The 425407-nt window shown below is 35.5% G+C and overlaps 7 protein-coding genes, 1 non-coding gene and 1 pseudogene across 15 annotated transcripts; 5 read left to right on the forward strand and 4 right to left on the reverse strand.

Annotated features, from left to right (window-relative positions):
* Positions 1 to 1065: 1065 nt before the first annotated feature.
* On the forward strand, positions 1066 to 17121 carry LOC129949038 (large neutral amino acids transporter small subunit 1). The gene is made up of 7 exons (XM_056060248.1): positions 1066 to 1933; positions 12167 to 12362; positions 12730 to 12832; positions 12909 to 13176; positions 15814 to 16138; positions 16215 to 16339; positions 16406 to 17121. The coding sequence occupies exons 1-7, from the start codon at positions 1665 to 1667 to the stop codon at positions 16671 to 16673; spliced, it is 1554 nt and encodes a 517-aa protein (XP_055916223.1). The 5' UTR covers positions 1066 to 1664; the 3' UTR covers positions 16674 to 17121.
* LOC129949049 (viral IAP-associated factor homolog) lies at positions 5794 to 6452 on the reverse strand (annotated as a pseudogene).
* A 5735-nt stretch (positions 17122 to 22856) lies between the features above and the next one.
* LOC129949042 (PI-PLC X domain-containing protein 1) lies at positions 22857 to 26166 on the forward strand. Its single transcript, XM_056060252.1, has 3 exons — positions 22857 to 23942; positions 25468 to 25741; positions 25886 to 26166. The coding sequence occupies exons 1-3, from the start codon at positions 23033 to 23035 to the stop codon at positions 26121 to 26123; spliced, it is 1422 nt and encodes a 473-aa protein (XP_055916227.1). The 5' UTR covers positions 22857 to 23032; the 3' UTR covers positions 26124 to 26166.
* Positions 26167 to 28719: 2553 nt separating this feature from the next.
* LOC129949041 (zinc finger protein 595) lies at positions 28720 to 30422 on the forward strand. The gene is made up of 2 exons (XM_056060251.1): positions 28720 to 29255; positions 29317 to 30422. The coding sequence occupies exons 1-2, from the start codon at positions 28782 to 28784 to the stop codon at positions 30289 to 30291; spliced, it is 1449 nt and encodes a 482-aa protein (XP_055916226.1). The 5' UTR covers positions 28720 to 28781; the 3' UTR covers positions 30292 to 30422.
* Positions 30423 to 30460: 38 nt separating this feature from the next.
* Positions 30461 to 31140, reverse strand: LOC129949051 (50S ribosomal protein L27). Its single transcript, XM_056060262.1, has 3 exons — positions 30981 to 31140; positions 30764 to 30927; positions 30461 to 30702 (listed from the first exon to the last, which is right to left on the reverse strand). Exons 1-3 carry the CDS (start codon positions 31042 to 31044, stop codon positions 30499 to 30501), a joined length of 432 nt encoding a protein of 143 aa, XP_055916237.1. The 5' UTR covers positions 31045 to 31140; the 3' UTR covers positions 30461 to 30498.
* A 3914-nt stretch (positions 31141 to 35054) lies between these two features.
* On the forward strand, positions 35055 to 36381 carry LOC129949046 (transmembrane and coiled-coil domain-containing protein 6). Its single transcript, XM_056060257.1, has 3 exons — positions 35055 to 35478; positions 35539 to 35869; positions 35929 to 36381. Exons 1-3 carry the CDS (start codon positions 35154 to 35156, stop codon positions 36377 to 36379), a joined length of 1107 nt encoding a protein of 368 aa, XP_055916232.1. The 5' UTR covers positions 35055 to 35153; the 3' UTR covers positions 36380 to 36381.
* Positions 36382 to 38601: 2220 nt separating this feature from the next.
* On the reverse strand, positions 38602 to 74496 carry LOC129949033 (sodium- and chloride-dependent GABA transporter ine). 8 transcript variants are annotated; one of them, XM_056060235.1, is made up of 12 exons: positions 74355 to 74496; positions 66842 to 67701; positions 60466 to 60718; positions 49137 to 49318; positions 48267 to 48401; positions 40802 to 40931; positions 40626 to 40718; positions 40437 to 40569; positions 39758 to 40375; positions 39495 to 39695; positions 39260 to 39436; positions 38602 to 39197 (listed from the first exon to the last, which is right to left on the reverse strand). In XM_056060235.1, exons 2-12 carry the CDS (start codon positions 67470 to 67472, stop codon positions 38955 to 38957), a joined length of 2796 nt encoding a protein of 931 aa, XP_055916210.1. In that variant the 5' UTR covers positions 67473 to 67701; positions 74355 to 74496; the 3' UTR covers positions 38602 to 38954. The 8 variants fall into 8 exon arrangements, with proteins under 8 accessions (XP_055916210.1, XP_055916214.1, XP_055916215.1 ...); XM_056060239.1 differs by having other exon boundaries at positions 66842 to 67651; positions 74355 to 74482; XM_056060240.1 differs by having other exon boundaries at positions 66842 to 67669; positions 74355 to 74482.
* An 8681-nt stretch (positions 74497 to 83177) lies between these two features.
* On the reverse strand, positions 83178 to 260138 carry LOC129949052 (uncharacterized). The gene is given in 96 exon segments (XM_056060263.1): positions 83178 to 84210; positions 84336 to 84764; positions 84833 to 85339; positions 85397 to 85834; positions 85893 to 88172; positions 88241 to 88450; positions 88521 to 89312; positions 89380 to 89778; positions 90012 to 91709; positions 91784 to 92113; positions 92180 to 92485; positions 92546 to 93190; positions 93254 to 93565; positions 94066 to 95385; positions 95446 to 95778; positions 95833 to 96144; positions 96208 to 96852; positions 96913 to 97584; positions 97648 to 98289; positions 98356 to 99306; positions 99370 to 99672; positions 99724 to 100374; positions 100434 to 101075; positions 101133 to 101441; positions 101499 to 102137; positions 102193 to 102507; positions 102573 to 103826; positions 103900 to 104232; positions 104294 to 104608; positions 104672 to 105310; positions 105365 to 105670; positions 105733 to 106041; positions 106102 to 106437; positions 106495 to 106809; positions 106868 to 107818; positions 107879 to 108178; positions 108236 to 108574; positions 108635 to 108946; positions 109007 to 109648; positions 109706 to 110011; positions 110066 to 110368; positions 110426 to 110764; positions 110822 to 111133; positions 111196 to 111837; positions 111897 to 112202; positions 112263 to 112571; positions 112636 to 112968; positions 113025 to 113345; positions 113406 to 114047; positions 114106 to 114411; positions 114481 to 114777; positions 114836 to 115183; positions 115247 to 115564; positions 115632 to 115955; positions 118432 to 121608; positions 121666 to 123261; positions 123332 to 123652; positions 124025 to 124330; positions 124420 to 124761; positions 124822 to 125142; positions 125211 to 125519; positions 125585 to 125908; positions 125975 to 126298; positions 126412 to 126729; positions 126799 to 127122; positions 127189 to 127521; positions 127577 to 127894; positions 127955 to 128272; positions 128463 to 128780; positions 128840 to 129145; positions 129214 to 129534; positions 129593 to 132040; positions 132096 to 132504; positions 132506 to 132588; positions 132732 to 132914; positions 133212 to 133266; positions 133268 to 133431; positions 134459 to 135892; positions 136224 to 136295; positions 136432 to 136500; positions 136616 to 136759; positions 157587 to 158390; positions 164766 to 164858; positions 164955 to 166766; positions 166853 to 166984; positions 167045 to 167227; positions 167699 to 174982; positions 175998 to 176240; positions 176524 to 176895; positions 179401 to 179532; positions 195772 to 195888; positions 197305 to 197406; positions 197776 to 197983; positions 201961 to 202016; positions 254095 to 254457; positions 259647 to 260138. Coding segments are annotated over 94 exon segments (54249 nt in total). The 5' UTR covers positions 202012 to 202016; positions 254095 to 254457; positions 259647 to 260138; the 3' UTR covers positions 83178 to 83968.
* A 121415-nt stretch (positions 260139 to 381553) lies between these two features.
* Trnad-guc (transfer RNA aspartic acid (anticodon GUC)) lies at positions 381554 to 381625 on the forward strand. The gene has a single exon. It is a non-coding gene; the product is annotated as a tRNA-Asp (tRNA).
* The last annotated feature ends 43782 nt before the right edge of the window (positions 381626 to 425407 follow it).

The following is a 425407-nucleotide window of genomic DNA, read 5'->3' on the forward strand; positions in this document are numbered from 1 at the left end:
TTTAAATGTCAAAGTAGTGGTTTTCGCTTAACTGAACTGGCCTATTAATTAGGCGTTCAATAATTGCTATTAATGACATTAACTCATGTTTGCTAAGACGGTGTTCATACTTTTTTGTTTTGAGGCAATTCATTTTGACATTACCACTAATATTCGTGAAGTAAAACACATAATTTTCATGGGTACTGCCTCTTGCGAGGAATTGACAATTCCTTCAAGAGTAATTCTTGTCATGTAAAAGTGCTTTCTCAAATTAGCCGTTCGGATTCGGCCTAAAAATTGTAGGTCCCTTCCATTCCTGACAACAGTACTCGCACACAGGAATAGTTGCGAGTTGTAAGTCACTAGGCCCTGGTTCACAACGGACTGTTGCGCCACCCAATTTATTTTAATATTCGTGAAAATGCCTGCAATACTTCCCTTTTTTTTCTTGACTTTACATGAAAACGGGATGAAATGATGAGACGTCAAAATGGGTCGTTTTATTTTGACATTTCATCCGTTTAAATGTTTACATTTGTGAGGCAAACACTAACAAATATATTTCAATATGATAATTTACTGTATACAATTAAATTGTGTAATATTGGAAATTTTTGAGGTGACACTTTTGATGGAAGGAATCACACATTTTGAAATGGAAAATTTGGTTGCTTTAAAAGTGCCGATGTGAACACTGTCTTGAGGTATAATGATTGTTGTTATGACTTTTATGTCACCTAATATTTGATGTAGAGATAATGATAACTTCGGAGTTGCCTCTGGATAATTATTGATTAAATTCAAACTAAAAGATTCTTTTTGAGAACTTGAATAAATAAATATTTAAACATGCTTTTCTTTTGTCTATTTTGAAAGTCAAAATTAAAAAAAAAGAAGATACAATTAGATATTAAACTATCTATTTCGGAGGTAACCCTATACAAAATACTATAAGAGACATAGACTTCAAAAGCTTATAAAACTAAAACTGAATTCATCAACCACCAAAATGAATAATGAACTCGTTTTTCAAAGAGAGACTGTTATACTTTTTGCTTCAACAACCATTGGTTTCATATTAAAAATTTAGTAACATCGCGACTGTTTTAAGGGCAAGTACGCACAGTTTCATATCCATCCACATTATTTTTGAACAATCATATCTTGATCATTTGACAATTTATTTTGATGTTTAAAAAGGAACCTTCATCCTGCGTTTAAAGGTACACAATGAGGATATCGGGAAGGTCAACGATTTGCCATCGCCAAATTCGGTTGTTAAACAAGTTTTTGATACAAAACTAAAATCGAAATTCTTTCGATCAAATTCGTGTTCGTGTAAAGTGAATTTATTCCTTCTTTTATTATTTTTTCGTGGCTTTTTTGGCGCACATTTGCCAACAAGACTAATTTTAAACCAAAGTGTGTTATTGCATCAGCAAAAGAAGTTCTTTCTATACAAAACAAAAAATTATTTAAAATTTTAAAGTGAATCCGCACCTTTTTTCGTGTGCCAATTATTATTGTTTTTGAGGAAAGCCTAATTAACCATAATTGACAACAAAAAATTAATAAAAGCAATTTTGTGAGTAGCGTGAGTCGTTGACGTTAAATTTCAAAATCGTGTTAAAGTGTTTTATAAGCTTTAATAAGTGACATTTAAAATAAAACCCACACTTGTAATGCCTCGTCAAGTAGATAACAACGTGGAGGCAGTCCCTCTGTCGGCTGGCATAAATGGTGCCGCAAGCAATGCATTTAGTGAAAGCGCTACAATGATGAAGGAATCCCCGTCAAGTGCCAACGCCACCACTGCCGATGATGACGAACCAACTGATAAGATTGTACTCAAACGCAAGTTGACCTTGATAAATGGTGTTGCTATCATTGTCGGGACAATTATTGGTTCCGGAATTTTTATATCACCTACTGGAGTCTTCTTTTATACAGAGTGAGTTCAAATTCATGTTTTTAATTTAGACGTTTGCTTTTTGCTGTCAGATATAGAAATAGAGAGGTGTTATGTTGTTTATAGTCTGGGGACCTATATTATGTGTCATTTATATAAACTAGCCTCCGCCGCCGCCACAGGGTATTTTGTTTGAATTGTCATTTGAATCCAATTAATATAAACTGATACAACAGGTAGGTGCATTCTAGTGAAAGAATAATAGTTTTATGTTTCAGTTGTAGGTGCAATTACATTAATGGACATTCAGGTAGATATTTAAATTGAGTAATTGAGAAGTTCGCGTCAAAAAAAAACAGAACTGTCTGAGTTCATAAAATGGCAAATGGAATAAATTATGGTAGTGTAACAAAACACCTTTTTGTTTAAGGTTGAAAGAACTCTGATTAATGAATCACGAGAAATGGAATTGATTTGAATTCAGTGAATTTTAAGTATTTAAAGAATGTTTTTATGTACATACATATACAAAAACCTCACCTACTCTACTGAATATTATTCATAAGACCACACGGTGTTTAATTTATTGAAATAAATGTTTATATGTTTGTGAATTGAAATTTATGTTCATAAATACAGCTTTGGCCAAAATAATAGAAACATTTCGTACTTTTGAGTTTAACTCGTTTTTCACTTAAAATTAATTTTATGTTAACAGTTAAATAAATATAAAATACAGTACACTAAGTTTATAGAGATTTTAAATTTTGCTGGTATTTGGTAAAAAATGCCAAATTTTTGGTATGATTTTTATTTTGGAATTGATTTCAAAAATACATTCTGTCTACGTTTTTCTTTATTTATTTAATCACATCAATTAGAGATCTTAAAAGGAAAAAATTTGACATTTATTAACGTTCAAGAATAATTGTTTAGTTGTATACCATTCTGTTAAATTTTGGAGATTATTTTGAAAAAAATACAATCATTTAAAGAATGTATGCATCTGAAAAACTTTAAATCACCTGCGAATAAAAGTGTACTACAATTTGAAGATATCAGACAGGTCGTTGATGAATATTAAAAAAATAAGGGGACCAAGATGGCTTCCTTGCGGGACCCCCGAGGTAACAATGATTGGACTAGAGAGCACTTGATCAATACAAACGAATTGTACACCACCCCTTAGATATGACTCCAACCATTTCAACATATTTGATTGAAAATCAAATTGTTTCAGTTTTTCAATCAAAATAGTATGACTAACTCTATCAAAAGCCTTCGCAAAATCAGTATAGATAACATCAATTTGGTAGCCTTCTTCGAGTTTATTTAAAACGAAATTGGAAAAGATTAGTGGTAGTGGATCTTCCTGCAGTAAAGCCATTTTGAAAACGTGAAATATGTTCCTTAAGGAGAAATGTCAACTTTTCACATATAATTTTCTCCAAGAGTTTCGGTCTACTTGATAATTTACAAATAGCACGGTAGTTATTAACTTCCTGCTTAGGTCCATTTTTTATGAATTGGAGAAAGAAATGATTTTTTCCACATTGAAAGAAATTCACCTCTTCCAAGAGAGGCATTGAAAACGAAATAAAGGGGATCAGATATAGCAAGTGCACATTTCTTCAAAATAGTTGGTGGAATTTCATCAGCTATTTAAATTCAAAAGACCTTATTCGATTTCCGAAATATTAGTTTCTAATTGTCCTATGTCAACCTTATAACTATGATTAGATAATTCGGCTATTCTTAATGAATCTGAACTTGATTTCGAATAATTTGATTCGAAGTAATGGGCAAACGAATTACAAATATTTGAAAGATCCGAAAATGTAGAACGAAAACATCGAACTTAATTATTAATTAAATTTGAAACAGCTCTCACTATCACCCGCCTTTCCTGAAGTGATGTGGCTTTTTTAGACTCTTCCTTTGTGCTTTTTTCCATACTTCTCTGGGTCCTTAACGTAGTTGTGTACAAAATTTGAATTTCTTCTAATTTTGCTGCATATAAAACAGATGGTTTTGCTCGGTACTTTTTTGGCCTATTTCCTTCCTATCCATACTTCTTGATCAGATTAATACTCGTTCTAAGCTTCTAAGCAATCAGAGTATCCTTTTTTATGTAATTTAAAACACGGTAATAGGTAAATTTAGATCTTGTCCCTATTCAAGTGACACATTCACATTCATTGATTCCACATTTGGACTTTTCCAAAGGATTTGAAAAATAACGTCAAATAAAATACGAAAAGAGCTTATTTCTTTTTTGGGAATTTAAAATGATGAAAACCAATGTTAGTTAGGCGCCAGTTATATCTATCAGAGTTTTTTTTTGACAAAATTCTGTCATTGAAAAAAATGTCCTGATTACCCGTGTTTTGTTGGGAAATCTATCCATAGTAAAGTAGGATTTTACACGAATAACAAAAACAATATTCATAGTGACAATAACACTGATAAAAGTTAGAGTAGAATCTCACTATGGATAGGTTTTTGACATTTATACGAGCCTAGAATGGATCTTATGTGATTTCGTTCTCAAATGTTGGTACGATTGATATTGCATTTGTATCTCTATGGCTGTGTTCGTTGAGTAGTTCTGCATTTGGAATAGTGTGTGTTTTACATTGCGGAAAAAACGAATCTATTACTGTTGATATTATTTAGTTTTGTTGGTGAAAATGGACTAACTGGGCTTATTTTGCAAGAAAAAACAATAGAAAAGATATTTATGTTTTGCTATGTTTCCAAAAAAAATTTATCTCAGTTTAGAATAGATAAATCTCAACTCGATTCAGGTATATAAAGAATTGAGGCGAGCTTCAAGCTCGCTTCAACACCACATGTTAATGTAGTGGTCTACGAACAAACCCCCTTTTTGAAGTTTTTTATTATTATTTTGACAGATCTTCTTTCAGTTGTATCAATTTTTAAATACAAAAATCTGGCCACTGCTGATCGTTTGTTGGGAATTTCTCACTTTACTATATATGAAATGCGAACAAAACGCACGTATTGAAATCCACCGAAAAAATTTTACTTACAGAAATTCGTCAATGGAATTTTGTGAAATTGGAACACAAATCAGTTTAACGATTCATTTCACTTTTGAACATAAAAGTCAGCAGGAAAATGAATTTCCATCCGGAAAATAGAAAAATACATTTTTAGAGAAAAATAAATGTGCAATTACACTTTTTGTGACCATAGACACACCATATAAAGACCGGAAACAAATCTGTCATTCTGGTTTGCCTACAAGCTGAAACGTCTACTTACACGCACCCTTAGGTCTAACATCAATTCACCACTGCTAACATCAATTCACCACCCTCTAAAGTCAATTCACCACGAAAATAAGGAATAGTGATGAGAAATTCCTTAGGGGTGGCACCTAGTAGCTACGGCGACATTAGCTATTGCATTTTTTGGGAAAAGTACGATAACTCAGGCGACAAAGTTTGATGACGGATTTGTATAGAACAGTTAAAAACAAGTATTTTTTACTATGGGAGGGGGTCTGTTTCCCACCATTTAGGAGGTAGGGACATTTTAAAAAAATATGTAAGTTAAATGGAAACAAAAACTTCCTGGAATCCTTGAAGTTTGAGTAAAAACTTTGCATTCACACTTTTTAGTAAAAAACAAACCAACTTAAAAAAGCACGTCCAAATGAGTTCCAATGTTTTTTTCTCCTATTAAAAATGTTTAAGCATTTTTTCATTAATTTTTTTTTCGGCTGACTCGGAGTTAATAAAACACTATTAAAATTTGCATTCGGCTTTTAATTGTTCGTTAAACCTATGGTAGGTACCATTTTCTTTTTTATTATTATTTGAATATTTAAAAATACATTCGAACACAAAAATAAATATTAAAAATCTAACAATATTTCTTCTTAATTGCGAAATCAATAGAAATCAACGGATTCCAGGTCGCTGAGCATTTTGTCACGAGTTTGTTGCTTGGAATCTTCCTTGATTTCCGTTGGAATTGAACCACACTGACCGAACATGAACTCCAATTCATCGGTGGTCAATTTTTAACTATACGAAGCTTCAAGGCACCAATGAATTGCTTTCTCATCTGGCCTTCAAAATAGATAAACATTGTTGGCAGATGTTTCTCTGTTAAATTTGGGATGCAGGTAGTGGCTATCGACCGCAGGAATTTAATTTGTGGGAATTTTATGGCCAACTGTTGCATATGGTGGTGTATGAGCGAACAGAGCGGCACACTATTTGTGTACAAATGCAACACAACCCACATACCTTCTCCAGCTTTGGTCAATTCGTTGACGTAATCTTGTCCGAAAATTTCCCACACTGAACCCAAAAGAGCCTTGTCTGCGAATGCTCGCATCTATGCCATTCGTTTTTGACGATATTCCTCGCGAACACTTTCGTCTTGGGACTTGGGAGTCTTCAGATTCGTCCATGTTCATGTCATCGATATTTTTCTGCTTCTCAGTGGCATTCTCGAGCATGGGTGGAAGGATACCTTTTTCACGGAAGAAATCTTTCTATTCGGAATCATTATTTGGATCCTGCATTTTTAAACAAATTAACAAAACAAGAAATACTTCATTTGACAGCTAAAATCAAATCTAAAATTCTCACCACAGCAATTTAATAAAAAAAAAATCTGTCAAAACAAGTTAATGCACCGCATCGAATTGTTGTTGGATTTCGCATTTCAAAATGGACGTAATGTCAAAATTACAAATACAACAATGTAAACAAATGGGTGTTGGAGGGTAAAACGTACGAAAGATTCCGGTCTTGTTCTCAAAATACATTCTTTGTGTGATTTCAGATCGATCAGTATACAAAATTAATTTTTATTAAAAGGGAAACACCATCAGATATCGATTCAAAAATTTGTCCGGATCGATTTTAATGATAGCTATAACTTGTACCTTAGGGGCCGGTTATAGCTATCAGTAAAATCCATTAGTAAAATTTGAAAGAGGAGGAATCTAAAATGTTTTACTGATGAGCGTTTATAGCAACCAGTAAATTTTGGAACACCATCAGTTAAACGAAACGGATTTTTTTTGGAAGTTAAAAGTAAAATGAATTTAAAAATTAAATTAAACTTAAAATGCATTGTTCCTTTTTGAAAAAAAAATACTTGAATATAGGATTCATCTTATGCATCAATCTTTTGCTAGAAATAAATCTGTAACAAGTTCAAAAATTAAAAACAAAAATGTTGCTGATGGATTTTACTGATAGCTATAACTGCCCATTTATCACTTATAAATCTAGAAAAAAAAAGTTTAATGATGAAAACCAATGATAGCTGTCATGGCCCCTGTTTAAAAAATAAAAGCATTAACAAAATTAAGTCTTGTTCCTTTTATTTTGACCGTAGGTGTACGAATATAAACTTATTTGTAGTGCAGGTAATAATAATTAGAAATTCTTCTAAGAAAACAAATTATGGAATACTCGCTGTTTTAATGGCTTCGACAGCAATAAATCTATATCACATAAGTCTGTTAGTTATTTCGTATATTGGGTTAATTGTGTTTTATAATAAGCAATAAAAATAAATAAACACAAATTTTGTTAACAAAAATAGTATAATAGATATCATCAGGAATACATAACAACTTTTGTATATTACAATCTTAAGCTGACCACAAAAGATAATTTAATTTTAGACCAGACTATTTAATCGAGATTTAAATCTTAAGTATTAATTTAAATTACACAAAGTATTTATTATTTAGATACAAAGATTAATGACTCGTGATGTACATTTATATTTTTGAAATTACCGTTCACATGTCTAGCCTATATCTGTTCACTGTATTAATAATAATTTAAGCTTAGTCACCATGAAGCAAAAAAAGCAAATTATGATATTTTTGATGGAGGAGGGATTATGATTGTAATTTATATTAGTAAACATAGTTTAAACGTTATAATCACAATTCATTCAATAATTATACATACGTGAATTTTTGTTTACATGTTCATCCGTAAAATTTTGTGAACAGACCTGATATTCGCATTCAGCATCTCAAAAACATAAACAAACCTTATGTCAACAAGTAATGTCTTTATTTTCATATCGTGTGAAAATATTCAAGGCCTTATTATGATAGTAGAGAATTAAAAAAAAGAGAGTCTCGTATTACGGTTCGTCGGTCTACTGTAGTTTGACAATTCGATCAAAAGTCTTAAAAAAATAAATTTGTATGCGTTCCGCAACAGAGGGACAAATACTCCATGATGCCGATGACAGAATTTGACATATAAGTTGCGAATGGATTCTGAGAGAGTTTTTGTCAAAATTGACATTTGACTCACTCCGCAGCCTACTCATCGGATTCTGTAATCGTAATGGTGTTTTCTGCTCCTCAGGTAAAGGGGAGCCTCAGGTAAAGGGTTCAACTGTCACAAACTGCAGAAAATAATCACACGGGTTACAGAACACTATGAGTAAGGTGCGTAAGAAATAATATATGAATTTTAAAATTTGATTTCTACCATAGTAAAAATATATTAAAAATAGCTGAATCCATTGGCAACTTATTAATTTAAAAAAATCAATTTCGTGATAAACTAGATAATTTTAAGGTCTTGATAAGTTTATCCACTTTTTAATGAACTGTCAATTTTATGCGCAAATTGGACAAAGTTTATATCCAAAGATTTTGGGAGAGGTTCTGTATTTGAAAACTAGACATGTTTAATATGTCACAACTTATTTCAAATATTTTTGTCTTCAAAAATAAACTTTAAGATGTTTGACGAACAAAATTTGTAACAATGAACTCATATATATTTTCACATATGTAATTAGTGAAATTATGATAAATTGTTTATGATAATATAGTTTTGTAGTTCAGTTTCTATTTTATAGATCGAAAATAATTCAAGTGTTCTATGAATTCTGATTCGTTGTATGATATGTACGATTTTGACAATTCATTTTATTTGAGTGTGCTTTAAAAAGTCATTTCTGTTGTTGGAAAAAAATCAACAAATGTCAGTTATTTTAAAATAATAATCCGAGAGTTAAGGCAAGTGATTTAAAATAAATCATGAGGTGTTTCCACCAAAGAAAAGGAGATCAATTTGACGTTTGGTTAATGTCATAACAACCGAACGTCAAATTATTCTCCCTCCGAAAAGAAAAAAGTATAAAATTTGTATTGATTTTATTGATTAATAATAATATTTTTTAATTACGAAGTGTTAATTTCTTTAAAAAACAAGGACTGGATAATGTGGCAGGAGTAGTGGATGCATCCGACGGAACAACGGCAGTGGCAGGAGGGGAAAACATCTCCGACAATGACTCTTGAGTGGAGTAAATTGATTCATAAATACATAATACATTTTAACAAAATGATTTGTTTCAGTAGTTATATTGTTTTACCCATAATGCTGTCCTCTTGTAAATTTTCAACATTACTCAGTGGTCTTTCTTCCAATATTGCATTTATTTGTAAATACAGACCCCATTGAAACGGAGAACCACCAGAAGGGCCCACCAATTTGTTTGCCTTTCTGTTAGTGAAAAGAATTTAATACTAAATTCTAAAAAGAAAACAAAAAAGAACTTTATTTATATCGATTCGTTAAGTTGTGAATTTTCACATTCATTTCCTCTGGAGTATATCCCACCATAATATCTGCCATTTCCTTGAAAACGTGAGAGTTTCTTCTCTGGCCGATCAAGTCGGCCCACAACTCCAACAAAAGCGTTTAATCCTGGTTTTCCGTTGTTTTTTTGTATTTGTTCACTTATCGTCTGTAAGTAATTAGTTTTATTATATTCTTGTACATATTTATTATTTTTGTATACTTACATTTTATTTCGTATGTTATTTCTTGAAAGTTGTTTATTGTTTTGAATTTGAATCATATGGAAGTGAGACAGATAGTTTTTGTTGACATTTCCATCTGTCAATAACCGAAATTGGCGTTTAAATTTGTCGGTTGAACAATTATTCTTCCAAAAAAAAGTTTGTTTGATTTGACAAACTAATGTTTCCAAGTAGATTTCAATGAGTTTTATTTGAAATCTTTATTTGAGGAAATTAAAATTTGTATGGCAAATCTTCGAGATTTCAAGGAGATCTGTGACAAATCTAGCTAAATCTCGGTTTAGTGCCCGGTGGAAACGTAGTATAATACTACTGAACTTCTGAAATCATACGTCCAAGGATACCTTTTTTGTGGGAAAATTGTGAACATGATAATTACGTATGTTAAGTGATCCGCATAAATCGCTCCGCTGAACCAGTTAAGTACACACCGCTGTTAAAAGTAACTGACACCATACTCTAATTTGGAACGCAAGTATGGAGATGTCAAAGTACAATTCGGCTGAAAAACTCGTTACGCACTTTACAAAACGAATATTTCATTTGCCGAAAAATACTCCAAACTACCTCATCATGTCGGAAACGGGTCTCTCTCCTTTGTTTGTAAAAAAACTCAAGTTACAAATGGACTTCTATGGGCAATCTATCAGAAAGACCGGATACTGTTCACTTCTAGGGAAAATGTCCCATTCTCACAGAAATCAAAAGGAATGTATTCAGAAGAAACTTTTTATCGGAAGACCAAGTTATAAGTTTATCGAATCAAGATATTGTTGTCAAAATGTACGAGTTTTGCAAAATTACACTTAGAACTTATAGAACTGCTATAATGAACAAACATTTCTGATTATGTTTTTATTAAATTTTTTTTTTATATCATTTTAATTTATACTCAACGTTGAACCAGTTAAGTACACACCGCCTCACTTATAGCATATATGTGTGATCTGTCAATTGTATGACACTTTGTAGTTAAATTTATAGTTGTTTGATGTTTATAAAATATTTCTGTCAAACACAAACACAAAAATCATACATTATTTGAATATTTCCAGTGTAAATTTGATCAAATTCGCGAAACAAAAATTACGCAAGAGAACTGTCATATTCATGGTATTTATAATGTCTACGATCTATGAAATATGGCCTTAATAGATTAATCTGACAACAGACACATCAAAAGGACTTAAGGTTAGCAATAACAATAAGCTGTCAAAAAATATGAACGTATGGTTGCGTTCAATCTTAAATAGACAGCGTATCCGGATATCTTTGTGTTAGTTTAATAAATACGTGTAAAGAACAGCTGATCCTTAGCAACTGGGCTATCAAAACAAAAAGAATGAGTATGTATGTAGGTATCTGACAAAACAGCTGATTCATCATACAGTATGTTTTTTTTGGAAAAAATCTGGTGAATAATTTTACAATAATTTTGGACTCTGATTTCTAAATTATTGTATACTTTTCCTCAAAAGCTGTCATTTTGTTCCACCTATCTCAGTTTAGCTGTCTAAAGTAGTATTCACATGAGCGCGACCAACGAACGACGAATGAATTACAAAATGTGAGTTTATATACGTTTGAAGACATATTTCCACACAAATTCTTAACAAAACGATAGCAATATAGTTTCCATTTGATTTATGATACATACATTTACTTTTCATTATAATATATTAATAAATTTAAGAAAACAAATTTATTCGTCGCGAAAAAAATTATAGTTGATACGAAACTTCAAACTTTATTCGCGTTCCACATTATCCACACTCGCAACGAATAAAATAATCGCGCGTACTTAACCTAAATAATCATTCTTGATTTGGTTTCGGTGGTGAATGATGTTCGGCTGTGGCTTCATTCGCGACGAATTAAAAACTCTCATGTGAAAGAAACGTCAAAATCGACGAATATTCGTTCATTCGTTAGTCGTTGGTCGTGCTCATGTGAATAGTACTTAACTCGTTCAGTAAGGTATCTAAGAATTAACCTCAAGGATAGCCTATCTTAAAAGAGATAGAACGCAGCCACTGGATGATACTTTTTTAACACAGAGCTGTCAACTGAACTGTCAAAAAAGAACTATGTTACTTTTTGAGTCACCACTTTGAAATCAACTTAAAACTCATAATCATACACGTATTCATGATTGATATGATTAAATATTTATCTAGGCCTTTTTCTACTGACAATTCTTTATAAGTTAGATGATAAAACAAATCAATTATTACAAAATAAGAATACACTGGTAGTACCTCGACATTATTTCCGGTGGTTTTTTTGATAATGAATGACAAGCAAACCCACATAAAGTGTGATGTGTGACAATGATACATTTTTATAGGATAAAAAAACTATTTTATTAAATTAGAATATTGAATTTAATTTTTGTTTCTCTTTTTATAAACTTCAAACAGGTCAGTTGGAACTTCACTTGTAGTGTGGTCACTATGCGGAATACTCTCAACAATAGGTGCTTTATGTTACGCTGAACTAGGTACTAGCATCACAAGATCCGGTGGTGATTATGCTTATTTGTTGGTTGCGTTTGGTCCGTTGGTTGGATTTTTACGACTTTGGATTGCGTTGTTAATTATTCGACCTACAACACAGGTGAGTTTATTAACATATCTATACTATATTATTTAAAAATATTCATTTAAGCCGCAAAAAGAATACACGTATAGAATGTAATAAAAAAAAATTGTAAAGATTGTCACGCCTTTTCAACACTATTTGTCTGTCATCAAGTTTATTACAAAAAGTCAACAGATATAATAATTTACAATAGTTATAATATTTAAGTATTGCAAGAGTCAATAATATTTTGCGTTGTAAAGTTGTTGTAGTTTTAAAGAAGATTTATGAAGTTTAAGTTAGTTTTACTATAATTTATGTATGTCGATAAGTTTTCTTCTGTCATATAATAAAGATAAAATTATAGTAACTATTCCATACATTTTAATTCATTTTTCTATAGACAATAGTTGCTTTGACATTTGCCCAATATGCAGCCAAACCGTTTTTTGAAGACTGTTCTCCACCTGAATCGGCGGTGAAAATTTTAGCTGGCATTTGTTTATGTAAGTCTACAAATTATACTATTAAAAATAACACTCAGACTTTTTATTTAACTTTGAATTGTGTCATTTATTGCAGGTTTCCTAACTGCCATAAATTGTCTCTCTGTAAAGTGGTCAATGAAAATTCAGGATGTTTTCACAGCTGGAAAACTTATCGCTTTGGTGATGATTATTTTGGCTGGATTATATTCAATGGCAATGGGAAAAATGGATAATTTCCAAGATTTATGGACTGGACAGTATGGTGCGGCGAATATTGGATTTGCTTTTTACTCGGGATTGTTTGCATTTGGCGGTTGGAATTACTTGAATTTTGTTACGGAAGAACTTCAAGATCCGTACAAGTAAGTTTCTCAGAAAACACTATAAAAAATGTATATCAATGTGTAAACGTGACCCACTTAAGGAACGTGAGATGTCATTCTAATATCTAATTTTTGTTTTTTAATATGTCCATGTTTTGAGAATATTTCAGCTGTCATTATGAATTACAGTACTAGTTTTCCGTTTTATATTTCTTTTGTCACAAACATTCAGGTGTTCTCAAATATTTAAACAGGTTTTCTTATGACAATTTTCTAATTTATACATGGCATTTTCTTAAGTCTATTTGACATTTTATCACGCTTTCACTAAAATAAAAATGTTTGCTTCACTTAGATATCTCTTTTTAACTATCAAGTGAGAGCGAGATAAAATTATGAAATGTCAAAATGAGTCCTTTCAAAAGAGAACAATGGCTGCGTTCAAACTCGTGTTGGATAGGGTATCTTGGATAGGTGGATTTTTAGATACCTTGTTGAAAGAGTTGGATAGCTGTCAAACAATAAAACCAACTTTCAGCTGTTCACAAAATAAAAAAACAGAGAAAAATGTAAGCTTAATTTAATTAAATTTTTGTAAGATAAAACATTAAATGGATAATTTAACTGATTCATCCGACGATGATGAATTGATAGATGCCTAACAATTAAATAAATAATTGGTCATGTACAAAACGAGAACAAAATAAGTCAAGTTTTAAGTTTATATAAATAGATCATAGCTTCCTTCTAAAATTCGGAGGCATATGTGTTGAATCAGCTGTTCTGTCAGATACCTACATACCCCAGAAATTCTTGGATACCTTTGGATTCCTTTTTTGACATCTTAGCTGTTTTCGATCAACTGTGATTTTACACGTAAAACAAAACATACGGATACCCTTTCTGTCTAAGATTGAACGCAGCCAATGTTATTACCGTCTTAGAAATATAAACTGTGCTGTGGCACAATCTGTCAATGTCAAAAGCCAAATTAAATTTCTAAATAATGAACACAAGTTTATATTAGATTTTTTTTTGAAATATTTACAAACAGTTGTTAATCAAACTTGCAATTATGTCAAAGCAAGAAAAAAGAAGGTATGGCTGAAACACAAACACGCTTCCGCTTCAACTGCTTCGAGGTTGCTTTGAATGACACTTCCAATATGAAATTTCTAAAATGGCACTTCTGCTGTTGTTTTTTCCTATAATTAAAAAAAATAATAGTTTTGAAATCGAAAGTAGTTTACACAGCCTATAATAACCAATGGCAATCCGTCCAAAAGCAAATGTATTTTGTTTGTTGACCTTTTTACAGCTGTTGAGCTGTCCGAAAAAGCAAATATTTGGATTCACATTACGTAAAATTACGTTATTTCCTTACGATTGCCAAATGAAACGTGATGTCGAAGCTTCATTGTGATAGCATGCATTGAATTCCTATGGCTGAACTCGTAAACGTCAAGTGAAGCCGAAGCTGAAACGTGTTTGTGTTTCAGCCATTATGTATGTGTTCTGGATAACTAATGTCACTTTCACAAAGTATTTATTAGCTAAACATTGCAGTTGAGTTCATTTCAGAAAAACACTGTCTTAAAAGTCTACATAAATGGAGACTCATCATAAAAAAATTACAAAATTAAATTATCCGAGAGAAAGTTCAAAATTTTACAATAAATAAAATTTCTTTTTAGGAATAAAACCAAAATGTATCAAAATTACTCGTAACTCTCTATCTCCTTACAGGGTGGTTCAAAAGTGACGGCCTAATTTAAAGTGATAAAACTCTTACAGAATTGCAGAATATTACTTATAGACATTTTTGGGCCAAATTATGGAATGTAATTCCTCTCAAATAACTTCACAGAGATAGGCTCTTACAAGAGCATTTTAAATGAAACTTCATAGGTTATTTGGGCTCATGCTCAGTGCCAATATTTCTTCAAGCTTGAGGAATATCAACTACATATAGGAATATTATCTAAGCAGTGTTGCAATCAACTACGCAAATTAGTTTGGATCGCTCTTAATCGATGTTATTCATTTTAGTAAATCTCACAAGTTTGTTTTAAAAGTAACTTTAAAGAAAAGAATAAAAAGGTTTTTTCAAACTATTAAACAACTTTTGATCCACCCTGTATATATGTATCCGGCACAGTGAATCTACATAAAATCATATCCATTAATCAAATTTACTCTGTAGGAACCTACCCCTACTCATCTTTGTGTATCAACCAACCACCAGTTGCTTCATTGCATTCAAAAAGGATCTCATTAAATCCCTTTGTATACGCAGTTTACGTCATTTAAGCTTTGGCTATAGTATCTATTCTATGCGAAAACCTCCTTTCTGTCAAGTTCAGAGATAAAATTTATGTATATTCATCGTCGTAGTTCGTCCTCGATTAAGTGTAAAAGGCAACAGTCAAGTCGTTTGCAATTCATGAACTCCCACTGCTACAACGAATAACCATTTATCTTCAAGTTTCATTGATTCCCTACCCTCTGTCTACATCTCTCTCCCTTTATTTCTCACTCCCACTGGTTCTACTCTTAAGGAGTTTTGATTTTCTTAAGTGGTTTCATTTGTTTGCAATATTGTAAGTGTTATTGATTCTGTTCTTCTACCTTTTAACATTAATTTTGCCTGATTTCTCTTTCTTTGTATTTCTATAGAAACTTGCCTCGTGCAATCTGGATAGCTATGCCACTTGTCACGGGAATTTATGTCCTTGTGAATCTAGCTTACTTTGCTGTCGTCTCAAAGACTGAAATGTTGAGTTCCTTCGCAGTGGCTGTGACTTTTGGCAATCACGTTTTTGGACCGTTTGCTTTTATGGTACCAATATTTGTGGCCTTGAGCACATTTGGAGGTGTCAATGGAGTGTTGTTTACATCGGCGAGATTATTTGCAACAGGTGCTCAAGAGGGACATTTGCCGAAGTTTTTCTCTTTGTTCCATACCAAGCAACAGACACCGATTCCGTCCTTGATTTTTTCGGTAAGTTTCTTATTTCCTATTACATCCTTATCAATTTTTCTGCAGAATGTAATCTTATATTTCTTTGAATTTTCAGTGTTGTATGTCCTTGGTTATGCTCCTTACAGCAAATGTTTACATACTCATTAACTATATTAGCCAAATTCTTTGGCTATCAGTAGCTGCAAGTATCATTGGACTCTTGTGGATGCGAAAGACTAAGTAAGTACCCGACTTTTCCATAAGGATGAACGACTTATTAAATATATTATGCTCTTTTGTTTATAGGCCTGATCTTCCAAGACCTATTAAGGTCCATTTGGCACTGCCAATCATCTTTGTCGTATGCTGTATCATACTCGTCCTTATGCCAAGTTTTTCAGAGCCAATGAATCTAATCGTTGGTATTTCAATCACCTTAGCTGGAATTCCATTCTACTATGCCTGCATCAAATGGAAGAACAAGCCCAAAATCTATGGAATGCTTTCGAAGGGAATGGTCACTTTTTGTCAAGCTATGTTCAATACGGTTTTCATTGATAGTCCAAGTTCATAAGTTGAAAAAAATAATAACTATACTTACATGTTAATTGTTTATGTACAAAATAATCGGGACCATCTAAAACTCATATAAATGTTAATGGCACGATAAAGTGTGCCCATACTTCCTCCATTCATTCCAAGGATATTTTAAAAATCAAAAGAAAACAGAATTTGGTTTAATTTTTATTTAAGTTTATTTTAAATTCGAATTTAAAAATTTGGCTTTATGTACTCTTAAGTGTACTTATGTTAAATATAAGTATAATAAATAATGTCTAAATAATTAAATTATAATTAAAAATAAATACAAGTATTTTTAGTTTTAAGAATTTAATTTAAAAATATTTGCTTTATTTTAAAATTCTATAAATTTAAGTTGCATTAATTTTTTACATATGTTTTAATGACATAAATAGGGAATGTATGTTTGTTGTGAATAAAAACTAAATGCTTACATACAATTATTGTTTTTTATTTATAAAAATCAAATTAATTGTTTTTAAATTAAGGCTTATCTTTGAAAACATTTTTTACAAGAAGTAAGTACATTTTATTTAATAAAAAGTGAAACATTAAATGCAACTTACATTTAAATGTCAAATATTCGCTACTGTCATCATTGAATATTGAAATCAAATGTTTCCAACTGTGAAGATTGAAGCCTTCAGCTGAAAAGTCAGATGACAATTCAACTAAATGCCAAATAATCCGATGTATAAAAATCATCTTGAGTTTCGATATGTTTAATTCACGGAATGGTTTGATTGTCAGATTTTCATACCAAAATGACATTTACAAATTGCGAAAAATATTTGAATTTAAATGTCAGATGACAGGGAGGTGCTGGCAGAAGGTACAACGTCAAACGGCTACAATGGCCAAATCCTTTTCCGACCGAGTTACGAATAACCTCTCTCGAAGTTCTCTGCCGCTAACACAATGTATCGAAAACCAGTGGCAACATTGCCAAGATGCAATCAGAGAAGCCGCCTCTGATTTGCTGGTTTTCAAGCAGCCACCAACAAGGAACCCATGGTTTGATGAGGAATGTCGGCAGGCAAATGCAGCCAAACAACAGGCGCGCAAAGCGGCGCTGCATAAAAGGACGAGAGCTGCTCATGCGGTCGCAGAAGCAAAAAGAGAGGGCATGGGAAGCGTGCGGTCGAAGATGTTCAGAAGTTTAAAAGCAGGAATGAAGTTCGAAAGTTTTATGAACTGGTGAAACGAAATTCACAGGTACATAAACCTACAACCGAAGGCTGTAAAGTCGAAAGTGGAAACATTTTAGTGGAACCGCAGTCAATGCTGAGGATATGGAAGGACCACTTCTGCAGACTGTACATACAACGGTGACGACGAACCGAATTTCGCAGTCAGGCAGGATGATGATCCATTCAACACAGACGACGAAAGCCAACAATCCTATCCTTCCGATTTAGACGAAGTAAAGATTGCCATATCTAAGCTGAAGTCTAATAAAGCCGCTGGAGTGGATGGCTTGAATGCCGAGCTCTTTAAATAAGCTGGAGATAAAAAGCATGCCCGATGAATGGAACCTCAGTATTGTTTGCCCCATCCTGAAAAAAGGAGACCCTCTAAACTGCACCAACTATAGAGGAATAAGTCTACTTAACATCGCCTATAAAATCTTCTCCACCGTAATATGTGAACGTCTAAGGCCCATAGTCAACAACCTGATAGGTCATTATCAGTGTGGTCTTAGACCAGGAAAGGCCACAGTCGATCAAATATTTACATTACGGCAAATCCTGGAAAAAACCCAAGAGCGCCAGAATCTATACCCACCATCTTTTCATCGAATTCAAGGCCGCATATAACAGAATTTACAGGAACGCTGCTTCATAAAGGTTGAAAACAACTTAACAGAACCTTTCGATGCCAAAAAAGGTTTTAGACAAGGTGATTCGCTGTTATGTGATTTTTTTAACATCGTGCTTGAAAAAATAGTGCAGAGCTCACACGTCAACACTAGAGGCACTATTTGTGCCTCTCCTGTCTGTCCAATTACTAGCATATGCTGATGACATTGACATAATCGGAAGAACTCAGCGTGATGTAAGACAGACGTCTACCTAGGCTTCGCTGTAAACGCTGAAAACAACAACAGTGCTGAGATCAAACTCAGAATAACTCTTGCTAACCGCTGTTTCTTTGGACTAAGAAAGCAATTGAGTGACCTCACCCAACTTGGAGCGCGAAACTGGAGACATCTAGCTAGGGACCGAGCTAGATGGAGAGTTTTGTTGGGTGAGGCCCTGTTCACGTAGGACTGTAGCGCCACCTTAAGTAAGTAAGTCAATGTCAGATGATTATGGAAGGTCAATTTCTCAAAGTGACTCTAAGAAGTCTAAGAAACCCCTTTGTACTTTATAATAGAATAAGCAGTTTGCGATTCATCTGAGTTTTTTCTGTCAAACTGACGTATATGAAGTTCTAAACTAACAAACAAATTAAAATGCAGTTAAAAGTAAAAATTGTTTTCATAATTTTTACACAGAAATTAAGTTCTAATCCTAAAAAGTAATAAACGGCATCAAAAGTAGGTGTTTAATTTAAGTAAGGGAACAGGCGGGTATAAGACACAAGATTTTCTATTTTAAAGTCTATTCGAGTGAGAGAGATATAAAATAAAATATGTACAAATTCATGATAGAGCCGATTTTTTTTACTCCTCTCTAACATCGGGTTCATTATAATATGTTCGTATTTTGTAAAAAAAGAATCGACTATTAGGCGGGTATAAGACACAAGATTTTCTATTTTAAAGTCTATTCGAGTGAGAGAGATATAAAATAAAATATGTACAAATTCATGATAGAGCCGATTTTTTTTTACTCCTCTCTAACATCGGGTTCATTATAATATGTTCGTATTTTGTAAAAAAAAGAATCGACACGTGTGTAGAGGCCCTAAGAGTTTACTTTCGTTTAAATATTAACCATCTCAAACAATAAATAGCTATAATTTCATTTAAATTATTACAAAAGTGAAATTGTTATGAAATTTCTGCACTTATAGTTCTATAGTCTGGGAGGTAAATTTACATTCTTATAAATTAATACAAAACAGTTTACTTAGTTTTCCTAAACACTTTTAATTTTACAGAAAAAAAGAATCTGACAGCTTGAAAACTTATCAAATGTCAAAATGACTCACATAAAAAAATACAAGGGATAGGTTCAGACAAACTATAATTTATTTGAAGTCAACAGCGTCAAATTTTGACAAAGGCAACTTATTGGGTTTTCAAGTGTCATAAACTTCAAATTCGAAACTTTGGTTCACAACCCTCTACGTTCAGTTCATCATACAAAAACATTATTGTCTACGTAACACTCCCCAGGCAAGCTACAATTCCATCTCAACCTGTGTTCTGTAATTTCCAATTTGACAAGGATCCCTTTTACAAAAAACATCAAATAGAATTGTGCAAAAAAAAAAATTTAAAAAAACACATAACAATAAAGTTCAGCTTTTATTTGAATGTAAAATTATGTTTAGCAGTCATTTCGACATAAGTGGAATAGATTTGATAGTTAGGGAGATTTTTCTTGACTAACTTTCCAGTCAACTTTCCAATAAAATTGCCATAATAAGAAGGCAGTTGCCTCACTTTCAAGTTCATTATGTCGTCTGAAAAGGATTACGATTATGATATTTAGCTAGATTGTTTTTAGATTTTCTCAAGATAAAGTTGGAGATTCTGTCCGATTTTTGTTGTTTAAAGCTGCTATTAAAGATTCGATAAGGTTTGTTGAAGCAAAAAATTTAGGTTAGATTAAGACTCAGGAGAAAAGTTTGTGATTTTGAGGTTGTTATTCCAAGAGGAAAATGCATAGCAAAAGGTGTTTACTTCAAGGAGGTTCACCTCATCTGCTTCATGTATTTTGAGCGAGTAGAGTTCAGTGTAGAAAGTTTTAAACGCCTCTAGCTTTTCACTAGCTTTGCATAAGATCGTGTCATCATGAGATAAACTGGGAAGGAAGGAACCTTTGTTTTTGCGATCAGTGATCTGATTTATCACTCTGAAGACGTTAGACGAAGGCTTAAGGCTACTTAGTTTGAGTCTAAACTGCTCGTTGATTTCCAATCTAACCCTATCTCTTATAATTTTGCTGAGACAGCTTACGTGACGATAACTCAGAGTATACATATCCAGTACGGTCCCCAAATCTGGCTGCATATACCGCGGCTTCTTTCTTTTTCCAACATTTCCAATCTTTTTGGGCAGCCTTTATAGCTAGCCGGATCACCCGACAAACCACAATTAACACAAGCTACCGTGTCGTTTTCTTTTTTTGAGTCTAACTCACATTTTCCGCGCTCATGGTCGAGCAGTACTCAGATACGTGACCGTAACGTCGACACTTGTAGCATTGCCTAGTTCCCGAATTTCTGATTGAGTCACATTTGATGCTATGTCTAAACAACATCTTAAAACTTTTTACTTTTACCAAACTTTCCCTATCCCCCAGGACACATTGGGAAAGGTCTAGTGGAAATTCATTTTCTTTTGACCATTTTGTCTCGAATTTTTTAAACAACTTTAGGAGCTCTTCTTGAACTTTCATCTTTTTTATTTCTTCCGTTCGTCGCTGCTTCCACTGAGACATTAGCAGCATGGATGAAATTTTTGGCCGTTGGATTACCCAGGGAACTTTTAATTTTTTCGTGTTCTCATCCTCTATGTCCGATTTGATTTATTTGGCTCAACTATGAGCAATGATACTCGAGTATATGTCCTTGTCGTTTGAAAGGAGCTCATTGAGCACATTTTCATTTGCTGATTTCGCGTCCATTTTACTTGTAGCCGTTGAAGCCCCGTTGGTCACACCTATATGCACGCTGTTGAAGCGCGGCATGGGTATTGTCACGTTAGACACTATTTTTTCGGTCATACCCTTGCCAAAGACATAGAATGCCGGAACAGTCTCGGTCACACTTACTGCAGAGGTACTTGTGTGTGTGGTGTTGCATCGGCGGCGTCGCCATCATAGTCATCATTAGCCCAGCTAACGGATCTTTGGATTTCAGAAATATTATCGTTATTCAGCAGTTGCTATGGTCGTACTTAATTTGTCCTCATAAATTTATCTGGCGGCACAGATGGCCGCCAGGAAGGAATTTTATCTTCCTCCATTTTGAGAACCCACCCGAACTTTTTCTTTTTTTTTATCGGTTAGAAATCGGAAACTTTAAGAGCACAATCTTGATACGTCTTAACACGACGAGAGCACAAACCAGGCTCCTGCAATTGACAGCTATTCACACCACATTTGACATTTACTTATACTAACAATCTTAAAGGATGAGTTCGCACCTCGGTGTCATAGGTTAATTTGAAACTGACGTTATTTTGGAAGAGCATATACATCGAAATAAAAATAAAAACGAATGTATTCTTTGCAGCCTTAAATTGCAGACTATTTTCCTAAATCACCCGGTGGTGAGCACGTTCAAGATCGCGTAATTTACCGGTTTAGTTAAACACACTACAGAGCAGCTTACACCCACTTTGGCTTCTTCAAACCATTTATTAACATAATTCTCGCTCAGCTTGAGCCCAGAACCTATATAACTTCCAATTGAATTAAAGTGCTAACATGCGTTCCATATATAAACCACATATATCCACTTAATGGTAATTGAATTACTTCATACTTACAAAATAAAAATAAGCAACCATAAATAAATACAATGTTGAACATTAGTAACTTAAGTCAAACAAAGATGACAACAGATAAGCGAAGAAGGAGGGAATTTATTCAGTCAAAGTGCGAGTACATCAGACAGTTATGGAATACAGAGATTTATCAGCAAGCAACTATTTTAACAAAGAGAAACCTAAAACAAATAGAGAGTATAGTTGTCATATCGCCATAAATATATTTACATTAGTTCGACCAAATATCACGTATCTCTTTATTAGGCAGAGATCTTTATTTGCAGTCCAGAATAGCATTATTCGCGGGGAGTTCTTGGCAGACACGAAAGTGCAGTAGCGCATCGCAGCTTAATTACTTGGAATCCTAATTCTACACTTCCGGTCACTTGAATTTTACTGTTACAGTTTGAAAAATCATCAACAAGCTCAAAAATGTCCAACTTCCGGGGTATACCAATATAGAGACGAGATCAGAACAAAACAAACAGAGCGCAGCTCTTAGCGTTTTAAAACTTTCAAGTCTCAGATACGATCGAGCTTTCGACTTGATCGGTCTAGCGCGCGGCAAAATTCTTGTTCAAAATTTATATTTTTATATTCCAATAACGTTGTCGGTATATAAAAGATAAATAAAACTTATTTTTAACTTGGGAGAAGTGACTTTTGTTTTCAATAAACGATTGATAATGGCAACCTTGGCCTATTTGCTTACAACTGTCAGCTTTATCAATATTGCAGTTGCATCAGTGGATGTACAACTTTGGCTGTCAATAAGTGCACAACAGCGACAGTTAGAAGTGTCATGGGCGAATGCCAGATCTCATCCCGGTGATATGGTCTTGATAACTAATCAAGAACCGTTATCATTCGAAAAAGTGAAACTGCAAATGACAACTGAGACACTTGGTGACACTTTAGAGGGAAGCGGTAGTGATGCAGAAGATATCGGTGTAGTTCCAGTAGCTGAGGCTACACCAAAATCATTATTAGACGTGCTACCCTTAGATACGAGCAACAGTGCTGAGTCATCGTCGCAATTCTATTGGATTAGCAATGGTGGGATGGCAGACGTAGTGGCGTTGGTGCGGCCACTTCAATCAAAACAATGGTACACAACTCCGGTGCGCTTTGATTATGGTCTCTCACAAAATGTGACAGCTTATACAAAATGCTATGGCTATTGGGCAAGTTACGTCGATGAAAATGGAACTATTATAGCGAGTAATTGTATGCGGGCTTATCCAAAGTGGATGAATGAAATGCGATCGGTTGTGAGCGCGCTGAGAGTTCGTGATTTATTTATACCAGGAACACACGATTCGGGTTCGTATCGACCAAATTTTTCCCCATCAAAAAGAGAAACTATCGTTACGAAATATGCATTGACTCAAGACGATGATATTCGTGGTCAGTTGATGCATGGTGTACGGTATTTGGATATTCGAGTGGGTTATTATAAAAATACGCAGGATTTGTTTTATGTCAATCATGGTATAACCAGGCAGAGACCTCTGTCGGAGGTAGTTGATCAGGTTATGGATTTTGTTTTGGAGACAAATGAGATTGTGATATTTGGAGTTAAGGAATTTCCAGTGGGTAAGTTTAAAATACAATTTATGTATAAGAAACATTTGAAACCAATGTATTAACTGTCACTTTCGTTGACATCTATTATTGTCATTATTAGAAAATGGCTTCTCGTAATATTTATAGCATAACAGTTAAAAGCAATATGTTAAAATCTTTTTTTTAAGTATATTTTAAATCGTTTTGGGTAAGAAAATAGAAAAACAAATACTAATTCTTTACTCCATTTTAATGCGCACAATCATTGTTTACATCTTAATCAAGTTAATAACATTGTTGAGTTTATTTTAAAATGATCTACAATCACAATTTATTTTGTATTTTGTTCTTACATTCGTTTCCATTATTTCTATGTTTGCCTTATTGAGAAAAATCGTGATTAGTTTCGATGTAATAAGTGGACTATAAAATCATCATTATTTCTCATTCTCACTGATGTCATATAATATATGTAATTGATGTAGAAGCACACAAACAATAATTATATGTATTAAAAATTGGCCAAACAAAGATGTAATTAAAAATAAGGTGGCGTTCAAGTCCTCATACCATTGAAAGAGAATTATAAGTTTCGTAAATGATTGTAACTGTCAATTGCACGATGACATTTGTTAAATAAATGACAGTTTTCGCATGGTTCTTTTTGATGCAATACGTTTCAGCACTTATTATAATTTTCTATCTTTTCTTAAGAATGAAGTGAAAACGAAATTTAATTTTAAAATGTCAAAAGTTATTGGAACTAATTTTTGTGCCACCTTGTATACAAGTAGTATTGTTTTACGATTAGTACGATTTTAATTATGATTTTTTTTTTCAAAAATGGACCGATTCTATAAATAATAGTGGCTTGTATTCTATAGAATAATGTATGCAAGTACAAAAATATCACATTGATATTTGCATTAAAATTATTATTAATACAAAAACGCGACATGCTACCGAGTATTTTATAATTAATTAAAATTGCAGCGATACAGATATGATCAATGGGACTTAATTACGTTTAGTTTTTTTGTTGACACATCGAAAATCTTTGATAAAAACTATAACTATGAATTAACCTTTAACTCTCTACACATCAACTAGGGTTGCCATTTCTTGAACTAGCTCGTAAGTCCAATTAAAAATATATCCAGCCCGAAATTGAAGCCGAAAAAGTAGCCCAAGTAAAAGTTCAATCTCAATCATGCGGCTAACAGAATCCGTAAAAGGAGCTGGGAATTCATTTATTCGGAGTTTTGACATTTTTGTTAGGAATGTCAATTATAATTTAGTTTGTATTTAAAAAAAATAACAGAAAATAAAAAAAATAGATGAGGTATCAATATTAATAGTTAGAGAAAAATATTACCCAAGCTGTAACTTAATTATGACAGGACTGTCATAATAAAATGTATAACAGTAATTTCGGAAAAAGATAGATCAATTTCCAATTAATAGCCCAATTTGACAGGCCTGCAACAAATATTTCTAGTTGCAAAACGAACAATATTATAACAAAATGTGATCTTTTTTTTAAATTACTTTATAGGTTTTGGAAAAGGTCTCGGTGTGCATCGTCTACTAGTTTCATATTTAAAAAATCGATTTGGACAACTGTTAGTATCACCGGACGTGTCATGGCAAGTCTTTCTTGGTGACGTTTGGAAGATGAATCAAAATATATTTCTTGCATACGATCATGGACCAACACAATGGGAGTTTCCAGGCATTTTATTTGGTCCAGTTGAACAACGATGGGGAGATGTTCGCAACTGGGCACGTCTTGAGAAATATTTAATTGGAATCAATGAATATGATAGAATGTAAGTACACCTCTATATGAATATTTATTTGTGCATCATGTTCATTTATTTTCTTTTTGCAAACATGATACAATTTAATTTCGAATTGATTAAAATAAATTGCAATGTTTAAAATTGTTCACTCTATATTCTTTGTCGTCATAGGCGACTTTCAAGCCGTCCAGTTGCTGATATGGCAGAATTGACGCCTGATACATGGGGTGTTATAACTGACAAATATGGTGGATTACGAAAAATGGCCGATGAGGTTAATTGGAGAATAACTGATTTATATCGAGAACGTTTGGGTGAACATGCAAATATTGTTGCAGCTGATTTTATTCGAGGAACGTGTTTAATTGACATAGCAATTGAATTAAATAGTAAAAAAGTGATAAGATAATGAAGGAAAAAGTGTAAAATAAAAACGACTGCATAAAAATCCTCTTTATGATTTATTATTTTAACAGAAAGTATACTTTTCTTAATGCTTCGTTTAACGAATAACAATTCTAGTATGAAATTGAACTGCATTATTTTGGGTTTTCAACAAAAAAAAATATTGAACTATTCATACCCTACCTTAATATTTTATTTAAAAATTCTTGGAAAACGTTTAAAATTCTCAATAATTAACTAAAGGTCAGTTTTTATGGATATAATTGTCAGGTAAATTTTTAAGACTTCAATTGAATTCCATGAAATTTGATCCGAGATTAAAACATCTTTATTTATAATTTTATTTCATGTTATCTTGTTTTCTGTCTCTTTCTAACTATCACATGGGAAGAATATCACATATATTGACGTCTCCTAAGAAGAGGGAAATGGGGAAACCGTTTTTTTTTTTATGACAGTCATTTTGACATCTCATTATTTTATCTCACTCACATTTGATGTTTAAAAAGTGATAAGGACAGCCAAAATAAATGAAACTTAAAAATTAGTCACTGGAAAATATTTCCCAAAAATGTTTCTAATTGAAAATTGACTGAAATCTGTTATTGCATAAAATTAAAACGCAAGTCGGTTATTTTTTTGACATTATAGAATAAGCTGTTCAGGATAATAGAAAAATAAATGTATAGCGAACATGTAGTACCAGTGGCGTGATGGTTAGTGCGTAGGACTGTCACGCTAGAAGTCTTGGGTTGAATCCCTGTCTGTACCACTTAAAATTTTTCCACGGATACTCCCTGTTCCGAAAAATTGACAACTAATCCAAGAGTAATTGTTGTCATGAAAAGTGCTTTCTCAAGTTAGAAGCTCGAATTCGGCGTAAAAACTGAAGGTCCCCTCCTTACCTGAAATGTCTCGCACACAACAATGGTTGAGAGTGTAAAGCTAGGCGCGCTCATGCAACTTTTAGTTTAAAAACACTATAGACTTATATAAGAGTCCACGCACATGCAGAAACCATTCTGTCACCCATTTGAGCAACTTTTTATTTCGTGTTTTGACACAAACTAGACGATCCCACGAACCAATTCCCTAGTTGACAGCTGGATGAAACGATTGACATTGTAACGATTGATTTGGTTTACTACGATTGCAATCACTCAATCTTTTTGATGACCGAATCAATCACGATTGCCACATGTCTAGTAGTTTGTGTCACAAGGAATTACAGGTAACTTCTCGGACAGTCAAATTAATCGTTGAATAATTTGTTGCAAGTCCAAGACAGACAAAAATTTAGTCAAGGTGAATAAATTTTTCCTGTTGCTTTATTTCGTTGATTATTTTCGGAGTTGCTTATGTGCGCGATATTTGGGCAACTAACGATCGAATAATTTTGTTTCGAAAAATTTGCATGCGCGCGCCTAGTCTAAGTCTCTAGGTTCTCTACGGGTTGTTATTATTTATTTATTTATAGCAAAAACTAACACTTTTTGCCAAAGTAAGTTTTTTTTTTCTATCCCATAAACTTTTTCAAATCTTTGCTTAATAGCTTTTGAATCACATCAGGTTTTTAGAAAAAATGCCACCTTAAAAATGATAAAACCAACCAAAAACTCTATCTTATGGCTAAGGAAAGACATATAGTGGAGATCATTGTTTTTAGTTTTCCAATCTATCAATCCAATACTTCAGAAAAGACCTTAAATTAGTTTTCATAGATATCAACATCTGTTTCGCTGCCTAAAACCTTTTGACTATTCGTAAAATTAGATTGACTGCGTTCAATCTCGTGTTGGATAGGGTATCTTGGATAGGTGGATTTTTAGATACCTTGTTGAAAGAGTTGGATGGCTGTATTGAGATAGCTGTCAAAAAATAAAAACAACTTTCAGCTGTTCACAAAAAGCAGAGAAACATTTAGGCTTCGAAGTCAAAATTGTTGTAAGATAGCCTGGAAAATTGGTCAAGTACCAAACAAGAACAAAATAAGTCAATTTGAAACTTTCAAAAAATAGTCAATACTCACCTTCTAAAATTCGAAGGTAAATAGCTTCTTCATCGTCTATTATGTGCAAAACATCCTCAAATACAACTTCAACTAACATTTTGTATCTTTTTGTTTACCAACAAATACAAAAAGCTGAAATCAATTTTTAAATTTCTTGAAATTCAACCATGTGATGAATAAGCTGTTCTGTCAGATACCTACATACCCCAGAAATTCTTGGATACCTTTGGATTCCTTTTTTGTCATCTCAGCTGTTATTTAACACGTAAAACACTAACAAAAAGGTGTCCGGATACCCTATCTGACTGATATTGAACGCAGCCATTGAAATATCGAACAAATTTCGATACTGTCAAAAGGTTAACTTCAAAATTAATAAATCACTATTGCATTAAGCTTATATTTGGATCAATTCCATTTATTTATCATTCAATTCTTAAACAACGATGAAAAAGAAAAATAGGAAGGTTTTCTGCGGCTGACACCAGTCACTTTATCCTAATTACATAATTTTCGGATAATGGATATTTCACCATTATGTGTAAACCTTAAACCTAAACAAAGAAAAACAAAAGTACAAATGTCAGTTCGCCTTCTATATTTGTTTATGTTTTCGTTTTTTATTATCAAAAATTTGTAAAAACTACAAAAATGCTTCAGTATCAGGAAATTCCAATTAAATTCGAATCAAAAGTCTCAAAATATCTTGACGACCAGCGTAAAACTGGCACCTTCTGTGATTTAAAAATCGAACTTCAATCTGGCATCTCAGCTTGGGGACATTTTTGTGTAATTGGAGCTCAAAGTGAATTCATCGGGGGCCGACACTTTCTACAAAAATCACTACAATTTTCCATCCACAATCCGCTGAAGATTAAAATTCACAATTTCTCATGCACAGAATGTCTCCAAACAATTATTGACTTCTTCTACCAGGATGTCGTGTCTATCAGCAAAATCCATCAAGATCATTTCAAGAAATTGGCTAAAATTCTGTCGGTGAAGGAACTGGTCAAAGTGTTTTGCCTCGAGGATGGAAACGAAGAAGAAGACCAACCGCCGCAACAAGGTGATATAAATGTTGTGGTGGAAAATGTCTTCGAGGAGAAACAGAATTATTTTAAGGTATGTGTACAAAATACCCAAAAAATGTGAATTTCTTGAGTGAGTTTTTGTTTCTATTTAGGTTCGAAATCCCAAAGCTGTCAATAATGGAGCTCACAGCAAGGTGAACTATTGCATCGGTTGTGACTTTAAATGCTACAAAGTCCAAGATATGGTCGATCATATGACTACGTGCTCTGCCTGCAATCTCAATTGTTGTCTCTGCGAAGTTGGATTCTTCTCGACAAAAGACTTCGATGAGCATCTCAGGAAACATGTGGATTCAAAGCCATTCTTCTGCTTCGAATGTGACTCTAGATTCCTCACGAAAACCGCTTTGAATGTCCATCACCCTAAGCACTCCATTGAAACTCCATACATCTGCCCTCATTGCTCCAAAGCCTTCAAATGGAAGCAAGGCCTAAACAGTCATTTGCAGATCCACAAGAAGGAAAAAGAGATGCTGTGTGACGTCTGCGGCTACAGCACCACACACATGAAAGCCCTCAAATCCCACAAACTGACCCATACGGGGGAGCTCTTCAAATGCACCCATCCAGATTGTACGCATACGACAAACCGCAAGGAGAACCTCAAAATCCACATGGACACTCATAAGCAGGAACGTCCGTTTGTCTGTGAAGTTTGCGGTTATAAGTTTAGCCAGAATAAGAACTTAAAACGTCACGCCCTGAAGCACGCTGAGAATACAAAGCGACACAAGTGCCAATTGTGTGACTTTGATACTCATCGTTCGGATAAGTTGAAGGAGCATGTGCAAAAGGTTCACACGGAAAAGGCTGTCCAATTGGAACTTTCAGAGACAGTGGAGAACTCCTTTGAGCTGAAGACTGGCTTTGATGACTTCCCTTTGCCGGATCTGGCGAAGGAAACTGTCAAGAAAGTCCCTGTGAAGAGGAAACCCAGGAAAAAGCCGGAGTTTGTGAAGCCGAAAAAACAGAGAAAAATTAAACCAAAGGCTTTGGAGATAAAGGAAGAGAAGGTGGATGAGAAAGTAGTCGTGAAAGAACCAACAGCATTGGATCAAGGCACTTAACCCACCCTAAATGGAAGTTAACGCGAAGCTTCCTCAGGATCGTCAAGAAATGGCAAAGTGATAGGAGAACCAGAGTCTGGAGGACTACGTTTGGCACAGAAAAAAGCGTCTGGCTTCAGGATTTTTAAATAATTGGGAAAAGTCCTTAATAAAAATAGAAAAATGTACCTTCTTTTTCTCATAAAACTACTTTTATTTTCTTGGAACTTAAATCTCATCGATTAACTTAAAACGTTGATGTTGTTTCTCTGCGATGACATTGAAAAATTTCTTGTGAATCTGTTGATCCATGCGACCGGCGTAGTGACGCTGTATCCATGTATGATCCCAATTTGGTTCCAATTTTTCACACGTTACGTAAACTTTTCCATGTTCCATGGCGAACAAAGTTCCATTCCGTCCAAACCCAACCTGCCAAAAATCATAATTTTTATCTTTCAGTTTTCTTTTGATTATTTTGCTTTGAACTCACATTCAATCCAGGATGGAATCTGGTTGTTCTTTGAGTAGCTAGGATGGTACCTTGGGAAACATACCAACCGTCTTGTACACGCCAACCACGATGTTTTGGTCGAGGGTGTTTTGGATTGTTACGCGAACTACCTCCAGTTTTCTTACTCGCATTTCGGACAGTTGCTAAAAGTCAACTTATTGAATGACAATACTTGGAATGGAAGGAATTGACTTACTAAGCAAAGGTTGTTCCGCTTTAAGACATTGCAGGGATAATTTTTGTAATATTGATAAGGACATTGCTTATTTTTTTAAAAAGAAAATCACGAAAATTACAAGAATTTGGTTAAATTTATAAACAGCTGTTGTTGACGGATTTGACAGATAATTCTGTGTTTGAGAAGAACTGGTTGAAAATGAGTGCCTTCAGACACAAAAGAGTTTAGTTTTATATTTAAGCTACAGTTCGCACTGCAAATTAAAATTTAATGTAGCTTCTATTATGTACACTTTTATTTTCATTTAATAAAAAATATAAAAATAAATGATATAAACATATTTATAGTAGTATTTCTAACCACTCAATAAAAGCACTGAAAATTAACAATGATGTTTTTTAAACTTTTAAAGTCAAATATACATTTCAAAGGCTGAGTGCATATAAATACGAACTGCTTTAAGCACTATTCACATTAGCGCGACTAACGAACGGAGAATGAATTACCAAATGTGAGTTTATATACGTTTAAAAACATATTTTCACACAAATTCTTAACAAAACGATAGCACTATAGTTTCTATTTGATTTATGATGCATACTTTTACTTTTCAATATCATATATTAATGAAATTAAGAAAACAAATTTATTCGTCGCGAAAAAATTGTAGTGGATACGAACTGTCAAACTTTAATCGCGTTCCACATTATCAACACTCGCAACGAGTAAAATAATCGTAAGAAATTAACCTAAACAAATCATTCTTGTTTTGGTTTCGGTTGTGAATGGTGATCGGCTGTCGTTTCTAAAGCTAGTAAGTTTCGCAACCAAGTTGTTCTTTACCAAGGTCAAAATGAAGTCGAATGTTTCCTTTGACATCCTCAACTATGTAAAGAACTTTTCTGGACATTTTTCCAGCAGTCTTAATTAGGAAACATATTCTCCTTGAATTTTCCGATTTGCATTAAATGGATGCACATGAAATCTTTTTCTTGTTTTGTTTTTTAACAAGCGCACCAATAACTTTTTTTAAAAAAAATATAGCTTCGACTAAGATTTTCTCAATCAATTGTTTTCAAAACAAAACATAATAATGATAAACACAAAAAAAACAATCGTCAAAGTCAAACTTCATTACCGACGAATTGAAAACTCTCATGAGTAAGTAATGTCAAAATCGACGAATATTCGTTTATTCGTTGGTCGTTGGTCGTGCTCATGTGAAAAGTGCTTTGATTGAAACCAATCCGGAATATTTTATTTAATTTTAGTAGAACAATTAAATTCTGCTTATTCTTCTTATTTATCCACTGACAGATTTTTGACAAAAAAAATTGTCCGGTCAATTTTAATCAAGAAAAAAGTCTCAATGACAAAAATTTTCAATCAATATAAACGACCTTTCAAAGTGTAAGCTATATAAATAAATGAACTGGAACTTAAGCTAACCCTGCTTATAGGTTTTTGTTGTTGATAGACTCTCGTAAAAGCAAAGGCGTTTCACTAAATTATAATTAATTTTTTAAGTCATCTGTCATTTCTTTGCTTCAAAATGCTTTGCATATCAAAGAAACTATTGACATCTATTTTCATACAGTTTAACACAAATACAAAAATCGAGTTGAAAAGTTACTCCATATTTCTGTTGGAACGCTGACAGGCTTATTTCGTTTAGGAAAGGACGATATCATTGTAGAGCTGTTTTTTTTGTTATTTTTGTAGCGTAGCCTCAAGGTGGCGTTGGAAGTTTTACACAAAGTTAAGTAAAAAGAAACAATAGCTTATATCGCAGCCACTTGACTAATTAGCTGTTGTAGTTCCTCCAGCTTCTTACCCAGCATTCATTTTTTTAAAGAGCTAATTCTTGTTTACTCAAAGAACTTTTTTTATATATTTTTTTTTGAAATTTAATTTTGTAAGAAAACAAAAACTACCGACATCCAGCCAGATTTATTGCAAAAAGGCAGTACAAAATTTGACTAATCAAATAGATTAAGTAACTCGTGAAAGCACCGGATAAATACCGGAGGTCATATTTAAAAAATAAATTCCAAAAATCAATTCCAACAATATTTCTGGGTTGTTCTATTATTTAAAGTTCCTACGATCAGAATAAAACATCCACTAAAAAATAATTAGCTGTCAATCTAACTCATAAAGTTGTTAAAGTTGAATATAAAATTATTTAGACGTTTTGATTTCCTTCACACATTGATTTTTTTGTAGTGCATGGAACACGATTAGAATTGTTCTTTTTTTCATGACGGATGCAGTAGAGCTTTCAAATATCCTATTCAAACATTTTTTTATATATTGTATTGGTGTGAGTGAAAAGAGAGGAAAACCTACCAATAAATCCAGATCTGCATGTTTGATCTTAAATTGAAAATCAATCAATTTATTTTGCCCAATGGAAAGCAATAAAGCATGCCCGATGAGTGGAATCTCAGCATAGTGTGCCCGATACATAAGAAAGGAGACCCTCTAAACTGCGCCAACTACAGAGGCATCAGTCTCCTTAACATTCCATATAAGATCCTCTCTGCCGTATTATGTGAACGTCTGAAGCCATTCGTCAACAACCTGATTGGTCCTTATCAGTGTGGCTTCAGACCAGGAAAGTCCACTATCGACCAAATATTCACACTACGGCAGATCTTGAAAAAAACCCAGGAGCTTCAAATCGATACCCACCATCTCTTTATCGATTTTAAAGCCGCGTATGACAGCATCTATAGGGAAGAGCTCTACCGAGCAATGTCTAGTTTTGGCATCCCTGTCAAACTTTTCCGTTTGTGCAGAATGACGATGGAGAATGCACGCTGCTCTATCAAGGTCGGAAAAGATCTTACCGATGCATTTGATGTCAAAAAGGGTTTTAGACAAGGCGAGGCACTGTCATGCGACTTCTTCAACATCGTTTTGGAAAGAATTGTGCAAAACTCACCCGTCAACACTAGAGGCACAATCTTCCAAAGATCCATCCAATTACTCGGATACGCAGATGATATTGACATAATTGGAAGATCAAAGCGTGATGTCAGTGGAGCGTTTTTGAGCATTGCGACGGAAGCGAAGAAGATGGGTTTAGTGGTCAATGAGGGCAAGACCAAGTATATGCTGTCATCAAAATAGGACACTGAACGACGACGTATTGGACAAAACGTCACCATGGACAGCTATAACTTTGAGGTAGTTAAGGACTTTGTCTACCTAGGAACCGCTATTAATGCAGATAACAACACCAGCGCTGAAATCAAACGAAGAATAACTCTTGCAAATCGCTGCTTCTTTGGACTTAGAAGGCAATTGAGAAGTAAAGTCCTCTCTCGAGCATGTAAAATCACCATCTATAAGACACTCATCATCCCGGTTCTCATTTATGGCGCTGAGGCCTGGACCCTGTCAAAGAAAGATGAGAGCGTCTTAGGATGCTTCGAGAGAAAAATTCTTCGGGTGATTTTTGGTCCCGTACGCATAGATGGAGAATGGAGGAGAAGATATAACGACGAACTGTACAGGCTGTACAGCGACACTGACCTAATTAGCAGAATTAAAGTCCAACGGCTTAGATGGCTAGGTCATGTAGAGCGGATGGACATCAACGCTAAAGCCCGGAAGGTCTTCGAATCCAATCCCGAGGGACGGCGCAGTAGAGGAAGACCGCGACTCAGGTGGCGCACCCAGGTGGGAGAGGACCTCAGCCAACTTGGCGTGCGAAACTGGAGACAGCTAGCTAGGGACCGAGCTGGCTGGAGACGCTTGTTGGTTGAGGCCCAGGTCCGCCCCGGACTGTAGCGCCACCTTAAGTAAGTAAGTAATGGAAAGCAATAACATGGGAAATTTGGGGTTTGACACATGTACATCAAATATAAATTGAATTATTTTTCCCATTCATCATTCATCCTAGTTACAGTGTTAAGCGATTTCACGAAAATGACCCGATTTTACCTGATATGCCTTTCCAAAAATAAAAATCGAAATCCTTCTTAATTCATCCCTCGATAATCATAATTTTCTTAAAATATTCTCTCAGTGTACCCGGTTGTTATAGTTTAGCAGGCTCTGTTTGTTTATTGAAGAAACTAAAATAAACGTCAATCTCCCGTTAAACCAAAATAAACATCCCAAGAATTTTGTTTACGCGGGATTCAACTTCAATCACGGTACCGTACCCAAGAATTAACCGAAATGTCTGTTGAAAATCAACTAATTCCAACTGAAGCACTTCGTGAAAAACTCAGAAATTATTCAAGAAACTTACGTGACATCAAGAGAAACTCTGAAAATGATTCTCTGCGCTTTGGTTTGGGTGAAATCCAATCGAAAATTATCGAATTGGATAATCTTACGGAGAAAGATGTCCAAGGATTGGCCAACAGGATAAAGAGACGGAAGCATGCCTCAGCCGAAGATATGTATAGACTTAGTCATGCCTTTTTGCAAGGGGTTGAGAATATTCGAGCATTTTCTATGATACCAGGAGCGATTCAAACGTTAGTGAAAGAGCTCACAGGTAAATTTACATAAAATCAAATGAACAATAACAAAATAGTCCTGTTCTCTTCCAATAAAGGATCTGACGCGGAACAACAGTTTCATGCTAGCGAAACATTCTGTAACCTTTCCTTGGGCGAAGCTCCGGTTTGTGAGAAAATTGCCACAATGGCAGGAAGCTACTTGGTCACGTACCTCGATTGCACGGAAGAGAGAATCAAGCGAACTTGTCTCTGGACATTGGCCAACATAATAGCAACTGGTGGAAAAGGTGCTCACGTACTGATATCCATGGAAATCGTACCCAAACTTATGTCTATATATCTCCAAGACTGCAATGAAGATGACTATCGAGAAGATGCAGCTATTGTTTTGGATGTTATTGGCTCCTCTGAGAGTAAATTATTGCGGTAAGTTTCCTTTTTCAGAACTAAAATATCAAGTTTAAAACAACCAAAACGACTCATAGACCTTCCGATTTGGAATGTCTATTTCTTAAGTTTCACATGAAGAATCCCACATCTCCAGGTGCTGAATACCATCTGCGCATCATATTCAATTCTGGAATCATTGCTCCCGGTGTTGTCCTCTCCGAGGAACAGGTTAACTATTTGATGAATTTCTCTGTTGCCAACTTACATAATACAGAGAATTTTGAGGGAATCCCAAATCGAATGAGAATTCTCTACGCCATTCGAATTTTGGCCAACTTATTGGCTCTTGATTCGATTTACTTTAATATTTTGATTGAAAAATGCACCACATGGAATACAAATTTGGTGCGTTTAATTAATCGTTTGTTTGGGTTTAAAAATCAACAGCTGAGTGCTGAGGTATTGTGGTTGGTAAAAAATATTGAAGTTTGTCAAAGTGATAGCTTTCCAGCGTCGGCGTTTCTCAACAAGTTGGTATTTTCTTAGGTGACTAAGAAATTGTTTTGTTTTTATTTTTTCTTACAAAAGTAAGATTTGAATTGTAAATAAAAATTGTTAAAATATTTTTAACAAAAAATTAATCTTTTGAGGTTTTTTTATTTAAAAGAAATAGTTTTGAGAGTGTATATAAATGAAACTAGATTAGGGGTACCGCACGGCTCTATACTATTTTGTTTTCTATAAAATATGGTTATGGTGAAAGAAATGAAAGAGGTGAAAGACTTACCACAGACTGGTAAGACGCACGTTCAAAATAAATCATGAGATCAAATAATATCATTAAAAAGTAAACCAGAAAAGAGATCCTAAAACTACTCGTTGAAGAAAGGTACTGCAAAGTGGAAAAGATGAAAAAGCATACCCAATGATTTTGCCGGCGTTGCAAAAAGCCTCTTTAGAAAAACGGGAGGAATATTGTCTGGACCAGCGGATTTGCAATTTTTTGTATGGCAGGAATTGCGAGTTTCAGCATAATTCAGTTACCAACTTAAATAGTGATGATTCATATTGCACAACTTGACCCTCTTCAAGTGAAATGGTTCAGGTAATGTGTGACACAATTGAAGTCAAGTTCTCTTGCTATGCTTGCACTTTCTTTCAAATATAATTGTGTATGTGTGTATAAGGTCAAAGCATGCCCGATGAGTGGAATCTTGGCATAGTTTGCCCAATACATAAAAAAGGAGACCCTCTAAATTGCGCCAACTACAGAGGCATCAGTCTCCCTAACATTCCATATAAGATCCTTTTTGAAGTATTATGTGAACGTCTAAAGCCGTTCGTCAACAACCTCTTAGGTCCTTATCAGAGTGGCTTCAGACCAGGAAAGTCCACTATCGACCAAATATTCACACTACGGCAGATCTTGGAAAAAACCCAGTAACTTCAAATCAATACCCACCATCTCTTTATCGATTTTAAAGCCGCATATGTCAGCATCTATAGGGAAGAGCTCTACAGAGCAATGTCTAGTTTTGGCATCCCTGTCAAACTTATCCGTTTGTGCAGAATGACGATGGTGAATGCACGATGTTCTATCAAGGTCGGAAAAGATCTCACCGATGCATTTGATATCAAAAAAGGGTTTAGACAAGGCGATGCACTGTCATGCGACATCTTCAACATCGTTCTGGAAAGAATTGTGCAAAACTCAACCGTCAACACTAGAGGCACAATCTTCCAAAGGTCCATCCAATTACTCGGATACGCAGATGATATTGACATAATTGGAAGATCAAAGCGTGATGTCAGTGGAGCGTTTTTGAGCATTGCGACGGAAGCGAAGAAGATGGGTTTAGTGGTCAATGAGGGCAAGACCAAGTATATGCTGTCATTAAAAAAGGACACTGAACGACGACGTCTTGGACAAAACGTCACCATGGACAGCTATAACTTCGAAATAATTAAGGACTTTGTCTACCTAGGCACCGCTTTAAACACAAACAACGACACCAGCGCTGAAATCAAACGAAGAATAACTCTTGCAAATCGCTGCTTAGAAGGCAATTGAGAAGTAAAGTCTTCTCTCGAGCATCTAAAATCACCATCTATAAGACACTCATCATCCCGGTTCTCATTTATGGCGCTGAGGCCTGGACCCTGTCAAAGAAAGATGAAAACGTCTTAGGATGCTTCGAGAGAAAAATTCTTCGGGTGATTTTTGGTCCCGTACGCATAGATGGAAAATGGAGGAGAAGATATAACGACGAACTGTACGGGCTGTACAGTGACATTGACCTAGTTAGCAAAATTAAAGTCCAACGGCTTAGATGGCTAGGTCATGTAGAGCGGATGGACATCAACGCTCCAGCCCGGAAGGTCTTCGAATCCAATCCCGAGGGACGGCGCAGTAGAGGAAGACCGCGACTCAGGTGGCGCACCCAGGTGGGAGAGGACCTCAACCAACTTGGCGTGCGAAACTGGAGACAGCTAGCTAGGGAGCGAGCTGTCTGGAGACTCATGTTGGTTTAGGCCTGGTCCGCCCGGACCACCTTAAGTAAGTGTATAGAACAAAAAACGATTTAAAATCGTGGTCTTTGTATTGATATTGTTACAGAGGTGGTTAAAAACACCCTGTATCACACAATCAGCGATTGCGAAGTTTTACCAACTCAGAAATGAAGACCGGCTTTAATGTACGAAATAATGAGATTAAAAAGAACCAAAACTCATGAGAGCTTAAAATTCAAAACATAATTAGAAATATGTTTTTTTTTATCAATACTCACTTTATTTATTTTGAATATTCTCGTTATTAATTTGTTTGTCTATAATAATTTTAAAATTAACAATTCTTATTTTTAAATGCTAATACTTGAACAAGGGTCATACATTAAAATATATATGTTTCTGTAAGTTGCCTGCAACTGTTTTGTCTTGAGAATAGCTACTTTTGTTCTTTTAAAATTGATAATAATGATGTTTATTTAATTTATAATATGTAAGTTAATATTAAACAAATTTACGTATATATTTTATAATGTATCTCACTTTTTTTTGTTAATTTGGAATAAAATCAATAAATTTACAAAATTAACACAACTATTTTGGAATGTCTATTCTATCTCTTCTCATCTGCTTCTGATGCTTTTTCTTCTGCTGCAGACATCGCTTTCAACAGGGGATTTTGTAAATGGGCATTCTTCTCGGGAGGTGTTTTCAAATAGACTTTTTCTTGTTGCTGATAAACTGGAAGATCATGTGTTAGCATATAAAGTTCCTGCTCCGGGTAATCATGTTCACAGTGATGCTCTCCACAAATTTTACATTCATAAATGTTTGGCTTGATGGAACTTTGGAATTTCTAAGAAAACAATAATCGAAAAATTAAGAAATCAATGTTCATAAAAGACAAGAGAAGTTTACCTCCCAAAATGTCTCGCCTGGAGCCCTAAGGTAATTTATAAGTGCATATCCTGGAATACAAATAAGTGACATTGAGGCGAAGATCCATCCCATGGCATATGCCCATTCTGGGTATACATATCTCCCGTTGTGATAAGTCGGCCCATGATAGTTTATCAGACTTAAAATCCAAATCGACTAAGAAAATCACAATCTTAATAAAGTTTCATAATTTGGAAACAAAAATTAAGCTTACAAAAAGCAGCAATGGTCCAAAAAAGAACCAACATGACTTCAAATAACATGATGGCATCTGTCCAGTCATTTGTTTGATATCCTGCGATAGTTTTTCAGTTCCATAAAACCATGCGAGAGCAATCATTTGACAAAAAGCTAAAAATGTAATCGATATCGAGGCAGCATAATGATCCATCAATTGGAAGAAATATATTCCTCCCTAAAAACAAATCAAAATTTGCATCCAAAAACTTTCAAACACGAAATAGATAAGTCTCTTACTCGAAATATATTCGGCAGTCCAAATAGAAATGAAATTAAACAAACGAAAAATACCAAAACTTCGTGATAGCCCAAATTCCGTTTGATCCAATTGGGGAAGCCATCCTGAATGGATGTCACAACAACTTCGACAATTGCAAATTGAGTATTCAATCCGAGACAGAGGAGCATAAAGAAAAACATTATACCCCAAATCTGGGCATAGGGCATTTTGGCCATTGCTTGTGGATAAACAACAAATATCAATCCAGGACCATCGCCAATGACATCACGAACATTTGTATTCTGTTCCAGAGCTAAATTTCCCAGCGTCGCAAAGGCAAATATTCCCACTAGAAAACTGGTCACGACGTTTACCAGAGCCACAGCGATAGTGTCTCTCAGAATGTTGTTATTGTATTTGTTGTAGCTGGCAAATGATATCATCGAACCGAAGGCAATTCCGAGTGAACTGAAATTCTGAGAGGCAGCATTTATCCAGACATTAGCGTTCTTCAATTCTGACCAATTCGGTCGGAAGAAGTATCGAAGTCCTGCGTCAGCACCTTCCAAAGACAAAGCTCGGATCATGAGGACGATGATTAAAAAGAACGGAAAGGTGGCTGTGAAATAGCGGACCTGTGGAATAAAATGAAAATCTGTAAATTTGACTTTGGGTGACTATGAAAACTGAAGGCACCTTTCCTGATGATTTGATAGATTTCCATGTAGCAAAGTAGACCATAAGCCAGGCACAGATGAGGCAGGCAAAGAGTTCCCATCGCATCATGCCAGGAAATTGAATTCCAGGACTTATTTGAAGAACTTTGTTTCTATAAAAAGAAATGGTTTAAATATTTAAAAAATTCAACATGAATTGAGTTCTTACTCAAAGAATTCTTCGGAAGGTGTTCGAGACATATCTGGGGCAGTCATATTTAAATCTCTTCGTCGTGGTACCCAACAATCTGGTGTGTTCCATCTTCAAGAAAAACAAAATTATAACAGTTTTCCAGTTAATACTTTTGGTGAGAAGGACGATGATAATAAAATAATGAAGCTTACCTATTGTTGCAATCAGTCCATGGGCTATGTTCTTTAAATGATGTAAAGAAGTAATAAATTGAATAAGCTATTACAACGCTATAATATGTTGACATTAAAAACGACACAACCACACTTGCTAGACCAGCTCCTGTAATTAAAAAAAATTGTTAAATTAGTTTAATGAGTAAAGTAACTAATTAAAGATTTCATTTTTAGGAACTTCCACTCAACTTTCAAATCAATAACTGTTTAATTTTACTAAAACACAGCGTTAAAGAGTTTCGTTTGATCTAATTTTAACTATCCATCCTATCCACCTCCCCACCTTTACATTCCTTTTTAACCCAAAGCCTATACACTGCTATCCGAATTTTGAAAACGATTTTTCGTGATGAACTGTAAAAAGAAAATATACCAAGTTTTGGAACTAAACAGTACACACAAAGTGGGGTTGTGATGAATCATCTGGGCAGATCGATTATATGCAGACATTTTCCATTGGCAACCAAGAATCCAATCTTTTTCACGATATTGCAGAGCTTTAAAATTTGAATATAAGAAAGAAACACTTGACATTTAATCATTGAGAAATAATTGAAATTCATGTCAAAGGTCAGAACAAAAGTTGACGTTGTAAATTAAGGAACTGGAAAAGGGGATGACGGCATTATTGCACGAAGAATTTTTGGAAATCTTAATTTAGCTGCTGAAATAGGCATTTAATTGATAACAAGGCTCGGAGTTACATATATTTGAAGTTATTTGTAGCAACATTTCAATCGATGGCTTTCATGCTTATTATGTAGAGACAACTAAACTTGAAATATCTCTATAACCTTTTTATCACATTCCCGCACAGGACCCACCACTCTAAAAAATTTCCGATTATAGACAAATGAGGTTAATTTTCAAGTCATCATGATATCATCCGATACATTTAAAGGGTACTACTAGGGCTACGCGCCATCGTGTACGGTTTCCGGAGATGTATTTCAGCTCCCTCCAACTCTTGCCTAGTAACGTTGATTCCGTCTCGACTGTCCTGCGCCTTGTGCTTCTCAACCGTCCAGACTTGTTGACATTTGATGGACATCCATTCGTAGCGCAGTACATCGCTAATCACCAACAAAAACAATATTGGCGACAGAACACAGCCCTGTCTGACTCCGCTTCGGATTTCAAAGTCATTTGACAACCTACCATCGTACAGAACGTGGCACTGGGATCCATCATACACTGCTTTAATAATAGCACCTAGTTTTTCTGGGATGCCTCTCCTCCGCAAAGTTAACTAGATATACTGCCTGTTAACGCTAGCAAAGGCCTTCTCTAAGTCGATGGACAGCAGGTGTAGTGGTGATCGATATTCAATGCGCTGTTCAATAATGATCCGCAGGGTGCTAATATGATCAATACAGGAGAATACAGCGCGAAATCCTGCTTGTTCAGCATCGAGCGTGGCCTCCAGGTGTAATCTGATGCGTTCCAGTATAACTTTTGCTACTATTTTGGCAACGGCTGGTAGAACGCAAATTCCTCTCCAGTTTTCGCACTTTGTTAGATCTCCTTTTTTGGGAGCTTGACGAAAATTCACTTCTTCCAAGCTTTCAGTGGTCCAGGCTTCTTTTATGATCGGATAAAGAAGTACCCTTGATGACGTTGGCGCTGCTTGTAAAGGCTCTGCGGGAATTCCATCAAGTCCTAGCGGTTTGTTGTTCTTAAGTTCTTTAACTGCGGCAACGATCTTATCTTTACTAGGAGGTGCGGTGAGGATTCAGCTGCACGTTGTTTGCAAACACTCAGTTTAAAACCGAGGAAAATAGTTCTTTGCACCTTCTGACTTGCTCATCACCGAACTTATCACAGTACCATCTACTTCTTTCACCAGGTGTTGCTTTGAGCTTCGTGTACCGTTCAGCTCTTTGGTTATTCTGTAAACGGTCCTGCTGTCGCACCTGCTTGCAGCATCTTCTGCTTCTTGCGCTAATGCTTTGGTGTAGTTACGCTTGTCGCGGTGCACACTGCGGTGAACCTCTCTTTTTCATGCAAAACGAGGACTAGAGCCCGTTTCTTTCTTCATCTTGTGCAGCAGTTATTCGAGCCCTTAACTGTTTGCGTTCGTTGATCCTTGCCCAAAATTTTTCTGAAAGCCAAGTGTTGTTGCTTCCTTTTTTTTGACCGAATATTTTGTCAGCACCTGAAATTAAAACATTTTTCACAGCATTCCAATGGTGTTCAATGTCGTCATGTACTGTGTGACAGGTGGTCCCTAAATTGTTGACGGGTCGTGGGATCCTTTAGTCTGGCGATGTTGAATTTGGGAGCTCGTGTTGTTTCGTTGGATCTTTGAACTGTAACTGTACGCAATCTAAGGGTAGCTATCATTAAGTGGTGGTCATGGACAAGTCCCATATCGGTGCCTCTTCTGTTTCGTACACCCAAGATACTGCTTCTAAAGCGTCGACTAATCGCGAAGTGGTCAATTGGTTGGCAGACGCTTGCCTGTCCGTCGACACACAGCTAATTTTATGACAGAGTTTGTGCTCAATCATAGTGCCACCATTTATAAGGCTATGGCGTTGCAGAAGTCAATGAACCTCTCACCATTATCATTGCAATTGCCCACTCCATGTGCACTCATCACATGTCAGCTTTAGCATTGAGGTCTCCCATAACCAAAATTATATATCCGCGAAGAGTGTTGTTGTAGGCGGATCCTAGTTGACTATAAAAGCATTCTTTCTCTTCATCAGATGCCAGCTCCGTCGGTGCGTAACACTATATAATGGTGACGAGTCGTACTCTACTCTGAAACCGAGCTTTGATAAGCCTTTCCCCAAGGGGCTCCCACGAAGCAAGGCTTCTGGTTGCCTTTTTTGTAAGGAGTAACCCAACTCCAGCTTCTCGAGCGTTTCCTGGATCATGACCAGAGTAAAGCAGTACAGTGTTACGTGTCAGTGACTTGTATTTGCCCCATCCCAACCATCGCATCGCACTTCGCTTAATCTAAGATATCTATCCTGTACAGAAGCGTCCTTACATTCTAGCAACCAATCTTTGGCCGGGTGCAATAACCAAAAGTAGTCAACGAGTTAGGTATCATTAATTATCCGAGGCGTGATTTCGGTTTCTGTAGCGGGATAGTGCTCAGTTACGAAGAGTGGTAATCTCCGTAACATATCCTGAAGAGTCAGGAAACTTCGCCCTTGCAATTTTTGCTAACTTATGTATATATTTGGGGATACACAAATCATTGCCCGAGGCCACCACGAGGAGGTAAAGCAAGAACTTCAACATGGCAAGAAAATTGCATTGCTGGCCTAAACGAAGTTTTAGGCAATCACCAACTACCCGATCTGCTATGCCGCAGGCCCCAAACGGGGGCTGGTTGAATGTGAACCACACCTAAACATCAAGTTTATATGCAGAAATTTCGTTTGACATTCGTCAATTTTAGACAATTTTAATATGCATATATCGTGCACTTCGGGATTTTTGTCGGTCAATTTAGCCGTCCGAATATGCGCACAATCGGAAAAATTGTGTAAAACTAAGACAACCGGGTCTGTAGGAAAGTAAATACAAGAGTACATGCTTTTACAGTGATAGTGATACTTGTGATAGTGTGGCTAGAGAGTTGTCCACCTCAACTCATTGTTGTGCCCAGCAATTGGACCTCTCACGCTCAACGTTGATGAGCATTATGCATACGAACTTGCATTTACACACTGAAAAGGTGCAATTGACTCAAGAACTAAAGCCTCTTAACCATTTCAATTTTCAAGTGTAGTCAATGGTCAGAATGGTGGGAAGAAATGGCAACATCGGATGATCTATTTTCAAAGAAACTCATCTACATTTTCACTTCAGTGGATTTTCCAATAAACAGAGTTGCCGCATTTGGCCGAATGATAATTCAAGTGAATGTGTAAAAACGAATGCACCCACACAGAGTAACTGTTTGGTGTGGGGTATGGACGGAGCGGCACCATCGGGTCGTATTTTTCTCCAAAATAAGGCTCAGGTATGTGGGTTCAACAGGTCGGTGCCACTTGCCACACAACTAACGAAACAATTGGCCGGATACCACGAAACAATTGGCATCATGTGATTTGACACAATTGCACTTTATTTGGGGTTATTTGTAGGAAAAGGTGTACGTCAATAAACCACTATCAGTTTAAAAGCTATAGGATGAGATACTCCAGCAAATTTACAGCATATAACCTTAATTATGCCTCAGCGTCATCGAAAAAATTGGATCAACGGTAGAAGGAACGTTTACAAAAAAATCCCTTAAGAAAATGTACCTGCATTTCTTCCTGAAATCGTCCTCACTTAACACTTGTGCTGGGACATACTTGGTTTTGTATATTTTTCTTTTTCTGTTGGTTGATAGCTGATTGTCCAATAATTGGAAGTGCTTCAAAAACTCGACAAATCTATCACACATTATTATACAAATTATTCACTTATTTTCTTATTTCAGAATAAAAATGACACATCTGGATCTTCTTCTTTCCAACTTAGTAAACGTCACTTAGTACGAATTTTGATTTATTTATAGCATTTTGAACATAGTCTATGGGATAAGACCTAACCCCATAGGTTTACGAGTAGATTACACAATTAAGTTGGAAATGCAGTTTGTCTTATTTCTAAATAAATGTGTAATTATTGTTTTAATTTTATTTATAGAACATTTAAATTATTTTAATTTTAAAATCTATTAAGAACTGTGAGTCAGCTATAATTATTGTAGAGACAAACACCGCATAAGTGGTGTGACTCTACTTCTATAACAATTTCTCATAGTATTGTTAATTTATTTTAGGTAAAATAATATTTCTCAAAGAAAATTATTTGTTTAAAATGATGTGAAATCTACCTTATGTTTTTATTTTTTACAAAACATTTTTGCGTCAGGCATAAATGTTTTGACTTCAAATAATATGGAGTTCATGATTAATCGTTTGTTTGATTTTTAAAGTTAATATCAACATTATAATGATTTATTGGTTTTAAAAAATGACATTTAAAAAAATAACATGTGTACATATTCTATAACGTGATTACGAGTTGATATTCGCATAAGTAGGAATTAAATACATTTTCATATTCAATTACTTTTCCTCCCTTCAGAATTATGTACCTGCATCTATTAGTTATAAATAATACAACAAATTAAACAAAATGTCCCCCTACATTGGCTGGCCTAATGGGTGAAATATTTCATTTTAATTGATTTTTAGTCGTAGGTTGGGTTGGGTGTAAATAAATTTTCCGCTTAAAAGACTTAATATATACCACCCACTGAATGTGTTGCATTGATTTGTTTACCTAATTGTTTAAGCTTTCTTGATAAACGCAAATAAATATAATAAAAACATTCTACAGAACTACTACACTACTTGCAAAAGTTTAGCACCAAATGTTATGTACTTACTATTTAGCACCAAGCTTCTAAAAATTGAACTATAACAAATGTGAAACTAAATTTAGAGCAAATCTTAGTTGCTTGTGAATTCTCACACTTTCTAGTATTCAATAATTTAATATGATTGTTATCGCTTTAGTAAAGAGAATTTTCAGATCTGTCAGTTGAAAAGTCGTCCCGTTGTCATTGACGGCGGCGATTGAAATTGACATATAAATAGTCATACATTTCAGGATTTCAAGTGGTAACACTGGCATTTGACATATGGTTGTTATTGCTTTGGTAAATACAATTTTCAGATCTGTCAGTTAAAAAGTCGTCCCGTTGTCATCCTCAACGGTTGTCATTGACGGCGGCGATTGAAATTGACATATAAAGAGTCACAGGTTTAAGGTTTCAAGTGGTAACATTGGCATTTGACATATGGTTATTATTGCTTTAGTAAAGAGAATTTTCAGATCTGTCAGTTAAAAAGTCGTCCTGTTGTCATCCTTAACCGTTGTCATTGACGGCGAGGTGGCGATTGGAATTGACATATAAAGAGTCATACATTTCAGGGTTTCAAGTGGTAAGACTGGCATTTAATATATGGTTGTTATTGCATTGGTAAAGATAATTTTCAGATCTGTCAGTTCTGTCAGTTCAAAAGTCGTCCCGTTGTCATTGACGGCGGCGATTGTAATTGACATATAAAGAGTCATACATTTTGGTGTTTCAAGTGGTAACACTGGCATTTGACACCTGTCAAACTCATCTGACAAATGTGAAAATATTACTCGAATATTTTACATTTAAGTTAAATTGTTAAAATTTCACTTCTTGTGAATAACGGAATTTGTATAGTACCTAGTCATATTCCAACGTCTTCTAAAGCGATCCGTTAAATTGTGTAGAACTTCTTAAATACTAGAGGCTTTAATGATTTCGTAAGGGTTGTGCATCATTTCACGGTTTGCAACAGTTATGCGATTCCCGTTTTCTCTTTTCCTTACCTTGAGTTTCATCTAAAATGCGAAATGTCGCATGAATGAAGTTTTCAACACATGCCATCTGTCAAAACCAAAATTCGTTCATTTTCTGGACACCTTTAAGAAATTTTGTTTAAAGAAATTGAAACACCTATTGTACTTTTTTGTACATTCAAGAAAAAACTTAGGTTCTGTTTTTAATCCCTGTTTCCATAACACATCTGAGGAAATTTATTAGAAACTTAGATACCTCTGAAAGTATCTATTTTTTAGTTCAAATCTAATAATAACTTTTTAAAATCGGGAGAAAAATATTTGACGGGTGATTGATTTTTCGGGTGAAACTTTTGATAAGGTTGATTGTGTTTCACACTTAATGGAAAAGTCCAAACTTCAAATTTGCCTTCATTTGTTTTGTAAAAAGTTTGACAGCTAAATTATATAATCGGATATTCTAGAATTGGAAATTTAACCACAGGTAAGGAAGAAGAAGTTTGAAAACTATTTCAACTAGAAGAAACCTTTGAAAATATATAAACCAAACTTTGATAGCCATCAAATGAATATGAAAAATAGTGTAAATTCCCGGTAGCTTGACAGCTAATAGATAAACTTAACTAAAAATTATATACTAAGATCCTACGAAAAGTAATTTAACTCAAGTGAGGGAGAAGTAGTTTTAAGGTTATTAAAACCTAGAAGAAGCCTTTGAAAATATATAAACCAAACTTTAATAGCCATTGAAAGCCATTTACAAAAAATTTAATCTCTCGGCACGTCTGTCAAATCTATTGAAAGTCAATCTCCGTAAAATAAGCTTATTCGTTTCAAAAGACGTCTACTGAAATAACTTCCTCAATATAATCTTCAAACGATTGGAAAACTCTTAAAGTCAAATCTTTATTTTATGTCAACAACAAAAACAGCATTTATGGAAAACAACTTCAATTTAACAATTTAAAACCCCCATTAACTAACAATGATATCCAATATAGAATAATCCATCACACTTAACACCACCCAAATTGCTTACAATTCACATTCTTAATCTCTTACAATTTTCTTCGAAACAACTCACCTTTAAAAAGCGGACAAACTTGTCCCAGTGCGCCAATTGGACCCCGTCCGGTATACTGTCCCACCGATAGTTCCATAAACAGCAACGGTACGCTACACACAACTAATATAATGCAATAAGGTACTAAGAAAACGCCTGCAATAACAACAATAAAAAAAGAAAGAAAATATTTTTTAGTATGTATCTTGATTAACATAATATGTAAAGTGATAAAATGGGTGACAGCAACTGACAATAGAAGAAACATCCCACTCAATGAAAAAGAAACACCAGCGCATTGCATCTCGACACTTTGACAAGTTTAGGGTGTAGAAAAATCGCACGTCAGTGTCATCATCTTATAGCAGCTATAGCTTGAACATCTTCATCATCATCTCGGAGGCAAGTCACAGTCCGAGTCTGAGTCTGATTGTGAGGAGAAACATTGGGACTGGCATGTCATTATTCATGTGGAACAAAAGTTCGCCAGGAAATTGAAGATTTTAATCTTCATCTCATTTTTTCATTTGACACATTTGTTAAAGCTGTCAACAAAGAGCAAGACGTAACTATAACCTACACAAGCAGCAGCTTTTGCTGTGCTGCGCATCTACCCCTCAGCGGTGACCGAACGTCGACGTTGTCTATCATTTGACAGTCGTCGTTGACATCACGGTCGTCATTGTGGTGCGCCTGACAGCTTTAACAAACATCATCACACATACCCTTTGTCGTACAAGTGCTAATGCGAAAAGGAAACGCGCTATAACAACAAATCTGTTGTGACACTTGGCGCTGATCCCTCTCAAGATAAGTGACCAATTTCCATTCCGATGCTGACTGGTGCTGCTCTGATGTAATGAAGAGAGACAACAAACAAAGAAAACTCACCTCCTCCACTTCTGTAGCACATGTAGGGAAATCTCCAGACATTGCCCAGGCCAACAGAGTAACCGATGCAGGCTAAAACGAACTGCATCTTATTCGCCCAGTGTTGCTGGCGTGGCTTCAGATATGCCGAATTATCCGAAAAGTCCATAAAGCTATCATCATCATCGTCTACACCTTGAGGTCTGCAAAAATAAAAAATGAGAAACGTCACATAAAGATATGTCATATATGTACAGTCAGTCAGAAAAGTCTTCATTCAGCTATGAAAAATGATATGTCAATGCTTTTAGCTAAAACTTTAACATAATTTTCTTACTGACGATTAAAATATGTCTTAAGAAATAAGAATCGTACATTTTCCAAAACGAAAATAAATCTGGATGAAAATTGAAGTCACTAAAGTAAATTTTCTGAGATTGCACAATATAACGTTACATTTGACAGCTGTTTCCATTAAGAAATATCATAAACTTGTCACTGTCACTTGTTGTTAATTTTGAGTGGGGAGAGATTTATGGTTGAATCACAAACACGCTTCAGATTCGGCTTCACCTGACGTTTACGAGTTCAGCTATAGGAATTCAATGCATGCTATCAAAGCTTCTACCTCACGTTTCGTTTGACAATCGTAAGGAAAAGAACGTAATCTTACTTAATGTGACTCCAAACGGAATCTCTAGTTCAATTATCTGAACATTTGCTTTATCTGACAGCTCAACAGCTGTAAAAAAATGTCAACAAACATAATATTTTCTCTTTGGAGGGATAAAATAATAGAAATGTCATTCAAAGCAACCTTGAAGCAGGCCCACCGCAACGCAGACAAAGCCGAAGCTGAAGCGTGTTTGTGATGTAGCCATTAAGGTCTGAAAATTTTAGTTGAAAAGTAGAAAGAAATAAACAGTAGTCAGTAAAGACAACTGTCAAAAGCGCCCAAAACTTACAAACCCATTCCCTTACTGGTGCAAGTAAATTTGACATATCTGAATCCGATGGCAGAGACACAAAGACGGCGGAGGGTCAACACAACAAATGCACTCAAACGAAAAGGGTTAATTTAGCCCTTTTTTAAGCCCTATAGGAACACTTTCGTGACTGCCTGTATATTTTTCATAAAAGTAAACGCTTGAAGCTTTTATAATAACAATGCTCGGGTGTGAACAAAACAATTAGTCACATTTAACGATAGCAATCGCATGGCAATATAATTATACACCCTGGTATCGTTTATGGTGATTAATGACACTTTATTTGGGATTCAGACGAGGAGATGCAATCGCTTTTGCAATCGCGTATAGTCATTTGGTTAAGCTGATTACTGGCTTTCTTTTTGTTCCAGTTTGCAGTTTACACGGACAACTAAGCCGCATTAGTTTCGCCATATTTAAATTGTACGTGTTTGTATGATCGCCTACAGGTTATACAAGTGGACAGATAGATGAAGGGAAGGGGCACAGGGGCAGTGGGAGAGAATGCAATTTAATTACAAATCCGCGTTCGCTTGTTGCAAAAAATCTATAACAATTAAGCCCGATGATATTGTTTAATTGAAACACTTGACTTAAAAGAGTCATTTGGTTAAATTGAAGACCTAAATGGATAAAGCTGATGGCTGAAATGGCTGACTTATATATTTTCATTATCCAATAAAATTGGTTTAAAAAGGGGATTTAATCGTATTAAAAGTAAGGAATTTCAATCTGGAAGTGGTTGACAAGAATAAAAAAAAAAATTGTGTGGTGGATTTCAATGAGAATTTGTTTAAATGATCGCTACAACCGTCCTGTCAAAAAGCTCCAACGATTCTTTTGAACGATCAAAATCAATGATAGCTTTATGGCTGAACAACAAACTCCCTTCAGCTTTTACTTCGCCTGACATTTACGAGTTCAGCCATAGTGAAGCTTCGACCTCACGTTTCATTTTGCAATCGTAAGAAAATAACGTAATGTTACGTAATGTGACTCCAAACGGAAGCTCGAGTTCCAATTTGCTGAACATCTGCTTTGTCTGACAGCTCAACAGACAAAAGTCAACAAACAAAATACATTTGGTTTTGCAGGGATTCCCGTAGGTATAGGCTGTGTAAGCTGCTTCCGCGATAAATGTATTCTTTTTGATTTTAAAACTCATATTTTTTTTTATTTTGAGAAAAAATAACAGCTGCTAATGACAGAAGTGCCATTTTAGAAAAGTCATATTGGAAGTGTCATTCAAAGCAACCTCGAAGCAGGCCCAACGTAACGTAGACGAAGCTGAAGCGTGTTTATGTTTCAGCCATTAACATTTCCATTTTCGATTTCGATTTTCTTTGTATTCCCACTTGTCAGTTTATTTCATTGATCAACTGTCAAAAAATTACAATGATTGGTTTGAATGATGAAAACTTAACTTTAAAATCTGCTAAATTACTGTTTCCCCGGAATTATCAATTTTCTGCAGTTAACTTGATCTGTTAAATTATTAAACAAAATTAATTTGCAAAATTTTAATCAAAAGTTTATTGACCATTCAAATTTGCAATGTAGTATTTGCATGTTTAAAATGCTCCTAATTCACCTTAAAAAAGTTAACTCGTTTCATCTCCATTATAAAACGCTTCATAAAAAGACTCTTTGAAGATTTAAAACTCTTGCTAAATACTTTGCAAACAAATATCGATCGAAAATAGTTAAAAGTCAAAAGATCAACACATGAAAATAGACCATAAAAAGTACACACTATACTTGTTTACAAAATAAATAAATAAATCATCATCGTTTAAAAAGCTTGACCTTGTTCACTTAACAACCTTTTTACCATGTTAATATGATCTACAAACATGTTTATGAAAATATATAATTTTTCGTTTCGAATTATGTATTGATTTTTAGATAAAAATAAAATTGATTAGCCCATTTCTAAAGTCTAATTAGAGTGATTAAAACTCATGTTAAAATAAATGTATGACTTATAGATATTGACTAGTTTATAATTATCGATAGGTTCAGCTTCAAGAAATGGAGCACTTTTGCAAAAAATTATAATTTATAATCGGATATAGACAAGTAGAAACATATCCATTAATGTTTAAATCATTTTATGGAAATCAATCATGAACGAATGTAGTTTGACAGTTCAAGAGATAATTTAATCTGACAGATGACATAGTCACTTATTGTCAAAATTGTATGATAATATCATGCGAAATAATCATGAAGAAATAATGATATCATATCCCAGTTTTTATGCACATATTGGTATTTTGTAGTAGTAATTTTTATTATTGCTCTGAGATCAATTTTGTCGGATCTGAATATCTTAACGTGAACTTTTTACAACCATCAGTTTGACAAGTTCTGTATATAAAAATCAATCTGAAATCGCTCTCGAATCAATTTTCAGTCCGAAATCTGAAGACCATAAGAAGTGTGAAGTAAAACGAAGCCGTTGAAGTTAATATTTTTCGTCGAAATTGAAAAAAAAAATATATAAAAGTGCAAAGTTTATTAACACATCCATTAGGTTTTGTTGAATTTCAAAAGTGTCAGTTGTAATTAGCTTCATTGGAATACATATTTATTTCTTTTGGATACTATTAAAATATTAGAAAAATAATTTAATCTTTCAAGCAGCTCTCGAAAGGCCAAAAATGGATCACGTTTGACAGCTGTGTTTGAGCACATTTCAAATTAATGGTATTTTTATTTCCAAGTTGAAAAAAAAATGTGGTCCGAAAAGGGAATTTGAATTATTTTAGACTTAATTTAAGAAGTAGGAAATTTCTTAAATTTATTTATTATTTTCTTTCAATTCAAATTTAATAATATTTTCCTTTTTTTATTGACATTTTTTAACTAAGAAAGATCAATATCACAAAAGCCAAGTCATTCCAAAACTTTTTCAGAAATTTCAAAAACTGACGTTTTCTTATGTGTTGCTATGAATTACAAAAAGTGTGTTCACGGTCAAATACGAAAATTAAAATTTACATTTTTCTAGACTTTTTGTAGCGGATTGTGAATACTTTTCATGTTAACGGCGGCGTATCTTAGTATTATTCCCCTACTGTAAACGTCACTTAATAAATCTTACATTTACACTTTTTCTATAATTTTTGTACTGGATCGTGAATGCTCTTAATGTTGACGGAATATCTCATGATTATTCATATTCGTTATAAACACTACTTTGATGAATGTGACATTTTCGGCAGTCGTAATCAACAGTATAACTGGAAACAGAGTTTTGGCGAAATTATTTATATTTGGATAAAAGTTTGACACTTTGTTGTGATCATTTGTAGTACGGATTTGCTCTGACGTGACGGGACCTGTGATAGGGAGGATTAGTGTCAGATTGATGAAAGTGAAGTTTTTGAAGTGATAGGATAATCATGCCTTTAACATTATTCACAATTTGGTGAAACAAGTCTAGGAAATGTTGAATACTTGATCCTTGTGGTTGAAAAACTGTTACCTTAAATATTCTAACCTTAAAAACCAAATATCTATGAAATGTCAAAATTATTACATCGATTTAATTGACCATTAAAATTTGGTGAAGGAATTCAACGTTGAAATAATATGCTAAGATAATTGAATCGTCAGTTGTGAGTAAACAGTAAATAACTATATTTTTAAAGGTTTGTAAGTGTAACATTTAAGAGGTGACGTGGATTTTTTCGAACCAAATTTTTTATTTAGGAAGAAAAATGTGATGTCTCAGAGAAATGTCTAGTGACTGCAGCAATAGTGATGTACCATCTACAAGTAAGAGGAAGCGAGGAATAAGGCTCGTTTCACCCTACACGGTTGTGACCGCGTGGCAAAAAACCGGACGGCATAAACCGGATCAATGGGTAATTACAGATTATACGGTTTTAACCGTACGGTAAAACACGATATATGAAGGGTTCCTGTGCTTAGTATACATTTTCTCAGGGTAGTAATCGTATTTTGAAGTGGCTGATCGAGCTTTGCCGCACGAATAAAATTGTTTGATGTGAAAATATTTATTTTTTCACGTACGCCACTAAGCTTATAGCGCCGCGCCGTCCGGCTGCCGTATACTATAGTGACAGTAGACGGTTGCTACACAGCGCGAGGCCGGCATTTTGCCTTGAACGTATAATATAAAAGCGTATATGCTCTTTCTCGCGCTTCTAACAAAATGTCGCCATCCGGTTTCTTGCCGTACGGTTAAAATCGTGTAGTATGAAACAATCCTAAGGAGAAAATAATTTATATAAGCAAGAAGATTAAAGGTTGCACCGATTACGCGGTGAGCCCTACAATAGCGTAAGAACTGTGTAGTGGATATTAACTTGTTCACCTAATAGTCAATCGCTATAACTGGAAGGGTCATGAGGAACGTTTACAATTGTCAGTCAAAGAATGAGCAGGACACATATCTTATAGGACTTATAGAATGCACGCCAGTGGATCGAAGATCGGTCTGGCACAGAAAACCCAGCAACGCGACAACATTCCTTTGGTTACAACATAATGGTGTCAAATATTGTTAAAACAAGAATATGCAGACAAGTGTTCTCCATTTTGTTTTGCGTATCTATAGCAGTGCAATTTATCGGCTCTAATCACTTGTGGCGGCGGGCAGAACACCTGTAGATCAGCGTGGGAAACAGGATGTACGCGCAAACGGGTTACCTAACAGTTTGATTGTTGCTCTGAATGATCACATGCGATCCTTCCCCTTAAAAAAGGCACACCACAGCAACAAGCATATTCAGTTTTTAGTGGCATCACTAAATATCAAGATAATGTATGAACTTTTCTGCACCAAGTATCCTGAACACACCGATATGTCGCGAACTACGATTTTTATCGGAAACACTTCCATGCTAATTTCTCGTTCAGATTTTGGAGGCCACAGATTGACGTCTGTTCAACATGCGATGGACTAAGTACAAAAATAAATACTGCAGGACTAAGTGATACTGCTAAACGTGATGAAAAAATGATTCATCTAATATGGGCAAAAAAGTTGTACAATAAACAACAAGAGGTTCTGGGATTATGTGGTGAAAGAGAAGATGTTGGAGCTATTGTTTTTTACTACATGCAGAATCTGCCTTTGCCGAAGATTCCAGTGCAAGAAATGTTTCATTTTGCGAAAACTGTGACTATGTATTTTGCGTCCATGATATGAAGCGAGGACCTGATGACGTTTCAAAATCTTGATTTTGTTATCAAAGAGTTACATGTTACGCGTGTGGATGGCAAAACATTTTTGAAATTATTGAAATTCTTAAATCTTTGGTTATTGAGCAATAGAAGCATTTTTTTTTTAATTGGCGCCCAACGTGAAGATTTAGATTTTTTCTACGATCTGATTTTGTTTGTATTTCATAGGTTTCTGTTATGTTTAAATAAGAATTATTAATCTTTTAAGCACTTACACTTTTGCTACTCGGTTAAATCTATTCCAAGTGAGCTCCATGTATGGTAATTTGCCATTTTGATTTTCATCATCAGTTTGATATTCAACGAAACTCGCGGGATGCATTTAAAAACTGTCTTTAAGATTTTTCTTCAAATTGAAAAACTCACTAAGTAGAAAATCAGTGAAAACATTTTCAGTTTATTATGGAAAATTATACAACATCCACTTTAAATGGAAGAATATTTTTGAACTATTTTTGGTGTAACCCGAATGCGTTGAAAAACATCACTAAAAATTCTTTCTACAAAACTTTTCTCACTATGCAAACTTTCTAGAAGTTAAGTTTAATGCAACAACACATTTTGTGCTAAATAATATATATTTTAAAAACGAGTAAAATAAATACAAAATTATAAAGAATAACATCAATTATTGGAAATGAGGGTATATTAATTATTTGTGTCGACAAACTTTGTTGCACACAAAATGTATTTATATAAATATTTAATTTATATATTAGCCATGGGGTCTGAAATTATTATCTGAAGGTTGAAAAGTTGGAAAATTTAGTGAAAAGTTGAATGACTGACATAATATTGCATTAAATTCAAAATTTTTGTTCCATATTAAACCATTTCCAGTCCAAACAAAAACTATCTTTTAAATTTCAATCGATTGATATTCATATCCGTTATGGTATTTTTATAGTTAAAGTCTAGCTTCTAAATAAACTTACGGATGCATCACACAACCGCGTATAATTATCTCAAAACCGCATTTTATTGTCACTATATTGATGACACAATTTTTGAAATGTCTACACTGAACAAAAAGATAGTTGCCCTCTGTTTTGATATTTATTATTTCATAATTTATATCATTTCTTATTATAAATGGTCATGGAAGGTTTTTTGTGACATCTAACATTAATGATTCTGACGTAAACCATGTATGAAACATCTGTCAAATTGATCAATACGCAAAGTTCTATTACATAAAGTCGTATCGTATGGTATGTTTTTGTTATTACGAGTATGATTCTGACATTAGCCCTTTTAAAATCATCTGTCAAATTGATCAATACGAAATGTTCGATACGTTACTTAAAGTCGCATGGAAAATTTTTCGCTGACATGTAGTCCCTATTTATGATTGTGACATTATACATTTTTAATTTATCTGTCAAATTGATCAAATGTACGCAATGCTCAATACATTACGTATGTAAGCCGTTTAAAAAGTTTTCCGGTGTCATCTAGAATGTATGATCATTATCTGTCAAATTGATGAATACGATACGTTATTCGTATGTTGATTATTATTCTTAACATTCCTTGTTTTTAAATGGTCACGACAAATTTTCCTGCAAGATCTAGAATTTATGATTCTGACATTAACTACTTTCACATCATCTGTCAAATTCAATAAGCAATGTTCGATACGTTACGTATCTATCTATTACATAAAGTCGTATCGTATGTACATATAATTATGTATTTATGAATCTATCATTAGCCATTTTAAAATTATCAAATTGATCAATACTCAATGTTCGATATGTTCCTTAAAGTCGCATGGAAATTTTTTCCGATGAAATGTACTCCCTATTTTTGATTTTGACATTATACAATTTTAAATTATCGATCAAATGTCCGCTATGTTCAATAAATTACCTAAGTCGTTTGAAAAGCTTTCCGGTGTCATCCATAATTTATGATCATTAACTGTCAAACTGATCAATACACGATGTACGTTACGTTATTCGTATGTTGATTATTATTCTTAACATTCCTTGTTTAGTCATGAAAAGTTTTCCGGCAACATCTGGAAATTATGATTCTGACATTAACTACTTGTATATCATCTGTCAAATCCAATACGCAATGTTCGATACGTTACGTAGATGACTTAAATTTAACACAGATTTGTTTCTTTCAGTGCATAAAAGTACATGTAAGAATGTTAATTTCGCATTGATGGTTGTAGTGCAAAATAATAAATTATACAAATATATTCGATAAATATTATTACGCTTTGTTGTCATCGCATAACAAAGGTGCATCGAATAGTTTTTTATTTTTTCTTTTCATTTGAATTACAGAACAAAATATTTATTATTCAATCAATGTTGCTTGATAGATGTGTTAACATAATGAGTTATCAATTTTAAAATTGATCAAAGGAAACATGATTAGCATATAATAAAACAAAAAGATTAAATCAACATGTAATTAATTTATTGTTATTAGATTATCTTAATCTAAAACGAACGTCATTTGCATGAATTATTGAGTATAGAATTATTAAATGTGTGTTGATCGATATGTTATGCTTATGTTTCTTAAGGTATGCTTAAAGTGTTTAATTAAAATTATAGGAACGTTTTAAATACAATATGTCTCAATTTGGCCCTAATTCTATTCAAATATTTTCCATTTAAGTCTAAAATGTTTTCCCTTAGCAGATTCGGAAAAAAAGTAGACACCCATAATGACTTAGGATTCGTTTTATTGGAGCTTATCGCTTTTTTGATTGTATTGGGATTCAGGTAAAGCTGAGCTAAGAACGGGTGATTGTCCGATCTGTCAGTGAATAATCTGCCCCAAATATCTTACAATCGTCTGAATACAAAATGTTTGCCTGACAGAAACGTCATTGTCAAGTAATTGTCCGACAACAATCTAGCAAAGAAAATGTCATCTTACTTATTTTAAATATTACAACAATTTTGACTTCGAAGCTTAAATGTTTCTCTGCTTTTCGTGAACAGCTGATAGTTGTTTTTATTTTTTGACAGCTATCTCAATACATACAGCTATCCAACTCGTTCAACAAGGTATCTATTTATCCACCTATCCAAGATACCCTATCCAACACGAGATTGAACGCAGCCAATTTCTTTTGACAGAAACGTCATTGTCAGACAACAACCTAACAAAGAAAATGTCAGGTATCTTAATTATTTTAAATATTGTCAGACAATTAGGACATTGTCGGACATATTTGAAATTGTAAAATGTCTTTGACTAATACATCTGACAGTTCCTGAAAATTTCTCCATTGTCATAAAAATATAATAAATCATATGAAAAAGAACTGAAGTTGTTTTAAGTTTTTATTTGATCTAAAATTAGTGCTTTTCTATTGTAATTGAAAATTAAGTAGAAATATCTGAAGTGGAAAAAAATGCACCTTCACGGTCACCAAAGCCATCATCTCCAAAAAAAAGATGATGGAGAATGATGGTTACATGAATCGTCGCTGTCTTCTAACACGGTAGCCGCTAACATTGTAGCAATTAATATATTTTTCATTTATATTAAAAAACGTATCGAAAAATCTTTTTATTTGTATTATGATTCCTGTCAACCGTGGGAAATGACAGTTTTCAACCTGAAAATATTTTCGGAAACGTGATCTTCAGAGAATTGTCAGTTCACCACCTGTCAATGAAATTTTAAGACTGTTATGGAAGTTATTGAATTATAGTTGGATATTGCCTGCTCATTGCCAGCTGTTGTCAGAAGTCAGAACACTGAAAGATCTTACAATCTATTGTCCTTAGCTTTAGTTTGACAGATCAAAAATAAGTGCACTTTTGAAGGCGCACTATGATCTCAAACCGATCCAGACTCTAAACTAACTTAAAACAATCTTATGTGCGTACTATCGAAAAAAATGTTAATAATTTACAACATCAGGCATCATTAGGCTTGTTGACAGCTGTCAGCTTGACAAGTGCTCAAATATAAAAATCAAATAAATAACCTAAATAATCAAGCAACCCATAGTTTTTGTTTATTGTGGACCTTATTTGATGTAGAATCAGCCATAGAATCGCTTATAAAAGATGGGAATCTGGGGTGTGTTCACCCTTCTTATTTTATTGACGTTTAACAAAATTGATCTGCTTTGTGTTTGGACCTCTCCTAATATCATTTTTGTTGTTCTTGTATTTTGTTGGGCAATGTCATTCTCAATATTCGACTCATCTGTTTCTGTATTTGACAGGTGGTGTAAATAATTTCTCAGAGTCCCTTCGTTTATTTTATTTATAATCTCTAATGATTTTAATTCCTCAAAAGTTTAGAGTTAGTAACGGAAATACGCTTTTTAAACTTTAATCTAAACTGAAATGCTATTCCATATGAAAACGTGTGCATTAGGTACAACCTAATGTGTCAAAAGAACCGACCGACAAATATCTACTTGTTGTTGTGTCCATTGTTCACACGAGCCTCACGTAAGCTGAAATTAAAAGCTTAAAATAACTATGTTCACCAGCAGACACATTTAATTAGGCTATTTTGTGGAATTGGAATTATAGTTCGGATGTTCGTGATTAGCAAAAATTCCTAGTCGTCTGCTAGTTTCTATACTAAATTGCAAAGTCTAACTTGTTGATTACCTAAGCAATTAAACAATATATTTATGACACGATGGATATATTAGTACAGCGGATGAATTGACTATAATTCCCCTTTTATCACACTCAAGGCCATCATCACAATTTAGGCTATCCCGCATAAGCTTATGGATCTTTCTTTTTGAAAAATAAAACCAGCTTATAGATCTCGCTTTATAGGACTGCAATCTGAGAATTTGCGAAACAATTATACAATCCTTGAGGTAATTAGACACACAACCTATACCTAGTAGAATTTTTAAGTTCTAAGTCCAGTCAGAGTCATAGTCACATGGCTTCACCTAAACGTGATGTGCTTGCGGTTTCAAAAGACGCGCAGCGTTAATAATTGCCTATTTCCCCGAAGCGAATCCATCTCCATTTCCTCGACTAAAATTGCTTAATGATGATCGTTTAAAAAGTTTAGATAATGATAAAGTTCGTATTTCGTATTTATTTGCTGCACATCAGAGATAAGAAAATTGTGTGCGATCTATCTTTTGCTTAGTTTGTTTAAATTTTAAATTGAATAATACTTACGGTGGTGATGGCGGATTTACTATGCTAAACAATTCGTTGGGTGTGTTCGGAACTCTTCGAATCACCAATTTACGTCCATCAGTGGAGCCAATGCCAATCGAAGCTAACGATCGAACTGATGTAACGTCAGAATAAATCTGACTGGCAGCGCTGTCAGCGTAGGTATAGGAACTTGTACTAAGCTGTTTGCCACTGGTTGAAGGGCGCAACAATGGATTGGGGGAGTCTTGATGATCTGCATCGGGGGAATAAGCTGGAAATAAAAAATATACGAGTGAGATAGTGATGTTATCAGAAATGATGGATTTATGAGATACAAAAAATAGGAATGCATTTGCCATTTGAACATCAATTTAATTGCAAAGTCAGGAAATATTGAAGACAAAAAAACTTTAAAAATGGTTGTTTCATTCAAGGAAAATTGATTGATAAATGTGGTACTTATAATAATTGATAACCTGTCAACCTGTGCGGTAAGGGTTCTCCAATTAATCCCTATTATTTGTTGTTTTAATCTCTCGATTAGATATTGATATTAGAAATTCTCAATTTCAACATTTAAGAAGTTTGGATTCGAGTTCAAAGATATGCCGTGCAAAGCTTGTGACACAAACTGGCCATCCTAAATTTTAGCTGGTCTTTCTTTTCTGTGTTTAAATGTAGGTATGTTTAATAACACTTAACATTTAATTATCCTGAATTCGAAACTAGCCTTACAATTTTTATATAACATCAGGTTTTAAAAAATTCGAAGGCGGGTTTGTAATGTCATAATGTTTGTTGCCGAGTTGAAATCCGACAGCTTTTTTTTGGCGGATTGACAGCGAAAGAGATTTCGTGGATTCTTTCTTAAAATTTGAGTTAGCTGTCAAATCACTGGAATATAGGAAGAAAAAGTCAAACCAAAAGTGTCAAATCACTGGAATATAGGAAGAACTATTTCCGCTTCGCCGCGAATTCGTTAATAAGGAAATAAGACGCGAGTCAAGTTTGAGAAGTCGAATTGAAAACGCTCCACCGCGAACCTCATAATCGAACCCCTGGATACAGTTTAAATCTTAAGTCTTACTTAGATTCAAGAAATTTCTTTTAGTTGTCTATATGAAGTTTTGCGGAATCTTAAGATTAAAGCTTTCATGATTGTGAATAATAGCTTTTGGAGGTTATTTCGAATCGAAACTTTGATTTTGTCTTTCTGCTCAACTTTTAAAATACTCGTTTTCAACATTATTTTTGTAGTTTTTCAATAAAATTGGATGTGGTAGCCATTTTCAACGGATTTGCAACAACAAGGAAAGTTATTTTCAAAGCATTTGGGGCTTTCTGTTAAAAACTATTTTAGCATAACTGGGTCAATGTTTCTTACGAAATAATGTGAGACTATTGACGTCTAAACAACTTTTGAAAATTTGTCGAAAGTTTTATGAACTACTTTAAATAATTTAATGAATATTGAAGATTAGGATTAAAGATGTGAATTTTGTTTATTTATTGCTACATCAACCATCAACTAAATGACGGTTGACACAATTTATCAATTGAAACAAAATTCGGTAGTTCGTAAGCTAATTGGCTGCGTTCAATCTCAGACAGATAGGGTATCCGGATACCTTTTTGTTAGTGTTTTACGTGTAAAATAAGAGCTTATCAAAAACAGCTGAGATGTCAAAAAAGGAGTCCAAAGGTATGCAAGAATTTCTGGGGTATGTAGGTATCTGACAGAACAGCTGATTCAAACATGGTTGAATTATAAGAAACTTGAAAATTGCTTTCAGCTTTCAGATACAAATTGTTAGGTGAACATTAGAAGGTAATTATGATCTATTTCTTTAAACTTTAAAATTGACTTATTTTGTTTTCGTTTTGTGAATGACCAATTTCCTAGGTCTAGTGTCCAGCATTCTGAAGTTGAAAAACTTCATCCTGTTCCAGAGGTAGAACAAAATACAGGCTAAATTATATTAATCTTGTTTAAATAACTAAATCCAACTTTTTTGTTTTTATGTATAAAAGCAGACAGAGGCGGACAGTTTGTGGAGCTACAAGCAAATAAGGTCACTGAAAGGAAAGATAAGTTATTCTTTTAGATAATTCAAAACCCCCAAAGAAAAACTACTCTCTTTTTTTAAGGTTGGGAACATAACTATTTTGACAGATGTACATCTCTCGCTCTTGTGATAATAATTTATAACGGTAAAAGTTTGAAGAGAGCAAATCGATAACATAACAAGTTAATAAGTATGTTATAATAGATCACGTGATGGTCAAACTCAGTCATTTGGATGGTGTTCTGCTGCAAGGCTGCTCTTTTTGTATTTAAAGTGCTCTTTTCTGAGTGACAAAATTATTTTGAAGGATGTTCTTCTGTATGCTTGGTAAGTCAATTTTTTTTTACAAATTTAAAGCATATATCAAAAAGTTGAATTCATTAAGGCTCCGATTTGTGCAAAAATGGTTAAAACGGTGGAACTCAGTATTGAGGTTAGAGCATCTATTGTCGCAAGATTTAATTACGGTGTGTCTATTAAACAAATATGCAGATAACTGAATTTATTAAGACAAACCGAGTACTAACAAATAAACAAACATAAAAAACGAATTCTGTACAAAATCTACCACGGAAGGATAGAAAACGAAAAACTACTCTAAAAGAATTTTGAGAGAATTCACCATTAACCGATAAAAGTTTGGAGCTTGAAATGAAATCCCTCCAAAAAAGTTCCGTTAGTGATAGAACAATTCGCAGATGTCTCAAAGAATATAATTTTGGGACGTATACCGTAAGAAAGATACCATTTATATCTCCTAAGAATAAATTAAAAAGATTGAAATTCGCAAGGGAATATGTAAAAAAGCCTCTTAGCTTCTGGAACAAAGTTTTATGGACTGACGAAAGTTCCTTTGAGTTTCATCGATCACCTAAGAAAAAATCTGTTTGAATGCGGAAATGCATACAAAGTTTGCTCCAGTCTTGCAGACCATGTTCCATGGTGGTGGATCAGTAATGTTTTGGGGATGCATTTCTGCAAGCGGTCATGGGGACCTCGACCCAATCGATGGCTCCATGAACCAAAGCAAATATTTAGATGTGTTAAATGAGAACGCATTTCCATCTGGCGATAGACTCATAGGAAACTCTTTCATTTTTCAAACAAGATAATGCACCTTGCCACAAAAGCAAAATGATCACCAAGTTTCTGAATGACATTGGGTTGGAAACCCTCAACTGGCCACCCCAAAGCCCCGACTTAAATGTTATAGAAAATGTATGGGCTTATATAAAAGGAAAGAGGAATTCATCATTGACTAGCAGAAGGGATGAGACTATTTTGGAGGTAAAACTCTTTGGGAAGAAATGCTCCAGAAACTTGCAAAATCAGTTCCAAAACGACTTCAAAAAGTCATAGATGCTAAAGGAGGCAACATTTTCTACTAATTTATCAATAATTTAGTTTTACGTTCTACAAATAGTGTTTTTTTAAATACAATTAAACTGTCAAAATAATTATGACATAACAAAAAGAGATTTTTATTTTTATTCAATAATTAATCTAATTATAACAAAATAACTGTGCCATCAAATTATCCATTTTTTGCCTAAAATCCAATTCCTATTTCAGTTTTACCAAAAATATCAAAATACCAGGATATTCACTCTGTCCAAATAGTAATGCCGACCACTGTTAATCTATTCTGCTCTTCTTGGAGGAGTGCAGAAAGAGAAAGGACCAGCTCTGAGACCCGAAAACCCGTCGAAGAACAATTTTCAAGAAATTTGAAAAGTTCTTGAAGAACAAGGGTCAATTTTTGGTGAGAAGGAATTAGAAATAAAATTGAAAAATATGACATTCGTCCGACGAATCAGTTGAATTATCCAATAAATGTTTTATCTTACAACGATTTTGACTTTGTAGCTTAAACTTTTCACTGCTTTTTATGAACAGCTGAAAGTTGTTTTTATTTTTTGACAGCTATCTCAATACAGCTATCCAACTCGTTCAACAAGGTATCTAAAAATCCACCTATCCAAGATACCCTATCCAACACGAGATTGAACGCAGCCATTAATAAAATGTGATACCATTGTGAATATCTCCATTTTTATATTGATCTTGTTTCTTTTTTGAGGAAATATCTAGTCTGTTGAAATTACTGAAGTAATGAAGCCTGTTGGAGCCACCAACATCAGATGTCATTTCTAGGTTATTTTGCATTTAAGACCGGTCTGGAGGACCTAAGCCATTAAGATCCACAACAAATGTTGTCCACTTTTTATAAGCTACAGTTTTGGAACAAAATCCTTTGCTGAGTTCAACTTTCTATTTCATTAACTGGATGAATCTCCACAGCTGTGATTCCTTTGGAAGGAATATACTTAACAATCTTCATCTTTAAATACTCGAGAACCAACACTTTGTAATTATTTCTTTGCTATTCCAACTCAGACATCGCAAATTTATGATTGATACACAAATTGACAGCTAACTAACATATTGAGGACAATTGTTGTTCACAATACCGATTTGTTCATTCAAAACAGACACATAATTAAAATAAATTCACAGTAGGTAAACAGTGTTGGTAATTGATGGTCACAATACCATTTAATAGAATTCATTGAAAAATATCACTTTATTAAATGATAATTGATTTTCGCAATAAGGGTGAATATCTTAAAAACCTGACGCCAGTAGAGTGATTTTCGAGCTCGACTTTAATTAAGGTTATGGAAAATATTGATGTGCTGTAAAGTGCTTAGAAAAAATAGAGAAGTTATTTGACAGCTATCAGACAGTTTATGATTACATAGATTGAGGTTTTACTGTTCAAGGATCAAGGCTCAGTAGGCGTAGATGTATAGCAAAAAAATTACTTATTACTTATAGTATTTTTGAATTTAAGTCCTAATTGCATTTTGAAATCAATAATAATTTGCTTCTCCTTAAAACGTCAAACACCATTATCTCAATAATCTATTTGCCGGCCGCATAGCTCAGGCAGTTTCCAACCGATTGACTTGAAAAAATCTTACTTCTTAGGCTTGTCACCATGATTAAAAAATTACATTAGCTGTTTGACCGGCACTTGACAATTACAAAAAGGAGATGTCATTGCAAAAACACTGCCCAGTCGCCATTTTAAAATATAATGCTTGAAACATATTATCGTCGCAGTAATTTTACGTATAAAAAATCCCGTTTCTGTAATCTCGATATATTTTGTAGTATTCCTGAAAAACTGCCGTTCTTTTTCGACCCCTAGGGTTGCCTATCTTCCTTAGCTAGAAACAAGTTATAGCCATCATTAAAACCAATTATTGTAATTGTTGGTTGGTTGGAGCTTAAATTAAAAATGTATGTCAATGGAAATGAATTACCCGATCGGAATCAAGTATTTTAGGTTAGAGTTGGTCATTGAAAGGAAAACTGACAGGTTGAAATGACAAGAAAATGGAACGCTTGCAGCAAACGATTTTGTAAGGAATTATAAAACAAAAATCAACTGTTCATAGAGAACAACTTCATCTTTGAAATTATAAAAATTAACTAAAAGAAAGATTTGAAAATTCAAACCCCTGAAATATCTAGAGAAACCTCATTACTAAGTTTTTTCATAAATCTTAAACCGCCTAATCCGGACCTGTGCCATGCACAAGCAACTTAACCAAATCTAAGAATGTTTCTCCAAATAAACTTCAATCACTTAAGTGTCAAATATTTCCAAGCATTGCCAAATTAAGGGGATTCTTTAATTCAAAATAATAACACACGCCGAATTCACAATTGAAGTGCTCCATAAAACCAACAAGTACACATTTCATTAACAAAATTAAACTTTGTCTCAATTTTGTGTACTATGCTGTGCCTGTTCAGTGTAGGTAGTTAAGTTTAGTAGAGCCCAATTTAAGAATAAACAGACTTCAGATTAAAATACTTGAACTTTTTTATTTTGCATTTTTGAGTTTGCAAAATTAAAACGAAAAAACACATAATTTATAACAATCAAAGCTTATTCAAGATCACACTAGAGGATATTGTGCCCACGCAAGTAGAGCGCTCTAAACTTAAGCTTCGTGCTAATACAATAAGTGCTTCAGATTTAAAACACAAAACAAAAAAACGCGTCTTGAAACAATCAATGATGCAAAATAGCAGACCCCCTCGAGTTTCAAAAAATAAAGATTGCAACTTTTCGCACGATCGTCCATAATCATCGAGTCGTCCCCTCACCAAAAAAAAAACTAAAACAAGACCAAACTCTTGGGTAATTACCCCCCAAGGGTTATGCAATTGAATTAGTCGGGGCTTTAAACTACTGCTGACACTTTAATCACAAATTATCACACTGTCACATAAAAGATCATTATAACACTCACCTGACACAACCGATCTCATGCTGCTGTTGCGATCCGTTTTTGGCCTCAGATCAGCTCCGAGACTTGATGACGACTTGATTGAAGCAATTGTCGGACTGGTGCAAGTGCAAGTGCTGGTATTCGAGGCATTACCATTGGCCGTTCCATTGCTCGATGCAGCGGCGGCAGCGGTGGCGGTGGCAGTGTACGGTCCCGAAATTCCACTTTGATGCATCGTCGTCGTCGTTGCAGGCTTGGGATGGGTACTACAGCTAAGGCTAGGTGTTGGAACCGACAAATCGTCGCCGTCGTTGTCGTTGTCGTTGTAGCCGGCACTGCTTTGTTGATGAAGCTGCTCACTTGATGGCGCAGGAAATTGGGGCTGCTGCTGTTGATGTTTTAAAATTGGAGGTGTCGATGGAATTATTATAAACTTTTTAGTCCTAGACGATGGGGTGCGAATAAGTTGGTCTTGTTCATTGCCATCCAAGCTGTCTGGCTGAGTGTCGTGGAGTAAAGTATGACGAAAGCTTAAAGCCAAACTTGCTGGTTTTTGGTTGGAATTAAGACCCAAACCAGCAACAACTGATGGTGAATTGTTATTGCTATTGTTGTTGTTAGTGCTGCTGCTGCTGGTGGTTGAATTATCCATGATGATGGTATTGTTTATAATTATTTTATTAACAATATGTTGGTATTATTATTATTGTTGTTGGTTGGCTTGGTATTGCATTTAGTTATGTTCTACTTATAACTTTGGCACTTTTGTTGGGTTTTTGGTGTTCGTTGTGGTTGTTTTTATCACATGGTGCTTGGTTGGTTTGTTATGTTCTATTATAATGAAAAGGGCTATAAAATGGTTTCACTTGATGTCACACTTTCTGTTTGAATTGTTCACAGATGAAAAAATATGAGCATTCATTATGAAAACATTACAAACTATACTTTTGTCGGTTGAGTGAAGAAAGTTTTAAAGCATCTGAACTTGAAAATTGTGAAACTACTAATCATATTTTGAAATAGGTCACTTTTTATCATATTTTTAAGCAACCTTTAAAATGAAAATTGTATCATAAATTTTGGACAAATGCAAATGCCAATGTTAACTCTCTTCTTTCCCAACCTTTTTCTCTAAATCTATCAACTTTATGAAAAAAATTGCCAACAACTTTTTTGTGTAGAATTAAATAAGCTACAAAATGTACCCACAACTTTTTTCAAAAATACATATAGTTTTCAAGTAATTTGCAAAACAAATTTACTTGACTCCCTTTCACCCATCCTAATTTGTTTCTGTCAAAAATAAGAGGAATATAAGAGACGTGTTAATAAAGCTATCCAAACAAATTCAGCTTATTTGGAATTTTTTTCAAAATTAATATCTAATTTTCCCAGAACTTTGTTTAATAAATCGAACCTAGTTTTGACGTTTTCCACCTTTGACGATAAGCAAACTTGTCATTCTACAATACAAGAAGATTTTTTGAATAGTCAGATGCCACCGCTCGAATAACTGGAGTCAATTGAGAAGTTATAATGAGGCTCAAAGTAGTATTGAGAGTTTTAAATTGCAGAGAAGAAGTGAATGCAGTTAAACTTGGGGAGCATACTAAGAAAACGGCAGAGCTTTTAAAACAAAAGTATCCTGGAAAACTACTCACACCTACTCTGCACAAAATATTGGTTTAAAATCAAAATATCATTGAATATCAATCACTGCCACTTGAAGGACTGTCAGAAGAAGCCCACGAATGCAAAATTAAAGACTCCACGAAATATCGATATCAGATACGTGTAAAGTTTCTTCGGATCCACTTATTTGTTCCTTAATGCATGTAAGCAGCCAAAACAATCTGAAAGAACGATACTCTCCAAAAATGATGAGTTTATTACACATTTCCCCGGGCTTAGATGATATTGATTGACCTTTGTTAAAACTTCTAATTTTAAAACAAATTTCTGAAACACCCTGTTAACAGTTTTTTTTGAAAGTCACAATTTTTATAGCCTTGGACATTTTCTTCAAGATAAAAAAAAATGTAAGTGATATTTTTTTTTGTTAAGGAAATATGATTTTTGCAACCAAAAAAGTCATAACGGGCCACTGTGAAACGTCAAAATGAGTCCTTCCAAAAACAGTGGACTTTTTAAGGCAATCAATTTTGACAGTTAACAATTTCATCTCGCTTCCACTTGATGATTAGAAAAAGACAAATGAATAACATTAAAATGTTTGTGATTTTTTTAACTTTTAGTAGAAGTGACAAATGCAAGTAGACAAAAGATTTTTTGTCCAGGAAAAGCTAAATTATTCTAACTCCATACGATTTGTTAAGGACTTGGAACAATGCTGCTTTCCGCCGACGATATGTAAATACTTTTAAAGACATCTGCCTAATTATTTCTGACTATCAATCTGACAGCTGTCAAATTAAATTTGTTTAATATTTCATTTTTTACTCGAAACGTATGTAAGTATTTTTATCATACGATCGTACAGCCAAAAACTTCTTTAATAAATATTTTTGCCTACGCTTGAGAATGTTTACAGTTATTTCACAAACTCAAATTGACACCTGTCATCAACAAATTGAGCAGTCATTAGTAAAAACTATGTAAATGTTCAAATTGAATCTTTATCTAGAAAAACAAAATGTTTATTGCATTCGATTTTGTACAAATATCTTACAACTTTTATAGGCATTAAGTTTCACTTGACATCGACCGCAGTTAAATTTGATTGATTTAAGTTTTGTTTCACATAAAAGAAAAAAGTATAAGGACTTATCTGTACATTGTATTTACAAACAAAGTGCGAATTAAGTTGAGAGAGGTGAAATATTTTGAAATAGACTTTTCGTTGGCATAAATAAAAATCTGTAAACCTTCAACCTCTACTCATACGGGGTTTCCATGGGTGAAATAAATCAATTTATTTTTGATCTAGATCTTTTAAAACACAAACATTTGCATTCCATGGTGAAAAATATATTGAACTATTTTTGATTTAAATCAATTCTGCTGATGTGGATTTTTCATGGCTGAATCACAAACATGCTTCACCTTCGGCTTCGTCTGCGTCATCCTTCCAAAAAGCAAATATTTTGTTTTTTGACATTTTTTTACAGCTGTTAAGTTGTCAGACAAAGCAAATGTTCAGATAATTGAACTAGAGCTTCCGTTTGGAGTCACATTACGTTACATTACGTTCTTTTCCTTACGATTGTCAAACAAAACGTCAGGTCGAAGCTCCATTGTGATAGAATGCATTGAATTTCTATGGCTGATCTCGTAAACATCAGGTGAAGCCGAAGCTGAAGCGTGTTTGTGATTCAGCCATTAAGGATATTGGATACGTCAAAGATCGATACTTTTAAAAATGACAGATAGTGTAGAGACTTCACTTAAATAACTCGATTTGAAGTACAAATTTTCTATCAAAACTTTCATTCGTTGTATTATAATCAATTAATTAAGCTAAGTGCATTAAATAATAATTTATACATAAATATTTTATATTTCTATTCTATTCGAATTCTAAACAATTTTTTCTATTTGTCAATAAATGGAATGTCTATTTAGTAGTTATAAATTTTAATGACAACTACCACATCAAACTAACCCCTCACAATAGTTGGAGCTACTAATACAGTGAGTCAACTAAAGTAATAAATCAAGAAAAACGAAATTGTTAAATAAATCAAAAAAAGCTTCATTAAAATAGCACAAAATAAAAAAAAGTACAAAATAAATACCTAGTTAATGTACAGCTCTGAGTGAGTACATTCGACACTTATTTTCAATTTATTTGAATTACTTAATTTCATTGAGAGAGATTTTCATGAACATTATGTATGCATATAACCGACAGGAAAAGTTTATTCAATTAAATTGAAGCTGCTTCCTAAGCGATTTCGTTGATGACCTTGACTTATTTATCCATCACATACTTGGCTAAAATTCTAGAATAAAAACCATAGGCTTCTATTAATTTGTTGGGTTTTAAAATTCTATACTTTTTTGCTATAATTTTATACCTTTAAGAAGCTATAAAACAATTAACTTGTCATATCTTTGAATATTTTATATTTTTTTTACAATGTCAACTGTGATTATCTCGTCAAGTGTCAAATTGATATGATTTATTTAATTTCTTACTTTAATTTTTATCAAAATGCAAATAGTACACTTAATTTAATACTAGAGTGTGAAAGTTTAGAATTTTTAATTTTATTTGGGTTGTTTTGGTTGATTTTTATAGCTATTCATTATAACAAAAGCTCGTATGAAATTTCATTTTAGTTGGAAGTTCTTGAGATTTTATATGCAATGTAAAGGCGCCTATAAAAGTCATAAAAGGGTGAATGACTCAATAAAAATGTAATTGCTACTCTCAAGTATTTATTTACACAATTGTATATCCACTCAACAAAATCAATTAAAGTTATCATTTTCTTAAGAGAAACAAAGTTAAGTTGTTAGTCCAATTTTATATAATATATAAAACAGTTGACAGTTAAACTGTCAGTATAAATTCTGATTAATCCTTTTTATTTTCCATAACCTCCTTCCTGTATATAAGGAAAGACTTACATTTGCTTTAACGAATAGTACCTATAATGCATAAAGTAACTGACAGCTGTCAGTTTGTCGAAATTTGCTTATTAAACTATTTTGTATATTAAATCTGTTTTATCTAAGTTATCCATGACCTCCTTCTACCTTCTTATCTTCTTTAGTTGGACTTCTCTTGTTTTCTATAATATCCTCCAAAAAAAAGCCCTATATACAGATTATATTCCGGTTTTCTTTTAACTAATACCATAAAACCTCATACTGACAACTGTCAGTTTCATAAATTTGCTTAAAAGAAAGCCAATTTTAAATTAATTGATTTCTGATCAATCTGCTTTTATTATTATATACTTCTTACTGAATTTAGGGAAAGGCTAAATCTTATTATTATATTCCCTATCTGTCAAAGGTAATTTTTTAAATACATGGAATAATTGACAGCTGCCATTTTCATGAATTTTCCTTAAAAGAGGCAATTTTAAATTAATTGATTTCTTTTTCAATAATCTTCTTATTAAATTTAGTTAAAGGCTCAAACTTTTTGTTTAATTCCCTATTTGTTGAAGGAACCTAATACTTGTATTCATACAATAATTGACAGCTGCCAGTTTCATGAAATTTCCTTAAAGGAGGCAATTTTAAATTAATTGATTTCTTTTCCAATAATCTCCTTCTTACTGAATTTCGGGAAAGGCTTAAACTTATTGTTATATACCCCATTTGCTTAATGCAATTCTTAAATACAAACAATAATTGACAGCTGTCAGTTTCATGTAATTTCCTCAAAAGAGGCAATTTTAAATGAATTGATTTCTTTCAATAATCTCCTTCTAACTGAATATAAAAAAAGGCTTAAAATAATACTATAATACATAAAATAATTGACAGCTGTCAGTTCAATAGAGAAAGCTTGAAAAGAGAAAAATTAATCTTAAAATAGTAAGAAAACTACATGATCAAAATTCAAATATCAATCAAATATGTCAAATATGTTAGCTGACAAATTTTTGACAGATGAAAATGATATCTTAAAAAACTTACAACCCAAATATAATCAAGACGCAAAGAGATTTCCGTATTCTCAGAAATATAAACAAAACTTCCCACTTTTGCTGTCAAAAATCTGATAATAAAATTTGTATAATGTTATTTTTTTAAGAATTCCCTATCGCACAATTTAAAAAAGAAGAAAAGAAATTCAAAGGGAATTCATTCCCCTGCTATGTCAAATGACAACCCGTCTGAGAATATTCTCAGAAATCTTAGACATAAAACAATAAAACAAAATACCGATCTGTCATTGACATATAAACTGACTTAAGAGCTAAGTCATTGTTAAATAAGTAAAAGATCAAAGGACGAGTGATGTTTATGAAAGTCTGCACAGGTAAACTCATCTTTTTCTTAAAAATTGATTTTTTTCGGGGGCATGGAACACGATTGGAATTGTATTTTGTTTTGTCATTGTATTAGTGTAAATTTATGTACGTGTTAACAAGTGTGGTAGATCTGTCAAATTTCTAGCTAAACATTATTGAAAAATCCAGATCTGCATATTTTATCTTAAGTCAAAAAATAAATCAATTTTTTATCCTGCGCACTGAACATTAACCCACGGGCTACTAAAGTTTGACATTCTAAAGATCGTACATTTTTAAATATTTAACTGACCCTGACCAACAAAAATTATGTTTGCTTTTTTGAATGCGTTCAAAACATTGTTATCACTTCATGTTTACTGATTGTTCGCGAGACATGTCACATGGACCGAATGCCCACACAATTATCTAGTCTCGAGTTTTTTTTGTTTTCGTTTTTACTTATCCATCTGACAGATAAGATACAATTTATTATTATTTACAACTTAAAGCTCCCCCATTAAACCACTTTACACTATCTGTCAATCTTAACTTCAACAAAACACAAAATAAAAGTGTGAATACACTTTGCAAGATGATTCAGATATTAAAATACTCATATATCCATCCACCCGCCAAAAGAGGTCAGATGTCGGTTCAAATTAATAAATTAGCACAGAAAAATTATTATTAAAAATAAAAAACGACGAAAAAAATAAAACTGTAACACACTAAAATTAACATAATGTTAACAATGACGCGTGTTTATCTGTAACAAAATATAGTTTTGTTGCAGTAGCCAGTTGCATGCACAATTCCACCGCAAAAACAAACAAACCTAATGCTACAAACATATAGAAGACCAACAAAAATAGGTGATCTGCCAACTTTCAGTGTATCATCTATAAAAACCACTCAATCTGACAGTTTGTAAGTTGATATCCATTTAAATCTAAATCACGCTCATAATAATATCATCAACTCGGCGTATAATGAATTGCAATATGTAAACGGTATAGTTCCATGATATCACAGACAGAGTAAAGAATAGAATGACAGTTTCTGCCGGTTTTTAAATTCTCTGCCGCGCCGCGCCACTCCACTAAACTATAATGACTGCACTGTCTAACGCACTTTTTTTATTTTTGTTGTTGTTGGGGTTTTAATGATTGACTAATTGATTGATGTAGCTTTATCCAACTTATGACGACGAACGTGTAATAATCGTCGTGCTCAAGTTCAGAAATGTTGTTTTTCTTCGGTAAAATTTATGCCACAAGTTTTTGTTTGATATGGAAATTAAAAACAAGAAAACACTATTTACACTGTGATTGTTTCTCCCACGCAACGGTTTTTAAAGGAATCGTTTTCAATGAATTTGAAAGCTGTCAAAACTTCTAAGAAAAAGCACCACGATCGCGGATAACCGACAATAAATATGTTTTTTTTTTATCGAAATAAACAAGAAGATTTAACTGATCTCTCTAAGGATCTCTTTGAGGATCAATCTTTTAGATCAAAATAAAATCAAAATCTGTCAAGATCACTTTTGTGATCTCTTGATCTTAATTTTATTTTTGTACTAAATCGAATCTTAAAACCTTATTTAAACAAAAAAGTCGCTTTAAATCGTTGTGTTGTTTTAAATTCAACTTTTTGTCCGACTCGTATGACAGCCAAATGTCAACTGATCTAAATCTGATCGTCACCGCGATCGTGGTGTGCACAAGTTTCGTATTCTACTTAAAGTGTCTGATATCCAAGATTATTAAAAGTCAGAACCTCAAGTAGGTATCAAAGCTTTCTTTGCAAAAAAAAATAAAATAATTTTCTTTAAAGTTTTGCAATTTGTTTGTTGTTTTTGTATTCCTGAACGTTATCATTTTTATAATAAAACAAAAAAGTTTACAAAATAAAACCGATGCAAGTTTTTGAGGTAGAAAGAGGGTTGATGACAAGCAGAGGGCTGTCAATGTTTGCAATAGGAATAATTCTATTTCTGCTGTAGAGCGTTTTTCTCGTAGAACGAAAGCTGAGAGCTTAGGATTCCCTGAGTTTTTTTATTTGAGTTTGTTTACCTCAGCAATGAATTTAATGAATGAATGTTTTGAAGTAAAGATTAGATTGACAGGCAGAAGTATTGAAAAAGAATGAATTGGAACAAGTGAGATTGAAATATGAAATAATTTTTATGTTTTCCTGGTTGTTTTCTGTGTTTTGGTTCGATTTATAAAATTCTTAAAGTTGATTGCGTTTGTATTTTTTTTTTCATTGAGCCAATCTCTGATTAAATGCTTTGCACAGGGTGCCCTGTAATTCACCGTTAGCAAAATAAAAAATTGAAAGCTTGACAAAAATGCGAAAGGAGATAGGCTTTTATTAGGATCTTTATAAAAGTACTGCAATATAACTCGAGAGTACTGCTTGCAATAATTTTGGAGCTAATTTAATAGAAGACCTTTCTTACCTAAAAAATGACGTATTGAGATGTTATTTTGCAGTTTGTTTAATATTCAGATAAAAAAGAACCTTTTAGGAGGTTTGGTTTTTCGTTTTCATAAATAAAGAATTGGGTTGCATTTTTATTGTTTTAAACTCAAAAAATAACAAATCCACACCAAGAACAATAAATGATAAGCCAATCAGCACAGCACTTCACCGTGAGTACCATCCCATCACTACTTTCCCCTTCTTTGACAGTTGCACAGCCTAGTTTATGTATCAATTACAATTGGAATTGGTGCATATGCTAATCTGTGTTTCAGCAGATTATTTGAATTTAATTTTCTGCTTTGCATCACAGGGTCGGATCGGTTCTCGTCACTGCTAAGGCATAACACTAGCACGATAATTATTCTACGTTTCAATTCAGTGAATTTATTTTCTCATCTCTATCTGTAAAATTTTTTTTATTTTGCAATGACTGGACAATTCAGAGTAGATTATTGTAATATTCGTGGGCTAAGGGCAAATTGTTTTGTAGGCATACCGCCATACTGTTTCATACAGGCCAGCTGTTTTGGCACTAAGTAGGTGAGGATTCTGATCCTGCTGAATTTGTTATTCATGGGTCTTGGTGCCTTTATTCTTTTCCTACCATGGCCTCGCCATATACATAAGGAATGATGTTGATTATCAGCTCTTACCACAATATGGTCCTTTTCCTTTTTTAGACAGAGTATCAACTTCTCGTGAATTTTTGTCTGATTCCATCCAAAGAATTGTTTCGTCCTATCCTCGAACTGAAATCGTTGTTACGGGAGATTTCAATGTACACAATTCTTAATGGCTTCAACATTTAGGCCAGACAACACCCGATGGAGTGTGTGCAGAAATCTTCGCTGAGTTGAACCACCTAACTCATCTAGTCAACGAGCCCACCTTAATATCGGACGTTGAAGGTCGAGCAGAAAATACTCTTGACTTGTTTCTTACCTGTGACCCTGATAAGTACACTGTTAGTGTTCTACCCCTCTAGGCACATCTGACCATTGCGTTATATCAGCAAATTTCTCGTGCCAAAACTATACGAGAAAGCCAACTGGGACGGTCTCAATAATTACTTCAGTATCTTTAACTGGTCATTATGCTTCTTCGATAGTGACTTTGACGCCAGCGTTGATATGATCACAAGTTTAATTCTCCTGGGAATGAGAACTTTTAAACCGAACAGGGTTAAAAGTATCAGCCCCAAGGAAAACGCTTGATTTGGTGCGAGCTGTAAAGAGGTTATTAGGGCCAAAGAGGTAAGTTTCCGTTGCTATAAAGCCAACCGTACTGAAGAATGCCGGAAAAAGTTCAAACAAGCCAGGAAGGCCTGCAACGGCCATATTCGACGGACCAAATTTTTACATGGCCAACATTTAAGGCAAAAAATACTGCAATGTCCCAAAGGCAGTACAAATTTTTGGTCATTTGTAAAAAACATGAAGAATTCTTGCTCTTCTTTGTTTCCTACGCTCGTTGTCAATGACACTCCTTTTGTTAGCTCTTTAGAAAAAGCTAATCTCTTTGCTAGGCAGTTTGCTGCCAATTCTTCGCTGCCAGTGAGTGTTATATCTCCGCCTGTACTGGAGCGAGTTAGTGATTCTATGGGACCTATCTTTTTTCGCACTCGTACTGTGGCAAGAGTCCTAAAAGTTCTAAACACACATAAATCCGCTGGTCCGGATGGTATCCCCGCTGTTGTTCTGAAGATTCTTTTTCATCTGTCCTACTTCTCAGGTCTCGTTACGAGCGGATGGAAAACGGCATTTGTCCAGCCTATTCCCAGAAAAAAACTAATCTTCCTCACCCTCTAACTACCGACCGATTGCACTTACGTTCCTTCTTTCCAAGGTCATGGAATCGTTGATTAATTATCAGCTCAAGAAATGTCTTGAAGATCGAAAGCTTCTTAAAGACCGGCAATACGGCTTTCGTAGCAATAGATCCACCGGTGATCTAATGGTTCATCTCACCGAACAGTAGAGCAAATCTTTAGATCGTTTTGGAGAAAGTAAGATTATTGCAATTGATATTTCAAAAGTATTTAATAGGTTGATGCGTGCTTTCGGTTTTCATGAATCCCTGCTTCATTGGATTAGTAATTACTTTTCGGATTGTTCGGATGATCACATAAGCGATGACGCCAAAAATGCCGCAAGGTGTTTGGGTTTCCTTAGGCGATGCAAGAAATATTTCACCTCTTCTGATCTGGCTGTTATCTACAAGACTTTTATACATACGTGCAAAGCTTGAGTATAATTCCCATCTCTTAGCTGGGGCTCCTGCAACTAACTTAAGCCTCTTGGATAGTATTGAACGTAGACCATTTAAATTAATAGATTTTCATTTACTTCGCTTGAACATCGTCGTAAGGTCTCTTGTCTGATCCTTTTTTAATAAGTATTTTAACGCCTTATGCTCTAGTGAAATAGCCAGGTGCATACCTCCCCTTAAACAGTTCAACCGTAATACTCGCGCTTCTAGGAATGCTCATCAGAATACCCTCAAGCCCAACTTCGGCCGTACTTTCAAGAGATTTGTTCTTTAGCCGTACTAGGCGAATGTGGAATGCCTTACCACACTCTGTATTTCCTAGTCATTGCAATATTCAGGAATTCAAAACCAATGTGCACCGACATGTCCTTTTAAACCCTCTCGACTCGCCACACTGTGCCTCTGCATTATAAGGATAGTAATACGCCCTTAAGTGTGTGTTTATTATAAAAAATAAATTCAGCTTTGTACTTGGAAAATTTGAAAAATTACACTTTAAACCTTTTTTTTTTAATTTTTTTGGACAAATTTTGAGTTTAAAACAATTTTTTGTCAAAAACTGTGCATAGTTTTGACGTGATTTAAAAACAAGCTAATAGACAAAAGTCTTTGCTTTAAAAAAATGTTAAAAACTTAGTTGTAAGTATTAACAATATTTTTTGATTATTTGTTTCCATTTAACGGGGGGAGATAGACCCTCCCCCTCCAATAGTAAATATCTTTTATTTCGACTCTAGGGACCTTGAAACGTCGAGAAATGTCAAAATTTTCAATTTGACAAATAGGACCCATTACTATAACTTTCTATTGGAAGTTAAAAAACGTTTCTAATTATTTGCACGCCACTGTAAACATTTAAAACTCCTAACTTGAGATTTTAATTAAACATGACATTACGATGGTAAAGTTGTTGGGAAAAGTGGGTCGAATTCGCATTTTCTCAGAGACGGCCGGAGATATTTTATGTCGAAAGTTGGTTGTATTAACTCCGCTTCTTTCGTTACAAAAAAACATATTTTTAATTGCTCCAAAAGACTACCCCCATAGAAACGGTATTTTTTTCTGAAGAAGTGTTTTTTCTTACGATTTTTGAAAAATTCAATACGAACTTGGAAACTTTCAACTTAGTTTGTGAACGCACCCTTTCACTAATCATCGAATTTTCACGGTCAATGTAATAAGTTAACTCAAAATTTTCATCATGGAAAAATACACATTGAAAAGTAAGTTTGATAAGTCTTTAGAACCCGTGGTGTGATAGATAGTGCGTAAGACTGTCATTATAGAGGTCTTGGGTTCAATCCCTGTCTGTGCCACCTAAAGTTTTTGTCACGGTACGCTCACGAGGAACAAACAAATCCTCCAATAGTAATTCTTGAAATGAAAACTGCTACCTCAAATTAACCGTTTGGATTCGACACAAAACTGTAGGTCCTCTCAATCTAGTATTTTTTATTGGAAATCTCAAAAAAGGATTCAACATTTTTTACAGAAACTGAAATGCAAAAGGCTTTATCGTTATATGAAATTTTACACTTGAAATGCCCACAGACAAAACAATACTTCTTTAAGGAACTAAATTTTCCTGTACTCGAATCTCACCTTATAAATCTTAAAGGTCTCTGGTGCATCATCGGACATCATAAGGACTCTACGTCCAAAAGAGAAAGGTCTCTTGAGGGGGCCGTACCGACACCAAAACGGCCTCGAGTGCACAACACCAGCACTCCCCTTAATCCCATCAAGAAACAATCCAGTTTCAGTGACGTCGCGAAGGGCAAAGTCATGGTTGCGGTCATTGACAGGAGCGCTGATGATGATGGCACAATATCGGCTGATCGTTGGCAGTTGGTCAAGGTTAAGCTCTCGAGTGGCTTTTTGAGCATTTTTAGGGAGCTTCCAGGACCACTTCCTTCGATAAGGGATGGGGTTGGCATCAAGACCATGTTAAACTCATGGTTTGTGGCAACCAGAGGTCTTGTGACCTATACAAGCTCGCTGTCAGCCGGTTAGGTGAAGTTTGGCCAGGTGCGAAGCTCGAGGTTGTCGCTATGGAAGACATTCCTAGCAGACCTAGAGCCCGCATTTGGATACCAATTGAACCTACTGGTATCGAGGACATTCTCGAGATGATCAGAGTTTGTAACCCATCCCTTCCGACAAATAACTGGAAGATATCCAAGCTAGAGGAAGTGAAGGGTCTTTATAGGAGCGCCATTGAATAAAGAATCTTTGGCTCCTCTAGCCCTAAACGAGGGCTCCATAAACTATGGCTTTGAATCCATTAAAATTCAAATCTATAAAAAAGATGAGGTTAATGAGGAAAGCGGGCCTCCAAAAACAACCGAAGATGAACTAGCGGTTGGATGGCCTGGGATGTCGTCTTCTCTCCTAACAGAGGGTGACGATGTACCCATGCCCTCTCCAATCGCGACTCCACCCTCTACAAAAGTCGTAGACAGTCCATCCTTAATGGACACTGAGGACGACCTTAACATGATACTTCTGAGAGAGGACGAACTCTTGGGTTTATCCTTAGACTCAGAGGATCAGAACAAAACCGTGGTGGAGGCTGATCTGCCTTATTGTCATCAAAATAATGCATAATTATAAATAAGTACAGATTAATCTCCAACACTTCATAAAGGCCTTCGCCTCACTTTTTCTCCGTCTGGCAAGAAACGAGGAATACATTGTCCTGATCCAAGAGCCATGGATTGTAGGATCCATTGTTCGAGGACTCAGGACTCCTGGGTACTACTGGGTAGTCAAAAAAGCTTGCTCTACCTAACACCTCTTGACATATTTAGTAAACAAATAGCTGCAAGCTCTGCTATTCGCCTCAAATCTTCGTCGCAGTGGACTTATTCTTAGGTATTTAGAATCAATTCCAAAGCACACAGACTACACCATCCCCAACTGCAATTCGACAGAAATTTCCAGATTTCTATACCTCCCAGATCTTTTTGGGGGATAGGACATTCTTGGAGGATGAGTCAATCCATTTTTACACATATGGGTCAAAAACAAAAGAAGGGGTTGGTGGAGGTGTGTATCTGAACGACTTAAATTAAGTCTCCCATTCCGCCTGCCCAATCATTGTAGTGTGTTCCAGGCGGAACTTTTGCCGATAATGAAGTCTTGTCCTGGCTCAAAGAACACGTGTTATAAACATCTGATATCCGTTTTTTCTCTGATAGCCAGGCCGCTATCAAATCTCTGGAATCCATAACTGTCGATCATCTCTTATACAGATGGCGCAACAGTTTAATTATTCACCTTTTCTGGGTGCCGGGCCATAGAGACATTCCAGGTAACTGTAAAACAGATGAACTCGCCAGGAAAGGTACAGTACAGCCCATGCTACCACGTTTGGCAAGTACTGGCATACAAATCGCAACTTGTAAACTGCCTCTAATGCAAGACAATGAAAGCACGCCACGAGACTAGGCGTATTCTTAAATGACTTTTGCAGAAGCTGTATGGACGAGGAAGAGGAAGAAACGGTTTTTCATCTTCTCTGCACATGCCCTGCTCTAGCTCGAAAACGCAAGAATTACCTAGGAGAATTCTTCTTTAACGATCTAAACGATCTAAGTCATATCGGTATAATCAGCCTCTCACGTTTCGTAAGGGACTCAACCTGGTTCCATTGGGCTTAGGAGGCCATTAAACTGGCCTATGTGTGTCCGTTTCTATCTTGGACAGCCACTATAACCTAACCTAACCTACGGTAAGGGAAGGGAAATTCTACCGTCTTGAAAAAATGATATTCTTATCTTTTGTTTAATACATCCCTTCAATCAAATTTATGTAATTTAAGGCAAATCAGTTTTTAAATTGAACAAAATATCTTTGATCCAAAAATGGTCCTCGTCGCTAAAGATAATTTTTCGATCAAAATTGGGATCAAGTTCCAACTGCTTCAAAATCCAATTAGTTTAGCTAGGATTTGTCTTGAGTGACTGATTAAACGAAGATATTTTGACGGAAAGTAAAGATATGATATGGCCGAGACGAGCTGTCAAAATCAGCCCGTCCCTATTGGAAGGCCCTTTTTTAAACGGATATGCGATATCGTTTCTGCAATCTTGAATTGTTTTGTAGTATTTCTAAAAAAATGTTGATTTGGAAAAATAGACTGAATAGATGACATCCAAAATGACAGATGTCGCCTTAAAAAATATGGCTGCTATCAACTGTCAAAGCTCAAAGTCGCATTTTAAGAACTTCCCCTTCTAAGTTCAACATTTTTTTTTTTTCCAAATAAAAAGATCATTGTTTTATTTTGTTTATTTATTTATTTATTTTTTTCTTTATTAGTTTACATAAGCGAACATTTTCTTTTCTATTATTTAGCTTTTTTTTCTTTATTATTATTATTTTGTATTATTTTTTTTTTTCTTTTTTCAAAAAGTAATTTACAATTTTTGTTAAAGTCTTTTTGTTTAAAACATGCAAAAAGGTATTTTAAATCATTTTCAACTGTCGATTAAAATTTATAAAAATATTTAAAAAGAAGAACATAAGTGGAGCATTCAAAATTTTTGAAACTATTTTGTTTTTCTGTTTTTTTTTTTTGTTTAAATAAATGAAAAATGGCTATACTTTTAGCTATTGCATTTAACAAAATTAAAGTGTAGAAAATAATAATAAAATAATACAAAACTTAAAAAAGAATAGTTAACGAGTGGAGTTAAGACCCTATACACAATTATTTTGTTTTAATTGTAAAAAAAATTACAATAAAATAAAATATTTTCCTTAAAGTAGTGACTATACATTGTTTTATTTTTGTTTATGTTGTTATTTATTATTATTTTTTGTTTAATTTTTAAATTAGTTAGTGATGTGGTTTTTATGTATTTTTTTTTTAATTTTAGAATTGAAGTTTATGGGCTCCTTTTTCAAAGAAATTTATGCAACATCAACTGATAAAAGTCCTAAAGTTTCGCTGCAAAGAACTTAAAATCAGTTATTGAAGATAATTTGTCTGTCAAATTTACCCTATCTATTCGTTGTATGTGTTTTCTTATAAATTATTTCTTTTTTTAAATAATCACAACAAATTTAATATATTTTATAAATGTACAAAGAGTAGTTATTTCTTTGACTAAAATAAGAATTAATTAAGTTAGAAAGTTTTTTTTAATGTTAATCTAACTAAATTGTTAAGAAAAATTGTATTAATATCAAATCCTCCGTTAATCGTCGCTTATAACCTACTATAAAAAAAAAATAAGAATTTCCTATAAACAAAATTATATTTTTGCCAAGCAAAGTATCTGGGACATGTTTATTTTTTATTTATTTATATATATTCGAGTGAAGTCTTCCGATTACGTCTAAGTAATCCACAGTGCTTAAATATTATTATAATACAAAATTTTGCAGTTCTCCAAAACTGTGAGGGCTGGCAGTCCGCTTTGCTATAAAAAATCCATAATTACGAGTGACTTTTCTTTTCTCGTTTAAATACTACGTGGCAGGAGTATTGTTATTGTGTTGAAAATAGTATCACTTAATTTTGACTTAATTTTGAAGTTGTTTTTCTTCAAGGCAGTTTATATTTTATAGTTTCCTTTTTTTGTTCTTTTTTTTATGGATTGGAAAACACATGTTTACCATAAAAACCAGGGTCCTTGGGCAGTTTTTATTTCTCACTTTTTCAATTTTAATTTGTGATTTTTCTTAGCTCTGTTAAAAAAAGTTTTATATTCTATCCTATAATTTCGACTAACGGAGGAGAAGTCGCTAAATATCAATTTCTATGAGAAGGTATTTTATAGCTTCAAAGTTCATTGGTGCCCATATTTTTCTATAATGTTTTTTTTAATACGGCTTTGGCAGTTTGATTTTCGTTTAACTTATTCGGCACATCTGTTTATTGTCATTTTATGAGCAGTTAAAAGCAAAGACTTCTCAATAGAATTTGATTTATCCCTAAAATGATTTTGATTTTATCTAAATTGGTAGTTCGAGCCGGATTAATTTGTATTTTTTCCTATAATCCTAGCATTGTTACAATTTATGTATTATCAACAATTTTGTGATAAAAGCAAAGCCATTTTTTAAAGCTACACAAAAAATATTAAATATTTTATACATTTTGTTCATTTATCAAAAAAATCTAATTTTTAATAATCTAAGTTAGTTTTTCTTTTAGTTAGTTTCAGAAACTTTGACACATTCTTTTCTTCATTTGAGATTGCTTCTTATCATTTCATTAAAGCATTCGATTTTCGTTTTTAAATATACACGGTGCGTCTTTTTGCACATTATTTTTTTTACAATATATCAATTTTTTGTAAACTTAAATCTAGTTTCTTGTTTTTTTTTTTAACTTTTTGTTTCTTGTTTGTTACGTTTGGTTGATTTGTTTTTGAAACTTAGTGCAAGCACCTAATTTTGTTTTTGTTTTGCTAATTTTTATATAGTTATAAATTAAATTTTCTTACGATAAATAGTCAGGTGTTGGTTCTGGTATCGCCTCTGGATTGGAAAAGAGGGGATTTGGGAACTCTGGCGGATGTGGCAATGGACCAACTGATTTCGGTCGTCTTCGGTATGCCATTAACCAGCATGACACAGCTACTGCAACAGCAACTAGTGCTAACAGCGCTGTTATCACCAGAGCTATGATGAGACCAACCATTGAGACACAAATGTCTTCTACACGCTGGGCAGCAGGTTTGACTGAAAGTAGAAGAAATAAACATTAAAGTACAGGTTTTTTGCTGTCAGATTTGACATTTCACAACTATCACTGATCAGGAATACAGAGGAATACAATTTTATTCATTCAAAAGTTCAAAACTTACTGCTTGAATCACTGGAACCACCTTCACGTTTTTCAAATGTCAAAATGGCATTGGACTGAATTGTAATTTCTTCACGCAGTGTTCCTTCCATACCACCATTGGTACTCGACACTGCTGTTGATGATGTTGAATTATCAGCAATGGCACGACGTCTTCTCCTTCCGAAAGCATTATAGCCCCGACAATTGACAGGTTGACATTTGCCAAAGCAAACTCGTATGTTACATTGGAAGCGTATATTATCACTCGATGGGAATTTGAAGGCATTAAAGCTGGCCAACAAGCTATTCGTGTCGGGATTGTACTCCCATTCACCGAATATCGTTGGATCTGTAGCACATCCATTTTCGTCTGTGACAATATATTCGTTTTCGACATTATCTTCCATTGTTTTGGCTATGCAACTTCGTGCAAAACCTCCATAGATGGCTGTTTGAAGAGAAGAATATTGTAGGTTAGGTTTTAGTTTAGAAAAAAAAAGTTTTAAGAAAACTTACTTGAAGGTTCGACATCAACTTGCAGCATCAGATTATCACCGATTTCTGCAGAATTGATCTCTTGTCCATTGTGAGTGATGATTCTCATTTGACAGATTGGTGGTGGACCTGTATTGGCAATTGTTCCAGCTGTTGTCAGCATAGAAACATTGAATCCAAGTGTTACGTTCTTCTCTCCGGTTTGGTACACACACTTAATGTTGTAGGCCTGAGCCTTGTAAGTGACAAGTTTAGGATGTTTCTGGATAACCAACACAAAACTGGCAATTCCGTTAACATGCATTAAGCCACAGCTTCCGAAATGAACCTTGAATATTTCGTTTCGAGGAGCGGATTCACCCGACAGGTTAACCACTCGTCGACAGTCCTCGTCCTTGCTGTGTCCCTTAACGTAAAGAACCCCATTGAAACCTGGTTCAGGCAGATGTATTTGCACCTGAACTCCATCAGCTAAACAGCTAACGATCATCTCAGGGCGAGGGAAGTCTGTACGGAAGTTGGTATGATCTGAAATTGGATGAAATATAAAAACTGCATGGATGTGATTTTTCGTAGAATTCTTACTGCAGAACTCATCAGCGTTTCCGGTGTAACCAACGTTACATTGGCAAATTGCCTTATGATTGATGGTGTTACAGAAAGCGTTTATTCCACAAGTCTTTGTCAGGCATGGGTCTTCACAGGTTCTTGTTTCTGTATTGCAATAACGATTGTCGGCGCATTCTTCGTCTGTTTGACATTCAGCTTGAATGGTTGGTACGCATTCTCCGTTCTTTGTCAGGCGGTAGCCGTGTTCAACAGGACAGATACAACGTCCACGTTCATCTACGACCATTCCACGTTCGAGTGCGCACATACAATGTCCGGTTTCGTCAATCTTAAAGCCATTTTCAATCACACATGGCGTGCAGTATTCGTATACGTCAAGTGCAGATCCTGGTGGACAGATACACTGTCCGTTTATGTCTCTCACGAAGCCCTTCTCAATAACGCAGAGGGATCCTAGGAAAGAACAAAAATTAGAAAATGGAATGTTGGGGAAGTGGAAAAAGTAACTTACGTTTGTCACACTGAACTGCTGCATTTCCGGTGTATCCTTCCAGGCATTCGCAAATCATTGTTCTCACTGGAACTGTGTCTAAGACTCGACAGTTGGCATTGACTCCGCATGGTGTTGTGGCATTACATGGATTAACACATTCTCCTCCTATGCAAGCCGTTTGAGTTGGACATTCTGCATCGAAGACACACAAGTCCGATCGTTCAATAACGCAACCGTTCTTTCGTGAAATTGTTCCTGGTGGACAGGCACATTGTGGTCGGTGCTGGTAGACTTTGCAAATTTGGTCAATTGCGCATACAGCTGTTGTGTCACATGGATTCTGGCATTTGTTATTCACACAAGCCTTGTCGCTAGGACATTCGGTGTCTGTGCGACATCCAACTGGTACACATGCAAATCGTGGATTTCCTCCAAATCCTGGGGCACACTCACATATTCCTCTGTGATTGACTGCTATACACTCGGAGTTCTTTCCGCATTGTTTTTCTTGACAAGCTGGTATGCACAAACCGTTCATACAGCTGTGCGTTGATGGACAAGCACTGTCTGAGAAACATTCGACCTTTGAACATTCAAACTCTGGATTACCCTCGAAGCCTTGGCGACACGTACAAACTGGTTTGTGGTCCTTGATGCGGCACTCGGCATTTAGTCCGCACCTGCATGGATCTCTACAGACTCCACTAATGCAAGACTTGTCCGCTGGACAATCTGGATCGGAAATACAACCGCCTGTTAGTGTGATAACAGCCTTTGTGGGCTTGCATGTTCCACTTCCTGAGCTGATGTATCCATCTGGGCATATACAAATCATTGTTCTCACGGGTGATGTTGGTGTGACTTCGCACCTGGCGGGTCTGTTGCATGGCTCAAGAACAGAGCATGGATCCTGGCATTCGTTGTTGATGCAGGCCAATCTCGATGGGCAATCTGTGTCGAATGTGCATTCTGGAGTGACATCAGGTTGACAATCGATGTAGGGATTTCCCATAAATCCGCTTGGGCAGCGACAGATAGCGATGTGGTTCTGTGGCTTACATTCGGCCCTTGAGGAGCATGGATTATCATAAATACATGGATTGACACATTGTTCGTTGATACAATTCTTGTCCGATGGGCAATCGCTGTTGGTTCGACAACCAATAACGCGACAGCGTTCGTATGCGTTTCCTCGGTATCCTGAGTTGCAGCGACATAAAGCTTCATTTCCTTGAACATAGCATTCAGCATTAATTCCGCATGGATCATTGACCAAGCAAGGACTAACGCAGTTTCCGTTGATGCATGCTTTGCCGGAATCGCATTCGCCATTAACACGGCAACCAATGCTTCTACATGTTGCATATGGATTTCCATCGAAGCCATCCTGGCACGAGCATATAGCTCGGTGATTCTGTACGTTGCAGATGGCATTCGTTCCGCAATTGCATGGGTTACGGCATTGACGATTGACGCAAGCTTCATTGTCAAGACAATCGCTATCTGCTGTGCATCCCGGAGGTGTTTGCAATATGATTGGCTTACATTCTCCCCGAGCGTCTGGCACATGTGATTCTGGACAGACGCAAACCATTGTTCTTACTGGTACACTGTCAAGTACACTACACCTAGCCGAACTGGCGCAAGGTGAAAGTTCAATGCATGGATTCTTGCACTTGTTGTCGATGCAAGCCAAGCGACTTGGACAGTCTGCGTCATTGACACATTGTGGTTCAACTACTCTTCGCTCACAGTATGAGAATGGATTTCCAAGTGGTGCTGTCTCAGGACATCTGCAGACAGCAGCATGGTTTATGGCATTACAGATGGCATTTTGGGCACATGGGCTGTCCAAACAAGGATTGATACATTGATTTGCAACACAAGCTTGGTTCGACGAGCAATCATAATCAGAGCGGCATTCAACGCGAAGACATCTTGTGAATGGATCTCCTTCGAGTCCTTGTGGGCATCTGCATGTAGCACGATGATTCCTTCCGAAGCATTCAGCGTTCAAGGCGCAAGGATCAGATAGCAGGCATGGGTTGACACATTCTCTATTCATACATTGTTTGTCGAGCGAGCATTCGTCATCGGATGAGCATCCGATCTGTACACAACCGTATTGAGCGTTTCCAGAGAAGCCAGCCTTGCAGTAGCACACAGGATGGTGGTTTCTCACTATACATTCGGCATTGTTTCCACAGTTGCATGGATTGATACATTGTTCATTGACACATGATTCGCTGGCTGAACAGTCAGAGTTGGACTTGCAGCCAATTGTTGACACATCCGTTGCTGTTATAAAGAATAAAAATACAATGACAGTACTCTGAAGATAATACCTCGATTTATAAACAACTTACGTGGTATACAAGCAACTCTAGCGTCACCGTTATATCCTGGAGGACATCTGCAAATTGCTATGCGATTCTCTACATGGCAGTAGGCTCCACGTCCGCACGGATCTTCGGAACATGGATTGATGCAGCGTTCGTTGCGGCATTTCTGATCACTTGAGCAATCTTCATTTCGGTAGCATTCTGCACTTGGAATTCTTATTGGAGTCTTACCATCTAAAATAAGTTGTTAAATTTTATGTTTTAAGTTTTGAATTCTCTTAAGAGGGAAAAACTCTTGACTTACCGATTGGATTACATTCAACTCTTGGATTGCCTTCGTAGCCAATTGGACAAGTACACTGTGCATAGTGATCCTTGGATCTACATTGGGCGTTCAAACCACAACGATCTAGACGACAAGCTTCAATACAGTGTCCTTGTTGGCAGACCTCAGAGTTAGCACATTCTTCGTTAACTTGACATCCTGAGATGACATCGTGTTTAATTGGCACACAATTCCTTGAGTTGTCTGTGACCATATCGCTTGGACATTTGCAAATCATGGTTCTTAATGGAAGTGTATCGAGCACGGTGCAAGTTTGTTGCGGTGTACACACATTTGGCACGGCGCATGGATTGGCACAGCGATTGTTCATGCAGGCCACCTGAGTTGGACAATCAGAATCCACTTCGCACTCTGGTTTGGGCCTTGGTGGTTCTGTGAAGCCCACGCATTCCACAAACGGATCTCCAGTCATTCCTTGGCGGCATACACATTGTGGTTGATGTCGGCGTCCAGTACAAATGGCATTTACGGCACATGTATCATCGTCGCAAACAGGTCTACACACGCGGTTCAAACGGTCGCAGGCTTCATGATCGGCACAATCTTCATTGTACTGACAGTGACCAGCAATACAAGAAACGAAGGGATTACCCTGAGTTCCTGCTGGACACACGCAAACAGCTTGATGATTTTGAGGCTGGCATTGGGCGCCACTTCCACATCGAACAGAACCGAAAGTGCATGGATTGACACAGTTTTCATTGATGCATGCCTTGTCATAGGGACATTCTGAGTTTGTCTTACATTCAGCTGTGGATAAAAGTGATCAAGATCGTTAAGATGGGTTCGGACAAAATTTAGATAAATGAATACATACGTTTATAACACTGAACTTGTGGATCTCCAACCCATCCCGCTGGACAGAAGCACAGCGGTCTGTAGTTGGACACTCGGCATTCAGCGTTTCCTGCACATGGGTTACCCTCTGCACATGGATCTTGACAACGTCTGTTGATACATGCTGTCGATGGAGCACAATCCGAATCATGAGTACAACCGGCAACAACTGTCTTCGGTTCCTCATAGCAATTTACGAACGGATCTCCCAATAAACCACTGGGGCATGAGCACACAGCACGATGTTTTTGCGCTAAGCATTCAGCAGTCCTGGCACATGGCGTGCCATCCAGACATGGATTCATACAATCTCCATTTCGACAAGCTTCCGTATCGGCACAGTCTTCATGTGATCTACAACCCTGATCTTTTTGTGGTTCTGTTAAGTGAAAAGATACAAATTTAACAATCAGAATTTGCTCCAATGAGTTCAAGAAAAAGTGTTGGAAAAAAATTAAGAGTTAGAGAACTGTGATCTTAAAATAAGGTGCACTGGAATAGGTTTATATGTACAAAACAAATCTTTGAACATTGGCACCCCTGAAAATGTTAAATAAAAATAAACTTTCAAGTTGTTGAGTTAAGAACTTGATGGATCGGAATGATGCCTACCTTTGCGACATCCAACATCGGCATCACCAATGTATCCTGGTTCACATTGACACATCATGGTGCGCAGTGGAAGCGTATCCACAACCGAGCATATGGCGTTAGTTCCACAAGGTTTGGTTACCAAACATGGGTTCTTACATTCTCCAGAGAAGCAAGCGTACTTGCTTGGACAATCGGCATCCACGGTGCATTGAGGTGTTTCCTTTTGTATAACGATCTTGCATTGTTGTGTTGGGTCTCCGCTGTATCCCGGGGGACATCTACACAGAGCACGATGATTGTCAACTCGGCATTGAGCGCCAGCACCGCAATTGCATGGATCTTCACAGCGTTCGTTGAGGCAGGCCAAATGGAAGGCGCAATCATCGTCACGAGTACATTCTGGTCTCACGCATTGAACTTGAGGGTTACCGCGGTATCCTTCAGGGCAATAGCAACGGGCCTTGTGATTGTAGTCGGCCCTGCAAGTAGCCAATGTTCCGCACTGTGTGTACAGACAAGGATCGGTACATTTTTTGTTGATGCAAGCCTCGTTCGCAGGACATTCATCATCTGATCGACATCCAACTACGTGGCAGAATGTCTGAGCGTTTCCAGTGAATCCCTCGTTGCAGACGCATAGAGGACGATGCAGCTGGACGTGACACTTGGCGTTTTGTCCGCAGATGTTTGCCTGTTCACAAGGATTCTTACATTCCTGGTTGATGCATGCCTTGTCATTGGAGCAGTCATTGTCCGATGTGCATTCTGGTTGTGGCACAACAACGACGTCCATTTGTGGTGTGCACTGATTGTATGGAGATCCATAATAACCAGTTGGACAAGTACAAAGTGCCTTATGGTTGATGACACTGCATATAGCATTGACTCCGCAAGCGTTTATGCAAGGATCTCGGCATTTCTGATTGACGCATGCTCGATCTCTTGGACATTCTTCGTTGGTCACGCATTCGGGGTATGTGCATGTTGCAGCTCCGTTGATCACTCGACAGTTTCCATTGCTTCGGCATGGTGATGGATTGCATGGATCGACTGGTTCCTTTACAGTAGGTGTGTGACATTCGACAAATGGATTACCAATCATCAAGCTCGGGCACGAACATATTGGATTGTGATTGACCACTTGACATTGTGCCCCGTAGCCACAAACTCCTGGACATGGATCGACACACTTCGAGTTCACACAAGCCAGATTCTTCGCACAATCAGAGCTGAGTGTACATTCTGGGCGGCATCCTTGTCCTATTGGGTTTCCAAAGTAACCAGGCAAGCACTCGCAAACAGCATTTCCTCGGACAGTCTTGCAAATGGAGTTCGCTCCACATGGACTTGGATAGCATGGATCACTGGACTTTTGTGGTTCTTCGTTACGAACAACTGGCGTACATTGTCTGAAGGCATCACCAGTCATTCCAGCTGGGCAAGAGCACACTGGTATATGGTTATGAATTGTACAGATTGCTTCTATTCCGCAGGTTCCTGGACAAGGATCAGCACACTTGTATCGTATGCATGCTCTATTGGCGGAACATTCCGAATTTCCAACACATTCTGGCCGACATCCTTCGTAGGGATTGCCAATGTAGTCGTTTACGCACTCGCAAGTGAAACTATCACCTCTGACTTGACATTCAGAGTTGATTCCACACGGTGATGGGTAGCATGGATTCTTAGGTTCCTTTGGAGTTGGTGGTGGTTCTGGAATGAAAGATTAAAAAAAAATGGGGAATTAGGAAACGTTCTTGAAGACCCATCTAATTATGGGAGCTTACTTGGTATATCTGTGCAACGATAGAATGGATCGCCAGTAAGTCCCGCTAGACACACACAATGCGGTATGTGTAGCGTGACTATACATTCGGCGTTCAATCCACACGATCCAGGACAAGGATCGCGGCACTTTTGATTTATGCATGCTAAGTTATTGGAACAATCGTCGTTACTGCTACATTCTGGGCGACAGTTGGGTGGTTGCCCGACATATTCGGATAAACAGGTGCATCTAGCCTGACCGTTATCGTTGCGACACTCGGAATAGAGGCCACAAGGTGATGGAAGGCATGGATTTACCTCGCGAGGTGGTGGCAGAGGTTGGCGGTATTCTTTAAATATCAAAACCAAAGGTTAAAATGGGTTTCTTGGGAAATGGACACACTATTAAATCCTACCTATTTTCTTGCAAAGGGTGTAAGCGTTACCCACATAGCCAGGAGAACACTCACAATGTGCTCTGTGTTGCACAACCTGGCATATAGCATATAAACCACATTGACCTGGGCATGGATCAACACATCTGTTATTGATACAAGCTGTAGTTTGGCTACAATCTGAACTGGTGTAACATTCAAGGCGACAATTAGGCGGGCTTCCAAAGTAGCCAGTAACACAAGAGCAAATGGCATTGCCATTTCGCTCTATGCACTGACTATTCGGTCCGCACGGTGATGGTTGGCAAGGGTTTCTTGGGATTTCATCTGGAAATGCCGAGAAAAGGGTCAGACTAATGTAAGGAGGGTACTTTTCAGGGGATTTACCTTTAACCGGTTCACATGAAACAAATGCGTTACCGGTCATTTTCTCAGGGCATCTACACATTGGAATGTGGTTGTTCACCTCGCATAGAGCGTTTCTTCCACACGTGCCTGGACAAGGATCAGCGCATTTGTTTCTTATACAAGCACGATCTCTTGGACAGTCACTATTCAATACACACTCTGGACGGCATCCAATAGCCGGATTACCGTGATACTCGGGAATACAAGAGCACTGTCCATCGTTGCAAACGGTATTCGAACCGCATGGCGATGGGTTGCATGGATCGACTGGTGTTTTCAAAATAACTGTTGGTGGTGGCGGAGCACGACGACAACTCGTGAATGGATTTCCAATATAACCTTCTGGACATGAACAGCTTGGCGTGTGATTTATGACATTGCAAATGGCGTCGAATCCACACGATCCTGGACATGGATCACGGCACTTTTCGTTCATGCACGCCAAGTTGCTGGGGCACTCTGAGTGAATGGTACACTCTGGACGGCAATATGGCGGTGATCCGATGTAGTTTGGAAGACATGTACACGATGGTGAATTGTTGATCTCCCGGCAGTGAGAATATGGTCCACATGGTGAAGGACTGCACACGTTTATAACTCGAATAGGTTCCTTAGGAGGGGGTGCTATAGAAGGTGGAAGGAGGGATATAGATTCTGAGAGCTGAAAGTAAATTTGAAAGTATTTACGTATTGGGTAGCATCTAGTGAAGGCTTCCCCAGTAAAGCCCGTTTTGCATGAACATATTGGACTGTGTTGACGAACATGGCAATCGGCGTTGATACCACATGATCCAGGGCATGGATCGGCGCATTTTTGGTTAATGCAAGCCTTGTCAGTTGGACACTCAGAACTGACGACGCATTCTGGACGGCAAAGTGGCGGACTTCCAACATAATCGGCTAGGCATGCGCAAATAGCTTGTTGGTTTACTTCGCGACATTGACTATTCGGTCCACACGGTGATGGTTGACAAGGATTTACGTATTGCGTGATTATTTCTGTGGATTTTGTGTTGATTTGATTATTGATGATTTTGATTTCGTCAAAATTTTGCATGTTAAGTGAGGTTAGATGTGCAAGGAAATTGGTTAAGGGTTATAGAAGGAGTTTCAAGATTGACATTGCAATTTAGGCAAAAGGTATTTAAAAAGTTTTGAGACATAAAAAAGCGCCTACGAGGTTAGACTATAAAAGCTTCTGTTATTCCTATTTTGATAAATTTAACACTTTGAAATCATCTTTGAGGTTTGACCGAGCATTTAGATTATCTTAAAATTAAGCGGGAGAACCTAAGGCTCTTTATGCTTTCCCTTAAGCACAGTCAGAGACAAGAAACTTATTAAATTGTTAGGGTTTATTAAATTAAGAGCAACGTTTAGATTGACGTTTTTGGACCATAAAAGCTTATTTAGGGTTAGCAAGGCTAAGATAATCTTAAAGTTTTTAAAAGCGTTAACATAAGTTCGCCTTAGTTTTCGAAAAAATAATATATCCTTACGTTCAGGAGGTGGTCTCCTACAAACAATGTAGGGATTTCCGATATATCCAAAGTCACATTCACAATTTGGAACATGATTCACGACACGACAATAAGCATTTTGACCACATGTACCTGGACAAGGATCTCTACACTTATTACTCTCGCAAATTCTATCAGCTGGGCAATCGGAATTCCTGGTACATTCAGGACGACAGACATCGTAGGGATTGCCAAAGTAATCTGGCAAACACTGGCAATGACTGATGCCGTTTCTTGGCCTACAAATTGCATTAGGCCCGCAGGGTGATGGACTGCATGGCACAGCAACCTCTGTTGGTGGGTCTCTCTGACGGACACATGCAGCAAATGGATCACCTGTCATTCCTTGAGGACAATAGCACATAGCGCTGTGACTTATCACTTTGCATTCGGCTTGAGAGCCGCAAGATCCAGGACATGGGTCGGCACATTTTTGCTGAATGCATGCCTTGTTTGAGGGGCATTCGGCATTGGTAACACACTCTGGACGGCAATTTGGTGGTGCACCTATGAATTCTGGTAGACAAGTGCACTTGTAGTCATCGTTCTGAGCTTCACACTTGGCATTGAAACCGCAAGGTGAAGGGTTGCATGGATCTCGAGGAGTTGGTGGTTCGCGAGCTGGTTGTTCAACTAAAATAGATATTGTAAAATAGGGATCGGGGAAGAAGTAGGTAAATGATTTACTTATGGGTTGGCAGACTGTAAACGGATTTCCGGTATGCCTTGGTGGACAACTGCATATCGGATTGTGGTTGCGGACGATGCATTCTGCTCGCATACCACATGTTCCAGGACAAGGGTCTTTGCATTTTTGATTCAAACAGAATTTGTCCAATGGGCAGTCGGAGTTGGTTGAACATTCTGGACGACAAGATGGTGGCGTACCGAAGAAGCCAGGTACACATGAGCATATAGCTTGTTGGTTGATTTCGCGGCATTGACTGTTCGGACCACATGGTGATGGATAACATGGATTGGTAACAACTGGTGCAGGTATTTTGTCACATTGTATGAATGCACTTCCGGTCATTCCCTCTGGACAAGAACACATTGGTATGTGGTTTTGTACCGTACATTGGGCGTTCGTGCCACAAGTACCAGGGCAAGGATCTTCACACTTGCTTCGCATGCAAGCTCTGTCGCGAGGACAATCTGAGTTAAGAACACACTCAGGTCGACATCCGGAGTAAGGATCTCCACGATATTCGGGGATGCAAGTACAAATTCCGTTGTTGCAGTTGGCATTGGCACCGCATGGTGATGGATTGCATGGGTCTGTTGGATCTGGAGGCTCACCTAGTAAGGGAAATATTCTGTATGAGGAAAGGATCAACTAATTGAAGTTTTCAATTTTACGTTGAATTGGTATAGGTCTGCAGGCTGTGAATGGATCTCCAGTGTAGCCGGTTGCGCAAACACAATTCGGAACATGATTGAGAACATTACATATTGCAGATATACCGCATGATCCAGGACATGGATCACGACACTTTTCGTTTATACAAGCCAAGTTTGTGGGACAGTCAGAATGAACACTACATTCCGGACGGCAATTTGGTGGGGTTCCTTGGTAGCTTGGTAAACAAGAACAAGACGGAACATTGTTCAAGTTACGACACTGCGCAAATTGTCCACATGGCGACGGTATGCAAGGATCACGAACAGGTTCAGGTAACGGGTCCAAGGGTGCTAAAGGAAGAAATTGAGTACTGAGAGGCTTTGGTAATCGTTGAGTCGTCTTACGTGGAATAGGATAACATCTTGTAAATGCATCTCCAGTATAATCTGATCGACAGGAACATATTGGATTATGATTGTGAACTCGGCATTCGGCGTTTTGTCCGCATACTCCTGGACATGGATCAGCACATTTTTGATTTATACAAGCTTTGTCGAGAGGGCATTCGGTATTTAGGACACATTCTGGCCTACATGATGGTGGACTGCCTATAAATTCTGGCAAGCAAGAACAAACTGCCTGTTGATTGACTTCGCGGCACTGGCTATTCGCTCCACAAGGCGACGGGACACAAGGATTCACATATTCTTGAATAGCTTTAAGGAGTATGGAGGAGAGTGTTTTAAAATCGAATTTCTTGTAGAAAGGATATTTCTTACGTTTTGGTATTGGAGAACAGAATCTGAAAGGATTACCAGTGTAATCCTGGTAACAGGTACATGATGGTAAATGATTTATAACATGGCATTCAGCGTTTTGGCCACAAGTTCCAGGGCATGGGTCAACACACTTCTGTTGAACGCATGCCTTGTTCGATGGACAATCTGAATTAAGGACACATTCTGGACGACATCCTTCATAAGGATTACCGAAGTAATCCGGTAAACAAACACAGGACCCAATTGAGCCATGTTGTCGGCATTCGGCGTTGCTACCACATGGATTCGGATGACAGGGTTCGACTTGATCTCGAATAGGTTCCTGTACCGCATCACATCTGGTAAACGGATCACCGATAAAACCAGACGAGCAAACGCAATTGGGTACGTGATTGAATGTTCTACACTCAGCATTAAGACCGCATAAGCCAGGGCACGGATCAACGCACTTCTGGCGAATGCAAGCCTTATCACTTGAGCACTCTGAGTTCGATAAGCATTCTGGGCGACATTGAGGTGGAGCACCGATGAATTCGGGAAGACAAGAGCACGACGGGCTTCCATTGGAGTTAACACACTTTGAATTTGGTCCACATGGTGATGGATAGCATGGATCAGGATCATTCTTGACGATTGGTGGTTCAACTAGAAAGGGGGTACATTTATAGGAATTGTCTCGTTGTAAGATGAAGACCGTTTCACTACCTCTTATTTCACAAGCAATAAACGGACTTCCAGTGTAACCGGAAGGACACGAGCAATGTGGATTGTGATTGATCACGCTACACAATGCATTGCGTCCACAAACACCTGGACATGGATCTTGGCACTTTTGATTGATACAAGCGCGATTAGCAGGACATTCAGAGTTGGTAACACATTCTGGTCTACAGCCCGGTGGTGAACCTATGAATTGCGGCAGGCACGAGCAAATAGCATGATGGTTGACATCGCGACATTGGCTATTGGGACCACACGGTGAGGGATTACATGGATTTTCAATGACGGGCTCTGCAAAAAAGGGTTTGAGGTTATTTTCAGGGATACCTAACTTTGAGTCTGAGTCTGATTTACTTGGAGTTGGCAAACACTGAATAAATGCATTGCCAGTCATCTCAACTGGACAATGACACATCGGGATATGGTTATTGACTTCGCAGATGGCATTTAAGCCACATGTTCCCGGACAAGGATCGACACACTTATTTCGGATGCATGCCTTATCCCGAGGACATTCCGAGTTAAGAACGCACTCGGGGCGACATTCGACGTAAGGATCTCCGTGATATTCTGATATGCAGGTACACTGGCCGTTATTGCAGATAGCATTTGGCCCGCATGGCGATGGATTGCAAGGGTCTTCAGCAAGTGGTGGTTCTAAATAATTAATAGCAACGGTTACTTTTGAACTCTTGGAGACATTTTTACTATCGGTCTTACTTGGTGGTGGTGCTGGCGAACAGGCTTCGAAGGGATTACCCTCGTAGCCTGTTGGACATGTACACATCGGAACATGGTTACGAACATTACAAATAGCATTAAAACCACAAGATCCCGGACAAGGATCTCTACATTTCTCCTGCAAACAAGCCTGATCGCTTGGGCAATCAGAGTTCAATGTACATTCCGGCCTACAATTGGGTGGTTGACCAATGAAGGTTGGAAGGCATGAACAAGAGGCTAGGTTGTTTAGATTTCGACATTCTGCAAATTGTCCGCAAGGTGATGGGACACATGGATCGTGATATGGTTCCTGTTGTGGTGGAGGAGGTGGAATGGCATAGCAACGTGTGAAAGCATCGCCGGTGAAACCAGCGCGACACGAGCACAACGGACTATGATTCCACACCCGACACTCGGCGTTGGTACCGCATGTACCAGGACAAGGATCACCACATTTTTGGTTAATACAGGACCGGTCCTGGGGACATTCGTTGTTGGAGGTACATTCGGGTCGACAAGTAGGCGGACTACCAATATAATTTGCCAGGCAAGAACATACAGCTTGTTCGCCTACTGTCTTACATTGACTATTAGGGCCACAAGGTGATGGTGCACAAGGGTTCTTATATTCTTTAACAGCTACAATAGAAAAAAATAGTGCTTAAGTGAATTAAGTGCCAGGGCATGAAGATTCAAAACTCTTACGTTCTGCTGGAACTGAACAATAGCGGTAAGGATCTCCTGAATATCCGTCGAAGCAGCTGCACGTTGGCAAGTGATTTATAACATTACACCTGGCATTCTGGCCGCAAGTACCAGGACATGGATCTCTACACTTTTGATTCACACAAGCTAAGTTGGACGGACAGTCAGAGTTTAGAACACATTCTGGTCGACAACCTTCGTAGGGATTTCCGAAGTATTCAGGCAAACACTGGCATGATCCAGCTCCTCCTCGGTCTTCGCATCGGGCATTTGCTCCGCAAGGACTTGGATTGCACGGATTGATTTCTTCATTTAATTGAGGTTTGCGTGGACTACATTGTGTAAATGGATTTCCTTCGAAGCCTTCTAAACAAACACATGATGGTGTATGACTGACAACTTGGCAAAGGGCGTTCTGTCCACACAGGCCCGGACATGGATCTGTACACTTTTGTTTGATGCATGCCAAATTGCTGGAACATTCCGATGATGATATACACTCCGGCCTACAGTTTGGTGGGCTTCCGATGAAACTTGGTAGACATGAACAAGAAGGTGATTCACCTCTTTGTTCACATTGTGAATTCGGTCCACAAGGACTTGGAATACACGGGTTTGTCGGTTCACGCTGAATAGGAGGTTGTGGTAGACGTTGGCAGCTGGTAAATGGATTTCCTGAATAACCATTCAAACACGAGCAGAATGGATTGTGATTGACAACGTTGCAAAGGGCATTAAGGCCACATGTGCCTGGGCATGGATCACGACATTTCTGATTTTGACACGCTTGGTTCAATGGACAATCGGAATTAATGGAACACTCTGGATGACACGATGGTGGACGCCCAATGTATCCGGGGACACATGAGCAAACGGCCTGTTGGTTGACCTCGCGGCATTGGCTGTTCGGTCCACAAGGAGATGGTTGACATGGGTTACCAGGAGGTGGAGCTAAATGAAAATGGAAAAAAGTTAAGGGTTTACGTTTACCTAGAAGATAGTTTCTTCGGCTACCTGGGATTGGCAAACATTGAGTGAAAGCGCTGCCAGTCATTCCATCTGGACACCTACACATGGGTATGTGATTGTTGACTTCACAAATGGCACTGAGGCCACATGTACCTGGGCATGGATCGACACACTTGCTTCTGATGCAAGCCTTATCGCGAGAACAATCGGAATTAAGGACACACTCTGGACGACAACCGGAATAAGGATCACCATGATATTCTGGTAAGCAAGTACATTGGCCATTAGAGCATTGAGCGTTAGCGCCACAGGGCGATGGGTTACAAGGGTCATCAAGAACTGGAGGCTCTGAGAAAGGAAATATTAGATTGGGTCTGAGAACAGTAAGTGTAAATTTACTTGGAGTCGGAGGTTTAATAACGCAGTTGGTGAAAGGATCGCCAGTATAACCGACTGGGCACGTACATATCGGTGTGTGGTTAATAACACTGCAAAGGGCAAAGTTTCCACATGAACCTGGACAAGGATCGATGCATCTCTCGCGAACACATGCCATACTTGATTGGCAATCGGCATTGATGACACATTCCGGACGACAGTTGGGTGGAGAACCGAAGTATGACTGAAGACAAGAACAAGATGGCTGATCGTTGATAGTTTGACACTGTGCGTTCGCACCGCATGGCGATGGCACACACGGATCGCGGTACGGTTGAACATCCCTGATTGGTGGAGGCGGTGGATTCGGGAAGCATCTTGTGAATGGATCTCCTGTGAATCCGTTTCGACACGAGCATAAGGGACTGTGATTTCTAACTTGACATTCGGCGTTTTGTCCACATGAGCCCGGGCATGGATCGGTGCATTTGCGATTTATGCATGCTTTGTCGAAAGCGCATTCTGAACTAGTTGTACATTCGGGCCTGCAAGCAGGTGGGCTTCCGACATAAGTTGGAAGGCACGAACATACAGCTTGATTTTGCACCTCGCGGCACTGGCTGTTAGGGCCACAAGGTGAAGGCTGGCATGGATTGACATATTCTCTAACGGCTGAAATGGAATAAATTTCGTAAGTCTCGATTCGGGAAAGACTTTAAAGAACCACTCACGTTCTTTTATTGGGCTACAGAATCGGTATGGATCGCCACTAAAGTTGGGAATACATGTACATGACGGCAGGTGGTTGACAACGTTACAGTCAGCGTTTTGGCCACAAGTTCCAGGGCATGGGTCCTTGCATTTGCTTTGAATACAAGATTTTGTTGATGGACAGTCTGAGTTAACAACACATTCTGGGCGACATCCTTCATACGGATTTCCAAGGAATTCTGGTAAACATTGACATGCTCCAGCTCCATTTCTTTCCGTACATTGGGCATTAGCTCCACATGGACTAGGTTCACATGGGCTAATGATTTCCGGGGGATCTTGACGAACAGTGTCACAGAATGTGAATGGATCACCACTGAAGCCTGCGCTACATACACACATTGGAGTGTGATTTATCACATGACATTCAGCGTTGCTTCCACACACTCCTGGACATGGATCCTTGCATTTTTGTCCAATGCAAGCCTTAGAGCTTTGACACTCCGAATTAACAACGCATTCAGGTCGGCAATTAGGAGGAGAACCTATAAACTGGGACAGACAGGAGCAGGATGGAGACTGACCATTAGGACGGCATTCTGAGTTGGGTCCACATGGGTTGGGACGACATGGATCTTTGAAATCTTCTTGTGGTTGTTCAACTAAAATAAAAACCGTTTGAAATATGGAAAGGAACACAGGGCTAAAGTTAAACCCACTTGGTATTGGATGACAAGCTGCTAATGGGTTTCCAGTAAACCGACTTCTACAGCGACAAATTGGATTATGGTTGACCACCGAACATTCGGCATTTACTCCACAGGATCCCGGACATGGATCCTTGCATTTGTTTTGAAGGCAAGCTCTGTTAAGAGCACACTCTGAGTTTGAGATGCATTCTGGACGACATTGAGGTGGACTACCGATATAGTCTGGCAAACATGAGCATACTGCTTGTTCATTGATTTCTTGACATTGACTGTTTGGACCGCATGGTGATGGTTGGCAAGGATTTTGTCTAACTAGTTCTGAAACATGAAAAACTTTTAGCAAATGAAGTCGGGAAATGAATTCCAGGTATTTACGTGGTATGGGAGAGCATTGAACAAAAGCGTTTCCGCTCATTCCTTCAGGGCAATGACACATTGGAATGTGATTAAACACTTCACAGATGGCATTTGCTCCACAAGTGCCCGGACATGGGTCTGTGCACTTGCTCCTGATGCATGATTTATCTTTTGGGCAATCTGAGTTCAAAACGCATTCTGGACGGCAACCGAGGTAAGGATCTCCCTGGTACTCTGGTATACAAGAGCACTGGCCGTTCAAGCAAACAGCATTTGCTCCACAAGGTGACGGATTACATGGGTCAGTTGGCTCCGGTGTTATAGGATCTGCAGGTATCAGGTGGCAGGATGTAAATGGATCACCGGTGAAACCTCGTGTACATTGACAGATAGGAGTATGATTTATGACACTACATTCGGCATTGAAGCCACAAGATCCAGGACAAGGATCGGTGCACTTTTGTGAAATACAAGCCTTATTACTTGGACACTCTGAATTGACGACACATTCGGGGCGACAATTTGGTGGCGAACCTAGATAAGTTGGAAGACATGAACATGACGGACTGCCATTGATATCACGGCATTCTGCAAAATGTCCGCACGGCGAAGGTACACAAGGGTTTCGATATTCATCGCGTTTTGGTGGTGGAGGAGCTATTTCAAGGAAAAATTCAGTTACGGTCTCTTAATAAAATATATAAGGGCTTACGAGGTATGGGGTAGCATCTTGTGAATGCATCCCCTGTGTAGCCGTTTATACAACTGCACAAAGGTGAATGATTTCGTACTCTGCACTCGGCATTAGTTCCACAAACTCCTGGACAAGGATCTTCACATTTTTGGTTCTTGCAAGCCTTGTCCAAGGGACATTCCGAATTTGTTGTACATTCTGGTCGACATGCTGGCGGACTTCCAATGAAGTCAGGCAAGCATGAGCAAACAGCTTGTTCATTAACTTCACGGCATTGAGAGTTCGGTCCACATGGCGTTGGTTGACACGGGTTAACATACTCTTTGATGATCGCTAAAAAATGTTGATAATATTATTCGACGTGTCTTTTGTTGTGTTTTTATTTTTGAAGAACTTACGTTTCTCTGGAATGGAACAGAAGCGATATGGATTGCCTGTATATCCTGACAAGCAATCACAGGTAGGCAAGTGATTGATGACATTGCAAATAGCATTTTGACCGCAAACTCCAGGGCAAGGGTCTTTGCATTTTTGGTTAACACAAGCTCTATTCGAAGGACAATCAGAGCTTTGAATACATTCAGGACGGCATCCCTCGTAAGGGTTTCCGAAGTATTCAGGAAGACATTGACACGATCCAGCATTGTTGACCTCTCTGCATTCGGCATTGATTCCACATGGATTTGGATCACATGGTCTTGTTTCATCTGCAAGTGGTGGCTTAGGCGAACATCCACTAAACGGATCTCCAGTGAATCCTTCTGCACATATACACATGGCCGTATGACTGATGACTCGACATTCCGCATTGATTCCACAGAGTCCTGGACAAGGATCTTTGCATTTCTGACTGAGACAAGCCTTGTTGCTAGCACACTCGGAGTTGGTGATACATTCTGGTCGACAGTTGGGCGGTGATCCAATGAACTCCGGGAGGCATGAGCACGATGGAGAATCTCCAACTGCCTTGCATTGAGAGTTCGGTCCACAAGGTGATGGTTGGCATGGATTTTTAGGTTCATCTCGCACTGGTGCTATTACTTGTTGACAGCGTATAAATGGACTTCCTGTGAATCCCGTAGGACAGGTGCAGAATGGATTGTGATTAACAACTGTGCACTTAGCTCCTAGTCCACAAGTTCCAGGACAAGGATCAATACATTTCTGGTTTTGACAAGCCATTGAAAGCGAACAGTCAGAGTTCCTAGTACATTCAGGTCTACACGTTGGAGGATTTCCAATGAATCCTTCAATGCAAGAGCAAACTGCATTGCCCTGGAACTCCCGACAGCGTGAGTTGGGACCGCATGGACTTGGATTGCAGGGGTGTTGGACTTCTGGTTCACGTTGAACCGGATTACACTGCACAAAAGCATTTCCATTCATATTTTCCGGACATCTACACATCGGAATGTGGTTGATAACTTCACATATTGCGCTAAGTCCACAAGTTCCTGGACAAGGATCCGTGCATTTATTTCGAATGCACGCCTTGTCTGAAGGACATTCTGTACTTAGAACACATTCCGGGCGGCACCCAACATAAGGGTCGCCTTGATATTCAGCAATGCAAGTACATTGACCGTTGTTACAGATAGCATTGCTACCGCATGGTGATGGGTTGCAAGGGTCATCCAAAACTGGAGGTTCCGCTTTAAAGCAAAAATTAAAAGATTGGACATATATAAAAGTCTATTTATGAAGGAAGGATTTCAGAGATCTTACGTTTCGGGGCGATTTGACAGGATGTAAACGGATTTCCTACATAACCTTGTAGGCATGAGCAAATAGGTGTGTGATTGATAACTGAGCACTGTGCACTCAAACCACAAGAACCTGGACATGGGTCAATGCAGCGGTTGTTTATACAAGCCAAATTACTGGCACATTCAGCGTTCGATGAACATTCTGGACGGCAATTTGGTGGAGCTCCAAAGAAGTTTGGCAGACAAGAGCACGATGCTTGTCCGTTCAAGTTGCGACATTGTGAGTTGGGACCACAAGGTGAGGGCAGACAAGGATCTCGAATTCTTTCAGGAACAACTATTAGAGGAGGTGCTGTACGAAAGAAGATTGGCTTAGTAAGGTTACGGGGCGGGGTTATATTTAAGAGTCTTACGTGGTATAGGGTTACAACGGGTGAATGGATCACCAGTGAAACCGTTTCTACACGAACACAACGGACTGTGGTTATGAACACGACACTCGGCGTTAGTTCCGCATGTTCCTGGGCATGGATCTACACACTTTTGGTTCACGCACGCTTTGTCAAGACTACACTCAGAGCTAATTGTACACTCTGGTCGACAACCTGGAGGAGTACCTATATAGTTCGGGAGGCATGAACAGACACCTTGACCGTTCACTTCCCTGCATTGACTATTGGGACCACATGGTGATGGTTGGCAAGGATTGACATATTCTTTAATGACGGCTATTGATGAAAAAGTATTTACTGGGTTAATAAGCTTGGGAGCATAGGGATTAAGAGGCTTACGTTTGGTTTCTATTGCACAGAATCGGTATGGATCTCCAGTGTATCCAATTCTGCACGCACAAGATGGAAGATGGTTTAACACATGACAATCGGCATTCTGTCCACAAGTTCCTGGACAAGGATCACCACATTTATTTTGAAGACAAGCTTTGTTGGACGGGCAATCGGAGTTAAGAACACACTCAGGGCGACATCCTTCGTAAGGGTTTCCAAAATATTCTGGTAAGCATTGGCAAGAGCCAACACCGTTTTGTTGACGACATTCAGCAAATGCCCCACAAGGGCTTGGATTGCAAGGATCAACAATTTCTGGTGGGCTAGCTCGCACAACATTACATTGTACGAACGGATCACCCGTAAAGCCAATTTCACAGGTACACATTGGAGTGTGACTAATCACTCGGCAAACAGCATTTTGACCACACAAGCCAGGACAAGGATCTCTGCATCGCTGGTTACGGCAAACCTGTGCCGTTGGACACTCAGAATTAGTAACACATTCTGGTCTGCAGTTAGGTGGACTTCCGAAGAAGTTTTCTAAGCACGAACATGACGGCGATCCATTGATGTTGCGACATTCGGAGTTTGGTCCACATGGTGATGGTTGACATGGATTCGTTGGTTCTGGGTCACGTTTTACTGGGAGAAACCTTATTGTTAAAAAAGTCTTTTGTGACAAGCTACAAATCTTACTTATTCGCTGACACAGAACGAACGGGTTTCCTGTAAAGAGTTCCGGGCATGAGCAGAAAGGATTATGGTTTACCACAGAACACTTGGCATATTGACCACACGTTCCTGGGCAAGGGTCTTGACACTTCTGATTTTGACAGGCTTGATTTTGTGCACATTCAGAGTTGGTGGTACATTCTGGGCGGCATGTTGGTGGGCTTCCAACAAATGTTGGAAGACACGAGCATACTGCTTGAATGTTGACCTGACGGCACTGGCTGTTAGGTCCACACGGAGATGGTTGACAAGGGTTGATAAAAAGTTCAACTAAAAAATGACATCTAGTGTTAGAAATTGTTTACGTCAGATTTTGTTTGGTGAATAGTTACCTTCGGCTGGAATGCACTGACTAAAAGCATTGCCTGTCATTCCTTCGGGGCAGTGACACATCGGAATGTGGTTGTGCACTTCGCATATAGCATTAGCACCACAAGTTCCTGGACATGGGTCTAGGCACTTGCTTCTAATACAAGCACGATCGCGCGAACAATCCGAATTCAAAACACATTCAGGGCGGCAACCAACTAAAGGATTTCCTTGGTATTCAGCAATGCAGGAGCATTGACCGTTCTGGCATACGGCATTTGAGCCACAAGGGCTAGGGTTGCAAGGGTCACGTTCTTCTATTCGAAGAGGTGCTAAAAACGAAATATTAAGTATTTCTGCGGCTAAGATTGAAAAGTCCAAAGAAGCCTTACGAGGTGCTTGATAGGGTTGACAGCTTACGAACGGATCTCCTGTGTATCCAACTGGACACGTACAACTTGGTGTATGATTGATGACGTTACATGTGGCAGCAAAGCCACACGATCCGGGACATGGGTCGATACAATGCTGGCGAATGCAAGCTTTGTTACTGACACATTCCGAATTAATGGTACATTCTGGGCGACAACTTGGTGGGGCACCAATAAAATCGGGTAGGCAAGAGCAGGAAGGAACATTATTAGTGTTTCGACACTGAGAATTTGGACCGCAAGGACTAGGTACACAAGGATCGCGATAAACCTCGATATCTCGTGGAGGTGACGGTGCTATAAGAAAGTCAGTTTCAAAAGTTGGATTATATAAGAAAAGGCAGTAACCATTACGTGGTATTGGCGAGCATCTAACAAAGGCATCTCCGGTGTAACCATTTCTGCAGGAACAGATTGGACTGTGGTTTCTAACTCTACATTCAGCATTCTGTCCACAGGTTCCAGGGCATGGATCGACACACTTTCGGTTGATGCAAGCCTTATCGGCGTCACATTCAGAGCTCGAGGTACATTCTGGTCTACATGATGGAGGAGTTCCTATGAACTCTGGAAGACACGAACAAACTCCTTGTTGGTTTACCTCGCGGCACTGGCTGTTTGGACCGCAAGGAGAAGGTTGGCATGGGTTGACGTATTCATGGCTTATTGCTAAAGGGATTGAAAAAAGTCAATTTCAATTCGGAGGCGGATGAGAAAAGGAGCTTACGTTCAGCAGGAATATTACAATAGCGGTAAGGGTCTCCTGTATATCCAACGAAACAGTTACATGTTGGCAAATGGTTGACAACATTACATTCAGCATTCTGTCCACACGTTCCAGGACAAGGGTCTTTGCATTTTTGCTGCACGCAAGCCTTATTTGTCGGACAATCGGAGTTGCGAACACATTCAGGACGGCAACCTTCGTAAGGATTTCCAAAGTATTCGGGCAAGCACTGGCAAGCTCCAGCGCCGTTGCGCTCAATGCAATTTGCGTTGGGTCCACATGGGCTTGGATTGCAAGGGTTTACGTATTCCGGAGCAAGTTGTCTCACGACATCACAGTGGCTGAATGGATCACCTGAAAAACCAGGGCTACAAACGCATATCGGCGTATGACTGACGACTCGGCATTCTGCATTTAATCCACAAACTCCTGGACATGGATCCTTACAACGTTGATTTATACAAGCGAGGTTACTTGTACACTCTGAGTTGGAAACACATTCTGGTTTGCAATATGGTGGGCTTCCGAAGAAGCCTTCGAGGCAGGTACATGACGGAGCTTCTCCAATACTTCGACATTCAGAATTGGGGCCACATGGCGATGGTCTGCATGGATCGGTTGGAGTAGGATCTGCAGGACGTTCAATAATTTCTTGACAAGCCACAAACGGATTGCCCGTAAAGTGTGGAAGACAGGTACAGAACGGATTGTGATTCACTACAGAACACTTGGCATTACGGCCGCATGATCCTGGACATGGATCCCGACATTTTTGATTAACGCAAGCTAAACTGGAAGGACATTCTTGGTTGGCTGTGCACTCTGGTCTACACGTTGGTGGACTGCCAATGAATCCTTGCACACAAGAACAAACTGCTTGGTTGTTGACTTCCCGACATTGACTATTTGGACCGCATGGTGACGGTTTGCAAGGGTTTTGGATAATTGGAGCTAAAAAGTGAATTAAGATGTTAGAATTTTGATAGGCTTTCGTGGTTTCCGAGTATTTACGTGGAACTGGGGAGCATTGCACGAATGCATTTCCAGCCATTCCTTCAGGGCACCTGCACATCGGTATATGATTGATGACATCACATATCGCGTTTGTACCGCACGTTCCAGGGCAAGGATCAACGCATTTACTGCGGATACAAGCTCTGTCACGAGCACAATCGCTGTTAAGAACACATTCTGGACGGCATCCAGCATAGGGATCCCCATGATATTCAGCTATGCATGTACATTGTCCGTTGTTGCAAACTGCGTTTGCAGCACAAGGTGATGGGTTACATGGATCATCAAGAACAGGTGCTAAAAATTGATGAGGTAAGTAGGGAATAAAGTTCAGAACTTTGTTCGAGTCCTTACGTGCTGGCGGAGGTTCTGGTCGACAGAAGGTGAATGGATCACCAGTGTATCCGGCGGGACATGTGCAACTTGGTGTATGATTAATTACATTACAAACTGCACCATTTCCACATGATCCTGGACAAGGATCGCGGCATTTTTCATTAATACAAACTTGGTTACTTGGGCACTCTGCGTTTATCAAACATTCTGGGCGGCAATTTGGTGGAGCACCAATGTAGTTTGGATGGCATGAACACGAAGGAGATTGGTTGATAGTACGGCACTGTGCATGAGGTCCGCAAGGAGAAGGTACGCAAGGGTCTTGAGGTTCTCTTTGAACTATGACAGGCGGAGCCGCTATAATTAGAAGACGTTTCGAAAACGCTCTTTGGGCTTAAAAAAACGTGAATAACTTACGAGGTATGGGGAAACATCTTGTGAAAGCGTCACCCGTGTATCCAGACTTGCAACTACATATAGGACTATGGTTGTTAACCCTACAGATAGCATTATTTCCACATGTACCGGGACATGGGTCTTGACACTTCTGGTTGATACAAGCACGGTCTGTGGGGCACTCTGAACTTATCGTGCACTCAGGCCTACATACTGGTGGACTACCCACAAAGTTTGGTAGACAAGAACAGACAGCTTGGGAGTTGATTTCCCGGCATTTGCTGTTGGGTCCGCAAGGAGTAGGCTGACATGGATTAACATACTCTTTGATGGCTAAAATATTGAAAACAGTTTATGAATGGGTACGAGGAAAACAATTTTCTGATGACTCACGTTCGCGTTCCAGCTGACAGAATCTGTATGGATCACCAGAATATCCAGTAATACAAACACATGAAGGAATATGATTGACAACGTTACAAATTGCATTTTGTCCACAGGTTCCGGGACATGGGTCTCTACATTTATTCTGAAGACATGCTTTGTTTGACGAGCAATCCGAGTTAAGTATACATTCTGGACGACATCCTTCATAGGGGTTTCCGAAATATTCTGGCAGACACTGGCATGCTCCGGCTTCATTCTTTCTTATACACTCAGCGTTTGATCCACATGGACTTGGTTGACATGGATCAACTTGATCCAGCTGCGTAATCCTTACTGCCACACATTGAACGAATGGATCCCCTTGGAATCCAGTTGGACAAAGGCAACTTGGTGTATGACTAAGTACGTGACATTCAGCTCCAGATCCACACAAACCTGGACATGGGTCTTTGCATTTTTGACTTATGCAAGCTTGATTGCTTGGGCATTCTGAGCTTGTGAGACATTCCGGTCGACAATTTGGTGGAGATCCAATGTAATTGGCAATGCAAGTGCATGCTGGTGATTCACCAACAACTCGGCAATCCGAGTATGGTCCACATGGAGACGGTGTGCAAGGTGCTTTAGGTACATCGCGTGGTGGTTCAACTAAAAGCGAACACAGAGTTATAATAGGATCATGGCACGGTGAAGTGAAAAGCTTACTTATACGCTGACAACTGATGAACGGATTGCCAGAGAACCTTTCGGGACACTGGCAGAATGGAATGTGATTGACGACCTTGCATTTGGCATTGGCGCCACAGGTACCCGGGCACGGATCTGTGCATTTCTGGTTTAGACAAGCCTGACTAAGAGAACACTCGGAGTTGGTAGTACATTCGGGACGACAGAACGGTGGACTTCCAACGAACTGTTCCAGACACGAACAAACAGCTTGCTGATTGATTTCTTGACATCTGCTATTCGCACCACATGGTGAAGGTTGGCAAGGATTTGTGATTTCAAGTTCTAAGGGAAGGGTTTTATTGATGTGGTTAACTTTAACTATCGATTCGATCTTACTTGGACTAGGTGAACAACTAATGAAGGCATTGCCTTGCATGCCGTCGGGACATTTACAGTTTGGAATGTGATTCATGACTTCACAAATGGCGTTGTGGCCGCATGTTCCTGGACAGGGGTCAACACAGGTATGTTTTATACAGGCCCGGTCTCTTGGACAATCGGTGTGTAAAACGCATTCTGGTCGACAACCTGTGTACGGATCTCCGTGATATTCCGCTATGCACGTGCATTGACCGTTGTTACAGATTGCGTTTGGTCCACATGGTGATGGGTTGCAAGGATCTTCTTCAAATACTTCAGCTAAAGTGCAGAATTCACTTAATACATGGGAATAAGGTCATCAAAGATAAAACTTACGTTCCACAGGAGGAGGTTTAGGGTTGCATATCGTGAACGGATCACCAATATAACCTTCGAAGCAAGTACAAATTGGAGTGTGATTAACAACATTACAATTAGCATTCACTCCACATGAGCCTGGACAAGGATCGCGACATTTCTCATTGATGCAAGCCTGGTTCGTAGGGCATTCCGAACTAATGGAACACTCTGGACGACAATTAGGTGGGGAACCAATGAAACTTAACAAACAGGAGCAAGAAGGTGAACCATTGATTTCTCGACATTGCGAATTCGGACCACATGGTGATGGTACACATGGGTTACGATAGACATCTCTTACCGGAGGTGGAGGAGCTAAATAAAATACGTGACTGAAAATGGAACTCGGATGTTGAAGGTAAATTTTCTTACGAGGAATATTAAAGCAACGTTGGAATGGATCACCGGTGAAGCCACTTCGGCATGAACAAATCGGGCTGTGGTTTCGTACACGGCATTCGGCGTTCTGGCCGCATGTTCCTGGACATGGATCGACGCACTTTCTGTTGACACACGCCTTATCAGCAGGACATTCTGAACTAGCTGTACACTCAGGTCTACAAGCTGGTGGACTTCCAATGTATTCTGGAAGACAAGAGCAAACGGCCTGGCTGTTGATCTCACGGCATTGACTATTTGGTCCGCAAGGTGATGGTTGACATGGATTGACGTACTCTTTGAGGGCTTTAAATGACATAAATGTAAATGAGCTAGGTTCGCGGTTTGGAAGACTGGTATAAGCTTACGTTCTTTCTCGATATTGCAAAGGCGATAAGGATCGCCAGTGTATCCAGAGAAGCAGTTGCATGAAGCAACATGGTTGATTACTTGACACTCCGCATTTTGTCCACAAGTTCCTGGACATGGATCTCTGCATTTGTTTTGAAGACAAGCTCGGTCCGATGGACAATCTGAGTTGAGAATGCATTCGGGTCGGCAACCTTCATAGGGATTACCAAAGTACTCGGGCAAGCATTGACACGATCCTGCTCCGCCACGTTCTTCACACTTTGCATTGGTTCCACACGGACTTGGATTACATGGGTTTAATGGCTCATCCCTAATTTGAATCTCATTGCACTGGCTGAATGGGTCTCCAGTAAAGCCTGCAGCACAAATACACATGGCTGTATGAGAAACAACACGACACTCGGCATTATTTCCACAGAGCCCTGGACATGGATCAACGCATTTCTGGTTGATGCATGCCAAATTTGTGGGACATTCTGAATTGGATACACACTCTGGCCGGCAAGACGGTGGAGAACCAATGAAAGAAGGTAAACAAGAGCAAGATGGACTGTCACCCGAAACACGGCATTCCGAGTTAGGTCCACATGGTGTTGGTATACAAGGATTGACAGGCTTAACTTCTCTTACTGGTATTACTATAAAATAAAACATGAAGTTCTGGAGACTAATGAAGTTAAGGTTGAAGGTGACTTACTTATCCGTTCACAACGAACGAATGGGTTTCCAGAGAAACCATCGGGGCAGCTACAGAATGGATTATGATTAACAACGTTGCACTTAGCATTAAATCCGCAAGTACCGGGACATGGATCACGGCACTTCATATTTTGGCAAGCTTGATTAAGTGAGCATTCAGAGTTTGTCGTACATTCGGGTCTACATTGAGGTGGACTTCCGATGTATTCGGGAATGCAGGAGCAAACTGCTGTTTCTTGAACAACTCGGCATTGACTGTTTGGACCACACGGAGATGGCTGACATGGGTTACTAGCAATTGGTTCTGTAAAGCAAAAAAGATTTAAAGACGATTCAGACTCAGGTGAAAAATGAGATTGTTTACTTGGAACTGGTCTACACTCGAAGAAGGCGTTGCCCGACATTCCTTCGGGACACCTGCACATTGGAATATGATTGTTAACTTCACAAAGGGCGTTAGTTCCGCAAGTTCCAGGACAAGGATCTTTGCATTTGTTTTGCAGACAAGCTCGATTTAGTGGGCACTCAGCGTTGAGAACACATTCTGGACGACACTCTGTGTAAGGATCACCTTGATATTCGGGTATGCAGGTGCATCGCCCATTATTGCAAATGGCATTTGCGCCGCAGGGTGATGGATTACATGGATCGTCGAGTACAGGTGGCGAAGTTGCTATAGATGAAGAGAGGGAAAGCTAAAGAATAACTGCAGACAATGGGAAGGCAAAACTTCTTACGTGCTGGTGGCTTTGGATGGCAGTTTGTGAACGGATTGCCTATGAATCCTTCAATACAAGCACATGATGGTGTGTGGTTGATCACTCTACAGAAAGTATTCAATCCACACGATCCTGGACAAGGATCGACACATTTTTCTCGAATACAAGCTCGATCACTTGGACATTCCGCATTGATGGTACATTCAGGCCTACAATTTGGTGGAGCTCCAATGTAAGTAGCGAGACATGAGCACGATGGGACTCCATTGACATTTCGACACTGAGCATTGGGACCACATGGCGATGGCAGGCAAGGATCGCGGATTTCTTCCTTCAGGATCTCAGGAGCAGCTAATTAAATTGAGATGTAATTTTGGAATAAAAACAAAATGCCAAAAATCCCTTACGTGGTGGAATGGGGAAGCACCGTGTAAATGCATCTCCTGTAAAGCCTGATCTACAAGTGCAAATAGGACTGTGATTACGAACGCGACACTCCGCATTATTTCCACATGGCCTATCTTCACAAGGATTCTTGCACTTTTGATTGATACAGGCTTTAGTGGCATCACATTCTGAACTTATAGTACACTCCGGTCGACATGATGGCGGTGATCCAACATATTCAGGACGACAAGAGCAAACAGCTTGACCGTTTACTTCGCGACACTGACTGTTGGGACCACATGGTGTTGGCTGGCACGGGTTCACATATTCCTTGATCAAAGCTAGAGGGGGTTATTTTGTTAAAACGGGTCGAGTTCGTATAATCTATACAATTTTCTTACGTTGAGATGGCTGGTTGCAGAATCGGTAAGGATCCCCAGTGTATCCTGTGATGCAGTTGCATGATGGCACGTGATTCATAACTTGGCAATCAGCGTTGAGGCCACAAGTGCCTGGACAAGGGTCGAAGCATTTATTTTGCATGCAAGCCTTATTCGATGGACAATCAGAGTTCTGTACGCATTCTGGACGGCAACTTTCGTAGGGATTACCAAAGTAGTCCGCGAAACATTGGCATGATGCAGCTCCGTTTCTTTGTTTACATTCGGCATTGGAACCGCACGGGTTTGGATGACATGGATCAATATGTTCTATCTGGGCTACTTTGGGAACATCGCATTGAATGAACGGATCTCCAATATAACCAGGTATACAAATGCACATGATCGCATGGCTAACAACGCGACATTCTGCGTTCACTCCACAACGTCCTGGACAAGGATCTCTACACTTCTGATTGATGCAAGCAAGATTGCTCGGACACTCCGAGCTCGTAACACATTCTGGTCGACATGTTGGAGGACGTCCAATATAATTCTCAAGACACGAACAAGATGGTGCTTCTCCAATGGCCTTACATTGAGAGTAAGGTCCACACGGAGATGGGCGACATGGGTCGACGACATCACGAACTGGTTCATCAACTAATATTGAAGAGTTTAATTTAGATCACTGGTCAAAGATTGCTTAATTGCGTCTTACTTATAGGCTGGCATCGAACAAACGGATTGCCATTGAATCTTTCAGGACAGCTACAAAATGGCGAGTGGTTAACCACAACACAGCTAGCACCGATTCCACATGTACCAGGACATGGGTCTCGGCACCTTTGATTAAGGCATGCTTCAGTCGGTGGACATTCTGAGTTTGATGTACACTCAGGGCGACACAAGGGTGGACTTCCGATGTAATTCTTGAGGCAAGAACAGACAGCCTGTTGGTTTACTACCCGGCATTGACTGTTCTGGCCACAAGGGCTTGGTTGACAAGGGTTCGTTGGTAAAGGTCCTAAAATATTACGAAAAACAAAATTTGTTTCAGGTTCCGCAAAATACGTTGACGAAGAATAAAATTTACTTGTGACGGCACTGCATCGAACGAATGCACTTCCAGCTGTTCCTTCGGGACATCTACACATCGGAATATGGTTGATGACTTCACAAATGGCGTTCGTTCCACAAGTTCCCGGGCAAGGATTTATGCACTTGCTTCGAACGCATGCTTTGTCTCTCGAACAATCCGAGTTAAGCACACATTCAGGACGACATCCGTTGTAAGGATCTCCATGATATTCTGGCAAACAGTGGCATATTCCTCCTGAGCATTCCGCATTAGCTCCACATGGCGATGGATCGCAAGGATCAATTCTTTCCCCTAATCAAAGCTTTTGTTGAGCAAACGAAAAAATACCAGACAAATTGAAAAATCTTACGTATAGCAGGTGGAGTTGGTGCTGGAGAACAACTGGTGAACGGATCACCAGTGTACCCAACAGGGCAGACACAAATCGGAGTATGATTGACTACACTACAATCGGCACCAAAACCGCACGACCCTGGACATGGATCAATGCATTTTTCACGAATGCATGCCTTGTCACTAGCACATTCAGCACTGATTGTACATTCAGGGCGGCAGTTTGGCGGTGCCCCGATGTAAGTGGCCAAACAAGAACAAGAAGCTCTGTTATTTTGGTTACGGCATTGAGAATTCGGTCCACATGGTGAGGGAGAACATGGATCTGCTTCGTATCTTACCACAGGTGGCGATGGTGGTGGGGCTACAAAATTATTGGGAGTATTGTTAAGAACTGAGTTTTGGATGATGGGATTTATATTCTTACGAGGAATGGGGAAACACCTGGTAAAGGCATCTCCCGTGTATCCACGACGACATGAGCAAAGAGGACTGTGATTTCGAACTCGACACTCCGAGTTCAAGCCACAAGTTCCCTCGCATGGATTCTTGCACTTTTGTTGAATGCAAGCCTTATCAATTGGGCATTCTGTGCTTAGAACACATTCTGGCCGACAAGATGGCGGCAAACCTATGTAATCCTCGAGACAAGAGCACACAGCTTGGCCGTTAAGTTCGCGACACTGGCTATTCGGTCCACACGGTGATGGTTGGCACGGATTCGTTGGTACTTGCAAGCGAACAGCTAAAGACACAAGAGGTTTTTGGGTAAAGGAAACATGTTGGAAAGAGGCAATCATCGGGTTTCTTACGTTTTTCAGGAATAACGTTACAATATCTGTAAGGATCACCGGAATATCCAATACGACAACTACAAGACGGTACGTGGTTTACCACTTGACATTCGGCGTTAGCTCCGCATGTTCCTGGACATGGGTCCCTGCACTTATTTTGCGTGCAGGCCCTATTCGAGGGGCAGTCAGAGTTCAGAATACACTCAGGGCGACAGCTTTGATATGGATCACCAAAGTGTTCGGGCAGACATTGGCATGATCCGATTCCGTTTTGTTCACGGCAGACGGCATTCGATCCGCAGGGATTCGGCTCACATGGGGTCACGTTTTCGTAACTGATTTCTGTAGGGGAGAAATGGGAAAAACGGGACGAGACAGAGAAGAAACAAGACCATTAGATATAATTGTTCAATGGTTTTTAAGGGATTAGTTCGGCACACACCTGTTAACTAAAAAGCGGACTAGTTTAACGTTTCCGTTTGCTGTTTTTTAGGTACGTGTTTTTTAGTTGTTGTTGTTTTTGTTGTTGTTTTAGGTGCGTTTTCACCAATATTTTGAATTGATGTTGTGGTTATGAGGCATAAGTGCTTTGCATTTGTGTTCATTATATTATTGGCTGTTGATTAATATTTAGTAAATTTTTTAGATTAAGTGCATTTCTATGTTAAGGCAGTGTTTTATTTTTGTTTTTTTTCAAAAATTCAGTGTGTTTTTAATTTTTCTAACTCTAAGCAGACTCAGACTCAAATAAGATTAGGTTTGTGTTTATTTGGGGAATAGGTTACATAATCGCATAATTTTGGGTTAACCCTTGTTTTTCAGACTCAACGACGACGAGGTTAGAATTACGGTTCAGTGTGTTTTTTTTAAAGGTTAGAAAGGCAGTGTTTGTTGTTTTTATTATTTTGATTTGTGAGACCTATTCAACTCTTTTGAGAGTTTTCGAAAAGGTCAATGCGTGTGTTTTTGTTTTTGTGTGGTGTAACGTGATTATAATTACGACTACACACCACTAGCAGTCAAAATATTATTATGGCTCAAAGATGATTTCAAAAATGTGTTTTTCCCTTAAAAATATTGATCGTTAAAAAAGCAGTATCCCCTCAAAAAAAACGATGCAGGTTTTTAATACTACAGGCAGGAATTTCCTAAACCTTGTTTATCGAGTTACGGCAGACTAAAGGCAGGTTTTTGCGTTTAAGGGGTTTCAGATTTATAAGGCATTCTAGAGTTAGGGGCAGTTTTTAAAAAGGCAGTTATTTGTTTTAGCATTATTCGTTTTAGCTAAAGCAGGCAGATTTTACGACGATTGTTCCATTTTAACTTAGCATGAGCATGTTAGGGTTTTATTTTATTAAGATTTTATTTAGTTTTTTCAAACAACAGTAACTAACAACTTTTGAAATGTCCAACACTTCCAAGTGACAACGAATTCAGACAGTTCGTACAGAATTGTGCCAACATGGAATCAGCATATAGTTTTTTCGATCATGATCTTTTCTTATGGAATATTTTTAGTAAAAAATGATCCTTGAACGATGCTTTGTGTGGAACTTTTCAAGAGCTGATTTTTACTGGAAAAATTAATATGGTAATAAAAGTTGCTAACAAACTAGAACAAGCTTTAGATGATTTTTAATTTTCTATGAGTTTTCTTTCAACTGGGCCTTACACTTTTTCAATGGAGCTGAATATTGTATTTACTGTTCCACGAGCTAAAGTTCGGGAGAAAAAAGTCTTAGGGAAGAAGCTTTAGCTTTTGAAATCAAAAGTATGCTGAGTTTTAGGTCGAAACTTTTTTTTTGTAGATTGACCCAGCAAAGTACCAAGAAATCATATGTTTACGCTGTCAAAATGACATAAAGAGAATAATGAATCATACAAAATGCTGTCAAATAAATGTCAAATAAGTTGATGTATAAAAATTAGAACAAAGTACCAAGAAATCATACTTCAGAACTAGAAATTTATGTTTACGCTGTCAAAATGACATAAGGACCATAATGAATCATACAAAGTTCTGTCAAATAAGTTGATGTATAAAAATTAGAACTGTCATTTAAGGGAGATCAGAAACTGAGTTATAAATATGACACTTGTTTTGACAGTAATTATGTAACAGTAAACATTTAAAAATGTGCACTCCTGGGAAAATAAAATGTTCCCTCCGGAAGAACTCTTGGAATATAGTTCCTGTGCTTCTTTTGATGGCATTATTAAAATATGAATAATATTGAGTGAAAGTGAGTGTGAATTATAATATTTCAATCGAAAAATCTCTTAACGTACTGAGAGCTCTTTGATTTCGGAAAATAAATGATAAGTGATATGTGGTGGTTACATATAAAAATTGCAATGTGTTGCCTTATTGTGATTTGGCATATTTAACTCGTGGTGTTTGACATACAAATATTCACTCAGTTGATTTTATGGTGTAAGGTGAAATGTCAGAAAGTTTGACATTTTTGCATTTTGTTTCAAAAGGCAAAATTGCAAAGTGCACTTTTGCATACATATATAAATTTGCATTGTTCTAAATTGTATTTAAGTTGTTTACCTTAGCCAGGTTCTTTTTGGGGTCATTATGTCCAATTGATTGATCACTTGACTTATAATATTTTTTAGTTTTTTTGACATAATGTAACCCTTCAACCTGGAGCCAGTATCAAGGCGAAAAACTTTTTAAATATAAAATTGCAATAAACTTCTATTACAAAGCCCATTTTCCAGATTAAATTATAACTGTTATTATTGTAAATAAATAAATTCTTTAAGCTTTTGCCTTGCCTATCAAAATAAAAATATTGTGCAATCCTACCTTGAACTTGTTGACAGCCGGTGAATGGATCGCCGGTAAAGCCATTTTCACACGAACATATTGGCATATGGTTGGCAACTGAGCAGCGAGCATTGTAACCGCATGATCCTGGACATGGATCGTCACATTTTTGTCGAATACAAGCCTTGGTTGATGGACATTCTGGATTGATGGTACATTCTGGTCGGCAATTTGGTGGTGTGCCAATGAATGTTTCCAAACAAGAGCAAGCTGGGCTATCGTTTATAACCTTGCAGTCTGAGTTTGGTCCGCATGGTGTTGGTTGGCAAGGATCGATTGGTGTTCTTTCGATCGGTTGCTCGAAGCATCTTGTGAACGGATCTCCCGTAAATCCAGCGTTACAGCTACAGACTGGATTGTGGTTGATAACTTGACACTTGGCATATTGTCCACAAGCTCCTGGACATGGATCGACACATTTCTTATTGAGGCAGGCTGTTTGCAGAGAGCACTCAGAGCTTGTAAGACATTCAGGTTTGCATGCTGGTGGAGAGCCAAGCATTCCAGCTTGACAAGCACAAACTGCTCCAGATACGGTCGAATGGCAAATGCTGTTAGGACCACATGGTGATGGATTGCATGGATCAGTGGGTCTAGTATCCTTTACTTCAGGGCGACAACGAATGAATGGATCACCAGTGTAACCCTTAGGACAGCTGCATATTGGTATATGATTGGAAACATCGCATTGAGCCTGTTCGCCACAGGTGCCGGGGCATGGATCGATACAGTGTCTGTTGATACAAGCCTTATTTGGTGAGCAGTCCGTGCTGAGGGTACACTCAGGACGGCATCCGACGTATGGATCTCCGAAATAGTCGGGAAGGCATGTACAAACTCCGCCATCGCAGTCAGCGTTTGCTCCGCAAGGTTGCAGGTCGCATGGATCAGTTGGCCTGGTTGGTTCTGGCTCTTCAATGATCTCCACACACTGACTAAACGGATCTCCGGTAAATCTTGGTCTACAAGTGCAAATTGGAATGTGGTTCTGAATGCGGCATTCTGAGTTGATTCCGCAGGAACCTTCACATGGATTTCTACATTTTTCTGCGATACACGCCATATCAGGACCGCAGTCGGTGTTGACAATACACTCCGGTCGACAATTTGGCGGTGAACCTATGTAAGCTGGTAAGCATGAACATGACGGTGTTTCTCCATTGGATCTGCATTCAGAGTACAGGCCGCAAGGATTTGGCACACATGGATTTAATGGACGTGATGGTTTATCCATTTTGGTAACAGGAGTTGGATGACATCTTGTGAACGGATCACCTGTCATATCCAATGGACAACTGCAAATAGGATTGTGATTGATGACCTCGCACTTGGCTTCAATGCCACATGTTCCAGCACATGGATTGGCGCATTTAAATTTATGGCATGCTTTGTTTTGAGGACATTCTGCATTGACGGTACATTCTGGTTTACAATTTGGAGGTGCTCCTATGTATGCATCTAGGCATGAACATACTGCCACACCATTTGCCTCACGACACTTGCTGTTTGGACCGCATGGTGATGGACTGCATGGGTTTGAAACGGTTGGAACAGTTGGTACTACTTCTCTGTGACATTGTGTAAATGGATCGCCTGAGTAACCAGTGATACAAACACAGTTTGGCAGATGATTAACCGAGTAACATTCGGCATTTTGGCCACAAACACCTGGGCATGGATCCTTACATTTGTTCCGGATGCAAGCCTTATCGGTTGGACAGTCTGAACTGAGCACACATTCTGGTCGGCAACCTTCATATGGATCGCCTTGATATTCATCGATACATTTGCAGGAAGCAGCTCCGTTGCGTTCGATACATTCGGCATTTTGTCCGCATGGTGATGGTTCACATGGTTTGATTTCTTCAACATCCTGCTGGATGCACTGAACGAACGCATTACCTCCGAAACCAATTGGACATGAGCATGAAACAGTGTGGCTAATGACGCGACATTCAGCATTCGTTCCACAGGAACCTGGACATGGATCACGGCATTTGTTGTTGATGCAAGCCTGTGTTGATGAGCAGTCTGGATTGATAATACATTCCGGTCGGCAGTTTGGCGGTGATCCGAAGAACTCTGGCAAACATTGACAGGAAGGTCCACTTGATCCAGCTCTACAAACTGAGTTTGGTCCGCAAGGAGATGGAACACAAGGGTCTTGTGGTACATCAGAAGTTTTTTCTATTGGTGTAACTGGTATATCTGTGCAACGTTTGAATGGATCTCCAGTCTTTCCTGGTGGACATCCACAAATTGGACTGTGATTGATGACTTCACATCGAGCATCGATGCCACATGAACCGCTGCATGGATCAATACATTTTTTGTTGACGCAAGCTTGAGTTGCCGAACATTCGCTGTTGATGACGCATTCTGGTCGGCATTGTGGTGGTGCTCCAATATAGCCATCAAGGCATGAACAAACAGCATGATCGTTGATATCTCGGCATTGACTGTTAGCTCCACATGGAGATGGGGAGCAAGGAAGTGTACGGGTTGTTTCCACTGGTGCTTTCTGTCGACAGCTTGTGAACGGATCTCCTTCATAGCCATCAACACATGAACAAACTGGTATGTGAGTAATGACTTCACATCGTGCATTTATTCCACAAGTTCCTGGACAAGGATCAACGCACTTGTTGCGCAAACAAGCCTTATCTCTGGGACAATCAGCACTTAGTGTACATTCTGGACGACATCCATCGTAAGGATTTCCTTGATAGTTATCTTGACAACGGCATTCTCCATTAAAGCAATCAGCGTTTGGTCCACATGGTGATGGATTACATGGATCTGCTGTGAGTGGTTTCATAGTCGAAGGTGGTAAGATGTTGCAACGGACAAATGGATCTCCAGTATAGCCATCAATACAATTACAAATTGGTACGTGGTTAAGAACATGGCATCTAGCCTCGAAACCACACGATCCTGGACATGGATCACGGCATTTCTGGTTGATGCATGCTTCTGTTGGGCCACACTCTGAGTTGAGAACACATTCAGGTCGGCAGCTTGGTGGACTTCCAATGAAGTCTGGCAAGCATGAGCAAGCCGGGCTTCCGCCAACTACTTGACATTTGGAGTTCGGTCCACATGGTGATGGAACACAAGATGGTGGTCGTTCTGTTGGCTCAGGATCAACGATTATTGCTATAGATGAAACTCTGTTAGTTTAAGAACAATTCAAAAATATAAAAAAGAACTTACGAATTTTAGTGCACTGCACAAACGGATCTCCTGTTTGACCTCTTGGGCACGTACAAATCGGGCTGTGGTTCTTGGTTGTGCACAAAGCTCCAATACCGCATGTGTGCGGGCATGGATCAACGCATTTGTTATTAACGCAAGCTCGTTCTGGAGAACATTCCGAGCTGACAACACATTCTGGTTTGCAGTTTGGTGGCTGATCGACGAATCCACTCTGGCACGAGCAAACAGCTTGGTTGTTTATGCTTCGACATATACTGTTAGGTCCACATGGTGATGGAACGCATGGATTTTCTACAGCTACAACCACTGGAATTTCCTTACACTGGAAGAATGGATCTCCCGTAAGTCCAGGAGGACATGTACAAGTTGGAACGTGGTTTTCAACTCCGCAAATAGCACGATCACCACAGATGTTATCACATGGATCAACGCACTTGAAACGCACGCAAGCTTGCATAATCTGGCAGTCATCGTTGACCTCGCATTCTCGGCGACATCCACGTTCGGTATCGTATGCATTGCCTTCAAATCCTTCGTGACAGTAACAAGCTCCAGCACCATTTCGTTCACGACATTCAGCGTGTGGTCCACATGGTGATGGGTCGCATGGAGTACTTGGTGCTTCTGTGGAGATTGCTCGTATAATCTGAGTACATCCCAGTAACGCATCTCCTTCAAAACCATCTGAGCACGTGCAAACGGGGTTGTGTTGAACAACCTTGCAAACTGCATTATTTCCACATGATCCAGGGCAAGGATCAAGACATCTCTCATTTTGACAGGCTAAGTTGTTCTGGCATTCGTCATTATTGGTACATTCTGGTCGACAATTTGGTGGGCGACCGACATAGTTGGCTTGACATGAGCATGCAGCTTGATTTCCAATTTCCCGACACAATGAGTTCGGTCCGCATGGGGATGGAACACATGGATTTTCTGAATCACGGAAATCAGTAATGCTCTGTTCTACGCACGACACAAATGGATCTCCTGTAAGTCCTGGTGGACATGTGCATATTGGGTTATGGTTGACGACTTGACATCTTGCACTCGATCCACAAGTTCCTGGGCATGGATCACTACATTTTGTATTGATGCAGGCGCGATTTTGTGGACATTCGGAACTAACAACACACTCTGGCTTGCAGTTTGGTGGAGCTCCAACATATCCTTCGTTGCACGAGCATACAGCGTGTCCATTTATCTCATGGCATTGACTATACGATCCACATGGTGATGGATGACATGGGTTTGTAGGAGCCTCGGTGACGGTTTCAATAACACTACAAGCACTATGAGCATCTCCGGTAAAACCTTCAATACACAAACAATTTGGAGCGTGGTTCAAGACCCTACATTCGGCATTCAAGCCACAAACTCCTGGACATGGATCTTGGCATTTGTTGTTGATGCATGCCCTTGTTCGATCGCAGTCTGAATTCTGAACACATTCTGGTCGACATCCGCTGTACGGGTCTCCAGAGTATTCTGGTAAGCATGAGCATGATCCAACTCCGTTTCGTTCCCGACAAACAGCATTAGCCCCACAAGGTGATGGATTACATGGATTCCTTGGCTCATCTGTTGGTTGAACTAAGAAAAGAGGATAAAACATACAAAATTAGTCATTGGGCAAAGAAGGCATTCCTCGGACAAAAATTACTTCTTTCAATGAAGGAACATCCTGAGAATGGATCACCGGTATACCCACTTTCACATTGACATTGAGCATTATGCTTAATGACATTACACAAAGTGTGTATACCACAAGCTCCCGCACATGGATCACTACATTTCTGATTGATGCACGCCAAATTGGCTGGACATTCCGAACTACTAATGCATTCGGGCCGGCAATTTGGCGGACGCCCAATATAATTGGATAGACAGGAACATGCAGGTGAGTCACCAACTTCGATACACTTCGAGTTGGGACCACATGGAGACGGCACACAAGGATTACCAGTTGGGATAACAGGTTTGACTACAATATTGTGAAAGTTGGTAGAGCAGGCAAGGTGTGTAGGTGGTTGATAGTAGTTATAGTAGGAGTAGATAGATTTACATTCATAAAAATAAAAATAAAATAAAAAAACACACAAAATATAAATACATGCAACTAAAAACTTAAAACAAAAATTCTATAACCGGTGGAAGGGGGCTTGTCGGAGTGGGTTTTTTCAAGTGCTTGTTTACAAAGGACATGCATAAGAATAAGAATTTTATAAATTTTGAGAGTCATATGTACAGAAATCGATTTTTTAAACTGTTTCAATTTCGTTCCATTCCATTCCATTCTATCTCTAGACTCCACTCAAACAAACCGCCTTCCCCAGAAGAAGAACAACATGCTTACACAAAATCTTTTCACATCTATTGAAGGGATCTCCGGTGTAGCCCGGAGGACAGGAGCATGCAGCATAATGATTGATAACCTGGCAGCGTGCCTCAGGGCCACAAGTACCGGGGCATGGATCAATACATTTTTGATTCTCACACGACTTGTCCTGTGGACACTCCGAACTGACAACACACTCTGGTCGGCAGTTCGGTGGTGATCCGATAAAGTTATTCTGACAAGAACAGACAGCATGACCGTTGGTTTCGCGGCATTGACTATATGGTCCACATGGTGATGGAACGCATGGGTTTACTTGCGTTTCTAATAGAGAAATAAGAGTAGTCAGACACAAACAGTTCAAATTAGGGGAGTTAGTAAAAGCTTTGTTGTGGGGTTAGTGAGTCACGTACTTGGTTCTAGAGGAGCTTGTTGAATTTCATGGCACGCACTGAGTGCGTTTCCAGTATATCCTGGAAGACACGCGCAGTTGGGGGCATGATTAACAACGTGACACTCGGCGTTACGTCCACACACTCCGGGACAGGGATCGACGCATTTGTTGCTGTTGCAGGACTTGTCCCTAGGACAGTCACTGTTTGTGACACATTCAGGACGGCATCCACTGTATGGATCACCAAAGTATTCATCAAGGCATGTACACGAACCGGCTCCGTTTCGTTCCTTACACTGAGCGTTTGGCCCACACGGCGATGGATTACAAGGGCTGATGTTTTCGTTGGGTATTTCAATGGCTAAGGGAAGGAAGTTTTTTGTTGTAGAACTGAAGGCTGTTTCAAAATTTGTTGTCTTACGTGTTGGATTACATCCGGAGAATGGATCCCCACTGAAGCCAGATTTACATGAGCAGACCGGTGAATGGTTGACAACGTTACAAAAAGCATTAAAGCCACACGATCCAGGACAAGGATCCTTGCAGCGATCATTGACACAAGCAAGATTAGCTGGGCATTCAGAATTAATGGTACACTCAGGGCGGCAATTTGGTGCACGACCAATAAAGTTGGGAAGACACGAACAGACCGGAGTCTCTCGTACTTCCCGACATTGTGAATTTGGCCCACAAGGGCTGGGAACACAAGGGTTTCCTTGGCGAACAGTTGGCGATGGTTCAACTAAAATAAAAACGGGATTGCATGAAATATTGCGAACTTCAGGGGCAGTGGAATGTAAGCAGTCTTACGTTCTTCTTTAATGCAGCGTATAAATGGATCACCAGTGAAACTTGCTGGGCAAGAACAAATAGGGTTGTGGTTGGTGACCTTACAGAGAGCTTGTTGGCCACAAGTTCCCGGACATGGGTCAACGCAGCGCAAATTCAAACAGGCCTTGTCTTGGGAGCACTCAGAACTAACTGAACACTCCGGACGACAAGCTGGTGGCGAACCTATATGATTTTGAAGGCATGAACAGACCGCATGTCCGTTCACTTCGCGACAATTACTGTAGGGTCCACATGGCGATGGTCGGCAAGGTTCGATGGGTGTTTTTTCTAAAAATTTGATTAAAAACAATTAAGAAGGTTGATTCCCTTCCACTTCGAAGTTGTTAACATACGGATTTGAATTTCTCGACAATATTCAGATGGGTTTCCAGTAAATCCTGATGGACAGCTACAACTTGGAGCATGATTGATGACATGACATTCAGCGGCTACTCCACAAACTCCAGGGCATGGATCGCGACATTTGTTGTTTACACATGCTCGATTCTTGGCACAATCAGAATTCAATACGCACTCTGGTCGACACTCGCTGTACGGATCACCAGTGTAATCCGGTAAGCAAGTACATGAACCAGCTCCATTGCGTTCCTTACAGACGGCATTAGCTCCACATGGTGATGGGTTGCAAGGTTCAGCCTTTTCCGGTGGAATTTCAACTAACAGACAAAAAAGGGACAAAGTTGAAAGATACGTCGAATTATCGCAGAAGTTTGGAGGCATACTTATTGGACTACAACCAGCGAATGGATCACCTGAATAGTGATCGATACACCGGCAAACAGGTCTATGTTTATTTACAGTACAAGTGGTAAACGAACCGCATGACCCGACACAAGGATCTTGACATCTTTGATTGATGCAAGCTCGATTGCCGGGACATTCGGAATTCGATGTACACTCGGGTCGACAATTAGGGGCACGTCCAATATAATTCGGCAAGCATGAGCATATAGCATGTTCATTTTGACCAACCACCCGACATTGTGAGTTTGGCCCGCACGGGCTTGGCACACACGGATTCACATCCTTAGGATAGGCAATGATTTCTACATAATACAATCGAAAAACATGCAAGAAAGAAAGAAAGAGAAAAAAAAAACAAAAAAAGCAATTTATGAGCATGCAAAGCGTGTCCACGTGTGTTTTCGTCGTAGCTTACTCTTTTCTTCGTATATACATCGCAGGAACGGGTCACCAGTGAATCCTGGCATGCAAGTACATATCGGATTATGATTGACAGTTCTACACTTGGCGTTCAGGCCGCATGTGCCCGGACATGGATCTTTGCAATGTTGATTAATGCAAGATCGGTCCTGAGCACATTCGGAACTGGACATACACTCTGGCCTGCAGTTAGGCGGAGCGCCAATATAAGACGCTATGCACGAGCACACCGCATGACCATTGACAGCACGGCAGTTACTATACAATCCACATGGGCTGGGCTGACAAGGGTTCGTCTGGACAAGTGGAACGACTGTGGATTTTGTGTGGATCGTGAGCATTTGTGTTCAACAAGTGTTAGAGGGTGTTAGTTTTATCTTACTAGGGTCTTGGGGAATCAGATGACATCCACTAATTGGATTTCCAGTATATCCCGGTAGACAGTCGCAGTGCGGTGAATGATTTACTACACTGCATTCGGCGTTGTATCCACACATTCCAGGACATGGATCAATGCATTTGTTGTTTACACAAGCCTTTGACTTAACACAGTCCGTATTGATGACGCACTCTGGCCTACATTCTACATAAGGGTCGCCGAAGTATTCGGGAATGCATTTACATGATGCAGCTCGGTTTCGTTCTTGACAGACGGCATTTACGCCACATGGAGACGGAGTGCAGGGCGTGACTGATTCAGGGAGTTCTGAAATTTGTTACCACTTCATTAAGAAACCGTTTGAATTCGATGTATTTTTTTGTTAAGTCTTACGTGGTATTTCGCGGAAGCAGCCTGAGAACGGATCACCCGTATAGCCTTGATTACACATGCAGATCGGAACATGTGATCGAACAGAACATACAGCGTTCGATCCACAAGAACCGAGGCATGGATCAGAGCATCGGGTATTCATGCAAGCTAAGTGTGAGGGACATTCCGAATTGATGGTACATTCTGGTCGGCAATTCGGTGGTCTACCGACGTAATTAGCTATACATGAGCACACAGCTCCAGTGTTCGCTACTCTACATTGGGAATTCGACCCGCATGGGGATGGAACGCAGGGATTAGTTGGCTTCGTTGGTTCTCTTGCTATTGGTGGAACTAAAACAAACAAATGAGTAAGGTTCTCGCGGGAACTCTTCTAAGGTATTCTTACTTCGCACGGCGACGCACAGTGTGAACGGATCACCTGTGTAACCCCTAGCACAAGTACATATTGGCGAGTGATTCGTAACCCTACATCTAGCATTGTTGCCACAAGTTCCTGGGCATGGGTCCCTGCAACGTTGATTGATGCACGCCTTGTCCGACGCACACTCTGAGCTGATAACACACTCAGGTCGGCAATTTGGCGGACTACCAATGTAATCGGGAAGACAAGAACAGACCGGCCTATTGGCATTAACCTGACATGTGCTATACAGCCCACAGGGCGAGGGTCTACATGGGTTTCTGATCGGTTCAATAGCTTTAGCTAAAATTTTAAAGGCTTCTATAAAGAGGGTTCTAATGTCTCAGTTAAATGGGATCTTACTTTCAGGGATCAAATGGCAGATTCTTAAGGGATTTCCAGTATAACCTGGTGCACAACTGCACACCGGGAGATGATTATTCACGCGACATTCTGAGTTAATGCCACACAGATCTACACACGGATCCACACATTTCATATTTGCACAGGACTTGGTTCGAGGACAATCGGAATTTTGAACACATTCTGGACGACAGTTCAAATACGGATCACCAAAGTAATTTTGCATGCAAGTACATGAACCAGCACCGTTTCGTTCTTTACAAATAGCGTTTGATCCGCACGGTGATGGATGACAAGGATCTACAAAATCTGGCACCACTATGTTTTTTTTTGTTTCGTGAAGGACGAATATAGGACAAAAGAAAAAGGAGAAAATGATATTTACATATAAATAAAATAGCCAAAATGAAATCATCATGCATAGTGAAGAAGGTGAAGTGCGTAAAGAAATGAGGGATGGCAAATATTTTTCCTTCAAAAGCTACAAATCTTAAACGGCTAGACTTACCTTGACGCATGTTGCAACCAGCATAAGGATCACCTTCGTGACCCTCAATGCAGGAGCAGATGGGTTTGTGGTTTTGAGAACTGCATACGGCATTGAAGCCACAAGCTCCAATACATGGATCTTCGCAGCGTTGGCGGATGCAAGCTCGGTTCGATGGGCAGTCTTGATGGATGACACATTCCGGACGGCAGTTTGGTGGAGCACCGAACATACCAGTCGAACATGTGCAGACTGCACGACTATCCATTTCACGGCATTCTGCGTTCGGGCCACAAGGGCTTGGAATGCAGGGATTAACTGTAGGTGTTGGTTGCAAAGCTGCAGGAAGTTTTATGAATTTAGAAAGAGATCGAAAAAGTTTTGATAGTTTGACTTACGTTTTGGATCACATTGTTCGAATGGATCTCCAATGAAATCAGTTGGACAAGAACAAATTGGATTGTGGTTAACAACCTGGCACTTGGCATTGAATCCACAAGTTCCAGCGCATGGATCGACACATTTCTGATTGATACAAGCCAGGTTCTGATTACATTCGGAACTAACAACACATTCTGGTCGGCATGATGGTGGTGATCCGAAGTAACCCACTTGACATGAGCACGTTGGACGACCATCAATGACACGGCACAAACTGTTTGGTCCACATGGTGATGGTTCACATGGACTTCTTGGCCCAATGTCTAAACAGAAAAAAACAGAGAATTCAATAAGCAAATGGTTGACTCAATCATTCAATTGAAATACTTACGAGTAGGTTCACGTTTGCAACCAGTGAATGGATCACCTTCATAACCGCGTTGGCAGCTACATGTTGGCACATGGTTCACCACCGAGCACTCGGCGTTGGTTCCACAATTGCCCACACAAGGATCGCGACAATGTTGTTTGATACAGGCCAAAGACGATGGGCATTCCGAGCTATAAACACATTCTGGGCGACATCCCGTTGTGTAGGGATCTCCAATGTATGGATCGATACATGTACAGCGATGTGCTCCGTTACGATCTGAGCAAACTGCGTTTTCGGCGCATGGATTTGGATAACATGGGTCAACTCGGTCTCGTGGTTCTGAAAAAAGAAATGTTAATAAGTACCAAGGAGTACGCAAAATCGATTTTTAGCTTACTTTCTGGAATTGGTGAACAACCTACAAATGCATCACCTTCATAACCTTCGTCACAACTGCAATGAGCGGAGTGTGAAATCACGGTACAGCGAGCATTAAGTCCACATGAGTTTTCGCATGGATTTTGACATTTCTCTTGAATACAAGCCTTGTCCAAAGGACATTCGCTGTTAAGTGAGCATTCTGGTCGGCAGTATGGTGGGCTTCCAACGTAGTTAGCAACACATGAGCAAACTGGACGACCTTGTTTCACTTGACAGATTGAATTTGGTCCGCAAGGTGATGGCAAACATGGATTTGTGGGACGCTTCGTTGGTCCGACATCAGTTGGGGCTGGAATTCGTGAACATGATACAAATGGATCGCCTTCAAAGCCTGGTTCACAGCCGCAAACTGGGTTGTGATTTAGGACTTCACAACGAGCTCCAATTCCACAAGTTCCCGGACATGGATCAGTACACTTTTGATTGATGCAGGCCTTGTTGAGAGCACATTCCGAGCTAACAACACATTCTGCCTGGCAAACTGGTGGTGCCCCTCTGTATCCTGGTAGACACGAACAGGCTGCATAGCCTTCTGGTGTGGTAAAGCAACGGCTGTTTGGTCCACAAGGTGATGGTTCACAAGGATTTCCAGGAGTCTTTTTATCAGCTGGTGGCAGGTAGAATGGATGGCAAGCAGTAAAAGCATCACCGGCATAACCTTCTTGGCAAATACACACCGGAGAATGGTTTACAACATGGCAGTCTGCATGAAGTCCACAAACTCCAACGCAGGAGTCTACACAACGAGTGTTGACACATGATTTATCCATAGAACAGTCGGAGTTAAGAACACACTCAGGGCGGCAGCCAACAAGGGCATCGCCAAAGTATCCCTTCTTACAAACACAAACTAAACCTCCTTTGCCTCGTTTACAATCGGCGTTGGCACCACATCTAACGGTGTTGCAGGTTTCCTCCTTTGTTGGATGAACTGGTGATGGGGCTGAGCAGTGCTCGTAGGGGTTTCCGAAAAGACCCTGTGGGCAGGAACAAACTGGCCTGTGTTCATAGACGTAGCAGACTGCGTTATGACCACAAGATCCTGGACATGGATCCAAGCAGTTTTGATTCACACAAGCCCTATCAAATGGACAATCTGAGTTTGATAAACATTCTGGGCGACAACGTGGGTTGTGAATAGCGTCTGGTCCGAAACATGGGTCACATAATGCAACTCCATCTCCATAGACCGAACAGATGTCACTTGGTCCGCATGGCGATGGATTGCAAGGATCCCGAGTCACATTCTTGTAGACTGGAATACATTGCAAGAACGAATCTCCAACATAACCGTCGATACATGCACAAGTTGGTGTGTGCTGGATGACCTTACACAAAGCGTTAATTCCACATACACTTGCCGCACATGGGTCTACGCACTTTCTGTTAATACAAGCATTTGTTGGTCCACAATCTGAATTGATTACACATTCTGGTCGACATCCACTCTGTGGATCTCCGAGATATTCCGGCAGGCATGAGCAAACAGCACGATTGTTCATTACCTTGCACTCTGTATTAAGTCCACATGGGCTGGGCTGGCATGGATTCTTACTCGATGTCTTTGGTGAATCCATGCTGAAGCAACGTATTCCTGGATTTCCAGTCAAACCTGGATTGCATGTGCAAACTGGATGATGTTCTTCCACACGGCAATTGGCTTGTACACCACAAGCCCCAGGACATGGGTCGTAGCATTTGAAGCCCATACAAGCCTTATCGTTGGCACAATCGCTATCAACTTGGCATTCATATCGTTGACATCCTTCTGGACTTGTTGGATCTCCTACTAAGCCTTGAGGACAGCTACAAACTCGTTCATTGGGCCCTTGCGTCGAACATAAGGCATTTGGTCCGCATGGATTTGGCTCACAAGCACTTCGAGGTGGCTCGCGACATCCCCCGTATGGATCACCAACGTATCCCGGACTACAATAGCATTGCTCCCTATTTCCAACGATATAACAATCAGCATTCCTTCCACACGGTCCAGGGCGGCATAATTCAACGGTCACAGCTGGTTCTTGACAAAGTTTGAACGGATTTCCAACCTTGTTGTCTGGACAGAAGCAAACCGGATCACGTCCGGAGTCACAGACTGCCCCTTGTCCACATGGATTTGGATCGCATGGATTGACTGGCGCTACACATCCGCGGATGGTATTTGGACTTTCGACGTAGTTCGGTAGACATGTGCACTTCGAGAATCCGTTACTCAGAATCGTACACTGCGTATTTGGCCCACAAGGTGATGGATCACATGGATTGGTAGGTAATTCACATGGCACGTTTGGTGGTTGACCTTCGTATTCGGGTAAGCAGAAACAAATTGGCGAGTTCGATACAACACGACATCCACTGTTTGGTCCACATGGGTTTGGTGAACATTCATCACCTTCAGGAACTAAAAGAAAATTTCATAAATATCTCGAACTGGGAAGAGAAATTTAAATACTTACTGCAATTCTTGAAAGGATTTCCGGTCAAACCCTTAGGACAGAAACAGATTGGGCTACCTCGGTCAAGCTCACATAAGGCATTTACTCCACATGGATTTGGTTCGCATGGATTGGTCGGAGGATTGCAGCTTATTTCTGGATTTCCGCCGTATCCTGGTGGACATTTACATACTCCTTGATGATTGACAACATCACAGAGGGCGTTCAAACCACATCTGCAAGGCGATGAACATTTTCCATTTACGCAAGCTTCATTCGAGTCGCACTCGGAATCTGATCGGCAGCCTTGAACTCTTTGACACTCCACATAGGCGTTTCCAACGAATCCACTAAAGCAGTGACACTCGATTCCATGGTTCGCTGGAATACATTCGGCGTTCTCTCCGCAAGAGTCCTCCATGCATGGATTTGACGCATCTACGATTCAATCGATCGCAAAGCTTATCCGGTGGACAATCTTCATTGTACTGACAAACCGACTTCACGTCTTGAGCTAGAGGGTTTATGAAATGTGTGTGGATAGTGGTGATTGATATGTACAGGTGACGTGAGGAGGAAAAAAAAAAAACAAAAGTAGATACACAAATCAAGTGAGGTCCTTGCTATGTACCCTGAGGTACTTGGCGTGTTACAAACCTGGTTGACATCCAATGAAACCGTTACCCTGGTAGCCATCTTCACAACTGCAATCGGAGCCATGATTTGTGTTTATACAGATCGCATTAAAGGCACAAGGATTATGCACATCACAAGGATGTTGGCATTTCTCGCCGATGCATGCCTCCGTGATGCCACAATCTTCGTTGCGGGTGCATTCAACTGTTAAGGTACATTATTTGGAACAAAGTTGGTGGTGATGGTGCGGTAAAGAAAAGTAGAGAGAAAATATTTTTCGTGTATAAGACAATAAGTTCAAAAACAGTGCTTTCAAGAATACGTTTTTAAAGGACTAAGACTCAAAATTCATAAATGAAGAAGAAGCAACAACACTTGGTGTATTGTACATAACTCTTCTATATGTACAAAAGCTGTGACCCTCAAGAGGTTGTTGCGTTTTGTTGGGTTTGAAGAGTTAAAATGTTAAAGGTTAAAGGTTAAAAACGGTTAGTTTCTTACTTGATCCCATTGGTGTACATTTGATTGTTGGATTTCCTTCATGTTCCTTAGGGCTACGAACATATGGGTCGATGCATTTTTGCAACACACTTGGCAGTTGGTGCACAAACTTCAGCAAATTCACAAGGATTTTGACATAAACCCATATAACATGCCTCGGTATCAATACAATCGTTATTCGATTGACATTGTTCGCGTCTTTTTGCATTGCCAGGCGATTCTGTATGCGATGATTTTAGGGGGGTTAGAATTATTTTAATATATTAGTTAACAATTAGTTAATTAAACATATATTTAAATGATTTTTGATGAAATAATATTAAACGTGTTCTATTTACACAATAAAAATCAAAGTTATAATTTTTTTAAGGAGCAGTATTTGTACAAAATTGTTAAGGATTTGAAAAAAAATTCTATTGTGGATTTGGGTGTGAAAGAATAATTGACAATAGCTTTGGAGAGTTTTTGGAATGCATTTACAATTAAAGAGCAATAAATTCTACAGAATTGTACTTCGAAAAATATCATTTACAGTAAAAGGGCAGCGTAAATATACAAAATTTTAAAGGAAAAATTACGTTCCACATAGCGAAACTATGTCTTCTCTGTTTTACCGCTTGAATGAATGAAATGGGTGACAAAGTTACAATTTTTAAAGCTCTTGTGTCACGGTTTACTATGGAGAAGTATTAAAATGTACAAGGAAACGTTAAGTTCCACAAGTGGAAATCATTTTGAAATAATGTTTTCTGTGTTCCATGACAATAGAGAGTTAAAATATTTGGTTTTTACTCAGAATTCAACTGTTAAATAGTTTAAAAATTGTTCTGCACTCAAATCATATGGCAAGGGAACATTACGTTCCACAAGTGAAAACTATTGTGAAATTATATTTTTTCATTCCATGACGGAGCATCTTGCTTAGAAAATAAATTTCTTAAGGTTTCAAAAAGTGCGTTTTTAAGCAAATTATATTCTAACGCTGCCGTTTAGGTGTTTGTTTTGGATTGTAGTACTTATCATTGAGATAAGTTCCACCTACCATCCACTCATAATTGCAGTGACTTCTGTGTATTGTATCATTATGAATCTAAACAATTTCCAGATTGTTAATGCATTAGTTTTATAAAAAATTATTTAAAAATTACAAAATATGTACAACCAATGCTAATTATTTCAAATACTAGGTGTGAATTATAAATAATGAATACCAAAAAAAACAAGGTTAATAAATATTAATGTTATACCTGTAACACAATCAATATTATCATCATCAGTTTGCGAATCTTGACACTTGACACGACAACGACCCGCTACGCAGAGTTCCTTAGTTCCACAATTTGAATTGTTGACACATTTAGCACTCTTTCCAATCAAACCATCATCAACAACAATTGTTGTTGGTGTTAAATTATCTTCTGTTGATGATGTAGTTGTAGAAATGGGGTAAAATGTTGGTACTGTTGGTGATTCGGTGTCTTCAATACCACCAGTTGATCGTGTCTCTCCACCTGTGAATGGTTTAGCTGGTGATGTTGTGACAATGTCTATGCCCTCGCCAAGTGTAGTTTTGCTAAGGGGCGTGGTATCGTCAACTATCACCGGCAAAGTTGTATCGTATTTTTCTGTTGTGGTGAGATTCTGAAAGACTATTGTGGTGAAGTTATCAAAGTCAACTTCAAGTGAAGTATCACCACGAGTTGATGGTCGTTTTGTATTTTCTACGAAAACAGTTTGACCAGAGACTGATGATAGAGTTTGTGTTGTTGTTGTTGCTCTGTCATCAGAAGTGACAGTTGTGGGTTCTGTTATTGGTGATGTGGAACCTGAGCTAGTAGTAACAGTTGCTGGTTGTGATGTGAAAACAACAGGAGGTGATGTCTCAGTTCTTTCTTCCACAATAGTTGTTTCAATTTCTGTTGTTGAACTTGTTGTTGGTGACAATGTGGTTTTGACTTTGCTTACAGTTGTTGAATCAACTGGCAGTGTTGTTGTTTCAACAAATTTTTCAGTTGTAGTAGTATCCTTCTTTTCCTGTGTTGTGGAATCTACTGTGACAGTGGAACTACTTACAGTTCCTGTCAAATCATCTTCTCCTCTTGTTGATTCGGTAGATAACGTTGAGCTAGATCGGTCAAAACTACTCTCGGTGGTAGTGTAAACAGTGCCAGTTATGTTATTCTCACCAATGCGATAGGTCTTAGTAGGCCCAGTCTTCGTGCTACTATCCACATCTGATTCTGTTGGAACACCCGTCGTCGTAGTTGTCACATTTTTAATCGTCGTTATAGCTCCCTCTGTTGTGGTCAGTGAACTTATTTGTGGATACTCAGTACTTGACATTTCTGTCGTTGTATCTTCAAATCGAACTGTACCGGTGGTAGTTGGAGTTTTGGTTTTTAATGTTGTTGATGGTTTTGTTGTAGTGATTGGACTTAGCGTTGTTGAAGGTTCCTCATCTACCGACAGGATCGTAGATGAAATTGTGTGATCTTCGGAATAGCCGATACTTGTCGTTGTCGGTGACATTGTTGGTGTTGTTGACTCAGGAGTTAGGTTAGTTTTATCGATAAGAACCGTTTTAAGGGTAGTGTCATAGGTTATGGTGGTAGTATCAGTGGCAGTAGTACTTGTTACTTCAGTTAAATTGGTAGTAGAAGTGGTAGTGGTTGTTATATTTGCTAAAGATTATTTACATTATTAAATTGGTGTTTTTTTTTTAAATAAAACAGAAACAAATTTTAATATATACAAGTTCAACAACAAAATTTTGAGATACTCCACCAAAGCTTGAGGTTTCTTAGGCTAAGGTAGAGAACTCTTAGGTGGGAATCTATAGTCGCTAATTATTATTTAATTAATTTTTTTGGACTTTTGGTTAAATTGTTATAGATTACAATATTCTTGGTGCAAAAAAATTCATGTGCGACGTTAATTTTTGTTTAAACATTAATATTTACATTTTTAAATCTTTAAATAATATCTACTTGTTGGATATTTTCTGACACTTACCTTTGATGCAAGCACCAGTTGTTGGATCGCATGTAGTTCCATATGGGCAATGTTCACAACCTGATTCGCGTGCTGTTATTTTAGGAAAAAAGGGTTTAGGTTAATCTATTTATTTATTTTTATTACAAATAGAATAAATAAACTTTGGAGATTTTGACACTTGATTTTTAACTGTCAGAAAATAGATTCTTTTATATAATATACTTACGTTGTAAACAATGACATCCATCGCATTGTGCGTCACCTCGACAGTCCGAATTTCGTTGACATTCACATACTATAACACAAAATGTCAAACATAATATGTCAGTTTTAAATTAAAGATTGACGTTTATTATGACAGATCAATACATTTCAAATCTGCTGGTTGTATGACTAACTGTAGAACTTACCTTTGACACAAACAGGATGGTGTTGTTTAACTTGACATTCTTGATCTTTTGCGCACGGATTTGCATACGAGCAGGGATCCACGCACAATGCATTGACGCAAGCTCTTTGCGAAGGGCATTCATTGCTTGAAGTGCAACCGATTTCTGTAAAATTTCAATTATTCGTTAAGTATAAAAGCTTTACGAAAGTTAAAAGTTTCGCTAAGCAGCTGTTTATTTTCTTTCAAATAACTTATTTTTCTTTCTGAAATAGAACATCAAACATTTTTTAAATAAATACAAATTTGAAACAGCTCAGCACAACATATACACATGCAAGCGGTATAAAATAGTAGTTCTATATTTAACATAAATTATAAAGCCAATAAAACCACCATCACCTTACAAATATTTACAAACATTGTTTGTATCAAAAACTATTTTACAAAATATATACAACAACCAATATAAAAGAAAAAAGTAAACAAACATATTTTGTCTTCATTCCCCCCGGTAAACAAATTTGAAGGACTTTGGATGTATAGCCTTCGGAACAACATGCGAATATTCGAAACAATAAATATTTTCTAGAACTGCGATGAATATCAATTTCACGTACATGAGCAGCTGTCAAGTTTGACAGATTATAATGTGAAACATTAAAATAGCGGTAACATAAAACTCATGCATAAAAATATGTCAACTCATCACTCGAAACTGTGAGCAAAAAGCTTTTGTTTTTTCGATGGGAAGCCATTTTGGTAAACGAACTTAACGAAACATTATGGATTTGGTTCCACTTAACGAAAAAAATACGAACAAATGGTGCATTCACATGAGCCGTATGTTTAAATGTAGAAATGGCTCAAAAATGATGAGGGAAACAAAAATTGAGGTAAATGATAGAAAGGGATAAGGTAACAATGAACTAGGAAAGGACAGATAACGAGAGAGAGAGACAAAGAAGGAAAGTACAAAAAACAGGACGCGCAAATAATTGTTTAAACCTTTCTGCGTTCTATGTATTTGCACCGGTACCGTAAAAAAGAGAGACAGATATTTTTAAAGGCTCTGCGGACGTAAGTTGCAGTTTAAGTGCATTTCTTACGCACTCACATGAGTCTTAACTTGCAACATTCCATTTGCTTGCTTGCAACATTCCGAAATTCATTTTTGATTTTTTTTAAGGAGGATGGTTTACCTGGTATCACGTGACAGTCTGGCGTATTCACATCTGCATCTGAGTTGCAAAAGCACATAGCCGTATGGTTTAAGGTTCTACATACGTGAAAGTTCAATTGGGAACAAAGTGTGTAAACAAAGCATGGGTCAGAACAAACAGAACGGAGGCATATTTGGAAGTCTGCACACTCAAAGTCACTGGTGCAGGTGTTCGAAGTATGATTACTATAATGAGTATCTTGGGTTGTTGAATGAGGTAGTACAGTTATAATGTCAGTTTTGTCAGTCGGTAATACAGTTGTTTGATAAGTAATAAATGGCACTTCGGTAGAAAAAAATGTATTACTGGTAGATTTCTCCGTTGTTGGAGGATGAATATCTTCAGATTTAGTGGTAGAGTCAAGGCTTATTGTAGTCGAAAGAGTAATAATTTCGATTGATTCGCTTGTCATATTTTCTGCTAACATTTTGGTTGAAACTGTTGCATTCTCCATATCAAAATATGCGTAGGTAGTTGTTTTCGGTGCAGAAGTGATCTCGCTACGAGATGTGTAAACGGTCTCAGTTATGTCAGTACCAGGAGTAATTGTTGTACTAATGGAAGGAACTCTTACTGTACTTTGCGTTCCTTGATGCGTAGTTGTTGTTTGTTCTGAAGTGAGCTCTCCACCAGTTGGAGAGAAAGTCTCAGTACCCATAGTAATTGTTGTACCAATGAAAGGAACTCTGACGGTACTTTGCGTTCCAGGCTGTGGAGTTGTTGTTTGTTCTGAGGTGAATTCTCCAACAGTCTCAGTAAGCATAGTAATTGTTGTACCAATGGAAGCAACTCTGACGGTACTTTGCGTTCCAGGGTGTGAAGTTGTTGTTTGTTCTGAGGTGAGCTCTCCACCCGTTGGATACATGGTCTCAGTACCCGGAGTAATTGTTGTTCCAATGGGAGTAACTCTGACGGTACTTTTCGTTCCAGGGTGTGTAGTTGTTGTATGTTCTGAGGTGAACTCTCCACCAGTTGGATACATGGTCTCAGTACCCGGAGTAATTGTTGTACCAATGGCAGTCAAACTGACTGAACTTTGCGTACCAAAGTATGGAGTTGTTGTTTGTTCTGAGGTGAGTTCTCGATCAGTTGGGAAAACGGTTTCAGTTACTCCAGTTCCTATAGTTTTCGTAGTACCAATAGAAGAAACTCTGACGGTACTTTGCGTTCCAGGGTGTGGAGTTGTTGTTTGTTCTGAGGTGAGGTCTCGATCTGTCGAAAAAACGGTTTCAGTTATTCCAGTACCTGAAGTAATTGTTGTACCAATGGAAGGAACTCTGACGGTACTTTGCGTACCAGGGTGTGGAATTGTTGTTTGTTCTGAGGTTAGTTCTCGATCAGTTGGGAAAACGGTTTCAGTTATTCTTGTTCCTGGAGTCATCGTTGTACCAATGGAAGAAACTCTGACGGTACTTTGCATTCCAGTGTGGGGAGTTGTTGTTTGTTTTGAAGTGAGGTCTCGATCTGTCGAAAAAACGGTTTCAGTTATTCCAGTACCTGAAGTAATTGTTGTACCAATGGAAGGAACTCTGACGGTACTTTGCGTTCCAGGGTGTGCAGTTGTTGTTTGTTCTGAGGTGAGGTCTCGATCTGTCGAAAAAACGGTTTCAGTTATTCCAGTACCCGAAGTAATTGTTGTACCAACGGAAGGAACTCTGACTGTACTTTGCGTATCAGAGTGTGGAGTTGTTGTTTGTTCTGAGGTGAGTTCTCTATCAGTTGGGAAAACGGTTTCAGTTACTACAGTTCCCGGAGTCATCGTTGTACCAATGGAAGAAACTCTGAGGGTACTTTTCGTTCCAGGGTGTGGAGTTGTTGTATGTTCTGAGGTGAGCTCTCCACCAGTTGGATATATAGCCTCAGTACCCAAAGTAATTGTTGTACCAATAGAAGGAACTCTGACGGTACTTTGCGTTCCAGGGTGTGGAGTTGTTATTTGTTCTGAGGTGAGCTCTCCACCAGTTGGATACATGGTCTCAGGACCCGGAGTAATTGCTGTACCAATGGGAGTAAAACTGACTGTGCTTTGCGTACCAGAGTATGGAGTTGTTGTTTGTTCTGAGGTGAGTTCTCGATCAGTTGGGAAAACGGTTTCAGTTGTTCCAGTTCCTGGAGTCATCGTTGTACCAATGGAAGAAACTCTGACGGTACTTTGCGTTCCAGTGGGTGGAGTTGTTGTTTGTTCTGAGGTAAGGTCCCGATCTGTCGAAAAAACGGTTTCAGTTATTCCAGTACCTGAAGTAATTGTTGTACCAATGGAAGGAACTCTGACGGTACTTTGCGTTCCAGGGTGTGGAGTTCTTGTTTGTTCTGTGGTGAGTTCTTGATCAGTTGGGAAAACGGTTTCAGTAATTTCAGTTCCACTAGTCATCGTTGTACCAATGGAAGGAACTGTGATGGTACTTTGCGTTCCAGGCTGTGGAGTTGTTGTTTGTTCTGAGGTGAGCTCTCCACCAGTTGGATACATGGTCTCAGTACCCGGAGTCATTGTTGTTCCAATGGGAGTAACTCTGACATTACTTTTCGTTCCAGGGTGTGGAGTTGTTGTATGTTCTGAGGTGAGCTCTATACCAGTTGGATATATAGTCTCAGTACCCATAGTAATTGTTGTACCAATGGAAGGAACTCTGACGGTACTTTGCGTTATAGGGTGTGGAGTTGTTATTTGTTCTGAGGTGAGCTCTCCACCAGTTGGATACATGGTCTCAGGACCCGGCGTAATTGTTGTACCAATGGGAGTAACTCTGCCTGTACTTTGCGTACCAGAGTATGGAGGTGTTGTTTGTTCTGAGGTGAGTTCTCGATCAGTTGGAAAAACGGTTTCAGTTACTCCAGTTCCCGGAGTCATCGTTGTACCAATGGATGCAACTCTGACGGTACTTTGCGTTCCAGCGTATGAAGTTGTTGTTTGTTCTGAAGTGAGCTCTCCACCCGTTGGATACATGGTGTTAGTACCCGAAGTAATTGTTGTTCCAATGGGAGTAACTCTGACGGTACTTTGCGTTCCAGGGTGTGGAGTTGTTGTTTGTTCTGAGGTAAGCTCTCCACCAGTTGGATACATGGTCTCAGTACCCGGAGTCATCGTTGTTCCAATGGGAGTAACTCTGACGGTACTTTTCGTTCCAGGGTGTGGAGTTGTTGTTTGTTCGGAGGTGAGGTCTCGATCTGTCGAAAAAACGGTTTCAGTTATTCCAGTACCTGAAGTAATTGTTGTACCAATGGAAGGAACTCTGACGGTACTATGCGTTCCATTGCGTGGAGTTGTTGTTTGTTCTGAGGTGAGTTCTCGATCAGTTGGGAAAACGGTTTCAGTTATTCCAGTTCCTGGAGTCATCGTTGTACCAATGGAAGAAACTCTGACGGTACTTTGCGTTCCAGTGTGGGGAGTTGTAGTTTGTTCTGAGGTAAGCTCTCCACCAGTTGGATACATGGTCTCAGTACCCGGAGTCATTGTTGTTCCAATGGGAGTAACTCTGACGGTACTTTTTGTTCCAGGGTGTGGAGTTGTTGTTTGTTCTGAGGTGAGGTCTCGATCTGTTGAAAAAACGGTTTCAGTTATTCCAGTACCTGAAGTATTTGTTGTACCAATGGAAGGAACTTTGACGGTACTTTGCGTTCCAGGGTGTGGAGTTGTTGTTTGTTCTGAGGTGAGTTCTCGATCAGTTGTGAAAACGGTTTCAGTTATTCCAGCCCCCGAAGTAATTGTTGTACCAATGGAAGGAACTTTGACGGTACTTTGCGTTCCAGGGTGTGGAGTTGTTGTTTGTTCTGAGGTACTTTGCGTTCCAGGGTGAGGAGTAGTTGTTTGTTTTGAAGTGAGCTCTTGATCAGTCGGATACATGGTCTCAGTACCTGGAGTAATTGTTGTTCCAATGGGAGTAACTCTGACGGTACTTTTCGTTCCAGGGTGTGGAGTTGTTGTATGTTCTGAGGTGAGCTCTACACCAGTTGGATATATAGTCTCAGTACCCATAGTTATTGTTGTACCAATGGGAATAACTCTGACGGTACTTTGCGTTCCAGGGTGTGGAGTTCTTGTTTGTACTGAGGTGAGTTCTCGATCAGTTGGGAAAACGGTTTCAGTTATTCCAGTTCCTGGAGTCATCGTTGTACCAATGCGAGTAACTCTGACGGTACTTTGCGTTCCAGGGTGTGGAGTTGTTGTTTGTTTTGAGGTGAGTTCTCGATCAGTTGGGAAAACGGTTTCAGTTATTCCAGTACCTGAAGTTATTGTTGTTCCAATGGGAGTAACTCTGACGGTACTTTGCGTACCAGAGTATGGAGTTGTTGTTTGTTCTGAGATGAATTCTCGATCAGTTTGTAAAACGGTTTCAGTTACTTCAGTTCCCGGACTCATCGTTAACCCAATGGAAGCAACTCTGACGGTACTTTGCGTTCCAGGGTGTGAAGTTGTTGTATGTTCTGAGGTGAGCTCTCCACCAGTTGGATATATAGTCTCAGTACCCATAGTAATTGTTGTACCAATGGAAATATTTCTGACGGTACTTTGCGTTCCAGGGTGTGGAGTTGTTGTTTGCTCTGAGGTGAGCTCTCCACCAGTTGGATACATGGTCTCAGTACCCGGAGTAATTGTTGTACCTATGGGAGTAACTTTGACTGTACTTTGTGTTCCAGGGTGTATAGTTGTTGTTTGTTCTGAGGTGAGTTCTCGATCAGTTGGGAAAACGGTTTCAGTTATTCCAGTTCCTGGAGTCATCGTTGTACCAATGCTAGTAACTCTGACGGTACTTTGCGTTCCAGGGTGTGGAGTTGTTGTTTGTTCGGAGGTGAGTTCTCCACCAGTTGGATACATGGTCTCAGTACCCGGAGTAATTGCTGTACCAATGGGAGTAAAACTGACGGTACTTTTCGTTCCAGGGTGTGGAGTTGTTGTTTGTTCTGAGGTGTGTTCTCGATCAGTTGGGAAAACGGTTTCAGTTATTCCAGTACCCGAAGTAGTTGTTGTACCAATGGAAGGAACTCCGACGGTACTTTGCGTTCCAGGGTGTGGAGTTGTTGTTTGTTCTGAGGTGAGCTCTCCACCAGTTGGGTACATTGTCTCAGTACCCGGAGTAGTTATTGTACCAATTGTAGTAAAACTGACTGTACTTTGCGTACCAGAGTACGGAGTTGTTGTTTGTTCTGAGGTGTGTTCTCGATCAGTTGGGAAAACGGTTTCAGTTATTCCAGTACCCGAAGTAGTTGTTGTACCAATGGAAGGAACTCTGACGGTACTTTGCGTTCCAGGGTGTGGAGTTGTTGTTTGTTCTGAGGTGAGCTCTCCACCAGTTGGATACATGGTCTCAGTACCCGGAGTAATTGTTGTACCAATGGGAGTAACTCTGACGGTACTTTTCGTTCCAGGGTGTGGAGTTGTTGTTTGTTCCGAGGTGAGCTCTCCACCAGTTGGATACATGGTCTCAGTACCCGGAGTAGTTACTGTACCAATGGGAGTAACAGTGACTGTACTTTGCGTACCAGAGTATGGAGTTGTTGTTTGTTCTGAGGTGAGTTCTCGATCAGTTGGGAAAACGGTTTCAGTTATTCCAGTTCCTGGAGTCATCTTTGTACCAACGGAAGAAATTCTGACGGTACTTTGCGTTCCAGGGTGTGGAGTTGTTGTTTGTTCTGAGGTGAGTTCTTGATCAGTTGGGAAAACGGTTTCAGTTACCCCAGTTTCTGGAGTCATCGTTGTACCAATGGAAGAAACTCTGACGGTACTTTGCGTTCCAGAGTATGGAGTTGTTGTTTGTTCTGAGGTGAATTCTCGATCAGTTGGAAAAACGGTTTCAGTTATTCCAGTACCCGGAGTCATTGTTGTACCAATGGAAGGAACTCTGACGGTATTTTGCGTACCAGGTTGTGTAGTTGTTGTTTGTTCTGAGGTGAACTCTCGATCAGTTCCAGTGTATGGAGTGGTTGTATGTTCTGAGGTGAGCTCTCCACCAATTGGATACCTGGCATCGGTACTCGGAGTTATTGTTGTACCAATGGGAATAACTCTGACTGTACTTTGCGTACCAGAGTATATAAGTGTTGTTTGTTCTGAGGTAAATCCTCGATCAGTTGGAAAAACGGTTTCAGTTATTCCAGTTCCTGGAGTCATTGTTGTACCAATGGGAGTAACTCTTACGGTACTCTGCGTTCCAGAGTGTGGAGTTGTTGTTTGTTCTGAGGTGAGTTCTTGATCAGTTGGGAAAACGGTTTCAGTTATTCCAGTTCCTGGAGTCATTGTTGTACCAATGAAAGGAACTCGGACGGTACTTTGCGTTCCAGTGTTTGGAGTTGTTGTTTGTTCTGAGGTCAGTTCTCCACCTGTTGGATACTTGGTCTCAGTTCCCGGAGTAATTGTTGTACCAATGGGAGTAACTCTGACTGTACTTTGCGTACCAGAGTATGGAGTTGTTGTTTGTTCTGAAGTGAGTACTCGATCAGTTGGGAAAACGGTTTCAGTTATTCCAGTTCCTGGAGTCATCGTTGCACCAATGGAAGAAACTTTGACGGTACTTTGCGTTCCAGGATGTGGAATTGTTGTTTGTTCTGAGGTGAGGTCTCGATCTGTCGAAAAAACGGTTTCAGTTATTCCAGTTCCTGCAGTCATTGTTGTACCAATGGAAGGAACTCTGACGGTACTTTGCGTACCAGAGTATGGAGGTGTTGTTTGTTCTGAGGTGAATTCTCGATCAGTCGGAAAAACGGTTTCAGTTATTCCAGTGCCTGGAGTCATTGTTGTACCAATGGAAGGAACTCTGACGGTACTTTGCGTTCCAGGTTGTAGAGTTGTTGTTTGTTCTGAGGTGATTTCTCGATCAGTCGGAAAAACGGTTTCAGTTATTCCAGTACCCGGAGTCATTGTTGTACCAATGGAAGGAACTCTGACGGTATTTCGCGTACCAGGTTGTGGAGTTGTTGTTTGTTCTGAGGTGAGTTCTTGATCAGTTGGGAAAACGGTTTCAGTTATTCTAGTTCCTGGAGTCATTGTTGTACCAATGAAAGGAACTCGGACGGTACTTTGCGTTCCAGTGTTTGGAGTTGTTGTTTGTTCTGAGGTCAGTTCTCCACCTGTTGGATACTTGGTCTCAGTTCCCGGAGTAATTGTTGTACCAATGGGAGTAACTCTGACTGTACTTTGCGTACCAGAGTATGGAGTTGTTGTTTGTTCTGAAGTGAGTTCTCGATCAGTTGGGAAAACGGTTTCAGTTATTCCAGTTCCTGGAGTCATCGTTGCACCAATGGAAGAAACTTTGACGGTACTTTGCGTTCCAGGATGTGGAATTGTTGTTTGTTCTGAGGTGAGGTCTCGATCTGTCGAAAAAACGGTTTCAGTTATTCCAGTTCCTGCAGTCATTGTTGTACCAATGGAAGGAACTCTGACGGTACTTTGCGTACCAGAGTATGGAGGTGTTGTTTGTTCTGAGGTGAATTCTCGATCAGTCGGAAAAACGGTTTCAGTTATTCCAGTGCCTGGAGTCATTGTTGTACCAATGGAAGGAACTCTGACGGTACTTTGCGTTGCAGGTTGTAGAGTTGTTGTTTGTTCTGAGGTGATTTCTCGATCAGTCGGAAAAACGGTTTCAGTTATTCCAGTACCCGGAGTCATTGTTGTACCAATGGAAGGAACTCTGACGGTATTTCGCGTACCAGGTTGTGGAGTTGTTGTTTGTTCTGAGGTGAGTTCTTGATCAGTTGGGAAAACGGTTTCAGTTATTCTAGTTCCTGGAGTCATTGTTGTACCAATGAAAGGAACTCGGACGGTACTTTGCGTTCCAGTGTGTGGAGTTGTTGTTTGTTCTGAGGTCAGTTCTCCACCTGTTGGATACTTGGTCTCAGTTCCCGGAGTAATTGTTGTACCAATGGGAGTATCTCTGACTGTACTTTGCGTACCAGAGTATGGAGTTGTTGTTTGTTCTGAAGTGAGTTCTCGATCAGTTGGGAAAACGGTTTCAGTTATTTCAGTTCCTGGAGTCATCGTTGCACCAATGGAAGAAACTTTATCGGTACTTTGCGTTCCAGGATGTGGAGTTGTTGTTTGGTTTGAGGTGAGGTCTCCATCTGTCGAAAAAACGGTTTCAGTTATTCCAGTTCCTGCAATCATTGTTGTACCAATGGAAGGAACTCTGACGGTACTTTGCGCACCAGAGTATGGAGGTGTTGTTTGTTCTGAGGTGAATTCTCGATCAGTCGGAAAAACGGTTTCAGTTATTCCAGTGCCTGGAGTCATCGTTGTACCAATGGAAGGAACTCTGACGGTACTTTGCGTACCAGAGTGTGGAGTTGTTGTTTGTTTTGAGGTGAACTTTCGATCAGTTCCAGTGTGTGGAGTTGTTGTATGTTCTGAGGTGAGTTCTCCACCAGTTGGATACATGGCATCAGTACTGGGAGTTATTGTTGTACCAATGGAAATAACTCTGACTGTACTTTGCGTACCAGAGTATGGAGGTGTTGTTTGTTCTGAGGTGAATTCTCGATCAGTCGGAAAAACGGTTTCAGTTATTCCAGTGCCTGGATTCATTGTTGTACCAATGGAAGGAACTCTGACGGTACTTTGCGTTCCAGGTTGTGGAGTTGTTGTTTGTTCTGAGGTGATTTCTCGATCAGTCGGAAAAACGGTTTCAGTTATTCCAGTACCCGGAGTCATTGTTGTACCAATGGAAGGAACTCTGACTGTACTTTGCGTACCAGAGTATATAGGTGTTGTTTGTTCTGAGGTAAGTCCTCGATCAGTTGGAAAAACGGTTTCAGTTATTACAGTTCCTAGAGTCATTGTTGTACCAATGGGAGTAACTCTTACGGTACTTTGCGTTCCAGGGTGTGGAGTTGTTGTTTGTTCTGAGGTGAGTTCTTGATCAGTTTTGAAAATGGTTTCAGTTATTCCATTTCCTGGAGTCATTGTTGTACCAATGGAAGGAACTCTGAAGGTACTTTGCGTTCCAGTGTGTGGAGTTGTTGTTTGTTCTGAAGTGAGTTCTCGATCAGTTGGGAAAACGGTTTCAGTTATTCCAGTTCCTGGAGTCATCGTTGCACCAATGGAAGAAACTTTGACGGTACTTTGCGTTTCAGGATGTGGAGTTGTTGTTTGTTCTGAGGTGAGTTCTCGATCTGTCGAAAAAACGGTTTCAGTTATTCCAGTTCCTGGAGTCATTGTTGTACCAATGGAAGGAACTCTGACGGTACTTTGCGTACCAGAGTATGGAGGTGTTGTTTGTTCTGAGGTGAATTCTCGATCAGTCGGAAAAACGGTTTCAGTTATTCCAGTGCCTGGAGTCATCGTTGTACCAATAGAAGGAACTCTGACGGTACTTTGCGTTCCAGGTTGTGGAGTTGTTGTTTGTTCTGAGGTGATTTCTCGATCAGTCGGAAAAACGGTTTCAGTTATTCCAGTACCCGGAGTCATTGTTGTACCAATGGAAGGAACTCGGACGGTATTTTGCGTACCAGGTTGTGGAGTTGTTGTTTGTTCTGAGGTGAACTCTCGATCAGTTCCAGTGTGTGGAGTTGTTGTATGTTCTGAGGTGAGCTCTCCACCAGTTGGATACATGGAATCCGTACTCGGAGTTATTGTTGTACCAATGGGAGTAACTCTGACTGTACTTTGCGTACCAGAGTATATAGGTGTTGTTTGTTCTGAGGTTAGTCCTCGATCAGTTGGAAAAACGGTTTCAGTTATTCCAGTTTCTAGAGTCATTGTTGTACCAATGGGAGTAACTCTTACGGTACTTTGCGTTCCAGTGTGTGGAGTTGTTGTTTGTTCTGAGCTCAGTTCTCCACCTGTTGGATACTTGGTCTCAGTACCCGGAGTAATTGTTGTACCAATGGGAGTAACTCTAACTGTACTTTGCGTACCAAAGTATGGAGTTGTTGTTTGTTCTGAAGTGAGTTCTCGATCAGTTGGGAAAACGGTTTCAGTTATTCCAGTTCCTGGAGTCATCGTTGCACCAATGGAAGAAACTTTGACGGTACTTTGCGTTCCAGGATGTGGAGTTGTTGTTTGTTCTGAGGTGAGTTCTCGATCTGTCGAAAAAACGGTTTCAGTTATTCTAGTTCCTGGAGTCATTGTTGTACCAATGGAAGGAACTCTTACGGTACTTTGCGTTCCAGGGTGTGCAGTTGTTGTTTGTTCTGAGGTGAATTCTCGATCAGTCGGAAAAACGGTTTCAGTTATTCCAGTTCCTGGAGTCATTGTTGTACCAATGGGAGTAACTCTTACGGTACTCTGCGTTCCAGGGTGTGGAGTTGTTGTTTGTTCTGAGGTGAGTGCTCGATCAGTTGGGAAAACGGTTTCAGTTATTCCAGTTCCTGGAGTCTTTGTTGTACCAATGGAAGGAACTCGGACGGTACTTTGCGTTCCAGTGTGTGGAGTTGTTGTTTGTTCTGAGGTCAGTTCTCCACCTGTTGGATACTTGGTCTCAGTACCCGGAGTAATTGTTGTACCAATGGGAGTAACTCTAACTGTACTTTGCGTACCAGAGTATGGAGTTGTTGTTTGTTCTGAAGTGAGTTCTCGATCAGTTGGGAAAACGGTTTCAGTTATTCCAGTTCCTGGAGTCATCGTTGCACCAATGGAAGAAACTTTGACGGTACTTTGCGTTCCAGGATGTGGAGTTGTTGTTTGTTCTGAGGTGAGGTCTCGATCTGTCGAAAAAACGGTTTCAGTTATTCCAGTTCCTGCAGTCATTGTTGTACCAATGGAAGGAACTCTGACGGTACTTTGCGTACCAGAGTATGGAGGTGTTGTTTGTTCTGAGGTGAATTCTCGATCAGTCGGAAAAACGGTTTCAGTTATTCCAGTGCCTGGAGTCATCGTTGTACCAATGGAAGGAACTCTGACGGTACTTTGCGTTCCAGGTTGTGGAGTTGTTGTTTGTTCTGAGGTGATTTCTCGATCAGTCGGAAAAACGGTTTCAGTTATTCCAGTACCCGGAGTCATTGTTGTACCAATGGAAGGAACTCTGACGGTATTTTGCGTACCAGGTTGTGGAGTTGTTGTTTGTTCTGAGGTGAACTCTCGATCAGTTCCAGTGTGTGGGGTTGTTGTATGTTCTGAGGTGAGCTCTCCACCAGTTGGATACATGGCATCCGTACTCGGAGTTATTGTTGTACCAATGGGAGTAACTCTGACTGTACTTTGCGTACCAGAGTATATAGGTGTTGTTTGTTCTGAGGTAAGTCCTCGATCAGTTGGAAAAACGGTTTCAGTTATTCCAGTTCCTGGTGTCATTGTTGTACCAATGGGAGTAACTCTTACGGTACTTTGCGTTCCAGGGTGTGGAGTTGTTGTTTGTTCTGAGGTGAGTTCTTGATCAGTTGGGAAAATGGTTTCAGTTATTCCAGTTCCTGGAGTCATTGTTGTACCAATGGAAGGAACTCTGAAGGTACTTTGCGTTCCAGTGTGTGGAGTTGTTGTTTGTTCTGAGGTCAGTTCTCCACCTGTTGGATACTTGGTCTCAGTACCCGGAGTAATTGTTGTACCAATGGGAGTAACTCTAACTGTACTTTGCGTACCAGAGTATGGAGTTGTTGTTTGTTCTGAAGTGAGTTCTCGATCAGTTGGGAAAACGGTTTCAGTTATTCCAGTTCCTGGAGTCATCGTTGCACCAATGGAAGAAACTTTGACGGTACTTTGCGTTCCAGGATGTGGAGTTGTTGTTTGTTCTGAGGTGAGGTCTCGATCTGTCGAAAAAACGGTTTCAGTTATTCCAGTTCCTGGAGTCATTGTTGTACCAATGGAAGGAACTCTGACGGTACTTTGCGTACCAGAGTATGGAGTTGTTGTTTGTTCTGAAGTGAGTTCTCGATCAGTTGGGAAAACGGTTTCAGTTATTCCAGTTCCTGGAGTCATTGTTGTACCAATTGGAGTAACTCTTACGGTACTCTGCGTTCCAGGGTGTGGAGTTGTTGTTTGTTCTGAGGTGAGTTCTTGATCAGTTGGGAAAACGGTTTCAGTTATTCCAGTTCCTGGAGTCATTGTTGTACCAATGGGAGTAACTCTTACGGTACTCTGCATTCCAGGGTGTGGAGTTGTTGTTTGTTCTGAGGTGAGTTCTTGATCAGTTGGGAAAACGGTTTCAGTTATTCCAGTTCCTGGAGTCATTGTTGTACCAATGGCAGGAACTCGGACGGTACTTTGAGTTCCAGTGTGTGGAGTTGTTGTTTGTTCTGAGGTCAGTTCTCCATCTGTTGGATACTTGGTCTCAGTTCCCGGAGTAATTGTTGTACCAATGGGAGTAACTCTAACTGTACTTTGCGTTCCAGGTTGTGGAGTTGTTGTTTGTTCTGAAGTGAGTTCTCGATCAGTTGGGAAAACGGTTTCAGTTATTCCAGTTCCTGGAGTCATTGTTGTACCAGTTGGAGTAACTCTGACTGTACTTTGCGTACCAGAGTATGGAGTTGTTGTTTGTTCTGAAGTGAGTTCTCGATCAGTTGGGAAAACGGTTTCAGTTATTCCAGTTCCTGTAGTCATCGTTGCACCAATGGAAGAAACTTTGACGGTACTTTGCGTTCCAGGATGTGGAGTTGTTGTTTGTTCTGAGGTGAGGTCTCTATCTGTCGAAAAAACGGTTTCAGTTATTCCAGTTCCTGCAGTCATTGTTGTACCAATGGAAGGAACTCTGACGGTACTTTGCGTACCAGAGTATGGAGGTGTTGTTTGTTCTGAGGTGAATTCTCGATCAGTCGGAAAAACGGTTTCAGTTATTCCAGTGCCTGGAGTCATCGTTGTACCAATGGAAGGAACTCTGACGGTACTTTGCGTTCCAGGTTGTGGAGTTGTTGTTTGTTCTGAGGTGATTTCTCGATCAGTCGGAAAAACGGTTACAGTTATTCCAGTACCCGGAGTCATTGTTGTACCAATGGAAGGAACTCTGACGGTATTTTGCGTACCAGGTTGTGGAGTTGTTGTTTGTTCTGAGGTGAACTCTCGATCAGTTCCAGTGTGTGGGGTTGTTGTATGTTCTGAGGTAAGCTCTCCACCAGTTGGATACATGGCATCCGTACTCGGAGTTATTGTTGTACCAATGGGAGTAACTCTGACTGTACTTTGCGTACCAGAGTATATAGGTGTTGTTTGATCTGAGGTAAGTCCTCGATCAGTTGGAAAAACGGTTTCAGTTATTCCAGTTCCTGGAGTCATTGTTGTACCAATGGGAGTAACTCTTACGGTACTTTGCGTTCCAGGGTGTTGAGTTGTTGTTTGTTCTGAGGTGAGTTCTTGATCAGTTGGGAAAACGGTTTCAGTTATTCCAGTTCCTGGAGTCATTGTTGTACCAATGGAAGGAACTCGAACGGAACTTTGCGTTCCAGTGCGTGGAGTTGTTGTTTGTTCTGAGGTCAGTTCTCCACCTGTTGGATACTTGGTCTCAGTACCCGGAGTAATTGTTGTACCAATGGGAGTAACTCTAACTGTACTTTGCGTACCAGAGTATGGAGTTGTTGTTTGTTCTGAAGTGAGTTCTCGATCAGTTGGGAAAACGGTTTCAGTTATTCCAGTTCCTGGAGTCATCGTTGCACCAATGGAAGAAACTTTGACGGTACTTTGCGTTCCAGGATTTGGAGTTGTTGTTTGTTCTGAGGAGAGTTCTCGATCTGTCGAAAAAACGGTTTCAGTTATTCCAGTTCCTGGAGTCATTGTTGTACCAATGGAAGGAACTCTGACGGTACTTTGCGTTCCAGGGTGTGCAGTTGTTGTTTGTTCTGAGGTGAATTCTCGATCAGTCGGAAAAACGGTTTCAGTTATTCCAGTGCCTGGAGTCATCGTTGTACCAATGGAAGGAACTCTGACTATACTTTGCGTTCCAGGGTGTGGAGTTGTTGTTTGTTCTGAGGTGAGTGCTCGATCAGTTGGGAAAACGGTTTCAGTTATTCCAGTTCCTGGAGTCTTTGTTGTACCAATGGAAGGAACTCGGACGGTACTTTGCGTTCCAGTGTGTGGAGTTGTTGTTTGTTCTGAGGTCAGTTCTCCACCTGTTGGATACTTGGTCTCAGTACCCGGAGTAATTGTTGTACCAATGGGAGTTACTCTAACTGTACTTTGCGTACCAGAGTATGGAGTTGTTGTTTGTTCTGAAGTGAGTTCTCGATCAGTTGGGAAAACGGTTTCAGTTATTCCAGTTCCTGGAGTCATCGTTGCACCAATGGAAGAAACTTTGACGGTACTTTGCGTTCCAGGATGTGGAGTTGTTGTTTGTTCTGAGGTGAGGTCTCGATCTGTCGAAAAAACGGTTTCAGTTATTCCAGTTCCTGCAGTCATTGTTGTACCAATGGAAGGAACTCTGACGGTACTTTGCGTACCAGAGTATGGAGGTGTTGTTTGTTCTGAGGTGAATTCTCGATCAGTCGGAAAAACGGTTTCAGTTATTCCAGTGCCTGGAGTCATCGTTGTACCAATGGAAGGAACTCTGACGGTACTTTGCGTTCCAGGTTGTGGAGTTGTTGTTTGTTCTGAGGTGATTTCTCGATCAGTCGGAAAAACGGTTTCAGTTATTCCAGTACCCGGAGTCATTGTTGTACCAATGGAAGGAACTCTGACGGTATTTTGCGTACCAGGTTGTGGAGTTGTTATTTGTTCTGAGGTGAACTCTCGATCAGTTCCAGTGTGTGGGGTTGTTGTATGTTCTGAGGTGAGCTCTCCACCAGTTGGATACATGGCATACGTACTCGGAGTTATTGTTGTACCAATGGGAGTAACTCTGACTGTACTTTGCGTACCAGAGTATATAGGTGTTGTTTGTTCTGAGGTAAGTCCTCGATCAGTTGGAAAAACGGTTTCAGTTATTCCAGTTCCTGGAGTCATTGTTGTACCAATGTGAGTAACTCTTACGGTACTTTGCGTTCCAGGGTGTGGAGTTGTTGTTTGTTCTGAGGTGAGTTCTTGATCAGTTGGGAAAACGGTTTCAGTTATTCCAGTTCCTGGAGTCATTGTTGTACCAATGGAAGGAACTCGAACGGTACTTTGCGTTCCAGTGTGTGGAGTTGTTGTTTGTTCTGAGGTCAGTTCTCCACCTGTTGGATACTTGGTCTCAGTACCCGGAGTAATTGTTGTACCAATGGGAGTAACTCTAACTGTACTTTGCGTACCAGAGTATGGAGTTGTTGTTTGTTCTGAAGTGAGTTCTCTATCAGTTGGGAAAACGGTTTCAGTTATTCCAGTTCCTGGAGTCATCGTTGCACCAATGGAAGAAACTTTGACGGTACTTTGCGTTCCAGGATGTGGAGTTGTTGTTTGTTCTGAGGTGAGTTCTCGATCTGTCGAAAAAACGGTTTCAGTTATTCCAGTTCCCGGAGTAATTGTTGTACCAATGGAAGGAACTCTGACGGTACTTTGCGTTCCATGTTGTGGATTTGTTGTTTGTTCTGAGGTGAGTTCTCGATCAGTTGGGAAAACGGTTTCAGTTATTCCAGTACCTGAAGTAATTGTTGTACCAATGGAAGGAACTCTGACGGTACTTTGTGTTCCAGTGTGTGAAGTTGTTGTTTGCTCTGAGGTGAGCTCTCCACCAGTTGGATAAGTAGTCTCAGTACCCGGAGTCATCGTTGTTCTTATTGAAGGGACTCTTTCTGTACTTTCCGTTTCTGGGTATGAAATTCTCGTTTGCTCTGAGGTTTCCTCTTCTCCAGTTTTTTGAGTAGTCCCTTCTTCTGGAAACATTTTTGTACTGTGAATGCTAACGTCGGATTGTGTTACTTCGGTTAAATTTTGTTCACTTGACGTTTGCGTTGACATTGATGTTTCTGTTGTTGTCATCGAGGTTTCTTTTTCTGTATCTAGCGCCGTGATTTCTGTTACCTTTGTTCTCATTTCTGTGTCATTACTTGTCACGTATGTCATTGTTGTCAATTCAACCGCCCCACTCATGTCTGTACCTACCGTTGTCTCGGTCTGTTCTGTACCATTAACACTACTTAAACTATCGGTGGTTTGTTGGATTTCAACACATTTAACGTGTGCATCACCAGTTAAATTCTGTGGACATTTACACGAATAAACCCTATGTGCTTTCACCGAACAGATTGCAGATTCACCACAACCAGTTGTACAGGGGTCACCACAAATGCCCTTGATACACTGGAGCGTTTCACTGCAGTCCGAATCTTGTGTACAGTTGCGGGTGGCTGCGGATGTGATTATTTGTTTCTATTATTGGTTGATAAAACTAATATATAATTTTTGTTTGTTTTCTTTTTTTTTGTTTGTTATAAAATGTTAGTGTTTTGTTTGTTTATTTGGTTTAAATTTGTTTGTTAAAATATATTAATGTTAAGTTTTAGTTTTTTAAAAATATATTAGGTATAAATATTTACATTAAGGCTTAAAGTTACTGTACAAATAAGGGTTATATTAGATATTCCTTAAAAGTTACAACAAATTACTGGTACTAAATCTATTTACACAAATATTTAGTTATAATTCATTTTGGTTTTTGTTTTATTATTCCGCAGAAATGCCAACTTTTTTACTCAAAGGAAGCTTCTAACTTTTCCAAAAGCAAAGTTCAATGCAAATCTGACAGTAAAGCAACTTTTTTAAGAACACATTCAAGACATTTTGGTCTAATTATTTTTTAATTGAATAAAGTCGCGATGAGTCGATAGTAAATGGTCTGACTAGAATAAAGAGAATGCGATGATTATACTTAGAAATAAATGAAAATGTTTTTGAAAATTAGTATGCAGATAAATCAGACAGTTTTTAAAATTGACAGCTCGACAAACTGACAGACTAAAAGACTGACTAATAATTGTCACATTCAGCAATAATTCTAGTTTTTGTTTTAAATAATCAAAATTCTTTTCATGAAAGAATAGTTAAAGATAAAAGTTCCTACAGCTTTCGTAAATATCTGCGCTAAATAAAGTAATGACAGGGTTCACAACTCACAGGAAGTCAATCAACCTGTTTCAAAATAAAAAAAAACTTAACGAAGAAAAAATAAACTTGGATTTCGTAAGCCGAGATGGCGTTAATTGTGAATTTTTATTTACGGTTTAAAAAAAAAAAACACTACTTATGTCAAAGAAATAAATAATTTTGAACGAAAGCTTTCATTTCCGTCCTTGAATGTGTCCATTGGGAAGCTTTTAGTTAATTTTGTCAAATAAAAAATCAATTTTTAACGAAAGATTTTATCTTTGTCCTTGAATGTGTTCACTTGGAAGCTTTTATTTACTTCTGTCAAATAAAACAACATTGTTGAACGAAAGCTTTCGTCTTCGTCCTTGAATGTGTCCATTTGGAAGCATTTCGGTTGATTTTGTTCAGACTCTGTGATTAAGGTGTTTTGAATTTTATATTGCCGATGCGTGTGTTTTGTTGGGTTAAATATTTCATTATCTTGTGTTAAACATTGATAGCAATTGGTAGTTTTTGTTTAATTTGTGAGCATGAGCGTGTGTGAATGTTTTAAGATTTTTGTTTTGAGTTTGGTTTATGTTTTTTTTTTATATTTTTATTTTTATAGTTTTAGTTCTAGGTTTGTCTTTTATTCAAAAAAAAAACAAAATTATAAAAAAAGCCAAGCGGTGCGCTTTTATGTATAGATTTTTGACTAAGTCGTGGGTTTTAGTTTCTCTCTTTTTTTTTGTATAATTAAAGCTAACGAATTATGTGTGTTTATTGGTTTGTTTTTATATCTTAAGGAGGTCACAGAGAGAGAAGATAGTAGTTCTGGTAGTTAAGTTTTAAGGGTTTCCTTTAATACAAAAATAGCAGAATAAGCTTGGTTTTAAACTTTTTTTTAAACACTGAAGAAGGGGGTTAAGTTTTTGTATATATGTTGAGTTTCAATCTAATAATTTTGTGTTTGTTTATGGGATGCAGTTGTATTGTTATTGAATTTATATAAAACATAGTGTGATTTTTGAGGAAAGTTTGACTGTTTTGGGGTAAAATTAAAAGACCTAAGGAAGAACTTTCGTTAAATTTACACTTAATCACCAAAATTATGTGAATGATTTGACAGATAGATTGATCTGAGTGTCATCTTTTCAACTCTCATTTATTTAAAAATAAAAGTTAAAACTTTTTATTATGACGTTCTATTTTGACAGCATTTGCTAGTAAACTTTTTTTTTCTTAGTGTCAGAATGACATATCACGTTTTAAAAAGAAGTTTAATTTGTGTTTTTTGTTTTTGTTTATTTTCAGAATTGAAGTCACAAAGAATAATATCCATGAAATAATTTCAAACTGGCAATGGCGTGTTATCGACAGAAAGTTGACCGCTAATTCCAATTCATGCAATTTGTCGCTCTTTTCCTTAAGTCGCACAAAAACGTTTTGACATTAAGATGACATTTTTGACACAACTGAGGTGAAAATGTATTTATACTCTCATATTAACCTTTAATAAATTGTCTTTCGATAAAGTTTACCGTACAACATTTAATGGGAGAACAAAAAGTTCAAGTGGACAATTATATGTTTGTAAGGCCGTGATGATCAAAACAAAATTGATATTTTACTTTCCATGGGCACGAAGAAATTGGAATCACCCTAATGTAGTGTGAATGAGAGAATATTAGATATTTAAAAATGTTTCGTTTTCTGTATTATAGAGACTTTAATTTTCGAAAAATGACTAAAAGCAGTCCTATTGTCAAATATTTTTTAATCATAAGTCTTGATGTTTTCACTTAAAATCCTTTTTTTGATTTGAAAGACATTTAGCTTAGCTGACTAAGTTATGGTATAATAAAATAAATAAATGACATGTCAATCTTATTGCCAAATAAGGCATGGCCATACATTTTGAAGTTTACATTTTTAATATCTATCTATCCTCTTAGCACAATTTAAGTAAATCGAATTTAGTGGCAATCCACACTCTGAGCATACAAAGTGTTAAGTGCCACTAGTAAAATATGTTGCAAACTAATTGTGCTCAGTTATGGTGAAATAAATTGGAAATGACAAATATCAATCATATTGTCAAACATTGCGTTGTCATGGGTTTGACGTTTTCACTTGAAATTCCGTCATTTTACCTCAAGTGCACTAGCCTGTCAAAAAAGAACTGATCTCTTGATTTAAAATCAGCTTGGTGCCTTACGTGTGCTAAGTTATGGTGAAATAAAATTTTAAATGACATAAGTCAATCTCATTGTCAAACTTTTATAAATTTTGACGTTGCAGTTGTAATTCATAATTGAGTCCATGTTCCAATCGAAATAAAAAGATATCTTGGTTAAAAACGGACTTGTTGCTCAGTTGTGGTGAAATAAACTTGAAATGACATATGTCATATACGTTTTGACGTTTCCACGTATCCATTATATCAACGCAATACATGTTCATGCGTCTATCGAAATAAAACTGATCTATTGATTAAATAAGAACTTAGTGGTAAGTGCTCAGTTATGGTGAAATAAATAAAGTCAAACTTTCCTCATAATTACATTACATCATTTTTTTAAGAATCTTTTTAGAAATACACTGAGTTGAATTTTATAGTAAATTAGAAGAAACAATAATTGATACACTTAAAATATATTTTACATTCAAAATATAAGTTAAAAAAAATATTGAAATTTTTACTCCTGTAAACCCACAAACAATTTTGAACTTTCTACAAAAAAGGTGATAGTTGAGAGCATCCTACATTTTTTCCAAAAAAAAAAAATAAATAAATTATTCAAGACCTATTGACTTAAACATTTAATTTGAACTTTAAGGTTTCTATATATATGATATATATTATGTATATATATATATGTATGTATATATTTGTGGTTTCATGTTTCTGTGTGTGATTATTGTGTTTTTTTTTTATTTTTTACCTTTTTGACATCCATTCCGGGCGTCCGCAATAAATCCAGGTGGGCAGAATTTACAGATTGGTTTATGATCCTCCACAATGCATGGTGAATTGGCGGCGCACTGTGCAAAGTCACACGGATTGACACATTGATAATTTCTACAAGCCAATCCCGTTGGGCAACCAGTATCACGCAAACAAATCGATATCGATGGTTGACAGTCCTTCATGCATATGCATACTGGCTTATGGTCTTGTACCTGACATGATTTGTTTTCGGCACAAACCGCTTGGCGGCCAACCGGAACTATGCATGGATTCCGGCATTTTCCTTCGGTACACGCCATGTTTGAGGCACAATCATCGTCGCGATAGCATTCACGCTTTTCTGGGGCACACGTCAACTCTCCATATTCGTTGACAATGAAGCCCGATTTGCAAACACAAACGGGCCTGTGACGGCGTGTTTCACATTTCTTGTTGCCCTCACACGAGAACGACGGACTTTGACATGGATCGGTACATTGACCGAATGGGCTACACTGAAGGTTTTCAGGGCATTCTTGATCATTGGAACACGCCACTTGGAGAGTTGGATCTCTTGGCGTTGGTGTGGATACATCGATGCACTTAGGATCTGGCTTGCATTCGACTTCCGGTCGACCAATAAAGCAATTCGGACAGGAACAACGCGGTCGATGGAGAACGGTTTTGCAGAGTGCGTTGGCGCCGCAAGCACCACGCATTGCACACGGATCGTTGCAATGTCCTTGTAAGCATGCTTTCTCGCTCGGACAATCCTTGTCAGACTGGCATTGTTCGGTGTCTATAAATCACGAGGAATGTATAGGAGATTTTGTTCTGGTAACTCTTGATCTTATTTCGATAATATTTTTGTTTAATTTTGTTTTAAAGGGGCTTTAGAGGGGGGGAGTAGTATTTTGTGTGAGTGTGTGTGTGTGTGTATATTTGTATATATGTGTAGTTTGTGTGTATTAAATTAAAGAAATTAAGTAAAAAAGTGTGTAACAAGAGTTTTGAAACATAGAAAGACTTTATAGAATGTCTTTCGAAGAAGTTAGGGTTGGGTTTTTGAGGTTGGAAACGGGTGTTTTGGGGGATTTTTTTAAAGGAATTTTATTTTTTTTTGGTGGGGGGTTATGTCTTGGTGCTTAAATAATTTTAAAATAAACGGTGGTATGGCAATTTAAATCAGTGATTAGTGTATGTACAAGAATTCGTTATTTTTGATATTTTGTTTTATATTTTATTTGAAGAGAACTGTGAAGGGAAACTTTTCTCACAAGTGTTTTTATGATTTGTTTTTCAATTGAATTTTTGAAATGAGAATTTCGAAAATCTACCAGAAGTTTTTGCTCAGTTTTTTTATTTCTATTTCTTTTTAGTTCAAACATCCAACACATGCGCTCTGCCCGCTAGAGAGACACGACATTGGAAACATTTTTCGAAGAGTTTTGAAATTAATTTTGATTTTTCGAAAGTCGTTTCAGACTTGTGTTTTTTTGTTTTGTTTTTGTTTTTTTTTATACAGCGAAACTAAATGAATGATAATGACTGCATTTAAGATTTTACGAAATACCTTTTTTTTCTAAACTAAATTTTTTTGTTTTTATACAAAATATATGTACAACTTAAGCACTAAATTTAATTACTATTTTCCAAAAACTGAATTATTATTTAAAAAAAAATTGTATTTACAAAGTAAAAAAGAATAAAACAATTTTTATTGATGGAAAAATGTGTTAGTTCCCAGAAGAAGAAAGGGAGAAAGAGATAGAAGCACCAATATATTTTTGTAAAAAAAATAAACAACAATACGAGAGTAAATATAATTTTAAGGAGAAAAATATATTAACAAAAGATTAAACAAAAATTTTGTTTATTTTTTAAAAAAAAGCTGTACAATAGAAAAGGCCTATATAGTAGATGGATGTCAAGGATAATTTTTTCAGAGGGTAAATAAAATTATCATGTTTTTTTTTTAATATATTTAAGCAAATTTAAAAGTTTGATGTACATATACAATGAATTTGTTTTTAAATCGATTGTTTTTTTGTTTAAATAAAAAATGTTTTATCTTACAAAATGACAACACTCAAACTTCAAAAAGTTCTGTGTGTTTTTGTTTTGTTTGTTTCAAGCATATGTGAACTATGTGAGAATTGTCCCGTCCACAGTTCCCAATCTGACATACCTTTCTCTCAAATTATGTTTTAAAAAGTTCTGTTTGTTTTAAAAATTATTTTAAAATTATTTAAACGGAGACTATAGGGATAGGGTTGTTTGGTTTTGGTGTTTTTTTTTTGTTTGTTTGTTTTGTAAAAAAATATATTTTTTATATAATAAAAATTTGTTATAAGCTAAGGTCTATAGAAAAAAAAGTCTATACTATTTCTTTTTATAGTGACCAAAATATTTTTATGGATACGTATCGCTATCGCGGACTTTGTACATCATTTTTTTTTATTGATTTTTGAAGATATTCACATTTTTTTGTTTTGTTTTTGAAAAAAATATGAAAATCCTTTTTTTTAATATTGTATAAAGGCCACTTTGGAATGGAAATTTAATAAAACATTTCTTATTAAGTTATTTTTTTAATATTATAAATAAAATATATATTTATTATAATGAAGGTGCTGGTAGCAATTTTTGTACATATAGGATTTTGAAGGAGGTATTATGGTTTTCCTTTCTTTTGTTTGATTTCATCAAGCTTGTTTTTTGATGCAATATTGTACAACTTAACTGGAGCTTAATACTTGAATCTTGTGTTTTTTAAATTTGTATATACAAAGCACAAAACCTTTGAATGATTACATGAGAGGGGAAATGCTACTGTCTCGGTTTTGGGTATGTTTGTTTTTTCTTATAGGATATGTCATATTTGAAATGTCAAACTATGAACAATCATCGAGTTTGACAGATTTTACTGTCATCGTTTTTTGTTTTTAAAACTTTATTAAGTGAAAAATGTGGTGCTTTTGAATTTTGCAAAATATACAATAACTGCCGATAAAATTTCTTTTGAGGTAGAATCAATGACTTGGGTGTTAATTTGAAATTATCAAAAATTGGATGCAATAAACACACATTTTTGCACTTTCTATGAAAATTGCTAATTATAAAATTTATAAGATTTTAAAACTCATTCCACAGAAATCTATGGAAAAAGGCGAAAGATTTATTCGACATTGATCCCAAAGATGTTTTTGACAGCTATCAGAGTGTCTGTGTTGCAAAACGGCTCAATTAGGTTTGGAAGTTCATTCACTTTTCAAGAGTTTTCATTTACTGATTGGTATTTTGGCATTTATGTACAAAAGCACAAAATATTTTCAATATCTTTCATAAATACGGCTTTACGAAATATAAATGATTGCCAACAAATATTATTGATAAATTTTTCTCATGATGTGTCATACTTAAATTGTCAAAGTATGAATTATCATTGAATTTGACAGATGGTAATGTCATGTTTTTTTTACACATTTAAAAATTAAATTGTATTTATTATGACTTCAATAAACACAACTTTTGTTGCCGATAAAGTTTCTTGTTTGCGACTTTTTATAGAATCAATTATGAGATTTCATTGACTTGGGAGTTAATTGAAAACTGTCAATGTTGGATGCAATAAATACCAATTTTGTACTTGAGACAATCCTTTTTGCAAAATAGACTTTAACTCCCTATAAAGTTTCTTGGTTCCTTCTTTCTAAAAACTTTTGCAAATAATCGGTTTTTGACATTTCATTCCAAACTTTCATGGCTGAATCACAAACACGGTTCAGATTCGGCTTCGTCTGCGTTTCGGTGAGCCTGCTTCGAGATTGCCTTGAATGACATTTCTATTATGTCATCCCTTTAAAGACCAAATATTTTGTTTGTTTACACATTTTTACAGATGTTGAGCTGTCAGACAAAGCAAATATTCAGATAATTGAACTAGATCTTTCGTTTGGAGTCGCATTACGTTACATTACGTTCTTTTCCGTACGATTGTCAAACGAAACGTGAGGTCGAAGCTCCATTGTGATAGCATGCATTTATGGCCGAACTCGTAAACTTCAGATGAAGCAGAAGCTGAAGTGTGTTTGTGATTCAGGCATCATACGTCATTTACAAAATTTGCTAGAATCTTGGAACTCGTTACACGGAAATCTTTACTAAAACGCAAAAGACTTGTTCGACAATGATTCCAAATTTATATGTCACAGTTGTGTATGACAATTGACAATTTTGTTTGACAGGTAATTTCCACTTCTCATGCGTTTTCATTTACTCTTTGGTATTTGGGCATTTAAAATAGTTTATTTTTCAATTAAATATGACTTTGCAAGACATAAATGGTAAAAAATATTATTCTTAAATTGTTTTCCTTGTGTGACATATTTGAAATGTCAAAGTATGGACAATCATTGAATTCAACTGAATGTAGTGCCACATTTTCAACTTTTCAAACTGTTCAAAATGAAAAATTAAGTTGTATTTATGTTGGCTGCATACACAAGTTTTCCACTTATACGCTTTGTATAAATTATGTTCATAAAATCAATCTTGACATTTCTTTCTCAAGGGAATTCAATAGAAACTGCAAACTGTCAAATATCATTAATAAAACAATTTAAAATTTAAAGGTATCTTTAAACGAATCATTGTGTTTCCTTATATTTCCAACTCAATCCCTTATTGTGGATTCCAAATATATTTTTGACAGTTATCAAGGCAAACGTATTGCAAATATTGTGAAGTATATTTGACAGTTCATTCACTTTGTATATACTTGTTGGTATTTTGGTATTAATGTACAAAAGCACACAGTAGCAAACCTTTTATACCTTCTAAAATTAAAGCTCTCATAAATGTGGCTTTAGAAAACACAACTGATTGCGTTAAATTGTGTTTTATAAGCAATAAGCAGGAAGGATTTTGTTGTTCATAATTTGGATAAAAGCAATTTCGTGGGAGAAGGAATTATTTCTGACAGGAGAGTTGGGGGAAGCCTTCAAAAAATGTAAAATAATGAGTAAATACAATGGTAGCACATTCTTGTCGAATTTTCTCATAATATTCCCTCTTTTCATAAAATTCATATAAACTTAATCCTAAGGAGTGTTTACATAATTTGATTATGCATTAATATGTCTTTTATGTGTTCATAATTCAAAAATGTCTCGTGAGGCCATTTTAATTTAAAAAATTGATTATCCAGAAAACCCTAAGTCTGTTCTCGTACTGTTTGATTTATTCAAGTGGAAGGGTTTTATCAGAATTAAAAACTTATAACTTTTGACAAAATGCATGACATTCTCTTTTTGACATATTTAGTTCTGTAGGTATATTATTTATGTCAAATGTCAATTTGAATGTTGCTTTCCTTGAATGTAATGGTCAATTTGGGCCGGTTTTCAGCTTACAAATTTTCCATTGAAAAATAGTTTCTCAAGAATTTCTTCAAGCTTTAAAAAAATAGGAAGAACAGTTTACGCTATAGGAGTCGTGAAATTTAAGAGTGTTGTGATTGATTCTTGTTGATTGAGAAATAAGAAAATGGCCATCCACAAGGGAGAATATTCGGACCGCAATTATTTATTTGTGTATTTACTTCTTACGTTTTGAATAAGATTTGAATGCTTACAATGTTTTTCGTTTACAGCAATTTTGTGCCTTCCTGACCTTAAAAATATTTTTTAAGAATCCTAAAGCTCCAAACTTGAAAAAAAAATAGTTCCAATCTTACTAAATAACGTTTTTTAATAAACTATATGAGTTTTTGAAAATAGGTATATTTTTTTGAAAGGTAATTTTGTCAGTTGGTTTGTTGTTTGTTTGTTTCTTTTTAAATTATTTATTTTCTATATTTTGTGTGCAGTTTTGTGTGTTTAGTAGAAAAATGCCAATTTTTTTTGGATATGAGTTATGGGGCATGTTTATTTTGTGTTGAATGTGGTAAAGCATTATTTAGTTGCTTGATTTTGAAAAATGTATGTTTTTTCTTTTCTTAGTTTTTATTTTCAATATTTTTTCATATCGATGGACGAGAAAAAATGGATAAACCGTTTTTGTGATTTTGGAATGGGTGTGGAGTTAAAATGGATATTTTTTTTGTTTTTGATTTGGTAAAAATTGTATTTGTGTTTTTGTTTGATTGATTTGTTGTTAAATTATGAATTTATCGATTTTCGAAGAATTTTAATGAAGTTTTGCATAAAATAAATGTATTGTTTTTTTTTAATGTTAAAATTAAAAAAATAAATTATTAAGGCAAGAGAAAATAGGCACAGATTGGGAGACCGCGATAGCGACAGCGACATTCCACGGATTTCCATATGCGAATTATTATTATTTTTTAAATATATATTTTTTAAAAACCTATTCTATATTTATAAAAAAAAATTAACTTAAAAAATAAACTTTTTGGTATGAAAAAATTCAGATAAAAGAAAAAAAATAAGGATTGTGTATGTTTGGTGTGTGTAGAGTGTAATTATATTGTTTTGTTTTTGATTGAAAAACTGTGGTAATAATAAAATGAAAAAAAAAGTGATTTTTTAATCAAAGTAAATAAATTACAAAAAATTCTATATAATTCCAAACATGTGTATATGCTTTTGATTTTTGTTAAACTTTTCTTTTTCTTCTCTCTTAGGCTATACACACACTAAACTATCTTCTGTCTTTGTTGTTGTTGAAAGTTTTGTGGTTTTCTTGCAACTGTATGAGTTAATAAAATTAAATATTACCACTTATTTTTAAAACAAAAAAGATTAATTAATAAATTTAAAAATTAAACTTTCTAAGCAAAAATTACCGTTAATCTAAATAATTAGAAAAAAAATTGTTAAATTGGCTAATTACGAAATTTAGAATTTGTTACTAACACAATTAATTTTTTTGTTTAATAAAAAAATATTATTTAAATATTTGTTTAATTTGTCAACAACAAAGTTAATAAAGTTTGATTTAATTTTTTTTAAATAATTAAAAACAACTCAATATTAAGTAAAGTAAAAACTCATCAATCCTTACTCAAAAAAAACTGTTATTATTAAATAATAAAATAAAAATTATAATACTTGCTGAACTTTTTTGTAAAACAGAATTAATTTATTTATTTTTGTGTTTTTTTTTTTTATAAGTAAAAACACAAAATCAATAACTAAAACTAAACACTTACCTTGTTTGCAGATGTAATCGTATCCTTGACGGACACATTCACCAACATTGCAACCATTGGTACGGCAGTCTTCTTTTGGTGGTGTAAGGTAACCTTAAATTTAAAGAAAAAGTTGTATAACAAAAAGTTCGTCGGAAATGTCATAACAACTGACAGATAAAAGAAAAAGTGACATAAGGCTGTACTTACATTGAACATAGGCATCTCCATTGGGATATTCTTCTGGGCAGTAACACTGTGGTTCGTTGTGATCTGCAACACGGCATGCGGCATTCAGACCGCAAGGTTGATCGTGGCAAACATTGACTTGTGTCTCTCCACAAACGCATCCCTTTGTTGCATCTCCCATGCAACCATCCATGCAAGAGCACTCAAAACCTCCGGGAACATCCCTGCACTTTGAGTTCTCTCCACAAGGGTTTGTTGCACATCCAACTCCGGTCAGCGATTGACATTCGGTTTCTGGATTGCCAAAGAAGTCGGGTGGACATGAGCATTGCGGCCTACGGTTAACAACTCTACACTGGGCATTGATTCCACAAGCTCCATATTCCAAACATGGATTGCGGCATTTTCCATCATCGCATCGCTTGTTCGATTCGCAATCTTCATCGTCATGACATTCGAACTGAACACATTTCTTGCTTGGTTCTCCCTCATAACCGTCGGGGCAGTAGCAGAGAACATGATGATCTGAAACTGTGCATAGGGCATTCTCTCCACAAGCTCCAGGTTTGGTGCATGGATTGACGCATTGGTTCTTTGAGCACACTTGGTCTGTGGCGCAATCGTTGTTGACCTTGCATCCGGCCAAGCATGACCCACGCTCGCATAATTGACCAAGTGGACATGGTTTTCCGGGACCACACTTTTGGCGACATCTACCTCTCGAGCACATTTGTCCGCAAGGACAGTCGTCGTTGCGGATACATGTTGGAGCGCAGTATGTATTCGATTCATCGCATTCACATCCCGGATTGCAGCGTTGTGGTGGCATGAGGCAACCAGTAAGACCATCACCGGTAAATCCATTTGGACAGCTACACTGGACTCCATGATTGGCCACCAGACAATTAGCGCAGTGGCCACATTGTCCGCTTGTCTCACATGGATTCGTACACTTTTTATTAACACACGACTGATCGCTGGGGCAGGTAAGGTCATTACGGCAACCAATTTGACAAACACGGTTCTCACAAATCTGTCCCAATGAACAAGCCGAATCTGTGTTGCACACATTTCGACAAGTTCCACGCATGCATCGCTGATCGCTGAGGCAGTTCTGGTCGTTGCGGCATTTTTTCTGGCATGTTCCACCTAGACACAGATGTGTTGGTGGACAATTGCTATTGGTCGTACAGGAGTTCTCGGGTGTCTTGCAAGCAACATCTGCATTACCGACAAGATCGTTAGGACAAGTACAGAGTTTCTTGTGATTTTCCACTGAGCACTCGGCGTTAGTTCCACAGGCAGTTGGATTGTCACATGGATTGACACATTGTTGTCCAACGCAAACCAAATTATCAGGACATCCCTGATCAGATCGACACCCAGCAACGCACATTTGTCCCAAACAAACTTCACTATTGCGACAATCGTCATCGCGTCGGCAAAGTGGCTTACAAACTCCATTCGTACAACGTTCATTTGCCAAACAGCTACCATCATCAGCACAGAATGGTCGGCATAGTGACTCAAAGCAGGCCAAACCAACAGCACAATCTCTGTTTTCTGTGCATCCAACAGCTGGTGTTCGGACGCAACCAACCTTTGGTGTTGGATTTGGTACCATTCCCTCGAGACAAGTACACGATGCTCGATGGTTTGAAACTGTGCAAGCGGCATTTGGACCGCATGGATTTTCATGGCAGGGATTGACGCATTTGTCTGCTCGGCAAGATTCTGAAGCACTGCAATCATCATCGACGTGACATCCAAAAATGCATTTATTGTGCAAGCAAACATGTCCCAAGAAGCAATCGTTGTCCACACGGCATGTCACTAAAAGGAAGGAATACAAATATTTTAACGTTAGTTGAAAATTTTGACAGTTGTGAATTTTTGACACTTTTGAATTTGACACTTACGCATACAGTTTCCTTTAAGGCATTTTTCATTCAGGGCACAATCTTGATCAGCCACACATGATGGCAGGCACATTGAATCCCTGCATGTGAAGCTCGGTCCACATTCTTGGTCAGTTGTACAAGCAACTGGAACTGTAAAAAATCAAATTTGACATTAACCGAAATCCACTTTTTAATGCATTCCACACATACTTCTCACACATTCCACATCTGGATTTCCGGTAAAACCTGCTGGACATGAACACTGCTTCAAATGAATTCCCATTTGACATTGAGCATTCATTCCACAAGCTTGTGGTTGATCGCATGGATTCAAACACTGTCCACCTTGACAGATCTCTGTTGATCCACATTCGGTATCCAAAATACAGGCAGCTGAAATGTATCAATGAAAATATTAACAAAACAATTCCATGCGATTTCCGTTTCGTTCCTCCATTAACCTCTGGAATACTTTCTCCTCTACCACTGGTTTTAATCTAAATTCGGTTAAAACTTATTCGTTTCGAGGTTATGTTGCATCATACCTTTTTTAGAATTGAGATTAAGTTCTTTTTAAGTTTTATTTTATTTTGTTTTTAGGCCAGACTTTCTGTCTTAAGCTAAGCGGACCGTTTTTATTTTTATTTATTCTACAAACTAAACCAGGCAAAAATATAAATAAAAAAAAAATAATATAAAAACATGCTAATCGATGGTAAGTAACCAAAAATTACTGGTCACAGGACTCCGGCAGTAGTATAGGAGTTAATTGTATTCCCAAGGTAGGCGGGGCATTAGTTTCTTAAGGTAACTATTTTTTTTGGCTTTGGGCTTTTCGAGGGTGTGATGAAGAAGGGTACTTACGTTTGCAGATGCTCTCCGAGCAATAGGTATTTGCTGGACAGTCACTGGTTACTTGACAGGGTGTTGGCAAGGGTTGACAACCTACAGCAAGATCAGATGGTAGGCCATCATAGCCATTGCGACAGAGACAGTTTGCAATGTGGCCCTTAGGTACACATTCGGCGTTGGGACCACATCTGGAATTTTCACAGACATCACGACATTTAGGAACTCCATTGAGAGTTCCACATTCGGCAGCTGGTGGGCAATCTTCGTTGGTTTGACATTCGACGGCTGTGCGACAGCCTTCATTGTAAGGGTCACCGACAAGTCCGATTGGACAGGTACATTTGAACGAACCCCTAGAATTACGACACCTAGCTCCGGGTCCACATGGGGCATCTTTACAATAATCAACGACGTCACAACGTACTGTTGGGTCTCCGGTGAAACCTGGTTGACAGTGACAGACTTGTTTGTGGTTCTCTGTCGTACAGAGGGCGTTATCTCCACAAGGTTGTCCAATCAAGCAAGCAATCTTACACATGTGGTTGTCACAAGTTTTGTCATTTGAGCAATCATTGTCAGAACTGCATTCGATCTTCCTGCAACCTGATTTTGGATCTCCGAAGAATCCTTCCTTGCATTCACAATCAGCATTGTGTGATCGAGCTGAACACTCAGCATTGCGACCACAAATAGCACGGCCAATACAGACATCTTGACAGTTAGCCCTTCCGAAGCTGTCCAATACACAGTTTTCATTAATGGCACAGTCTTCGTCTGTGCGACAAAGAACTTCCTTTGTGCAAATGTTGTTGTTGCAGAACTGGAATTCAGGGCAGCTAGAGTTGGATTTGCAGGTTGGTTGACAGACTCCCTGAATACACAACTGATCCGAAATACAGTCTCGGTTGGTGGTACACAGTGAGTTGCAAAGTCCATTGTTGCAAATAGTTCCCGATGGACATTGTGAATCCGCACTACAATATTGCAATGGAACACATCCAAGTTGTGGGTTTCCTGTTTTTCCAATGTCGCAGGTGCAAAGACCGACGTGGTTTTGAGCAACGCAACGAGCTTGGAGGCCACATGCATTTGGTAGTGAACATGGGTCTACACACTTGGCGTCTAGGCAGGTCTTTTCGTTGGAGCAGTCTTCGTTCTCTGAACACTCAATTTGAACACATTCGACACTAGGATCTCCACGAGTGTTTGGTCCACAAGAACATACGGCAGCATGAGCACGTGCAATGCAGTTGGCATTCTTTCCACATGCATCAGTTCTTTCGCAGGGATTTTTGCAACGTTGGTTTTGACAGCTAGCTGAATTGGGGCAATCAGCATCGGTGAGGCATTCGTTTGGATCTCGACAGCCTGTATGAATAGGATCGCCAATAAGTCCCTCAGGACAAGAACAGCTAAAGCTGCCTGGCAGGTTTTGACAAAAGGCAGTATGATGGCAGGGATTTGTTAGACACTCGTTGATATCTTCACAGGTTGAGCCTGCGTTAAGCAGTTGGTATCCATCATGGCATGAGCATGAGGCCTGATGTTCTAGCACTCGGCAAGTTCCCTTGCCACAGTCAGTTATATCGCAAGGATTTACACAGCGATTTGTTTCAGCATCACAGCTCTTATCTTGCGCACAATCATCACTGCTCACACATTCTACCTTGAAACACCCTACAGAAGTGTCATATGGGTCTCCAAGATGTCCAACTGGACACTCGCAGTTTCCTATTTGCTGGCTACTGTGACAAACTGCTTTTGGACCACAAGTTACTGTCAAACATGGGTCAGCACATTTATCATTGACACAGACTAAGTTCTCGGCACAATCAGCGTTCTTATAACATTCTTTAGGCTTGGCACATCCTTCTCTGCTGTATCCATCTCCAACTGTACCATCTGGGCACACACATCGGTATGATCCCGGAAGGTTTTCACAACGAGATGTTTTGTGGCAAGGTCCATCTGTGCATTCATCAATATCAGCACATCCGAATGGTGTTCCGATAAATCCTGTAGCGCACTTGCATTTTCCGCTAAGGCAAAGCTCGGTTGGTGGACAATCTGCATCGGAATCACAGCCTGGCTGGCAGGTGCCATCGTTGTTACAAATTTCGCCGGGCAAGCAGTTGTTGCTGGTGTAACACACCTTGGTACAGATATTGTTGTAGCAACGCTCACCAATCGCGCAATTCGAAGTTTTTTGACATGGCAGATTACACTGGTTGGCGATGCACATATGACCGGTGGGACATTGATTGGTTGCTTGACATTGGGAAGGTACTCGGACGCATCCCTGATCTGGTGTTGGATTGCCCTCGAATCCTTCTGGGCATTTGCATGAGCTTCGATGGTCGTGCATGTTGCACAGAGCATTCGGTCCACAGACTCCTCCTGTTTGGCAAGGATTGGCGCATTTGTTGTTGATGCATGATTTTTCGTTGCCACAGTCTTTGTTGGATCGACATCCAATTGAGCAAATTCCATCGAGACAAGCAAGCCCACTGGCACATTGGCTGTGATCTAGACATGGTACTACACAGGTACTTTGGAGACATTTTTCTCCCACTGAACAATCGTTAGAGTTGCGACAAGCAACACGGCATTGGCCATTGTAACACACTGCTCCACCACAATCGATGTCACTTTGACACTTGGAAACAGATCTTGTGCAACCATCTTTGGCCGATTCTCCGATGGGTTGGAATTTAACAGGACATGTACAAATGGCTTTACGGTTGACGACCTTGCAGTCTGAATTGACTCCACAAGCATTATCACATGGATCAACACATCGTCCACCGGAACACATTGAATTAGCTGGACAGTCTGCGTCTCCGTTGGGACATTGTCCCTCTGGACGACAACCTGTTTTTGTGGGTTCACCTACGAAGTTGGCCGGACAACGGCACACTGGTCCACTAGGAGACACTTCACATATGGCTGTTGGATGACATGTTCCGGGCGAGCATCCACCTACTGAAACACATTCCACTTCTGGCAGTGGGTTTCCCTTGTATCCAGGTGGGCATTGACAAATTGCACGATGATCGTCAGCAATACAAATGGCATTTTCTCCGCATGATTCTTCATCGCATACATCGTAGCAGGTGTGTGTCAAGCGGTTGCAGAGCTGTGTTGTCGGACAGTCGATGTTATAAACGCATGGAACGCTTCGACAACCCTGATAAGGATCGTATGGATCACCTGCAAATGGCCCTGGTGGGCATTGACATTGAGCCAAATGATTGTTGGTTATACAAATAGCTTTCGGTCCACACTGTACACTGTCGCAGGCAGGTTTGCACGACAAATTTTCTGATGGTCCTGTTCTTACACAAGCCTCGGACTCTGAACATTCAGCGTTCGTTCGACATTGGTTCTTTTGTACAGGTTGACATCCGTTGCGGTCGTTTGGATTTCCAACGAATCCTTGTAAGCATTCACATCTGCCTTGATGTTCACGAGCTACACAAATGGAGTTGGCAGGACATGTGAATTCAGAGCATATTGAAACACACTTAAGCACTCCCAGAACGTCCTGTCTGCAAGCGGCTTCTCCGTGACAGTCAGAGTCGTTTGTACAGTCTGGAATCGATGGTTTTTCACATGATGATGAAACTGGATTCCAAGTGAAACTATCTCGACAGCTACACACAGGATGACCATTTCCATCAATTTGACATAGTTCATTTGTTCCACATATGACCGTCGAGCAAAGATGAACGCAGGACATTTTACCTGTGGGCTCTGTATTACAGATAAATCCTTTTTCGCAGTCTTGATCTGTTTTGCAAAGATCATTGTCTTCGTTTGGTGGAATACTTCTTTCCGGTTGACATCCGGACTGAAGATTACTTGGGTTTCCGAAGTAACCATCAGAACATATACAGGTCGATCTATGATCGTCAGAAACACATAAGGCGTTTGGCCCGCATTGAATTTTGCTGCATGCATCAACGCACTTACGGAGACCTCGTCCAAGTTGGAAACAGATCTCCGACTGTTTGCAATCGGCGTCGTTGTTACATTGTCCACGAATTGTGCATCCGTTTTCTCTGTCATAGGGATCTCCTTGATAACCGAGTGGACATAGACATTGGCCTTCATTGCAGGCGGCTCTTGGACCGCAAGCTGCCTGGGCACATAGATCCTTACATTTTCCTTGGTCACAGCTAAAACCATCAGGACATTCCACATTTGGTCCACATTTGCACCCCGAAGGCTGCGAGCAGAAGGTTGCGTCAACAGGTTGGCAACTGCTAAATGGATCTCCAGCGAAGCCAGACATGCACAAACAGTCGAAACTTCCAGGTGAATTAAGGCAAACTGCATTTTGTCCGCAAGGTTTGTTTAAGCACTCATCAACGTCATGGCAGCCAATATATCCATTTCCGGTATAGCCTGGTGGACATTCACAAACAATACGAGCTCCATCAGAGTGGCATTCGGCATTGGAACCACAACTGTCTGGGCCGCATGTGGTCTTTTTCTGTGCTCCACACCCTTCGTAGGGATTTCCAGTAGTTCCGGGATTACAAGCACAGTAGCTGGCTCCATATCCATATTCACAATGAGCATTTTCTCCACAATCTGGTTCGCACTTGGCGTAAGACACTGGAGGCATGCAGACAAGGTCGGGGTTTCCAACGAAATTAGCTTCGCAGACACATTTTCCTGTCGATTTGTCACATATGGCTCCGATTCCACACACCACTTTCTCGCAGCGCTCTTTGCATCTTCCATTAATGCAGACCTGTGGGTCACTACATGGCCTGTTGGCTGAGCATTGATCAGTGTAGCAATTTCCTCCTGGGAATGGGTTTCCAAGGTAGCCCTGAGGGCACTTACATGTTGGTCCCTCTGAGGTGGGTATGCACTGGGCTCCTTCACCACATATGATTCCCTTGCATTGGGATATACACTCTCCATTGGGACCTTCCAAGTATCCCACACGACACCGACACCATCCCGCATGTTTTTCTGGTTCACAGAATGCATTTGAGCCACAGAGTAAACTGGTGCATGGACTTACACAGCTTCCATGGTCACAGGCCAAATTGTCGGCACAGTCTTCATTGACATTACAAGTAATCTTCACTGAACCTTCTTCGAGAATGCAACCACTCTTGTAGGGATCTCCGGTCAGGCCCTTGGGGCAGACACACTGATAGCCTCCCTTTTTGTTTACACAGTAAGCTCCATAAGCACATGGAGTCTTGGCACATTCGTCCTCGTCCACACAGCCCTGTAATGGATCACCCTTGTATCCAACTTCGCACATACACTGCGGTGGATCTGTTGGTGTGCACTTGGCATTGATTCCACACGGGAAGCGTTCACATGGACTCTTGCATTTATTCTCGTCTGATGGATCCAAAAAGAACGGAGGTGGACAAACGCACTCTCCTGGTTGCACACATTTCTCATTATTCCCGCATTCTCTATCGGCTGAACATTTTCTTTGAGCCGGAGAACAAAGTCCATTGTAGGGATCACCTTGATAGCCCTCAGGACATATACACGCATAACTTCCTTCATTGTTGATGCATTCAGCACCATAGGCGCAAATGTGCTGGCGTTCAGTGCATTCATTGACATCAATACAAGTTCCATCGCCAAGAGTTCTAAAACCTTTTGGACAGGCACAATAGCTCACGCCTCCTGCAATGCTTATACACTCTGAACCCTTGGGACATTTCTCGCCATTTGAACAACCAGACAATACACAACTATTACCAACCAGTTTGTATGGAGCTTGACATTGACACTCAGGAGTGTGACATTCGTCGCACACCTGGAATGGATTGCCATTGAAGCCCTGCGGGCAGCGACATTCATAGCTTCCTGGTAAATTTTTGCAAATGGCATTGACTCCGCAAGCAGGCTTACTTCTTAATGGTGAGCACTCATCTACATCTCGGCATTGGCCAGTCTGAGAATCTCTCTCATAACCTTGACGGCAAATACAAACACCGTTTCCAGTGTAACTATCTAGTACACAACTCTCCCCAGGGGAGCAAGGGTTGGAATCTGAACAGCTAAGAGGAACTTCAGTGATTTTGCACCCATCACGGTATGGATCACCAGTCGATCCTCCAGGACACTGGCATAGGTATCCTCCAGCTGTGTTTGTGCATACAGCTCCCGATTGACAAGGGTTTCCTTTGCACTCATCGATGTCATTGCAGCCTCCTGGTGTATTTGGTGCTCCAGTGTAACCCTCGGCGCAAAGGCATTGGGCGTTTCCATTAACCAACATGCAATGCGCATGAGCTCCGCAATTTAAAGCTTCACAAGGATGCCTGCAGTTGTTGCCTACATTTGGCTCTGGGCACAAACATCTCTGTTCATCATCGCACACACCATTTCCTGGGCAATCATCATTGGACTTACAAGCGACTATATTCACACAACGAACAGTAGCATCGGGATCAGCAATTGATCCTTCTGGACACTTGCAAGTGTATCCGCCTTCAACATTCAAACAAAGAGCTCCTATTCCGCATGTGTTTCCTCGAGCACACTCGTCAACATCGACGCACTTGGTGTTCGGATCTCCCGAAAATCCTGGTGGGCATGAACAGCTAAAAGCACCTGGGGAATTTGAACATGTAGCGTTTGTTCCACAACGTCCAGATGGTCCGATTGCTGGATCACATTCATCAATATCTACGCAACCAGCAGAGATGTCTTGAGGATTGAAGGTCCAGCCTTCTTCGCATATACAATAGGCTTCTGAGCCATCGGGCTTGCAATAAGCATGATCGCCACAGCGTACATCCTCACAGGGTTCCTTGCACGCTACCTTTGGTGGTTGTCCTACATAACCAGCATTGCATTCGCATCGATATGAACCGACTGTATTGATACATTGGGCCCTCTGGCCACATGCATCAGGTTGAGCTCGACACTCATCGACATCAACGCAACTCGATCCCTTCGCCTCAAATCCGTCCAAACAGAAGCATTGATTTTCAATACATTCGGCGTTATTCGTACAGTCAAAATTGGTTCGGCAAAGAATGTTGACGTCGACTTGCTCGCAAGCAATCTTTGGATCTGGTTTTCCGTCGAAGCCCTGCGGGCAGCGACAATTATATCCGGGTGATGCATTTTCACATATCGCATGATCTCCGCATGGTTTTTCCAATGTTGCACATTCATCAATATCCACGCATCCACGAAACGGATCACCAGTGAATTCTGCTTTGCACGTACACACAAAGCTTCCTATTGTATCCGTGCAGATGGCGTTCTCACCGCATGGATTGTCCTGGCATTCGTTAATATCTATGGATGGACAGGTAGACAAGGGTTGTGTTGCAAAATAAAGGGCCAGTCAAAAATTTAAAGTATATATTTTTGTTTTTTTTTGAGTTTGTTTTACTGTTTTTTTTTTGTTGAAGGATTAGGTTTTGTGTTAACAGTGGCAGAGAAAAATAATGCGACAGTAAGAAAAAAGTCAAGTCAAGAATACGACAGGAATTGAGAAATCAAATAACATGTATAAAATAAAATGGCGCCCAACAGAAGTTGGCTAATATTCAAAATCATGTTGAACTCATCTAATCTAAACATCTAGAAATCATCGACATAAGCCATCAATCAAAGTTTTTGTGGGAACTTGTAAATTTGAAAAAAATAAAAATAAAAACTGGCGCCCAACCGAAGACAGAGGCACTAAATAAAAAAAAGTTTTTCTTAATCTTATTAAAGATGGATTTAATGGCGGCCTACAAAACTTGTGAATTTTTGAATAGAAATGAAATTGAACTTATTTAAGACGAAAAGCTGGAATATGTCGTGTTTCCATTGGGCTTCTCCAAATCTGAAGAAAATGACAGCCCTATGATTCATCAAATGAGAACTTTGATAAAGAATATGAATTTTATACATGATTTGTTTTAAATGGCGCCATACGGAAGTTATGCATTCTGATCTTTTAATGTTGACTTTGAACAAGAATATGAATTTTATACATGATTTGTTTTAAATGGCGCCCAACATGCCCAACATGCATTTTTTGTCGATTGACTTTATGTGTGAACTGAATTCTGGAGTCGCATTACTTTAACCACCTCTGAAGTCTAAGAAGGTCCGGTAGAAGAGGGAAAAATATTTACAAAAGGATCATTTGATTTAAAAAAAATTAAATAGCGTGAAAAGCATTTTTGGAAAATAAGATTTGCTGAGCAGGATATAGTTATAGGGCAGGAGATGATTGAGTTTTGTATAAAATTTGGTCAAAGAAGTTTAAAGCTGCAGCAACAGCAGTCAACTTTTGCCGGGTTATTCAAATACTAACTTTCACAGTATAAATGTCCCTGACCACGGTATCCAGTCGGGCAAAGACACTTAAACGAGCCGGGGAAATTAATGCACTTTGCATTTAGCCCACATGAATTTTCACGGGCGCACTCATCCACATCAATGCAGTCCACATTGTCCTCGAGTTTGTAACCTTCAGAGCAGCGACACTCAAAGCCTCCAGCATAATTAACGCATTCAGCACCCAAGCCACAGGGATTGTTAGAGCATTCATCGACGTCTTTTAAGTCGATTTGAGTTTTTTTTTTGTTAAATTTTAGCATGTAAAATGTAATATGACGTCACACCATTTTTATATATGTATATTTTTTTTGTATTTGAATGTGTTTTATGAGTGTGAGAGTATAAATGCGATATAATCGAAGTCATATTTTTGATTTGTGTATATATCGATTGAGTGCAGTTGGTTAGGCGCAATGTTATGAAATTAGATAGCAAAATTAAAATTAATGCATTAAACCAATAACCACTAATTATAATAAAATAACAATTAAAAAACATACCTTCACAGCCTATAGCTGGATCACCCTGATATCCATCAGGACAGGAACACTTATAACTACCGTCAGTATTTAGACATTGGGCATTGCGACCGCATGGCAAACGGGCACATTCATCATCATCAACACATCCAGTCTCGGAACGTCCGTCACCTTCATAGCCTGGCGGGCAGTCGCAGCGATAACTACCTTCCAAGTTAGTACAGAGAGACCGAGGTCCGCATGATTTTGGATATGTACACTCATCCACATCGACACAACCGTCGAATGGATTGCCCAAGAATCCCTCGGGACATTCACACGTGAAGTTGCCAGGTGTGTTAATGCAATTGGCATTTTTACCACATGCATTTGGATTTCGACATTCATCGACATCTGCAAAAAAAGAAAGTAAACAATATAAAAGGTGTACAAATGTCTATTTTTTTTTAGTTTCGTTAAGTTTGACTTAAGTTTTAATTTAACGCTGTTAGGCTCACGTAACATATAAAATAAACATAGAAATTTAACTTATTTTCAAAAAGTAGAATCTTTCCTATTATTTTTGACGTTTGCTCGCATTGCACTGACAGATACCATTTTGTTTGACGTCTCGTCTCTATAAAAACCCTTTTTCAAACACAACCTTCTCCTTTTTATCATTTGGAATCAAACACCATTATTTTAATATATTTAATTTTGAAGTTCTATTTTAGAATTCTAAGCAAAGCTACATTCCATTTACCTGTCAAAAGTGACAGATTCGTTAAGTCTTATAAAAAAACAACATCGAATGGCAATTCCATCAACGTGTTTTAAATAAACAAGCTTCCCCATGATGATACAGGAGACCAAGAAACAATAACTTTTTCTCATGACATGACGACGACCACGTCCGCCTCTAGGGTCTTCAAACCCATTTCTACCATCTTTTCATTTAAAAAAAAAAGAGCCAACAGCCAAAAAACCTCTTTGATGAAGTATTTTTAACTTTTGAATTTTTGGGTTTATGCCAACCAAAATAAAAGGGTATCATCCTTTGAAACGAAAGAAAGAGTGATTATGTTTCCAGTCAAGGTCAGTTTAAAAGTTGTCGGCTCTTTTTTTAAGGTTTCTTCGTGTGTTTCCCTTTTTGGTTTTTTGGGGAATTCTTTAGAATCTAATTCTTTTTTTTTCTTACGCCTTAAATCATCAAACCTACATGTATGGTGCATTAGCCCAAGGCTAAAAATGTTAACTGAAATTCATGGAAACAATGCTGCTGGTGGCCATCAAGAAAAACGATCTGAATGCCGACATCGTCCTACACTACCGACTTCTTTTGCAAATGATATGGCGTGGTGGTTGATGAGTGATGTCATTTTTTCAATCACGATAACCAAAATTAACATGACATCACTTTTTCATTGATTTTATTTATGGTTAAAAGAGATTCACATTAAGATTAAATAGATTCACGTATAAATTAGCAAAATAAAGAATAAAAAATAGTTAATAAATTCTAAAATCAAGAATTAAGGTCAAAGGAAGACACAAGAGATTCACAAACAGAACTAAACCACAAGAGCTTGTATGTGCTGCTGTCACTCAAGAAGAACAAATATATGAATTTTAAATTCTGACATGTTGGTTTAGAATATTCTTATAAAAATTAATGACAGACTTTTGTTTTGAGAGGAGATAGAGGTACACGTAAGTGACATCAACTAATGGTAATTTTTTGTACGCCCACCTGTGATCATAATACCATATTTCTCTTCATCTTCAGCTATGGAGTGATCTTTACAATCGAAAAAAGGAATTTTGTAGTTTCGTTAAGTACTAAAATAACCTTCGTTCAAGTTTATTTAAACAGAAAACAGACGTCTTTACTTTAAAATCAAACGCAAACAAACAATTTTGCTAAAAGATATAAAAAAACATCCGTATTCCTAATTTAAGTAAACAAATAGAAGTCTAAAGTCGTGATTAATTAATATAACATACGCCTTAAAATTGAAGATTGAAAACCATTCAAAAATGGTTTTTGTGTTTCCTAGTTCTTGAAAATGTCATTCTTCTCTGCAAAATTATTATTAACAAACAAATCCACTTCTTCAATCGGTAATCAATCACAGAAAATCTAAATGAACAGGCCTTTTTTTTCATTTTATTTGACATATATAAAAAACAAAGATTTATTTGCGATATTTAATACAAATAAGCCCAATAATTCAATTGGTAATCATAGAAATTTTAAGTACTTAAATGAACAGAACTTTTTTCTCAATTGACATTTAATCATATCAAATTTTCAATTTGCCTCATCTGTCAAATAAATAAGATTTTTCTTCAAAATTTTAAACAAACAGACCCATTAATTCAATTGGTAATACAGAAATTGTGAGTACATTAATACATTAAATCAAATGAAATTTTAAATCTACCTTTTCTTAAGAAATGCATTCTAATTAAAATTATTGACAAACAAACCCATTTCTTCGTTGTTTGAAAATTACAGAAATTGAAAGTAAATGAACAGACCCATTTTTGTTCTCTTGTGACATTTATTCTTATTCTGCTTTTTCGGAAAGAAAGAATTTCACACCTAAACTAAAAACAAACGAACCCATTACTTTAAGTCTTAATCACAGAAACTTGAATTACATAAATGAACAGAACTTTCTTTACTAGTCGCTTGACACTTTAATCATGTAAAATTTACAATCTTTCTCTTCTGTAAAAAAATAAGATTTTTCTGTAAAATTAATGTAACAAATACACCGATCCCATGGTTATTTGGTAATCACACAAATTCTAATCAAATAAACAGACCTATTTCTTTTTTCTCGTTTGACATTCAATGATCTTCAATCTACATTTACTGTCAAAAAAAAATAAGATTTATGTTTTAAAACTCACCTGAACATAGAACTTCACCATCGCCTTCGTAGCCATCTTTACATTTGCACAAGAAATGTGCTGGTAAATTACAACATTCAGCATTTTCCACACAACGTGCAGCTATCGATGGATCTTGACATTCGTCAATATCTGAAACGTCAAAAAAAGAAAATTTATTTAAAAAAATGAAAAATGAAGATCGAAAAATCATTAAAAATAAATTAATCTATTCAAAGGAATTCCATTCCACTTCAAGGTGGTCGTTTCCTTCATATTCAATCTACATCTACATAAAGGTAAAAGAGCATAATTAATTAGAACCACAAAAGAACAACCGTTTCCTCTGCGGTATTGTTTTTTACAAATCAATTAATTATATTATTTCTAGTCATTGGAAAAAATGGGGGGAAATGGAATCTTAAGATTTTTTTTGTTTTCCTAAAGGTGGAGCTTTTTTTAAACAATAATAATTATCTCAGGGCAAACAATCAACTTAATGATCCAACGAACGACACAAGGGCAGAAATCCCATTTCAATTAGATAGACTTCGATTCGTTAAGTGGTATTTACTTGACAGGTGCGTAGTTAAGTTTTTGACAGTTAATTATGGTTCTTCTTTCAAAGGTTTCCCGGATTATAGGAAAATTAAATCACGATTATGGGAAATATTTTACCATTAAAGAAACAATATTGGAAATACTAAAAATTCTTAAACAAAAAGTGACATTTGATAATCTTAGGGGGACAATGGCTCCCATGTCACCTCTTCGGTGACCCATGCTTGTCGAAAGATACGCATTTTCAAAAGCGCGTGCGTGTAAACTGCAAATATACTTCGATTGATTTATAATTTTTCTTGCTAATTGTTATGGCTTTTTAACTTCAGCTACGCACATTGCACATTCAGTAAAAAATGTTAACAAAGGTCATCCAAAGCAACGGCTGTGCGGCATTCGTCGGCAATGCAGCGAAGCAATAACAACGTGCCGATGAGTAATGTCACATATTTGATGGCCAGGATGTCCCAGATTCAGAAGTTGACGGTGCATCGCGTCGCTCGTCGGCAAAACAAAGTTCATTTACATAATAAACTATGTCAGTCGACATGTTGGTCGGTAATGTCGGTGTGTCGCTGTCACTGCGCATATCTATGATATAGATTCATTTATATAGCATATACGCTATGCATCTATATGTGATGAGGAAAAATCTGTGTCAGAAAACTGCACTCCATCGCACAGTTATGCAACATGATCTCCAACCATCACCATCATTGGTTTGGTGAGCGCGCGATGTCGTTGCCACCTTGACTTAGTCTCTATCAATTCATATAACATGACAACATCAAAGCATCAGAGCTTCAGCTTCAGTTCCAACTCCAGCTATAACAGCAATAGCAACAACCAACAACTCATGTTGTATCTCCTAAAAACCGTAGCAAAGGTGCATCTAGATACGTGAACGAAGCCATGACTGACTAATGTACTTTAAATGAGAAGTGTCGCTGTCTTCGCGCTGCTGGCGCTGTTGGTTATGCAGTGCAATTCAACTTTGCGCGCAGCGCACTTACCCCGACATTGGGCCGGGGCAAAGAATTGGTATACTCGGTATCTTTCTATCTTTTTACACTGCAACCATATGACAAGTCGCGACGACAACGCACTTAGATACGTTTAGATTGAATTCAAGTGAGCTGCATCGATGCGTGACCTTTAGCAAGATGGTCATAGCCAATGCACTTAAAAGTGGCAGCAAAAAAAAGCACAAACAAAATTCTAGAACTATGGTGATTCTATAGCAAAAAGGTGTTTTATAGAATTCTGACGCTAGAGTTATCTTTACACCCGTTCAATTCAGAGATATACAGGTTTTCATCTTTAGCACTGTTAAATGTTAAGACAGGTTTAGTTATTTTTATTTTCTTCATCTTATGTGTACTTAGATGAGATTAGATGATCGCACTGAAGCGGTGCATTGTTTATGTATTTTGCAGTAGATTGTGGATTTGTTGGTTGGTTCTGTCAGATCAGAAATGTCAGATATTTAATTTCAATTAAATATAGGTGGATTGTTGAGGCGGCAGAGGGCGCTCGTGTAATAATAGCGGATTTTAGCTTCACTGATCAAACGGATTATTAAAATTGTTTATTGTATTGTTACAATGGGCATAAAACAAGTTATTTTTAATTATGACAGTTCATGTGACGCAAGTGTCATTATAAATACTGTCATTATGTTTGATTTTATAGTGAATCTATTAGATAACACTTAAGGTGGTTAGCACACGTTTTAAGAGATGGAATCTTTAGAATGATACGATCGGGATTTGTCACCAGTAATTCGTGATGAAAATGTTTGAAGAGAGTTTTTTTCAAAATAACTATAACAGTAAGTGTTAACGTTTACTTAACAACATTAATAAAACAATTTGTAAAATATACTCTTAATTGACTTGTCAGAATTCTAATGATTTGAAAAATTATTATAATATTCACGGAATTAGGAGGTGTTACCGATCCTTATAACAGATATGGTTTGTCATTTTAAATTTAGAAAAGGGAGTGTAGATTTTGAGGCATCATTTCATTGACAATTTCAAACTGTCAAAAGAAACTTTACTTGTCAAACAATTTGACAACTGATACTCAACAAATTGATAATCTCTCTGAATATCAAATTTAAGGACCAGTTTGTAACTTAAATCTTTTAAAAGAATAGCAAAGCAGACATTTTAAATAAAAATATGTTTCATTAACATGAATATAAGTTGTTAAAAAGCAGTGGTGAGTTTTGTTTTCGCTATTAAATGCTTTTGTTTGCTGTTATTGATACATTCAGCATTTTAATTAGGTATTTTTGTATCCAGCCGCATCTGTCACCACGCACTGCGTCGTGTAATTTGCACCCATTGATATGATGTGCTCATAAATTAGAACTTTATTTCTAAACACGTCTTCAGGCATTGTCATCTATTAACTGCTGTCACATTTTTTTAACTTATTTTACAGATTCTGCAAAATCTTTTGCTGCCGCCGCGCCGAGCCGTTTAGTTTTCACCTACCCTTATATGTGATCACTTATCAGCAATAGAATTTTATTTCTGAACACGTCTCAAAGACCTATCATCTATTGAATGGTGGCAAAGTGACATATCATTGGCTGTCACATTTCAAGTTGTTCTTTAAATCATAAAACAATTATGGTTTTTTAATAACCATTTTATTTTTATTAGATTTTTTTCAAAATTCCATTGCCGGACAGTTTGCACCTATCATTGTATAATGACTTTTAGAATTGTCTATCTGAACACGTTCCAAAATGCTAGTATATTATCTATCATATTCTACACCCTCTGTCATTGATTCGATTTTACTTTTAACCTTTTTTCCCGGATTCTGAAATACATATCTTTCGCTGGATCCTATTACGCACCCATCTTATTTATTTTATTTCTGAACACGTCCTAATGAGCTGTCAAACTAATGTCACAATGACTTTTGCAGTCCCAAAGATTCCGTTTGTTTATTTTGATTACTAATCTTTATATTGAACTTTAGCTTGTCAAAGTTGACATTTATTTTCGTTGCGCAACTGGTTCCTGTAATTTTGAAGGAAAAAATAGAAAAGTCTTGTGATTCTAAGAATAGAAACAAAATTACAATTCAACACTTAACACACATGCATATCAATCGACTTTATTTAAACCTTCCAATTATGTTATTTCTGAAACTGATTGTTTTGAATATCTTCTAAACGAGTACCTGTAGAAGGTATTATTAATTCTTCATTAACCATGTCATGGGAGCAATTTACATATCCCTAGATCTTCACTTTACTTCTACGATGGCCAGACAACTCGATTGATGCTTCTTTTAAACAAAAATAAAATAACAAAAAAAAAAAGTAACCCCTTTTGATTGCAACGATTAGCTGCACTCTTGTAACTGATCAAAAATAAACACCAATCTGTAGACCTTCACATCTTCTCTCGGGATCTTCAAGTTCGTTTCTACCCTGCGCCTGCTGCCTGTCCCTTGTGTGTTGCTGCTTCAATTATACACATTCGTAATCCATTAAACCCTATTTACAATCCAATTTGATTGATTCGATGCGCACACAGCATCAGAATGGGTACACTCAAGTCCAGCATCCCTTTTCTCTGGCCCTTTTGAGGATCTGGAATATGGGATCATCGATCGTTTTGCCTGTACGGTGTGCACTCGAATGAACAACACTTAGTTCACCTGTGTCCATCCACAGGGAAATCATGGATCATAGAAATAAAAATAAGGGAATTGGACAATTTTTGTTTTGTTTCTGAGAAACCGAAAAGTGAATCTATAGGCATTACTTGAACACGAAATCCCAAGTCCAACAACCGAATGCTAAGTGACCTATATCATTTGTGGATAATCCACCATTCATCTAGGAGGCACAAAAGTGAAGAAGAAAACAAACCACTTGACACGCAGAACGGACTGTGGTAACCTTCCGGGCTGAATGGCTGGAGCGAGCAATCAAAATAAAAACGAAACAATGCAACAAGTTGAATGGTTGGTCATTTAAGAGTCACGCACTATCATCACAGCGCAAGGCAACGATCGTACTTCGTACCGTTTAGGAGTCTTTTTGTGGGATCTTGAGAAAAACGAGTCGTATCTAGTCAAAGTAGATGCTTCAAACCGATCGACCTTTACGAGTCTTCCTTGGAGTTATTTGAGTGTGGGAGATCTTTTGGCGGATATCTACAGCGGTATCGCCACCACCGCGTCAGCAGCGTGTGCGCAATAGAGATAAACATAACCGTTGTGTTGTTAAAGAAAAAGGATTTCATACACAACATGAGAATCTACTCAAGAGTGCGTGCGCCATCATCAGACATCAAGTTGCTTCAACTTCGCATGATGCGTCTTTTTTTTTGTGATTGTTCTTCCTGTTCTTGTTGTGATATTCTTCTGTCGATAAACGGTTCTCATCTATCTTCTTAGGGCTACAGAAGATGAAGACAAAGAAGAAGCATCAAAATGAAGAGGTGAACAATAATGTCAGACATTATTATTTTGACAGTTGTTCATCAGTTACAGAAATAAAACCAAAGAAAAGGGGGAGGAGGTATTGGATGTACTAAAAAGATTGTCTTCTTCCATGACAAGCTGGTTTGTAAGTTGGGATTGCATGCTCTAGCCCGATCATACTATGATGAAGATATATTTCAGGGAATTGCATGAGGACTTTAGTACATATAGTTTATGATGAGGATGACGATGAAAAAGATGAAGTCGAAGTCGAAGTTGAAGTCGGAGTTGGAGTCGAATCATCATTAGGTGAAGAAATCATGTGATCTTGAATTGTTTCTTAGGTTATGCTTGACTTTTGCTGTTCATGTCGTTGTTGTTGTTGTTATTATTAACCTCAAGGCATTATCATCATGCAGTCGTTATACCGTTGCAAAGAATCGAGTCCAATGACCAAGACCACAGCGAGATAATGCTTCAAGTGCAATTATGACACTTCATGGTGGTGCACGTTCCATTATTTTGGTTTTTGCTTCGGAGCAAGGGAGGGGGTTTGTTTTTGTGTTCCGCTCTCACATTCGACAAAGTGGCAATTAAATTATGATTTTTTCCGGCGTCTAAATAGTCTAGGTAGAAGATTTAGTGAGCTCTGATGAAGTTACCCACTAATTATAAGGCTTAAAATCAATGTCTTTTACAAGAGGCATATAATTGAGACTGAAGCGCCATTAAACCTGATTTCGTACAAAAAAAGAAACTAAGAAAGTCATTATTGCTAAAGTTTGCAATTCTAAGCTTTTGAGAATCAAAAAGAAGCATACAAGTCAAGGATTGAAAAATGATTGCTGCTTCATATTTTGGTCCTTCGACCTGGATTTAAACTACTTTGAGCTTAAATACCTCAATTTTTAAAACTCAGCTCAAAAAACAAGAATTCCTACTCACAATTAGAGATTTGAGAGTTTTTAAATTGTATGTTTCACTATTTTCTCAATCCAATTATTCGAACTCTTCTTTTCCGTTCGATTGAAACGATTTAAATTCCTTGTCACTCGATTTCCGTGACAAAATTTCGTTTCCATCCATCAAATCAAAATCATTCTACCTACAGATTGAACCTCTCTAGATAACGAAGTGCATACTTGTAGCTCTTCAAGTAAAATCAAATTCATCCAATTAGTGCTTTCAAGCAAAGAGCTCAAGATTCAAATCTTATTTATCTTTATGCGAGAACTCTCCACAACAAGAAAGACCTTAATCAATCTACAATTCTTTCTTCATGCGATTCCTAATTTCACATGCAGAAAACTTTTCATGATCTTCAACCTTCTTCTAATCCGATCATCTAAACAAATACAATAACAACAACAAACCTAACAATAGTTACAAAAGCAGAAGTTTTTTTTGTTGTTGTTGTTAAGATATATCAAGGAATGAAAGACCGTTGGATTTGTTAACATTCTTAAAGGCATCATCGTCATCATTATCATGGCTAGGTATATAGTGAGGTACAATGACCCATCAGAGGTAAACAACCAATCTAACGAGTGTTCTTCAGAACGTTCTGATGTTTGCTGCCCCATCATCATCTTCATCATCATTAACGAAATTTTTCCAGCTTCATCGAGCAAAGTTGAACAAAAATATATCTTGGACAAAAAAAAAAAACAAAAAGATCAGAAACGAAGACGAAAACCCGACGATTGAAGCAAAATCACTTTCCTTTGAGAGATTCTTTCGGTGAAGCATCAGCGAGTGAGCGAGCGTCTCGGTATAGAACCCTGATGATTGTTGGGTTCTTACATGAAATGGAATTCCATGTTCACAAGTTCAAATTGAAATCCTTTTTCAATCATCGCCCCATCGCCATCATCATCATCATTATCATCAGCAACATGATCGTCATCATCTTCGTCGTCGTGGTTGTTGTTGAACGTGCTTATCGTCATGCTCAGCTCTGCGATCTCAAGACTCACAAACAACAGAGGGAAGACCTCAAGTCGACCTTTAGTCGTCGTCGTCGTCGTCGTAGTCATCCTCGTCGCCCGTCTTTTTGGCATGATCATCTCTCTCTTCGAAGACATCATGCAGCTTTATGTATGTGCTTTGCTTTGCTGTGCAAGTTCAAGAAGTTCCAAGATCCGAGGTTCTTCTGTGCATTTTGATTCTATGCTCACTTCGACGATAGACATCACGGAAGAAGAAAATATTATTTCTGCTCCAATAGACACAAATGTACATGGAAAACTCGAGCTATATAGAGTCACTAACAGCCAGCAAGTCCCATCATCAACGGAACGAACCAACATATGGTTTGGAATGGTGTATGGACGAAGTCAAGGGATAAAGAGTGCAATGGTTTAGTTTCAAAGTTTGAATTCTTTTTTCTGCTAAGCTTCCTCTGATTCTTCCTCTGCTGCTGCTGCTGGACGACTGCCTTTGTGTTATGCCATCATTGGCATTGTATTGCCATGGAATTCCCATTCCATTAACCTCGTAAGCCTAAGCTCTGTTGTGTTGTCTTCGTTTTATGTGAAGCTGTAGCTGAAAAGAAGCAGCAGCACTAACAGCAATAGCAACAGCTTAACGCTCCTGAAGCCTGAAAGTTATGTGGCATGCATGGTCATAGAACGTATGTAGAAGTTGAATTTTTCTTCCTTGCTGCTCTATAGTAAGACTCTTCCTAACAATAAACTCTTTTTCTTCTTCGTTGATCGCTGTTGAGTCGTCTATTATGATGATCATACTGCTTCTTCTACTGATGATGATGGCAATGGTTTTGCTAGAAAAGAAAACCAGCTACAACAAAAACACGAAGAAGAACCCAGAAGACCTATGGCAAAAATATAAGTCGAAGCAGCAAGAAGCAACAACCAGCAGAAGAAAAAGAAGAAGAAGAAGAAGTACCAACAGCAGCTAGAGAAACAACGTCAGTAATGTGGAAAATGCGCATAGAAAGGGAGATCATTGCCCTTAAGTGAAGCATGGCTCTTTTTTAGCTTCAAAACGGCTGCTTCTTCTTCTACACTGTACTACTATACCATATTACTTCTTTTGCTGCTTCAATCTACAAATGATGTTGATGATGATGATGATGATGGTAAAGTTGGTTGTTGTAGAGTCTTAGTGGTGTTAGTCTTGAAGAAGTAGTTTGGGTATTTATCTATCTTCTTGGCCTTTCAACGCAGACGTTGTCGAAGATGGTTTGCTTTGGTTGCTTGCAATTTTTTGTTGTTGTTGTTGATGCATTTTTCTTCGATTTATTTTTTCCTCTTTCTCTCTTTAAACTGATTTAATCGATTGTTTGGCTCAGTAGGGAGTCATAGGTATTGATAAAGGTATAGGGGAGAGAGTTCATAGTATAGTATGAATATTATAGAAAAATGTCGATAGAATCGAATTATATTCTGAGGGCAAAAATACCTGAAAATTGTGGTTTTATTTGCTCTGTTTTCGGAAATAAACAAAATAATCAACAAGCATCAACATTTTAAAAAGTATTAAAAGAAAAAGAAGAAGTTCTACAGTTCTAGCAAAAAGGAACAACTCACATATCAACTTATTCCAAAACTGTCAGTAAAGTAGTGAAACACATATGAGCAAATATTATTGATCGGACAAAACTACAATGAAGCTTAACAATCCACTTGAAAAATGTGACACATAAAGAAAAATATGTCACTTTTAATCTGCCAAATGTGCAATTCTAGACTTAGAGTGACAGGGCAGCCATTTTTAATCTGTGACAGTTGAAGCAATATGTTACTAGAACTATTTAGACAAGAAGATATACATCTTCAAACAATAGTCAACAAGGAACAACATTTCAAAAAGTATTAAAAGAAAACGTTCTCCAGTTCTTGAAAAAGGAGCAACTTACATAGTAACATTTTAAACCCATTTCAAAACTGTCGGTAAAGTAAGCTTGACAATCCACTAGAAAAATGTGACTTTTAATCTGTCAAATGTGCAATATCAGACTTAGAATGACAGGGCAGCCATTTTTAATTTGTGGCAGTTGAAGCAATATGTTACTTGAACTATTTAGACAAGAAGATATACATCTTCAAAAAATAGTCAACAAGCAACAACATTTTAAAAAGTATAAAAAGAAAAAGTTCTCCAGTTCTAGAAAAGGAACAACTCACATAGTAACAGTTTAAACTTATTTCAAAACTGTCGGTAAAGTAGTGACACAAATATGAGAAAATATTGTTGATCGGATAAAACTGCAATGAAGCTTGACAATCCACTAGAAAAATTTGACTTTTAATCTATCAAATGTGCAATATCAGACCTAGAATGACAGGGCAGACATTTTTAATATGTGACAGATGAAGCAATATGTTACTAGAACTATTTAGACAAAAAAATATAAAAAATAAGTAAAATAAATTGGGTGGCGCAACAGTCCTACTAGGACCTAGTGACTGACAACTCTTAACCATTCCTGTGTGCTAGTATTGTTATCAGGGATGGAAAGGACCTACAGTTTTAAGCCGAACCCGAACGGCAAATTTGAGAAAGCATTTCATGACAAAAATTAGTCTTGGCGGCTTTGTCAATTCCCATGAAAAAAACTTTAGGAGGCATAGGCAGAGATCGAACCGAAGACCTCTTCCTGACAATCCATCGCACTAACCAAGAAAAAGAAGAAGTTCTACAATTCTAGCAAAAAGGAACAACTCACAAAGTAACATTTTAAACTAATTTTAAAACTGTCGGTAAAGTAGTGAAGCAAATATGAGGAGATATTGTTGATCGGATAAAACTGCAATGAAGCTTGACAAACCATTAGAAAAGTGTGACTTTTAATCTGTCAATTGTGCAATATCAGACTTAGAATGACAGGGCAGCCATTTTTAATTTGTGACAGTTGAAGCAATATGTTACTTGAACGATTTACACAAGAAGATATACATCTTCATTGTTATAGCACTTCATTGTCTTCTTTTATAACGCTTCATAGATTGATCACTAGATTACTCTGCTATTAAAAAGAAATATCCCCATTTATTACTCAATCAATTGCTGTTCGATGACAGCATATTAAGAAAACACTTCTTGTCTTGTCTTGTCGTCCATGAAGTTCACTGTCCCTATCGAATACCTTAAGTTTTGTATTCTTCATTTTTTTTTTCTTCAAAGTCATAAACTGCAAGAAAAATTCATATTCAGAAAACGTCTTGTGTTAATTAAATTTCAACCTATTAACAAAATCTTATCTGTGGTCAAGCATCAAAAGAGCGAGATAGAGAGATAGGTATGCTTCAGCTGCCAATTAAGATAAGATCCTTCATTTAGGATGGACCAAAGAATAAGGAATATCCATAATCATTGTGTTGCTTGCTTCACTACTTCACTGCTTCAATTTTTCATTTTTTAATGGACTTTTGCAAAAAATAAAAAAAAAATAAGTCTGCTTTACCTATCTCTCTCTTTCTTTCTTTTTGAATCTCTCCCCCTCTTTCTTAACTTCGTATGTCATAATTTATGACCAGATTGAATAAAGGGCCGAAGTACAAAATTACTTATCAACAGGTAGGCAGGTTTATGCTTTACAACAAGTTGCTTCTGAAAACCAAAATAAAAAAGCGAAAAACAATATAAATGACCAACCAAAAAAAGAAGACTGTCATCATCTTCATCATTGTTGGCTTTATACAAAAATATCTACCGTTGCTATATCATTATTAACGGAAAAAAAATGAATTATACTTCATTGAAGTTTAATGGTTTGCATATTAATTACGAACACGATACTGTTATGTAATGCATACTTGTAGCTTCAGTAGAGGCAGAGCCTTAGCAGTGGAGACTTATTGTGATATTCATATATTTTGAATTTTTTATTTATTATTTTTTTCTTTAAGGAATTTATGTACAAATTTTGATAGAACGGTAAAGGGTTAGAAAAACAACAACTCTCCACAGCCGAATATACCTTTCAGAGACTAGATTAATTTGCTTGGAATTATAATATTTAAAAAGCTTCTTAAAATAGTCTTAGAAATGTGTCGCTATGATAGATACCAATATCGAAAAATGTGCCAAGAATTCTCAAACAGCTGAAGAAGAGCGAAGAACTTAGCTATCAAATTAAATCTGAAGACACTCTTTAAAAGTCAAACTAATACCGCTTTTCCCAAATCAATGTTTCAATGCTAAAAGCCTACTTTAGTTTTTCCATGTTTCATTCAAATTCAAATGATGAGGGTTAAGAAATACTCCTATTAGTAGGCAATCTATTTTTATTACAAAATTCTCTTTGGTCCTTCGACCCGGATCAATGTGAATAAAAGTGATATTTTTAGCTCTTTTAGACTTGAAACTTGCAGATAATGGAGCAGAATTCAATTTGTGGTTTAATCTAAAAATTGTCCGATGTTTTAGTTTTAGCAAAAAAGAAGATACTAAAAGAAGATCTCGATTTATTTCATCTGGCTCACTAAACCACATTTACCTTTTAACATAAATTTCAACTATCTAATTCTCCTCCTCCTCAAAGTGGCAAAGACAAAAAAAGAGAGAGCTTATCAAAGTAAATATCTTGAAAACAGAACAGAACCATTGAGACTGAAGCCTAATCTAAGTCGACATTCCAATCAAGCGATAAAACTTATTCGTAGAGCTTCAACAACAAAAATAAATTTAACAAAATTTGCATATACGCGTATTTTTCTTTAATTTTTTTTATTCGTTCGTTTGCATTCTAAAAATAAAATTTAAACCATCGATGATATTTATATAAAATATATGTAAGCTAAAGCATAATCTTTGTTCCTTTGAAAAGATTGCTTCAGATCAATTGGGAAGATTTTCATATTATAGAGAATGAACAGCTTACGCGGTGGAAGGTATGGAAGAACCATTGGTAAGACAATTGAACGACGCATGTGCGGTGACCTTTATCGATCCGTAAAAGGTTTAGTTTCTTAAGTCTTATTTTTTCTCTCTCAAGAGGAAAAAAGGACTATAATTAAATCCTGAAGCGTTATCTTGTTTGCAATTAACAAATATCAACATGGAAACAAAAAAAAAAAACAGACAAAAAAGTTAAAACAAAAACTTCTTCTTTTATAAGCTAGAAGCAAAAATAGCTTGTTAAATTTGTATGCAAAATTTATGCAAAGACATGCACTTCGTGAAGGTGGAGGTTATCTCAATCAATGGAGATTCCTTTCGGGAGTAACATGATTTAGAGAAGAATAAAATGAAAAACTGAAGAAAAATAAATACCAAAAGAATCTTCTCTAGGAGAAGAAGAACCTGGAAGATTGGTCTGACCAGGCCATCTACAGAAAGATCGAGGTGTACTCGAACCTCTATGCCTTCATAACATATAGCATGTACCTAGCAAGAGTGGAATTAATTTGTTTGCCGTTTTAGGGAAATCAATTTATTCGTGGCATGCCATTGGATGACTAAATTGTCTTTTAAATATTGTGTTTTTTGTCGTATATACATATATACACGAAAGATGGTCATGGTTAAATAAATTACCTAGTTAAAAATGGTGTTAATTCCTTTTTCTATATATATACAATACATATTTATGCAGGTAAGTATTTTGCTTTTGTAACTACTGGAAGATGTATTCAATTTAAGAAAATGTACAAAAATAGACCCCTAAGTCTGTACGAGAATAATTTTTGTCTCGTTTGAATTATTGAACGATGTAAGAAGGAATTTCTGATTTATGAAGTCGTTAAGAATTTCATTTTTATATTTGAACTTAATTTCTACATTAAATAACAGCATTTTATATTTAGACGTTAACTATTCCATTTAGTTAAATATCTTAACTGTCACTTACAAGTGTCAAACTCAAGTGTCAAAATAAATGTTTTATTTTTACATGAGAAACTAAAAAATATCTAAGCTTTTTTGATAAATCTCTAGCTTTGACAAATTGAGGATCGATAACGTGGTGTATCCTAAGAGACACTAACAAATTTCAAAATTCAAATATTATTTCATCCATTTAAATAAAATTAGAAGCTACTAAAAACAATTTGACATTTATGCCACAGATGCATTTCGTTCGATTGATAAACGTCAAACTTTTGACTTTTTAGAAGTGAAAATGTTTCTCTGTAGAAGTTGCTATCTAAAATGTTTGATCTTTGGAAAATCTAATGCAATCTATTTCAATTTCATATGTCAATCTCATAATTATAAAAGCCATCTTTAACCATCTACACAATTGATTGTCTTGCCTCTCATTTTACAATTGAACCGGATAATTGAATGTTCTCCAATTAGTTCTGTTAACTTTCAAACTGTTTAGAATTAATCATATTTGGCACATTCTCCTTTGAGACTTTCACCAAAAACCTGTTCAAAAATATTCGTACAAGCTAATAATTTGCCATTCACCTTAACAAATCAAATATTCACCTCTCTGTGTTGTCTTTCTTTATTTTCGACCTAAAAACTAAATCTTTAATAAATCACAGGTTGAAAATAATTCCGATTCCAATCTAATCCGTCATCTTTTACGATCAATTTTAAATTTGCTGTCCCTCTCTCTCTCGATTTTAAGATCATGAAAATCAAATCTGTCCTCTTTGTGGAAATATCCTCAACTGGAAACCTCACTTCAATTCTATTTCTTAGTTGTTTTTAGTTTAGTTTGTTTTTGTATTCGTTTGATCTTTGACACATGAAACATCTTGCAAAGTATCTACTTTAAAGCCCACGTCATTTTATTGTATGACATAAAGCTCTGTTTGATTTATATTCAAATTAAGGTGAGCTCTTATAAACAAGAGTGAAGATTCGCGAAGATTTCTTTTACAGGTCTTTGAATGTAACATATCGAATTACATTTTTTTGCATTAAATTTATCCATTCAACGAAAACGATGATGGTTGGTCATGGCAAGATTTTTGTAAAGACAAACTGTAAAAGAGGATGGCAGTGTAGATACATATGATTATGAAACTGATGATGATGGTAAGTAGGACATATTGTTGTTGACTGACACACACGAGGTATAGATAAACTTTTGAAGTCGATTTGAAGAAGTCTTTTGTTTAAATTCTTTACTCATAAAACGAGAAACAAAAAATACAAATCAGCTTCTTAACTCCCTGTCACGTATTGTATTTTTGACAGTAATTATTCATAAATGTGGTAATCACTGTTGTTTTGTTAGAAACTGTCATATTTTTGTTCCCTTCTCATGTTGATGGCTTTAAGTGAGAGATGACAGATAATAAGAGGTCAAATTTTTAATTATTATACCTACTTGCTATTCCACAAAAAAAACAAGGAAAAAACTAACTATCCTGAAAACAGAGTGTATGATGTGATCATAGCCTAAGTGAATGACAGTTTAATAAAAACCCCCGAGGCTTAAAAGTTGTTTTTTTTTCTAATAGACGTGACAAATTTAAACTATTGATCATCAACAGTTCACAATGGTCTCATAATTTTAGCTTCAGGCATTAATTTTGCTTTTTGCACATCGAGTCTTTATAGGACGTCGTGTTACCTAAGAAAGATTAATCATGTGAATTGTTTGCGGGGTTTAATTTTCAATTTGAGTATGATTAAAGACTATTGCGTTGGGGTTTTTATATGTGTTGGCATATATCTTACATTGACATTTGCACTGACATGTGGGAGCTGTCAAATGTTAAACCTACCTCAATCTCAAATTTAAACATCGAACTGTTCGATTACACAGTAACCCAACTCACCTTCACCTCTAGAAGAAATTATTCACCCCAAAAAAGTAGACGAGGTTTAATTTTAAAAGGCTACTGAAGATACGACAGATAAACAAACTCATTACAGAAAACACAAACTGACAAAATATTATTTTGTGCAGTAGCTATTTAAACTGTCAAACATTAAGAAATGAGTAATGACTGCCAGTTGTTATGAAAATTGAAAATAAATTGCATTTATTTATACTGTTTAAAGATTGTGACTTCATTTCATGGCTAAATGCAAATTAATGCCATTAGATTCAACTAATGGGTTCAAATGCGTAGGTTGAAAACATTGAAAGTGTGGTTAAAGTGATTGGAAGTGATTTAGAATACTGCAAATTGCATTATATTTAAGTGGTTTTTTGCGTAACTTAACAATATTCGTCAATATACATTGATTTTGAATAGATGATCACATAACTACATTTTGACAGATGCGTAAATAATAAAAAACTGTATCTGTCAAATTCGATACCTTCACGTAATTAAACTCTTCAAGAAAATTGGTTTAGCTGTCAAAAACTGACATTTTTCTTTGACGTTTATGATTGTCATGGCAAAAAAAATGCCCATATTGCACTGACTTCCTTTTCAGTCACTTTGAATTTGATCCGTCCATCATTTTGTTAATCAAGATTCAACCAACAACAACAACGAAAAAACTGACCTTCCGTTTTGTTTTCTTTTTTTGAAACGTCCAGGCCGCACTAGTGCATAATGCCTTCCATCTCAATCAATGCCAGACTTGGAAGCATAACTTCCTCTCAAATGTACTCGTATTCCGCTAGAACACTTACTCCAAGAACTCCTCTCCAGACTTATGTCTTCTTTATTTTTTGTTTGTTGGTTTGTGGAAGAATAAAGGTAGATACTCTCATAAAACCTGACCGAGACGGTTGCAAGTATCTTTTGTTTTGGCTTCCTCATATCGTTTTTTGTTCTGACTCTAGTATTTTATTGTTACTGCTTCTAGAATAGGCCATTAAGACTTAACATTAGAAACAAAATATTGTTCTACGATAGTGATGAAGACCATCAGTGGTGATGGTTGTATACAGTGTACACCTGTTTGATCCAATGTATCTACAGCTTGTGTTGCACAGTGTAAACAAATAGATCCTATCCTATATTATAGATACTTCTCTTATACCGACTTCTTAGCTTGGGTAATCGGATCTTTCAAGAACCGGCATATATTAGATGAGACTTAGGTTAGGTGTATAGTCTTCCGATACAACTCAGTGAATCTGTGGTTTGTTGTTGTTGTTGTTTGAAACATCGAAGGAGGTGATTCTTTAGCTACGCAGTAACCATCATAGTCGGTTGGTTCTCTTCCTGATCTCGTTTAATATGGCATCTTTATTAAACTACATTAACTAATCATATAAAGTTATGGAGTATAGTAAATGTGTTGATTTTTTTTGTAAGTTTATTTTATTGAAGGAAGCTTGATCATGAACATAAAAATAATAAATTGATACATGCAGGTAACTTCGCAGTTGAAAGAAGATTGTGTTACATGTGGAAAACTAACTGACATTTAACGAAATATTATTATTGCTCTTGTATATGTATATTCTGGTTGGTTTGATGTTGTTTTGTGGTTCTATATTTGCAAAAAAAAAAACAGGATAATAAAACAAAAACTTACCTTCGCAATGAAGACCATCGCCTCGATAGCCAGGAAAACAGGTACATGTGAAACTGCCGAGTGTGTTCGTGCAGTGCGAAAAGACGTCACACGGTCGATATTTGCACTCGTTCTCATCTGAAAAAGAAAACAAGAATCATTGATATTTTCCAACTTGCAATAAATCAAAATTGACATCAACATTTGTCATATTGACATTTCAGTGACAGTTCTTATAGCATAAGTTGGTCATTTTGACGTTTCAGTCACTGTTTTTATCTGATTTCCTATTTGACAAAATGCAAACACTTTTTTTTGTTAACTGTCAAAATTTCCCTTGATATATTCATCATTTTTACATTTCTGTGTCAATTTTTATAAAAGATCGAAGTGACAAAAGTAAAACACTACTTTTTGTATGTCAGTTTTTAAACAAAACTTTAACTAATTACTTTTTCCTTGACTTTTTTAAACTTGAGTCAAAATTGACTTAAAAAATCCATCATTTTCACATTCTAGTGACAGTTTTTTTTACAAAATTTTGGTTGACATAAGTCATTTATTTTTATTTGTCAATACTTTCCTTAATATAAGCCAACTAAAATTCAATTCAAAACTCGTCATTTTGACATTTCAGCTAAAATTGGAATTTTAACTGATATTTCTTTCTATTTTCACGTCAAAAATGTATACTTATTATTTTCACTAATTTCTAGTGTAAACTTTTGGTAAAGTTAAATTTTGAAATTTCTACTTAAAGTAACGTTTACACATTTTTATTAATTAAATCATTGATTTTCAATAATCCAAATCTACACTGACGTACAATCTAGACAATCAGACAGTTTGATATTTCACGATAAGTTCTTAAACAAAATTATAATTGACTTAATCCAATGATTTCCTCTAATGTCAAAATTGTCCCATTTGGTGAGAACTTCGGTTGATGTGATATTTTGACGTTTCAATTCAAAGTGACGCTTACACACCTTTATATTTGTTTGATGCAAGTTTCGAAACTTAAAAACTTTCATTAAAAAACCTAATGCTGCATCAAAAAAATTGTAAATACTTTCATCCTCTGTTTGTTTTTATAATTTTGACAGTTCATACAAACTAAGAATTGCTTTACACTCGATCTTAAAGAAAGAATACATCTGTTTATTTGTATCTATATGTGTACTTGATCTTTGGAAATAAAATAGCAAAATCTGTCATATCTTTGTTTTGTTTTCTTTGACGCTGGTGGCAACATCCGAACTGTCAAAACTTTCTTCGCATAATTTAAGTATTCATTGTGCTTTTAATGTGAAATATATTGATCAATTAGTACAAACTTTAAAACCTAAGTTAAATTTAACATTGAATTCTTCTTCTTAGTGTTCATCATTGAAAATTCAACTTTCCCCTTACAGCTAATTATCTTCTGTCAGTTTTAAAATATTCCTTACTGTTTTTTTTATTTTCCCATAATCTAATGCAATTCATTGTTTTATTCAAGCAAAACAAAAAAAAAACATTAAAAAATTTCCCTAACGAAATTGATTTACTCACCTTGAACGTTGCAATTACAACCTCCGTATCCGTCATTGCAATGGCAGACGCCATTTAAACAAACACCATTCGTGCACTGTGTGCCATCTTTATCACAGTCATCTGTAAATTAAGGAAATAATATTTTATGTTTAATGTTATCAATTTTGAAATTTTATACAAAAACTGAGCAACAAATGAAATAGCTTTCATTTGTCATGAGATCTGTCATCTTTTTAATTAAGTCATTAGTTCAAAGAGTCATCAGTTGCAGTTCTCACAGCATAATTTAAGACTTTATTTTTAAAACATATGACAGCCCAAATAAAAGATTGAGATTTCATAATGATTTCAAAAAATTAAAATGAATTCACCACACCATAATCTACTTTGAAATGTCAAAGTGACAGCAATTTTTGTGTTTATAAATTATCAGTTTTTTGCATATTAAGGTGTGGTGAATATAATTAATAACAAATTATTACAACTTACTTGTGCATTTAAGCTCTTTACTCAGCTCATCGGAACCAAGAAAACAATCTTGCTTTCCGTCGCATAATTTCGATAATTCGTATAATTGTAAATAATCTGTTGACTCATTAACTTGGCAGCCAAAGTAGCCATCTTCTAGATTTAGAAAAAACACTTCACCTCTAAATCGACTATTTTTTGTTTTATATGATAATTGTTGTGAATATGCCTGCAAAAAAATAAATACAAAAAATTTAATAATTGTAAATTAATTGTGAATCAAAAACCAATTAAAAATAAATTATCAGATGACGTGCAAATTGAGTAGGTTCCCGCATTATGTTTTATGTGTGATATGCAGATTTTATTGAATCTTATTTGTTTTTTTCACACTTTAAATGCTTTTGACCAAGACCATTATAATTAAGATATTGTTTAGTTTTTACCCTTTGGCTGTTTATACATTTAAAGATATCTAGTGTGTCAAAAAATGTAAAGAATTATTTTTGACAGTTCTGTGGTGAATTCCTGGAAAAGTCAAAAACTCATCTCAAAGTGATTTCCTTTTGTACAACAAAAAAACGTTGGTTACCTGATGTGCTTTCAGCCTAACAATCATGTGAACACAAATACAAACATTTTCCTGTCATTGTTTGCAACTTAACAAACTCACCATAACCGAGGGAGTTATAGGATAGAAACTATCATTGCCATGTCACGCTCAACTGACATTAAAATCAATCTTCCTTCCACCATCTTGGGCTATTTGTTACAATTTTGCGAAAATGCCATATTGGTCGATGGATCCAATTAGACATGTCCTTTTTCAAATACAACAAAAAGATGCCCCTTCTTTTTGACTTTTGATTGGGCAGAAATGTCAAACTCCACAACATCACAAAAGCATCATTACTCTGACGTTTGTCGTTTTTGATCTTTGGACTTATGGGAATTATGGTCTATTTTTAATCTGACAGTTGCATGTCGCGGTATATTTTATGTATAAGTATACACGTTGCTACTCTGAAAATTGGAAAAATGCACGCGATTTGCAGAAAGGCCGGGATGAGTAAAGTTGTTGTGTGCAGTGCATTGTGTAAAGCGCAGCAAAGTGAAGTGAAGTGCAGTTCAGTATATATGCATGATATGTCAGTGTTTATTCAAGAGCAATAATATGCACACGACATTGAGATCTTTATTGTGTTTATGATATCAGATATATTCATATAGGTATAATTTTGTTTGTTGTTGTTGAAATTTATAATTGTGTGATGCTCATGTTTGAGGTAAACAAGATGGATACGGAGTATGTTAACGGTGTTGGGAATTTTATGAACTTTGGTACTGCTGCTGCTTTTGTTGATATAAAAAAAGAGAACCTACATTATTTGTATACTTTCGTGTAGAGCCGCCAGCCGCCGCAACGCCGCAGCGCCGCTTCTATTGTGTTTGGGTGCGACTTTATAAAGGTCAGACTATTTTTATAGAGAGTGATTATGGGATGTAGGTAATTATGGCAACGTATGCACTTAGTTATACGTTTTTTAATTAAAATTGATCATGAACTTAATGTTAAGGGCATCAAGGTAGGAAAATATTGAGATCTCAGTTTGAGTTGTAATAATTACAAAGTATGTGTCATGATGGCGCTTAAAGATAATTTTGACAGCTAAAGTTTTTGGAATTTAACTGATGTCACACTTTTTTTGAATGACATTTTTAAGTTTATAAAAGGAAATATTGATTAATTTGATTTGAAATTTTCCGAGCTGGCGGTGATCGCTTTTTGTTGAAACTGGCAGAAGGTTTTTCTTTGCAAAAAAAAACATATAAAATATGAGTCAGAGAAGGGACAGTTTTGACGTTTGCTAACAAAGTCAGAGACATTTCTTATTTTGGGACGATTGGAAAGTCAAAATTATAAGAAATTTGAAACGTACAGACGGGTTTTCTTTGCAAAATAAAAAAAAAACAAATACGTGTCAAAATAATTGATGATTTTGACATTTATGAAGTCATTTCTAATTTCACATTGCATAAGTTTTTAACAAACCCACATCTTAAAAAGCAATGTCAATTATAAAGATTGTGACGTTTGTATACAAAAGTGAAGGTTAGGAATTCTGAATTGTAGTTAAGCTTTGAAGTGAAGTTTCTGACACTTGTAAATATATCTCATTTCATATTTTCTGTATTTTTGAACACTCACATTTCTTAAAGGCAAAGAAATGTCAATTAGGAACAATTATTACTGTGAATGAAATGAATTCCCTTAAATGATACTTTTGAGAACAATGAACTTCATCAAAATCCATTAAATCAAATAAACCAATTAAAAATTCTGTTGACAGATTGAGAACCAAAAGTCATCAACTTTTGAGAAATTAAAAGATCTTTAATATTCATTTTAAAATTCTTCCCCCATTGATAAAAAAAAATTCCCACCACAAGAAGACATCTGATTTATGAGAACAATTTGTTGCTGTGATCTGGTCAAAACGAAAAACCATTAACCTTTCTCTCTGGATTTTAAATATAGGCAAAGAAATTGTCCCACAGTAAAAAAAATATTAAATTAGCATACTAGATGCCATTTAATCTATCCTCTTTGCATACAGCTTGACTTGGCGTCTTTCGTAGTCGTCGCACTCGAGGTTGTAGTCTTCGCCGTCGTCGTCGTCGTCGTAGTCGTAGTTGGTCGCCCCATCATGACGACCATATCAAAATGTTTTATAATCTTTTAAGTAAAATCACATAATCACCGTTTTTGAGGTCATTAAAAGTACCGCGCGCATCTTCTTATTTTTCTTTCTAACTATTCTTAGTAAAGAAGTGAAGTTTTGCTTTTTCTTTTACTTCTCTCTTCTATTTCTTATATTTCTCCTTACTTACTTACTTATTGCTTTTAATCCATCGAAAAGAATCACTGCCGACTTTCTTATCATCTCACGCAGGGAATTACCATGCAAATTTACATAAAATCTAACGGCACATTGTGTTGGACCATAAATTATTCATTAAATAGAAGAAGAGTAGAAGACCCTGGCAATTTTTTCTTTTTTTTTTTTTTAGTTCTTCTTTCTATTTTTCTTCTTCTTTAAACTCGCACAACAGTGGAGAAACAGAGTCTTGTAATTGGTATCTAGAAAAGGTATACATGATGGTAACAGAAGTAGAAGAAGAAGTTTTGGACTAAGTACACAAACTCAATGAGTGTTAACTTCCCGTTTGGCATTTATAACTTTGCAAATAAAAATAAAAAAATCTTTCTTTATGGACAAATATTTGGTTTTGTTTGTCAAAATGGATTTGTGACATGACCAATGTCTAGAATTTTAATGATTTTTTGTTTGTCTTTTGGAGGAGGTGTAATGACGTTAGGAACTTAAATTATTATAATTAACATGAAATTATGTTTATATGGATTTTGGGTGTAATGAACTCTGTAAAGTAAAAAAAATAAATAATTCAACCAACATAAAGCAACAAATATGAAAAAGAGCAAAGAATTTCATAACATTTAGAATTATCAATTATTCATGAAAACTTGTTCGAAATTGGACTCATTTTATTGATTTATGATAATTTATTAACCAAATTAGATGTCAAACATGAACATATTAATTTAAAGGTCATTTCAATTAAGTTCAAAGGTTAAATGTAGAAAAACCCGACAGAAGTATACAAAAACAAGTTCGGACGTCAACTCTTTCATTTGGTTTGTTTGTTGTTTTAGTTTGTTTACTTAAATGATCAAAACTTTTATAAAAACAATAAAAAATGGGTAAGATTGTAAATTAATAAACAAATTGAATTTGAAATAAAATTGTGTATCTCGTTTTTGATGCGTGGTGAGTGTATTTGCAGGCGGTTTTTATTGTTGATACCAAAGGGAGCCTTGGTTGGGAGTTGTTTCTTTCATAACTTAATTTTTGAGGAGGTGGTACTATGCTTTATTTAAGTGTATTTAAGTACCGACTTAAATGCGTGAGCCACAATTATAACTAAGTTACTTCGGTTCATGTTTCTTGGTGTAATTACACATGTGGTATGACTTCAAGTCCACCCACAGAAATGTTTAAGATTTGTAAATCACTTGGCCGTGTTGTTGTGTTGTGCAATTTATTTAAATATTTATCATTGAAAACATACAAGCACGTCATCGAAATAAAGTTAAAGAGTAAAATAAAGTTTCTTTGTACTTACCGTACTCGAAAGTAGCACTATCCACGTGACTAGTGGCAAAACTATTTTCATTTTTGCTAAAAAGAAATAAAAAGAGTAAAAATTTAATTAGTTAACTGGTATTTGCTATAAGACACACAAATATTATAGGAAGTTCATATGATAGAATAATGCATTCTTCAAGCTTTACTCATTTCCTCAAAAACTCATACGGGAAGGAACTAACTTAACGCTATAAACAATTTGTTTGCCTTCTTGAGCATATCGCAAAAATAAAAAGAAAAGAAGACAAACAAAAATCAGTATAATTAAAACCCATCACACACATCATCACAAAATACTGTACAGCATTGTAATGAAAAAAAAAAACATCCTATTCCATGCACCTTACATATTATTATTATTATTGTTCAAAGGTAAATGACATTTTGTTTAAAGAAGTTTCAAAGAAATATGTCTACGCACGCCGGCCATCGCGTCGCTGCCGCCACTATTCTTCTTTTGCTTCTTTATATATAAATTCTTTGTCATAGAGTGTGTGAGTTTGCGATATTGACAATCCCTTTTCTCACGTTGCAGTGACTTATACTCATGTGTACATGACCGACGACAACAACAACACCATCATATAAGGTGTGAATTTAAAGAAAAATATTCTTGTGACCGATAAGTGAAAAGTCCAACATTAATCAGAATGTCTTGGTTTCACAAAGTGATTTTGATTTTTTGTCGTTATTTCTTATTCCTTTTTTAAGAATTTTAAAATTCACTGAGAAAGAGAGGTAGATGACTTGACTTTGTGTGTTGAGGGTCAGTTATGGTGTAAAAATCATTCATTCATGAAGATTCCTTTTTTTTGTTTGTGTAAATATACATTAAGGAACCTTTTCGTGATAAGAATGAATAAATATTCAAAAATAAAAGCCAACAACAAAAAATTAAGATGTCTTAAACAAAGTTCGAAGTTCAGGTCTTTTGTTTTGATTATGTATTTTGATTTTTATATAAATGTATAACACCAATGGAACTTAATTTTACTTTGCAACAGTTAAAAAACAATAAAGCGTCTGGTATTGATGGAGTTTCTGTTGAATTTTTAAATTTTTACAGTAGTAGAGAATTAAAAGAATATATCCTCGACCTTTACAACTCACTAAATGAAAACAATTATGTACCCCCGAGTTTTACGAAAGCTGTTATAAATGTTATTTACAAAAAGTATGACCCAAATCTTGCAAAAATTTTGCAGGAATCTCCATTTTAAATTCCCTTCGAAAAGTTTTCACTGCGATACTTTATAATAGGTTAGTTGGGTGGTATCGAAAACACACAAAAATTAAGCGTCTTTCAAACTGGCTTTTGTAAAGGTTTTTCTACTGTTGATCAAATTTATGCATTGACAAGTATCGTAAGAATCTATCTCGACTTTTAAGCAGCTTTTGACACTGTTAACAGCAAGCTTCATTTTATTAACATGGGTATGTCAAGAAAATTCCTACTGTTATACTTGAATTTTCTCTAGACATCTTCAGCTGCTGTATGGGATGGATTGAAGATATCTAAGTGGCTTGCAACTTCTCCAGGTGTTCCAGAAGGAAGCATCTTGATCCCTTTTTTATTTGCCTTGTTTATAAATGATGTTTCATCCATTCCATCTGGAGGTGCTGTGTATGCGGGGAATCTAATCAAAGTACTTATGTTTGCTGATGACCTATTACTTATAGCTGAAAGTCCCTACACACTACAGCATCAAATAAACAAACTAGTGGCGTACTGCAACATGTGGAATCTTTTTATCAACATACATAAAAACAAATTTTATGAATTTTGAAAAACGAATGAGCAGAAGGAGACCCCAGAAAGTTTGGAAGATTGGCAACGAGCGCTTCGAAACATTAAATGAATTTAAATGTCTAGGTGTTTTATTAACATGCAATTTAAACTTCTTAAAACATGCAAAAGCTAAATGCAGCTTAGCTAAACTAGCACTCAACTAAATGTGGCCGAAATTCTTCGGAAATATATAAAATATAAAATGCCACGAAATTCAAAGTATTCAATGCAACAATCAATTCCTGTATGCTATATGGTAGTCAAGTATTTGGTTTTACTCAATTCGAATCTTCATGTTACCTATGTAAACTCTAAAGTACACTATCTATGTAGAGTCAGTACTACCCCAATTTTTATAAAAAAAAGTTTAAAACAAAATGCAGATCACTGTATTAAAATCATGGGCATACATGATTCAAATCTACATAAACAAATAATGACTGAAGCACTACGATCGAATGCATCACCTTTTAAAAAGTGGACAAAACTGGATAATACATACAACTTCGAATAAACGATTTCAGAAAACAATATTTCAGAGTGGCTTGATGAATTTTTTGTTCTCATTGATTTTTTTTGATGTCCTATTTTGCAGGAAATAAGAAGATTGTTTTTTGAAGAGAGCATAACATCTGTGGAAAGATTGTATGGGTTATTAAATGATACTGAGGGTTGGTCGAAAGTGTACAAAATCTGTAAGCGTTGCCCTTTCACATAGAAATAGTTTTTGAAATCAGCAGTGATTATGATTCACTTTTCATCACATAGAAATAGAAATGTTTGGGAATTAACAACTTCAAATCAAGACATTCAATATAATTGTTCTTTAAAAAATATAGTCCACTCATAAAGGGATGTCCAATTTTTGCTATTTCGTCTACGTTGTTCATCGTCATTTTTTGTATTAAAGTTATCTTGAATTTCCAATGAATATATTAAAAAAAACTCAAAATCAAGTTCGAAACTCAGGTCTTTCGTTTTTCTTTTCTCTTTCTCTTTCAACGTATTTACTTTTCCATTGAGGTGATAATTAAATCATATTTCAAGAGTTCTTTGAACTCACTTTAACATTCATACAAGAGAAGCCTCTACAACAGATAGAGACTTAGCAATTTATCTTTTTTATACCAATCGAATAAAAATTATCTTTTAACTGTCAATGTTTTACAAAATACACAAAATGCATGAATACATCAACGTGTCCACAAAATACATATAACCATAGCCGCTTTTCATCTCTTTTTAAAAGACCAGAGAGACCATTAAAGCCTGTTAATTAATTACTCTTCTTAATCTTCGTATCAATTAACCGATAGTCAATAACATGACTTTAGTTATTTTCTTCTTTTTTCGTTTATAATTTAATCTCTGAAAAGTCTTTGAAAAGGTGGTCATTTTTTGAGTTCAAATATCTCTAAGACCAACTAAAGCAAAATATGTGTAAAACCAAACAAAAACTATCCAATCTGTCGTTGTGATGGTTGAGTTTTCTGCCGGTTTGGCAGTACGCAATATTATACTTCCTGTATGTAACGATATGAGATAGTTATTATAATGTTCTCTTTTTGTTGGTAGTGCGTTTTCAAGTGGAAGAGATTTGTGTGTTCAGTTGAGTAACCAATATGGACACAAGAGTTACTTTATGCTGCATATGAAACATGAAAGTTGCTATATAAATGGAGTAGACGCTTAAGGAGAGTATAAACCAGATGTTTGAAAGGCTTTTAGCAAGATTCAAATTATGTGGTTTAATATACGAAGATTGAGACAAAGAAGTCAAGTATAACAAAGAGAAAAGACTGTTTCTTTGTTTAAATATTGTAAACAAAAGTTAAAAAAATTGACGCTATATTTTGAATGAAACAAGAATCACCATTTTTAGACTGAAAATATTTCTAACATTCACATGGTCATGGTTTCAATTTGCAACAAAACAGCCTTCAATTCTTTGATCAATCGAAGAAACGAACACACAAATTACCAATATGTCCATCTAGCACACAAAGCACACATATCTTATACACACCTTCTTTCATGCAGCAGGCTTTTGTATCTCGATCTAAAAATGCATTATCCAAAAGCAGACTCTCAATATTCACGTAACAAAACTCTTGACTGAATTATCCATTGGTACATCTATCTATGGTCACTTCCATATTTATAGACCCAGAAATGCATCACATCTGCATCGACGAAGATACATAGATACATTTTTCTTATATGCATTTGATCTGTCTTGTTATAGTTTCGATCTCACATGATGATATGTGCCACATTTAGAGCCACAACCTCAATCACCATCATCAATCATCATATACCTAGAGCAAACTATCTATAGTCTCTACTATTGGCACCTTCTATATCTCTCTCTCTATCTCTGTCTGTCTGACTGACTGACTTTACAAGATTCAATTGGAAGTTTATCTTTTACATATATACAAAACATCACTGGACCTGAGCTGAGTTGAGCTGAGATACATGTATCAAAATCCAAGTATGGGAAAGTTATGGTAACAAATAGTAATGTAGTGCATTTCCGAGGGTCAGGAAAGACGCAGATAGATAAATAGATACAAGATACAAGTCTAAAGTAGACGATGATGATGATGACGATGACGGAGATTACATATAGGAATAGGTAAAGGTGGAGTATATAGGTTGTTTGGAATCAAGTTGGCATTACCAATTGCAGATTTATGGCTAAAGGTATTTTTGCGTGGGGATATGATGGTTGTGGTGTATTTAGATGATGTATGTATAAAGGTATAAATTGGGATGGTTGGAAACATGGACATGAGATGTTTTTGCTCTATTTTTAATTTGATCTAGTTGATTTACATGTTGTTAAGGGAATTTTATTTGAAGGGTATTCAAAAAAAATGATGAGACTGTGAGTAACTTCTATGGAAAAGCCTCTAAGCATTTGAAGTTAAATAAGGTAAGACATTCTAATCAAAAAGGGAAACAAATTTATTTTTATAGTCGTTATGTTTTTTTTAACCTAATTTAAAATTTATTTGAAATACTTTGTTGCTCTATATCCGTGTGTGTATCATTTCAATTCTCTTGAAACTACTATAATATAAAACTATCCCGATAAAAATAGGTCTTTAATTTATTAACTCTTTAAAAAATAGTTATAAGAAAAAGAACTGCTATAAAACAATTATCAAATAATAAAAATAAATCCATAAACTCTGAAAGAATCAAGAAGAATTCCTTTTTCTTCTTCTTTTTTTTTGTTGTGCTGGGGCTTTGTTTCTCTTTTTATTTTTTAAACAAAAGACCAGAAGCTTCATTTAATTTTATTTACGATGGCAAAGACGACGACGATGATATTCTTCTGCAGGTTGAAGATGTTGGTTTTTACGATCAATTCGTTTCGTGTAGCCAATGATTCATTGTTTTACGTTTATTAAATAGAAAAACAATTAAAAAATATACCGTAAGGATTTTTTTAAAAAAGACTTTTTATAAATTCCAGAAGCTTTGTAATTAATCTTATACCCAAATTTAAAAAAATCAAAGAGTATATATACCGCTGGTTTTTATGGGTGTTAATGGGTATAGATAATCAAGGCCATTAAGGAAGAGGTTAGATTAGTGTTTTATTGTTAAAGAAGAATATAATTTTCCAGTTAAAACGATTAAAACTTTACGGATAACGGTGAGAATTTTAGAGTAAGTTTAATATATTTATTAAAAAAAGGGTGTCTTAAAATATACAAACGTTTTGTTAATAAATTTAACGCTAAGCAAAAAACAAATCGAGAAAAAAATATCAAAGTTTAAAATTTCAGGACAGATATGAAAAGGCTTACAAGAACCGAGTTGCATAATTCCACATTCTTGATGTACGGCTGAGAAGCTCATTTCATATTTGAAATTACAATGCTACATCATGAAAGAGGCAGCTTCAAAACAATGATTGTCTTTTATCAAAATGTAAATGAACTATGAACAAAGATCAACAAGGTAGTCAAAAATATAAACTCACGATCTAATTATTTTCACAGAAACTTGGCTAAATAACAAATTTTTTGATACGGAATTTATGTTCACATACGTGACATACATCGCTTAAACGATACCACTTTTATAGGTGCAACACCGCTTGCCGTCAAAAATGTCTTGATATGTATTATAGTTGACGACTTTAACTAATTTGAAGAAGATATGATATTCATACAAGGTAGAACCTTCTTGTGTTTACCTCCAAGGTTAGGTTAGGTTAACGTGGCTGCGGATTTAGAATCCACACACTTAGGCCAAGAGAAAGGCCCATTGTGATACCACATGAATCTAGAGAATTACTTCTAACTAGTAGAACCATTTTGAGCTTTTTATAAAGCGAAGAAGTTATTTAATATCCTTTTTAGCTAGTTCGCTGGGATTATCAAAAGAGTAGTCCCCCAGATGAAGTTTGCGTCTGAGTGAAAGAGCAGGGCAAGTGCATAAGAGATGAGAGATTGTTTCCTCTTCTTCTTCGTCCATGCAGATCCTACAGACGTCATTTGAGGCTACGCCAAGTCGTATTGCGTGTCTGCCTATAAGACAGTGTCCTGTAAGGACACCTAGTAGGGAGCTAATATGAAGTCTGCTTTGAGATAACAAGTCTTTAGAGCGCTTTTTACCTCCAAGCTCTCTTAACAATATTTATGAATATTATATAAACTTTATCGATAGAATTTGCCACCAAATGGAGTCACAAGGTGACCTTTTCTAGTCTTAGAAGTATTCTTTCAAACCTGGCTTCTTCTGCTTATTTTGCCTTTGCCAACGAATTATTTACAATCGGTGGTCTTGCCTCATGTGGATTAAGCCAATATTCAGTCTTATTTTCTTCTTTTACATACTTAATGCTTACATTGCTGTAAATCCAGGATAGAAGACCAACGTCACTTAACTACGTATCCTATTCAAAAAAACGAGTTGACTGTATCTTCACAGACTTCAGTAAGGCTTTTCCTAAATTGTATCATAAGTCTTTTTTGTAACAAACTGAAAGCCCTTGGTTTAAACCATAAATTCATCATGTGGGTTTCTTCTTATTGATACTCGTACATATAAAAGTTCCTATGTCGTCTTATTTAGAAATGTGCTGTCATCACAATTTTACTCCAGTTCTGGCATACCACAAGGAAGCCACTTAGGACCTTTACTACTTATTTTATCTGCAAACAATTTACCTTCGGTTTTCAAACACTCGTTCGGCTTAGTTTTGATTGCATACAAATGTTCAAATATATGAACTCTATTGACCACTGCCCAAGTATATAAGATGATATTAATATAGTTTTTGTGGATGGCAGAATTGTTGCTACTAACCAATTTTCTTGTTCAGTACTTCGAAAACAAATTGACTTTTCTTGTTAATTTTTTGATTCTGCCAAGTTTCTTGGTCTTATTTGTTGAAAACGCCTGGTATCGTAAAAAATATGTAAACTTAGTCACGTTGTCATCTCTTGACAACAGAAATGACAGCAAGTTCAACTAATTCAGTTTATATACTTTCTTCAATTTTTGTCCTAGGGACAAAAATTGAAGGTTTATCGTTGTGAGTCACTTTTTGTTTATACCTCGATTTTTTTATCTTTATTGAAAATAATTCTTCTTGTGCACCTTTTTCTCTAAATCTTAACTGCTATCATCAGAATTATCACCTCTTAGCCATCTAATGCAGTTAAAGGTGTTCCCTTTAAGACTGTTTTTTTTTTTCAATTCTTCTGATTACACAAATTGTTTATACTCGTAAGACTTGTAGTGCGTAGATGATGATGGTGGCGGCTATTTACTTGTATAAATCAGAAAGTTAATTAAGTGATCATGAAGAGGGAGATGTTACAGCGAATAGAGATGATTCCTAAAACCTATTAAAATTGTGGTAATAGCCTTTTGCTGCAGGAGTTTTAAACCTCTTCAAAAAAAAGGATAATGGATTTGTTGATGAGTTAAATGTGATAAACAAAAATGTTATTTCCTCTCTGATAGGTTTATTTTTTATTCTCTTTTTCAATGTGCGTATATATTTTAGACAAAATCGCACACATTTCTTTATACTCACAATCTTATAGTTTCAATAAATAACAACAACAACAACAATAACAAAAAATACGCACCTTAAACTCGCCCAACCATACCGCAATACTACCTTTATAAAACCTCACCTCTATATACAACCTTTTTACTGATGGTATGATAACCCATCCCATCACACATGATGCGGTTTAAAGTAGTAGCTTTGGCTAAGGGCGAAAAACACAAGTCTAGAGTTATGACCGTCACATTTAAAAAAAAATATTTTCTTAAAGAAAAACAACAACAATGAAAAAATGTTAAAGATTTTAATCATCTTCTTTTTTTGTTGTTGTTGTGTTGTGTTAATGTTGTGTTTGTTTTAAGAAGTAATAACAACACATGATCTTGAGTAAAAGATTTTTGTAGTTTGTTTCAGGAAATTATGTACATATAATGAAACGCCTATAAGTTTATAGTAAAGAAAGTTTTAACAGCGTGTTTGAGGCTATGAGCTATGAAATTCATTTGAATACCATAGTAGTTAACCTTTTGAAACTCTGTTTTTGTTTTTCTTGTCTTAAGAGAATCAGTGGTGCGAAAAATAAAAGGATTTCCTATTCCACCATCAGATAGCTAATAAGGCACGCTGCTGGTTATTTGGTGTATCTTCTTTATGTTGAAATTATTGTTGGACTGTTTTGAACGATGATCTAATTTTGAATTTCTTTTAAAAAGTTATGAAATATGGGTGTTGTTACGAATGTGGACTCATTGTTATTGGACTTAAGAAATATTTGAATAAATTTCGTTTTGTTGTTAGAGAAATTAATGAGGGTAATCCTTTTTGAAAACATAAACGTGCCTCTGATTTTGTTTCTTCGAAAATGAGCAATTTCAACAGTTTGTTAAAATAAATATAAACAAAACTATCATTGAATAATTCAGATCATGTACAACATAACAAAAGTTTGTATTAGTTTTTACTTTAAAGTTTAAAATAACAAAAGAACCTTATTACCAAACATAAAATAACATCTCAAAATTCAATGTTAAAAATTGAATTTGTGATTTTTACACTTTTAGACTTTATTATCTAAGAGCCTAATAATTTAACACATCAAATTAAACTATAAGACCTATTTTAAATTTAACTACGAGTACCTTATGACAACTCATTACATCTTGACTCTCATAAAAATGTGTATTGTGTGTGGCTATACCTTTATTATTGTTCATAAACTTTACAACTTTATAAATACGCATTTTAGTTTCGATAAAATCTTATCCTTCCAATGGATTATCTTCTAACGTGTATCTTTAGCAGAAATAAACACACCTACTTCAAATTATTAAAGCTTTAAGCCGCTTTAAGATTCTCAATTTAATTATTTTCTTATTGAAAACCATCAAATAATCCACAGTCATCAAACCTGAATTATTTTATTATTCATGTTTACAATTAAATAACATTTAACTTGGTAACCTAAACTTATCTCTTTAAAAAAGACCACACACAATGTGCACTAAAAAGAACCGAACTTAACCTTTCTTTATATAAAATATAACTTTCTTAAATTATATATATCAAACATAAAAATTATGGTAGTCAACATTTTTATATGAAAAACAATAAATGCAAAAACGAATGAACAGTTCTTGTAGTTCTTTAAATGCAAAAAGAAATTGCCTCGAGCATCTATTTGGAAAGTAAAGTTCCACTCCTTTTTGTATGCGATCATCGTCATCATCTACCATCGGTTGGAACTCTAACTTCAATGCATTACACTACTTTTTTGTTGTTGTTGTTTTATTTGTTGTTGATGCCATTGGGGCGCCAATATCTTTTTTGTTAATCTTTAACTCTTCAAACTACCGCTGCTGCTGCTGTTGCTCTTTTGCAGAGTGTATTAAAATAAAATGCATAAGATTGTTAGAGAGTTCTTGAAAAATGGCTTCAACTTGGACTCTTGAAGTGAAGTATAAGCTGAGGTTGCGCTTTTCCAAAGAAATAGGAAAATAAAAACTAACGAAAACGAGGTAAAACTGGCGCTGAACTCATAGCCGTGGGTGCTAACTAACTTCGTTTAACAGTTAGATTTTGATGCCATTGGCGAAAAATACTGCCTCCTTTCAGTATCCATGGAAAGACTCCTAGTATATGAGACACTCACTTTAAAGAAAGCAAGAAAGATACAAATGGGGATATTCAATTGGTATGTTAGAGAAGATAGTTTCGTGTTTAAAGTTCTTTCTTGTTAAATTGTTGAGTCTTTTTTTTTTTTGTTACGTGGTATAGAAAAATAAAAGAACTCTTTTTCGTGCAACATTGGTACTTGTTTAACTATTTTCTGCTTCTTTTATTTTGTGTAATGTTTTTGGGTGTAACAAGGTAAAATGTTCTTAAGAAAAACTTTACTGTTTGCAGATGGAATGTTGTTGTGATTGCTTTTAAATTGACTTAAAATTGGCAAGAAAGATGCAATTCGCTTGAAAGAACACATTTGTCTATACCACCGTGGGATAGAATCATAGACTTTAAAGTGAAAAGCTAAAAATAAAAATTGTGTAAAATCCCTTTGGAAAAGACATATTCCTGCACACAAAAGGGATTATATGTATTATTCTGTAAAAATTCAGAAGCAAGCAAAAATATATATGTAGGTAAAAAAAGTGCAAGCAATGTCAAACAAGAAGCTTGACAAGTCGCGGTTGACAAGAATCCAGTTCGTCTTATTCGTTATTTATTTCTTCTTTTCTTTGTTTTTCATTTTTATATTTTTTTTATTATTATTATTATTTTTAACTGGGTGCGACTGACAAGAAGATACGAGACAAATCTTTTATTCAGAGAAGTTTAGTAATTTTTGTTTTTGTATTTTTGTAGGTATGTTTGCACAATATAAATATAACTCGCTTCTTTGTATTTTGTTCTTCTGGTAAATACTACTCTGAAGGATCAACTTCACTTGCGCTTCTAGTTGTTACGAGTATATATAAGACCTATCACACAAAGTCTAGGAATTAAAATCTTTCACGTTCAAGCGATTCATCAATAGGTATATAAAATGCCGCATTTTGTGTCTTGGTCCTTTTCAGTCCATCCGTCGTTGGTTGCGTCTACTGTCAAGTTCACTTTTATTTATGGTCCTTCCAGCTTCTGGTTGGTTTTTGAAAAACATCCACCATACAACAAAAAGAAAAAGAAACACATACCATCCGGTGTCTTTGTCAATTTTTATTGATAGTCAAGTTGTTAATAAAGATTTTGACATGTTTTTCTCTATATATACCAAACAAACAGACAGACTGGATAGACAGAGACTAGTAGTGGTTCGAAGATGTTGGGACGTTATCAATAGTTTTGAACGTCACCACACAATTGAGTTACTACCAACTCGTGACCTTTTTTTTGTTTCTTACTTAACTTCATCAACAACAACAAAAAAAAATACATATACCTGTCTGCGAAGTGTGTCAAAGAATGATATGGCAGGTATGTGTATGTCTGGTCACACTTACCTTTCCCTTAACTTAAAGGTCAATTTTTTCTGAAGCATGATATGAATTCTAAAAGTTTACGTTCCTTTTCTAACGGAAATCATATATTTCATGGAGAAGAACCTTTGATCTATGAGATATCCTTTGAATGCATTTAGAATCATAATTCAGGAAGCCTAAACCTCATACATTCCTTTGAAATATTGATAGAAATCATTTGAAAACGAAAGAGTTGTCGTACGAACTTGAAAATAGAAACGGAAATTGAATTTTTTTCTTACTGTCATTGAAATAATCCCTGAAGTATGATACAAATTATGAAAAATATTTATAGCCCTAGTCTCTCTCTTTTCCCCCGTCTCAATATCCCTCTTTTAAGTTGCAATGTGGTTAAATATTATTTCTTTTGATGTTAACCGATAGAATGTTGTATGACTGACGTTGGCATAATTAGAGATAGTCAGTCGTTCATGAAAGAATTATTCTATCTACAGACGTCGTCGTCATCGTCATCATCATCGTCGGTCGTAGAACGCACACACTTCCTGGTGGAAGAAGAAGAAGTTGAAAATAACGACGCACGACGCACAACGCACGACGAAAGGCCACGGCAAAGACGACGAAGAAGAAGTTTTGATCTTCTTGTTTTTATTTCTCTGCATAAGTGATTCACTTCTTGTTACTTTTTTTCATTAAATTGAACCTAGATACTTGCTTTTTTTTTGTTTTTCTTTAATAATCATTTATCCATCATACTGAATGGGGTTTGGCATATGAAAGAAAAATGGAGAAAAACAAAATTGGTCTATGATATAACACTCCCTATTATAACAGCCGTCAGAGATATGGGGATTAAGGTGAATGTTTATAAAGATGAACCTCGGGAAGTATTACTCTAGTCTTAGAGAGCTATAAAATTGATGCAAACTGGTTAGATAAGTTCCAGTTTTACTAATAGTAATAATATTTTATTGATTTGTGTTGGATGTTTTTATTTTTGTATCATCAAGAGTCAAGAGTGTAATTGACTTACTATTTTTGTTAGGATAAAATAAATAGTTTTGTTTTAGCTGTTAAGTGAGTTTCAGTTTATTGGCTTAAAAACAGCGGGTTATATAACGGTTTCTTCCTGTTTTTTTTTTGTGTGCTTGGTTTTTGTGAAGATGGTAAAGAAACGTTAGAATTCAATATACATTATACTTTTATCTTTCGTCGAGAGACATAGGAAGTTCAAATTGATTACTGATTCTTTTGCTTAGGCTTTATGGAAGTTGTTACTTCGCTAACACCAATGTTTGCAATATGTTCTTCCTTTTACCTTCTTTGGGTTCTATTTCATTGAAAACCATAACCTTTACAGTTTCTCTAGAACTTGTCACTTTTTGTGTTACAGAAGCTTTAAGCTATTTACAATAATTGTGTTGTAAATATTTTGTTTCTGCAAATCAATTTGTTGCCATATATGTCTTCAGTAAAATTGTGAATGTTTTCATGCTGTTATCTGTCACAATTTGTCTGTAGAATTTTTGTTGGTTACTGTTATGAACTATTTTTATATATTTTTCAACTCTGATGAGGATTTTCCAAGTCAAATCCTTTTAAAATGTAAGTGAAAACACAAAAGATTCACAAGCTCCTTGTATTTGCTATACTATAGTCATTTTATAGAAGCTTTTAAGAAGTAATGCTTTATTTTTACTTGCGACATATAGGAACTATATGGCAAGTTTTGCATTCGTGCAAAATTTCGAACTCGAGATTTTAATCAAACATGATATTACGATGTTAGAGAAGTCGAAAAAAGTGGGTCCCGCGATTCCGTCCGGTCGGTTTTGTCTGTCTGTCCACGCTCCTACAGCCTAAACCATTGGGTCGATTGAGTTCAAACTTGGAAGTTAAGGTTTTGAGCAGATTCGCGTTAGGCGTTTTTTTCATTTTTTTTTTAAGATCAAAACTAACAGTGGCCCCCATACAATTTTTTTGGTCAAAAACCGAAAATTCGAATTTTCTCAAAAACAAACCGATAGATTTTTTTTAAATTTTCTCTAAAATTTTATTTTTTGACTTGGCTTCTTTTTATAAGAAAACCATATTTTTGTATTGCTCAGAAAAGGTACCGCTCATAGAACCGTTATTTTGTTTTTTAATTTTCTCAGCAACTTATAAACTGATTTTAATAATTTTTTTTCTGAATAAGCTCCTATATTGCCTTAACAATATTTGATTAACAAAAATGCAATTTTTAATTGTTTGGATTTTTTAAAAAATATTGAATTTTTATTTTTCAAAACTCTATATCTCAAAAACGGGTCATCAATTTTTTACTAAATTTAAACGTAAGACGTATATTTACAATCGCTAAGCAACTGCATTCCAAAAATATTTTTAGAACAAAATTGGAAAATTTTATATATAAAAAATTAATTTAAAAAAAACGGCTCTAACGATTTTCAAAATAAAAATTTGAAAAATCAACGGTTTTTTTATTTATAAAATGGCATTTAAATTTTTGAAGACAAACTTATTTTTCAGGTAAAATTTTGAATCTTAAAATATTATTTTTTAATTTATTTTAACTGTGCATGAGCCCGAAAGAGCGCATTGTTTTGACAAAATTGTAATTACATTCCTATCTTTTATCCAAATTAATGCATTTGGTACACATTTATATGATATATTTAGTAAACAATCTATTTTAAAGAGTCTATCAAGAAGTATTATCTTGGTAACTTTGAATATGTGATTTTAAAATATTATTCTTTACGAATAAGGTTGTTTCACTTATGATTTACTGGCCTTCGCCTATATAAAAAAATAAATACTTAGTACCTACAAGTTAAAGAAACTTGCCAGAAAGAGTAGATATATGTATTTTCTATTAGAATCACTTTTTCAACGCATACACATTGTACATATTTATAAAGGTATTACGTACAACTTCTACAACTACTGCTTACGTGTCACTCCTTAACTAAAATCCAAAACGCACAAGAGTCTGACTGTAAACATCACATGAACAGCAATTTCTTGTACTTGTTCGTATGCTTGTTTTTTAAAACTTTAGTGAAAAAAATAGACTGAACGTAATAACTCCATGTTTGCGCTGAAAACTTAAGAAGGAATGTAGTATGTACCTTCTAGCCACCAATAACATTCCTTCATTATCTAATAAACATGTCATTATCTATCTATCTGCATAAAACTAAGCACGCCAAGTGAACTATTCTACGGTCGTTTTAGACACCTACCTGCTACCCAACTACACAACCAATAGGCGATCGCCTTACAATTTAAACATTCATGGTCTGCCTCTTTCTTATCTTATTTATTTTCCATCCTGGTTCTTCTAATATGAAATTACAATAAAGCTATCTAAAGGAAAAAAGCTTTTAAGGAACAAGTTCAATCTATATGAATCGCATTGTAGCTTTATAGTTAATAGAAACCATTTTTCATATACAAAGATCGTACACAAGTAAAATCAGACTTATGAATGTAAATAAAAACAAATATCGGTAAAAGATCCTAAACAGCTAACTTAAGCATGTAAAAGTTTGTTTCAACCCCTTATTATATACAATAAGCCATTTTGTTTGTTATATAAAATGATGGAAATTGTGTTGACTTTTTGGGTCGAAAATTAATTATCTCCCTTATTCTGCTGGCTGCTTATGGGAATGGGAATAATATTTTTCTCTCGCTCCCGCTGAACTTCTCCACTTTCAAAACTAACGCCACACCAACGACTCGGCATCTGGTTGCCCTAAAAGTGTCTGCTCATGAGAGTACTATGGTTTTCATATACAAAGATCGTGCGGTTTTTTTGATAATTCAAATGGCATTTATATCTTTGAAGCCAAACTTATTTTGCAGGTATATTTTTAAATCTCATATAAGTACTTTTTTAAACAGACTCTTTGCATACAGGAGCAAGTTCGTGCGACCCAGTCGTGCATTTTATTTTTGTGGTTTTAAGGTTTATGACAAAATATAGATAGATTCAGCCAGAACAACACATTTTTTTAAACAGCGGAATCAATAGTATCGAAGCTATAAGTTGAAATTAAATGCAACAATTGTGAACATCATTCAATGTTTTTCATGGAAAATTAAGTTTTGGACACAGTTAGAATGGTAAGTTTGATCAACTTTAAAACCAACCAACAACTAAGTAATGAGTTGTTATGTTATAGAAGCCTTATAGAAGTTATGGACTGTCATTTCATTTTACTGACGATTTCTAAGCATATTTGTAACTAATTCTAGTTTGTTGTTTAAGATCTCAGTTTATCAAAGAAACAAATTTAAAACCAAACACCTAGTTTTTTTTTTACTGAGTTCTAAGAATTCTACTTTTAAGGTTAATATTTTGTCGAGAAATCGTCTCTGAGGTTTTTCAAACAAAAATAAGTTGAAATTAAATTCACTAAAGCTCAAAATGAAATATGAAAAGTGCATCTTGCTTCCTTACAACTCGTATTGTTTTTATGGAAGCCTTATGGGAGTTAAGATTTAATTTTGCTTATTTTAAAAAATTAAAAAAAAACACTTGCGTGGAATAAATACATATACATTTTTAAAGTATGTTTTGTAAAAACATGTATTTTCGTTAGAAAAAGTTTCTAAAAGTACATTTTATGGAAATTTAAAATAACGGTTCTTTTCACTTAATAGTTTGAATTTGAATACCAATAAGTTTAAAATTTCACTTAATTAACTTTAATTTTTTTTTCTTTTTTATTAATGAAAACATTTTTACTCAAAACCTAGCATTTTTAATTAAATACGTTAAATTAATTATTTACTATAATCTAATCAACATCAACGATAACATTGTAAAGTTAGCGAGAAGCTACAAGAAAGGCAGAGAAAGTGAACTAAAATTGTGTTTTAATTGTTTTGCAAATAACCCTAATAGGAGTTTGATTTCGCATAGTATTCTCTTTCTACGAGCTTAATCTTTTACGTATGTAAATTGTATCTATAAAAAGAATGTTAAGTTGGTATCAATATTTCAGGCAAGTAAAGTGACTTTAAAACAAAACGAAAACGAAAGAGCTGAGCTTCGATCTTGAATTTTTAGAATTGTTTTATTTCATCTCTTTGGTGATGGTGATGATTTTTCAAAACTTTCTCTCAACCTGAAGAAATTCTCCTTTAGAGGTATATAAATGAAAACTAATCATACAATTGCGCTGCAACTTTGTTGCAAAATTTGTGTTTTTTTCTTCTTCTTCTTTTGAACAATTCAACATGAAAAAACTATTCTACCATCAATTTGTTTTTTCTTTGTCTTGCTATTAATTTATCGGTTGACTTGGATCTTATAAGCTTTCTTTGGCGGAAGGATGCTCAAATTAGATAGATATATACGAGTATAATGATAGTGTGATTAGGATAAAAATAACTGGATTTACACGATGAACACTTATTTGCTGATTTTGTTTTGCCGCCGCCGCCGCCGTGCTGTTCTTTCGACCACCATCATTCTATGTAGAAGTAAGTAGCATCTGACATTGTTGCATGACTTAGTGCAATCTTTTTTGTTTTTTGTTTCTGTTTGATGTTACCACCCGTTGGAACCCGTTCGACTTGGTTATGCCACATTAAATCATATCACATGGTCTCTAGAGTATTGCAAAATGAAGACGAAGAAGAAGACTTGGTGTGTTACTTATAACATCAGTCATACCATTATAACGAGAATAGATATTCGATTTAATTAACCGTCTCACAGATTTTTTTGCAAAAATATGGATGTGGCCACAAAGATCCAATAATGAGGATGATATTCATATGTGGTATGATGGATCACCTAGCCCTTTGCTTATGCTGTTTGAAATTGTATAAGACTAAGAAAACTAGGAGCAAGTGATTCATCTTCTTTTTTTTGTGTCGATTTTGTTCATTTTGCAATGAAAACTGCTCACTTATCGAGTGAAAAGTTGTTGAACCTCAAAGGCACATCTTGGCTCTCGGTTTCTCTGGAAAAAAGATACTAGACCAAGACCAGATGTGCTAAAACTGGTTAGGCATAAGATACAATTTTATTGCACTTTAATTGCCTTACTTAAAAAGAAAACTAAAAAATCGAACAGCATCAACCTCCCCACATCTGAAATACATACATACTATATAACCATAGGTCGGTAATACTTATAGCATGTGTCCAAGTGGATGATGGGGTAAGGGATTTAAGAGCAGCATCCATGGTCAGGGCAGTCTCGCAGAGATGTGAGTCTGTGTCGTCTTTAAAGTACCTATAGCAAGATATAGTTTATTTTTATTTTGTAAGTGACTGAAAGATTCCAAATATTTGCATCTTCTTGTGATGTTTTTTTTTCTTTGTTTGTGTTCTTTTTGTGTATCTTTAAGCATCTCAAAAATGAAGTTGGGTTAATCGGTTAAGAGGTTATTTAGCCAAAGTGTGTAACTTTTTTTTTGTGCCCTTTTTTGTCATTTTTGTTTGTCCATCGTTATCGTCACTCTTGAAATTTTTTGTTGTTATTGTTCAAATGGACACTTAATGCTTTTGGCTTTTTTTAATGCTTTTGTCATTGAAATGAAATTAAAAGTAAATACTACACTACTTGGGATACAAAAAACAGCCGCACCGTCTCTTCGACAACGCACAAACAAATTCTTGGAATTATATATTGGTCGTTTAATATTGAAGTGACCGGAGAGAAAAGTAAATGTTGTATTACTGGAATGTCATCATATCACCGCAGCGGTGGCGGCAGCGTTGTCGGTCGTTCCGGTCACACAGAAGTGAAAAGAGTGATGGTGTTGAGGTGATTATTATTCTTAAGGTTAAGTTCGTGATTTAAAAAAAAAAATTAACGAGTTAAGATAAATTTTTCTTAAGCAACTAACTCGTAAAGTCAAGAAATTATGGACTTATCTTACCATTGGGTTTTTACTTAATTCAAACATTTATATTTTTTTGGGACAGATCAAGGATTTGTTTTGTTATTGTTTTGATGCTTACCTGAAAATAAAAAAAAAGGAAAATTATTAAAACATGTTGAAAGTTAAAAAAAAATATTTTTAAGCTGATTGGTGGTTGTTAAAGTTTTAATAAGTGTGTCAAAAAACATATAAAATTTTATTCTTGCAGATATTTTGAACCATGAGAAATAAAAAGCTACCAAAACTTGAGAGTTCATAAGTAAAAAAGCCTACGACACCGTACCTAAAAGGATCTTAACCACCTCGAAAAGCAAGGAAGGAACTGCTCTGGATTTAAAGACTAGATATTTCTGGGAGTGTGAGCAATATGGTGTGAGGTTATGGCTATTTCGACATAATTTTGTTTATAAAGAATATTGTTATAAAAAAACAAATACGTAAAACATTGAACAGCACTAATTTCTTCTTTATGTTCTATCCACTTCAGCTTGTTTTTAGTAGCACCTGCCATAATTTTTAATTCCTGTTGTTTTGTTTTTGGACAGAAAGTCTTTTTTTGTTCGTTACAGAAACTAAAATATCTTGAATAATCGGACAAATCATAAACACCTAGCAGCTCTAGTAAGCCTTAACTTCTTATGATAAGACAGAAGTATTAGCTACACTCCATTAATGCAGAAGAAGTCGAATCAATAGTAGAGCAGTAAGAGCAAGTTGATAATGCAGCAACTGATCCAGATCTGTCTGTAAACTTTACGAACTTATTTAAATTAGTTCTGGTTCATTCATTGCCTCCAATACTTATTTTTTTTTAATTTTACAGTATTTTTGTACCACCAACAATATCTTTTCCGAAAAGTAAACATCATTAAACTATCAATTGGAAATTTTTTGAAACTCAAAACCAGCTGATCAAATACAACATAATCAGGACTATAATACTGGTTAATAATATTTGCTTATCATATCGAGAATCAATTTCTTGAAGCTTTTAATTGACAGAATAAACTTACACAAGGCTTTAATATTTTTAAGAATATTGAAGACACTTTATGAGAATCAAAAATCACTTTTTTAAGCAAAGTTCTTAAACACAAGCGAACCGCCAAATGAATCTGACCGTCAACAACGCAAATTAAAATCCAATTTACAGAAATTCAAGTTAAGAACTGGAACTACAAATAAGGGTGGCGTCATGTTCATGAGACACTCCGATACTCTTGATATCATCAAACTCATATCGGCTTTGATATTGATCAAACATATCAAATAAAAGTAACCGAAAACTTCCTCATCACAACATGATTCCGTGACAGGTATAGTGATCTTTAATGAAATCACTAATATGTCCCTTCATGATTGGTCAGCTGTCAAACGAAGTATACTATATATCAATTTCTTTTTGAATTTGACAGTTGGAAACATAATAGATAGGTTTTTGAGCACGATTATCTAATAAATGCGTTTAACCACATTAAATAATTTATTTCACTTGTCAATCAACATACAAAAAGAAATAATTTACTGTCATTACTTTACTCATAAGCCTTGCCAAAATGGAAAGTTTTTGTTAATCACTGCGATGATGGTTGACTCAGTTTAAATGCGTGACAGTTGCAATTTTGTGTCTCTACATCAACACGAGTAGTTAATGATTACTCAATAAATTTTTACTTTCACTTGCTGCTGATGGTGTTGTTTGTGGTCGTCGTCGTCGTCGCTTGTGATATTTGTCATCACTTCACAATGATGTTAAATTCTGTTCACGCTACGACCATGATTAAATGCGACTCCTGTGTGTTTTTATTGATGAAATAAAATATACACCAGTGCACCAAAGAAACATGTCCAACTGTCAATATTAATTTATTATATTTTTGAAAAAAAAGGAAGACAAATAAAATAACCTAGAAGACCAATCTTCATCTTCAATTTAACACAATAAACACTTCTGTTTCGCAAAAGGAACGCGTTCTCTTGTGGTCAACATCGTCATCATCCTCCTCCTCCATAACTTGGCTAATTTACAATTTGTGGTTTAAAGCTTGTCTTGTGGTTTGCTTCATTTCAAAAAAATAAAAATGTAAACTGAAAACAGGACAGAAACCATAATCGATTTAGGTAGGTTGGTTGTTACGATCAAGCAATACAAGAGAATATACATATTTTGTATAATGGCTAGTGTCATTCTTTGACAATGACACACACCCACAGGGTACCTTTATTATTCTCCTATAGTCGACAAAAATCTTTTTTTATTTTTCTTTGTCTATTTTAAGGACATTCTTTTTCGAGTTTTCATCATGGAATACCATTCTTTTGCCGCACATATTCTTGTGCATCTCACACTCAGTTAAGAACTTACTTGTAAACAAGCCGCAAGCTAAAAATTCTATTTTTATATTCATAGTTCTGGTTCTGGTATGTCCTATCTTTTGTATGAAAAACTTTGTATCATATCATTTAGGAATCATTTTTTAAAAAAAGGAAGGAAGGAAAAAACAAGGATTCTCTTAAGAAATCATAAGAACACAACAGCAGCAGCAACAGCAACAACATCAGAGGAATCCAAAGACGATGATGATGGGGCTATGTTGTATTTTCATATGATGGTTAAAAGGCTGGGCATAACATATACTCGTACTCAATTTGTGTGTTATATGTGTCCAAATTGAGTGTATATTTGCACTCTATACCCCGCACCTGCCTATTAAGTATGAGTGCAAAGAACCCAACTCAAGCAAAAGAGGTATCCTATACCATCATCGTTTTTATTTTTTTTGTACTTCTGTGGCCTATCTAAAGCACTTAACATTTTCTTTTATCACCCCATTACACTCATTATGGTTTTGCGAATGTTAAAATAGAAGAACACAATAACAAAAACAAGAACAAAAAATTGTATATAATTATAGCTTTCAAAAGCAGTTATAGATTTCGCAGATTCGCACAATAATAAAACAAGAAGAATGAAAAGACTTCATAAATTGGCGCCTTTTGTTGTATCTTTTTTTTCAATTCTTGTCTTGAACTGTATTTAAAGCAATTGACGTGTAATCACGCATTAACTTTAATTGTCTTTGCCAAAGAGAGACAAAATAAAATAACAAATTCATTAAACCTTCGCGGGAGGGCAGTAAAATTGTTACCTCTTTTTTGTTGGGCTTTTGTTCGCAGAAGAATAATAAAATGGTTTTAAATGTTTCTTTTTCTTTATGTAACTCGCTTATTTTCATTTCATATTTTTGAGCAAATTGTGATAAAACTGGTTTGAATATTTCTTAGAATTATATGTGCCTAATTATAACTTTGAAAGAAATAAAATTTAATAGTCAAAAATGTTTTGTTTCGTGTAATTTTCTTGTCTTGGATACATTTTGCCAAGAAATGCTTTAATAAGTCACTGACTCATAATTTTATGATCACTTGTTAAATTTCTTGCCATTCAAATCATTCCCAATGCTTTTAGCTAAAATATGCCAAAGAATAATGTTTCTTTTTATAAGAAAAGAAAAATTCGCATGCAACAAAGAAATAGACAATGTTTGTACAACAAAATTACCCAAAGAACTCCTTTTTGTTTTTTGTATTTCACCGTTATTTATAACATTTTTATTTGTGTAAAAGGCCCTTATCTCAAAACCAAGCTAAAACAATCGAGTTCTATATTTTACTTTCATTGATTTTTTGTAGAAAGTATTTTCCGAGAATTTATCTCTCAATTTTAAATCAACTTCATGAAGCAAAATTAAATAATTCGAACTAATTAAAAGCTCAGATTAAATTATTACAGTTACATTTTCAACTGCATGAATTTCCAATTAAATCCTTTTCCGGAACTCATTGAAACGTTTTATAATTTGTCACCCAACAAATCGAAAACTCATTGAAAACTATGAATAAAACGAAAGAACTGAGCAACAAACTTGTTTTTTTTTATTTCTTTGATTCCCACGTGGGCGATTACGTGCGCCCAGTGACAAAATCTTGACTTCTTTCAAAGTCTTTAAAGTGGGTGTTTGCCACTTAAGTCGGGAAATAATTCATACACACCATCACCGCTTAGCCTCCGCTCCAACGCCGTCGTTCCTCAAGTAAATAACTACTTTTGCATAAAGGTCAAATCGTAGTCCAGTGTGTCTTTCACTAGCGAAAAATAAAACAAGACTACCTTGGATAGACTCTCGCACAAATCTACATAGGTTTTTGCAAGTTAAACAACATAGGACAGAACAGTATAAAAGTCAAGAGGGGCGGGTGGGTCATGACAATACTGTACCAACAATCCCAACAAAAACATCAACACACAAATAAAAAACAAAGAATAACAAAACAGTTAAAGGAGACCACATTTTGTTGCCAATTTGTTCGTCTGGTTTATTTCCTCCAATTAAAAAGTTAACAATGATTCGTCCGTCCATCGCATCGCATCGCGTCGTTTGTTTCTGCATCAGCATAACATACGACCAAAACGTTTATATTCGCCAAGTTGCAACAAGATGCGCCTCTCGAGTATTTTTGTTGTGTGCCATATAAAAAGGCCAAAACCGTCAAGATGCGATTTTTGTTGGTTGTTGTATTATTTCGTCTTTTGTGCTACCATTTTCCGTCACTATAGTTGCTGCAACTATAGGCAAGGTGCACTCTTCTTCTTCTGCTTCTTTGTATAGAAAACGTCGTGAGTCTTCTTGCGGTTTAAACTACTGACCGCAATAAAAATAAATCCGAATAAAAATAAAGAAATGTAATCAAATCATTGTAACACAATCAATGCTGATTTTACGGTGTTAATATGCCTTTGTGATGCTGTGCAACATGTGTTGCATGCAAATAGAGTAAGGAAATAAATATACGCGATCGATGTCGATCCTGTGTGCAGATGTGCTGTGCTGCAATTTGTGTGTACGTTGATGATGATGATGACATTATGACATTGAAGGTGGCGAAGCTATATGTGCAATCCATACGCGATTAAGTAATTGATTTTTTTTTAGATTGTGGTCTATCTTTGGGCTTAATTGTGTTTAAGTTGCCATATTTGTCTCAAACCATGAAGATATATATGCTAAGCTTCATCTACAATGTTTTCTCTGTCTTTCTGTACCATAGCCCCAGCCTATTTCATATTGAAGGACGACTGGTTTATTGGATGTGGGGGCTTGAATTTATTATGAATAAACATACCCAAGTCGACAAGTCTTGCTTTGGTGACGACTTTTTTAAAAATTCAGTTCATTTAAGTCTCGCCATATGAGATTTAAATGTGCGGCATTTACACATAATCTCAATTGAATCTTTTGCGCACGTAGGTTTGGGTATGGTGTTGTTGTTTCTTGTGCCACTGCCACTGGTGCTGAGTGGTGGTGCTGCTGCTGCTGCTCTACAACATTGAAGTAATAATATTGTGTGGTTACGTAAAAGAAGGTCACTTGTATTATAAAGATAGACAAGAGGCGCGAGCGAGAGTTGCTACTCAACAAAATATACCAACGAGTAAATAGTGAATGCGGCTTTTTTGTTGTTGTTTTTTGTTGTTATTGGTCTTTTGGTGAATGTGAGTGGGCCTTAAAGTTGAGAAAATATAGGCGGAGTGTGTTTTTTTCCTACTTACTTATTTATTATTATTATTTGTTGGTGAACATAAAATAAAAATAAAACAAGAAGTTGTGTTGGGTGATTTTCTTGCATGTGTATGGAATGGTAGGCGGAAAGTGATTTTATGGTTAATATTTCAATATACCGGCTAACTCAAGACTGTTGGATGGTCTTTGGTGAATAATAAGTTACAGCATATGGGTTTTTTCTGTTGTTTTGTAGCTGGTAACAAAGATTGAATCGAAAGACTTAATGAGTCATGAAATTTTTAGTTTGAAAATGTGATATATTAACACGCGTTAGTTAAAAAAAAACATTTCATAACGAAATGAAATAGAAAACAAATATGAAATTTGCAAAAACATTGCTTAAACAAATGGTAAAAAAATTGGAAGCAAAACGGAGCCCTGAGGCATACCATCAGCATTTATGACGTGCAATTCAGATTTAAGTATTTGAACAGTACTTAAAGTAATTTTAATTTATTGATTTTATGTGGAAAAGGAACTAGTGAAGTATTAGAAGGTACTTGAGAAATATGTTGATTTATGGCTTTTTTATTAGGTTCTTTCTTGAAGACCTTAAATTTGGATTTGTACTTGAACTTCAAGCATTCTTTAACACTTCTTTAATTGAGTTTTCTTAAATGGTTGTTTTCTTGCTTGTTTAATAGTTCTTTAACTCTTTTACAAATGTTTTACATTATTTTTCTGGGTCATAAAAATCGTATTTTTAAGATTTTTTAATATATCCTTAATTTTTCTTAAAATCATTTTGACTGTGCCTTTTAAAACTACGAAATTGCATTATTTTTAAGAACGGAGTAGAATTGTTAAAGGACAAATTTTGTTCCGAGCTGAGCAATTTTTTTTCTCAAAGCAGAATTCAAGGAACGCTTCGGAGAAATTCAAAAAACTTATAAGGACAGACAAATGGATTCACAGGTAGAATCCCAAACCGTCCAAAACATGACTGCTATTTCAAACATATGGATTCGTGACCTGCTTGCTAAATAAATAGTAAATGACACTCTGACTTCTTAGGAGCATGCGAGAGAAAAATCTTATGGAGAATTGTTGGCTCCTTTTGTATATGAGGAAGGACAATTCCGGAAACGCTAAAATCATCAACAGTTTGCAATCTATTAGGAATCAGATATCATTGCACTATTTTAGCTCATTCGACTTCGGTGGGGTAGAACTTAATTTGATGAGTAAAAAGAGGAACCAGCTCCAAAAGTCTTTTGTAGGTGAAAGCGTGGCAGACCATGCTAACGCTATAAAGATTTCCTAGACCATGACGCAGGAAACCTTGGGGTGAACAATTCGATAGCATTGACTTACTATCAGGATAAATGAAGAGACTTGTTAAATGAGGTCAGAAAGGGATCTTGGTTGCCGAACCGATGATAATGTATTGAAAACACCCGATAATATAAAATCACTAATTGACATTTAAAGTACGAGAGTTGAAGTACTGAATTAAAGCAAAAAAAAGTCCCAATAAGTTTTGGAAGTAATTCAACTTGTTCTTGTTAGAATGTAGAATTTTCTAGTTTCTTCGAAGTTTCAAGAAATTACTTTGAAAAATTAAAGCTTGTCAGAACTTATGCTGGTTTTTGCTTTACTGAATCAAACAACAACACAACCATTCCGGAAACATAAATGAAAAAGAAGGTAAACATAAAATTAACTCCTCATTGCGTACTACATGTTACTGGGTTAAGTTTTGATTGATTTAAATAAATTACTTAAATTTAAGTTTTGGTATAAATTGATATTTCTGACCTACACCTAAAGGTCATAAACAATTATCTTGAAACTCTTCAAATCATTAAAAGAACAAAAATTTAGACCTTCGCAAAAAAAGAAAAAACCTTTAACAATGAACTTTAGCTAAAAAATCACAAAATAACCTTAAAAGCCTATTTAAGAAAAATTCAAAAAAAAAAAATAAAATTGATTAATAACCATAACGTTTACTCAAGCCAATTAATTCATTATAATAATCTATTGCTAAGTAATTTGATTACCCATGTATCATATGTGTGTGCCATTTTTTCATATTTTTTTTGGAACAAAGAAGTTCATGTAATTCAATCCGGAACAGAAATTTAATCGATTAGAGCTTTGCCTTTTAGCTAACAAGTGTTCGCAGTTATTGACCTTGGTCTTTTTTGGTTTCTTTTTTTTTTATTTTGGGAGTCTAACAAAAATCATTTATATAGATTTAAAAAAACATTATTTCTAAATAAACAAATCTTTGAAATATTGATCAATGTCCCTGAAGTCTTCTTCTTCTTCAAGGAAAACTGTCAATTATATGGCAATATTTTAACATACCATTGTGAATATGTTTATTTATATGCACAACACAATGCACAAGCTAACATCATTTATAAATATCACGATAATTCGCTAACAATTTGCATAAACATTCTGCAGAAAAAATAGAAGGAAAATCTCAAAGACACTCATACCCAAAGCTTCTTCATTCTTAAAGAAAAATTCTAGACTTTTGTCGTCTCGCTCAAGAGGTAAAAAATTCTATAACAAATATTGAATCAAACAAAACTATAGGTACTCATCATCACACAGATCTCTTGCATATTTTGCGCATTGTAACTTCTTCTCCTTTTTGTTCATCTCTCGAGATTGGTGTCTGTGACATTTATTGTTATTCATAACTGAAGAAGTAAAAGAAATATAAAAAAAAAACATTCTGCAAGCACGTTCGCCTCAAAGAAGGAATATTGAATAAATTTAATTCTTCTTTATTTTTGTTCTACTACGTTGTCTGCCCGAGTGTGCCCTTTAGATATATCCCATGGGATATAGAGATTCTTTAATAACAATATTATCTATATACACACTCTTTTGCTTGGTTGTTTCTTTAGTTAATATTTTTATAACCATGCTTCGATGGACTGACTGCCTCACCTATGTATGAAATCTCAGATCTTCGATAGAGCAAAAAAGTAAACGATAAAACTAAACCGAACACCCTTTTCTTAGATTAAAGATGAAGAAAAAGAATACATTAATTTTATTACACCACTGGCAGTGGCCATCAGTGTACAAATTCCCTTAAAACAGGTGGATTTATTCATGATGATGATGATCTTTTACATTGCTTCTTATTGCTTCTTATTCATAGTGAATTCTATTCAAATTGAATTAAAGGGGAATTAAATTATAATGCAAAATCAAAAAAAAGTAATCCAAAAATGGTTGAATTCGATTTGTGTTTTCTTTTCTTTTCTTCGGTATGTATGTAAATATGTACCTATGCGGAAAGTCCATTGACATTGATGGTTTGTGACAAGTGAACACCAATCGAAGCCAGAGCCCATCATTTGGCGATATGGTAGGACAAAAACCATCAGAGACACAGAAAAATAAAACGAAACGATGATGATGATGATTGATAAAATTAACATACCCCTTTATAAGCTTAACATACAAAGTATTATAACCATCAACCATCCAGAGTTAAGCGTAAAGTACGAGTACCTTTTAGCGTGCATACCCTCGGTATATTATAGCCTGATAGCCCAATCGGCATGCCTCATATAGAGGTATAGAAAATGAGCCTGAAATGAAATGAACTCTTTGGATATTCCTGTCATGTTTTTTCCTTCGCGACCAATCATGATGTTAATAATGATGATGATGATGATGACGATGGCGGTGGTGGTGATGGTTTCTGGCGACATTGGTTTTGTCTCTTCGTCGTGGTTGTTTTTCTTGGATTTGGGATGGATGAACTATCCATTCATTGAAATGAAGAAGAAGAAGAAACAAACAGTTAAGTAGGAATATACTTGATATACAGACAACGATTAAATTGAGCCCTTTTTTAGGTTTTGTTTCTTCTTTTTGTATGTCCGATGATGATTCATTTTGAATTCAAAAAAGAATCAAGAAATAAACAAAAAGTCAAGTGTTTTTTAAACTTAACATTTGCCACCAATGGATTATTTCCGCCGGATAAATCCAATATCGTCTTTATTGATAATTTTTGTCTTTTCTTCTTTGAATTAAAATCATACGCACATGCGTGATGTTGTGAAATACTTCCGGTGGAGAACATATTTTTTTATAATTGATTGCCTGTGAAAAGAGTTCTTTTTTCTTAACATAACAATTCAGAGCCCACCTTCAAGAAAAGTAACAATAAGACTGATAAAATTCAAAAAATAAAGAAAGAAATGAAAGAGCTGACGCACGAACTTCATTTTTTGTTATTAACTACTTTTGAAAAATCTTACCTAGACGAAAGACATGTTGATTGCGTGTTAAGTTGGTTAAAGAAAAATACGTAGATAATAATAATGAAACCTTATGAATAATCAGATTAGAAGAATTACATTCTTAGACATCTCAATTAATTCTTCAAGTTCTGATCTGATGTTGATGATAATGATGATGATTCGAAAAATTCTTTCATTTTGCTTGTTAGTAAAAGGGATTACAGGAATATAATAAACTGACGGATGTGTTGTCAGAATAAATGCATAGATTTGAGATTTATAATTATTGAAATAGGGATCTCTAGCAAAGAGGAGAATGACTTTTTAACTGTAAATTATGTCTTGAGAAGAAATTAAATTTTTAGATAATTTAAAATTAAATACAAATTATTCCTGGGAGCTTAGGCTTATAATTGACTTGTACTTCTTTTTGCTTACAAGCTCCAATTTTCTTATTTAACAGTAATCTAATATTTTGACTTTGACATTGTATTCAAAGATATCGTATTCTAGAGACCTTTTTCTTACAAAAACTTAAATGCGGTAAGAACTTTGAATTCTAGTTATTTAATTAAATATTCATAAAAATTTGAATGACTTCTTTAAGAAAAATGTATTTATATTTCAAGTATTCAGTGTTTGCAAAACAATTGCTTTTATAAAGCTTGCATTGAATTTTGTATCGAAGCTGTAAATATGTTTTTGGAACGTGCTGATTTCTTTCTGCCAATATTTTCGCATGTCTTTCTTATTTTGGAGTGTTTTCTAGTGCCAACATGAAATGGGGCAAGAAATTCCTTTAATTAGGAAGGACAAGCTTCCATTCCTGACAACAGTACTCGCACACAGGAATAGTTGAGATTTGTCAGTCACTAGGATATAGTTCTCAAACGTACTGTTGCGCCACCCAATTTATTATCATAAGCTTCCAAAAGAATTTCTTGATCCACTGCAAAAGCTACAAGAATCATATTTGGACAATTAGAAATGATTCTTGATATATATAAATCTTTAAACACAAATTTGAGTCAACTATCTTTCATTTTAGAAATGTTGGCCCTCATAAGTTTGTACAGAGTATTTAAGATGATATTTTAAATTGTAATTATATTCTTATCAACTTTCTTAATGCTTCCACAGCACATTTTTGAAAAATGCAGTTGAACTTTTTTGAGAGTTTATCAATTCTATTTTATAGCAATATAGATTTACACAAGTTATAATCAAAAAGTTCTCGCAACACTTTCCTAAGAGCTTCCTCATGGAATTTGGCAATTTTTGAAATTGCAGTTGAACTACCCTGAGGAAGCAACAGCTTTCTAAGTCCATTTTTAAAGCTGAACAGTTCTAGTTTCTAGTAATATATTCTGCAACTGAACGCTTTAATTTTGAAGATGTTTTCGCTTGAATGTAAGAAGTAATTACTTCCATAAAACTTGTATTGCATTTTTGTATGGAAGTAACTAATCTCACTTTTCAATGATTTATCATGGTAAAATTTGAATTCAAAGCAGTCGAACTGTTCTGGTAAAGTAGAAGCTTTCGAAGGCTTTTTTTGAGGGTTTATCAATTCTATTTTCTAGAGCTTCCTCATGGAATTTGCAAATTGCACTTGATTTGCTCTAAGGAAGCAACAGCTTTCTAAGTTCATTTTTAAAGCTAAGCAGTTCTAGTTTATAGTAACATAACTTGCAACTGAACGTTTTAATTTTGAAGACATTTTTGATTCAATGTTCAAAATAATTACTTCCATAAAACTTGCATTCTCACTCTTCAATGATTTGTTATGGAAAAATTTGCATTCAAAGTAGTCGAACTAATCGGGGAAAGTAGAGGCTTTTGAAGGCTTTTTTGTTGAGGGTTTATCAATTTTATTTTGAAGTAATATAGAGTTACACAAGTAATAATCAAAAATTTCTCTCAACACTTTTCTAAGAGCTTCCTTATTTAAATTTGGCAATTATCAAATTGCATTTGAACTGCCCTGAGGAAGCAACAGCTTTCTAGGTCCATTTTTAGACTAAGCAGTTCTAGTTTCTAGTAATATAGTTTACTACTGAACCTTTTAATTTTGAAGATATTTTTGTTTCAATGTAAAAAGTAATTACTTCCATAAAGCTTGCATTGTATTTTTGAATAGAAGTAATAATTAATTTCACTTCTCAATAATTTATTCGTTAAAATTTGCATTCAAAGCATTTTTTTTAATAATTACTCTTTGGAGTATGATTTTTTATTTCTAAAAAGTTGTTATGGAGCTTCCTTTTGGAAGCTTCAAACATATATTTGAATTTAACTACTTTAAGTTATTAAAATAAGATTTCTTAGTACATTTTCATTGAAAATAATAAAATAAGAACTCTTATAACGATACAAGCAGTTTAAAGTGTTAAATAAATCTTGTTATAAAAAGTGATAGAAGTTTCAAGTTCAAAATTCATACATTTTCATCATCTTAAGGACGTTTAAATTTTAAGTTATTGGTTAAATATAAAATTTTAATTTAATACAATTTTTGAAGCCTTAACAGAACATAAATGTTGCTTCTATGTTAGCCATAAAGGAAGCCATTTTATTTGCAAAATTAAATCCATTTAGCACCCAGCAGGTATTTTATTTATAACAAATATATATTCCAATTTTTGTTCTAAAATCAATTCAAGACACTTACTAATCAGGTTATTTCGATAATAAATTACAATTTTAAAAAAGAGTAAAATTAACAAGTTTGTTTGTTTCATTTTTTAATGAAATTATTGTTGCCCAAATTAACACCAACCTGCTAAACAAGTCAATCTACGAATATACCGGCACTTTATAACCATAACCAAATTCTGACCTCAACTCTTTTGTTTTTGCCAAAATTGTATGAGTATCTTATTGCTTATAATTACGAAATCTCTATTCATTAAAAAAATCCAGAAATATTCCATTTTAAATCTATAATTATGGTCATGATGAACTGTATTTTAACAATAATTATCCAATATCAAGTATTTCTGTTTAAGTCGTGACATCAGTTATATTTTTCTTGAGAATTTTATGACTTGTTTCTGTGGTCGTCATATTGCAACACAGTATTGGATTAAGTCAAACAAAAATGGACACAAAAAACAGAAACCTGAAATTTTACTTTCGTTTTTAATTCGAGCAAAAGATATGTACATAATTTTTTGTGGATTGTTTGTTTTGTCTGTTCCCTTTTTTGCCTTCAACTTGTAAAAGTCCTTTATAATGTTCAAACTCGGCGAAAAAAAAGGAATACATATAAAGGAACTTATCTTCAGCACGAATGGAATTAAGGTTACCAAATCGTTGTGGTGCTGTAAACGAGTATTTTTTGTGGTTTGAATCACGATTTTTTGGGTCATAAGTGAAAGTAATGCCAATCGATTTTATTTTTTATAATTTTTTGCAAAGAAATTGCAAATAAAAGCAATAAAATCGAATAAATGGAAAAACTCTTAATCATAAGAATTAAAATACCAAATGTGTACTTCGCCCACTTGAAAATTCAGGTGACATTTTTTGCAAGACCGGGTGTTAACTTAACTTATGTATAACCAAACATGTGACCAATTAAAACACCTACAGAATACCTAATACAAATTATAATGCAGATGCGTGGTTTGGTAATTTATTGAAATTGCTTGCTATACCTTTCTTAGATTTAATTTGAGTCTTCCCACAAACTAAAATTTGGACACATTTGGTCAAAAAGAGTTAGTTAGTTAGTATGATTCATAAACCCGAACTTAACTTAATTTGAAAATACCATTTTAAGAAGTTGATTAACCTTGAAATGAAAGGTAGATTTTCTCGTTCTGGTTTTAAACTGGTTAAAAATTTTATATGGTACCACAAAAACACCACATCGCTGTCGAAGTAACTATACTGTTATGCCAGAGAGCCGCAAAAAAGAAGGAGACTCGAGCTTGCTGAGGTTAAATCATTCAGTTGTTTGGTGTTTTTTTATTACTTCGTCTTTCATTTTGTTATATTTCCTTTTGTCTGAACTAAGACAAAATTGTTGTTTTTACACTTTTTCGTATTTTCGGCCGCTCGTTGCTTTGTTGGCTTATTGTTATGGTGTGGTGAGTATAATGGTGCGCAAAAACCATTTACTTCGGCATAAAGTGAAAGTTTGCCTTTTTTCTTCTTAATGTTCCATATACACTCGTATATACATACTCGTACGTATCATGGCCTTTTTGAACAAAACAAAATACTTGAGGAGAATACACTTTTTTGACTTTTTATTATTCCCAGCATCATTCTGCATTTTTATATATTTTCTTTTGTTTATCATTACCTTTTAAAAAACTTTTTTTTTGCATTCAAAGACGTCGTAGGTAGGTAAAAAACCTTAGGAAAGAAAATCATAAAATTCAAGATGCAAATATCCCATCAAGGCGCGAGAGAAGAAGAAAAAAACCAATAGAAGCTGAAATGAATGGATGAATAGAGAGTTTGTGCGATGACAAAAACAATTTCTATTTTGCTGTTGAATGCATCAACAAAAGAGCACCTACCAACTATTATAGCAAGAGGAATAAAACGGTACGATATTCATCTTTGGTAATAGACAATGGCACCTACTCAGATGTCGCATCACACACAAAAGTGGGTCGTGTTGCTAAAGAAGAGTGTTAAGTGTGTAACTGTAACATAGCCTATACCTACATATATGTAGAGAGGTTTACCTTTAAGGAGTTATTTACACGATACACTTTGTTGTTGATTTTGAATTTTTGTTTGGCATTGTCAATGAAATGAACTATAATTGCTGTTTGTTCTCGTTGTGGTATTAGAAGAAGGGAAAGTACATAAGAGTTGTTTGGGGTTTAGATATTTTTTGGAAGAAAGCGAAAGTTACGAAGTTAAGTTAGACAAAGGTCAAAGATCTCTTGTGAGTAAAAAGTTTTGAAAATATGGCATTTCTTATAAAATGTGGGTTTAAATTGAGATTTAAGTAAAAAATAAAAGAGCTGAGCTTTGAACTTTAGTGGATTAGCAGACACATTACTATTATAAGAGCGAAACTTTAAAAAACAAAGTATAATGTCTGCCCATTAATCTTAAATTCAAATGAAAATAAAAGAGCTGAAGTTCGATCTTCTGTTTAAGTGTGTTTTTCAAGAGAACACCTGACTTTATAAAACATTGATCACTAAACTTTAATGTCTATTCAACGTCTGTCTTAAAACCTTGTTTCACTTTGATTGCATATAAATTGAAAAAGAAAGAGCTGTGATCCGATGTCTATTTTTATGTTTGGGTTAGTTAGCAATAAGCTATTTCCCCAAGAAGAATTTATCTTCAAGGTATTTTAACCCATTAATAAAGAATTCATTTACAGCAGTTTCAGCTAAATTGCTTATTTAATTCAATTTGATTTAATTGGATATAAAAGTGCTGAGTATCAAACTTACACTCGCGGTTTAATTAACATTAAATCGAAACAAAAATAAAAGTACTGAGCTTCAAATCCTTGTTTGAAAATTAAGGAGACTAGCAATTTATTACTACCACAAATTAAAGCATTAGGTTTTTTATTTCTTAGTTTAGAGCAGAGTCTGGACTAACAAATAAAAAATTTGTTTCTTTTTACAACTGAACGTTCAGAGTTTCGAGTGTATGTATTTTGTTCGTTCTAAACTTTTTATTGAGTTCTTTATTGGCCCAAAATAAAATAATCGAGGTTCAGTTGAAAATAAAAGACCTGATCTTCGAACTTTTATGTTCGAATTGGTTATAGATATTTACAAAAAATTTTACATTTGAACTAACAATGCATTCGTATCTATCAAACACCAACACATTAGTCTAACACTCGAGTGTAAAAGATTTGATCCTTATTTATTAAGCAAAAAATAAAACTAATGAAGACCTTTTCGAACAAACGCAGACTTTACAACTATGGTTTTATAGTATTCAATAAAAACCTCAAGTTTCTTTTGCATTCTTCACAACTACAAAAAAGATAATAACTTTCAATAAAATAACAATAAGACAAATTACGTCCTACACCCACAAAAATGCACCCACGTTTTATTGCGCTGCTCATCGCTTCTTTTTTCCGCCCGCCGTGTCGTCGGTTGTCGTGCGTTGGTCGTGTTGATTGTCGAAGACGACGTCGTCTTCGGTCATGTGATTTGTGTTACCCAGGTTACATTTTGACTTCACATAAGATTGTGAAATTAATTGGAATTGTGAAATCTTCATTCTCAATTTATACTGACCGCAATATGGTCACTTTTTTTTAATCCACCTATAGCTTCTTTAGTTATTAGTGGTTTTTTCTTAACTTCAGTGCTAAAGGTGGAAAAATAGTCAACTCTATCTTATTCACGAACTTCACGAATGAGAATAAGAATGAGTTTCGTTAATGTATTTTGTCAGCCCTCGCACGTACAGATTCATATAAATATATATACATCGGATGCATCTTGTCGGCTTGACGTTTCTCTTAATTAATGCAGATAATTAATTTTTCATGAATGAATTGACGTATCATATATGCGTAAAAATGAGGGGTGTAAAGTGTGTAGATGCCTGCAACTTGCTGATGGATTGCAAAAGATGCGTATCTTTTGTTTATAAAAATTTAATACACAATAAGATTTTTTTTTTCGATGGATGGATGAGAAAAAAGATGTTGGTTTACTTATAAAAGAAAAACAAAAAGTGCTAAATCAACAAAAATTAAAAAAAAACTATGTGATGGCACAAGAGTTGAATGAAGAAATTGAAGTTTTTAACTAGACGTTAATATGTTGTTTGTGAACGCCTTCAGAATTTTTTATTTATATTGTAATACGCATAAATGTATATACCTACGTTTTTATTTTTTGAAATATTTCTTCTTCTTCATCGTCGTTGTCGTCTTTAAAAAAAAAAAACAAACCAGTCATGAGTGTAAAAATATGACGATGATGATGATGAAGATGATGATGGTATTAAATGGGATGCATGTTGACGGTCGACTGTCATATTGAAGGTTGAGTAAACATATACTACCACCAGGTATATGTTTTCTTTTTTGTTTGTTTTTTAGGTTTTTTCTAGGTTGCATTGGTAAATCAGATGGAAGTTAAATTTAAACAGTAAATATTTGGCTTGACATATTTTTTTTTCTTAAAACCCACTAGTAGATGAAGGATTGGTAGTCGCTTAATTAGACTTTGAGATTCTCTTAACCCATGGTTATGAATCTTTGATGACCAAAAAGTGTTTGTTTAGAATTTTGTAGAATGGAGTTTCACTTAACCAGAGATTGCATAACTTATTGCTTCATATATTGTCAGTTTAGTTTGCAAACTTAATCTATGGTTAAATTTGTTAGTCTCTTTCACTTTTATGGAACAGAGCTGTATTATATCTTATGTTGAAAAGTTTGATGGAAACAAGAAACGTGAACATGAGTTATGTTCCCTTGTTTACTAACCAAAACATGAACTCTTTGGTTCGTTTTCTTTTTTCTATTTGACACCTTTATTTATGTAAAACCTTACAAAAGTCTAAAGCTATGAACAACAAATTTCAATGAAAATAAAAACTAATAGAGTGTTACTTGATTTGAGTAAAATACCACGAACATTATTTTTTCTCTGGTTAGCTAATCATCAATACAATTTTCTGATAAAAATTGTTAAATACATCAAATTCTACATAAGAAGTGACTAGTCCATTTTCAAGAAACATACATTTTCAATCGTGTCAATTATTGCTGATTTAGTTATAAATCATAATCAGTGGTTATATATTTCTCTATTTGGCATTTTTACTTTAATCACATCTTGAAGTTTGTTCACGTTGCTAAGAGAAATAAGAGTTTGATGGAAACAAGTAGTTTAATCAACTTTAATCCATTAAGGAAAATACCGAAAAGATAACATTTTCTCTGGTTAACTAACCATCATTTCAATTCTCTGATTTAAACTATTGAAATATAACTTATTCGAAAGGTATCTACCTGACAAACAATTATAGTTTTAAAAATTGTTTAGAAGAAGCCTCAAATGATATTAAATCAATTTACTGACGATTTAGCTTTAAATATTAACCTCTGGTTAATTTTTCTTCTGCTTAGCACAATTGTTAATATAAAACTGGGAAAATTGCTTAAAACCATTAAGAAGAAACTTTTATGAAAACAAGAATCTTAAACTGAAACCAAGCAGTATGATCATTGATCTCGGGTTAACTAACCACAGTCAAAATTCCTTATTTAAAATTTTTGAAACACAATAAAATCATTGCGGTTACCTATCCGACAAATAAGAGCCATTCAATTTTTGTATTTGATCAAAATGATCACCAATTAAATTTAATAAAGACTTTAAATTAAAAATTTACGAATAAGTTACCGAAAATTGTCTGAAATGTATATTTTTAAAATTCTTTTGAAATAAATTTTAAAATTAATTTCAAATTGAAAAATTATGAACTTCGTATCAATTTTTTACTTTTTTTTTAGGCGTTATTGTTTTAGGGTTTTTCGCCTGAAGGGTAAGTAATTTTTATTTTTATTTAAGAAGGATGTAAAAATAAAAAAAGGCGTATTTTTCTCCATATTCTTCTTCTTGTTTATAATTTTAGGGATTTCGACCAACAAAATTAATTGAACATCTTTACCTCAATCAATTTTTGTTGTTTTCAAGAAGGGCGTTTATTTCTATCAAAAATAGGTCTGTGGTTAGTGGTTAAGGTACCATGTAATTGAACTAGCATCAAAAAATGTGAACCTGATTATATCTTCAAAAAAGAAAACAAAAATTGTAATTTAACAAGAATTCACATTATTTCAATGCCACAAACATTTTTTTTTGCAATCAAAAGAGTTTTGTTTTGTATTCTTCTTTCAGTTTATTTGATTTCTTTTTTTTTTGTTTTAATTTAATAAAAACTAACCAAAAAGATTAGATATTGATCGCACGCAATTTCAAACATTTACACGCACATTTAACTATGAGCATGAAATAAATTTAATATTTGGTCTTGATTTCTTCAATTTCATCATCACAAAACACGCAAAGATCATAAGTATTGGATTTTGTTTTCTTAACTGATTGATTGTATATAAATTTGCATTTTCGTAAATTCAAGAACTGATTGAAATCAAGGGTTATGAAAGTCTATACGCAAACAAAACTAACATGCATACTTTATTTCGTTTTTAGTGAATAATTTAGCCATTTTTAGAATCTAAAGATATTTGATGACGCTCTACCAAAAATACACAGCATTTCAATAGTCAAACGTATTTTTATTAAGACGAAATCTACGAAAACCACAACAAAAAACTGAATAACAAAAGAGTTGACGTCCAAACTTTTTGTTTTTTCTTGTTTTTTGATTCTATGTATGTTTAATATTCATGCTTAAGCACCCCATTTAATAATATAAATATTTATTCAAATTATATTCTCAATGACATAAATTCAATAAAAATCAAAATCGAAACAAAAGACCTGACATGCAAACTTTTTTTTCATTCACTTTTAATCTAAAAATAAAAGTGTTAGATTAGATTTCAAATCAAAATGTTTGTACTTTAAACAATAATGAATGCAACTTAAACAAAATTTTAGAAAAAAAACATGCAAATCATTCCACTTGGATTAGCAGAAGTTATTTTCGAAAAAATAAAGAATACAAAAAAAATTAAATTCACATCACGTTGTCCTACTTACTTAACAATTTTCATATATTTATTTATCATTAGTTAACTCCAACATTTGCACTTTCTATTAAAACTTTTATAGCCTGCATGTGTTGTTTTGCTTTCCGCTTTGTTGTTGTTGTAGGTTGGTATATAAATGGCTTGCGATTAGCACACTCTAATACACCCGATTACAATTAGATCACAGGAAAAAAAATAAAACTTATAGCGCCACATGCAAAAGCCTGATGATAATGATGAGCTAGCCAGCTAGCTACAGCTGTTTCACAGCAATTCCACTTTAATTACTCAACTTCAATTTTTATTGAAAATAAATATAGAGACGAATAAGAAAGAAAAACAAAAAAAAATTACAACAGAATGACGAACGAACGAAACGAAACGATCGAACGTACGGATAAGTAGCTTAAGCCAAAACAATTAAAATCAATCTAATGGCTGGGGTTTTTTTTATAGCTACACTCGATTTAGCGTTCACCGTACCACGACACGACAACTGAACGAACGAACTAACGAACGATTTTGAATCAACTGATCGACTATTTTTACACAAGATTGAAGTTCATCCAACGAAATCAGCTGAAAAGTGATTTCTTTCATAAAATAAAAAATCGAAGAAAACCAGTATACCACTTTTGGTATATCTGAAAGTGTTATACATCTAAGTTTGTGCTAATGTATCTAAGACGTTTTTCACACAGATACATTAATTTTTGTTGTTTTATTCTTTTTGTGAGTGTTAGATGGGCGAATATACAATGCCTACGCATGCGGATTGTTAAGACAGTCGAAGTCGACTTAAAGCCGCCATGGATCTTATTTTTTGGTTGTTTGTGAAATAATTCCACCGACTTGAAATGACTTCAGCAGCGCAGCATGTTGGTGGTGATGGTGGTGGCGCTCACCACTTCTTTTTCGTATCTCAGCATCTACCACTTTCAACGGCCAAGTTTTATTTTGTTGTTTTATTGTTTATTTCCTTTTAACTGCGAATTCGGCTTAAAGCAAACTAACATAGCTCCACACCACTTTATAGAGAGAAACTCGTGCGATGTGTGCAGCAAACGTCAGTTTAAATTTAATTCAAGTGGATTTTCCTACACTCCACCCTCCTTCTCCTGATCAGCCACCCTCTCCCCAACGACATACACTAAGACTTTGAAGATATTTCTATACACAGATAGATACATAGATACTTTTGTATCTTTATGGCAAAGCTTTTACTGCTAATCCAAATGCACAGGCAAACACAACGTAGACCGACCGAAAATATCTATGACATCACTTTATTTTTCGTTCATATAACTGGACCCACTTTATACTGAACTGATGGATTGTATAGAGGCTCTATACAACGACCTATCTATACGTCTATATATTCGTATCTTTAAGATTGTTCATTTGTGTAATATTTGTGTGAAGTGAGCGAGAGAGGATAGATACTTGACTTCACTTTGAATGCAAATGAACAGTGGAATTTTGAAGAAATCCGTAATAAGTTAAGTTGACAGTTTGGCGGTTTTTCGTGTTTCATTTTTTTTTTTGAACGTTTGACTTTGGATCGATATTCGCGAATGTCTGTCTACGTGTCTATATGTATCTAATTTTTATATCGATGATGATAGATTATGATGTCAGTGGGTAATTTGTTTTTAGTATATGGAAACCATACGGATTTATTTATTTATTGTTAGATATCTCTATGAATGAACAATTGCTCTGACCTACAAAAAAAATACATCACATCAAAAAATTGATGATTTTTGGAGGAATTTATATTCTGAAGACGTGTCTTTTTCTTCAAAAAAATATAAGTCACAAAGCAATAAAAAATAAAAAGAAGAAGAAAAAAAGAATTTGTTGTGAGGTCATGTTAAGCAAGTTGTAAATTTTATTTGTCAGAAACATCACATAAAATCCATAATTTATGAGAAAGTCTTTTTGAACTAAGTTAATTTGTGTGCAATTTAAATTGAAACATTGCTTTTGATTTTTAAGACATCCAACGCTACACCGTGATGCGGTTGTTTTTTGTTTTGTACTTATGCATGTGAATTGAATAAAATATTTGATGGTGATCTGTAAAGTGGAATTATTTGCATTTGTAAAATGCAAGGGTTTTGTTTAGTTTGCAAATTATTTGAATTTATTTAAAGTAACGAGGTTAAGTGTTACATTTTAAGACTTTTAAGATAATCTTTTATTGTCTTGTTATTTGTTATTATAAAATCACCTTAAAGCATTAATATGTTCAAAATATAGCTGTGCTTTTAATGCCTAACGAATTCTGATAAGAAATATTGTATCACTTAAAAAAAGCTGTTTAAATAAACAAAATTGGGCTTAAATTCCAACCCTGAAGGAAACCAAATAACTCTTAACAATGAGAATAATAGATCAACTTTAATTAACACACTATCTGTCTGAATTTTTAAGATCCACTTCTCACAAGTTAAAGAAATATACTCATGCTGATTTTGACCATGCATAATTCATAAAAGAAATGTATTGCAGCTTAGGCAAGCTATTAAAAAATAAATAAAAAGAACTGGACTAAAATGGTTACCCTAAGGGATGCCGCAAGTTCCTCGTGACAGAGAGAAAAACGCAGTCAATGCTGACAGTTTTTTGCAGCTTCAAGTAGAGAAGATTAACTTCTTTTTCAAGAAATTAACTTCAAGAAGACTGCTGACTGTTCCTTAAATCACCTTAAAGCATTAATATGTTCAAAATATAGCTGTGCTTTTAATGCCTAACGAATTCTGATAAGAAATATTGTATCACTTAAAAAAAGCTGTTTAAATAAACAAAATTGGGCTTAAATTCCAACCCTGAAGGAAACCAAATAACTCTTAACAATGAGAATAATAGATCAACTTTAATTAACACACTATCTGTCTGAATTTTTAAGATCCACTTCTCACAAGTTAAAGAAATATACTCATGCTGATTTTGACCATGCATAATTCATAAAAGAAATGTATTGCAGCTTAGGCAAGCTATTAAAAAATAAATAAAAAGAACTGGACTAAAATGGTTACCCTAAGGGATGCCGCAAGTTCCTCGTGACAGAGAGAAAAACGCAGTCAATGCTGATAGTTTTTTGCAGCTTCAAGTAGAGAAGATTAACTTCTTTTTCAAGAAATTAACTTCAAGAAGACTGCTGACTGTTCCGACACACAGCTGTCGAAATATTTTAATTTTGTACATGAAAGGACAGACATTCAATGTAAATTTCTAGCAATTTAGAAACTGTCAATTATGTGATGGTGACGCTTGAAAAATTGTAAACAAAAAGAGAATAATAGTTCCCAAGAAATGTACCGATTTATTTGAATTGGAGTAGAAAATCTGTTCCAATATCCACATTTTTGAAATTATTTTTTCTGAACATGAAAATTCTTTTCATGGTAAGGAAGGTTGTACATTTTCAAACATTTAAAATAAATTAATCACGGTAGGTTTAAAACTTGAAAATTGTTGACAGATATATTTTGTGACTTCAGGAAGATATTTTTGGAAATAATTAAAAAGAATTGGACTAAATACATTGCCCTGTAGGACACCAAACAGAGCGAAAAATAACTTAAACATTGTTACTTTTTAATCTGATTCAATTAAATCAATTCAAGAAGATAAGAACTCTTCTGGACACTCCACGTTTCTTAGATCCTTGTAGTTTTCAAACAGTAGAATTATTAACATGAAAGAAAAATATGAATTTTCAAAAATGTATGAAAAATTTCTCATGTTAGAGAATTGTAGAAAATAGATTCTGTGACTTGGTTAAGCTGTTTAAGAAAAAATATAAAAGAAATGGACATAAATGGCTCTCCTGAGGGACACCAAGTTTATCCAAACGGAAAGAAAAATAGTTAGTAATCTAAATGGTTTCGAAATTTAATTCCCTTGAAGTAGAAGAATATAAAAATCTGTTTATGGCCTTTTCAAAAACAACATTTTTACATAAAGAGGAAGACAGTAAAGAATGTAAAATATCACGAATTTTGACAACAAAAATTACTCATATTGATGCTAAAGCCTTATCAGTTTTAGAGAGAAATCTGGACTTAAGGAAGCTGTTTTAGAAAAAAAATCTTAAAAAGGTTGGACTATATTTTTTGCCCTGAAGGATACCAAATTGATTCAAACAAACAAAAATAAAAAGAATTGGACTTAAATGGTTCCTTTGAGGGACACCAGCTTTAATTTTAAGAAGATTATACTTTGGTTTTAAAATTTATATTTTTTAATTTTAATTCTTGTTTTTACTTTTAAAAAATTGATTTCGTTTATAATTTTGAAAACTAGTCATATTTTGTTGATTAAAACTTCAAATTCAACCTGCACACAATTTTACCAATTTCTGTAAAAAATAGCATTCAACTTTTTTGGTATCGGAAATAAATCAAAGCCCCCATTGCATGATGGTAAGTGGTGTATTGAACTATCAAGACAGGGGCACTGGATAGCAATCCCCGTCCTTACCAACTTAAAGTTATATTTTTTCACGGGTGCTACTCTCTTCGACAGTTCAATAACTTTGTCTAGAGTAATATTTGTCATGGATAATAACTACCAAATTGCTAACTCAGATTAAGCTTAAAATTGTAGGTCTTCTTGATTCTTGGCATTATATTAATTATTTTAAGAGCAAGTTTTGCAGAAACAATTTTATTAATCGGGAATCGATCGATTGTCAGACAGAAGCTAAAAATCTCCACTATTGGTGGTCTTTATTTTTAGATCCATAGGTATCTCTGTTAATCAAATTTGTCCTGTGCCGACCTTATATTCAATAATTTTTCTTAAACTTATACCATACTAAAAACAGGTACAAATTAAAAACAAAAACAAAAACCAGGTAGATTTTTATCCATGCAAATTCATCCAATCATGAAAAATGACCATTATTAATCTCCACTCTGGAGTCCCTTTTAGACTGTTTTTATATTATGATCCTTTTTATTACACTGAATAATATAGTATAAAAAATATATGTATGCACTTATATAATTGAATAAAAAATGCAAATTTATCTTCTTCTTCTTCCTCTGTCCATCAACAACAAAATTTCCATAAAATCAAAATGTGCACGTTGTGCCAACCAGCCAGAGTCCCAACATACATACATTACATACATAACATATGTATATACATGCTAAGAATAACATTATGGTAAGATACAAATAAAAAACTAAAACCCCAACGAAGAATTTCCATTCATTAAATGCAATCACTATCATTAAAAGGTTTGTCGCTCAACTCTTTTGATTTTAGCCACCAAGACAGCACATGGATTTTTTTCCTGCTATTTTGTTTCTTTGGCTAAATAAAAACAAGATATTAAAGTATGGTGTTTTTATTTTTATTTCACTTCAAATAAGCAGAGATAGACCCCCACGAAACAAGTACCTATACTTTATTCTATTTGCTATCGCTTTGCTCTTAAAGTGCTATAATATATAATAAACTTTATAAGAAAATTCACTCTGTGAAGAAAAATTCTTTTCCGGGTTTTTGTATGTTAAAGTGTATATATTAAAGTATGTGCAAGTGCGGTTCTCTGTGTCGGTAGTGTGGTTTCGAGCATTAATGGGATATGATGAAGAACAAACCCATTAAAAGTTATACCATTATGTGTGAAAATGAATACAAGAAGTCACCTACTCGTAATGTTTTTATTTTTTTCTGTATTTTAAGACTCATGGGCCGCTGTCGTATGCCGCCGCTTCTTTCGGCCGTGAGACTGGTTTTTTATCGTTAACTGGTATAACAACCTGTGCAAAGATGATAACTTGTTAATATATGGATAAATAGATAGATTCTTTTCATAGGTTCTTTATATTTTTTTGGAATTTTCATTTAGCTATGTGTGACTTCACTTAGAAGAAGATGATAGAATTTTTGTTAACATTCCAAAATTGTAGGTCATCTTCAGTTAGTTAAAAATAGAAGATAAAAGGCTTAAATTGATGAATGATAAATTGAATGTGTTTCAAAAATAAATTGTTTCTATTAATTCTTGTCAATTAGTTCTCATGTTTTTCTGGTAAGGGTTTTTAATCATGGAGATAATAATGTGAGCTCAGTTTTGGATAATAATGTGAAATGGTTGTAAGAATAGTGGGTAGAACACTATTTTGTAAATATCTAAATTTATCAAACATTTCTGAATTAAGAAAACAGGAAAATCTTAGGTCAGCTTATTTTAGTGAAAAAATCGATTCATTTTATGAGATCATATTTTTATGAAAACAAGAAAGATCAACCGTTAAACAAAGTGTTAACAAGCTTTAAATGCTGTTTTAATTAAATGAAATATACTGTCATTTGTTATTGTTATTTTATTTAAATGTTATCCTTTTAGATTTAAATGATTTTTATAATTTAAATTTATACGACTCCCAATCAAGCTAAACCTTTTATTTTTTACTTCACACTTCCTTTTTTATATGTGTAAGCATTCTTTAGTGTGATTCGTACACTTTACGAGTATATCCTTTAAAATACCAATTTATTGGATACGTGTCAGATGATTAAAATGTTAACGACCCTCACTTTTCATTATTTTAAGTTTTTTTCTTTCTCATCGTCGTGTGTTAAATTAATTACGAATTTATGCAGTAGTTCTTGTCTGTCTGACACTTAACTGTTCGATATGGTTAAAGTGAGAGGATATTATGAAGGTACTGACTTAAAAGTTTATATGTATATTGATTGATTATTGTAATTAATCAATTTGTCGTTTTACATGACGAAAGGATTTATGAGCTAAAAAGAAGCTCAGGAAACATGTTAATCGAGCGCAAAGTTCAATTTATTTATTCTTTATCATGGAACGTACGAACATTTCTTCAGAAATTTCCAGCTCTCAAAAATTGAGTTTAACGAATTAAATTTTGCGCACTGGAATCCGGTAGAATGTTGCAGCGGAGATTCTGCATAAGTTATCTTTTCTTCATGCAATTTAAAAATATAACGCTTTAACACAAAACCTAATGGAATTAGAACCCAATTAAGAATCGGATCGAATGCGAACCGATTCTTTAAACATGCACATCAGGAATTGAAATCAATTTGTAAATTCCATGAAATATTTTTTCGTCGTTAACAACAGATAAATATTTGTATACTAAACCATTTGAAATGACTTATTTATGCTCGTTAGCGGTCTTGTTTGTGACTTTCAAAAATTACATCTTTTTGTATTTTTCAATTTTTCATCCTCTTGAATCCAATCTATAGAAAATAGCAATTCCTTCTTTACAAAAGTATAAAATAAAAATCGTTACCATTAACTGATCTCAATAATTGTGACTCATGCTCACAGTGGCTAGTTCACTTGAACACCCAACATTGCACATAAAATAAAACCGGCTACATATAGATATCCGTGATACACATATCTCTGTCGGTTTTTATACATACCTACAAGAGATGGAACAGAATATAGATCCAAAGTCATGAAAGACTTATACAAAAAAAGTTAAGTCGCGGCTTTAAGAAAAAGTTGTTATTTTGAAAGTTATTGAACACTCCATTAAACCTGTCCGATCGGCTATAGGGTGTGTACGTTCACTTACAATAATGAATACAGCCTCTTATATGGTTTTTTTGTTTATTGTTTTTGTTAAGAAGTTGGAAGTTGCAAACTGTGGAGTGTTGCTTAAGTTTTTTTAAAGAGTTCTTTCAAGAAGTATTACGTTTCCCAGGTGGTTTGACGGCGAGCTATATATATTTCTGCTTAAATACCCTTCGTGGATTTAATGATTATTACAGTTATTATAGTTTATTTTTATTTTTGTAGCTATTAATAGAATTACCAAAGTCGGTTAACCACAAAAGATATTAAGTTTATCCTCCATAAGATTATTTCAACGAAGGCTTATATCTAGAAAAAAGGATTAAAAATTGAGATTTGCAATTTTAAAAAGATCAAAGGAGGAGAGAAGAGATAAGCTAAGTTGATGGAGAAGAATATTCCCACACCTCATCCCATGATGTTTAATTGATTAAATCGACATGGAGGATGGTGGATCTCCAGCACTCCTCATTCGTCTTCCGGTTCGCCCTTTTTTTTAGGTCAAACCTGATGTGTGTCTTATCTTCTTTTTGTTTTTATTTTTAACTTAACTGAACCACATAAAGGTTTTGTAATATACCCAACGTCACTTGAGAAACTCTGCGAACCATGAAGCAATCAAGAACAATCTTACCATCATCAACATCGTTAGACGACAGCGCAGCGGCAGCGGCGCGGCCGTGGTGGTGCCGCGGCTATGATGCCGATGGCTCGACATGAAGTTATACCTTTTGTAACGATTTAAGTTTGTTATGGGAAACCTAGCAAAACCGTTTGTACCTAAGCATAACAACACCAATTTATTTTTGTCTATTAATTACCCAACAATATACTTTGGGTGATAGGAGGATGTTTTCTTTTCTTTTTGTGATTCTAACTGTAAATCGAAGAATACCTACAAAAGGAAGAGCCATGAAACCATGATAAAGATGCAAGCTATAGATAATATTTTAATGGTCTTCTTTTTTTTAAAGAGATGACCACTGAGTGATAAACTATGGTAGGAATTAAAATGTACTTTAATTTGAACCCTCTGTGATGGAGTTTATGTACATTTATATTGACACCAATAAATGACTAATGAATCTAATGATCTAATGTCTTCAGGGGATAGTGACCTTTTCAACAGTAATACAATCAACATCAAAACAAAAACAACAATAAACTGCTTTTTTTTTTCTTCTCACAAGTCTAGTCGAGCAAAATGTAAGAAGACAGAAAAAATAGTAAAACAAAATATGAAACTGGTTTAGAAGCTTGTTGCTGACGATAATGTTGATGATGGTTGAAAAAATAAACTTGCTTTACCCCCACACTCAAGACCTTAAGACTTTTAGCATAACACTGTGTAAAGCAAAAACTTTAACTAGAGGTCTAATGTTTCCAACGTCGTTCGTCGTCGTCATCGTTATCGTAGTTGGGAGGATAAGGTGGGGTTGAAAGAAGTAGCATTGCACTTTATGCTACGCCTTCGGATATCAATTTTTTCGAATTAATTTGTATTCTTTTCAATTTTGTTTATCAAAAAAGATCCGGCTTGATATTGTGAGTTTAAATTGCACTTGAAATAAATACACACATCTGTTGTCGTCATTTCGAAACATATATTCAAATTTGATAATCAAATTAGAAACAAATAACCCTCCAAGTCAAAAATTTAATTATAATAATGCGCATATTAATTTTTTGTCTTTAATTCATTTCTAATTGCTTTCATGCGTGTATAATTTTTTGATAGAAGGTGTTAAATAAACATTTGACCTTGGTAAATTGCCCATGAAAAATTGATGTTTTGTTTTGGTGTTTGTGTATGATATGCATTGTTAGTTTTGATAGATTACAATATCGATCAGATTTATTGTCATTGTTTTGCTTTTGCTGACGGGGTAAGGGGAGGGAAGTGTTGGCAATAATTTAAAAGACAAATTAATATAATAATCTTGACCTAATATTTTGTATTATATTTGCTTTAGAATGTCTTACGGAAGTGAAGACAATCCATCAAAATAACACGGAAAGGTCTATGGAAAAAGAATATATGTATATTTGATTTGTGACGTTTATGACACAAGACAAAATATGTGAATAAGAAAGATTGTATGGCGATAAATTATTATTATATTAAATAAAATAAGAACCTAGCAAATTAAACCAATTTATGATTCATTTTTGTATTTCTTTTTTTTTATTATTCAAAAGTTGATGCTAATTCTTGCAAATTTTACCCAGAATTGTGTGTAGGCAGCTTAAAATGTTACTCTTTTAAGACTTGTGTGCAAGATCTGCCAAAAATTAGAACATATTTACATTTCATTTTGAATTTAGGGCGAAAGCTGTAGACTGGTTTGATATTTTCGATTTATCAAATAAAGCTGAGATGCGAACTAGTATGGACATTTCATTTTTAGTAATGTAAAATATTTAAATCCTATTTGTTCCATTATTATTATTATGTGTTTTTTTTTGTTGAATTTACATTACATAAGAAATAGTAACTTTTAAACGAAAGAACTGATGTTAAAACTTGTTTTTTTTTTGGCAAAAATGGACGAGTTGAAGAATAAGAAGTTTCTTTCTTGTAAGGTCCTTTACTGACCTTAATCGTGTTACCAGTAAAATAGGAGGTTGAAAAAAAAGACACCTTACTGTTCATGTCATTGCATTTTGTAACATGTACAAAGTCAATAAAATATTCAAGGTCAATTTAAACACAAACTTCTCACTAAATATTAATTTAGTATATTAATAAAAAGTCAAACAACAAAATCTTAAGGGAATTTTGGAACTTGTTTGTTTTATTTGTCTCATAAATTGTATGCATTTGAGTTTTGTCAACTTTAATAATTCCATATTTTTATTGTTTATTCATTAAAATAAAATTTCACCTTGAACAGATGTGTTTTGAATATTTTGCAAGGTCATTACTTGTTTCATATTTTGGCATTTATTTTATTTGTATATATTCATTTATTATACACAAATAAATAAAAATACATAAACCTTATTAGAATAAAATTAAAACTTGAAATACCCCTTAGGTTGATTGTTTTTTAAAAATTAAAACAAACTTGAACAATGATATCATCGTTTTTTATTTATTTCTTTTCTTATTTTTATTGATTGAGTCATTTATGTAGGTCTTTAGGTTATTTTTTATTAAAAAAGAACATAGAACAAATTATTTATAATTCTTTTCTGTATAAACAATTCTATTTTGTTTGCTTTTGTTAAACATTAACTTCAACTGACATTTCTAGATTCTATATTGAAATTAAAGCTGTTTTAACACACAAAACAAAAGTGATCTCATCTAACAGAATGACCTAAATCTTATCTTCAGTGAACGGACATTGATGGATATGCAAATATAAAAAAGCAAATGAACAGTTAACCATTAATAAGGTTCGAAGATTGAAACACAATATATACAAATAATAATTGAAATTGATAGATATATATATTTGAGATTGAAATTATCAGAGAAAGATAAATGTTCCTTTTTTATAAATGTATTTCTTTTTAAAAGAAGAGAAATATTAATCAACTTTATTTTGTCTTTCAGATAATAAATTAATTTATTCATTTTTTTTAATATTAAATCGGTCAAAGTTCAATGGACTCCTCACTGAAAGAGATACCAACAAACAATCGAATATATCTTTATACCAGAAGAATAAAAAGAAGTGTTAAGAATTTGTATATTGTGTTAGACAAAAGAGTTGGGTTTAAAACTTTGTATATTTGAATTTTTCGCATCCTTTTGTTATTTGGTGTTGAGTTTTGAGATTTTATACTTTGTTGAGAAGAATGTCTATTAAAGATTAATCTGCAATAATGATATTCCTGAACTGTCTGTTTTAGAAAAAAATGAAAAATGGATTAAACGTGTGTAAACTAGTTCTTCTGTTTTCAGAACTTGTAGAATTCTAATAAACCTGCTGAGAAAAACATACTTAGTTAATTTTTTTCTTTCTTGCAAACTATCATTTACTTCCTTTTTAAAATTGAATTTAATATTTCCTGCAACCATAGATCATGATATGAGTTTCTTGTTAACAAGTTAATTCAAAAATTTCTCCATTTCAATGACATAACACCTAATAGTTTGTTTAGGTATATATGTCTCCACATGCCTATACCCTCTTTATAAAAAGAATTAAACTCAATTTCCAGGCAAAACCACTCTTCGTTTATGTTGTTTTTCCATTTTCAGCAACCAACAACTTTTTTTTTACGATGTAGAGTGAATGGTATTTAGCTCTTATGAAAAAGAAGTAACACTTTTCAATCTTTTATTGAAAAATAAAAATAATATAAAACGAGTCATAAACACCATCAGCACCATTGCATCGTCATCGTCAACATTATCATAACTTGAAATGCAATACCACCTTGTCGAGCCATATTTGGAATTTCCATTTGACATCCTTGCAACTGACTGACGGGATTGATCTTAAGATTATTATCACCATCGATCGGTCCACAACTTCACTGATCTAAGTGAAGTGTAACGATCATGAGACTAGCCTAGCCATATGTGATTTGTGTGTGAAATCATATCCATGGCCATCTAGAAACAGCAAATTTAGTATATCCAATGGAAATGCTAAAATTACAGTTGCACTTTAATCAAAATGGAATTGAATCAATATTGAATAAGTCTATGGTCAACAATTTTGCTCTTTTTTCAAACCTCCCCCAATCTCTACTAAATGGATACTTCAGTGTGTGACTGTCACACGACCATATACTTCTTTTTAGGTGGGTTGGTTTGGTTAAGTTAAGTTAAGTTGAAGTAGTGAAAGCTGTTAAATTGAGTTTCGAACCATTTACAGAATTTAAGAGTAGGCGAAATTGAGTGTTGTTTTTGGAAACTTGTCAAGCTAGATGATGATGAAAAAGAAATGTATGCTTGTGAAAAACCATCATTAAATGTATGTATGTTTTTTTTTTCTTGCTGTGTTTTCATTTCTTCCTGGAAGTTGTGTTGTGTCATGAAATATTAATTTATTGAATTAAAACAACGTGGGTTGTAGGTTACTTAAAAAAGAAACACTGTTTCCGGTTGAAAAACATGGATTTTTCATATATATTCCGTGTGTCTTATGTCTTATGTGAATTTAAAGACTTTAAGCTTATAATCATTTCATATTAAAACCAACACCACCAATAAGAGATAATAATATTATTAACATATGTTTGGTGTGCTAAAAGGAGTGGCACATAAAATGTAAGGGTGCGGAATGGTTTTGATTTTGTTTTTTGTTAAGTGAATTAAATTCATAAAAATACTGTGTCGAATTATGATTGAATTGTTTTGCAAAATAAATCATTACTCGCATTTTGTTTGTTGCTTTTTGAAAGATATGACATAAGACGCTTATAACTTTTGGAGGCCTCTTATGTTGGTATATTATTTTGATCTTGGCTCAAAGATGATTTGCATTTTCACAAGAAGATTTAAGTAATTGAAAAAAATTGCATCAAGGTTCACCAAAGCGAGGTAATCTCGATGGTACATGTGTTTTCTTTGATTGTTAAATTCAAGGAATTTAAATTAGTGACTTTATAATCATAAATCATTCCAGATACAGGAAATAAGTAAATATAAGTACTTCATGATGTTTGTATAATTAGTTGAACATGCATTTTCTTTTGTGATTTATTAAACAAAAATATTAGTTTATTTAGAAAGAAAGTAACCTTATAGCCATATTTTATAAATGTGGAATTAGCAAAATATAACCATTGTTGGTTGATTTTTTTAACATTTCTTTGGTAAAGAAAAACAATTAATGTATTTAAATTTTGCCAATAGCATAGACAAATTTGTATTTTGTTTCAGTTTTTTTAATTGAACTATATATTTTGAATGTATTTTAATTCTTCTAATTTTTTATTTTATTTAACTCTATTTAATTTTTTTCTGAAGACGAAAAACATTAAAAATAATGATCAATTAGTTCGAACCCGGATATAAAATTTCTTCCATCTAGATTCGTAATGGTCAGAAAAGAAATAAAATCTAATATTATATCCATATCATCCTCCCACATAAATCAAAATTAAAATTAACTTTTAAAAATTTTACAGTTTAAGAAAGAACAATAAAAAAACAACAATGAACATATGTATGTGATGATCATCATCTAACTATATATTGCTTTGTCTTCTTCTTCTATCAAGAAAAACAAATTAAATCATACTACGTGTGCATTTGGCCATAACGAATTCTCAATTAAGTAACCTCAAATTATTATTTGTTTAACTAGTAATTTTTCTTTTTTACTTGATCTTTTTATAACTAGCTAAATACAAGTATAGGTTGTAATTTATATAGATAGAAAAAATACATAGAGTAAATCCTCTGCTAACCTAAGGTAATTGCTATATTAATGAATTTTCAATATTATTTTATTGAATTTTTGCATAAATGTCTGTTTGATATTTATACGACCTTGCATAAAAGTGATGATGATATGTTCTTGGCAAAGTAATATTAAATAAATACGTATACAAATATTTTTATAAGAAAAAACCTCAAAGTCGATCGTTGTTTAATTAATCCAGTGAGTAAGCTTCTTTTCGTTTTTTATTGTTGCTGCTTTAATAGGTTTAGCGCAAAAGAACTCTAATTGCTAAATGAAATGCCTTTAAATGGTCATAAAATAACAAAATAGAATATCCAAGAAGACCTTTGAGGTGTATTTTTAATTCAATTATAATGATAATTAATAAATTATGAATATTATGAAGAACAAAACAAAAATAACTTACCTATATTATTATGAATATCATTTCTCCCAGGAAATCTTATTTGATGATTCAGTGTGATTTTGTTTCTAATTTTTTCTCGAAACGAATAAAATACACAAAAATATTTTTAAATTTTTGTATCCGGTTGTTGTTTATTTATTTTTTTTTTCTATAAATTTGGCAGTGTTGATTGATATGATATTTTTTCTAAACACTTTCTCACGTTAATTCGATTGAATTTTTTTTATTTTTTATCTTTCCAATAAATATATCTATTTTTTCTTTACTATTTGAATCACGAATTTGATATTTTTTTATTTTTAATAAATTAATCTCAATTGTTTGAACAAAAATTATAATTCATCATATTTTTTTATCCACAAACTGAAAATAAATAATAAGAATAAAAAAATCACAATATTTTATTTGATAACAATTTTTTTTTCTGATTTTGTTAATATTTTTGTTGTTGTTGATTTTTATATGAAGATTAGAGATAGTGAAAATAATGCTGAGGATACATTTGATGATCACTTCTGTTTGTCTATTTTGTTGTAAAGTTTCCATTTTTTGAAGATTTTGCAACACCAAATCGATTTAATTCCATAGAAACGAAAGAGTTGAGGCACGAACTCTATTTTAAAAATATTTTTCCCCATCGAAAAGTGGTCGTTTTCTTAACACTTCAAGTTGATAACGCATAAAGAACTTCATTTTATAAAAGGCTATAAATAAATAAAATTTACTGTTCGACTCCGAGTGGAGCTGCCGTTAAGTTTCCGGTCTCGTCTGTTTTCTTTTTTTTATATAAATAGCTAATTCTCATTATGTTTTGCTGCTAAAGAGATAACTCTGTCACACCGCCTAGCATAACTCGTCGATATCGTACACTTTAATTACAAATTAAATTACCGTCTTTTAATAGTTTTATTCTTTTTAAATTGCCTGCAGGGTTTTGTTTTGTTTATTGTATAATTCTTTTTCATTTTACAATTTTACACAAAAGAGCTTTAATCTTATTGTGTTCAACTCTGTAAGAATATCAAAATCGATTTAAGAACAGAAAACACCACTCTTCATCTACCATCCTATCCCTATTTTATTGATGATGGTGGTAGAGTAGGTAGTAGCGAGCGGTGGTGGTGGATACCAAGACGATAAAGTGGCGACGACTACGACGACGGCAACGTCAGTGACGATGGCGGCAATGGTATGAATTCTAGCTGATACAGATTGAATGTGGTATGAAAAATTGCAATAATTGCACTGGAATTCCAATGAAATTATTTCAATTCAACGGAAAATTACGAATCCGTGGTCTGACATAAAGAAGGTACCTCTACATACATAACCTAACCTTAGCTTTAGCAGCTTAGCTCTATGATGATGTTGTTTGATGCGAATGGAACTACGATTGCAACTTGAGTTGAAAATGGTTGGTTTTGGATGTTGCTGTATATTTTGTGTTTTGAGTGGCTCATGATGTTTAAAGTAGGGTTGGTTATGTGCTTGAACATATTCTAGCCAATTTAATATAGTTAAGAATTTTACTCTTGGTTCTCTCTTGTTCATCAGATGTGCCGATGTGTGGTGCTACTGATGGGTAATCATTTTGAGTTTTTTTTATTCTTTCCTCTACTTTGATGTTATTAAAGAATAATGTTGGTTGTAGAGAAACAAAGAGAAATAAGTTCGCAGTGTTTATGAAAGGATATGAAATAAAATGAAAATTGAAAGACAAAAATAAAAATTGTTCAAGTCCTGTGGAAATCATAATTGCTAAAGAGGAAGGATGTTTAAAATATAACAACCAACCAGAGGAGCCTTAAAACCTATTTTCATTTTATCACGCCTCTGTAGTTGAGTGTGATGATTATTTTATAGCAATGTGATAAAAGGAAATTGGAAATGAAAAACAAATTAATTTAAACTGCTTTAAATTGCAATCTTCAAAACTATTCAGAATAAACGTTAAGGCAAGGAGTTATTTTTTTTAAATAAATTATTTTTTCAAAGAACTTGTTTGTATTTTTATGAATATAAATAAAAGTTGTCTTTCAAAAAAATATCTGATCAACTTATTTCTGGGAAAAAATTGTATTTAATTGTATGAAAATCAATTTTTCGTTTTAAAAAAGAATTTTTTAAATCAAACAGAATGAACTAAAATTTTGAATTATAAATTTTTCTCTTCTTGTTCTTTAAAAAACTAAATTTTTTTCCACAGAATAGAAAAATAAAATTAAGAAAAACGAAATCTGTTTTGTTTAAACTTAATTGTTGTGAAATTTTAAAAATACCTTATCTCATTTTTTTTCAGATTTAGAATTCCTAGGTGTGAATTTTGTGTTGCAATATATAAACATACATCTAACAAGTAAGAATCAAAAATTTAGGAAAAAGATATTTTCCCGATATTTTTAAATTATACATCAGGTAAAACATTTGAGTTGCTTAACTAACAAATATGATTAAATGGAAAATTTGTTATTCATGTAATCTGAATTATTATATTATATTTTATTTTATATAAAATTGTTTCAATTTTTTTTTTTTTTTTAATTTTCCTTGGATTGTTTTAAATTCAAAAAAAGTTGGAAAAAATGAAGAAAAATATAAATCAGTATTAAAAAAAAAAATTTGTGAAATTCAAAAAATACTTTGTAGTTGTTTTAATTTTGTATAGCTATAGAATTTATTTAATTTGCTTACATTTAAATATTTATTTCCTTTGTAGAAAAATAAATAGAAGAAAAAGGCGTATGATATTTGGACCCATATTTGTGGTGAATACTTTTGAAATGTAAAAGGCAAAATCTTGAAAGAAGAAAAAAAAAATGTTTTCTTGAGTTTTGTACAAAATTTTCGCAGTTGAAATATTTTAAGTTTTGTCGATTTTTTTTTTAATTTAAATATTTTGAAAAATGTGTCTCTTTAATTAGTTGTTTTATTAAATTTTATTTTATTTTATTTCGTTTTTGTTTCCCCCAGTTCTAAAAATTCAAACCTTCAAAAGGCACGATTTTTAGAATCAAGTCAAGGGGATTAAAAATAAGTTTCTTTGATATACAAGGAATATTAATTTCCAAAACATTTTCAAAAGAAGACATTCAGTTAAATTATTTAAGATTAAAACTAATTAAGCACTTCTAAGACTGGTTGTCCTTATTTTTGTTTTCCTTTTCTATAAATTATTTTATTTTTGTTTCCAAAACATGGATTGAATATTCAAGCCTTTTAAATGTTTTCCAAAAAAATATTGAATATTCCAATAATAAAAATTCGTCAGAAAGTTCTAAAAATCATTTTTATATAGTTAAAAAAGTTGAAGTGTAAATCATATACAAAAAGAAAATTATATTTAATCTAAGTCCAATTTATAAAATCAATGGCTGAGTTATTTTTAAGGCTCTAATCTTAAGAACTAGCTTAACAATAAAAAAGAGTGATGGATTTTATTTTACTATTTTAGTTCTATATAAAATTGAATATTTATAATTGTAAGGTACTTGAAACCTAATTGTATATGTTCAATTCACTTTCGATGCTTACGGAAATATATTGCTACAAGATGGAGTTAACTTTGTTAAAATTACATTCTAAATATTTTTTTACAAAAGCGAAATAAAAATGAAGGAATTTTTAGACTTTTAAAATTTGCATCTTAAAAAATTTCACAAATGACTTTAATTATTTTCGAATATTTATTATAAATAATTTATTCTTTGAAAAAATACGGAGTAAAATATATTGTCTTGGTGGACAAATTCTTACGAACAAATTCTTTTCTATTTTTTATTTTTATTAATTTCAAAAATAAAATTAGAAAAGCAAAAAGACTTAATCTTGTTATTTTAAACTAGAAAAACTAATGAAAATATTTTGTAGTTTTGTTGAATTTTACACCAAAAATAATTTAAAAAATTTTTAAAGGAAAGATCAAATTTTAATTTTTCAGAATTATTGTAGAAACAAATTAGATTATTACTCGAAAAAATTGTATCTCAATTTCTTTTTAATATAAAAGCAATAATTCAAATAATTGAAAAATAATGAAATTTATGGCAATAAAAAAAACATTAAAATATTAAAACTTATTTTATTCCAATTTTATAATAGATAAATAAAAAAATAAATCTCCACTTTAAACAAATTAAATTAAATTCTTCTAATTCCGAAAATTTTAAATTTATTGAACTGAATTGAGCATGTAACAATTTCTAAATATTCTTAAATATCTATTTTGAAATTTACTACCATATATTTTAATTCTAGTTTGATTTTTAACTCAAAACTGCATTTATAAAAATTATTTTATTAAAGCTTGTCTACCTTCCATTTCTTTGCTTTAAAATGCTCCTTACATTCAAACAAAATGTATGTTGCCTCTAGGACTTAAATGAGTTAAATTCATTGTAATTCTTTCCCATTTTTCAAATCAACCTAATTGTATCATAACATTCATTTAATTGCATACTATTTGCCTGCCTTCGCAATAAATCTCAATCAGTTCGCTCAATAAAATACAATTATTAAGAAGTCAACTTTATACCTTTCCAAGAGAATCCAAAGAAAAATAAGAAATATAAAAACAAAATAAACTACACGCGCACAAGCATTTTATCTTCAATAAAATATCAACGAAGAAAAATAAAAACCTAGGCTAGTCTTTAATCCACAATCTTAAGCCAGAGCAGAAGAATTGCACAATAATCCAAGAGACTATACAAGAAACTTAAAGTTAAAAAAAAGTTAAGAAACCTAAACACGAACAACTGAATTACAATGGATACAAAAATAAAATAAAACTACAAATTTAAAATATTTGTAGAGGCGTGTAAAGCTGATATTCTGAATAAGAGAAAAAATATCTTGTATATGTTCGATTTTTGCTAAATATAGACTTGGCTTTATGAACCGGATATGCGAATTAGCTGGTTGTGTAGCTAAATTCCATCTTACAGTTGGGGCGGCATAATTTTCGATTTCTTTTGTATGTAATCCACTTTTATACATCTGTTTGAATAAATCCTTGAAAATGCGTTGCATGGATGAAAAATTCCAAAAATTTCACAAAATATCACTTAATCCAAGTGGGAAATTTCACAATTTATATTTTTTTAAATTTTATTTAACACAAAATTGTATTTTTTTAACATTTTTTAATTCAATTAAAACTGAAGTGATCATCATGAAGTAATCCTTTTTTTGCATTTTTATTATTTTTGTATTTTAATGATGCAGGTGCAGAGACAGAGAGAGAGTATGTTTGGTTAGCAAAAAAGATTTTTTATTTTATTAAATTTTTAAGCACAGATATGAATTTTTATTTATTTTTAAGAATAAAAAGCATTTTTTATTTTTTAATTATTTTTTAGCGAAAACAGCGCACGAAAAATGCTTCTGTTAAAAAAATATTTAATTTTATTTTGTTAATCACACAAAACGACACAGTTATGATAATTCAAGCAAAAGGAAGAAAATTATAAAATTCAGCATGAAGTATGAAATTTTATTTTTGTATTAAATCCGAACAAGAAAATAATGTTAAGCAAGATCCGAAGTCGACTCACCATTTATCATGGCTAAAATGCCACAGAAATACGGATCGCGAATTTCTTTCTCGTTTGCGTTGTATCTTTTCTATTTCATCTATTGCCACGATTTTTTTTTATTATTTTGCTGTTTCTTGTTTTATATATAAAAATACAATTTTCTTCTTTTATTCCCAACGAACGAACGAACGACAGAAAAAAGAAGTCAACAAGAAATAGAAGTACAAATAAAAAATAATAAAACAACACACGAACAAGAAGAAGACGAAGAAGTATAATGGTAAACCGATGGTATAAAACTCTTTCGCGATTCTGTGGTATGGTATGTTATGTCTTAGAGGATATCTTTCTAAGGTATAATGTAATTCCTTTCCTTTGTCTATGTACTGGTTTTTAAGTCCACAAATACATATATGTAGAGAGGAAAGGAAAAAATCAAATAAGATAGATTATCTACACGGCACTCTATAAACTAAGCACTTGTTCTTCACTCGAAGTCTGGAGAAAGACTGAGGTTTTACGCTCAGAGTCACGGAAGATATTTAATAAAAATCCAGGTCCACTGTCTACCATCGCTACGTCGTTGACCAGGTGGGAGATATTTTTCTCTTTTATGGTAGGTTTGATGCTCTTTAGGGATCATCTGGTGAAATTCAACACGATGACGTAAGAATTCCACCGGCAAGTATAACAGGTGAGGTGGAAACACCTTTTCGGGCAGTTTCCATTCAAAGAGAGATGTACCTATGGAGAGCGGGAAAATACCATCAACAGGTGAGGTTGAGGTATTGCACGTTACCGTGCTTCGTCGTCGTGATTCCAATATGGAAGTTGAACACGTGCTTTTTTTGGTCTCTCTCTCTGTTGTGGTTTGTTTACAAATGTGACGTCATTGGGATAGAATTCATACGAGATCGAGATGTGTGAAAAAATAGTTGTTGTTGGTGGTTATTTTACACTCTTTGGTCTCTTGGAATTTTTTGCAGAATAACGGAGTAAAAAAGAGTTTTGTTGATTTTTTCCCTTCTCTCTCATTATCTCTCTAAAATTATCATCTCTATTGACATTAGATCATTCTAACAATTTTGTTGTAAAGTAATCAGAACTATAGAGAATAAATCAAGTTTGTTACTCAGCTCTTTTGTTTTGCATGGGGGGATTCGTTGTTGCTGTTTTTTCTTTCTTATTCTTCCCAAGCAAGATATTCAAAATTGGATTAAAGTCATTAGTCTAAGTTTAGAAGTAGTATTGTCTTAAAAAAGAGGTACAAAAAGTTACTAAAGAGGAAGATAATAACGGAATTTGGTGGAGATGGAGATTTTGCAAAATTGTGAAATTCATTAGGTGTTGAGCAATAAATTATTGAATTTTATTTATTGCTATATTCAATTCATTTTCTAATTGGATCTTTTTCAAAATACAATTTTTAATGGAATGAATATTCTTTGCGAATATGTGTTAAAGGTCAAAGACTTTAGAAATCTTTTAATAAAAGACTTACAATTTTAATTAGGATTATTTTAAGTTATTATTACAGGAACGTTATTAGTTCAAAAAAGAATTTTAATCACTTAATCCTAAATGAAGAGTAAATGTGCAAAAATATAAAATTTCTTAAACTTTTTTAAAATAGGGATCCACCCCCGCAAAATGTAAGCGGTTTTGATATTGAGCCTTGTTAATTTTAAGTTAGTTATGTGTGCCATTACATTTTCTTGAAATAGAAGATGGGCATTCCTAGAAGCGCGGGTATGACGGCTAAATTGTTGAAGGGGAGGAATGCAACTGACTATTTCACTAGAGCATAGTCCTTTAAAATAACGGTAAAAAAGTGTGAGGCAGAGATGAGAGTTCTATTCAAGTTTCGGCCGTATATATGTAGGTTTTGTAGATTGTAGCCAGATCAGAGGGAGAGAAAAATTTCTTGCAACTTCTCAAAAAACATAGACATCTTGCGGCATTTTCGGCAAAATCGCACAAAAGGTGGAGCAATATTTACGTTCATTCACGGATTGCGATGGAGTTGGGCAACGAATTAAACAAACTCAATTTATTCACTTTAAAGTGAAAAATAATGCCTAAAAGAGTCTTGAATTCTAAAATTGATTTAGTAGCATGTGTCTAGAGATTTATGTGAGAAAGCACATAATCTGCAAAGCATAATGAGCACTGGTTTCTAAAGTTTAAAGTGTATTGAATTTATTTTCGAGACTATACTGTGGTGATTTTCAACTTTCAGTTGTCGCATTAATCGATCGTCATTCTTCAACCAAATTCATTGAAATCAAATTAAGTTGAATGAAATTACCAAGCATTTAAAATCGACTAAGTAACTTCGTGCCAACTAAAAATAAAAGAAAAACATAAGCAAATGCTTAAAGATTTTATTTAAACTTCCGTAAAAGTAAGAGATAGCTTACAAGAAGAAGCTTACGGAAGAACTCCAATAGTTCGAAGTACTTTGGTACATTGCGAGTGTCAGGCTGAAAAAATAAGCTTTTTGTAGATTTGTTATAAAAAAAAATAAAAAATATCAATATAATCATTTTATTATAGTTTAAAATTTTTGAGCAATTTTTTGTGGTGATGACGTCTTTTTTTGTAAGGTCCACGGCGAGACTTGTTAGAAAAAATGTATACTGGCAACCCTAATTAAACTACCATTTTCTTTGATGCTTTACATTCTTCTTTATAACAGTTCAGTTCAATAAATCTATACATACGATGAACACGGCTTCTGGTTTGACTTTTATTTGCTCTACTTTACAAGACTAACAGTTCTTGTAATTTTAAAATTATGATGAATTAGTTGATTTGTTTTTATTGTAAAATTTGTTTTTATTTAAAATTTACTTTCGAAGGAATATTCCAAATCTTAACTCAATCGATTGTAAAAGGCAATATTGAGATAAAAGCGTTAAAAGTTGTGTATAGTAAAAAATCATGAGTAATTTTGAAAGACATCTCATTTGCAAAACGAATACTTAAATACTTTCACCGGCCCGATTTCCTTTTGGCACAGCATTTTTGAGAACCTAGGAACACCTTAATAGAAAAATAATGATGGAAATATTATTGTTATTATTTTGGAACTTTAAAAGACACAATTCAAAGTCCTATCAAAATGGCAACAGAAAAGAGCTAAAACTTAAATTTATTTTGATTTTAATTTCCTTCAAGCTCATTAATACAAAAAATTGGCTTGTTAAAAATATATTATTTAAAAAATTTTAAAGTACACCAATCGGAAGGTATAATCGTAATAGGTTGCATCTCAACCCCTTTTCCCCTGTGAAAATTTCCAGAAAGATGGTAGCGAGATAATTCCTATACTTTTTTTATTTTTTGGAAGATTAACATTAAAATTTTCGGTTATTCTTCGAGCAAATAGCCTTAAATTTTAAATTGCTGTTTTACGTTTCCTTCATACGACCCGCCTCTTCCACAAATTGAAGGCTTATACCTTAGAGTCTTATTTCGTTTCTAGCACTATTATTTTAATGATGTAATGTACAAGAAGGCATCAGTCTTCTTAACATCGCTTGCAAAATCATCTCTGTGGTATGATGTGAACGTCCAAAGCCTATCGTCAACAACCTGATAGATTCTTATCAGTGTAGTTTTAGAGCAGGAAAGTTCATAGTCGATCAAATATTCAGATAACGGCAGATCCTGGAAAAACCCAAGAACATCAAATCCACACCCACCATCTTTTCATCGATCTCAAGGTCGCATATGACAGCATATACAGGAACGAGCTGTATTGAGTCATGTCTAGTTTTGACATCCCTGCCAAACTCGTCTGTTGGTGCAGGATGACTATAGAGATTCACGCTGCTCCATAAATGTTGAAAACAACTTAACAGAACTTTTCTATCAATCTTTCAAAAGTCTGTCCAATTACTAGCATATGCTGACAACATTGATATAATTCGTAGAAATCATCAAGATGTCAATGGGGATTTTGGGAGTTTTGAGGCAGAAGTTGCGAAAATGGGTTTAACGGTTAATGAGAGCAAAACAAAGAGCATGCTATCGTCAAGAAAGGACTTACAACATCGAAGTCTCGGTCAAAACGTCACTATCGACAGACGTAACTTTGAGGTACTCAAGAATTTCGTCTACCTAGGCTCCGCTGTAAACGCAGAAAACAACACCATCGCTGAGATCAAACGAAGAATAACTCTTGCTAACCACTGTTTCTTTGGGCTAAGAATGCAATTGAGTAGCAAAACCCTCTCTCGCTATAAGACGCTCATCATCTCCGTCCTGCTATATGGGGCAGAAACATGGACTGTGACAAAAGCACATGAAAGCACCATGGATCGATTCGAGCGAAAAGTTCTTCGTCTGATCTACGGTCCCGTATGCATAGAAGCAGAGTGGAGGAGAAGATGCAACAACTAGCTGTACAGCGACTTCGACTTAGCTTAGAAGGGTAAAAGTCCAACGACTAAGTTGATTGGGTCACTTAGAGCGCATGGAATATAGTTCGGCCCGGAAAGACTTCGAATCCACACGTAGATCAATTGGAAAGTGACCTTACCCAATTTGGTGCGTGAAACTAGAGACAAATAGCTAGGGACCGAGCTAGATGGAGAAGTTTTTTGGGTGAGGGCCTAATTCACACAGGTTTGTAGCGCCACCTTAAGTAAGTAATGTAATTACCAAACATAGTCTACTTATGTCATCGGACCTACAAAAAGCAAGGACTACTACCTAATGAAGCAGACAGCTACATTGCTGAACTAGCAGCAATTCAAAAAGCTATTTCAATTGCGAAAACTTATTTGGGACGAAGTAAAAAAGGTCTAAAAATGAGACAAACCGATGTCCTACTCTGGTTCAATTGAGATGCACAATGAAGGAAAACATAGTACTAGCATGGGTACCAGGGCATTCTGGTATCAAAGAAAATGAAGTAACGGATGATGCAGAGATGCTACTTAATTTCCACTTGTTATTGATTCGCAAAATTTCTATCAATTGACTCGCCAAATCTATTTCCAGGAACTGAAGATGGAACTTAAAGTAAATTGGAATAACTGCAATATTTTCTTCGTACGCATAATCCACATCATCATCGCATTCCATATAATAGGCAACTAACAATTGAAAATTGCATAAAGATACTCCGAATCAGAGTTGGGCAAATTATTTTTACGACCAAACACATATACAATAATGAACTCTCAGAATTGTGTGAAGCCTGTCATGAAGTTCTATCAATTCATCACGTATTTGTAGAATGTCCTTTATCAGATCGATCCTTCACTTAAAAGCACACTCTTACTCAAAAAATTATCTACCATCCTTTTCCCAGCCGATCATAATTACTTTCAACAATCACTTTGCTAAAGTTAATCTGTAATCATTTGTAAGTGTTCTAAAAGACGGCATCACTTATGGTCTTGTTGCCCTGATGCCTTAATAAAAAATAATTTATAAATTTATTGGTAAATTATTTGATTAAATAAATAAGTAATGTAAAACTTCACATTTAAAAAGCAGTTTTGCATCTATGTTACAATATGTCACCTCTTACATCTTCCATGACATATTCGAGGCATATGAAATAGAATAATTCTTCCGTAATTTATATATGACGCCTCTTAATTTTTTTAGGTTCTAACTTAAGAAATTATCTCACCCAATCAAGTAGTTGTTTTATTTTCTTTTCTATCTCTTTTTCTATAGTTTAATTTTATTTATTTAAGATTCATGAACCCATCATCATGATCAAGACAATTTAGCAAAACCAAAACAGAACAAAAAATTAAATCTAAACTAATTTAGTAATTTGCATAAATTACTCATAAAGAAAATAGCCCCATTCGTTTTGTTGATTTTAAATTATTTTAATGTTTTGCTTCCTAAACATGAAAATACATAAACATACGGACGGACGACTAATTCAATTTTCATAATATCAACAAAAAAAAAACTTAACTAATTCAATATTTTGTTTTCTTTTTTCAAACTCTTAATGCAAATCTTAATATTGCTTTACATAATTAGAAACCAACAAAAAAAAAAACAACTATAACAATTTGTCAGTTTAGAAAAGATTCTTAAATTTTAATTAAAAAAACAATCTTCGTTTTGGCTTTGGGGATATGGGAATAAACAGAAAATTGGCAAACATCAGAGTTATTCCTAACACGCGATGTTATTTTAAGTTTTTAATTAATTAAAAAAGAAAACACAGATTTTTGTGAGCATTTCAATTCTGGTTTAGTTTAGTTTGTAGTTTGAGTTCAGGGAATGAGGAGAGATAAAAACTAAAACACGACAGCTTGCTGTGAGCTGTTAAAGTCACCATTCGTATCTTTGCGTTCATTTATGCCTCGAGGACTTAATGGTAGATTTAGTCTTCGCTTATACTATGTCCTTCTTAATCCATATCTGAATTGAGCCTTCTTATATAACTCACTTTGGCTAATAGCTTTTATTTTCCCTTAAAAGATATAACTTGGCTATGGTATGATGGTGCGAGGCTCGTCAAGAAGTCGTGCATAATTAAAAATCTAACAAATATTCCTCGGATTCCTAATTGCTTTGATGTGGTGACTTGAAGAAGCCTTTTTCTTAAAGGTATCTAATGGATTCCAGGATTCAAAACGAGAAGACATTCTTATAAATATCAAAAACGAGCTTGAGCGAAATGTGACATTTATTTTTAGCCATGTTCCTGCATCCTTCTGGTCTTTGGTAATTCTGTTCAACTTTTTTATTATAAAGGATGCATCAAAATGCATAAAAGAAAATAAAAAAGTTGCATTCAACCATCATCGAAGTGTTTTTCTGTGCTTATATTCTTCCTTGTGTTGTGGATCCGTCTGGGTTGTGGTCAGATGTCCAGCGCCATGCCGGTCTTTCTCATTATTTTTGTGGTTTTAATTTCACTTTTTCTCCTCGGTGCAGACGCAACACAAAAAGATATCAACAACAACAATGTCCACAAGACAGACAGATAATCTGCGTACAAATCACTTCTTCAGATGCAAGTCTTATAGTCTTTTACGGGAAGGGCTTGAAACAGGCTAAAAGGAAGGAGTGTATAGGTATACCTCAACATCATCGTCGTCGCTGGGATATGTCTTACCTATATATTGTTTGTCGGTAAGATTTTGGTGACTTTGGAGATTTCTGAAGTTGTTGTTTTTGTTGTTGGAGTTGCAAAAAGTTAAATGCGGGGTTCTCAAAGATGTGGTAAGATATTGATATGGGGTATACTATATGCCTGCCTAGGTTAAGGTGTACAAGTCGAGTGTATATGTATACTCGTATACAAAAGATCAAAAGAATGTGGTATTTTTTGAAAGATGTTGTTATTGTTATTTTGTTTTCAAGTTTGATGAAGAGAAAAAATGTTTTAACCACAATACTTAAATGGAGGAAAGATGAGACTTTTGTGATTTATTTAACAAATGTTTTGAGTTATTTTATTGACATTTTTAATAGATTTTAAAGAGAAGGCAAGGATTTAACCAAATATATTGAAAAATGATTTTTATTAGCGTTTAGAAATTATTTGTGTGTGGTAAACAACTAAAGTGAAAGTTTCTAGAGAAATCTAAGATAAAGTTTTTGTTTAGAAATATTTTAAGCATTAAAAATAAATTTTGTTCTGGAAAGATTCTTGATGGATTTTTGTCCAAAATGCTGGTAAAATACTATATTGATTTTAGCATACGCGTTTTTAGCTGTATTTGCAAAAACATTCATCCCGAATTTCTAAGAATTCTGGATTATACATATTATACATTATGTAACATTTAAAACATAGTCTACAAATTAAACTTGGTTAGGAAAGTTGCTTTTAGTGTTGTTATAGTCGTTTTAATAATCAATACAACTGTAGCAAATTTAATGCTTATGTGTTTGAAATCGAAATTCTACGTCCAGCCTTTTTAAAACTTAAAGCAGTGTGCCTCAGGGTTGAATCTTAAGTCCAATCATGTTTAACTTTTTTATTAACGATTTTTCCGTTGATTTTCTTGGGTTTGTCAGACTTGGAAATCTATTTCCTTCCATTTAAAAACAATTTCTTTTATTGAAAGCTTGTTTCAAAGGTCAAATGAAAATCTGTGCAACTGAAATTAAATATAATATGACATTCAGTTTTTAACAATTTTTCAAATTTAACAAAATCTTCAAAGACTTTATTTTTCAAAGAGCTTCCTCGATCATAAGCTTTTCAGTAAAATAAGTCTAAAATTTAGCAAAAAAATATACTAAAATAATAATTTTTGTTTTGTTAAATTTGTACCAGAATAGCGAGCTTGGCATTAATACCACAACTTGAAATGGCACGATTTAGCTCGTCTCTGTTGACACTATCATAAGCTGTTTTGAAATCGAGAAAGGGATGATGTGTATTGATGTTGTATTCTGGGATGATCTCCAGAATTTGGCGTTAAGTGAAGATTTAGCCGATTGTAGATTTTTTCAGGCCTAAACCCATAATAGTGCCATTACCATCCTATTCTAATAATACATTTGATGGGATCTTGTATGCGATGATTAGAAGCACAAAAGGCAATAATCTTATTTATGGATTAGCAAGTAATGTTTAAGTTTAACTTGTCGGGGACACTTTCTGCCCAACAAATTTTGGCTGCAAGTTCGAATGTGATATTCCCTACTAAACCTCCGGCAAACTTTGAAAGTTCCGCATGTAGCCCATCATCACCGGCAACTTAGTGTGACTTCAACCTGCGCAGGGCTATTTTTATATCATTTAAGTCGTTTGTGTGGAATGCCTGATCATCAACCTTAATCTGTTCGCTAGCGGAATCCTGGATTTCATCACTGTTAAACAGAAATTCCCGGATCTCTTCGACTTGACGCTGGAAATGTTTTTTTTTTCTTTTGAGCAAGCGGTTTTTATCTCTTCTCTTTTTGACGTAGAACTGATGGGAAGTCCTTGTCCTCCCTTTCTGCCACAATCTGTATAGGTCGCAATATTGGCTTTGTTTGCCTGAGTACGTTTGGAGTCAAACCAGGGATTCTTCGATCGTGGCTGTGGGAATCTTATAAACTTCTTCGAAAGCATTTCTAATGATATTGTTGTAAAAGCTACCATTGGACTTTTAGATACAACTTATAAGTAGAAGAGTTTCGTGACAGCTCTAGGGATACTTTGCTGGCAAAGACTTTCGCAGTCTCTTCCTGCTGCGTTGGATTTTGTTCTTGTAATATAATACTCAACAAATAATAATATCAATGATTATCTTGCTAGAAGTTGTTTAAAATTTAATTTTTTTGTTTTTAAATAAATCTCGAGAAGTATGTTAGGATCTCTTTTTAATCGAAGATTTTCACATACCTACTATATTTTAACTTAACTACAATCGAACATGCATTGAATGGCAACATGCTCCTATAGACACTTGAACGTAATATTTCGGACACCCATGGCGTTTGGGAATTCTTGTAAACGACAAGGCACTTTATTTACATTTTTTTCTTAACTCTCTTAATCCCTTTTAAATAAAATAAAATAAAAGTAATCGTGTAAAATCGTTGTCAGATATTCTTTCTTATCTACACGCAATTTATATGTAATACTTAATTTTTCTTAGGTAGTCATGTTTTAATCCCAAACACACCTATCAGTTACTTAAGATATAAATATATTTTTATAAAAAAAGAGAAATAAATAAAAACTATAAATCCACATTCGATTTGATCTTTTGTGTTCAGAAAAATATTATATGTTAGCATGACACATTACACAAATTCCGCAAGGGCATACATTTATTTAAGAAATTAAAAATAAAAACAGCAATTTCAATTTCTGACGCTGTTATAGAATTTCTCATGCTAAATGTAAATTATTTTGTTTTAAAATTCAAATTCATTCATTCGCATGTGTTCCAAATTTATTCTTATAAATATTGAAAACAAATCATTTGCAGTTAAACGTTTGCCATATTTTAATTAATTATACATATATTAAAATTATGTATTTTATCGCTTATCTTATTTTTTGGAATATTTGAATACTTGTGTTACTCAAAAATAATATTTAAAATTAATGTAAGTCAACAAATCGTTCTTATTTACTAAACAAATTCATTCGTCTGTATTTGTTATTTTTTGGAACCATTAGGTAATTCGAGATCGAGCAGGTAAGTCATCCATTATTTATAATTTAAAACTAACAACAAAAAGAAGCAACACCTAACTAATTAATCAAATCACTTTTAAGCTCCTAACAATCTTACTATTTGGTAATCGGAAGAAGTTTTTTGTCGGCCAAAACTAACTACTTATTTAAAATGCATGCTCAAAAGCACTTTTGAAAAACACAATAATTTAGTCTTCTCTTCGTTTTTTTTGTAGATTGTTTTTTAAAGCTAAACATACAAATTTAAATAAACAATAGATCAATCAGTGGTAATGACTACACCAGCTCCTATTTGTAAACAATACTGCACGAGCGCGCGCACTTCTTTTACTTATTACTCGACTTGCCTCTTTGATATGTTAATTAATGCCAAAAATAATATTATGTACAAATATATGTTTTGTCTGTTCTGTTCATACTGTACTTATTTATACAACAGCTATTAGCCTTGAAGGTGTGTATACGGTTGCCTTAATTTGTTTTTTTTTTTTTTGGAAAAAGGCAAACAAATTATATTACTGTTCAGAGGTTCATGATGCAAAATGCAAATCGAAAATTATCGTGATTGAACCATGAGCAAAAAGTGTTGAAATATCCGCCCATTTTATGTGGTAATTTGGTGTTGGGTTCTATGATTTATATTTTAAAAGAGTCTAGAAAGTTTAAAGAAGAATTTCAAAATAAAAATTAAATTTACCCAAAATTTAAAACAAAAGAGTTGATGCACGAACCTGATACAGTCATATATTGCTTTTTACTCGATTTTTAAAATATTTACGGTGACAAATTTTGTAAATAAATATTTAAATCACAGAATTAATGAGTTGGGTAAATGTTTTGTATGAATTCAAGGCGATCATTGGTTATAAATTGATAGGAAACCGATATATTGCATTTATTCGTCATCAAAACACATAAATCTTCGGAACTCCTGGTTTCTTTTTTTGGTATAATATCAAATTCCAATCGAAATACCCAATTTATATTTTTAATGCTAAAAATAAGTTTTGGAAAAAAAAAACACTTGGCAAAGGTACAGCAAGCCCCAAATGTTTTGTAGCGCTTGTGTTTTTTTTTGCACGCGATTTATCATCTCCTTGTGTTTCGTATCTGCCATGACTGACTAAGGCTATTATTGAATGTTTAAAAATGCCTCAAGCATAGTTTTTTTTTTGGCTTGATGAGCACCTTTAATCAGATTATTTTTGTGTAGAGCCAATGCCAAACTTATGTATGATCAGGTGAAAACAAATAAAATAAAAATTAACCATTGATGTAGAATTTGCTAAATCTAAAAGAAATCCATTAACAAAAGATAATTTTTGAGTTTATTTAAAGGAGTATAGTCACGCATGGGTTTTTATTTTTTTTTTTTGATTTGTTTTTTGATAAATTTAACTACGAAATAAAGTGCCAAAATTATACGGTAGTTTTGTAGATGCTTCTTTAGTCTTGAGTTATCCCAAACTTTAACTTTTTTTTGTTGTGGTCCACTTTTGGGAGATGAATGTTCGTTTTAAATCATTTGAAATTTGAGAAAAAAGGCCAATGATCTTTGAACCCAAATTATTGTGATTTTCTTTGTTAGAAGACAGATTTGCTTAAAATGAAGTGATTACTTAATAGCCAAACATTCTAGCACGAAAAGTTGCAGACACACAACAAGATTCTAAAAGAAAACCAAAAACAACAGAAGTTATTGACATTTATCTCTTACCTCGATTCTTTTCAGAGAGTATTATAAAAAGAAACCATTTTAAAAAAAATTCAACCTAAAGATTGCATTCATAAATTTTACTTTGATACTTTAATTTTAGATTCTGTATTCATCAACCGTTAGTTATTTAAAAGATAAACAAAATTTTTCAAATTCTTTATGAACCTAGCTCATCTCCCTCATTGTTTCTCACTCAACGTCTTTTATCCCCATTCATCCTCATTCATCCTAATTCATCCTCATTCATCCTCATTTATCCTCATTCATCCTCATTCATCCTCATTCATCCTCATTCATCCTCATTCATCCTCATCCATCCTCATTCATCCTCATTCATCCTTATTCATCCTCATTCATCCTTATTCATCCTCATTTAACCTCATTAATCCTCATTCATCCTCATTCATCCTCAATTATCCTCATTCATCCTCATTCATCCTCAATTATCCTCATTCATCCTCATTCATCCTCATTCATCCTCATTCATCCTCATTCATCCTCATTCATCCTCATTCATCCTCATTCATCCTCATTCATACTCATTCATCCTCATTCATCCTCATTCATCCTCATTCATCCTTATTCATCCTCTTTCATCCTCATTCATCATCATTCATCCTCATTTATCCTCATTCATCCTCACTCATGCTCATTTATTGTTCATTTTTTTTCACACATATTCAAATTATCGTTTGCGCTTTTTTATTTTTCTTTATTTTAATTCTCAGTTTTAAAATTCTAAAATTTTAACAACGTTTTTAAAGTAATGTGTTAAAAAATTCATAAAATAGACTTTTTGCAAAAAGTTTCAAGCTACAATATTTAATTGTAAAAAACCTTCGTTGTTTCATTTCAGACACGTAATTTTTATTAGTTCGTAAAGTACAGAAGCCTAAGAAATGTAATAAAAGATTCCAATTTGTGTTATTTCTGCCTTCTTTATTAAAGAATAACCCTTCGGACAGATTTCTAATTAGAATAACTCATCAATTGCTTGACCATCATTTTGCAGGAACATTACGATAGGTGTTGTAAACTAATAGCCTCATCATTTATAATCTACTTTATTTTGTTCTTTTGTAATATTTTCCATACCATCACCCATCGATGTTTTTAAGTTGTTACACCTCCAGGACAGAAAAACATCACTTCCTGGTATTTTAGGATCCGTCAACAAAAAAGAGCTCTTCAAAGAAACCTCTATTCGTCTTGTATTGGTGCATCGGCAAATGTACCATTAGCCTTAGGACAATCCAATTATATGCACAAATGAGTTACTTGGTCATTAAAAAAGCAAAGTGTTATCGTTCACCTATAAGACGTGGTGCATCCTCCATGGCACATTGCATTCAACATCGTCGTCGTCATCTTCATCATCTTTGCTCGTAGCGTTCTTTTTCTCGTCACAAATTCTTAGACTTCAGGTTGTTTTAATTTCTAACTCAAAACATTCACCACAAGATTTCCGTGTCGAGGTAATTAAAATCTCTCTAGCTTAACTTCGACAACAAAAACAACTTCGCTGGGGGATTAGATTTAACGTCAATCCAATGTCACGTTCAAATTTATTTTTGCATGGATTGAAATAAAATCATAAGAAATATGTATCTTTGCATGACTTCTACCGCAATTCGTGTAATTGAGTCGTTAACCACCATAAATTATACTCTGTGGCAAAAACAGACTCGTTACGGAAAGAAAAGTAGGTATCTTCGAGAGAAATTCACACGCGTATTTCAAAAAGTGCGATCTCAAGTCGTCTATATTTAATAATTTCGAATTAACAGAAACGGTGTTTGATGATGATGATAGTTGCGATTAATAAACGACTAACAACATTCTATAAGAAATATAATTTATACTTTTACCTGTTACCATCACAATCACGCCACGCATCGATCTAATTAAATTGAACAAGCTGTGAAGGAGATCAACAACATGTTGCTAAGGAATTTGTCAACAATTTGTGGTGATGACATTTTTGTGTGCGATGTGATTGTGGTTTAATTGAAAGTTATAACTATGGTTTTGATTTGTCAATTTTATTTTTTATCACAGAGAGCTTGGAAAATTTTTTCTCATAAGTCTGATCATTTAAGGTTTATATGCGTCTAAGAAAGTCCCTTTCACATGAGGAAACAAGTTGATGTAGATTTTTTCTGACGTTTTCTTTTCGTACTTTTTTCAAGTGACAGTTTTTTTTAATTGTTGTTTGATATTTGTTACTACACGATCAGGATGCAATATTTTCGTAACAACTTTTAAGAAAGCTTAAAAACTATACTTTCTCTTAAGCGAGATTTGACCAATGTGTCAGTGTAAAAAGTGACAGCTATAAGACTTTGGAGATTTGGAAACTGTCAAAAGTGACAGCTTAGAATTTTAAGAATTTATAAAAATTAATTGAAAATAATTTAATAAAAATGGAGACTTAGAGCTTAAAAAAAATAAGAATGAAATACTTTGATATTTTCTTCATGAGTTTTCATAGTGACGTTTAGAGTAACTTCAGCACTAATTGAAATTAAAAGTTGAAAACTAAGTTTGATCATGTAAAAAAGGGGTAACCAAGGTTCATATCAGGTTTATGGTTGAAAAATGTATATCAGTTGATTCTTTTTATGAGCATGAGAACTTTAAGTACATACATTTTATTGGAATGAATTTTGTATTATTATAATTTTGAAGATCCAAGGCTACGAAATTCATAGGCCATTCCATCAGTCAAATTTTTCAATAATTCTTCCATTGAACCTGGTTGCATTACGTTAATTAAAATGGCTACTATGGTAATTCGTAATGGCTTGAGGACGGTCTCTGCTCAGCAAACGACATTATTGTTTATTGAATAATTTGTAAATAAACTAGAAAAGAGCTTTATGACAGAAAACGGGGTGAAATGGACGAAGTGATCTTTCTTAGCAAAGCTATATACTATTTGACAATCTCAAATATCAAACCACAGAAAAAAATAATTAAAACTAACAATATTTTTGGTATGACCTACCAAGTCCGTTGGTAATCTCTAGTGGAACATAGGGCCTAAAATACTCCTACGCGGTAAGGTACTTTGTTTCCCCCAACGTGTTTGAGGCCATTCATTAATCTTGATTGTTTCCACGAACTTTTTGGCTTCCAACTCTTCTGCTTTCTTAAATGATTGGATTTTACTGCATTACAGGACAGGAAAAGTAGTGGAATCCATTTTTACCTTTTCGAAGCGTTTGTCCAATTCAGTGCTTTTTAAGCTTCGTATAAGTATAAAAAAACAGTTAGATGTTTCTTAGACACTTATTAATGAAGATCTGAAATTTTCTGGTAATCGTTGCTGCTATTTGTCAGGTGCTGCAAACGTATAAAAAAATTCCACATTTGAGCAGAACAGTCGTAGCTTTGTCTTCTCGCTAAGGGAGTTATTCCTCCAAACATTGGACAACATCCTAAATGCAACCTTAGAATTTCCGATACGGCTGGCGATATCTTGCACGGTTTAGCCTTCAAAAAAGCAATACTTCAAAGATACTGAAAACTGCTTCTTTTGTACTTTAAGCAATTTATATCATAGAGGATAAGTGGGAGGTTTTGGGACTAAAGGCCTTAATTTTTCCAGCCCCACGATGTCTGTTTCTCTATCAACCCTTGTTGCCATTTGATGATGATTCATTTTCCAAAAAAAAATGGCAAAGACACATCGTCTGCTTAGTCTAGATTCTTTAAGGAGTGTTGTCAGAGTCTATCTAATCCCTCCGATTCTTGTCAAGGCTGCCAAAAGAACATCACTGATTACCAAGAAAAAAAGAATGAGTGTTAGTATGCAGCCCTGCCTGACTCTGCTTTTGTGTAAGACGTGGAATTTGGGTTCTCATAAGTCACTCTTTATAATTAAGATGAGTTTATTCTTGACGCTGTCAAAAGCATTCCCAAATTTCACATCAGGTGAAGTGCTGATCGATATTTAACGCACTGCGTGATAAAGATCCACAAGGTGTTGATGTGATCAGGGAAAGAGGATCCAGTTCTGAATTCTGACTGTTTAAAGTCAAGTGTTGATTCAAGGTGACGTTCTAAAACAAACTTCGCAAATTCTTTTCCACTTTATCAGGTCTCCTTTTTTGACAATAATTTCCTTTTTCTACTCTTCGGGGTAGTGTTCAGATACTCATGTTGCTTCTATAAGCGGTTGCAACAATTCGTGCTGCTTGCAACAATTTTTTAAGAATGGTTATATTAAAGTTTGGAAATATTAGTCAAATTTCACAACTAAATAATAAGAAATCATTAGAAAAATCTAATCTCCATGCAAAATTCTTTAACATTTGCTTCGAATATTTGTCATTTGAAAAATTTACACTGCTAGAATTTTAATTCGAAAATCTGCATATATTACCAAATAAAAAAAAAATAAATAAATAAAAAGCTTTCCTAATTGAATATGATGTTAAACAACATTAAATCTTGCTTTCATTACTCCAAAAATAGAAGCTATAAAATAATTTCAAAAGAATATGAAATTTGAATAAAAATAAAATCGTCTGTCAAAATCCATTAATCAACCTACGACTTTCAAATATAGAGCTACCCATGAGCTTCCCAAAAAGCAACAAATCCATAGAACCGTTTGACTTTAACGCCCAAAACTCAACTTCATATAGTTCGTACAATAATCATCCGCCATATCATCGGAGATCAGACAACCGGAGACAGCAAGACGAGTCAGCAAATAAAATATAATGAGTAGGAGTATACTTTTTGCTTTAACCAAATAATTTATTAAATAAACAAAACACGTCCATATGGATGCGGGAATTATAAAACATCTTTCTTAAAACACATCAATTCATTTTAATTTTCAGACTTCTTATGGAAAGACAGTTAAATCCGTAATGTGTCAATGATTGCAAAAAATCAAAAAAGAAGTAAGTCTGGTACGATGTCTTGAAGGTTCTAGATGCTTCTCAAGTTAACTGGTTTAAGAATAAAGCTCCAAATTATAGAGACTCTATACTAACTTGTCAACATAAATAAAAATGTCTCATCTTTTCTAATTAAAAAAATATACTTTTTTAAAGGTGCAAACTTAACAAACTGGAACTTGATATATTTAAATCTTCTTTATCTGCGGTAAACTTGTATATCAAATAAGTTTTGAAAAAAAAAACCAAATAAAAACCTAACAACTGTTAAATAACTCAAGAACTCACTTCATATTTATTTATATGGCAGAAAAGTAGAAGTTACGCTGCGGTGAGTAATCATTTGGACTGCAGAAGTACAGACCGCTGCTGGGCTGGAGTGCTGGCTGAGGCAATTTACACCATCGATGGTAGTGACAATGAGAGTAGATATAGCATGGTCCACCAAAACGGAGCTCTTTAGCTATAAGTGTGTTTATGGAACCTAACATGCAATTCCCATATGCAGACGGAACCATACCATACCTCGACGGAGACGACGACGTTACGATTCCAGACTAAAACTGAACAAACTGAATAAAAGCGACAGTTCTAACGTTGGCGTATCGTATCGTATGTGAAGATCACACGTAATTGGATGATGCAGTTTATTTCTTATTTTTTGACTGCTGCTGTTGCTGCTTCCCTCTGATGCTGAAGCTAAAGTTGTTACTATGGCAAACCCACTCACGCCTTCATTTGGCACCTACATTAGACGTTGATTCTGCTTTTTTGTGGTGCTTACCTTGGTATGTTCAAACAACAAAAAAGATGCTTTTGGTGGGTTTTCAATGAATTTGGGAGGAGTTGTTTTGTTTTTCTTTCGGTCTTAAGTGAATAAATCAATTTTTACCTGTAGAATTGTGAAGCATGTTAGGTTAGTCAAAGGAATTTAACAAAATGCACGACTGATAGAGAGCACGATCCTGCTCTTGTGGTTTAAATTTTAATGGAACTTAAAGAGTTAACACATTCCAAATACTATTTGATTCTCTGAAATAAGTTATTTTGTATAAAAAAAATTGTATACTAAACCATTTATAAATTCTTGAAATATATGCACAAGGTACATAGATTGGGCCAGGAAACACAAATATGATAATTTATCAGACCGATACAAAAAATCAACGTCAAAAATTGTATTTTTGCAAAATTATTAAAAAGTCTATGATTGCAATTTTATATTTTTTGTATTACTTAACAATATTTTTATCAGAACTTTAAAATCATTCAAGCAAAAAAAATATATTTAGGAAATATAATTCTCAACAAAAATGGTCGCAATACATTTTTGAATTTGACTTTTCGCTTTTCTGAAGAAAAATCCTCAACACAATTTTACATAAATTAAACTTTTTAAAGTTATTAACCATTGAAGTACACTTTGGAACTAATTGACCTTCTTAAATACACTTTTAAAGGTCAACATTTCGGTGCTAATTTTTATATAATTTTGAACCGTATTTTATAGGTTGTGATGAAACAAAGGACTAAGTGTAAAATTTGGATTGGTCGGACATATCCTTTATAAAACTAGACCAACAAAACTTTTGATGTTAATGAAATTCTAAATATAATTTTTTTTAATTACTTTTTTTAAGTGTTAGTATTAATTTTTATTACTTAAAATTCAAAATTTTAAAATAAATAAACTAGAGCACTTACAAAACTTGACTTTCACTTCACTCTCTCTTTATTTATCAATCATATACATATTTATTTTATCAATCAAAAAATAAAAACTGAAAAAAAATATAATTTACCTCGAAAAATAAAAGAACAAAACACGAACTTATCTCGAAAATAATTCTGTGCAACGAAGAATAATGTTTTTAATATCTTTCAAAAATTTGAGAAAAAAACTAATTGACAGTAATTTTATAAAAAATAAGAACCTAAAACATATACATATTATTAATAAAAGTTGGTAAAATTTTATTTTCGACTCAATTATCTTTTCAAAACTTTGAGATATTGGAATTAAACTAATTTCTTATTTTAAAAAATATTGTTGTAAATATTCGGTCAAATTTTGAGAAAAATGGAATTGACAGTTTTTTTACATAAAATAAAAACCGAACAAAAAACAATACTAAAACTTAATACAAATTTATTTTCGACTCAAATATCTTTGCAAAAATTAAAAATATTGGCTTCAAACTTATTTTATCTCACAGAAAATATTTTTTCGACGTTCAGTACACTTTTTATAAAAATCCAACAGTCAGTTTTTTCATACAAAAATTAGTACGCAAATTGGTAAACATTTATGTTCGGTTCTCAATGCCTCGTGAATAATAGAAAATATTGACTTCAAATTAATTTAATTCATCTTACTTACTTACTAAGGTGGCGCTACAGTCCTGTGTGAACTAGCGCCCTACCCAACAAACTTCTCCATCTAGCTCGGTCCCTAGCTAGATGCCTCCAGTTTCGCGCTCCAAGTTGGGTGAGGTCACCACTTGTGCGCGCCACCTGATCCGCGGTCTTCCTCTACTGCGCTGTCCTGTGGGTGCTGATTCGAAGACTTTCCGGGCCGGAGCATTGGTTTCATACACTCTACGTGACCCAGCCATCTTAGTCGTTGGACTTTTACCCTTCTGGCTAAGTCTACGTCGCTGTACAGCCCGTACAGCTCGTCGTTCCATCTTCTCCTCCACTCCCCTTTCATGCATACGGGACCGTAGATCACACGAAGAACTTTTCTCTAGAAGCGACCCAAGGTGCTTTCATCCGCTTTTGTCATGGTCCATGCTTCTGCACCGAATAGCAGGACGGGGATGATAAGGGTCTCATATAGCAACACTTTAGTCCTTCGAGAGGGGACTTTACCACTCAATTGCTTTCTTAGTCCAAAGAAACAGCGGTTAGCAAGAGTTATTCTGCGTTTGATCTCAGCGCTTGTGTTATTTTCTGCGTTTACAGCGGAGGCTAGGTAGACGAAGTCCTTGACTACCTCAAAGTAACGTCTGTCAATGGTGACGTTTTGACCAAGACGTCGGTGTTGAATGTCCTTTCTTGACGCCAGCTTGTACTTTGTTTTACCCTCATTAATCGTTAAACCCATTTTTGCCGCCTCTGCCTCAATACTCACAAAAGCCCCATTGACATCACGCTGAGTTCTTTCGATTATGTCAATGTCATCAGCATATGCCAGTAATTGGACAAACTTTTGAAAGATAGTGCCTCTAGTGTTGACACGTGAGCTCTGTACTTTTCTTTTAAGCACGATGTTAAAAAAATCGCATGACAGCGCATCACCTTGTCTAAAACATTTTTTGACATCGAAAGGTTCTGTTTAGTTGTTTCCAACCTTTATGGAGCAGCGTGAATTCTCCATGGTCATCCTGCACAAACGGACGAGTTTGGCAGGGATGCCAAAACTAGACATGGCACTATACAGCCTTGAAATCGATGAAAAGATGGTGGGTGTCGATTTGGTGTTCTTGAGTTTTTTCCAGGATCTGCCGTAATGTGAATATTTGATCAACTGTGGACTATCCTGGTCTAAAACCCCACTGATAAGGACCTTTCATGTTGTTGAACTTAGATATGGCAATCTTTACTTCGTCTAAGTCGGGAGGACGGGATTGTTGGCTTTCGTCGTCTATATTGAATGGATCATCCTGCCTGATAGCGGAATTCTGTTCTTCATCGCCGTTATACAGTCTGCAGAAGTGGTCCTTCCATATCCTCAGCATTGACTGCGGTTCCACTATGATGTTTCCACTTTCATCTTTGCAGCCTTCGGTTCTAGGTTTATGTACCTGTGAATTTCGTTTCACCTGTTCATAAAACTTTCGAACCTCATTCCTGCTTTTAAATCTCTCAACATCTTCGACCGCACGCTTCTCATGCCCTCTATTTTTCCTTCTGAGAAGTCGGCGTTCCTCTCGCCTCTTCTGCTCATAAAGCTCACGAGCAGCTCTCGTCCTTTTTTGCAGCGTAGCTTTGCGTGCCTGTTGTTTGGCTGCATTTGCCTGCCCACATTCCACATCAAACCAGGGGTTCCTTGTTGGTGGCTGTTTGAAACCCAGCACATCAAAGGCGGCTTCTCTGATTGCATCTTGGCAATGTTGCCACTAGTTTTTTACACATTGTGTTGGCGGCAGAGAACTTCGAGAGAGGTTACTTGTAACTCGTTCGGAAAAGGATTTGGCGATGTCTGGCGACTGTAGCCGTTCCACGTTGTACCTTCTCCCAGCACCTCCCTGTTTTGTCTTGGGTCTGGAAGTCCGAAGTGCTACCTTGGCTACAACGAGGTAGTAGTCCGAGTCGATGTTAGCTCCTCGGAAAGTTCGTACATCCATGATGCTGGAAGCGTGTCTGGCGTCGATCGCAATATGGTGATTCTGGTTGACGGTAGATTGATCTGGAGAAGTCCAAGTTCCTTTGTGGATGTTGAGGTGTGGAAAACGCGTACTGGCTACCATGACGTTTCGCGCCGCAGCTATGAGCCTCAATCCGTTGTAGAAAGTGTCGTCGTGCACTGTTCTTCCCGATTATTCCACCAAAGATGTCTTCCCTTCCTAGCATGGCATTAAAATCGCCCAGGACTATTTTAATATCGTAGCTAGGACATTGCTCATATGTTTTGTTTGAGAGCTCGAAGAACGAAGAACGTAGGGGCGTGCGCGCATATCAGGCTAATGTTGCTGAATTTAGCCTTGATGCGGATGGATAAGGCGTTCGTTGATGCACCTATAGCTCAAGACCTGTTGCCTTAGTCGGGTTCCAATGACAAAGTCGCATCCAAATAAGCGCTGTTGGTTTTGTGGTAGCAGTCACCATAGTAAATATCGCAGTTTTTCATCCTCTTTTTGCCCCGCCCATCCCATCGTATTTCCTGGATGGCGGTGATATCTGCTTTAAATCGTTCTAGGGCCTCCGCTAATTCTTCGGCCGCACGTGGTCTGTTAAGGGACCTAACATTCCACATGCATATCCGAAGTTCGTTGTCCTTTATTCGTTTGCGTTGGTTGTCAACAGTAAATCCGTCCGTATCCGAGGCTTGTTGGTGCTTCGCAACTTTGAAAGCTTTTACGTGGCCAGGAAGTCACCCCGACGCACAACCCCCAACCTGGAGGGCCAGATCCTAAGTATAACTCCAAGGATGGGGAGCCGGATAAAACCGCTCCTTACAGGCCTGGGCTCCGAATAAGTCGAAGAAGCCCTATAAGGTGTTCACTAAGTAGTTCAACCTTACTGGAACTGTAGACGCCACCGTTGATTCCATCTCGGGAATTCCTAACCTGCCGTCTGGATAAGGAGAGGTGCCTTAGTGGAAACACCTCTCCCCACCTCTCTCGTTTGCTGCCCCCAACAACTTTTCACTGGGGTTGGAACCCAATCTCCAGTTGAGGTACTAGGCACCCGATGTTCACCACGGGGAGGTGAGAGTAGGAGTTGATAGACAGAGGTTGGTTTTGAGAAAAACCTTGTGTCCTCTTGAATGCACATGTCTACCATTTGAACATCATTTTTAATTCATCTAATTTGTATTTATTTATATAATAAATAATTGTTTTTAAGAAATACTACTTAAATAGATAAAAATTGGTTTTCAACCAAAAATCTCGTCAACAAAAAAAAAAAAATTTGAAAAAAAAACTATTTTGTTATATGCGAAATATTATTGGTAGTTTTTAAATTTTTAAGAATAATTGAACTGAGAACTTTTTTAACAAAACTCGAAAACCTACAAACTTTTAAGAGAGACAAATCGACAGACGGGATGGGAAGTTATCAGTGTGGGTCGCATCCCAGCCTCTTTTTTAATGTATTGTTATCCTTTCTAGTTCTTAGGGCTTGTTGCACATCTTCAATTATTTAGATAGGATAATGCAGTTTTATACGAGCTGAAAACAAAAATTGAATTTATTTTCAACAAAAACTATATTCAAAATGCAAATTATTCATATTCCCAAATTTAACTAGACAAAATAATTATATATTATTATTTTCTTGACGCCACCAATTTAAAATAGATATATTATATTTTCGATTTTTGATGGGATTTTTTAAATACTAGATTCTCCTTCTGCTCTCATCTCCACTTATAATTATTTTTAAGACAAGTACCTCATGAGATCACTTATAAACGTGCTACTAGGTATTTTCGCCTTAAAAAAGATGTGCAGATGTTGCATCTTTCTATTTATAGACAAATTGCAATGCTTTTTAGAATAATTATGACAACTCTTTTAAGTTATTTCTCTATCACATATTGTAACAGCTACTTATGGCGTATCGTTCGATGTTGCATCTTTTTTCCTTTTATTTGTATCTTTCTTTTTGTTGTTGAATTAAACAAAGCAACATTTAAAAAGTAATTAGATGTGGTTAAATGTTTTATTAATTCTAACAACGTGCCAGGTGAACCGAATGCCAAGCATTTGTTTTTTTGGTTTAGATGATGATGTAGATCTTCTTAGTCTTATGGAATATACCTAAGTGCGATGGTACTTGTACTTATACCATATAAGATACCAATTCTCACTTAACACTTCACCAACCAATCACTGATGATTATGATAGAATTAGAATTCTATTAGCAGCAGATTTTTTATTTTTGTTCTCTTGGCGTAATGCGCTTTGCGCTTGGGTTGATTTAATCTTATAATTGATGTAGGTACAAACTTTGATGGTTTTTATGGTAATTTCTATTTAGTTATGCATGACTTCATTGATGATGAGATGACCTTTAAGTTCATATACGGTTGCGGTAGGGAAAAAATTATAAAAATAACATCGCATTGAAAATAAAGATGCATGACTATTGACTGTATTCCAAGTTTATACAAGTTAATATTGATTTATTTGTTAAGGTCATTGTCAAGGCCATATAATAATTGCAGTCTTTTTTATACATAAAGGTATATTTTACTGTCACTAATAAATATAATATATTAAAAATATTATGACACTTAATTGATAAGATTAACAATTTTATTGCATTTGTTATGCTCGTAGTTTTAATATTCATTCTTACATCCCAAAATGTTAAGGCAAGTACCTTTTCAATAATATTTATTTTTAATTTAGTTGATATGTACAAATTATTTAATTTTTAGTATTTATAGTAAGAATTTTACTATTTTACTGCCAATATTAAACATACTTTTACATTTAAACATTTTAGAATTAACCGGTACATTTATTTACCTTATTAACAAAGTTAATTCTGCCTTTTTTTTTAAATGTAAATAATTAAAAACGAGATAATATTTATTTATAACAGACAGTGATAATTGAATAATTAAATTTACGATAAATTTACCTTGGAAAATCCCAGAGAGGTATAAACTGTGGCTTTACCTTACCTTCAATCGTACAATTTCAAATTAAAGTAAAAGAGGCTGGGATGCGACCCACACTGAAAACTTCCCATCCTGTCTGCCGATCTGTCTTTCTTAAAAGGTTTGTAGATTTTTTTTTGTTAAAAAGGTTGTCAATTGAATTTTGATAAAAAAAATTAAAAATTAATAACAATATTTTGCATATGATGAAATAGTTTGTTTTCCATTTAAGCCAATTTTTACTAATTTTAGTAGCATTTATTAAAAGTTTTTATTTCGTATAACACGAATTGGATGAATGAAATAAATTTGAAGTCAATACCTTCTATCCTTCACGAGAACCGAACATCATTTTAATTTTTTTTTTAAAAACTTTCAATTCTATTTTTCAAAAAAATCATCTAATGTTCAAAACCATAATACTCATAATGTCCAGAAGTTTTGAAAAGTTATTCGAGTCGAAAATCAATGTTTACAAACTTTTATTAATTTCTTGTAGGTTTTCCTCAAGTCTTTACCGAATATTGAAAACAAAATTTCTTATAAGATAAAATAAGTTAGAAGCCATAAACACAAATTTTTGAAAATTTTGATTCGAAATTCAATTTCTTCAACTTTTAGTAATGTTTTTTTAGGTTTTTATTTTTTATAAAAAAAAAAATGTCAATACGATGTTTCTCAAAATTTGACCAGGTGTTAAAAACGTTATTTTTCGTTGTACGAAATTATTTTAGAGATTTTTTATTCGTAAAATTTTCGAGGTGACAAATTTTGTTTTCAGTTTTTTGATTTCTAAAAAAAAACCTTTAATTGGATTTTTTTCCAAAAGTATATTTGTTTGGTATCACAACATATTATATAAAATCTAATTGAAGTCTCTAGTGTTTTTAGTTCGTGAGATATTTAGGGTTAGCCAAAATGTTCAGCTTTTTTTTAAACGGCTATGGTAAAAAATCGACCCACGCAATTTTCTTGAGAGCCCTTTCTGCATTACTTCTTTATCTTTACTGGTTCTTGATGACGAAAAATACTCCGCACTCACGCACGCACAGACATCTTTCTAAAAATCTCTTATTACGACTCTAGAGACCTTGAAACGTTGAAATATGTCAAAATGTTCAATTTCACCCATTTAAATAACTTCCTTTGGGAAGTTAAAAATAGAATCCAGGTGTGACTCAACTGATAACTTACCAAGTGGTAAGTTATCAGTTGAGTCACAAGGCATATTTCGAACGTTTGTACAATTTTGATGGATTTATTTTTTTCTAAAAATCTGTCAATGGATTTGTTTTAAATTTTATTTTAATTTAAGAACAATATTTTGTAGTTGGTAAAATACTTTAAGAGATAATATCTTTACTTGTTCTCAAGATATTTTAGTGTGTACTTTTTTTTCTTATAACAAAATTGATAATTGTTTTTTTTTTTTTAACTTTACTAAATGTTGATAACAATAATTTTCCATAAAATCAAAAAAGTTTGAGGTTCATACATACATTGGTTTTTCAAAATATTCGAATCGAAAATAATTTTTTTTTTAATTTTCAGTAGTATTTTTTTAGGGTTTGTATTTTTTGCCGATTTGATTTCCTTGAGAATTATTTCAAATGTCAAAACTTTATTGTTTGTTGTACAATTTATTCGTGTTCATAGATTTAAATTAACTATCATAACCAAATAAATTATTATTAATCAAATTTAATTTTGATTTCAATGATATATAAATCAAATATGTAGAAAACTTCAAACTCGAAAACACTTTCAAACTAGTTTTATTTTAAATTTTAGTTTGTAACAAAATTTTTAATTATGACCCTTACTTTTTTCAATTGTTTTTAAGTTCAAACTTATTTTGAATATTTAAATATTGATTTGAATCGATAATCGAAAGCCTTATTGTTCGTAAAATATTTAGGGAACCGAATTTTTGAGTTTTCTTTTCATAATAAAAATAAAGACCATAAACTTGTTCCTGTACCCAAAAACTCTGTTTACAAAAAGAACATATATTTTTAAATCTACCAATAAAACAATGTTGTCAACAAAAATATAAATTCCATTTTAAATATCTAAAAACCTTTATTTATACAATTTTTTTAATTTTAAATTGTTAAAGCAGTTTTTTTTTTCAAATTAAATGTTTGAATGTAAAACTTTTAAATTTCAGTTTAAAAATATTTTTAGTATGCAGTTATGTAAATGTTAATATAAGTTTTAATTTTAATTTTCAATAAAAAATATTAAGCGGTTCTTGAGATATCGAATTGTAAATTTGATGTTTTTGTCATTATTGAAATCGGTTCATAAGTTTTTGAGAGAACTAACAAACAATGATGGGTAACCTTCAAGTACAAAACATTTTAATATTGCAAAATAACAAATCAAGAAAAAAATAAAAAAAAAAAAAACATAATAAAGATCTATCGGTTCGTTTTTGAGAAAATTCGAATATTCGATGTTTGGCCAAAAAACTTATTGTAATTTTTCGTCAAACCCAATCCATTAATTTTCAAGTTTGAGCTCAATAGACCTAATGGTTTGGGCTGTAGGGGCCAGAAGAAACGGACAGAATCGGGGGACTTACTGTTTTAGACTTCTCTATCATCGTAATGCAAAACTTGCCATATAGTTGCTTTCGCCTTAAAAATGTAGCTTTGCTCTTCCTGAAAATATTGAATCTTGAATGAACTTTTTTGAAAAACATTTTGAAATTTAAGTTTTTCATATTTTTATAGGCATAGTCAAAAAAGTCTCCGTACAGCAGCCTTATTTAAGTGTTGATTTGAAAAAAGTACTAGGCATAAATGCAAACACCAAAGTGGTTACATTGAAAAAGGTTAGTGTCCATCTTCATCTTTTTACTAAATTTCAATAAAATGGTGATTGTGATTTTCAAAATACTTGTTTTTAATACATTGTTATAGTGAATATTTTATATCAGAATTAACAAAAAAAAAGCTGCTGTGCGGAGACTTTTTGGAATAAATGTTTAACTAAGATTTCTTCAAAATAAAAAAAATAATGTCTTCAATATTTTGAGTTAAAATTTTAAAGCTTATATATATATATTTGAAATTTTTAAGAGTTATGGCTAAGTTCGTTGTTGAAAGACATGCAGTTTGGATACCCGTCAGTATTTCTCTTTATAAAAATATTTAACATTTGTTGAGGTCGTTTACAATTTAGTAAAACACTAAAAATTTTAAAATAAGCAAATCAGCACAAAAATATCATCATATAACCATTTTCGCAATATCCAGACCATGACACATTATCAAAGAAACAGCTTCAAAAAATTCTTATCTATTATCAAAATGCCAACGGACTACGGACAAACATCAATAAGGTCTACAAAAATATAACCATTTTACCACACGATATAATCATGTTGACTGAAACTCGGCTAAACAATACATTCTTGGATACGTAACTCTTCGATTCGAATTATCAAGTGTACATGACGTGATAGACACTGCTTAAACTACATCAGCACTGTAGGAAGTGCTTGATATGCACTGTAGTTGACGACTTTCATCAATCTGATGTAGAAATGATTTGCATAAAAGTTAAAACTGTGACAGGACGACTATACATTATCGCCACATGTATAACTCCAAACTCTCTTAACAACGTTTATGAAATTGAGCCAGAAGACGAGTTACTAGTCTTAGGAGATTTCAATCTTCTAAACTTGATCTGAACTAAACAGACGCATAGAACTATCTATCTCCTATTAACATATCCTCTTCTAACGAATTCTTGACAATTGATGATCTTTCCTCATGTGGACCAAGCCAATTTAATGGGATTACCAACAGATTTAACAAAATATTGAACCTTATATTCTTCTCGGACACACTCAATGCTGATATTGCTGTAAATTCAGCCAATGCCCTAATTGTCCAAGAAGACCGACATCACCCAGCATTAGATCTATCTTTTAATTTAAATGTATGTAATGTTCCTAATTGCTCCAAAGAAAATCTTGAATTTAACTTTGAAAAATGCGGACTTAATGAACTTTTCACCCTGTTACGTAATGTTAACTGGAATCACTTCTTTGAGAACTGTGGCATTAATGCTATGCACTATAAATTCTACTGTGATTTCTGTAACTTTTTTTATGAGACCACACCAATGCGAAAACCACGCAATATTTCTAAATCTCCTCCATAGCTTGACTCTTGCCTAAAAAACTTTAAAAAAAATAAAAGAAACAAGGCCTGGATTAAATATAAGAAACGAAAGCTGATAACGACTTGGTTATATACAATGAGCTTAGAAATATGTTTATTGAATATTCAGATATTCTTTATAATGACTTTATTTTAAGTACTGAAACCGACATAAAAAATAACCCAACAAACTTTGGAGCTATGTTAATAGTAAGAGAAATACTGACGGGTATCCAAACTGCATGTGTTTCAACAACGAACTTAGCCATGACTCTGAAAATTTTAAATATGTTTGCAATTTTTTTCAAAGATGCTTTCGAAGTAGCGAACTCCTGTCAAACGGATGAGTCATTGGACCTCTCACAAAATTTCCTTATTTGAATTCAATTAGTCTTTGGATCTCTGAAGATAAAATCGTTCGCAAAGCCTCAGAACTTGACGTTTGTTAAAACCCTGGTCCAGATGGTATATCTCTTTCATTTTCTTTTTAATGAATCGCTTAAATCTTCAATTTTTCCTCAAATTGGGAAACCTTTATTCATAACACCGATACATAAAAAGGGTAGTAGGAATTAAATCTAAAATTATCGTCCCGTTGCAAAACTGTCCGTCATCCCTTAGTTATTTGAGTCGGTTATTTGTAAAGTCATATCGTTTAATTGTAAGTCTAGAATTTTTGACAGTCAACATGGTTTTGTTCAAAATAAGTCAACAGTTACTAACATCTATAATTTCACTTCCTTATGTTTAGATTCGTTTGAACAACGGAAACAAGTTGACTGTGTCTTCACAGTCTTCAGTAAGGCCTTTGATAAATTGTGTCATAAAACATTAACTTCCAAACTTAAATCCCAAGGCTTTAACGTTAAATTTATCAGTTGGGTTTCGTCGTACTTATATAATAGATCATACAGCGTAGTTTTTAGGAATGAGCGGTCATCATATTTTTATACAAACTCTGGCGTACCACAAGGTAGCCACTTAGGACCTTTACTGTTTATTTTGTACGTTAATTACTTACTTTCTATTATACAACACTCATCTGTCTTAAAAAACGCTGATAACAATAAAATATTCAAACGTATTGACTCACTTGCCGACTCTTTACTCCTACAAGATGATCTTAATAGTTTTCGCGAATATTGTTTTATAAATAAGCTTTTACTTAACATAGACAAATGTAAATCATCGTGTTTTACAAGCAAACAAAATGTTTTGACTTTCAATTATAAATTAGACTCTTCTTATTTGACTAAACTCTCTCCTTTTTGTGACCGAGGTATTTTTCTTGACTCAAAATTAACTTTTACAAATCACGGATTTATAAAACGGTTTTCAGATGATTTTCGCGACCCTTATATTCTTAAACTTCTATATATATCATTTGTAAAACCAATATTGGAATATGGCTGCATAATATTAGCTCCTTTTTATTCAGACCATATAAACATTATAAAAGGAGTACGAAGAAGATCCATGCGCTTTTTCTTACGTTTTTTCCCATGGTCCAATGGGCTCCAACTTCCACCCTATAATCATAGGCTTACGCTCATAAATCTTCCATCGCTCTCTAAACACAGAGAGTAAATTAAACTGTGCTTTATTAAAAAATTAATCAATGGGCCAGTCATATCACCATAAATTTTGGAACAATTAAACTTTATTTAAAGCCGTTCAAGTATTAGAAGACAAGTTCCTTTACGTTTTACATCAAGCAGACCGATCTAATGTAAAAAACAGTCCCATCAACCAATTGATTTCAGTTTACAACAAGCATTACTTTTGGGTGTATTCCGTAAACGATGATTTTAAAAGTAAAACATTTAAATTTTACAATTACAATTACAATTTTTCAACACTTCAGTTTAGCTTTTTTTTTGCAAATTGCTTAAATCTATTTATCTAAGAAAAAATGTAACATTAGTCTTAAGGCCTGACGTTAGTTTGTTTAACGAATTCAAATCTAAAAACGTCTAAAAGTTACAGTTTTTGAAAAAAAAAGTAAACAAACTTAAAATTGGGGAACAGACCTATTTATTTAAAATGTCAGATATTCAAAAGCCATATGAATTTTATCTTTAGTAAAATGTCAAGAGATAGTAAATATTTGAAATATTTCAATAGGACGGCTTTGAAATTTTACTTAATCCCTTAAAAACCTGGTGTCATTGTATTTACGTCGACTTATATTTATTTGTATTACAAATGATCATACTTAAGTTTAATAGTTTAACTTTCCTAGTGCCTTATAAATAATAGCCTTGAAGTTTTGTATTTCTTCTATGAATTTATGATCTATTTAACCACTAAACTGACAAATGTTGCTATTCTATTACTATTCAAATGACATTCCTAAAAACTATACTCAACTTACTAAAATATAACTCTAACTCAGGTATTCGAATATTCTTACCTCATTAATTAATATTAAACTCATACCTATACCATGTACATAGGTACTTATTGTCAATCAATATTTACTCAATATCAAGTGTTGGTTGGTGATATTTTTCAAGACCACACATCCCGAGAGGGAATTTACACATAATTTAAATTTATCAACTAAATTGATGATCTAACTTTTGTGCAAACTTAGTCACATTATTTTTGTGATTTTTGCTTATTTCTATTCAAAGAATTTAATATTAACACAAAATAAATGATTAGTAATTTCTTCCCACTCAAAATTCACTTAAAGATATTTTAATGAACAATGCGGGAAGACTGATTACTGATTTAAAGAATTTAGGTTTTTGGTCATACTAATTCCGAATTAGTGGAAAAAGTTGAATGTTCCTAAAATATCAGTTGAAAATTATGGAGGGCTATGACTTGTGTAAGAAAGTTGAAACTTTTATTTATAAGTGACAGGCTCAAGGTGAGCTAAGAATAAGACGCCTTTATTCCAACTGCAAGGGTTCCACGCCTTTTAAAGGAAAAGAAAAATACTTACTCGTCAGGTTAGCATTTTCAATTTTCTCAGACTTCCTTACCACAGTAAGCAATTTTTTTAATTTGCTCACAATTCGTAAGTCCCGTGAAAATCAAGTAATAAAGTGAAATTATTTTTATTAGCGTGTTTGATAAGTTCAAGAATTTCTCCTTTAAAAAACAACTTTGAAGACTTACAGCGACGAAGATACGACTAAGTATACGCACTTTAACTTCCTGAAGATAAATGTCTCTCGATCAAAGATTATTCCCGTTTTCTTCTCAATGAATATGTGGCACACATCAAATAGCCTTAAGTCCACAATAATTACGCAACACTGCACGCTGAGCTGCTTCGCCCCATCATCATGGAAGAAAAATGTATACCATACTTCTATCAGGTTAGACTGGCATTTCTGGATGGACAACATAAGAATCAGCAACAACAACAAAAAATAAGGATGATTGAAAGGAATCTTAAAGTGGGATAGAATTTGCATTTCAAGTCTCAAGCCTCCTCTCTGATCTCTGATGGTGAAGATGAGAAAAAACAGGTATTTAGTATATTGGATTATTAAGTGTGAAACAATAATATTTGCAAGAAAATGACTTTATTTAAAAGAAAGGAAACATCTCGCAGGTGGCGCTGATGCTACTGCTGCTGCTTCAGTTTCTGCTGAATGGAAAAGAGGAAGAAGCTTTGAATTATGTGTTTCCCCACTTACGACAGATTTTCATACTTTAATGCATCAACGAATAAGTTAATTGAATATGAGATTTTTTTTAATGGAATGATAATGCATAATCATAGAAAAGTATCAATCACGTTTGATCAACCATTAAGTTACATGCTATATGTTCTTGAACTACGAACATGTTGATCGCTGATGGGAATATCGAATATCCAAGCATCGAAGTGTGACTGGGACACTTGGGCACAGATTTCACATAGTTTTGAAACTTTTCTTACGAATATTGTTTAACTTCTTCAAAGAATCAATAGGTTATACCCTTGAAAAAATAACTTCCCACATCATTTTTGATGATCCAGCTCCATAGAGTTCAGGTGTTAACTTGCTTTTAACATCATGCTGATAAACGAACTTGCACAAATGCGGAACTTAAACGTCCCAACGTCCTACCAAACATCTATCAAGGACCTTTGGATAATCCAAACCTCATAGCTTAACTCTTTGGATTTGCACTTAAAATCCCCCAATTTATCATCCTTTACGTTGACTTCAACATTCCATTTATTTGCGCACTAGCTTCAGGTCAGCGTTAAGCAAACAAAAAACACACATAATTCTTTAACTCCACGCGCAAAAGTATGGTAGGTATATAAAGAACCTGCGTCAATATAGATAGATACAAAACCACCCAAAGAGGGAAGTTCCTTATGGCATTCTAAAAAGGTCACAACTATCAATAACCCACCATCAACGAACCTACGTTACCTAAATCTATAGACATTTGCAATGACACAGCAGCGTGTGGGTGCGTTTCGCAATTCCATTCACCACATCATCGATGTCCATTCCGCATGCTCACTTTTCTTGTATGTATAGCCTCCTCAGCCCTCACCTTAGCCCAGTACAGTATATTGAAATATGTATGAACATTCAAGACACGGAAAAAACTCCTTGGCAAGCCCTCAATATTGCATAAGGCACGTTGTTCGAGTAGGTACGATTACATACTAAGAGTCTATGTCCGCGATGACGACGACGACGACGATGGTTGGTAGGTTGCGGTCAGCACAGTCAACTTACGCATGCATACCAGCACTTCTTCCCCGGAATTCAACTGCAGATTGTCCAGCACAAATATTTGCCTAACGTTATTGTGTAGCAGAGTAGCTATATGACTATCGCGCGCTTTAACTCCTTCCCTTCTCTTTTAACTCTCAGAACCAGCAAGTAAACCTTCTTAAACCATCATCAGAGCAGTGCCCATCGCACCTGGATGAAGCCTAAAAAGCCTGCGGTTATAATACCACCACTGACCGCGACCACCATACGAACAACTCGCACTCGCTTAACTATAGATAGAGATAAAGCTTCAAGTATAGCCCTCTTAATCGTTGTCCAAGTGAATTTCCTTCTAACACAATTATACGGCTGGCAGCGTGTCCATCAAATTCGCGATTTAGAAAATTCTAATGGACGCACGTTAGTCTCTGATGGACCTGGAGCTCTGCGTCCGCATACAGCAAGCGAACGAGTGACTGACCGACGACGGCGACGGCGACGACGCGTTGGACGCAGTGAGCTCTCATATAGTGAATTGCGAATTTGCGAAACCCCTCCTGCTGCTCATCAACGTCACCGCAACCAGTACTCATTTGACCATCAGAGAGCTGACACTTGTGGGGAATTATGCAGAAAATGAGAAACCAGACCCAGAGTAGCCGTCCAGCCGGCTTTGGTTCTGGATTTGAACTTACAACTGTTATTATTGACAGCAACAGCGCAGTACGGAGGTGGTGGTGGATGGCGCACTGCACTGTTGCACGGCGCAATATACCTACAGCAAGTTCACGCATGAAGAGTTCCCATCGGCGGTGGCTGGCGTCCGGTCCCCTCCCCGGGCTCGATATCACATCATCGTCATCATCATCCCAGCTGAACTGACTTTGACAAAAATCTCACAGATTTGCTGCTCGCTGGCATCTTGCAACGCAACACACTACTTTTTTGTTGGACGTTTTGCTCTCTATCGGTAGAGCATTTAGACGACAGATATCAGGGTTTGGAATCCATGGAAATAGACAGCCAGCGACAACGTTAGACGTTAGAGATGCTATCGGAATGGCTGGCGGCAGAGGCAATTCGGCCAGCGGTAACGGTGCGGCGGCAGAGTGGCGGTGACTATGACTGGGGTGGTGGTGATGGTGGCATATTAGGTGTCCGAATGTGCGAGACCTTCACGGTTTGTATCCGATTCGGAGAAAGATTCCGTGATGCCTTCCAAACCAGTTCTGGTCTGCTATGCATTTAGAAGTTTTTGTTTTGTTCTATTCTCTAGGTACCTTCGTATAGAAGCGTTAGAAGCCAACACGTTCTGGATTGGATGGCAGCTAACAGCTCACAGCTCATGATCTGTTTGCAGATCGTGTGTGGTTTTCTTTCTATGATCTTTTTAAAGTTGTTCTCTAGTGGCAATGCATTCAGGAAGAAAACATCTGAGTACTTGGCTGGGGTCGTGTCGCTAATTGTTGCAACGGTGCGCGGTGCAGTGCTGTATGCGGGATTTCTTTGACTTTCGGTCGACAATCGCCATCGTAATCACACCACCGCCGTCAGGCAGCCAACTTTCCCGCACCAAACTAACTTAAACCGCGACCGGTAGTGCCGAGCTTCTCAAATTCTCGCGCACCCAAATATGGGGAAGTGGATTCTATTGCGCCATCATCTCGCATCGTCATCAACGCGCTAAGTTAAAAGAATTCGCTGAGCTACGCTGCGCTCTGTGGTGGTTGATTATCTTTTGTGACATATCAGCCGTCAGAGCTTGGCAGAGTTGGCAGTAGCCGTAAAGGCGTCAGATAGTGTGTTGAAACTGAAGTAAGAAGAAGTAATCGTTTGTCGCGGCGAGAGAACTGAAAGAATGGTTGTGTTTTGTTTTTATTCTTTAGGTATTTAGTAAACGTTTCCGCAGAAGATGTCAGGATATCAATACATTTTTTAGATGTCTCTCGTGATGGCTTAAACATGAAACTTCTAAGGCAGGAAGCAGTTTTTGTAGACATAGATTGAAGAATTGAGTGAGACAAGTCATTTGAATATGGTGATGGATGTGGAGGCTTTCTTAACACTTTTGGTATCGTTTAAAAAATACTTGCAATTTTTTTTTATAAAACTGGAGAGATTGGTGCTGACAAAAAAATCATGGCATTAATTACTGGAATTGTATGTATAAAGCTCTTAAAAAAGTTCTGCAGCTCGTAAGTAACTGGTTCTAGAGAGTATTGAGAGAGAAGCACTGTCTTATCTTATCAACAATTTACTTTTAGAGAGGTATCTGCTTCATGTTTCTTAAGACTTTTCTCCCCATTCGGGCAGCAATTTTGTTGGGGAATATCGCATTGTCTTGTTCTCTTAATTGTAGGAAACAATATTTTGCACATCACTTCTTGAAGCACCTGAATGCGACGAAATCCATCATCAAACATATAAGGCATGAGGGTAAGTTGATAACCCTAGACGACGCACTACTAGCGACCTCTGTGATAAAGAAAATTTGATTTCGTAATTCATATGCATTTGGAACAGAATGGGTGATCAATTTTTTTGATTCTTGTCTCAAAATACTTGGATTTTGAAGGTTTTATGTTTTCGATAGTTTCTATGAGCTGTACGTTTATAATTCTTTGAGTTTAACAGCTTTTTCTCGAAATATTCAAAAAAAACTCTTGCAGGCTTGCTGAAGAAACTATATCGCTGATAGTATCTAAGATATAGAGAGTTAAGAACTCGTTGAGTTTAACAGTGCTTTCGAAATATTTTTACCTCCTCGATGTAGAGTCTTATGAAACCAAAATCTGAGTTGAAATATTATTGGAACCCAGCAAGCTGTCAAACTGGTAACTTCTTGTCTAAGATCACTAGAAATTTAAAGGTATTCCTGTTGGTTTCTTCGAGCTTAAGAGTACGAAGCTCGTTGAGTACAACAGTTTTTTTATGATATATTCAATCAAACTAGAAACTCTTCCAGGTTTTTCGAAAGAAACTAGAAATGAAGTAAGATATCTGGCATCGATGCAATTTTTATACAATCTCAGGCATACTGCCAATCATTGAGCCCAAGAGCTCTTCAGTACACGACGGTTTGTTTTCCCAATTAAAGTTTCAGCGATGGGTGATTGTGCTTGGTATTGCTTGTCAATCACTTAAAAACTATCAAATTCTTCTTGTTTTCTCTTAAATCGAAAGTGGGAAGCATTCGATACCGGATCTGTTAAAGAAATTGTCTCCTTGTGTAACTTTGTAAAAGGTATCTCCTTCCTTTAATCCTTCTAACAATCAGAGACCTTAAATCAGTATCGGGGAAAATTGTCGAAGAGGAAACGCTCCCTTTAACAAGACACTTCATTCTCTAGAACATGAGACATTGATTTTTCTTGCTTGCTTGCAAAAAAATGAAAGAAAACCCTAATGATGTGTAAATAACATCACACTGGCAGCTCAAGAGGATAAGACCATACGAAACACCATCTAACACAATATTACCCAAGCATTAATCACATCAAAGAACAACTTTGTATCATTCGGATGGCTTTGGCTTGTTATAAAGTTAGATACTCCAAGAAGAAAAACACCTCCAATTAAAGTTAAACAAACCACACGAAACCGGAAAAGGTAGCCCTAGCGTAGGCGTTCCTTATGGTCACACCATCTATCCTGACACTGCGATTTATCTTTCTCCTGTTTCACACCATCTCACGGAGATGAAGATTTGTTTGTTGTTTTTTTTTCTCTGCAGTTCATCTTCTTCTTCATTATTTGTTCAAGTTTTTCTATGCCCTTAGATAGCTTTTGCGCGAAATTTCATCTAACAGCAAGCGTAAGATTTCAAGCAAGGCGAGTAAACATTAATCAAGTTCCTAACAACAAGCCAACCCGGGGATGGTTGGGACCGCACGCAGAAGAAGATCGGAGAGGAGAAGACCGAAGCTGAAGTTGAAGTTGAAGCTGATTTCTGAGTCTTGTTACTTAATTCTGCAAGCGTAGATTACTTAGCAACATAATCCTCCCGCAGTGTTGCTGCCTGGCACCTAGATAGTCCTCTGTATACCTTTAGCATCAACTACTAGTATAGGGAATGTAATAGGAAGAGATAACGCCAGCTTGTTGCTGCGACACTACATTACCAGAAGAAGACTGCGACCGACAACGCCACCGCTGCCGCCGCGCTGATGACGACGATGTGTTTTCTGAGAAAAAAAGCAAACTAGTCGTTTATTTGTCCACCGTGTCGGCGAACTTTGACACCACACACAGCAAAATTGTAGATATATTTACTTCTATATGAAAGAATAAAAATGTCGTGCCACAAGTTCTTCTTTTGTCCGCCGCGCGCTGCCTGACTTTGACTTTTGTTGTAAGTCTGATGTCGGTATAGTAGTAGTTATGGCTCTTGGCATCCACAATCCGCAAATCCCATCATGTAGACTACAATTGAACGTGCTGTAAAGTGGTTTATGTTTTTGGTCGTAGGCTGCATGGTGCAACTTTGTTGAAAATACACCAAAACGTTCTTCTTGTTGTTTTTGGTTTTTTGATTTTCATAAAATCTATTTGTTGAAGAGCACTGCGCGGACAGACAACAACAACAAAAAAAACACTAAATTAGCTACGAAGTTCAAAGACAAATGGCCGCAAGCAATGCGAATATTGAAATTATCGAGATGGTGGTAATATCTGTGGGATTATAACTTCACTTCTTCAACTTGTCTTTTAAAGTTAAGTTGGTCGTAGGTTTGATCTTTTTTCTGTGTTGTTTTCTTTGAGTTTTTTTAGTGAAAGAAAACGAAATAAGTAAATCAAATATCACGGCCTGGGTGTTAAGAAAAAAGTCCCTACAGCCGCGATGTATTTGATTTGCGAAATTACGAATAATTGCTGCATGGGAGTATGTAGGAAGAGACATCGTAAGGTATTTTATGTTTTTTCTCTGGTTCTTAATTTGATTCGACATGAAATAGCCGAATGTAATCGTACCTTTAAGTAACAAAAATAGAAAAGAAAGCATGCACTCTACAGATGAATCATTCCCTAATATAAAACTTGGTCACATAGTCTGAACAGTTTGTGACAGCTCACGGCCGCCATTTTAATTATTTACATGTAAGTTGCACCTTAAAATTGTTCTAGAAGTGACAGGCGAATGTTGCCTGTTGTTTATCGAAATCATTTTTTATCATTTTATGAGGTTAAATAAAACTACACATGTATTTGAAAGTTCTCAAGTGAATTTTTAGGTGGTGACAGTTGGCAGCCATTTTTATAATATTTCCATGTAAGGTACACCTTATTCCGTAAAATAGACAGGTATATGTTGACTGCTTATTACAACCATTGTTTTCAAACATTTCTTATCTTATCTTAATATATCTATCTTTTTTAAAGATTGCAAGTGAATTTTTACGTTTTGACAATCCACTGATGCTATTTTATGTGACGTTCATGTGAGATTCACAGTTACGTGTTTCTAACATTAAAATGTATACTTTGACCCTTTATGACAACCATCGTTTTTTATCTAAGGTGAATTAAAACCATATTTTTCAAAGGTGACATTTGAACTTTTTTAACTTAAATCTGTTGTTTTTTTTAAGGAGAATTATATATGACAGTTGTCCTATAATGACAAATAGAGTCTCATCAAAGCCATGTATTTAATCGTTTCTATAAAACAGTTTTCTAATATCATTAAGGTGGTTTTGACAGTTTAAGGCAGCCATGTTTTAAGTCATTTTCATCTTATAGGTGTAACTTATAAATATTTGTACAAGATAGATTTTGACAGTTCAATGCCATTTTAAAAGAACCGTTGATTTGTGACGGTTTTTTTTCGAAAATGACAGATAAATATTCAATTTCTAAAAGATTTTTTCTTCAATAGTAACAAGCTAATTTTTAAAAAAGAATATGAATGTTATTTACTAATTTCTTCATTTCTTAAAAGTTGCCAATCATTTAAATTAAATTTTGACATTCCATTTTAAGATCTTTGTATAAAAAAAAGGTCTTACAATAGTAAAAGATAAATTTTGACAGTTCTTGATGACCAATGCAAACCATGTCAAACTCAAACTGATTTCAATCTTACGAAATTTACCCTGAATTTTATCACAGAATTACATCCATTCACAAATACTTATTGCTAAAAATAACCAACTTCCCTCTGAAACTCACTCTCTACTCCTTTGACACATATTTGCCCCGCGGAGACCTCCAGCGGAGTGTAGTCAAATTAAAAAATAAAAATTACCTTAAAGCATAAAAATGTCAACATAGATCTTGAGTGTGTTGCGATTATTATTCACCTCGTCGTCTTCGCGTCACAATTCATTGATTTCGGTGCATAAAATTCAACCTTATCCCCCCGCTGCACTGCGCAGTCTCCCTTACCCGAATGTAGAGACTGCAACAACGGCCGTTGCTGCCTCAGCATTGTCACATATTTGTTCATTGTGGTTTTGACTAGAGACTTCGAACTTGGGACTATGCTTCTCAGAGCCGTCTGTATGTACATCGCCAGCAGCCAATGCGGATAAACCCACGTGCGGATCGATCGGCTAATTCCATTAATTTTGTGTCGGCTTCGTTTGGGCATGAAAACACAAACAGCGCGCGTTTTTATTCATCTTTTGATCATCGACCACCATTGATATTATGATGCGATGCGGACGAGTCTTATTATTATGAATCGGAAGTCGAAGTCGCCTTATTCTTTCCATCGTCAACATTTTCATAGTTTTGTCGTTAATCGTAGTCGTCGTCATCGTCGTCCGCTTCATCGTTGTTGATCGCCTTCGTTTGCTTGTGTCATATCGCAGGTGTACCTACGTATAAGTAAATTCTGACAGCGAATGCAATCAAATACGACTGATGCGCTCACTACCGGAACTTAACTTGAGGTAGCTTATTGGTAGAATATAGTATCTACCTTACCTACGACTATAACAATTTAACTACCTATGCGGTCTGTTGACAGGCGGCCAGCCGCCATCGCTGCCATTGACAGAAAGACGGAAACTTGACATAATCTCATAATTTGCATATTTAACAAGATTTTATTTCGTTTGTTGTTCGGATTCACTTTTATTTTGCATTCTTTGTTTTCTTTGTTTTTTAAAGTTGTTGTCTTTTTGCTTTATTCGTTTGAAGGATATTTGAAAAAGTAAGCCGCCTGTCATAATTCACTGTTTATTTATTAAAAGAATCAAAAAAGAGACAAACGGAATTCAGGAATTCAAATACAATCTAGAGGAAGTTGTATCAATCTAAATTTGAATGGAGGAGACAAATTTCTTAGAAACTCTGTTGTGACCAATGAACATAGCATGACAATTCAAACTCAGAGTGCTTGAGTTCTTTTACATTTTCTTAAAATGACATTTGTATGACAAGAACTTTGACAGTTCTGTTGTGTGCAAAACAAAATGGCGAATGAAACGTAGATGCTTCAGCAATCTTTAAGTGACAGTACTTTTACCGTTCTATTGTGGTTAAACTCCGATCTTTAAGCAAATTGTTGATTGTTTCGTAAAGTGACAATTCTGTCAAAAGAACTTCAAATGTTTTGATGAACAAACAAAATTGCAGACTTTCGGCGTACATCGTTTTAAGAATTTTCAGAGAAGTCTCAATTTCTTCCTTCAAATGACAATTCTGTCAAAAGCTAACAAAAAAAGTTAGTTCTATATGATATATCGAGAACTTTGACAGTTCTATTGTGATTAAACTTAAATTACATACATCGTGTTCAGATTTGTCAGAAAACTCTTAATTTCTTCCTTCAAATGACAATTCTGTCAAAAGCAAACAAAATGATAGTCCTTTAGGATATATCGAAAACTTTGGTAGGTCTATTGTGATGAAACTCTGATCTTTAAGCAAGCTGTTGATAGTTTCGTAAAGTGACAATTCTGTCAAAAGAACTTTTAAAGTTTGATCTACAAACAAAATGGCTAACTTTCAGCATACATCGTGTTCAGATATTTTTAGAGAATTCTTTATTTCTTCCTTCAAATGACAATTCTTTCAAAAACAAACAAAATGGTAGTCCTTTAGGATATATCGATAACTTTGACAGTTCTATTGTGGTTTAAACTCTGATCTTTAAGCAAACTGTTGATTGTTTCGTAAAGTGACAATTCTGCCAAAAGAACTTTAAAAGTTTTGATCTACTTCTGACTTCGGGCATGCATCGTGTTTAGATATTTTCAGAGAACTCTTAATTTCTTCCTTCAAATGACAATTCTGTCAAAAGCATCTTGACAGTTCTGCAAACAAAATGGCTGACTTTTAACATAAATCCCAACCGATATTAACGATTTCACGTTAGAGATGTCTTCATGTTTTTACTTTCATTCCATCATTCACGCATAACTCTCTCTTTCTCTGTCTATCTACTGACAACCGCCTCGACTCTAGACAGTTTTTCCCTGACATCGAAAGTGTAACCATCAAAACATCTTTGTGTATTTATGATTATCTACCATATGCAGCGGCAGTGCATATTTTTATTCGCATAGACTAGGTACTAATTATTATCCAGCAGCCATCTGCACTGATGGCTAAAGTCAGATACACTTTAGTCAATATTCTATAGAGCTGACAATTTGCTAGGTGTTCATCCGATTATACATTTATAGCCTCCTGGGATGAGAGCAGTGCGGCGTATTATATGAAAAACAGAACAAAATAATGGTAAAATTAACATCTTAATTGCCACATGCAACCAAAGGCATTTTCTTAATAATTACTAAGTTTCTCCCGCATCACCTGTGCCAACACTAAACAAAATAAAATACCCCCATCGCCATCGCATAGCTCGACCTCAATCTGTCAGCTTGTGTGGCATCTTAATAAATATGCTAATTATCTGTATGTTTTTTTTTTTTTCGTTTTTTCAAAGTGAGCCTATGATCGCCGGATCATGCTACATGCCGGAACGCATCAATATGTCTACACAGCACCAGCTCTTTGCTCTGTGATGGCTGAACTTAATCGCTACTCTCTTGGCACCACCCACTTTGTTGATGCTGATGAGATGCCCTATTGCTTTTGACTGGAGGTCTTAGCGTCGTATAGAAGAAGAAATTAAAAATTATTTGCGGTAGGTAATTAGAAACTGCATCAGATCGCAGCCACAGCCAGCAGACCTGTCTAAATAAATACCCCAAAGAGTGCTTCGTGCTTGCTGGAAAAATGGAGGACCTTGGACCAAGTTCCAAAATAGATTAGGAAGGAGCAAAGTCTTGGGATAATCTCCAGATAAGATAATATAATCCAATAAAGGTACATACCTTGTATATACATTTTCTTTATTTCTCCATTTCCCTTGCTGACCAGATGTTTACACGAGGGGGTGTGCTTGATCAACCAAAAACACACAAACAAAATTCCCCCAACAACCTTCAGTTGCAGATAGAATCACGGAAGTAAATTGTTGCGCTCTTGCTCGCTTTTTTTCAAACTGCGCATAATATAAACATTTAACAGAACGTTCCATAAAATGTTTGTAAGACCTCTATTTAGGCACCATCGAGCAAGGGGAGTTCCTTGTATTCTTGTACTTTTATACTATGCCTTCAGTGCATAGTTCCCATGACGTTTACACTATGATAATGGTCACTTTGAATTTGCTTTCCATATCAAGCTTATAACTCCTCGAGAGCAATGCCCGATGGAGCATGTTTACAACCAGCATAACAACGACTCTATGAAGTTCTGTGTTCTGACGATGACGAAAATGACGACAAGCAACAACGACTATGACGATGAAGTCGACCTCAGCATCATTAGAAATGGTCTTGTTCCCGTCGTTCGTCGTCGTCGTTATGCTGATGCTGGTTTCAGTTTAAGCTCTAACTCCCACCATCACGAACTAGTGCACCAAGAGTCAGAGTCAGAGCCAGAGCAAGAGCATGAGCAATCACAAGTTGCAACTGATTCCCCCAGGTGCCCATTTGATGGTCATTTGATGCTGCATCTATAGCAGAATCTTTTGCATTCGTCCTAGCCTCCATAAACATTGTTGAGTTGGAAATTGTGTGTTACCTGCCATTATAATTCTGTCGTCGTCTTCGTCGTGGTCGCAGGCTTCGTTGTCGTGGTTGCTTTTCCCCACTGAACTAAGAACTCTAAGCTGCTTTGTGATGCTCTCTTCTCCAAGGAACACACTAATTTGGCGGCCATGTGTTCACATGCGATGTTCAAGGAATCCGAGTGTGTGATGCAGTTCGCAGTTGTGCAGTGTGGATGCAATGATGAAAATTGATCTAATTACATGACCATGTAAACAAGTCCGAATGATAGCACGTTCCTTGGCAATGAGCATCACTGACTTTTCATAATGGCACAACATTTCTTAGCACGATTATAACATGTGGAAGAAGCGCAGTGGCGGCGGCGCGGCGCGGCTGTGCAGAGCCCCATGGTTCAGGTGGTCCTGGACTTAAATTATTTCCATTTATTTCAACTTTATATGCGACCCCTGATGAGTTAAGAGAATGTGTTATGGTGATGCTCCTAACGATGTTAGTTATGGAAAAAGAAGGAAAAAACAACATGGCGTAGGTGTAGATTTAGGTTGAGTGCGCACCTAGCACTAGAAACCGCTATGAATACTTCGTTAAGGTAACACCACAAGCAGTTAGTGGCATGAGCACGATTTTGAGGTAATAAGTGTTGGATGGATCAAAGATTTGGACCACTTCTTTAAGGATGATGATCTGGACATGAGGAAGATACAAAATAATTTGAAACAGTTTGAAGCAGTTTTGAAAAAGTTTGAAGCCTGTAAAGCAGTTCAAGGTTGTGTGTTCAGCAATGTACCACATTTTTACTAAAAGATCGAAAAACTTCATCAAATATGTTAAAAACTTCATTGTTGCTCGACCAAACTAAGTCCATATTTTAAACAGAAGACTGCTAGAGTAGAACTTGGGGCCTTAGGAAAAAACCAAACAAAAAAATTGTTCAACCTTATTTGAAAACCTAAACAAAATTGAAGAATTTTAAATAGTTCCAAGAAAGGATATATAAAACAACATACCTACACTCCTTCCGAGTTGTTATGGACACCAACTAAGTCCTGGACTCTGGTAATTCAGACCTACGATCAGACATCAGGCCATAAACTACATTCTTCACCTCGTTAAATTTTATGTTTGATGTTTTCCTTAACAATCTTACAACTGATCTTATATGTGATCTTGTGTTATGTTGTTAAAGGTCTATACCTATCTGCCAGTGCCTACCTACCTAAGTTCTTTCTCAATTTAAATTAAAAATAGAATCAAAGTGTGGACTTGGAACAATATTATGGGACGTCTGAATGCTGTTTTTATTTTTGCTTTACAAAAGCTCCATAACAATATATTGCATCGTGAAGATCACATGTCAGTGCGTTGCTGTCAGCAATAAATCATTAATCGTGATAGAATGATGTCATGTGTGTTAAATGGGATATTGGAGCCCTTAATTGTCCAGATTGAGGGCCAGAAACAATAAGGATGTATAATTGAGGTTTTGGTGTGCCTTAACTAGGACATTATAAATCTTTTTATAATTCATTCTTGGAATAAAAAAAAATTCTGTCGGTCAAAGAGAAAAAGTTATGCGATGATGGCGGGAAGGTTCTTAAGATCTACCAATTAGACCAAGGGCAATGGGCTTCTTTTGTTGCAGTTTATTTCAATATTTTACCTCAGCTTTGGACTGTAAAAGTTAAGAATCATCTAGGAATTTATAAAATTGTAAAGTTGAGACATCTCTTTCTTTTCACTAAGAAAAATTCGCAATCTCTCAAGGAAATGAGTCACTTCCAGGCAGACAAATTTTTCAACTCAAATCATTTATCAGAATTATATTTTAGTCTGTCGCATCGTCATTGTCTTAATGATTTTTTCAACCCCTTTAGCTTTGTTTTGTAATTTTTTGTTTCTTATTTTTTAAGTTTTTACTACAGCCTTAGGATTTCCGCTTGCTCGATTACCATGACTTCATGTCTGCGAAAGCATTAAGATGTTTTTTCTTTTTTTTAACGTGTTGTTGTTCTTTGAATTCTTTACGGATCGATGGGATTTACATTCACATTTATTTGTTTTTTTATTCTTTTAAATCTAAGATTTAATTTCCTAAGAACGATTTTGTAATCATCAACGTTAACGCAAGAAAAAAAATCAAAAAGAATAAATCTTAATTTCACACTTTGCCACCTCTTTAAGCATAAACACCTTGCTTTGAGTGTCGTTCTATCAGAAAAAACAGGGAAGCCAATTTGTTACTAAAGTAGTAGAACTACTAAGCTCACAGCTTCTTTTAGAGCTTTTAATTAAAATATCGTAATTTCTTGAATGATTTTAGTATTATGTTCTCGAACTCAAGAATTATAAAACATTGGAAAAAAAATACTAAATTTCAAAATATAAATTTGACAGCTTTTTATTATTTTGTCACTCTTTTACAACTTTTGAAGATCGTTCTTAAACTTCCTTTGAACTTTTGGTAGCCACGAGAAATGTATTAGCTTTAAGGTTAATGACGATTTTGTAAACCTTACTTAACAAAATTGCCATAAAAATTTTGATATATTCAACTGTCAAACCATAGACAACAACCTTCTCAAAAATAAAAAAAAACATCCTTATTATTGAAAAAAAAACACACAAAACTTTAACCAAATCTTTTTATCTGGCAATCCTACTATTTTTATAAACTTGATGTTTTTGACAGATGCAAATCATTCTTTTTTACAAAAACCATGCAAGCCTTAGGAAAATAGAGACAAATTTACAAATTAAGATGACCGGTGCACATTGGTCTTAAAGTTTTGAGTATCAAAATGGTACTTAAAAACAGTTGGGTAAATAATTCCACATTCTTGATGTGTGGTCAAAAAAATAATATCTTTGCTTGACAGTATACATACGAAATTGAGATCAAGGTTAAACTGATGAGCAATTCTGGAAGTTTAAATTCTATTTCTGAATTCTTTGAGGGGGGGGGGGTTATGAAACTGGCGTTTTGTAAAAATATCGATAAATCAACATTTCGGCGGAGTTCAAACAAGTAAATGCTTCGGTTCTAGTTTTATTTTCTATCATTTTTATAGCTATTTTTCGGATTCAAACTAAGAGACTTATTATTGTAGCTATCCCCTACAATAAAATTGACAAACAACTTTCATGCATAGCCGAAAAGGCCTAAGCACTTAAAGCCGCATTTTTAGCGATGTCGACAAAAGATTGTTTGTGATGGACATACCAAACACTGAAAGTTTTTTAGTCTTCGCTATGCAACCCATGGATAGTGTCATTGAAGGAGAGTTACGCTTTTGCGACATAAGCCAGCATTGTGTTTTCGAAACATTAAATTCCACACGGTATTTTATTTCCAATTCGAAAATGCTGTCAAGATCAGAATTTAATCAGTTTTGTATACGCTGCCGTTGGTTGGTGGTCTATATCCAAATTACAAACAATATGAAAAGCTGAAGGTAAAAACATCAGCGAAAAAATAACATGTGTAATAAGATTCAGACAAAGGGTAAGTTATAAAAATAAGGAAGAGTTTCGGAGAAAAAACAGAGACCTGGGGCACACCACCGTTTATTCACAAAGCTTTTGAATTAAACTGTTCAGAAGGTGAACCTGATGCCAAAGTCTTTGAAATGCTTTTGAAATATCAAGTGAGGAATATCATAAGATCACCGGAGAGCACCTTTTGCTAGGAAAGTCATATTGTCGGTAATTTAGAAGCTTTCGTTCTTTTAAAATTTACTAGCGTTTTTATGACCTTGGAAAAAAGGAACGTAAGTGCGATTGGACGATAGTTACAAAGGTTGGTTGGAGGTTTCCCCTTTTTAGGTACAGACTGGACAAGTGATGTTTTTTTTATCGACTTGGTATGGAATGGAAAGTTTCACCGACTTGTGGCAACCAAATGTCGTCAATGTTTAGCTGATTAATTTTTTAAAACAAAAAATCTGTTCTATGAACTTTACCAACAGGTGTATTTGTTAAAGCTAGTCTAAAAGTGATGTTTTGTTATACGATTTATGATGAATTTGCCAAAACTTACTAAACAGAAATGTCAACACAGTTTGACACTCTCAGCTGTCAAACCATGGACAACAACCATCAAAATTTCCCATGCAGCTATTAAAAAAAAAACTTAATACTATTTTTGTAGACTTATTTATTTTTTTTACAGCGACTTAGTTAGTTGAGAGATGGTATCTATCCTACTACTATTTTTTTATTAGTATTTAAAATGTTGTAGTTTTCTTACCATCCCTGTTCATTGTTCACATCAAGAGTTCATTGAAGTTGAGCTCTATGTATACAACCCGACTCGACTCTTATTCGTATATTGTAAATTGTGAATGTGTAATTAATTTCTATCATCAATGCAAGTTAACTGTTATAACATCATATAACATATGAGATATGGGAGGAATAACAGGAAAGCTTAAACAAAAAAAAAGAAATAACATTCTCTAATAGCATTCGAGTGTTAATATTAAATGAACGGTGAAAAGTAATATAGTGAAATTAAGTTGTAAACAGAAAAGGAAACATTCTTAACACTGTTTTTGTTCGTCACTATACATAGTTTCTTTTTAAATTTGTCTTTGATTGATTTGAAAGTAATTTCAAAGAGGAAGAAGTTTGTGCAAAAATTTTAATGGATCCCACATCATTACCTTGATGAATACATAAATTCAGTCATAAAAAATATAAATGAGGTCCGTACATTAATGACATAGCAAGCATAGTTCTCTGATGTTTTATTTTTTTGTTTGTTGAATTTTATGGAAACAAAAGAGCTGAAGTGAGAACCTTGCTATTATAATAATAAACGATAAATGATTTGCTATAAAAAAAAACACATTTACGAAAATAGAAAGGTAATGATAATGCAGTTATTTTTTTCTATTATTTTTGCAAATTTGTTTTGCGAATTATTATTTTATTATTTATTGAGGAATTCAATTCTTTTTGGACTTTAAAAACTTTGAAAAAAAGTCATGGATTATTTTTTGTTTAGTTAAACAATTTTTGGTCTTTCAATGTCTTTTCGAGATATCTAACAACTCAACCAACAATCATTTCATTGAGTTCGATGATGAATATAAAATTTTATAATACTGTGAAATTGTTTATTTTTTAGTGTGTTCAAAAGTGTTTCATTAATTTATGTGGGATGAATTTTTCCTTTTTTGGTAAAGTGATCCCATTAGTGAACAAATTCAGTGAATCATCTGATTTTAATGCTTTAATCGTCATTGATATTTTAAATATGTCAAATTGTTATTATTACGAGATATCCATTTTGCGGTTTCAAACTAATTTGTTAACTCAATTTTCTTCTTCAGTTAAAAGTCTGACATTTACGAAAATAGATCACTGAAATATCGCACAACGCATACAAATTGTTTAAACCTACTACAAAATTGCAATTCTGCTGCAGCCACATATCGCACCTTAAAGGGTGGTTAAGGTTTACATAATCCTCCAACTACGCAAGCAATTGGTTAAATCGTTAAGAAATATGAAGAGACTGGATTGGTTACAGAAGATGTCACTGCTGTATGTGTAATTTTTGCCGAAAACACGAATTTTTGGATTCCTCGTTTTTCTCAGGAATTAGGACTACACCTAAATCTGTATAAAGTCTAGCTTACACAACAACTGAACGCAGCTGACCAAACATACGTGGGATATGGGTTCTTAAACAACAGGCGGTGAACGGCGATTTTTCGAAAAAAAAATTCCTCAGCGACGAAGCACATTTCTCACTCAGGGAGTATGTTAATAAACAAAATTGTTGTAATTGGGGTTCTGAGAGTCAAGTAATTGAAGAAAAGCCATTACATCCACAAAAAGTAGCTGTTTGGTATGGTCTGTGGTCCGGACATGTTATTGGACCTTACTTCTTCTACGACGATGGATTTACTGTCACGGTCAATTCGGAGTGTATATTTCTGCACCACCATCGAAGATCAATTCTCCTTTAATATCAACACTAATACAAAACAAATCCAGCAAAAGTGATGAATCTTACGCTCTCAAACACACCGATATAATTGTTAACCGTATAACGGATGAGCTCTCCAAAATTCGCTGTGTGACGAAGTGCTTCACACAGAATGTCAACCTCCTCACTTTAAAACAATAAAAAAATATCATACAAATTATATTTGATTATGTTTTATTTATTTTTACTTTTGCAACCGTAAAATGGATAACCCTGTATATATTATTAAAGTCAAGACAACCACATACCCCAAAATATTGATATTCATTCTTAATCAACTTCAGATTTATGAATTTCTCAGAGCATCTACCAGTTTTAAATTTATTTACCCGAACACATGACAGCTGTCAGTTTGACAAGAATTTAGGATGTCAATGTAAGACAGAACCTATAGGCTATGTATTGAACATGGGGTAATTTAGGAGACCCTCTATTCGAACTTGCATACCACATAATCAGAACAGTAGGTGATTAAGATTCTTCACTGCTATCGATTTGTATAACTTGTACTAGACACATTTGTCTTATGGTTAAGACTTCAGAACTTAACGTAGTAAATTTTGTACTTTTTAGCAACAACTACTGGACTTATATAAGATTCCATCGAAGAACAATCGATACGTGCTTTGATTGCATTATTCATATAATACATTATTTTGCGTTATTCCAGTGCAGTTTTAATATTTTAAGTGCATCTTTTCTCAGGTAAACTCAAAAAAAAAATAAAGAAATAAGGTGAAGTGTTTTGGTTATTCTTCTTCGGCTTGCGAAGAATTCGATAAGAATCTACTTGTGCACGCGCGATCGTTTGTCGGGGCAGAAATAAACCGCTGCTGCACTTACATTTCGAATGAGGTGTTATAAAGAAGCAATCAGCGAGACGCGACAACCAAAACAATAACAAAAAGTGAACAGTGACCCTTTGGTTCGAGTAAAGTGTAACAGTTATTTGAATTTGTTCTATAAAAGAACTTCTGAAACAAGTAAGCAACTGTCACTGAACAATGTTGCAAGAGTAACGGAAAAGAAAAGTCACAACGTCATTGGTTTTGACTCACAGTCTTAGGCTTGAAACTTTTTGACGAAAAAGAATTGAAGAATGATTGATTTTCAAAATAAGTTCAGAAAAACTTTAAGTATTTGACAACCAGTGGTTTCGTTTAGTTTCGTTAAGTTTTTCATTGTTCACTTAAATTAAACTGACATTAAATGCGGTAAGGTTATTTCACTGAAATCTGATCATTTTAGAATCTACATTAAGATATGACATTTGACTTCTCGAGATTCTCAACGATTTACATAATTTTAGTGAACATCGAATTATTTGACAGATTAATGACATTTCGCCATTTTTCTTTAACCTTGTAAGTGTTTCGCATGGTGCTGCAAAGCGAAATGGTAATCTAGTTCTGAATATTTTTGACAGCCATGCGTAGCCATAGAACAATTACTTTAGTCCTAAATATTTGACAGTTCAAATTGATAGATAAATCATTCAAACAAAATTGTAAAATAACGCTATCTGTTCCGCTTTCGCAATCAACTGACTTACGACTTCGCTTCAGATGTCGGCGATTCTTCCGATCGCCCATTTACATCTCCTATTGATTCAATCTTTCAAGACTGAACAAATGAACTGGGACTAAAACTGGGAGTGAATACAACTTACTGCCTTTGGTGTGTTCCGATTTCAAAAACAAATGCAAATGAACTTCCTTATCGATAAACATCCTTGAAATGTTTTATGTCCCATCAGATGGCCCTTATGGTATAGGTACCTTCATTGTACACTCTTTTCTCTCTCTCAAGGGAAACAATTGAATTTTTAAGTTCCACCTCTAAGCGTATCCCAAAAAGGTGTTAAACTTTTCTCGCCAAATATGTTTTCTTTTTATTTTATAACTTATAACAAACTATGTCAGGTTGACTTGAAATACTACCGCAATCATACCCACAAAGCCTGCAAGCAAGCACTGCTCAACCGACGACGAAGACGAAGACGAAGAAGACGACGTCAATGACGATAATCCTTATGAAGTCCCTTTGGGCCCAGCAGGGCGGATAATTGTCTTGCTACAAAACCGCCAAACCGAATTCCCTTGCATCACTTTTGCATGTTTATACCTCTTACCTATTGGTCTCTTGCATTATTTATATATTTTATGCCATCGGTATTTGCTAAGGATCCAAAAGAACACTAACAGCAACAACAACAAAAAAGAAAAAAGAAACAATGTTGAACTGATAGAGTCGCACCATGAAAGGAAGTTTTGTACAATGTCCAATATAGACCGAGTGCTCCACTATCATCGACTAGAATGGCACCATCATTCTTTTCTTCTATGAGTTGTTATAGGTTAGGTCCTAAAGTTGTGACAGTAGATTCCCTCATTAAAGTTCGAATTATTAGAAACATAAATTTGATTGAGACTGCGATTAAACTTTTTGGCTGTTGTCTGTCAAATTTGGGTGCGTTCACCAAACATTTTTCTTTCAACTAAAACCTCACTGAATGAAATAATCTTTGGCTCAAGAATGTATATGAATATTTTCCGTTTGTCACATGTTAGGCACAAACATTTGACACTTAACGAATGTTAGACTTCTGTCAAAAAAAACGTCATTTTTTAATTTTATGATCTTTATAAGGTGTCCAACAGACTTCTTCGGAGGTTCTCAAGATCTGTGAAGATAATACCTTACCTTTTTCAAATAAGAGGTTTTTAAAGGGAATGGGTATGTTTTGACAGTTTACGGCGACTCGGTGTCAATTAAAGTTTTTTAAAGAAACCTCACCACAATTATAGTAATAATAAGATGTGGATTGTGGTACAAAGGGTTTGGTAGCTAAAAATCCTTCCTCTTCGAAAAGGTCGACCAAAGCAGATAGTGATAGATCTTTCAGAAAAAGTGAACTGTCCTTTAAGAGAGTTTTCACTGTGTATTCAAGCGCATCACCTTAGAATTCCGTCAGCAACTTTCGCGCAGCAGTTGGTTCGAAATCGTGCTCAGAATATCGCTTTCAAATCAGTCTTAAGAATCCCAGCCATGTGTTATTGCATGAAGCATGATGTGCTGGTGCTGAATTGGATGGTTGCTCCGCTTGTTCAATGTGGCTGCCAGCGGTAATGGTGGTGCTGGTGGAAGGTGGAAATTGCAAGTTGGAACTTGGTGTGGATATCGGGAAGAGTGAAATTTTTGTGCGCCTGCGCGCGCCCGTGTGATGTAATGAAGAATGTTATTTCGCGCGCCGCTGTGCTCCCGATGAGGCCAAAAACTGGCCCCAAAACTCCACAGGGAGAATTTTATATGCTAGTTGTATTATAAGCGAGCTCAAGACAGCAACAGAGAAGAGCAATCTAAGCTGTGATATGGGGCTATAGGGATGTGGAGAAGAAAAAGAAAACAACGCCAGCTACAACTTGGTTGAGTTATAGCGCCCAAGAGTGGATTCTGGATTTGATGGTGTTTCTATACTGTTTTGAGTTTTGGTTTGGACCGTTTGTGATGTTTTTTTTTTTTTTTTGAAGAGCAGCAAGGCCGCGCTCGTTGTTTGGAGGTAATGAGGGCTCTTTGTTTGATTTATTGCCGCAATTGCTGTTGGTTTGAAATTGGTTCTGTGTTTGGCAGAGAAGAAGACGGCCGGCGACATGGCAAGTTATTTCTGTGCGACTATCTAAATATATGGACAGTCGTTAGGCTAAGGATACTTACAAGTACATAGATGGACGGGATGTATTGGATGATGGTATTTTGTTTTTGTTAATACTTTCTTTTTAGACCGCTGCACTGGACTGCGCTGCATTCGCTTTTGTTCGACGTTGGCTAATTTTCTCGTTTAAATGATCGATGTTTCGGTGATATATGTTATGATGCAGAGATCCTTATGTGAAGTTATAGATTGCCGTGTGTAGACTTGGTTGGTTGGAGGAGGGGAAGGTTAGTGCACACATAGACTTTAAGTGTCAATCAGGACCGAAGGCAAAATTGAAAGATTTGTAGCAGGTACTCAATAGAAATTAGTTTTGTGCGTCTTCTTCTTCGTTATCGGTGTCGTTGTCGGCGACAATAAAAAGGAAGACAAGACAGTATTTTAGAACATCGTTGTCGTTGTTTAACTTTTGAAAATAAATATGACAGCTTTATTGAATTAGTTTTCTTTAAGAACTGGACAATAAGACGTGTGTGTTAAAAATGAGCTTGCAACAGCAAGAGAGGTAAAGAGTAAATGATTACACCAAATCAAACTGTCATTAAAATACTCAAAAAATATATAAAAAAGTTGGTGATATAGAATGCTTAATTCAAAGAATTAAGCATTCTAGGAGAGAAATAGCTGTGGAGAAAGTACGGAGCCTTGTGGCACATCATTCTTTTTTATAATTTGCAGACACATTAGTTGCGAGGCACGAACAAGCATCGGATACGGACGGATTCACTGTTGACAACCCAAGGAAACAAAATAAGGACAACGAACTTAGGATCTGTACGTGGAATATTAGGTCCCTTAACAGACCACGTGCAGACGAACAATTAGCGGAAGCCCGCCACCCAAGAAGTGCGATAGGATGGACCGGGCAAAAGACTGCGATGTATACTACGGCGACTGCTACCGAGAACAAAGAAAGCGTCTATTTGGGTGTGGATTTGTTGTTGGAACTAGACTCAGGCAAAAAGTCTTGAGTTTCAACAGTGTGAGCGAGCGCATCACGACAATCCACATCAAGGCTAAACTCGCCATAATAAGCGCGCATGCCCCAACAGATTAAAAAGATGAAGACATATTGTTCGAGCTCTTTTACAAGACTTATAACCAGTGCCCTGGCTACGACATTAAAATTATCTTAGGAGATTTTAACACCAAGCTAGGAAGAGAAGACATCTTTGGTGGCACAATCGGGAGATACAGCCTGCACGACGCCACCTCCGATAACAGATTCAGGCTGGTCGATTTCGCCTAGTACCTAGTGCGCAGTTCACACACCTTAATATCCACTAAGGGACATGGAAATCTCCTGATCAATCACCTGTCAACCAGATTGACCGGATTGCGATCGAAGCACGACACTTCTCTAGTATACAGGTTATCTGAACTTTCCGAGGGGCCAACATTGACTCGGACCACTACCTTTGTTGTAGACAAGTCACGGCTACGGATACCCTGGTCCAAGCCAAAACAAGGAAGTACTGTGAGAAGTTTCGACGTTAGGCGGCTTTTCCTTTCCTTTTCCTTTTCCCATCGAGTCTCTAGTGACCGCTTAATGAGTTCTATGCTGCCTGCATTAATCATTGGAAACCAGTGGCAATATTGCCTTGCAGCCATCAGAGATGCCGCCTCTGAAGTGCTAGGTTTCACACGTCCACCACAGCGAAACCCTGGTTTGACGACGGGAAACGCACGCAGCGGTAGGGAGCATGCACCAACTCATCTGAAAAATATGGTCGGAAGAAAGCATGCCCGATGAGTGAAATCTCGGCATAGTTTGCCCAATACATACAAAATTGCGCCAACTACAGAGGCATCGGTCTTCTTAACATTGCATATAAGATCCTTTCTGCCGTATTATGTGAACGTCTGAAGCCGTACGTCAACAACTTTATCAGGTCCTTATCAGTGTGGCTTCAGACCAGGAAAATCAGAATTAAAGTCCAACGGCTTAGATGGCTGGGTCATGTAGAGCGAATGGACATCAACACTTCAGCCCGGAAGGTCTTCGAATCCAATCCCGAGAGACGGCGCAGTAGAGGAAGACTGCAACTCAAGTGGTGCGTGGTGGAGACAGCTAGCTAGGGACCGAGCTGGCTGGAGACGCATGTTGGTTGAGGCCCAGGTATGCCCCAAACTGTAGCACCATCTTAAGTAAGTAAGTAAGTATGTTATTTGCAGAAACTCAGAGACACACCATTTGGAGAGAAGGAAATTTGAATTCAGGAATATTGCAATACCGTAGAGGGACGAAAAGCGTGGTGGAAACTTCTCCTTTTAGATCGATCCCTAACTGGATGGCTCACATTACTCACTCCAAGTTTGGAGAGGTCATTTTCCACTTTTCGCTCTGGCCCAGAAAGTCTTTGAATCCGCGAATCAGGGGATTTAAAGACTTTCTGGGCCAGAGCATTGGTTTCCATGTGCTCTAAGTAAAGCAGCCATCTTATGCGTTCAAGGGCGATGTAAAAGGAAGGACATCACAGAGTAGTAGTACCCGTGACATGGTGGTTAGTGCGATGGACTCTCATGCCAAAAGTCTTGGCTTCGATCCCTGCCTACGCCCTCTAAAGTTTATTTCACGGGTACTACCTCTTGCGAGGGATTGACGAATTCTCCAAGAGTAATTCTTGTCATGAAAAAGTGCTTTCTCAAAATAGTCGTTCGGATTAGTCTTAAAACTGTAGGTCCCCTCCATCCCTGACAACAGTACTCACACACAGGAATGGTTCAGAGTTGTAAGTTGCTAGGCCATAGTTCTCAACGGACTGTTGAGCAACCCAATTTATTTTATGACAGAGTATCACTTTTTCTTACCCCTTTTTTCACATGAAAAAATTCGGTTTAGTTGTTTCCAACTTTTATGAAGCAGCGTGAATGGTCCATGGTTATTCTGCAAAAGTAGCGTATACATAGTTCAACCCTTTAGATGCTGTCCCTGTCACCTGCAACCTTAAAATTAATAAAAAGATGGATGGTGTTCATTTGATTCAACATTTAGCTATGAAATAGATATGGAGATAAAAGTGAACCTTGTGGCACCCCACTTATAAAACTTTCTTCAAATAACTTTAAGTATATGATCCGAACATTAATGCGAAAAAAACCTAAATTAAATATACCGAATTTTGTTTCCAATAACAACGAGCGTAGGTTCATATCCTAGCTATGATTCACAAACCGTAATAGGTACAATATCAAGATCATCACACCATAAAGGGAGTTCATCATCACCGTAACACCAACTTCAAGTAAGTTTCGTTCAATGACTCCAAGACTCCAAATCCAGCCCCAATTAATCAGTCTCAGGTTTTTAATGGATCACATTTATAAATCAAAATGATTGATAGATATGTTATTCGTACGAAGGTATCTACGAGGAAAGGTTTGTCATATGCGTGAAACTTCTACCTCTGACATTATTTTTTTATTAACGACGACACTCAAAATGGGAATCTTCTCTGTTTTAGCAAACTGCTATGTCTGGGTTCTTAATTAATCACCGTGAAGTTTTGAATCAAGAGTTCTGGATAATTTCTTGTGATTTTCAACTTTGCATGTTTTGTTTTCTTTAAAGATCCGGATTGAGCTTTGGTGTCGGTTTGGATGACGGGATTACAACATGAACTTGAACTTGACACTTAAATCATGTGAGAACCCTGTCTTTGTAAGGTGCTTAAAGATTCAAACAGGTTAAATAATTGTTAGGCGCCATGAATCAGGAGATCATGTTTCCCATCATCATTTTTGATTGAAGGAAAATATTAATTATTATCTTAGTGTTTTTTTTTGTTTTAAACTGACCATCATCATCGATACATAAGTACGTTCATAATTTGCATAAATATATTTTTATAACAAATTAATTATTATTTCTACATACAATCATTATTCATCATCATACTATAAACCTAACTTACTACGGAGAGAATCTTGAGAATGATTTGTGATTGGCTTGCAACTGCGATGTGCAATGAAATTTAAGCCTTGACATCTTATTCGTGAGCATTTTTAAGTTTTTTTTCAAACTATCAAACAGATAATTAAGCACACCTAAGGGCTAATTAGACACAATTAATAGATTATCTTGGCCTGAGATGAATATGTTTAAGTTTATTCAAAAACATAGAAAAACTAGTTGTTCATCAGTTTTATTAATACTAAACGAACTCGAACTAGTATTTTCGGGTCATAAAGCAAACGGTGTTGTTAGTATATCAGCATAGTTATAGACAGTCACGCTTGGATTTGTTTTATTGTTTGATTATATATTATTGTAATAAAATATTGTTAATGTTTTTTTTTCTTTTCGTTTGAAATTAATAGAAATAAAAAATTAATTCAGAAGCGCATCATAAATTGAATGAATTTCTTAATCGTCAAGTTTAAAAAGTTATTATGTTCGAAGTATGATGTTCAAAGTGATAAAAATTAGGTAGGTTAAGTCTTGAATGCGTTTATCTATATATGAACTTCGTTAATCTTTTATAGGTGAGTGATTACATAAACAGCTATGGTATTTTGAAGATGAATTCACCGTGAAAATAGAAGAATAATCACATGGATCCAAACGCATAAGTCAGTCAAAATAAAAGCGTTGTAAAGTTTCAAATTTCAAAAAAATATATATCAAAGCTTAACCTTAAGTCATAGACCAACCAGTCTTTATCTTTAACTTATTGTGGAATGTATGTTCTTTATAAAGTTGACGTTATCTCCCCTGATTTCAGTAAAGCCTTTCACAAAATATACTTTAGACTTATATCCCTTGTATTCTTGGTTTCAAACCGATTTTGTTGAATTGTTTTTTTTTCTTACTCCGAGTTTACAATATTGGCATCAGATACCCACTCTCCTACAATTTTCTTGCTATATTTTGGAGTACCACAAGGTAGCCATTTAGGTGCTCTTCTTTTTAACCTAACAATTAACGATATTGTTTACTAACAATTCTCTTATGTCACTTACCTCTCAGGACAAAAAGTGTTTGAAGACCATTACGTGCGTCGGTGCATGTTTCTTACCTTATTCAGCTAGGCTTCGATAGTTGACAAATGTAGGTCAATTACTTTTTCAAAAAAGCGTGTAAAAACTTATCCCATTCAAAATATGTTCCTCATAATTACCCATTCCCTCCATTTCATTGATTTTATTTGCAACTTTGGACTGTTATGTGACTGAAAAATTAATTTCCTGGCCAATAAAGGCAATAAAATAAAAACCAATTCAGCCTCCTTGAAAACGCCTTTTAAGTATGATCTCCTTACCAAAGCGTACACTCTATTCACGAATTGAGAGCGTTTGAAACGTTTCTTTCGATTTTCCCTTTGGTGCCCACCATGGCGTGATCCACTGATCCTTCCGCCATATCAAGAACGCGTCCAATAATTAATCTCAAGACTCCATCGCCTCCTTTTAAGCTCAATGCAATTTTTAAGTCTAGACCCTTTAACACTAAACCTTTCAACTTGAGCAACACTCATCTTTTTATCTGGCCACCCAACGTACTTGTTATGGCTCAACTGATAAACTCATTTTTATCATGATCCGAAATGTCATTTTAAATGAAAGCACTGTCGATAGCCCTCCAAACTTTTTTTACCAGCCTTATCGTAATCTCTAAAGGTCTATAATATTTAAGGTACTTCCAAACTATTCCTCACATTCTGGTACTCAAAACTTTTAAAGGGCGTCATCATCAGATCAGAAACCTATTGACTTGAAATATTTCTTGGAAAATACATTCTCTTCGGAAGATCGTCTCATTTTTATTTTGAAAAGTTAATCTTTTACTAACAATTGTAAAACGATTTTGTAGTCAAACTTTTCAGTTTTAAAGGACAGTCTTATAGATTTATATTTAAAAAAAGGGTAGTAGATCATTATAACTGAGAAATTATAGGAGCCGTGAACCTTTTACTATTTTGAAATAAATTGCTTTCAAAAAAATACTACAAGCAGTGCCAGCGTAATAAAAACTCAATTCTGTATATGCCATTTATGTTGTAGAATTTCTGTCAAACTTAAATTGACATTTGCCACCATGTCTAAAAAACTATGGCGTCTCTCTATAAAATGGAGACTTTTGCAATGGGTGACAATTCTTGAACCACGTTATGCATTACCTTTTTTTTTGACAGGAGGAAATCTTTAAAAGACACTTGGCAGTATTCGACACCAAGTAGTGTGGGACTCTTAACCACTAAAACCACCTCTTCATCAGGACCAATCTTAAAGGATCGACTTCAGATTTTTCTTTCTTAACTTTGTACAATCACTTTGGGGGAAGTTTAAACTTTTAATACTTTCCCATGTTTTTTTTGTGAGACCATAAGCTCACGAGGCTTGGTTTTTCTTAATCTCCGGACATGGTTTCTTATATTCAAGACGGACTCCATTTCAGAATTAGTATTATTTTGCAGTCTCTGGTTGTGCGATACAGCGAATTTTTTAACAACTTCTGTAACCATTTCTATTTGTAAGTCACGATGTAGATCGGTATTTCTTATGTACCAAGGTGCATTAACTATTCCCAGAAGGACTTTGTTTTGGAATTTTTGGATGATTTCGGTATTTTTTTTCTTTGTACAGCCCCATAATTGGATTCCATAGGTCCAAACAGGCTTCAGTACTTGATTATACAGCATTATTTTGTTTTGGATTGATAAATTAGAGTTGTTACCAAGTAACCAGTGCATTTTTCTATATTTCAAGTTTAGTTCTTCTCTTTTCTTTTTGATGTGCTCTTTCCACTTTAGTTTTGTATCCAAAGTCATTCCAAGGTATTTGGCTGTACTGGAGTAAGGTACAGCTTGATTATTAATGAATATTGGAATGTTGTTTATCTTTTGATTTGTAAAGTTTATATGTGAAGATTTTGTTTCATTGAGTTTGATACGCCATTTTTCGTACACCGGCTTCTATTTTCTTCAATTCCGAGTATTCTTGATCGTACCTTACTCTAAATAATCGGTCTGAGATGTACGATTTTATTATTTCAAAGTACTGCCTGGGAAGATCCCTTTGCAGTTTTTACTCAAGTCCCTCATGCCAAACCTTGTCAAAAGCTTGAGCAACATCTAAGAAAATAGCTGAACATACTTTTCTTTCTTCTAATGCTTTTTCTATTACATTCAATATTTTATGAACTTGGTCTATCGTGAAATGTTTATTTCTTAAGCCAAACTGATGGTTTGGTATTAACCTTATTTCTTCTATGATTTTGCTAAGCCTCTTCAGAAGCAGTTTTTCAAAAGCTTTTGCTATAATTCGTATAAGCGATATTGGTCTGTGAGCCATCACTTCTGTATGACAATTACTTCAGCAATTTTTTAATGGTGCGGAACATACCCGTGATTAAGGCATTATTGGAGTTTTATGAAGGCTTTCAATGGCATTTCTTTCACAACCTGAGCAGTAATTAGATCGTAACCTGGTGATTTTTTATTTGATAGTTGATGTTAACACATACTTTTTATTTCTTTAAGTCTTACAATTGGTATTTCACTTTCATCTATCTTATCAACAAAATGTTAGCTATTTTCAGCTGCGTTTGATGGCTTAAAAACATTCGGAAGATGTTTTTCTTTAGGGTTACCGATCCATTTTCCATCTTGAGATTTCATGGGCGAGTTTTGTAACTGCGGTCTTTTCAGGCGCTTTGCTGCTTTCCATAGCGAATCGGTTGAACCATCAGTCGTTAAATTCCTTAGGAATGTACTGAGTGAATCATTTTTGAATTTGTAAATTTGTTTTTTAAGATTGTTGCTTATACGGTTAAACGTTGTTTTATCCTCTGGAAATCTGATAATTTGCCATTTTCATCGAGCTTTTCTTTTCTCTATTATCAACTCTCTTATCTCTAAAGATTATTTTATTTCATTTTGTTTTCTATTAGAAAATGTTGGAGTACTTTCTTCAGCGGCCTTTCAAAGCCTTTCTCTAAAATCACTCCAGTTTGTTTTCTTATTTACAAGCTTTGGATTACTTTTTTCTAGTACTTCCGATTGACTTAGTGATAGAATCACTGGAGTATGATCTAATGACAGGTCATAATTACCTTCGACACTAATGTGCTTTCGTTTGATTCCTTTAGCTACGAAGAAGTCAATAAGGCCTGGTATTTTGTTAGTATCGGAAGGCCAGTAAGTTGGAGACCTGTAGGAATAGAATTCGCAATTGTATTTACGGCCTGCTTGGAAAAGTCTTTTGCCTTTTGTTGATATAAGTCTTGAACCCCAATGAGTGTGTTTCGCATTGAAGTCTCCGCCAACAAGAAAGTTATGCCCAAAAAGATTAAATAGATCTGTAAAGTTATCTTCTGTCGGGGAGCGCCTTGGTGGGCAGTATATAACTGCTATCTTAAACTCTTTCTTTTTCATACCAATACTAATAGTTGTTACTTGCATATTTTTACTAGTAAACTTGGTGACTTCATAATGTTTTAAGCTTTCTTTTATAAGAATCGCCGACCCACCTCTTGCCTTGTCAGCTGGATGAGGAGCATGGTAACATAAATAGTTTTCTATAACATTATTTAGACTTTGCCCATTGGAGAAATGAGTTTCGGACACCAGGCAAATATCGATATGTTCTAGATCTAAAAAGATTTTAAATTCGGATGAATGCTGTATAAGACCGTTTGCATTCCATGTAGCGATTTTAAGTGTTCTGTCCATCATTGTTTTTTAAGAGCAACTTTTTCGCTTAGCTGTTTGATATTCAAATCCTGTTTATCAATTCTTTGAAGAATAAGTTGTAGCATTTCTTTTATGGAAGTCACTTCATACTTCCGCACATTTTTAACAATCTGAGAATAGGCTTTATTTTCATCACTTTTACTTTGAACAGACTTTTTAGGCGGTTCCTTCTTAGTGTTGTTTTCAGCAGTTAAATCGGTATTGACTGTGTTTCTGGGTTTGTCTCTAGCAGATGTATTTTTCCTTCTGAACTCTTGGAATTTTTTGGCAACTGGGCAGCCTCTATAGCTTGCCGGTTGATTACCCTGGCAGTTCACACATTTTGCTTTCTGATCTTTGCTCATAGGACAATTTTTAGTTGCATGTTTTCCTTCGGAATTTACACAAACAAACTCTGGTTGCAGTATTTTTGGGTATGACCAAAAGCTTGGCAGTGTTTCCACTGCGGAACAATTTTAGATTTTCGGAGTGGTTCAATTTCAACAGCTATGCCCAAGATTGATCTTACTTTATAATTCTCCTCGAGACTTTGTTCGCTGTCAAAAGTAAGCGTGAATAAAGGTTGTAACCTCTTACTTGTCATCGATTCTCCAGAGGAGTTTTTTGCATCTTCTTCTACTACTTCCTCGGGAGAGCACGAGGAATGAAGACCTTTGGCTACTACTTTTCTTGAACTTGTAGCTTTGTTCTCATATGAGTGCCATTGTATTTGGTGTTTGCTCAGTTCTTCAGTGACAGATCTATACTCGTCAGCTTCTTCGACTGTGACTTTCCAGTTGTCTTTGTTGTACGATGTGTATTTGCAACCTTTTTTATTACATTTTTCTATTATTTTCTTAAGATCTCCAATAATGCGTTATGTCACATGAAATTTTGAGGGCCATGCACAGCGCATGAGAGCAAACAACGACTGAACGAATGGACTAACAAACGTTATTTTACGCTTTTCAAAAAGTCAATTTCAAATAAAAACATATTTAAATTATAAGAAACCAATTGACACTTACGTTAGGATAATAAAATTTGCATTCCGTTCTCTAAAACAAGACAATTTTGTAAAAACAATTTGATAGTAACGAATTGTAGTGTGGTTGCTACGAACTGTCAATGTCTACGAACTGTCAAACTCTATTCGCGTTCCACATACCATCCACACTGCAACGAATAAATTGTTCGCGCACAACTTAACCTTAAAATTGTACCACTCTTGTTTATTTTGTTTAAAAGGGTAATTATACTTTGAAAATTTTTCGCTATCTGCGAATAGAAATGAAGCTCATGTGAAAGAAAAGTCAAAATATGCGATCATCCACAGTTTGCAGTTCGTAGCTCATGTGCAAGATGCTTTAAACTCAATGCAACTTAATCCATTAAAAAGGTATTTTCATTTCAGTGTCATATGTATATATTTTTTAACATTAACAATATGACTGGATTTGCCAAAGAAAATACTTGAAATTTCAAGGTCAATTTCAAACATTTTCAGTTATAAACAATTTTTGAAAAACGACGTTTATTTAGTGATATATACAGTGATATTAAATTTAACGTCAAAATTCTTCTGACGTGTCAATCTTATGATTTATTCCCAAGCTTTGTTATTGGTTTTTGTTTTTATTTTTAAAACTAACTATTTTGATGTCATTTTGACAAAAAGCAAGTACTACAAAAAAAAAGAGTTAAAAAACATGAATATTCCCATTAAGAGTTATTTCAGTTTTTTTGATTTGTGTGCGGTTGGATGCAATAAAGTAAAAAGATGATTTAGTGAGCGAGTTGTATGTTTTAGAAGAAAAAACATTAAACATATTATCACTTTTTAACAAACAAATCATAAATCTTTTGTCTTTATTTTATGTTTCGAAATACTCAAATACTCGTAACAAAACAAAATCAGTTATCATAAATCATTTAAGAAATAACTAACTCATTCAAGAAAATTGAAGAAGAACAACACTTAGTATAGTAAAATAAATAAAACTCCATGGACAAACTTAAGTTACTCGCAGTTATCATAAATTTAAAAAATAACATTTGTTGAAAACTCATAACCTTGAGATCAGAGTCCTAGGCAGTGATTGGAGATTATATAGGAATGTCCCATAACAACCAATTTTCCTTCTTTTATTATTTGTTTTAAAACCTCTCAAGCGTCGAAAAGATTTAAAACTTGATGTGATGTGAATTCACCGATAAAATCAGGCAATTCAAATAAAATAATTTTCAATGAAACTGCTGAAAACATCGTGTTTACAAGGATAATGAGCGAATGGAAAACAAACATTAGCAAAATTTGTTTTGACCTTAACGAACATGTAACAGTATTATTATTGTGTTCAATAGTCGGTCAGGGCAAAGGGTGGAACGAATGGCTGTTTGTATCACCTCAACAAAATGTCTCCACTGACACTGTCAGTGATTATGTATGTCAACTCAAATAAACCGAGTCAATCCGAGTTGGGTTGAAAGCCAGTTGAAACGGTTTATATGTTTTTCAAATGGAAGAAGTTACTAGATTAAACCAATTCACTAAACTGAACACAAAATCGACAAAAGAATTCTGAAATAAAGGATAAAACTTTGAATAAAAAAACTTTTTCCATATAAAACAGTGTCCCTTCAATCTGTCAACTCATAACTTGTCAAATTGAAATAATTTCATCTGTAGTCATAAATTGACATTGAATGATGGTTATAGAATGTTGAGTTAAACTTCAAAATATTCTACTTTATATGTGTGTTAAATCTGCATGATAAAGTATTACGGCCTAAAATAGAATTAAGCTCTTTTACACGCGTACATTAAAGAATTAAATATGACAGCTCAAAGAGAAAACAATTTTAACGCATGACATAAACACTCAAATGTTCGTTCACTTTTTGACATTAGCTTGTGTTTGACTAAAATATTCTCTCTGTTATATCACTGAATGCTGCCACTTGTCAGAAACTGTTAAAGTCTCCACCATATTTTATTTTGTTCTATTTAAGTTAATTTTATTTATATTTTTTTTACCACACAACATTGTAATCTCATTCCTTTATTGTGTATCTAGTAATCGATTTTATTAGGTTAATTATATGCTTATTCTCTTACAAATTATATACAATCTATTTTTAATTCAACATCGAACGGTTTTTTTTGTTTAATTTATTACTACAACAGTTTGTTTTTTAAATTAGTTTACAGAAATCAATCTTAAGCAGAATAAAATAGAATTCGAAGTAATTTTCTTCTTTAATCAAGTCACATTCATGGGGATGCGTGCAATTGCCATTAGTGTTACAAATTACTTCTTTATTCACAAGAACAACTTTTAAAAGGTATAAGAGCAGCAAGTTGAAAAGAAGATTATGTATAGTAAGTAATTAATTAGTATAATCTGATTTGTTATAAATGTGATAGAATTATTTCTAACGATTCAGTTAGGTTTTAAGTGTAAAAGAGCCTTATAAAGAAATGCTTTGGATACAACTACGGCTTTATGTATTTTATATTGTTATATGTTCCAATAAGAACATCAATTACTAATTATAATATCGTTTTGTTAAAATTGTAGTTTCTTTCAAGAAAATAATGATGTTTTTTAAACTTTGATCTAGTGAAGTAAGTTGCAGTTTGTTTTGCTATGGTGACTTCTCATGTACGGTGGCTAATAACATTTTGACAGTGATATGGTTAGCTGCCACAGGAACTGTCAAATTGACTTCAACCATGTAAATAATAGTCATTAATTTACTTTAACTTTTATTTCATTTTTAATTCTAGAATTAATAATAATTAAAGAAGTACAATTCCAAACGAGTTAGGGTTAAAGAATGAGCATGTGGCTGAACGTCATAATGTTGTTTAGTTTGGTAATAATGTAGAATGGTGTTTCATAGGTTGACAAGTAGGAGTAAATGTAAGACCTGTGGGGTAGGCTACATTACATCTCCCTTCTTGAACCATCGGGTCATCTCTGATGCTAGTACTTCAAACGATCTGGTGGCTTGGAAACTCTTGATGGTGTTGACATAGTTGATGATACCTGGTGAAACATTAGAAACGTTAGTTAAATCTGAGAATAAATTTTTTCTATGTGTTTGATTTGAGGATTCATGCGACATACTTGGAACTAGCTGTGGGTTAGCTTCAGAGTTATTCAAACTTGCGGTCGAGTTTGAGGGTGTTTGTATAATAACCGGGTTTTGTTGGGAAATCTATCCATAGTAAAGTAGGATTTTAGACGAATAACAAAAACAATATCCATAGTGAGAATAACACCGATAAAAGTTAGAGTAGAATCTCACTATTAATAGGTTTTTGACATTTATACGAGCCTCGAATGGATTTTATGTGATTTCGTTCTCAAATGTTTTTACGATTGATATTGCATTTGTATCTCGATGGTTGTGTTCGTTGAGTAGTTCTGCATTTGGAATCATGTGTGTTTTCCATTGCGGAAAAAACGAATCTATTATTGTTGATATTATTAAGTTTTGTTAGTGAAAATGGACCGACTGGGCTTATTTTGCAACAAAAACAATAGAAAAGATATTTATGTGTTGCTATATTTCCAAAAAAGGTTTATCTCAGTTTGGAATAGATAAATCTCAACTCGATTCAGGTACATAAAGAATTGAGGCGAGCTTCAAGCTCGCTTCAACACCACATGTTAATGTAGTAGTCTACGAACAAACCCCCTTTTTGAAGTTTTTTTTATTATTATTTGACAGATCTTCTTTCAGTTGTACCAATTTTTAAATACAAAAGTCTGGCCACTGCGGATCGTTTTTTTGGGAATTTCTCACTTTACTATATATGAAATGCGAACAAAACGCACGTAATGGCTTCTGTTGGTTTGATGTGACTGGAGTTTCTGCGATATTTATTTCCGTTGTTGTCACTGAGAATGTTTGAACGTGGCTGAACACTGCTCTCTATTACAGCTGGTTTCCACTTGCTCTTGGAATTCGTTCTTGTTACGACTCGTTGACCTGTTGTGGACACTCTCTCAATCCTCTGTTTGAATATTGTGCTTGTTTTAAACGTTCCTCTTGTAACTCTTTACTGATGTTGTGGTGAGGTTGTTGTGTTACAAGTGACGACAAAGTTGCTGGAACAAGGTATCTCAGAATCCTTGAGTATAAACGCTGAGCTGGACTTCCAAGGTCTCCTCTAGTCCAAACATCCTTGCTTCGGATGTTTGGACTGCTTTCTCTGCCAATCCATTTCCCCTAGGATGATAAGGAGAACTAGTGACATGGTAAAATTTTCCAGTTGGATGAACATTTTTTTAATTCGCTGTAAAAGTACTGACGTCCATTGTCGGTCTCTAAAACCCTTGGGATTCTGTTTAATGCGAAAATGTTTTTTAGAAATGTTATCACACTTCTAGCTGTTAGTTCTTTCAGTTTATCGAACTTGATAAAACCTAAGTAACTGTCTGTTACCTTTAAACTGGGATAGGTCCGAAGCAATAATTTCAAAGGTGTAGTTGGGTATTTCTTTCTCGCCTAGACATATGTAGTTATTGTTTCTTTGGAAGACTTGGCAAGCAGCGCATTTTTGAATTTAATCTTTGATGTCGCGATTCATTTGTGGCCAGAAAACACTATTTTTTGCTCTTCGTACGCATTTAATATAATTAAAGTGACCACTGTGTATGTACTTAAGAACATCAGCTCTCATAGCTGAAGGTATAAGCGTTGGTGCAGTTTCGGCTTAGGAGGTCAGCGATGAATATCTGTTTGCCTTATTTGTATATGACTTCGAGATCGTACGTCAGAAGACTTAAGGAAATTCGTTAAAAACGGGCTGGGGAAAAGTAAAGAGATTTTTGAAGATACTTTCTAGTGGTTTGTGGTCCGATTAAACGACCAATTTCTTGCCCCAGACATATTGATGTAATTTTTCGCAGCCGAATTTAATCGCTAGAGCCTCTTTCTCCAATTGGGAGTATTTTTTCTGGCAATCGGTGAGGGCTTTTGATGCATACGCGATTGGTTGTTCCTTTTGCAGGAGAACTGCACCTAACGAGGTAGAGCTAGAATCCGCTTGTTGCTTTACGTCATATAGTTTTAAGACAGGAGTGTTACAAATAGCGGATTTAAGTTTTATGTAAGCTTGCTCATGGACATCGTTCCATTCCCATGGGGTCGATTTTTCCAGTAGCGGGCGTATAATTTAGTAGTTAATGAAGACAAATTTGGAATTAACTTATTCAGATAAGTGAATTTTCCGAGAACTCTCTGTAGTTCTTTTCTGTTTGTTGGTGACTAAAGTCGGTTTATTGCCTCCGTCTTATCTAGATCAGCTGTCATTCCGTGCTAGCCTATGATGTGGCCTAAATATTTGACCTTTGGCTGCTCGAACATACATTTTGATTTGTTGAGAGTCAGGCCATTATCAAGATTTTGATCACCTCGGTTGTGGTTTTTTGTTGGGCTTCCCTAGATCTAGAAAAAAATTAAAATATCGTCAAATGAAATTTTTGCCATTAGGTAAATGTGATAAAAGGGACGCCATAACGCTTTGAAATACTTCAGGGGCAGCAAATATACCTAAAGGTAATCTTTTGCAGGCATATCTACCCCAAGGTGTTAAAAACGTTAGTATTTTCTTGGTTCTATCGGAGACTTGGATTTACCAGAATCCACGTTTGCAGTCTAGCAAGTTGAATACTTTGGAACCGTTGATTTGAGCTGATATTTCTTCCATTGTTTGCATAGGATGATGACGACGCAATATATTTTTGTTGACGAATGTGGGCATTTTGTTGTTTTTTCGAAGCACGACCATGGGCGACACGGAGAGAACAGCTTCTATCATGGGCTCGATGACTCCTTATTTGACTCCTACTGTGTCAATACTTTTGTAGTATTTTTCACTGTTTTTCCTCTGCAAAATTTTTCAAAGTAATTTTTCTTATTGAACTTTATGCAAATATGGTTGTAAGCTTAACATTTACGAATTTCATGGTCTTTACCGCGATTGCGGCAGTAAAATTTTTTACTTTTATTGGTGTTACCATTTCTAACAAAATTTAGGTACTGTCTTATCGCCTTCATTGACGATTTCGGCCTGACATAGTTGGATTGCCTTTTCGAGATCTATGTCTTGGGGTAACAGTTTTGTGCAAAGAACGTCGCTTTTGATACCGAGTATGAGTTGGTCTCTGAGAAGGCTGTCGTTGAGCCCTTCAAAAACACACTTCTGCGCTTGTAAACGAAGTCTTGACACGAGTTCGTCTATGGATTCGCCATCTAATTGAGCTATTTTGTTGAATTTGTACCTCTCAAATGTGGTGTTAATTTTTGGAGTGACCTCGTCGGGCTTCCTGCCAGGATTCGGTGGCTGTAAGTTGTATATTTGGAGGGCAGAGTATCCGATTGCGGACATGAACGTTGCTACTTGAACATTTTGAGGCTTGGTGTTCATGCCTGTAGCAGTTTCAAAAAATTCGTATTGCTGCTTCCAGAGTTTCCACTCGTTTGCCATGTCCTTGTCGTGTTTGATGACGATGCGGCTGAACGTCATAATGCTGTTTAGGTTGGTAATAATGTAGAATTGTGTTTCATAGGTTGACAAGTAGGAGTAAATGTTACACCTGTGGGGCAAATGTCAAATTATTCAAAGTTCCGATGAACATAAAATCAATATTTTCTTTAAAATAATCGGTATTTCATTTTCATTTTCATCCAAAGTAATGTAAAGTATTTCAAACTGTCACATGTCAATATTTGTATTACATTTTAAAGCATTTTAAAAATGTTTGTACATAAAACCGTACATTTTATAACGAACGTCTTTTATCGAAAAACGGAAAATTAAAGTAGAAGAATTTAATATCCCCACATTTAATCTATTCGCAATAAACTTGAAATACCAATGAGTTTTTTCAATAAATTGCAATCAGAGTTTACATCTTCTTCCAGCTATAATTTCCAACCATTTCAAAAATCAACAAACGATGCTTGGTTACCTATCGAAACACCTGTTTATTAATTCAATCAAATCGAGAAAAGAACTCGCAAATGAAAATTACATTGCAATCAAATATTTTAGATAGTTTAAAAATACTGCTACCAATATATTTTACGACGACGACACACGATGGCGTTGCTTAGATTTCCATATAAAAGGGGATCATCTTCTCACCAGGAATCGAGTTCATGCTCCAGATTAGACGCATGTATCCTTGGTTGATTTATCAAATTACCTTCTCCGCCGACTGCTTTAAAAGTCATTTAACTTTCACAGAGAAGGTGGTGTGGTGTGGTCGTTGTCGTTGTCGTGGTGATGGTGAACGTGTTCCATTTAAACTTCCTAATGGTCTTTTGAGCTAAACAACACTGTATTACTGGCCATGTTGTGTGGAGTCTCAATAAATCGGGTCTTCTTGTTCTTGTCGGCCGTCCAATATTGTAGTTGGACAAAATTACGACAAAAATATCTACGCTCTTATGGTTACAAGTTGTTAAAAAAAGAGGTGGTGGCAATGGCGGCCGGTCTAACCCAGCCAAATGCATCTGAAGGCCAAACAGAGTCTTAGAATATTAATCTCAATTCTATGAGTAAACACATTTTCATGAACATCCCAAAGAGTAGTTAATAAATGATGAGAAAGACTTCCTAATCTAAAATATGCATCAGTATCATGCAGCTTTTATCTTTTTTTCATTAAAGACTCTTTCTTCTTCTCAGATCCGCTGATCTTGGATGCTGACGGTGCTGTGTTCCGAATAAATTTTTTTTAGTGACTTTAGCCTGGGTGTTCGGATGAATAAAATCGCCAGAAGAAGGTGACTATAGGTGAAGATCAATTAATATTAGTTCCACTTGGTTTGGTTACGCTCCCCTATAAAAATTGTATAACTTACATTGTAGAAATATTTATGACATTTTTTTTTTTGGCTGTTGTTCGTTTTTATTGAGAGTTAACGATTATTATGTTTAATCTTGGAACGATAATCTAGTGGCTTATAAAACAGAAGACCAAGAAAAGATGGAAGGATAATAAAAAGTGATTTTGTGCTTGCTGCAAAATGAAGCAACACAACAAAAGTGGGCCGGAGCATGATCATATTGATCACCTAGAATTTTACTATAAACAAAACAAGTTTGCTCAACACAAGAACTGATATGAATTATTATAGAATTAGTTCTTCAGAGTCAGAAGATGACCTCAAAAGACAGTGGCAGAAAGTTAAAGATTAAAAAAATAAATGGAAAGAATTGAAGCTCTAGGAACAACAATAGTGATCTGCATACTGAAGAACAAAAAATCTTTTGAAGCAGTCTTTAAAACAAAAATTGAACAGATTTCAGGATAGTTCTATGAAAACATAGTTCTAACAGAAATATGAGGAAAAGCTTGTCTAATGATTTACCAGCGAAGTTCTTCAAGAACGAAGAGAGAATTAGCTTTGAATTTCTAGTAGCAGTTTCCTTAATAGTCTTCTTAGAACTATAAAGCCTTTGTTTGATTTGTCCCATATTATCTAAGATTTAAGCAGTTTAGTGGATGAAGACTTTTGACACTTAAGAAAACCTAAGGGAAGACCAACGAATTTCATTAGGAGTCAAAGAATTTTGTCAAGCTAAGAGCTTTACATTCATAGAAGCATTTATCATAGTATGACTTAGACTGATCTTTAAACATCGATGAAGTAGCTACTGAAGTGGCAGAGTAAAGTTGAAGATTAAAACAAAAATACAGAATCCCGAATCGGATAAACGGAGACAATTAAAGAAAGGAACTGCAAGCCTCTTGAAACAACGATAGTAGTCTGTATACTACGAAGAACACTGAGTTGTATATCTTTTCAAGCAGTCTTTAACACATAAATAGAACAGAACTCAGTACAATGCTATAAAAACCTAGTTTTAACAGGAATATGAAGAAAGCTTTTAAGAATATTATTGGTGCAAGGACTAATGATTTATCGGTGAAGTTCTTCAAGCACGCAGAGGGAATTCAGCTTTTTGCAATATCTTCATTAAACCTTTAATAACTATTAAGGCTTTAAACATGTGTCCTAAATTTTTAAGTATCGAAGACGAAGAAACTGGATAACAGGCTTAAATTTTTCTTGAAAGAAATATTAAAGTTGCGTATTTTTGGCAAGGTTTGATTCAATAATTGTACTTGTTTTTATTTCAGGTGCTGACAGAATAGTCGTTGGGAAAGAAAGAAGCATCATCATCATCAAATATCACTTGGCTTTCAGAAGAATCCTGGTCAAGGATCAACGAACGCAAGGGATCGAATAACTGGTGCACAAGAGGAAGAAAGAAATGAGCTAGAGTCCTCGTACCACATGAAAAAGAGCTTTAAACATGTGTCCTAAATTTTTAAGTATCGAAGACGAAGAAACTGGATAACAGGCTTAAATTTTTCTTGAAAGAAATATTAAAGTTGCGTATTTTTGGCAAGGTTTGATTCAATAATTGTACTTGTTTTTATTTCAGGTGCTGACAGAATAGTCGTTCGGAAAGAAAGAAGCATCATCATCATCAAATATCACTTGGCTTTCAGAAGAATCCTGGTCAAGGATCAACGAACGCAAGGGATCGAATAACTGGTGCACAAGAGGAAGAAAGAAATGAGCTGGAGTCCTCGTACCACATGAAAAAGAGAGAGGTTCAACACACTGTGTGCCGCGCCGTGGCAAGCGTAACTACATCGAAGCATTGGCGCAAGAAGCAGAAAATACTGCAAACAGGTGAGACAGCAGGACCGTTTACAGAATAACCAAAGAGATGACCGGTGCACACAGCTCAAAGAAACACTTGGTGAAAGGCGTAGTCGGTACTGTGACAAGTTTGGTGGATGAGCAAGTCAGAAGGTGGAAAGAACACTTTTCCGGGTTTAAACCGAGTGCTTGCATACAACGTGTACAAACTAATCCCCGAATCCGCACCGCACCTCCTAGTAAAGATGAGAACATTACCGCAATTAAAGCACTTAAAAACAACAAAGCGGTAGGGCTTGATGGAATTCTCGCAGAGCTTTTACAGGAATCGCCAACGTCATCAAGCGAACTGCTTCATTCGCTAATAAAAGAAGCCTGGACAACCAAAAGCTTCCCCGATGAGTGGAAGAAGGGAATTTTAGTCAAGGTCTTAAAAAACGAAGATCTTACAAAGTGCGAAAATTGGAGAAAAATTTGCGTTCTACCTGCCGTTGCCAAAATAATAGCAAAAGTCATACTGGAACGCATCAGAGAACACCTTGAGGCCACACTCGATGCCGAAAAAGCAGGATTCCACGCTGGATCCTCCTGCATCGATCATATCAACACCCTGCGGATCATTATTGAACAGTGCGTTGAATATTAATCACCACTTCACCTGCTCTCCATCGACTTCGAGAAGGCTTTTGACAGCGTTAACAGGGAGTATATCTGGTAAGCTTTACGGAGGAGAGGCATCCCAGAAAAACTAATTGCTATTATTAAAGCAACATATGATGGCTCCAAGTGTCACGTTCTGCACGATGGTAGTTTGTCAGATGATTTTGAAAGCCGAAGTGAAGTCAGACAGGGCTGTATTGTTTTGGTTGGTTATTGACATCCTATTTAAAGCGCTAAGATCTCTCATAGGATCATGGATCTCCATGAAATGACAAAAAATATGGAGAGGGAAGCAGAAGTTGTGTGGCTGAAAATTAATTCCGGCAAAACAAAAATGATCAGCCTCGGAACCCGACCAGCCTCCCAAATAAATAATTCCTCGCAACCAGTGGAAAATACCTTGGAAGTATCTTCTCCATCGAAGGTAAAACCGGACAAGACGTCAGCGGCAAAGCAAAAGCGGCATTCGGTATGATGTCGAAAATTTGGAGGAATAACTCTATAAGCTTAAGAACAAAGCTACGACTGTTTCGTACAAATGTCTAATCTGTGCTTCTTTATGGTTGCAGCACTTGGAAGGTTACTTCAGCCATTACAAGAAAGCTGCAAACATTCGTGAATAAATGGCTTCGTAACATGCTTAGGATTTTCTGGTCAAACCGTCCTTCATAGAAAGGCAGGCCAGGAACCTATATACTCTATAATACGAAGGCGTAAGTGGATTGGACATACGCTTCGGAAAGGCAACGACTGCATTGCAGGCTAAGCAATGTAGTGGAATCCGGTCACACAAGAAGGACAGTCGAAGCGGAATCAGTGTCACTAGCGTCAAAAGTTGAAGGGAGCTGAAACACATCGCCGCAAACTGTACACGATAGCGCGTAGGCATAGTAGAGGCCCTATGCCCCTTAAGGGGTTCCCAACAGACAAAGTACTTGGGATCTTCAAAGATCGAAAGCATCAGACACTCTTCATTTTCATTCATCTTTAAATAAAGGAAAAAGTCAAGCAGAAGATGAAAACTCAAGATTGTTCTAACAATAAACGTCAGAAAACACTATTTACACAAGCTGTTAACGAAGATCAAGCATCTATGATGGTCTTTAAACATAATGAGTTTTTCCATAAAGCACGACATTAATGAACAATAAAGCAAATATTTGTATTGCAATAATTGAATAAGACAATGTTGCAAATTGTTCACAACTTAACTTATTCCGCGGTGTCTGCGAAAACATTATCTATGTATTATCACAATTAAAATTATGTTTACTTTTATTTAAGGCCAATAAAGTTCCGACTACGAAGCGGGAGCCTATATTCTAGCTTTATCTAGGATCTCATCATTTTATCGTATACCCATCATCATCTATTTACAAAGCTTTTCTGCGGTCGGTATACTCTTTTCGGAAGCTTAATTATTGAAGATTGATTTCGTGATTAGAATATAATTGAATGACGTGCCTTTAGACAGGTGGGCATTTTTAGTTTTTACTCAATTTTGTATTCCATCTTGTTCATAGCGCGACGACGACGACGCGCCGACAAACCGTACAGAGGTGATTTTGTATTATGTAGCTATGGTGTGAGGGCCGCTGTCACACTTGTTTCTACGACAACGACAAAGACGACGCTGAAATTGACAACAATGACAGATATTTTTAAAAATGGTCATTTTAATGTTGGTTGTTAGATATGGAGATATATTTTTAGAAATGCACTCATCTTTGATAAAATTCTATCTAGCGCCCTTCGGTGTCAATTTAATTGCATTTGCCTTTTGATGACTTACAAAGCCAACAAAGATGACGAAGCAACTATGTATCTTCAAATATAATTCTATAGAATTATAGTTAGCCATAGAAGAAGCCATTTTAAATGCGCAATTGCAGTGTGTGGATATCCTTCTCTCGTAAACATGCCATTTTCATTACGTCATTTGAATCTGTCATCTATTGGCTTTGTTTATACACGGCGCGGCGGCGCGACGGCTGTGCATATAAACACCACTTACATGCCCATGCACAAGCACACACACGCCATCTATAAACTCAACAGCAAAGCTTGATCGTTGTTTGGTCGCGTTGTCGTTGCGTCTGTTCGGTCGCTGGCGGAATAGGAATTGGCCTTCATTAAACTATACCCCAGATGGCTACACTTAGAATTTCCTTTTTTTTTCCCTGATGGCAATGCTGCCGGGCCGCCATTTACTTGAGGTGCCATCGGAGATTCAATTGATCTTTGGCCTAATAGATCGGAATTACCCGGAAGTCAATTAATACTTTTGCGTACATGCGAGAAACACAAGTGAGCGAACATGGTCCGCGTCGTCGTCGCCGTCGTTGTCGACGTCTTCGAAGTCCTCTGTGTACGTCTTTGTTTGTTGCAAGTTCCATTGGGCTGTCCCGCACTAATTGAACTTGAAATTAGTTTAAATTACATGGACGTGCGTTTGAAGATGCTGAAAAGACACAAATACCGCTGGCGCTGGCTAAGACACAACAGAGACCTCTGTGGTGGGTTTAGGAGTATAATGTGCATGCATTTTGTTTTATTATCAAAGTCACAGAAGCATTTGCAGATTGCACCAACAATCGATGCAACAATCAAGAGCACGAAATGTTGATGCAAAATCTAAATTGTGATGAGGAGGACTTTTAAATTAACTGCCTTGAAGATAAAATCTTGCCAAAGTTTTAAGTTTTGGAACCGGAGTCAAAAATGAAGGAAGAGTTGGAAATTATGAAATCATAATAAAATTAAGAATGCAAACAACAAATTGTTCGTACAACATTATGGATGGCAGAAAATTTTACATAAAGAAACAAAATGGCACCTCTTTAACTGTCAAAGCTTTAATTTAACAACACTTTAAATTCACAGAACACTAGTATAAGGCTGTCAAGATTTAAAACAAGCTAAGAGATGACAGCTGACAACAACCAGCAACTAAATACCTACATTGGAATATGTCATGTGAAGGGACACTGCATCCGCCATTTTTTCGATTTTGATAGATGAACAGGGCTGATTAAAAATGAATGAAAACGCTTTTTAACTATCACGTTTACCAAGTATTACTAGCTTTGATGCAAAACAGCTACAAAAATAAAAACAAACATCAAGTTGAAGGGTATTAAAGTTTTGTTTAAAGCGATTTATGACGTTTTGTTTGACATTTGAATGTTGGTCGATTTTTTTTGACGCATTGCAAGTGCTCATCGAAAAAAAACATTTCCATTTAACTATTTTGTTTAAAACAAAGTGACAGATAAGGAGTCAATATAATTTGGATATTTTTTCACTTAAGGATGTGCTTTACTTTATAAATGGCGTCCCAAAATTAAAGAGATTTCTGAATTTTTTAAGAATTTTAAACTGAAATCTTACAAAAAATGTAAATTTCGAAATCTAAATTTGTCTGTTTTTAATGGGAATGGATGACAGTTGTTTTTATTGTTTGACGGCTATCTCAGTTTAGCCATCGAACTCGTTCAAAAGGAAACTAAAAAGTCAGCTTTTGAAAATACCGTAACTAGCATAAGAATCAATGCATCTAATGACTGATTGATTGATTTATAGAGATGACAGCTGAACTTTGATTCCAGCATTATTTAATTTTTATTTGACGTTTTGCATTCTATTATTTTGTGTATTTGTTTTTCTTTTACAGTAGAGGAAGTGTCAAATCAGTACGCGCCTTGACTTTTAAAACAATTCCATTGAAGTCTGATGTTTATAAATAAGTGAGATTGAGGATAAGTGGAGTACTTGAGTCAACAATTGAAACTCGTTAATTTTGTCTCCTCTGTTATAAATTGTCCTTTACAAAATTGGTCAAAAAACAAAATAGACATTTTATAATGTCACCATTTATGTAATTTAGTGTTGCCAAAGCCCTAAAACTATATTTTGACAGCTGACAGTTAAGCGTTGTTAAAAAATTGAGCATTACACGCTTTTCACATTGAATTCTTTTGAGGGGACTCACTTAATGAAGATTTTCTACTAAGCAAAATATAGGGACGTTTTTTAAATAACAAAATTTGACAGTTGAAAGTTAAGCTTTATTAAAAATTGAGTATTAGTGGATTTTTAGGCGACTATCTGTCACGAATTTGTAATTTGTTTTCTATATAAAACGAGTTACGGACTACGGTAAGATACGATGATGGAACGTCAAAATGAGCCAACTCAGAAGAGTCCACAATTTAACTGAGCGGGTATTGGCATATTTAAATTCTTGCGTCAATTTCAATACGACAGTTTGAATTTACGTTTAAGGGAAACACTGTCAACCAAAGTGAGAGTTTCTGTCAAATTCTATTAACCATAATTCCAAAATATGTATCATAAAGATACATTTTCTTTATTTTCTAACATTGTGAAATTCGCAAGACAGCCTTCACACAATCATCAATGTCATCAACTTTTATCATTTAAGTTTAATAAGGCCCACGACTAAGTCGCAAGTGTTAACACATAAAAAGTTGACTCAGATGACGCTCTTAAAAATAAGGCTACATACACATGTATGTGAATTGATTATTGTTATTTAAAAAAAATCGAAATTAAAACCCCATAAGTCCTAAGGCTCATTTTTATGTTCTTTATGTTCTATTTATAAAAGTTCTTAATGTAAACTTATTACACTTTTCATTAGCATCTTATTTTTTTACAAATCCGAAAGCTTGCTTTTAAGACAAGTTTGTAAATATATATCAAATCACTTCATTCCTTTATTAAAAGCCTGAAAGCGTGTTAGAAACTTCTTTCCTTTTAGGGGGAAACTTGATTAAGTTGAAGCCACAAAAGTCTCCATCAAACTTCCCACCTGATTTGTAGGTGTACCAGACTGGGTTTGGCTTTTTAAAAGAGTCTTTCACCGACTTGAGTCCATAGAATGATTCATATCTAACCAATATTGTAGCAATCAGACCAAACCTAACCAAACCAGCAGTGTTATGGTACGGTGCGGTGTTGATGCCGGTGCCGGTCGGTGGTATCTCAAAAATAAGTTATTACGGGGCATTTATGAAATCCGAAATAGACAAGGTTATCATTATAAATGCACCCACTCCATGTTCTGTCAGTTGGCCAACAACCGACGCCACTCGACGACGGACTACAACGTTCGTTGTGGTTCATTATTTGTCATTCCTTTAGGTTAAGATTGATGTTAATATTGATGATAGACAGTGATTGGAAATATTGAATTTGGTCTTCAAAAAGTCAAAACATGGCTCAACCATTAGTCAAAAAAAAAATGTTGTTTTCTTTTTACATATTTTGATTAATTCAATGGTTTTAGGTTTATGGGAATAAATTTTCATACATAAATAAATCGACATATGAAATTGAGTTATCCAAAAATAAAATAAGTCGTGAGAATGGTATTAATGAGCTTTATAGAGTCTCAGGGCAGCTCTTGAGCTCCAGCTAGGTTTAAAAGGCTTTTTATCTAGATTTTTGATCAGGACATGCTTTTTGGTTAGTTCATTATGAATTCAACATAACAAGCTAATTTTACCATGTCACGAATATTATAGTTTGTAGCCCACATGGTGTTTTAGGGGTTTAAGCTTTGATACTTTTGTTTTTGAATAAAAAAACAAACAAAAATATGAGCTATGGAGAATGTGTGTCAGAATTATTCGCGAAGCATACGCCTAGTAAATATAAACCAAAGTTACGTAATGCCTTCAATTGTTGTAGACCATCACGGACAAATTGCCGTTACCAAAAAGTAAACAGAAGTGGAATCGTGGTTTAAAGTTATTTCTAGCAAAATTGTACTGCTAACTTTTTTTTTATCTGTCAAACTGACAGTGATGGGTATTTTTCTTGTATTTAATATTCAAAACAGGTAAAAGTAAATGAAAGCATGATTCTGGCATGATTTATGTACTTGTTACATAATTCAAGCGATTTTCTGTTTTACGTAAAAGTTTTGCTCATAAAGTATTTCGCAGTTATTATTTATTGTACATGTTTTGAATTTTTCTATATGCGTTTTGTTGAAAAAATATTTTTGAAGTGAGACTTATTGATGGATTTTACCTAATGAGTCAACTTGAGCTTGTTGGAGACTTTTGTCTATGATTCAATAATACTTGATTTGAAAGGTAGATAACTACATTCATAGTGAAGTGACATATTTAAAATAACATCTTCTTGCAACCATGGCTTGCATTCTTTGAGAGTTACTTACAGTCTTAAGCTTTTTCCTATAAAAGGTTTCAATTTGATATTTAAGCACATGTAACTTTTAAAGTTGTTAACTTCTAGCTTTTAAAAGTGTCTGATAGATAGATAGATTTTTATTTACTTGCAATTATTTGTACAGTTTCATTACCAATCTTTAAAGCATGGTTTTACAGTCTGCCTGATTGACAAAGTTTTGTAATTAATTAAGTTGCAGTTGTGTTAACTAAAAATTCTCATCTCTAACTCTGCTTCTATAAATAAGTGCTGTTTTGTAATATATAAGCATTTTAGACACATCTACTTCATTTAAGAGAGCTAAAGTTTCGTTTTATGATAAAAAGTCTTTACCAAGTACATTTCTTCTAGATTCTCTCAGGATTGGACACCTTCCGACAAAATGAAAAATATCCTCTCGTTGCAAATATCACATAGCAGTGGAAGATCTACGCGATGTGGAACGTTATTTATGTTTAGCAGTTCACCTCTTAGCGGAAACAGGTTGGAGATTTGCACTACAGTATTTATGACCTGGAAGTAGTTTCTTTCATTAAGATTCAGCCTGCTATAGAACACCCGATGAAGTGAGCTTGATGCCTGTTCTGTGAACACATTTCTAAAATGTTCATCCAGACGGCTTATTTCCTGGTTCAATTACGACTTCCATGTACTCTGTTCACTGAGGTTTAAAGTTACACCTGTATCTTCTGCTAGCCCAATCCTGTTTTGCTTTGTATCGCTTGTAAAGCGATAAGTTTTGGTAAGTATTGTTGTTCATATTCAGTACGTTCAGAATGTAGTCGACTTGCAGCTTCAACGTTTTTATGAAGAGTGGGGATAGTCCTGTTTCTATAATTATCACGTAGTTTGGGATGCATGAAGAAAGGTGGAATGATCGTTTTAAATAAAATCTCAGGAGTTTTTCCACAGCCTTGAATTTCTTTTCTCCCCACACTTGGGCTGCGTGGAACAGGATTGACTGGGATACTGCTTCGAAAACTTTATATTTACTGCTATGAGCGATGTTTTTGTTGATGAAACATTCTTTCCATGCCACATTAATCGCGGTTTTAGCCTTAAGAAGTTTTTCGTTGAGGTGTTTTTCTATACTTAAGCTTGGGTAAAATATACTCCTAAGTATTTGTATTCTTTCACTCTTTCTACGTTCTCATTGTGAAGAGCTTAACCTTCCTACACTTTTCTTGATAACCATCACTTTCGACTTGTTCAAGTTCACTACCAAGCTCCATCGTCTACAGTATTCCGAAAATAGATTTATCATAAGCTGTAAGGATTGCTGTAAGTTTGCCACCAAGACTATATCATCAACTAAGAGTAAGGCTTAAATGTCCTCTCCAGCATATCTAACACCTCCTGGTAACTCGTCAGTGATGTCATTTATAAATAGTGCGAACAAGCTATGACTGAGAGCACAGCCCTTTCTTACTTCCGACTGCGTCTGAAACCAACCATTCTGGTACCTGCTTTCCATACCGCTGCTGTGGTGTCTGCGTACAAGCTCTGAATAACTCTTCCAAACTTAGACGACTTCCCGGATCCAAACAACTTGAACATCATCCGCGTACGAAGTAATGGCTGAAACACAAACACGCTTCCGCTTCGGCTTCAACTGCGTTACGTTGGGCCTGCTTCGAGGTTGCTTTGAATGACACTTCCAATATGACATTTCTACAATGGCACATATGGACGAAATCTCCGTATTATTATCTCATTAAACGTATTAAAAGCTCCAATAACAATATTTAAGAATAAAAGAACAGACAATTGCGAAATATAAACAACATGCTCTAAAAATGACCCATACAACTTCTCACTTATATTCTCTTCGTTCTTGAATGCATTCATTCTTTTGACATCTTATACAAAACTAATACGTCTGGTATCTACAATTCTTATTCTTTTAAATAAAAATAAGTCTACCGTTTAAGTCAGGTTGAAATATTTGCTTTTTATCATCAGAGAAAAAAGGGTATTTTGTCCTGAAATCTCAGTTCAATTCTCAAGCTTAAATTCAGCTTATAGGCTTTTCAAACCAAGTCGTAAGCCCGGTTTCTGCGCAATTATTGGTTTTGGCAAAAAACCTACATCGAAAACTCAAGTTTTCCCATACATTTTTGGTAAACCACAAGTTTTCGTAAACCATAAGCTTTATATAAAACCTCTCGAAAACTAGTAGCAATTCAAAGTTTAACTAAACAAACAAACCTTTCAAAACATTCAGCGCTCAAATTAATGTAAACAAAACAGCTGATGGCTGCTGTCAAAACAAATATTTCATTTTGATATAAATTTGGTAGTGGTAAGTAATATTATTTATACAAAATAAGAATTATTGCTTTTTGTTTTTTAAGTACAGAATATGGAAGAGAAAAAAGGAAACTTTCGGGGACTGCGTGACAACAGAAAAAAATAGTGGGAAAATTTGCCAACGTCGAGAATAAAAGCCCTGGTGACTATTTGCAGCACTGGCGGTTCTTTTATGATCCTCCAGAGTTTCAAACGCTCTTTGTTAAGCGAGGAACCGGAATTCACTATGGCTACTGGCGTGACTACCCCAAGGACGAGGAAGACTTTATCGTAATGACGTTTTCAAGGGATGCGTTTTCGAACTCGTCGCCACAAATACGTTGGACGCTTTCGCTTACTACCTGGAGAAAGACTTTCCAGGAACTCCGTTTAATCACAAGGATTTGGGAGATATGAGAAAGGCGATAAGTCCATTTGTAGAGGAGAATAAGTATGAAAGAAAATTTTTGGTGAAGGCTAAGTCCCAGCGGGCTATTAAAATTTGCGCCAAAACATTCCACAATGTGGGAATCGTTCCAGTGAATAAAACCACAACAGTGGGCTATCGCAACTTAATGAACAGCCTGCAAATATTACCAGGTGAGTCCTCAAATGAATAAGCCAAAGAGATAGTCATGGAGAAATTGCATATATATTTTCTAAACAATTAGCTTCTCCTTAGTGAATTGTTCGGACCTGTTAAAGTAAACAAAGAGGATAGCTGCAGCCAAGCAAGTTTGTAGTTCTTGTTGGTTCATGTCGTGAGCCCATTCCAACCGTTCCCAGAACTTCAGTTGAAACTCTTTTTCAATTAGAATTGGTTAGAATTAATTTTATTTTCACAAATAATTTGAGAAAAACAAAACTTACACAAATTTAAATGTCAGTCAAATGAAAACGTGTAAATATTCGGTGTGAACGATTTTCAGGTTTTCGAAAATTTTTTGCCGAAAACCAAGTTCTGGGTTTGGTTTGATAAATCTGTAACGCTTAAAGTGCACTCGGCTTTAACTGATTGCGTTGCTCTGAGGCCAAAACGAAAAACTCATTGTATCGAAAATGGAAAATATTTAGCTAGGCAAAAATTCAACTTATTTGACAGGTGTCAAATTCCAGTGCTTCCATTAAGAAACTTCAAAACAAATAACTCTTCTTTAAACAAAAATGGCTTCTAAAAAGTCAATCTGCGATGACTGATTAGAGCTGAAATCCTTGAGGCAATAATATGGAGACTTAGATGACGCCATAGAATAAAATATTTTACACTCTAGTTTGACAGATGCTTTTCATTGGAATAAAGGAATAAATCACTTCAGCAGACGTTTCAATCAACGTTGTCCAATTTTATGAGCAAAAGAACAACGTTTTTACGATATTCTCATAAAAATATCATCCGTAGGTGGATATAATTATTTGTTTAAATAAGATTCCCGTCCTTGTTAAATATGCAAGGAACATTTTTATTTGCATACTAACATTTAAATTGCATCGTGTGCACAGCAGTTGCCTTGTGTATTTTTTAATGCCTGACGAAACAACATAATTCTTAGAGATCAGCAAATTTATACTTTTGTTTGTGATGTAAAAAGAGTTGTAAAAGATTATATGGTTTATAAATGTTTTTCATTAGTTACATATCTATATTTCTTTTTATGATTGTGCCCCATCCCTCCCTGGAGAATAGAACTCAATCAACGTCAGAATGTTATCCCTTAGCAACTTATTCTCTGATAGCAAATAACATTTTTTGTTGCCGTCGTTGTTTTCAATCAATGCTTTGGGCTCCTTATTGCAGACCTTGTTCGAGATGCTTAAGGGCTTTGTCAATACAAACTATTTACGTCAGCCCAATGAGACATTATCCCTGGGGCATCAGCTTTCAATATGCCCTAGACTCTATTAAATGTGATATTAATTCTAAATATGTATTAATTAACAAAAAACAAAAAACAAGGATCGCAACATTGGCGGCGGCGGCGGTTGATTGTTGGCGGCGTCATCAGCGGGCGTCGCATCACGTTTGGTCGTTGGTTTGTTATGTCGGCAAGGATTTCTTTGATGCGTCTATGACACACAAAGACGAAGCATCTCATCTCATTTTTGTTGCTGCTTCTACTGCTGCCGATGCTGATGGTTCGTGTAGACTTCAATGTATACACCACCATCCATCTATCCACATTCGCATAAATCCTATTCGCCATTAATTTTGGATTCCATAAACGGACTTCAAAATATTTATTTCATTATCAGACGGTGGTGGTGTGGTATAAGCAAGCTGAGCCTCTGAAGATGAAGATACTCCTCGAAATACACATATGGGGCATATTTGTTGGGTGAACGTCGCACTACGACGCGACGAACGCACCGCAAAGCCATGTACGACGCGACGACGACGAAGAGGTGGCACGCAGCAATCACCAACTCCTGGACCACTTTGATGGATCTGGAAATTGAAAACATGGTGCAGATCCTCGTAAATCTCCTGCCTACTGCTGGAATGTGCAATCGGGAAGATTCTGGATCATATATACTACTTTGTTATGCAGTAGACAAGAGTGCAGTGCAGCAAAGCCCCAGAAATGGCTAACTTGGCGCGACGGACGTACAGTTAACGACTTTGAATTGGCCGGCTGATGGATGTTTTCTTATTTCTTTAAATATTCTTTTTTTCAGTTCATTTGATGCTCCGTCGTTTGTATACCCGGCAAAAGCATTAGCTGCGCTTGAACATGCTGCATGCGCTTCTGCTGCTGCCACGTCTGCTGCCACTGCCGCTACCGCTGCTGCTGCTAGTGCTAGTGCTTTGCTGACGCGATAGTTATAATGATACATGACTGTGAAATTACGCGCGGTTGTAATCAATTGGCGTGTAGTTTGTCTTTTTATTTTAGATGGCGATGGATTGGATATGGGATGGGATACTTAGGTCCAAGTTGAAGGTCCCTATATAGCATGAGAACAGGAATGAAGGGCAGCCGTTTGATGTGAAAATAGATTGTTTGGAACGACCGCGACGCGACGGTCAATGCACAAAAATTATGACCAATCGATTTTGATATTGTTATTTAAATTGAAAGCCAACGTAACGTAATGCGACGTTACATCCTTCAATTTTGAAGGTATTCTAATGGCTGAAACACAAACGCGCTTGAGCTTCGTCTGCGTTACGATGGGCCTGCTTCGAGGGTTTATTGAATGACATTTCGAAAATGACACTTTTGTCCTTAGCAGCTGTTATTTTTCTCAAAAGTTTGTTTTGATTTTTCGTGAAGTAAAAAATATGAGCTTTGAAATCGAAAAAAATATAAATTTATCGCGGAAGTAGCTTACCATTTTTTTTACAGCTATTGAGCTACCAGACAAAGCAAATGTTCAACAAATTTGAACTACATCTTCTATTTGGAGTCACATTACGTAACATAACGTTCTGTTCCTTACGATTGTCAAACGTAACGTTAGGTCAAAGCTTCATTGTTATAGCATGCATTGAATTCCTATGGATGAACTTGTCAACGTCAGGCAATGCTGAAGCTAAAGGGTGTTTGTGTTTCAGCAATTATGAATAAGGTAAGAGTAGTTAAAGTTGAGTCATAAGTTCAATTTTTCCAAAAATTTAAGTTTTCACCAAATTTGATTGATGCCTTAACATGCTACCATTTTTAAGTGTAGTGTTTAATTTGTTGTAAAATTAACAAACCGAATTATATTATGATACTACTAAATTATGATTTAGGTTGGCGGAACAATGATCCACGAAATTCAACAAAATAAAACTCGCCGGCGGGCACGAGTGGATACCTACTTGTTGAAAACAATCAACAAATGTCAAAATCTAAAAAGGTTGGTTTGTTAATTTTACCACGACAGCAAAAACAGAGCTGTCACCCAGTAGCTCAGTTTGGGGGTGGATTTGGAAAAAGGTAGATTTCGATTAATAAAATCGAAATTTATTATAAAATTAATAAAAAGTACTACGCAGGGGTGTAGCAAAAAATAATAAAAAATGGGCGCCAGGAAGTATTATGGTACTTACAATCACCAATCAAGATAAATAATAATAAAAAACGGAAATTTACTTCCCAATTAAAATAAATTTCGAGATTAATTTTTCCCTAGAAAGGTTAAGATATTTTATATTATACCTGGGAAACCTTTATAAATATAGGTATAAAGCCCAGAATTTTTTCCAAAATTATTTGTATAATTTAAATTGATACAGAGAACAAAAAAAAAGAAAGAGAACAATTGGTAGTGCACAAAGGACACAAAGAAAGGTCACCTTGGGAAAGTTCCCGAAGAACAAAGGAACAAAGGTCGCGGGTCTTGCTATCTCGGGAGACAAAGGAATCGACCGGAAGTCTATCGGGTTAAATTTTGGCTCTTTATAGCCAACCACAAATTACAAGCAAAGGTGAAAAAAAACATAAAACTCACTCAACAAAAAAATATACTTAGCTTCCTTTGTTTAAGAAAATCGATCCTGTTTTTTTTTCAAATTTTAATTAAGTTACCATCCACCACAAAACTAACACGATTCTTTTTTTTCGCCAAAAATGTTTCACTACTTTTTTTCTTTTCGACCTCACTCTTCTTAGCTTCTCTAAAAAGTGCCATATTCATGACGAACTTCCCTCATCCAAGAGGCCACGACACGACCTTGGCCATTAAGGACGAGTCCAGTCCGTCGAATCCAATTGGTCTAAATAGTAAACAAAAATTTTTGAGAGTTCACGAATAAAATCCCCCAGCCCGAACCGGCCCAGTTAAATAACTTGAGGAAAGAGTTCTGGTAATTAGGAACCTTGGCATTTTTCAACCAAGATTGAGAGGCAGAATACGATAGTTCGAGATTTACACTATAAACCCTTAGCTTTTCGTGCAGACAATTTTAAGGGAAGGGCAAAACACATCGCAAGGTGACCTTACTTAGTATTCCGACACTTTTATCTGGGCATTAAGCCATACTAATTTTAGGTTGGTGTGCAAATTATACAATGGATGCACACTTTCGTTTTTTCCTTGTGTGGACCACTTGTCACACACTCAATAGGCCGTCTTCGTGAATCATCCGTCACACAATTGGGTATTTTGTGACCGCCCGTCACAAATTTCTTAAGTAAATGAAAATGTGGACCCTCTGCCACTAAAACCTATTTTGTTTGCTTTTCCAAAATACAATAAGAGCAGGTCACTGACTGATGGACAGCAGGATTCTACTGAACTCTTAAAATATTTTGGAGACGCAACAACGAAAGGAAGGTTAAAAAAGGAAAAAGGAAAAAGGATATGAGAAAGGCTAGTGAAACTTGTTGTGGTAAATTTTACCGCAACAACTTCAATATTCATTTATCACTTTATACACTTATTTTTGCGAAAGTTAACGAAACTTAACGAAACCGAGCAAAATCACTTATGGATAAATCTATCAATAAAATATTCTAAATAATTTGTTTTTACTGCTCCACTGTGTTCGCAGCCTAAAGTACAAAATAGTTGTTTTTCTAAACAGATGACATTTGTTGTCAGACTTTATAAAAACTGCGTACATAGTTTATGTGTATAACTACCCACCCGCTTTGATTAAAACTGTTAGCCATCATTGAAGCATTTATTCGTGACACATCGTCTGAAGTGTGGAAAAGTTAGACTAAGTGGATGGACCATTTGAGGCGGAGCATTGACAAACATTTGCATTAAATAATCTTTAAACTTTCAATCGATTCAAATAAAGAGTTGTAACCATAAACTTCGCCTTAAATGAATTATAAATTAGGAGGGATAAATCATTTGTCAAATGCATATGTAGATTCGTCCCTATAGCCGGTCGCGTTTTTTTAAGTGCGGAAAGAGTCCCAAAATACTCGGTACCGATTTGTACCGAATATATTGTGAACATTTCCATCATATGAAAAAAATGTCAGGTCTCTTTTAAATTGGTATCGTAAGCCACATCTTTCTGAAAACGTCAGAAATGTCATTATTTTCAGTTTGACAGCTAACAGGACTGAGTGAATGAAGTATAGAAAACAACACCAAAGAGCAAAATTTTACATTTCTGAACAGTCAAACGGTTCAATAAATCTTTTATATTGACAGATAAAACTACTTTTTCAGGCACTTTGAACTGTCATTTTTCTGTCACAAACTTTTGTTAAACCATGATGCAGTTAAAACTAAAATAAATCATTGAAAAATATGCAAATATTTCACAAAAATTGACTTAATGGAAAAAACTTTTTTATTATTTTCAACAGATTTGTATCATATTCTTCCTTATTAACGACGACTACGGCGGAAGCAACGACTGTTATGAGCTCAAAAATAAGTTTATATAGAATACTTCACAAATGGTTTGTGTATAAAAATGCAAATCTTATGTTTTGTTAACGATCATGTTTTATTATTTGATAATCAAGGTAATTGCAAAATGCATAATCAAACAATGTTCCATGAGATAGTAATTGAATGTAGCTTGTACATTATACAATTGCACATATTATTATAGCATACGTATTCCTATAAGTGAAAAAAGACCATAAAAATCCTATTATACAATCGATCAATTTAGTATCAGATTATTGAGTACACAGCACTGACCATAAATTGAAGCTTAGAACAACATAAATGGTTTCGTGTTTGTATTTTATTGGTCAGATATAAGATCAGCATCATCTTGTTTTGTAAGTTGGTTTGGTATAAAATGTGTTATACAAGAGTTAATAAATCTATATGAATCTTCTTTGAAAGGATATGTGTAATTGGGTTTGAAAAACAACGTTTTACAACGAAGGCGAAGACGATGACAACTAAGAACATTAATGTTAACTCAAATTGTTTGGCAGATGATGCTCACACAAGACACAAACTAAGTCAGTCTTTTCAGACATCGCTTGGAATTTAAGACCTACACTATATCCAAAATAGGGAAAACACAAAGCCCTGCTTCTAAAAGAATCTTGAAGTTCTTCTTGAAAGAGTGGGTACCTATTTTATATCTCACCTTACCTACAAAATCCGTTTAAAAGAAAGTGTCTATGGAAGAATAATTTTGTAAAATATTTCTCAGCTTGTTAGTTAACTTACAAATTTGTTATTAAAAAATCATTAAATGCAGAAATTTTTAAGACCTTCTTCGTGTACACAACTTCGATTAGAAAGATCGTTTTTAGCCTTTGAAAAATGTTTTCTTTGTGTTTCTTTGTGAAAAACGTGAGAATATTTTTTAAACAAAGATTTAAGTATTACGTGAATGAATTTTAATAAGATAAAGTAACATTTAACCTTTTAAGGAGGTTTAAATCCGTAGCAGCATGTTTAAAAACATCACAAACAAGACAATTATATTGTTAAAAACAATTATTTGTTTTTGTATCGTTTGTTTGCTGATGGTTTGAGTTCTAAGTTCTAAACAACGCTAATTACCAATGGTGTATTTAGTTTTTTTACAGTATTTTTCTCCATTAGGATAAACACGAGGAAACAAAGGCAAATAAAAATCATGTTAAAGAAAAGAGGACAAACAATGGATCCTTGTGGAATGCCATAAAATCGAACTGTTTTAGTTACTTTCAGTTCTTAAATCTTTTGTCTTAAAATTGATATTTTAAGCTAATTGTATATTTGAAGTAAATACGTTGTTAAGGTATAGAATAAAAAAAATAAAGACTTTAAAGAGGTAAGAAACTGAAAGCAATAAAATTGAACGGTGTATCGTTTTGTGGGACCACGACGAGACAAGACAAGACGATACTGTTTATAAAGCTTCCGAGATGAGACTTAATATTTTGTGTACAAATTTTCAGAGAGTCTATTCGGGCTCGTCATTCTTTTCGGGTTCTTCTTCTAGAAAGAAGAAAAAAATGCAAATATGTGTTGTGTTAATGCTTCTTCGATACATGGAATAAACCCAAACACAAACGTAGACAGGCTTTGAATATAAATTCCCAACCATTTAAAAATAAATTGGGTGGCGCAACAGTCCGTTTAGAACTATGACCTAGTGACTTACAACTCTCAACTATTCCTATGTGCGAGTCCTGTCAGCGATGGAGGGGACCTACACTTTTTAACGGCTAGTTATTGAAAGCTATTTTCAAGACAAAAAATACTCTTGGAGAATTTGTCAATCCCTCGCAAGAGGCAGTACGCGTGAAAAAATACTTTAGATGGCACAGGCAGGGATCGAACCCAAGGGACCGAAGGAGCTCTGCTTCGCCTTGTGCCATGACGTCCCGATTGTACAGGAGTCGCCTATCCACGGTTCGTCGTCTTACGTGGTATATTAGCATCATTTATCTAAAATGGGGAATGCATTTGGTGGAATGACGCCGCTCAAGCATGCACTCTCAAATTACTCGTCGTTCGGATAGAACGCCCCGAAAATTAAATTGGTGGTCGAAGACATACCTCGAACGAGTTTTATCACGAAATTGTCAATTCTCTTGATTCGATCCCCGTTGTATAAGACCTCGTTGGAAAAGTATTGCACATAAGAAGATTCGGCTGTTCGATATAAGCCGGTACAGCGTCGTAAACACTGCCACTCGAACACCCGAAACTTCTCCATCTGGGAAGGGGCAACGTTGAACCACTCCACAACCATAAACGACAGGCGTTTTGTCAGAGCGAAGGCTCCTCTGGCCCTGGTCAGAGCAGCATTTATATGTCTGTCGAAATATAAATACTGATCTAACCAGATACCGAGGTACTTCACTACACTTTTGCTCGCTAATGGCTGCCCGTTAAGATCAACGATGACCATCTTGCGCCAATTCTTACACGTATCCCTCGTGGCCATAGCCAACGGAGTCCGGAACAGAGTTGTCTCCGACTTCTGGTCATTTATTTTCAGTTTCCAGTCGTCGCAATATCGCTGAATCTTGTCGAAATCACGCGGCAAGAGAATTCTTATAACCTCAACCTTTCGGGCCGTTCTGTACGCAATTAGATCGTCGGCGTACGCAATTACCTTTGTAAGACTACCTATCAGATCGCTGGTGTAAATGCTGAAGAGAATCGACGAATTCATCGCTCCCTGTTGAAGACCATTTTTAATTTTTGACAACAAACTTTCTACCGTTAAGCATATCATAAAGTATATACAACAATGGCTTGCTTATGCCAAGCCTGCTCAGTTTTAGGTAAAGACCCTCTAACCATACGGTGTCAAAGGCCTTTTCCAAATGAACAGCACCTGTGCATTGTTGTTTTGATTTATTCCATTGGATATCAGAAAGGATTTTAGACGCAGCATAAATTGTGTCATGACCCGCCTTTAAACCGAACTGTTTAGCCGAAACTATTTTGTTGTCCGCAGCCCACTTAGTCAGTGCCCTATTCATAATCTTTTCGAAAACTTTGCTGATGCTCAGGAGAAATTCCACAAGAGGTGGTTGGTGACACACATACCGAGAATATCGAGATGTTCAGTCTTCTCGCTGCAAGTGCCATCCATGGATTATGGCAATGGGGGTATATCTCGCTTTAACGATACAAGACAGGATTGCGTTTTCGAAGCATTAAATTCCACAAATCCTTTTTGAACAATGCTGTTTAGGTCGCAATTTAATGAGCTTATCATATTTTGTCGTTGCCGTTCCACATACGAAAGAGAGGGATGTGAGTCTGAAAACGAATATGAAAAGCTAAGAGTACTATCGTCAACAAAACAATGTATTGGATTAGAGGTTGCAGATAGGAGATCATTAATACAAATGAGAAAGAGTGTTGGAGATAAAACAGAGCCTTGGGGCACACCAGCATTTATTTTATGGACATCAGACTTGAATCCATCCAATACTACTTGTATTGAACGATTCGAAAGGCAATTACTAATCCAATGAAGCAGGGATTCATGCAAACCGTAAGCACCCATTTTCGATAAGAGAGCCTGATGCCAAACCCTATGAAGTGCTTTTGAAATATCAAGTGCAATAATCTTAGTTTCTCCAAATCGATGTAAGGATTTGCTCCACTGTTCGGTGTGATGAACCATGAGATCACCAGTGGACTTATTGCTTCGAAAGCCGTACTGTCGGTCATTAAGAAGCATTCGATCTTCAAGATATTTCTTGAGCGTTTCCATGACCTTCGAAAGAAGGGATGTAAGTGCAATTGGTTGGTAATCAGAGGGTGAGGAAGATTAGCCTTTGTTGGGGATGGGCTGGACAAATGCAATTTTCCATCCATTCGGAACTAGATCTGAAGAGAACGACAGATGAAAAAGCTACGCAGTAGTTTTGCCAGCGTTGAAGAAAACCTTTTCAGAACAACAGTGGGGATACCATTCGGACCAGCGGATTTATGTGTGTTTAGATCTCTAAGGACTCTTGCCACCGTACGAGAGTCTATGGTCCCATAGAATCACTAACTCGTTCAAGTACAGGCGGAGTCATAACACTCACTGGCAGCGTATAATTGGCGGTGAACTGCCTAGAAAAGAGATTAGCTTTCTCTAAAAAGCTAACAAAACGAGTGTCATAGGAACTAATGAAGAGGAAGAATTCCTCATGTTTTTTCAAATGACCAAAAATGTTTACTACCTTTAAGACATTGCAGTATTTTTTACTGTAATTTCTAGTCATGTAAAAATTTGGTCCGTCGAATATGGGCGTTGCAGGCCTTCCTGGCTTGTTTGAAATTTTTCCGGCTTACCTCAGTACGGTTGGCTTTATAGCAACGGAAACAACCTCTTTACAGATTGTATCGATGATGCTTTTAACCCTGTTCGAGATAAAAGTTCTAATTCCCAAGAGAATCAAACTTACATATGATCATATCAGCACTGACGTCAACGTCACTATCGAGGAAGCATTGTGACCAGTTAAAGATTCTAAAATAATTATTGAGACCCTCCCAGTTGGTTCTCTTAGGTGCTCTTTCTTTATCTGAATAGTTTTGAAACGAGAAATTTGCTCATATGTCACAATAGTCAGATGCACCTGGAGGAGATAGAATACTAATAGTATACTTACCAGGGTCAAAGATGAAAAACAAGTCAAGAGTGTTTTCTGCTCGAATTACCAAGTCCGATATTCTATAGGGCTCGTTAATCAGCTGAGTAAGGTGGTTCAACTCAGAGAAGATCTCAGCACACATCCTTCGGATGTTGTCTGGCCCGAATATTGAGGCCATGAAAAATTACGTACATTGAAATCGCCCGTAACAACAATTTCAGTGCGAGGATAGGACGAAGAAATTCTTTGGATAGAATCAGACAAAGCATCAAATTTACGAGAAGTTGATAGTTTGAAACTCTATCTAAATTTGTGCTTCGATAAAGGAAGCAGTAGTGATGGATTTGCTAATTTACGGAGGATTTAAACCACATATAATTAAAAACGGAATTGGTGTAAAAACCGTATTGTGGTAAGAGCAGATAAGCAACATCATTCCTAATGTATAGGGCGAGGCCATTGTGGGGAAAAAATAAAGGCACCACCAGGATCGGAATCCTCTACTACTTGGGTTTCACTTAGTGCCAAAACAACTGGCCTGTATGAAACAGTATGGCGGTATACCAACAAAAAATTTGCCCTTAGCCCACGGTTTGTTATTCAGCCTTAAGTCCTCCTTCTCAAAGAATATTATTTTAGGAATTTTTCAAAATTATGAGAATCTTGTGGTTAATTTTCAATCCTAGTTTTAAAATATTAAAAAAAGAAAAGGGAGCTAAGAAGTAATTCCTTAAGCCGATATACATTGCAATTTTCTTAAGGAGAACTTCTACGTATGAATTAGAAATGAAAATTGAAGTCACCCTCCATTTCACCAGAATATGCAACTGGTCTTTAAGTCTTCTGCACAACTTCTTCTTTAAATCCCTTTATGGTGAAAATACATAAGGCAAGATTAAAACATCGCTTAAAAATATGAAATAAAGAAATCAGGTCTAACAATAGTTTCTTGTGGAATGCCATAAAATTGAAATAGTTTTTTTTATGTTAATCCTGTTTTGTGGAGTCGGTATCTTCGTATTGGTATTTTAAGTCGTTTTTTTGTTAACAATAAGAGTTCTAAATATTCTCTAAACGTCAGCCATTGGTGTTGATGAAAGCGTCGCAATATTTAAGTATTCAAAACTTGCTCCTAAGATATTTATGAGGGCCATAAAATTATATACTAATGTAAAAGATTATATTACATTTTAAATACCTCCGGAATTGTTTTGACTTATTAACAATATCATAAATAATACAATTTAACCCTGAAACCCATCTATTTTTATTCTCTTGAACTTAATACTCATTAATAGCATCTAAAACGTTGCAAGAAACATACCGCATAAATCGCCAATGCAACATTGTGAAAATCTATTTTAAGTTTTTTGTTTTGTTTTCTTTAATTTTAAAAGCAATCTCATTTTATAGCCTTTTTACATCGTATATGCTATAAAACAAATTAAATTTAACAATTTTAGCATACCTTAAGTAGACCCTTGTTTTAAGCGCTTCTGATGGTGAATATAAAGCAACAACAAAAAAAACTTCACTGTTTCAAAACGACATTAACGACGCATTAACTTTAACAAGTCGTGACAATATTATCACAACTCATTAACACTTCGAATACCTTTAAGACTTTAAGCATCAGCATCAGCTTTAGCAAAGATCACTTCGTGCTACATCATGTGCCAAGAAGGGATATATGCTTAACTTTAAAAACCACAAAGCGCGCACCTTTAAACAAGACTTCCACCCCGCACTATACTATAGAGCAGCAAGAGTCTGACCAAAAAAAAAACAACTCATCTGAGACCACAAGTTTGCTTTTGTTTTTATAAAAGCATTTCGCACGCCGCCAGTCAGGACTACTATATACTCTACAAGTCGAGAGTCTTTATAGTTCTTTAGGAATAACCAAGTAGAATGACATCTTTCCACCTCTGCCAAGATGGCAGTAAATACGCACCTATGTCGGACACAATGCAATCTAAAAATATTTGCTCCATAAAAATCCATAATCTACATCTTAATGTGGATCGTTGTCCTGGCAAAAATGTCCTCATGCCTCATCCCCCAAGAATCAAAAGTCGCTTGCTGAAGATACGCGATGCCATACGATGTGACCGACCTACCAACCGAATGTGCCGACCGTACCGACCGAACGACCGCGATGGCGATGGGCGATGGCGTAGAAGAATTTTATGTACATATAGGGAAGAAACCGGATTTTCCGTTTAGCTGTTAAGTACCACGCATTCCCTGCGGCTCGACACGGGCATCACAGGCATCTCTCGCATCTCGAATCTAGCCTGCCAAACTTGACCTTGCCAAGGTGAAACTAAACCACTAGCCAGAGGATAAACATCGCTAAACTTACAACAAAAAAAAACCCTACTTATTATTTACTCTGAAGAGATTATCGCCAATGCCCATCGCCTCCTGAGATGCTCCCCGAGAAAGATCAAGAACGAAAGAACTTAACAAAAAAAAAATTAACCTCAAGGCATCGTCGTCGTCGTCAGTCACTCCAACTCCGCAGTCTTATGGACGTCTTGCATTGAAGACAGCGTGGACTCCGCAGCCGACCAACCGCCGCACCATTGCAGCAGCTGGAGGAGAGATTCCAGAACAAGGTTTACATGTAAGACTCGCCCTTGGTGTTCTCGTTCACTCAACAATACATCATGTCCGTCGCGGGATCTCTTTTGTTGTTGTTGGTGGTAAAGTCGGCCGATCAGTGGTGGTGTTTGCCTCCTTCTGCCCGCATTAATTGTATTGCTTGTACCATTTTAGTAGCTGCAAAATGTTAGATCTACGTCGGATTGTATCAGCAGCGGTGCGCGGTGCCGGTGCTGCAATTAAATTTGACCGCTCTTGTCAAGATTAAAAACATTTAAAATTACTTTTGAACTTTCAAGGCCAAACGAAAATGTTTTTTTTTTTAACACCATCGTAAACAGCGGGGGGTCAAAGTAAGATAGAATTGCTCAGGTGGTCGGCCATTGATGCATCTCACTTAATTTGATAGTTTTTAAAATTATGTTATTTCGAGGTTTGCAACCGGATATCTAATAAGGTCTTGAAATAAATTGATATAAATAAAATGCATGTATGATTAATGATCCATCTTGAAGTGATCTTCCATTGTATCAAATCATCATCATCAACAAAACCATGAACTACACCGTATCAAAGAATTTGCAAAAGCAAAAATAAAATGGCAATAGAAAGAAGGTTTTCCGGGTTCTCCAAGGCTGGAGTTTAAAATTTTAGAAAGAAAAGAATAACTTTATGAAGATAAATTAATGAAACAACAAATATTAAAAAAAAAAAAGAAGGATAGAAGACCCATAGTAAGATGTATCAATCTCTTGTTAGTGTTAGAAAGAACAACAACGAAATTTCGGGTGACATTTGATTCAACTTCCGTCAACTATGAATGTATAACTTACTAACGTTACCCTATTACTTAAGGTGGCACTACAGTCCTGTGTGAACTAGGGCCTCACCCAAAAAGCTTTTCCATCTAGCTCGGTTCCTAGCTAGATGCCTTCAGCACTTCAAGTTGGGTGAGGTCACTTTCCACTTGTGCACGCCACCTGATCCTCGGTCTTCCTCTACTTTTCTGTCCAGATGCCGATTTTGCCAAAAAAAAATCATCTTTTTAGATGAAGCTCATTTTATTCTTGGCGGGTATGTAAAGAACCAAAATTGTCGTGTTGAGGCACAAAAAATACGCACCAATACATTGAAAAGCCGATACAACCAAAACGAGTCACTATCGATGCGGATTTTGGTTCAGAGGCATAAAGCCCATTTTTCTTCAAAAATGAAAAAGAAGTGGCCATCGTTATCGTGCCATGTTGAATGAATTTTTGTTCACGAAAAGAGGAGAAGGATATTGGCAACATTTGGTTTCAACAAGACGGCGCTACGTGCCACAGAGCCGAAGCTACACTTAATGTTTTTATAGCATTTTCAAAAAAAAAATTATTTGGCGGATCACATATAATAGGTATAAGTTTGGTCCTAGAATACTTCCTTGAGGTACTTGGTCGTATCTTTGGTTGTATAGTACTATGAAGAGTCGCTTCGTAACATATGAATACAGTATTTTTGTAGTACTGCCTAGAAAGATCCATATGCAGTTCTTACTTAAGCCATACGTTTTAAACCATATTAAATGCTTGAGAAACATCTTTTTGGGCTCAATGGCGGATCCAGGGAGATATTTTTTTTGTTTGTATTGCGTTAATGGATATGACCCGCACTATATTTTGAATTATTTATTTTATTTATATAAGAAAACAAAATTTGTATTTAAATTCTCTAAACTTTGTTGCTAAAAGTACTACTTTTAACAGTACTCAGTCCTCAGACCAGGAACCTAATATGAATCGAAATTTCAGCCCTATTCCAAAAATACAGCATAAATTCATCAACTTTTGACCAATGGACGATCGAGGGGGGGATTTCATATCAGCCATTAAGCTCAGTTGAATTATATATAAGAAAAGATTTCAACTAAAGATTTGTTAGTAATTTAACGACATTCTCCAAAAAGTGGTTTGCTGTTGAAAACAACTAAATTTTTTGTTTTCAAGCAATTTAGAATTTAGAAAAAATTTAGTGCTCTTTCTAAAAAAAGAGCAAATATTCAGGTTTTTAAGAAGAAACCTAGAATAAGAGATCGTCAATTTTTTATAAAGTTGCCTTTAAAATTTCTGAAAATAGCCTTCAATTTAATCTTACTTTTTTGACGTACATAAATAGAGGGCATTGAATTGATCTTTACTTGCGACATATAGGAACTATAATGCAAGTTTTGCATTCGTTAACATTTTACAACTCGAGATTTTAATCAAACATGATAATATTACGATGGTACACAAGGCGTAAAAAGTGGGTCCCGCGATTCCTTCCGGTCGGTTTTGTCTGTCTGTCCATGCTCCTACAGACTTTACCATTGGGTTGATTGAGTTAAAAACTTGGAAGTTAACTTGGCTTCTTTTAATAAGAAAAACATATGTTTGTACTGTACCGCTGATAGAACCGTTATTTTGTTTTTTAATTTTCTCTGCAACTTATGAACCGATTTTAATAATATTGTTTGGAACGAGTTGTTTTTTTTTTCAAAATTGTACATTTCAAAACCGGGTCAAAATTTATTACGAAATTCAAATGTAGAGCGTATATTTACAATTACCAAACAACTGCATACCAAAAATATGTTTAGAACAAAATTGAACAATTGTATATATTAAAAATTAATTTATAAAAACCGCTCTAACAATTTTCGAAAAAAATCAAGAATTTTTAGATTTATAAAATGGCATTTAAATTTTGAAAAATTTTGAATCTTAAATTAGTTTTTTTTTATTATTTGACATGTATAAAATATAGACCCCTCCCATCTCAGTGCTCATAAGCCTGAAAGAGTGCATTATTTTGACAAAATTTTGAATACATTCCTATCTTTTATGCAAATGAATGCATTTAGTACATATTTATTTATTTTTATAACTATAACCATTGTAAATACCATTTAACGTGCCTCGCCTATATAAAAGAATAAGTACTATCTATCTGCATAAAGCTGAGCACACCAATGAACTATTCCTTATCCGTTTTAGACAGCTTATACATGTTCTTTCTCTTTCTTATCTTCATATAATTTATTTTGCATCCTGGTTCTTCTAATATGAAATTGAATAAAGCTATCCAAAGGAAAAAGCTTTAAACGAACTATTTGAATACACAAACAATTGTTTTTGCTGAGTATGCTTACAAGTATTTTTCATTCCCGGGATGAGCTGTCCTGGGATGAGTTGTGTCTTGGAATGAAACTAGCTTACCGACAAAAAATGGTGTGTATTCGCTAAGTTCATTCAAATACACAAACCATTTTCCTTAACATAATATTTTCTCAGTATTCCATAATTTAATTATAATAAAAAGGTAATTTTTTTAACAAATTATAAATTAAATTAAAAAGGCAGACATGCTAACGAAGCAATATATATGATGATGCTTCGTCCAGACTAAATTTCTATTCAATCACAAAACAACTGCATAACAAAAATATTTTTAAGAAAAAATGGAAAATTTGAAATTTAAATAAAACCGGTCTAACGATTTTCAAACAAAAAAATTTAAAAGTGGAGGTTTTTTGACAAATTAAATGGCATTTATATTTTTGAAGACAAACTTACTTTACAGGTATATTTTTAAATCTTATTTATATAGGACTGGATCAATCGTGCATTTTATTTTTTTATATTTTGGTATTGTTCGAAAAGGGTACCATTCATAAAACCGCTATTTTGTTTTTTAAGTTTTCTTAAAAAGCATTGGACCGATTTCAATAATCTTCTCTTTCTGTGCAAGCTCGTGTCGATACAAAAAAATCAAATTGATGATGATTATTTTTGAAGACCAAAAATGTATTTTTTTTTCATTTTAAAACAAATACACATTTTCTTTTATATTCTTGATAACTTGGAAAGGGGTGAATATTTTTAAGACAAAATTTAAAGACAAATTAAAAAAAAACTTTAGTTAATAAATGTTTTTTGAGAGATAAAATGGAATTTACATTTTTGAGATAAACTTATTTAAAATTTACATTTTTAAATCTTAAAATATGGGAAATATTTCTAAACAGCCTTTTTTGGAGAAATTAGCAAGTTCTAACTACTCAGTCCTGAATAACATGTCTTTCAAAATTGATTTTCTGTTAAATAAAACTGTTGAGATCTTAAAAAAATTAAGAAATCTACATTTTCAAGTGAATTTGCTTTAGATGTTCTAGAAAAGAGATTTAAGTACGAATTTCAAGAATATGAAAGTCATAAAAACAGTAAAAGTTACACTTTTGTTAAAATAATTGCTAATTGATAACACAATGAACGTTTTGTATTAATTAGTACAAAAACTTTGAATCTCTTGAGAGCTGAAGTGAAAAGAGATTCTGAAACGTGTAATTTGTAAGTGACACACAAAAGTTTTTACCCAACTTATTTGTTTACTTTAATATGTTTTTTTGTTTTAATTTGTATAGGAATTACGAGTACGTACTTAAATGCACCTATTTCCCTAGCGATAACAGACTCCTGAAAATAATTGAGTTAAAAAAATACATCTTTCTAAATTTCTGGGTTTTTGAATTCTTGGAGAGTTTTTGCATTAATAGAAATGCCAATAAAAAAAATTAACAACAAAAACCCTCTAATCTATTGTGTTTTAACTCTTGAAATACTTTCATATGTAGGGAAGAGAGTCGCCCAAATAAAATAGTTGGACTATCCCTTGATGGACAACAGTGTTCTAAAATAATAACCAAACTTGTCACTTTAGCCTTTGAAATGTGTAAATTTAAGGTTAATACACAAGACGTTATTAAATCCGTCGGGCTTTTGAGGAGTCTGTTTACTAAATATTTGTTGAACTCACTGATCCTTTATTTCAGTTCATTGTTAATACTATTGATTTTGAAGGAGTCTTTATTTTACTTTCATTTTTCAAACAAATGTATACATTTCTAATAATTTGTTAAAATTTAAGCAACTTAAGTATCCCAGGCGTGATGATTAGTGTTTATAATTGTCATGCTGGGTGCGATCCCTGCCTCTTGGGAGAGAGTGACAAAAATCCTCCATGGTTAATTTTTGAGAAGAAAGGTTCTTTCTCGAATTAGCCGCCCGAATTCATTATAAAAATTGTATATCCCTTCCATCGATGCCATAAATCGCAGACAGGAATTGTTGAGATATGTAAGCCACTAGGGCCTAGTTCTCTACGAGCTCTTACGCCACCTTATTTATTTATTTAACCAAAGTTCTATGCGACAAGTAATTTTATTTCATGATTTCATTTGAGTTTTAAAAATTCCATGGATGCTACCAAAACGTTTTAAATCTGTGAAGAATACTAAGAGCTTACTTATTGTTTATTAATAATATAAACACTCACTGATGTGTTATTCATCATTAAAATAATTATCATAAATACTCATATCATAAAAACTAATATTTGTGTAAAATCCCACTTGAGTTTCAAGTATTTTTCTTATTACTTTGAAAATATACTTCAGGTGTGATGCATTGATTTTTGTAGTTTTTTTTTGCATTTATTGGTTAATCAAAAAGTAAAGAATGTCAATCTTTTTTAAAGATGCAAATTGAATTGAAATCTGCAAACATGCTACAAAGTAAACACATAAATTCACTTATAACAAACAAAGTAATAATTTAAGTGATAGAACTTAGTTTTATTTTTCAATGATTATGTGGTCATTCATAAAACAAAAAGACTAACATACTTTTTAATGTTGATTCACAGTGATGTGTATATGCAAATTGAGTTGATCTTCAAATCGTGTTGTCCAGTCTGTCCGCAGTTAATAAACAACCTTGTAGACAAAATTGATAATGAATGAAATAAAAGATGAAAATTTATAACTTTCAACTCATTGAAACAATTATAAACGATACTTAATATTTATGAATAAAAACTTCTTTTTTAAGTGTGAAACAAAAGAGTTGATGTAAGAACTTGAATGAATTATTTCAAATGTAAGAAAATTAAAAAAGGTTTATGCGCTTTATATTGAATAAAAGTTTTGTATGAAATTGACGGATAAACCGGTTCAATTATTGAAATAAATTTTGTAGTTCTCCATAAAAATTGTATTAATCATCATTTTTGTATGAATTACAATTAAAGTGAAATAAGTATTTGCAGTCTTCTGCACGTGTCCCAGCAGATATCTCAAACCCTGTACAGTACATATATGTTAAACTTACAAACAAAATTATGAGGGAAGTATTGGCAGATGATTTGTAATTTACAGAACGTAAACAGCATGTTTTATTAATTATTAGATAGAATATTAAATGCAGAACTTGACAAATACAAAGATTAATTCAATTGATTCTGCAATTTCAGCTCAAACATCTGGATTACGCAAGCAAAATTATACTTGCTTTGTAAAGACGATCCCGTTTGTCTAATTTGCACTAAATTTCTTTCAAATCATTTAACATAAATTATCAAACATTTCTTAAACTGGAGAAGTTAAGAATCTCCAGAGGGTTCAATCCGAAAATTAAAAGACTTTCGATTTTGAAAAAAAACTGTACCAGTTATTAGTTACTCTCTATTTCCGAAATTAATATAGGAAATGTTAAAGAAAACTCTGGAGTACTATTTCTACTGCATTAGAGGACTTCTTTCGTTTTTAAGGGATGATCAAAAACAAAGACTCCAACTAAAATCGCTGGAAAAAATTTGCAATAAAGCTATATTTACTTTCGTGAGAGGGTAAGATAGTAAACAAACTAAAAACCAGTGCTGAAGCAACAATTACTTTACTTTATTTTAGTTGGAGCTACAGCGCATTGTGCTCCTGAGCTTTAAGTAAGAACTTTCGCCAGCTTACTCGATCTCTACTGTTACTTAGCCTGTCGACAAAAACCGGACCATAGATCGTACGCAGAACCGTCCTCTCGAAGATACCAAGAGATCCTTCATCCGCTTGGGAGAGAGTCCATGCTTCTGCACCATACAGCAAGATTGGGATGATTAAAGTTTTGTACAGTGTCTCTGTGGTACTTCGCGATAGGACCTTATTCCGCAACTGCTTACTTAGGCCAAAGAAACAGCAATTAGCAAGGGTAATTCTACGTTTCATCTCCGCGCTGATGTGATTTGCAAAATTAACAGCAGTGCCCAGATAAACAAATTCGTTTACCACCTCGAAGTTGTACCTTTCAATTGTCACATTTTGACCAAGTCTTCGGTGTGAATCGACTTTATTTGACGACAGTCATTACTTCGTTTTGTCCTCGTTAATGTCAAGACCCATTGTCTTTGCCTCAGATTCGACATTAGAGAAAGCACCCGTCACTGCTCGTTTGGTTCTTCACATAATGTCGATGTCATATGCATATCGGAGATATTGTATGGATTGTTGGTGTTGCGCACCACTCTTTCAAGAACAATATTGGAGCAGCTACATGACAGCGCATCGTTTTGTCAAAGTCGTCTGGTATCGAAGGTTTCGGTCGAGTCTCTTCCAATTTTGACGCAGCCACGAGCATTTTCCAGCGTCATCAGTTTGGTAGGGATACCAAAACTCAACATGGCACGTTCCTGTCTACACTGTCATAACCTGCTTTAAAATCGATGAAAACATGTGTGTTTCGATTTTATGTTCTTGGGTCTTTCCCAGGATTTGGCGTAGAGTGAAAATTTAGTTGATGGTAGATTTTCCGGGCCTGAAGGGCGTTCACATAATACGCTGGACAAGATCTTGTACGCAATGTTTAAAAGGCTAATGCCTCTGTAGTTGGCGCAGAGAAGGTGGTCACATTTTGTATGGATGGGGCAGATGGTGCTTAAGTTGCACTCATCGGCCATTCTTTCTTTCGACCAAGGTTTAGTAACTATCTGGTGCATGTTCCTTACCATATCTGCTCCAGCGTCTTTATAAAGGTCCGCCTGCAGACCGTCATCAATGGTCGCTTTTTTCGACTTCAGCCCGGTGATGGCTAGTTTGATCTCACTCTGGTCGGGTGGGTGGAACTCTATATCGTCAACTTTGACGTGGCTGTTCGTTAGCGGAATCGTTGACTTCATCACCATTAAGCAGCTGGTGAAATGATATTTCCAGATTTTTAGTATTGACTGCCTCACGACTACGGTATTCCGTTTTCATGTTAAAACAACAATTGATCTCCTCGACTTCACGCTGCTCATGGGCTTTTTTCTTTCTCCCGAGCATGCAGTTTTCATCCCTTCTCTTGTCGACATAGGAGTAGAGCTGGCGAGAAGATCATGTCCTCCTTTGATGCCACAATCTGTATGCCTCCGTTTTGGCTTTGTTTACCTGAGAACATTGGGAGTCAAACCAGGGGTTCCATGGTGGCGGCTGTGAGAAACCTAGAACCTCTTCTGCAGCATTCCTGATGGATTGTTTGCAAAGCTGCCAGTGGCTCTCTGGGCACATATCGTCCGTTGTAGGGCTTCTCGCAAGCTCTAGGGATACTCGGTCGGCAAAGGTATTGGAGGTTTCCTCCTGCTGCAGTCTGTCAACGTTGAATCTTCTCTTCGAGATTGTTGTTCGCCTAAGAGCTTCCATGGATATTCTGGATAATGCTTTTTGTTTCATAGAATCATGGATCTTGATCAATTAGTTTCATAAGAAGTGAGATAGTAAACGAACTAAAAACCAGCGCTGAAGCCACAATAGCTAAAATATTAAACACTTAAAACATTAGCTTACTAGACATGGACTGCTGTCGAAGCTACATAGTTGTCATGCAAAACCCTCCTTTTAAGTGATTCCACCTCTTTAGTTTGACAAAATACAAAAATAAAGTTTAAAAGTTTCTTTATATTTTCGCCGAACCTATAGAAGAACTAGGAACGTTAAGAAATAGATGACACCAGCACGAATTGGCTACTAGACTATGTATTTGGTAAATGACTCACAAATTCTATATTTCAAAAAATGATGTAATCGGTGCCTTACGATTTGAAGAGGCTGCATGCATCATTTTTGACGTTTACGTAGCATGAATTGTTCATGCCCAGCTGCGCCAAATAAAATGTGACAGAAGCGTTAGAATTAACAAGAAGTCTTTGTCGAACTCTTATAATCATACCAAAAGCTAGAGAGGAATGTTAAGTCGTATGACTCCTTTTTAAATTATTCCTTTTCTCAGTTTAATAGCATATTTCTAAAATCAAAAGCTTATCAGACGATATTCTTCTTATTCTACTCAAAAGTCGGGTAACATTTTTAGTACAAAGTAGACTTTTTCCACGATCTAATTGTGAGCAGGCCAACTTGTTTCTTTATAACACTGTATCTGCTTTTCACATTATTTACTTCACTATAAATTCTCACAACTTGCTCAGATTGTTAACACTCTATCTTCACCGTGCTTTGTCATCAAGTTCTGGAAAAAGTTTCCGTTCAATCTTGTTTGCATTTCTCTGATAAATCAATAAATTTAAAGACTAAAAATATCATCAACTTCTCGAATGCCAAATGCATGCATCTGATCATTCAATGGCTGATTGAATGTTAGCAATTCTATATAACTAAAGCATGAATCCATGGCATCGAGCATCCAGTTTATTAAGTGAAGCGTTAAAGTGTGAAAGCGCACTATCATAGCGATGGAAATCTTGTCTTCTTATTGGATCGAAGCGCCCACTTGATTTCCTTTGGAGAAGCTTCTATATTTAAGAATTGAACTGCTATAAACAAATGACATAACACTGTGAAACATTTCACCATCATTGATTCCGCATTAACTTGTTTTTATTTCTTTTTTTAGTAGCGTTTGGCTTTTTCTTTTAAGAAAAAAGCATTTCGCTTATAAAGATGCAAATCTAATCACAGTGTTTATCTTGAAATGCCAGTCTAACCAGAATGTCTCTTTCTCTAGAACTCTATATGCATCTATATCTTCAACAAGTTGCGTAAGTGAGGACATTCAATTTAGTGGTACATTCATTTGGTTTAAAAACGGGATTTTTTGTGTTGATCTCTAAAGACATTGATCCAGAGGGATATCCACAGACGTTACGTGAGGCTCTTCCTGCCCAATCAACATTTCAATAAATTGTTTTTTTCTTCTTGTTGTTTCTTTTGCCACCTGTTGGAAATGCGAAACATTAAGTTTGTATCTTATCTGTCTGGAAGAATAATTTGATTTGAACACCCAATTGCGGTGCCGGCCGCAATCCTTTTTCATATCTCTATAAAACGAAGTAATTTTGACACAACTCCCATAGGCATTCACATACCTATCTTTTGGACGGATACACAAAAATCCATTAGCTTTGAGTTGAAAGAAAAGCGAAGAACCCACCAGCAGGGGGCATCAGCAGCGGCAAAGAGATCGCTTTGCTCTAGAGCAAAATATCCAATTTGATAAATAAAAAATAATTAAAAAAGTAACACTCAACAGATGGTGTGTGATGCGGGACATCATAGCAAAAGAGCAGAGAGAGAAAGATAGAAAGAGAAGAAAATCTTTAGCCCCAGCTAGAATCATCAACTACAATTGGCCATGTCATAACCAAGTGGGATGTCTGAAGGTGGGAAATTAATTTAAGTTTTTTTAGTTTTCCTTTTCTTCTTATTTTTTACCATCATCATCATCTACAAGAATGATTTGAGCCTGGCGTGGCGTTGTTATGTACTCAGATCAACGCCTTTTCGCTTTGAGGCCATCAAAAATGAAAATGCTCATATAATGCGAACAGACCTTTATGAAGTCAAACTGACATTTTGACAGCTCTCGCTTTAGTTGTGAAGTTTATGGCTAGGGATGTGGATACCTATCCCTTTTGTGTACAATAGGTATACCTAATCGAAAGCGTGCATCAGGTGCGATCAACAACACGTTAATTGGGAACATTAATTGATTTCAATTCAGATGCGAGCTATGCGAGCTCAGCATGAGTGGTTTTACGAACAAGTCCAAAAGAATATGTTCTTTTTTTTAGTGGTCTTTTAGGGTGGATATATAATTGCGCTGATTTAAGGAGTTGATCACACATTGAGGAGGACTCGAAGATAATTGCTGGTATTGATTTTTATTACTATTTAATGTATGTCATAACTGCCTGTATAACTCGCTCCTTGTTTCATTGTTCAGGCAACAATTTTTCGATTAAATTTCAAAATAAGAAAACGTTTTTTTTTTGCTTACTGCCTTCTTTTGATAAGGTTTTTAAACGAATAAATTTAAGTAAACCTATGTAACACAATGAATGGATTCTTAACATTTCATATAAAGAAAACAGACATTTTCTCTTAGCATTTCGATTTTTGCCATTTGCTTATATCGATGTTGAAAATATTTCATGTTTTTAAAATGGTATTTACATTGGACATCGAAAGAGACTCTTTTTGACAGTTCATGGATTTATTTCACTTCATTTGCTTTAGATTTAACAATTGAGACATTTCAAAATGAGTCACTCCAAACGATGCTTTTGTGACGTGACAGTAGCATCTTAGTTGATAGTTACAAACATTTCCGTAAAACGTCAAACTGACACATTATTATTTTGCTTTTATTCTCCAATTCAAAAATAACGTGCAAATATCCAAAAATCGTATCTGAATAATATTATTTAGAAATTTTTGTAGGTTGAAACAAAAAAATCTGTTTCCGCCCGGGATCGAACCGGGGGCCTTCCGCGTGTTAGGCGGATGTGATTTTTTTTTTTTTTTTCCAAATTCATTTTTATTATTCAATCTTAAACCTATCTTAAAGCTAGACAAAAATTCATAAAACTAGCCTAATTATCCATAACTTACAACTAACTTAATGGTCCCATACGGACACTCTAAGCTAAACTATAACACTAATTACTAATGCCTTTCGGCCTTAAGATCTATTTTACTTCAACTTAAATCTTATTTGTTTTGTTTTTATTAGAAAATTTTGAAAAAACTAATATCAATAACCTTTTTTTTATTTATTTTTACTTACAAACTACTTAAAATAAGGTCCTTAAATAAAACTTAAAAACTAACTTAAACTACCTATTCTACCTATAAACTACTTAAAACTAGAACAACCACAGCAGCAAATCTAACTATCTCACATTTTTGTTTTTCATATTTCGTTGTCTTTTTTTTTTTTATTTTTATTTATTTTTTTTTTTAATGTTTTTTAATGTTTTTTTTTTTTATTTTTTTTTTTATTTTTTTTTTGTTTTTTTATTTTTTTGTTTAATTTTTTTTTTTTTTTCGTGCCACCATGCCTATTCTACTTAAAACTAAACCCTAAACATAAAACAAGTATGTAAGCCGGCCAAGGCTTAAAACCCCATCCCGACTACCCAATATCAAGTGCCGATTGAAGCCACCAAAACTGGTTCTCCTGCTTCACCCTATCAGTTCGGTCCCGTTCGGACACAGCCCTACTGAACCGAAGGAGCTCTGCTCCGCCTTGTGCCATGACGTCCCGATTGTACATGAGTCGCCTATCCACGGTTCTTCGTCTGACGTGGTAGATTAACGGAACTGCCAATCTATCCTGTATCAGACCGCATCTATCTAAAAAGAGGAATGCCTCTGGGGGAATGAAGCCGCTCAAGCGTGCACTCTCAAAATACTCGTCGTTCGGATAGAACGCCCCGAAAATTAAATTGTTGGTCGAAGACATAGCTCTTGCAATGTGACCTCGAACGAGTTTTATCACGAAATTGTCAATTCTGTTGATTCGAGCCCCGTTGTATAGGACCTCGTTGGAATAGTAATGTACATAAGAAGATTCGGCTGTTCGATATAAGCCGGTACAGCGTCGTAAACACTGCCGCTCGAACACCCGGAACTTCTCCATCTGGGAAGGGGCAACGTTGAACCACACAGGACAACCATACACGATCATTGGCCGTATGAGGGCCATGTAGCAAATTACCTTCACTCTGGGGTCAAGCCGACTGCTAAAAAACAGCCGTTTCGTCAGAGCGAAGGCTCCTCTGGCCCTGGTCAGAGCAGCATTTATATGTCTGTCGAAATATAAATACTGATCTAACCAGATACCGAGGTACTTCACTACACTTTTGCTCGCTAATGGCTGCCCGTGAAGATCAACGATGACCATCTTGCGCCAATTCTTGCACGTATCCCTCGTGGCCCCAGCCAACGGAGTCCGGAACAGAATTGTCTCTGACTTCTGGACATTTATTTTCAGTTTCCAGTCGTCGCAATATCGCTGAATCTTGTCGAAATCACGCTGCAAGAGAATTCTAATAACCTCAACCTTTCGGGCTGTTCTGTACGCAATTAGATCGTCGGCGTACGCAATTGCCTTTGTAAGACTACCTATCAGATCGCTGGTGTAAATGCTGAAGAGAATCGGCGAATTCACCGCTCCCTGTTGAAGACCATTTTTAATTGAGAATGTTGTGGTAGAAGTTACATTGCCACTTTTGACAACAAACTTTCTACCGTTAAGCATATCATAAAGTATATACAACAATGGCTTGCTAATGCCAAGCCTGTTCAATTTTAGATAAAGACCCTCTAACCATACGGTGTCAAAGGCCTTTTCCAAATCAACCAGGACAGCACCTGTGCATTGTTGTTTTGATTTATTCCATTGGATATCAGAAACGAGTTTAGACGCAGCATGAATTGTGTCATGACCCGCCTTGAACCCGAACTGATTATCCGGAATTATTTTGTTGTCCGCAGCCCACTTAGTCAGAGCCCCATTAATGATTTTTTCGAAAACTTTGCTGATGCTCGGAAGAAGACTAATCGACCGAAGATTTGACGGGTTGGAGTTGTCCTTTCCCTTTTTCGGGAGAGGATGAACCACAGCAGTCTTCCAATGCACTGGATAATATGCATTATTCAGTGCATTGTTGAAGAGTGTGGTGTAAATGTCAATTGCTTCCGTCGGTAAATGTCTTAGTACAACGTTCGATATACCATCGACACCTGCTGACTTTTTATTTTTTATTGAATTGAAGATGAGCTGAAGCTCAACCTTCGTCACTAACAAGGGACTTGGTCCCGTTTGCTCGGCGATTATGGCATTTGCCAAGGAATCGTCATTGAACCGCATGAAACCGCGGTTCTCAGATCGCCATTGTGTCATATCATTTCGAAGGTAAAAGTGATTAAGTAGGGCTCTGTTTTCCAGGTCGTGGTTGGGGCGAATGCTAACATTCACCTTGTACACTTGCTGGAAGGCAGCTCCCACCGCCTCCACTTTTTCCTTCGGATCTTCAATTATGTAAAAGTCATCGTCAAAGATGGCTTCTTCTGGATCTATTTGCGCTGTCATGAGTACGTCTCTGTTTTCTTCGGTTCTTTGGAGTTTCAGACTCGGGAGGTCATTGTCGTTCTTTTTCCTGAATATCTTGTTGATTTTAGGGAACATACTAGGGTCACTAGAATTAACTGACCGGATCTTGCGGTCCCAGTACTTGTTAATTGACAGCCTGTAGTTCTCCTTAATCAACAGATTGACATTTTTTATTGACGACTTCAGTGTCCTAACCTCCAAGTCGTGTGGGTCTGTAAGTCGTCTGTACAAGTTTTTGAGTCTTGTCAGTAAGCCACTCTTGTGCCTACGTAGTGCGTCAATAGTCGCGTTTCTGTAAGCGTCCATTTGGTCCCGTTCTTTGTACTTTGGGATTGTCCGTTCCATCGTTCGTTTTATTGTTTCGTCCATCTGTTGTAAATGTTGGTCAATTTCTGTATTTGTCAGGTTTCTGTTGTTTGGTGGGGCTATGTCACTCGAACGAAGTTCTCTCGCTAAGGCGTTGGTGAAACGAGGCCAACGCATCTTACTGTAATTGTAAGAGTGCGTTGCAACGTATTCCTCCAACTCCACGCGTTCGTTCGGAATCTGCATTACAGCAGTCAGTCCGCAGTGATCACTGTCGTACTCGACTGTCTGTAAGCAGTTTCAAGGGTGATTACCCACTTTGTCTGTTACTGTCAGTCTAGTGTCGTACAGCAAAAGATCCAGAAAGGAGCCGCTTCTTGGATACGATGGCTTTTCGGTAGCCAGCAGGTCGACGCCATATTCAACGCTGTAAAGATTCATCAAATTAAAAAGATGATTACCTCTGGGATTACTATGTTGATTTCCCCAATCTTCATGTTTTGCGTTCAAATCACCGGCCAAGATGAAATAGTTTTCTTCCAAGCTCAGTTTCAGTTCCCTAAAAAGAATCTCGAGTTCTGAAGCAAAGTAAGTAACCTGCGGAGCTCCAGCCGCATAAGCCGCAATCATATACATCCGCTTCCCTTGAGTGAGAGAGATGCATACAACGCAAACTTCTAGCGTCTTGAGCTTTCGCAATTCATTGTTGTATATGACTTTATAATTAATGCCTTTTCGTATAAAGAGAGCGACACCACCCCCTTGAGTGGAGTCGGGCCGGTCTCTTCTTGCGATATTGTAATTTTTATGAGTCAATTTGTGTTTGTGGTTTAGCTTAGTTTCGCTAGCCATAAACACATCGGGACTGTAGTCTTTCAACAATTGGAACATATTGGCTCTTCGTTCAATCCTTATCAGTGAATTTACATTCACAGCTAGGACTTTAAGGCGCGTCTCCGGCAGCGCGCCCATTATGGTCTAAATTGCGCCAGGCCAGGCAACAAAGAGTAGAGATGATCTACCCTTTTGCCTTGCTCCTTTATCTGACTTTGCAGCCCTGTTAGTTGACCTTGAATGCTCAACAACAAGGCTACAATGTCTGGCTGCACCTCTGGTGCCTTAGGCACAGGGGCCTTGGGGGCAACCGTTGGTGGAGCCTGTCTCGTATTCCCATTCCCTGACACCATTTGGGCGTAAGAGAATTTGGGATCCACGAATTTTTGTGTTGGAGCCTGTCGAACTGTTCGACTTTTTTCGGCTTTTTGACTGGCCTGTTTTTGCTTCATTTCCTGGACCTTAGGGCAACCCCTATAGTTAGCCGGGTGCCCTTGGTTTCCACAGAGGACACACTTGAGCAGGGTCAAATCCTCAACCCGCTCCTTCCCCAGCTTGCATTCTCCTTCTTTGTGGGTTTCTCCGCACCGGCGGATGTGATAACCACTACACCACGGAAACGATGTGTTATCACCTTAAAATGAAAATTAAATGCATCTTAAATTAAATTTTAAGATCACAAAAAGAAAATAAAAGGTAAATATGTAAGTATTATGTTAAAATAAAATCAAAAAAAAGTGGAATTGATCTTATGAATACAATTTTGACAGCTATACGTCAAAATTTGTCAGTAAGTCAGTATCTTGCCCTAAAAATATGTCATTTTAATCTTTCCTTAAAAACTTTAATCCTTTTTTTAAAAGTGATTGACAATTCATAAACTGTCAAATTGCCTACAATTTCCATGATGACTACTTTGACGTAAAGCAAAACAAAATCATCCCAGTCTAAATGACATGTCCTTAGCCTATCATTTACTATCATTACTCTTTTCGTAACACCTTTCTTAATGTATAAAATGTCCATTTCCTCACTTCCTATAAAGAAACCCCCATTTTGCATTAAGCTGTCATGCCCGTCATAATATAAGTTCAACAACCTATTTATTGTTTACTATTTCTCTCTGGATGGCGCTCAAAACGCATGCAATCGCAGCGCCACCGGCCGCCGCAGAGGACAATCCAATTAGTTGCACAAATGAGTTAGACCTGCCATTATACTCGTAAATAGAGGTTTAAGTGCTTTCGTTTAAGTATAGCAATTGCTTTGAGATAGGGAAATTATTATATCTTTTCTACCCAGCCATTCTCTCTGACATCTCAAAGGTGACGTGTTTCATTGTTTTACCCAGCACAGCACCACTCAGCATCATCTAGCAGCAACAGCAACATGGAGTTCACTCATTTCCGCATGTAATTATAAAATCCACTTATAATTATATGCATTGGATTAGATTTAACATCAATCCGCAATGGCACGGTCAAAATTATTATAAATTTCTTGTGATGCGAGCAAAGGAATAGAAACAACTATAGACGCTAGAGGTATCTTTTAAAGGATCTCCAGCCTAACAATTTGTGATGTGTAATTAAGTCGTTAGCCATATTTCCATTCTAAGTTTTGCCGAATGACTCTTCTGTAAAAGTGCCCGATGATGAGGGGAAAAACGTGAATCTAAGAAATTCACACGCGTATTCAACGAACCAATCGTATAATTAACGCTTTCATTTGAAGTGGAAAGGTAAGGTAGTACACAGTCACTCTGGGGTCTGATAACTTACAACATTCTATAAAGGAGTACTGTCTTGAGCTACCAGTGTTAGGATATAGTTGCCACAGATCTAATTAAACGAACACGGAATATCAATTGAATCATGAAGTTGAGGTAGTTTCGGTATTTGCTTGTTGCGGTTTTGTGTTATGTACACCAAACGGCAAATAACGAGGATGATGGTTTTCCCAGCACTCGGTATACGTACATACGATCTGGGGGGCTGATTAGACAGTTCAATTGGAATCTAACTGCTTTTGGCCGTAAAGCTTGTTATGATTGCTGTTTCATGGTTATAGTTAAGGGGATAGGGTTGAATTTAAGTTAAACTTAATATTGACTCAGTAGAGAAATGTTTATGTAAATTATTTAATTTTGTTTTATATATTGTAGTATAATAAATTGAAGAAACCAAGTGTAAGAAGACCATTATACTTGGTTTGCACTTCAACGATGGCAGCTACACATTATTTTATAGAATTGTTGCCAACTTCATTTTAAATATAAAATAACCGCAGCCAACTTCATGTAAAATAACGAAGATGAAGGTATTTGATTTCGAGAAGCCGACGCGTCGCGACGGCCATTGACGCCATTTTAAGATATTTCCTTGTAAGAAAAACTAAATTATACATAAATTGAAACTGAAAATAAACTTTTGAACCAACTAAACTTATTTTGCTGTTAAAAAATACTAAGCGCACACTCAATGGAGAGAGGGGTTGATAGGAGGTGTCGGTGCACATTGGTTTTGAATTCCTGAATATTGCAATGGCTGGGAAAGGCAGAGTGTGGCAAGGCATTCCACATTCGCGTAGTACGGCTAAAGTACGAATCTCTGTATTTGACAGTATGGCGTCGGATGTTGGGCTCGAGGGTATAATGATGAGCATTCCTAGAAGCACGAGTATTGCGGTGAGTTGTTTTAGGGGGAGGAATGCAACTGGCTGTTTCTCTCGACCATAAACCGTTAAAATAACTTGAATAGAGGGTGAGACAAGAAACTTTTCCACGATGTTCAAGCGACAATCAAGATCAATCTAAATGCTCTACGTTCATTACTGTCCAAGAGGCTTAAATAAGTTGCAGGAGCATCAGCCCAGATATGGGAGTTATACTTAAGCTTTGGCCGTATATATGTTAGTCTTTTTAGCCAGAACATAGAGGGAGAAAAAACTGTTTGCATCGCCCTAGAAAACCTAGGAAGGTAGTTGGTGATACACATACCGAGATTATCAAGAAGTTCAGTCTCCTCGATGCAAGTGCCATCTATGGATAATGGCAAGAGGAATTTATCTCACTTTAACGATACAAGGCAACATTGGCTTTTAGAAGCATTAAATTCGAAGCCAAATTGTAAATGCTGTTTAGGTCGAAATTTAATGAGCTTATCATATTTTGTTCCACATCCGAAGAGGGATTAGAGTCTGAAAACGAATATGAAAAGAATATAAAGAATAAGAATACTATCGTCAGCGAAACAAAGTATTGGATTAGAAGTTGTAGACACGAGATCATCAATAAAAATTGAAGAAAGAGTGTTGGAGATAGAACAGAGCCCTGAGGCACACCAGTATTTATTATATGGACTCCAGATTTGAATCCATCCAATACTATTTGTATTGAATGATTCGAAGGGTAATTACTAATCCAATGAATGTGGGAGTCATGAAAACTGAAAGCACCCATTTTCGATAAAAGAGCCTGATACCAAACCCTACCAAATGCTTTTGAAACATCAAGTGCAATAATCTTACTTTCTTCAAATCGATGTAAAGATTTGCTCCACTTTTCGGTGTGATGAACCATGAGATCACCGGTGAACCTATTGCTATGAAAGCAGTAGCTTTAAGAAGCTTTCGATCTTCGAGATATTTCTTGAGCTGATAATTAATCACCGTTTTCATGTCCTTGGAAATAAGAGACGTAAGTGAAATCGGTCGGTAGTTAGAGGGTGAGGAAGACCTCTTCAGAACAATAGTGGGGATACGATCTGGACCAGTGGATTTATGTATGTTAAGATCTTTTAGGACTTTCAGCAAAGCACGAGTGTGTAAAAAGATTGGCCTCATAAAGTCACTAACACGCTCGATGACAGGTTGAGTCATAACACTCACTGGCAGCTTTGAATTAGCGGCAAACTGCCTAGCAAAGAGATTAGCTTTCTCTAAAAAGCTAACAAATGGAGTGTCATTGACAACGAGCGTAGGAACCGAGGAAGAGGAAGAATTTCTCATATTTTTTACAAATGACCAAAAATTTTGGCTTGCCATTTAATTACGGCAAAGTCATTGCTTGTTTGAACTCATTCCGGTTTTCCTCAGTTGTATTGGCTTTAAAACAACGGAAACTTAACTTCTTGACCCTAATAACCTCTTTACAGCTTGTATCGGTGATTCTTTTAACCCTATTCGGGATAAAAGTTCTAATTCCGAAGAGTATCAAACTTACATAGGTATGATCATATCAGCGCTGGCGTCAACGTCACTATCGAGGAAGCATAGTGACCACTTAAAAATCCTAAAGTAATTATTGAGACTCTCCCAGTTGGCTTTCTTGAATTGCCAAAAGGTTCTCTTAGGAGCTCTTTCTTTAACTGGAGGGTTTCGACACGAGGAATTTGCTGATATGACATAACGGTCAGATGCACCTAGAGGAGATAGAACACCAATAGGTAGTATTCTTACATCAAATTCACGAGAAGTTGACAAGCAATAAAATTGAAAAAAGAATTGGTGCAGAGACTGATAAGCAACATCATTCCCTATGTATTTGAAAAAGCTATGGTGTGAAAAGAATAATAGCACCAAGTTATACCATTGAATAAAGAAGTCAATGTTTAAAGTTGAAGTGCAATGCTTATATTTCAATTTGTGTAATGAACTTATCCAACCCCTCATGAACCCTCAGCCCTGTCTCGTAAATGCTTACACGGGCCTCTGTCTCTACCCAGCATTAGTCTATTGTCTGCCGCTAAACATGGAAAATCTGCAAATCCGGCTCGAAGGACCATTTATTTAAATTTTATAAAATAAACTCAAAAGAATTGAAAAATAAAACACAACACTATTTTTGACTTTGAACTACACACTTTTATTTCTTGTTGAGAATGAAGATGACAATTTGGAATGACGTTTCTATTGACATTTTTTGGATTGACATTTTGGAAGTTTTATAGGGGCTCATGTACATTTTATTAGGCGCGTTCGATGACCGTTGTTGAGTAGCTCCGTGCGTTCAATAATTGAATACAAATATGTAAATATTGTAATGTAATGAGTGGAATGATTTATTTAATATTTGATGTATGTAATGACTACATGATGCATTTAACGAATACTCAATACACATACATCCACTAGTCAGAGTTGTGATATGTAAATAACATTATGCAAACAAACTTTACATAGTTGTATGTAATGATTCCATTCAATATTTTAATTTATATAATGAATACATGACCTCTGAAATTACTCGTTACAAAAAGCTTGTAGTCATCACAGAAAACCTACGAAATTGATTAAGAGCTTTACTTATTCAATGATATTTTTATGAAACTAGTCCCCAAATTCTTAATTGCCTACAAAAAAACCTTAAGTCAGTTAAGATTTCATTATGTAATGAATGCAGAAATTACGCAAATAGTTTTAAATTTGATCCAACAAATCATTAGAAATTATTTAAAAACTTAAAAACAGTTATGAATTCATTAAGTGAAAGATTACAACTCTACCCCTTAAACTATTCTGAAGCAGGTTGATTTTTGTGTTGAAGTTATACAAATTCCCACAGATAGATTTCTGTATATAATTTTCCTGGAATTTATAATTTTCGAATTAAATCAATACGTTGAGTTGTTGGACGAATGATTATACAAGAAAAAGTTGAATGACCTCATTTTCTCAAGTGGGTACTTAAGTAGGTATACGCTACCTACCTTTTCTTATGATGCAGAACCATTTATCTATTTTTAAACTTCACAACAATAATTTTTAACTTCAACCTTAAAATAATTAAAACTTCAACTCCTGTGTGACTTCTTCAACTACTAAACTACATTACAACGACGACAAACTACATTTTTACGTAGGTGCACAAAAATGCAAGCACTTGCATCCGATGTAGGTAAGATGTACCTGCAAAACTAGAGTAGGTAGCCGCGTGTCGCCACACCACCGACCGCCAAGCTGCAGCAGTAGCAGTACCACAAAGAACTGCCAACCTGGGCTGATGATGATGCACTCTTGTATACACCATCCAATTAACTGCGATCGTCAGTGCGATACGCCAACGTAAAATCTGCCGCTTTTGTAGGCTTTGCTTCTTTTTATAAAAATGCTCTATGCACATCACAGATTGCATGTTGTCTTACTAGATGGCTCGTGTCTGACTTGGTGTTGTACGTCTTCGTCGGCCGGTCTTATTCTCATTGTCACTGCGGTTTTGATAATGGGAATTGGTATTGCAGTGATTACTCATCTTCATCGTGAGTCGAGTGTCCTGATGATGTCCAGCAGAAGAGGTGCGATGCATAAGAATAGGTTCAGAAGGACTGGAGCTTATAAAGGTAGCATCAGGTACACCATGGTTTGTCACCTTTAAAACATTTCAACTACTCGCAATGCCTTCAATGAACTTAATTCACGATTTCGACCTTTGTTTTAAGTTAAGTAAATTAAGGGGAAACAGTGGTGAAACTCATGTAAAGAAACATTTGAAGACCAAAAAGGTCACATTGAACAGTGTAGCTAGAGAAACCCAACTTACACAAGGATCTAAACTTTGAGTTCAATCAGGTCAGGTTGACAGATCAATCTTTGTCCATTATTCCCGAAAATGTGGTAACGTTTTCACTGTCAGAAGTTAAACATTTTACGGATAAAGTTGATATGTGCATGGAATAAGACTGCATTGAAATGAATTGTTTTGATTGCTAAGTTCAATGTTGACACTGTTGAGGTGAATATAAAACGTGTTTAGAAGTTTTCATAATTGCATTCCTTAAAAAGCAAGTAAAAATATATTGTAACAAAATGTCAAAGTTTCAAAAAACACAAAAGAGGAATCATTTATTAATTTTTCCATGACACTTAAAAACCCTTCGACGGAGTGAGGTAAATTTAAGTAATGTCAAGCAAATTTATTTTCCATTACATCTTCGGTATTCTTACTACACGCATTTCTTATTTCTAACAATAATTAAAAGCAATAAACAAAAAGACATAGACAAAAAGTATTCCGATAGAGAACAAAGCAGAATTGTATATTCACCACAGCAGACACGTCAAAATCAAAGGAGGTAATAAATCACATTGCAATTTTAATAAAATTTACTTTTGACTTAGGGTTTACTTTTTTAGTGTATAACATTTGACAACTTTCAATATATGTTTCCCATGAAACGTTTAAATTGTCACTTGTCATTTTTGACAGGAACATATTTACCTCGGAGAATAATTTAGATTTAAGGCGGATACCCACCTTCAGTTTCACTCCATAAATTTATTTTGGAAAAACAATTTACATTCTGGGTCACTGCAATAGCTAGATTCAAATTATACAATCATCCCACTAAACGGTAAATGGGCCCCAGTTAGTTCTTAAATCACATCCAGCATCAGGTGAAAAAGTAGCTATTCCCCTCACTCAGCTGGATCTTTGCCTATGAATACGTATTATATATAGGCAACAAGTGCACATGTAGTGCAAAATTACACCGTTTACTCCTGGTTCATAATTCACCATTATAAACCAGTCACTGACAAGTGACAAGTGACTTTCAACAATTGTAAATTATTGCCAAATGGGAAATTTGAATATAGCCGAGGAGTAAGGCCACACAAAGCCGGATGGCATGGATTGTTCGTTTTCGTCAGTGATGGCGTCGTCGTCGCATATCGTTGGATTGTCGTCGTTGTCTTCTTCCTTAACTTCTTTTAACATAGTAGAAAAGAACGGATATGAAATTCAAATTTATTTGCAAATAAATTCCACCAACATGAAGCTATTGAAATCAAATATACGTACATTTTTTAGAGAAGAGAATCTAGAGAAGGAGACAGAGATAGAGCTTGAGCTATAGACCAAGCTAAAGCTATGGGTTAACCCAAAAGAAGATCGTGCGGCAGTGATTGTTAAATGATGCTGCTGAGTGCTGTAAAAGGTGCTGAAGACTACATTGAACAAGTTGGAAGGATTTATTGTTTTGGAGAGGTTGTGTTTTATCCTCCTTAAAGCTGATGCAGCATCAGCAGCACCACCGCCAGTGAAATCATATACACACCGGCATCATCGATGATGATGATGACGATGACGACCGCGACGCCACGGGACTAGCTCCAAATAGGCCATCCTAAAGAGGAAAAAGCAACTAATTTTATTAGCATATAAAGCGCAGTTCATGCACCATCTGTGCACAGGGCAAAAGATGTTTGTGGGTGCCCGCAAAAAAGGCCAAAAAAAGCACAATAAATAAAGTAAAAACCTTTTAGAGCTCACTTAGCCTTTGAACACTTAGAATTTAGAACCATTGAAACCGTTCATGATGTCGGATTGTCTTAGCACCTTTTTTTGTTTGAGCTCACAAATGGATATTTTATTCAGTGCCTTAAACTCAAAGCTGCTTAAAGATGTGGCGACAAGATAAAATAACGCAAGGCAGATTTATTCGTTTTGGGGGTTATGTCAGACCTCCTGTGGGTAATGGCCCCTTTTTTACCCATAGATTTATGACTCAAAATGAGTTGTTCACGATGATGTTATTTTTGTTTTATTGGCTTATAATTTATTTTAATTTTCACAGCGGCAATAAAAACAATGCTTTTGGAGAAGTTTTCAGTTTCATCAATAATGAAAAGAGTTCATTAATTACTGAAAATATGTGCAAGCGTCCTTAGAAAATGAATTATGTGTTTATGACAATGACAATAATAAAAAGAAGCTTCTCATCTTTTCAAATATGATTATTCATACTTCATTTTTAAAAAAAGTGACTCAAAAGTTGTCATTCGGGGTAAAAGTCAGCGCCATAGTGGCATATATTCAATTTCACAATTGACAGCAAGTTTTAGTTCCTTAGTTTGACAGTTGTGAAATAAAATGTGCAAATTAAACGTCAAAACGACACAAGTGACATACGGATTAGTTCTATATAGTTGTTACAAATGACACACAAACTATTAAACAATTTCAACATTTACAACAAACAATCATATGAATAGAATGTCAAATAGCATCTGACGTATCAGGTTGTTACATTTTAATTGATTCTGGTGACTTTCATATAACTTTTGATAACAACATAATTTATTGTGCAAAAATCTTTGAATTGTTTGATTGGCATGACTGTCCTTGCACAACATGTGATGTTTATGGCAAAGCTAAAATATAACCTTGTGCCCATCATTTATGCGGCTTCTTTTGTTGTCTTTGAGTTGATATAACCGCATGTTTTTGTCGCATTTTCTGTCAAAGTTGTGATAAGATGTCATTTTCTTATATCTTCACTAGAGATTGACACATAAATTAAATATTTATTTATGTAACGAATTCATTTAGTTTTTCTGCACTTAAAAAAAAAAAGAATCTCGTGAAAGATAATACATTCGAAACTATGTGAACTGTCAAAATGGAGTGTAATGTCAAATAAAATTAAAGAGATTTTTACTCTTTGTGAACTGTCAAAAGATAAACGTTAAATTTTCTCAATGTTTGACTTTTACATCCCCAATGAATGGATCGTCAAATTAACATTGATTTATTACCTTACTTTTGATTTAACTCATTACATCATTTGATTGGATGTAGTCATTGAAAATAGATAAAAACATTAAGCTATACATAACTAGCAACCGAAAGAGGGAGCTGATTTCTGATAAAAATCAGCTTAATAGGCTATCTGGCGAAGTGCATACTACATAAACAACACAACATGGAATTCCATCATTCTCATAAAGAAGACGAATTTAAAAATAAATACAAAATAATGCGGCAAATGATGTAAATGCAAAATGATGGCATCAGCCAACCCCAACCTCACTCACAACAGCACCTCAAGCTTGACAACTAAACATACACACTAAACTACTAACTAGAGGAGCTGACGAGACGACCCTAAAATTTACGACCCAACTAAAAAGCCAAGCCGCACGTGGGCTCCAACTTGAAGTCGAAGTCTCGAATAAAAATGCATATAGTTCCACAAGATTCAGCTCCAGACACAAATGACAGTGACAGCTAGTCGTCGCATATTGCTTCAAAAGTCAAAACAAAAATAAAAGAAACCTAAAAACAAAATCTATAAAGCAAAATCAGTGAATTGTGACGCGAAAACGATGCAACGAGGTGAATAATAATTGCACCACTCGAGTTGAGATCAATGTTGACATTTGAGTTAAGCGTCTCTGGTGTGTTATTTTATTTTATATTTCGTTGTGTCTTTCTTTGTTTTGTTTTTTTTTTTCTTTCTTTTGCTTTTGCTGCGCATATACCGCTCTCTGTTGGAGGTCTGTAGTGTATTGATGGCGGTTTTAATTGAATATTGTGAAGGTTTTGGGGGCTTTTGGGTCACATATTTAATAGCTATTTTAAGACAACATGGAGTCATCATATCGAGAAGAAAAATTGAAGTTTAGCTAGAAAAGATGACGCCAGACAATAATTTTGAACATGCAAACTTTTAGGGTCAATGGGACAATGGTACGATGAATTGACCTGCATTCACAGCGATGTCTAATATAACTTATTTCAGTAGTTGCGGGAGGTAAATACATAATGTGTGTTCATGCAACTGATTCCATATTTTGCAAATGGCAGCAATTGTCAAATTTATTTAATGGCAACACGACATCGGTATGCTTTAAAATTGACAGCTTTTGTATAAAGTGTTTAAGGTAAGAGAAAAGAAATGCCATGTTTAAGAAGCGAATGTGGGAATTTCCTGCACTGTATAGTGAATTATTGATTTCTATAAAAAAAAGAAACGGTTAAAAGTATGTTTATTACACTGGCCATGTGAACAGACCTTAAACTCGAAATGAGTCAGTAATATTCCCTCAAGGAAAAACAAAAACCTAGAAGTCTTCCACCCCAGCAATCAAAATGCTCATGATGCACACCTTCAGCACGTCCATCAAAATATATTCATAGTTTAAGGAACGTGAGGATTAAATATCTGCCCTCTGTGTGTCTCCATAGCTCGCCATTCCATCGCTTCAGTAAATATTACGAAGAGAGGAAAAAAGATTTATTACACACAAATTTAATGTCTTCTTCATGGATTGCACTTCATCATAATGCGTATCATCAAGTGGAGTTACTGGTGCTCCGTTGTGTGCCCACGGATTAATTCAACGACTTGTTCCATCATATCAAAAAATACTTATGTACAGGTTCTTGTAGATTTTGTGTTATTTTATTTTTATTTCTTAAAATACCTGCATATTAATAATAAGTTCCTTGGGGTATTTGAGAAATATTAAAAATTTCATAAATGTCTAGGTATTTAGTGCTAATTGCTTAACGTGGTTTCAGGCTATATGCACAATGCACACGCACAATGTAGATGGGCATCATTGAAGGAATGTGTCTCCTGAGTCCTTTAACTCATTATGGTGATTATGATTTATTCGATATTTTTTAAATGGTTGAAAGTTAAGACTTTGCATGAAATATAAAAAATATTTAATAACGTATTTTGTATTTAAAAAAAAAAACACTTTTAAAAAAATACTCTTATTTATTGAAAATTTTGCTTGATAGAAAAACATGGATATCCCTTTTAAATTTTAAATATTGTCATCATAGCAAAAAAGCTCTAAATTTTCAAAAAAATAATCGAACAGTTCAAGAATTGTATTTTATTCACCTCTATCTCCATTGTTATCTCCAAAAATGACAGATGTAAATGCTGGGTTAGAATAAAAATGGCTGCTTGGGACGCGCTGAAAAAACTTTTTTTTCAATTAGAATTTTCAACATCCTCGATAGTATAGTGGTCAGTATCCCCGCCTGTCACGCGGGAGACCGGGGTTCAATTCCCCGTCGGGGAGATGTCAAAAATTGTTTTTTTTTTTATTATTTGATTCCTAAGGCTGCAATAAACTTAATTTATTTATTTTCAATTTTTACATTCAAAACAAATCAGTTCCCGTCTTTTAACGTTACATATTTGTTGTGTTGACATAAGGTGAATAAATTGGGCCTTATATTCCTTGTAACTCTCAAACTTAAGGTCATTGTACAATGATTTTTCATTAGACTATATTACACCACAGCAAAATCTTAGTTCCAAAAACTCTTTCAATGTTATGGGAACATTAAAATAATTATTGTCAACACAAAATCTCATGTACAAAAATAAACACAACTACATATAAGATTTTAAAATTAGCTGACATGACAGGTCTCATTTTTCATCAAACAATAAAATTCCCATAAACAGAATGACACTTAACTTCCATCATCGTCATCATGTCTTATGTTTTCTCTAAGTTATAAACTCTACGCATCTTTGGCACATTTAAGGAAATTAACTATTTTAAACATTGTAATATCACCCACATTGTTTTTTGACTTTAATGTCACATCACTTATTATAGAGTTCCGGCTCGGCCTTTGATGTCATGTTTGACGCACAAATTCGCAAAACTTGTGTCTAGAGTCTATGATGGCCTTGAGGCTTAACCTGTAGGCTTATGTGTTAAGTTTAATCACTTTTGTTATGTTTGTCGTGTTGGTCATTTAAAAAAAAAGAAGAAATAAATGAAAAATTAGGGGAAAACATAAAAATTGTTTTTTCTTATAAAAGCCTAATTTGTTTATGTGGGCAAATAAAGAAAGGAATTATTTTAGACCTTTTATGTTCCTTTTTTAAAAAAATTCAGGTAAGAAAAAATACTTGAGGTATCACCATTAAAACACAATTAAATGTTAATTTATCTAAAATAATTTCAACGCCATTTTGGCATAAGTTTGTTGTGTTAATGTACATTTTCGTGAGTTCTGAACATTCGTGGATGTAAAAGTCAACTGAGAATTCAAATCCCTAGATTTAAAGAATTACAGGACACTAAAATATGAGAAAATAATTTATATAGGTGGGATAGACCGGGCAAACGCAAACTAAAAGACTGCGACGCATACTAAGGCGACTTCTACCGAGAACAAAGACAGCGTCTATTTGGGTGTGGATTTGTTGTTGGAAATGCCTAGGTACAGCTACGGATATCCCGATCCAAGCCAAAACAAGGAATTACTGCTAGAAGATTCGACGTTAGACGGCTACAATCGCAAGAGACTGCCATTTCCTTGTACGATCGAGTCTCTAATAACCTCTTAAGGAGTCCTATCCTGCCTGCATTAAGCATTAACCAGTGGCAACTTTGCCTTGCAGCCATCAGAGATGCCGTAATTGAAGAATGAGGAGGAAAGCGTGCCCGCTGAGTGGAATCTCGGCATAGAGTGCCCGATACATAAAAAAGGAGACCCTCTAAACTGCGCCAACTACAGAGGCATCAGTCTCCTTAACATTGCATATAAGATCCTCTCTGCCGTATTATGTGAAAGTCTGAAGCCGTTCGTCAACAATCTGATTGGTTCTTATCAGTGTGGTTTCAGACCAGGAAAGTCCACTATCGACCAAATATTCACACTGCGGCAGATTTTGGAAAAATTCCAGGAACTTCAAATCGATACCCACCATCTCTTTATCGATTTTAAAGCCGCGTATGACTTCATCCATAGGAAAGAGCTCTACAGAGCAATGTCTAGTCTTGGCATCCCCGTCAAAATTATCCGTGCAGAATGACGATGGAGAATGCACGCTGCTCTATCAAGGTCGGAAATGTGAATAAAAATGTGAACAAATTACTGCTTCAAAAGTGAAAGTCTACAAAAAAAAAGGGGCTATTCAAAATGAAACCACTTGTTGGCAAGGAAAAACAATAACGGTACACTTGGGTGTATACGTACTTTTTCTCACTTTAACAAATGTTCTTGTAATCACTGCAGTACATATGTCAAGAGGAAAGTTCTCTAGAGTGATTCGAAAATCTTTTTCTTACAACTGATTTTTTTTAAATATACTTAAAATTGAAAGATTGCGCGACTGTTTGCCCATTCAAAGCGAGCGGTTTGCTGCGGTGTCAATTCAGCCTCCAATGATGCACCAGAGGCCTTTAGGATTCCCGCAGCTTGCCGCCTTTGTTTGTATAGGCTTTTCGAGAGTTTCCCCTTTCAATTTCTGGATGTACTCTCAGTAGAAGTGGTAGGGCCATTATTCACAACCCTCGCACTACTGGAATTAGGTATTGCTACCTTCCTACTCTGGTTGATCTCAACAGCAGAGGAGGGTCTCTGTGTTGGCCACAGGAGATACGGCAACAGGGAAAGATACCGGTCTCACCTTTTTTTTCTTTTTGTTATCATTTATATTTGGTCCCAAGAGTTCCGAAGCAAGAGCGGTCCGTCTGTACAGAGATTCGCATATACTGATAAGGCTAGTTAATCCGTAGGTCGCCAGGTAGCCGGATACTCCGTTAGAGACTGACAGCCCAATAAAGATACGAGGTGGTTGGAAAGTCATTTGATGTCAAGAACATCATTCTGATATGTAAGTAAATGATTAGGATCGGTAAACAGCAATTGATCTAGGTTACCTGTGGTGGGAAGAAGAACCGGAGAGAGGAGCGCTGCCTAGCTTTTTCGCCATTACAAAGTAGGAGGTTGGATGGGAGTTGGTGAGCGTTGGTTTGTATGCCTTGTTTATGTGGGAAGGGGTGATGAATCTGGAAAGGTAGAGGGATAAGAACGTCCTTTAGTTTCAGGACTCATCTGGTGAAAATTCTCGAAAATCATTGAGTTTGCTCAGCTTCTACAAGTCGACAAGTTCGACGTTCAAAGTAGGAGGAGTATGGGTACCCGCCATAGTACGACCGACGTTATTGTTCGTTTGGCAAGTAATGAAGAAGAATTTAAATTTTGTTTTCTGAACAAAAACAAGTATTGCCTAAATCTATTTTTTTTTTTTTTCAAAATTTGATATCTCAAAAACATAGCAACATTTTTAAAGTAAGATCAAATGTGAAACATATATTCATAATCACCTAATTACTGCATTCCAAAATATATTAAATTGATTAAAAAAAAAGACACATGCGACCCACACTGATAACTTCATGTCTGTCGATTTGTCTTGCTCAAAAGTTTGTAGGCTTTCATATCGGGTTAAAAAAGTTGTCAGTTGAATTATTCTTTAAAATTTTAAAATTACCAACAATATTTTTCACATAAAGAAAGAGTTTAGTTTGAAAATCTAGTTTTGTTAAATAGATATTTGGTCGAAAACAAATTTTTACCAATTTAAGTAGCATTTCTAAAATTTTTACAAATTGGATGAATGCAATTAATTTGAGATATAAAGGGTGATTTTTTTGAGGTTAGGATTTTCATGCATCAGTATTTGACAGATCACGCTGGATTTCAGACATGGTGTCAAAGAGAAAGATGCTCAGTATGCTTTGACATTTCATCATGAATAGACTTACTAACGAGCAACGCTTGCAAATCATTGAATTTTATTACCAAAATCAGTGTTCGGTTCGAAATGTGTTTCGCGCTTTACGTCCGATTTATAGTCTACATAATCGACCAAGTGAGCAAACAATTAATGCGATTGTGACCAAGTTTCGCACTCAGTTTACTTTATTGGACATTAAACCAACCACACGAATGCGTACAGTGCGTACAGAAGAGAATATTGCGTCTGTTTCTGAGAGTGTTGCTGAAGACCGTGAAATGTCGATTCGTCGCCGTTCGCAGCAATTGGGTTTGTGTTATTCGACCACATGGAAGATTTTACGCAAAGATCTTGGTGTAAAACCGTATAAAATACAGCTCGTGCACGAACTGAAGCCGAACGATATGCCACAACGTCGAATTTTCAGTGAATGGGCCCTAGAAAAGTTGGCAGAAAATCCGCTTTTTTATCGACAAATTTTGTTCAGCGATGAGGCTCATTTCTGGTTGAATGGCTACGTAAATAAGCAAAATTGCCGCATTTGGAGTGAAGAGCAACCAGAAGCTGTTCAAGAACTGCCCATGCATCCCGAAAAATGCACTGTTTGGTGTGGTTTGTACGCTGGTGGAATCATTGGACCGTATTTTTTCAAAGATGCTGTTGGACGCAACGTTACGGTGAATGGCGATCGCTATCGTTCAATGCTAACAAACTCTTTGTTGCCAAAAATGGAAGAACTGAACTTGGTTGACATGTGGTTTCAACAAGATGGCGCTACATGCCACACAGCTCGCGATTCTATGGCCATTTTGAGGGAAAACTTCGGAGAACAATTCATCTCAAGGAATGGACCGGTAAGTTGGCCACCAAGATCATGCGATTTGACGCCTTTAGACTATTTTTTGTGGGGCTACGTCAAGTCTAAAGTCTACACAAATAAGCCAGCAACTATTCCAGCTTTGGAAGACAACATTTCCGAAGAAATTCGGGCTATTCCGCCCGAAATGCTCGAAAAAGTTAACCAAAATTGGACTTTCCGAATGGACCACCTAAGACGCAGCCGCGGTCAACATTCAAATGAAATTATCTTCAAAAATTAAATGTCATGGACCAATCTAACGTTTCAAATAAAGTATCGATGAGATTTTGCAAAATTTTTTGCGTTTTTTTTTTTTTTAAGTTCTCAAGCTCTTAAAAAACCACCGTTTACCAAGAACCGAACACCAATTTTTACCAAATTTGCGATTTTATTTTTTTTATGAAAAAACAGACTTTGGACTTTTATAAAAAAAACTATTGAATATCGAAAACAATATTTTCTGTGGAATAAAAAAAGTTTAAGGACAATATTTTTAATTTTTGAAAATCTATTTGAGCCGAAAGTAAATTTTTACCAAGTTTTAGTATTGTGTTTTTGTTAAAAAACTGTCAATTCGATTTCTCTCAAAATTTAACTGAATGTTGACAACAATATTTGTTAATAGATAAAAGTAGCTTAAAGCCAATATCTCAAAGTTTTGAGAAGATATTTGAGTCGAAAATCAATTTTGAATAACTTTTATTTTTTTTTTTATTTTTTGTAAAAAAAACTGTCAATTAGATTTTTCTAAAATATTTACCAAATTTTATAAACGTTATTTTTCGTTGTACAAAATTGTTTTGGAGATGAAAGATGAAAGTCTGTAGCGTCATTGGTTAGTGAGATAGTGAGTCGATAAATCTACTGGTTTTTGAGCTATGGACGACGAAAAAACATCGCGAACGTACGGACGTACGAACGTATGTACACACACCTTTCTAAAAGTCGAAGAAGTTAATAAAAACTATTTTATTATGTGTTTAAAAGGTTATAATTCCCCCTTATTTAGAAAAAAAGCACAAGTCCTTTTTTTAAATTATTACGGAAGCTTAGGAATGGCATTTCCTTGTAAGATTTCTACGTTTCTTTCCCGCTTCTTGGCCGACAAAATCAATATCTGCATGTCGTTTTGACAAATTACTGTCGCAATAAGCATGTTTTACAATTCAACGCGATCAGACAGCCAATACTTTCAAAATAAAACAAAAAACAGACTTCCCCGTAAATGTAATTTTTTTTGACACATGTTTACCAAAGGAAAAATTGAATTTAAATATTTTATAAAATTGCTGATAATGTCCTATGATTAATGTTAACAGACGTCAAAAATAATAAAAAAATAGCATTAAATGACAAAAGACGCACTAACGCCATCTATGACCAAACAGTGAATTTAAGGTTATGCACCTGTCAAGTATCAGCGACCACAATATCGATATAGAAAGTTTGGTCAACGTACCTTTGATGGTTATACCGAAAGTGTCAAATTTTGTCAACAAACATTCTCTGGAAAGGACATATCTCCAATGACAAAAGGAATTCTGCAAAGTGTTTATTTTATGTTTTCACCATTAAGCTGCTTAAATCTTATAAACAAACTTGTAAGTCATCCTATCTGAAGTGACATCAGTTCTTATCGTACACGAAAAAAGAAACATCAAGAGAAACATCAATTCAACAAAAAATTAAGTCATTGAACTTCTTAAAAAAAAAATCCACAAATTACTCCCAAAAGTCAACAAAGTCACGTAGTTTTTTTTTTCGCATCATCAAATATTGTGTGAAAGATAATTGTAAATAAGTTAAACTGCAACACAAATGTTTGCTGCTGTTGCACGTTATGAGTTCTCAAGAGTGATTTTTTTGTCCAAAAGGAAATATGAGGTGCGAACAGAGGATACTTTTTAAAGCCTCTTCTCTTCCATTCGAGTGTTTAAAAGTTCTCACCAAAAAAACGCCAACAAAATGGGTTTATAATATTCTTCAAGTTCTTCGTCTTAACATCTCAAATTATTAGTTAATGTCTTTGTATATATCTACCATCGCCATCATGTTGCAATTTACCAAGAAAATTGATTCTTTTTTCATAAAGAAAAAGAATACAAAGGCGGAATTTAAAAGCCAACGGACCAAGGGAAGTCAAGGCGTTGAAGATTTCATTATATTTCCCACTATAAACTCAACAAATTACATATAATTCAACTTAAAAAAAGAAAATTTGCATACCCTGACTTTATAATGAAACTACCTGAAAAATATTTAATTCACTTCACTCGAGCTGCCAATATGAGTAATCTGCCCCACATACTCGTAAACTGTTCGACTGCCCACTTTGCAATTTGTCGAATGAAAGCCCATAACCGCCCAATGCTGCCGAAAGGAAGACAAATTTCTCATCTCTTACCACTTTTTTTTCACGAAGTCTTTCGCGTGATATAAGAAGCTAAAAAATAACGTGATTTATGTTAACTAACGAGATTATAAAGTATCTTACGAAACTGACAGTCCTTGCAGCAAAGCAGAACTGCAGCGCAGCAGCGCTCGAAATTTAATTCGCCAACAAGACTCAACTCACATAAGGGTCCGATCGCACTTTAAGGGCATTAATGTCAGTTATAATGTTCAGATTGGGAATATTCGTGTAACAGATTTTTCTGTGATGCTTGGTCGTTGGCCGTGTGGCCGGGTGGCAGAGATATAGAATGTTAATTTCTTATCGAATCAAGTCCGGGTGGTAAGGAGTGGTATTGGTTACCTGCTGCACATGAAAGTATAGCAATGCGGAAGTTATGAAATAATATCGGAGCAGGAATTCTTAAGTTCTGATGATTATATGCATGTTTATTGGTTTCACGCTGATTTAAAATGTTTGATTAAAGAAAGAAATAATTTCAGGAAAAACAAACAATCTACAAAAGGAGGGTTCAGGTGAATGAAAATAAATTTTAATTTAAAATCAATAATTATTAATGAATAAAACAGCAAACATAGCTCACAAGGTAAATAACTGAACTTTTGGTGAAAGGAAAAAGCAAATTATGGGTCATATACCTCAAAAGTTAACCTACATAACTTTACATTACTTGTTGGACAAAATTTGTTCCCTGAAGTAATTTGGATTGCGTGTTTCGAAACAATTAAAAAATTCAAATAAGAAACTAAAAACTCTGCACGACATGTGAATGAACTTTATTTTAAATTGATTTTATACAAGAGACAAGGGCTGCCAAATTGTTGTAAACAAGAAGTCGTATATATTGGAGAAGTTCAATTTGTTTTCTGGGCTTACAAAAATACGGGTTTTGAATAAATTCACAGCAAATTAAAAGGCTAAATTTAGTGAAGTTGGTTAAGTAAGGTAAAAGTTGCTACCCGTGATGAAGTGGGACACACTTGGGCCAGTTTAATGGCCCTTCTTAAGCTTTCTTCTAAGCTTAATGAAACCAGTTTAAGTCCATTACGAAATTGGAGAAGCTGATCATGTTTATATGATTGAGATCGTTTAGATCGTTATAGAAGAATTTTTTTAGGTAATTCTTACGTTTTTGAGCTAGAGCAGGCCATGTACAGAGGAGGTGAAGAACTGTTTCCACCTTTCAGTTTGTTTCTATGTCAACCAGCAAAGGTGCATATTAAACTGTTTTGCCATCTCCATTAGAGATGTTCGACAGTTATTTGTTAGCGGCCTGACTTACTGAGAAAATACGGATATCAGATGTTGATTATACGTTTTCTTTAAGCCAGGACAAGCCTTCTTTTATCGCCATAAGTTCAGCCTGGAACACGCTATAATTACTGGGAAAGCGGAATGAGAGACTTACTTTCAGTCGTTCAGAGTGAAAACCTCCACCAACCCCTTCATTTTTTGTCTATCCAACTGTAAAAAAGTGGACTGACTCGTCTTACAGAAATGCAATATTATCCCAAAAAGATCTGGAAGGTATAGAAATCTGGAAATGTCTATCGAATTACAGTTGGGGGATGGTGAAGTCTGTATGCTTTGGAATTGATTCTAAATACATAAGAATTACGGAGTGGCCAATGTTATTGTTAATCCACTTTGGATTTTGTATTTCCTCTATAATAGGACTAGTCCACATCGATCAGCTTAAAGTATTAGATTGTCTAAGGCCTTTTCTAAGAGTTCTTTTAAGGTGTTAATATGCTTTCCTGAATCCGATAAAGCAACGTCATCCGCATGGGCAATCGCTCTGAAACTTTCCGCATCCAGACCAGTTAGGTTTTCATTTGCCACCAGGTTCCGTAGAAGAGGAGATAGAACACCACCTTGCGGTGTCCCTCTACTAACGAATCTTCTAGCAGAAAAGTGGCCCAATTTGGATTCAATTATTCTGCTAGTCAGCATTACATGAATTAACTACCGAAGTGAATTCTTTACGTTCAGAGATGTTATTGCAGATGTGACCACGTTGTTAAAATGGCATTCAATGTCAAGGAAAGCAACCATAGTAAACTCTCCATGATGGAAGGAGTTGTATAACGCCGTTTTTACCGATTTACCTTAACAGTAGGCAAGTTGAAACGTAGACAGAAGTCTTGTATCAATACTTGCCCTTTAATGGACATCAATCAATCTCTCAGGTCTTAAGAAGGAATGATGATAGACTTCTAGGTTGAGGGGGGTACTTATAGGTCGTAGGGGTAACTTGCAAGCATTTAGCTGCATTGGGTATAAAAACTACTTTCCCTTCGCTCCATGGCGAGGAGATATGGATTAGATATAGAAAGCTTATGAAAAATGCCTCAAGGATTGGTGCAAGGCTTTTTGTAGTTCGATTGATATTATACTGTCTTATATACAAAGTTCGTGTAAATTCAGCTTTAGAAGCTATCGTCTGAACAATTGCAACATTTAAAGTAGGCGTTTAATATTACCAGCCAAGGTGAGTTAAATGCACGACTTAATCGCATAAACTTCCTCCTATATTCAAAGAGGCTGTTTAAAAATATTACCTTAAATTTATTTTTAACTTCCCATAGGAAGTTAATGTAATCGGTCCTATTTACCGAATTGAACATTTTGACATTTTTCAACGTTTAAAGTTCTCCGGAATCTAGATAAAAGATTTGCACAGAGATGTCTGTGCGTGCGTGTTCGATAACTTTGTTTGTAGCCATATCTCAAAAACCAGTAGAGATATCGACTCCAAATAATTGTTTGCATACGGATAATAATGCATAAAGATGCCGAAAAAATTGAGTGGGTGTTTTTTTTTTACCAAAGCAGTTTAAAGAAATTTGAAAAATTTGGTTAACGCAAAATATATCACGAAATAATTTTATATTATGTATTGTGAAGTTGTGACGAGCTTCCAAACTAATATATTTTTGGAAACAAAATAAATTAACGTTTTCTTCTGAAATCAAAAAATTGAAAAAAAAATAAATGTCAACTCGAATATTCTAAGAACAAGAAATGATTTATTCTCCAAAATAACTATTGTTTTCGCCATTCGGTAATATTTTGAGAAAAATCGAATGGACTTTTTTAACTAACTAAACTACTGGACTAAACTATTTCTTTATATGAAAATATTGTTGGTAATTTTAAAATTCTTAAGAATAATTCAACTTACAACTTTTTTAACCCAACACGAAAGCCTATAAACTTTTAAGCAAGACAAATCGACAGACGGGATGGGAAGTTATCAGAGTGTCGCATCCCAGCCTTTTTTTTGCTTCGATTTTGTTGGGAAACCTTTTGGGAACTAAAACTCAATATCTTTTGAAAATTTTAAAAAACAAAGAAGTGTTTAACAAAAAGGTAGGTGGACCGGTAATACTTTGCCCTGAAATTACAATGACTATGATACCGGTTCAAGAGTTCCGCTTTATGGGAATTTTCTCAAAATGAAAGCTAAACGGCAAACCATTTTGTCAATCAATTTAAACTTTTTAACTTTTAAATTGATTGACAACATGGTATGAACCTCTAGACTACCAAAATAATCGTCCAAAACTACTTGGACACACTCAACTGGGAGGTGCTGCTCCATTCCGCTTATTCACCAAATCTGGTTTCTTTCGATTCTCTCAACCCTTAAAAAGACGTCTTAAAATGATGGATGTCAGAAATCCCTTCTGATAGTCACATTTTTGAGCCTTGGAACGCCTTAAATTTTGCTTGTCGTTATACGGAGGAGAAAATATAGCAAGTTGCAATAGAAGCCATGTCCACAATTAAAATTTGGACTTAGACTAATTCTTGAAGGCGTCAGAGTCAAACAAATCATATGTCAGCCTTGCATCTGAAAAATAAAAACTTTTGATGTTAAGATCTAAAAATCCGTTCAGTGCAGGGGACCATTTTTCACATTACGGTTCTCTTGATTGAAACAAGTTCTCTTAAAAACTGCTGATAATGACAACTAACTGGCGAAAAAATCTTCTTCAAATATCATCTTCTTAAGCAAATTGTGTGAGATTCCAAAGACCACAATCGACAAGAGTGACAAAATAAGTTCATAAATTATTATCAACCTACTAATTCCTTATGCAAAATCTTCAAATAAACTCACTCAATTTTTAACAAAAATTGCACCATAAATTAACATTGTTGCAAAATTAAACATCACAAATGTTAACCTCACGTATACGCGTCTTATGTGTATCCTTTTAAGTAAGACTTTCAAGAAAATCCTTGCTCATTCGACACCACGTCTGTCAAACAATGTATTGAAGTGAATTTAAAACGCAACGTCCTTAGAAGAAATTCAAGTGAAGCTACAGTGCAATGCAAATATTTACCAAATGCTGTTTATGTTTGGCAGTGATGGTAGCTGAGGCTCATCTCCCTTTAAGTTCCATAAGATTCAAACAACAAGACACCTATACATATGGAAGGAAAACAGTCATTTGACAACCTTGCATCTAGAAACCCACAACAGTTAATCTCTGACTACTCTCGGTGCCTAAAGCAAATTGTCTGTTAACACAATTACATGGCTGGCAGAATAGCGTGTCCAGCAAGTTCGCGACTTAGAAAATTCTAATGGATGCGTGTTGTACAATCTTTGGGGCTCCATGTCAGTTTTTCATCTCCCCTAATGTTTTTCCGCGCTTTTTTCACTCATCAATGTCAACTGCAGCACTCATTTGACCATCAAACTGGATTTCACGACGACGACGACTACGATGGACGATTATGCTAAAAATATCAAAGAACTTAGAAGACCAAGTCACCCAGTCGGCTTTGTTTTCTGTATTACGTTTGAACTTCTAACTGTTATGAAGCTGTGACTTACACGCATGAGGAGTTTTGGAATTATAGACATCATACTGCAACGGTTTTAAGTTGCATACGAAAAAAAGTAACTTTGACAAAAAATCCTATACAAGTCACCTCTGGCATATTTGAATCTTGTGGTTAGAATTCTCAGGTCTTATGCACTAAAATGATGGAAACGATCCATATAAGGAACATTTTACCTTAACCTCTAGTGTTCATTTAGAAGCTGGTAAAATTCACAAAAAGGGGTAAACGAACCACAATGTGTTGCCTTAGATGTGCAAATTTACTAAATATTCATATGAATTATTAATTTTAATCTTGTAATTTAATAATTCTGCTATTCAAAAGTGAAGAAATCTCGATTTTAAAAAAATATGCATGCAGCACTGCATGCAGTACTGCAGGTTAAACACAAATTCGCTTGTATTTTATGGTTTTTCTAATATTTTTCATATTTTATGAGGTTTCCACCAACAAAATTATATATTTTATTACAATTCCAGTACTGCACCCTCTTTTTTACAAATCAATGCAACAAAAGCAAGAAACACCAACAAATTTTTAAACAATTTTAGGATAAAATGACTGTAATTTTTTTCCAAGAACAAATAATCCAATAATCTACTTTCTTTACTACCAAAACAAATCATTATACCTATATCAGGCCTAAGGTGAACTTAAAACATTAGAACTATCCTAAGAAAAATATACTTCAGGAATTCCCGGTACTATCCTAAACCTATTGATTATTCTGCATGCAGAATCTCTCTTCTCAAATCAGCTTCCAGTTATCTTTAAATTCGCATGAGAATTACGAATAGAATATTTTCCTGGCCAATATCGGGAACAACAACAAAATACAGCAAATCCAAAACAAAAACAAGAAAATTAAACCAACATAGATTCATGGTGGTCATGATGTCTCTTGGTCCGAAAAGGCTTCCTGTAACTCCCATCTATCTCTATATTCGTATACACTGAACAAACTCAGCGATTACCATTATTGTTGTCTTTTCTGCTTTTGTCTTCTGTTTTCCTGGTTTTGTTTTGAATTACGAGGGAGTTTCTAGCTGTGGTGGGTTCATCGGGTGCCAGGTCCACTAGAACAAGAAGTTCATCCCAATAGATACCATCACGGAAGTGAAACTCTCTGGCTATAGCATCGTAGAATAATAAGAACATTTAACAGAACCAGCCATAAAATGCATCTACGAGTGGCTTTACACAACAAATACAGAACCAGGAGTCTTCCCGAGCGTGGTTCGAGTCGTCGAGAAGTCGCGTAGTCGTCGTCGGACGGTGTCGGTCGATCGATCGGTTGCACTCCGGCATCGGCAGATCACTTTGGCTATGGAGTGCTGCACAGCAAATCAACAAGGAATCGAGAGGGTATCTTCATCGTCTCGCAAGTTCCCATCATATGCCGTTTGCTCGCTGGTCAATTTGAATTTGGCCATTATGCTGATGCTGATCCAAAGATCTTTGGGTATACAGCAAAGCTGAACCAATGCCCGTGCCAAAGAAACAAAACGACTTCCACGACTATGACGACCTCGGCATCATTAGAAATAGTCTCTTCGTGCTCTTTTAAGGTTTTGGCTTCGACCGATAGATGATAGCTGTGTGTAGTTTCCCACTGTGACTGACGAACTAGTGTAACGATACCGCCGCCGGCCGCCGCCGTCATTCCGTCACCACCGCCGAAGAAGAGTCACTTCTCCCAGGTGCTTCTTTTTTTATGAGTCTTTTGCATTCGTCCTCTTTGAGGTCTGGATTCTGTTCGATCTGGGCTGTTTGCCATTGCCATTATAATTCTGACGTGCTCTTCCTACCTTTCACCCAACTATCATGCCTTTGTGATGGAGTTCGCTTGAAAAGGAGGAAATCCATCTTGAATACACTAATTTGGTCATGTGCTCACATGCAAAGCACAAAGTCTGCCAGGAGAAAAGTGGTGCTCTGTGGTGCTGCTTCATGGTGCTGGAGCTGGAGCAATGATCAAAATTGATCTAATTACATGGCCATGTAAACACGTCCCAATGTTTGCTTTTTCCTGGCTCATGGGGATCTCTAAGGCCGAGAATTGGAAATAGCTCGTTGCAGCACGACAACATAGCAGCAGCGTTGCGGTGCGGTCGGTCGGCTGAGCTGTGTCGTTATTTTTGTTTGTTTGTTTTGCTTTGGACTTTTTTGTATGCGACCCCTGAGGACGACCATCACCTCTTTGGTTATTACGTTGACGGTGTTGGTTTTGCAATAGCTTAAGAACTGGGTGATTCTATATATACTACCGGACAATGTTATTGCACCATTGGAACGTCATCAGCCAGTGGTTGATTGCGGCAGTGGCGATGCGATGGCGGGAGGAACGCTGGTAATCCGTAGAGCAATGAAATAATAGTGGGTTTTCGTTGTAGGCTTTGGATTGGATTTAGGTTGAAGAATTTTTGCACTATAAGAACCGTTATAAGTACTTTGTCAAGGTAACACCAAAAAAACGTAATAGCATCAGCACGACTCGCTTCTACCTATCTATAGGGATCCGTTTTTTTTTGTTTAAGGCATTCGAAAAGGTGACGCGCGGCAGCGGCGGTGGGTGTTTCTGTGCTGGAATGTGCGCTGCTCACTGGCTAGTGCTTTGTGTTCTGTTGACTTAAAAAGCGTGAAGAATTATATACTTTGTTTGTTTTGAGAGAGTTCAACAGCGTGTTGGACGTGGCCTAAGACGGGTTTGTTTTGACTTTTTGGTTCGTGCCAATGAGCATGAATTTGCATGAGCGGAAAATGTTATATATGACCTCTTTGAATGTGGAAATCCGGGACTAAAGTGTCCAAAAATTGAGTTCATCAGGAATAATGGTTTACCTTACTTATAAAAAACACTTTGTATGCAGGTGAAAGAAAGGATGTGAAATCGGGTACAAATGGTTTAAGGTGTATATACTTACGGTTCAAAATATCTTATATCCGAACTATCCGGATAGTATAGTATATATGGATATCCTAATAAATTACTCTTGTTTTGTGTCATATTAATATAATAAAGTACTTTAAGCTTCCTCTTAACATTCAATTTATTTGAATATGATCCGGATACAAATGAATGAGAAAATTGTGATTCAAGCTATGAAAATATTGTGTTGCTTATCCGGATAGTCAAATCGAACCATAATCTATCCAAATAGTCTTTTATATATGGATGTTGGATTCGTAAACAAAGAAAAAGTAGAAATGCAATGGTATCCGGATAATTTCGAATAGTAAGATGGATGTATGCACGTCAGAAACTTAAAGTTAAACAATATTCGGATTCGCTTTTCCTTGAAACTTTGCAGATAGTGTCTATCCAAGTTCACATTTGAATTAAGAATGAATTATAAACCAAAAATGGTAGGTTCCGATAAGATCCGGATTACTTTGAATGACTGGAAGAAAGGGAGATAAACAGTTTGCAAATTTGATTTTAAGTGCTGTTATGATTTGTTTTTCCATTAGAACTATCATGTTGCATGTAGATTCAATTTAATTCAGCAAGTGCGAATTATTTATGGAAATAGTTTAGATTCTACACTATCCGGATAAATTCGGATTAAGTTTAATAGATTAAGAGTCTAGTACAGGCAAGCCACGGCATAGAAAGGATGGATCCGTATTTGAATTTGGATACGGAAAGGTTATTACCATTATCCGGATAATTTGGATTTGGTGGTCTTGGTTCTGGATCTAATTAATTCTACTTTTCGGATATCCAACGAACAGATCGGATTCAAATTGTCACTGGGATAGGGATTCATCAGGGTTTTCGGATAAAAAAAATACTTCGGAATGACAAGCCGTATGTATCAATTACAATTTCCCCTAACAAACAAATTTCCATTTGTTTATGTTTCGTTCTTGAAATTTAATCAACTAATTAGATAATAAGTTATCTCTGATGACTTCCATGTACCTAAGCAACACAAAGGCTTCTGATTTTTTTAAATAATTACTTCTGTTCAACATCAAAAAGAACACAACTTTAAAATTCTTCCGCATAATGAAACCGATAATAATCAGATTCACTTAATTCAAAGATTCTAGTATCTGTTGTGGTAGTTATGGAAGTTAGAAGAAAAGTGCAACATAGCCATTCTTTTATAATCAAACGGTTCGCTCGCACTTTTCTTATTATGCTTTAGAACACAATGGAAATTCTTAATTCTTATCTTAACTCTGCGCACAATCCAGGTTTCTGAAGTGTGTTGCACTGTGTGTCTTCTTTTGTGGCATCATCAAGGCAATCATTTGATTCTAGCAACCGTAAAGAAAGTAAAAAAAAATCTTTAACAAACTTTCCCGCTTGTTGGATGTTGAAAATTATGTAATTACAGGCACTTACACTTTGTTTAAGTTGTGTTTTTTTTTTTTCTTATTTTGATTAAAGAACATCATCCAAAGCATCTTTAGGTAAAGATATAATGATATTGCATTTTATAAGGAAGAACATAACAGTGTTGTGTCAGATAGCACACGTAAAGTATTCGACATTTTATTTAACACGAGAGCAAACGGAGTCTGGTGTAAAAAGGTTTTAATTTTACTGTCATAATGTCATCATGTAAAACCAATTAAACGGTGCAAGAACCCTTCTCAAAAAATAAAAGATAAACTTACTTGGGTAAAAATATAACGTTGTTTTGTGTACTCGCATTATACATCAGTGCCGTTCGAAAAATGTTGTCCAAACTTTTTTTGGTTTTTTTTTTGAATTTTGTCAAATGTGTTGAAATAACAACATATTTTTTACAGTTGTTTTGTTTTATTATGCGGTTCAAATTGTTTATGATACAATAAGAATTTTTAGATTTTTCTAAAATGGTCACAGAAGCAAGAAGTGATCATACCGAAAAATGAGTTTTTTAGGTACTTGCCTGATTTTTAAGGATTAAAGAATAATTCTTTATTGGTGCTGTTTTTTTTAACTTTCCAGGAAGAAGGAAGTTACTGTAATGGGTCTGATTTGTCAAATTGAAAATGTTAACATTTCTTGACGTTTCAAGGTAAAAAAAATGTTCGACTGAAAATCTATTTAACAAAACTAGATTTTCAAACTAAATCTTGATTTATAAGAAAAATTTTGTTTTTAATTTTAAAAGTTTTAAGAATAATTCAACTAACAACTTTTTAACCCACCCTACAAACTTTTAAGCATTTACAGACGGGATGGGAAGTTATCAGTGTGGGTCGTATCCCAGTCTCTTTTTTTGATTGTTTCTTAGAAACATGTTGTATCTAATTTGTACTTGGTACACATCTGCGAGACATTGAATGAGATAGGCTTTTCCATGTGGATGCAGGTATCGTGGTTAAGGTCCGTGTAAGTAGTTTTTTTAATTCATCAAATTACTCTGGGCACTTCTTCGCAACCCCCAGTTTCATTATAAATTGGATTGAAGAAATTTCTTCGAAGAACTTTTTTATCTTAGAAGTAAAAAAATCCAAATACTATTTTTAGTCATAAAAGTTTTAGCTTTTTTAAAGCTTAATATTAATCAGTCGTGGTAAAAATCAAAAAACAAGTTCTTACTTACATTCTTTGGTGTATGACAAGGAGCATTGTCCTGTTGAAACATGGAACTGCAAGTGTCCCCAAAACGCTCTAGCATCGTGGGCTCCAATACGTTCTTCAAGACTCGAAGGTAAACTTTTGCATTGACTTTGGGTTCTAGAAAGCTCATTCTACCTTTTTTATCTCCAGAAAAGCATCCCCACACCTTCATACCTTCAGTTTCGGAGGGCATCCGTAAAACGCAATCATAGCTTTTTCTTCCTTTCGGTTCTCTTCGCGCAAGGATCCTCCCATCTGTAATATGGAGCTTAAATTTTGATTCGTCCGAAAAGATGACATTCTTCCAATGTCTTGAGTCCAATTTAGGTGCTCCTGAGTCCAGAGCAACCGTTTTTCTTTGACTCTTTTTGGAAAATCCGGCTTAAGTACCTGCTTGAGTGCTGTAAGTCCAGCTTTATCGAGCCTTTTTCTCACTGAGCTTGACACAGACCATTTTAAGGTAAACCAAAGACCTAAAGCAGGCCTTCCTGTTCCTTTTTTCTGCTAATATTCTGGGTTTCACAATATTTTGTCAAATTTCATGCCACAGTTTGTTGAGCAGTAATCAGTCTCTTAGAAATGTCTATGTTGTCAAATTGAGACGTGACAGACACAAAATATTGGTTTTATGTTCTGAACTAATTTTTCCCATTTTTTTTCACAGTCACTTCGGTTGGTATTGATCTACTATCACGAGCCAAATGAAGTTCTTATTGATTAAAACATCAACTTTGTACAGTGTTTAAATGACATTTTGCTACCTAGTGCAACAAACCCCGTAGCTTTCCTAAATTCCAAGAACTGATCTCGAAGAGGGTAGTAAAACGTTTGACCAACAATTTTTGAACAGCACTGTATAAGATATTTCTTAAATTAAAAGAAGCCAAGGTATAAAATACAAAATTAAGAGAATATTTCATTACAATCTATCGACCCGTTTTTGAGAAAATTTGTATTTTCGATTTTTCACCGAGGATTATTTGTCTGATAAACATTTAAAATAACAAATCTGCTTTTAGTCTTAGGAGCCAACTTTTAACTCAATCAATCTATTATCTTATTTATGAATTTAAACTTTTTTAAAGATGAACATCAGTAAGGCAATCGGAGGTAGTATATATTGAATAAAAACAACATTACTTAAAACATATGAATTTGTTCAATATGAAGAAGTGACAGTAGTTTGGTCTTTTTGTTTTTGGAATGCAAATAAAAAGTTTGTCATTCGCATATGCAGAACCTCTAGTCTTGCACGAAATTCTAGATTCGCAAATAATAGTTAATAAAATCCAAAATGTTTTTATTAAAGCAAAAAATGAAAAGTATACCGTATGAATTTTTCGAAAACACCTGCCCAACAATTTAAAGCACCTTTTTAATACGATATTAACAATTGCTACAATACCGAACTCATTGGAAAAGTCCGTGATATTTCCAATACATGAAAAGGGTGATTCTAATAACCATGAAAACTACCGTGGAATCTCATTCATGAACACGATGGCTAAAATCTTTTGCGGTATACTTGTGAGCAGGCTTGAAAATCTGGTTGATAATTATGAAATTCCTACGGAGCTTCAAGCCGATTTCAGGAAAAATTACTCAACTGTTGACCAAATATTTTGTCTCACTTCAATAATAAAAGCATTTCAAGCTAGGAAATAAAAAGTTTACTCATTTTTTGTCGATTTAAAGCAGCGTTTGACCTTGTATTATTTTTTTTATGTTTATATAACTTTTCATTAGCATCAAAGCCATTCAAACTGACGGCTAAGCCAAAGCTATCTCAAATTTATAATATAATACTTAAATTTTGTAACCAAATAATTGTAATATTTGTAAAATGAATTACCTACTTACTCTTAATTTTAGGGCTAAGGGAAGTCAGACAAACATATGGACGGAATTTTTGGACACACTTTTTATGACTTCCCTGCCATCGTAATGTTTTGAAAAGGCAATACTTATCATACAATTCCTGTTTGTCCCAGGTAATAATGGGACTGAAGTTGAGGACCTTGCAACAAAAGCGGAGGCAATTCTATATATTCTTTCTTAAAGTAATGAATAATATTAATTATGTAACCTAAAGCATCATTAAAAAAAATCAAAACATGCTTATTTTGTAATACGAAGTCATTTCCAAATAATCGAGAAATACATATATAAATAATGTTTTGATTTCCCCACAAATAGTATAGTTGTGGACTTGTTCCCCTAAGTGTACTATTTGAAGTCGGTTTTAAGTATTTTCACTCATAAAACTAATAAATTTTTCTTTGAAATTTGTATCGTTTCAAAAAAACATTATTTTTTAATACAATTTGAGGTCCAACTGCAAAAAAAAATAACTCTCCTGAAATTCAACCCTCGTCATTCTTAGAACAAAACAAATGACATATTTTTGAATCATCAATAAAATAATGCTAAGCATCGCGCATCATATTCCATGAACATTTCTAAAAGTAGCTTCTTAATTCATTATAAAGCAACAAACTTCCCACTTCACTCCCAACAATTCTAAGAATACATTGCGCAAACAACATCCAAACTTACATAATGAGAAAGAATTAAAAAAAAACAGAAAAACAAAAGAGCTGAATAGCAAACTTCATTGAAATAAAATATAAGAAAAACAAAAGTAATTCAAGATTATTTTTAAACTTAAAAATGCAACATCACAAGAAATGCATTTATACACATATGTACATATATATAAATTTATCTATAAATAAATCACTTAAATCGACATAAGAACAAGACGATTAATAAATTAATTGAATATCATCTTGTTTGAAGGGCTGTAGACACATTAAAACACTTGCCACACAGTTCAGTAAAAAAAAAAACAAGCATGTTTATAGCTAAAACTGATATAGAAGGCAGCAACAAAGTTCTTTTCAAATGTCGATATAAATCCTTCACAAGTTATTCAGACTCCATATCTCGACAGACGGACGGATGGCACAAAAAAGAAATATGTACGAGGTTTTTACAGAATTGCTAATGCAGGAATAAAAATAAACTATGTTTTGTTATGTTTTATATATTTTGTTCCTTAGACTTCGGACTTGGATGCATCATGTGGGCATCATCATCGATTCATGGTAATCCCAAGCGTCTTATTGAATATAGTCAAGAATAGTCAACAAAAAAAAAAGAAACTAGTTCTAGGACGACCACGTCCACGTCTTTGGTCGTCGTGGTTTGCATCGTATATATAAGTCGTCTCGTTCTTGTCTCTCTTTGCTATGCAGACAGGATCGAATCCTTGCGATCTTATAATTCGTTTCTTAATAATTCAGTTATTACAACAATTCTCATATTATACGTTTTTATTTTCCCATCTAACAATTGTGCTGGTCTAGAGTCTTGAATCTGGAGTTCTCGTGGTATCTCGATATTCGACAGCAACAATGTGCCGAAAAGGTATTCTTATTTTTATTCCAGATTCAAGCTGCACAGTGGACATACTCTTGCACTCGCCATGGGTGCATCATCATCAGCATCAGGTGAGTCTGAGAGAATCCTTCCTTGCAGCAGCCGCGGGTTGTCGTGATCACAGATCATCCTTCGCAGAAGCAACTCATCCAAAGCAATGGAATAATAATGTCTGCGTTAACCTACGATATCGTAGGTTTCTTTTTATTCTTCAGTTTTTCAGGTCGTCGTTTGTGTTTTTATACTTTTCTTTTTTTTTGATTTATTGATATTGATCAGATGATGACTTTGGGAATAAATATAAATGCATTGGTTGTAATAGTAACATACGCGGCTGACCGTAGGTAGGTTGGTTGGGATATTGGGACCATGCTGCAGCAAAGAAGCAGCAACAGCTCCTGGCATCTCTGCTGGACCATGTCCATAGATTAGCAAAACTTTCTTTTGTTCGATTGTCAACAACAGGAGAGGATAGTAAATTGCAATGATAATGTGACAATGTTTGAACTTTATGAGGGTTCGTGCGGCCTCTGCCATAATATAATATACCCTTTCTACTCTGTCTCCATCATCTCTTAAAGGTACCCCTTGTGGATTGCCTACGAAAGATACATATTTTGAGTCGTGCAAAAGAAGATATTTCAATTTCATAAATTCAACTTTTTGAATTTTGTATGTGCGATGGAATTGATTAAACTCCAGTAATAAATTCTGACATTTATACTTTAGAGAGCTTGTACCTAGGTTCATATGTACATATATAAGTTGGAAAGATACCTACGACCTCCATCATGGTAGGTAAAAATTGAATAAAGTAAGTTATTCATTGAAAGGATTAAAATAACATACAGCAATGAGGGAGTTACATATTATAATAATGGTAAGTAGTATGAAGCTTTATATTTATGAACTGAATGAAGACGCAACTTAGTGATGATGCTGTATAAAACGCATCATACTTGAAGTATCGTAATTTAACTGCATGCATTTTGCCTTGAATTTTATTGGAATTTTTTGTTTTTCAGAGCTTGTTTTGTTTTTCCTTGTTCCTTTGGGAAAATATTAAAAAAAAAAGAAACAAAAGGGTATAGCAAAGTATGAAATTGTGTCAAGTATGAAATGGGCTATGGAAAGTGCGAAGTTTAATTCGCAAAGGTTCAACTGTGAAGTTTTAAGTGCGAAATGTAAAGTAAAATAAGCGACATTTGCAATGCAAAATGCTAGTTGCGAAATGATTAGATTAGAATTTATTTAACAGATATTTAGTTGTTTACATTATCTTTTAACATATTTCTAAATAATGAACTACTAGATGTAAATATAATCATAATAATAAAATATTGTTTAAAATTGCATTTTAGAGAACTTAGGTTTCAAATTATAAAACATGTTGTTTTAAAATGAGTTTTAAGTTAAGATAAAACGAAAAAAATGTGTGTAACGCTTTAATTGGCTAATAAACTATGACTTTTAGTTTAGTTAAAACAAAATTGTAGAAGCTTTCACTTATGATTCTATTCCGGTATGAGGTCGACTCCTTACAGTACTCCACAAGCTGCAACCAATTCCTACAGTGCGGGATTCAAAATATTTCATTTTCTTGTAGAACATATTTTCCAAAAACTGCCCTTCTTGTTTCCTTTAGAACCGGACACTCACCCAGAAAGTGTCTAACATCTTTCTTTTAAGCCAACACATCTCTCCTCTAATAATAAAAATTGTCCTGATGGCTTCCGGTGGAAAGTAATTCCTTACTTTGTATTGTACTTCAATTTTGAATAAAATTTTCTTTATGTTCTCTTTTTGAAAGTATAGCTTAGAGTAATTTCTTCAGTTCCCAGTGATTCGTCCCAATTTCATTTAAAGTGATTCCACATTGCGCTGCTAGCTTCCTCCAAACTTCATACCAACCTTTTTTAAATTGAATTGCATGTCGCCAGATAACTTTTGGCAGCCTGGAATTTTGCATTTTCGATATCCTGATCACACAAACCGCGTTCAGCTTAAGAGTTGAAATAAAGAGTGTTGCTAGATCATAGTTCCGTTCAAAATCCTGTACTTTGAATATAGAGCAATGTTCTTATTGTAAAAATGTTGCCCAATGTTCTACAATAGTTGTTCTTGCCTTATTAGCTTTCATTTGTAATAGTTTTTCCATATTTATATTAAAAGTTAACTCCTTTCCCAGGTAATAAGTGTATACCCTTACTATTTCTTAATTTCTTCGATAAAACCTCCATTGTTTATCACTTGGAAGTCTCCCACTGCCCTTCTGAAAAATCATAACCTTAGACTTATCTATGTCGACTTCTATACTCCATATTCTACAGTACTCTGCTTGTCTATTTATCATCAGTCGAAGGGATTTTTGAAATTTTCCTGATGATTTAAAAAAACGTATGATAGTTCTTTTATTCAAAAAAGGAAGTAAAACAGACCAATAACTTTGTTGTCTTCAATATCGAAATTATTTGAGAAGGTTATTAAAACAATAACTCTGTCTTACCTTAATAAAATAAACTTTTTGAGTCCATTCCAATTTGGATTCAGGGCTGGGCTTTCTACGGAGAAGGTTGAGATGCTAAGAAAAAGTGTGCTGGACTTTTTGTAGACATAACTAAAGCCTTTGACATGGTGATCCATAACATACTCTTGGATAAACTGTATAGTGTATAGAGTCTTAGTTGGCAGTGTTCTAGCACTTACTGTTGTGGTTGCCTCATCTTCTTAATGATTTGTTGAAGACTTCGAAGCTGAAATGTTTTTGCTACATCAAGCAAAGCATTTATTTTGGTAGCTTCACTTTCAATGCAATGGAAATAATTCATTTCGAAATACTTATCTGTGCTGATTTCAAGTTCCAAAATTTTTGAGTGGCTTAGCTGGAATTCATAGCAGAAAGAACTTAGTCTATCCCTTAATTCCAACTCAGATGTTCGATTGGTTTTATTTTTGAGCTTGTTATGAATAAGCACAACTTCATCCTATATTTGTTTTATTTTTTTTATTTGTACAGTTTATCTTTTTTCTCTATTTAAATTGATTTGTTGACCTTTTTTAACACTCCATTTAAATCTATATCTAAGTCCCGATTACGCTTACTTTACTGTCAGGTCAGCCATAAAGTACGCTATTGAAAATAATAATTTTGAAAGGTAATTAACTTATTTTCTTTGCTTTTTAGCAATTGAGACAATTTCACCAAAAATTTATTATAACTCCTTATTTTAATTTCCTTCGCCTTTATGACGATTGAGAAAATATAAAATAAGAATCCGGCTCGAAGGACCAAATTTTTAAATTCCTTACCTCTGGTGGGGGAAAATTTAAGAACCGCGAGTTAAAAATAAAATACCGAGTTGTAAGGTCGGGTACGCTGTTTATTCAAACTGACCATAGTTTTATATCTTGGTGTAAGAAATTGTTCCGCAAATATTTGAGTGCGTATTTATGAGTACATTGCAGTGCAATATAATGCACTTAATGCACCAACGTGATAAGGAAAATCAAAAAAGAATATGCAACCATATACACAAATATACAGTTAAACGAAAAAAAAAATAATCTCTACCAAAACATAGCAGTTTATTATCAAAATAATTACGACACATCAAAAAGTATGACTGCGCTTAACACTTTAGCACCAGTGTTGCCATTTTCAGTTTGAGTAAAATGTCAAGTTCGAAAAAGATGCGAAGTCTGACGTTTAAATTTCAAAACGTCAAAGGTGAAGTTTAGAATGTAGAACATGATAAGAAATATAAAATGCAAAGTGTAACGTTAAAATTTCAACATTTGCAATGCAATATATGAAGTGAAACACAATTTTAGAGCCAAGTCAAGTGTAAGTGAGTGATAAAAAAGCTCAGTAGCGAAATGTCAAGTATAAGAAGTCTAAAGTTTAAAGTACGAAGTGTCAAGTGCAAAGTGTCAAGTGTCAAGTTTCAAACGTAAAGTGTGCTGTTTGTAGTGCTTATTTTGAAATGTGAAATACGAAATGCGAAATGCAACATTTGTAATGCAGTATGAGAAGAGGAAAAAGTGAAGTACGAGGTATCAAAAATGAATTGTGAACTATGCAAAGAGTAAAGTTGAGAAAACCAAATAGAAAAGTCGAAATTCCGAATAAAAGATTGATGTGAAGAATATGATAAGAGGCGAAAAGTGAACTGCGGAGTGTCAATTCGAAAATGTGGAATTCGAATTTAAAAGTGCGAAGTAATATTGCAAAGTGTTGAGTGAAATTCAAAGTGCCAAAGTATGAAGTTCAAGATGTGATTTGTGAAATACGAAATGCGCAGTTTCCAAGATTAAGATGCAAAGTGCGATCAAATGAATGAAATGAGAAGATTGACGCACGAGGTTAAGTCTTAATTGCGAAATATTCAGTGTGTAGCGAAATATGTCAAACTTGCAAGGTGCGATGTATGAAAAGTAAAGTGTGATATGCGAGTTTTGAAATTTGAAGTATTAAGAAGAAGAAATGTGACATTTCCATTTCAAAATGCAGTGTGAAAAAAGTGAAGTAAAAGATGTTAACCTTCAAACCAAGTATTGAAGTGATGTCAAGTGAAAAATACCAAATTATAAAGTCAAATTTAAGAATTAAAAAGATTGTGAAATGTAAAGATTGAACTAAAAAGGGTGACTTCAGAATCGTGAAAGCCAATGAATGAACTGCAAAGTCTTTATTGTAAATTTTAAAATAGATGCGAAGTGCTGAGGCGAAGTCTTAAAGTAAAAATTCTGAATTAAGAGAAGTGAAGTGCGAAGATTGAAGTGAAATGTTGAAAATTTGGGTTGTGGTCAACCGATGCGTCATTTATACAGTGCGAAGAGCTAAGTTTTAAATGCGAAGTAAACAGTTTAAAAGGCAAACAAAAATTGAGATGCATAGTTTGAAAAGCTGTATAGTGCGAAAACTAAATTACGAAAAATTTAATTTTAAATTTTAATTGCGAAGTGCAGAATACGAAATCCAAACTGGGAAGTGCAAAACTTGGTCTGTGGATTGAAAAATGAAAAATTAGAAATCGAATTACGAAGAGTGAAGTGCGTGAAATGTGAAATGAAATGCCAAGTGCGAACTGTAAGATAAGAAGTGTGGAACTCAAAATGCGAGATTTTAAATGCAAAATGTGAAGTGAAATTTGAAGAGTGAAGTGAAAACGTAGAGATTTAACCTGTGAAAAGTAAAATGTGAGGTCGGAAGTTCGAAATTTGAATTTAAAATGTGAACTTTGGAAATTCAAAATGCGAAGTGACAAGGTTGAAGTGCGAAGGATGAAGTGAAAACAGTATGTTTCGAACTGTGAATTTGGAAGATCAAAATTTTAAGTGGAAAGGGGAACTTTGAAATGAAAAATGAAAAGATTGAAGTGCGAAGAGTGAGATACGAAACGTAAAGTGAAGTTGATAAGTGGATTTCTGAATTGTAAATAATGAAAGTAAATATAGTTAAACATGCAAATTTTAAAGAGCAAAGGGCAAGGTCCGAAGCTAAATGTCAAGTGAAAAGTTTGAAGTTTGAATTATATGTTGAAATGCAAAAATGGTAAGCAAGAAAATTAAAGTGCTAAGCATGAAATTTAGATGTGAATTATAATTTGTGGATTGTGTCAAATGCGAAATTTGAAAAGCAAACTCCAAAGTGAAAAGAATAAAATAAAGAGTGAAATGAAAAAAAAAATGCATATTTTATAGAGCGAGAAGTAATCTATGAAGTTCTGAGCTTCATATGCAAAATGTGACATGCAAAAATTTAATTGTAAAATGGGAAGTGAAAGAGACGAATTGCGAAGCGTGAACTATTAAGTTTGCATTTGCACTTGCAAAATACGAAATTTAAAACGAAAAATGCGAAGTGAAATAAGTGAAGAGAAAAGAGTGACCTGCGAACCATTTAGACGGTAAGTGTTAAGTTTGAAAATCAAAGGAAAAATAAGTGAAGTTCGAAACTGCAAGTGTCAAATTTAAAATGTCAAGAGAGAAGTATAAAATGCGAAGTTTTAAATGGAAGAGTTGAGAAATTAAGCAAGCTTTAAATTTAAATCAACTATCAGAAAAGAAAATTGTGGGATTATTAGTTGATTTTGAAGAAATTGATCCAAGCCTATTTTGCAAATTTTGTTCGTTAAAAATAAAGAAAAACTTTCTAGTTTCAAAACAACAAACATACATTAATCATAACATTTTCCAAGAATAAAACAGTGTCTTATGGCCTAGTGGTCGAGTCTTTGCTTCTATATATCATTTTAAAGAAGTAGAACAGAAACTTTGACTTTGAATAATATTTATCTAACATATCATATTTTGTCTTTATATGACAAAAAAAAATGCCAAAAATTATTCAATAACCCAAAGTCACGATTCCTAACCACTGGCTTATATCCTCAACCAATAACCTCAAAATCAACCTATACCCAAATGCCTCCGGCTGGCAACCTCACCATTTTGATGACCATTCTTTTGTGAAGTTAATTTGCATATCTTTGTCCAGTTCAACAGCGCAGCACAAGACAACAGCCAGCCAGAGTGTAAGGAAGTGACTAATTTGCAGAACTTTTGATGTTAGTTCTTAAATTCAACTTCATACGGCTCCATCGCGTCGTCGTTCAGTCATCGCGTCTTATTCATTGTTCATGTGGGTATGTAAATCCATTGTTTTAACGAATTGGCTAATTCTTTAGGTCTTTTGTGCTTATCTTTGGAGTTTTAGGATTTCCGCTTGCCCGATTATCATGTAGCCTGATGATGTCTTTAAGACATTCACTTCATCTTTTTTAGTTTTGTTTTCTTGAATAAACGTTCACGGATCGATGAGATTTTAACTTTGATATAATTTTCCTAGAATAATTTTGAATCTTGATTAAAATGAATTTTTAAGAACTTTTCAAAGAACATTTCCTAATAACCTTCGACTTAAACAGCTAACTTCACCTTTGAAGATAACGTCTGTCGCCTTTGATGTTTTCTTTGTATTTTTTTGTTTTGTTTACGGCAATATCACAAAGCTCGCGCGCTTTTAGATTGTATCCCTTTGGATGTTTTCACGAACATGCAATCTTAAGTCACGTGATGTTCATACTTTATTTGAGGACTTCCAATTTTTTCCCAAAGTCTAAAGTTGAAACATCTTTATTTTTTGACATGAATACAAGCAAAAGAAAAATAAAGACCACTCAACTTGTCTTGACACGGCCCTGAGGTGAAATAACACTAAAGCCTCTGCGAAAATCGAAATCCACAAAAGCACACATGAGGCTCTGCAGCCGCCACCGCATCCTTTAAGATGCACGATATTCGCCTTCTCATTTCCAATCTTGACTTATTCATTGACTATAACATTCTTAAGAGCGAGGTAAATCTATTCGGATTTATGATTGCGTGCCGTGATTTATTAACTTAAGATTGAACGTGCCACGAATAATGCCATATCCCATCCAGGCTTCTCTGTGAAAACAACGCACAAGAGATGAGGAAACATCATCTCCCCAAAGCCCAAAGCCTAGCCGATGCTGCAAGGCTATTAAGGACTACGCATATTGAATTTAGTTTTGCGCTATTTTTAGAAAAGATTGAAAACAAGATGGTTTGTTGGAGGGTACCCAGGTTGGTTCCAATATAACTGGGCAAGACTAGCTGAGCCGGAGTTCCGATCAATCTATCAAGGAAGCTTCACAGATGAACATTGAACATACATCTTCTCTGGGGACCTTTTAAAAGATCCAAATCATTTAGATTTAGTGAGAGAGCGGGAGAGATGTGTCCAAACTTTCCACCCATCTCATTAAATCGCTCATCAGAGTAAAAGAGAGAGATAGAGAGTGAGCAGAGAAGAAGAAGCTTAGTTGGATGTTTGGTATTTTGCGCTAATTGCCACCGACAGCTTATCAATTAGAGATTGAAATTCCTCAAGAACCAGACGAACGAAGACGTTTAAATCTTTGCGCGATATTAAGTTCCATACCAGACCAGGCCCAGTCCCTGGCTGCAGGCCTACACTTCTATTTGTACAGATTGAAATCCTCATGAAGCTGGAACTTTTTTGTTTTGTATATTCGCACACGTCCGCGTCCGTCCAATGCGCCGTAGTAGAATTATAATTATAATAATCACTCTGGAGTTATCGTCTCCTTGGGTTTTTGTTGTTGCTGGATGCGTTGTTCTTGTCCACGGATTAGGATGAATGATGTGAGCGAGTGGGACTCGGTTTGGTATACATCTATACAAAATTTTGCACTTCTTCAAAGCTGAACATATACTTGAAGGTATAAAAGATCTCACGTAATAGATCCGTGAGTGGACAGCTGAGCCATTCAGAAAGATGGGTGGTTGAGATTGCGACACATGAAGGTTGTTCCATTGGCACATGAAGCTGGAGGAGCCATTTCGCTCTAAACCTCGATGGATGAGGATAATCTCTCTTTTTCGTACACACATATGGTTTTTTAAATTGCACCACAAGGTGTATGAGGTAATGATGACTACGACAACGAAGACTTCGATGAGCATAAACAAATTAAATTGAGGCAGTTAAAGGGGACCGTTGGAAGGGGAGGAGGGGGGAAATTAGGTACTCTGTCTAGTTGCTCTATAATTTGCTTCTGTCAAATCGAATCCGCTCTGATGTGATATGTAAAAGGATTCATTTAGATATTTTTAACAACAATGTGTGAGGTACGGAGTGTTGTTATCTTCCGATAAAAAGAAGTTTTTTAAGCCGACAGTAATTTTACTTATAATTAATTAACCATTTAATAAGACTTTATTTTATAGTGATTTTTTTTTGTTAAAGTGGGAACAGCTTAGTGAAAAACACTTTCACTATGTTGTAATGGCACTTCTAAGGTATTTATCAATTACCGTCACCATTGGCTCTAGAAAAATTGGAGGTTTTTGATTTACGGGCTACAAAAACTATGACTGTAAAATACACACTATAAATTAATCGTTAGCTTTTCTGTGACACAATGTTCTTGAAGGATGGAAAACAATAAAAATAAAAATTTGCTGTTCCATTGAAAAGCAATATCACCCTCATTTAAACTGTCATGTTTCACTTTGTATACTGTAAATAAGTCACACTTCCTTTGTTTTAGTTTTATTAATTGACGTCTCTTATTTTAAACTGTCATTTAATGTAAAGCTACATGTTTAATTATTTTTGTAATATCATATATAGGACTTTAATTAAATGACATCTGCTATCTCATATTGTGATTTTTTGAAGTTTGGTATATTCGACTGTAATTCACTTATGCATGTTGGTAATCTCAGACTGTAAATTTCTAACGTTTAATATCCCAGACTATGAAAAAGGACTGTTAATATGTTACTTAGTGACATCTACTGCCTTAACTTTTATTTTATTTTTAAAACTTTTAACTTAAACTGTATCAAGTGGCATCTCCAATCTTCAACTATCATTTTCTTTACTGACATTTGATATCTCATACTGTAATCCAATGGCATAAAGTGTGCAACGCTACCACTTATTGTGTTTTTGTAATATTTACTAAAACTTTTATTTAGTGATACCTTTATAATTTAATATGAAATCTGTAATCTTCAACTCTAATTTGTTGACTTCTTTTATCCACCAAAAAATGAAATAAAAGACTGTAATCGAGTGCATTTTTCAAACAGTCTAAATTAGACTGTTATTTTATACTTTTATTTAATACTGTAACTTAATAGCATGTTTATTAATACTGTAATTTTTGTACGTTTTTTTTTTCAATACAAATGAAGTGACATTTTTAGGGGAGCGGGTCGAAGTGCTGTATTTTGAAATACTATATGGTCAAAATTCTGTATGATACTGTACGATACTGTATGGTCATAATACTGTATGGTTAATATTCTGTATTTCAAAATACTGTGTCTCAAAATGCTGTATTGTCAAGATTCTATATCTCATAATACTGTACAATACTGGAAGTCTTGACAGATCAATTAGTTTGGTGCAATTGTTTATTGTATTGCTGATTATGATAGGAACAATTCAAAAAAAATGCGCACTTTTTTACATTGTCAAAACAATTTTTATTTTTTGAGCCTTATTTACAGCTTTTTGAAATACAGAATTTTGAGATACAGTATTTTAATCATGCAGTATTTTGTACCTACAGTATTTTGAAATATAGTATTTTGAGATATAGTATTTTAAATACAGTATTTTGATCCATATAGTATTTCGATCCCAACCCCATTTTCAGCCTATTTTGCCAGATTGTAAACTGCAATTGTAATCAAATGACATTTGGAAAACTCAACTGTAATATTTTGACGTCTATTATGCACGAAGAAATATTAAGTGATATCAGCTATCCCAGACTGTAATCAACAGTGCTACGCCACTGATGGAGTTTTTGTAACATCTACTAACACAGGTTGTTACATAATCCTTCTATTTCACACTGTAATTTAGTGATATTAAATTTAATACTGTTATTTGTTCACATTTCCACAAACGCTTTAATTTTCAAAAATATTTACCTACATGTCAACAAGGAATACACAAACAATGTATAACGAAAAAAACGTATTACCTTAACAACCTAGCAAAATAAACTCACTTACTGCCATAACTCACAGGAATTTTGGAGTAAAGTTCGAGAATTGGGTGGACGTAATAGAAATATGATGAATTCTCTCGGAGCTGAGACATTTGCTGCTCATTTTAAAACACTTTTATCGGTCGATGAGAATCAACATTATTTCTCCTACGCACTTCCTAATTTCACAGTCAGTGAATTAGATAGCCCAATATCTTGGAGTGATTTGAAACTAGTTTAAGTAAGTCGAAGAATAACAAAGCTCTAGTCATAGACAGGATTCGAATCTTACAAAAACAGAACTGATCAATTTAAAAACTATTTTGTGGAGTACTTTAACAGGTTATAAAATGATGCTTATGTGCCAAAAGACTTCAATAAAGCAGTTATTTTTGCCATTTTCAAGGAAGGAGATTCAAATCTTGCGGATAACTGCAGAAGAATTTCTATTCTTAACTCTATGAGGAAGATTCTGACTTCAATTCTGTACGAAAGGCTCACTAAGTGGATCGAGGACACTAATTGTCTAAGCAAGTTTTAAGCTGGTTTTCGGTCGGGCTTTTCAACGATAGATCACATTTTTGCACTTACCAGTATGGCCAGGAAGTCTTTTGAAAAGAAAAAGAAATTGTATGTTTGTTTTGTAGATTTCGAAACAGCATTTGATAAGGTCAACAGACAGGCTTTGATGTACAAGCTCTCATTAGTAGGGATCTCCCGAAAATTTCTCATGATGTATTTTAAATTTTTGGAGTCATCAAGCGCCTGTGTATGGGATGGATCAGAGTTTTCGGATTGGTTTCAAACCACAGCAGGTGTTCCACAAGGGTGCATTTTGAGCCCAATAGTGTTTGCTTTGTTTATCGACGATATCAGTGATGGACTTCCAGGAAGAATACTCTTTGCCGATATCCAATTGAAAGTTTTGCTATATGCGGACGATTTAGTTGTAGTAGCTGAAAATCCTTTCACTCTGCAGCTGCAAGTAAACAGATTGAATTCCTTCTGCGAGAGTTGGGGCTTGCATGTACAAAGAAAATGAAGATTATTATTTTTGAAGCGCGTCAAAAAAGAAGGCTGCCGGAAGAGAAGTGGTCACTCTAAATATCTTGGAGTTTTGCTTACGCATAGTTTAAATTTTTCAAAGTATGTAAAACAAAAAAAGCAAAGAAGCTAAAATTGCGTTGAGTTTATTATGGCCAACGATTTTTGCCAATCCAAAAATCAATCTTGTGTCAAAATATCGAGTCTTTCAAGCAACTTTTAACACTTGTGCGTGTTACGGTGCTCAAGTTTTTGGATACTTGGCTCTTGGGGAGTGTGAAGCAATTCAAAGACATTTTTTCAAACGCTTGTTTAGACTACCAAATTCAACACCAAATTATGCTATTTACGTGGAGTCTGGCATAACGCCAATATATGCTGAAAACCTCAACATGAACTCGGATTATTTAATAAGACTGATGAAGAGGGATGAAATAAGTCTTCATAAAACCAGACTACTGCAATCTAATGACATCCCTTTCAATGGAGTCAGCAAGCTATCTCACATGAAGCTAACTTAACTTTATCTATCTATCCGTCGATTTCAATAATGAAGCCAGTGTCATCAACAAAAGTTGACGTGATAGCGTTGATTTCCACTCGAAAGAAACAATATTGGCCCTAGAACACCTAGAACACTTCCTTGTGGTACACCAGCTTTATTTAAGCAACTAAGAAGAAAATTGTATCTATTGATAAATAATTGATTAATTTAAAATTCAGAAATAATGACCCGCCATTGCAACCACTTTAGAATCCCTTTGTAACTCCAAATAGTCATCTTTCTTGAACTATCCAGGATGCAAAGATTCATTTAAGTTCCATATTCAATGTGGAACTACGATTTGTAGAAAAGAACATTAAGCAAGAGTTCTTACGTAATTTAAAGGCATATTCTAAGACTTGAGATCATCATGAAAGTTCTTACTCTGGAATGCTTAATCATCATCAGTCTTACAAACTCATCCAGTTGCAAATTTTTTGACTTTGAATGATGTTAAACAAATAAAATAACTGTTCTACATACAAATAATAATCAAGGGTCACTAAGTAGGCAGTCAAAAGCCTTGAGACTTATATTTAACCTAAAGCATAACAAATTCACCGCAATGAAATGACTTAACGTACATATGTACAGTAGTGCTTCGTCGGTCGTATATGCGAAACAGTTTGTTTTCTGCCATAGCGAACGTGCCTGTTCGCACTCTTTCAGATTCTTATCATTAAGGTTTCAACTATAGCGACTACTCGAGTATGCTGCGCTTTTAGCAATAGAACCAAAACTAAACCATCCGCAACTCACCGGGAGTTTATGGCATCTAGATTATGGTGCTCTTTGGAATAACATAACCGCGGAAGACCGCGCTCCTTACATCGTCTTTATTGCAATCAAAGCACGTCTTTGGCTTCTAAGCCACCAGTTAGTTACCAGTAGCTGGATCACATCAGGTACATACTTCGGTCCTCTAGACAAGACAAGACACAGAACGTAAGCTAGCAAAGAAACTTTATAATACCACAATTACAATGCTCCCCTGAGAGATGTGACTATGTTCTGAACGAAGAGACAAATGTTTTGAGGTTATGTAATCGACAGAAGTGAATCTTAATCACCTTCTGTTCTGGATTCTACTCGAATATGTATATGGTTAGGATTCAAGCTGGAGATATGCCTCACCTCTGGGAAATCTCTAACGTATAAAACTAATGAAAGCTTGATCCCATTAAAGAAAAAATCCATACCCAAGCCGGCCGCCCGCCATACCTTCACATATATAGATGGAGTTGATGGTTCAATGCCAAGTTGTGTATTGGATTTTATGCATTACATATAGCTGGAGGTATTTAACGGTATTAGAAGTAAGATAAATGAAAGGTGCGCTGAGCATGCCCAGAGTGTATAGTGTAGGAAATTTGTTTTACTTCTAAGAGATCTATGATTGAAGAAGAAAAAATGATTTCTTTAATGGCGCAGTTTAACCCATTAGGATAGATAGTTGATTGATCAATCTCTAATTAAAGCTGATAGATAAGGTTGAAGAAAAGGAAGTTGGAGAAGAACATTAGTTAGATCTTGTATTTATGCTTGGGAGAAGCATTTACTTAAAATAGATATCGGAAATATCTTTACATATTGATTTAATAAGAAGAAACTTGGGGTACATTAGGGGAGCGGTTTTGGTCCTCTACTTTTTAGATAACACAAATGTTTGATTTTTAGTCTTTCTAATAGAAAAATGTATGTGTTGATTTATGGTAAATATGAGAAATGACTCTTGTTTTCCAAAGAATTGTATGCATAGTTTAAAATATCAATGGGTTCCGAAAACACTCGAAATAACAAATTTTATACCAAGTTGAAGGGTAAAAGCATTGTTTTTCAAAGGAGGCAACAAGTTTTCTTTCCAGGAAAATTGTCATGACCATTTTTATTCAATTGTTAAAAACTTTTATATTATGTTTCCAAGTAAAAGTAAAGGTAAAAAATTGGACCCTTATGGTATCCATATCCCACAATTCTTCTACTTAAACTATTTACCACTTAGTATTTGGCATGTTTCAAACCTAACTACAGCGATTTTTCTTTCAGTGTTGAAAATGCCTACAATTAATTATGCAAATAAAAGTACTTTAAAATATTCTAAAATTAAGCTTAGAAGTTAAATTTGCATGAGTATAAAACTTCAACTCGATTGTCTTGAGATGATGAGTAGATAAGCAAACTTATCGATCTCTACATTAAATTTCATCCCTGAGTTTCCACTTATGATTTATGATTTAAATATTTATTCATAAAGTCATCTAACTACTAAATTACAATTTTAAACAAAAAAATCTTATAATACTGAAAGTGCAATATACGAATGCATCACACATAAGTGTGGCTGCTGCTTATTAGTAGTTAACGTCCTTACTTGACCTGTTGTCCATCAGCTTCAAATAACTTGACAGTAGTTCATCTTTGTTTACATCAATTAAGACTATTTTTAGAACTTATCACCTGCTGCACAGTGAAGAAATTAATTATAATGGATTTGACATGCGAGTATATTGATTAAGCTTAGCAAATAAGAACTTTTGAGGTAGTCTTGCAAAGAGTGACAGCCTGCACTTTACCTATACTAAATAGCACATCTGTAAAAACGATCTGTCATTGAAGATGTTTGCTGATGCATTGTTTAAAAAATCTATAAACTTAAGATTTTTGTTGATAGAAATCATCATCATATTTTATTTTATTTTTTCAATTTCCAATAGAAGATAATCATCATCATACATTTGATGATAGTTAAATAAATATTTTAGGAAAATTGAAAACCTACAATTTAAATGAATTTGATTAATTAAATGGGATTTTATAAAAGAATGAGAAATCTTACAGCAACGAAGAACTATGAAAAATCTGTCATTAATGACAATTAAAAGATTTTTCATCGACGGTATGTTAACATTGGACTCATTTGACGTTTCGTGAATTTAACCTTGTTCTGCCTCACTTTTCTATTTCTCTTTAACCATTAATTACGAGCAAGATGTTATGATTAGACGTCAGAATGAGTCACTTAAAAAGAGTCCAATATTAAAGCCGTCAATGAAAAATAAAACCGAATCTGTCACTTTATTTTAAAATTTAAAACATCTAATCAAACAGTACTACTTTGAATTAACTCAACTAAAGTGTCTCCATTAAATTTTCGGACATATTTTGAGTTTTTCTTTTTTAGTTCAGAGCAGAAACCTAAACTGTCAAACAAAGAAATTATGACTCTTTTTTACCTCTGAACATCAGAAACTTTATGTTTCTTTCTTCATTATGAACGTGTTCTCAGCTTTTTAAAAGTGACCTCTATGAGCTCAGAATAAAATCACTGAGCAGACCGGTTTGATAAATCAAATAAAAAATAAATTGAATACTTGCTTGAATATAATTAGTTTTTTCAATATGATTTAAGTTTTTAATCTAAGATCGTGTTTCTGTAGAAGAAAATGACAGGTAAATTGACAAATGTCAAAATGTTTACAAATAATTCTGTGTGCCAGAAAACTACTTGTGCAGAGGATGTCCAAAGTACAATCGATATGTTCAGATTCCGTCTGGAACTCTTTTCTAAACTAAAAACAAAAAAAACGCCGAAATGACATTTGAGCTATTGACGTTTATTGTTGGCGCTCGAAACTCTTTTCTAAACTAAAAACAAAAAAGAGGCTGGGTGCGACCCACACTGATAACATCCCATCCCGTCTGTCGATTTGTCTTGCTTAAAAGTTTGTCTATATGTACTCCTATCAATTTTTACCAAATTTGCGTACTATTTTTTGTAGATTTTATTTTTTATGAAAAAACGGACTGTTGGATTTTTATATAAAAATTACTAAACATTGAAAACAATATTTTCTGTGATATAAAATAAGTTTGAAGCCAATATTTTTAATTTTTGAAAAGCTATTTGAGCCGAAAGTAAATTTTTACCAAGTTTTAGTATTGTTTTTTTAGAGTTTTATTTTTTGTAAAAAAAACTGTCAATTCGATTTTTCTCGAAATTTGTCCTAATGTTGAAAACAATATTTCTTATAAGACAAAATTAGTAAGAAGCTATTATCTCCAAGTTATTAAATGATATTTGAGTCGAAAGTCATTTTTTACCAACTTTTGTTAATTTTTTTTCGGTTTTTAATTTTTTGTAAAAAAATTGTCAATTCGATTTTTTTCAAACTTTAAGTGAATGTTGACAACAATATTTTTTGAAAGATAAAAGTAAATTAAAGCTAATATCTCAAAGTTTTTAAAAGATATTTGAATCGAAAATCAATTTTTAACAACTTTTATACATTTTTTTAGGTTTTTATTTTTTTTTTGTAAAAAACTGTAAATTCGATTTTTCTCAAAATTTTATCAGATGTCAAAAACATTATTCTTCGTTGCACAAAATTGTTTTAGAGATGAAATCATATATTTGAGTCGTAAAATTTTGGAGGTGACAAATTTTTTTTTCAGTTTTATTGATTTATAAAAAAACCGTTATATTAATTTTTTTCAAAAAATATACCTGTTTGGTATCACTTTACAATATATTATATAAAATTTAATTCAAGTCTCTTGCGTTTTTGGTTCGTAAGATATTTAGGGTTAACCAAAATTTGCACCTTTTTTTCAAACTGCTATGGTAAAAAAACCACAAACGCAATTTTCTTGAGAGCCCTTTCTGCATCTTTCTGCCTTATTATCTGTATAACAAAATGTATTTGAAGTCGATATCTCTTCTGGTTCTTGAACTATGGAGGATGAAAAAAACGTCGCGAACGTACGGACGTACAGACGTACAGACGTACGGACGTACAAACGTACGTACACACGCACCCATCTTCGGTCGTACTGTCAAGTACAGAGATTCGTTCTTTAGCCGTACTATGCGAATGTGGAATGCCTTGCCACACTCTGTCTTTCCCAGCTATTGCAATATTCAGGAATTCAAAACCAATGTGCACCGACATCTCCTTTCAACCCCTCTCTCCCTTTCCTAGTGCTCACACTGTGTCTACATAATAAGGGTAATATATCCCCTTGAGTGTGCGCTTATTATAAAAAAAAAAAAAAAAAAAAACACACGCACTCACAGACATCTTTCTAAAAATCTTTTATTTCGACTCTAGGGACCTTGAAGCGTCGAGAAATGTCAAAATTTTTAATTTGACAAATCGGACCAATACAATTACTTCCTATGGGAAGTTAAAAAACGCCGAAATGACATTTGAGCTTTTGACGTTTATTTTTGGTGTGCATTTTTGCTTGTCAATGCACTGTGCGTGTAATTTGACGTGTGTCAACTCGAGTGGGGGCTTACAACGTTTTTATTTTTCAAGTAGTTATTTTTATTATTAATCTAACACTTTAAAATACTTATCATTTAAATTTTAAGGAGATTTCAATAAATTATTAAGTTTTAAAGATAATTTTTCGAATTTAAAATAAATTCTTTTAACTTAAGTTGAAATCATAAAAAACGTTACTTTAACTTTTAGTAATTTTTTAAATCCATAATACTTTTGAGTTTCTGACATTTTAAATTGACAGTCTCATTCCACAGATAAAAACAGCCTGTTCTGTTTGTATATTTTTTTCTGAACGAAATGTCTGTTTTTAGACGTGTTCAGATGAACTGTTTTGTAAAATACGATTAGAATTTTGCAATAGCTAGTTTATAAATTTATTTATAAATATTTAAACAAATGTCTAACAAATAGAAAGCTAAGACCTTAAACAAATAGTTGAAAAACCAATATTTGACCACATAGTTCAATTAAAATCCTTTAAAATGCATAGATTATTAATCATTGATTTCTCATAATTTATTGCAAACTGAACTCACAAAGAATTTCGTCATATGTAAAAACATTACTTTCGATATTATCAATAAATTTGCAATTTCTCATTGAAAATCTACGCTATATGTTGTGTCAAGGTCTAATATTCATATATGACTTTCAAGAACTCCTAACTAGCAAATATAATTAATTATTTTATTGCATTTAGTTATAATATGCAAATTATTGATTACTCATGTCATGACAATCAATAAAGTTAGTTAAGCAATAAACCTTCTCTCCTTTATGTGAACTGAACATCTTATTCTCTCGTATATATGAACCTTTCAAAAACATCACTACTTGAAATTGATACACAACACAGATCACAGATTGCAGAGAGACATCATAAACTAAAAAACGAAACAAACAGGTCTTTTTTATTTCGGTCATAAATCTCGATCTCAGGGTCAAGTTCAAGTTAACGAAAAGGCGCGCACGTCATTTTTTGTGGAGAGTTGGCGCCGCCGCCGGCCGCGCGCCGGCGCGTTCAGTCTTATCACTTCATCCGGTATCCATGGAACATATTAATAAAACCCCTTCCTATAACTAATTGGATTTATTTTATCCTGATGTCCGTTTAAGGTACAGCTTACACCTTGTTACACGTTCCACCACTAATTACATGCAGAGGGCGTTAGCATCATTTTCTTGTATTTCAGTAGTCGTCGCGTAGTTCGAATTTGTGGGCAAAACCTTAACCCTCTTGAGGTAATTAATTATTATTTATAAGAAGAAAAAATCCTACATACTTTATTTTTGTTTATCGTCAAAAGATTTGGCAAAAAGTAAATAACTTTTTCCCATAATGGAATTGATGTTAAAATTAAAAATAAGTTTTAAAAGAAAAAAAAAAAGAAGTGCGTGGTATGACAGCAGCTACTCACGCAGAAACATCAATCACTATGTGATTTATTCCGTCGTGGGTTTAGTTTGTGATGCGTGAAAAAAATAACACATGAATACTGATTGGCTTTGATTAATTGGGTTGATGATGTCGTTCGTTGTCTAGATAGCAGGTATGCTTCATACCAATGGACGGGTGAAGCCATCGATCGGTGCTTATGATTGTTGTTATATGTTTACCAAAAGGCGTATTAAGAAAAATCTGTGCGGGTTTGACAAAAACTTCACTATCGTAATTATTTATGCATGTTTTGAGAAGAAATATAATAATTTGACAGCACTAATCACCGAAAATTGACAGCAAAAAAAGATGTTTTTAGGATTTGATTTTTGTTTTCATTCTTAAAATGACGTTTTGACACATATGTATAATGGATACTCTTTTCTTTGTGAAGTTTGTTGTGGGATATAAGAGTTTTGATGTGGGATAAAAAAGTTACAGGTTCGCTTTACTTTTATTAATTTCATTTATTCTTAGCATAATCACATAATGAAGTGGCTATTCCATCTCGATATGGTAAATAATTAGTTTTTAAAAAAATCTTAAAGTTATCCAACATCTTTACACATGAGAACGATATATGTCACTTCCATAATGTAACATCATATACTTTTTAAACTTTATATCCTGATTCTCTTTATCCGAAGTATTTCTTAATCGGCAATGTATGTGTCACAGTCCGTAAGCGTTTAATGTTAGCCAAAGTCGTTATTCTTCATAGTCTTTAATCTACTTATCTTATGAGTCTTCTATAAATAATCGATTCTCCCAAAAATTAAAGTCATTTACAAGTTATCCGGAATATTTTCCGTTATCAAAAAACTTTTTGCCAAACCATTGTACTTTTTAATCCATAATCCAATTCGTATTTTGTTGTATTCTACCCTTTATCCGAAGTCATTCACCTTTACCCGGAATAATTTATAAGTTGATTGCAATTGTCATCGCATAATCCTTCTCATTTTCTGTTATCCGGAATTATTCGAAGTAGTTCATTTATTATCCGGATTTCTTAATTAGCAATGTATGTACAACAATCCGTGAGCGTTTAATGTTAGCCAAAGCTATTATTCTACATAGTCTTTAATCTACTAATGGGACTTCCATAAATTATAGATTCCTTCAAAAATTAAAGCCGTTTACAAGATATCCGGAATATTTTGTACGAATTAAGTTATTCATTTTGGTACTATTCGTTGCCGAATTCTGATATCCGTTATCAAAAAGTCTGTTGCCAAACCATCGTTCTTTTTAATACATAATCCAATTTGTATTTTGTTGTATTCTACCCTTTATCCGAAGTCATTCACCTTTATCCGGAATAATTTATAAGTTGATTGCAACTGTCATCGCATAATCCTTCTCATTTTCTGTTATCCGGAATTATTCAAATCAGAAAATCAGTTATCTGACATCATTCTGGATAGTTTATGTTTTACTCCTAAAGCAGTAACTTCCTTATGATTTCTATTTAAAATTTATAGGCAGACCAGAATTTTGTATCCGTAATCGTTTTTCTATGTTCCATTGCCAAAAGCACCCACAATTAATATTCAGGTGATCATGTCTTTTTGTTTTAAATTCAATATAATATATGTATATATTTTAAGGCCATATAGATTTTCAAGCATATTTTTGGTAAAATAAATTTTGAAAAACTTTAATGGCTAAAACACAAACACGCTTCAGCTTCGCCTGACGTTTACAAGTTCAGCCATAGGAATTTAATTTATGCTATTACAATGAAGCTTCGACTTTACGTTTCATTTGACAATCGTAAGGAAATAATGTAATGTTACGTAACGTGACTTTAAACGGAAGCTCTTGATCAAATATGCTGAGCAATTGCTTTGTCTGCTCCAGCTCAACAGCTGTAAAAAAAAATACAACAAACAAAAAACATTTGCTTTTGGAGGGATTCCCATTGGTTATTATAGGCTTCGTAACAGAAGTGCCATTTTAGAAATGTCATATTGGAAGTGTCATTCAAAGCAACTTCGAAACAGATTTTGATTTGAAGATGTTTGAGCATAAAATCAATTTTCAATTTAGTAGCTTTTTTTGTTATATTTTTGTAAAGAAAAACTGTCAGTTTGACAGCATATGAACTTACTTTTTTAATGGTTTTCATATTTAATGCGCCTATTAGTTAGATGTCATTAATACAACTTAATTTGGTTGGGTCAATATCAATATATATCAATAATCAATACAAACAAATAATTCGTTTTATGCGAGACATCAAAATTCATTTGTCACACAAAATCTTGTTGACGTCATTTAAATTTCAGTTTGCTGTCAAAATCAGCTGTTGATCATGAAATAAAAATACAAAAACTAGAAATTGTACGATGGAGAGTTGTTTAATTATGACGCTAGTTTGTCTGCTAAATGACAACTAGCTGTGCTTTGACAGTTAACTAATTGTCATCCTTAATACCATTTCTGTGAATGACAACTAATTCCTAATTAAGTTGTCTTCCATAACACGGGTGTATATTTACCAAGAAACTAATGAACTGATTCAAATAATTTTCCTATTAAAAATGGTCTTATTTTGTCTTAATAATATCTAATGATCAAAAACTTCTAACATTTTTTGAATTATCAAATTTTCTATTTGAAGTTAAAATAATGAACGCGATTTTATTATAAAATTTAAGAACGTGTATTCAAAGTGGCAATTCAGCTTTCCATAATCCGTTAATCTGTCATATTATATCCCGTTATTCTTGAACTATCATTTGCAATCGCTTTAACATTATTAATCAACAGCTGTATTCGTATTTTTATCCGTATCCTTAAGGTTTAGGACTGTTTTAAAAGTCAGAATGGTCTTTTTAAAATACTTTTTAATAGTTCCTTCCACGATAAAAATAAATCACAAATATTATATTAAAAAAGGAGGGCTCAAGACAAGGCTCTGTTGTTAAAGAAAGGATACAGAAAACCAGACATTTCTAACCTTCCTTAAAAATGTCAATAGAAAAATCCACTTTTTTACAAAGATTTTCAAAAAGCAACTACGGCCCTGCTTTTACATTCTAATGAACACAAATATTACCCATAAGTAGACGAGGTACACCTCTTCAACTCTCTAACACAGAAAGGTACACATATTTGTTAGTATCAGAATGGACCGCATATGGGGTAACACTCTTCCAAATCCTCAAAACATGTACCTGTACCCCTGTATTAAAATTTTCAATTTGGCCCGGGTCCATTTGGTCCACTTGGACTAGTTATTTTTAGTGAACTCAGTTCAAGTACCAGGCGTTCAGAAATAATAGCAACAAGCAACATCCCGTTTCTATATAGATGTAATGGTAGCATAAAATGGTATTAAACAACAACATCCATTACTGATTTAGATGGTGAACGATGGTGTACCACGCCCCCTCCCCACATTCCACCACCCCTGATCTCTTCACCTGATGGCACAGAAGTGTTTTGACCTAACACAACGGTTAAATAGGCATCTATACCTATCAACATTCCCATAGAAATAGAAATACCAAACCTAAACTCTATGGAAGCATCTAGTTTTTGGAAATTTGAATACATATAAATATATATAGATGTGTGCACACTCAAAGCTCCAAGTGATAATAATTTGATTTCTGGTAAGTAGACATGTACACTGTACAGTGCCTATAGTATATATTTGAAAAACAGGATGTTCATTAGAGTTTAGGCTTTTAGGATGTGGAAACCAATTTAAAACCAAAAACAGGGTTGCCCAATTTCATTTCCGTTTATTTTAAATTTAATGTTTGAAGAATTATTTTCTCACCAAAAGTCTTAAAATTCCATGAACTTTCAACTTGTTGATTAAAAAACTGACAATTTCTTAAATTTTACTATTTTTAACAATTTTTAACAATGTTTTGAGCAAAAAACCACCCAAAACCAAATTTTTTTGATGTTTTCATCGTCCAAAACCAACTCACCACCTTTCGTTAAATATTCCTTCTAACTTATCTTTAAAAAAAAACCTTAACAAATATTTTTTTGGAAAATCCTTAAAATAAATTAAAACATTTTTTCCAACATCGATTGAAAATGCATAGCGGCAACCTTGTTTGACAAAAAACAAACCACAAAATCACATTTCTAACGCCATCCATCCAGCGAGTCAGAGGCAGATACCCATTACAGAGACCGGTATATCTCTTGTTTGTTGTTTTTCATCAATCGTCCATGTACAATGTACATATGTAGATAGCGCACAAGCCCACGCCATCGCCATTGCCATGCCGTGCCAAAGACCATAGACCGGAGACCGAGACCAAATACCCAGTAC

This window comes from Eupeodes corollae, chromosome 3 (genome assembly GCF_945859685.1).
Source record: "Eupeodes corollae chromosome 3, idEupCoro1.1, whole genome shotgun sequence".
NCBI classification, from domain to species: Eukaryota; Metazoa; Arthropoda; class Insecta; order Diptera; family Syrphidae; genus Eupeodes; species Eupeodes corollae.

Bases quoted from the DNA above. Each gene is read 5' to 3' on its own strand.
- LOC129949042 (XM_056060252.1), top strand. From the start codon at position 23,033: ATGGCAACCTTGGCCTATTTGCTTACAACTGTCAGCTTTATCAATATT. The intron at 23,943-25,467 runs GTAAGTTTAAAA...ATTACTTTATAG, and splicing joins AGTTAAGGAATTTCCAGTGG to GTTTTGGAAAAGGTCTCGGT. The intron at 25,742-25,885 runs GTAAGTACACCT...TTGTCGTCATAG, and splicing joins ATCAATGAATATGATAGAAT to GCGACTTTCAAGCCGTCCAG.
- LOC129949046 (XM_056060257.1), top strand. From the start codon at position 35,154: ATGTCTGTTGAAAATCAACTAATTCCAACTGAAGCACTTCGTGAAAAA. The intron at 35,479-35,538 runs GTAAATTTACAT...CTTCCAATAAAG, and splicing joins GTTAGTGAAAGAGCTCACAG to GATCTGACGCGGAACAACAG. The intron at 35,870-35,928 runs GTAAGTTTCCTT...AACGACTCATAG, and splicing joins TCTGAGAGTAAATTATTGCG to ACCTTCCGATTTGGAATGTC.
- LOC129949041 (XM_056060251.1), top strand. From the start codon at position 28,782: ATGCTTCAGTATCAGGAAATTCCAATTAAATTCGAATCAAAAGTCTCA. The intron at 29,256-29,316 runs GTATGTGTACAA...GTTTCTATTTAG, and splicing joins AGAAACAGAATTATTTTAAG to GTTCGAAATCCCAAAGCTGT.
- LOC129949033 (XM_056060235.1), bottom strand. From the start codon at position 67,472: ATGGATAATTCAACCACCAGCAGCAGCAGCACTAACAACAACAATAGC. The intron at 40,932-48,266 runs GTGAGTTGTTTC...TTTTAATTACAG, and splicing joins AGTTTGTCCGCTTTTTAAAG to GAGCTGGTCTAGCAAGTGTG. The intron at 40,570-40,625 runs GTAAGAACTCAA...TTCTTTTTATAG, and splicing joins CCTTCCGAAGAATTCTTTGA to AAACAAAGTTCTTCAAATAA.
- LOC129949051 (XM_056060262.1), bottom strand. From the start codon at position 31,044: ATGTCCTTATCAATATTACAAAAATTATCCCTGCAATGTCTTAAAGCG. The intron at 30,928-30,980 runs GTAAGTCAATTC...GTTGACTTTTAG, and splicing joins AGCGGAACAACCTTTGCTTA to CAACTGTCCGAAATGCGAGT. The intron at 30,703-30,763 runs GTGAGTTCAAAG...GATTTTTGGCAG, and splicing joins GATTCCATCCTGGATTGAAT to GTTGGGTTTGGACGGAATGG.
- LOC129949038 (XM_056060248.1), top strand. From the start codon at position 1,665: ATGCCTCGTCAAGTAGATAACAACGTGGAGGCAGTCCCTCTGTCGGCT. The intron at 12,833-12,908 runs GTAAGTCTACAA...CATTTATTGCAG, and splicing joins TTTAGCTGGCATTTGTTTAT to GTTTCCTAACTGCCATAAAT. The intron at 16,340-16,405 runs GTAAGTACCCGA...TTTTGTTTATAG, and splicing joins TTGTGGATGCGAAAGACTAA to GCCTGATCTTCCAAGACCTA.